The 487,587-nt window shown below is 36.1% G+C and overlaps 2 protein-coding genes and 2 long non-coding RNA genes across 55 annotated transcripts; 2 read left to right on the forward strand and 2 right to left on the reverse strand.

The window, feature by feature from the left end:
* Positions 1-100,690: 100,690 nt before the first annotated feature.
* TINAG (tubulointerstitial nephritis antigen) lies at positions 100,691-193,398 on the reverse strand. 2 transcript variants are annotated; one of them, XM_072832556.1, is made up of 11 exons: positions 192,927-193,398; positions 185,502-185,565; positions 184,566-184,655; positions 179,054-179,168; positions 166,873-166,996; positions 162,754-162,904; positions 160,267-160,447; positions 158,762-158,807; positions 155,162-155,285; positions 117,134-117,179; positions 100,691-101,332 (listed from the first exon to the last, which is right to left on the reverse strand). In XM_072832556.1, the coding sequence occupies exons 1-11, from the start codon at positions 193,279-193,281 to the stop codon at positions 101,198-101,200; spliced, it is 1,431 nt and encodes a 476-aa protein (XP_072688657.1). In that variant the 5' UTR covers positions 193,282-193,398; the 3' UTR covers positions 100,691-101,197. The 2 variants fall into 2 exon arrangements, with proteins under 2 accessions (XP_072688657.1, XP_072688658.1); XM_072832557.1 differs by lacking the exons at positions 100,691-101,332; positions 117,134-117,179 and adding an exon at positions 145,951-146,698.
* Positions 193,399-222,479: 29,081 nt separating this feature from the next.
* Positions 222,480-485,911, reverse strand: MLIP (muscular LMNA interacting protein). 50 transcript variants are annotated; one of them, XM_072832573.1, is made up of 19 exons: positions 485,762-485,911; positions 485,057-485,219; positions 484,351-484,498; positions 482,882-482,984; positions 482,053-482,148; positions 476,910-476,979; positions 356,994-357,149; positions 353,939-354,331; positions 332,920-334,404; positions 320,397-320,468; positions 306,998-307,063; positions 306,831-306,914; positions 306,655-306,714; positions 295,189-295,233; positions 284,832-284,876; positions 273,656-273,784; positions 258,082-258,288; positions 232,355-232,408; positions 222,480-222,806 (listed from the first exon to the last, which is right to left on the reverse strand). In XM_072832573.1, exons 5-19 carry the CDS (start codon positions 482,085-482,087, stop codon positions 222,801-222,803), a joined length of 2,907 nt encoding a protein of 968 aa, XP_072688674.1. In that variant the 5' UTR covers positions 482,088-482,148; positions 482,882-482,984; positions 484,351-484,498; positions 485,057-485,219; positions 485,762-485,911; the 3' UTR covers positions 222,480-222,800. The 50 variants fall into 50 exon arrangements, with proteins under 50 accessions (XP_072688674.1, XP_072688667.1, XP_072688661.1 ...); XM_072832566.1 differs by having other exon boundaries at positions 332,920-334,482; XM_072832560.1 differs by having other exon boundaries at positions 332,920-334,482; positions 481,915-482,148; positions 485,061-485,219; positions 485,762-485,901.
* On the forward strand, positions 254,497-311,350 carry LOC140636846 (uncharacterized). 2 transcript variants are annotated; one of them, XR_012034078.1, is made up of 4 exons: positions 254,497-255,497; positions 258,468-258,647; positions 292,769-292,897; positions 310,849-311,350. It is a non-coding gene; the product is annotated as an uncharacterized lncRNA (long non-coding RNA). The 2 variants fall into 2 exon arrangements; XR_012034077.1 differs by having other exon boundaries at positions 292,769-292,848.
* LOC140636847 (uncharacterized) lies at positions 408,017-413,466 on the forward strand. Its single transcript, XR_012034079.1, has 2 exons — positions 408,017-408,225; positions 413,189-413,466. It is a non-coding gene; the product is annotated as an uncharacterized lncRNA (long non-coding RNA).
* Positions 485,912-487,587: the final 1,676 nt, after the last annotated feature.

Consider the following 487,587-nt stretch of genomic DNA (forward strand, 5'->3'; position numbering starts at 1 on the left):
AAGAAAATGTTGATAAATTGGACATCGTAAAATTTTTAAACTATTCCTTTTCAAAAGTCACTGTTATAGAAAGACAAGCCCAAAGAAGAAAATATTTGCAAGTGACTTGTACCCAGAATATAAAGATAAGTCTTACAACTCAATATAACAAAACCAAAATAAAAATGAGCAAATAGACTTTACATACGCACATATATGTGCGTATGTAAACACCAATGGCTAATAAGCACATAAAGTGGTGCTTAGTATCAAGTTATTACGGAGATGCAAGTTAAAACCACTATAAATTATCAGAACTTCTGTAAAAATGACCAACAATATCAAGTTTTGTGAAGAATATGGAGTAGAGAAGTGGTGACTGGCAAAATTTTCCTATAAAGGACCATATAGCAAATACTTTGGGTTTTGCAGCTCTTAGACTCTGGGTCATAACTACTAAACTTTGCCACTATAGTTCAAAAGCAGCATAGTCAAGAACTAAATGAATAGGTACAGCTATATTTTATTAACACTAGTTACAAATACTGAAATTCAAATTTCATGAAATTTTCAAGTTTCATAATATTCTTTTGATTTTTCCAAACAATAAAATTATAAAAATACCTTATATTTTTATTACATAAAAAACAAAAAGAAGCCAGAAGACAAGACTGTATATTGTGTGATTCTATTTATATATAATGTCTAAAAAAGGGAACTAGAGAAAGAGCAGGTCAGTGATTACCTAGGGCTATGGGTATGAACAGGAATTAACAGCAGAATGGCATAATGGAATTTCTCAATATAGTGTTAGTGTTACTAAACCACATTGTGGTGGTGATTGAGAAGTGTGAATGTATTAAAACTGTTTATTCACAATGCATTTATATCATGTTATATAAAATATACCTCATTATCTTTAAAAATGGATACCATTAAGAAAATGAAAGGCAAGCAATGGACTAAGATATCTGCAAAATATTTAATAGAGAGCTTGGGATCCCTGGGTGGCGCAGCGGTTTAGCGCCTGCCTTTGGCCCAGGGCGCGATCCTGGAGACCAGGGATCGAATCCCACATCGGGCTCCCGGTGCATGGAGCCTGCTTCTCCCTCTGCCTGTGTCTCTGCCTCTCTCTCTCTCTCTCTCTGTGACTATCATAAAAAATAAAAAAAAAATAAAAAAAAAAGACAGAGAAAGAAAATATTTAATAGAGAGCTTGTATCCAGCATATGTAAAGAAGTCTTATGACTCAATAATAAGACAACTGAATTTTAAAAATGGGCAAAATACTTTACCAAGATGACATACAAATGGACAATAAGAAAAAGGTGCTTATCATCAGTCACTATGTATATGCACATTGAAACCATATTGAGAAAAAAAAGAAACCATATTGAGATATTATTATGTAACCTTTAGAATAGTTGACATCAGAATGATGGATAATACCAAGTCATAGAGAGGATGTGGAGAAACTTGAACTTTAATTCACTATTGCAAAAAACAACAGCTTCTTGGAAGAACAATTTGGCGGTTTCTGATCAAGTTAAAAATACACTTACCATATAATCTAGCAAACTTACTTTTATATAATTAGCCAACAGAAATGAAAACATATATAAGAGAATACTTATACAACCAGCTTTATTCATAACAACACCAAATTAGAAATAACTCCAATGCTCATAAAGTAATGAACATATAAACCAGTGTGATATTTCATACGAATACTACTTAGCAGTAAATATGAAGTACCAATATAGGCATCATTACATTAAACTAAAGAAAAAAAAGAAGCCAGACACATGAGACTATATACAATAAGATATCATTGATACAAAATTCTAGTAAAATACAGTATTGTAGAAACAGAATGCAGAGCAGTTGTTAGGAGGGCCAAGAGATAAATAGGTATGGGATTAAATGCAAAGAAATGAAGGAACTTTCTGGTGTGCTGGAAATGTACTACATCATGAATGTGGTGGTGTTATAGGACTTGTATATGCTTGTCAAAACTGAACAAATAATACCCATAAAATTGGCAATTTTTACTGCAGGCTATGCTTTGAAAACAATCTCTCACTTTGGCTTTGCTTTGTACATTCTTTTTCAGAAATCTGATGCCTGCTTAATTTTCTTGCCCTTATAAGTTTTTTCATTATATCACCTGTTAGCCCTGAGAATGTTTTTGTTGTTGTTGTTGTTTAATCTTCAAGGTCTAATTGTTTTGCTAGAATATGTCACAGAGTAGGTTACCCTGAATCAGTTTTCATCATGAACTCTGTCAATGGGTAGACTGAGGTCACTTTTTCTTCAGAATTTCTTTTGGATTAGAGTTTGAAACATTAGGTCTAGTCCATTGTTTTGTTTTTCTTTTTTTTTTAAGAGCTATTTATTTATTCATGAGAGACACACAGAGAGAGAGAGAGGCAGAGATATAGGCAGAGGGAGAAGCATGCTCTTCCCAAGAGCCCTGTGCGGACTGGATTCCGGATTCCGGGATAACGACCTGAGCCAAAGGCAGCAGCCCAACCACTGAGCCAGCTAGGTGTCCCCATTATTTCTTTTTTCTAAGAGATTTCAAATAAATATGTAAATTGGATTTTCTTTGCTGTCTTCTATTTTCACCACGTTTTCTCTTACCTTTTTGCTTCTTTTCCTAACTAATCTTCATTACCTTAACTATTTCCTTTTTTTCTTTCTAAAACTTTTGTTATAGCAGCTTTGAGATACAATTCACATACCACATAATTCACCTGTTGAAAATATATGGGTCAGTGAGGTTTTTTTTTTTTTAATATTTTTTATTTATTTATCGAAGATACAGAGAGGCAGAAACATAGGCAGAGGAAGAAGCAGGCTCCACACAGGGAGCCCGACGTGGGACTCGATCCTGGGTCTCCAGGATCACGCCCTGGGCTGAAGGCGGCACTAAATCACTGAGCCACCAGGGCTGCCCCTGGGTCAGTGAGTTTAAGTAAATTCACAGAACCATACATCCATCGCCACAATTTTAGAACATTTTCATTACAAAAAGAAACCCTGGATACCTTGGCCATCTGCAACCTGGATTCCAGATCCAGGTAACCACTAAATGTTGTCTGTAGATTTGCCTATATTAGACATCTTCTAGAAATGGAATCCTACAATAAGAGGCCCTGTGCGACTGACTTCTTTCACTCAGCATAGTGTTTCCAAGGCCCATCTATGTTTAGCATGTATCAGGACTACTCTTGTTATTGCTGAATATTCTATCATATGAATACAGCCATTTTATTTATCGACTCATGATTTGATAGGCATTTGAGTTTTTCCACTTTGAGCCATTGCAAATAAGGCAGTTATGAACATTCATGTACAAATGTTTGCATGAATACATACTCCCATTTTTCCTGATTTACACCTAGAAGAGGTGGTAATTCTACATTTAATCATTTGAGAAACTACGCAGACTGTTTGGAAATGGGTGAACTGTTTTCCCACCACCAGCATATAGGGGTCTCTGTTTCTTTACATCTTTGCCAACATTTGTTACTACCTCTTTAATATACTGTGTCTGAAATGGTACCTGTCATTTTGATTTGCCTAGTGGCTAGCAATTCTCTAATGATATATTTTCATGTTCTTACCCATCTTTTGTACACTTTGTTCAAGAAAGGTCTACTCAACTTCTTTTCCATTTGTCTTTTTACTATTGAATTATATATGTGATTTACATATACTAGATGTTAAATACAAGACATAGGATTTGTAAACATGGTCCCTCATTCTGCAGGTTATCTTTGCAGTCTTTTCTTTATTTGAGAGAGAGCAAGCATGAGGAGGGGGAGGGGCAGACGGAGAGGAAGAAGCAGATTCCCCACTGAGCAATGATGTCCCACTGAACCCCTCATGTGGAGTTTGATACCAGAACTCCAGGGTTATGACCTGAGCTGAAGGCAGACACTTAATTGACTGAGCCACCCAGCTGTCTCTCTTTGCAATCTTTCAATGGTCTTTAGCTGCCCCAAAATGTTTAATTTTGATGATGTCCAGTTCACTAATTTGTTTTTTGTTACCCATGCTTTTGGTATCATATCTAAGAAATCATTGCCTAAACCAAGATCACAGAGATTTATACCTGTTTTTCTCTAAGATTTTTATGTTAGCTTTTACATTTAAGTCTTTTATCTATTTTGAGTTTTTATATGTGGTCCAATGTAGGCACCCAACTTCATTCTTTTACACATGGATATCCAACCATCCCAACATTATTTTTTGAAAAGACTATTCTTTCCGCATTTTACTGTCCTAACCTTTAATAACTTACATTTGAATCTATTCTTCCTGTTGGGCTGGCTGAGAGACAGGGGCACCCAAAATGGCGGACATCTCAAATTGGGTCAAAATGGCTGATCTTCCCGCCAAAGCAGCCATGACCACCACATCATCTCCAGTAAATCGAAGCCTAGATGGGAAACCGAAACTTTCCATCCAGGACTTTCCAGCCAGGGACCACCCCAAATCGTCTGTACTATCCCCACCCCCAGCCAATCACCTGGGGACCCACCGGATCCAGACCCAGAACCAATAAGGCTTAAAAAACCCCACACTCCCCAACCCCGCGCGACTTCCCTGACTTGGGCCACTTCTCTGAGTCACGGAACCTCGCCCGGGAGCGCTCCCCATTAAAGCACTCTCGAACCTATTGCCTGGCTCCGCCGTTTTTTTGTTTTGTTTTGTTTTTTGTTTTTTATTTCTCCGCTGTTCATTTTGGAAAAAAAACTAACACTTCCTTAAACACCCAGTATTTTTTCAATGCAAAATTTTTCCCTGAGTTTCAGCAATCCTCATCTTCTTTATTTCTATTTCTCTGGTTTTTGAATTTTTGATTCATAGATTTGTGTTTTTGACTATTTTAACTGTGTGTTTAAAGTTATTTAATTCAACTGAAGTATTCTGTTATAATTTTCTTCTAGTATTTGGTTACTTTTTGTTTTTTTTTAAAGAATTCTCACCTGAATTATTTGAATTCTCATTTGTTCTAATTAAAATAATTATGTAGGCTATGGATGTATATATGCAAGCTATATACATAGCTTAATATTATAAATCACAGTAAATATTAGTTCAAAAGTGTCCATTTTTGTCAGTGTAATAGTATTGTTTATTGATGATCTTGCTTTAGAATCATAGAGAAGACATGTTATACAGTTCAATGTGTTTTCATTTTTGTAGTGTCCTAAATTTTTTCCTTCTTTTCCCCCACTATTCCATCTCCAAAAGGCATCTCTCCCTTTCTTCTAACCTCTGCTTCTCCTGGCACTATTACCTTTCCAAAATTGCCTCTCCACATCCTGTGAACACTTTTAAGGCCTTTCCATTAGCTACTACTCAGATCTACCGGGATATTTCCCAGAATTTGAACGCTAACTCTTAGGTGGACTTTCAGTCTCTTTCTTTTTTGGAGTTGGGGTGTGAGGGAGAGGCATGATATTACATCAATCTTAAGGTAAATACTAGTTCTTCATTTTTCTCTTCTATGCACTTTCTTTTCTAGACTTCTGTATAAAGGATTACTCAGGTAGCACAGGTGATAGCTCACTAACGTTTTTATTTTTCTGTAGTAGGTACTTCAAAGTTTTAATATTCTCCATCTTCAAGACAAGGTATTTGGGACTGGGAAAGGGGAGTTTTGTTCCTTTTTTACTTTTCTGTTTTTAAAAGACTTTGCATTTTCAGATTTATTCCTGCATTATTTCGATACCTCTGCAGGTATGCAATATAAGACTTCAAAAACACCTAGCAAAAAGCTTTCCTTCAAAGTTGTGAGGTAAACAGATTCTAGAGGTTACACAATGCTGGGAAACAGGAGCCTGCTGATCTTCCACAGTAGGGACACTGCCCAGAGCGCCCTAGGCATCTAATTGAGCAACCCCTCCTCCAAACACTTTAGGGTGGGACTACAGTAGTCCTAGAATACTGACTAGATTCTAACAAAATTCTAAACAACCAGCAAAACAAGCTTATCCATAATAAAGTAAATGGTTACACATCTAGCTACAAAATGTTCATGCTGGTCTTCTTCAAAGCCATAGAAATAACATAAATAAATTAATTAATTTTAAAAAAACATAGAACCCCCCCCCCCCAGGGGAAAAAACAAACCAAACAAAATAGCCCCATATAGTCCCTGCACCTAGTTCAATCCTGGATCTTTAAATGAAGTGATGTCTTACCCCTGAGGTTTAGATCTGGTAATCTATGAATTTCAAAGAAAAAAAAATCAAATTTTCTCTGCTTTACCACAGTTATCAACCTTCCATGTACTATGGAATAACAGGGATAGTATTTTCAATGAGTTCCCAATAGAATAGAAGAAACATAGCAATCATTAATCAACTGCAAATGGCTTTAATAAGGCTCTAATTAAAATTTGTTCTGTTTTCTGTGATCCTTTTTTCCACCCACTGGAAGGTTCTTTCTTACCCATATTTCACCTTGATTGTTGAGGATAGGATATATGAGGGCATACTATTTTGGGGCTGCTGGAGCTTTTTTGAGGGGCACTGCTAGAACTTTCAAAACTTGCAAAAAGGAGGCAGCTTGGTGTTGCTTTAATGCTAGAATAATTAAAGGCTTTGTTGTTTTGCTTAAGCTGTGGTTTCTTTAGCAAATCAATTCCTTTAAAAATGTAGTAGGCTTTTGCTCTATTAGCTTCCCGTTTCTGGTACCAGTAGGCACAGTGAAAATATTTCTCAGACATGATTTGCAAATCTGATTTATCCATTTGCTTCCTTGCCCCATCTCTCTCTTTCACAACATAATTATGGCTGCTTTGGGACCACCACTATGAAACACAGTTCCATGGTCAGATTGAAAACAAATCACCGAGTCCATGTTTTCCTTCTGCAGGTCTACTAACAAGTTTTCCCTCCATATACACAGATTCTAAGAACCATATTTCCATCTTTGCCTATTTTATTAATGAAGTCCTTGGAGTATTAAGTGTCACCTCATAAAAGCATTTTTATTTAATTAACAACCTAAAGTAGGGTCATAGAACAAATGGAATGGGCACCTATTTATCATTTTCAGCATTTACACACTCTGGATTTTTATGTATTCATTTTTAGTCTTGCGAGTTTTCTGATTCCCTACAAAATATCAGGAGCATGAGGGAAGTACCAAGTACAGTGTCCAGCACATGGGAAGCATTCGATAATTATGTACTTAATTAAAATGTAAATAAACAAGAATATACTTCAGTTAAAACAAGTTACTGTGTTTCAGAATTCTTGTGTTTATGCCTCTTGAGTCATTACTTTTATTGGTGCATAAGCATATTACTTGCAAAAGACAGTAAGAAAATTCTAACAATCTTAAAATTCTACATTTATTTTTTGAATCATGCTGGAACACTTGACATGGAACACAACACCCTCTCTGTAAAGCTAAGTTAAGCTGATGAGTACCTTGCCCCTACAATCTCCCTGGTAAACTAATTCCCAGTAGAGCTCAAGAGGCTCCTTAGCTTGCTCCTTCTGGTTTGCCACACCTCCCTCTAAATTGAATGGCATTTGAAATAGTGCTTCACTGTCCACAATATAAGAAACTTAGAAGTGACCTTTCTTTGTATGAAAGTTGACAGAAAAAAATAATTTTACATATAACTCTATATACATATAGAACTCTAAGTTCACCATTTTTAAGGTGTCAGATTTTAGAGCACACCTCCTAGAAATCCCAAGAAGATACAAAATTGAAAAATAATAATACTTCTTTAAAGGTCTTATTTGAGAGAGAGAGAGAGAGCATGAACATAGGTAGGAGCAGAGGCAGAAGCAGATTCCTCTCTGAGCAAGGAGCCCAAAGTAGGGCTGGATCCCAGAACCATGGGATCATGACCTGAGTGGAAGGCAAACTGTTAACCAACTAAGCCACCTGGGCACCCCTATACTATTTTTATAAGGATGCCAAGAGCTGCAGAGGCATGTAACGCTTGAGCAAGTTGAGTGAAACAGAAATGCTGACATACTATAAAAATGTGAAGTATCAAAAACATTAGCTGATACATTGTTCTGACACATCTGACCTCAAGAATAAGAGTTTTATTACAAAAACAATATAAATAGGACATCTTCCAGGACCTCCCTTCATAGTTTTAAATATTTTCCATACTAACACACTCTTACCCCACAAGGAGATACTTAAATTTTACTGAGCCATGAAATGTAAAGCTAGTTCAAGGTTCAGGAAGCTTGTGTTTTGCCAAAGGATACCAATTCTGAGCATTTATTCCATTTCTGGCTGATAAGTTGTCAGAGGGAACAGCCTGAAGTCAGCAATGGAAACCCATAAGCCTCCTGAGAAATATTTCTACCTATATCTGTATACCTATTATGTCAAACTATATATCAGGTATCCTACATATAAAGTCAGATATAATTTATATATAATCAGATATATATGAATATATTTAACATTTCACACATTCCTCTAATTAGAAATATATATTTGCATACTATTATTTACTTACCTTTATTTATTGTTTTTAGGGATTCAGATAACCTCTGAAATGATAGTTTATAAATTGTTCATTCCTCTGTGTATTATAATAGTATGGCTAAATTTTCCATAGAAAATAGCCTAGAGGGCACCTGGATGGCTCAGTGGTTGAGCATCTGCCTTTGGCTCAGGGCTTGATCCCAGGATCCTGGGATCAAGTCCCACGAGAGCCTCCCTCAGGGAGTCTGCTTCTACCTCAGCCTGTGTCTCTGCCTCTGTGTCTCTCATGAATGAATACATAAAATCTTAAAACAAAAAAAAAAAAAAAAGAGCCTAGAAATAAAGAGAAAAGATGTGTTTATTTGTATATTTTGTGAGGGTGTGTGATTTTCCAGCTAAAGAGCCACTCTCTTCAACAATAGAAGATATTCCCTAATTCTGTTAACATTTGTTTCTCCTAATCTCTTGCTAATTGGAGCATGTGTCTATCCTTTGCAATGAACCAGTTCAGTAGTCCACCTCATAGAGTTCCCAAGAGAACCATCAGGATCAATGAAAGGTATAGTTTCTCCCCAACAACAAAGCCAACACCTTCTCCAGCCTGGATTCAGATGGCAGAAGAGGTCAGAGAGGACCTCCATAAGCCTCATTTATCCATACAAGAAAATGTTCATTCTGAGGATGAATTGCAGGTAAGTTCAAGAACCTAGTAAGTCTAAGAAAATATGTTAGAAATTGGAATAAGAGTCCATTTTACTAACATGTAAGTCATTTCTACACACAGGAAATGTGGGTTATTGTATGGTCTGTGTTATAAGCTTGTTTTCTCCATTCTGCTGCTTAGAGGCTGAAGGAGGCTCAAATAATGTAGAAGAAAATCACCCCAGAGAAGACTGCAGAGCCAAAATTCCAGCCTTGGATTGTATACTTACAGACTTCTGTATGGGAAAAAAATAAATTTCTAATTGTTTGAACCACAGATATTTAGATTTGTATCACTTGGAATCTAATTCCAAGTGAAATTTCATCCTGTCCAATAAAATCCAAAGACTTACATGGCAACCCATTATCTGGTCACTGGCTTAAATCACTCAGATTTCATGTACCTCTCATCTCTGCCTGCTCTGCAGTCTCCCAAACAGACATTGCTGGCTTAGGCCCTTTGACATCTCCTCCGACTATATCAGCTTTCCCCCTGGAGAATTACATGGTTCTTTACTGATGCTTCTGTTCAAATATTTTATTAGAGTGACCTTCCCTGATTCACTAAAAATAGTCATCATCCTTTCTCTCCCTTCCCTTCATCCTGTTTTTTTCTACCCCCTAGCACTTAATATAATCTAAAATACTATCTATTCATGTGTTTCTTTATTGCCTGTCTTATTTCACTAGGATATAAGTTTCAGGGGCTCAGGGTGACTTTTTAACTACAGTTGTATCTCCACTGCCTTGAATAATGCCTGACTAGCTATAGTTGAATGAATGAATGTGTGAATGAATGAATGAATATGGGTGTACATCAAACAGAGAATGAGAATTTAAGTGGATTGACATTACCCTACACTGAAGGCAAAAGGATATTTTAGGATTCCTATTCTCAAAAATTATCAAGTTTATATGAAGTTTACAAGTATCAAAACCGCTTATTCCTGGCAACAGCCAATCATTTCCCTCTAAACAATGCAGCCAACATGGGGGGGTGGGGGGATGATGAATATCAAAAAGACCACAGAGTAATAATGTCATTGCTAAGGAATAATCAGCTTCAGCTGATTGTAGGGAAAAACATTTATAGGTTTAATCTACTTCAAGTGAATTTTTGTGACTCATGTAAGACAGGGATCCAATTTCATTGTTTTGCATATGAATATAAACTTCTGCTGCCACCTTTATTAAAAAGACACAGAAAACAGTTGCTTACATGTCTATATACTAACAAAATATTTTTAAATGTCAAGAAACAATCTCATTTACAGTTTCATAAACAACAAAATATGTAGGGATAAACATAACCAAGGAGGTGAAAGATCTCTCCACTGAAAAGTACTACACTTTGATGAAAGAAATTGAAGACACAAATAACTGGAAAGATATTCTGTGCTCATGGATAAGAAGAACTAATATTATTATTAGAACTAAAATTGTTACTAATATTAATATATCATTAATATATTATTAAACATAATCAAGGATGTGAAAGATCTCTCCATTGAAAAGTACAAGACTTTGATGAAAGAAACTTTAGATGCAAATAAATGGAAAGATATTCTGTGCTCACGAATTAGAAAAATATTATTTATTCACAAAGCTGTCTACAGGTTCAGTGTAATCTTTATTAATATTCCAATAGCATTTTCACAGAAATGGTTAAAACAATCCTAAAATTTGTATAGAACCACAAAAGTCTCCAAATAGCAAAAGTTATCTTGACAAAGAACAAAGCTGGAGGCGTCATACTTCCCAATTTCAATCTGTATTACAAAGCTACAGTAATTAAAACAGTATGGTACTGACCTAAAAACATATAGATCAATAGAATAGAGTCCAATAATAAACCTGTGCCTATATGGTAAATTACTTTACAACAAAAAGCCAAGAATACACAACAGGGAATGTATAGTCTTTTCAATAAATGGTGGTGGAAAACTGGAAATTCACATGTAAAAGAATGAAAATGGACTCCTATCTTATACTATATATAAAAATCAATTCAAAATAATTTTTAAAAATTCAATTTATGACCTAAAATCTGTATGGTATCCCTTATATGTGCAATTGAAACCAAAAAAGGCCAATCTATTGAAACCTAGAAGAAAACAGAGGGTAAGCTCCTTGATATTGGTCTTGACAATGATTTTTTGGATTAGACACTAAAAGCAAAGGCAACAAAGGAGAAATAAGCAGGAGGGATGAGATGACATCAAACTAGAAACTTCTGGATAATAAAAGAAACCATCAACAAAAGGAAAAGACAACGTACTGAATAGGAGAAGATATTTGCATATCATGTATCTGACAAGGAGTTAATATTCAAAATATATAAAGAACACACACTGCTCAATAGCAAAAAAAAAATCTGATTAAAATATGGGCAGAGAGACTGAATAAACATTTTTCTGAAGGAACTACACAAATGGCCAGCAGATACCTGAAAACTTGCTCAACATCATTAGTGAATATGGAAATTCAAATAGAGATTTCAATGACACATCACTCTATATCTGTTTGAATGGCAATTGAGTTGAGCTATCATATCATGCACCATTCCCACTTCTGGGTATACATCTAAAGGAAATGAAAACAAGATTATCTGCACCTCCCTGTTTATTGCAGCATTATTTACAATAGCCAAGGTACAGAAACAACATAAGTGTTCAACAACAGATGTGTGGATAAAGATGTGGCACACAAAATGAAATATTCTTTCGTGAGTGAGGAAATTTTGCCATTTGTGACAACATGGATGAACTCTGAAGGCATTATACTAAGTAAGCCAAACAAAGACTAATACTGCATGATATTATTTGTATGTGATATTAAACAAAATAAAACAAAATAGACAAAAAAAAAACAAAGCTCAGCCCATATTAAAAGTAGTAAAGTGGTAACTAGGGGCTGGAGAGTGAGGGAAATAGGGAGAGGTTGGTAAAAGGTAAGTGATTGGTAAAAAATATATTTTAATTTATGGACAATGAAGTTTGTGCTAACTAAAATATTTCCTGTTAATGCTGTCTTCAGCTAATTTGGATTGCTCTATGTCGTTTCTATCCATGTTTCATGATACTCCTCTACCTACTTGGATGTGGCAAATCTTACTAATTTTGGTCATTCTGCTATTTCATTAACCAGTTCTGTTTTCTCTGGGAACAGCCTTCCAATTCTGAACAACCTAATAAACACTGAGAGTTTTAACTATTTTGAATAAATTTGCCTTAACCAAAGCATGACTTTCAAGTTCAAAAATCCATTTGAATGACCAAGCATTTTTGTGCCAACTCAAGAACATGATTTAAATTGGAGAAGAAACAGTAATCAAATTCATAGTAAAGCTATGTGATAGAGAAAGAATGAATCTAAAAATGTCTTGTCTTTGCTTTTCCAGAGAATTAGATTAAAATAATTTTGAATGCCTTTATGACTCAGATACTTCCATACCCCAAGGAACTGAGGACACCAAGAAAGTTGGTACAGCCTGTTTTTAAAAGTGAGAGTATTGTGTGCCTTTCACCTTTACTTACTTATTTTAAGACAAATATATAGAAACTAGAAATAGACTAATACTATAGAAAGAATTTAGAAAAAATACAGATTGGAGCATACGTTAAAATATAATCTGCATTTTAAGGCAAAATAGTTGTCAATAAGATTGGAGTACCATAACAAAAATGCCATTGATTGTGTGGCTTTAAAAGCAAATCTATGATTTCACAGGTTTTGGAGGCCATAAGTTTGATATCAGAGCACCCTCATGGTCAGGTTCTCTGCCTTATTGCCCTGCATTTGTGGAGATTAAGACATCACTCTCCATCTCATTATAAAGCCAGCAATTATATCAAATTAGGCTCCCATCCAGCTTTAACTATCTCCAACAAGCTTTATCTCCAAATATAGTTTATTAAAATGGGGGAAGTAGAGCTTCAACATACCAATTTTAGGGAGACAGTATTTAGTCCATAGCAATAGTCTAGTAGTTAAAAGTGGGAGCTCTAGACTTAGTAATCAAATTGAAATGTCTAATCCACCACATCCTAACTGTGTGGCCTTAAACTCTTTAAGATATCCTTTACTTATCTGTAAATTGGGTAACAGTAGTAACCTCAGTTTATTGTGATAAATGAATATATGTAATATTTAGAACAGCGCATAGCAAATAGTTATTTTTTCAATTGAGATACAAGAGATATATATACAGTTTTAAGCACACAGCATGATTTGATATATATACATGTTGCAAAATGATTACCACAACTTTAGTTAACATCCATCTTTATGTATTTTTTTCTTGAGACAAGAACTTTTAATATCTACTTTCCTAGCAACTTCCAAATATCCAATAAAATATTGTTAACTACAGTCACCATGCTGTACATTATATCCCCAGGACCTATCTTGTAACAGAAGTTTGTACCTTTTACCTGCCTTTACCCATTTCACCTACCCCCAACCTCTACCCTCTGCCACTGGCAACTACCAATCTCTTCTGAGGTTTTCTTGTTTGTTTTTTTCTAAGATTCTACATGATATTCCATAGTATTTGTATTTCTCTGAGTTATTTAGCATATTTCCTCAAAGTCCTTTTATGTTGTTATAAATGGCAGGATTTCTTCTTTTTTATGGCTGAAAAATATTCCATTGTATGTGTGTAGACACACACACATTATACTTTTACCCTATCCATTCATTCATCAGTGGACACTTAAGTTGTCTCCATGTATTGCCTACTATAAATAATGCTGCAATGAGCATGGTTGGTGCAAATATCTTTAAGATAAATGGTAATTTTATTTTTTGTCCATATTAAAATTTTTAATTGAAGTGTAGTTGACAGGCAATGTTATATTAGTTTCAGGTATACAACATGGTAATTCAAGTTTATACATTATGCTATGCTTACCAAAAAAAATAGCTAAAATAGATGGTAGTTTTAAAATAAATATTAGCTATTATAATTACTAGGTGATATCACAAGAGTAATTCTCTCCCATATTGGATAATCTTCTTGAAAATAGATTTGATTAGTCAATGTACTATTGAGTAGAATTTGTTTTTAAAATATTGCCTTGAAGAAGTACGGGTAAGCTAATATAGCCATGGTTCTCAATTTCATGTCAGACCAGCATGTCAGCATCACCTGAAATTTGTTATAAATGCAAATTCTTGAGCTCCAACCCAGACCAAATGAAGCAGCTCTATATGGATGAGGCTCAGTAATCGGGGTTTTAACAAGCCTTCCAAGTAATTTTTCTATACACTCATGTTTGAGAATCACTATAAAAATATAAAGCAGACCTGTGAAAGAGGCAACCTTCGTAGAAAGGCAATCTCTGGCGAATCCTTGGGATGGAACATTGAAGCCTTCTGCTACTTAGTTACTTAATTTATTATGCAAATCAAATTAAAATGGAGTTTTTACAATAAATACAGGAATGATAACCTCTAAAATAATTGGCATTTAATTTTATGCCAGTGATGAATGGGAGAATCATAGATGTCTATAGGCAAATAAAGTAGCATCGGTTTATTTAGCATAAAGGATTATGTTTAAAGTTAAATCTACTTCAGAGATAATAGTGTGAATTCTGATAATTGCCCTTGAAATCCCTAGGATTTTTTTCTAAAAGAGGGAAGGTTATATGAAGAACTACATTGCTCTAAGATTTATGTAAGCCATTCATATTCTAGGCTAAGCCCTCACTTAAGAACAGCCTCATTTGATAACACAATTGTGAAAAGTACTTGCTTGAGAACTAGAAACTATTTTTGCATAATCTTACTTTATCTCTGCCTTTGGCTGTGCAAATGAGCCTTACTTTCTTTTAAAGTGTCATTATGTCATTTCATTTGGAGAGTTAACATTGATTGACTGCAAGTATTAAATGAGAAAAACCTGGCCAGAGTCCAAACTAGCATCCACACTAACATCTTTAAGGCATTAAAAATGACTTAAAAGAAAAGGCCAGGAGTTTGTCTCACAGGTAAGGAGATGAAATAGAGCAAAGATTTTAGTTGCCTGAGATATGCCACAGCAGAACAAAGAAGTCAAAAAGAAGTGGTCCATTGTACATTAAGTCCCATAGAGTTATTCATCAGAAAGCACTTTCATGGCCACCATATCAAGAGGCCTCCTTGGTGTCCTCAAATGATGTGCTAGAACAAAATCTTCATCATTAACTCAACTTCAGGATTTATTTCCTTATTCACTACTCATACCTAACCTAGGACCATGGTAGCCAAAGAATATTGTTCTAGAAATTAGGGGTAAGGAAGAGCTGAGCAAATGGGCAAAAGGGGGGAAGAAAAGTTGATTGGAGAAAGAGTGAAGATGAGTGGAAATCATTAACAAAACATCAACCATATTTAATATCCTAGAATTCATAAGAATTTCTTCTGTGTATTTGTGATAAATCTTCCTGCTATAAACTAATTGAATTACTAGTTTTTGCAATTTTTACTCATTCCAATGAGGCTGTGCAAAGAGAAGGCAAATGTAATGCTATGTAGAGATCAAATAGTTTAAAAAAAAACTTGATTGTTAATTTTATAAACAAGATATCAAGACAAACACTCTTTATCATCAAATTATTTCCCTCCCCTGGTGTCAGAGGGACATCTAATTGTGTTCCTATGGTATGCAGAAAATTGCCCACTTGCTTGATTTACAGTCTTATTATTACAATTCATTTGGGGACTTCTTTATAGTGACTATTTGTTTAAACTAATGAGGAACTCCACAAGTGTTTAGTATTTTATAGCACATGAACAGAGGTTAGTGGCCTAACAAAAGGGTATTAATCAGTAACTAGAGCACAGCTTTAAACACATCTGCCTTCTATTAAAACATTTGTACCTATGTCTTGGAGTTATTTTTTCACACTAGTGGGCATACCCAAGCCATCCTAGTGCTCAAGTCCAGTCCTTGAAACATTAGTTATTTTTTTCTCCCCCAAACAGTTTCACTAACCATAATGATCATATATAAATCAAGATGACTTTCCTTAATTAACAGTTTAGCACAAAAACATTTAGATATTAACTCACAAGAAGGCAATTTATAGTTAAAGTAAAATTGCTCATTAGTTTACAATTAACCTATTAGTTTACAATTAACCATTCAATTTTAATTAACTAAGACTTTCAGTAACATACCAAAGGACTTAAAAATAGTTCTTTCAATTGTTCGATATGAAGGAATCTTAAATGTTGAGAACAATCCCTTGTGAAACTCAAGTTCCTTTTGAAAATTTTACTATTGAAAAAACAATCCCCTGTGAAACTCAAGTTCCTTTTGAAAATTTTACTATTGAAAAATACTTCCACTGTAGTTAACTCATTCATTCCCAAAGAAGTCACCTTGCTCAGCATTGCAAATTCTAAATATTTGTTTGGAAAATTCATATTTCTATTTTATTCTAAGATATAATTTTAAGCAAAACTTTTACTTGTATTAAAACCGTTGAATGAGATTTTATATGTAGAAAGCAAAGCATTTGGAGAAAAAAATTAATTTAATTAGCGATTGATGATTTAGTCTCTTCTATTTTTTTTTTTAATTTTTATTTATGATAGTCATACAGAGAGAGAGGCAGAGACACAGGCAGAGGGAGAAGGAGTCTCCATGCACCAGGAGCCCGATGTGAGATTCAATCCCTGGTCTCCAGGATCGTGCCCTGGGCCAAAGGCAGGCACTAAACCGCTGCACCACCCAGGGATCCCTTCTTTTTAAATCACAATGGTCTGTTATCAGAAGAATCTTTACTACTCAAGGCTATTTATGAGAAAATGAGGTCCATTTTTCCTTTTTTTTTTTTTTTTAAGGTTTTATTTATTTATTCATGGGGAGACACAGAGAGAGAGGCAGAGACACAGGCAGAAGGAGAAGCAGGCTCCATGCAGGAAGCCCGACATGGGACTTGATCCCAGGGTCTCCAGGATCACACCCTAGGCTGCAGGCAGCACTAAACCGCTGCGTCACCGGGGCTGCCCAGAGTCCATTTTTCCTTAATAATTTGGCTTTGTTGGAAGGCTTTCCTACTTAATATACAGTTTTAAATATGTGCTATACATTCAATTTGTCTATTTCATATTGCTGCTCATGTTGCCTGTGAATTTTCTTATTTATTTATTTATTTATTTAGCCTGTGAGTTTTCAGTCACCTTTTTAAAAATGGTAGCAAAGTGGTTTTCCATGCAGTTCTGAATTCAGGCTGCCTGCGACTGAGTCATGGTTTCCCACTGAACTAGCTACAATGAAGAATAAATTACTCCTTTCATTTCCTTACCTGTAAATTAGGATTATTGGCTTTCTATTGGTTTGTAACAAGTTACCATGAACTTAGTAGTGTCAATCAGGTTCCATTCTCCTCTAGAGAAATCATCACAGCTTTATTCAAGTTGTTGGCAGAATTCAGTTTCTTGATGCTCCAAGACCAAAACCCTCAGTTCTTTTTTTCTTTCTTCCTTCCTTCCTTCCTTCCTTCCTTCCTTCCTTCCTTCCTTCCTTCCTTCCTTCCTTCCTTCCTTCCTTCCTTCCTTCCTCCCTCCCTTCCTTCCTCCCTCCCTTTCTTTTTGTATTTTTTTTATCGGGAGTTCAATTTGCCAACATATAGTATAACACCCAGTGCTCATCCCGTCAAGTGCCCCCCTCAGTGCCTGTCACTCAGTCACCCCATCCCTCCCACCTCCCCTTCCACTACCCCTTGTTCAGTTTCCCAGAGTTAGGAGTCTCTCATGTTCTGTCACCTGCAGTGATATTTCCCACTCACTTTCTCTCCTTTCCCCTTTAATCCCTTTCACTATTTTTTATATTCCCCATATGAATGAAACCATATAATAAAACCCTCAGTTCTTAAAACTGCTTCTCTCCACGTGGTACACAGATGGCTGCTTGCTTGAAGCAAGCAGGAATTACTCTCCTTTAGGTCTCCTCTCAGGCATTGAATGGAAACTTTGAAAGGACTCACCTCATATGGTCAGGCCTACCACGCATATTCTTCCTTTTAACCTAATGTTAATTGATTAGGGATCTTAATTTCACCTTCAAAATCCCTTCACCTTACCATCTTCTAAGTTAGAAGCAAGTCACAGATTCCACCTGTACTCAATAAGAGGGGATTATGCACAATTGTGGACACCAGGGAAAGGGAATTACAGGAAACATAACTCTGTCTACTGCATTGGAATAATAAGAGTACATACCTCTTTGGGTTGATTTTTTAAAGTATTTGTATAAAGTACCTCAAATACTGTCTGACACATAATAAATAATATTTATTATATTTTTTTGGTCCAAGAGTCATTTTTGGTAAAGCTTTGAGTGACTAAAATAGTGGTATTTCTGGCAAAGAATATAAGATGACAGGAAAGTGCTATATTGAATATTTTTCTTGCTGGATATTGAGAAAGAGCTGAGGAGAAGTAGATAGATTATTATAAGGGTTATTGTATAGTCTCCACATTTACATTCTCCTCATAGCTATTATGTACACTCCAGAAATTCTTTCTAAGGAAATAACTTAGTACTAATAACTTAGTACTTCACTATCCAAAGAAAGTGTATTTTCAAAAGTATTTCTATAACATCTACTACATTCCACAAAAAAAATCTAATTATCCACAGAAGTGATTAACTTAAGTGACTACAATGAGTAAGCTATGGTAGAGTTACTTTTTTTGCTTTGAAATACAGAAAAGCTCTTCTCTTGAAGCCACAGACTCGGATGAGGTGGCGGTAGAGGGAGAGTGGAGAGTGACATCCTGGTGCTACGTGAATGTAGGGTAAATAAAATTGTTATTTTCCTGAACGTGCTTGAAAAGAAAATTCTCAGTTATCTTCTCTCATGTTACTCACCTCGCATTCATTCCCTAGAGAACTCAGAGGGAACCAGTGGTTTACCAAAACACGGTCCCTATTACTTTGTAATAACAGTCACCACGAGAACTTCACAGCTTTTTCTCATTAATTCTCAGAAAACCACAGTGGGAAAAGGCAATTCTTAAAAACAAATTGCAGAGAGTGTAATGATTTTAAATATAATTATATAGAAAACACATTTGTCTTTGTTTTAGTAAGTCATTCACATTTTAACTTAATTTACACACTGTTTATGGGAACTTTAAGAATATTCTCATTTTAATATGCAACACCAGTATATTTCATGTACTTCTTCTGATAGCTAAGGAACTTGTGACCCTTCCCCCCTTACCTCCCTTTCACATTTCCCACAAGGTTTCCTTCCCTAAGATTACTTGAGGAATTATTGTTTGTATATGCTGTCAAAGCAATTGATCAGTTTCATATTCTTGTCAAAAACATTATGATTGAGTTCAGTTTCTAAGTTTCAAACAGACAAATATGTTGATTGAAGGAACAAAGAAAACCTGTTTTGTTGACTGTGGTGTGGTTTTCTCTTTCTTCACTGAATTTTGTGGTATTTCTTAAATCCTAGCTCAGCTTTTTTAATCACTCCAGTTTTTTTCATTACATAATATCCACTGATAGTTTGATTTTATTTTTTGATTGTATAATTTTAATAATCATTTTCTTGATTATTTCTGGATGTAGAGAAGTACTATGAAAGAAAGAATTAATTTATACAAGCATGGATACCCTTCTATACACAAAGCCACAAAATAATATGTTTACATTTGCAGGATGAATGTATGTGTGTATGTAACCACCCATGTGATATATAGTCAGATCTTTTGAAACCACCCTATCTCATACTTACAACTCTCCGTTATTTTATGTGTAAAATTACATAATCAGAGTCTCAATTTTTTAGCTTAAAACGTTTCCACTAAAAAGGAAGTCCCAGGTGTGAATTTCAATTCGATATTTGTTTGATGGGCAGTTATATACAAATCCTGCAATATTTCCCTGAAATACTTAAGAAGTTACACATGCACACACAATCTGAAAGCTGACCCCTATATTAAGTAGGGCTGATCATCCACTAAATCACAGAATCATGGCAACATTTTTCCCAAAATTTTTTTTTAATGAATTTTTTTTCAGATTTTATTTATTTATTCATGAGAGACAGAGAGAAAGTCAGAGACGTAGGCCGAGGGAGAAGCAGGCTTCCTGCAGAGAGCCTGACATGGGACTCAATTCCAGGATTCCTGGATCATGACTCAAACCAAAGGCAGCTAGATGCTTTTGAGCATCTATCTCACTGAGCCACCTAGCTGCCCCAACATTTTTACAAAATTTGAAGTCAATGGAACTAGATTGTAAAGTCCAATAAGTAGAAGAACCTGTGATAGGATGTCAGTCAATCTATTGCTTTAAAATACTTTGAGATACCCTGTCCCTTTCTTCCTTTTTGAACTCTTGTTTAGATAAACCAAAAGAAATGACAGCCATTCTCTCATCTTATGGCTATATGGACTCTTCCCCTTTTATACTTCCATCAGTCTTCTCTTTCTATACCACTTAGAGACAGAAGCTTGAAAACAAAACCAAACAACAACAAAACAAGAAGACTGAACTTGGTGGACAATAGATTGAAATTGGCACATTGCTTCATGGGGGTCACAGTTCCTGTAGCGAAGGGTAGATGTAGCAGGAAGACAAGAAGTTTCTAAATGCAGCAAATTCTGAGATTGAAGTTATTCATATACCTCTTTCTTTTTCTCTAGTTTATCATGGTTTCAGAAAATGAGAATAAATGAAGGCCCCATTTTAATCCAACACAGATGCCCTAGATGATAGTCTTTTGGACGCAGGGAATTGGCTGTCAGCACTTCTCCATGTATAAATGTTCTATGTTACTACCATAGATACTATATACTGCACAAAAGCAAATAAAATATAAGGGCCAGTGCTTGAGTGACTGAAAAAAAAAAGGTTAATTTTAACAAGCAGTATTTTAATTCTATCTTTCTCAGAATGTTTATTATGCTAGTGTTCATTGTAATTAGGATCATGGGGGCAACAAGCTGTAAGGTTTGCAGCATCTACAAAAATAAAAAATGAAAAATTGTGCCAGGCACCTGGATTGTTCAGATGGTTAAGTGTCTGCCTTTACCTCAGATCATTATCCCAGGGTCCTGGGATCAGGCCATATCAGGCTCCCTGCTTAGGAGCCTGCTTCTCTCTCTCCTCTGATGTTCCCCCTGCTTGTGGTCTCTAACTCTCTGTCAAATAAATAAATAAAATCTTTTTTTTTTTTTTTAAGTACCATAAACCATATCCTTCCCACACCAGGACATCTTGTGGGATTAGTATTCCCAAAAGAACACAGAGTATTAGAAACTATATATGTCTACTACCCTTATTCCATAAATACAAGAATCTATACAAGTTAGACTCTAAAAACAAGGATTTGTTGCAAAGATGAAATGCAACAGGCAAGCCTTTGGCAAATGATGCAGACAGGGAACAAACCAGTTTTCATGGCCAGCATAGTATTTCTTTTGGTAACCCACTCTCCTTCTACTGCTAACCAGCTAATTCCATCCCAACAGACTTGTCAGTCCTCTTTATTTCCTGGCCTAAATCTAATAGAAGCTAGTAAGTGTAGCTTGTTTAATTAGCATACTTCTGTATTGGACTGAGCTCTTTGAACCTTGTCAGTCAACAGTTCTCTGACATCTGTATGGGATCACCTTTTGCACAAGGGCCTACACAATGTGCAGTTAGAATATACTTTATCCTATCATGTTTCCCTCACCTAGGGGCTATTGGAAAAGAAAACCAAGCAGGACCAAAACCCTGAGGGACAATTCCATATTATGGAATGACATTACAGAATTAAGGGGAAAAATAAGTATTTCAGAAAATAGAAGCAAATCTCTGAAAATTATCTTCTGAAAGAAGTATAAGACAAGGTATAGAAAAACATTGGGCACTCTCAGTGGGATTCTAAAAGATATTACTTGTTGGTAAAAGCAGAAATCTTTGGGATACCTCAGTGGCTCAATCAATTAAGTGGCTGCCTGTGGCTCAGGTCATGATCCCAGGGTTGTGGGATAGAGCCCCATGGCTGGCTCCTTGCTCAGGGGGAGCTTCTCCCTCTCCCTTGCTCCTCCCCTTGCTTGTGCTGTCTCTCTCTGTCAAACGAATGGATAGAATCTTAAAAAGAAAAAAAAAACAATACAAAAAAACAGAAATCCTTAAGAAGTGAAAATGCCAAAATGTGTGTGTGTGTAGGGGGTAGGGGCGACGGTAGGATGAAATAAAAGGAGGTTTCCAAGGAATAAATAAATAGCATAAGTAAAAAATACAATAGTATAAATCTACACTACAAGGAGTAAAAACATAATTAATGCCATAGAAATTTAAATATTTGATGTGAAAGTCAAAAATATAAAGTAATGAAAACAGTAAAAGATTGTATTTATGAAAGACAGAAAGCACTGACTCAGGGCCAAGCCCTCTCATCTTCCCAGTATACCCTCTGGGATTCATGGTCAGTCACCAGCATCTTTGGTACATGCAGTACTTGCTGAAGCTTTTCCCCTAAGTGACACCTAACTTATAACTCATCTTGAGGCTGCTTTTTATTTCATATATCATGCACCCCAGAGCAGAGAGATAAACCAAGTTTCTCTTTGTTCCCCATTGCCATTTGCAAACTATTTTTTAAGCCTTTTTCTTTGGGATCCCTGGGTGGTGCAGCGGTTTAGCGCCTGTCTTTGGCCCAGGGCGTGATCCTGGAGTCCTGGGATCAAGTCCCACGTCGGGCTCCTGGTGCATGGAGCCTGCTTCCCCCTCTGCCTGTGTCTCTGCCTCTCTCTCTCATTCTGTGTGACTATCATAAATAAGTAAAAAATTAAAAAAAAAAAAAAAAGGTTTAAGCCTTTTTCTTTCACAAATCTCAACTTTTTTGAAAGTCACATTCTGCAACCCTGGCATTTGCTGTCTTTTCTTAGGTGTCTTCTACGTATTTTTTTTTTTTTTTTTTTTTTGTACCAGGCAGTATCTCCCTCTCTACTCTCTACCAGTATTTCTGAAATTATTCTTGATGGTACCAACACTCATTTAGATAATTTATTTTAACCTTTCAATTTCTTTTGACCAAAGATCAAAACTTTGACTTTCCAAGTTCTTGTGCTAATTTTTTCATCCCATAGTGCATGGTCACACCCTTGATTTTATTAAAATCTTCAAAATCACAATTGGTATTCCTTTTTCTGATTACCACCTCCATTCTTTCAGTTCACCCAACCTAGAACTTCCATGTCATCAATCCTTCAAGATGCTTGAGCTCCAATGTATTAACCAACTGCATTTTCCATAATGCTTCTCATGTCATCTTACCCCTCCACTCCACATTCTGCCCAGATTCCAGGACTCTTGATTCTCCATCCACCTAAACTTTCCTCTCCTCTATCTCCACTATCCATCTCTTTGTACAAATAAGCAACCAAGAAACAATTTTTAAAATCTCTTTTCCTCGGGATCCCTGGGTGGCACCTCGGTTTGGCGCCTGCCTTTGGCCCAGGGCGCGATCCTGGAGACCCGGGATCGAATCCCACATTGGGCTCTCGGTGCATGGAGCCTGCTTCTCCCTCTGCCTATGTCTCTGCCTCTCTCTCTCTGTGACTATCATAAATAAATAAAAATTAAAAAAAAAAATCTCTTTTCCTCAATTGCCATAGTCAATCCACCAGCAAGTCTTGTCAGTTCTACCTCCAAAATAATGTCCCCAAATTCATCCACTTCTCTCTCTTGCCTACCATTACCCTGGTGCTACCCACCACTACTTGTCATCCGAACTGCTGCAGAGACCCCCTAACTGCATTTCCTGCTTCTATTTTTGCCTCTTTATAAACACTCATGACATAAGAACAAGGGTGAATATTTAGAAAGTGTGGCCTGAGTTGCATCTTTCCACTTTGTAAAACTCTGCAGTGGCTTTCCATTTCAAAATCTAAGTCCTGTTAGATCCTTTGTGATCCTACCTCTTAGGCCTCAGCTCCCACCATGTTATACCTTATTTACTGGACCCGAGATAGTCTTTCATTTAGTTGAACAGTCTACCACACCCATGCCTCCATTCAAATGCTACCTTTTTCAGAGAGGCTTTTTCTTATGACTCTATTTAAAACTGACCATTTCCTTCCTCCCCCTTCTTTCATCAACACTTTTAATCAACTTACCCTATTTTTTCTCTTGTTTATTTTCCATCTCCTCCTGATAGAATGAATGTAAGATCTAGTAAAACAAGTATCTTTCCTTCTTGCACAGTCATTTCAAAAAGCTAGAACAGCACCTACTACACAGCGACTGCCAGAAATTGCAAGTAAATAAATTATATAATTAAAAGAAATCTTTTCAGAGCTGAAAAATGATTTGAGTTTCCAGATTTGAAGTGTTCAGGTATATTAAGAAAAATCCTCGACATTGTAAGAACAAGCTTTTGTAAAGGTTGCCTATAAAAAAATAAAGACACAATTACTCAGATTTTTCAACTGCAACAATAGGAGCCGACGGACATGGAACTATGGAAAGGGATGGTTGTTATTTCAAGAAATATATAACCAGATTAATTTTTTTTCACATGGAATACTACTAAAAGATATTCTTAGGTTATGGCTTAGGAAGTTTACAATCAACTCTCTTTGGATTAAAATCAAATAATAAAATAACACAAAAACAAAGGATAATTTTAAAAATCAGGAACTAAAAATAAAATCCTTTATTTATTTATTTATTTATTTATTTATTTATTTATTTATTTAGTACTTCAGGAGCTTAGTGGAACTACATGTTGTTGGGTACATTTTATAGACTTGCAAAATTTGGCTCAGAGTTATATTAGCATTTTATCTTTTCCTACAACTTCTTTTGCATGCCAGGGATTATGTTTACATTCCACATGCTTTGTTCAAATGAAATACTTTGTTAATCATGATAACCAATTAAAATAGTAATTGATTGCATTCAGTTCCAAACTTCAAGGATTTTTGCCATTGTAACACTATGCTGAGTGAGTTGTAAAGTAAAATCAATCTCTTTTCCTCTCACCTCTTAAGAAGAGATTCATAGAGCTGTACAAAGGCAATTTTAATTACCTAAAAACTTAAGCAATAATTTTCATTGTCTTTGAATGACCTCAAACAATAAGTTATTTTTATTTTAACTGGGGAAGACTAATAAATCACTCTGTGCCAGATATTGTCATCAACAAGCCTTTCTTCATGTCACTTGCTATGTCATTGACTATCAATGTTCCTTCATTAACAATACTGAATAGAAAATGATCTCAGCTATATTAAATATATGCAAAGATAAAAAGGCTGCAACAAAATTAACCAACATTTTGAGATTACTACTGAATGAGAAGATTATAAATGATTTTCTCTTAAAAATTTTGAGTTTTTATAACATGATGTGAATGCCACCGTGTTTACAATCAGTTGAAAGTTCTTATATATGGTATAATATTACATGTATACTCTTTCATCATAATTAGATAGCAAATGCATAGCAAGAGACTTGAGAGAAAAGAAACCATGTGCTAATGCTAGTCATTTCTGGTTGTATACAAAAGCTGATTTTTTTTTTCTTCCTTTTAATCTAATTCTGTTTTACTTTTTCAAAATAAACATGTGTTAACTTTTTAATAGGAATGAATAAACCTTGGTTTTAAAATCCATGTATTCTCTGGAAAAGTTAACATATCAGGGTGCAGTCAGCTGCTTTATATCCCCGTGTGAATAAAGAGATAACTAGGATTGATAAGGGTAGAAGTACTGTAGTAAGGAGGGAGAAGACAGGAAGGGAGTGAGAGGTATTAAAGCACAGAAGATTTCTGTGAAGTAGGGATGGGGGTAGGGAAGGAACTATAATAAATATTTACATATTTACCCTAACCCTTTTGCCCAGAGATACTTTTCTTTGCATATGTTTAAACCCAGTTGAGCTATTTACCTACTTTTCAATTTTGTTTTAGGCTGACTTGACTTTGCCTAAGTCAAAATGGCATAAGCTGCAACATTGTTAGATTGGTATACTTGATATTAGAGATAGATTTGACAACAATCTATTAATTAATTAAATCCCCCAAGTATTTATTTAATATCTACTACTAGATGTTACAATGAAGTACAACACTGAACAAGATAGATGCAGATTTTTTTTTTAAGATTTTATTTATTTATTCATGAGAGACACAGAGAAAGGTAGATACATAAGCAGAAGGAGAAGCTGGCTCCCCGCAGGGAGTCCAACACACAGGAACTCCAGAACTCCAGGATCATATCAGGAGCCAAAGGCAGATGCTCAACCACTGAGCCACCCAGGCGTCCCAATAGATGCAGATTTTAAACACCAGTGCAAATGTGCGAGTGGGGATGGATAATAAAAGGTAAACACATAATTAAGATAATTTCAGATATTGATTAATGCTATAAAGAAAATAAAATAGGTTAATGTAATAGAGGCAAAATGGAGGAAAGTGGAGTCTGACATGAAGGTAGGGGCTATCTACATAACACCTGAGTCAATGTTTAACAAATATGGGTTAACTGAGAGTTTGTTGTATTCAATAATTGTGTTTGGTGAGATGAAGAATGATACAAAAAAAGAAAAAGAGCTACTACTACTCTTTTGAAGCCCACAATCAAGTGGATTTGCAGATTTTGAATTACTTAAAATGTGGTCTCCAGACCAGCAGCCTCAGAACCACGGAACTTTAACAATTTAACTTTAACCACGGAACTAAAATAATTCCTTGGTTTTACCCTAGACCTGATACGTTTTGGAGGTGCATCAGCTTCCTGTGTTTTAAAAACCCTCATGCTGATTTTGATGCATGCCAAAGTTTGAAAAACACCCCCTTATTTCCTACTCCACTGAATCTGCTAATTAGAACCAATTTTCTAAGCTATCTGGGAATTACCTAAATTCTAAATATGTTCCTTTTTCTTCCTCCTTACCTAGGACTTCTCAGAAAGTCATGGAGACTATATTGGCTGAAAAAGTCTAAAAAAGCATAGTCTCTTCTCAGAAATATAGGAAAGAACACAGACTTCCTTTTACAAATAATTATAAAGTGACTAATTACCATGCTTTAAGGAGAGGTGAGTGATCCTACTTATTTTTAGCACACTGGCTGCTCAAAAAAAAAAAAAAAAGGAAATTTTTTTTTTTTTATAAAGCCCCTAACCAAAAGGAGATTTAAATGCTTTCTATTCCTAAGGAAAAACATGGCTCCTCTGTATGATGTATATGAATTGATCTCATAACAAATAGTTCATCTTATAGTTAGGTTTTCGTGGATAGCTGTGGAAAGGAAAAAAGTAATTGAGAATACAATTTTTATAACCACAAGTAACTATAACAGAAAAATCACTAAAATATTGACCCAGCAAACTCTAATATTCAATATTTTTTAAATAATGAATATACATTGCACTTCCTCTGAAGAGACTTCAACACACTTTATACTGTTATGATTGGAACAGGTGTGAAGCTGCTAGTTTTTCTCAACTGTAGAAATTCTCTTTACAACATTTACTGTGTCAGTAGTGTTTCCATCAATTTTCTATATCACAAATGAAGTTAGGGTGGTATGTCATTTTTCCCAACAATATGTCTTACTATTGTAAGAAAGGAGAGAGAGGAAGAGGGAAGAAAGAGAGAGAACATGAGATCATCCTCACAGGTACAAGACCTAATAAAACTTACCTTATCTCAAAGCAAAATGAAATTCAAGTTAAATATACTCTCAGTGAAGAAAATAAGGACCAATCTCAGGAATTTCTTGTCCTAGGTTTTAATATCTGAAAAGATATTTAAACTAAAAAGGCTACAAATAATACAACTCTAGGAAGTTCTATACACCAGATAAAACCCTTTTTGCTAAATTTGTAAACCAGCCATTTGTCCCCCACAGTAATGCTTTAAAATTTGTTTGTAAGTTAAACTTAGCTTTATGTTAGTTTCTTATTTTGCTATTTTCAACATCCATGTAATTCTGAGATTTCATGTTTCATACTAGTTTTTAATATTATACCCACTGTGATTCCAAGTGTTCTAGAAGAGGGCACTTAGCCAAAATTATCGTTGTCTGCCCAACTGATAGGGCTGTCACGGACTTGTTATTACTCTTGGTGAGTTCTGTTCTTTCATGTCTAAAACGTGTTTGTGATGAAACTAAACTAATTACACAATTTCAATCCCAAACTGTTTCAAGTTGCTGGTAAATTAAAGTGTAGAGAGTGTACAAGTTTTATTCATTCACTCACAGAGGTAGGTAGGATGTATTGATTATATGACATGAAATATATTTTAATAAAATGTAGTTATTCAATCAATAATATACAGATAAAGTCCTTTGACCTATAAAATATATGTAATATATAAAGCATTTCATTCTTTTTTGGGAAATGTATCTGAAAGAATGCATTAGTATATATAGCAATTTGAGCAAATTAACAATGACTGTAATTTCATATTTTATAACATCTTACTGAACTATCTTGATTCTTTGAGAAAGATACATAAAAATGGAACATAATAAAGAAAACCAAAAAATATGGAAGATGGAATTTCTTTAGTAAATATAATAAAGTATATAAAGTATATAAAAATTCTTCATGAAGTCTATAAAGATTATAAAAAGAAGGAAATATAATTAAAGTTTTGGTGTGGAGATAAAAATTTCAATAGGTATCTTGTAAAGAAAGTAAATAGAAAACTGTTATCTTACAACAAAGAGGGATTTAAGAAGACACTACAAAATTGGAAACCCTATGAACTCATGATTTTAAAAGACAAATCTCGCATACAGATCTCTCACTAAAGTACCCTGATAAAATATCATATTGGCTTTTTACCAAGGGTACAACTAAGGCAATCCTATGTGCATCCCAAACACCACTAAAAGAGAGAAAACAAGAAAAGATGCTGATTCCATGTCTCACTACAGGAAACACTCAAGGTGGACCAGGACTATCTTGAGAAAAAACAAGACTCTTTTCACAGGTTTAGAAGTATTGCTGAAAGGCAAAAGGAGACATATCAAACTTTCAGATGGTGATGTTCAACGAAAAAAGTATATATATAATTAAATGGAGCAAATTGAATTTGTGGAAAATCATAAATACAAAGGATACTCAAAATAAGAAAATAAATATCATGTTTTTAAAGCAATTATTTATAATGCAAAATAATAGCAACTCTAAAAATTGTACTGATTTTAATAAGCGATGGTATTTGAGTATTCTGTTTCTGTACATTTCACTCATAAAGTATAAACCTTTCTCTATCAATTAAATAAAGAAATGAGAAAAGGAAACTCTAAGCTGTTTACCCCTGAAAAGAACAGAGAGGACTGGTCAACAGAGGAATCATATGTAATAACCATGACTGATGAGCCCTACAGGTCACCAATGACCAATAAAAGAGGAGCTAGCAATGTGTCCCCAAATGATGGCTTGGACAAATGTTCTCAAGAGGAGAGGTAATTTTGCACTCAACCTTTTGTCTTCTGGAGGTAAAACCCCTAAATTAATGGTAATGAGATGTCAACTAGTCAAGCATAAGTTTTCAATTCTACTAACAGTCTAGGTCAATAGAAAAAATAAGACAGTGTGTATGTAATACAGACTAAGGACAATTTCTCAGCACATATGTGGGAAAGCACATATGCAGATCCCTTTCGAACAGGATCTGCAAGGCTAAATAAAGCTCAATAGAAATGTTTGGGCTTACAGAGTCCCCAGCTGAACACTGAAGTGAAGTTATAAAAAAAGTGCAAGCGTCCAGCCTGAAGCACTCCAGCTAAGGTTTGGAAAATACAATTAGCTCTATATGCCAACCAGGAATCAATCAATCATCCAGGACTTGCAACCTCAGCTTCAGTGAGACAATAAACTTTTATTTCTTTCTAGTTAGAAGACGGCTACCTCCTAAGGAAAATACAGAAATGTGTCTGATGGAAGGACTATAACCCAAGCAGGCTGATGAAGCAGTTTAAGAATGATCATATTTCCCAAGAATCAGAATAGGAATAAAAAAGATAATTAGAAATGAGGTCTACAGAGGTGCCTGGGTGGTTCAGTCAGTTAAGCATCTGCCTTTAGGTCAGGTCATGATCCCAGGAATCTGGGATGGATCCCAGCATTAAGCCCACATGGGGTTCCCTGCTAAGCATTAAGGGAGCAGGGAGCCTGTTTCTCTCTCTGCCCCTCCCCTGCTCATGCTTTCTCTCTCTCTCTCTCTCAAATAAATAAATACAATCTTTAAAATTTAAAAAAAAAAAATTGAAAATAGAAACCATATCTACAGTGGGTGGAGAACAGGATAAATGAGTGATAGGTATTAAGGAGGGCACTTGTTATAATGAGTGCTGAGCATTGTATGTAAGTGATGAAACAATAAATTCTATTGCTGAAATCAATATTATACTATAAGTTAACTAAAATTTAAACAAAAATTTGAAAAAAAAACAGATCTGCATGTGCTGTATTGATCATATTTAAACTAGGTTAAATATGTTTGTATGTTTAAAATTTTTATTTTAAAAATATAACTTTAAAGCATCTGCTTTTTTAAGCGACTATAATAATTAAATCTGTTATAGTATACTTTAATCTTAATTACATGTTTGGCCAATCTCATTAAAAATGAATCAATATCTAAATAACTGAAAAATTTTGCTTTTTTTCCAACTTATAATAGTTTTTTAAGTATTTAAGCATTCAGAATAATATTATTTAATAGATGTATAATTAAAAACATTGAACATTAAGAAAATTACAAATAAATAAAAAACTTATTGTGCTGGAATAAAAAGGCATATAGCCATGGGCCAGAATGAATAGCCCAGACATAAACTTGAGGACATATGGTCAACCAATTTTTGACAAGAGCACCAAGATCGCAAAATAATAGTCCATTCAATAAATGGTGCTAAGGAATTAAATATCCACATCCTAAAAACCTTTTTAGGATGGACCCTATCTTACACCACTCAAATGATTAAGTCAAAATGAATCAAAGACTTAAATATAAGACCTGAAATCATAATATTCCTAGAATAAAACACAGGATAAAAAATCCTTGACATTGGTCATGGCAATGATTTTTATGATAAGACACCAAAAGTACAGGCAACAAAGTTAAAATTAATAAGTGGAACCATACCAAGCTAAAGAACTTATGCACAACCAAGGAATTATCAACACATTGAATGGGATAGATTTGCAAACCATATATCTGTTAGGGGGTTAATAAAATATATAAAGAACTCACATAATTCCATGGCAAAAAAAGCAAATAATGCAACCTAAAACTGGGAAAGAACCAGAATAGACTTTTTTTTTTTTTTTTTTTTTTTTTTACTAAGAAGACAAACAGGGCAGCCTGGGTGGCTCAGCGGTTTAGCGCTGCCTTTAGCCCAGGGCGTAATCCTGGAGAGCAGAATCAAGGCCCACATCGGGCTCCCTGCTTGGAGCCTGCTTCTCCCTCTGCCTGTGTCTCTGCCTCTCTCTCTCTATCATAAATAAATAAATAAATCTTAAAAAAATAAAAAATAAATAAAAAATAAAAAGATATCCAAAAAAAAACCACATGTGATACTACCTCATATATGTTAGGTTGGCTATAATCAAAAAGACAAGTGATGGGATGCCTGGGTGGCTCAGCAGCTAAGCGTCTGTTTTCAGCTCAGGACGTGATCCCAGGGTCCAGGATCGAGTACAGCATGGGGCTCCTTACCAGGAGCCTACTTCTCCCTTTGCCTATGTCTCTGCCTCTCTCTCTCTCTCTCTCTGTATCTCTCATGAATAAATAAGTAAATAAAATCTTTTAAAAAAAGACAAGTGGTAATAAATGTTTCCAAGGATATGGAGAAAAGTGAACCATTATACACTGATGGTGTGAATATAAATTGATGAAGCCATTATGTAAACTGTACTATGGTTCCCTAAAAAAATAAAAAAAATTGAGCTATCATATAATCTAGTAACCTCACTCCTGGGTATACATTCAAAGGATTTGAAATCAATATCATATAATCTAGTAACCTCACTCCTGGGTATACATTCAAAGGATTTGAAATCAATATCTCAAAGAGGTATCTGCATACCCATGCTCACTATAGTATTCTTCATAGCCACCAGGATATAGAAGCAACCTATGTGTCCTATGACGGATGAATGGATAATGTAAATGTGGTATGGGAAAAGATCCTGTGGTTTCATGGATAAATATAGATGAAATTTGAGGGCATTATGCTAAGGGAAATAAAACAGCGAAAGACAAATATTGTATACAGTATACAGGTAGACTCTAAAAAAAATTCTTTAATGATTTCATAGAAACACAGGCTGGAATGATGGTTGCAGGTACTATAGGGAGGGGGGAACTGGGTAATGGAGGTCAGAGGGTACAAAAAATTACAAATAGTTTTAAATATCTCTCATAAGATATTGCATAAGGGCCTATTGGACATCAAGGTTAATAAGAAGAACACCTACTCAGTACTTGTAGGTGCTAGGTACTATTTCCAGTCCCTTATCTTGTCTTCTCTCACCATTGACCCATATCACAGCACTATGAGCTTACAATGTTGTGTTTTGTAGGTAAGGAAACTCTAGCACAAATAAATGAACTCGTTCTGAGTTACACATCATGTAGTCTTGGGCAGGGCAATTTCACTGGTTTGCAATTATAACTGCTATGATGTGATCCTCCCCTGCCCACATCTGCCCAGTCACACCTGCAGGCAATAAATGACACTAAGTCACTGGTACATCTGAGTTGAGTGTGGATTACCTGTAGAGCTAAGTTTATATATCTCACACGTTGGGTGATCTGCATCAAGGTAAGGCATTTACTCAAGTGACGAATGGATTTTATAGTAAGATGCTCTCTTTGTGCCTCACACCTCTACTCTGTTGACAGCAAGAAAGCAAGGCTTCATTTAAAAATAAAATCTTTGGGAGGAAATCTCTGAAGAAAATGTGTCTGCCCAATCCCATAATTCATATTTTGATTGACAGCAATAATGTGTGCAATAAACTACATTTTGAGTTCAAAATCTTTCTGACACATTAAAACATGTTTTTACCTTCATTCAAAAATACCAGGAAATGCAGAAACATAGGTAGTTTTGAATCATTTAATGTTCTTCCCAGAGTTCAACTCCTTGCATTTAATTTGACTTTTACAGTTGCAAACAGAGTGAAAAGGGATACATAATGAGCCATGACCACAATTCTGGAAAGGACCAGTTTCACCCTGCCTCTCAACATCGGCCAAGAGCACAGGTTTCCATCTTACTGTTACAGTCTTGTCGGTGCTCATCAATGATGAGCTGCGGCAAAACTCACTTAAGACTGCATGACAGTGAGAAAACTAGCAAACGTGTTTAAGTATTGTTGCCTAAATATCTGGAAGACTGTATGACAGCTATTTTGTTGTTCTTCTAAGTAGAAATATCCTATTAGATATCAATGCAAAAGCTAAATGACTTTGAAATCTAAGCCAGTCTCCTGGACTAATTATTTCATAAGCTGGTCACTGGTATGTCCACTTTGCCCAGAATGAGCATCTTAACTATAAAATCCTTTTGTCACTTGAGTAAATGCCCTACCTTGATGCAGATCAACATGTGATATGTATAAACTTGGCTCTACAGAGAATCCACATTCGACTCAGGTGTGTCAGTGACTTCGTGCCATTCATTGCGTGCCGGTGTGACTGGGCTGATGGGGGTGGGGAAGCATCACATCATAGTAGTTAAAATTGGAAACCATTGCACTCTAGTCTCAGAGAGAAAAACGTCATCCTTCTTCCCTGTGCTGCTCTCAGTTTCTATTTATGTACCCTGATCTCATCCTGTATCTCTTTTGACCTTCTTTCCTAAATTTCTTCTTCTCTGAATTTTATTAATTTACATATGGGTATATAACCTACTGTTGGCAAATGTTTTTGCACACATTGAGTACTCTTAACAATGCTGAAGGTAGAAATAACACTAGTCTCCTATATTCTAACTCAGGCTTGATTGTACATTTCATAGCACTGAGCTCTGCAGAGACTGGAAGTCAACAACATGGAAATCCATGTCTCTTCTTGCTCTTCCATTTCTAAACTTCTTTAAGGCTCTTGTCAGACAAAATCACTGTTGTTTTCATTTTGTTATTGTTGTCGTCTACCAACTGCACCAGAACACATGGTTTGTACATGGCTGGGGGGTCACCCACTCTTCTTCTGGTCTCACAATGGTCCTGTGTGAGATCAAAGTCCATGGGCAGGACTTCTTTGGCAGTTTACCTCCATTTCCAATGACCTTTACCTCAATCCACTTCCACAGTCATGCCTGGGACCTTATCACAATTCAAATCATCTCTACTTCTAAAATATTTGCCTGTCGCTATCTACAGCCTCTCCTTTCTATATCATTCTCCCAAGAACCATAGCAGACTCTGCAGTTTCTCAACTATGTCATTTATTATAGATCTATAAGCTCAGTTCTAGACTCACTGCCTTTCCTATTCACTCTTGGACTAACATCCAGATCATTAAGCTCCACAACCCTCTTCTCTGTACTATTTTCTACCTGTCACACACACCTTGTAAAATCTCATCCCCAGAGCAAGCTATGTCCTAGTTATTTATGTTTCTGCTGCAGAAAAGTACTAATAGGGAGGATGTATGCCATGGAAATTCATGGTTTCTACCCCAGCTGGATCTTCAAAGCCTCCTGGGCAACTTTCTAAGTATCACTAAGTAGAACATACTCCATTCTCCTCTGTTGTTAGTCTCAACTTTTGCATTTCTCAGAAAACCATTACTCAGCCACATCCCCCCTCAACCTCCACATCAACTTGCCTTATATTTAACTAAGAACACTGAGCTGAAATAAAAACCATTTTTTCCTTCACAAAATTACCTATGTCTATATTCCTCTTTTTTTATCTAGGTATTTGTCTTAGAAAAATGTACACTGCTCCTGTGTGTGTCTCCTTTATACTCTTTGGACACTTCTGACACCAGATATGAGGTTTTATTATACACCAAGTATTTTTATAACACCAGCTGGGTGCCCTAAAATTCAAGTCAATGTTCACACTCTACCTGGAGATAGCCTAAGATCCCACAGATCAAGGGCTCAGTCCTACAATACTGCCCTCTCTCATTTCGGGTGTCAATAGCAAGTCTAGGTTGTCAACCGGACTTGTGACTGACCCTCTATTGATTCGAATGAAGGTTCAAATGACCTCCTCATATTTGATTAATTTGCTAGAGTTGCTAAAAGAAAGATTTTTCTTACTAGATTACCAGTTTATTATAAACAGTTATTAACTCAGGAACAGCCAGATGGAAGGGTTGCATAAGGCAAGATAGGGGCAAAGTATGTGGAGCTTCTATACCCTCTCCAGACATCCCACTCTCCCAGCACTGCGAGATGTTGTCTAATCCAGAAACTCTCCAAATCCCACACTTTGGGGTTTTTATGGAGGCTTCCTTACTTAGGCTTGCTTGACTGAATCCTTGGGCATTGGTGACAGATTCAACTTCCAGCTCTACCCACTTCACACCAGAGGTTGGGAGAGGGGATGGGACTGAAGGTTCCAGCTCTCTAATAACATAGCTGGGAATCTGGGAAACAACCAGTCGCTATCTTTGGTAGAGTCTGAAAGTCATGTCATTAACATAACAAAAGACATCTCTTTTTAAATATTTTTTTAATTTTTAGATTTAATTTATTTATTCATGAGAGACACACAGAGGTGGAAACACAGGCAGACACAGGCAGAGGAAGAAGTAGGCTTTTTTGCAGGGAGCCCGATGTGGGACTTGCTCCAGGACCACCGGGGCCAAGCCCTGAACCAAAGGCAGACCCTCAACTGCTGAGCCACCTAGGTGTCCCACAAAAAACATATTTATGAGCTCTCACCGCTTAGGGAATTCCAAGGGTTTTAGAACTTCCATGTCAGAAATGGAGACAAAGATTATATATATATATATATATATATATATATATATATATATATATATATCTTTATGCATTTATATGTTTATATAAATTTAATATATATATTAAATCACAATAGTACACTGAGAAAAAGGATTGTGTCCCAGTAGCTTATTGGGAATGTGATTCCAGAGAGAAGGTATGAGGAACAGAGGAATTAAATGGACAATAAAGGAAAATAAATCCAAGGATTAGCTTTCGAGTTGGTCACATGGTCAAGCAATTCTTTTTCACCCACAATCTTCTCAGAAGCCTTAAGAATTATAATAATTCTCTATTCAGGAGACAAACATCAAAAAATATTCTTGATCAGCTCCCATCACTAGTTGGGCAAGTGTAGTCCCCTGGACAACAGCTCCCTAATATACATCCCTATATTTTCTCCAGAGTGTCTGAGTGGCCAGTAGTCTACTTAGCATCTCCTCTTATCTACAGATATCTGAAGTCCAACATGCCAAAACCAACCTGTCAGTATGTACTCTCCACTAATAAACACACAGGTACACACAAACATAACACCTGCTCCTGCTGTAGCCTCTCCATTATCACCTACCTACCTGCCAAAGCCATAAAACCTTAAATTGTCCCAGATTCCTACTTCCCCTTTTGATATTTTAATCCTATATTTCACAATTTCCCTTTGAACCTTATCTCCTGAATAGCTTTTTAATCAATGTCTTTCTTTGTATTCCTACTGCCACCCATTGCTTTTCACTCTGAATACTCTAATTCCTGCAAAACCAGTTTCACTGGCATCTGCTTGATGACTCTGCAATTACTTCTAGTATGAGGTTTTCAAAGTCTAAACCTGAGATTCTGTGACAAGTACTCAAATGCATTCAATATATTCAGGATGTTACCCCAAAAGGCACAAATAAGGGAGTAGGAAAAGTGAGGGGGAAGGAATGTCATCCAAGGATCCACACCTCTGGTTTTTTTCTTCTTTTTCTACTAACTGATAAACATTTTAAATGTTGTGGCTTCCATGTTCTCATAACACCCTCTTCAAATCTGTATCGTTAATCGTAACTCTATAATCTAATTACTAATTTACTCCTTATCTTCCTTAAATTATTAATGCCCTGAAGACCATATCTTGATCCTTAACATTGTGTCGGATATACTGGTTGTTTAATTAACACGTCATGAGTAAATAAATGAACAAATATTTTTATTTTATTTTTATAGATGAGGAAATTAAGACCCCAGAGTAACCAAAGAGGTTGTTCGATACCTCAAAGCTTGTAAATTAGAGAGCCAATTGTCACACAGTTGTTCTTCATTCCCTGTCCAGAGAAGCAGATCTTGCTCTAATTATTTATACCCCTACTACTACTGTTACTGCCGCTGCTGCTGCTGTTATACTTCACCTCCACACACTCTTTCCTCCTATATATACACAAACTAAAATTTCCTGTAATTTGAGAGAGTTGAAGGTGGGAAGAAGGAATTTCATCCAACTTTGATGTTCTTCTAGGTTACATATTCATCTTTTTTTTTTTTATTCCCAAATATCCCTAATTTTAGGATTATCATTTCCTGAAAATTTCCTTTTCATTTCCTATGCTTTATCTTTCATCTTTAACATTTTGCTGACAGCCTCACTAAATTGTCTAGTGGTTTTATGCACATGTGTCATTGTTGTTTGCCTATTTTGTTTACATTTCATTTAACTCTGGTTAGCTCATGCCTTTCCTTCCTAAAATACTGTTTTATGTTGCTGTTAAGGTTTGCAGTCTTATCACCTCTCCAGCCACTACTCTCTTTCTCATTTAACTATATTCCCTTTCCAAAACTCAGTCTTCAAGCTGCTTTCATCTCATTTCATAGAAAAAAATGGATTTCTTAATGGCGATTTTCCCATTTATATTTCCAATCTACCCTTCATTTCAAAATTTTGTCATATATTTACAATTACATAAAGTCCTTTTAACTTGAACATACTATTATTAACTTAAATCCAACTTAATTCTCTCAGTTCTTTCAACTTTTATTTTACCAATAATTCTGTGTCCTATACCAGTCACCTATCTTGGTTCCATTCTGCCTATGACATAAAGCACTTGTTTGTGCCTTAACCAATTTGAATCTGATCTTATTGTATCTTACAACCTTATGTATGCAACCTTTTTAGAAACTTGTGTCAACTCTTCCTAATAACTTATCACTCTTCTGTTCATAACCTTCAATGGCTTATAAGTTTATAAAAGATAACAACCACATTTCTGGAGCTGCCCCTCAAAGTAGGCTTATTAAAGCTTGTGATGATAGGGGCAATACTGTGGTTAGGATATGAAGGCTGACTCCCTGATCTCACATCACAGCAAGAGGTGTAGACTGGACAATGCTGCTTCACTCCTCCACGCCTCAGTGTCCCCATGTGTACAGCAGGGATGATGTACTCCAATTCCTAAAAGGATGGCCAGATCAAGTGAGATAGGTACATATCTGGGACATAGGAACTATAGCAACTGCTCAATAAACATTAGCTGTCACTCCATTTCTAAAATGCAGTTTTGGGGTAGCCCCGAAAGCCCAGTGGTTTGGCGCTGCCTTCAGCCCGGGGTATGATCCTGGAGACCTGGGATCGAGTCTCACGTCAGGCTCCCTGCATGGAGCCTGCTTCTCCCTTTGCCTGTGTCTCTGCTTCTCTCATTCTCTCTGTGTCTGTCATGAATAAAATAAAATCTTAAAAAAAAAAAAAAAAGGAAAAAGAAACCCTGAATTATGGGGTCTCCCTTTAAAAAAAATAAAATGTAGTTTTGGGGTGACCTGGGTGGCCCAGCTGGTTAGGTGTTGGACTCTTGATTTCAGCTCAGGCTGTGATCTCAGGGTTGTGAGATCAAGCCTCACATTGGGCTCTGCCCTCAGTATGGAGTCTGCTTAAGTTTCTCTCTTCCTCTGCTCCCTATCCCCGATGTATTCTCTCTAAAATAAATTTAAAAATAAGTATTTAAAAATAAATAAAAATAATACAATAAAATGCAGTTTTCATTCCTCAGTCAGGTCTACTCACTGTCCTATAAATTTAACTAGCACACTTGGGCCTGTTACTTTTCCTACACTATAACCTATACTATACTTCATTTGACTGCTCATCCCTTTAAATAATTGAATTCTGATCATTCCTCAAAGTAATGATCTCAGTCTAACTTCCTTTAGAATTTTTTTTTTTTTTTTTTACAATGAAGGTATTCCTCCTCTGATATCATTTAAAAGTAAAGGTATTTTTGTGTCACTCAGTTGACTCTTACCAGATTCTTCACTTTGTGGCTTATGGTTCCAAAATATATAGTTTGCAGTTTGTCTCTATAGCTAAAATCTAAATCTGAGCTTCTTGAGGACTGGAGAAGGTGTGCCTTCTCTTTATTCCTTTCTGCACTTTATACATACTAGTTCCTTAATTCACTGAAGTTCAACAGCAGGCTATAAACACAGAGAAGATGTTTAATTTGTACCCAGGGCACATGTTCATATTTTTTCCAAGACTTATGTTTTTATTTTAGAGAGCAAGAGAGTGCAAGCAGCGGGAGAGACAGAGGGAAAGGGAGAGAGAGAATGTCAAGCAGACTCCCCTCTGATGCCAATGAATATGAAGTCTGATGTGAGGCTTGATTTCACGCCCCTGAGATCATGATATGAGCTGAAATCAAGAGTTGGAAGCTTACCAACTGAGCCACCCAGGTGTTCATATTTCTGATATCATGCTCATGTTCATATTTCTGATATCAATCATATTAATACATTCTTTACATAAATATATGGATATATATGTATGTATTTCCAAATTTCTGTAATTTACTAAGATATCTGGGGACAAATAGTTACTTTTCCTTGTGACATAATGTTCCTTAAAAAAAATTCTTTTTACATAAAAATAGACATGACAATAGGTATAACTGTGACCTTTACTTCCTTATGTCTAGGAAGTATGCAACTGACTCACTTCCTGATTTAAAGCCAGCAAATATTAGTGTAATATATGTTTGCACACATAAACTCACACATATTCCTACATCTGATCACTAATTAGCTTAAAATGAAAGAGCACCTTTTAAATGTAAGGAAAATATAATTGTTGACCATGTTATCATTTTTCTCTCTCACAGTATTATGCTCCAAAACATGGCTTCAATGTATTATTTTGTTTTGTTTTTGTTTTTGTTTTGAGAGAAAAAGAGAGGAGGGGAAGGGGTGGTGGGAGCAGGAGACAGAGAGAGTCTTAAGCAGGCTCCACAACCATTGCAGAGTCTGATGCAGGGCTCAATCTCACCACCCTGAGATCATGACCTGACCCGAAACCAAGAGTCAGGGGCTTAAGCAACTGAGCCACCTGGTATGCCTCAATATTTATTATATGCTCCTTTAGTATACTTCAGGTTTATCTGACCGGGTTATAAAAATGAAAAGATTATCTGAAGCACTGAGGAATGTACTGACAATTGTATACTCTTGAATGTCAAATATTAATATTATGAATAATTATCTTAGGTTATTTTAGTATATTTTGCCAGGTTGCACTTCTTTGGAGATATTTCTACAGGAATTATTTTAGTTTTAATGTTGAATAGGAACCTCCATAAAGTTCCTAAATCTAGTAAATAACAACAACAAAAAAAGAATTATTTTGCATGGAACTTAAGTCCTTTCATTTAGCTTTTGTCATTTCCTTACAGGTTCTAAAAACTGTCATAAAGTAAATTGGGTATTAATAACAGTAGTCAGTATTATGAAGAGTCTGCTCAGCAGTAGGCATTTTTTTCCAAAGCCCTTCATGTCTTAGCATAGTTAACAGTCATTATTATATTCCCTGTGTTACAAATGAAAAGAGATTAAATGATATGTCTAATATCATAATGCTATAAATATTACTTCAATGTTATTATTTCATGTAGTTAATAAACATTTAGGAATAGTGGCCATGTATGAGTCACTATCTTCACAGATATTTTTCCTTTGCTCTAATTCTCTCCATTGTTTTTTTTTCTTGTCCATTTTAATTGAATATATATTGAAAGCTCTAAAAATTTGGACTGTAACATACTTATGCACACAAATATATATATTTGGATGTATGCGTACACACACACACACACATGCATTCACTAAACAAAACATTCCCATTGCTGATTTTGAAATGAGACAATTTATGTGTTTTATTTCCCACTCCTTCCCACCTGCTGCAAATGCTCTGGTCATTGTCATTTCCTCAGTATCACTGCTAGGACATACATAGGTATTTGCTCATGGTGATTCCATAATGCCCTTCCTTCTGTATTCATTTGAAACCTGGTCTTCGCATTCCTGGAAAGCCACAAACTACCAAAACTGGAACAGGAAGAAATAGAAAACCTTGACAGGCCAATAACCAGGGAGGAAATTGAAGCAGTCATCAAAAACCTCCCAAGACACAAAAGTCCAGGGCCAGATGGCTTCCCAGGGGAATTCTATCAAACGTTTAAAGAAGAAATCATACCTATTCTCCTAAAGCTGTTTGGAAAGATAGAAAGAGATGGAGTACTTCCAAATTCGTTCTATGAAGCCAGCATCACCTTAATTCCAAAGCCAGACAAAGACCCCACCAAAAAGGAGAATTACAGACCAATATCCCTGATGAACATGGATGCAAAGATTCTCAACAAGATACTAGCCAATAGGATCCAACAGTACATTAAGAAAATTATTCACCATGACCAAGTAGGATTTATCCCCGGGACACAAGGCTGGTTCAACACCGTAAAACATCAAGGTGATTCATCATATCAGCAAGAGAAAAACCAAGAACCATATGATCCTCTCATTAGATGCAGAGAAAGCATTTGACAAAATACAGCATCCATTCCTGATCAAAACTCTTCAGAGTGTAGGGATAGAGGGAACATTCCTTGCCATCTTAAAACCCATCTATGAAAAGCCCACAGCAAATATCATTCTCAATGGGGAAGCACTGGGAGCCTTTCCCCTAAGATCAAGAACAAGACAGGGATGTCCACTCTCACCACTGCTATTCAACATAGTACTGGAAGTCCTAGCCTCAGCAATCAGACAACAAAAAGACATTAAAGGCATTCAAATTGGCAAAGAAGAAGTCAAACTCTCCCTCTTCGCCGATGACATGATACTATACATAGAAAACCCAAAAGCCTCCACCCGAAGATTGCTAGAACTCATACAGCAATTTGGCAGCATGGCAGGATACAAAATCAATGCCCAGAAGTCAGTGGCATTTCTATACACTAACAATGAGACTGAAGAAAGAGAAATTAAGGAGTCAATCCCATTTACAATTGCACCCAAAAGCATAAGATACCTAGGAATAAACCTAACCAAAGAGGTAAAGGATCTATACCCTAAAAACTATAGAACACTTCTGAAAGAAATTGAGGAAGACACAAAGAGATGGAAAAATATTCCATGCTCATGGATTGGCAGAATTAATATTGTGAAAATGTCAATGTGACCCAGGGCAATTTACACGTTTAATGCAATCCCTATCAAAATACCATGGACTTCCCTACGACCCAGCAATTGCACTGTTGGGGATTTACCCCAAAGATACAAATGCAATGAAACGCCGGGACACCTGCACCCCGATGTTTATAGCAGCAATGGCCACGATAGCCAAACTGTGGAAGGAGCCTCGGTGTCCAACGAAAGATGAATGGGTAAAGAAGATGTGGTTTATGTATACAATGGAATATTACTCAGCTATTAGAAATGACAAATACCCACCATTTGCTTCAATGTGGATGGAACTGGAGGGTATTATGCTGAGTGAAGTAAGCCAGTCAGAGAAGGACAAACATTATATGTTCTCATTCATTTGGGGAATATAAATAATAGTGAAAGGGAATATAAGGGAAGGGGGAAGAAATGTGTGGGAAATATCAGAAAGGGAGACAGAACGTAAAGACTGCTAACTCTGGGAAACGAACTAGGGGTGGTAGAAGGGGAGGAGGGCGGGGGGTGGGGGTGAATGGGTGACGGGCACTGGGGGTTATTCTGTATGTTAGTAAATTGAACACCAATAAAAAATAAATTAAAAAAAAAACAGAGAGAGAAAAAAAAATACCATGGACTTTCTTCAGAGAGTTAGAACAAATAATTTTAAGATTTGTGTGGAATCAGAAAAGACCCTGAATAGCCAGGGGAATTTTAAAAAAGAAAACCACATCTGGGGGCATCACAATGCCAGATTCCAGGTTGTACTACAAAGCTGTGGTCATCAAGACAGTGTGGTACTGGCACAGAAACAGACACATAGATCAATGGAACAGAATAGAGAACCCAGAAGTGGACCCTCAATTTTATGGTTAACTAATATTCGATAAAGGAGGAAAGACTATCCATTGGAAGAAAGACAGTCTCTTCAATAAATGGTGCTGGGAAAATTGGACATCCACATGCAGAAGAATGAAACTAGACCTCTCTCTTGCACCATACACAAAGATCAACTCAAAACGGATGAAAGATCTAAATGTGAGACAAGATTCCATCAAAATCCTAGAGAACACAGGCAACACCCTTTTTGAACTCAGCCACAGTAACTTCTTGCAAGATACATCCACGAAGGCAAAAGAAACAAAAGCAAAAATGAACTATTGGGACTTCATCAAGATAAGAAGCTTTTGGACAGCAAAGGATACAGTCAACAAAACTGAAAGACAACCTACAGAATGGGAGAAGATATTTGCAAATGACATATCAGATAAAGAGCTAGTTTCCAAGATCTATAAAGAACTTCTTAAACTCAACACCAAAGAAACAAACAATCCAATCATGAAATGGGCAAAAGACATGAACAGAAATCTCACAGACGAAGACATAGACATGGCCAACACGCACATGAGAAAATGCTCCACGTCACTTGCCATCAGGGAAATACAAATCAAAACCACAATGAGATACCACTTCACACCAGTGAGAATGGGGAAAATTAACAAGACAGGAAACCACAAACGTTGGAGAGGATGCAGAGAAAAGGGAACCTTCTTACACTGTTGGTGGGAATGTGAACTGGTGCAGCCACTCTGGAAAACTGTGTGGAGGTTCCTCAAAGAGTTAAAAATAGACCTGCCCTACGACCCAGCAATTGCACTGCTGGGGATTTACCCCAAAGATGCAGATGCAATGAAACGCAGGGACACCTGCACCCCGGTGTTTCTAGCAGCAATGGCCACAATAGCCAAACTGTGGAAGAAGCCTTGGTGTCCATTGAAAGATGAATGGATAAAGAAGATGTGCTTTATGTATACAATGGAATATTCCTCAGCCATTAGAAACGACAAATACCCACCATTTGCTTCGACGTGGATGGAACTGGAGGGTATTATTCTGAGTGAAGTAAGTCAATTGGAGAAGGACAAACAGTGTATGTTCTCATTCATTTGGGGAATATAAATAATAGTGAAAGGGAATATAAGGGAAGGGAGAAGAAATGTGTGGGATATATCAGAAAGGGAGACAGAACATAAAGACTCCTAACTCTGGGAAACGAACTAGGGGTGGTGGAAGGGGAGGAGGGCGGGGAGTGGGGGTGAATGGGTGACGGGCACTGAGGGGGGCACTTGACGGGATGAGTACTGGGTGTTATTCTGTATGTTGGTAAATTGAACACCAATAAAAAATAAATTTATTTAAAAAAAAAGAAAAGAAAAAAAAAAACCTGTCCTTTAAGTACCATTTTCTTCATGAAATCTACTCAAATATTTTCACACTGATATCTTCTTTCCTCTGAAACCCTGTGTGTATTATTCTTATACGTATTATTCTTACATGACTCTTCCAGGGGCCATAATATGTACTTCTAAATCCTATAAAGCACTTAACACTATCTAGGACTTAATAATGAATAATGAGTTGGTTTGTTGATTGATTAATAAGCACAACTGTCCTTTAATTGTCTCATGTTTCCATTTCATAAAAATATAGCTTAAGGACAAGTAAATTATTACCAAAAAGAGTAGCTAGACAGAAAAGACCAGGCTCTAGGGCCTGGTAAATAGAGTTAGCATACCATTATTAAACATTAAATTAATTTATAATTATTTGTTAAAAGATATGTTGCCAAAATATATATTAAGTACGTAAAATACTTCACTGATGTTATATAAATTATTTCCTTGACATATACTCAAGACACTTAACAGGTTTTATAAATGTGCATTTTACTTTAAAAAAAAAATGTTTTCCCAAATTGCACCTTTACAGAGAATTTGCTTTCTCCTGGGTGAGTCATCTTTTTGTAATGATTCATAATCTTCTTGTACAGAGTCCCTTAAAATCACAATCTCTTTTATAGAATAATTTTGAGAGGGAAAAAGACTTTAGTGCATTTCCCATCAATTGTAAATAAATTCAAAGTGGTTGTTGAGATATATGGATTTGACCTCATCCATAGAGAAGGAAGAATCCAGTAGAACAAAAAATTTGTGTGCTAATGGTCCTGCATGTACCTATTAGTGCTCTACTGCATTGTCTTAATGTAAGCAGGTTCTGAAGGTGTCCTTCTGTAGGAAGATACTCTAGAACTGTTAGAAAGGAAGAGCTCAAGCTCTTCATATAATGTATCAAGCAAAAGCCAAATACTCCCCTATGACAGTACTGTCCAGAACATCTGCTTCTTTGCTGGTACAATGGCAGGGCTATGTGGCTTCTATTTCCATTCTTGGCTTGGGCTTTGTGCTATAAAGAGGTGGGAAAACTGAAGCCCATGGCCTGAATTCCTTCCTCTCTCACCTGATTTTATAAATACAGTTTTATTTAACACAGGCACATCCATTCATTTCCTTAGTGTCTTGGGCTCCTTTCAAGGTGCAGCAGAGTTGAGTGACTGCAACAGACACCATATGGGCTACATCTAACATTTTTACTATGTTTTTTTACAGAAAAGGTTTCCAAAGTTCTAGTCTAAACTATATGATTTAAAATTCTTAATCTCACATTTATCCAGTAAATACATGCCATCTCTATCTTTAACAATGGATTTGGGGGAAATGGACAAGGGGACTTAAAATGTAATGAGTTCATCAGTGAGTCTTGTCAAGCACACATACTTGCTATTATAATCTCCACTGTGATTATATTATTATGGTGAAAGTTGTTAAGCATTTACGATGTGTCAAGCACTTTACATGTTGTATCTCATTTATCCCACATAAATAACCTTGTGAGACAGGTACTGCTATAATCTCAGGTTTGGAAATAGTGAAACTAAGGAGTGGTGAGTGTCACGTCAGTAACTTGCCCAAAGGAATAGGCAGGAATAAGGACAAGCAGGATGGGAGCTGGAGTCAAATCTATTCAACTCGACAATTTATATTCTCAGCCACTGTGTGGCTGAACAACCTCATGGACTAAGGAGGGAAATAAAAAAAGATAGAAGATCCTGCCCCTGCCTCCCACTCAACAAGCTCCTAAACGATTTGCAGACCAAACACATATATTGTAAACATCTTATACAGTGTTTGTGGTAGGCACTATTCTTAGAACTTTATACTTATCATCCCATTTGATCTCCACAAAAGTTTTTTGGACTCAGCTCTTATATCTACTGCTTTCCAGGTGAGGAGCAGAAAGATTCGGCTACTTGTTCAAGGCCACATGTAAAATAACAGCAGGGTCTCTGCTTACTCAGCCTGCATTGTTCCACCCTATAGGAAACAAACAATACCTACATAATTGAAGGTTTCAAATGTTTTTTAAGTCCCTTACTCTTAAATATGATCAGGTACAGGAAATACTGGACATTTAAGGAAACATTTTAACATGGAAATAAGCAAACATAAAGGAAGTAATTAGAAATTGAAAAAAACTTTAAAAAAATGCCTAGAAATGCTATATTCAAAACATAAGAAAAGATGTTTTATCTATGAAACACTAACAGAATGCTAATATGTAAAAGGAGGAATACTCAAAGCACAAAAAAATAGGTTTTGGAAACTGAGGGTATGAGGGCACAAGAAAAGTCAGTAGAAGAGCAGAAAATAAATAAAAATAACATTTGGCAATGATAAAAATGGTAATAATATGGGAAGATTTAATAACTCAACATGTATCAGAAGAGTCAGAATTTTTCAAATGAATAACATTTTTTCAGATCTGAAGGGCATAAGTTTCCAAAATGACAAACCCCACTGTCAAACTTGTTTGACCAGCACATTGAAAAATACTTATATCAATAAAAACATTAAAATTGACGAAACCAGATAAAGATAACTCAAATACTTTCAGAGAAAGAAAAAGAGTAGTTCACATTTAAATATGTTACACCACAACAACTTATGACTTCTTAGCTGCATCAGAAACTTGAAGAAAATGGAGCAAGGCATTCATTTTTCTACATGAATTATAAATTCTGAAGGAAGAGTTCAAGCTTTCCACTAGGATTTTTATACTGTCAGTTTCTCTTTGTGCATCTAACAATTTTGCCGTGGCTGTTTTCTTTGCTGTGTAACATTTTATCTGTGTTTCTTCATGGTTTATTGTACCTTTTTTCCAATATGTACTCTTTCTGGGCCTTTTTAATCACTGTATATTGAATTCTGCTTTAATATTAGTAAGGTCACCTCCAGTCTGTATTTTTGTACATTTATCTTTTAGAGCTTTTGCCACTTCATGAGTTTCAACAGTCTGGTTATTTCATTTCAGAAATGTGTCTTATAAATAGCCTTGATATTTAAATATATTTGAACATATATTTTTCTATCAATATAAAAAATTAACGTGTCCATGATCTTGCACATGCTCTTCACAACTCTTACCTTGAAAATGACAAGAACTTAAAGTTTAAATTTCATTATAAAGTGTTTCCATTACTTTCTATTAAATAATAAGCATTCTTTGGCAAACAGGAAGGGTATTAAGATGGCCAAGGAACGGGATGACCCTAAGCTTGCCTCCTTCCTTGAACACAGCTAGATAAATATCACATCATTCTGAACACTCAAGAAATCGATCTAAGCACTGAAAGAACAAAGGTGCATGTCTTCAAGCAGAAAAAAAACATCACTTTGTGGAAGGTAGGAATTGCAGAGAGTTGATTTGGGGAAGAAAAGTACTGCAGATATTGTAGAGGGGAGAGATCCCAGACCATGGAGAGGAGAGAGAGAAAATAGAGTGGAAACATACACAGGGGATTGCACAGGAAAAAATCTTCCCCTAAACCACTGACTATGAAAAAGGAGAGGGTTTAAATACTGCAAATATTTTTTTTTATAAACAGCAGAGCACAGAGTCTGAAGTTTAGGAGGTCAGCCTCATTGGCAGGATCATGCACCTGGCAAGCAGAGCAGTATTCCAGTGGGGAAAGAGGGCAGAGACCAGCAGGCAGTGAGGTTTGAGCATCCCCTGGGTTACACAGAGAGAAGCAGTTCCCCTACTTGGAATATACTTGGTAGAGGTGAAGCAGCCTCCCCAGGGGCAAAAGATCTGGTGGATACCAATGAGCTGCCCTGTTCACCAGCATAGAACAAAGATGCCAGCTGAGGGCAGCAAAACTTGGTGTCAGCTTTGTGTTAAGATTTAGCATAAACTCCAAACCGCTGTGTGGCTGTATGATCATTTTTTGTGACAAGCTGGCACCGGGCACAGCACAGGAAGACCCTTTCTTAGAGAATCAGCACCACCTACCCAGGGAGTCTCTGAGATTTAGAGTTTTGAAACATAGCGATCCCTAAAATAAAACACAGGAGTGCTGGGCTGCTAGGCAGGTGGACAGCTCAGACACAGTGAGTTAAATAGCACCACCAAGTGGAAACTGGAACTGCTACACCAAGCCCCACCCTCTTATGCTATCCAGGCTTATCTCCAATAGGGCAAGTCCACCTGAGAATCGGAGCAGCAGGCCCCTCCCACAGAAGACCAGCACAAACTCTTTGCATGAACCAAGTCTACTGATCATAGAGGGCTGCAAAGCTTCAGCTCTAGGGGAAACAGGATCCAGCTTCCTTTTTATTTTTATTTTTAATTAATTTAATTTATTTATATTTATATTTATATTTAATTTATGTATTTTTTTTTACTTTTATTTTTTGTCTCTAGCTTCTTTTAACAAGCAAAACAAAACACACCTAGGATCCAGATTGGTGTGTGTGTGTGTGTGTGTGTGTGTGTGTTTTCTGGACAAAAATGACAAGAGAAAAGAACAGAAAATGGAAATAATCAGTACAGATATAAGTAAAATGTCTGAACTAGAATTTAAAACAATTATAAGAATATGAGATGGGCTTGAAAAAAACATATAAGACACTAGAGAATCCCTTAGGGCAGAGATAAAATAACTAAATCTAATCAGGCTAAAATTAAAAACGCTATAAGTGAGATGAAAACCCAAATAGGTGCCATAGCAATGAAGATGGATGAAACAGGGGAATGATGTAGAAGATAAAATTATGGAAAATAATGAAGCTGAAAAGAGGAGGGAAAGTAAGATATTAGATCATGAGGGTAGACTTAGGGAACTCAGTGACTTCTTAAAATGCAGTAACATTTGTATCATAGGACAGGCCCAGAAGATGAAGAAAGAGAAGAGGCAGAAAGTTTCCATGAGCAAATTATAGCTGAAAGCTTCCCTAATGGGGAATATATCCTTCCCTAATCTGGGGGAAGACACGGAGATCAAAATCCAAGAAGCACAGACAACTCCATTAAATTCAACAAAAACCATCCATCACTAAGATATATCATAGTCAAATTCACAAAATACAAGCAAGGAAAGAGTCCTAAAAGTAGCAGGAGGAAAAAAAAAGTTCTTATACTACAAGGAAAGACGGTTATAGTCACAGCAAATCTGTCCGCAGAAACTTGGCAGGCCAGAAGAGAATGGCAGGATACAAAATCAATGCCCAGAAGTCAGTGGCATTTCTATACACTAACAATGAGACTGAAGAAAGAGAAATTAAGGAGTCAATCCCATTTACAATTGCACCCAAAAGCATAAGATACCTAGGAATAAACCTAACCAAAGAGGTAAAGGATCTATACCCTAAAAACTACAGAACACTTCTGAAAGAAATTGAGGAAGACACAAAGAGATGGAAAAATATTCCATGCTCATGGATTGGCAGAATTAATATTGTGAAAATGTCAATGTGACCCAGGGCAATTTACACGTTTAATGCAATCCCTATCAAAATACCATGGACTTTCCTCAGAGAGTTAGAACAAATTATTTTAAGATTTGTGTGGAATCAGAAAAGACCCTGAATAGCCAGGGGAATTTTAAAAAAGAAAACCACATCTGGGGGCATCACAATGCCAGATTCCAGGTTGTACTACAAAGCTGTGGTCATCAAGACAGTGTGGTACTGGCACAGAAACAGACACATAGATCAATGGAACAGAATAGAGAACCCAGAAGTGCACCCTCAACTTTATGGTCAACTAATATTCGATAAAGGAGGAAAGACTATCCATTGGAAGAAAGACAGTCTCTTCAATAAATAGTGCTGAGAAAATTGAACATCCACATGCAGAAGAATGAAACTAGACCACTCTCTTTCACCATACACAAAGATCAACTCAAAACGGATGAAAGATCTAAATGTGAGACAAGATTCCATCAAAATCCTAGAGGAGAACACAGGCAACACCCTTTTTGAACTCGGCCACAAAAACGTCACTAAAAAGGAGAATTACAGCCAAATCCCTGATGAACATGGATACAAAAATTCTCGATAAGATACTAACAAATCAAATCCAGCAGTATATTAAAAGAATGATTCACCACAATCAAGTGGGATTTATTCCTGGGCTGCAGGGATGGTTCAATATTTCTAAATCAATCAATATGATACATCACAATAATAAAAGAAAGGACAAGAACCATATGATACTCTTGGTAGATGCAGAAAAAGCATTTGACAAGATACATCATCCATTCTTGATAAAACACCCTCAACAAAGTAGGGATAGCTGGAATATACCTCAACATCATAAAGGTCATATACAAAAGACTCACAGCTAATTTCATCCTCAATGGGGTAAAAACTGAGAGCTTTCCATCTGTGGTCAGGAACAAGACAGGGATGTTTATCTCACCATAACTAATTAACATAATATTGGAAGCCTTGGATTCAGCAATTAGATAACAAAAATAATTAAAAGGCATTCAAACTGGCAAGGAAGAAGTCAAACTTTCACTATTTGCAGACAGCATGATACTCTATGTAGAAAACCCAAATGATTCCACCCCAAAACTGCTAGAACTCATACAAGAATTCATCAAAGTCTCAGTATATAAAATCAATGTACAAAAATCTGTTCCATTTCTATACACCAATAATGAAGCAGCAGAAAAAGAAATCAAAGATTCAATTCCATTTACAATTATACCCAAAACCATAAGATACCTAGGAGTAATCCTATCCAAAGAGGTAAAAAATCTATACTCTGACAACTAGAGAACACCCATTAAAGAAATAGAAGATCACAAAAAGAAATGAAAAAACATTTCATGCTCATGGATTGGAAGAACAAATATTGTTAAAATGTATACACTACCCAAAGCAATCTATACATTTAATGCAATCCCTACCAAAACACCACCAGTATTTTTCACAGAGCTAGAACAAATAATGCTAAATCTGTATGGAAACACAGAAGACCTCAAAAGCCAAATCATCTTGGAAAAAAAAAAAAAGTAAAGCTAGAGGCATCCTGATTCTGGACTTCACAGTATATTACAAAGTTGTAATCATTAAGACAGTATGATACGAGCACAAAAACAGACACACAGGTAAATGGAAAAAATATAAAACCCGGAGATCGACCCACAACTATATGGTCAACTAATTTTTGACAAAGTAGGAAAGAATATCCAAAGGAAAAAAGACAGTCTCTTCAACAAACGATGTTGGGAAAACTGTACAGCCACATGCAGGAGAATGAAGCTACCACTTTCTTACACCATACACAAAACATAAATTCAAAATGGATGCAAGGCATAAATGTGAGACAGAAACCATCAAAATTCTAGAGGAGAAAACAGGCATCAACCTCTTTGATGTCAGCTGGAACAACTTCTTACTAGATATGTTGCCAGAGCCAAGGAAAACAAAAGCAAAAATAAAATATTGGGACTATATCAGGATAAAAAGCCTATGTGCAGCAAAGAAAACAATCAACAAAACTAAAAGGCAGCCTATGGAATGGGAGGTCATTTGCATATGATATATCTGATAAAGGGTTAGTATCTAAAAATCTATAAAGAACATATCAAACTCAACACCCAAAAAACAAATAATCCAGAAGAGATGGAAGAAATGGGCCTAATATATAAACAGACATTTTTTCCAAAGAAGCTATCCAGATGGCTAAAAGATACATGAACAGATGCTAACATCACTCATTATCAGGAAATACAAATCAAAATCACAATGAGATACCAACTCACACCTATCAGAATGGCTAAAATTAACACAAGAAACAATAGGCATTGGTGAGGATGTGGAGAAAGAGGAACCCTCTTGCACTATTGGTAGGAAAACAAACTTGTCCTGCCATTCTGGAAACAGTATGGAGGTTCCTCAAAAAGTTAAAAATAGAACTATCCTATGATCCCGTATCTACACTACTAGGTATTTACCCAAAGTATACAAAACTACAGATTTGAAGCAGTACATGAACTTTGATGTTTATAGTGGCTTTATCAACAATAGCCAAGAACCCAAATGTCCAAGACTGCTGAATGGTTAAAGATGTGGATAAATACATACAATGGAATATTACTCAGCCACCAAAAAAGAATGAAATCTTGCCATATGCAATGATGTGGATGGAGCTAGAGCAAAATAAGTCAGTCGGAAAAAGACAAATACCATACGATTTCACTCATAGGTGGAATTTAGAAAATAAAACAGGTGAACATATGAGAGGGGGGAAAAGAAAGAAAAAGAGAGAGAGGGAAACAAATCATAAGAGCCTTTTGGACAACAAATTGAGGGTTGATGGGAAGAGATGTTTGGGATGGGGTAAATAGGAGGACACTTATTGTGATGAGCACTGATTGTTATATGCAACTGATGGAATACTGAATTCTACTCCAATATTGCATTGTACTTACTATTGGAATTTAAATAAAAATTTGAAAAAGAGGAAAAAATAAGCATGCTTTCGAAATTTTTTATCAGGTAAGAAAAAGATCCCATTAATATGTTAGAAAAATGATTCTGAAATTAATGAGGATACATAGTATGTTTGTCAATTGTGTTTAGAAGGTGTGACCATTCTTGTTAAGGAGCTACTATAATAGTTTAAAGGAGAGATGATAATTACTTGATTCAAGGCAGTTAGAGAAGGGAATTGAGAAATGATTAATTGAATGAGAGGCCCAAGGACATAGAAGTTGGCTGTTCAAGATGTTGGGGCTTTGCTTTGGGGCAACTGGAGGATAATAATGATATGAATTATATTGGAAGTGAAAGAGAAAGAGAACATGTGTCTACATATTGATTTGAAGGATCTCAGGAACCAGAACTCTACTGCATAGTTGCAAACTAAGACTAATAATGACTCAGTCTTAAAGTAAAATGTTCTCCTAATCCTGCCTTGCCTTGACCTAATAGTTGGATTCTATATTTAGCCTTTTACCTAACTAATCCTGTTACCAAGTACCCACTTTGTAAAACCAGTTTCTCTCAGGTTTTTCTCCATTTCTAAGGACTGAGATGCTTTCTCTAATGACCACAGTCCACTGAAAAGTGTCTGCTTTCTGTTGCTTCCCTAATCCTAACTCCTCATTTCTATGGATCTCTTATCTCAAAATTCTTGGATGCAAGCAACAGAAACCAACTGTGGCTAACTTATTCAGTAAAATAATAATAGTAGGTCCCACAATGACTGAATAGGAAAGTTAGAAAACCAGATTTAAACAAGTGTCAGACCCAAAGGAAGGATGGACTATGAGAAACACAACCTAAGGCCAAGAAAAAAGAGTTAGTTAAGATACAGCTTCTGGTCTTGCTACCATTATACTGCAGGACTTTCAGGCCACCAAAGCAAATACTTGAAACCAGCTACTCCAGACATTAGATGCCACAACTGCTACTGTGAATAATATCTAGCATCGTTTTCTCCAGGTCCAAACTCCATGTCAGGTGTGTTCTCTGGCTGTGCTTAGAGTAAGCACAAGTACCTGCTCATGTATTCGATGTCAGGCATGGAAACAGAGATTGTCACCCCTCTTTGGGTTCACTAGTGAGGGGAAAACATTGTGTCCTACAAAATTATTCAACAAATATTTATTGAATATGTACTGTGAACCAATTCTGGGCACCGGGCTACAGTAGTATACAAAACAAACAGATATCTTTGCCCTCATAGACTTGTTAGGGTAAAGATACAAGAAAGTTTCTGGCATGCCTTTGCCTGAAGCTTTTTTCCCCAATCATTATGAACTAGTTTCACAAATATTCAAACTCTAGACAAATGATTGATTGATTTCCTGAAATTTCTGTTTCCTTAGGAATTTAGGTCAGCTGCAGGATTGGAGATACCATCTAATAATAGATATGTCCTAAAAGTTTGAAAAGGCAGCTAAAACTCCATTTCCCTTTACAGCTGTGTGCTTTCAACAAGCTTAGCCTTCTTATCTTCCTACTTCATGTCTCCCTCCAGTCTCATGCTTCTGTTTAACTTGTCTGACACAATGAAAATTTGTACATCCAGGGCTATGCTTCTTGGATCTGTGACAATTTTTTGGTTCTAAATGTACATGTATAGGCACATCCTTAAATGTTATACAAAAAACTAATCCTTATCTATGGAGGTTCAAATCTAGACCTTCCCACAGAAGAAACTCCCACCTGCAGCTATGTCTCACCCATCTCCCAACAGAGGCTGGGGGAGAGAAATGCAGTTGGTTTATTAATTAATTCAGAACACCCAGATATAAGGGATAAAGACCTAAAATGTTTTATGTAAGTATTTCTAATTCCCAGCCTCCTGAAGCCCAAATAAGGGAAGCTGAAGAGGTTAATTTTGAAGTCTGTAATTAGCAATGAATTATCCTACAGAAACAATACTACGTATAGGGTCAAGCATAAATTAAATCATAGCAATGGTATTTCAGGTATGAAGAGTTAGACAGATTCACTGGGCAGGGTACCTAACCAGCATGTATGTCTTGTCTATGTGGAGGAAAGTATTCCAACTTTGAAACAATTTAATTTACAAATGAATTTTGGAAAGGCAGTATTTTAAAATGCTATCATTTTAAGCCTCCCAGACTTCATAAAAGTTCTTACCCTTATCATAATTCCTTTTAGATTTTAAGATTCATGGGCTTTATGGAGGCAAAGATTAAAATATATATATATACATATATATATGTATATATATATAACCAAAACTGTTATATTGTTTTTATTAGTATTAGCACCCCTTAGTTCCTCACAGTGAAAAAGGACTTGACTTCTAAAACCTTCAGAAGGAGAAAACAAACATTTCCCAGGTCTAGATGTCAAAATGACAGCAGAAGCTCAAACTGTGACTCAACCGTGTTACTGAGCAAAATATCAGTCTCCTAGGAAACCTACGTAAACCAGAATTGTAGCACTCTTTAAGTGCCGGGATGTTTTCATACAACTCACAAATTATCACCTTGTGGTAAAATTTCACTTTTACCACCTACTAAAAAAGAAGGAAATGTAAACCTAATTCATTGATTTACTCAGCAGATAATCATAGAGAGGCAATTCCAGACCAGAAACTGTTCTGTTAGCAGCCTGGGTGGCTCAGTGGTTTAGCGCTGCCTTTGGCTCAGGGCCTGATCCTGAAGACCCGGATCAAGTCCCACCTCTGGCTCCCTGCATGGAGCCTGGTTCTCCCTCTGCTTGTGCCTCTCTCCCTGTCTCTCTCTGTCTCTCATGAATAAATAAATAAAATCTTTTTTTTTTTTTAAAGAAACTGTTCTGCTAGCTGAGTGTACAGCACTAAAATAATTGACAAAGCCCTTGTTTCTCTAGAGCTGACAGTCTTACATATGAGAGAGTGTTGATTAAAGGAAAAAAATCTATAGATTATAATGTCATATATTTCAGTCTGTGGCAGGGGAGAAATAAAGCAGATTTCAAAGATAAGGAACAATGAGTTGAGGGTGCCACATTAAATAAGATGGACATAGAAGGGGACTTGAAGGAGGCAAAACTAGAGCAGAAACTCATGCAATGAAGGAGGAAGGGAGGAAGCAAACTAAGTACATATGTCAGGGAAACAAGGAATAGGACATGTGAACACTTTCATGGCAGCCACATGTTTGGTGGGTGTGACACTGGGAGGTGTTGAGAGCCAGCTGATATAGCTCTAGCAGAGTGAGAGAGTGAACAGGAGGGAAGTAGAAACTTCAGCTGGAAAAGTAACAAGGCCAGACCATTCAGGGATGTGTTGGCCACAGTAAAGACTTAGGGATATATTCTAAGTGAGATGGGAAAGGAGATAGGGAAATTTTAATAGGTGAGTTAGCAGTCACGTTATTTTAAAATGGACTATTCTGATGAATCTGTGCAGGAATGTGAAAAATCTCTTAAGATATAAGAATATGATACATATTGTATGATATCATCTATAGGTGGAATCCAAAAGAGAAATTAGAGAGTGATTACCGTAAGCTGAAGTGATGAGGGAATTAGGGTAACGTGGGTCAAAGGTACAAATTTGTCATTAAAGGATGAGTAAGTTCTGCGGATCTGATGGACAGCATGGAGATTATAGTCAACAAAACTGTATTATATACTTCAGTGTTGCTAAGAGATCATCTTAAATGTTTTCACCACACACACAAAAGAAACAATTATATGACATGATGAAAGTGTTAGCTAAGGTAAAGGTGCAAATCATATTATAATATATAAATATATCAAAATCAAGAGTTGGTATACCTTAAATCTACACAACTATATAAGTCAAGTATATGTCAAGTTTTAAAAAAGATGCAAGAATATGCTCATAGAACAATATTAATATTGGCACATTAAGTGCATTATCCTTATTTCTGATTATTTAGTTAATTTTGTTGGTCCCCTTTTTTAAAAATTTTTGTCAGAAGAGATCCTATAGCTTTCATGATAGTCCTATTGATTCCAACAATATTGTTTTATTTTGTTTTTCAAATTGCCATGGATGTAATTATTTTCTACCGTTCCAAAAGTCTTACATTCAAATTCTAGTTCTCATTATATTTTAAGTAAACATAGCAGAAAAAAAATAACCAAAAAATTCTGTTGTGTGAAAGATTTATCTCTAAATATTATATATCTTATAAATCTTGATGATAGCAGGGAGCTTTTTTTGCATTCTAAAAAATGTAGGGACATCAGATGTATTCATGACTTGTGGTCTAAGACAGAAAGAAAAAAGGATCAAGAGGTAAAAGGGAGGTTTTAAAACCTTTAGCTGTCCTCTGATTAGTATACAAGGGATACCTCTATATTTTGTGTGGATTCATTCCTCAGCGATCAGTTTGTCAGGTGGTATCACTGGGACTCCTCCTAGCTCAGTAACTAGAGTGGACACTCAGACCTGACTCCTCCGCATTAATGAGCCCTTGGCATTCTGCTGCCCACAGTGGCCATGATGATTGGCAGGGGTGAGCACATGACCCCAGTTAAGTCATTTGGAGCAGATCTCAAGGTCTGTGGAACACTGAGAGAAAGAATACTCTCTCTTTCCCCTGAATGGGGAAGTGTGAGTTTATATGGCTAGACTTGTTACAATAAGTCAGAGCTTCCCTGAGAAAAGAATGAACCAGAAGAAGTGGAACTAAAAAATTCAAGGAGAGAAACTAGAACTTGGTGTTATGACTTGGACTTAAATTTTACCTGAAGCCATTCTTTCTCTTAATTTCACCCTTTATGTGATCCATAAAATTAATCTTCTTTAAATTAGATTGGGCTTAGTTTTCTATCATTTGAAGCTAAAAATGTGGTAATAGATATATACTGAGTTCAAACAATCTTGAAATGTATATGAATGCTAATTGCAATAATATATACTAGCTATTAGAATTTTATTCTCCTAAACAGTAGGCAACACATCTTCTCTCCAAGCAAATGGAGTTATACGTTAACATGTACAAAATAGAATTAGCAAGGCCTATCAAAGCCCACAGAGAGATAGACACATAAAGACCTTGACTTTGGACAAGGTGCTGGGACCTGAGTTGGACAGGGGGGATTTGGATTAATATGAACCTTAGAGTACAGAGCCAAGGGGAAACCTGAAAGTCAGAGCCCAAGTAGACAGTTCAACAGAAGCATCAAGTCACAGAGAGAGGCCAGTTAGTAAATCAGAATGCAACCAAAAGACAAAGATCACAAGGACACCAAAATATGAAGAAGGTTTGAAGTGGATATTTAAAAGGTCAGACTTGAAGGGGGAGTCTGATAATTCAAGGATTAGCTTCAGTGCTCACCTCTGGAGTCAGCATAGGTAGAGAGAGAATCATTGAAGGCCCTGAATGGACACAAAAATGCTTGACAAAATAAAATATTCAGTTATGTATCCAGGCCAAGTAAAATATTCAGAATTCAGTAGACCTTCAAATCCCCAAGGCAACATTACTTTGAAAGGAGGAATATCTTCATGTAGAAAAACACTTCTATTGATGAAATGGTAATTCTCTATGACCTGCAACTGAATCACTGAAAGCAACCAAAGTACAAGATGGAAGTTGCATTTCTCTGCTTCTCTCCTACCTACCCACTCCCTCCTAACATAAAATGTGTTTGGCATTGATTGCTTCACAATAAAAAAAATAAAGACATGAATTAAATTTATAGTGTGATTAAGGAAAGGGTGAATACTTTATAGGTATTGCTACTTAGATAGAACGTGGAGAGTACACTTGCCCCACAGCTACAGGTCAAAGTGAGATCCAGACAAAATTGTGAGATGAAAATCCTTACACAAGCGGTTCTTAGATATATCGCAGACCAGCCGCAGCAGCACCTAGGAACTTGTTAGGCAGCCCTACTGAAACAGAAACTCCAGAGAGGAGCCTCAGCACACTGTTGCTTAACAAGACCCCCAGTTGCTTCTGATTTATACTCAAGTGTTTGATCGCTGCCTTAGCCTAACCTCCTCTCAATTGGAGTGATTAAAGCCTTCCCTCTGACGACTCAACCGTAATCATTTTCTAAGCACATACTGATCACAGGAGAGAAAACCTTCTTGCTATTATAGCAAATGACCTGAGAAGCATTTGGAAATGAAGAAGGAGAAGGAGAAGGAGAAGGAGAAGGAGAAGGAGAAGGAGAAGGAGAGGGAGAAAAGGAGAAGGAGGAGAAGGAGAATTAACAAACAAAAGAAAGAAAAAGAAAAAGATGGAAGAAAAAATTAAGTGGTTTTTTTTTTTCCTGGGTAATTTCTTTTCCTCCTGAAAAGCAACTGATACTGACACCCAACCACAAAAGTATTGGGCATTGTGGTTGCTACATAGATGACTATGTTATGTGAAGATTCAGATTCAGATTCAGATTGCATTTGTTAACATTTTTTATTTGTTTTTAATTCTAAGCAGAAATCCATTTGAAGTTTGTATTAGCAGTTTACACTAGAAAGTGAATAGTAACTATACTGAACCCACAATATACTAATCATAGATTCTTCATAATGGAAGGGATATATTGTTGGTTGTGGATTCTAATCTCATTGCCAAGGCAGAAACCCCTCTTCCAGTATCCAGAGGAAGTGATCCAAAGGGCCTCTTGTTGAATATTTATAGGGAAAAGAGACAGTTTGAGTAAGACTCAGTAAAACTCAATAATGATCAGAAGCTTTTCTAACTTGAACAGATAAAGCTACCTAGATATATTATTTTGTCAACAATCATCCCTATTTTTAGGTACCTCACAATGCCTGGTAGCAAGTGGAATTTCCTACAATCTGATATTAAAAGAAGGGTCCTGTTTGCATATCTCCCATTGCTTATTCAATTTACTTTCATATGATTTAGCTACAAATGATCACAACTTTTGAGTGTATATGTAGCTGCTTCAGGGTTCCTAGCATTTTGAAAGCTCTAATAAATCTCTTGACATTCTTACTTGAAGCATTATTTTAGTGCAGCAGCCAGATAGCCTCATTAAATATGGGATGTTAGTCATATATGAAATTCCCAGATAAATGCAAATTTCTCTATTATTATTTTTTTTAAATATTTTATTTATTTATTCATGAAAGACACACTCAGAGAGAGACGCAGAGACACAGGCAGAGGGAGAAGCAGGCTCCATGCAGGAAGCCTGACGTGGGACTCGATCCCCAGTATCCAGGATCACACCCTGGGCTGAAGGAAGCGCTAAACCCCTGAGCCACCCGGGCTGCCTCTCTATTATTAATAACACTAAAAAAAGGTGCAGTGCAAACTTTTATAGGTGGAAATGAGCAAACCTCTTATTTAAAAAATTTTGGTGTACAGAGCTGATCTTGGAGGAAGAGATGGACGAATTAGCTTAAGGCATTTTTGGATGAGAAAAATTCAAGACCTTGAGCCATGTTCCATAAAGATTCAATATCAGGGAGAGCTGAGTGAATTTATTCATTCATTTATTCATTCATTCATGCATACATTCATTCATTCACACATCTATTAAAAACAAAGCACAGATCTAGGTGCTAGGGAAACAGAAGTAAACAATGTTCCTGCCCTCAGTCCCTGGCCAGGTCTGCTGTCAGAGAAGATCTCCAATAATGTACTTGAATGGCAGCAAGTCTGACACTCTAAAAACCAAAGTGCACAGTAGGAGAGATTATTTTGGCACACAAGCATCCCTGGCATAGTGGCTGTGTTTTGTGGAGCAATAACTGAGCATGGAAGTATGAATAGAAAGTTTTATTTTTGGTACTCATTGTGAAACATCACTATGTTGCTAGCAGGAGCATGGACCAGCAGAAATATCCCTGCTGCTGTGGAGAAACATCATCCCACATCCTATACCATCCATCAGCTTCCACGCTGTTTGAGAGAAACTGATGGCAACAACGGATCAATTATTCTTCTGTCTGCTTAGTGTCTGAAAATAGTGCTAACTTCCTTTTGATGGAATAAGCTCCTGGATTTTTTTTAAAAAAATTTATTTATTTATGATAGTCACACACAAAGAGAGAGAGAGAGAGAGAGAGAGAGAGAGAGAGAGAGAGAGAGGCAGAGACATAGGCAGAGGGAGAAGCAGGCTCCATGCACCGGGAGCCCGACGTGGGATTCGATTCCGGGTCTCCAGGATCGCGCCCTGAGCCAAAGGCAGGCGCCAAACCGCTGCACCACCCAGGGATCCCGCTCCTGGATTTTTTTAACAATGAAAATCAATGGACAGATGTTTCAAGAGAGAGATAAAGGATTCACTGCTAATAAATAAGCAAAGTACTGAATGGCTAACTGAAAAAAATGAAGTGGTTATATTCTTGCAAAAACAGATGAATTAGTAAGGTTGATCATGGAAGTTATTACTACATCAATGCCTGCTGTGTATGTCATTTGCTATGTGCTACATATACATTATATCTAACGCTCCCAGAAATTCTGCATGATATATCATACTTCTCTTTAATTAATAACTTATACAACATCACACAGCTATCTAATAGAAAATAAATAATATTATAAACTGTTGGTATATATTAACAGCTCAGGGCTTCCTCTTATTAAGCTAAGAGGGTTGTATTACAAATAGTGCTGCCACATTAAATAGAAGCAGGCTAAAAGAAATTAAAGTCTTTTTTCAGTGACAGGTCTTCATAATGAAAGCTATTAATATTATAGCAGCATATTACTGTAGTATTCACATGCTTAAAGCAATTTGAAATTCTTTATGTTGATGGACTAAAGATATAAGGCTCTACTCCCAAAAATGTTTCTCCTATTTCTGTGTCTTAACCTGGAATCTGCAAGAAGCTGAATGGACCAAGGTAATCCACTATTTATGTAATGTCTGTCTTCAGTTCCACCACATTCTGCATTTCTTCTCATCTGTAATGTTTACTGCTCCCCGGAGAAATAATTTGATTTTTCCCTAGTATTTTTGATGAATGGCTGGTGGAGTCTGGGAGGATATACTTAAAATTAAAATATAAAGTAGGAGAAGCTTGGAATATTGGAAGATCTGTATAATCCAGAAGACTTCCTTTATATTCTGTCATCCTGAAATGTCAAAAAGAAGGGAGGGCCCAGAAATGACAAGATTAGAAGCTTCCCTTATGACTTTTTGTCTTTGGTGTGTCTACTAAAATCGACAACAACAATAAAACCACATCACCCTCCAACTTTTGTGCTAGATTATTTTTGAATACATTATAACTCTTAGTTTTTCTTTGATATCTCTTTTTGCCAATATGATCAGACATTTCTGCATCTTCTGTATTCTTATCTTGTACAAGTGCCTTCTTGTCTCAATCCATCCTTCACTCCCACCAGATAAATCAATAACTTCATAAAACATAGGATTCTAGCTCAAAACATTTTAGGCAGGATCTGCAAGTAACTTCATGTTTTATCTGAAAAATAAACATTATTGGCCATATGACAGCTATTTCATTAGTTTTTTGTTTACTTTTGAGAATACAAATGGACAGTGGTTGAGAATTTTCTAAATTTCAACCACCAGCTAGATAGTGTGGTAGTAGAGCTGTATCATTACACTTCACATCAAGAGTTATTCCAGACTGTAAATGAGGGATTACTAAACTAGAGCATTCAAAAATCAAATATAGACATCCTTATAAGTAACTTATAGTTCTATAAATGCCAAAAAGACTGAGGCTAGCTAATCTAATTGAGATATATTACTTTAGGTTTTTAGGAGGCTTTGGCTGAAACTTATAAAAATGTTCTGCAACAATTATAATTTAAAATAACATATATATGTATATACATATATGCAATAACAACTAATTCTACAGTGTACAGGTGGAACAAATATATACATATATGTAATTTATTTCCATAAATGTTGAAAACTGAGTATTATCAGGCATTGTCTGTGGTTTTGAAGGTATTGAATCAACAAGAAAGACAATTTTCTTGATCTCAAGAAACTTACATTCTTGTGGAAAAAAATTCAATAAAAATAAATTAATTTTAAAATTTGGAATATGATGAAGTCTATCAAGAAAATAAAAATGGATATCAGTATAGAAGGGGGACTGGACCTGAGACTAGGAGTCTCCTATGAAGAGAAATGTCAGAGAGGGCCTCTCTCAAGAAGTACACTTTAGCTAAGACCTGATTAAATTTTAAGCTTTAAATATTAAGCTAGCACTTAATGTAAACTAAAAACATTTTTGCATGAAGAAGCTTAGGAAGAAATGAAATACAAATGGGAGCGGTAAAATTCAAAGGAAATAAAGGTAATTTAAAGGATACACTTGTGTTATGTAATAGTGAAAGTTCAGGATTTGTTTTTTAAAGCAAACTTCGTTGTATTGATAAACATTCACTGGGTGTGATTGAAAGCTCTAGTGAGTAAGTTATTACAGGAAGATACACTCTGTGCACATTAAAATGATGGAAGGGAGATAAAAAGCAGGAGTCTTATTAAAAATCACCTATCTATATTTTTGCTCAGGATGACCCATATTTTCTTTTCAAATCACCTCCACATAGGAAAATAGGATTTGTCATGCTGGATTAGAGCATTGCCCTATTACATGTGCAATGGTGATTCCAGCAAGAGTCAAATAGCTATTACATCATATTGGAAGAAAAACTTTGAAAATAAGTTGCCATACTTGCTGTGCTTCCAACAGCAGCCAAATTCCATATGGAGCTTATTGGACTTTCATTTTGGATACAAGATATTTTATTCAAAAACTTTTACACACATTATTTTATAGGGATCTGTGTAAATATGAATATGATCACATCTTCCTGCTTCCTTTCTCCCCTTCTCAAATAATTTTTCTTTATTTAACATCTGTACTCAAGTTGAATGTAATGGAAGATGGGGGAAACATGAAGGTAAAGAGCTAGAGAGTTCTATGAAGTGTGGTCAAGGCAACAACCATGTTCATCTTTTAGACTGCCCTATAGAGATTTTCTTTCTGCTTCAGAGAAACCTCTTGATGTTTACTCTATTTTACAGCTATGTATTTTAGTACAAAGAACACATAGTGTGATATTCTATGGTCCATGAGTTCATAGAAGTGGCTTCATTATCATTCTTTAGAACCTACTCTTGCTGAAAAATGCCAAGACACATGGTGGATCCTCCTTATATAAAAAGATGTTTAGGGCAGCCCTGGTGGCTCAGCGGTTTAGTGCTGCCTTCGGCTGAGGGTGTGATCCTGGAGACCCTGGATCGAGTCCCATGTCGGGCTCCCTTCATGGAGCCCGCTTCTCGCTCGGCCTGTGTTTCTGCCTCTGTCTCTGTCTCTCTCTCTCTCTGTCGCTCATGAATAAATAAATACAATATTAAATAAATAAAAATAAAATATGTTTCATTATGGATCGAATTTGTGAAGCCTCATTTAGGGATTATGTCTTATATCTCTATATATGCCAGCCATGCTTGCTTTACTTCCATATTTTCTTGCACCATTACAGACATTCAGTAAACTTTCTTTATAGCAGCCTGACAAATTTGATTTTTCAATTGAAAACGTTAGGCCATTTAGTAAAAAAAACAATATATTTGATTTGGTTATCTTATACAATACTTTCTATTTTTCTGTTTTTACTATGTCCTTTTCCATTCCTATTTGCCTTTTTCTAGAATTAAGTATCTTTTTCCCAATTTTACAGGTTTGTAAGTTATAAAATATATTTCCATATGTTAATGTTAATTTAGTATTTTTAATATCTGTATTTAAGTTTACAAAAGTTAAAGTCAATCAATATGTTTACACAATCAAAACAATTCATGGGCATTAGAAAGTTTAACTCCAGTCTCTCAAGTATATTCCCCTATATTCTAGTAACTATTATTTTAGGCTTATCTTATCTAAACTTAACTTCAGAAATTAGATATAATTATTAATTTATATATAGTCATTGTTTGTTTGTATTTATTCACATAGATACCAGTTTTTTGCTCATCATCCCTTCCTGCACTATAGGCCTTCCTTCTGAAATCATTTTTATTTTCTCTGAGGTATATTTCCTTTAATAAGCATATGTGAATAACTAACTCATTTTTGATTTCTGAAAATCTTTATTTTACTCCCATTTTTAACATATGATTTCACTTGTTATAGAACTCTAGCATTTCTAAGTTATAGAGGTTTTCTGTCCGTGTTTTGAAATCATTCCATAATTTTTTGGTTTCTATTTTTTTGTTAAAAACTGTATCAGTCTAATTGCTTCTCCTTTGTAGGTAATTTGTTCTTTCTCTCTGGCAGCCTTTAAGGTCTTCTCTTCGTGCGGGGAACCTGGGTGGCTCAGTGGTCGAGAATCTGCCTTTTGCTCAGGTAGTGATCCCAGGGTCCTGGGATTGAGTTCTGCATCAGGCTCCCTGCAGGGAGCCTGCTTCTCCCTCTGCCTATGTCTCTGCCTTTCTCTGTGTATCTCTCATGAATAAGTAAAATCTTTTTTTTTTTAAAAAAAGGTCTTTTCTTTGTGTATGGTATTCTGTAGGATCACTCTGATGATGTACAGATGATGATGATGATGTACATTCAAATGTAGAATGTCCTTGTATGTATCTTGCTTGAATTTCTTGGACTGCCTATACCTGATTGAATCTTCAATCAGTTCTGGTATTTTCTGAGCCATTATCAGTCTGGATATTATTTTTTTCCTATATCTGCTTCTTCTGGAATTGAGATCAAATAATTATCAAAACATTTCATTTTATTATTGATTTAAGTTAACCTCTTTTTAATATCCCTTAATATCTCTCAATATCCCTTTTTCTCACTTTTCTGAGTATTTTCTTCAGATCTTTCATCCAACTTATCAAAACTTTCTTCAGTTGTGTCTAACTTGTTTTTTTTTTAAACTTATCTAATCTTCTTCATTATATCATAATTACATATTTAATTTTTTGGTTATTTTTCAAAACTGTTCGGTCTATATTGATAATATACTTGCAGCATATATTTAGTATTTACCTTTATGTCTTTAAAATTGTAAACATACTTATTTTTTTGTGTCTGATTATTTTCTGTCTGATAATTATCTAAGTTATCTGATTATTATAAATTATTTGAACCTTTCTGCTTTAAGTTCTCTAACATACTTGGCTTTGACCTCTTCCACAGTCTTTTATAATATATTCTTAGCAGCTGCTGGCCCTACTTGTTTCATTGATCAATGCAGTCCCACTTAATCTTCTTCTAATTTTTAAAAACTTGTCATTCACTGATGATATTCATCTTATTCTCTTTGCCTTTATGAGTTTATTTCCTTTTGTACATCTATACATTGTTGATAGGGTTAGGAAGAATGAAAACGCAAATGTTTTTGCTCACACATCTGAGGTGCTCTCATTGCATACTATTTAAATGGTTTTTATAATGGACTAATCTGCCTTATTATAAGAGCTTTATATGTTTATAAATATGCTTAGCTATCAAATATTATTACGTATCTCATGAGTGTTTGTTATGAACTTATAGAGCTTCAAAGAATAAGAAAACATTTTTCCCTAGATTCTTAGAAATAAAGATTATAATTCATTTTTTCTACTGTATAACATAAGTTATTTACTCCTCTGGAATTTTTATTTTATCTGTTAAAAGAGTTAATTCATATTCTTTTAACTAAATTTTCTCTTAAAAACTTAAATTTTGTAAATATTTTAAAAGCTTGTATTATAATCTATTGCTGTAAATATATAAGGTCATCGATTATTTTTTATGGTAGTTTTCTGTTGTCTTTTCATCTTTAGCTTTTTATGCAACATGAGTTTTTTCATAATTTTTTCCTCATTCTAAGACTTATTTGCATGAGGCTGAATGTTTATCTAATGGTGAATATTTGTCAGAGTGGAAGCTAGACTGCAGTAAGTTGAAGACTAAATAGTGGAAACCATGAGAATACATAAATCTTTCATGCAATTTGTTAAGGAAAGGTGAGAAGAAAGATAAATAAGTGGAAGGGGACATAGAATCAAACAGGGTTACATTTTTAGGATGAAACATACTTGAGCATGTTAAAAAGCATATAGTGATCACTTTTAGAAAGGGTAAGATTGGAGATGCAAAAGAAGCTGTGACAATATCTAGAACAAGGTCCCAGACAAGGTTGAAGAAAATGAGATCTAGAACACTGAAAGAAAGATAAATTTTAGAAGAGGAAATATATTATTTTGATAAAAAATTAACAGTAATAAATGATCAAAAGGTGGGTCATTGATTGATTGATTGAGGTAGCTGGATACTGAAGGAAGCCTATACTATAACTCAGTAGCTAAAATAACTTGTATTTATTTAGTTCATAGATCTGAAAATTAGCTAAGGATTGGGTGGGATTAAGTTTAAAATCAATTACAAAAAAAAAAACTGGTAAGTAACAAACATTTGGAAATTGAATAACACTTCTAAGGAAGCCGTTGATCAAAGACGAAAAAGAAAGTTAGAAACTATTTCAAATGAAATTAAAAAGAAAACTCTAGACAACACAAGTAATGGGATATATCTAAAACTCTTTAAAAGAAAATATATATCTCTAAATGCTTATATTAGTAAAGAACAAAGTTCTAAAATCATAGATTATGCTTACACTTTAAGAAACTAGGATGAAGCACAAATTAAATAAAAATATGGAGAAGGAAAGAAATAAAGATGAGGAAAAATAAACTATATAGAAAATAACAACAGAGAAAAATAAATGAAACATATATATTTTTAAAAGATTAGTAAAACTTATAAATCTCTGAATAGATTTATCATGAAAAAAGAAAGCATAATATCAAGATATAAATGATACCAATATAAAAAATGAATGAAAAAAATGAATGAATCTCCATGTCCAAAAAGGTCAAAATATTAAAAGAATAACAAGGAGATACTATACTGTAAACAACTTTATACATATAAAATTGATGACTTAAATGAAATAGACCAACTGAAAGCTTTGGACACAAATTTCCAAAATGGATACCAAAAGAAATAGAATATCCCCATGTTACTGAAGAAATTGGGCTATAATTGAAATTCCCGTCAAAAAGAAAACTGCAAGTCTGGATGGACTCACTATTCTATCACAAATCTTAGAAAACTATTACAGTTGAAAAACTCTTTCATAAAATAGAAAAGGAGGGAATGCTTTCCAATCTGTTTTATGAGACCAGCATTATGCCATACCAAAAACCAAATGAAGATATCATAAGACAAAATAATCACAAATCAATACATCTTATTAATCCCTCTTACTGTTATTGTACCATTTTACTGTGAAGTATGGCTTAGGGTAACTTGTCTACAATCATATAGCTAGTAAGTGACAGACTTGGGGCTAGAATTCAGGCTGCCCATGCTTTTAATTACTAAAAATTTTCTACCAAGAGCTATGATTTCCACTTCTTATCAGATTCCAGATCTAACACCCTGTAAAATTAGTTCCCCTACAACTATCTGGTAGCTGATATACTTTGCAAAATAATTGTTTCAATTGGGTTTAGAAGTACCTAGGGTTTTCTAAAAACCAGAAGCCTTACCATAAATGTATGTATAATTTCCACTATAAACACTAGCATTCTTTATTTTGGTTACTAGTCTTTAGGTAAGGGAAACAAAAGCAAAAATAAACTATCGTGACTTCATTAAAGTAAAAAGCTTCTGCATAGCAAAGGAAACAATCAATAAAACTAAAAGTCAATCTATAAATGGGAGAAGATATTTGCAAATGGCATATCTGATAAAGGATTAGTATTCAGAATATATAAAGAACTTTTAAAAGTCAACACCGAGGGCATCTGGGTGGCTCAGTGGATTAAGCACCTCCTTTGGCTCAGATCATGATCTCAGGATCCTGAAGTGGGGAGCCTGCTTTTCCCTCTGCCCTACCCCCATTCCTGTTCATGCTCTCGCTCTTTCATAAATATATAAAATCTTAAAAAAACCTCAGCATCCAAAAAATGAATAATTCCATTTAAAAAATGGACAGAAGGCATAAATAGTTCTCCAAAGAAGACAACCAGATGGCCAACAGACGCACGAAACGATGCTCAACATCACTCATTATCAGGGAATCAGGGAAATACAACTCAAAACTACAATGATATATCACCTCACGCTTGTCAGAATGTCTAAAATCAGCAACACAAGAAACAACAGATGTTGGTGAAGATGTGGAGAAAGCAGAGCCCTCTTGCATGGTTGGTGGGAATGCAAACTGGTCATGCCACTCTGGAGCTTCCTCAAAAAGTTAAAAATAGATCCAACAATTATATTACTAGATATTTACCCAAAGAATATAAAATATACTAATTCAGAGGAATACATGCACCCTAATATTTAGAAGAGAATTACCTACAATAGTCAAATTGTGGAAACAGCCCAAGTGTCCATAGACTGATGAATGGATGAAGAAAATGTGATGTATATATATGATGGAATATTACTCAACCATATTTAATATTTCCTTAAAAAACAAAAATCTTGCCATTTGCAATGACATGAGTTGATCCAGAGAGTATGATGCTAAGTGAAATAAGTCAGTCAGAGAAAGACAAATTTGATATAATTTCACTCATATATATGGAATTTAAGAAGCAAAACAAAGGGAAAATAGAGAGATAAGGAGGCAAACCAAGAAAAACACTCTTAACCACAAAGACCAAACTGATGGTTACTACAGGGGAGGTGGGTCGGGGGGAATGGGTGAAATAGGTGATGGGGATTAAGGAGTGCACTTGTTGTGATGAGCACTGTTGTATGGAAGTGCTCAATCATTATATTGTACACCTGAAGCTAATATTACACTGTATGCTAACCAACTGGAATTTAAATAAAAACTTAAAAAAAACAAAGGATTGAAAAATCATGAAGTTTTTTTTTTTAAGATTTTATTTATTATTCATGAGAGATACACAGAGAGAGAGAGAGAGAGAGAGAGAGAGAGACAGGCAGAGGGAGAAGCAGGCTTCATACAGGAAGCCGACGTGGGACTTGATCCGAGGTCTCCAGGATCACGCCCTGGGCTGAAGACAGCGCTAAACTGCTGAGCTACCCGGGCTGCCCGATTATGAAGTTTTAAACGCAAAACCTTTGTCTATTTCTGCAAACTTTTAACAATACTTGGCAAAAAACAATAGAAATCAGAGTTGGAGAAAATTTTAAAGAGCAATTAGCTCATCTACTCCATTCAATAAACCCTTCAGGCAATTCTATAACATCATTGTGACTGATACTTCTTCAGAATCCAGGACATATTTGCAGGTATGGAAAACACCTAAATATTCAGGGAAGTAGTAAATTTTGGGTCACTACTCTTATATTTAGAAAAATTCTGATCTACATAATGCCCGCTTTCCTACTACACTTCTGATTTTTAGATCTAGGAGCCAATTTTTCAGTTTGAGTTATGAGTAGTAGGTATATACTTGCTAGCTGCCATGAACACTGAAGTACAGATGTCTACTTTTGCTGTGTTTGTAAAGACATCAACAGACACCAGGAGCATACATGCTAGCAAAGAATTCTCTACAGAAGAAGGGGTATAGAATAGAAATATCCCTGTGATACATAGGTGCATACAGAATATATTATTTGTATCTTCCTGAAGTCAAGAGTTTCTGAATAGATCACAAAACATTATTTTATAACATAATTTAACAAAAGCTTGATAGCTGAACATAGTTTTGTTGATACCCAGTCCAGTGGGGGTTTCTGTTTGTTTGTTGCAGTTGTTGCTTGTTGTTGTTTTCTCCTAATATCACTGGAAGCAAACTAAGAGAACCTAGCTAATTGCAACCGAATTTGTGAACCTATTTTCTCAGAAATAATCAGCCAAGCAAATGGAGTCTGTTTTGCAAATACAACCTATTTCAGACACAAACATTGCAAATGTTGTTGCATTCATATTAGTAATTTGAAAACTATAAAGGTTTATTCAATAACTTGATTTAATGTTTTATTGTTTAACTACTAAACAAAAATGTATTCATTTATATAATAAATATTTTTGAGGACAATTATATAGAAGGCACTGTAAAAGAATCAAAAATATATTGGACATTAATCCTGACCCCAAAAGAGTGTGCAGAAGAATAAGGGAGTTGTCACTCTATGTCAATTACCATAACATAAGACAGAATATGATTAGAAGCCATTTACAGCAGGGGGTGGGGGTTGTGAACAATGGTGAGTAGGGAGGCTTTGCTGGGAGAAGTGACATTTATGCTGGGTCTTGTAGGATAAGTAGATTTAACTAGGCAACAATCAAAGAGAATCCAGCAAAACAACAACAAAAACAAACAAACAAACAAACAAAAAACAAAGAGAATCCAGCAAATGGCATAAAAAAAAAAAAAGGTGGATACCTTGAAAAAGGTGGGCAGCATGAGGCATTTTGGGAGAATGGCTAGCATAATAATGCCCAGACTGTTCTTTCTGGCGTAATAAATATACTTGATAATTCATGATGTAAAATTATATAAGATTTATTAAATGTATAATTTACTTTAAAATGTAATAATATTTTGGCAGGTTTTACCAATTTAAACTAATATCCCGACCCAATGTTTTTATGAGCAGGGCAATTAAATCTGTACCTGAAAAATGTAATTATAATTTTAATTACAAAGTTTTACTAAAATATTATGTGGATCATATGTAGAGGTTATGTGTATAAGTAATTAGATACGTCAAATCACTCTTTCTACTAGTGCTGCATTCCTGACAGACCTAAAAAGTCACAGCCTATGAGAGCTTCCAATTTCTTTATAAATATGCTCAAATTAGAAGTACTCCTAAGAAAGCATCAATTTTATCAAGGATAAGTGAAAATGAATCAAGATATATTCTATTTTTAAATTCCACAAAACAAGTATTTATCTTGATTACAAAGAATCAAATGTTTACAGCCATTGTTTATGATAAAAATAAATATTCATATTACACTTTAATATTAAAGGAAAATTTTTTTTAAAGTTATGAGGAATCAACCATTTCGAGTCTTCAAAGGAACGTCAGCTAGTTTAGGTCTGAATCCTCTGTGCCATTCCTTTGGTACCCCCTGACTGTGAGGGCAGCTCTCTCTGCTCAACAGCAGCATGCAGCGTAGGATCCCATCCCTGGCTCTAGGTCCCTTTTCTTACCATCAGGTTTATGAATCTGGGCTTCCCACCTCAAGATTCAATATTTCCCCCTCTCCCCCTCCCTCCCTTTCCCTACTGGAAGAAAATAGTAACAAGGATTATTATAGGACCTTCACTCTCCTGATTTTCTCTGTCTGAAAATGCCTTAGCTCTCAAGTTCAAATCCTGGACATAGACAAGGGGTCTACCAGGATTTCATTATGTGGTCTGATGTAGACCACAATAGCTTTCAGAACTATGCTGGCTACAGTCTAAGGAACATTACTTTCCTTTATGCTTCCTTAAAATATAGAACCTCATTTATCTCTCTCCTTTGGCAGGAGAGAAATATGACTTATGTATCTATTAAGAGGTCACCTTACCTTTTAAAATATAAAGCTGCTGTGTTTCTCCTTCCTCATTCATTGCGTAGTCTAATAACGCCACTGTGAAAATTTGCATGTGTTTACCCAGGGGAAGATTCTCTCCTGGGTACCCTGGCCCAGTCTCTGGTTTGGTGAACTTTTAATGCCATGTGTGCATTTTATCCTCTTTCTCTCTTTTCAAATGCTCATCCAAATGGACAATCATTTGGATGATTAAATGATTTGATCATTTGATCATTTTTCCATGATCCCTCATTTTGCTTACCCTCCCCCAAAAAGAGTATCAACAATGTAGACATTGAGTGGGCAGACTTGACTGTTGTAGCTTTAGAGAAATGGAAGTCTCCAGATCTGCATGTTGCTTAGTCCCTTCCCCACAGACCTCTCCTTGCAGCCCGGTTTTGCCAGATACCTCTGCTAAGAAACCCATTCACTTTTCTGTTATTGGGCTCAATAATTTAGCCTTCATTGCCTCATGTGGGCAGAGTTTACTTTTGTAGATCCAAAGACTCATTCATGTCTCCTTTAAAAGCAAATGAGAACTATCAGGGGCATTGCTGATCCCCTTCCTCCACCAGTCTCTGCACAGGAAAGAGCAACAGGAAGATTTATTTTCTCACAGATGCAAATTTTCCCCCACCCCACCGTGTTCTTTTTTTTTTTTTTTTTTTTTTTTTTTTTTTTTTTTCTTTTTTTTTTTTCTTTTTTTTTTTTTATTGGTGTTCAATTTACTAACATACAGAATAACACCCAGTGCCCGTCACCCATTCACTCCCACCCCCCGCCCTCCTCCCCTTCTACCACCCCTAGTTCGTTTCCCAGAGTTAGCAGTCTTTATGTTCTGTCTCCCTTTCTGATATTTCCCACACATTTCTTCTCCCTTCCCTTATTTTCCCTTTCACTATTATTTATATTCCCCAAATGAATGAGAACATATAATGTTTGTCCTTCTCTGACTGACTTACTTCACTCAGCATAATACCCTCCAGTTCCATCCACGTTGAAGCAAATGGTGGGTATTTGTCATTTCTAATAGCTGAGTAATATTCCATTGTATACATAAACCACATCTTCTTTATCCATTCATCTTTCGTTGGACACCGAGGCTCCTTCCACAGTTTGGCTATCGTGGCCATTGCTGCTAGAAACATCGGGGTGCAGGTGTCCCGGCGTTTCATTGCATTTGTATCTTTGGGGTAAATCCCCAACAGTGCAATTGCTGGGTCGTAGGGCAGGTATATTTTTAACTGTTTGAGGAACCTCCACACAGTTTTCCAGAGTGGCTGCACCAGTTCACATTCCCACCAACAGTGTAAGAGGGTTCCCTTTTCTCCGCATCCTCTCCAACATTTGTTGTTTCCTGCCTTGTTAATTTTCCCCATTCTCACTGGTGTGAGGTGGTATCTCATTGTAGTTTTCATTTGTATTTCCCTGATGGCAAGTGATGCAGAGCATTTTCTCATATGCATGTTGGCCATGTCTATGTCTTCCTCTGTGAGATTTCTGTTCATGTCTTTTGCCCATTTCATGATTGGATTGTTTGTTTCTTTGGTGTTGAGTTTAATAAGTTCTTTATAGATCTTGGAAACTAGCCCTTTATCTGATATGTCATTTGCAAATATCTTCTCCCATTCTGTAGGTTGTCTTTGAGTTTTGTTGACTGTATCCTTTGCTGTGCAAAAGCTTCTTATCTTGATGAAGTCCCAATAGTTCATTTTTGCTTTTGTTTCTTTTGCCTTCGTGGATGTATCTTGCAAGAAGTTACTATGGCCGAGTTCAAAAAGGGTGTTGCCTGTGTTCTTCTCTAGGATTTTGATGGAATCTTGTCTCACATTTAGATCTTTCATCCATTTTGAGTTTATCTTTGTGTATGGTGAAAGAGAGTGGTCTAGTTTCATTCTTCTGCATGTGGATGTCCAATTTTCCCAGCACCATTTATTGAAGAGACTGTCTTTCTTCCAATGGATAGTCTTTCCCCCTTTATCGAATATTAGTTGCCCATAAAGTTCAGGGTCCACTTCTGGATTCTCTATTCTGTTCCACTGATCTATGTGTCTGTTTTTGTGCCAGTACCACACTGTCTTGATGACCACAGCTTTGTAGTACAACCTGAAAAGGTAGTAAGAGGTAGGGTAAGGTTTGGTTTTGTTGTTGGTTCTTTTTTCTTTTTTTTAATTTTTATGATAGTCACAGAGAGAGAGAGAGAGGCGCAGAGACACAGGCAGAGGGAGAAGCAGGCTCCATGCACCGGGAGCCCGACGTGGGATTCGATCCCAGGTCTCCAGGATCGCGCCCTGGGCCAAAGGCAGGCGCTAAACCGCTGCGCCACCCAGGGATCTCAGGTTTGGTTTTAAATAGCATTCCTCCCTTGCACTTGTATGCCAGTTACTTGGTGGATTGTCCCTTTTTCTCAGGAAAGTCCTAGCTCCTTAAAAACAGGGTGAGGGACTTTGCAACATGCAAGCACCTCATTATGCAGTGAGGCATTATAATATTTCTTGAGAAAAAAATGGGTGAATGGGTAAATGTATGAGTAAGAACAGAGGATTTTGTAATACTGCATATACTCTGCACATACTTTGATTAGTTTGATTAGTGGTCTGTGTGAACAGTAGTTTGTGGAGTGAATAATGTCAAAGTATGCCAGTAATATGGTCTGCATGAGCTACTCAGTGAGGTCACCCCTTAAATTAACATATTTAAATGCTAAATATTCATAGAGAGCCATTAGGAGAAATAACGAAGAGTAAGATTATACTGAACCCTTGTAATACAAAGGATCTAAATAGAGTTCCCTATTTTCTGAGGTAGTATAGCAAAGTGATTAAATATATGTAAATATATGAGATTGAGAATAAAGCAAGCCTAGGTGCGAATCCTCACCCATCACATGCAATCCATATAATTCTGACAAGTTACATGGCCACATTTTTCTTACCAGTAAAATAGTTATGATTAAAGAAGAGGTGCTGAGAGAATTAAAAGAGAAATAATATGTATAAAGCCCTAGCTCACTTACTATAATGTTACCTACATGGTCAGCAAATATACTAAGTCACTTATAATTGTTATGACTATCATTATTTAAAAAGACCAACAATAACTGAACCAATTGATGATAAGGAATGTGCTATACACCATCTCAGATTTTTTTCAGCTTCAACTTGCAGAATTTTATTACTTCCTCTGGTAATCTGTGAAGGCAAATGAAGTTTCATAATTGTCTGTCATGGCAATTATTTTCAGCTGTGTTCAAGAGGTACAAACTAGCCTATATGAGATGTGTAGCTCAATGAGATCAAAAGAAATATCAAATTAGTTCATTATGGGGATCCCTGGGTGGCACAGCGGTTTGGCGCCAGCCTTTGGCCCAGGGCGTGATCCTGGAGACTCGGGATCGAATCCCACATTGGGCTCCAGGTGCTTGGAGCCTGCTTCTCCCTCTGCCTGTGTCTCTGCCTCTCTCTCTCTCTCCGTGTGACTATGATGAATAAATAAATTTAAAAAGAAAAAATTTCAAAATATTTCATTATGTTATAAGCAAAAAATAAAGTTGACAGATCAGTCCAAGTGTAATCTAGTCCATGGCAGAGTTATACATATTACTCTAAATTGTGAAGAGGAGCTGGTTGTACAGTTCAATGTAGCTATTATTGCCTACCATTGGGAAAATGGATAGACAAATTATTTCAATGATTCATTTAACTATCTTAAAATTATATCAGAAAAATGTGGGGACTTTGTTAAGACTATTATATGAAAAAAAATAATTCAGTGTGTGGGTCATAGTTGGATAATATGCTATCCAAAAACTATCACTGGTTTTCAACATTGCTTCATGAATTTTAACAGACTCAGCCATCTTTTCCCTTTCCATGCTTATGGTTGCCAAAGCCATGGTGATTAGTATTTGTGGGCCTGATTGAGGTTTCTCTGGTCTGCAGGGTGCTAACTGCCTCCACTTTGTCCCTTTGTATTGAAGTCTTTATCAACAACTGTGTGGACCTTTTAGCTCCATATAAATCCTAAGTCTTGTGAGAAATACAACTTCATCAAAGGGCAAACAGGATCCCATGCTGTTCTCTCTCTTCACATTTATGGGTAATCAATGTCCATTTAGTTGTGTTCTCTAATGCATGGTGTCTGCCCCATTACATAAAATGAAGACTGCTTTGTATGAACACTAATAGTATTTATTAAACCGTTTCTGGTATCATAATGCTAGAAAGGCAATTTTTAAACACAGAAAGAGAAGAAATTGGTAATTGCCAATACATACAGCTCCTTTCATATTACAAATATACAAAAAGCCTATATTCCTAAATAAATACAGTTTTTGAGTTTGTCAGATCCCTAGGAAATCTCCATCAGAGTTGAACTGCAGAGATGAAAGATAGGAAAAAAGCCATATTTGGAAAACAGATGAAAACCTCTGTAAGCAGCCAGCTGCTTCCTATTAACAGCGTATCTGCAGAAAGACTTCTGTTTCTCTTTTCCTTGTAGAAACAACATTGAATTTGATTCTTTTCTAGCCTAATCTATGTCCCTTTATCCCACAAGCACTTGGTGAAAGAGGAAAAAATTTAATAGATCCAGAAAAGGATATGAGGAAGGGACTGACTATAAAGAATGCAGAAAGAAGTCCTCCTAACAACTATAAGTAGAAGAAACTGATCTTCCATCATGGCACATGGACAGATGAGGAAGAAGAGAGTGAGAAGTAATGTGAGTTCACACATCCCTTTACATGCTTTTCCATTAAGTATTCATGTTTCATGCGAACAAACAAGAGATGACAAGTGGGAATAGGTGAAACTCTATAGCCTATACATTAACATAGGTTATCTCAGTAGCCAATAGATTTATATTTGATCATATATAATGTATTCATATACACCACAGTGCCATAGTTTGTCCATAGGTATAACTTTTTTTTTTTTTTTGAGAGAGAGAGAGAGAGACAGAGAGAAAAAAGACTGAGCACAAGTGCGGAGAGGGGCAGAGGGAGAGGGAGAATCTGCTTTGTAAGTTGGGGACTGGACTGATGTGGGGCTCAGTCACATGACCCTGAGATCATGACGTGAGTTGAAATCAAGAGTCAGACACTTTAACCAAATGAGCCACCCTATCCCCATTCTGCCTGTCTAAAAAATAGTGTATTTAAAGATTCAAACGAAGTCCTTAGGGGCTAGGGAGTGACCAGAATTAATGCATTGTAGCGAATAGACTCAAATTTGTTTGAAACAGGCTTGATTTCAAATGTTTAATCCTGGAGTTGCCCCATGAATTTCAGTTATATTTGGCAAAATATACACAGTCCCCACCTTACAAAGTTGTATTGACTTTACAATGGTGCTAAAGCAATACCATTTAGTAGAAATGGCACTTCAAATTTTTATTTTTTTCCCTGGCTAAAAATAAAAAGTATAATATTCTCATGATGCTGGGCAATGGCAGCTCCCAATCAGCCACGCAATCATGAAGGTGAACAAAAGACATGCTTATAACCATTCTTTTGTCAAACAACCATTTTGTTTTTCACATTCAGTAATGTATTGGATAAATCTCATGAGATATTTAACACTTTATTATAAAATAGTCTTTGTGTTAGACAATTTCGCTCAACTATAAGTTAATGTAAGTGTTCTGAGAACATTTAAGGTATGTTCTGTAAGTTAGGTGCATTAAATGCATTTTTGACTGATGATATTTTCAACTTACAATGGGTACATTGGGACATAACTTTATCATAAGTTGCGGAAAACCTGTAGTATGAATCAAAATGAATCAAAGACAGAAACGAGCGGAGGTGGGAGTGGATAGAGGCAAGAATAGTTAATCACTCTTTTTTTCTCTTTACCACATTCCTCATTTGCTACTCTTCCTTCATGCACTTCTCAATCTGAGAAACTTCTATTATCAGTGCTTCAGGTACATGTTTCTTCCATAGTGAGTCTGACTTGAAAAAACCTACTGCAAAGGGTAATCTTTTTTTTTTTTTTCCTTTGTGGATACAGATAATTTTGTTTCTATACCATGAACATTTACTTTACTGGATCTTGCATATCCAGTACTTAGTATTGAGTAGTCACTCAATAAACATTTGTTAAATAAAATGAAGAAAATTCAGTGTAAGGATTTGCAGCTGAGAGCAGAAAATCTAAAACATTCCCCATTTTTTTTTCCTCCACTTACTATATTTCTTTCCCACTCCATCTTCCCTTGTCTCCTTTTTCTATACTTTTCTTCCTTTCTTCTGGTATCTTTTATCTTTTTTATCTCCTATCATTTTCTTCTTTTGTCTTTTTATCCTGTTGTTATTATTAGAGTTTTTCATTTTTATGAGACCTAAGAAACCTGAGTTTTAAATTTATTATTAATAAAATTTTACTGGGGCACCTTGGTGGTATAGAAAGTGTCCGGCTCTTGGTTTTGGCTAATGCTGTGATCTTGGAGTCATGAGAATAAGCCCCATATCACCTCGGCATTCAGAGTCGAGTCAGTTTAAGATTTTCTCTCCCTTTCCCTGTACCCCTCCCTCTGCACTCTCTCTCTTTAAAATAAATAAATCTTTAAAAAAATTACTTTCAATTTTTATTAGTTTTTAAAGATTTTATTTATTCATGAGAGACACAGAAAAAGAGGCAGAGACACAGGCAGAAGGAGAAGCAGGCTTCCTGCAGGTTTGCCTGATCCCTGGACTCCGAGATCATGCCCTGGGCCAAAGGCAGACACTCAACTACTGAGCCGCCCAGGTGTCCCTATGTTCAATTTTTAATTTATATAGTAGAATTTCTCCTTGACATTAAACTTTTAAGAAATATAGATAAATTAATGCTTTTATCTTTTTCTCTTTTTATTTACTTCCACTTTCTCTGATCTACCCATATTCCCAAGATTTACTCACAATAAAGTCTAACTAAAGCTATTTCTATTTGCTTTAAAACATAACCAACTTTTTTGATTCATGGAAGAGGAAGTACCTGTTAAAAGAAAACAGATTTCTTCTGCTTGATGTTCAAGATTGCTTATTGTTGAAATCTGTATATGCTCTGAATTAATCTGGGGAATTTTCATTCTTTGTAGATTCATGGTATTCCTAAGCAGAAGTTACCTTGAGCCAAATATAATCCTGATTTTTTTTCTTTATGGCAGAAGAATAAATAAACACATGAAAGATTATTGATAGGAAGTTTCGATATTTTAGTTCCAGACCTCAAAGCTGAAATCAAATAGGATTATTTAAAGAAGTCCCCAGGTTTTTTTTTTTTAACATAGTCTAATTAATTTTGCTCTAATCAGTTCTCACATTCAAGCACATTTCAAAATAATTTCTTTTTTTTCTATTTGAAATAGATCATGTTCTTTGCCTTCAGCTAAATTATTTAATTTCAAAATACAATATAGAATATCTGCCTGCAGTTTTCTTTGTTAACAATCCCTTTTCCTGTTTATTTTTTCCTTGAGAAATAGACTTTTGTTTTAAGGAGGATGCATTACTCGAACAAAAGGTAATTTCCATTACTTTTTGACACCATGTATTCTGAAACCCACCTGTCACCGCAATGTCCCAATATAATAGGGAAAATATGTTATTTTCCTTATTTTTTTAAATTTTTTTTTAATTTATTTATGATAGTCACAGAGAGAGAGAGAGCGAGAGAGGCAGAGACTCAGGCAGAGGGAGAAGCAGGCTCCATGCACCGGGAGCCCGATGTGGGATTTGATCCCGGGTCTCCAGGATCGCGCCCTGGGCCAAAGGCAGGCGCCAAACCGCTGCGCCACCCAGGGATCCCTATTTTCCTTATTTTTAGAAGAACACAGTAACTCTCAGTGAGGTTAAGTAATTTGTCTAACGGCATGTAGCAGAGAGGAGAACATAGAAATTTATCATTCCTTTATGAGATCTCATTTCCTCTTAACTCTTAAAGGCAATATTAAACTTATAGCACTATCATTCTGGGTGTTTTGGTTCTTTTTGGCGTGACTCTTTTTGATCCATACCTATGATAAACGTTAAAGAATATCATACTACACCACTTCAGTAGAAGAGGCAACATTAATATATAATATATGTCCTTGGTAGAGAAGAAGGGAATTCTTCGTAGTAGGATACACTGGAAGACATATAAATCCCCTTGGTATCCCTGTTAACATCAAGCTTGTAAAGCCAATATAATTAATGAAACATATGCATTTACAGAGTATTGGAAGAAGTAAAAATAAATGATCATATTACAATACGGTTAAACATGTAACCATCTTTAAAAATGCCTTATGTCTTTGCATTGCTCAGTGTTCTTCATTTCTGGCAATGGAATCCACTGTAACTAGTTTAAGCAGTAAGGTATTAATAGAGCTATATTGTAAGCTCAAAGAATCATTAGGAACATCATCATCTATTACAGAACTAGCCTGAGCAGATCGTTTCAGACCCTAATGACACCACAACTTTGACTCTGATACCATTGAAAATTTTAATTTGAGATGATTGTCACATTACCCATTTCCAGCCTCAAAAACACTATGCTGAACTGGCTCTTTTACTAATTTGTCACCACTGTCAACCCCAGAAACAATCTGATTCTACTACACAAGCCAGTAAAGTGCATTTTCCATGTTGAGCCTATTTGTTCACCCCACTCAATTACAAGCCAAAGTTCAGGGAGATTTTGTCTCACTGGAGGAAACCCCATCATCTGTCTCACCCTAGTGGGAAGGGGAGCTGACAAATTCAAGTTTCTACATTCTATTCTTGGAAGGTGGCATTCAATAAGACTATCAAAATATGAAGAGAATGTTTAAAAGATTTAAAAGAAAAGGACAAATGGTGCTTTACAACTGTACTAAAATATTGCTCTCATTTGTAGACATATATATAACAGTAAGAAAAAATTAAATGCTAACCATCTACTAAGTTTTTTTCATGTACATTACCCATAGCTCATTGGCTCTCAGTATCTCCTTTGCAAGATGTTCTGAAGCAAGCACTATTTTAAACTTGTAAAAAGTGTTCACGTATTTTAGTTGTAGTTATTTCAAAGGCTAATCAAAGGAGACTTCTAAAATTATGTTCTTCCAAGTGTCAAAGTATCTCTGGAATTAGTTGAAACAAAACTGTTTGACAGGGATGTGGTTAATGAGGCATATTGCTTTCAATGCTTTTAGAGTTGCACTTTTGTTAGACTCAAGGTACAGTGCTGAACTTGTTTGCTTCCCTTTAATATAGACTTCCAAGCTTGTACATTTTTTTTTTTTGGTAAAACTTCAACAAACACTGTTATTTCCTGGTAGTTTTAGAAGATACTCTTTATCAATGAAGAGATGCTATTTTGCCTTGCTAATCAATCTAATCTGTGATCTATTCTCTTTTCTCTCTCCTACATATTGGTTTGAGCACATAAAGTTAAATAATCAGGTGAAGGGGAGAAGATCATCATCCAGATATTGTCAACCATGAGATAGATCATACCAGCAAAATCTTGCTTTGCTAGGAGGTCTGCCATATATAACTAGCAGAATATGTTTCCTGGCTTGCTCATCTGTAGATTTGGAGTCTCATTTAATTGCATTTTTATTTGAATAACCTTGAACAACTCATTTAAATTTTATGTTACATTTTTCCAGGGCAGTAAAAGCTAAAGCTGATATGTATGATATTTGCTTCCCAAGAATGTTGGTAGGAAAGAATTGATAGCATCTGTACATGTTCTGTGTTTCTTACAAGGAATATATGAGATAAATCGTGACCTGTGGTCACCTTTGAGTTGGAGAAATTCCATTCTTCTGTGTTTCTGTCAACCCTGCATCCTCTCTCCTTCCCTGGTTAACAGCATTCTTCTTATCTTTGAGGATATCATCTTTCACTGCTTCACATTATTTCTGAAGGAGCTACCAAATACAGAATCTCATTACCCTGGCCAGGAGTAGGAATGTATACCTCAGACCAAATTTATTACAGTTTTCTATTTCCATGCCTCTAGTCCTTGGCATCCAAAGGTTTGAGACATAAATGAAGCCAAGTCAGCATGAGCCTCCTCCCGAGATTCATGTATACTACAAGAGACAGTCTTTCTTCCAGGTCAATGGTTCACTCTCAGTTTTCGATACTTCAGGATCACCTGGAAGGTATATTAAGATACAGATTAAGTGTAAGGAACCCAGGTCCCAAGTTTCTGAGTCAGTAGGTCTGGGATGTGACCCTAACATTTACATTTCTAACAAGTTTCTAGGTGTTGTTGATGCCACTGGTCCAGGGGAAACACTTTTGAGAACCACTTCCCGGGATGACTAAGATGATACAAGCCTAAAATCACTAGTGACCAATTCCCTTGCTATGTGAATAAAATCTGTTCATTTTTTAAGTAGCATATGATGAGGTCAAAGCTCATAGAAGTGGAAAAAAGAGCAAGGAAGTCATGAGGTACAAAGAGAATGGTGAGGTACCACTCAGGCTCTGGATCCAGTTGGCCCTATGCCTGGCTCTATTTTTATTTTTCCCAGTTATGTGAATAAATAAATGTCCTGTCTAGCTTATTCTAATTTGAGTTGGCTAATTCTTTAATTTTTTAAAAAGATTTTATTTATTTATTCATGAGAGACACACACAGAGAGGCAGAGACAAAGGGAGAGGGAGAAGCAGGCTCCTTGAGACTCAATCCTAGGATTCCAGGAATCATGACCTGAGTTGAAGGCAGATCCTCAACCACTGAGCCAACCAGGGATCCCTCTAATTTTTTTTTTAAATAAACAACACTTCATGTTCACTCAGTTTTCCCCCCACCTAAAAAATGGAATTTTATTTTGATAGTATCATTTAATGGGCAAAGTTTTATTTAAGAAAGGCTCCAGAAAAATGTGTGATACTGTGGCCATGTTTCAGTATGTAGGAGAAAATGCTCAAGCATCTTTATATATATAGCAACATTTGTACCAAATTTTTTCAAATAGATTTACCATTTTAATGTGTCACACACTGGAATATTTTAGATAGTACAGAGGATCAGTGCATCCCTGATTGGTTTCTTAAGAAACAGGTACACATAATTATTTTGAATTACCATTAAAGATTATATTTAATTTCAGCACAGCTTTTTTTTCTGCTCATCATTCTCAGTTGGATTTTGAAATAGTTCATCAACAGAGTTCAAATTATAATAATATAGGGGCAACATAATATTTCACTTCCTTACAAACATACTTCTAGTGCTCTAGCTTGGAAAATACCCAAAAAGGAGGGGAGACTGTCATTTTTCACATATTTGTCCTATCTGTTTTACTAATTCTTAAGTGACTCCAATCACAAAATCTATTCAGAAGTTTAAATTCCTTTCCAAAAATAAAAGTAGAAGGGCATAAGAAAGTGGTGCAGGGAAGGTGCAGGAGAAGAATTTTGATGATCCAGCTAGGTAATTAACACAATAAGTAATGCCTTCTTTGCATGAGCTCTAAATCCCCCCACAGAGTCAAAATCAAAGTCTTTTCATCTTTTATTTCACCCTCCTTTCTAAGGATCTTTTCTTTACACTTCACTGAAAAGTCCTCCATTTCTCATTAATGCTTTAAGTACAAAGCCAGCTCTGGTGATGATATAATTTTTCCCAAGTCTAAATTAGGTTTCATACAGAGCATTACAAAGTCAAAAGGCAGAACTCATGCTGTTCTGCTATTTTACTTAGTGTTTATATGAACCAACAAGCATGGAGTTTCAGAAGTTTGCTTTTTATTTTCTTTTCCTTTTTAAAATCAAATTTTTGTAGTTGACTTAGCATTTATTAGAGAACAAATAGTACAAGTGGTCAGTTTTGACTATTTCTATCATTAGGCTTGTTTTTCCTGCCCAGATTACAGAGAATACAGAGTTTCATTCAACAGAGAACGCGTATGTAGTCAAGGAAAACCATCTAAATTTTAAGAAGAACCTTCTGTGCTTTTGCATTATATGAGACGCTATTAAATTCAACTTCCTGCTGCTATTAAAATCCAATTTTTATTGGTTTCTTGTTCTAGGATTTTGATTAATCAGAACTATCTCATTCTACAGACATTGCTGATGCTAAACTTAGTCATACACTGGAATGCTCACTAAAATTTTGCATCAGTGTTTTATATTGTGCAGTAAAACACTGGCCATTCATTAGCGAATATGTATTAAATACCTTCCTAGAACAAATATTATATTAAAAACAATTGAGGGGCACCTGGGTGGCTCTGGCAGTTGAGTGACTGACTCTTAGTTTCAGCTCAGGTCATGAGCTCAGGGTCAGGGGATACATCCCTGAATCTGGCCCCATGCTCAGTGGGGAGTCTGCTTGAGATTCCTGCCTTCTACCCCTCCCTTCACTCACTCTCTCTCAAATAAGTAAATAAAATCTTTTTTAAAAAAATAAAGGAATAAAATGAAGGAATAAAAACAGTCAAGGATATAAGTTTTCTTCAAGAACACTCCATTCAACTATGAAACAATATACATTACACATACAAACCCACACAGACACAACACATTACACACATACACATATATACATGAAGCATATTTTTAATACTTTTATAATACTGTTTAACTTCTATTTAATTGCCTATCCAATATTATGACCAAATAATGTAATATTAATCAATTCTTTGTACACAGTCATTTCTATTCAAAATTACTTAACTAAGGATTTTTTTCTTTCTTGACTATTTCTGTCAAGTAACTAATTCCTAGGACTTATTTGACCTTTATTAGAGCATTGTGTGGGAAGGGAATGGGAAGAGAGGTATTTGGTCTGTCCATACTGGCATACGCTGACATATGCTTATGCTCTCATCTGATCTTGGGCAGGATCATCTCTTAATCTACTGATATGTCCATCTCATTGTCTCCAGTCTATTCTCATTTTGTCCAATTCATCCAAACTTGCGGGCTTCTCTTGCAATTTCTCTCTCCCTGTAAATCAGACAGAGATTATTTCAGTCTCTCCTATGTCACTCCAAGACAGTGGAAGACTTGTGGTAATATCAAGTTAACAAAACCAAATATGAATTCTTGGCTTTATGTCATTACCTGCTTTTCTTAATTCTTCCACATCTCTGTGAATGACAACACTATCAATCCAATTGGTTAAGGAAAAGATCTAGAAATCTTAATTTTATACCTAAGTCCTCTTTCTTTCAACTACTCTTTATTTCCTCCTTATTACTTAGTCTTTAGTTACTGTGCTGATCTGAGCCTCTATTACCTCTCACTTGGTCTACTGCTAGTAGTATAGCAGGTATATACTAGCAAAATAGCTTACTTGCTGGTTTTCTTTCCTTTCTTTTCTCTCCAACCCATTTTTCACAGAGCAGTTAAAGTAAAGTGATGATAGTTGCTCAGGTGCTTCCCAGTGCACTGAGAATAATATCCAACTGCCTTACCTTGGCCTTCACAGTCCATCTGAATCTGTCCTGTGTTGCTTTTTCAAACTTATGTTTATCCATCCTTCATCACATCCCACTCCACTCCACTCCACACTCCACTCCCCCTCTAAAAAAGTTTTCCATGCATAGTTTTCCACTCACACTGTCTGGGTGGATCCTCCTTCCTCCACCTCCATACTGTTCCTTACAGAAGCCTATTTTCTTTATGGCCCTTAAATGCTAAGTATATTTGTTTTTGTTGTTGTTGTTGTTGTTGTTGTTGTTGTTGTTGCTATTTTATCTGTTTTCTCACTAGATGTCAATTTTTAGACCTCTGTGTGACTAGGACTGTTCTCAATAATCTGCAACAAAGTAGGTACTCAAAAGTATCTGAAGTAGGTACCAGATGGGCTCATGCAGAAGAATCACACTCAGTAAGTTAACATTCTTCCATCAAAGTGGTATTTCAAGGACAAACTCAAGAAATCCTGAAGATTCACTCTGAAAATTCCTGAGGTTTAATTATGTTTAGGAACTCAAAACCCTGGAGTCATTCTAGAATCTCCTCTCTCCCTCCCTCACCAACTTGGTCCTAAATCAAGATCCTTAAACATCTTGTAGGTCTGGTCATTTCTCTTCTCCATCTCCCTAGTCTAAACCATTGTCAACTCAGGCCCCAACCTTCACAATGGACTGCTGACCAGTAACCTTGTCTCTAGTCTTTTCCTCCTCAAATCTGCCCTCCAAATAGCAGTCATAGTGACTTTTCTAATCCTTCAACATCCCCTACCACACATTGCTTTGGGAGTAAAGACAAAACTCTGTAACAATTTCTACAGCCCTTTACAATATGCTTGTTGTCTACATTTCTGGCATCCTCTCTGCCAATCTCTCTCATTCGCTTATAAAGAAGCAAAGAAACATTAGTTGCCTTCTTTGAGATGACTCTTTCCTTCAGACCTCCTTACAAAACATGATTATTTGCCGTCTAGGCCTACTTACTCTGGCCTACTCCTACTTTTCCTTCAGGTATCAACCTGAACATTTCTCTTGAAGGCAGCCTCACCAGCACTCTTAACTATACCAATTTCCCCTGCTATAGTTTGTTGTCATGTGGAATTCTCCATCAAAACATCTGTCAGAATTTATCATAATTATTTATTTGATGTCCATTTTTTTCAGCCCAGACTGAAATCTACATGAAACTATGGCCTATGTCTGACTTTTTCCCCCCAAATATCTCCAGTGTCTGGCGGAGAGTCTAACACAGAGCAGGCCCTTGGTAAATTTCTATATAAATAATAAGCTTCCAAACTTGAACATGAAAGAGACTCTTACCTCTAAAATTCCAAAAAAGACTGTGTATATATGTGTATATATGTGTGGAAATGTGTGTATACTCTCACCAAAGAATACAGCACAATATTAAAACCACTGGCAACAAACAAATGCTGAGGCCATCCTCCCGACAGCAACAAGACCTGAGAATTCTGGAAAATGAATACTTCCATTTCTATATCCTCAAATAAGATTATATGTATTTACTTCCAGACTCTGTCTGGCAATTGGAAAGCTTCCTCCCCTCACCACACACACATATACACCTCCCTCCCCTCAACCCTACCACTGTCCCTAGTAGCCCTTGGAGGATAACTTTATTAGCAGAGATTTGATTCTGTCTTTTTGGAGGCCTACAGACACACAGTATCCATGGGTCCTAGATTTTCTGGAGCAGTCATCATGTCTATTAGACTATTTCATTACCTCCCTACATGCACTTGTAGATATCTGATTGGGCATTCTGATGGTTGGTTCAGAAAATACGGACACTTGACTCATGAAGAACTACTCTGAGGGCAAGCTGTCTCCTCTTAGCCAGGATTTGATCTTCAGGAGTAAGAAAATAGTATCAAAGATCCAAGAATATCTGCATTCTTTTCCCTCTGCCTTCCCTGCACCAGGCAACATGTTACAATAGAAAGAGGGGCACTCTTCATTATAGGAGCTGTAGCCTATGCCCCCTTTAAATTACGTCTTATTGAGCTACATGGACCACCTACTCAATTAAATGAGACTGTATGAACAACACTTATATCACTCAGTCCATAGCAAAATTTCAAACGAATGTTAGTAGGATTCATATGTTAACTTGGTTGAACATGGATAAATAAAACAATAGAAGTTTATAACTTCCCAAAGGTCTTAAAGCCACTTTACCTGATAATATTGAAAAAGAGGACTGAAGCCTAGTTTTCCTGTATTTCACAGGTGCCTTTCAACACTATATTAAAACAGGAAAAATGCTATTCTTATTATTTCAATTATGACATCATCTTAACCATTCAATAACCCTTTTAAGTACTGCATGTCATGCATGTCAATGCATGTCAATATGGAAAATACTCTGACAAATAATAAAAATAATAAAAATGGATTTCTTTTTGACTGTGGAGTTTTTATCAATGTTAAATTAATATTTATTTCCAAGGAAAGCTATCTCATGCCATATTAATTCATGAATCAAAAGCGTAATTTAGATAGAGTTGGTTAAATGCTAGAGACTATAAATGGCAATTATCTCTCATAATTTCAGTGATAAGAATAAAGTTTACTGCTTTTGAGCAAATGCTTCTTTCCTTTACTAAGAACTTACCTGGTAATTCAACATACTAAATAAAAAAAAAATAACTTAGAGAGATAACACACTACAAAATCTGACACTGATTTTTTAAAAGATTTTATTTATTTATTTGAGAGAAAGAGAGAGAGAACACAAGCTACGGGGGGAGAGACAGAGAGAAAAGACAAGGAGACTCTGTGCTGAGTGGTGAGCCTGATGAGGGGGTTGATCCCAGGGCCCTGTGATCATGACCTGAGACAAAGGCAGACAAATACTTAACTGACTGAGCCACCCAGGTGCCCTGAAGCTGATTTTTAAATGCCAACATCATTTACATCTTGACTGGCTTTCTTGCTACTTTATTTTATTTGTTACTGTATGAAAATAGTGGGCTAAGGAAGGAATGATCTATAACTTGTACTTGGAAAAGAAAAAGTTATATAAAAAAAGAAAAAGTTATCACCTGAAATTAGATCAGTAAGACATAACAGCCTGACCACAGAGAGTGGTTCTCCCTTGGAGCATACCTTTCATGGGTAAATGCATCTGTGAACTAGCTTATTGTGAATTTTCTAGTTTCAAATACATATTAGAATCCAAATGACTAAAACGTGTTTCTTGAAACACAAAGTACAGTACAGCTAGTTATCAAATCACAGTGTTCGTATTATGCTAATCAGTTGTTTCTGTATTGTATTTGTAAACTCACTGAATAGAGATGATCTAAGATAGTATATCAGAAACAAAATATTAATGGGATTGATGCAATTTTTCTCCAGGTTTGACTATTTATAAAATGTGTTTTATTTTAAAACAGGTAATTATAAAGAGCTAAAGAAAGCAGTGATTAAAAAAAAAAAAGAAAGCAGTGATTATACTGAGAAGCATCATTTAGAAAGCATCATTTAGAAATTAGAACACAAGAAAGGCTAAAATTAACGAACTAAGAGTCCAATTTAAGTAAGAAAAAAGTTATAAATTTTATGAAAAATTCATAAATTTAAATAAATTAGGAAGAAGATAATAAAGATAAGAGTAGTCATTAAACAGAAAACAAAGATACAGAAGAGATACAATTAAACCACAATTTTTCCTTTGAAAAAGAAAATGAAATAGACAAGTCTCATAAACTTGTTTTAAAAAGTAAGAAAAAGAGAGAATGCATAAATTAAAGAATGAATAATATTAGGAAGGAAAAGTAAGAAATAAATGCAGGTCCAGAAAGATATTAATGATATTGATATTAATAATATAAGCTAATACATTCCAATAATATCAAAATATGTAAAATGGATATATACATATACAATAAATATGTATATTAAATACATATATATTCAAATCTGTATATACATATGCACATACACATTTATTATAAATATACACATACACATTTATTGCTTATATTTTCTATGAATATTTTGTGTGTATATATATATTTATTTTTTATATTTTCAACAAATATTTTTTCCTCATTTGTCTTGTCTGTTCATTTTCCATATCTTGACTTTTAATGAGCAATGTTCTAAATTTCACTTAGCAAAATGTAACAAACTGGTTCATTTCATGGTTAAGGCTTTGTGTGTCTTACTATCTATTTCTTTTTGAGTCACTTTGCTCTCTATATTATACATGTTTATATATAGCCATAATATTTATATTCATATAGTTATAATATATAACATAATATATATTATTTATAAAAATATATAATAATTATATAAATTACATGATATATAAAATATATAATACATAAATAAGCAGTGACTCAAGAAGAAATAGATAGTAAGACATACAAAGCCTTAACCATGAAATGAACAATCTTACTACATGAAATTTAGAACATTTTTCACCAAAAGGCAGGATAAGGAAAGAGACCAGACAAGGCAAGTAGTAATTCAATAAACTGAGTACATAAGGAACTAAATTTCACTGAATTAAAAATTTTTTCTATGTTTAAGAAGTTTAGCAAATGATTTGTGGTTCACCAAAATAAAGCTATATATACTTTCTAATGAGAAAAATTTTAATAATTTTTCAAAATATTTTTCATAAAAATAAAACTTCCACTCATTTTGTGAGGCTAGCATTATCTTGATCCCAAAACCAAACAAAGAGCTCATCAGAAAGGAGAATTACAGACCAATATCCCTGATGAACATGGAGGTCAAAATTTTCACCAAGATCCTAGCAATAGTATCCAACAGTACCTTAAAAGGATTATTCACCATGACTAAGTGGGATTTATTCTTGAGCTGCAAAGGTGGTTCAACATTCGCAAATCAATCAATATGATAGATCACGTTAATAAGAGAAAAGACAGGAACCGTATGATCTTCTCAATTGTTGCAGAAAAAGCATTTGACAAAATACAGCATTCTTTCTTGATTAAAACTCTTCAAAGTGTAGGGATAGAGAGAACATACCTCAATTTCATAAAGGCCATCTAAAAAAGCCCACAATGAATAGCATTCAGGGAATGACACTTTTTTAAAAATTTGTGAAAAAAAGTTTAGTAAAAATATATTGAGAATAAAAGTCAGAAACTGGTAAAGAAAAGCCAAATGAAAAAAATATACAAATTCTTCGAAGCTCCAAATGTTGGTAAGAATCTAGTGCATTCAGAAGTGCATTCATTGCCAGAGCCTGCCTGGTCAAGAGAGACTGTGCGTCATGACCTCACACTTAGGAGGCCAACGTGGTGCCACTCAGTCCAGATCCATGACAGAACAAACCATTGGGGCATCTTACAACAACACTACCATTATCACCACTCCTGAGGCTGGCTTCTCACTAGAATGGAAAAGAAATATTTTGAAGAAAACTTTCACAGTAATACAGAAAAATATCATACAGCTATTTCATAAGCACAAAATAAAGATCAAAATCATGGTTTCCATGGAATCCAGGGAAAAACTGAGAGCTTTTCTCCTAAAGTCAGGAACATGACAGGAATGTCCACTCTCATCACTTGTTCAACATACTACTAGACATCCTAGCCTCAACAATCAGACAACAAAAAAGAAATAAAGGCATTCAAAATAGCAAAGAAGTCAAACTCTCACTCTTTGCAGATGACATGACTGTATGTGGAAAACCCAAAACACTCTACCCCAAAATTGCTAGAACTCATACAGCAATTCAGCAATGTGGCAGGATATAAAATCAATGCACAGAAATCAGTTGCATTTCTATACACTAACAATGAGACAGAAGAAAGAGAAACTAAGGAGTTGATCCCATTTACAATTGCACCAAAAACCATAACACACCTAAGAATAAACTTAACCAAAGAGGTAAAGGATCTGTACTCTGAAAACTATAGAACACTTACAAAAGAAATTATTAAAAACACAAATACATGGAAAAAACATTCCATGCTCATGGATTGGAAGAATAAATATTGTTGAAATGTCTGTGCTACCCAGAACAATCTACACATTCAATGCAATCCTTATAAAAATATCATCATTTTTTTTACAGAGATGAAACAAATAATCCTAAGATCTGTATGGAACCAAAAAAGACCCCAAATAGCTAGAGAATGTTGAGAAAGAAAACCAAAGCTGGGGACATCACAATGACTTCAAGCTAGCTGTGATCGTCAAAATGGCATGGTACTGGCACAAAAACACACATATTGATCAACAGAACAGAATAGAGAACCCAGATATGGATCCTCAACTCTATAGCTACATACTCTTTGACAAAGCTGGAAAGAATATCCAATGGAAAAAAGACAGTCTTTTCAATAAATGGTGCTGGGAAAATTGAACCGCCACATGCAGAAAAATTAAACTAGACCATTCTCTTACACTGTACACAAAGATAAACTCAAAATGGAAGAAAACCTAAATATGAGACAGGAATCCATCAAAATCCTGGAGAACACAGGCAGCAACCTCTTCAACCTTGGCCACAGTAACTTCTTGCAAGACACATCTCTAAAAACAAGGGAAACAAAAGAAAAAATGAACTATTGAACTAGTCTCAATAGTTTCTTTCTTTCATCAAGATAGAAGGTTCTGCACAGGAAAAGAAATAGTTAACAAAACTAAAAGTCAACCTATAGAATGGGAGAAGATATTTGCAAATCATATATCAGATAAAGGGCTAGCAGCCATGATCTATAAAGAACTTATACTCAACACCCAAAAAACAAATAGCCCGGTCAAGAAATGGGCAGAAGACATGAACAGACATTTCTCCAAAGAAGACATACAAATGGCCACCAGACATATTACAAAATGCTCAACACCACTTGTCATCAGGGAAATACAAATCAAAAAAAAAAACAAAAAAAAAAAAACAAATCAAAACCACAATGAGATACCACTTTACATTATTTAGAATGGCTAAAATTGGGGCACCAAATTGGGGCATCTCATTGGCTCACGTCATGATCCTGGAGTCCTGGGATTAAGCTTTGCATGGGCTCCCAGCTCAGCAGGGAGGCTGCTTCTCCTTCTGCCCCTCACCTCACGTGTGCTCTCCCTCCCTCTTGTTCTCTCTCAAATACATAAATAAAACCTTTTTAAAAATGGCTAAAAGTAACAAGACATTTAACAACAAATGTTGGTGTGGATGTGGAGAAAGGGGAGCACTCTTACACTGTTAGTGGGAATTCAAACTGGTGCAGCCACTTTGGAAAACAGCACGGAGCATTCTCAAGAAATTAAAAATAGATCTACCCTATGACCCAGCAATTGCATTGCTGGTTATTTACCCCAAAGACACAAATGTAGTGAAATGAAGGGGTACCTGCACCCCAATGTTTATCAACATCAACATGGATGGAACTGGAGGGTATATGGGTATAAGTAAAATAAGTCAGTTGGAGAAAGACAATTCTCATATGGTTTCACTCATATGTGAAATATAAGAAATAGTGCAGAGGACCATAAGGGAAGGCAGGGAAAAATGAATGAGAAAAAAAAGAGAGAGAGACAAATCATGAGAGGCTCTTAACTCTGAGAAACAAACTAAAGGTTGCTGAAGAGGAGGTCAGTGGGGGTTGGGGTAACTGGGTGATGAGCATTAGGAGGGGAACATGATATGATGAGCACTGAGTGTTATATTAAACTGATGAATTATTGAAAATTACATCTAAAACTAATGATGTACTATATGTTGGCTAATTGAATTTAAATTAAAAAATAAAATTTAAATAACTTGTATGCAAAACAAAAAATTATTTTTGTGATTAAAAACAAAGCTTCCTCAAAATTTCTCCCTAGAAATTATTTATGCCAGATGCCATGCTAGGACTACTAATTACATGAGCATGTTCCATGCCCTCTATGAAATGATATTTTAGTGGGAGATACAAGGAAGTAAAGTAGTAATGATGCAGTACTATGATAAGTCAAAAGCAGATTTGTTCTGAAATGATGTTCTCAATATTCATTCACTTTATAATTCATTTAGTAAATATTTGTTGTATATAAACTGAGTTTGCTACTGCTCATGAGAATATTGAAAAATAAGAAATAGTTTTTACCCTAGAGCAACTTACAGTTTACTGAATATAATCTTACCAAGTCCTTATGATTATCAACTTAGAGTATAGAAAATATGATCTAGAAACTGGAAGATTTAAAATTTATGGTTTTGTTATTCAAAAGAAAGTTGTAGATCAATGGCATGCACAGATTTAATATCCTTGATGTAAGGATTTAAACACTGTAAACTATGGCCCAGTTGTGAGGGTAACTGTAACCTACATATTGAAAGAAAGCAACTCACTAATGCTGACCTATAAAACGGGGGTGGTCAAGAGGAGGAATCTAGCTTTGTAAGATTTGACTGACCTGAAGAAAAAGTGAGCAGTCTAGAAAGATGATGGTTCTTGTTCATTAATCAGAAGTCATATATAACTTACACAGTAGAGTGTTAGAATTATAGGTAGCTTTGATCCAAGATAAGATTTCTTCCACCAAAATGATCATAAACGTAATGATGAGATTGGTGATGATAGTAGCTGATATCTATTTACAACTTACTCCATGTCAAGAATCATGCAAAATATATTGCATATACTCTAAATGATCTTTCATCATAGCAAAGGTTATAACTATTTATGACTCCACTTTACAGATTCAGAAACTGTAAAGTCACTATAATTTGTTGACATGGGCTTGCAGTATCTAGCTTGCTGTCTGGCAGAGAAAATATACATAGAGAGAAGCCATATGGAGTCTAACAAAGCTGAGACCTTAAGAGAAAGGCAGAGTGTGTATGGAATAATATAAGCACCTGGAATCAACTGTGTGTAAAGCTAGATCCCCCTCTTAATCACCTCTTTTTGAGGTCACTGTCATTCCTTTCTGGTTTAAGCAAGTTTAACTCAGTGTTATGCACCATGCTATCAAATGAAGTCTAGTACAAATAGTTGGATATTCACAATCTTCTTGAGATGTAGCCCTCACTGATGATATTTTTTTTCCTTGACTGGTTAAATTTAGGAAATCTTTGATACAAGGATCACTGGAATCTCGGGCTGCCCTTGAAACACTCTTCAATGAAACACAGTTCTCTCACATACTTTAATGGTACTAATATACCACAGTCTTTGATTTTGCACAGTAGTGCACTGTTATAAGACATTTCAGACTGTCTCAGAGCTAAGGTACATGCGGCCTAAGGCTGCATTCTGAGAGTGGCACCAAAGCTAATTTGTAGGCAAAGGTAAATGCTCCAAATATTAATAACTCAGAGGTAAAGATATACCAACTTCTCAGTAAAATCGGATTATGAAACTTATTATTCAAAACCGTATCTAGGCCAATGTCTGCCAAAGTTCATTTTACAAAATAGTTTGTGAGATAAGACAGGGAAGGGACTGTCTGACCTTATGAGTCCTGCTCTACCTACCTAGTACCTAGCATAGTAACTAACACCTTGCAGCATATAATAAATACTGAATGGATGATGTGTGATTTCACAGGGATTTTTAGGAGAAAAGAGTCTGGGTCAGATATGGAACCACTATAAATAATTGTACTTGTAGGTCATCCCAGAAGAATGCCTGGCCAAGGTGAGTGAGAACTAAATCTACGTAGTGCTTTGTCAGTGGCCTATGAACTGTGAATCTTTAAAATGATGGATATAATACAAGATAGATCTTAAATTCTATGCAACTAGACACTTGCTCCCCTTAAACCTCAGAAGAAACATGGAATTAAACAGCTTGTTTTCAGAGAGGTCATGGTTACAGAGAGGGGACAGATGGTAGAAGAAAGAGTATTGCCAGCCACTCTTTTTTCTAAATAATGAGACTTTTACTGGTGTTGTCTCAGGAGAAATTCTTTTCTATTAGATTTATCTGTCAATGACTTTTTAATTATTTTTATCAGATATGGTAGCAAAATGACATACAATAGTGTTCATGACTGAAGATGGGAGAATTTTTTCCCCATTCATTCAATTACCCATTCTTGACAGTGTTAGACTGATTTTTTTTCTTGTCTGCCTTCATTAACTTTTCTGGGGCAGTGATGACTATGTGTTTTGTAGGAGTCCCTTTTTTCAGACAGTGGCACCTGACAGATTGATGCCTTTCTTCTTGAAACATTTCATAAAACAGCAGTTTGGGAGATAATACTTTTTCCTCCGTCTTCTTTTCCTTTGAAAATGGAATCAACTTCCACCCCCCAAAAAATATGTCTTGAGATCATATTATCATAATATTTTTGATAGACAATGATGTTAAAACAACATAAAACATCCTCCAGAAACTACTGTGAAGAAAATAGGAAAGAATTTTTCCCTACATAGAATATATTCCCTAGAGGTCGAGTTCAAAAACAAGAACAACACAAGACATACAATAGCAAGCATTGTAGTACTTAAGACCCATGCATTAACCAGGTATATGAGTTCATGAGCTAATCAAACACTGAAAAGTTGTTCCTTTACGTAATCTTAATTCTCAGTATCTATATGGGATGAACCCAAAATATATTTTCCATGTTTATCTTCCTATTTATCCCTGGCCCTTACTCTGCTCTCCTCTGCATCTGGTAAAGGGTGAGAACTCAACCTGACAGCTTAATGTCAGAACCTCCCATGTCAATCATCTTTCATCAGGGTTCATCAGTGAGAGGCCCTGATAACAGTTCAGAAGGCATGAAGGAAGGATACACCTCAGTGTTCATGTCTCTTTCTTTCTGCTTCATGAAGCAAAAGAGCAACACCATATCTTTTCATTACTCTTCCTTCCATCACACAGGCCAGTCATGTTTCCAGCGACCACCAGGAAAACACTAGCCCCTAGATTCTAGTAGTGTACCTCTTCATTTTGTTCCTTGAGAGAATGATGGCCACTTCCCACTGTTGCTCATCCTGGACTGCTTCACCATCCTCTGTTGCCTTCTGTGCTCCACCACCACCTATGTAACCAATTCCTTTCACTATATTCCTTCTGTTGGAGACTCTTAAGAGCAGTTTACTTTCTTTTCAGTTGAATAGCAACTAACAAATTTAATTCCATTGTATGCATTTTTTAGATAATTTGTGAACATGCATTTTAGAAACCTAGGGAAGACTTTTTCTTGTTTATAATAGAATAAAACAAGACTCAAACATCATAAAGCAGGAAAAGGCATGAGCTCTATCTTCAGAGTCTTTCCCACTTCTTTCTGAAGTACATTTCCTAATGATACATGAAGAAAGAAGCATTATCCAACTGAGTAGAGTGGATAAGCTTTAATTCAATGTGCTACATTGGGGGTATCTCCTCTTTTCCAAGGAAAACTATACATAGTAACCAGTTTAAACTGGAACCCATGAAAAGTATGTAAATGGCACAAACTTCTGATTGGACAGAAAGAAAACCAAGTCTTGTTGCTCACAGTATTATCCAATCCAAGATACATTGTCCTGGATGATTTTTGGACAATGTTTCCGTCATATCTTTGGCATACTCTTTTTTTTTAAGATTTATTTATTTAGTTTTGAGAGGAAGGGTAGGGGCAAAGAGAAGGAGACAGAGAATCTCAAGCAAACTCCACCTGAGCATAGAAACTGACATCTCATGACCCTGAGATTGTGACCTGAGCTGAAACCATGAGTCAGATGCTTAACTGACTGTGCCACCCAGCTGCCTCTTCCCGTGAATACTCTTAAGACAAAGACAAAATAATAAGCCCCCATATATGCAAATAGAGACTGGAACTCTAAAGACATATGCACCAAACATGTGGTTGTTCTCATTGCTCAGTCCAAACTAAGGTTAGTAGGGCATACCTGCAGGCCAAGATAGCCACAATACAGGAGAAACTACCAAGTCCTCAATCAAATCAGTTCTACAAATAGCCTCTAGAGATGGTGAAAGATTATATCAACCACTACTTTCTAAAGGTTGATTCAGGACCTTTGGCTAATAAAGAAAGCCAAATATGTTCTTTAACATTGTAAAAATGAGAAGCAACATCATTCAAATAAATACAACGACTTTTGTATTTCTTAGGAATAGTATTTTTCTTGCCTCGTGGATATATTTCTGTTCCAACTAGCTTTGGTCTCTTCTTTAGGTCTTAGTGTTACTGCTGGATAAACATATCTTGTGTCTTCCTATGGAGTTTACTCTTGTGATATTTTCCTTCAAATATCTGAGGTTAGTTTCCTTACCAGTTAGGATCCTTAGAAAAGTAAGTGAATTTTAAAACAACAAAATCTAGGCCTATAATCTAGACTCACAAACCACAATGTTAAAATCAATTCCAACAAGCTTTAACCATTTACATAATAAGGACAAAATTGTATCAACTCAATCCCGTAAGTGTTTTTCTTTCTTCTTTTTTTAATTTAAATTCAATTTAGTAAACATATATTGTATTATTAGTTTCAGGTGTAGAATTTAGTGATTCACAAGTTGCATATACAACCAGTGCACATTACATCAAGCGCCCTCCTTAATACCCATCACCCATTTATCCTGTCCCCCACCAGTCATCTGTCATTTTAGAGCATTACCACTTATTATTTCCTCAATCCTTAGCATCTAAGGAATGTCTTAAAAATGTTTTAATACCTGTGACAGAGACACATCACCTACCTGTGTCATTTCAGTGGACATCAGCCTGATATGCAACTCCCAGACCTGCTTTTCTTTGCCTGTGTTTTTTAAAAATATTTTATTTATTTATTCATGAGAGACACAGAAAGAGGCAGAGACATAGGCAGAGGGAGAAGCAGACTCCCTGCAGGGAGTCTGATGCAGGACTTGATCCCAGGACCTCAGGATCATGACCTGAGCCAAAGGCAGATGCTCAACTACTGAGCCACACAGGTGCCCTTTGCCTGTGTTTTTTTCTTGACACTACAACTTTCCAGACCAGACCAAACAGGTAATTCATGCCCCTCTGGAGCAGTCTTGAACCGACACACATCCTTCATGGGTGACATTAATCTGAGGAATATATGAACCATCCCTAGTGAGATAAGAGCACATTGCCTATGGTACCACTTTGCTTGGCAACACAGCCTTTGTTGTCTGCCTTCAATGACCCTACATCACTACTCACTTTCTTCAGTGTTCCCTTCACTGTTCAGACTATGTGCACTCAAACCTTTGTCTCAGGGACTGCTTCTAGAGGAATCCAAATTGGAACAAAACCAGATTATTTCTCAGCCCACTGGGGGAACTTTAGCCAAGGTGAATCAGACTTGTGGGTATAATGTAGGGCAGAACCAAGTGAGTAGATGCTGCTTCTGATGAAACTGCAGTGATTAATGGGGAAAGGAACTGCAGCTACACTCACCTTTCTGTGCTTGGCTTGCTTACATTTTCAACTTGTCTGCTTATCTAATCAGGGCACCTTTAGGCACAAAAGCATAGAAAAGTTCCACAATGAAAATTCAGATGACAGAGTGCACAGAAATTGGAGGCCACGGATATCCTAACATTGTAATTATAATCGGCCATGCTCACTTACTGATCAGCTTTGCTTTTTCATTTGTTAGTTTGCCATTTAAGGCGCCAGTGAATTATTAAAAGATTATATCCTTTTTCAACCATTATGATGATGCTATTTTGTTTCTCTGACTATAGAGAACTAAAATAAAAATTAGATGCAAATCAGTGCAAATTTAGCTTACTTTTTGGAATCTCAAGTACTGAACTGTGAAATGGTTGTGATAAAAGTCTATTTATTCTTTCTGACTCATGGCATCAGGTTGCTGTTTTCAGGAGTAAATATGTTATCTTTCCAAATACAGCTTTGTAACTGATTTTATTAGACTTTACATAAAGTGTACTGGCTTCCAAAAATAGGTGTGTGTATGTGTGTGTATGTGTGTGTATGTGTGTGTGTGTGTGTGTGTGTGTGAAGACTATACTTCCATTGTTGGCCTCTAAATTTTTCCATTACTTACCAGTGATGGGGTTCGGGTCAAGCTGCCCCAGATTATGCCACTTTGACATATTGACTACTTTGAATTAAAGTTATTTGAGAATAACCAGTACAATGATATTCTGACACTCCTCTCCATCCCCCTGAAAAAAGGAAATAATTCTCCTGTTTGAAAAGTACCTTCCCAGAACCAGAAGATAGAGAGACATTCTTATTACCAGAGAAAGGATAATCAAGGCTGAGAAAGCTATGTAAACAAACTATGCTTAATTTATTCACTAATTAATACCCAAACCTAGGTTTCTTTGTCTGGTCAGTTCTTCACAAACTTATTATTTCTTTGTCAAGGAGGTATTAAAGATGACTACTTCAGTCCCTTGTTTGAGTCTCATATTTTTATGGGGCACTTGTGCATACATAATTAAATATTTGCTTTTCTCCTCTAAATCTGTTAATTTAATTATTAGAAAAGAACCAAAGGAGGTGGTGCAAAATTTTCCCTCCAGACACCATCTTCTTTATAGCACAGGCCAATACACAGTTTAAAGATTAAATTACCATAAAGAATAGTTATTTCCTGTGGAGAGTTACTTCCCTTTTGAATTCAGATTGCAAGTGAGGTTAAGACAAATAAAAAGAAACAAATGTTAGCATATTGAGAGAAACAGTAATCTATTTTCTTGTTTTGGCAAATCATAAGCAAGATACTAATTCAGAAAACATTATTTGCTTGAAAAAGTCATAAAGATGGTAAATTGGTATTTCCATTGTTTTGTTTTGTTTTGTTGCCTGAAATCCTCATTGGTTAAGGATAGAAACTACTTCATTTCTACAAAGGAATGCCATGTACTTTTAAGACAAGTGCTGTCACACTTCTGTGAACTATCAAAGTCAAAAATGGAATTATCATGAGAGAAAAAGAAAAACAACCAGATAACTTTAAAGACATTTAGCTACTCTGCTATCCTCTATTAGTGTTTTTATATGCTCAGTGATATAAAGGAAGCGGAAGCATGGAGTCTGGGGTGAAACAAGAAAACAGGCACATTATAATAACAAGGTGAAGAAACAAAGATTCCACTGTCACAGAGAACCTCACATTGCTTAATTTCAATTTAAGGGGTTACTTAAATGCATGGCCTTATGGAAATTTAATGATATGTTATGGTTCATCTGAACTTGTCAGATGGCCCCAAGCTGCGATAATCAACTTTTCAATGTCAGATTCATTTACTCCTCGAAGAATCCTGAAATAGCCATTCTCTCCCCATGAAATTCCCCAGGAATTGGCAGCAATCTGTAGAAAAAAAAAAAAAAGAGAGAAAAGCTGAGTAACATAGTTGGATATTTAATCCTGACTGTAAAAACACAAAGGACTTATATGTAGCTTATTATAGACCATAATTAAGAGACTAAATATTTTCTAAATAATAAAACAGTTATGCTATTTATACATTACATTAATGTGTATGTTTATTCAAGTTTACAGTAACCAGAATTGGTTCAAAACCTCTCGGTTCCCAAGCATATAATGATAACATATAAGAGAGTTTGTGATACCAAATCAAAAGATGACACACAACCTGCAATTATAGTGTCTCCTATGTGACTTGGCTCTGTGTTAGGAACCAGAGGAACAAAGATAAATAATATATTATCCTCTGTTCAGGGAGCTTATGGTCTAATGAAGGACAACAACCGTAAGCCACAGACTAAGGTAGAACAGGGAGCTATTGAAGATAGCTGATGGGCATCTCATTATTTGGGTGGTTCAGGAAAAGTTGTCATGGAAGAAGTGCCACATGAAATGCATATTAAAGTCTGGGAATAAATCAACCAGATTAAAAGAGGAGAAAAGGAGACTCAGGTGAAGAAAAACAGTAAAAGCATACATAGCAAACCATGGAGCAGCATGAAACACTGAAAGGAAGCAATGAAATTAGTATAATTAGATCATAAAACAGAAGCCGGTTGGTAGGTTATGAGGCTGAAAGGGAGTTAAGGAAATACATACTGAGAAAATAATGGTGAAAATGATGAAAAGTTCTTGTGTTGCTTCCAGCAGGAGAGCAGTGTGGACAAATTTAGATTTTGATTACATTACTCCATGTGGAACAAGAAGGATGGATTTAAGAGAGTAAACACAAGAGGCAGGGAGACTAGCTGGTAAACTTGAAATAAGTCAGATGTCTTAACAGGGCAGGGAAACTAAGAAGAGAAATAGGGGAAGTATCTGAGGAATATTCAGAAAGTCAAGTCAATAAGAATAAAATATTGTTTCTACTTTTATTTTTAATTTTAAAATATGAGGATGATTAGAAAGTTAGACTAGGTCCAGAATGTCCACTGAGGTTTAGAGCTTAAGTGAATAAGTCTTTGGAGGGAAGGGTGGCAGAAACATTAATGGAGTATATAAGAATATTATAAAGGCCAGAAGGGAGCTAGTTGGCCACAACTAAATGTAACAGAAACAGCCCTGAAGGATATTATACCCAGACATGAAATTGCTGGATCGCTATAGTTCTATTTTTAATTTTCTGAGGAACCACCATACTATTTTCCACAGTGGCTGTACCAGTTTGTATCCCCATCAGCAGTGCACTAGGGTTCCCTTTTCTCTATATCTTTGTCAACACTTTTTTTTCTCCTGTCTTTTTGATACTAGCTATTCTAACAGGTGTGAAGTAATATTTCATTGCAGTTTTGATATGCATTTCCCTGATGGTTAATGATACTGAGTACATTTTCAAGTAATTATTAGCCATTTGTATAATTTTTTTGGGGGGGTAATGTCTATTCACATCGTTTGGCCATTTTTTAAATTGGATTATGTGTGGTTTTTGCTACTGAGTTGCATGAGTTCCAGTTTGCAAATATCCCCCCTTCAGCCCCCCCCCCCCCCGTGGTTGCCTTTTTATTTTGCTGATTGTTCTGGTAGGCAGAAGTCTTTTAGTGTGGTGCAGTTCCATTTATTGATTTTTGCTTTTGTCTTTGCAACTTTGCTGTCATAGTCAAACAATATCTGCAAAGATCAATGTCAAGGAGATTTTTGTCCTGTTTTCTTCCTCTATCTTTGCAATTTCTGGTCTTACATTTAAGTCTTTAATCCATTTTGAGTTAATTTTTTTGAATGGTGTAGATAGAAATCCAATTCCATTCTCCTGCATGTGGTTAAATAGTTTTCTCAACACCAGTTATTGAAGACTGTCCTTTCTCCATTGCCTCTTCTTGGCTCCTTTGTCAAGTATTAGTTGATTATATATAAGTGGGTTTATTTCTAGGCACTGGATCCTGTTCCATTGGTCTATGTGTCTATTTTTATGTCAGTAACATACTGTTTTGATTATTATAACTTCATAATAAAATTTGAAATCAGGAATTGTAATGCTTCCAGCTTTGTTCTTTTTCAGGATTACTTTAGCTCCTCAGGATATCTTGTGTTTCCATACAAATCTTAGGATATTTTTCATTTTTGTGAAAATTGTCATTGGAATTTTGATAAGGAAGGCATTGAATTTATAGATGGTTTGGGGTAGTATGGACATTTTAACAATATTATTTTTTCTGATCCATGAACATGGGATATCACTCCATTTATGTGTGTCTTCTTCAATTTCTTTTATCAATTTATTATAATTTTTGTTATACAGATCTTTCACATCCTTAGTTAAATTTATGGTAAATATACATATTTTTATTGTATCATAAATGAAATATTTTTTCAAATAGTACACTGTTTGTGTATAGAAATGCAGCTGATTAGGGTGCCTGGGTGGTTCAGTCAGTTAAGTGTTTGACTTTTTTTTTTTTAAGATTTTATTTATTCATGAGAGACACACAGATTGAGGCAGAAACACAGGCAGAGGGAGAAGCAGGCTCCCTCTGGGGAGCCTGAGGTGGTGCTCCATCCCAGGACCCCAGGATCATGCCCTGAGCTAAAGGTAGACACTCCACCACTGAGCCACCCAGGGGTCCCAGTGTCTGACTCTTGATTTTGGCTCAGGTCATGATCCCAGAATCATGAGATTGAACCCCATGTGTGGAGCCTGCTTGGGATACCCCCAGTACTCCCCCACCCCCACTCATACAGGCTCACTCTCTCTCAAAAAAGAATGAACGAAAAGAAAGAAAAAAAAGAAAAAGAAAGAAAGAAGAAAGAAAGAAAGAAAGAAAGAAGAAAGAAAGAAAGAAAGAAAGAAAGAAAGAAAGAAAGAAAGAAAGAAAGAAAGAAAGAAAGAAGAAAGAAAGGCAATTAATTTGTGTATGTTGATTTTGTACCCTGCTGCTTTGTTATTAGGTCTAATGGATTTTTGGTGCAGTCTAGGTTTATATATATATAAGATTGTATCATGTACAAACAGAGACAGTTTACTTCTTCCATTCTGATTTGGATTCCTTTTGTTTCTTTCTCTCATCTAAGTACTCTGTCTAGAACATCCAGTACTATGATGAATGGCAGAGCTAAGAGGGGACACCCTTATTTTATTCCTGATTTTAGAGAAAAACTTTTTAATCTTTCACTATTGAATATGATGTCGTATATGTCCATTATTATGCTGAGGTATACTTCTTCTAAGTTTAGTTTTTTAGAGTTTTTAACCACTAAAAGATGTTGAATTTTGTCAAATGCTTTGTCTATATTTATTGAGATGATCTTATAATTTTTTATCTTTCATTTTATTAATAAGGGTATCATATTTACTGGTTTGCCTATGTTGCCAGGCATAAATCCCTATGATCATGATTATGATCATGTTAATGTACTGCTGGATTCAGTTTGCTGGTATTTTTTTTTTAATTTTTGAATCTTTATTAATTAGGGATATTTTCTTTCCTTCTAGCTTCCTTTTCTGGCTTTGGTATCAGGGTAATCCTGGCCTTGTGAAATGAGTTTGGGAGTGTTCCTTCCTCTTCAAATTTTTAAAAAATTTGAGAAGGATTTGGTGTTAATTTTTAAGTGTTTTTATTTAAATTACAGTTAGTTAACATACAGTGTAATATTAGTTTCACTTGTACAATACAGTAATTCAACAATTCCATTGAGCACTTGGTGCTTATCACAGCAAGTATACTCTTTCATATCCATCACCTATTTCATCCATCCACCCACCCACATTCCTTCTGGTAATCATCAGTTTGTCCTGTATAGCTAAGACTCTATAGCTAAGAATCTATTTCTTGGTTAGCTTCCTTCCCTCCTTTTTCCCCCCTTTGCTCGTTTGTTTTGTTTCTTAAATTCCACACATGAATTAAATGATATTTGTTTTTCTCTGACTTCTTTCACTTCACAAAATACTCTCTACCTCTATCCATACCATTGCAAATGGCAAGATTTTTCTTTTTTATAGCTGGGTAATATTCCGTTGCATACACCACACCTTCTTTATCCATTCATCAGTCTAAGGATGCTTGGGTTCTTTATTTGGCAATTGTAGGTAATGCTGCTATAGACATCTGGCTGTAGATATCTCTCTGAATTAGTTTTTTTGTTTTGTTTTGTTTTCTTTGGGTAAATACCTAGTAGTGCAATTGCTAGATCATAGGGTTGTTCTAGTTTTGACTTTTTGAGGAATCTCCATACTGTTTCAAGAGTGGCAGGATAAGTTTGTATTCCAAACAAGACTGCAAGAGTGTTCCCATTTCTCCACAACCTCGCCAACACCTGTTGTTTCTTGTGTTGCTGATTTTAACCATTCTGATGAGTGTAAGGTGATATCTCATTGTAGTTTTGATTCGTATTTCCCTGATGCAGAGTGTGATGTTGAGCATCTTTTCATGTGTCTGTTGGCCATCTGGATGTCTTCTTTGGAAGAATATCTATTCATGTTTTCTGCCCATTTTCAATGGTATTATTCATTTTTTGAGTGTTGCATTTTAAAATTCTTTATATATTTTGGACACTAACCCTTTATCAGATATATCATTTGCAAATATTTTCTCCCAAACCATAGGTTGCCTTTTAGTTTTGTTGACTGTTTCCTTTGCTGCACAGAAGCTTTTTATTTTGATGAAGACCCAATAGCTTATTTTTAGTTTTGTTTCTCTTGCTTCAGGAGACATATCTAGAAAGAAATTGCTATAACTCACGCAAAGAGGTTATTGCCTGTGTTCTCCTCTAGTAGCTTTATGGTTTCAAGTCTCACATTTAGGTCTTTCATATATATTTTATTTGTTTTGTGTATGGTGTAAAAAACTTGTCCAATTTCATTGTTCTGCATGTGCCTGTCCAGTTTTCCCAATACCATTCGTTGAAGAGACTGTCTTTTTCCCACTGGATATTCTTTTCAGCTTGTTTAAGGTTAGTTTATCACATAGTTATGGATTCATTCCTGGGTTTTCTATTTTGTTCCATTGATCTATGTGTCTGTTTTTGTGCCAGATATTTTGTGCCAAATCTATTTTGTTTTGATCACTACCACTTAGTAGTATAACTTGAAGTCCAGAATTGTCATGCCTCTAGCTTTGCTTTTCTTTTTTGAGGTTGCTTTGGCTATTTGGGGTCTTTTGTTATTCCATACAAATTTAGGATTGTTTGTTCTAGCTCTGTGAAAAATACTGGTGGTGTTTTGATAGGAATTACATTAAATGTGTTGACTGTTCTGGGTAGTATAGGAATTTTAATGATATTTATTCCTCCAACCCATGAACATGGAATGTCTTTCCATTTCTTTTTGTGATCTTCAATTTCTTTCATCAATGTTTTAGAGTTTTCAGAATATAGGTCTTTCACCTCTTTGGATAGGTTTCTTCCTAGGTATCTTATTGTTTTTTAGTGCAATTATAAATGGTATTGATTCCTTAATTTCTCTTTCTGCTGCTTTATTATTGGTGTATAAAAATGCAACACATTTAATTTTGTGTCCTGAAACTTACTCAATTTGTTTATTAGTTCTAGAAGTTTTTTGGTGGAATCTTTCATAGAAACCACCAAAACTGAAACCAGAAGAAATAGAAAATTTGAACAGACCAATAATCAGGAAAGAAATTGAATCAGTAATCAAAAACTCCCAACAAACAAAAGTCTAGGGCCAGATAGCCTCACAGAAAAACTCTGCCAAACCTTTTTTTAAAGATGTTATTTATTTATTCATGAGAGACACAGAGAGAGGCAAAGACTCAGGCAGAGGGAGAAGCAGGCTCCCTGTGAGGAGCCCAAAGCACCACTCGATCCCAGGATCATGCCCGGAGCCAAAGGCAGATTCTCAACCACTGAGCCACCCAGGTGTCCCTCTGCCAAACATTTAAAGAAGATTTAGTACCTATATTCTCAAAACTATTTTAAAAACATAAAAAAGAGGGCAGCCCAGGTGGCTCAGTGGTTTAGCGCCGCCTTCAGCCAGGGCAATCCTAGAGAACCGGGATCGAGTCCCATGTCAGGCTCCCTGCATGAAGCCTGCTTCTCCCTCTGCCTGTTCTCTGCCTCTCTCTCTCTCTGTCTTTCTCTCTCTCTCTCTCTCCTTCTCTCTCTCTCTCCCTCTCTCTCTTTCTCATGAATAAATAACATCTTTAAAAAAAAACCATAAAAAAGAAATGAAAACTTCCAAATTCATTCTATGAAGCCAACATTACCCTGATACCAAAAATAAAGACTCTACTAAAAAAGAACTATAGGCCAATATCCCTTATGAACATGGATGCAAAAATTCTCAATAAAATAGTCCAAAACAAACCCAACAATACATTTAAAAAATCATTCACCATGATCACATAGGATTTACTCCTAGGTCACAAGGGTGGTTCAATATTTACAAATCAATGTGATATACTACATTAATAAAGGATAAGAACCATATGATCCTCTCAATAGAGGCAGAAAAAAGCCTTTGACAAGTATTTCCATCCATTCTTGATAACAATCCTCAACAAAGTAGGGAGAGAGAGAACATACCTCAACATCACAAAGGCCATATATGAAAAACTTACAACTAATATCTTCAATGAGGAAAACAAGAGCTTTTCCTCTATAATCAGGAACACAACAGAGATGTCCACTCTGACCACTGTCACTTAGTATAGAACTGGAAGTCCTACTTTTAGTAATAAGACAACAAAAAGAAATAAATGACATCCAATCAGCAAGGAAGAAGTCAAACTTTCACTACTTGCAGATGACATGAATACCCAAAAGACTGCACCAAAAAATTGCTAGCATTGATGTTAATTTTTATTTAAATATTAGGTAGAATTTATCAGTAAAACCATCTGGTCCTATGCTTTTCTTTGTCGAGATATTTTTAATTATTGATACAACATTTTCACTCCTTATATATCTATTCAGATTTCCTATTTCTTTTTTTTTAAGATTTTGTTTACTTATTCATGAACAGAAAGAAAGGCAGAGACACAGGCAGAGAGAGAAGCAGGCTCTCTGTGGAGAGTCCAATGCAGGACTTGATCCCTGGCCTCTGGGATCATGCCCTGAGCTGAAGGCAGTAAGCCACTGATGTGTCCCAGATTTCCTATTTCTTAATAATTCAGTTTTGTTAGGTTGTATTCTTCCAAGAATTTATCCATTTTTTTCTAGGCTATCCAGTTTGTTGGGATATAGTTTTTCATAGAAGTCTATTATAATCCTTTGTATTCATTGTAATATCTCCTCTTACATTTCTGATTTTTACTTATTTCAGTCTTCTCTCCTTTTTCTTAGCCTAGGTAAGGGTTTGTCAATTCTGTCTGTCTTCAAACAAACAGTTATTAGTTTTGTTGATATTTCATATTGATTTTCTGGCCTTTTTTTTTTCATTTATTACTACTCTGATATATAGTTATAGTTATTTTCTTCCCTATACTAACTTCATGTTTAGTCTGTACTCCTTTTGCTAGTTGTTGAAGAATGTATAATTATTTGTGATCTCTCTTCTTTATTAATGTAGGCATTTAATCCTATAAAGATTCTTACAATTTCTTCTGCTGAATTCCATAGATTTTAATAGGTTGTTTTTTTCATTTTTATTTATTTCAAGATATTAGTTTCTCTTTTGAGTTCTTCTTTAATCCACTCTTTTTTCGGAAATGTGTTATATAATTTCCATACATCTGTGAATTTTCCAATTTTTTTCTTGTTATTGAATAGTAGTTCCATATAATTTGGTCAGAAATGATACTTGGCATGATTTCAATCTTAGATTTGCTAAAGCTTGTTTTGTTACTTAACATATGATCCACCCTAGAGAATGTTCTTTGGGGGCTTGAGAAGAATATGCTTAATGCTGTTCTTGGGTGGAATGTAAAGTATATGTCTGTTAGGTCTATTTGGTGTAATGTATAGTTAAAATCCAGGGTTTCCTTATTGAGTATCTTTCTGAGTAATCTGTCCATTGCTCATAGTGGAGTATTGAAATCTTCTACTGTTATTGGATTGTCTATTTCTCTTCAGATCTGTCAATATTTGCTTAATTGATTTGGGTCCTCCAATGTTGGGTGCACAGGTTATATCCTCGTGATTAATTGATCCCCTTTTCAGTATAAAGAACTTCTTTTCTCTTGTTACAATTTTTTACTTAGAGTCTGCTTCATCTGATAATGACTATAGATACCCCTGGTCTCTTTTGTTTTCTATTTGTATGGGATATCTTTCTCTATCCCTTCAGCCTATGTGTGCCCTTAAAACTGAAAAGAGTCTCATAGGCAGCTATAATTGGGTCCTGTTTTTTAATCCATTCAGTCACTCTACACCTTTCGATTAGAGAATTTAGTCATTTACATTTAAATTATTGATAAATAAAAACTTACTAATGCTATCTTATTATTTTCTGGTTGTTTTGTAGTTCCCTGTTTCTTTTTTATCTTTTGCTTTTTTTTATGGGTGATGATTGTCCAGAGTGGTATGTTTTAATTCCTTTCTCTTTAACTTTTGTGAATCTACTGTAGGTTTTTGCTTTGTGGTTACCATGACACCAACACAAAACATCTTATATGTATAACAGTCTATTTTATATTGATAACAACTTAACTTTGAGCACATACAAAACTCTATGTTTTTACTCCATACATTATTTATGTATTTGATGTCATAATTTGCTTCTTTTTATATTGACCCTTTGCCTTATTAATCAGTCCTGACATCATAAAGGAGCACTTTCAAAACTGTGTCTAAAATTATGACTTCAATTTACGACTTCAAAGATGGAATGTCCTCAATTTAGCTGGAAGTAAGATAGTAACAAAGTGTGTGAGAGTTTTAGCAACAATGAGCTGTACTGAATTCCCATTTCTAAACTTTGTATTCAGTTCTGATATGTGTATATTCAAAGATGAGAGTCAAAAAAATAGTCACAACCTAAGATAACTGTCAAAAATAATAATATGATTTAAATTCTTATAACTATGATATGTAGCACTGTACCTATTCTTATATTCTTATAACTATGATATGTAGCACTGTACCTATTCTCATTTGGATGTCTTAAAATTATTACTACCCACATTTCATCATTAGATATTTGGTAAAATCAGAAGACTATGTGATGTTTTTATAAACAAATGCAAATTTATGTACTAATGAGATCTAGCCTTTCCATAAAAGGATCTAGGTTTCCATAAAAGGCAAGATTATAAATTATGAAGAATAGTACTTTGTAAATCAGCACTAATAAAAGGCACCTCAGAATATATATTTTGTTTATTAATCTTATTCTTCCTACTGTTATTTCTTCTATTCCCTCACCAATTGTTAGTTTTTCCTTCCAAATGCCTGAATTTAAAAATGTAATTTTAAAGGAATGGGTGAAAATGTAGGAAAGAAATTTTCCAAAGATTTAAATTTCTTTTTTTTTTAAGATTTTTTTTATTATTTATTTATTCATAGAGACAGAGAGAGAGAGAGACAGAGACACAGGCAGAGGGAGAAGCAGGCATCATACAGAGAGCCTGACGTGGGACTTGATCCAGGGTCTCCAGGATCACACCCTGGGCTTCAGGCAGCGCTAAACCGCTGCGCCACTGGGGCTGCCCAAGATTTAAATTTCTAAAGATTTTTAAATCTTTTCTTTTGAGATATATAGTACAATCACATGTATAAAGTGTATTCATAAGAAGTGCAAAGTTTAGTGAGTTTATACACATGTTTATGAGGTTTATGCCTACCGAAACCTCCAGGAAGATCAAGATAAAAACTATTTTTAGAATGCCAGAAGGTCTACCATTTTCTCTCCCTGTCAATATCTACCTTCCTATCTACCATCAGTTCTTCCTGGAATTAATGTTTTTAATAACGCAATAATCCATCCTTTTATCATATATATATATATATATATATATATATCTAACTAACTTGTTTTAAATTGCTGAGTATTTTTATTATATAACTATTCCACAATTTGTTTATCCATTCTCTTGTTGATAAACACAATGAACCTAAGTAATTGTACCATTTACACATTTAACAGAAGAAAGTTCCAGTTATTCCATATCCTTGCCCACACTTGGTAATTCCAATTCTTTTAATTTAAGACAATCTAGTAAATGTTGGATACCTTTTCATATGTTGGCTTGCCATTTGGATTTCCTCATTTGTGAACTAGGTGTACAAATTTGTTGTCCAGTATTGTTATTGAGCTATTGTTATTTATTTTTCTTTCTTCCTGTATATTTCTAAGAATTTTATATATTCTGCATGTGAGTCCTTGCCATATAGATAGATAGATAGATAGATAGATAGATAGATAGATAGATAGATGATAGATAGATAGATAGATAGATAGATAGATGACCGTAGATAATCTCTCAGTTTATGTTTTACCTTTTCTATCTCATAATGCTGTCTTCTGATAGTTTTTATTTTAATGTAGTCTGGTAATTTTTCCATATAAAGTTTATTCATTTTGTATGCAGTTTAAGAAAGCTTTGCCTAATTGATATTACTAACATATTTGTCCAAGTTTTTTTCTAGAGGTTTTATTATTTTGCAATCACACCTAAGTCTATGTTCCACTTCAAATTAGTTTTTCACGTAGTTTTTGAGTTAGGGGGCCAAGGTTCAGTGTTTTTCCACATGAATATAAAGTTGCTTTAGCTAAGGCATTGACAAACTATGGCTCATGGACAAATCTGGCCAGTAACGTTTTGGTACAGATCATGAGCTGAGTATTTAGTTTTATTTTGATTTTTTTCCTTAAAGAGTTGTGAAACAACTAAAATGGAATATGTGACAGAGACTTCTGTGATCCCCTCACCCCCCATATTTAAACCATTTACTACCTGGCCATTTACAGAAAAGACAAACCAACAAACTGCTAACTCCTGCTCTAGAATTGCTTATTGTAAAGATTCTCCCTTCTTACTTGAAATTCAGAGGTTTCTTTATGGTAAAACAAGTGACTACATTCTGTGCTTTAAATCCAGGTTATTTATTTTGTGATATCAACCTATTCCTCTAGCCTCTTGACTTACATATATTGTAAAATGATTACCACAATAATTTCAGTTAGCGTCCATCACCTGATACAGATGCAAGAAAGAGAAAAAAAAAGACAAAAATTTTCCTAACAAGAATGCTCAGGATTTACTGTCTTAACAACTGTCATACATAACATACATCATTATTCACTATAGTTATCAGACTGTTTATTACATCCTTAGAACTTATTTATCTTGTAACTGGAACTTTGTACCTTTGACCCCCTTTCTCCTATTCTTATTGCCCTCAACCCCTGCCTCTATTAATCACAAATCTTACCTCTTTTTCTATGAATTTGAGGTTTTACTGGTTTGCTTTAGTTACTACATATAGTGAGATTGTGTAGTATTTGTCTTTCTTTGTCTAACTTTATTTCCCAATGCCCTTGAGGTTCATCCATGTTGTGCAAATGGCAGGATTTCTTCCTTCTTTCTGGCTGAATAATATCCTATATCCTTTTAAATACAGTGGCTATTTTTAAATTTTTCACTTTATCTTTTATTTTTTTAACTTTTTTTAAGATTTATTTATTTATTCATTTAGAGAGAGGAGAGAGAGAGAGAGAGAGGCAGAGACACAGGCAGAGGGAGAAGCAGGCTCCATGCAGGGAGCCCACGCGGGACTCGATCTGGGGTCTCCAGGATCACGCCCTGGGCTGCAGGTGGCGCTAAACGGCTGCGCCACCGGAGCTGCCCTCACTTTATCTTTTATTTTCAACTATTTGATTATGAAATGCTTGGATGTGGTTTTCTTGACTTCTCCTTCATGAAGTTTATTGAGCTTTCTAAATCTTTGGGTTGATGTCCTTCAGTTTTGGAAAACTATTGGCCATCATGTTTTTAAAAATTGATTCTGGCTCAGTCTCTCTCTTAATCCTACTGAGAATACAATTAAATATATGTTAAACCATTTGATTTAGAACAATGTAAAAACAATCAATGGTGGTACTACCATTTGATTAGGTACTATCATTGATTGTATTTACATTTTTCTGAATTTGCTTTTGTTTTTTCATTATGTTTTTCTCTGTATACAAGTTGGATATATTTTATTGAATTTTATTTGAGACCACTAACTCTGTCTTCCAGTGGGACTCCTCCTGCAGATTCTTCAAGACTGCAGATTTCACTCTGCCTTTTCATCCCCCTCCTCAGCTACTCACACTATTCATACTCAATAAATATTCCATAAGAAGAGATAGCTGTGTGTTTCTGGTTCCTCTAAATCCAAATCCAGCTGGATTCTCTTTCTCCTAGAGGTCTCCCTCTCTCTCTGCATATTTCAAATGTAATCTTCAGCTTGTGCCCACACCTACCAAATGCTCACAGGACCGAAAAATCTTCTCCAGATTCAGCTTTCCCATTTCTTTAAAAATATGAGTTTGGGATCCCTGGGTGGCGCAGTGGTTTGGCGCCTGCCTTTGGCCCAGGGCGCGATCCTGGAGACCCGGGATCGAATCCCACATCGCGCTCCCGGTGCATGGAGCCTGCTTCTCCCTCTGCCTGTGTCTCTGCCTCTCTCTCTCTCTCTCTCTCTCTGTGTGTGACTATCATAAATAAATAAAAATTTTTAAAAAATATGAGTTTGGAGGGGTACCTGGGTGGCTCAGTGGTTGAGTGTCTGCCTTTGGCTCAGGTCATGATCCTGGAGTCCTGGGATTGAGTCTCATATCAGGCTCCCTGCTGAGAGAGTGCTTCTCTCTCTCTGCCTCTCTCTGCCTGTCTCTGCCTCTCTCTCTGTGTCTCTCATGAATAAATAAATAAAATCTTAAAAAATATATATGAGTTTTGAAAATTAATTCTGGTATTTTCAATTTATTTAGTGGAATATATGGCTTTTGTTATGTATTACATTTTATTTAGTAATGGAAGTTATTCTTTTTTATTACAATTTACAATATTGTAGGCCTACTTGTAAATATTTTAAAACATTCATATATAATTGTGGGGAAATAAAACTTCTCTGAACTTCTCAGTGCTCTTGCAAAAAACTAATCTCCTGACACACAAAAAGTGTATATGATAATAGAGATAGAGCATATTTGTTTTCCTTTCTGACAGAAATATTTTATCTTCACATTCAATAAGAATTAGATCTGTAGCCATTTGTCTAGTTAATTGATCGGATCCAAAAGGATAATAAAACTTCTCTTATCTCCCCAAGAGGGTCAAAGAGTCAGGGCCAGACAAGGTCCTAAATTAAGCCCATGGTGCCAGGAGTATTGGAACATTATCTCCTTTGGTATTTATATGTTAGAAAGGACGAAGTTCAGCGTTTGAAGACATTATCTGTGTCATTATCTGAAGGCATTATCTGGCCCTTGGAAAGACATATTTATATTACTAAGCATAAGGATAAGAACACAAGATCCTTTCCACCCCATCTTAATGGAATATTTGTTTTTCTCCTTGAAGGAGGTTTTTTGTCATATACATATATGACATAGATAAATACACACACATATATACATATACATAAAACAATGGAGAAAGTTGGTTGTTCTCTGTGCCTAATTTATGAGGTATCATAAGGTGCTACCTGTATGGAAAAAGATTGTTGCCTCTTATCACTGCAAGACTAAAGTGTGAGGACCCATGCGGTGACATCTGGCTCTTGATCTGGATGTGACCAACAGTTAAGTACTCTTCTTCTGACCCACGTCCTTAATTCAAGTGGGATAACATCAGACCCTCCATAATTCTTGGCAGTACAGTAGTACTATATAAGGACTTCATATTTTAATTAAACCAAATATTAATTTTATGTAAAATGAAAACTATTTTAATGACTTGACTAATTTTTTCCTGAATGCACAGATTAATGTTATTCATTCACTCATTCGAAAGTATTGTGCATATTCCCAATATATGGCAGTCCTTCTGCTTTGTCCTTTGAATACTGTGACAATTAATGTAGATATGATACTGGCCCAAGATGAAGATACAGTTAACTAGAGAAAAAAAAAAAAAAACGGCCAAAATGTGCAACTTAATAAAATATGATAATTTTTCATCTAATTCTTATTCTTACCGCTGACATTAAACAATTTATCTAAAAGAGTCATAGCAGAAATAAATCCTACCTGTATGCCCATGACATACAGTTTTCTCTGATATTTTTGACAAGTAGTAAGTTCAAAATTGATAGTAATTGCAACAAAATAATTTAAAAGGATAGTATGCATATATGTGTTGAATATATGAGAGTGAGTCAGTATATGTGTGGGTGTACATGTGTGTATAACATCCATGAGGCTTTAGGGTGGAAATAATGAAGTCAAAAGTGAGAGGGTCACAGAAAGTTTTCTTGTGCACTTTCATTCATATTCACTCCACAAATAGCTATGAGGCACTACATGTCAAAAACAGTTTAAGTTCAATACATTAATCAAAGACTTTGTTTTAAATAAAACTTTGTTTTGCCTCTAAATATTATATTATTATGATATTGAATAACTGTTTAAACTCATCTAGTAGAAATTCCATACAGAAACTTAACTGTAGGTACTCAAGCAACATATCCTCTTCCACAAATTATGAATTTTAACTATTGAGCATTAATGTTAAATTATTGGCTACTGCAAGGTTCATTCTAATGAAGATAATGATTTTAAGAGAGCTCAGTCTAAATACAAAGAAGCATCATTCTACTTAAAAGCAAAATATTTCCGTGTATCAACAAGATAGATACAAGGGGTGACCACGTACTTGGCTGATTGATTTTTGTGAGTGCCTCGTGAAGAAATCTAATTAACAAGAGTCACCCTTTTGAGTATCACTCCTAATATTTAATGTTTTATAAGTTTTAATATGCCTTCTACTACATATATTCAAATTCAGATTTCATAATGAATACATTACTTATTCATTTATTTCTGTGTTTTTGCAGAAATTAAAATTAAAATATACATAATATAAGGACCTGGAACAATTAACCAAAGTTCATTGTAATTAACAATATTTGAAGTGCTATGTTCCAATCTTCTATAAATTGTTCTTTAACTTTCTCTAATTTTTTAGACTAGACATTGTTTCTTTCTCAGTGGAGAAACATATATATGCCATAATTAGCAAAATCAAAAATAAAACACTTTACCATGAGGAAATACATTCATATATTTACATATATGTTTATTATATATGATATCAATATGTGTAATTGATTATAACATTATAAAGTCATCATCCATAGTAAAAAAAATGTAAAAAACACAAAATTGACATATGAGAGAAGTCTAACCATTAATATAGCTGATAACAAATGTTTTCCTATTGATTTTCACTTAAAAAAAAATACCAATTCTGGGGGACCTGGGTGGATTAGTGGCTGAGCATCTGCCTTTGGCTCCGGTCGTGATCCCAGGGTCCTGAGATCGAGTCCCGCATCTGGTTCCCCACAGGAAGCCTGTTTTCCCTCTGCCTGTGTCTCTGCCTCTCTCTCTGTGTTCTCATGAATAAATAAATAAAATATTTTTAAAAAATACCAGTTCTTTATTTATAATTTGAAATAAGAGGAAAGAGAAAAACTATTACTATAATATAAATGATCATAAAATTTTTCTGCTGAAGAAAATACTATTATTACAAACAATATTACAGTGACTTAGGATAGGACTAAATAACACAAACCAGTAAGTAGAGACCCAGATGATTCTAAAATACTCATTTCACGGTAGAAAGTCAATTGGAAAGACTTACATACCCAGAATTTTTCTTTCTGTCCTTGTGCTCCTTTCAGTGTACCCCATCTACAAATAATAATAAAAAATACTGGCATGATTAAAAATGTTTGATTTGCCTCTTGATAAAATATAAATTACTGTCAGATTTTGATCTTTTTTATTTTCCTTATGGCTTCAACCTGGTTTACTATGGAATTGTCATCAAGGCCTTACAAAAATGTGCTTGTGCAGTTTTCTTTTTGACCATAACATTATTTACTTGCTCAGAATATACTTATTTATGCCCAAATGGCTTAAAACAAAATTCATTTATTGAAGAAAATAAATTCTAGGACAACTAGGGTATGGAGGTTTTGAAGTATTTAAAGATGCCTCCCTTCTTTATATGTATCCCTCTGAAACTCTACCCTAAGTGGCATAAACTAAAAGTCTCAGTATAAGACTATACTGATAACCATAGTATAAATATAGATAACTATTGTAGATAAAAGAATTTATGTGAAAATATGTATATGTGTATATTATTTCATAAAATGGCTATGTGCCTAATGTGGGATTTCAATTTACACATGTATGTATGGAAATCAAATCTTTTACTCCTAGAACTGGTCCACTTTCAATGTAGCATGTAACAATCTATAAAGTATCCAAACTTGTAATAGCTCACATTTACTCTTGACTAAATCTAATAAGGGAGATGTTAGTAAACATGTTCTATTTATTAATAGAATAACAGGACTTGTCTAAGAACATAGAATGGGAGATGTTGAATCTGGACTCCAAATCCTATGTTTTTCTTCATCTTATATTTCTCTCTTATAAATATCCAGTCCTCAACTGCAGTGTGTTCTGAACAGCAACAGTTTTATGTGGAGAAAGCCTATGATGTACTACCACTTTTGTGTGATGTGATGGACTATGAGAATACAATACTGCCCACATAGTGCCCCACAAATCCATCCCAACAATCTCAAATCTCAACATCAGAACTTCGTAGAGCAAATCCCCATATCCCTTTGTATAATAAACATTCCTGGGGGGAAAAAACATTCCTGGAAGAAATACAAATTTATTAAAATATTTTAAATATGTCCATTTGCTAGAAAGTTGTTCTTAGTAGGGGACAGAATAAAATGATGGTACCATAGCACAGAAGTATTGTCTAAAGAAGGCAGGTTTACAGTAAAGATCTTGGGGGGCATTCAAGAAAATACATTAATGCATATAGATCTTTGAGCACAAAAGAGAGGGAAGAAAAAATGATGTGGAAGATGGGATAACACTGATAAAACTTTCTCTTTTTCCCGGAATTGACTAAGGAGTCATGGTTCCCATCTGTCTCGGTTTTCTGCTACACATAGGAATAGTAGACTGGAATACTTTAAGGTTTCAGATATGCTGGACAGTTTAATCTGTAAGTTCAAGATGGTGTGATTTTGAAAACCACTATGCAGTTTTATAATTATATTTACATCCTTGTAACTTTTCTACCAAAAGCTATTATCACCGTGGGAAAAAAATTACCACTCACAATAAGTGCCCCCAAATCTCCAAAGGTTATTATGCGCTTCAAGCAGTAGGTCATATCTGAAACTGCATTGCTCATTTTCTACTCATTTATCATAACTATCATAACAATTTCAAACAGTCTTTACCTCAATCAAACTCCATTCAGGTGGTCTGGCTACTAGTTACTTTAGCTATTTACATAAAATACAAGAGTAAATCAGAAATATCTAAGGAACCATTCAACTCCAAAATAAAACAGGCAGGAGAGGAATCCCGTATCTGAGATTTCACCAAATACATGAGAAGTTCAGGGCAGTTTTGCTTGATGCACTAATGAGCCTCCTAAGAAAGAAAGCCTAATCAAAAAAGAGGTATCCAGACAGGATAAGCTTGATCTAGTAACTAAGTTGCAATCAAAAGGGAGGAGGAGGGGATCCCTGGGTGGCGCAGCGGTTTGGCGCCTGCCTTTGGCCCAGGGCGCGATCCTGGAGACCCGGGGTCGAATCCCACATCGGGCTCCCGGTGCATGGAGCCTGCTTCTCCCTCTGCCTGTGTCTCTGCCTCTCTCTCTCTCTCTGTGACTATCATGAATAAATAAATAAAAAATCTTTAAAAAAAAAAAAAAAAGGGAGGAGGAGTAACTGAGACAATAATTCTCTGTTGCTCACATCTATCCACACTGGACTCAGCTAAGTTTCAAGCTGGGGAAAGGGTCAGACTTGTCATAAAAACTGACTATTTCACTAAAAACTATATAGTATATAAAACCCCACGAATGACACCCAAATAGAAGATGATACCAAAAATAGATAAAAGTTCCTTTCCCCTTTGTAAGATCTAACTTCTTGGGTTCCAATGCATCAAAGATGCTGCATGGGAAGAAAAAGGAGTATTCAACAGAGAGAACAGAAAATACATGCAAGAAAAATATACCAGGATCTGAATATTGCATTTAGTATTAAGTCCTTTTCAGATAACCCTAGGCATTCTCAGAAATACTAAGACACCGTTTGAAGATACACAGTTGCATATGGGGTTCAGATTTAGCAAAATAAAAACTACACGTAATTCCATTACCAACAGATAAGAAACTAAATTTAAGGAAGCAGAATATTTTTTTCACAAAGGTGAAGAGACTTCAGAATGTAGTCATTTGTCTTATTCCACTATTACCAGTTAAATTAAAAGTGAAATAAACTAATTTGGAGACATATAAGAAATACAAACTATTATTTTTACCACTGTTCAATCGCCTATTTTTTCATATGTCCTATACATTTTGTTAAGATTATCTAAATAATATTTTCAATATAATATATAATAGATATATTAGACATATATATAATAACAATAATTCTTATTTTGTAAGTCTATTAACTTTTTGGAGTTGCTATAAGTTCCAGGAAACACGACTGTTCATTATAACTTAAAGTTGCCTTCATTAAAAGACATTTCTAACCCAGAGAAAATGCCAGTATTCAGATTATTACAGATATTCTCAAAATAGACAGAAAAACAAATCAAGTTTTCAAAATAGAGGTGAGAGTAGAAGAAGAAAGGAAGGCCACTGAGGTTGATAGTCTTAGAGACTAGGATGCTTGTGAAAGAAAATTATAAACAAAGGATACTAACTTTGCTAAAAAAAATTCAGATAAAAAGAATATTACACCTCACCATGGAAGCTATTGTGCAGTTCCCTATGTTACAGCCTCTATGTCAGATGACAGCTAAGGTCCATCTATCACAGGATCTAACATTTATACAGCAAATTTCAGTTATCTTTTCTCACCTGTATCATTTTTAGACAGTTTCTAAGAGGGTAATCAGCACATAGAGTCATGATAGAGTATTGAAAAGAAATATAACTGTGGGTTGTTTTTTAAATATCCAATGCTTTCTGAAATACTGGGAAAAATCACTTTGCCCTAAGTGATTTCCCACTGGTATCATGGCAAATTCACATAACTAAAACCTTTATCCAAACAAAAACAAAGGTTAACTGGTACAAAACAAGAAGGCTATTTATATTGCTCATTTATAGGCAAGAGTTCCTCTTTTCTTGAACTATGAAGGGCATTTTCATATATATATGAATACATGAAATATGAATAATATATATTCAGGAATATATATAGATACCTGAATCGTGGTACTGGACTTTGACTTGTCCTTATACCAATAGGCTGAATATTCTAGAAACAGGTATATATTTTTACAAATGTCCTCTTGTAAGTCAATGGCTGTCTTTGGGGACATAAGGATCTTTATTACATTCATATATACTCTAAACACAACTATCTACATTCCTCTTTCCCTCATTTATACATCTTAATTTTAAGGACTACTCATAAACATTTTTTCGATAGACCAGGACCATAACCTTACTCTGTTGAGATTGTTTCCTTAACTCTGCTAATTTGAAATAAGTTATACAATCGGGTCACAAGTTTGAAAAATCTTGATAGTGGCTTTTCTCACTTCAAGAAATTCTACATGTGAACTATACTGTTCTTTTGAGTTTTTTGTACTTACTTCATTAAGTTAAATTGTTTCAATTATTTAAGACCCAGTAATACTTCTTTTCTCTCAAAATTCAGTGACACGCAGGAAAATGCTTGTATTGAAAAAATCTGGGAGGGTAGCCCGGGTGGCTCAGTGGTTTAGCGCTGCCTTTGGCCCAGGGCATGATCCTGGAGACCCAGGATCCAGTCCCATGTCGGGCTCCCTGCATGAAGCCTGCTTCTCCCTCTGCCTGTGTCTCTGCCTCCCACCCCCCTCTCTCTCTCTGTCTCTCATGAATAAATAAATAAAATCTTAAAAAAGAGAAAGAAAAAGAAAAAATCTGGGCAGCTATCATATCACATTCCCTGGGGATGCCTGAGAGCCGACAGTTCCATAGTCTGAGTCTAGGGAATCTCCCATTTCAAGCATGTGATCCTTTAAGCTCTTCCTTCTGTATTGGTTTTATTTGCCCACTTTTAGGTAGTTCTGGAAAAACTATTCTTCTGCATAATATCAAGAGTATTTCTGGAGAGACTATAAATTCTGAAGAATAAAGCATTAAAACCCATTAAAGGATGATGTAAGATTTTATATTAAGATTTTGTATTGCTAAGGTTACAAATATCTTTATGCATGTTCTCTTTAAAAAGGATACTGTTTTCAGATAACTGTTCTAATCAATACTAGAATTCTGAAAAGCATAGTTTAAGCTATGTCTAGATATCAAGATTATTGGAAATGAGTAATTACTTTGCATAGGATTTTTTTTTAATTTTATTTATTTATTCCTGAGACACAGAGAGAGGCAGAAACATAAGCAAAGGGAGAAGCAAGATCCATGCAGAGAGCCCAATGCGGGACTCCATCCCCAGACTCCAGGATCACGCCCTGGGCCAAACGCAGGCGCCAAACCGCTGAGCCACCCAGGTGCCCCATACATAGGATTTTAAATCATAGTGTCACTCTTGTTGTTTCTCCTTGGTTTCAGTTTATTTTGTCCTTGAGGAGCATATATTCAGTGGTGGTCACATTAAATATGGCAAATAAGAGAGAACTGGAGATATGACTTTCTTAAGGTAATATTTATATTCCCATAAATATCTCCTTCAAAAAAAAAAAAAGCAGAGAATCTCTGTGTACTTCATCAACTTATTTCTGCCTTTATTCAGAAAACTGTTGTTTAGTATAAAGAAGATATATTTTTTGCCCTCAAGAAGCTGACAGTCTAATGAGTTATTAAATTGTTTTTTAATTATTTAAGATCCATTAATACTTGTTTTCTCTCAAAATTTAGTGTTACCTGGGAAAATGCTGGTATTGAAAAATCTGGACAGCCATTGTACCACATTCCCTGAGGCTGCCTGAGAACTGACAGTTCCCTATAGTGAGTGAGAAATATAACTAATGGGAGTGAAATGAAAAATGAACAAGTATAAAAATAATTTGAATCCCCCAAAATAATTTGAATCCCTAATTGCTACCTTCGTAAAAGCATGTTTTAAAATTTTCTATGGCTCAGAGACAAAGAAATTACTGTCTACTGAGGGCAAAGATGACTTCCTTCACAGAACTGAGTAGAAATTCTTCAGGTACAAATGAAGTGTAAGTACAATAACTAAGCACAAATTCGTAAGAGAGCCAATAAAACTTTATCTTAGCCTAGTCAAAGAGGAGCTCTTGGTCCTCTGAGGCTGGAGAACAGTGAAAAAAACAGCAGGAAATCAAGTTTGAAAAGCATATTTGGCTCAAGCCAAAAAGAGCATCCATAGCCACTAGCCTTGGCACTTACAAAGTTGATGGTAAAGAGTCATTCAAATATGGCAATGATGTGATCCAGATAGTCTTTCAGAGAGATAACTCTGATGCTGGGGTGGGGGAGAGATTCCAGGGGAAGGAAATTGAAAGCATAAGGTGAATGTTGGTCCTTAAAGCAAGAAATAATGAAATTCTGAAAAATAATCTAAGATCCATAAATGAAATCTTGTTTATTCTTTTAACACTTTTATTCCAGTACCTAGAATAGTCACTAAGACATTCATAGTCAACCCTAAATATATATTTGTTGAGAAGTGAATTGAAATACACTGGCAGTAAGTGAATTGAATAAACAGGAGGACACAGATTTGAGAGCTATTTTGGAGGTAAACTTAATGGAGAGTATTATGTTAAGCAAAGTCAGTCAGTCAGAGAAAGACAAATACCATATGATTTTACTCATGTGTAGAATTTAAGAAACAAAACAAATGATCAAAGGGGGAAAAAGAGAGGGAAACCAAAAAACACTCTTAACTATGAAGAACAAACTAATGGTCACCAGAGGGGAGGAGGGTGAGGGAATGGGTGAAACAGGGGGATGAAGGACTGTACTTGTTGCTGATGAGCACCAGATGATCTATGGAAGTGCTGAATCATTAAATTGTACACCTGAAACTAATATTACACTGTATGTTAACTAACTGGAATTTAAATAAAAACTTTTTAACAAGTGATGGAATTTGTTGGCCAAATGGAAAGGGAGAATAAAGAGTGAAGGTTAACCCTAGGATTTTAAGGATGAACGAATAGGAACCCCCAAAGTGGTGTTACTTAGAGTGCACTTAATATTACACAGAGATATGCTCCCCAAAATCAGGTTGATGTGTCATTGCCTGAGACTGTAATTACAGAGTGGCTTCATCTGCTTTTGAGTTCTCCCTACTGATAATGGTTCTGCATATTAGCCTTTAAATTCAATACTTTTTAGGGTTTTTGACAGGTAAAATACTGTAAGAACCAAAGAAAACTGATTATTAAGAGAAATTGTAAAAGAGTTTTTCTGTAGATTGAGGGATTCCTCTGTGATGAGAATAATTATTTCCTAACTCAGATGTCAAGATCACATTTGCTTAAGAATCAAGTTCTTTAAAACAGATTCATCTAAGAACCTGGAGTTACAAGGAGAAAAAAAAAAGTTTTATATTATATTGATGGTAGGTGTAATATACTGTAGCAGAATCATCTAGACCACAACGATTCAATGTATCTGACAATTTACTACTTCTGGGATCCCAGTGTGTGCCCAATAGACTAACAATAGGAATTCAAACACATGTTTTCTGAGCAGACAGATTTGGTATTAGTGAATATAGATCCACACAGATAAAAAATAAAGTTTCTCAACAGTGGGCATGTAAAGAAATCTTATGCAGTACAGCTACTAGAACAGGAAATTTAGGAGGAAAGGAGAGAACAAATATATAAGAGAGCCTGATATGGAACTCCAACCCTTCTTATTAAGGAAATTAAAGTCAGATAGGATACAAGTATAAAGGAACCACCAGATGAGCCTCAAGCCAATAACAATGATATGACTACTCTGGATATAGGATTTTGCTTTTAAAAGTGAGATTACAGATAGAGAGGCTCTCAGCTCCCTTCACACAAAGATTTGAAAGATTAGTGCAGCAAGAATGAGGCAAAGATAAGCAGGCTTTTGTTGCCTTATGAATGTTCTCTCAGAGACACTCAGAAACTTCATTGAAAAAATGCTCAGCCCAGGCCTAGTGAGTATGGCAGGGCTGAATAGGATAGAGAGCTGTAGAAGGTGCTAATTAATGCTAGACCAAAGATGAAAGAAAATAGACTGCAGGGGAAAGCAAAATAAAATGAGGGCATTCCCCATCTTCCTTCATTTCCTACTGAAGCAAAATGTAAATCAAGCCAGGGTTTATCCAATCTAAGATCAGGCACTTTGATTGCTACGTTCTGTCTTGGGGCTATCAATTTTGTCATACTTTGGAGAAGTAATGGAGATCTGTGAAAGATCAATTTTTAGTATGAAAATATCAGAGACAACTGTATGCTCCTAATATTAATTAATCATCCAATCAACACTACTTACTGAGTTGCTTATATATTGCTTATCCTATACTATCCTACTATTTCAGGAAGCAAAAATATTGTAAGCATAATGCCACAAGTAATTTGACCTATAAAAATGAGTAGGGAAGAAAATGATAACAAAGTTGTGCACAAGTACATTCTGGTCAGAATGTTTCTGCTGTAGAACAGAGAAGGAACCTTCTGCATTTGTTGTATTAATGGAATATATGTTGAGATGTTCACAATCATGTGACATGTACTTGGGAGAAGGAGTACAGGATCAAAAGTTTCCATCATCACCAATGACAAGTAACTAGGGTGGTATCTTACGAAGACATACTGTGAGGAAAGACTGTAGTCCTTTGACATTAGGAGTAGAAATTACTTATCTTCTCATAAAATCTCAGCACTCGAAGGAGCCTCAGAAATTACAGTATACTCCAGGTTATGGCTTACAGGCTAAATCTGGCCCACTGTCAGTTTTCACAAATCAAGTTTTATGGAAAAAATAAAACTTATTTATTTAAATATTATCTCAGTCAGCTAATGGCAGAGCTGACTTGTCAAGACCATGTGGCACAAAGACTTAATCTGACTCCATTCCAATTCCTGTGCTTCATAGATAAAGCAACTAAGGCCCAAAGAGGTTAAGTAACGCTTCAAAATTACATGGTAAGTGGCTAAACTGGTATTCACATCTAAGGCACAATTAATAGCACAAGAAATGAAAAGTAGGACTACCAGAAAACAGAACTGTGTGGAATCATTTATGGTTGAGATAATGGAAGGCATTACAGGCCTTGAGTAATTTGTAGAAGCTGTCTAGAAGAAATGAGGGCATACCTGAAGGAAGGATATTCAATGTCAAGAATTACTCTGTGTGCAGTCATAGGGAAACCAAGAAAGTTTTAGGAGGAGGATTGTAGACAGCCATAAAAAGATAGAGCTGGTGATGGTGAGCAAAGACTGAAATGAAAAAGAAGGGGGGTGGAGGCAGAAAGAATAGTTTGGTCATTAATTCCAACCAAGGGTACATTAATCACACCCAACCATCTCACTTATATCCAGAAATTTAATGAATACAATCATTACAATGATGGGGATGTAAAAGAATATTTAATGTATTTATTTATCAAAATAAATCAAAGTTATCACTTAATATCACAAGTAGTACTCATTCATCACCTGCAAACTTTATATTTCTGCAACCTTTTTCCTTTTTATTGTAATATAGACTTGGCCTGACTTTCTCTTTAGTCTTAATAAAGTAGTTAGTAATGTCCTCCAAGTTTCTGCTCAGAGAAGACATCGTAAATTGCCATAGCAGCACATGCCTTTTAACAAAATCTCCCACTTCATTCATTCATCAGAATATCGTATTCTTGGAGCACGGGATAGAATTCTGATTCTAGATTCTGGAAAGGTAAGCTTATAACATATGCCTTCTAAAAATGTACAGTGAGAACCGTGAAAGCACTCTCTTTAAAAAACAAAACAAAGCAAAACAAAACAAAACAAAAAAACAGCCAATTCATACTCCAGCTGAAAGAAAGAAGTCAGAAGCTGCTATACTTTCTACTCCTGACGTCCCCTCCCCCCACCACAGCTTTGGAAATTCACAAACATTTACTTTACCTCCATGTAAATTCTATCATATTTGGAATTTTGAAGGCAACACCTATCACAGAAGGCATTAGTTAATAGAAAAAGATCACAAAAAAATAATTTAAGCTAAATTTAGATCGCACTCTACCAGGATCTAATGAAATCCCATCATCACACGGGCCTCCCAAATCTGAACAATCTGCAGACATTAACACTCATTCAACAAGAAGGTAAAGTGTACTTTCCCAATTGCTTAAAGCCTTTCTCAGCCTTGGCATAACCCATTGCTCCTGTTCTTTATGAATTTCAGAAATCGTCTATAATCATCTTTCTCAACTGGAACATTTGTTCATGTACCACATCTTTCCCTGATGTTTACCAACTAGGAAATTGTTATTTCCAACCATGCTGATTTTACACAATCCAGTACAGCTTCCTTGGTACCAGTAGAATCATAGTATTCAAGGCTATGAAACTTTTAGCACATTTACCGAAGAAATTATTCATTTTCTCTTACAGTCACATTTCTCTTTCCTGTCGCATTGTTATTCATCTACTTGTGTTTCCAGAGTAAGTGGGATCAAAAAAAATTTTTAATAATAATAAATTGCAATAATACATATAAAGTTGTATATCATAGGTAAGTACTCATTGATGCCATCAGTTCCAAATTATAGTTTCTACAAATAATTCTGAAAATAGGTTCAGAGGAATGAAGAAAAGTTAAGGGAAGTATGAATTTTTAAAAATCAAATGAAGTGCAAAGGGAATAGCCTACTAGGTGGAAGGCACACTGTCTCATTTAATCCTCACAATGAGACCGTGAGCATTAAATTATTATCCAATATAGTAGATGAGAGAAATGGAGATAGAGAGATTAAATAACTTGCCTAAGATCACCCAAGGAAAGGGGTCAAACTAGCATTTGAACCTAAACTTGACTCGAAAACCCAGTTCTTTATACCCTACAGCATTGCCTCCATAACCTATTCTGAGGCAATAAAGACCTTAGAGACCTTTATGAGTGTGTGTGTTGGCTGTGTATGTGCGTGTATGTATGTACACCTATACATTGTTTTATAAGTCACATTCTTATGAATGTCAAGAGAGCTTTCTAAGAATTCTTTTTAAAACGATGCTTCTACAATGCCTGCTTCTAAATAAAAATGAAGCTTTTGGGGGGCTATTGTTTTGTTTTGTAAAAGGTCAGTGTGTAGTAACAGCCGTTATAGAGTAGAATGGACCTAGTCAGTGTTTGAGATGACGAATCAATGAGACACCAATGTCAAACAGGAGAAAACAAATGGAGCACGAACTGTTCTGTCAATTTGATTCAGTGCTGACAGACAAAGGCAACATGATTCAATCAACTCTGAAAATAGAAGAAAAATAAGACTCATTTATCAGTTGTACTGTCACCAGGTCCCTCTCCACTGCCACTCTTCTGTTACTGAGTTCAACTCAAAGAATCTCAAGAATCTGCAGAATTTCCCAGTGGCTTTCTTGAATGATTGATTGATAGCTTTCTATGCCTGCATCAAATTAGTAGGTCTGATTTTATTTTACTTATTTAAGATCTTCACATTATTAATCTCATCATCCTCAGCATCTAGCCAGGTGTTTAGTAAATAATCATTGCACAATAAAATTTCTTTAAATTTTCAGTTGAGAATCAATGTGGGGAGGGATCTACCTGAACTAAATAATAGCACTGTTTTACAAAGAAGTTAAAATATTTTGGGAAGTCATTCAATTTTAACAGCCAAAGGACTCTTTTAGCCTTTATATAGTCTTAATTAATTAGGTTCGCTTTCATCAAGTTTAATACACACACAATAGAAAAAATATGTGAATGCTGAGTAAACTCACATAGGAGAAGTCAAATCTGGCAGGACTTAAGATGGATATAAAAATATTGTGGTGTAATTTGCACCTACAATTATAACCACAGATACATATGCAAAGCTTTAGCAAGAAAAACCAACTGCTATTTATGCTTTCTTTTTCTGAAGACTTTGATGGCACCAAGGCCAAAGAGCATTTTTCAGTAACTGTTTTCTGAGACCTCTCAGCAACATTTCACACTACTAACTGTTCTTGCCTCCTTGGCACACATTCTCCTCCAGGTCTGTGTGATACCTACCCTGGTTCTCCCTCTTTGATCTTAGTCTTCTTTACTAGCCTCTTCTTCTCCATTTGATGTTTAAATATTGGGGTTCTTCAGGTTTGAGTCTGGAACTTTCCTTTCCATTCTGATGGCTTCAGCTGTCATCTAAATGTTGATCATTTTCAATAGTTTCTCTTTGGGCTTATAAAAGCTTATAGTGCATTCATGATACCTACCCCTCCAATCACACCTTCCAACAAATTACCGAGTCTTGTCAATTGTACCAAAAAGATAGACCTCACACTCATTTACTCATATTTAGAACTAGCAACCTAGTCAAAGCTACCATCAGTTTCCTGATCAGAGCTTTTGACATTAATTTCCTAAATGTTCTTTCTGTGCCACCTTCAACCCCATAATTTCATTATCTGACATCACATAGAGGGACCTTTTTAAAAAATGCAAATTATGTAATTTTTTCTGTTGAAAACCCTTGGAAATAACTTCCCTAAGCTTGGGACGAGATTCAAAACTCTAATCATAAATAACAAGGCACTACAAGCTTTGTCTTATATCTACTTTATCTCTTGTCTTTTGACCACATTGTCTATGAAATTAATTTGCATTCTCAGGGTAACAAGATAAATAAAATACAAGCATCATAAACAAATTGAAGGGAAAGCAGGTAAGGCAAGGAAACTACAGTTTCAATAGTAGATTTAACACATGAGTCTAAGGTTATTGTGAATCAGAATTAATTCTTTGGGAAACTAAAAGAAAGATATAAAGGGCTCATTTGATAAAACTGCACACAATACTCCATGGAATTCTGAAATGAGGCAACAGAAGTTCAGCGAATTATGTTGTCTTCCTCAGAAGTATTTTATGATAGCTTTTCTGGTATTTATTATGCTCTTTACTTCATATAAATTTGATAGTGGAGGACTGTATTTTTATAAATTAATATCTTGTTCTGTTAATTAAAAATGTTGTTGACTTTGATTTCATGCTTTCTGAAATTGGGTAACTTTTACTTTATTGTCTTTTTCTTCACACTTGGACAATTCAACATTGTGCATAATTTTAATATTTCCACATAATAACTTTTTAAAAAATAGCACAGACATACTTATGTATAGTATTATACAAGGAGCTATAAACATTAATATAATCCAGTATTTTTGAGCCAAAATATCAGAATCTTATTAAAATGCTTTTTTAGTTATGCACCTTTTGAGAATATTTTTAAGTGCATCATGAGCAGGATTATGGCATCGAGTTCATGTATGTGAAGCATTTAGAACAGTGCCAACAATTTAAACACTACACAAAGGAGTTAGCAGTAACTGTTACTACTTTGTCAGCACATTGTTATTATAACCAACTCACCAAATTTGATGAGTTAATTTTCTGGAAAAATATCTATTCAATCAAAGAGTTGAAAGCCAAATAAATAAATGAAAATAAGTTATGCTAGTAAAGATATAAAATAATTATTACCCCAAAAATAGCTTTAGAGTCAGATAGTTTAATGTAAGTTTAAGGAAAAGTTACATTATATATACCTCCAGAAATTTGAAAATTACCCATTTTATGAGACTATCATATTGTTACCAAAATCTGAAAAGGCAAAACATAAAACAAACTATATTCTAGTTTTCTTGATAAGTTAAATCGTAAAGCTTGAAATAAATTGCTAACAAATTACACACATTGGTGTGTATATAGCCTATGAGCCTTCAAAACATACTAAATTCTAGAAGTATAACTATTAAGTATAGAAATTCACTGATAGAATATAACACTAGATCTATTGAAAAACATTCACTCATCTTAACATATATTAAAAATTTCTATTACATTTTTAAAACTCACTATGATCAAAACTCTTTATTTTTTTAAGTAATCTCTTCACCCAACATGGGGCTTAAACTCAAGATCCTGAGATCAAGAGTTACCTCCTCTACCAGCCAAGCCAGCCAGGCCTCCCTGACTAATACTTTTTAAAAACAGATAGAAAGATACTTCCTTTTATTTTTTTAAATTTTCTTGTAATGATTTTATTTATTTATTCATGAGAGACACAGAAAGAGAGGCAGAGACACAGGCAGAGGGAGAAGCAAGCTCCATGCAGGGAGCCCGACGTGGGGACTCGATCCTGGGTCCCCAGGATCACTCCCTGACTTTTAAAAAAGACAATTGATATTCAGTCAAGAACCAGCACATAGTTAAAGATTAAACCTCAGAGGAATTAAGTTTAAAGGAAGAAAATTATGGTGAGGCATCTTTCCAAGCTAGAGAGTTCTTGAAGCCCTAGACAATTTAACATACATAAAATAAGTTTTGTTTTTCTCTGGAGTTATTTTGATGTGTACAATAGAATATTTTCTGTACCTATCAATGCACCACAGCTAATTTCCTTTTCAAAATTCACCAATTTCCTCTATTACCTAATGTCATCTTTTTCACACAAAAATTAAGGTTTTTAAAAAACTTTGTTCAAAATATTTATTATTTTATTTTTATTTATTTATGATAGTCACAGAGAGATAGAGAGAGAGAGAGGGAGAGAGAGAGAGGCAGAGACACAGGCAGAGGGAGAAGCAGGCTCCATGCACCGGGAGCCCGATGTGGGACTCGATCCCGGGTCTCCAGGATCGCGCCCTGGGCCAAAGGCAGGCGCCAAACCGCTGCGCCACCCAGGGATCCCCTGTTCAAAATATTTAAATCCATATTCTGTCCAGGTTTCCTCCAAGAAAATCAAGGAACAGTATTTAATTAGATATCTTTGCTAGCAACCCAAGAAACTTCCAATTATACTTTGAACACATAAAAGATATTTTATTTTGCCTAACTTTCCCTAAACTCTGTACTAAATAGGGTTTTTTTCCACTTTTATATGTCTTCGGAAGTGTCAGCAAAGAACCCAAATGGTGCCACTGAGCTAATATTTTCATCTAAATTCATCTAAATTTTGGAAAATATCAAATTACAGAATGTAATTCTGCATTCCATTCCCCAGCAAAATTCATTCTGAAATCAATTACCAAATAACAATTGTGGCTTTGCTTGAGAAATCTTGAAATAAAATTGCACAATGTTGTAACTATCTAATAATGCATACATTTAAAATTTTTGAAAAGTATTAGAAAAGAAATATTGAGTCAGTTTTTAAGAATTTTTAAATGATACCACTTGTTTATTATATACATGATGGTTTCATTTTCCACATAATCAGTTCAAATTTCTCAAATCAGAAGTTCAGCTTTCATTCACAAGGAAGAAATCTTAATAAAATAATTTGAGAATGTCACTTAAAAAGTTTAACCTATTTGAAAATGTTATAGATACAAAGTTTAGCATATTTTAAAAAGTCATTACTATGTATCTAATTACAAATATAGCCCCATTGATTCCCACTTTTAATATATTAACTAACCGTAGTCAATAGCAAGAACATTTATTAAATGCTTTCATATGTCAAGCATACAAACCGTGTCTACATCTCATTTATCCCTCACAAACACCCGTTTATCCTCAGCTTACAAAAGGCTAAATATAGCTAAACAAATGGCAGCCATATGATTTAGATGTGCCAGACTTCAACACACATACCTTTTACGTTGGGTTGTGTCCCAGTGGTTTATCAAACAAGATTAGTATTGAAGTGGCTTGAACTGAGCATTTGTTCTGAAGCTAACCAGCATGTTATCTCTGGAAAATCTATATCACGATGTCTTCTTTTACATTAGGTTATTTGGTATATAAAATCCATGGTCTTTTACAGATCTTAGATGGATAAAATATTTTAAGTTTAAAAATTAGTAAACTCTTTAGTTTAAGCAAATTGCCAGTTTAATATTTCTTTTGTTTTTAATCTTATTTACCATTGAAATATTTGAACTTGGTAACACAAGTGAAATAAAATAACAGCTTAGCAGCTAGTTAGTTTCATTTTTTGGAAGTTACATTTAAGAAAGATATAAAGATCTCAGAGGGCAGAGGGAAAAAAGTATTACAAAAACAAAATTCTTGAAGAATAGCATTTCTCAAAGAAAACTAAATGCAGCGTTCTTAATAATAGTCTTTAAAACGTAAAATATATATACAAGCTATTTTCTTTATAAATAAAACAAGTTCTAATTTAAGTTGCTCTGACTTTTTTTAAAATCTGATTGGGAAAGATAAACAGGAAAAATAACTGGATAAATATTGAAAAAATGAGAGCAATGAACAATGCAAATACCATCTGGCATTAAAATAAAGTGGGAGAAGTTGAATAATAGTATTTTGAACAGGACAATCCAGAATCAAACCTTATTAAATTTATGTAAGAATTTAATAAGCAATAAAATTACATTATAAAGAGTAAGGAAGAAGTAGGTTATTCACTTTATGGCCTTGATGCTTTTAGCTCAGAGCTTGGAGAAAAAATTCTATCATCACCACACATTATTTACCCAAATATCTTCCAGGTACATTTTTACTTAATTAATTTAAAAATAAAACTTTAAAAAGGTAGAATAAAAGTTCAAGTATTGTCCAGGTCAAAACCATTAAAAATAAATTTCTAAAAGCCAACAATAAACCAGAGTTTAGTCAATAATATAAAAAGATTAATGTTTTCAATGCATCATGAGCTCATACACATCTAGATTTTAAAAATTAAGACTCTTAGAAAAATGAGTAAAGGGCAAGGATAAAGAGTTCAGAGTAGAGGAAATGCAAAGGAATATTAATATATTTACCTTTATTCTAGGATCATTTCCTACTTTACTCCTCACTTGTGCTATCTCCAATGCACCTGCAAACTCTTGGGTAAGGTCCCCTCCTGTGTTTCCATTCATTTCAGAACCAAGGCACTTACATTATCTGGTTCCGGGGCTGTCTCCACTGCTTGACTGTAAACATTTGAAGACCAGCCAATTATATGTATGTATGTATTTCCTAGAGCACAGTTCTGCCACAAAACATCAGGAAAAGAAAGCTTCCTTTTGTTTTTCAAACTCTGAAATCCCATTTCTTTTCTTTGGTGATAGTTGCTGCTCTCAGATATATCTCATCTCAAGTAGAATGACTCAGCACTAGGATGCTGAACTGAACTGCTCCTAAATGTGAAAGAGTTATCTTGGTTTCTTTATTGGGAACATCACTTTACAGGATATGGGGAGAGATATCACCATGTCCAGTGATATGGACACTTTTTGGAACTTTTACCTTAAACCAAACAATGTTGCTGAAAAGACAGGTAAATTAATATAGAGATAACGGAGGAATGTGAGAGCAAACTCAAAGTGAAGCTGCCAGAGCCAGGCTAGGCTTTGCAGGATAAGTAAGAAAATAATGATTAAATAGAATAGACCCCTCTGTCTTGGTTACCTCTTAGTCTCATTTTTTACTAGATTCCTTCTCACTCCACACTTAACACATATTAAATTCCTTCCAGTCCTTAAATACGTCATATTCTTTCTCACTGTGAGTATGCATTTACTGCTCAATTTTACTGAAACGTGTTCTTCTCTTCCCATATACATTTAGTAACTCCCATTTGTCCTACAGCAGGAGCCACCTCTTCCTGGGAGTCTTCTCAGGCCCCTGAAATGGGAGTTATGAGCCTTCTTAAATGATGCATGTCCTCATTACTCATTATAAATCCCTATCGTATTTCCATCTCCACACTTAAGACTTGGTGTGTTAGCACCTGCTTCCTCCTTTCCCTCTTCCACTTCTCTCCCTCTCCACTCCCACCTCCTTTTTCTCTCTCATGTCACTTGAGGACAGGGACCATATAATTATTGGTATTTGTATTCCTAATACCTAGTGCAGTACTTGATACATAATACAGACTTTAAAAAAGCTTCCTGTTGAAAAATCAAGCAAAAGTCTTTATGTACAGATTAAAGGTGTATGGTCAAAGTAAGTGAGATTGGAATTGTAGATAGAAAAAAGTATACATCTATTTTTACCCTAAGATAATTTTTAGTAAAAGAGAAAATATAGTGATTGCTTCAGAAAACCTAGGTAGTAAGCAGACATTGACTGAATCTTGCCACTGGACTTTCCTTATAGTAATGGAAGGATATTCTTATTGAAGCCAGAGGGATCCAGTTTTTGGCTTTTGTTGTTGTTGTTGTTGTTGTTGTTAAACATTCTCAGGTCTACGGCCATACCACCCTGAACGCGCCCAATCTCGTCTAAACATTCTCAGTCTCTGATTTCTGGTAAAAGGTAGTAATAATTCTTATCTGATAAATATTTGTAAGTATGAGGATTGTACACTATCACATCAGTGAATGTGGATAAAGTTCGTATCAAATACTTTTAATAATTTATTAAATCTTGTGAAATAGTGATTCTTAAAAATTTTTCAATAAACAGAACATATAATCATAGAGGTCCTGGGAGATAAAGACCAAGTACTCCACAAACTTAAAATTTACATTTTTTTTCTTTAGGATTTATGAAAATTTGAAATTCTACCCCAAAATGTAATTCTTTTTTTTTTCTGACATTAAAAAGTTCTTGTTGAATCTTTTACATTTTTCAGCCACCTTTGCAGTTGGATGGAGTAGTCATGTGAATGAATTCTAGCCAAAGGAATGTGGCTGGCTGATAAAGGTCATTACTGAGTCAAGGCTTTGAATAAGTGAATTTAAGAAGCCCTCCTCATGCTCTTCTTCATTTTCCATGAGCTGAATGAGATCATATGTGGCCCAAAAAGATGGCAGAGAGACAGTGTGTAAAGAACATGGGCCCTGAAACCATATGTTTTCAGGTTATGGTTCATGGTTATGGAGGAGAGCCACCCAAAAACTAGGCCCACCCCTCTTGAACTATTATGTGAACAAGAAATAAAATTCTATTAATATATTTGAACTATTAAATATTTTTAGTCTATTTGTTGCAGCCACTACTGTTATTCAAACCAGTACACCCCCCCGCCAAAAAACAAAAAGAACATTTTGCAGTTCAAAGATATCCTAACACTGAAATTAAATGTTTTTGTATTGTCTATACCAATTATCACATATTTATTTGCATTTTTGAAATTAGTGTAGTTGAAATGTTCATTCAACTGTCTTTGACTTTACCATGCATTAAAAACCTCTAATTAAAACATCTGCTCAGAATTTGTCAATTTGCCATGGGTTAAACATAACCTAGCATGAAAATTCAGGCTTCATATTCAGTTGTTATTCAGAAAGTAGGAAGAAAAAAGAAAACAAAAAGATGAATGGCAACAAACTAGCGGTGCCCCCACTAAAGCTATTGCAAATAATTTATAATGGCACTAAATAATAACAATTGTCCCGGAATCGTTGTTATTTGTGGTATGTATAGAAAATGGAAAAATATGTTAGAAACTTAACTCTGAAACATACCTATACCTTTTTAGACGACAAGTACCTTTGATTGGATGGATGGATAAATATATAGATGGATATCAAAGGTTTATGACTACAAAGTAGACAATCAGTTTTACAACCTAATTTGGCACTAACATAAAAAAAATGGCTTTTAGTCACCCTTTAACACTATTCATAATTTGTAAATATTCCAACTCTTCATTGTACCCATCTGGAAAAGAATGAATTCAATGAATTCAACTGCAAACAAACACCTAAGTAGCTGACTACAGCCGCAGAAAGCACACACAAGAGGGCTCAATGATACCATCAGCAATGTGTAGCAATCCCTTCAGGTTCCTCCAGGCAACTCCTCCTAACCACCTAGATGACCATTGACAAGTATCACTGTTGTACACTTCAAATTTCTGATAATGCATTCCTCCTGTCACCCCTTTCCTCTACAGATAACCTTATCTTTTATATCCAGGAGAGTGAAAAAAAAAAAAAAAAAAGGACAAAGAGTGCCTGGGTGGCTCAGTTAAATCTGCCTTCAGCTCAGGTCATGATCCCAGCGTCCTGGGATCCATCCCTGTGTTAAGCTCCCTGTTCAGTGGGAAGCCTGCTACTCCCTTAGCCTCTCCCCATGCTTATGTTTTCTCTCTCTTTCTCTCAAATAAATAAAATCCTTGAAAAAGGACAATTTGCTCTGAATTTTCCTCAATTTACCCCTACTTCAATGCTAAAAAAAAGTTTTATCTAACCCCATCCTCTTTGCCTTCTCTCCTGATTCAAGAAAGTTGCCGCTCAGTCTCCTTCTAAGACCAATCTCTTCATTTACTCTGGATCTGCATTCTTACAGCTTTACAGCTTTCTCAGAAATCTTTAAAAAACAAACAAAAAATGCAGAAAACAACTTGCTGGCCTCCTTTCTTTGTACACTCAACATTTTCTAACCAGTCATTAAATATTGAATTTTCCCATAGTGTAACCTCAATCAATCTTTCTTTTTTTCTTATTCTGTTTAGTCCCATCCATCTTCAAACCTTATCTCTCCTTTGACCTTGAGATCCATATATCTGTCTTCTCTGATGCATATCTGCATATTTATGTCTTAAAGTCATTTCAAAATCATCAGGCCCAATAGTGAACTCCTTCCCCATCTCATTGTCCATGTTCTATTACAAAACCACATAGCATCTACCAGCTTTTCTTCTTAAATATTGATCTATTCCTGTCTCTCCAACTTCTCCACCATCTTATCAAGTCCAGACTGCTATCTTTTATTTGGTTTACTATAATTTCCTTTTTTTATGGCATTTTATTAAATATTTTTTTTTCAATTTTTTATTTATTTATGATAGTCACAGAGAGAGAGAGAGAGGCAGAGACACAGGCCGAGATATGGCATTTTATTTATAGGCAAAACAATCTTTAAAAAAAATACAAAGAACATGCCACTTTCCTATTGAAAACACTTTAGTTGATCTCTCATTGCTCAAGATCCTTGAAATCAAATACTTAATATATTTAACTGCATTTTGTAAAATGGGCTATAAGCCCCTGCCCTCTAAGAGTCAGTAGACACGCACTTCTTTGTGTGTATGTAATGTTTTGTATCCTTCTGACCATAAGGCCTTTATGCAAGTTGCACTTTTGCCTGTGCTTATACAATGTAAAAATCTTAGCTTACACATTTCTGCCTTGGGACATTTTTCAGATCTTTAAGCCTATATCAAGTACTGTAAATTTATTTACCACTTCCTACCCTGTCTTTGTAAAATCTATCATAACTTTACATTTTTATAGATTTTTGTTTAATATCTGATTGTAGTGTGAAGACAAGGAGTGTTTTTATCTTTCTCTACATGCCTACTACTCAGCACAGTATCAGGAACAGCATGGGTTCTCTTTTTAACAATTGTTGAATATATATAAAAGAGAAATCTAGAAACCATTCTATTTGTACCCAATTTAAGTCATATAATGGATTTGCAACAAAGTTTACAGAAATCTTGGATTTGATTCTTTGGTGATTCACTCAGACCAGATGTGTTTACAGTCATATATGGGAAACATGCCCAATATTTATAACTTTACATCATTTTTAAATGTATTTTGGGTGTTCAATTTAATTTTAAAAAACTGGAAATTATCATCGGTAATCTTGCAAAACATCTTTGTTATTCTTCAATCTATTCTTCTTGAACTATTTTAATGTTGCTTTTCTTCCAGCTTCCATCTTACGGTAGTTTATCTCCTTTCTCTCTGGATCATTATCCGATATTTACATGTAAAAAGTTGATACGGATTTTTTTAATTGAAGCATAATTAACAGTGTTATGTTAGTTTCATGTGTACAATATAATGATTCAACAATTCTATACATTATTCAGTATTCATCACCATAAGTGTATTCTTAATCCATTTTATCTATTTCACTTCTCCTACCACCAACCTTCCCCTCTGATAATCACTAGTTCTCTGTATTTCAGAGTTTGCTTTTTGTCTCTTTTTTCTTTGTTTTATTTCTCATGTGAATAAAATCATATGTCATTTTTCTTTCTCTGCCTGCCTGACTTATTTCACTTAGAGTTATACCTTCTAGGTTCATCCAAGTTGTTGCAAATGAAAAGATCTCAAAAGAAAAAAAAAAAAAAAGTTGATATTGTTGACCCCAGACACACACACAATATGTTTAGCATCAAAACACAATTTTACTTGCCTAAAAGCTATGTCAATTAGTAGACTATAAGTTTAACAAGGATCAGGATCTGTGTCTACTGAAATATCCCTAGCACCCAAACCAACTGCTAACACATTTAGGTACTCAATAAATATTTGTTGAATAAATGAACTTTCACATAAAACATTGAATAATGGCAAAAAATATGTCCTAAAATTATGTTATCAATCTTTCTTGGTGGCATACAGATTATATCTTCATAAAATTCTGTCTCACAAGCAGAATAACAATACAAGGAAAAGTCAATATTTATCCCAATTATTGCCTTTAATTTTCTAAAATTTTTAACTACTAGATATCTTTAAAATTTGAGTTCTAGTGATGATTTCTGAGATCATACATAAAGTAAGTGTATTTATTACTTTCTTGATATGTATACATGGAATAATAGGACCATCATACAGAGAACATTAGCCAGAATAATAATAAAAAACCCTCAAATATCGTGTGTGTGTACGTGTATACATTTTGCAAGACACACTTTTGCCCCTACATTTTAAGATCTCTAAAATTGAAATACATCTATCCATCAATAGAGTTTCTTAGTTCAAATGGTAATATTTTCTTCTTTTTATTGGTGTATAAAAAATGTAGTATCTTAAAATAAACAGCATTTTTTATTCAACTAAATCCTTTTGTAACATATTATCCATAATGGGATGGACAGAGGTCTAGGAAAGAGAAGAGAGAGGAGGAGTAAAATAAGATTATTAGGAGCAAAAAAAAAAAAAAAAAAGACATTACAAGTGTTTCTCTACCTACTGCAATTCTGTGTTTATATGTATGGAAATACATAACTATTACTACCTTATGATAGAGTCAATTGTGATTATGTCTGCCTTGATCCCTAAACTCCTTAAGAGCAGGACTATGTGTTAATTCTCCTTAACACAGTGCTGGGCACTTGATAGAAGTTTACATTCATTTGTTCAAGTAAGTTAAGTCTGATAGCTTCGTCTTCTACAGAAAGGCCAGAAAATAGAATTTGTTGTGATAAATTTGTAAGGTACTTCATAGGAGAATATTAAACTCTCTGATAAGGAACATTAACTTACTTGGGCTATTTGATTACCCTCTAATTCACTGATGCATTAATTTTCTGAATGCAGTAATTACCATCAGGAATTACTAATGGAGAAATGAATTAAAATCTACTGCTTCAGGGCACCTAACAATGCCCAGATGACCTAAAATATTTCTGAAAAATAAACATATTCTCCAAAAGTAATTTGCCTACTAGCAGAATGAGACTTGCTAATTGCCACACATGTAAAGTAAATTTATAAAGGTCTCTATTTTCTAGGAGTTTATAAAAGTCAACACATTACTGCACCTGAGACACTGAACATGGAAGATATACAAACAGTATCTATGTAATTAAATATAAACACATTTATATCTTGTTCAATCCCAGCATGAACAAGTTTAGGAGTAAAGAAAATATGACCAGCATGGCTAAATAGATGGGAAAGATGATAAATGATAAGTTTTAATAAATCAAGAAAGACTCCACATGAATGTTGGCATTTTCATAGTTCTCTAAATGAGAAGAAACATCATTTCAATCATCAAGGATGTGGTAAGAAAATGTTTCCAAATCAAGAACATCGCTAGAAAAGACAAAAATGAATAATGAAACATACATAGGAAGAAGAGGTTTAGAAGGAGTATGACTTTCAAAGTGAAGGAAAATGGGACTAAAGCAGAGCTGAATTTCTAGTTTTAGTGGAGGTGAAAAAGTATTTTTATCCTATTTGTCTTTATGAAAAGTCACTCAACAATTAAGAATGGAAAAGCAAAATAAACAAAACAGATTTTAAAATCTCAGTACTTTTATCTTAGTGAACCAAGCAAACAGCTGTAATCTGAAATAACAACTTTGAGTAATAATGAAAAAACACATTTCGTTCTTCACTAAAACAAGAATAAAGGCTGAGTAACAACAATGACCACAAACCTCCTCCTTCCTCTCCAGACCTTAACAGATACATCTTCCCCTTAAAAGTATGCAGAACAGTCCAGAAATACCTCTCAAGATCTTTATAACAAGGGCATAAGCAGGCCATGGCAATCAGATTATGTCAGTCCCTTCCCACTACACCCAAGGGAGCTCAGCTGAAGAAAATATTATACTAGAATCCCACTGGGCTACTGAAGTCCTGGCCGAAGCACCAGAAATAATGGATGAAAGGTGAAGTGAGGGAAAGCAAAAATAAAGGCAAAGAGTAGCATATGACAGCAAAGATACTTGCAAGATATTCTGAGTCCCACCAAATTCTCTAGGCTGTGAACTAAGGGGGCAGAGTTGTTTGATGAGCATGGGCCCAAGAATTACAAATTTCAGTTAAAGCTGAGGGTCTCAGCTCTCCTGCAACTGCCCCTCCTCTATTTCTCAACAAAAAGCAGATCCATTTAGAGAAGAGGACTAAACGAGAACTAGCATTGAGCATAAGGCTAAAAAACATTGTTTGAATAACAAAAGTATTAAAGGTATTATGGGTCAGCACTGTATTAAGTGGTTTGGCAAAATTAATGAATATAGAGACCTGCTCTCACAGAGCTTCATTCTACCAGGGAGACAGAAATCATAATCAACAGAAAAAGCTAATTAAATTAAGTTGTATGTTAGAAAGTCATTATTGCTATGAAAATTTTTTTAAAATAAATTAGGTGAGGGGGCTCAAATGCTAGAGCAAAGAGCAGGTAGGAGCACTAAATAGGACAGTCAGGAAGTCACACTGAAAAGATGAGATCCAAGCAGAGTAGACGGGGACACAAAAACTAAGGATTTGAATGTCTGGGGCAGCCCCGATGGCCCAGCGGTATAGTGCTGCCTTCGGCCCAGGGTGTGATCCTGGAGACCCAGGATCGAGTCCCACATCGGGCTCCTTGCATGGAGCCTGCTTCTCCCTCTACCTGTGTCTCTGCCTCTGTGTGTGTGTGTGTGTGTGTGTCTCTCATGAATAAATAAATAAAAATAAAATCTTTAAAAAAAAAGAATTTGAATGTCTGATAAAAAGCATTTTAGGCAGAGGGAGAGACATAGGGTGAAGATTCCTCAAACATTAAAGGATATCAGAGCAGGAAGAACAAGATACAGATTAACAAAAATTGAAATCAGAAGGCTGAAGGGGGTTGGCAGGCAGATGGGGGAGTCCTCAGATCATGTAGGCCTTTGTAAAGACCTTGGCTTTTACTCTGTGGGAGATGGGAAAATATTGTAGAGTTCTGAGCAAAGGAGTGACAAGATCTGACTAACGTTCTAAAAGGAACATTTCTCTGTTGAGAATATACTGTTGAGGACAAAGATGGGTTCAGGAAGATCCATGTACAAAATAATAAGTAATAGTGGTTTAAGCTGGGATGGTGGTGGTTCAGACAAGAAAAGTGGCTGGATTCTACATATAACTTGAAAGAGCCAACAGAGTTTCTGACATTGGAAGTGAGTTCCAAGGAAAGGACTAAAAGATAATTCTAAGGACTCTAATGTTTCCAGTTAGAATGTATGGAAAGATGTCATCATCATCAACTAACGTAGAAAAGGTAGTTGCTGTTCAGCAAGCAGAAAGGGGAAAATCAGGGGGTCAATTCTGGAAATGCTGAATTTGAGTCATCTCTTAGGTACCCAGGTAGGGATGTAAAATAGTCTATGGAATATATGATTCTGGAGTTCAGGAGAGAAATATGGGCTGGAGATATCAATTCACCTGGTGATGTGTTTAGATGGTACTCAAAGCCAGGATAAGGTCAGACACTGTTAAGAAAATGACAGAATAGATGGGAGAAAAGGACCAACAACTGAGTCTGGGGCACTCCAGCAGTAAGAAGTGTAGAAGTACGGGGGAAAAACTAGCTGAAACTGACTGAAAAGTCTTGGTCAGTGAAGAAAAAAGCAGAAGGAAGGGATTGGTGAGTCTGGATTCTGACTGACAGACATAGCAATGAGAAAGCCGTTGATAAACTTAAAATCGGTATTTTTGTGAAAAGGAGAGGAGAAATGAAAAAATGATGGAGAGCTTTAAGAAAACATGGGCAGAGAAGAATTGAAGAAAATGAGTCCAGATAATCTCAAAAGTAATTTTTTCATAACATCTGAGAAATAATGGCATGCTGGTATGGTGGCAGAAATAAATTTTTTGATTACAGAGAAGAAAAGGAAAATTGCTTCTGCATATTCTTGAATAGTGGAGAGGGCCTGGCATTACACTGTAGCAATAGGGATTTAGATAGGAGCATGGATGCTTTATCTATGTCAGAAGTGGGAAGAAAGAGTATGAGGGGGGCGGTGTGTAGGTAGGTCGTTCTCAGACTGCTTTAATCTTGTTGGCTTAATAGAATTCAGGGTTAGGAGCTAAGAACACAAGGGTGTAGATATTGGGAATTCAAGGAAAAAGAAAAAGTTTCGAAATAATCAGCTGAAGGGAGGGGAAATAAGCAGAATATGAGTCCAGAATATGATTGCCTGGTAGTATTAAATAACGACTTGAAATTCATGGTTATAAATTAAAGTGAAATCTTTTGAAAAAGACTTACCAATGGTCAACAGACACATGAAAAGATGCTCAACATCACTCATCACCAGGCGAATACAAATCAAAATCACAAAGAGATATTACCTCACACCTGTCAGAATGGCTAAACTCAACAACACAAGGAACAAGTGTTGGTGAGGATGTGGAGAAATGAGAATCCTCATACACTGTTGGTAGGAATGTAAATCAGTGCAGCCACTGTGGAATACAGCATGGAGATTCCTCAAAAAGTTAAAAATAGAATTATCATATGATAGAGTAATTCCACTACTGGGTATATATCCAAAACATACTGAAACATTAATTTGAAAAGATACATGCTCCCCGATGTTTATTGTAGCATTATTTGCAATAGCCAAGATATGGAAACAGTCCAGGTGTTCACTGATAGATGAATAGATAAAGAAGATGTGGTGTGTGTGTGTGTGTGTGTGTGTGTGTGTATACATACATGTATATGCCTACATACATACACATGCACAATGGAATATTTCTCAGCTATAAAAAAATTGAAATCTTGCCATTTGTAATGATATGGATGGACTAGATCATATAATGCTAAGTGAATAAGTCAGAGGAAGACAAATAAAGTACGATTTCATTCATATGTGGAATTTAAAAAGACAACAAATAAAGAAAAAAAAGAGACCAACAAAAAAGCAGATTCTTAAATATAGAGAACTACTGTTGTGAGAGGGAGGTGGGTGAGGGAGTGGGTGAAATAGGTAAAGGGGATTAAGCATACATTTATCTTGATGAACACTGACTAATGTATAGAATTATCAAATCACTGTCATTGTACACCTGAAACTAATATAACACTGTATGTTAACTATGCTGGAATTAAGATAAATAAATAAACACAATTTTTAAAAAATAAGCCAATTAGAATTTAACCAAAGTTGAGATTTTGCTAAGCTAGTATGATGAATGAAACAGAGCAGAGGAGTCCAGGGTGTGTGATTGAGTATAATGAATGGCCATGGCATTTTAACTAAATAAGAAAGGAAGTATAGCATCAAGAAGAGGGACAGTTAAATAGTGGCCAGACGGAATGCCATTATTCACTGATAGTGTGTACAAGGCTGAAGAATTATGGAGGTCAGAGTAGAGAGACTGGTCTAGAAAGAGAGGAAGTGATTGAGATTGAAATGCATGGATCAAGATTAAACTTTTAAAAAGAAAGCAGGGAAATACCATGAAGAATATACAGCTCAAAAGGAATTACTCAAAAAACACTAGAGAAGTCAGATATAGACTCAAAGAAATTACAGACATGAAATCTCTAACCCATGGCTTAAAGACCTTGAAGGACAATCAAAAGAAAAAGAAAAGAAAAAATTTTAAAAAACATTTCAGAGGCAAGAGCCTTTTGGAGAATGAGCACCAAATATAACACATGTTCAAGGATGGGTGAGACAACATAGAAAGAAATCATACACAACAAAATACCAAAAAAAAAATTACAATATAAATGTTATTAAAAAGATAATAGGAGATAGAGGGCAAGCAGGCGGAGGAGCAGGGGCCTCCCCTCACCCGGCCGCACCACCTCGCTAGGTAACTTCCAAACCGTCCTGCACACCTACGGTTCGACCTGAGATTTAAAGAGAGAAACTGGAACGCTACAGAGAGAAGGGTTTGCGCTTCTAACAAGGTAGGAAAGAGGAAAAATAAAATAAAAAAAAATCCAGTGGGTATTCTTTTAAGAAGAATCTTAAGGAAGGCGGAAGCCCCCGGGACAGGAGAGCTCAGCCCCTGAGAAGTGGGATCTTTAAAAATCCACGGATTTCTCCCGGAGGGAAAGGCGCTCAATGGGGAACCCGGGCAGGACCGCAGGAGGGCGGTGGGGCCCCCAGCCTCCCGGGGTCACTAACAGAGGAGGTGCTCCAGGGGGAGCGCCCCACACCCCGGGGCCCAGCGCGGTAAAGGGCTGGAGTGCCCGGGGGGCCTCGGGGAGAAGCCGGGGGTCGGGGGGGGGGGCTCCGGGTGGAGGGGGCTGCGCCCTGCTGCCTTCGGGAGCCGCGGCCTCAGGTGCGATGTCAGTGGCGCAGGCCCCGAGCCCAGGGCGCCAGGGGACACAACGGAGAACCTGCGCTCCCCCACCCCCGGGACGGGAGGAGGCAGGGAGGGCCCAGGACAGCGGGGAGGCTCCCGCCGCCCTACGCTTCGGAGCTGTGCAGGTCAGCGCCCCCCCGCCCCGCCCTGGGGCGTCCAGGCCCCTGCGGACTGGGAGCTGCGGTGGATACTGCAGGAGCTGACTCCAGGGCTGGAGGGCTGGCCGCCGCCAGTGGGGTTGTTCCTCCTGGTGTCACCCTGTGCCTGGGAGGGGCGGGGCGCCAGAGGACAGGGTCCTCAGGGGGTAAACAGCTCCCACTGAGCCCGGCACCTGGCAGAGGGCAGGGCAGCTCCCCCAGGTTCACACACCTGAGAGTCAGCACAGCAGCTCCTCCCCCAGAAGACCAGCTGGAAGGACAGGGGAAGAGCAGGTTCTGGACCCAGCTTCACTGGAAAGCTCCAGGGGAAGTGGAGGGATTTACAGTATATACAACTAGAGGGTACCCCTCTTTTTTCCCCTTTTTTCCAGTACTCATTTTTATATCAGACTAAAAACTTCCAATATTTTTTCTCTTTTCCCACCTTAACTACAATATTTTACCACCTCTTCATTTTGAAGTTTCTTCCTTTTTGACTTTCGTATTTCTAGAATTACATGTCTTAGATATATTTTCCACTTCTAGATTCCCTTCAACATACTCAACTTAATTTTGGCAGATATACGAGATATGGTTTGTGTTTTGTTTTGTTTTGTTTTGTGTTTTGTGTTTTCTCTGCCTCATTTTGTTCTACACTGGTGGAAGTTGATCCCTTCTAAAACATGACCAGCATGCACCCAGAACCAAGTGGTATATCATACTGGTTCATTCTGTGAGATTACTCATTCCCATTCTGCCCCCCTCTTTTATGGCATTTATGTTTTGGTGGTCAATGTTGGAGTTTTCTACAAGTATTTCTGGTTTATATAAATTTGGGAGTGAGCATCTTCTAACATACAGAACTTAATACACTCAGAACCAATAGGATCACCCTCTAGGACCCCTCAGGTAGAGGACATTCTCCTTCCACTACAACTTCATCACCACCACCAATTCCCAGCCCCCCCCCTTTTTACTTCACCTTTTTTTTTTCTCTTTTTCCTCTTTACTTTTGCTTTTTTCTTTTCTTTTTTTTCTTTTTTTCTTCTTCTTTGGGATTCTTGGCCTTTTATTTTTTACTACTTTGCTTTAAAATTTTGTTTTTTGCTTTAGCAGTCCTTTTGTTTTATTTCATTCTGATCTTTGTTTTCATTTTTGGGTCTCTGATCTTGTCAGAATCACCTAGGGTAAAATTTACTTAGGTCATGGTTGATATTCTTGACACGGCCCACTCATACAGCCACTCTGCTCTGAGCAAAATGACTAGAAGGAAGAACTCACCACAAAATAAGGAATCAGAAACAGTACTCTCTGCCACAGAGTTACAGAATATGGATTACAATTCAACATCAGAAAGCCAATTCAGAAGCACAATTAAAAGCTACTGGTGGCTCTGGAAAAAAAAGGCATAAAGGATTCAAGAGACTTCATGACTTCAGAATTTAGATCTAATCAGGCCAAAATTAAAAATCAATTAAATGAGATGGAATCCAAACTGGAGGTCCTAACTACGAGGGTTAATGAGATGGAAGAAAGAGTGATTGACAAAGAAGACAAGTTTATGGAAGGAAGGAAGCTAAGGCAAAACGAGAAAAACAATGAAAAGACCAAGAGGAAAGGTTAAGGGAAATAAATGATAGCCTCAGAAGGAAGAATTTACATATAATTGGGGTTCCAGAAAACGCTGAGAGGGCCAGAGGGCCAGAAAGCACATTTGAACAAATCATAGCAATCATAATTTGGGGAGGGAAACAGGCATTCAGATCCAGGAGATAGAGAGGTCCCCCCAACCAAAAATCAATAAAAACATTCCACACCTTGATATTTAATAGTGAATCTCGCAAATTCCAAGGAAAAAGAGAAAATCCTTAAAGCAGAAAGAGAAAAGAGATCCCTAACTTATCTGGGGAGAAATATTAGATTAATAGCAGACCTCTCCACAGAGACCTGGCAGGCCAGAAAGGGCTGGCAGGATATATTCAGGGTCCTAAATGAGAAGAACATGCAGCCAAGAAAACTATATCCAGAAAGGCTCTCATTCAGAAGAGAAGGATAAATAAAGAGCTTCCAAGATAGGTAGAAACTGAAAAAATATGTGACCACCAAACCAGCTCTGCAAGAAATATTAAGGGGGACCCTGTAAAAAAAAAAGGAAGCCCAAAGAAATAATCGACAAAACAGGGACTGAATAGGTATTACAATGACACTAAATTCATATCTTTCAATAATTACTCTAAACATGAGTGGGCTGGGATCCCTGGGTGGCGCAGCGGTTTGGCGCCTGCCTTTGGCCCAGGGCACGATCCTGGAGACCCCGGATCGAATCCCACATCAGGCTCCCGGTGCATGGAGCCTGCTTCTCCCTCTACCTGTGTCTCTGCCTCATTCTCTCTCTCTCTCTCTCTGTGTGACTATCACAAATAAATAAAAATTAAAAAAAAATCAATTAAACATGAGTGGGCTAAATGATCCCATCAAAAGATGCAGGGTTTCAGACTGGATAAGAAAGCAAAACCCATCTATTTGCTGTCTACAAAAGACTCATTTTAGACCTAAAGACACCTACAGCCTGAAAATGAAAGGTTGGAGAACCATTTACCTTTCAAATGGTCCTCAAAAGAAAGCTGGGGTAGCAAGCCTTAGATAAATTAAAGTTTATCCCAAAGACTGTAATAAGAAATGAAGAGGGACATTATATAATACTTAAAGGGTCTATCCAACAAGAAGACTTAACAATCATGAATATTTATGCCCCTAATGTGGAAGCTTCCAAGTATATCAATTAATTAATAACCAAAGTAAAGACATACTTAGATAATAATACACTTATACTGGGAGACTTCAACATGGTGCTTTCTGCAAATGACATATCTTATAAGCACAGCAGCACCAAAGAAACAAGGACTTTAAATTATACACTGGACCAGATGGATTTCACAGATATATACAGAACTTTCCATCCAAACACAACTGAATGCACATTCTTCTCAAGTGCACATGGAACTTTCTCCAGAATAGACCACACATACTGGGTCACAAATCAGGTCTCAGCTGATACCAAAAGATTGGGATTGTCCCCTGCATATTCTCAGACCACAATGCTTTGAAACTAGAATTCAATCACAAGAAGAAATTTGGAAGAAACCCAAACACGTGGAAGTTGAAGAGCATCTTACTAAAGGATGGCTGTATTAACCAGGAAATTAGAGAAGAATTAAAAAGATTCATGGAAACTAATGAAAATGAAGATACAACCATTCAGAATCTTGGGGATATAGCAAAAGCAGCCCTGAAAGGGAAATACATCGCAATACAAGCATCCCTCAAAAAATTGGAAGAAACTCAAATACACTAACTTTGCACCTAAAGGAACTGGAGAAAGAACAGCAATTAAAACCTACACCAAGCAAAAGAAGAGAGACAATAAAGATTCGAGCAGAACTCAATGAAATAGAGACCCAAAGAACTGTAGAACAAATCAACAAAACCAGGAGTTGGTTCTTTGAAAGAATTAATAAGATAGATAAACTATTAGCCAGCCTTATTAAAAACAAGAGAGAAAGGATTCAAATTAATAAAGTCATGAATGAAAGAGGATATATCACAAACAATACCATGGAATTACAAACGATTTTTAAAATGTATTATGAGCAGCTATACACAAATAAATTAGGCAATCTAGAAGAAATGGATGCATTAATGGAAAACCATAAATTACCAAAACTGGAACAGGAAGAAATAGAAAACCTGAACAGGCCAATAACCAGGGAGGAAATTGAAGCAGTCATCAAAAACCTCCCACCAAGACATAAAAGTCCAGGGCCAGATGGCTTCCCAGAGGAATTCTATCAAGCATTTAAAGAAGAAATAATACCTATTCTACTAATGCTGTTCCAAAAGATACAAAGGGATGGAATACTTCCAAACTCATTTTATGAGGCCAGCATCACCTTAATTCTAAAACCAAAGATCCCATCAAAAAGGAGAATTATAGACCAATATCCCTGATGAACACAGATGCAAAAATTCTCAACAAGATACTAGCCAATAGGATCCAACAGTACATTAAAAAAAATTATTCACCATGAACAAGTGGGATTTATCCCCAGAATGCAAGGGTGGTTCAACGCTCATAAAATAATCAATGTGATAGATCACATCAACAAGAGAAAAAATAAGAACCATATGATCCTCTCAATAGATGCAGAGAAAGCATTTGACAAAATACAGCATCCATTCCTGATCAAAGCTCTTCAGAGTGTAGGGATAGAAGGAACATTCCTCAATATCTTAAAAGTCATCTATGAAAAGCCCACAGCAAATATCATTCTCAATGGGGAAAAACTGAGAGCCTTTCCCCTAAGATCAGGAACACGACAGGGATGTCCACTCTCACCACTGCTATTCACCATAGTAGAAGTCCTAGCCTCAGCAATCAGACAACAAAAAGACATTAAAGGCATTCAAATTGGCAAAGAAGAAGTCAAACTCTCCCTCTTCGCAGATGACATGATACTAATATATCGAAAACTCAAAAGACTCCACCCGAAGATTGCTAGAACTCATACAGCAATTTGGCAATGTGGCAGGATACAAAATCAATGCCCAGAAATCAGTGGCATTACTATGCACTAACAATGAGACTGAAGAAAGAGAAATTAAGGAATCAATTCAATTTACAATTGCACCCAAAAGCATAAAATACCTAGGAATAAACCTAACCAAAGAGGTAAAGGATCTATACCCTAAAATCTACAGAACACTTCTGAAAGAAATTGAGGAAGACACAAAGAGATGGAAAAATATTCCATGCTCAGGGATTGGAACAATTAATATTGTGAAAATGTCAATGCTACCCAGGGCAATTTACACATTTAATGCAATCCCTATCAAAATACCATGCACTTTCTTCAGAGAATTGGAACAAATAATCTTAAAATTTGTGTGGAATCAGAAAAGATCCCAAATAGCTAGGGGAATATTGAAGAAAAAAAAAAAAAAAAAAAACAGAGCAGGGCCATCACAATGCTGGATTTCAAGTTGTACTACAAAGCTGTGATCATCAAGACAGTGTGGTACTGGCACAAAAAGAGACACATAGATCAATGAAACAGAATAGAGAACTCAGAAATGGTCCCTCAACTCTATGGTCAACTAATATGTGACAAAGCAGGAAAGACAATCCACTGGAAAAAGGAGAGTCTCTTCAATAAATGGTGCTGGGAAAATTGGACAGCCATGTGCAGAAGAATGAAACTCGACCATTCTCTTACACCAGACACAAAGATAAACTCAAAGTGTATGAAAGATCTAAGTGTGAGACAAGAATCCATCAAAATCCTAGAGGAGAACACAGGCAACACCCTTTTTGAACTTGACCACTGCAACTTCTTGCAAGATACATCTATGAAGGCAAGGGAAGCAAAAGCAAAAATGAACTATTGGGACTTAATCAAGATAAAGAGCTTCTGCACAGCAAAAGAAACAGTCTACAAAACTAAAAGACAACCTACAGAATGGGAGAAGATATTTGCAAATGACCTATCAGATAAAGGGCTTGTATCCAAGATCTATAAAGAACTTATTAAACTCAACAGCAAAGAAACAAACAATCCAATCATGAAATGAGCAAAAGACATGAACAGAAATTCCACCAAAGACCCACACATGGCCAACATGCATATGAGAAAATGCTCTGCATCACTTGCCATCAGGGAGATACAAATCAAAACCACAATGAGATACCACCTCACACCAGTGAGAATGGTGAAAATTAACAAGACAGGAAACAACAAATGTCAGAGAGGATGTGGAGAAAAGGGAACCCTCTTACACTGTTGGTGGGAATGTGAACTGGTGTAGCCACTCTGGAAAACTGTGTGGAGTTTCCTCGAAGGGTTAAAAATAGATCTGCCCTACGACCCAGCAATTGCACTGCTGGGGATTTACCCCAAAGATACAGATGCAGTGAAAACCTGAGACACCTGCACCCTAATGTTTATAGCAGTGATGTCCACAATAGCCACACTATGGAAGGAGCCTAGGTGTCCATCAAAAGATGAATAGAGGGCAGCCCAGGTGGCTCAGTGGTTTCACACCTTCAGGCCAGGGTGTGATCCTGGAGACCTGGGATCGAGTCCTGCGTCGGGCTCCCTGCATGGATCCTGCTTCTCCCTCTGCCTGTGTCTCTGCCTCTCTCTCTCTCTGTGTCTCTCATGAATAAATAAATAAAATCTTTAAAAAGAAAAAAGATGAATGGATAAAGAAGCTGTGGTCTATGTATACAATAGAATATTAGTCATTAGAAATGATGAATACCCACCATTTGCTTCAATGTGGATAGAACTGGAGGGTATTATGCTGAGTGAAGTAAGTCAATCAGAGAAGGACAAACATTATATGGTTTCATTCATCCAGGAAATATAAAAAATAGTGAAAGGGATTAAAGGGGAAAGGAGAGAAAATGAGTGGGAAATATCAGAGACAGAGAATATAAGAGACTCATTATTCTGGGAAACTAACAAGGGGTAGTGGAAGGGGAGGTGGGTGGAGGGATGGGGTAACTGGGTGATGGGCACTGTGGGGAGCACTTGATGGGATAAGCACTGTGTGTTATATGTTGGCAAATCAAACTTCAATAACAAAAATATACAAAAATAAGCTAACCTAAAAAAAAGATAATAGGAGATATAGAAGATACAATATGTAATAGTATGTTCTTTAAAAGTGAATATATTTAATTCAAGGATGGAAGAAACAAGATTAGTATGAGTATATCAATTGAAAAAGTTATATCATGTCTAAGGAAATAAAAACATTTGCTTAGCTAGAGATTTTTCTGCAGGAAAACTCAATGCCAGAAACACTAGAGCAACATCCTCAAAGTTCTGAAGTTTCTGTAGTACCAGAATTTTATAGCTAATGTTATTCTTGAATTAAAGGAAAACAGACACTTTCTCAAACATGTAAGAAATTAAGGACCACAGGCATTAAGAGTCCTTTTTGATTAAAAAAAAAAAAAAAAAGAGTTGCTGGAAAACAATTCAACAAAATAAGTGTTAAAAATTAAACTCAAGGACAGAAAAGCCATCACAAAAATATTTGCTTATCATTGACTCTACAATAAACAACTATTAATATTATGGCTTCAGAGCAGAATGCAAATTCTATAATCCTATAATATATAAAAATCATAATATTCTAATAAATATAAGGTATGAAAGGAGGAGATGTGAGGAGAAGTATAAAAATGATAAATTTCTTCAGTTTGTTAAGAAATCAATAGATATAGGAGCTCCAGGGTGGCTCAGTCTATTGGGTGTCTGCCTTTAGCTCAGATCATGATTTCAGGGTCCTGAGATTAAACCCCCTCCCTGCTCAGGCTTCCTGACCAGTGGGGAGTCTGGATCTCCCTTTGCACTTCCCACACACATACTTGTGCTCTCCCTCTCTGTCTCAAATAAATAAATAAAATCTTTTTTAAAATGAGTCAATAGATATAATCTTAAATGGAAATACACAGTTAAAAATGATTTATTGCTCCCACCTATAGTTCTCTTAAAGTATTTTTTTTTTCTGAAGTGTGGAGGGTTCTTTCAGGAACTAGCATTCCTTTTGTTAAAGAACCAAATATATCTCATTTCATTAAATTCAACTAAAAATAACCTGAACATTAGCATTTTAAAATATCATTATCTATTGTCTTTCTATTTTCATTTGTCTCTCTTTTCATCAACAGAGAAACAGACTTACTTGCTTTCACATGCTTTTCACTAAATATTAATAATGATTGTGTGAGCTTAATATAATTTGGGATGATTTTTTTAACTATCTTCTTTCTAGGTAATATATTCTTATGAGCATATATGGACTGTATATGAATTTAGTGAGTATATATAGATTTTTATTTTTTAAGTGATACTTTTTAAAAATTTAAGGCAAACATATTGTTCCATATAACCTAAAATGTAGGGTAATGGGAAACTATCTTAGGCCCCAGAAGAGTGATACTGAGTGACCAAAGCAGTACAGAATTAACCATTAAAATGGAAAAACAAACAGCCAGTGTTTAGAGGAATATTGAGAACTGTCATTCTTATATACTGCTAATGAATACTTTAGCAAAATTTTCTTTGTTATAAAATTGTAGGTACTTCCATATCTCGTTTTTTTGAAATATATTTAATTATCTAGCCATCTCTCTCTCTCTCTCTCTTCTCTCTCTCTCTCTCTCTCTCTCTCTCCAGCTATACACCTAGGAGAAATGAAAAATACTTCAAACTCTCAAGAAAGGTTCTTTCTGGATAGTGAAATTGTCTTTACACTTTTTCCTCATCTGTAGTTTCTCAGTATCCTACATTAACTTGAAATGCCATGTATTTCCATTCTAAGATACACATATTTTCACATGCCTAAAATCAAGACAAGTCATAAAATGAGTATCTTAGATTCAATGAAATATGGTAATTTTGTAATTGAAATATAAGAGTAATGGGATGTCTGGGTGGCTCAGCGGTTGAGCGTCTGCCTTTGGCCCAGGGCATGACTCCAGGATCCGGGATTGAGTCCCACATGGGGCTCCTTGCAGGGAGCCTGCTTCTCCCTCTGCCTGTGTCTCTGCCTCTTTCTTTCTCTGTGTGTGTCTCTCATGAATAATAAATATAATACTTTTTTTAAAAAAAAGAAATATAAGATTATTTAAAATAAAGGTGGGATGACTACTGAAGAGATATCACAGAAGATAACTATCTACATACCCTAGAACTGACTCAGAATGTCTCAAAGATCAATAAGAAGAAAGCAGAGATTTGGTTGGAGTTGAGATTACTTTTGTACAAGCTCAACCAAATTTAAACAGGAAAGACTTGTTCAATGAGACAAAGTCATTTACCATGATGGCAAAGTGAGAAAAGTGAGGGTTTAAAACGATGGAAATTTAAGAAAAAGACCCAGAAAACTTTCCTGTAGCATTTCATTTGAATTGGACTGAGACATTAGGAGAAAGAGCCTAAAGGTGGAGCAGAGTTAGAATGAGTTGGAGAAGACACTAGGGAAAGTAGTTTCAGGTGACCACACTCTTTTTGTGAGCATGATCTTATTTGTGAAACTACTTATTTACTTTTGAAATGCAACCCAATTTTGAACTATTTCCTGCCCTGGTAGAGATGAATGTATTTTACTCACAATTTGAAAAGTGTAATTTCTATAAGACGTGCAGAAATAAAAAAAAATTCTTGTGCTGAAATAAAGGTGACCCTATTCCTTTTTCCTGATTAATCACTGCCAGTCATAATTCCATCTAAAATCTTCTTCCCAAATCCTTATATACTTGAATTTGTACCCTTCCCCTGCTTATGCCACATACAGAACTTATTCCAATAATATATTTCCCTTACCCTAAAAATAGATTTCTAGGACACACTCAAGTGAGAGATAGGAAATGGTCATCTTTTCCAGAATACTGAGTTACCCTTTAACCAGACTTTAAAATAATGACTATATAGTGCCAAAGTTTGGATAATCTTTAATTTGTATGGAATTCTCTCCTACCAAGGAGAATTCTGGCACCTGCATGCACTCTATACATGTATGTTCAGTTTCATTTTCCAAAAGCATTAAATGAAGATTTTAAAGAAATTGCCTTACCCAGTGAGTTTGACAGCATGTGTCTGAAGCTTTTGATATTTTCTTGATTCTTCATTTGTTCTGGTAATGTGTCTATATATCCCTGTCTTATAATGGAAGAAATCTTCATGGACTTGCATTATGGCTAAAATAAAACCCAACATAATAAAACAGTTTTAAACAAATCTCTTTAAAAATCTTTATTTAAAAAAATCTCTATAAATTCTCACAGAACAATCAGTGGTTAAATTGCCAGGAGGAGAATCTAAGAAGGGACTTTGCAATTCAACTTAATTTTCTTTCCTACTTGATTTAATTGCTGCAATACTTGTTTGTTGTTTTTCTCTTATAAAAACAGCTTTTAGCCACTTAGAATATTACTTAAGTATACATTATATCTTTAAAACACCATCTATTCTTAATTGACAGAAGCACTATTACCAGAAATTGAGACCCTTGCAGAGAAGCCCCACTGCACTTGGCTACTGATTGCTGTTTATCTATTAACCTTGGACTTCACCATGAGCCTCTTAAAACTACAATTAAGCTAACAGTGAAGGGTGAACCTGGCAAACAGGGCTTAATGCAATTGTCCTTAATCCTTGGAAGTAAATACAAACCTTTCCTTGGTGAGTTTGAATAAAAAGCAAACCTTTGGCAAAAGAATACTCTGACAAAATTCCATTCTCCTGGCTCTCAAGAGGTAAGCCACTGTTGCATTCTTTTTTTCTTTTTTTTTTTTTGAATATTTTTTGTTGGAGTTCGATTTGACAACATATAGTATAACACCCAGTGCTCATTCTGTCAAGTGCCCCCCTCAGTGCCTGTCACCCAGTCACTCCAACCCCCCCACCCACCTCCCCTTCCACTACCCCTTGTTCCTTTCCGAGAGTTAGGAGTCTCTCATGTTCTGTCACCTGCTCTGATTTTTCCCACTCATTTTCTCTCCTTTCCCCTATAATCTCTTTCACTATTTTTTATATTCCCCGTATGAGTGAAACCAAGAGCTTATACATCATAAAGCTCTCCTTCATTCCCTTATCTTGATTACTTCTTTTCTGTATCATGTGCTGCTCTATGGAAGGGCTTAGACAATTCAGGGTGAAGACTTTAAACTTGTAGAAGACATAAATTTAAAATATTTCTAGGTGGGACTAGATAAGTATACCTTGATAGGTACACATGCTTGTCTGTATTAGTTTGACATGCTTTTTAAATAAAATAAAAACTAAGGTCATAAGCATTTGATAGATCCTAAAATTAAGCTTCTATTCCCAAGTCAAATACAACTTTTTCATGTCCCACCTTTTATTTTCTTTTTTAATGTTTCATGCTTTTTCTGATGCCATTTAAATATTCTCCAAAGAGGTCAAATCTTCTTTATCTACTTCAAAATATATTCCTTCCAAAATAAATAAATAAAATGAAGTAAAATAAAATACATTCCCATAGGATTTTAAGAATTTATGTAACTGTAATTTATGCAGATCTTACTTTGCTCTCATTTCAGCACCTAAACTTATTTTTAATTCTACAGATTTTAGAAGAATGCACACAGTGCTATTTATCCAGCATTCTATAGCCTTTTACACTCTTTTGTACTGAAAGAGGAGAAAATGCTCTATGTTTGCCCAGGCAATGCTGTGCAGACAAACACATTGCATCTACAGCAGGATGAGTCAACCAGCTCTTACATAAGTGTGAAGATACTGCTAGTGGTTTTTCTCCTCTATAGAACCATTGACCCCTTCAGCTCTTCTCAACTCTCCCTAAGAACCATGAATGCGTCATTGCTGAGAAACACTGACAACTGAAGAAGTGTGGGACAGAGACCATAATAATTAACTTGAAGGGGGCTCCTTCCTTCAGTTTCTGACACCAAAACAGACTTGATGAGTTTATAAAGCTATAACTACATAAGTAACTGTAGCGCAACTTTACTTTTGGAAAACTGCAGCAAACTTACTAAACAGAATGTAACAAGGCTGAGGGCAGAATGGAGCCCATCTTGATTACAGCTCTATCTCCTGCTCCTGGTTCAGGCTGGCAGGGGGTATATTCTTGACACCCATGTTGAATAATTTGAATTTCAACTTTCCTATTTTAAAATGTTTATTTTTGATTCTTACCATGATTTCCCATTTTGATTATTTTTTATTCATTATGTGAAATTCATAAGCATTTAAGTACTTGACCATAAAATAAACCTAAGGAGCTCTCAATTTAAAGAATTATGATCCAAATTTCTTCTGAGTGATTAAGAGAGAAAGACATTTCAAACAGTACCACAACGACTTGAAGATTCAGAGAGCTTAAGTAATTCACTCAGTCATTTAAGTAGCAAATGTCAAAGATGGAATTTTAAATTCAGCCTTGACTTCCAATGCCTGTGTTCCTTTAAATTTGTCGCACGAACTTAACTTACTGAAGCATGCATGTAAATTACACATGAATCCCTCAGTCTTATAAGAGCCAATTAAAATTACATAATTATAAGGGGAAAAGATTCTCATTTGTTCATTTTTTTTAAGATCCCAGGATTTCTAGAATTAAATTCAGAACATGTTTAGTGTAAGCTTTGGTTTCTCAATAAATGTTAAGTGGTGATAATGATCAATAAAAATTCTCCCAATACAACTTTACAATCCATGGTTCCTGCTAGATGTTGAACCAATACTAATTAGGACAGCATTCAGAAAAGCAAAAGTAGATGTTGACTAATAATTCCTTAGGTATATATCAAATGTTTTAATTTTAATTTTGGTTAATAAATTTATTTGGTTCATCTCACTGCACAGATTTTGGATCTTTCAAGTGTTTGTACCCTGAATTTCCATTTTAGACCTTGCTGAGCTTGTTTTTCCATGTTCTTCAAGGCAGTGTTTAGTACAGGGAATATACTCTGTGAATTTTTCTCCATCCATTGCAGTGGTGAAAAATGAAATATTCAATAGATAAACAGAGGACCTATATATCATAGCTGATATCTTAAAAATCAAAGTCAATGTCAAGTTGGTATATTATTTTCTTATTTACTGTTAATTTACTATCCACAACACATTTACAAAGTTGATCAAAATAGAAAGCATTTTATAAAACACAAAGATCACCCTGGCTTACTTACTTATTTTGAGTTTATGGAAAAAGGAAAATATTTAGATTTTTTCTTTCTTTTTTTTTTTTTTTTTTAGATTTTTTTCTATAGCTAAAGTTTGATTTTTTTTGATCCATTACCTATTCTCTTTAAAATGAAAGTGAGAAAACTTCTAATACTATGCATGATTCTTAAATACAACTGAAAAAATAAATGAGCTTCACCACTTACCATGTCATATTTGACTGTCTGTTTGGTCCATGATCACTTTCAGAAGGACTTAGCAGACTTCATCAAATGTGCCATTAATATTTAGGAATTCAATTTATGAATGTGTCTATCTACTTAAAATGGCAGATAATGAAGTTACTAGGTAAGCACATATCCTATAATTACACTGATCTTAGAACTGTTGAAACTTTATGAACACTTAAAACAAAGTTTTTCTTAAGCTCCTCTTGCATGAATTAAAATGTAATGTTGTTTATTAATGAAATAAAACACAACTATATTTCACCCAAGCTTACCTTGAACTGGTCCGTTTTGCATGATTTCTTTCATTATCTCAGTTTCCTAGAAGGGAAAATATCAATGAACATCATTATTGTTATCAGAACATACTAAAAATATTGTGTGGTGTATAATGTTAGGTGCTATATAATCTATTTAAGAATTATACAATCCAATGTGCCTTGAATGACCATTTATAATTTACTTTTAATCATGCCTTGAAATACTCACATGTGAAATACCACATTGATCAAGTTACTAGAGACAGGATGCACCCGTTTGTTTTATTGACTTCTACCACTGCTGGTAATTTTGGAATAAAGAGGAAATAAAGTAATAACTTTTTATGGTCACGAAGAAAAAATAATTAATTAAAACCATGTTTTAACAGTGGAGATTTGTGTCGTTTCCATTCTTTTGATCCCAAGAACAACCCCAGATGATGGTTTAGTGAGCTTCCTCAGTGTAGCTATACTATATAAGGATTTCTATGTTGTCGCCCACTGTGTGACACAACCCTCAGCAAAAAGACAGATCATTCCCTTATTCATTCATTCATATATATGCATTGATCACAGAGTATATACGAAAAACTAGGACAGAAACAAATATTAACCCTGTAACTGTCCTCAAAGGATTTACATTTTGGTGGAGTAGATAGCACAACTAATTGCATTATGATATAATAAGTTCTACTATAGAGACAAGCACAAAGTTCCTAGGGATGGAACAAAAAAGGAAAATTAATACTATGTAGGAGTCAAGAAAAGTTCACAGACAAGATAAAGTTTTTATTGGGGCCGTGACCCATGTATGGGATTTTGCCAGATGGAAATAGGTGGGATAAGCACTTGGGTCAGAGGAATCATCACCTGGCTAAGTAGAGAAGCATTGAGAGCATGATGTATCTAGGGAGCAGACAGTAGTCCTATTTATCAAGTGCATTAGGAGCAGGTGGAGGGGTAGATGCAGGCAGGACAAGAGTCTGTAGAGGTAGTAGGTCAGAACCAAATCAAGCAAGACCTATATGCCATGGTAAGAATATTAAACCATAATATAAACCGTATAAGTAACTGGAAGTCACTGAAGGTTCAGATATTCTGAAAGTGAGGTCTGGGTAACACTGGTATGATGCAGTAAAATTTGCCCAGGCTTTCAAAATGAAAAACTAGAATCTAAGAAGTCATTTTCCCATTAGGACTATATTTACTTCAATTATTTTGTGGAGTAAGACAAAGGATTGACACAATGAGCTACTACCACCAAAAAGTCAGGGAAAAAAGGTTTGATTTAGCTTTTATCTGTCAAGTATGTAAATATGTACCATAAAATCATTCATTCTGCTAATATTACAAAGATCAGAAATTGAGAGTCTTTAATGGACACTTTAAGATTATGAAAAAAATATATCTGAAACTAGAATTATTTTAGGATATAATAGTATTTGAATAGTTTTAAGAACAGTAGAGCTATATCTTTTTGAGAAAGTTAACCATTGTTAATACTTGCCATTTAGACTTACATTGGAGGAGACTCTGTATGGAGGAGAACATTGGTAGATCCTGTTCGATTTCTCAATGTTGTTGGGACATGGCTTTGTGGCATGCCGTTTTCCCCTCCCATCAGACCTACTTGCCATAGCACAGCCATAATTGGTAGCATTTTGGTCCTTGAAAAGTGGATAGCATGCATGGGATACCAGTCTATGAGGAATAAGCAAAGAGGTAATACTTAGGAAGATGCCATAATATATCCTATGTGCCATTTTACTGAATTAAACATTTATAAATTTTCTCAACTCTTTACATGTGTACCTTTCAAAATGCAGATTAATTCCAACACACCAGTTCAATATATTATACTCTACTCTGACCCCTCATTTATATTATCATTTTAAAAAATCTTGTTTCAATCCATTTTAATAAATAATTTATCTACAGTGTAGAATTTCCTAAAGATTAATTTTCTACAGTGACTGTCAATAAAATCTGTAGTAATATTAATAGGGGAAGGACTTCATTCTGCATTTATAACTATAATATAGAAAAGCTACATTTAATGTGAAAGAGAGGATTTTATTATTAGATGTGGTATTTTGCATAATTCTGTAAGTTTTATAATTAAAGCTGTTTTGTTTTGCCTTTATATTTTTATTGAGTTATAAGTACCTTCTCATAAGATTTCACTTATTATGTTTCTGTAGTTCATGATATTTCAGGAGAGATACTATACACTAATATAATATTAAAAGTTAATAGAGTAGAAAGATATGAGACACATACATTGCACAAAACAAACAGAATCATTTTCAGTTTCTGATTTTGAAACTGAACATAGACAAGTACAAATTATTTGGTACCAAAATTAACATCATTTATTTAATATAGAAGATCATAAGGAAAATAAACAATAAAAATTGATTTTATATATATTCAATTTGAATTAGCCATAGAAGTATCCAATAGGTTTGCTTCAGAAAAATTCAAGTGTTCAACCAAGTAAGAGAATCTGAGCAAGAAACATGATGAAAGCAAAGCCATTAAAGATTATACTCACTTCAAAAAATTCTTGCATTAAACGTATTACTTTGGGATAATGAGTGCTATATATTGAATTGTGCCACCCCAAATTCATATGTTGAAGCCCTACCCCTTAACATGATGGTATTAGAAGGGGGCGTTTGAGAGATAATTAGCTTTAAATGAGGTGATGCAGGTGACATCCCACCTGGAATTAGTGCCTTTATAAGAAGGGGAAGAGATACTAGTACTCTCTGCCATGTAAGGACACAAGAAGAAGACAAGTGAGAAAAGGGCTTTCACCAGAACTAAATCAGCTACTATCTTGATCTTTGATTTCTCAGCCTCCAGAACTGTGGAATAAAGGCCTGGTGTTTAAGCTTTCCATCTATGGTATTTTGTTATGGTTACCTAAGCAAACCAATATAGTAAGATTTAGTTGAGTCTCAGTGTTAATTTATACTTCTAAGCTTTTAAAGAGTATTAATTTTTGTCATAGTACAAAACAGAAGCCAACCAAGCACTACTATACCAGAGAGGTATCAGCCTGAGTTGTTCATTCTAAGCACCATATTATTAAGCAAAATGTATGAACATTTATTTAAATAAATTTATTGCCACCCATCAATATCTAACATCCATGCTCTCATAGCACCTGACTGTTCTCTAGCAAACCTAGAGTACTCAGTGGATGATAAATGGATAGGTGAGCAGTATATATGTATATTACTGGTAATCAGCTGCAACTTCCTTACCCAAATAACCTAGCTTTTAAGTAGATTAGCTCTTATAGTAGATATGAGAATGCAGTAGGTATCAGACTACATGAGAGTATGAAAATATAGCCTGCCTTTTCCCATCAAATGGGTTGGTGACACTTAATGATGTTGATAAGCTGAGGCAAGTATAAATTATTTATTCATCTCAGTCTTTTTTTTTTTTAGATTCTATTTATTCATTCATGAGAGACACAGAAAGAGAGACAGAGACACAGGCAGAGGGAGGAGAAGCAGGCTCCATGCAAGGAGCCTCATGTGGGACTTGATCCCAGGACTCCGGGATCACGCCCTGAGCCAAAGGCAAGTGCTCAAATGTGAGCCACCCAGGCATCCCTATTCATCTCAGTCTTAATCTAATTTTTACCTGGAATTATCCATCTACCTGAGTAACTGAAAGGCTCAGCAGAGATATCAGCATATCTATTCCCATTGGGACTCAGTAGAGTCGTTTGACTCAGAGCAACAAGACAATGCTTACTTAAGCCTTTCTATTAATTTAGTGAGGAATGTATACATGTTTCAAATAATTGCTTCCAATAGTTTATAATCTTAGTAGATAACAAGTATAGTGTATATTTAAATGTAATATACACATTTATCTAGGTGTAGCTTGTACATTTTTTAGTAAAAATCTTGCAATTTATTTTTTCTTTATTCTAACCCCGAACAGAACTCAAGAATCCTAGAAACGTATGTTGGGCAGCTATTTACCCACGTTTTCTCAGGAACCACCAAGCCCTATCAATGCTTCCACTATTGCATCCATGTCGGTTCTTGGCACAGCAAGAGATCAAATTCTGAGGGGACAGATTGGCTGTGTATCGACCGTTGGACTGAATTGCTATTCGGTCAGCTGCCACACCTGTTTCAAATAGAATATTGATTAATATTCAAATGGTACATGTCATTTTTAATAATTTACATAGCTCTTTTTTGAATCCTAGTCTTTAGAACTTTATGTAATTTAAAATTAAAACCAATGTCATTAATGTATCTATATATTCCAGCAAAGTCAACTGGGTCATAATTTCATTCATAATTTTTATCCAATTTTGGTATTGCTCAATTGTCTTATCAACTTCAAAGACTTTTCTAGTCCATAGTTCCTTTCATGTTCTATACAATTATGAATTTTTCATTAAGAAGTCTGTCAAATGAAATTCTTTGAGGGCAAAAATCATATCTCATTTACATTTGTAACTCCTGTACCTCATGAATAGTCACAGATAAATATATAACTTTTGAAATGAATGCAACTAAATGGAGGAAATTAGAAAAACTTATCATAGAAATACTAACTGGAAATTCATCATGTTAATCTGATATATTAGAATAAATTGAATCTTAGGTTTTTAAACTGGTATTTAGGTTGACCACTCAGAAAACCATTCAAAAGCTAATCTATTCTAATATGAATCTTATATCTAAAAACTACACAGCACACTTTTATCCTTATAATACTTTCGAAAATCATGATCCTAATCTTACTACATAGACATGGAATTCACCTTGTTTAGACTTGATATAAATTTATAACAATATACAATTTCCATGGTTGTTGGGACGCCTGAGTGGCTCGGCAGTTGAGCATCTGCCTTTGGCTCCAGGCATGATCCCAGAGCCCCGGGATCGCGTCCCACATCGGGCTTCCTGCTTGGAACCTGCTTCTCCCTCTGCCTGGATCTCTGCCTCTCTGTGTGTGTGTGTGTCTCTCATGATTAAATAAATAAAATCTTTAAAAAAAGTTCCATGGTTTATCAGTTCATTCCTTTTCCTAACACATATTATTGACTGCCTACTAAGTGACAGGCACTGTACTAAGCACTAGAAATTACAATGATGAACAAGAATCACAATGCTATCCTCACAGAATAATAAAAAAGGGAAATCAATCTATCAGTAGCAGAAAACTATTTATCTTTTTGATTATGCTACCATCATAAACATAAATGATAATATCATGAGAAAATTTTGGTACAAATATTGTTTTGTGTTGTTCAATGGTTGGTATAGTTTGTTCTTGATATTTAAACATAGTTACTTTTACAAGATTTTTTAAAAGATTTTATTTATTTATTTATTTATTTATTTATTTATTTATTTATTTATGAGAGAGAGAGCATTAGCAGGAGAAAGGACAGAGGGAGAGGAGAAGCAAACTCCCCACTGAGCAGGGAGCCCAATGAGGGGCTCCATCCCAGGACCCTGGGATCATGACCTGAGCTGAAGGTAGATGCTTAACCGACTGAGTCATCTGGATGCCTCTAATGGTAACAAAGTCATACACTTTCTTTTATCCATCCAATTTTCTCGAAAGAAGTTGTAGTTTTTGCTCATTAAAATTGTCTATATACTAGAACTTCTCAAGGTGTTAATTTAGAATTATTCTAAAATAATTCATTTCTAAATAATTCATTTACATATGTATTTCTGTATGTACAGAGTTTTTTGTAACTACAGCATATGTACAATTCTACAGTGCAATTTGGCACATTTTAAATGCTCAATATCTGTTCAATCTATAACCTCCTACTTCCCTGTTTCCCATCTCTTACTGTGCTGGGATATATTTCATAAGAGCAAATGACATTCTCCTATCACCTCCGCTATTCTCAAGAAAATAATTCCCTATTTCATAAAATACAAAATTTTTGATGCTTTGACTTCTAGTACAAGGGTTCAGAACCAAATGTAAATTTGAAAATGTGAGTGTAACTATTCTCCTGTTCAAAAAAATACTTTGACAACAGTAGTCAAGGAATCAGTAACCTGGCTTCCGGGACCATTTCTTTTTTCTTTTTTTTTTTTTTTTCCCGGGACCATTTCTGAGTTAGGGTCAGTCAGTTCATCGATCTGTGACTCTTTTATAAAACCAAAGGCTTGAAATATGTGACTTCCCTCCCAGCCCCATGAATCTGTAGATTCCAACTCAAGGGTAAATATTTTAAATTCCAACAGGACACAATATGTTGCTCTTCTACAGACATTTCTGAATCTCAGTGAATGCTTAACCCAAATTGACTTGAAATACTTAAGAATGACACAGTTTAGCAGATTGTTTTCCACCCTTCTTTTGAAAACTTTTATTGGCCTTTACCTCTGAGACACTCTATCATTTTCCTTGCTTATTTACTCTATTTATACATTTACTCTGTGACGTGCATCACTCCTGACATTTCAAACTCTTTTACCTATTCAGCTTCTGACATCTTGCTTGAATTTTATTTGGCCACATAACTATTGTTTTATATATGTATATTTTTAAATGTCCTATTTATTTAATAGCTTTCGACTTCTTTGAAAAACATTTTTTCTTATTTTAACTATTACTTTCTGACACAATTTTCTAGATCCTTAAAAGAACCTAGTTTATTCTTTTGTTTAAACACACTCAGAAAAAAATAGCATGAGCCTAATTTGTCATACTGAATACACACAATATAAAACCATCTCATCTGAAACCACAAAAGTGTTGAAAACCCTCTTTCTGATGTTTTGGTGAATTAGGTAGGGGGACAAATCCAGAGGCCATCTGTGGGACTGGGTCCTGAGGACACCAAAACATGCCATCTAAACCAGGCTAGCAAGTTAATCTTCAGTATTTAACCAGCAACATCTTTCCTAAAACATGTTCAGAAATACTAGCTTTAACTGAAAGCAAAATTCTTATGATACCATCTAAAAGGTGTAACACATTAACTACATGAACATAAAATGACAAATGATTTATCTGATTAAATATCTTTCCATCAATATGAAACAAGGCTCAAACAGGTTCCTCATTTGGATCCCTAATATGTGAGGACAAATACCAGATATCCAGAGAACATTTATTTCAGAGGGATAGGAAGTAGCATAAACTTAACAGATGAAGCTACTCCAGTGGCAAAATTGGCCAAAGGCATCATTTCTAGAACTAGCTGATACTATGAGCAATGATATTTGGAAAATATATCAGTACTTTTCTGTCCAAAATAATATCACCCTTCATAGCTGGTTTCTCTAAGAACCAAAGTCCCTATTTTATTATGCTTTCTGTGCTAAGACTATTTCTGAGCACTCATGGAATTACCTTCAAAGCCTAGAACATAGTTTTATGAAGGCCTTTGATTGTAGCCAATCAACATCATGTTAGGGTTAAGTTATTTGCTGGAGTATGGTTAATACTCCTTTGAGGATAACATAGAGACCAAATCTTAAGATTAACCTGAGTATTGATTTATTGGACTTGTGAACTTATATGAAAGTAACTATAAACGTAGTATTCCTTACACTTTTGAAGTAACAGCAGTACTAATTTGGAAGCTACTCTTATCACTTTAGAGTCAAGGCTATAAATTTGTTTTTAACTGAAATGATAAAACCCATTGAATCCATTATTATCTTGTTCTGAAGTATTTCTTTACATCAGAGTAGTTTAATAATGAGGCATATTTTTGCAAATTTATAGAGAAAAGAATATAAGAATTATATAGTTATGTGTAAGTTCATATTAATATTACTGATAATATTATGATTAAAAGGTATCTTATATTCTTCTTATCATCTGGCCTTAACTCTCAAAGGACAAACAAATTTTGGGAAATTTGTTGCTCTTTTGATTTATTCTCCATTTAAAATTACACCCTAGAAATCAAAACCAATTTTCAGAGTGAAAATGGTTTTTTATATAATGGTCAGGCTGCTTTCTCTGGTCTGAATATGATTTTATTTTAATTGACTAAACATTAACATTTAAATATTCTAAACTTTAAAACCTTTTAATTACTGTACAAAAATCTTGAGTTTAAAGGAGAATTATAAGGAAGTAATTAAAATGACTTTTATTACTTGCAGTAGAAAATGCCCATGATGCAGCACAATTTTTTTGGTCCAATGGGCCATGAGTCCATCCAGGCCATTTATAAGAAGCAATAAAAAACTCTGGAAGATCAGTTGTTGCAGGTAAAGAAGCCTATAGAAGAGAGGCAGACATGTCAGATTTCTTCAAATGTATTCCAATAACCATTATAAGAAAATGCCGTGACCTTTTATAACACTTATCATTATTTTTTTTATTTTGTACACTCATGTTTTCTGAATGACATCCCTGGAAGTATTAGTAGTGTAGAATTTCAATTTCATATATATTTAAAAATAATTTAATGCAGGGAATCTTAACATACAGCAAAATCAGAAGAACAAGACGTAGAATTTTTTCTGGGTTACCATATAGTGCATTTTTTCTGATCACCTTGAATCAGAGTTTGGGTCACCCATATGAAAGACTACATGGTGTTATTTAAACTTGACCTCATAAATAACATTTATGTTTATGTCCCTTCTTATATTAGAGAGTGTGATTCTGTCTGAAATTAATTTTGAAATAATGCATCTGTGGCAACTAGGCATTACTACACTAGAAGGTCCAAGGAGCACCAATTTTACACCAGCCATTGGGAAACCAAACTGGGATGAATTGGTTGATATTCAGAAAATCCTTGAAGATTAAAAAGGGCTTCAGAAAATGTGGAAGTCCTAATATACAATACCATTATATCTTCAGAGCCCCCATCCAGGTTCTGACACAGTTTTAGCTGTTGTCTTTCCAAGAATGTAAATTAAAAGTTATGCTCCATTCAAGTCACTCAAAGAAAATCTCAAACAAATACCCTGGTTTTGTCCCCAAACTTTTCTAAAAAGTGACAATTTTTACTTCCATAAATAATAAGGACTCGAACTAAATAAGAATTTGTTTATATTTTTATTACTTAAGCATACACACACATTCACACACATCATTTCTAAGAGTGCTTTAGAATTTTCAAAGGGTTCTAATACTCAATATTTTATTTTAACTTCTCAATAGTTCTATGTTTTATAATCATGGCAAAAAATTATTCACTGTATTTTATGAATGAGGCTACAAACTTCTAAAAGTTAAATGACAGGCTAAGGTTAAATAAGAAATACCTCTGAAATCAGATCCAGGTTTTAGAACTTTTAACACTAAGTTCCATTTATCATTTACTTACTTTATCAGAAATATGTTAATATTTTGCAACAGAAGCAAAATGTCTATAAAAGCTAAAATTTTACCTACTTAAAAGTTTTATGATTGTGCACCGCATTAAACAAGTCAGGCTACTGATCTGATGATGTCTTGCAAGCAAAATTACTTCTGACAAGTATACAATTGCTTCAAAGACTAAAGGAAGATTCGGAATTTACATGTCAGCTTGAAAAGGTATCCATCGAAAATATCTATAAATTTGAATTTTAATGAGAGTTCAGTTTTGATTTAAAGAAACTATTACCATCTGATAAGAAAGTTATTAAATCCTGAGTTCCATTAGTAAAAACACTCCTATTCAGATGATGGAAGAAAAGAATAGAAAAATGTCAAGCGGATCACAGTAGAGGGCCTACATTATATCTTTAAGAGCAGTATCATGGGGCAGCCTGGGTAGCTCAGCGGTTTAGCGCTGCCTTCAGCCCAGGGTGTGATCCTGGAGATCTGAGATCGAGTCCCACGTTGGCTCCCTGCATGGAGCCTGCTTCTCCCTCTACCTGTGTCTGTGCCTCTCTCTCCTCTGTGTCTCTCATGAATAAATAAATAAAATCTTTTGTTTTGTTTTTTTTTTAAAGAGCAGTATCATGGAAATCCAAGTTAGATCCTTATGCCATTAGACTGAGCAGACTGCAGAAACCTAGAGTTTGAGCAGGATAAATTTACTGCTCTGAATAGATAGTTCCAGAGAGATAGATTCACTCTCCAAGGGAGTCTTTCTAAATTTGATAGGTATATACCCATCTTATTAGTAATTTTTTTTTATAAATTTTTATTTATTTATGATAGTCACACAGAAAGAGAGAGAGAGAGGCAGAGACACAGGCAGAGGGAGAAGCAGTTTCTATGCACCGGGAGCCTGACCTGGGATTCGATCCCGAGTCTCCAGGATCGCGCCCTGGGCCAAAGGCAGGCACCAAACCGCTGCGCCACCCAGGGATCCCCATCTTATTAGTTATTAATACCTTCCAATTTTATTATTATTGGCATATCAGTATGCTTTTAAAAATTGATAGTATTAAGTTGTCTCAAGTTTCCAGAAAAACGGGTACAGTGTTGGTTGTTATTTAATACTTTATAATTTAATAAAATAGCTAGGGTATTTTCCTTCTGCTCTGTTGAGGTAATAAAAATACAACTATTACTTCACACACATTTCAGCCTGGTTGAGTTATTTAGAATTTGACTTCCATATGCCAAAGCCAATCAGATTGGTTTGCACACAGGAAGTATGCAATAAATGTCTCATGATAATGAGGAAATATAGATCAAACTGGTAGATTTAAATTCTTAAAAAAAAAGTTTCTTCCCCCTAAACACATTGAGTTGGATTATAAATACCAGTCTGCTTTTGTTGCTTTTCTGATTTATTGCTTAAAAAAATACAAATGGTTAATCTTTCTCAATAAGATAAGGCAATATAGAAATAACAAGCAAAATGACATTTTTATTGAAAACATATTTACCAACCCACTAAGCCAGATCCAATTCATAAAGCTCACCTATTGGATCTTTCAGAATTTTTATCACTTATTTAATATTGCTTTTCCTAAAAATAAGCTCATAGGATTTGAAGATCAACAGGCACACACTATCTTGCAATTTTATTTGCCTTATGATATCAGATAATCTGATGTAATAAGCAAAGAGAAAATTTTATATCCCATTATTCCTTAATTATTGCATGCCTCTCTAAAGTAAGAGTGTTTTATGGGCTTACAAATAAAGGTAAATATCACAGAATAATAGCTTTTAGGAATAGGTAACAGACGTCTGGCTTCAACAAACACTGTGTGTGTGTGTGTGTGTGTGTCAAAAGATAGCTTAATAAAGCAAAAGTATCTGAGAGTGACAGAAATTTCAAAGTGACAGTGACTTAAATAAAATAGAAATTTATTTTTAAAAAGATTTACACTGTGGCATATGGGCATTTTTAATTCTTTTAATTCTAATGTTTAGAATGTTTATGACGGAAAAAGTTTCCGTCATAATCTAGCATTCCCAAATTAACATTAGTCAAATTTGAGATTAAATTTTAACAGTCTCCTCTATTTGATATTTCTATTTAAAATTAGAGATTAAAAATATTGCGAACAAATATAAAAATTAAAGGCAACGGTGAATACTGGAGAATTTTTTACAGTACTTCCTACATTTAATCGAATCAAAATCTCTGAAGGAGTAATGCAAACATAATCACAGAGCAGTTTGAGAACACTCCAGTCGAATTCTGGACATTCTGAACATTCTTACTATGAGCCCATATCTCCACAATATCTACTATGTGAGTGACCACTTCTATCTCTGATTGCACTTGCCTCCAACTTAAATTTGGATAATCAGAGTGACCTGAGAATCAAAAGAAGGCAACAGAGAATATCATTCTGTTCTGCCCTTTACAATCCCAGGCATGAATACCAAACAATGTCTTCTAAACTATTTGATATTAGAGAGGATAGGGCTAATTTTCTAGATGCTAATGGCAAAATGAATTTTTCATCTTCAACAATATTTGTCTTCATGCTTCCACCTCTGGAAGGATTAGCTTCCAGGATATTTCTCTAGTTTCTACTTCTAGGGTAATTTTTTTAATGATCCACTTCTATAAATATCAATATTTCATGATCACACTATGGCAGGTAGTACTAATTCTTCTCCAATCCTTCCCTTTTTCATAGAATTTCCCTTTATTCACATAAGTAGCAATTTTAGCTCGTCATTTGTAACTCAGAAAAGTGACTGCATTCCATACTCCCCCTTGGGTACTATGTGTGACCACCTTACTAAGCACTGGTCTATGAGATATAAGCAAAAGTACCATTGGCAGTTTCTGAGACTTTTTTTTAAAGAGACGAATAGTACTTTACTTTTATTCTTTTTTATTGATTTTTAATTTTTTTTCCTGCTAGCAGAAATTAGGGTATAGATAGACATGGAATAGCTCTCTTGAATCACTTTATGACCTTGGATAGAAAGACTCTAGAAAACAGAACAAGGAAGAAAGAGCCTGAGTATCCAATTCCATGGAGTTGGATACTTCTAATGGAAGACAACCCATCTCCAGATTTGTTGGTGGTAGATCAATTCCTATGTTATTGAAGCCACTCATTTGGAATGTTTAGCTCTCTCAGATGAGCCCAATCATAACTAAAAGAGTACATATAACTGCATGAAAGTTGCTACGACCGTGTCATATTTCACTGAAGCCAGGACATAATCAAATGTAAGAAGCACCCCAATTTTAGAGGTATAAAAAAAGTGAATAAAATAAGCATCTAGAAATTGATGAGCTATGATATTTCCTCAAATGAGTTTCTTAGAATACTAGTTCTGAGGAATTATAATAGATAATTACAAAACAAGGAATTGATTAGTCTAACAGTTCTGAGAAACACTGGTTTTGAAAATCTATTCATCCTCACTGCAGTATATTTTATAAGCTACTTAAGTGTTCTAAGACTCTAGGAAGTGGGAATAATATTCATGGTTTTATATGTTCATGACCCAATGAAAAGTATCTTATTTTAGCTTATTTCATTTCATTTCACATCATTTTGGTTGTGAAGCAGATCAAAGGACTAGTGTTTAGTAGAACAGCCTCTGGGAAGAACCATAGTATGGATTAGAAAACCCAGGTTTGAGAATAATCCAGAGAACAGGTGCTTGTTCCATCAACACACCAAATCACCTCAGGAATCTACTTTTTAACAGGCCCAAGTATTTATTCATAGAAAGGGAAAAAATAAAATTTTACATTTCTTTTTGGAGATTTGCCTTGCAGTGATTAATTCAGCCCCATGGTGTTGTTCAAGTCATGTTCAATTATATCACAGTGTTATGCACTAGATTGCAACTAGTACAGAAAAATAAAACTGAGAACTAAACACTCAAGAACTGACTTGAGATAAGACACCGCCATGAGCTCATTCTGCCACAAGTTCAGCTGAATAAGGAGTAAGGCCGGGTGTATATTTTCTAAAGTTTCTTGAGGGATGTGAAGTTCCATCCTGGGAAGAAGGGAAAGGAGGCATAAGCACATGCTTTAATGCTCTATGAATTTAAAGCTCTTAATTTAGAGATGGCAAAAACTGGCATCTTAATCTGTCCCTAGCTCTTTACCTATATAGATGAGAAGATTCTGAGATGAACTGAGGAAAATATATGCTTAAACAGTCTCCACCATGAACATCTGGCTGTACCCCTCTTCTGCAGCATCACAGGCACCTGCATTTTATAAAGTTGTTTTTTTTTAAGATTTTATTTATTTATTCATGAGAGACACAGAGAGAGAGAGAGAGAGAGAGAGGCAGAGACACAGGCAGAGGGAGAAGCAGGCCCCATTCACGGAGCCCGATGTGGGACTCGATCCCAGGACTCCAGGATCACGCCCTGGGCAGAAAGCAGGCGCTAAACCACTGAGCCACGCAGGGATCCCCTAAAGTTATTATTCAAGCTTGATACCATTGCCTATATTCATGTATGTGGGGAGCTAAACATCATTTTTATGGGGAAAATGGTCATTTTTCTTTCACTTTATATAAGGAACCAAACCATATAACTGTTATTCACTTTTCTAGTTAGTGTTTCATTTTCTACATAGGCTTCTGTTTATACAGATGACAAACATATTTGGAATCAAGTAGATTATTTTTAATCAAATAAAAAATTTCTTCTTTTTTAAGATTTTATTTATTTATTTATTTATTTATTTATTTATTTATTTATTGAAAGAGAGAACAAGCAGCGAGGAGGGGCAGGGGAAAGAGAAAGAAAGAGAAACAGACTCCCCACTAAGCAGGGAGCCTGATGCAGTGCTACATCCCAGGACCCTGGGATCATGACCTGAGCTGGAAGCAGATGCTTAACCCATTGAGCTAGCCAGGTGCCCCTCAAATAAAAAATGTCAATAGCCTATGGTAGGTTACAAAGTATATTGGTAAGATTCCCTTTGATTTTTTTCCAAAGATATGTCTTATCCTTCAGTATTTGCTATCACTGAAATATACCTCAAAAAGGAAAACACAAATTCCTCCTGTTATAACTAATGACAATAAAAATAAATCCAGGGGTGTGTGGGTGGCTCAATCCATTAAGTGTTCACCTTCAGCACAGGTCATGATCCCAGGGTCTTGGAATGGAGTCCTTCATGGGGTTCCCTTCTCAGCAGGGAGCCTGCTTCTCCTTCTCTCTCTGCTCCTTCCCTTCTACTTGTGTGCATTCTCTCTCTCTCTCTCTCAAATAAATAAATAAATAAATAAATAAATTTTTAAAAGAAAATTCCAGTCAGTCGATACTGAGTATTATCTAGCCAATGATCAAGTATCTAGACAATTAAATAAATTTTTATTTCTCATCTCAATGATTGGTGGATTTAAAAGTTATCATATAGGACCATTTAGAACAGAACTGTCCAATCAAGACATTGCTTTGAATAATCTCAGACTAAGAATACCTTCAAATGGGGAAGGCGACAGGGAACAAGGAGGCAAAACATAAGAGACTCTTATAGAGAACAAACTGCAGGTTGATGGAGGGGAGATGGGCAGGGGATGGGCTAAATGGGTGATAGGCATTAAGGAGGGCACTTGTTCTGATGAGCACTGAGTGTTATATGTAAGTGCTGAATCACTAAACTTTACCCTTGAAACCACTATTACACTATATGTTAACTAACTGGAATTTAAACAAAAATGTGAAACAAACGAAAACTTTCAAGAAAAAAATAGGCATGCATCTACCAGCCAGCTTTTATTGCCCTGGCACCAGATATAATTAATTTTTAAAAGTTATCATATAGGGGATCATAACGTTGAGCTCAGTGGTTTAGCGCCTGCTTTCAGCCCAGGGCGTGATCCTGGAGTCCCAGAATCGAGTCCCACATCAGGCTCCCTGCACGGAGGCTGCTTCTCCCTCTGCCTGTGTCTCTGCCTCTCTCTCTTTCTCTCTCTCTCTCTGTGTCTCTCATGAATAAATAAATAAAATCTTTTTTAAAAAGTTATTATATAATACACAAATATTTTACTTCAACTTCCAGCAAACCATAAAAACATTTTTTTTTCCTGTGTTAGTAATACCAACTAAAACACAACAAAATCATTTATACTGGGTGACTGAGAAAAGATGTTACACTAGTAAGCTATAAGGTGGACAGAAAAATTTTAAAACATCTGTAACAACTTTGTTCACATCTTTGTTCTCCCTGGGGAATCAACAACAACACAGCTATTTAATTTTTTTAACTGAGTCAAGTATAGAAGCAAACTCTTAATTTCCCCATTTATGTTTGAAAATAGCATTTTTCATTCAAAATATCTGCAATATTTATAATAGGATATAATATAGTGAATCTTTTTAAAGTTATTTCCCAAATTCAAAAGCACTTGAATATTATGTCTGAAAAAAAAATCAGGTACAAAGATGCTGATTTGATTAGATTTTATTTGATATGATTTAATTTGATTTAGAAGCATAGTAGAACTTTCAGGTTCACCAGAAATATGTAAATACCATCAGGGCCAATATATCCAGAGCTATACCTTTCTTTAGGAGATAAAAATCTCCAAGTATTGAAGCTTTTGATAATCTAAATTAGTAGTAAGAAATAGCAGGGAACTGACCCTACTATTCTCCCAAAGTTAATCCAAGAGAGAAAAAACAGTTTTATATGGTATATAACAGCATTTCTGTTTTGGATATATTTAATTTTTTAAAAAATTTTTTTATTTATTTATGATAGTCACACAGAGAGAGAGAGGCAGAGACATAGGCAGAGGGAGAAGCAGGCTCCATGCACCAGGAGCCCGTCGTGGGATTCGATCCCGGGTCTCCAGGATCGCGCCCTGGGCGAAAGCAGGAGCCAAACCACTGCGCCACCCAGGGATCCTGGATATGTTTAATTTAGTATATAATAAGCACTTCTCTTTTAGCATTTCATGGACTTCTTACAACCCTACACCATTTCACAGAGGAGGAAATAAAGGCAATAAGTGAAAGAGCCAGACTGAGTCCAGAGCACTGGGTCCAGAGCTCATGTTCATTATGGTGTATGGAATGGTGCCCTCATGAATAAACACAGTGGCTGACACATGCCTATTAACAGACGTCAACTGTGATGTTTCTGCTGGCTCAATAGGACCTCAGTCAATGCTAGTTTTGCATACTGTCACAATAATTGGTTGTCTCCCTTGTTTTCTTTCTGAGACACTGAGAAAGTTCTTGATTTGTCCCTAAATACACTTCTACTCTAGTGTGAATTTTCAGTAGGAAGATAAAAAGCACCATTTCACAAATTTATTTGACCACAGATGGGACACCTTCATTCCTAATCTTGAAAGATTGGTGGTCCATGGGACGAACGTTGAGAAATATTGAAATAATGGTCAAAGCATGGCATAACCTACTTTGCACTTTAAGGTGACAAAAAGTTCAATGGCAGAGTTTGAATTTCTTGTGGGGAGCTGCAGTTCTTCTGATGGCCAGCTCCTAATCAGTCTCATTGTAAATCTATCCATACAACATACAAAGTTTCAATGGAGTGCCAGAGAATGGTTAATTCATTCAATAGTTCCTAACACTTTTAGTGTAGAACCATTTAGAACAGAACTGTCCAATCAAGACATTGCTTTGAATAATCTCAAACTAAGAACACCTTCAAATGGGGGAAGGGGACAGAGAACAAGAAGGAGGCAAACCATAAGAGACTCTTACTTATAGAGAACAAACTGCAGGTTGATGGAGGGGAGATGGGCAGGGGATGGGCTAAATGGGTGATAGGCATTAAGGAGAGCACTTGTTCTGATGAGCACTGAGCGTTATATGTAAGTGTTGAATCACTAAATTTTACCCTTGAAACCACTATTACACTATATGTTAACTAACTAGAATTTAAACAAAAATGTGAAACAAACAAGAAAACTTTCAAGAAAAAAAAAATAGGCATACATTTACCAGCCAGCTTGTATTTCCCTGACACCAGATACAATTAATTCCAATGTGGGTGAAGTGAGTCTTCATATACAGCAAAGAGTTACCTGGTCTCAGCCTTCTCTCTTTTTTCACTTCCTCTCAAGCACTCTGCTTGGACCCAGAGAAAATAGTAAGTTTATATTTCTCTTTTGTCTGTCCTCACTCAGGATTATCATCCAGGAAGGGGTCCCCAACACCCTAAAGATAAATTTTTTCCATCCTCTGCTATCAGCATCTTTCTATTCATCAGTGTTACTAACCACACTCTACACATATTCATTTGAACTGAATGAATTCATATAGATTAAACAAATCTTTCATATCTATATGATCATCCAACTCTTTGCACAATGCCTACTGGTATTTCTCTAACTCATGTCCAGCAGATACATCATGAAAATAGTGACTTAAACCAAGGAATGAAACTAAGAAAACAAGCCAGGGACGTGAAAAGCTTTCCCAGAAACAAGAAATGGCTCATGGCTCATCCTCCTCTGGATAAAGAATTATATGAACCCCAGTTCTCATCCAGTTAATATGGTCAAGGATAGGAAGACGTTTTGGGTGTGAGGATGCAGTGGAGTTCCTCAGCAAAATCATCACCACTGTTGGCAGCTGCCTACCCTTGCTCTTACACATAGACCATCTTATGTTGAAAATGGTATTAAAAAAAAAAAAAAGATCGTTGGGAAAAAGCAGGCAGAAAAGAGTTATCCAGAAGCATATCTACAAAGAAAATAACTCATTTTCACTGTACTCTGAGGCAAGTTAGTATACTGAGGTAGTTTCCACATAGTCACCAGGCTAAGAATTAACATATTTTTTTACCTCTTTCTGTAGAAACCAGTTCAACTTGGTTCATTTCCTGGAAGTGAACTTGTTATATTTCTGATTTTCTCATATCTCCAGATATTAGGACAACTCTAACACTTAAAAACTTTTTGAAAGGTCCTCAGTCCTCAAGCTACTATGCCCTACAAATAAGTAGCTATTTCCTTGCCTTAGATTATAAGTGGGTAATGGAACTCTTACAGACCAGCCAAATTTTCCTTATTGCTTTCCGGGAATAAGCTGGCAACTATATTACACTAATTCATAGCACTCATCAATTTTAATTCTCCCAAAGTATTAATCATTAGTATTTTTCATTTGAATATCACCACAACAACTTTTCATGCAGACAAATCCCTAGCAGCCAATCAATGATGAATTAAGATTCGACTTCCTTTTCTATACTATGGTAAGTGACAACTTGAAAAAGAAATGCACCTCGTATTCTCCAGAATATAAAATATCCCAAGCTGCAAAAAAAATAAAGCTTAAAAAGGAAGGTTAGAAATAATCCACAGAAAATGTATGTAGACACCCAAATGAGCATTTGACTGACTGGGCCCCTTAATAAAAGCAAGGGAAAGAGCAATCCTTATAAAAGGAGTGGATTTATTCTTTTCTTAAATAATTCTGCCTCTTTTTTTTCCCCTAGATGGAAATAAAAATGAAAAAGAAAGCAGCCAGAAAAAAAATAACTCTTCCAATTGATCACATAATTAGGTCACTAAAAACCATGAATCTGAGCCACATCTATAAAGATTTTATATCTTACTGGTTCTAGGAAAGATCCAAAAGTATATCTAAGCTGATCATTTCATTAAGTTAGCTCTACTTTTTGCTATTTTGAACCTGCATTGGCCAAAGCTAACTGATTTTACTGGAATTCTAGGGACTATTTTGGGGGTCAGATGTTTTAAGATGTCCTAGCTCTGCAATTTAAGTAATTCTACAGTGGCTTTTCACTTTTCCCAATCTCAGTGTGACTTAGCCTCTCTCAATCTCAATTTTCTTGTCTTTAAAATGTGGATAATTATAGTACCCACTACATCAAGCTGCTGTGAGAATTAGATGAGATAATGTATGAAAGTGCTTATAAGAGTGCTTAACACACAGCTCCTCAATATGTGGCAGCTATTATGATCTTTTCTGATACTGGTTATAATTTAGCAGGCCCTGCTACTGCAATTTGAATTGATATAATAACTCGGGGGATTACATCTCTTGAGAGCAAAGTACAGTAAATGCTTCATGGAAAACCTGTGGATTCACAACTCATCCAAAGGCAAACAACAACCCTGCTTGCTCCTGAGACACTGGGAGCTTCCAGGCAGCCAGGACCCAAAGCCTTCATTACAGAGAGAAGTGGCTGCACTCCCGACACCCAGGAGCAGTGCTCAGCCTTGAGCATTTGTACGAGGACTTGAATACAGTTAACATTTTTCCTGGGAAGTATGTGTGCCTAAGACGCCACACATTTGGTGGTCAAACTGCAGCTCTATGAGTTAGAGGTCTGTGATACTGGAGAGATAGAAGACTCTTTATACAAGATATCTATTATGGGATGATAACGTCTCTTAAAAATGAAAGGGAAAGCCAATACAATAGTACAAAGCATGAGTGTAGGAAATGCAGCAATTTCATGAAGGGGTTTGGGAGGTCACCTGACAAAATTTGAAGGTGTTCTTGTAATAGAAATTTTGAGAATAAACCTTTATGAATCATCATGGCATAGTGTCTGTAGTTACTAGCATTTCTCTTAGCCTTATGTGATAATGGATAGCCAAATGACAGTACAACTCTATTTGGATGAATACAAAAATTGACTGTGTTTAGTTGAAAAAGAAAAATGAGGACAACTGTGACTTGCTTGAGCATCAGGTCACTGAACAACCAATAATCAGAAATATGAATTTTTATGAAATCATGAGCAATGTAAATGAACACACAGTCATTCTTTATCTAATTGACATTGGTGAACTTCCAAAGTTCATGTGAAATTTCTAAGGAAGGTAACAACCATTTTAGTAAAGATTTTTTATTTATATGACATAATTATAACTTTGAAAGCTCAAAACTCACTATTTTAGTTACTGAAAATTTCTTTAAATGCACATACAAACATATCTATACAAATATACATGTATTTGAGTCAGAGAGGACACTTACTGTCATCTCATTCATACTCAGAAGCATGGGGCTAGGTGGCAGGGTACCAAGACGGTACTTGAAACCTTCTTCTAGAGTCATTCCCCAGAATTGGCTGTAGTTCTGGGCTGTCCATCTGCCTTGCAAATGAAACAGAAAAATTGGTATAGGTCATATAATATCACTTTTATAAATAATGTTTATTTATATTTCTGAAATTATACACAATTAGAACTATTACTGCAAGCTAGATATTCTTTATATAAAGAATGCATGCTTGCTTACCATAACAGGAGAGCCTATGAGACACTCTTCCTAAATTAGATCTATTTCAATTATTTTAATGATTTATATGAGAAATCTAAGGCTACATCATTTTATACTAAATTTAAGAATATGGAATCTTTACATACTATAAGGGATTAAGTGGCAAAAGGCCAATATACGCAGTTTCTTTTGAATGTCATTAAATGCATTTTAGAAAGAAGCTTGAATGTACAGAAATGTGCTTATGGATTAAATAGAGTAATTGTTTTATATATAATGTCGATTTGAAAAGAATTTGACCATGTCAAAGGAAGTATCCATGAAAAACTGAGGATAAAATAGTTATACCTAAAAAGATTACATCAGTGCTCTTAATTATATTGAAATATTTTATATAAATACTGAAATATTCTATCATGTATTAAAAGGGTTAATTTGTGTTAAGTGCCCAGTAATCTTTGTTATTATTGGTTATAATACAAATTCAATTATGTGAGATTAGATAGTAAAAAGTATATACTTTTTTAGACAGGGTTTTTGCCCTTATATAGGAAAAGAAGCTTTGTTTTCAAAATCTGACATTGACATTTAAATCCAATGAAAATTTTCTGAAGAGATGAGAGGAGATGAGAAACAAAAGTAATTTAATCATTGCTTGAAATTGAATTATTTACAACTTGAGGACATTTCAGTACTCAAGTCAAATCTAAACTTAATCCTGTTGTGTTAATTACCTCAATTGCTTATAATGTGATAGATTCTCACAAATGAGTGAAGATACAACTCGATTTTCAATAATATGCCTAGAAAGTTAATGTCTTTCTTTTTTTAAAAATCTGTTAGTTTGTAAAACCTTAAGCAATTTGAATCCACAATTTTGGAGTGCAATCTCCATCAACCAAGGGAAACTCTGACTACACTAGATATTGCAGCATACAGAAGAGACCATTAGGGCCAGCCTTAGGCAAAACTATGACTTCAGTAAAGTATGTTTTTGGTGCTCTACACTAGTAGTTTTCAAATTTTCAGATACATTTTTGGTCATTTAATTAATCACTCCACTTAGTCATCAGGGATTGGTATTTCAAAAAATAGAATATAGGATAAATGATAATAGGAAATATTAGAACTTATTGCACATAGTGAGGATAAGTCCTGGTTTTATATATGTAATTATGTGTGTGTGTGCAGCATGTATTTGTATGGGTATAGATGTGCATGTGTGTGTATATACTAAGTCACAAATCTGTGTTTTACTGTGACTTATGTTCAAAAATGTGTGAAAGGACTAAACCCTATACCATCCTCTTTTATCTAGACTCATAACTTTCCCTTTAACTCAATGTAGCATTTACTGAACATTCTTAATTTGTCATATTCTCTCTTAAAACATTATAATAAGTAAATTTCTCTACCCTCAAGGAGCTCATACCCTAAAAAGACTGCAAAGATAGAAATGCCATCAGTGTGCGTAATTTATTAGCAGTAGGTCAGGGTACGATCAGAGTAAAGGATTCAAATATAACTCTGCCCGAAGAAGTTGGCATAATATTTTTTATAGAAAGTGACTTTAGTGTTCAGTCTGGAAGGATGAGAATGAGTTTGGTTGGCAGATGTGAAAAAAGAGAACATTTATTCTTTAAGAAAATTGGTAATTCAACGCTGCCCATGTGGCTCAGTCAGTTAAGCATCTGACTCTTGGATTCCACTCAGATCCTGATCTCATGGCTTGTGAGATCAAACCTTGCCTTGGGCTCCACACTCAGTGGGAGTCTGCTTAGATACTCTCTCCTCTGCCCCTTCCCCTGCTTGCAGTCTCTCTCTCTCTCTCTCTCTCTCTCTCACACACACACACACACACTCTCTCTCTCTCTCTCTCAAATAAAGAAATCGATCTTAAAAAAAAAAAAAGATGGCAATTCAGGAGCAAAGCATACAGGTTTGAAACTGGGTAGCACATTGAAGGAAGAACAGGTAAGTTCAATGCTGAACCATGAGAGGGCCTAGGGAGACAGAAGCTGAACAAAGCATAAAAAATGAAGTAGCAAAGAAGCATTTGGGCCAGATTGTTACTTATGCTAAGGAGTATAATGATATTCTACAAGCAATGGAGTATCACTGAGGATTTTTAAGAGTATGAACAGCAGAATCAAAGCTTTGATTTAGAGGGATCACCATGAAAGTAGAAGGGATTAGTTGCCAGACTGGAAACGGAAAAATCAGGCCATCTCAAATGAGGCTTGGTAAAGAAATGCACTAGAATATACAGAGAGGTAGAAAAAATAATATCTGGAAGAAACTGTGACTATGGTGGTGCCTGGGTGGCTCAGTTGGTTAAACATCTGCCTTTGGCTCAGGTCATGATCCCAGAATACTGAGATTGAGCCCTTCATTGGGCTCCATGCTCAGCTCGGAGCCTGCTTCTCCCTCTCCCTCTGCTTGCTGCTCTCTCTGCCATGTGCTCGCTCTCTCTCTCTCTTTCTCTCTGTCAAATAAATAAATAAAATAAAATAAAAACTGTGACTGTAGGAATTATAAGAGACTAGTGACTGAGAGTGAAGAAAAGAATCAAACTAATTTCCAATTTTCTGGCTTGGCTGACAAGGCAGAGGGGGAAAGCCAGTCACCAAGGGCAGGTCAAAGAGGTCAACCCTTTTGATTTAGGATATATTGATTTGAGAAACTGGTGAAAAAAAAATCAAGTCTAACTTATCCAATTGACTAGGTTTTGAATTCATTTAAAAAAATAATAAAGTTTAGAGATGTGACAGATTAAAAATGGTCACAAATTATTCATGGCTTTTGGCACCAAGAAGTGGAATCTATTCCCCCAACCTTTGAAGGTGGGCAGGGCTAGTGTCTTGCTTCACCCAAGCAAAGGCAGGAGAATTGATGCTGTCCAACTTTTAAGCTAAGCCCTACAGGGAGGCCCTTTGAAGCTTTCTCTCATGCCCTCTTAGAACACTGGCACCATCTGAAGATGCTAGGTTAGCTGGCTGGAGACAGATGGGCCCACCAACAACCAGCACCAACCAGTCACCCCAAAGAGAGATCAAGAAAAGAACGTCAGGTAAGCCCATCCCAAGTTACTGAGTGAACCAATGAAACACTTCTGTTTCAAGCTGTGAAATTCTGGAGTCGTTTGCTGCACCACAGCAGATAACTGAAACCGTTATCTATCTCTCTTTGTTCCACTAACTTGCTGATTATTACTTGTGCTACTAATTTGGCACTTCCATACTGCTCTATCATCAGAAATGCTTTCACAGAGCGAAGACATGTTGACTCCTCAGCTAGACCGTAAATTCGGGCAAGACAGAAATTATTTATTTCTACCCTCAGCAGTGCCACAAGAGAAGCACATGTTTTGTTAATATTAATTGTTAACCGCTGAGCCACCGGGGCTACCCGAAAATAAATATTTTAAAGCAAAGATTGTGTATATTTAGCTGATAAGGCCAGGAGGAAGCTGGAGACCAGGCAGAGGCTACTGCACCAGTCCAGGCAAAGGAGGCCACCGTTTTGGGCCTGAGTAGCGGTGGGGAATCCAAGGCAAATGGAAAAAAACTTGCTGATACAAACAGATCCCTGTAACTCATCAGACTAGGGTTACCTTAAAAAGCACTTCATAAGTATTGAAGGATATGCTTCTATTATCTATGAAAATAATTTGAACATCAGGACCAGAAAGTATCTGAGAGAACTTTCTCCTAAATCCAAGGACTCCCTCTGCCTTTTTGTCCTCTGGTAAATAATTTTAGTTTTACTCCACTTCTTTATAGCTTCTCTCTTTTACTTAACTTTTTTTTTCCCTTTGGGCAATGGATATTTTCTTTCGCTCCAATTATACCTTTTTGTCCTTTTAAGGTCATCAATGTTTGCTACAAAAGGCAAAGCCCATGTCTAACTTGTCCCAGAGTTATCTCATAGTGAACAAATAATGGCAAGAATTTTTTTCCTTCCAAGAAAGACGGCATTCCTACCAGCTTCTGTATTCTTATGTGTACTTTCCATGTCACCTTCAACTATGGTTTCCCATGGGTTCTGTGACAATGGAAACACAAGCTGCTCAGGGTTTCTTGGAAGTATGTGTTCGGTAGGTCAAGCATTTGAATTGTTTTAGGCACTTCATTCAGATAATTTCTTATGATGACACATACTCTTATGTTCTTTTAATGATTTAAGTATCACTTAGCCACTGAATACTATAATGTATTTTCCCTAGAAATACTTACAATATCATTTTATCACCTAAAATATTGGTTAAACATGTATACACACGCAGGAATTCAACATGGTTTAAGAATATTAATGTTAAAAAATGTAACTTTCTAAATTTCATGTCTTCCAAGAAAATACTTTGGATACACTGAAATTCAGTGTCCCCACTGTGATGGGAAACACCTGTCTTATGGTCTTATATGTGGAAGCAAGTGATACTTTTAACTTTTAAAAATACATTTCATGATTACATCACTTTTATAGCTACTTGATAATAGTTCTTCTTACATGAAATCTCTTCCCAAACATGGAAAATGTTACCAAGAGTATATAGAGATTTGATCAGTAACAACAGAGAGGCAGATAACCAGGCAGGCTATTCCTCTTCCTTTTAGTTCAGTGAAGAAAACCGTTTTAACACTGACATCATAATTCCCTCTATGCAAATGAAGAAGCCACCTAATTTGTTAACCTGTCAGAAAGCATCAAACCATTATTTCCTATGTTTAAGTGTCAATCAGCCCTATATTTAGTTTATTAGCAAAGTAAAATGGCTCAGCCTGTCTTTTGATTCAACTGTAAGTGAAATTGGCTACATAGGTCATGTCAGTGAAATTGGCTAGATGAACTGGTTGTTTGGGGAATCATCAAGATTAAATACTGACCTCTAAGGGTCTGGTTCTCCCAGGATAGCTGATTGGCTGGGTCAGGGCAGCAGCAGAGGTGGAAAGATGGTTTATATGAAAAAATAAATTTTGCCTATTTATCCAAACTAAACCTCCCTTTACTCCCCTCACTTACACCATGACAGTGCTCCTTCCTAGACAATTTAAGACTCTGTCGATATTTCTTTGTGCAATATTTAATTATTTATCTTTGCGCATTCCTATTTTAGCTGTCTTCCTACTTCTCTTCCCATTTCTCTCCCACTCTTTCTGTTGAAATAATGACCATTTTTAGAAATAAATAATAGGAAATACATTGTCTGAAACCTGAAAAGTAACTGGGACTGCCAAAAAAAAAAAAATGCAAGATTTTTTCTCACCCATAGTCTCCTTTATTGACATGTTCAATTAGTTCTGGTTGAACAAGGCAGACAAGCTGGGAGCATTTCCATTGCTGTCCTGAGCATGTGCTGCAAAGACATAAAAATTACAAAAGTGGCCTAGCCTTTATGAAGTACATTTATAAAATTAGTAATCAGAATTGCACACTCTTAAGGCATAAAACATAGTTTTGATTAATGATAGCCATGTGTCTACTTGATTCTCAGCAAAAATAAAATAATATATGCATTAGCTACCCCTCAATAAGCTCTTAACTCTACTCTAGGCAATTCATAAATGAAATGACCATACAATCCCCCAAGTTTGAAACCATAAGAAAATTTAGACAGTAGATTCAGTCTATTTGCACTTGGAAACTTCCTGCAGGATAATCATTTGAAGGCAGCCTATTCTTATATATAGCTACTGTGATCAAAGAAACATAATATGCCTATAGTATATCTTGCCTATAGAATGATTATAATTAAGAGGTATATTTAATGCAGGCCTGCTGTATGATGAAGGTCACAATCATGAACAACTAGCTATAGCATTAAAAGATATATCCAGGATTAGATTTGTCAACATTCATTAAATATACTTATATAAAACTACAGATATGTGATATCCTATAACTTATTATTCTATCTGCATTTATTTTTTAAAGATTCTATTTTTATTTGAGAAAGAGCAAGAGAGGGAGAGAGAGCATAGAGGGAGAGAAAAGCACATTCCTCGCTGAGCAGGGAGCCCAACGCGGGGCTCCATCCCAGGACCACAGGATCATGACCTTAGCAGAAGGCAGACACTTAACTGAGCCACCCAGGCACCCCTTTATCTGTATTTAAATATGTTTTATTTCACAATACTACTTTTATTTGAAGAAAACATACACGCACAATAGAATTCAGTTCTGTGTCACTTAAATTCATTACCAGGAGTTGCAGTTTTCTTTAATTACTGATCCTTCTTCATAAAGTTGACCATCTCTGAAGCAACCTACCAACATAACATATGAACAAATTAAAATTCTAAATCGAAAACTAAAGTGCATTAACATCACAAGTAACTTAAAATTCTGTTTTCAGAATTTCTCAAATATGCAAAAATATTTGGTGCCAATTGATGAAAATCCACATCTGGTTTGGGTCAAGGTTTATGTATGGATTTTTCTAAGCTCATTCCAACAGCTTTTATCTTTAAAACTGTGTATTATGTTCCAAGAAAGGATATGTAAAGCATGAAAACTTGATTACCACAGAATTAATCACTAATAACACTGAAAAAATAATTTATATGTTTAAATAGGTGAGCAATAAGACAGTGTTTGAATAAATTTATGGCTTTTCTCATTTAAAAAAATCAAGTCAAAGCTCATAAAAGAATATGACTAATTATATCTCAAAGTTTTGTACCAAAATGTGATGCTATTTCATTGAATTCACCTTTTAAAGACAAATTCTATTTTTTCTTCAGAATTTGGATCAAGAGAAAAATTCATGAAACCAATAAGATTGTAACCATTTGTGCTCCAAATCTAAATGTTTCTCAATTAACTGAAACTAGCTGTTAACTACTTTACCAGATTATATGAACTACTCAAAAGAGATCAATGGTATAGTATCATTATTGAAAACAATCGATAAGATATGGTGAAAATAGTACCCTGGTTACAAAGCAAATCCTTTTCAAAAATATAATTCACACAAACTTAAAAATTCACTCTGACTTAGCAAAGGAAATTTACTATTTTGTCATGTGAAAACTTCTTTGACAGAAACATGTAATTGATAGATCACATTAATGATCTATAATTAAACAAAATGAATCCTCACTTTTTATTCATTCAATTATAGGGGCAAATCTGCATGTTTAGAAATCAATCCAAGGGACTTGGTTTAACTCCTAGCCCCAATGTCACAAAAGCTACTTAAGGAATTCACTCTCCTCTGATTTTTCAAATGACAGTTTCATAGAAAAAACTTCACGACTACCACTTTTCTGCATGTATTGTTTTTACAGTTAAATATTCTGCTTGAAGAATCTAAAATCTCAACATATTTACATCTATTTACCTCTTTCCCATGGATTTTTAACATTCCACAAGCACAGGAAGAGAAACAAAAACTTCCTCTCTCTTGGACCACAGGCTTCTAGATTGTAGCAAACTAAGATTTAACTTTAAATCAAGTCCAGGTTTTTAATTACTGCTCAGTACTAGAGACTTAAAATAAATGAACTTACACTGTATAATTTAAAGAGACCCTCAAATTTTTTATTACACAGGGGCAATAGAAAATTCATACAACAATTTAAGTTCAAAGTCAAGGAAAGTACTTTTCTGACTAGTTTTAAAGGGCAAGGGAGAGGCCAAAACAGAAGCTGATTTTTTTTAAAGACTTTATTTATTTATTCATGAGAGATATAGAAAGAAAGAGAGGCAGAGACACAGGCAGAGGGAGAAGCAGGCTCTAAGCAGGGAGCCCGACTTGGGACTCTATCCCAGGTCTCCAGGATTATGCCCTGGGCTGAAGACAGCGCTAAACCATTGAGTCACCTGGGCTGCCCCCGAAGCTGATTTTTAATCAAACCTCATAAAAACTCCTTGTCCAACATATCAGTTACATAGATAAAAGGAAACAGAAATCACAAGTCTTTAGGGGAAAAAAAAGCCCCTTCTCTGACCTGTACTCTAATAATTTTGAAGTCAAGAGAATGTTATCACCAGGCCTACCTCAATTAACCAGTACTAAATCTAGTGTTAGTTAAATTCCCTTTCTGGTCATCCTTCCTTAATATCAAGTCAGAGTTTATTCTATAAGAAACTACATTTATTATAATCTCAGTTGAGAGTTGCCCTCTTAAATGAAAATCATAATCCATTTATCTGAGCCTGCTCAAAGGGCTGACAAAGTGGAGCATCAGCTTCTACATTATACGGATAGTCCAATCCTTTCTATACTCCTCCCTGGTTCCAATGTATCCCTCATTTCTCTACCTAGCATTTAAAGGGGACTTTATTATTATTATTATTATTATTATTATTTATGATAGTCACACAGAGAGAGAGAGAGAGGCAGAGACACAGGCAGAGGGAGGAGCAGGCTCCATGCACCGGGAGCCCGACATGGGATTCGATCCCGGGTCTCCAGGATCGCGCCCTGGGCCAAAGACAGGCGCCAAACCGCTGCGCCACCCCGGGATCCCTAAAGGGGACTTTAAAATCTCTGTTGTGTCACTTCCTGTTCAAAATCCTCAAGTTATTTCCCATCAAATTTAGAATAAAACCTAATTTCATAGGATAACCTACAAGACCTTACCAAAAATGTCTCTGCCCTCATCACTTTCATAGCGCTGGATGAGGTGGGGCTTCCAGTGGAGTGAAGATTTGCATAATAGTAGTAAGGAGGGAGGGCAGCCCCCGTGGCGCAGTGGTTTAGCGCCGCCTGCAGCCCAGGGCGTGATCCTGGAGACCCTGGATCGAGTCCCACGTCAGGCAGAAGATGCCTGCTTCTCCCTCTGCCTGTGTCTCTGCCTCTCTCTCTCTCTCTCTCTCTCTCTCTCTGTCTCTATGAATAAATAAATAAAATATTTAAAAAAAAAAAAAGTAAGGAGGGAGAGCAGTGGATGGCTGTAACTTGGTGGTAAAGCAGCGGAACTTGCTCATGGTCTGAGTTTGGAGAATGAGAAAAAAGAAGAATTAAGCATGTCTCACTAGGATTTGGGCTTAAGTCATAGAAGGGCAGCAAAGCTATCACTGAAATATGGAATAGGCTTGTGGCAAGAAATTAAGAAGTCAGCTCTGGATATTTTAGATATCGATTAAATCTGGGTGAGACATCCTAATGAAGAATGTCAAGCAGAGTAGTTTATGGAAGTTTGGAGTTAACTCAAGGCTGGAACACAAATTTGAAAGAAAAAAATATACATTTTTTTTAAAAAGCCTTGAGACTAAATGAAAATCTATTTGAAAGAGTGTATAGAGGTGAGAGAAAGAGGGGCAAGACTGAGCTTAAAACATTCCAGCCAGTAGACATTCAGAAGAAAGGGAAAGAGTGGACTGTGAGGAAGTAGGGAATTCAGGAGAGAGTAGAGTCTTGGAAGCAAGAAAACAAAGTATTTAATAAGCAGAGGTGGTCAACTATGTAGAGTGCCATTGAGAACAGACATCTCAATGTTGCATATAGTGATAGCATAGTCACTGACCCTGCTAAGAATGATTTTGGTGACGTAGCAAGGAATGACATCCTGTAGGAATAGGTTGATGAGAGACTTGGAAGTCAAGAAGCAAATGTTTCTGTCAAGAAGCTATATGGGTAACCAATTTGGTTAATTCACTCTGAGGTGCTTCATACACATTTCATTGAGAAAATAAAGCCACTAGGAATTCTCTCATCTCCATCATCATAATTTTCAACCTCCTTCCCTTTGGGTTACTGCATGCCCTGTTGAGCTCTGAATCTAGTCCCTTCTTGTCTTTTTAAGATCTTCACCATTACAGCTGTCTCTCTCTTTTTTATCTCCCTTCCTTTCTTTCCCTCTCTTTCTCTCCTAAAGCATTATCACCCCCCCCCTCTTTTCTGGATTAATGCTCAATTTATAAAATGTGTTTTTCTAGCTCCCAAGTTTGAAAAAGCCCTCTCTTGGCTTCAAGTCCTTAACCAGCATCTGTCTCATTTCCTTTTTTTTCTTTGGTAGTAAAATAGCTAAAAGAGACAAAAGAACAAAAAGATAATGACTGTTGAAATTAATAGAGTTTTACAACTTAACAGACATTAACACAAGATAAGGCAAATCAGGTATTTGGAGAGTCAAACAGTTGGCCCATTGATTTTTTTTTTGTAAAGATGATAATATGTTATATGTAATTTATTTTAATATTTCATCATAATACATTATAATATCTGTGCTGGTCTAAACTTCATTTTAGGGGAGACAGTTACTTTCTCTGATCAGGAATCCATATCCCAGGGGTGGTCAGTAGCATTCATTCTGAAAGGCCAGACTCCAGGGCAGCTGCGATAAATGCTTCCATTATCCATCTTTGGATGAACACCAAGAGTACCACTATAATAGACATAAGAAGTGGGCTTTCATTGGTGAAGTTAGTGGCTTGTTAATCAACATAATGGATATAAGTAATCAGCTCTTACTGGTTCAATTAATAGTATCCAGTTTATATATATTAGCTAAAATATTTAAAAAGTCATGCCCCATTATCCCACTCTTATAGCCAACAGGTTATATGTTTCTCTTAAGGTCAAAAGACTTTACTCATAGACCTGGTACCCTAGGATTGATCTCTAAAATGTTCTGTGTCCGGCCACTGAATAGGAAGCATTCTCATTCCCTGAGGCCCACTACAAGGATGACAGAATCCTACCCCTTTGTTATGTTGCATGTTACACATGCCTCCAATAAATTACTCAAGCAAGGTAGATGTGGGAACCTCTAAAGGACAGAGACTTGAGACTTCATGAAGTTTATCCAGGTTGTATGAGTTGGTCTATGACTCCTTACCAATATATATATTTGTAACTATCAATGTATATGAAGAATTTGGACTATGACTTATCTTCATTATAATGTGGTAAGGAGGTTATGAAGGAGTAAATAATCTTTATCCAATTCAAATGTGTCAGTAACTTACACACATTTTTTTTACCAATGTGAACATAAAAGTTCTGCATAATCAAGTTAACTTAGGTCTGTTCACAACAGATGCTAAACTAGACTCTGCCCTTAAAATCTGCTACACCAAAAGATTTGTCAGGAAAATCCATTCTGGTTCTCTTTCAAACTCTATCACTTACTTAGGGTATCTGACATTGAAATCCTTCAATTGCTAGAAGTTATCATCAGAGATGGTGGAAAACACACACACACACACACACACACACACACACACAGAAGGAAGATATGTCCTACTTCCAGTTTATACAAAAGGGACATAATTACTTTTATAACACTTAAGATGGTGTACATAGTTTTAAGTCACTGGTTTAAAAAGAGCTCTTGACACAGTTGCAGGATAAAGAACCAGAGAATACTATGTAATTAGATAACGGAAAAATAATATTTAGTAGATCAGTGAATGAACAACTTAGCATCTCAAAGGGAAGTCAGATTCTACATACAAAAATTGGTTTAAATAATATTCCATTGTGTTTTTACTTTAATTTTGCACAATTTTTAATGTTGTGTGGTGCTATTTTCTTTTGACTAGCTACTTTCACAAGATAAAACAAAAGAAAACAAATTACCTTCATAAGAGCAATTATAGTCTAATGTGAACTTTTTGCTACTAAGTAAAATGATTAATTGCTTCCCTTCATAATGAATGAAATAAAAACTATACCTGGAACATAAGTTCTACCTAAAACATTACCCTAAATTAAAGTCATAGCAAAATTCTAGCTCTCAAACAAAAATAGACATTGAAGAAGTAGCAATTACTTTTCTAAATGAGCTGTATGTCTCAAATAAGAAAAACTTAAATACATTGTAGCAAATCAAAAGCACTACAGCTTCCATGTGATACTGAGACTCAACAGCCTTGAAGCCAACACTATTCCTACTTGACATCTTTCAATGAGTCCTCATTACAGACTAAAATCTCAAATCTTAAGCACAGCCTGTACATCCTGGCATAATCCGATCTCTACTGACCTCTCAAATCTCATCTCAAGTCACCCTCCGACCCTCTGTTAAACATTACTCTCCTGAAATGTTGACCACATTCCAACCCCTGGATCAAGCTAAGCTCCTCGCCCCCAGATCTACAACACCTTTCTGCCAATTCTCCTTCAAATTAGCTCACTTCTCTGCACTCCTGGAGTACTCTGTGAAATATCTTCCCTCACTGACACTCCCCTCAGGCTGATGTTATATTTTATATGTTAATGTTACATTCTGATATACTCTCACAGCACCCTAAATATTTCCTTCAGAGAATTTATCATGATTTGCAACTGCATGATGAATTTGTTAATATCTTACCCTCACCCTGGCAACTTTACCATCCCTTCAAAGAGAATAAGATCTTCTCTTTTTCTTTCCCATTGGTGTCCCAGCACTAAGTACAATGCCTGGCATAGTGAAGATATTCAATGAATAATTTTTGATGTATGACTAGATTCCCCATTCTTAGTAAAGGATCTGCCACTTTTCAGGAGAAAATAGATGTTTAATGTGTTCTGGGCTATATATTGGTAGAGGCAAAGGTCTGGGATAAATGACAGTTCTGTGGAAATTTTAACATAATACATACACGTTTTAGGAAGCATTTCCTCAGTTTTACAAGCAAGATGACATTATTGTGAATGAAGGTGGTGGATCTGGATTTTGAAGATGCCAAATCCTAGCTAATCCTAAATTGTCTTCAACTGAAATTTCTGGTCACCATCACTCATTTACATTAGTGTGACAGAGCTCTGATTATACCTACATTTCTGCTGAAGAAATTTGATGTGATGGGCAATAAAAAAAAAATAGTGCTTTAGTTAAGTATAGCAAAAGAGTGTTGCTTTGTGTTTTGTTGCGAATCTTGGATGCATTGATTGCTCAGAATCCAGAACCATTCTCCTATAATTAGACCAATATAGTAAATACCAACATTCTCCCTATGAATTATTTGTACTTATCCACTCAGTCTTTGACTTTTACAATTACTCTTTAGGAGGCTTTCCTTTGTTTCAATCGTTTAAAAAATCCCAGATTAGCAAAATGAAATGAAACAAAAATATACATGAAAAATCTATTGGTATTTCTTAGGCAGGTTGCTAGCTGACTTTGTTTTGCTTTTGCACTGGCATTAATGGCATTGATATACCACAGGCTCTAATGCCAGGAGGTCCACTAGTCATAAGACGTAATAAGCAAAATGTTAGACTAATCTGCAGATGATCAGGCCTGTGACTGATGAGATTCCCTAAAAGGTTACACTCAAAAGAGCTTAAGAGTCCTGTTGTCAAAACATTTTACAAAGGAAGGAAGGAAGGAAAGAAGGAAGGAAGGAAAGAAGGAAGGAAGGAAGGAAGGAAGGAAGGAAGGAAGGAAGGAAGGAAGGAAGGAAGGGTTTTAAGTAACCCTATATACATTAAGACAGTATTCACAACAGGATCCAGACCAGCATCCACAGCCATCACATTGGAACTTTGTTAAAGGTACTAGTGGGATGCAGATATGTTGCATCCAAAGCAAAGCACGTTAACAGTCCAAGAAAATTTACTTAATCATAATATTCATTTTTCACCTCCTCTTAAGATAGAAAAGAAAGTATGAAGGAAGGAGAGGGAAAGACAGTTTGACAGATCTTGTAATGAACCAGGAAATCATTTAAGCACATTCCCAAAGCCTACCTTCTGGATCCCAAGGCTTTATGTGAGGAGGCCATTCTTTCTCTTCATGGCAAAATGACTTGTAATCAGGACAGCAATCGGAATTTTCCCTTTCACAGAAGTTATCACAGTAACATAGTGCATTTGCCTCATAGAAATGAGTGACACAGTCATCATCTCTGTCTTCACAACAACCAAAACTTCTGCAGTATTGCCCTTTGAAAATGGCTCTCTTGAATCGAGTACCTTCCAAAATCGTATGATTCCTAGTGAAAGCAGTTCCTGGGTTCACTTCTCTTTGAGATACATACCGTTTCTCCATCCAAATTTCTGTGGTAAGATAGGAAAAGATTAAGATCTTATATCCAGTCCACATTCTCTAGATGCCAGGTAAGGCTCCACTTTCTGTTATAGAACCCTTGGTTTTGGGGCTTCTCCTTGGAGTCTGAATTCAAATTTTCAAGACAACTCAGCCTGAATCCTGAAATGGATTCTTGAGTATACTTCTTATAGTTAAACATTAATCAAGAATTTTAATGTTTGCCCAAGATAATGTAAGTGTTAAAAATAGACCCTTGTCATTCCTTCAAAGTTAAAAATGTCTAACGTTTTATATCATGCCAAAAATATCGATCACCATAAAAATAAATACATAAAATCTTATGCATAGATGAAATACATTGAATATTGCTTGCCTCCCAAAAAAAAAAAAAACACTCTAGATTCTTAAATCAGAAACCTCTGTGGAATACACATGGCCCAAATTATGTCTGCAATAACCACTGGCAAGGTGTAGGAAATTGGAAAGTCAAAAACACAATTACTCATTTCACCTACTTGCACTGCAACTAAAATCCAGGCTTTCATGAGGTTGCCTGCTAAGATCTGTCATATCAATAACAATTGCTCTAAATCATGCCCAGTCACACACTGGCTTGATTTCCCATCTGTACCCCATTTCCCTACCAGAAGAATTTTTATTTCAAGGCTTAGTGGAGCCTAATTCAGCTAGAAATTCCCTGAGGGTGACCTTAGTTCCTTTCACTGGAGTCCCTACTTGGCATCAGTGTAGGAACCTGCAGTATCTGAAAGCCATTTTATAGTCAAGAAAAGTCCATCTTTGTGCTACAAAATTGCAGGGGGAAGGAGTGAGTCATGAGGAAACCCAAAGGTCATGATGTCTTTAGTGTTTCTATAGAACTGTACATTTACAGTGGTTTTTGTACTGTGTTTATTCATTAACTACAATAACTCCCTTGGACTGGGGATAAGTAACCAGTGAATGATGATTCAGCAAGAGTGGCTGGGTGGCCTAATGGAAAGAACTTCTCTTGACAATCAGAAAAGCTGGACTCTGGTCCCTGGCTACTATTTAATTGGTTTTATGATTTGGGTTCACAATTTGCTTCTCTGGTCCTCAGTTATTTTCCTGTAAAACAAGTGTCTTCTCTAGGTCTAATTCATAACTCCAACCCCTCAGACTTGTTGCCTGACTTTGCCCCATAAATTATCTGACTCACACATCATTGTTTCACTTTCTTGCCCTTTTCTTTCTGGCTATAAACTAGCATAAATCCCTTTATCTTTTCTGTTTCAAATTTATACATCTTGGCATCATTCTCCATAATCACCCTGACTGTCCAATCCCAAAATATCAAGTAAAGACTTCCCTGTCATTCACACTAAACCACAACAAAGTCCTGTCAACATTCTCACTACCTATGACCAATGACCTCCTGACATCCAATTCCCATATACCTGTGTCCATCATTATCATACAAGAATCTTCTGTGGCATTTAGCACTATTACTAACTGGAGTCAGGCTAATGGAGCTCAAAACCTTGTTTCACCATTGACTAGCAATGTGTCTTTGGCTTAATCTCTCAATTTCCTCATCTGTCCTCCTAAAAACTCTTTTCTCCTTTAACTTCATTTTTTCTTGATTCTCTTCTCTTCTCTTATATCTCCTTACTCTTAGACTTCCTTTCCTTTTCAGTGATGATTTCAAGTATGCTTTTACCAAAATTATTAATTCTTTTCTTCCTTAGTCCTCATACCTCATCTTCCCTCAAAAACTTCCAGCACTCAATCAGCCTAAAAGCCATGAATTATAAGACTTTATAGAAGGTGGACCGCAAAATCTGTTCTCTCTCTGACCTCAATTTAAACCATTTTAGCCCTTGTTCATCCTGGCCCAATCATCACATAACCTTGCCATTCCTCAACATGCTACCCATACTCCTATCTTAGGATTTTCGCACTTGCTCTTCCTTCTACCTGAAACGTGCTTCACAGATATCCATATGGCTCAATTGCTCACCTCTTTCAATTACTTTTTCTTTCAAATGACACCTTCTCAGAGATGTCTTGCCCACACTATCTAAAATGATACTTTCTCTAAAGCCCAGCACTCAAGATCCTCATTCTCTGTGATTATCACTAGTGTACTATACCTTAATTTGCTGATCTTATTTATTTTCTGTATTTTCTCTCCAGAATGTAAGCTCTACAAAATTATATAATTGTGTTTATTTGTAATTTGTCTGTTAACTGTTTTATCTCTAGCAATGAGTGCTTACTGCATATTATGCACTCAGTAAACATTTATTCAATAAGTGAATAAATCTTACAATTTGCATTTTCTGCCCCTGTATCATATCTACTGAGTACTGTTGGAAATGATCCAAGAGTCCATAACATTGGTGCCACCACAAATTTTTGGATTTTTGTCTCAGCTAAGCTCTTAAATGCTGCTCATCTTTCTTCAACTTATCTCCCATTTCCCCTAGTGGCCATTACAAACCTTGTTTTCCTAACTTACTGGAGATCATCATGTTCTATGGATAACCCTATCTCAGAGAAAAAAGAAAAGAGCAAATACCATTCCTATACCTTCCTATCATCAAACCCATAAGTCTATATTTTCAGTCATCTTTTCCATCTTCCTTCCAGAGTCCTAACATAAAGTGTCATCCTGTTCTCAGGCAATTGTTTCACCTATGGTTTTTAGTTAGCTTTCCATTTATCTTATTCTTTCACTTATTTTTTGGTTCTTATACATGGACCTTTCTCTCATCCAATTCCTTCAATCTGTTAGTAGGATTATAGCAGACACTGTTTTCACTCTGCCCATATTCCTACCATCCTTACCGTTCTAGGACAAGCAAGCTGCAACTCTCACCATATGAGTTAATGGCCAGAGCCCACTCTTCTCCTGCCCCACTGCATAATGAACCAGAAGTTAACACCCTCCCTGTGACCCAGAAGCAATCTTTAAATAATGCCTAGAGAAGTTGGTGTGTAAGCACCCTACTCTCCTTACTCTTGGGTAGTTATCTCTGGTATTTCCATATACTTAGCCCTCTTCCTAAGGTAAAAATGGGAATACCATAGTCAGAAGAGATTGACAGTGGCTCCTTAACTTTTTCTTTACACCATGTGATTAAATACTGCAGTTTACCATTGTCTGGTGAATGTATCTACCAGGATTAAAATATCTTCTTTTACCAATCTAACTTCTCTAAGTTGATAGAAGCTTTAAAATATCTCTACAAAGAAACTTCACTTTGAAAGAACCTATTTCACGCAAGTTCTAATGAATTCCTTTAGGCCCCTGGTCTCAACAGGGGTGACTTTCCTTCCCAGAAAAGTTTAACAATACATGAAGATAGTTTTTACTGACCTAACTGGGGAGGTGCCACAAGTATCCAGCAGATAGAGGCTAGGGATGCTGCTAAACATCCCAGAAGGCATAGGACAGAACCCACAACAAAGAATTATCTGACCAAAAGTGTCAATAATGACACCACTTATAAAGACTGATGTGCACACATTACAAATTTTTTTAAAATAATGAGAAATCAGAAAAAAATAAAATTATCATGATCATTTGCAATTAGGATTTACATAAATGTTGATCATATGGACCTCCCAAAAATGGTTGCTTTGAGATAACAGTAATGACATCAATACATATATACCAGAACTTTTTCTAAATTTGGGGTTCGTTGTACCATGCTCTTTTCCAACTTGACCATTCTCTTAGATGAGCTAAATTTTAGGTAAGAAAAGTTCCACATTCCTTCTTGTGATTTTTACAGCCTCCATTGCGCAAAGAACAACAATGGAGGAATTCAGTACCTTCTGATTTTTCCTTGGGAGGAATGAAGTCAACAAATAACTTTTTTGACACAGATCTTAGATGCTGTGAAAATGGACTGGACATTGGAAATGTTAGTGATTTTTATAATTGGAAGTTTTCAGGTATATTTAAATAGGTGAAATATAAACTTGAATGGGAGAGTAGAAGAGGGGAAGGAAGAGAGAGCAGAGAGAGGGGGCTTGCTGAAAACACTTTATATTATTGGCTTAAATTCTATCATTAGAGATTTATCTCTTTGAATTATGGAGGCTGTAAAAACACCCTGTGGTAGTAAGTTGCTCTTTGGTGAAGTAACTTAAGTAACATCAACTAACCTTTGAAGGTTTGGGCTTGATCTGACTCTTGATTGCAGCTCAAGTTATGATCTTAGAGTCCTGAGATTGAACTCTGCACTCAGCAAGGAGTCTGCTTCTTTCTCTCTCTCTCTCCCTCTTCCTCTGCCCCTACCTCTGCTCATACACATGCTCTCTAAAATAAAGAAATCTTTTTTTAAAAGAAAAAAAAGAGAGAGAGAGCTCTAGTATGGTCTTATGAGGGACTAGTAAGGATGATAAGAAATGGTAGATAGAAGACTTGCTAAAAATGAAGTGCTCTTTCTTCACATATTGGGCCATTAGTTAATTATGTAAAGCTATATTCTTCTTATTTCTACTCCATTGAGTTATTTTAGACTTTAGAATAAAGATTTCAAAGAGATATAAAGAAAAATTCTGACTACAAGGTGTTGCTGTTTTTGGATTAGGCTGTGAGGGAGACTGGAAGGTTTGACACATTGTAATTACCATACACGTCTTTAATTTATACATATATGTGTCTGTATAATACACAATACATATTATGTTAGTGTGTTCACAATCTCTTCAATCTTTGAAACCATCCATGATGGCAGTAATTATAATTATTATTCCTAGGGCACTTGGGTGGCTCAGTCAGATAAAATTGTCTGTCTTCAGCTCAAGTCATGATCTTGGGGTCTTGGGATTAAGCCTGACATCTGTCATGTCATCTGTCATGTGAGCGGTCTCCCTGCTGCGGGGACCCTGCTTCTCCCTCTCCTTCTGCACCTCCCCCCACTGGTGCTCTCTCTGTCACTCTCAAATAAATAAATAAAATATTTTTTTTAATTATTGTCCCTACATTAGTTTTTACACATGAAGAGCTGAGTCTCATGTGACTATAACTGAGCTTAGGGTCAAACACTCTAGTGACAGAGTGTTTGACCCCAAGCTCAGTGCATATTTCCCTATCCTATCCAGCATTTCTGTTTAAATGTTCATCAGGTCATATTGCCTAAAGCCTGGCCTTAGCCATGACGTGTGTCATATTTCTAGATCCTTTCTAACCAAGTGATTCCTAAGGTAGACAGAGTATGGGAGGGAGTAAAGATCTAGGAAAGGATCATAGAATTTTTCACTGATTAGTTGTACATTATAAAAACACTCAAGTGAAACTCCACTCTTCTGTGAAATTTACCAGTTAATGCAGATTTGGTCTCTAATTACACATTACTGAGAACACTGAAAACAATTAAAAACTTAGCAGATCCATGAAATGGAAAAGAGGATTTTGAAATAGCCTCCCCACTGACAATGGTTCAGTACACTGGGCCCAGGTCCAGGCATTAGAAATTTCACTCAGAATCTTCTAATCTTTTACAATAACTAAACATTTCTCTTGCTTTTTGTTTTTTGAAAAATAGCAATTTCAACATCCTTTCTTTTTTTAAATTTATTTTTCTAACATAAAATTTCATTTGCAGATTAAGACAGCTGGGGAGGATATATCCCCTTAGACATCAGGCACCAAAGAAAACCTCTAATGCTCCAGGAGGATGTGTCTACTTGGGCCTACAAGCAAGACAGAGAGAAGCTCTGATAAAAGTCCCATTTTACCTTCCAACAGATCTCCACTTTAGTTCAAGGGCCTCCTACAGAGGTCATATTGCCAATTCTTTGCCTTGATGTGGATAAGAGAGAAGCCATTCAAACCTCAGAATGACCAGAATCAAAAATAAAACAGAAAAAAGAAAAGAAAAAAATGAAAGGAAATGCGTGAAAGCAAAGGGGATAGTAAAAGACTACCAGGGGGAGAAAGCTAACAGAGAAAAAAGTTACTAGATTTAAGAAGTTGTGCATATTAGTAAAACCAAATTTTCTTTCACTTCAAATTCTAATTTCAGTATACTTAAACAAGAAATAATGGAGAATGTAAAAAGTTGTTAGAGCTAATAAAAAACACTAATGTTTTATTTCCCAAGAAGCACTTAAAAATAAGAAACAGGCCTGCTATCTTTTGTCTTAGCACACTTCTACCTGTATAGCTTTGAGGAAAAACTGTTGTAGTCACCCATTCTCTTACTCAAAAAAATATATGTTGTACTCCAAATGTATTCTGCAGATGCATGGATTAATAAAACATAATCCTAATACTTAAAGAACAACTAGAATAGGCAGACAACTTAACTTCTTAAAACAACAACAAAACACACATTATTGCAATGAGCCTTGATAAGTGCTATTGCAGGGACATGTAGAGGACTTACACAAAAGAGGTAGTGGTCAATCCTTCCTGGTAGAATTAGGAAAGATAATACTAAGGAAATGATATTTCATGTGAGTCTTAATGAGAAAATAGGGATATTTGTCAAATAGATAAAATTCTAGACCCAGAAACAGAAAACATATGATGTACTTGAAAAACTGGTAGGGACCAGATCATTTTAGACCTTGAATGACAAAGATATACTAAGCAGAGATTTCCTTTAAAATGAAAAACGATAGGAGTCAGTTGTTTTTGCTCGTCCAATAATTGATTAACCACATGAGCTTTCCTTTGGGGATCTGCTCTTCCCCCCCATGTAGCCCTGGTGAAACCATCAGTCACAGCTCTTTACATTCACCACCTCTCAGGGGTCTCCTATGACTTAAGATGAGCCAGTCACTCTCTCCTAAGAGAGTGAATCTTGAGTGGAGTGCCTAGTATATAGACCACATAGAGTGGAGTCAGTCAGATACTGACTCTCCCCAAACTGTCCATTAGTTACTAACCAAGATCTCTGATCAGTTTTTCCTTAATTTCTAGGAATATCAATATCAACCAGAGTCAGTGTCTGTCATGTGTGAGTAAAGAATTTGTGAGACAGGAAGTTATTCTATGGTTCATAACAAGACAAGATTATAGTCAGGAGAGCATTTTTGCTAGATCATGTTAGAATAGACAATGGATTGGATGAGGGTTTGATTGAAGGCTGTGAAATCAGTCTGGAAACTACACTAGTAATTGCCCTTGAGAAGTAGTTCTGAAATAGAAAGTGATAAGAGACATATAAAGGAGTAAATTTGTAAATTATCTAATTGGATGTGGGAATAAAGTAATGGGGGTTTCTTAGCATAAGTTCCAGATTTCTGGTGTAAATGACCATATGGAAACATTAGCTATAAAAGAAGCAGTTTAGGGCAAAGTTTAGCTCAGCTTGCAATTTATTGTTTTATTTTCTGGTGAATTATCCAGATGAAGATGCCTAATGAGGAACTGGCTTCCATCTTTTCTAAGCATAGATTTGGAAGTCATCAACATACAGTCAATGTAAAAGCAATGAAAGTGAGTGACATTACCCATCTTCAGGCAGGGCTGAAGCATGACTCTAAGATATTTGAATAGTCTAAATGTGGTTGTAAGAATTTTATTTTAGAACTTCATGAACCCTACTAAAAGTTTTTTTAATCACTTTTTTCCCCATGAACTATAAGACATTCCCAATGTCCTTGGTATATTTTTATGAAAGACATCACAGTATATCAGAATGATTCTTAGCCTTAGATTCAAATCAAAATCAAATTGAAATTCTTTACCAGCCATTGATCAAGTTAATTATCTTCATATAAATTTGGTTAATTCATATATCAAAATAGGAATCTTATAGAGTTGCTTTGAAGATTAAATAAACCAATCTATAAGAGAGTACTGGAACCATGCAGAAGCTCCTTTATTTGCAAAAAATTAGTTTGCCTAAGGCTGATCTTAAATGCACTGAAGTCAGTGCGTTTAAAATTCAAAGAAACACCAAGGTTTTAGTTTGTGGCCCTAGATACATTTCCCTAAAAGGATTTAAAACTAAACATTGTCTTATCCTCTGCTGATATATATATTCAATTAGGAATCTTTTTTCAAAATATTACTGTTGCATCTCTATGAAAATATGTGAATAAGATCAGCCACTTTCATTATGATCTGTACGTAGGTAAAAGGAACTGGTTAGCATACAGCAATAATATTTACTGGCTCATCACTAGTTTTATTGTGTGAAATCTGAAGGAGCTCTAAGCCTGTGCAATCTCCACCAACCTGAGGTAATCATCCTAACTTTACAACAGAGCACACTCAATGCTTACAAGCTCTTTCATTTACAAACCGACAGCCTCGCTTCTGAACTCCTAACCCAATAGTTGGCAGATTGGCTGCAGATTAGAATCACCTGGGAAGTAAAAATTGTAAAGAATAAAAGCAAGCCAGTCTCCAAGTCTTATCCTGAGAAATTATGATTTTACTGGTATGATAGGAGATGGGGTCAGACTTAAAACCAACTGCTGAAGCCACATGCTCAAATACTGCTCCATTTTTTTTTCAATCACTTTTCCTCATCTCCTGCCTATTAATTTTAATGGTACAGACACAGGGCCTTCGAGTATTTTATGATTTGTGATATGCCCTTTGGATTTGTTCTTCCTGAAAAATGAGTCATTTCATATACTTATGCAATCCACATCTATTTCTTTATCACTTTTAATTTATAAAAATTACCTCTACTTTCCATCCCATCATGTATTTTCTTTTTGGCACTTATTTTGCATTTATCTGCTGTGATGGGGTTAACCATGATCATAAATTACCTCAAAACTAACACATGTGTTGCAGACTTCCTGTCTAAGACTCAAGAAATACAATGACTAACAAAACCTAACATTACTACCTACCCCATCTATTGGTGATGGGTGCTTTTAATTGAATAATTTCATTCATATAGTGAGAGCCCACAAACTGAAAATTTATAAGTAGAAAAGCTTCTTTACCAGATATAAATAGACACTTAGTATATATGTTTCCCCTCTGAATTATTTTCTTGCTCTGCCCCTCTCTATCCCATCGTTCACCTTTGGATAATAAATGCATTAGGCAAATCTTGTCTAATCCTGAATTCTAATCTCTAGTACGCTGTTAATATTCAGCAATTGTGTTTTTCTTCCCTTTGCAGAATGGAAGAGAGTTTGCATTCATGAGTGGGGAGCCTCAGGGTATTCACATCCCATTTACTCACAGGGATCCTGATAATGACCCATTCAAAAAGGGTGATGTTTAATCAGAACAGAATGAGGAAAGGGAGATGAAACACTGAGTGAGATAGGTGTGTGGGGGTTGAGAAAAGGATAATGGTTCCAGACAAGGACAAGGCTCCTTTCTTTCATTAGAAAGAGGCAACTTTTGATGTGTTATTATAGGGATGGGCCCTTTCCTCCACACCATGAAGCAGGCACCCCATCTGACTAGAAAAGCTGAGTCATTCTGAGCAGCTACTCTAGTGAACACTAGAATACAGCCAAGGGAAGTGTTTCCATGTTCACAAACAAGATGGGGAATGGAAACGAACACCTCTTTCTAAATTTAGTTTCAAAGCTTCAAGGACAGGAAAGAAGGAAGGAAGGAAGGAAGGAAGGAAGGAAGGAAGGAAGGAAGGAAGGAAGGAAGGAAGGAAGGAAGGAAGGAAGGAAGGAAGCATAGGAAGGAGGGGAACACAACTCTTAGACAATATAGAGTGATATAAATAATGCATCTGAAATGACTTCATTTAAAACAGCGTGGTCAAGAAAAGAAAGTATAAGATTTGGAATCAAAGGGAACCAAACCTGATCTCGAGCTCTGGCCCTTATATTTTGCTGCCTTCCTTTTACATTCTGTGACTTGGTTTATGAGTCACAGAATTAATATGAAATGATAATATAAAATATAAATATAAAAAAGGTAGGTTATCTGTGTGAAGGACATTAACAGTTTAGTCCACATTTAGGGTGAGCCAAGCAGAAACAACTTTATTTGTTCCCTACTTGCAACATGGTACAAATCTCATGCCCCTACAGTTTTGCTGCTGTACTCAGAGTTGGGTTTGATATCTAATGGCTAATGTTAAGCAAGAATGAAAACATGTATCTAAACAATAGTAGGCAAGGGTTCAACAACAGTGCAGGCTGAATTTATAGCAGATCCCATCTCACATTTCTATCCCCCAAAAGGAAGAAAATCTGTAGCATTATGAAGCCTATTTCAATCATATAAAACTTACATTACCAAATAGCTCTCATCGCTTCTGTGTCTAAAATAGCAACATTCAGATTATTTTATAGTTGTCAACAGGAATGTATTGGTACTTATTTTACATTTGTGTAACCAAAGGATCCCTTTAGATAATTTTTCAAAACAACTTCTATTTTTAGTTTGAGACATCACCTCAAGGAAGATGGAAACTGATTGCAGGTTTTTAATGATAATTGTTTGGCTTGCCTGCTCTGCTATGAAGTTGAAGTTAAAGTTGGCTCTTCTACTTACTTACATTCAAGCAGGGCACCCTGACGCCTACAGTACTATGAAGTAGGAAAAAAAAGGACAAAAAGAAAATAGCTTTATAATGTATGATGATACTGAGATTGACTAATATAGTAAGTGCAATTTTAAAAGTAAAGGGTAAAGTTTTATCAAATTCTGTTGCTTTCTAAAAGGGACTAGAAAAGACTAGGAACAGGAAAATAATACACTCAGTTAATTTTAACTTGGAGTGTTTAATAATCTCATCCCTCACATGACTTCATTTATTGGCTATTATGCCTTTCAAAATCTGTATCTCTAACCTAGATTTTGCTTCAAATGCCTTGCCCAATTTTAACTGCATATTGGACATGTTCTCTTATGTATTTCTGTTATCTTGAACTGAACATTTCTAAAACTCAATTCAAAAAAAAATAAAATAAAAAAATAAAACTCAATTCACATTCTGCCTTTTCCACTCCCATCTCTCTGTGCCCCCAGAAACACACACAAACACACCCCATGACACAGAAAAACTCTGTGTTCCAGTATTTGTCAGGACAGCCTAGCCTTATTCTGTGAGCACAAACAGCCCCCAAATCTCAAAAGCATAACTATTATAAGTTTGTCTCCAGCTCACACAAGGTCCTTCTCTCTTGACCGGGCAACAATCCAAAGCAGCTGTCCTTGATGGTGTGATTCAGGAGTCTCAGCTGCTTTGATTCTGTGGTTCAACCATATCAACATATGGCCCTCCTGCTTCTCACCAAAGAGGAATTAAAAGATGGTTAATGGCTCAGGGGTTTCCATACTTTGCCCCCAAAATAACATATATATAGCTTCTTTCAACATTTCATTAGCCAGACATAGTTATATGGTCCCTTCTAACTGCAAGGATGTTGCCAAGTATATTTGTAGGTGCATCAGAAAGAAGGAATAGGAAATGCACACCACATGGCATTGTCTTGGGCCAAATTTCCTAGTTCAGATTCCCTGGCTTCATCCATCTTTTTCCATCACCTACACAGGCCCATTAATTTCTGCTTCCTCTTATATCTCTTGAATCAGTTCACTTTTCTTTCTTTCTTTTTTTTTTTTTTGATATATCACTTTTATTTTTTCCCCACCTTCACTTTATAAATCCAAACTCTCATCACACCTATCTCTGATGGCCACAACTTCCTCACAGGTCTCCTTGTCTTTAGGATGCTCTCTCAAATCAATTCTCTATATGGCAGCCATAGTGATCTTTTTAAAATGCAGACATGATTGTATTGACTTAAGCTCCTGCTTAAACCTTTCTATAGCTCCCTGTTTCTTAAAAAAAAAAAAAAAAAAAAAAAAAAAAAGGCCAAATCTGTAAACATGATTCATAAAGCCCTGCATTACCTGGTCAGAGTTTACTCCTCTAAATTCATCTTTTGCAAACATAGACCTTGTAGTAGCTGCAGAGATGTGCTGCCCAGGTTCTCCTTCAATTCTGATGCACTCATTTCTCCAGCCCCTGAAATGTTGCCAACTGATAACTCACAGCTTAAATGCTTTTCCAGAAATTGCCTTCAACCAAAGGAAGTTGCCTCACCCAAGGTTACTCCCTCATCCTTGTGGCACCCTTTGTCCAAGGTCAATGGAGAATACAAAGGCCCTCTCTTTGTTTCAATCTGTGACAAATTTAAGGAGTCATCCCATTTCCACAGCTCACTAGGGAATCTCACTAAGATCTCTGTCATAACTCCTCCTGATTCAGCTTCCCCACTTCTGCCCAGTTCTGCCCCCCTGACTCTCTGACAGGTGTCATCAATTGAGAACATTCCCCTCAGAAAACCTCCTACACTGATGTCTCTGTCCTACCGTCTGTTCCCTGCCTCAAACTCTGTACTTAAACCATTTGAAATACAGTACCCAGAATATATTGTTCCTTCTGGACCCTTGCTCATATGGTGTCTCAAACCTGGAATGCCAATCCTACCTTCCTAATTTTACCTGAGTCATCCCTACTTATCCTTAAGGACTTGAAGGTCACATCATACCAACAAAGAACATTACACCTACAAAGAAGTTCTCTCCGTATTGGGTATTGCATATACATCCTCCCTGCCTCAAACTCTACTCTCAGACATGCAATGACAATGCATTTTAGGTGACATGTTGGACCTACCATAAAAATTTGTGATCCTAGTTATTTGGCTCAGGGCTTGAAGCCCAGAAAACATACATTGTTTGTTTGTTTGTTGTATTCTGAATGTACCCCTTACTAGCTCTCTGGACTCCCAGAGGTTAATCTGGGAATCTGAATCCCCTGAACTCTGCAGCTGGACCTTGGGGAGACAGAGAGCTACCTGGAATCCTTCTGTTGCCACCTCCACCCAATCACTTACAGACCAAGCTGAAGGCTAGTATTCTTTCAGGCATCTTCTGCCCCCTGTGTTACATCTTTCCCTTCACTTTTCTCACCAACCTCAAGGTCATGGGCTGACTCTCTACATCCTCCTTCAAAGTCCTCAGATTTCTCTACCCCTGGCATAGAGAATCTACCTCTTCAATCCAATCTTCACTTATCTTTCATTATGCTAAGGGAGGATTAAATAATTTAGAAAATTATTTCCTCTTTTACAATTTGTTGCAGAGCTACTAACTTCCTAAAAGGGTCAAGAAAGTCAATTCCAAATTTAAGACTAATCAGTGGCCTCTTTTCTAAGCAATACCCTCCTTTACCTTCCCTGGAGCAGGAAGCCTGGCAGCTCAGACTGAGCTGGGTGGAGGCTGCAGGAAAAAACACATTTAGGAAGAATATGAGAATGTGTGGCTTTAATATTTGCCAAGAATCATCCCCCATTACATCTATTCATGTGTCTGCCACTCTAGAGTGTTTCCTGTCAGCTGTAAGTATTTTTATTTGTCTTTGCAAATTCAGTGACTAATATAGCACATAGTACATGGCAGGTGCTCAAACAATCTTGAAAGACATTCAGAGTATCTCTACCTCCAAGTTCAGGTCTATTATGATGCTTCTCTTGTCCCAAGGAGCTTCATCTGTTTACCTCTTTAAACTCTTGCCTCTACTCTCTTTTAATTTAGGTAAAGTTCATCCTCTGAGAAACAAGTCTCCTACATTTTCACCAGTAATCCATACATTTGAGTATATAGTAAAAGAAAAATAAGCTAGATCTTTGTACCTACAGTAAACATGCTATTATTTTTAGTACAGGTTTGCACTTGTGGGATATATTTTATATTATTTTTTCATCTTATTCAACTATTGCCCCAGACCTCCCATTAGACTCTAAACTGCTAAAGATGGAAAATTATTTTTTATTAATTTTTCTGCATACAGTTTAAAAGCTAATGTTAACCAGCACACAGAAATACATAAGTAAAGTAATTAGACTCCAAAATTATAAATAAATTCCAGATATTTATTTCAGTTAGGTACTGAGGTACACAAGAATTTCTAAACTTGGTGAAGTCAACCTAGTTGTGATGATAAAAATAATAGCTAACATTTATTGAGCTATGATTACTATGACCCTGTCTACTTATTAAGAATACTATCTCGGCGGGGGCAGCCCAGGTGGCTCAGCGTTTTAGCGCCACCTTCAGCCCAGGGCATGATCCTGGAATCCCTGCATGGAGCCTGCTCCTCCCTCTGCCTGTGTCTCTGCCTCTCTCTCTCTCTCTCTCTCTCTCTCTCTGTCTCTTGTGAATAAATAAATAAAATCTTAAAAAAAAAACACACACACACTACCTCGGGGTGCCTGGGTGGCTCAGTTGGTTGAGCATTTGACTATGGATTTGGGCATGGAGCCTGCTTGAGATTCTCTCGCTCCCTCTCTGTCCTTCCCTCCTCCACGTCTTTCTCTCTCTCCCTTTGTCTAATTTTTTTTTAAAAGTATTACTTCACAGCATTTTAGAAGGTTACTACTGTAGATGTTCTTATTTTACAAGTGAGTTTAAATAACTTGTCCAAAGACACATAATTGGTGTCAAGATCATGGTTCAAACTAAGACAGGGTAGTTCAGAATTCATAATTTTAATGTTGTACAATACCAGCTACTTTCTTCATATCCAAGTGACCTGCTATTACTATGAAACACTCTACTATACCCACTAGTTTTCTAACATGATGGAAGGGTTATGGTTGTCACACACTATAGTTGCTTAAATGGATCCTAAGTGAATAGTACTTGACCTCCTTTTAGAGTCTTCTGCTTTAAACCCAGTCAAACTCTGGGCACCTGGGTTGCTGAGATGGTTAATCATCTGCCTTCAGCTCAGTTCACAATCTCTGGGTCCTGGGATCGAGCTCCACGTTGGGTTCCCTGCTCAGCAAGGAGTCTGCTTCTCCCTCTCCCTCTGCTCATGCTCTCTCTCTCTGCTCTCTCTCTCCCTGTCTCTCTGTCTCAAATGAATAAATAAAATCTAAAACAAACAAACAAACAAAAAGATAAAACCAGACTCTCCTTTGGGTCTACTTTAACAGAACTCTCCACAAAAAAATCCCAATGGATTCTAGTGAACCACACTCCTTAATAAGTCTAAACTAAGCTAAAGTGCATTGGAAAACCTAATCTGAACATCATTAGAACACATATTTAAGAGGAGTAAAGAATACTGCTGGAAACAATACATGATGCAATCTACAAAAAAGAGGTCATTTGTCTCTAAGTGCTCCACGGCCACCCAGATAAGCAGGCTGTATTTTAATATCATATCATTCAGTTACACTTCTTTTAGTTACTAGTAACAGAATTCAACTCAAACTAGTTTAAGCAAAAACAAGGACATTCAATAAAAGGGTGCATGAAGATCTTATGTAGGCAGGGAACCAGGCAGCCCTTTGGAAATCCATGGAACCAGTGGCTGTGAGATCAGAAGAAATTCAGATTAACCACTCTCATCTCTATTTCCTTCCATGTATTTCCTTCTTTTGTCACTTAGTGCAAATAACATTTTTTTATTTGCCTATATCCACTGTGGCAAATAGCTCAGAAAGTTTCTGAAATTGTCCAATATCTTGCCACCTATATAAAAGATAGAATGAATTCTCTCAAGTCAAACTCCAAATCTCTGGAGAAGAAATCAATTGATCTAGTCTGAGATATGTACTACTCATTGTGACCAATTTAATATGGACTGAGCTAAGTTCTTGAGCCAGGGTTTCATTTCTGTACAATTGAACGATACATCATCATATCAGTTGTATGTACACCACAGCTCCCACAGTGACTATGTAGTCGGTTGGTGTACAGGTAGAAGGGCTGGAGAATTCCTAGAGGAATTGAGGGGGTATGAGATAGATAAATTAATAGGTGTTCAGCTCAAACAGGGAAGAAAGAAAGCATAGCTATAATTTTCAAACGTGCCTAGTATGTCATAGATATTGAAGGATAAAAGAAAAATGGTATTCTAAAGCACAACCCCAAACACCATTTTCCTGAGCATGAATGAGCCTATACATAGTGTTTCTCTTCGTTCACTTGGACTCCTCTAAATGCAGAGTTTGGCTAAATATGAGTAAGGCTAAACTAAAGGCAAAGGATAAAGACCCCCTACCGGGGCTTATTCTTAGTAATGTTCTCAGTAATATGAAAAACTGCACAGAAAACTAATCTTTACTGAATCCTCAAACAGCACTATATATAAAGTGTTCTATAGTATCTCCATTCAGCAGATGTGGAAACAGACTCAGAGAGACAATAACTTTCCCCAAGTCTAGTAAGTACAAAAGGAGAATTTAAACCCAGTCCAGACTTAGCCCGAAGACTGTTCATTTTGGTTTGTTTTTATCATAGAAATGCATTTCAGAATATAAAAGGAAAAGAAAACCTCAAGCTCTGAAAAATTTTGGTGAGAAAATATAAAATACAAAAAATATCATAAATCATATAGGGGAAGAAATATAAGCATCAGAGCAAAGAAGGAAAGGAGGAAGCCCTAGGTAATAAAGCTTGTGAAGTAGAAGTACAAAAGCAGGAGGGACCACATAGGCAGTGATGGAATCTGTAAGACATACTTGTTCAGAAATTCCATTGAACATTTCCTAGGAAAATAACGTCATACAACTCAAGACTCGGACAGCTTGGTTAATGACTAGTTTCTAATGAACTTTGAAGCTCTGACCACAGTTCCCTGGGCCAAATGGCCAGGGTTAATGACTTCATACAATCATTTACATTTGCTGAAACATGGGTTGGTACATACTAATCAGAGAATCTCAGAGTATAAATTCCAGGAAGGTTCTGAGATGTCACTTGATAAGGGAGGCAGTGGAATACTTACTTCACAGATAAGGAAACTGAGGCCCAGGCAGAGTCATTGACGTGGCCACATTCATACCAAGAATCAGAGGAAGAGTTAGTGTCCTAACTTCTACTCAGTCCACCGAGAACAGGTCTCTGTGAGAGAACAGAGCCAAGCTGTCATGTGTTGGAAGATGAGCCATAGTCAGGGCCATGCCTAAGGCAGGGTGAGAGTGTCCCTAAATAGGAGAAAAGTCTGTATTGGCAGGGGAGGGGGCCCTGGACCTATGGGTCTTCATGTGGTCTGAGGCGACTTTCTCCAAAGTAGCTGTTCCAAGTTTAAACAAGTTAAAATACAACCCCGAGCCTCTAGATGTACTCAGACTCCCTAAAATAGTTGTATTCGACTTTTGTTTAGTTATGAGAATAGTCTAATATTCTTATATTGGGAAAACAATTGGATAGAAGCTTTCAATTTACCAAAGCCAATCTCTTCCCTAACACAGATTGTTGCCATGTGCTGATCTAGTCTCTCCAGTTCCTCCCTTGGTAGGAACTAGGAACCTGCTACCCCTCTCTTCTGAAGTGTTTAACAATACAATAAAACACGATTACATTAACTCCCTCACTCTGGCACTAATCCAACACTCTCGTTCCACACTGAACAAGTCTAGATATATAGGTACACCTCAGAGATACTGTGGATTCAGTCCCATACCACTGCAATAAAGCAAATATCACAATAAAGTGAGTCAAATGAATTTTTTATTTCCCAGTGCATTTAAAAGTTATATTTGCAGACACCATAGTCTATTAAGTGTCTGAAAAAGCAATGTACATACCTTCTTTTAAAAATACTTTATTGCTAGAGTGCTAACCATCATCTGAACTTTCAGCAAGTCATGATCTTATTGCTGATGGAGAGTCTCACCTCCATGTTGATGACTGCTGACTGAGGAGGGTGGTGGTTGCTGAAGGTGGGGGTGGCTGTGGCAATTTCTTAAAATAAAACAACAGTAAAAGTTGCCTCATCAATTCTTTCTACCTTTCACTAACAATTTCTCTGTAGCATCTGATGCTATTTGATAGAATTTTACCCACAGTAGAAATTCTTTTAAAATCAGAATCCCTCCTGTCAAACCCTGCTGCTGCTTAATCAACTAAGTTTATTTACTATTCTAAATCCTTGGTTGTCACTTCAACAATTTTCATAGCCTTCACCAGGAATACATTCCATCTCAAGCAATCACTTTCTTTGCTCATCCATAGAAAGCAACTCCTTACCCATTCAAGTTTTATCATGAGCTTACAGAAACTCAGGCACATCTTCAGACGCCACTTCTAATTTCAGTTCTCTTGCTATTTCCAGTCTTTCCACAGTTAATTACTCCACGGAAGTCTTGAACCCCTCAAAGTCATCCATGAGGTTTGGAATCTACTTCTTCCAGATGCCCTTGAGTGTTGATATTTTGACCTCTGTCCAGGAATCACAAATGTTCGTAATGGCATCAAGAATGGCAAATCCTGGAGCAGCTCAGGTGGCTCAATAGTTTAGCGCTACCTTTAGCCCAGGGCCTGATCCTGGAGACCTGGGATCAAGTCCCATGTCAGGCTCTCTGCATGGAGCCTGCTTCTTCCTCTGCCTGTGTCTCTGCCTCTCTCTCTCTCTCATAAATAAATAAATAAATAAATAAATAAATAAATAAATAAATAAAATCTTTAAAAAAAACAAAAAAGAATGGCAAATCCTTTCCAGAAGGTTTTTGACTTAGTCTGCCCAGAGCCATAGGAAAAATCACCATCTAGGACAGCTACATTCTTACAAAATGGATTTCTTTTTTTTTTCTTTTTTTTTTCAAAATGTATTTCTTAATAAGACTTGAAAGTTGAAATTATTCTTTGATCCTTGGGCTGCAAAATGTTGTGTTAGCAGACATGAAAATAATATTAGTCTCATTGTACATCTTCATCAGAGCTTTTGGATGACCAAGTGCATTGTCAATGAGCAGTGATATTTTGAAAGGAATATTTTTTTTTCTGAGTAGTAGGTCTCAATAGTATAATTATAATATGTAGTAAACCATATCATAAATAGAGGCACTGTCATCTAGGCTTTGTTGATCCATTTATAGAGCACAGGCAAAGTAGATCTAGCATAATTCTTAAGGGCCCTAGGATTTTTGCAAATGGTGAATGGGCACTGGCTTCAACCTAAAGTCACCAGCTACATTAGCCCTTAACAAGAAAGTCAGCCTGTCCTTTAAGCTTTGAAGCCAGGCATTGACTTTTCTTCTCTAGCTATGAAAGTCCTAGATGGCATCTCCTTTCAATATAAGGCCAAAATAAGGCTGTTTCATTGAAAATCTGCTGTTTAGTGTAGCCACCTTCATAAATTAGCTAGATCTTCTGAAAAATTCACTGCATCTTCTATATCAGCACTTCCTGCTTCACCTTGTTACATTGATGTAGAATTGGCTTCTTTCCTTAAACTTCATGAACCAACCTCTGCTAGCTTCAGACTTCTTTTCTGAAGATTCCTCGCTTCTCTCAGCATTAGGAGAACCAAAGAGAGTTAGGGTCTTGCTCTGGATTAGGCTTTTGGCTTAAGGGAATGTTGTGACTGGCTTGATTTTCTAGGCCACAAAATCTTTCTCTATAACGCAATAAGGTTGCTTTGTTTTCTTATCATAAGTGTATTCACTGAATTAGCACTTTTAATTTCCTTCAAGAACTTTTCCTTTGCCTTCAATTACAACCTATTTGGTGCAAGAGACTTTTCAGCCTACCTTGGCTTTTGATGTGCCTTCCTTATTAGGCTTCATTATTTCTAGCTTTGGTTTAAAGTGAGAGATGTGCAACTCTTCCTTTCACTTGAATACCTAGAGGCCAGTGGTGCAGTCATATCACATACAACATTTATTGATTAAGTTCACCATCTTATTTTAGTATGGTTTGTGGTGTCCCAAAACAATTACAAAAATAACATCAAAGGTCACTGATCATATAGATAATTATAGTAAATATAATAATAATAATGAAAGAATTTGAAAAAATATTGTGAGAATTACCAAAATGTTACACAAACACACAGAGTGTACAAATACTATTGGAAAAATGACACAGTACACTTGCTCAATGCGTGGTGGCCACAAGCCTATAGTTTGTAAAAAACACAATATCTATGAAGCACAATAAAATGCAATTAAATGAGGTATGCCTATAGCCATCAACCATTCTGCTTTTCACTTTTAGTATAGCATTCAATAAATTATGAGATATTCAATACTTTATTATAAAATACACTTTGTGTTAGATGATTTTTCCCAATTGTAGGCTACTGTAAGTGTTCTAAGCACATTTAAGACAGGCTAGGCTAAGCTTTGATGTTTGCTAGATTAGATATATCAAATACAATTTTGAATTAGGGTATTTTCAACTAATGATTGAAGTTGTAAGTTGTTTCCCTTATTAAGAGCTAAGAAATCCTTACTAGAAGTCTCCAAGAAGACCTCCTCTTAAATCCCATTGACCTTAATTACTTCCATGCCCCTTCTTAATAAATCAATGACAGTAGGTTCCAATAACACTAGGAACCAGGATGCATAAGTTTTAATTTTGAAAGCAAAATTTTGGGTATTTCTTTTCTTTGGTAAAAACAAAACATAAAACACTAAGGGGCGGGGCTAGACGTTAGTAGGAAGGAAACATGCGTCAGATCACAAATGGTGTTAACATTGCAGGAAGACTGTGTTGGGGAAACCTCCATCTAAATGAGCATTTGGAGTTGCAAAAACCAGCATGTCAGCACCATATAGAAGCCCAATCTTGCATGATTCTGTGAAAGAAATAACACAGGTAGCTAGAGTGATCATCTCACCAGATCACATTCCTAGAACTGGGGCGCCTGACCATGGGACCATGGGACAACCCAGAGAACCTCGTTGACCCAAAAATAAGATAGGGAGTCAAGATATTCTGAATAAGAGAAAGATAGGATGAGATGAAGGGGATGAAGTTCGTTCTACAAACTTAGGAGGCCTGGTTTGAGTGATACTGTCAATCCTCATTACTCATTTCAGCAGCCAAAGAGGAGTTCAGACATTTTTGAGGAAAGCACCCCAATCTCAGTATTTCCTACAGTGCAGAGCTCAAGGCATAATAGACCCCACTTGCTCAAGGATAAGGAGAGTACTATGGATCTGAGTTGGTTCAGACAGCAAGAGAGAATGGTTCTAGTCAAAAGGTTAACTTGCAACAGTTCAGGGAAGAGGCCATGAGATTTCATTATGAATATAAACTACCGTCTAATCATAGCTACGTAGAACTCTGAATGGCAGCTTCTAAAGGCTCACCTAAACTCCATAGCTCAAGACTGTGATTTGGAGTGTTTTCTTCCATGAGTACAGGATGGGAGGTAGGGGAGACTATGTCAGAGGTTTACCATTCTGGCAGGAAAAGAGTTATCTGAAGCCTTTATTTCTTGCATCTGTACAAAGACTTACATATATCATCTCACTGGTGTTCACTGGTCTACCCTGAAATATTTCATAGGAGGCTTAGATTATTCTACAGACATCAAAATGAAAAGAAAAAAAAGAGTGCTTATAATTCAGCTGCTAGTGATGAAGTATAGGAGTATATCTGTGTGTGTGTGTGTGTGTGTATACATGTGAGGAAAAGAAAGTGTGTGTGTGTGTGTGTGTGTGTGTGTATGTGTGTACTGAGAAGTAAGTTTAGAAGCACTTAGAGATGGGGGAATATGACTGGATTAAATATGACTCATTTGACAGCTCATCTGCCTTTGTTCCCTTGCCCAGGCTACTCCTTTCCCTGAATCTGGTGAAGGTGCTAACAGGTCATGACACTGCCAGAGCCCCAGTCATGAGATGACTGCCTAACCAGCTCTCATACCCTAAGAGATGGCTGGAAAGTGTTTGCCAGGAATATCTTCAATGAGCTTGTGTCTGGCTGGCCTTGAAGAGAAGAAAAGCTCTCCTTGTAGGAAATATCTGAAACTCATTCTCCGAGGCAGTTCAACAAAGCAGAAGCTTATCAAGTGAACAAAACACATTTTCTTAGTAAAGTTCTGGCTCCAAGCATAAATGGAAGTAGGACACAAACTGAAAGGACCCGTTTAGTCAGCTACAGGTTTCCATTTATATTTTTTTTATTAATTGTAGAGATAAAGCATTTACTGAAGAAATGGTCTGACATGTAATATTTTTAATAAGCCTAAAAATGTGTCTTGTGAAACAAAAATGACTTTGGGTTTCAGAGTTGATATGCAAACCTTAATTTCACATATTCTTTTCCATTTAAATCCTCTAAAGCAAGTACAACTCTCATGTAGCCAGTCAATAGAAACTGAAAAGTTTTCTGGGCATTTTTCCAGAAATTCAAGTGTATTTTCAATCAACAGCACTTTTCACTGTTTCTCCCAATATTACTACCTACTTCTAAGATAGAGTGGAAAGCACAGGTCACCTTCAACATAGCTTATTATTCAATATGTAATCAGAGTTACATATTGTATGTAGTTAAGACTCCCAAATGGTTCAAGTCTAATGACCCCTCACCCCATTCCTGTATGGGTTGGTGCTGGGCCTTAAAGTCTCCATAGCTGCACCAGAGACAGAATATAGCAAATTTTCTAAATTATAGGTCCACAGCATTAAGGGATGAGCACCTGAGGGAAATATCAGATTAGAGTCCAGGATGTGATTCACACCCAAATTGCTAATCTAAAGGGGGTCTGACAATGAGAGTCTGCACATGTCAGTGACTAAGAGGATTAAGAAGGTGGAAGGTTTGAGGGAAAAGGGGCTGAAGAGCAACTTGTCATGGAAGCCCTGTATCCTTAGATAGAGGATGCCTGAACAGACAACTTCAGAGTAGAAGAACACAATAGTTTTTGGTTCCATTATTATTTTATTTTATTTTTTACTATGGATGGTTCCAATTTGCTTATATTTTGTAATATCTCCACTTGTTTTAAAGGAAGAAAAAGAGAAAAAATTACGGTAGATTTTTAGCTGAATGTTTTGGATGATATATATAATTATTTTACCTCTTGGGAAAGGCTCTGAGGAAAGAAACCACTTTTATAGGGGAAAATAAATAAGCTTGGTGGGGAGAAGATCCAAAAAAGAGATATTAAAATAAGAGGAGAAAAACGAATAAGCAGTCTGAGCATGGAATGGAGCTAAGGAGTCAGAAAACAGGAGAAGGCCCCAAGCTCCAAGATAGAAACTGAAGACACCAATTTGGCATTAGTAGTTCATTCCCTTGTAAGAACAAGAAAGTCTAAAATCCAAATTAAATAGCCTGTCAAAAAAAAAAAAAATAGCCTGTCATTTGATACCATGTTAAGTGTCCTTGTCTCCCCCATCCTTCAACATTACCCACAAATCTCCAGTAAATGATTTTTGTATACCTTGATGGAGGAGATTTTAGGTGGACATTATAAAGGAAACTGATTGTAACCCACACTGAAGACACTCTGAGAGTATAGCAGCAAGATAAATAGTAGAGCATAAATATTCCATAGGAGCTAGGAATTTATTCTATAGGAGGTTAGGAAAGAAGTCCCAGAGAATTCACGGGAATCTTGGAGATGGCACTGGATTTCTTTTTGCACATAGGTATGTGTTCAAGCCAGCCTTAACTAGAGGTGGCATTCTATATATAATATTGAGATTGATTTAGCAAATGTGCTCTGAAGTGGTGAATGAATCACACTAGACTTTCTTGACTCTTCAGGGAACTGTGTGGCATAACAGCAGTTTTCAACATCAGAGTGGTAAAGCACTCTAAGAAAAAGGAGTGAAAGACAGCTGGCACACCAGTGAAATACATATAATCTCTAAATCAATCCTATTCTATCATGATGGAGTGCCAAGTGAGGCAGAATTTCTTTAAAAAGAAAAAAAAAATACATTAGTTCTCCATAGTTTAAGAAACAAGTCACCTCCAGGCAGATTTTGTTCATTAAGAATTGCTTGACCATCAAGACTGGCTGAGCTAAGTGGAAGCTAGGTTCCCAAAGAGGGTTCATCATGCATGAAGAAGTCTTTGGGCAAAGGGAACCAGAGCACAATGTCAAGACATGGGCATTCAGATTTCGTACACATAAGACAAGGGCAGACATGAGCTATCAATCTCAAAAATAAAAGCCTCGAAACTATTTGCAGCCCAAGCTGGTGGAGAGGTTTCCCACCTGTTGTGATCTCTATTCAGCAGCTCCTGGTGATGTGCCCTTAAAGAAGGGGATGTGTTTTCTAAGGGAGCATTCTCTAGCATGTAGCAGGAGAAAAATGGAAAAACACTTATACAATATAAAGAAATTTGGAACAAAAAAAGACCAAAATTCAAGTCCAATCCTGCTATATCCTCTCTAGCCTTAAGATTTCATCTCCCTTAGCTTCAACTTACTTCTCAGTATTACTGAGGCAACAATGTTCACCTTGTATGACTTTGAGAATGATTAAATTAAAATGAGGTAAAGTATATACATGAGTCTATCTCTGGTCTTGAGCTTTGCAGGGGCCCATAACAGATGCTAATTCCTTCATTCCTTAGTCTCAATTGGCATGTGGAAGAAAAATTAAAAATGTAAACTATTCCTTTAATCATTCCAATTTCCCATTCTGTATATTTGACTTAGGATCCACTCTAAATTGTTAATATTTATAACCAAAATAATGGCAAATCCTTTTCTCTTCTGCAAAATTCAGTAGTATATTGCCAGTTCTAGATCATTTCTTAGATCTATCATGTACTTAGCATAACTATATTCAGTTAAATTATAATATTATTCACTCTTACTCAATTGATGTAAAAAAAAAACACTTAATATAAGTTCTCTCTTTTTCTCTCCTACCACCAGTAAAGCAAACAATTTTATAACATGCTTATCTTAGCCATAGAGAACATACTCTATTCTTCCTTCTTACCTATTATACTGATCTAAGAATCTACAATTATCCAAAGTTCACCTGCATAGTAGTAACACATAGATTTTATTTAAAAAAACAGATTTATGGGCCCCACTTCACATATTCTAATTCAATAGGTATGGAAAAGGAATAGAAAATGACTTTTTAAAAAACTACCCTCATTCATTCTGATACAAACGGTCGTGGTAACTCTGGAAGAATAAGCTAGGACCGTCAGAGACCCAGGGAGCTGAAATATGCCATGTTTCCCAAATTATTCTGTTCCTCAATTTCAGAGTGTAGAGTTGAATTTCCTAAAACTGCATAATAAATTCACATAATTATTTTAGCTGGAAGGAAACCAAGAGAAGAAAAATGTAGTCTGGCACATATTTTACAAATGAAAAAGCTGAGCCTTATAAAGGTAGACTGATAGGTACCCAAGAAGTCACAGCTAGTTTATCTGCGAAGTTTTTACCTGAGACTGTTCTGTTTTCCTTCCTACATGAGCACAGCAACTCAACATCCACATTTGCAATAAATATAATGTTAAGAATAATTATATATGTGTGTCTTTGTCAAAGATGAAGTCTTCTCTAGACAAGCTTAAGACATTAAAAGCAATTAAATATTATCCATTTAAAATGCACTCTAATACTACAAATATTGGCTGCTGGAGGTAAATGTAACTTTCAAATAACTTATTTCACATGCTTTTTCATTGTTTTATCAACATGATGAAGTTATTTTTTTTTCCTTTTCCTTCCTGAGGAAAATATAAAACCAACTGGAACTGTAATTTTCAACTTTTATTTTTTGAAACGCTAAAATGTCATACTCTAAAACTCCTATTTATCCCAGGTTAGGGTCTGTCCTTCAACAAAAATTATTGTAGCGGTTCAATACATTTCTGTTTAGAGATTCAGCTCTTTTTCTGCAAGTAAAATCTGTGCTTAGTGGTAGGACTGGAAACTTGGAGGAAAAAGTACATATTTAAGTTTTCTCCCCCTTAGGAAAATCTGGACTTTTAAGTAATACTGTTACTTAATACTGTTACTTAAGTAATACTTAAATACAGTTTAAGTAATACTGAACAATTCCAAATAAATCCATTAGAAAATGTTTATAAGAAATTAAGGTGTATTCATTAAAGCATAAAATAAAATATAAAGAAGAAAAATGGATTTCTGGTCAAATAAATTGAGAATAACATTCTAAAACGTGAGGGGGAAAATAATGTTTAATTTTACAACATACCACAAAAACATAGAAAGCCTCCAACATGTAATATATATTTTAAATACATTCATGGGGTGCTTGGGTGGCTCAGTCAGTTAAGTGTCTGCCTTTGGTTAAGGCCATGATCCCAGAATCCTGGAATTGAACTCTGCATCAAACTCCCTGCTCAGTGGAGAGTTTCCTTCTCTCTGCCCTTCTGCCTCTCTCCTTTTGCCCCCATCACTGCTTGTGCTCTCTTTTTCAAATAAATAAATATATTTTTAAAAATTCAGTAATATTTCCTAATTATTATTCAGTTATTCCAAGGACTCTAGACTTGCTGTAAGCAAAACAATCTCTTCTTCTTACAAATGAAGTTATCCTCTCACACAGTTGATTTAATTTCCTGGAGATAAAGATTCTTTCAAACATGAAAATTGATGGCCTTCCAGTTAAAGAAGGATTTTTATTCTCAGTCCTAACTGCAGAATTTTCTGTTTGCCCAATAAATAAAATTCTGAAAATGTTCCCAAATTACTTAAGCTTTAATTCTTCTTTCTTATACATAACTTCAGAGACCATAAGGAACAATATTCAATAGACTTTCTATTTGTTCCAAACTGAAATATCACAAGAAAATAATAAGTCCTTTTAGGTTTACACAATGAAAAGTTAAAAAAAAAAAAGTTCTATAAAGAAAGATGTCATAACTTTGTAAAGGCTAATGGTCAAACTTTCCAAGAACTACCTGTTTCCTTTCCTCGAGTTGAATTAACTGTGAGACGTGTTCAACCTTGTACTCTTGAACTCCTCATGTAAATGAGCTCCAGCTGCTCATTGCAGTACCAACCAAACTAAAAAGAATCCAACGTTCATCCATGTTCTCCCCACAACCAACATTTACCCTTCCTGAACCCATGCTCTTAAGACTGATTTTTGCTAAGAAACTGAATCAATGAGTTAGACTATCGTGTTCAGATGCAGCTTGTTTTGGTAGAAACAACACAGTAGGAAAATTAGAAGACTCTGTTCTTGGTTTATCATTCACTATCTTGGTGACCTCAGTCAAATTACTTATGTGGTTCAAGTTTTTCATCAATGAAATGAAGCCAATTTCTGACAAGTGCATTGAGTTGGAGTATAAAAGTCTCTGAGAATTGGGAAAGTTAAGATGAATAGGACACCATTTCAAAGAAAACTCCCATCTTAGAAGTTGCCTTTAATGATGGTAGGGCCTGTTTCAAAGTTCAGACCTTCAAACGTAGAGAAGAACCCAGGGATATAAGCACCCTAATGTGTTCCTGGTGAGAATAAAAAATGGGTATATCCACTCAAAAGAGCAGTGTTCTGAAAGGATTTAGTCAAATTACGTACATGTACTCATGAGTAAACAATTCAAATCCTGGGTATATATTCTCCACAGAAATTCTCACAAAGATCAATAAGGGAGCATAGGTAAGGTTGTGCATCACGACTATACCTGTTATAAGAAAACAACTTGAAAGACCACCAATGGACAGGTGCGAAGGTGATATTGATGAAAGCATACCATGTAGCTATAAAGAAATAATCCATTTGACACCTACAGAACATTGTGAATAGAACTTAAAAACCTGGGTCCCTGGGTGGCTCAGTAGGTTAAGCATCTGACTCTTGATTTTGGCTCAGGTCAGGATCTCAGGTCATGGGATTGAGCCCCAAGTCTAGCTCCACATCAGCGAGGAGTCTGCTTCAGGTTCTCTCCTTCTCCTCTGCCCCTCCCCCTCCTCACTCTGTCTAAAATAAATAAATCTTTTTTGAAAAACTTAAAAACCATAGTGCTGGGTGAAAAAAAACCAGTATCCTTTACATGTCATATATATGCAGACAAAAATAATGCACATCTTCAAAACATAAGTAGAGAATATGCATTAAACACATAGGAATGTGTGCCCAGAGCATGGGAAGGAAAGACAGATATTGTTATAAAAGATAATCAATCATCTAATCAACTTATACATAGAAGGACTTACCCAAACTTATAATGGCAGTCTGCCATGAACTGGGGAGTGTGATTAACTCAACTTTTCATACCCAAGGTCAAAAAAATGAATGAATGAATGAATGAAATGAATGAATGGTTCAATAAATGGCTGGTCTTTGAGTCAGAGTATCTAGATTTGAATTCTGCCTCTACCACTTACTAGCTCGATTTAATCTTTTGGAATCTGTTTTCACAAATATAAAGTAATAAGTATAAGTAATACTTATACTTAATACTTAAGTATAATAATATAATAATATACTTAATATAATATAATAATATAATACTTAATATAATAATATAATATTAAGTATAAGTAATACTTATACTTAATACATAAGTATAAGTAATACCATTACCTACCTTCCAAGCTCATTGTGAGGGTTAGATTCAATTCACAGGAAGGACTTGGTATGAGGCCTGGCATGTGATAACTAATAATCTAAAGTGATGCTTCACACAATTTAGCAGGTTGATAGAGAAATATTTTTTGTCTGGGGGACAGAGATGAGCAGGAGCTTTAATGAGGCTCTGCTTGCTGCTCCTCACACACTAACGGAGAAGATAGGAGAGCTTTATACTTCCAGGTGCTGATCGACGACTGACAATACATCGTTCCAAAAATGACATGTGGAGAATGAGAAAAACCAGTTGCTCTTCTGTAGACCACTTTCCCTGCTTTGCTTTGGGCAGGATAATGGGGTGATGAAGCAGTGGTCTGAGAAAGATGTGGCTCAATCAGAGCTAGCTCCAAGGGAGCAAGGATTATGTGCAAGAAGTAAGTAAAGGAGCCATTACCAAGGCTCACCTGCTATCAGGAGCTCACTGTGTAGAATTGCCATGGTTTCCTGATTAGTGTGTATTACCCTAGGCTTCCCAGCTGGACAGAAGGCTATAAAAAGGAAACCCTGTAGACGAGGCTAGGACAGACTACTTGAGATGAAAGAAATAGAACATGGCCAATAGGGTGAGCATTGGTATGCTGGAGGGTGGGCTCTCAGGATTATGATACCAGTGTGGATTTGCTCTGTTGTCTTTACTGCTCATAAGATTATAAGTATGAACTGACTCTGAAGTAGCCTTCACAAGAATCATGTGACAACAAGATGTGAAAAACATCCCAACACCACTATGTTCAATATCACTGGGCTGCCCCCTAGTAAAGTCCTGGTAGTATAGAACCCAAACTGAACAAGAAAACTGTGTGAGTTATGTGAAACACCAACTTTCTCATGTTCAAGATTACCCCAGTGGACCCCTGAATATTAGCATCCCTGAAAGCAGGCAGGGGGCCCATTTTTTTAAAGTTGTTCATTTTCTTTACATGTAAAAAAATAAATACATCAAAGGGGAACTAAAACCTGATTCGGTAATAATGTATGCATTAAATAAAACTGGTGTTGAAAAATAGTCACAATCATTCTTCTATTTACCCATGATTCTTCTTTATTTGGCTGCTAAATTTAGGGACATGTTAGTATTGCTGTCAGCTTAATAGAAGGCATTACAGGCTCTAACAGTGGTGCGAGAAGCTGTAGATAAATCTTTCCTACACTGGGTGTTAGTAGAGTACTGCGGTGTTATATGCCTGCAGGATACTTTTTTTTTCCTTCCATTTCTGCACTGCAGTTGACAAAGGGAACACTCATACTGAAAAAAATCAAACATCCAATCTAGCAAGTGATTAGCACCAGCATTCCAGAAAACTTCAGCGCAGCCTGTGTTTTCAGCTTCTGCTCCAACTTCATTGCTACAAAAAAATAAATAAATAAATAAATAGATAGATAGATAGATAGATAAATAAATAAATAAATAAATAAATAAATGAAAGAAAATAGTAGTCAGGTCAATGAGATAATTAAAATTTCAGAAATACACCAAAAAATTTATACATTAGCATTCGGGCATAGTCTCATATAAAAAAGTATTTATAGTAGGACATATCTGTTTATTTTTCCCCTCAGGAGCTGTTTTCTTGTTACATAATAGCATAATAAAGACATGCAGCTATATCTTCACATCAGACTCTGATCTCTTGAGAGCTCAGCAGAGCAGCTTTGGCCTCATGCAAGTCGTTATGATGGCTTAGAGGGGCTCATGCCACCTTAAGTAGGTGCAGCATTGCCACATCCCACACATAAGCCCTCATCCGGTTAATCACTTGACTGCTTGTCCCACCCCTTCCTTGTAACACTGATGACTGCGTCATTCCCTAGAATGTAACTTCGCAAACAAGGAGGTAAAGTGGAATGGGACTGGAACATGTTCCAGCTTTTGCAAAATGCAACATTACAAAAGACAGAGACAGCAAATGGACATCCTATTGTTTTTGTCCTTGTTTCATATATTGATTAAATGGCTTTATAATGCTACTGTGTGGCACAGGAATGATTATCATAATTTCTTTATCCATCAATCTCTGCGTGTTCCTATTTGACGGGGTTAGACTCTCTGCAACAGAAGACATCAGCTTAACTGAGTGGATGGGCATTGGTAGGTTATACAAGTCAAGAAAGGAAGTTTAAAAGAAAGTATCAGAGATGAGGGCAGAAAAGAAATTTAGTTCTAAAACATCACTCTGATCAAACAATGTGATGGAATAGCAACAATGGAAGGAAATGACCATAACTTTATACTTCCAGGTGCCAATGGAGCATTCCAATATGGCAGGTGGAGAAGAAAAGAGGTCCGTTGCTCTTCTGTAAGCAAAACTCTCCCATTTTGCCCTGGGATGGATCAGAGGATGATGAAGCAAAGGGTAACTAACGCAGACAGGAAACCTGAGTATGCCATGGCCAAGCAGCTAAGCAGAATTGTGAGACATGGATACATTCTGTATCATTTAAGAGAAACTACATTTGTTAGATGAGAAGGAGGAAGTAAGGGAAAAGCTACTAAAATAAGAGGGTAGCTCCACCATTGCACTGGTATGTTCTGGCCACAGAAAACCAGCAGTCATGAAATAAGTAAGCTGCAGCCTGCATCATCTGGGATTCTCTGAAGCCTTAAAATAAAAAGAGGAAATGACTACATCGCATCTCCTCCTTTTCCTTCTAACAAATGAAAACTACCGTCTGTTTGATTTTCCTGAAAGTACCAACATTTGGTAGCTAATACTATAAGAGATTTAAAGCAATCATCATCCTTTAGCTAATGCTTATGAAGTGTTATGTATTTTATATGCTAAGCACTTGGTATGCATAAATGCAGATCTTCACCATTATCCCTTGATCTCATTTTACAGAGAATGAAATTGAGGCTCAAAAAGATTAAATATCATGCCCAAGGCCACAGCATTTGAAATTAAACCCTAGTCTGTCCAGTGTTGTCTATTTGTTTTTGTTGGTGTAGTCATTAGTTCGTCGTAGCCATATACGAAAACCCAGATTGTGTCTGGCTTGTAAATGATCAATTTTCTGTCATCAGAAGTATTTAAACAGAAGATGTGTAAAGATATAAGTGCAGACAGGATCATACATTCAGTAAAATACTGGACTAAATGTCCTCTGAATCCTTTTTCATATGTAAGATTTATAATTATATAAGTAATTAAGTCAGATTGAGGAGGAATAGGTAGTTCATCCTCTGTTGCCATGCTGGCAGTTCATCCTGAACCCACTGGCAGATCAAAGTAATGTCTGGCATCACAATTCAGCAGCTAGTTTGAAATGACACAGTATGCTGTGACAGGTAGAATCAGGATTTTCAACATTTTATGAAGTTTTTAGTTTCCTTTGCCAATCTCAGTACATAAGCCATTAAATAATGGAAAAAACAAAGGTCTAACATTTCAGAAAGATGAAGTTCATTAAAAAATACATAAATTCATATGTTTCAGATTAGCCTGCCCCCCACCCCCAGTAGCTAAGGCTCAGGATTTTATCACACTGCCAGTTGAACAACATAATTATTTTGGATATGAGAAAATACCAATAAGAAAGAACATAAGACATTTTTAAAAATCTTAATTTTGAAGGGACTCAAATTCCAATTTTTTTTTTATTTTGGTGAAGTTTGGATAATAAGTAATGTAGTGTTGTGAAACTTTAAGCCAATGTTACAGAAAGCATTTCTTAAAAGAATGTGCTATGTAAAATTTTATTTCCATTTTATACAAAACCATTCATGTATACTTTTCTCTGCCAAATAAAAGCAAAATGGTCTACATATGTGCCTTATAAGTATGAAACCAGACTTCTTGTATCCTGCAAAAAAGCCATTTCCAGGAAATGTATTCAATATTATTGCTGCATACTTATTGTTTTCTGAAAGATTTCATATATATTTGGGACATTTACATAACTACTAACTTTGGTGTGAAAACACAAGATCTAGTAGCAGAACTCATTTTCCAGAAACCAGAAGGTATAAAATGTTCAGTAATAAAGGATCCTATACAGGTAGACCAATAGAGAGAGAATATAGGTATAATGGATACTAGAGAGCAAAATTGAACCTGGGTTCAAAACATTTAACATCTTGATGATCTGAGCTCCAAATAATTATTAGCCCTGATCTTCTTTTGTTTATCTTGAAAAATTAGCACAAGGAGGAATGTAAGTCCATCTAGTTCCTGACTTTTGCTCAGCTTTACCATGACTCACAATATAAAACCCAACAATAAACTATTGGGATGACTTTAAAGGAGAGAACTCAAACTTGTTGAACCTCCACGTCTCCTATAGTCAATTCAAATGTGTCCCTAGAAAAGAAAAATAAATCATATTTGTGCCTTTTTATTGACAACTCAGAGTAAAACTTTCATATTGCAGTTCTGTCCATTGCCAACCAGATGAAAGAACAAATGGAAATTAAAAAGAAGCTTCATTCTCCTTGTTGAAATAAGGGAAGTTGGGCACCTGTATGGTTCAGTCAGTTAAACATCCACTCTTGGTTTCCACTCAGGTCATGATCTCATGGGTCATGAGATTGAGCCTTGCATTGGCTCCATGCTCAGCAGAGAGTCTACTTGAAGATTCTCTCCTTCTGCTCCTTCCCCTTACCCACCCCCTCTAAAATAAATAAATAAATCTTTTAAAAAATATTTTTATTTATTTATTTGGGAGGGAGTGTGCACAAGAGACAAAGAATACAAATGGGGGGAGGAGCAGAGAGAGAAGCGGCTCTTCACTGGACAAGGAGCTCTATGTGGGGTTTGATTCCAGGACCCCAAGATCATGACCTGAGCCAAAGGCAGATGCTTAACCAACTGAGCCACCCAGGTGCCCCTAAATAAATCTTGAAAAAGAAGAAAGAAAGAAGAAAGAAAGAAAGAAAGAAAGAAAGAAAGAAAGAAAGAAAGAAAGAAAGAAAGAAAGAAAGAAAAAGAAAGAAAGAAAGAAAGAAAGAAAGAAAGAAAGAAAGAAAGAAAGAAAGAAAGAAAGAAAGAAAGAAAGAAAAGAAGGGAAGCAATTTCCCTCCCTCCTTTGTATTTACTTTTAAACACTTGTCATTGTAAATACTTTCTCCTCCCTTGGTAATGTGTATGTTCTTCTGATTATTAGACATTTTGTCAGCTTTGAGACTCAGGAATTTCTTAAGGACTTTGAGAACCATTCCTTTGAATGTAAATGTCCAAGTGAGATAGCACCCCTATTTCCTAATTTCTGAAAGAGGGTAAGAGCCTAACTTTAACTGATACTTGGCTCCAAGTTGTAAAACTAACTCCTATCATTATGATATGAAAAGTGTACTTTTGCTTTGTGTAAAGCTGATTAACACAGTTGCCCCAATTGCCAGTGAACTATGTGTAATAAAGACTACTGCCAAATCTTCTTACATGTGGATGAATTGAATTATTGCTTATCTTGAGAACCCTCTATATAATGGGTTATATCTGCTTGCTGTATGAAGAATGAGATTTCTTCCTGTCTGTGCAAACTTTGTGTGTTTGTGATGCATATCCTATTCTGGTTTAATGCTTATTTAATAACAAGGTTACAAAGTTGTTTCCTTTCTCTACTATCTTTAAGAAGATGATTTCTGGATTGGCAGAATTTTTTAATTTTTTTAAAAATTTCTCCAAAGCAGGCAAGGGGCTTACAAGCCAAGAAAGTTATCTTGATGGGGTCCAGTGCTACCAAATCTATGGTAGGAATGTCCTTCTCTTTCTCATTGCCTTGTCTACCCGAATGCCTGGGCAGGGTGGCTATCTTCCAGGTGTTCATATTATATGTGTTTATAAGACAAATTTCCTCTGGCTCTCTAGCCAGTTGTCTATGAAAGCATATGAAATTCATTTTAATCAGCAGTTAATAATATCCAGATTCTAAGTTCTTGACTGAGATTACCCTGAACTCAGCAATCCAAGATTTATCAAAGCTTGATTTTGAGAAATAATATTTATGGGAAATTTCCTCAAGGGAACAGAGTGGGCTCATTTCTCTTGATAATTTCATTTTTACCCTTTAATCAAACCAGAAAATGAGAGTGCCTTCCAGGGACAAGACACTTATATTCTCTTCCCTATGTTCTCATCTGGAGAATAAAGATAAAGGAACAAGATGTGTGTCCCCTAAGATTAGAACTTTAAACATCAATCGAGGTTCTGGAATTCAAAATAAAATGAACACAAAATGCTTACATGCACCACGGCAGCAAATCAGTCGTAGTCACCTTGCTAGCACTATTGTTATCTGGCCAACTCAAATATTTATCAAAAATCTCTAAAGAGAAGGAATGAGAAAACAGGAGAAGAATTTGCCTAGTATGTGTTTATGGGCAGCTGGTGAATCATTAGCTCTCAAGTTGTGTTAATAGCAAGTGGATCCCAAAGGTCAGAATCAACTGCATCTAATCATGTTTTTGGAAATCAATTGACCCTCAAGTTAAAATAGGGCTAGAGCTGCATGTAGCAGGCGATGTGAAGAGCAGTAGGCCTGATTCTATCTCATTCCCCAGTATGACTTTCACAATTAAGCCTGTGGAAAGAGAAGTGGGTTATAGAGTGGTTGTGGATCAAAGAGTTGCTACATTCACAAGACATGATGAATACAATCAGAAATAATTATTGCTACTAGAATTTAATTTCTTCTAAGTAATTCTACTCAGAAATCATTACTTCAGGCAGGGAGTTTGCTATAAATTAGATGGCGTTATACATACACCTACTTTGGAAATTACTGCATTGCTCTGAACCATTGACATATATGAAAGTGACCTTCTTTGAAAATTGATGAGGTCAAATAAATTATTAGGGATTTCATCTGCTTATATGAGGGTTTATCATTGAGCAAGTATTTTTTAAAGGGCTATACAAAATGCTAAATAAAATATCCTTTGGAATATAAGCCCCCCATCCAACCCCCTACACTCAGCTTGTACCAAATGCTATCCCCAGCCCAGCCTAAAGATTTTCCAAATTTGTGTGAATATCAAAGAAAACAGAAAGAAATATTAGGTTTTACTAAGAAAATGCAGTGACTCTTACATAGAACAGAGCTCTCAAAATTAACATACCAGGTTAAAGCACGTGTTAACTCTTTATGATGCTAGACAGAAATATGTGACCAATTTTTTCTTAATTCAAAGTATTCCCTGAAACAAACTTCTCTATGGGTATCCTGATTTTACTTTCAATTTTTTTTTCTGAGATTGAATAACTCATTTGCTTTCCTGGACCATCAAAAAAGGAGCTAGAATTTGAGGAGCTCAACTCTTATTGCCCATTTGCATCACCTGGAAAGGTTTTCAAACAACCAATGCCTTTACCCGCCTCCAGAGATCTTTGATTTAATTTGCCTGGAGTGGAACCCTGCTACTGGAGCTTTTTAAAAGTCCCAGTGGATTCTAATGCTCAGCTAGAGTTCAGAGCCACTGAACTAGATTATAACTGGAAATGTTGTTTTGAGTTAGTTCTTTGAAAGTGTGAATCATATGATTTACAAAAACAAGGGACAAATCAAATTAGATAAATCTGAAGTCTGTTTGTTTTTAAAGGAATTACAGAGCAAATTTTAAAAACTAATATCTACAAATAACATGTTTGAAAATAAGAGATAGAACTCTGATAGTAAGAAAGACAAACCACTATCTTCAGGAAATGAAAGAAAACCAAGGATGGAATTCTGAAATCCAGACAAGATTCCTCCATAATTCTTTATTTGCAGTAGATATATAACCAGAGTGGGTTATTCCTCAGGCCATAGAATCACAAGAATAGAATTGTTTGGGAGCGCCTGATTATGGGTCTGCCTTAGCTCAGGTCATGATCCTAGAGTCCTGGGATCCAGCCCCGCTGAGCAGGGAGCCTGCTTCTGCCTCTCCCTCTCTCTCTGCATCCCCCTTGTGCTCTCTTTTTCTCTCTCAAATGAATAAATAAAATCTTAAAAAAAAAAAAAGAATAGAAATGTTTTATAAAAACAGATCTTTTTCTTGGTTGGTGCTTTGTAGGTAAATAAAAACAGAGGGTTTGGGGACAATATACTGGTCAATATTGCAGTGTGACCACATATCATAAGGAGTTGTAAAAAGTTGTGCCAGTATTACTTACAAGAAAAATATAGCACAATGGAAGCATAAAATGGCCTTTGGCTTAATTTTTTACATATCTTCTAATACCAGCAGTAATTCACTATCTCTCACAAATATTAAACTTCAGACTTTAGAGTTTTTTAATGTTATTTCTCACATATTCCAAACCTGAGGTTGAAATGATTTTTTGTTAATCTTATCCAGTAGCTTAATTTTAAGTTCTGTCTCTAGAATTATGATAATTGGTGCAAAAAAATGCAGCTATGACATCCAAGCTATTCTTTTTTGCAACACACTCAAAAGTTCTTAATTCAGCACTTATTATCTGAACTGGAAGGCTTTGTTATTTAAATAACCAATTGATTTTCTATTATTGTGTAGAAACACTCTTATTATTGTAGAAATAGCGTATGTGAGTTTGAGCCAAAATTATTATGTTTGAAAGAGAACATCTGATTGTTATTTCTTTTTACATTCATCTGAATTGTGTAAAATTTGGGGGCGCCTGACTGCTTTAGTGGGTAGAGTATAGGACTCGATCTCAGGGTTGTGAGTTCGAGCCCCCTGTTGGGTATAGAGATTACTTTAAAAATAAATAAAAGAGCTCAGATGACAGAAGGAATGTTTAAAACTTAGAAAATTAGCCTCTGTAGGTTACTAAAGCCAAGAACCTAATTAATCAGTGACAAGATATGCAGAGCAAGGTGTTAAGTCAATGGCTGAATAGGAAAATTACGAAAACACTCACTGAAATGTGTTAAATTTATTTAGTCATTCTATTTTTGGACATGATTGTCCAATTTTCTTTCTTTTTTTTTTTTTTTTTTTTACTATTACACAGTTTGCCACCATCACACTGGAAGGCCTAGCACATTTGATAGAGAATTAATGTCTTTAATATATAAAGGGAGTTTACAATTCAATAAGAAAAATATTACCATACCAGTAGATAAATGCATGATATATTGCATAAGCAAAATAGACGAAAATAATAGAAAAATACAGAATTTTTAAAAATGCAAATAAATATGAAAAACAATTTCCCCTTTTAAATTGTCAATATTTTAAAATGTGATTTTAAAAGGAAGAAAGATTTAGGGTGCCTGAGTGGCTCAGTCCCTTAAGTATCTGCCTTTGGCTCAGGTCATGATCCCAGGGTCCAAGGATCCACCATAGTATTGGGGGGTCCCCACTCAGTGGGGAGTCTGCTTCTCTCTCTTCTTCTGACCATCCCCTGCTTGTGCTCTCTTGTTCATGCTCTCTCTCTCTTTCAAATAAATAAATAAAATCTTTAAAAAAAAAAAGGAAGAAAGATTTAAATAGTACAACTAGAGATTTGGATAGAGAGCTGGACAGAGTATGGTAGAGTTCTTAAGAGCATAGGCTCTAGGCAGTCAGATATGGATTCAGTTCCAGATGGAGCAGACTTCCCAGCTATTTCACTTTAGGCAGTATACTGACTTCCCTTAGACTCAGTTTCCTCATCTGTAAAATGGGAATAATAGTACTTAACTTTATTTTGTGAATATGAGTAAAATAAAGCATATAAAATGCATAAAACTTCTTAACATATAGTAAGCTCTCAATAAATTGACAATTATGATAATTCTCAACACTGGCAAGAGTACATGGGGACAGCTGTAAAAACACTCCTAGTGTGAACTGCTATATTTTTTTAGGAATTCAATTCAGCTATATGTATTAAAATTTTTCCATATGTCCTTATTCATTGAACCAATAATCCTATTTAAAAATAATCAAAGATGTGCTCAGGGATATAAATCCATACCAATTCATAACACACTTTTATAATTTAGTGACTAATGTTATAGCAGAGAGCCACATGGTCTCATATAATAAAGGTTTTAAAATTTGTAGCAATAGGAACATTAGTTTATGAAAAGTGGATATATGCTCTAAATTGTAGAAAAGATGCTTTGGAAAATGTTACATCCTATTTGGAATTTTATCATTCCTACTTCTCTTTTGTATTATGCTTGTTTTTCCTAAACTTGGAGGCTGCAAAATTGACCACGCCTTTTTGCAAGGGTATCTGAAATTAAAGCATGAGCTCTCTTGCTCCCTTCTGAAAGATAAGCTCTTTAAAAATAACTTTTTTTTCCTCACATTTGCCACTTTGAGAGGATGTAGAAGAAGAAAACATTGTTCAATTATGCTTGCTCTTGATTAACAGAAAATTAAAAATTCCTGTATAGATTTTTTCTTTGCCTCTTTGGTATAGCATTTATAAAAACATGAAAAAGTTTTTAAATTTATTTTTTGTCAGCTCCAATGTGAAAGTGGCTACACATTTGTATGAAAATCAGAGGCTATGCTTCAGCTGGTATGGTTTTGCCTAAATGCCACCTGATGTAAGCAGAATTTACCAGGAGATTGGGGAACTAAGCAGACATTCTCCAGTGAGCTGAAACTGGGCCACCAGGAGATAGATACTGGGGTCTGACTCACAAGACCCACCATAAGTATTATGGGACACCCTTTGACTTTGAAGAGAACTCAACAGGGTTTCGCATATGAATACAAGGTGGAAATCGCACATGGGGTAGAAAGAGCTGGTTTGTGATCAAGTTGCTACCCACATGAGGACCTTTAGAGCCACCTTCCACATTGAGAGGCAAGAATTAACTTACTCAACCATCAGGGCTTCTGAACAACACAAAGTGAGACAGTGAGTTTTATTTTTTTTAAAAAAAGAAGATAAAAAGCATGATCTTATTAATATTTTTCTCAAAATAAGATTTATTTCTACAATCTAATAGCACATGGAAATGGATAACTATATCTCTAATTGTATCTTACATTTACCTCTTTGGAATCAAGAGTCTCATGTTCAGGGATAGCCACCATTGGATGACTCAGCTTCATAGAAAAGATGTCCAGGACATGATCAGGGGTAGAAGTGAGGAAAATAAATGTTTAGATTTTATTTCAATAAATAAACAATGGCATACGTATATTATTGCTGATCATAATAGATTCTTCCAAGTATAAATATTTGATTTGAACTGACTTGTTATTAAAAACAAGGGAAGCTATTCTTGACACAGAAAAAAAATTGGCAGTGGTGAATACTTTGAGCATAAGACCACATCTTATTTATCTTTGTGTCCCACATAAACTCTAACAGTGTTTGGCATATAGTATAGACAGTTATTGTTAATTGAATGAATGAACTGTTAAAACACACTGACAGATTTCAGAGAGAGGAGACAAAGCTATATTTAAGTCTCAAACCTCATAATAGGCCTCAAACTGAAAAGCTCCAAAGCAAAAGAAACAAATCTTGCTCAGGCCCACAGTAAATACAGATGCTCCTATAGATGGTAAATGCTTACTTGGAAAAGCATTGTGCATTATTGCAAACGTTCATAATCTTGATGTACAAGGACTTCATAAACATTGTAATCTTATAGGATATGTTGTTATAATGTAACTTACCACACAGGGACATTTTCACAGAAGAGAGATTTTTTGCTTCTCTCAGAATTTGATTATCACATGGGTCATCTGAGCATTATACATACACTTAAACTTATTAAGATAGAAGAAATATATAGATAATGCAAGAAAAAGAGAGAGGCAGCATAAGGGACCCAAGTACATGAAGAGCAAGGTAGAGCTATCATTTGTAATAAATCTGTTTGTCCCCAACCCACCCTTCACCATCTCTCCTTGTCTGTCTGTCATTGTTCTGGGCAAATCAGAAGTATGAAAATAAATGCCCAGCTTTCACTCTCAGGAGGGTCCTGATTCGATAAGTAAATCAGTAGAAGAGCACCTACTTCCTAATCCTCCAGTAAAATTCAGCAATCGGGCCTTGGCCCCAGGACCATGCCAGCACTGGCTGCTGGGAAGACCATGGAGGTCCTGCTTCACATTTCTTCAGGCTTCCCTCCCTCTGTGCCAGCAGATTTTCAAGAATGAAGCCTGCTTTTATCTAAAGTCATAGCTTCACTAAATCCCAAACATTACACTCTGTTCCCAATTATGAAATCCTCTGGGTATCATAACATCAGGACTTGTAGCTGCCTGAGACCATTGCTTTAAATAGAAGCATGATCTGGCTCCAGAGCCAGCTAGAGATCTAAATAGCATTCCAGAAATCAGCTGCAAGTTCTTACTTTTTCTTGTTCATCAGGGTCTCCTGAGATCCCAAGCATGGCCCAGGACTGGACCCTATGTACTATTTCAAACCTTAGACCCAGGTAATTGTCCTGGAGGCAGCAAACTCTTTAGCATAAATAGGCTAAGTAGTAGGGTAATTATATAAATCATCAGAATTTGCACAATGTCAAATTATCATTCTCCTAGTCTCCTAAAATAGAATAGGATAAATATCATAAAATTTTAAAATGTTGGAACCCTTCCAATAAAATGTTCAGCTAAGATTGGAAAAGTAATTGAGCAATTATGTAATACCTATTTTTACAACCCATTCCTTCTTTCAAATATAGGTAATCTTTCATTTAAATCCACTTCATTTTAATCTTGAATTTCAAAAATTGTGTGTTAATTACCCTAATCCACAAAAGAGAACAGAAAATGACTAATCCTAATTAATTGGTAACCCCCAAATCATTTACATTTGGCTTTGGAATGCTTTCTTCTCTTTATAATTTTTTTCATAGTAGGTTTGCCTTTGTATTATCCTCAAACTTACTAAAAATGTAAAATAAAATGTGATCTTAATACCTTTGAAAGTTAATAGATTTATCCATAATAATTATATCCTCATGCGACAAATTCATCACATGCATTTGTTTAGTTTTCACAACAATCTGGTGAAGTGAGCACTAGTATTACCCTGTTTCACAAATGAGGAAACCAAAGCACAGAAAGGCAGAATGACTTATTTCAAGTCCAGGACTAGAGGCAGAGCCATGATTAGAATCTAGGATGAAAGTTCCAGGCACTGTGCTTCCAAAGCAAGGGTGAAGTAGTAATATGTCAAGAAATTACTCAGGAGACAGGATGGGGTGCAGGAGAAGGGAATGGTGTGTGCCATTTCACAAAAGAAATAGCCACATATTAAAGGCATGAGTGGCCCCATTTAGAGGTCGGAAGTATCATGAGTGCCTGGTGTAGCTATGAAAGGCCACACTGGAGACGTTTACAATGAAGCTTTTGTGTCAGATGAGGAGTCTGGCTTCACTCTCCAGGCATTGGGAAACCACCAAAGTACTTTAAGCAAGAAAAGGGGAATGTGTGATGAGATTTTCATTTCCAAAAAAAAGTCTATTTGTCTGATTTGCAAAATATGGAAGGTGGAGTTGGGGGAGCTTGGAAGATTTAAGTAATTTGAGAGAAAGAATAAAGAAGATTGGGACACCTGGGTGGCTCAGTGGTTGAGCACCTGCCTTCAGCTCAGGGTGTGATCCCAGAATCCCAGGATAGAATCCCACATTGGGCACCTGCTTCTCCCTCTGCCTGTGTCTCTGCCTCTCTCTCTGTATCTCTCATGAATTAATAGATAAAATCTTTAAAAAATAAAATAAAAAGAAGGTTTAGATTAAAGCATTGCCTTAGAGTATGGAATTGACTCAAGATTTTCCTGGTGGACACTAGAGGCCCTACTCTCTAGGATGAGCGAAGCAGCATCAGGTAGACATTTCAATATGTTACTGATTAAGGAAGACACACTGAAGCACTGGAATAAATAATGCTGATATCTCTCCTGAATGGGGAGATTTTATAGTGCATGAGGGTTAGAAATGCTTGTTGGGGGATGAGGACAATAAAACATGGTATGAAAATCTTCTCACAACCAGAATGAAGACAATGAAACTAAAACATTAAAATAAATTCTATAGGGGTGCCTGGCTGGCTCAGTGAGTAGAGCAAGCAACTCTTGATCTCAGGGTCGTGAGTTCAAGCCCTATGTTGGGCATAGAGCCTACTTTTAAAAATAAGATAAAATAAGTAAATTCTAATTAGGGGAGTGGCATGCTATCCAGAGAGTAGGTGTATACTGAAGGACAGAGTTATCCAAGCCTGTTTATTCGGTAGTAAGTGTTCTTGAAAGGGAATAACTATTATTCCTCAAAAACAAAACAAAACAAAACAAAAAAACATGGAAAGTTACTAATTTTATCATCAGAACATCATTCAGCATAGGAGAATCAGCAAAATAGAAAGCTCAGGTGAAATGAAACAAAACATACTTTTCCCTGAATGAAAACTCATGTCCCAGATATTGTATAACAGATTAATTGGACCTTCGTTCACTCACTACTGTTGGATAATCAACAAGTGATAATTTGAATAAAATGTTCAGTTGATTTTTATTATGCTCTTGATCACAGCTGCCACCAAACTAATATAAAGCCTTGTGAAGTGCTTGTTACCAGTATGGGGCTTTCTCATAAATATCTCTGCTTCTCCCAAGGTAACTCAAACTTCTTTAACAAAGACATATAAATGCCCTCAAACCAGCTGGGAAAATGAGAACCCCGATGACTAGAAAATAAGAAAATATGCAAAATGGTTAAATCATTTCAGTAAGTCTTGACTCTACATAAGAAATGGAACTCAAAGCTCTAGCTTTGGTGAAGGAGCTCTCCCTCTTCCGTGAAGATGAGGCACACTTTCTTGTCTGCCAGAAATTATGAAGCTGAGGAAGTGTTGCAAGAAACGTTAACATTTTAAAATTGACAAGAGTGCTACAAATGCCTTCAGAATTCAGCCCTTTGGAGGGTGTGTAGGTGGCTCAGTTGTTTAAGCATCAGCCTTAGCTTAGGTCATGATCCTAGGGTTCTGGGATCAAGCCCCACTTGGGGCTCCCCTGCTCAGTGGGGAGTCTACTTCTGCCTCTGCTCCTTGCAGTATCGCGCCCCCCCAGCTCATGTTCTCTCTCTTTCAAATAAATAAATAAGATCTTTTTTTTTTTTTTTTTAATAATTCAGTCCTTTGGGATTGCTTTTTGCTGAACCACATCTTCTCGGAAATCTTCACTCCATTTGTCTTTAGTAAACTATACCTTCTACATCTGTTTCTCCATCTAGGCTTGTGAGTCATTCAAACTACAGTACAACCTTCCTAAGAACATCTCTCAAAAATAAACGTGACAAACTGTTGTAGCACTACTGACATAAAATCATGTATTTCGTAAGTGTAACATTGCCATTAGGAGAGTATAAGCCTTTGGAAGTTGGGCAGCCCTGGTGGCTCAGCAGTTTAGTGCCACCTTCAGCCCAGGGTGTGATCCTGGAGACCCTGGATCAAGTCCCACTTTGGGGTCCCTGCATGGACCCTGCTTCTCCTTCTGCCTGTGTCTCTGCATCTTTCATGAATAAATAAATGAAATCTTAAAAAAAAAAAAAAAGCCTTTGGAAGTCAAGTGGATTATATTTTATTCATTTTTTAGGCCTTCAGCACCTGGCATGGAACTCATTCAGCATAAAATACAACTAAATGATTACTGGGTAAATAAATGAATGAAAGAAAGAGTGAATGAGATGGCTAGAGAAAAGATTTTTTGACTTGCAAAATTAAAGTATTCTGAATTAGTGAAAAATTAGGATGTGTCATTGCATACCTAAAAATCTCCTCATTTATATGAAATTTTGCAAATGAGGGACTTTGGAACTAGAACTATTGCATACATGTGTTCTCTTTGACCCTTGCAATTCTTTTGCTGAAAAGGTATTGAATTGAGCTATCAGTGTTTGAGACTAATAACGCTCCATGCAGGTTTGTGTTCCTGCTTTCTCTTGAACTACTTAAATATCTTGCAAAACCTGGCCTGCCAACATCTAGATTTGTAGAGCATCCTGACTGTATTAGATAGAGCTGAAGGTCTTCACGTCAACACTGCTAAGAGGAGACCAAAAGTCAGAAGTCACCTGTTACCATGCTTATCCTTATATAACTGGCTCACTTCACTTGTTATGGGGATCTGCCTGGCCAAAGAAAGAATTTTAGTTTTAATCTCTCATTTACAACATATCTCAGTGCACAGGAAACACCTACAGAGTCATTATTTTTATATTCTGACACCGTTGGTCTAGAGAGGGGCCTAAGACCTGCATTTATAAGTGGCTTTCAGCTGATGCCAATGCTACCACAGGTTGAGTAGTGAGCCCACAGCCACATTTTTTTACAGATTGATGGAATTGATGATTTTCAAATATTTATCTACTCATGACTGAAATTAAGTACATTCAAAATGTCCTAATTAACCAAGTTGTATTGCAGTCATATAATTATATAACTTACCACAGTCTTTTTAATTAAGAACCTGCTAGTGTGCCAGACATGTTGCTAGATTTTAGGGATATAAAGGTGAACAAGAAGACATTGCCCCTGCCCTTGGAGAGCACAGAGTAGTGGGTGAGACAGATATTTATTACTTCATCAGGAATATATAGAAACAAACACAAAACAATGTTTTTAGGAAGTAAAGATCAGAGGTCTGTGAGGATTCAAAACATAAATCTGACCTGGTCTAGGAAGAAATCTCTTTCCAAGAGACTGAATCTAAAGGATCAGTGTCCTAGTAAGGAGAAGGGGTACGGGGAGTGAATATGGGGTTAATAGCTGAAAAGAAATTACTCACAGGCTGATGGGAAGATATGGAGAAAATTCAGAGTGCATGGGCACAGAGAGTCTGAAGAACATCAGGAATGAGGCTGAGCAGGGATTTTGCATGCCCCGACTCCACTTATGATGTAAAAGAGGAAGCCCTTCCAAATGCTTAAATGAATGAAGACTATTCAATACTGGTTTGTCTCATTTCCTGTAAAGACTTCAAACTGCTGGAGGCTAGGGCTCATCACACTCTAACACTTGTGCACCAAACACTAGCTGATCAACTTCATTGCTCAAGAGTCTATGCCTTGCACAAAACATGGCAGTGCTCCAAGTTTTCCCTTACTGAGGGCAGTTGTGCTATGAGGAAAAACCTGCTCTCAGTGGCAGGCTAAAACATGGCACTCCTACCCATGTGCCATAAAGAGTTCATCTGCATTAGCTTAAAATATTTTTTTTAAATTGTAGAACATCAGTAGTTTAAATATCTATTATTAGAATTTAAGGTGCAGAATCTATTTTTGGTGATGCCCAAAAGTTTTAAAAATTTGCCCATGCCAGGAGTGGAGCGCCTGGGTGACTCAGTCACCTGAGCATCTAACTCTTGGCTTCGGCTCAGGTCCTGCTCTCCAGGGTCTTGGGATCAAGCCCTGCCTTGGGCTACACACTCAGCATGGAGTCTGCATTGAAATTCTTTCTTCCTCCCTCTTCTTTACCCTCTCCTCCTCCTCTGCTCATGCTGGCATTCTCTCTCTCTCTCTCTCTCTCTCTGAAATAGAGAGATAGATGATAGATAGATAGATGATAGATAGAATCTTAAAATAAAATTAAAATAAAATAAAATAAAATAAAATAAAATCTTAAAAGAATTTGCCCATGCCAGGGATGCCTGGCTGGCTCATTCAATAGAGTGTAGTAACTTTTGATCTGGGGGTTATAAGTTCAAGCTCTGAGTGTAGATATTAATTAAAGTCTTTTTGTTTGCTTATTTTCTATACCATTAACTCCCCGTGTGTGGACTTAGGGAACATCACTTTGTCTCTGGGCTTTGGTTTCCTCATATTAAAATCTGGGGCCTAACTAGATGAGTTCTAGTACCTCCTCTACTTGGATAACTTGGTAGGTCTGTGTAAGCACAACTCTGGTAACAAAAAAAAGCTCTTTGTTTTTAGAATCTTTGTTTTAGAGCCACAGTTGAGATAGAAGTTGTTGCCTCTAGCAATGATAAAAATGAACTATCCATAGAATCTTACCTGAAATCCTTAATATCACTTCTTAGCTGTGACACTTGCTTCTTGTATGAACTTCTATAAATACTATTAAGTTTCACAATATCCCTTTGTGTATCCCCTCAGTATTATATACTCAGTTGGAATTTGGCACATGTTCATTGTTTTATAAACCCAGAGAAAACTTGCTATTAAGTGCTGATCATTAATATCCTTATATTGGAGTCTAAGTACCAGTAAGTCTGATACCACTGTAATACCAGTAAGAAAACAGAAATTTTCTGCTCTGATCTTTGTAATGAGTCTTTCAAGATCTGGCTGAAAATTTCCAAAGTATACTGTTTTTTTCTTGGTCTTTTCTCTTTCATCCCAGGAGGCATGGATTTGGGACAGTTAGAATTCCTTCCTTTAAAGACCACTTTCTAAAGAGCAGCTTAATGGATTTTTTTTCTCATCTACTCTGGGTTCAGCCTGTTTCAAAAACAAGTACCACATTCTTGTGTTTATCCACATTTTTCATCTAGAGTTGCTTCTTTCTCAACTAGAAAACCACTTCTCTGAGGGGATTAACTACACCATTCACTTTTTGCATTGCACAGCTCCCAGGTTGTAATGAAAATGGAACAAGGTCTATATTCCAATACGATTTTTGGACTCAAGTTCCAGAAAGTGAAATTGGAATTGACAAGGAAGCATATTTGTTCTATGTCCTTCCTCTATCCTTCAAGTGCACAATTAGTTGCCTGGTACCACAGGCAAAAAACATCGCTTTCAATTTTGGTCAATATCGTACTAACACTAATACAATCATAAACTAAATGTCTCTTTCTCCACAAGAGATAATGTTGGTGGAATATTTTTCTCCCTCTCCCCCTGTTCTTTCTTTTCTATAGAATATAAAGGCTATTAGCTATTTTATCCCAATGGGACATACAATAGAAAATAAACAGCTCGGTATTAAAACAGCCTCTTAAACACTTTTTTCAATTCCTGCCCTGATTTAGTCTCATCCCAGCTGTTCCTAATTTGCAGCCAGTTATCCCAACTTGCAAAAAACCTATCCCAGAACCCAGGAGCATGTCAACAGATGTCAAGTGATGTATTACAAAATTTGGAAAAGTGTTTTTTAAAAAGAGGAACAGGCACAACTGTGATGGGGCCAATCTGTGCTGCTCCTGATCTCCAGAGACCCCCTACCAGACCCCAGTCTTCTCTCCCCTAACACTACACTGGAGCCCCATCTTTGAGAATGTAAGTGGGAGGGTTGAAGGGGGACAGGGTGTGTGAATGATTAGGAGGCAGATAAGTTGAGGACTGTCTGACTATAAGACTCAGGAAAGTAAGAATCCCTGTCAGAATCTCTCAGAAATGGCTGGAATCTAAGACCAAGCTGCAGTAGGCACTGAAGGAGCAAAGACCTGGAGCAAGATGGTGGGTAGAAAGAGGATGTGCTGACAGTTTCAAGGTGTTAGACATGATGAGAGTGGTAGGAAGAGCTCACATCATTCACAAAATGTATGAAACAATATATGGAAAGATGGAGGAATGGGGTCCAACTACAAGGAGGTGGGGCAGACAGGCTACATACAGGACTAGCCCTCCACTTACAAAAACCTCATCTCTAGTGAATTTATCTTCCTTTACTCCTTACTAAAGTTCCCCACAGAACCACATCCTAACAACCATGGTTGGTTTTTTTGTTTTTAAGATTTTATTTATTTATTTAAGGGGTGAGGGAAGAACATAGAGGGAGAGGGAGAAGCAAACTCCCTGCTGAGCACAGAGTCCAATGTGGGGCTTGACTCTAGGATCCCAAAATCATGACCTGAGTTGAAGCAGATGCTTAACTGACTGAGCCACCCAGGTGCCCCAGCTGTGGTAATTTTATGTAAACTTCAAACTATAATAGGTATAGTATTTACTAGATATAGAAGCCTGAAGAAAACCCCTATGCTATGTTATATTTGTTATGTTATGTATGTTTTGTTAGTAGGTTTCAGTCATTCCAAAGACTGAGATTTCTTTTTAAATTAGTATAAAAATGCTTATAATACTACCAAATTTGTCTAGGACTTCTATCACCTAGAACTTGATAAACTGTTAAAATGTCATTGAAACATTGAAGTGTAAAATATATTCTCAGGCCTACAAGGCTTCAAAATATTTACCAAATACAGACTGCCTTAAGAAACCTTCTTGGTTCAGGACTCAAATAAGGAGAGAAATAAATGCAAGAAGATACAGCAAGAAATACAGGAAGGTAAGATACTAAAACACTTTTGAGTAAGTATGGTATCACAGTGAAAAAAAGCAAAAAGCCAAGAGAGATCACAGAAAAGAAAGAAAGGAATTATAACTATAAAATGCCAGAAATGAAAATCTAGAATGGAATACATCAATGTGATGAGAGGTCATGGAGGAGCCAAATGGACTTGTCTTACTTGAAAATTTAGATACTGATAGGGGTATATGAACATGAATGTGGATCCCAAGTTAAGGGCAATCATAACTACCGAATAGGATAAATCACTTTTAAACTAATGAACTAAGACCATATTTCTTGGATGGAAAACTAGAAAGAAAATATGAGAAATTAGAGTAATGGAAAATGTAAAATAACTTGACAATATCAAGGTCATATAATGAGATAATCTCATACATTAAGAGAAGTCTCTTAGGTACCAATACAAATCAAGATCAGAGAATAGATAGTCAACAAAAGATACATATACAAGAAGACATAAAAATTGAAAATAGAAAGAGGGAAAGATTTATCTATACAATATAAGCCAATATGAAACTGGAATAGCAATGTTATTATCTTTAAAAATGGGCCTTAATAAAAAAATTATAAGGGACAAGAAAAGACATTAAATACTCATAAAAAAAAGTCAAGAAGATATGACCATAAACATATTATCTTTTTTTAAAGATTTATTATTTTTTTGAGAGAGGGGTGAGGAACAGAGGGAGATGGAGAGAGAGAATCTGAAGGAGATTCCCCACTGAGCTTCCGACATGGGGCTCAATCCCACAACCCCAAGATCATGACCTGAGCTAAAATCAAAAGCCAGATGCTTAACCAAATGAACCATCCAGGTGCCCCAAACGTATATTCTTAATAATACAAAGTATTGAGAATTAGTGATTGACCTCTAATTCTTTGAGACTAAAGTAGAGACCTTATACTTCATCTTAATACCTCAGTAGAACTAAGATATTGTTTCAGTGTCCAGTGGAAACTAAATAAAAATTTTTAAACAACCTGAGGAAGGATCCAACCCCACAATCATGTCTTCCACAAAATATTTCTATTTGGTTCACACAACATATGGAGCATATGGCTTATTAAGGGTAAATGGGTATTACTATTTCATGGCTGTAAATGAAATGTCTGAGTTGTATCAAATCAGTCACACATGGGTGAACTTCAACAAATCTAAAAATCTGGAAAAATGTTATGCTCATATTTTAGTGATAGGAGTAAAACAGCGGTTATATTAAGCAAGATGAAGCCACATATGAACATTATGCCCTGATGTTTCAAAATAAGAGACTCCTTCACTATGTAAATACCACATGGTATATATGGTTTTTGTTACACAGAATAAGTAAAAGGATAGCAAAAAAAAGCAATGAGACAAACAAGTAGGTTGTACCATATAAAATTGAAAATTGATAAAGTTGATGTTGTTGTAGGTAAAAAACCATTGAATAATAACTGTTGAATAATGGTGATTTCATGTGGATCAACCTCATACAAAAGATGTTTTAAAAAAATAAGCCATAGCATTAAAGGAAGTTTAGATAAACAACTGTGCTCAAAGTTAACATAGATCTGTATGTGTATATATAGGTGTTTATGTGCATATGTACACATATAAATGTATATATATATAAAATCAATTTACAAAGATTCAATTTGCAAAGATGAATGTTTCCAACAGAGTTATTATATTTCTGGGCTAAGGGCCACCTCCTTCTACAGACCACTGCCCTCAGCTGAGGAGAGTATCTTGATGCTGAGTTTCTTCATACTCTCCAACATCATGGCCACCCACAACCAGAGACTAACTGAAGTGAGTATCAGATGTCAGCACCTCTTCCTCCAGGGTGGATAACTTTGCAACTTATGCTCCCCTCTCCCTGTGAATTAGAAAAAGGTTGACCACTACCTGGGAACACATATGCTTTGTTCTTTGCCCTCCTCAATTAGGGTTCACTACCTCTCTTATAGGAAGTTTTTCTGAAGAGCACACCCTCAATAAACAACAAAGACCTGAACCCTTGTTTCAGGCTCTGTTTCTCTCTCTTTTTTTTTTTTTTTTAAGATTTTATTTATTTACTCACAAGGGACAGAGAGAGAGAGAGAGAGAGAGAGAGAGAGGCAGAGACACAGGCAGAGGGAGAAGCAGGCTCCATGCAGGGAGCCCGATGTGGGACTCAATCCCGGGTCTCCAGGATCAGGCCCTGGGCTGAAGGCAGCGCTAAACTGCTGAGCCACCTGGGCTGCCCTCTGCTTCTCTTTAGAAGAGATCTAGACACCATGCACTAGGGAAGGGGCAGGGAGTGGCTCCGTGCTATGAAATACATGCTCATTTTTCTTCGTCTCTCCATCTGAACAAGATGCAAACTGATGGCAGTTTATTTTCGTTATGCCTATTAAACACAAGCGTGGGCAATAAATTCTAAGGGGCCAGTGTCTTACTTTACAAGAACTTTAAAAATCATCTTTCTTGAAATACAATTTTCTTCACTAAAAATGCCATCCAGCTGTCCTCCTACTGCACATCTCTTTTGAATTAGCAAATTCTTAATTTTTAAGATGATTTTATTAAAAGTGTTATAATGAAAAATTTCAGCTAGATGGTAACAAATGAGCTCAGGGACAGAGATACAAAAATTGATTGTTCTCGGTTTCCTGGAAGAAATTTAAAAGTCAACTGTTTGTGATTACATTAGGTACATTTTAAGAATGATGACTGGCAATTAGATAACCTGAAACATGCCTGGTTTCAAATGCCAGCCTGTCATTAAGACATCTATTGTGTTGAAATGTTCTTTTTGCCCTCTAGTGGAGAACCTAACTAAATAAGATTGATACTTCAGTTTTCAGAACTGCTTCTCTTAAAATATCATCTACTCACTGGCATTCATTTTTTTTTTTTAATGTTAAAAGCCCAATTAATTTACATTTACTCATTTTGAACAGAATGTTCTCTATGAACATATTATACAAATCCATCCATTCTGAAAACAATTTGGCATAGGGAAACAGTGCCCCTGCTTTGGTTTCCTGAAAAATCTAAAAACATTAAAAACCAATTTGGAGTTGGCTTTTTCTCCTATTCCACCCATCTCAAAGGTTTTCTATTCTTCAGTATCTGAACAGTTATCTGATTCCCATGAACTCTCAAAGTTGTCAGAAAATTTTTGGAATTGAGAGCAAGGTGGTTTATCTCTGTGATGATAGGAAATAAATTGCCAGACTTATTCACACAGAAGGATTTCTAGTTATGTAGACAGAACAAAAACAGATATCATTATTATTGTTTTAAGATTTTATTTATTCATGAGAGACAGAAAGAGAATGGCAGAAACATAGGCAGAAGGAGAAGCCTGATGCGGGACTCGATCCCAGGACCCCAGGATCATGACCTGAGTCAAAGGCAGATGCTCAACCACTGAGCCACCCAGGAGTCCCCCAAAACAGATACTATTAATAAAGAGCAGAAAGGAAATTTTGACTCCAAAATTCAAGATGACCTCTTTCAGTAAATGTGGCCACCTCAGTCTGTCAAATTATTAGATACACAGTGGTTCTCTTAGCCACTAACCTTTGCAACTGTCACTGTCACAGATGGTTGCAACCTGGGGGTCACAAGATGAAAAGCACTGTGGACTTCATGATAAACCCAGGCACTTCCTATAACTCATACCATGCCCTTGGGTGTGTCACTTCTCATCCTTACTCTCCAGTCTCCTCATCTGTAGACTGAAGGAAGTCAGACGACCTCAGTGGTTAGTTACAGTCCTGAGGTATATGGCATTGTTCTTTGAGCACACAGAAGTCTGTGATTCCAGGGTGGTGGTGGTTGGTGAAGGCCGTGATGTTATCTCCTTGATTTTAACTACCAACTTTTAGCTAGTTTGCTGGAATCTCATACAAATTATTTACTCTCTGAGCTTCAGTCTTTGCATGTGAAATAAAGGGAATAAAACCAATTTTCAGACTGTTTTGAAATTTAAATAAAATGCTATCTGTAAAGTGGCAACTGTTACTTGTGACAACATGGGTGGATCTAGAGGGTATAACGCTAAGTGAAATAGAGAAAGACAAATACCATATGACTTCACTCATATGTGGAATTTAAGAAAGACGATAAAGGAATAAAGAGACAAACAAAAAAACAGACCCTAAATATTAGAGAACTGGTAGTTGCCAGCAGGGAGGTAGGTGGGGAATGGGTGAAATATGTGAAGACGATTAAAAGCACACATCATGATGAGCATGGAGTGATGTAGAGAATTGCTGAATCACTATATCGTACACCTGAAGCTAATATAACACTGTGTTAACTATACTGGAATTTTAAAAAATAAATTTAAAAAATTAAATTAAAACAATAAAATTAAATAAAGTGAAATGTTGGCTTACTTTTTCCAAATATGAATTTCTTTCTTCAACTCACACCCTGCTTTCTTCTCACAAATTCTGCTAACCCAGAGCCCCCAGGGACGCAGAAGCTATCTGGCAGTCTTACTTCTTGCTAATTTCAGTGGCTCCTGGTTCCACTTGCTTCCTTCCCTGTGTGCTTTCATTGTCTTGAGCTTAACCTGTTCCTTTCCTTCCCTGCCTGGCAAACTTCCTGCTTCTGTTCCCTCTCACTGGACTGCCAGCAGGCCCACAAACGGCTTCTTCTCAGACCTCGGTTCAGGCACAGTGGCCTCATGAACACTTTCTGACTCATCAGACTAGATCAGGACTCCTATAACAGATACTCACAACTTCTCAATTGCCTTCTATGTGGCAGTTGCCACAATCATCATTAAGTAATGGATTTTTTGCATATGTAATTTCTGTTCTTCTTAGTAGAGAAGAATATACCTGGCCAAGACCCCTCACGTTTCTGTGTTCTTGACATTGGGGTAGGGCCAGCAGAGACACCTAAGGGATACTCAGTAAATCTTGGTGAAATCAATAAATAATGTATCGACTTCCAGACTCCAGGTTTCCAAGACTCCTTGTTGGAATAAAAAGTTGCAAAGTCTATGTTCCTTGTTACTGGTAGGGAATTGGGCTATTAGTTAGACAAGGTTTTTCTAATCTTGAACCAAACCACTTAACTTCCTGTTCATGTTCTCATTTTGAAACTATGTGCAACTGTAAATAGCTTATCTCAAAGGAGTGTTATTTTATTCTTAAAATACATCTGTAAAAGATTTTTCACATCTTTAGATCTAAATATTTACAGCTTACATTAGAAAAACATGGTTTTTCTTTTAATTTCAAAGCCCCCTCAGCCTTTGAACCAATAGGTGAAGGTTAGAATTACTTTAGCCCTTTCCTAGCTAAATCACAATCTGCCATAACTTCTGTTGATTAATCTCTGTTAAAATAGCAGAAGAAATCTAAAACAAAACAAAACAAAACAAAAAAACCCTCCTTTCTGATGAGCTACTAAAAAATGTAACCCATGTTGGAAACACCCCTATCATATTAAAAGTTAAATTCATTTATTGCATTTCTGTAGATTCAGAGAGTCAATTTTCTAAGTAGCCATGCAATGTTACTACCAGTTAAGATATTTTCAATAATGGAAATAATATACACTTTACACATGAACTTAATTTGAAAATAGATAAGTAGGAGAACAAACGGAGGGGGGGAAATGAGAAAAGCCAACATTAATAGGGTGAGCTATCCAAAAGGTTTAAAGGAAGCATCCTTAAGATCTTGGACCAGGCTAAAGCCAGTTTATGGTAGAAACTTTCCTACCTACCGATCCTGGATGTAAAAGTTTCCTTCCTTTCTTCTGTCTTCCTAGCTCATTCACACAGGTCTGGACCACCAGGAAACCTCATCAGAGGTTCCAGAGTCCATTGCCAACTTCTAATTCCCCATGATGTGAAAAGAAAAGACAGTAGAACTCAAATCTCCCAATAAGTTCTCTGTCTATTACATTTGGGTGTTTTCCCCGTCTTAGTCCCTAAACTGTGTATTTCTTATTCATCATACATATGGTTAAAAAGGTTCCCTCACTATTCTAACAGATGTCTTGCCCTTGGCTTATTATAAGTGGAGTGATCCTTTACCTAGAAAAGACAAATAATGGATGGAATTGGACTGAAAATATCTCCACTGTGTTCACTTTCCTCTCACTTTGTCATTGCAGACAAGTTATATTTCCTCTTTATTCTTAATCTATAATCTCAAGAGCAGCTGCTTGGAAAGTGGCTAATAAAAAGCCATCAGTAAATACTCTGTTGACATATCATAAAGATAAGATACATTTCAAGTTAAATGTTTCAGCTTTCTTAGCAAAAACATAATTCTAAAGGATTGGTATATTCTAAAATCTCATTTTATGAAAAAGGCACTTTAATTTCTTAAAAAGTAAATCATAAGAAAGTACATGTTGGCAGCTTTGGTACTTTTTCAAAGAGAAATGACTTTTAATAATTGAAATAGTGTACTGGAAAAAAATGTACATTCTGATTCAATAAGTCCATGAATACTGGATATATAAACAGCCCAACTATAAATGTTGCAAGCACATGGGAGTAATTTTGATTAAGAATGGAACCTAATATTTTATGACTTTCTTTAATTAAGGAAAAACAAAACAAAAAGAAACCCTATGACCTAAGGTAGTATATATACCATTTAATACTTGTGTTTCTTTTGCTTGATAAAAGTTTTATATGAGAAATCATCAATTATAATCAAGCACTTTTTAACATGTTGGATAGTTTTTCTTTGTAAATTTATATTTTATAATGAAGTTTATCTTCTTGCTGAATCATTACAGAGTTTAAAAGACAAAAGGGGAAAAATCTGCTGCCAATGGGAAAACTTAGAATGTTCAAGGAGATAAAAACTTTTTTTAAGATTTAATTTATTTATTTGAGAGAGAGAGAAAGAGTGCACAAGTGGGCAGAGGGGAAAGGCAGAGGGAGAGACAGACTCCTCGCTGAACAGGGAGCCTGATGCCAACTTGGAGCTCAATCCCAGGACTCTGGGGTTCATGACCTGAGCCAAAGGCAGATGCTTAACTAACTGAGCCACCCATGGCCCCCAAGAAAGTGAAAACCTTTAAGATCATCTAGTCCAGTGGAAGTTATACGTTTAGGAGTTTGAAATAAGTCTCAGTAATCTGCATTTTCAAAAGCTCCCCATGTAATTCTCATGAAATGAGCCCAGTTTTGATCCTAAAGTAAAAGTTTTAGAACCAAGCACAATATCCTACTATTCCAAAGGGAAGAGAAATCCATGGAAAAAGAGTGAAGTGTGTGTCAACAATATCATTTCTATAAATTATATGTATGCAAAATAATAATGCAACATTTGGAAAAAATAAACAAATGAAACAATAGTATAGTGATTATGGGGAGGAAGGAGTGGGAGTAAGAAATCAGAGGTAAAACGAATACATATGTGAATAAATTTGAAAGTATGAAAGAAATGAATAGGTTGTAACAAAAGGAAAAAAGGCATTTTAGATGACAGAAAGGTTCTCCTAGTTATTTCAATGGACTGCTTCTTTACTCCAGCACCAAAATTCTATAAACAATGGGTAGCATGCTGAAAAATATATAAAAGTGAGTACTCAAGTTGGAATATGAAAGGATTACTTCCATGTATTACATGATCTTGGTAAAAATCCTATGCTAGAGATTCCATTTTTTTAACCTTTTTTTTTAATTTCATTAAGTAATTTCTGCACCCAAGGTGGGGCTTGAACTCAAGACCCAGAGATCAATGGTTTCATGCTCTACCAACTAAGCCAGCCAGGCACACCTAGAAATTCTATTTTTATTGCTATTTTATAAGTAAGTAGACTAAAGCAAGAGTTGGATTACTTTTCTTAATATGGACATAAAACAATTTATTCAACAAAATTAATTTAGCAATAAAGACTACAGATGAACTTTTGTTGCATTTCACTGGGTAAAGTAGCTATAAGTGTACTTACTGATCAAACTGGACACTTCAATAACAAGGGGCACAGAAATAATTGAAATCATATAATATTAAAAATATGTATTAAATTGTTACATTGGTAGATCTATAAAATATGTGTTTTCAAAAAACTATTTTTAAAAGTGAAATTCTTTTTCCACAAAACAGTGGAAAAACACATATTGATACACTTTTAGAAAAATGTCCAGGAAAAAAAAAAAAAAAGAAAAATGTCCAGGACACTAGTCATCTTACCTAGGGAATATATGTTTTCCTCTCTACAGGAAAGACCTTAAAGTCCTGTCCTGACCTCGAGCAGTCATGATCACAGCCTGGGATCTGCAAATAGGAGTGATCAGGGCTGGAGGGGTTCCGGGCAGGAAGAATGGAGGTGAGATAAATACCTAGCTCTCTCCTGCTCAGAGGTGAAAGTTATTTTTCAAGGGTCTACTCCAGAGATCACTTAAATGGAACATGTTAGGAAAAGCTTGCTAGCCCCAATGCTTGCATAGAAAACATACAATAGAATTTAATAGCAGTGGAGCCAATGGGAGGATACCTCCGTAAAGAAATACCTGGCCACGCTTATCTCTTTGATGAGACAGAAGCAGACTAGAAATAAAAGAAAATGGTAAATGGCTGCAAACAAGGCACAAGGATAATGCATTTTAGAAACCGAAAGTGAAATAAAAATGGCTGCACAGTCACAAACAAGGTCTCTGAAGAATGTAATTTTTTGAAAAGTGAAAGAGAAGATGTCCTCAGAATGGCTGTCAATGTTCTCCTGGGGCTTCAAAGCTGTTTCTCAGTCTATAAAGATGCTATTCTTACACATAAAACCTTGCAAGCTTTCACTGTAAATAGAGCCTTCCTAAGTAGGAAATCCCAGCCTTGCTTCTGCCAGCACCTCAGAAGTTAGCCCAACTGGGAAGGCTTAGTTCTCCCTCCTCTAGATCCTATTCATAGGTGCTCCATGGGTTTTTTTGTTTGTTGCTGGTGCAAATTGGGCAGAATAGAGACTCAGGGGAAACAGCAGTTAAGGGAGAACTTCCCATCCACCTGGCCTGTGATTGTGCTAAATACAAGGTAGAAAATGTAGCTGTGATAAGAAAAGAGGAAAAAGGACAGAAAGCTGAATGCTTTCATGGGAAAGGGAAAGTAAGCCAGAAAACTTGGGATTTGAGTTTGACTTAAAAAGATAGCTGTGGCTCAGAGATGATGGGCATACAAGACAGAGAACTGAGGCTGAGGACACAGAAAAGAAAAAAGTATGAAGGGTGATCAACTTTCATTTCTGCACATTACATGCAGATTAGCTTCCACACCTGATGGCCAAGACAGTAAGTAGTTGAGGCAGACTCCCATGGTAACATCTCAGTCATACTTAGGAAAAGGAATCTTTCCAAATGAACTGAATTCTCAAAAAGAGAGAGTGGGTCCACTAGGCTTTGACCTAGACACTGACAGGTATGTGGTACATGGTACTTTTATTAGCTTTGAAGATAAACGTTTTTGTATGGATTACAAAATGGGGGGAAAATTGGTAAAATTGATGTGGGAAACAAGGGCAGAAGAAAAATTCTTAAATTTCTTTACTACTTACAGCCCACTGACAAGTCCTTGAAACAGGCAGAGTGACCTTCTTCTAGGGACTCAACTGCCTCAATGTTAAAACTTTGCTAAGGGCAAAAGGCAATTTTAGCCCAACTCCTAGGATCCAATAAGTCTACTTTAACATATAAAAATTCCTTTGGAAGCTTCCTTTTATCTCTAAACCCCCCAGATAAATGCTGGCAATCATCTTCCAAGCATATGGCCCACTCATATATGTCTGAAGGGTCCCATGACTAAAGTCTTATTAGACAGTAATAAATGACCTTTTCCTAAAAATAGCTAGCTCTCCCCCCCCACCCAAGGTCCTGGAAACTTGTTTCTAAAATTCTTTAGAGACTTAAACTATCCTTAACCACCTCCCAAGTTGATAGTATATAATGGGCCACTACTCATGAACCCAGTGCTCCTCTTTCTACCCACGCGTCCTATCCCTGTGCTTTAATAAAACCACCCTTTGCACCAAAGATGTCTCAAGAATTTTTTCTTGGCCATTGGCTTCAAACCCTAACATCTTTCTTACATCAAAATGACTCTGAATGAGATACAGTTTTAAGATAGTATCCCCACCCTCTCCAGCCCTATAATTCTCCCGACCTGCACCTATAATTCCTCTGTATCCTTTATTGTTTCAGCCATTTTACATATTCAGGGCATAATATGTTCAAAATAAAGTGTTCTTCTAGCCAAAGTTTTGATTTGCAGGATCCTGAACCTCAAAGTTAGATCAAACACATAAAAGTTGTGAGTATATGTGATACAAATTACTCTATGTCATCTCAGGCCTTGACATTTTACTAGCAGCCTGTGAATTTCACAAGGCTTATCTTTGCCTGAGGGCTCTTTCTGTTTATGCTCCTCTCCCCCAAGCACAGACCTTAAACAAAAACTAGCAGGAGTCCCACCCCCCATCCCCAATCCCCACTTCAGATTGCCCACCTCTGACTTTTCTGCATTCACTCCTGGAATTCCTCAATAAACTCAAACCCTAATTTGCCACATGGTAACTCACTTGATGATACACCCTTTATTAGACATCTTCTCCAGTTCCCCACTTCCTTCAATGGTGTGTCCTGGAACCACCTCCCAATTAACTACTTGTATACGAATCCTCTTTCCAGTAAAATCAAAACAAAGGTATAATTGATTCTCATTATTCACTGTTCATTATGTTCTATAAAGTCACTGCAAACATGGAGTCAGCCAGTCCTGAACCATTGCTCCAAGATGAAAAATAGAAGATTAAGTTCCTGTGAGTCCAGAACTTAATCATCTTACATAGTTTTGTTTAATGTGTCTTTCTTTTTAAAGACACCTTAATATATATTATTGGTCCATTAAAATTGAACCTATGTCCAACAGCACTGTTAACTCAGCACTGTTAGCTCATGCCTAAAGGAAGCCTACTGGACATGTATCTTTTTTGTGAGGTACACTGCAGCCCTCTTGTGTTTAGAGCACCAGACAGAACTTCAGCACTCTGCCTAAGAGGCCATTTGAAATAGTGAAATCACAAACAAAAAGCACAGAAAGTTAAAACATGTGGTACTAGACAGACAATGAAAAGAATGAATGCTTGCAGCATGAGTGCTCAAAGAGAAAGCAGAACATCACCTTGATCATCTCAGCTGGGAACATGTACATAGGCCAATCACATTTTCCACTCTTTTTCCCATGTCTGCAAATGACCATAAAACTGCAGTGATTTCAGGGCTATAAATAAATTTTATCAGGTAGGCAAATTCATAAAGGTTGGACTCCTAGAGTTTCCTACAAGTAAGGGGGCAGGAAAAGAAGAGTGATGAAGGATATGTAGAGTATCTCAGTTGATGGTCCTGAGAGGACCTCACAGAATTGAGCTGCTCCCAACATGTAGGTAACTATGTTCTCCCACGTGTGCTCAAGGGGCTCAGAAGTAGCCAACCTAGAACCAATCAGGGCATGCCATGTAGGGGAAGAAAGTAGAATGTAGCAGTGTATTGTCTGATTGATGGTCATATACCCGATAGGACTGAGGACACCATGGTGGATAGCAGAGCCCACATATAGCAAAGATTAGTGCCTCCTGCCTCCCCATCCCCACCCTACCTATGCTCCTATGCTCAATCAAGCACTCCATAAGCTCACGGGAAATTTCATGCAATGCAAGAAAAAGTGAGCTTCTCCAAATGACTAAAACTGTATCAAATGTACTGATAAAACTATAAATTGACTCTATTTAGCTCCTACATAAGGTAGAAATAATCCTAGTCAAGCATGGGCTCTTGGTGAATAACCTGGGTCATTTTAGGATTTGTTCATCACAAACACAGATTTATTGCTATACCTACAATGTGAAAAATATCATATTAAGCATGTCACTCCCTAGATAGACACTAGGATAATCTCACCAAATACATAACCAGAGAACTTGTAATATGCATGAAATACTGAAAGGGGAAATTTCGCAGAGGAACAGGGATAATTTGAGTAGGTCTGAAAGGATGAGAATGGTTTGCTTTGCATAAGTAAGGTGAAAAGCAGGGAGATATTTTATATGAGGAGAATGCATGAGCAAGTTAAACAGTAAGAAATTCTCAAGGCATGCCTGGAGGAAAAATAAGTGGATTGGTTTAAGTAAAGTAGAATAATAATAAAGAGTAGTGAGAGATAACAACATGACAGGCATAACAAAAGAAGAATCCATTCAACCTGATGAATAACTATTGAGGAAAAAACAGAAAAAGCATAATAGCTGCACCAAGTGTGAGTTTGAGGACTGAGAACTGTGTTATTAATGACAGGAGTACAGGATCCAGAACAGAACTAGTTGGAGGGAAAATGAATGACAAGTTTGAGGTGACAACGTGACATCCTAGGGGAACTGAGAAGTGAGCAGCTAAAGTTATAAAACTAGGTCTCAGAGGAGAAACAGAGTTGGAGCTGTGGATTTGAGAATGATCAGTACTAAGATCATCACAGAAGTCTGTGAGGGAGTGAGTACCTGATGGGAGGCAATTAGAAAGAAGAGGTAGAGGAAGAAATGTCTCCCCCTTCCCCCCCCCAAAAAAAAAGAAGGAGCAGTCAGGGAGTCAGAGCAGGGCAAAAAGGAAGACCCAAGAGTGTATGATCAACTATGCCAATTGCTGCAAGGGATAAAAGACACATTGGACTGAGAGCATTCAGCTGAGTTCTCTGACAAGCATTTTACCTCAAGAGAGCAATCTCAATAGAGTGGTTGAAGCAAAAAGACAGAATGCTTTCAAGAATGGGTTAAAGCCTGAGTATAGAGGGAGAATGGAGATAATGGCTATTGATCACTTTGAGAGCAAGAAAGTCTTGGAATTACTAGGCTTGTGGCACTATCAAGCAAAAAGATGGAGATGAGTTCATTTTATCTTGTTTTTATGTGATTTTTTTTCTTTTTGAGGTTTCTGAAAAGAGGAGGGGTTCAACATTAAAAAGGACAAATGAAGACTCAAAACTGTGCTGGGGGGAAACCTGGGTGGCTCAGCAGTTGAGTGTCTGCCTTTGGCTCAGGTCATGATCCCAGGGTCCTGGGATGGAGTCCTGCCTTGGGCTCACTGCAGGGAGCCTGCTACTCCCTCTGCCTATGTCTCTGCCTCTCTGTGTCTCTCAAGAATAAATAAATAAAATTTAAAAATAAAAAAAAATAAATCTAACTCTTATATTGTTCTTATTATGTTCCAGGCACTATTCTAGGTGCTTTGTACATATTAATACATCTTAATGTCATAATACTCTAGTAAATTGGGTACTCTTATCACCCTCATTTTTAAAGGTGAATAAATGGAGGCATGCAAAGCCTAAATGTCTTACCCAACATCACCATCTGGAAGGAGTGGGGGATCAAGAAATGAACTTAGACCAACTGTCTAGAGACATTGTGCTCTTAACCAAGAGGCTATATTACTTTGAAGGATTAAAGAAAGAGACCTGGAGAAAAAGAGGATCTCATGATTTTTTACAAGATGAAAAGGAAAGTACCTGTGCATCATCATGTATGATATGACATTATAAGATAGAGCTCTATCTTGAAAGTAAGAGAAAAAAGTAGAGATTAAGGTAAAGGTATAGGAAACTCAGAGTCTGATGAAGATTCAGAAAAAATGAGCACACACTACAGATTCAACAGAAGAATTATAAAACCTGTTAAACACATTCTGTAGCCCCAGGTGATGAGGGACTGTTAAAGACAGTTAAGTCAAGTTCAGTGTGGCTCTCCAGAGGGAATTATGGGAAGATTTGAATTTGGAAATGAGCCTAGTAGGTAAAGCTGTAAACCAGGTCTGGCAATGACATTAGGGTACTGGAGAGAAGTTAATTTAGAGAGCAGATTATGGTTTACAATTCCAGACAAGAAGCTATTTCAAGTGAAAAAGACAAGTCTTGAAATCCGGTATGCTACTGGTCCTATATTTATAATATAAGATTTGTAGATGTAGATATCAAATTGAGTAATCTGTATATTTTCATGGTAGCAATTTAAGTTCAAAACTATTGAATGTTCTGATTCTTCCATTAAGAAATATTGTCTTACATTACTATTATTATTATTTCTGATGTGAATGTTTCTTTATTCAGTATCAATAAATCTCTGACCATGCAAGACAAAATCTAATATGAAGATTGTATAAACTGAAAATAATTGTCCCACCTCAAATCACTTGTTCTTCACAGCCTGACCAAGTACAGATTAAAATATGAATGAAAGGGGGATCCCTAGGTGGCTCAGCAGTTTGGTGCCTGCCTTCGGCCCCGGGCATGATCCTGGAGTCCCGGGATCTAGTCCCACATCAGGCTCCCTACATGGAGCCTGCTCCTCCTCTGCCTGTGTCTCTGCCTCTCTCTCTCTGTCTCTGTCTCTCAAAAATAAATAAATAAAATCTTAAAAAAAAAAAAAAAGAGGGATGAAATACTAACTCTGTCCTTGAACCTCTGTGAATGCTGGCTGGTTCTAGAAAACACCACAAAAATATTAAAAGAAAGAACTACTTAATGAAATTGATATTTATGAAACACAATTATAATCCTATCATAGATGGTAATTTATAAGAATATGTGTATGTTATTTTCAGAATCATCAATTTAGGAACTAAATGGATTTTATATATTTTGGCAAAGGTTAAATCAGGAAGAATTTCAAATAATATAAAATCCCCTAAAATATTATACTTTCCCTGAAATGCTTTTTTTCTAAACCAAGAGTAAGAAACAAAGGTCATAAGAATGTCATCCTGAACTTTGCCCAAAAACATTGTTTGCAGAAAATGGATATTTTATTATTTTTTTATTTTTATTTATTTTTTTAATTAATTAATTAATTATTTATTTATTTATTTATTTATTTATTTTTATTAGACACAGAGAGAAAGAGGCAGAGAAACAGGAGGAGAGAGAAGCAGGCTCCATGCCGGGAGCCTGAGGTGGGACTCAATCCTAGCCACCCAGGGATCCCCTCAATGGATATTTTATTTTATTTTATTTGTTTTAATTTTTATTTATTTATGATAGTCACAGAGAGAGAGAGAGAGAGAGAGAGAGAGAGAGGCAGAGACACAGGCAGAGGGAGAAGCAGGCTCCATGAACCGGGAGCCCGACGTGGGATTCGATTCCGGGTCTCCAGGATCGCGCCCTGGGCCAAAGGTAGGCGCCAAACCTCTGTGCCACCCAGGGATCCCCTCAATGGATATTTTAAAGGCTTAATTCAGAGTTGGTCATTCAGTCATGATAGATGCTATTAAATTGAAAAGTAAAATATTCTTCATGTAATAATGTTCACTTTTTAGATTACTGTCTTTAGACTGAGTTCATGAGCATCTCCTCAAAAAAAACATTTTAGGGCTCAACCGACATTGTACAACTACATTCTGGAGCATATTGATTCGGGCCTTTATTGGTTTCCAAGTACAGAAGTGTATTCCATTAGATACAGAGGATTTGCAAAATAAATATTTTTAAACAAGATTTTGAGTTTTACCAAAAAAAAATGTTAATGGTAGGTTGAGCTTAACTAATCAATTCTTTTGTGAAATTTTCTGAACCTGAGTCCATAATAGCCAAGTTGTCCTTACAGTAATGCTCAGAAGAACAAGGGGCACTCTTCCGTAAGTCTTATGTGGTATTATTGATTGCTTGCTTCTGATAGAACATGTATAATTGCATTCCAAAGCCAAATATAAATATAATTTAAATTATATTATATTATTATAATATAAATATGATTTTCACTTAAAATATACATCATGTTTATATTAGAGTAAAAATCTATAATATATTAAACATTTAAATTATATTATAAATGTAAAAATATAATAAAAATATTAAAACAATATATATTAAAATATGTAATACATATAATATATGTTTTCTTTAGGGTAATGAACACTTCATTTTACATATCCCATCATTATACATTATGAGGCAGATAGACACATTTTAAAATAAAATGTTAATAGCATAAGGTATAAACTTTACTGAATCACTGACTTGTACACCTAATGTAACATTGTGCCAACAATACTCAAATAAAAAATAAAATAAAATAAAATGAGATGTTAACACTATTTTATAGATACTTGTAGCAATTCTAAGTATTTCTTTGCTCGTTGCCTGCAGCAGCAAGTGCCTCCTTAATAAGGCACTATAATTTAAAGAAGCTTTTTAAGGAATGCTGAACTGAGACTAGCAGATAAATTAATAATGATATCTTGTAAGGTTTTGGAAAATTTCTCGGGTTTTCCACCTTAGGATTAGAACATGAAACAATGAGGAATACAAATCAGGAAATGACTTTGAAAGCAAAAATATGTATTTAATAACTTCTCAAGGTTAATTAACTATCTTTTTGTAAGTTTGTGGGATTTAACACAAATATTTAATATTCTTAATATATATGTTTCCTCAATGCTTAAGTTTCAAAAATTAGGCATAAAGACAGTTCACAGCACAGAACAATTCCCACCTCCTCAGGGAATTCTCACCTTATTATACGTGTTGCCACTAAACAGGGTGTGAGAATTCCCCTGTTCATCACTCAGTGAGAAGGAGGACAAATGGCTGAAGGGTCCTGGGGTAAGACAGTCAGCCTGTGAGAGGGTCTGTGGAGGCAGCAGGGACTTAGCAGGAGGACAGAGTCTAGTCTGATATAATGGGTGGAGAGAAAGAGGCTTGGGAGGAACTGTTACATCCTGGGAAGAAGAAAGGTATAAAGAGCATTTTAGTAGACAAAAGTCAAGCTCACTTGGAATTAAATTAAATATTATAGATGTTATGTCAGAATCTCTTAGAAATAAGAAGGAAACCTTTCCTCATACTTGGGCCCCTTACAAGACACCTGCTTTCATGGTGTATTGTTTATTTCTTTCAGTAATTCCCATCAGTCTCCCTCTTCCAGCCTCTTCTGCAGTATGAATCAAGCACCTGCAGTGTCTCCTAAAGTGTGTCAAGGTTGTTATTTTTGAACGTATTGAGAGGAGAAATGTTTAAGGGAGGAGAGAGCTCATCCCAAAGGTAATAGGACGACATTAGAAAAGTCTTCATTGAAGAGGTAAGTGACAGTGGAAATTAAGAGTGCTTGAGATTTGGTGCAGAAGAAACAGGGGAGACAGGTGGCCATTGTAGTGAGATCAGTGTCCAAGCAGCAGGGGCAAAAGCATTGGTTTAATCCACAGTACAGTAAGTTGTCAAGTTGGGCTGAGTATGGGCAAGGGATGAGGGAGAGGTGAGTCTGGAAAGAATGGAAGAGGTCTTCAGTTCCAGGCAGTGTGTTGGAGAGAAACTGGAATCAGTGCCCAGATAAGTTCATGTGTAGAGAGGAGAGGGAATGAGGCCTTTAGGGTGGGTCTTTCACCTGGAAGGTGGATGAAGGCGAAAGACTTAGAGGAAGTAAGACCCACAGGATGAGGCCAGGAATTGGGGCAAGAAAGGCACAAGAGTGGAAAACATCAAGCCTACAAAGAAAGTCTCCAGAAAGGGCCTGTATATGTACATATCTATGAAAGATAGGTCTACTTTTTTGCAGATACACCACTTCTCATATTTCTGAAATTCTTATTGTAAGGAAATAGATCGACAGTGATTATCTGTAAGACCCCCTCAGGGCATGAATCTTATAAAATGAAACCTGCTTTATTCACCTTTGTGACCTCAGAGTTATGTACAATGCCACTATAGTACATCCTTAATACATTATTGAAATCTCAGAGGAATATAATATTTTCTGTGAGTTAAATACTGTATTCTATTCTTTCTCTGCTCCATAAGCATTGAATTAATATATTTGGTTTTGTGTGAAATGGAAATTTAATTCAAAATAGTACACATTGCTCAAAATTATATTTAGCAAGCAAGTAAATTCAACTTTAAAACTGTATGCTTAATATTGTTTATTGTAAGTTTAATTCATTTTACCAATACCATGTATTTTTAAGCCACTGATTGGTTTTCTAACGTGTACATTGAATGTGTTTGCTGTATCAGTAGATATCTTTTCCTTTTTAAAAAAGTATTAAGATTTAAAACTCAGAAAATTTAAGCAGGCTAGAAAATTATAATTCTAGGTCTTTGGAGTTAGTCAACATGAGGTTACAAGCCTCGGTACCTTGAAATAGTAACTAATTAATTTCTTGTTTGCTGCAAGTGTTGATTTTACATATCAAGCAAATACAGATAACTTTACACATGCACACTGCAAGTACACACTATTATAAAAAAAGAAGATACCATCCTATTTACAACATTCTGCATCTTATTTGTATTTTTCCCCCACTTAACAACAGCTTTGGAAGGAATATCTCTATGTCAGTATCTGAAAGTTTTGGATTTCCTGCCAATACATATTACTGAATTATCTCACAGATGTAATTGCCATTCAGTTAATTTTCTTAGAAGCTCCAGGTGTATCACCCAAAATATCAAATTCCTAGTGGTATGATAAATTTACCTCCTCTTTGTCAGTTCTCATACTTTTTATTCCTTTCTTTTGTCTAATTTGGTTAGCCAATACCACTAACATTATTAAATGATAGTCACGTTATTATGCAACTTTAAGGGAACACTTGTACTATTTGCCCATTAAAGGTGGCTTTTAGATTGAAATATATTCTAACTTTGTTTTATTTTTCAATCAACTATTTCATTTTTTTTTTTTATCAGCAACTCATCACATTTCTTAATCAGCGTGGGAAGCAATTATCTGAAAACCGAGTAGCAAACACAACTACCTGTGTAAGAAAAAGGCAGCGTTATTATTGAGAGTTGAGAGTGCTTAGGAAAAGGTGAGAGAAAATGGCAAGAAGAACAGTCCTTGGTTAGTGATCCAGTTCCAGCTTTTTTTGGAGGGTTCAAGAACCCTTTGTGAAGATGTCAGAAGCCAGACCTATAGTGATCCAGGGAAGTAACAGGTTCCCTAGATGGGAGAATCCAGCAGAGCTAAATCCTAATGGATTAGACAGGAAATGTCTTATGTTTCTATGCTCACTGTAGCCAACCTCCATCTCTCAAGAGTTGGTCAAGTCTGAACACTTCTGTAGGGTCAGATGATACCAGCTATTCCAGGAGCTCAGCAGGGAGGGGCACTTGGACAGGTCATAGCGAGCTAAGAATCCTGGCCAGGATCACATTGGTTGATAATCACATTGGTTGATAGTACAGTGCAAAGGTGAAAGAATTCTTGGTGGTGGCAGCCTTAACATATACGTCATCTGAGGCTCCTGTTCCAATCTATGCTATTTGTCTTCTATGTTTCATGTAAGTCATTAGGCTGTGATTCTCTTTACCATCATCTTGGAAATTTTCTTTGCCTATCTCTTATGTTCTATCTCCTGTTTCCAATATGCCACATCTTTCTTGATTCTCTCTCATATCTTACCAGAACCTAAAGGAGTTTCTTCGGGGGAAATGAAGTATTGGAAGAAAACTTTTGACCTTTGCATGTTGAAAATTTTGTTCTGCCCTCACATTTAATTTTTTTAGACATAGGATTCTAAGTTGCAGAATAATTTCATTCAGAATTTTGAAAGTATTTTACACTGTAACAGTGTGATTATACTGCTACTATTTTATATGTATTTTTCAAAACATTTAATATTTATGATTTCTACAGCTTTTCTGTTTTCCAGTTTTCTTTTGTCAATTCTTATGAATTCATTTCCCTTGCTTTCCTTATGTGCAGGATATTTTATCATTCTTAAATTTTCCAAATCAAATACTTAATTCACTTATTTTTATTCTCTTACTTATTCATTAACCATATTTAGAGTCATAAGTTTTTCTTCCAAGAACTATTTTGACTGTATTCTAATAAAAAATAGGTTTTTTTTTCTTTTTTTTTCTTCCAGGTAGAAATTTTATTTTGAATTTACTTTTTAATCAAAAATTTGTTGAAGAGCACATTTTTCAATATATAGGTGGCAAGGAAAGCCAAATTAGTCATAATGCGTCCAGCAGTTTGTCACTTTAAAATACCTTGCCAGAAGATGACTTGAAAACTTCCAAATGATTCCAAAGATATTCTTGGTCCTTCTCTATCTCATTTTTATAAAGATACACACAAACATAGCGTTATCCCTATGTTTCTATCACGGTATGAAGTAATCTTGACTATATTTAAATGTAATATATGTAACAGGCCTTCTCTCTGTATAGTGTGTGCAGGTATGCACACATCTACATCTTCTTTATTATCAGAGTTTATCTAAGGATGTTGATGTAATTTCAATCTCACATCCACAAATTTTTTATATATTCTACTGCTGATTTTACCTTCACAATTTTCCCATAGAACTGTAATTTTATTATAAAGAAGTTGCTTACTTTAGAGACTAAGTTTTCTCTGACTTATTTCTCCTTTAAGTCCTCAAATGTCACTTTTTGTATATTTCATATTTAGAACACAAATGCCATATACTAAGACTATCTTTAAATCTGTATTTTGATCTAACTGCAAAATGAAACTGCAGTATAGTGTAATTTGCTCACTACTTTTGTGTTTAAAATATCCAGATTTTTTCAATGCACTTTGTAATAGTATCTAATACAAAGGGTTGAAATTCAGTTCATCATTCTATTGTTTTCTATATATTACTTTATAGTGTACAGCAGGAAGAACATATTTATTTCCAATTAAATTGGGTATTTAATTTTTACTTTATGAATATTCCTCAAAGAGACATTTATCATTTACTTCAGCAAAACTTTAAACAGTATAATTTTGAGTACTTTATATCTTTATTTTATTTTTTTATATCTTTAAACATTGCTGAAATTGCACAGCATCTGCAAGTTCTGGATGCCTACTTTGTAAATATATCTTAAGATACCATAATACAATTACTAAGACTCAAGGTAAAATGATAAATTAGGGATAGATATATTAATATTAATAATGAATTAACAATATGACAGTTAACAAGCTTATATTAGGTATAGGCATTACATCATTACTGACATTTCTTGCTATTTATCCTGATATTAGTAGTGGTATATTCAATCCAGATTATTTTGCAGGAGATTTTTTGAAACAAAGTCACTTATTTTATGAGGATTATTTTCATTTAATTAAAAATAGTTAATGTGATAAATCATATGTCTGACTGGGCCAAGCCAACTGAGGGCTCTCTGAACCAAACTAGAGAGCTGACACTTTCCCAAGAAATCTCACTTGAAATATATATGAGTTATGACTGTCTAGCACTGATACTTACAAAGACAACAATGTAAACCCATATAAATCAGCAAAGCTTAAAACATCTCTTATAATTTTAAGTCAGGAGGTGGCCAACTTCTCCTGTGAAGGTCCATTTAGTATATATAATAGGTGTTATAAATCATATGTCTGTCACAATTACTTTGGTAGCATGAAAACAGCCTTAGACAATACATAATGAATGGGCATAGTTGTGTGCCAATAAAACATTTTTTATATGTGGATCAGATCTGGCCCACAGATAACAGTTTGTGAACCCTATTTTGGATTTAAAAAAAAATAAAATCTTTATGTCTGACCTGCACCCCACCACCACCCCCATGAATTATCTTGAGGTTGGTAGATACTACTTTGGAGATCACTATGCTAAGTGACTCCTGGAAATAAGCATTGTATACCCTGCTTTTGCATCCAATGGATAAATCTTCTAATGTTCTAGTTTTTGAGGGAAGGACAGGGGTCATAAAATTGTCTCATACATGTTTCTATCAGTGAGAAGTGTTAACATAGTTATTTCTAAGAAAATGCTTTTAGTGCTTTTTACTTACTTGAGAATTGTCTTTTTCTATATAAAAATACTTAGGACAAATTTTTCAAAATAAAATAAGCTTTACTTAGGATCTTGATTTTTAAAAAGGGATTATTTCAGTTAATTATAATATCCTATCCTGAAAAACTTAAAAAACACCAGAATTTATGATGCAAATAATACCTTTGTTCATTAGAGAAAATTTAGCAGACAGTATGCAGAGAATAAATTAATTTATCTCTGTTCATTAAGAGAGCTGGAGATACTGCAAAATTAAGTATTAACAGAGACATCAGAAAATTAATGCTATAGTCCTTTTGGCTGCATTCACCACTCTAGAAAAAGCCAACTTTCTGCTCAGCCATCAAGTCAAACTATTTAACTTCAAAAGCTGTTTTCACTGCAACACCAAAGGGCATTTTAAGGTACTGTGGGCTCTTTTCATTAAAGCCTGCACATCTGAGACTCTTTTGTTCCATCCTGGCATTTTAAAGTTAGCCCCTTCCCGTGGTTTGGAAGTAAAGGGTGAAAATCCACTTTCTCTTTGCTCCCACTGTCCCCACTTCATACCATGCAGTGATTTGTGCCTCTGGAAACTCAGAGCACCACCAGGTGAAATTACTGGAGCTTTAACCCCATCCTCTCTCCCTTCTTCTACCTCTTTGGTAGAACAACACTTACTTTCAAAATGCAGCACTTCTTTTCAACTTCCTTTCCTGTCTGGAGCTTACAGCAATTTAAAATCAGAATTACAGCATTTGTGCTACAGTTTCAGGTTGAAAACAAAACTCTGTTCATGAAGTCAAGAACCGTTACTGGGTATTTCATACCCAGTGACTCCTTCAGCCAAAGGCATATCAACATTTTACAGATACCATCACAGAAAACCCAAATTACCAAGAAGAGATTGTAATCATCTACTCTCTACAAAGATCAAGCCAAGATAAAGTAGGTCTCTTAATTTTGAGCATATGGCATAACTTTTTGTTTATCAGCCCTAATTCTGAAGAATCCATATGCATTTTAGAAAGAGACATACTTAAAGCCACACTTAACCTATTTCAAATCCTTGTTTGAATCAAAAAATGCAAACATCTGAAGTATGAAAAGAGATAGCATATGCTTAGCTTTTTCAAATCCCTTTAACCCGAAAAAGTTTTTAAATGATTAAAATACAATTTTCAAGATAGGCTTTGGGTTATTTAATGTTTGTGATGGTCTAACAGCAAACCTCACAGAGCAGATGACACTGTGAAGATATAGTGATGGCGATGTGCTCAAGGGAGAAGAAAGAGAAAATATTTCATAATCAATCACAGTGGGTACTAGAGAGTTAAAATGCTGTTTTATGTTTTTCTATACACATAATTTTTTTCTTAGGTTGCCAACCAACATATATTTGGTAGAGAGGAGCAACTTATACTGAAAAAGTCAAAAAAGCAACATAGAAAAGAGATTTCTGTGTCTTCTAACAGTGGGGAGGAGAACATATTTGGTTACCCTTTAGCAAGGAGTAAACTTCTTGCTTCCAAAATTATAGTGATTTTAAAGGACATAATAACAACAAACATTTCAAATGTGTATTCCCTATAAAGTTTCCAATGTTCCTCTGCAATGACTGTTTTGTGTAACCATGAATGAGTATTAATATGAGTACTATTAGAAATAGGATTAGTAGCCCCATTTTTTTTCTAGGGTGAAATTGAAGTTCAGAGTTCCTAGGCTCACAGAGAATCCACGTTCTTTCTATCGCATTCCATCAGAAGGTTTCTCTCCTTTGTGGGAAGCAGAAGAATCAAAGACTCCAGGAACCAGTAATCACAGTAGATCCCTTAGTGGATCAGAGGACAGGCGGACCAGGCCATGGTGTGTGCCTGAGTGTGTAGTGAACAGTTTCACATGATGAAGTACGGATTACAAAGAAGGTTAAGAGTAACAGAAAGTTACTCTTTCTGGTCCAAAATAGGTAGAACTCACTAGTAGCTAAGTTTCACGAGGGCAAGGATAATGTCTGCTCCATTTCCAGTAGAGTTACCCATGTGTGTTGCAGAGCCTGGCACGAATGTTAAAGGGATGAATGCTAGGAATAGAGAGAAAGGTGTGAGCATGGAGGGAAGCAGCAACACCATCCATCAGGAACATCAGGAAACCATAGCACCGCTAGGATGGGGCCACATGTCACGACTATTTGTTATGATTTTGACCTACACGGTAGGTTACAAAACTTTGTCTCTCCAAACATATGACCTGAGTAATAATACTTGCTCTTTTTTTTTCCTTTTGTGAATCATCTAAGGATGATAAATATCATCCAGTAATATTTAAATATTTAATAATAATATTTATTATTATATTCTGATGGTATTTAAAAACATAAACACAGAATTTCAGGGTAAGAGGGCACCATCAAAAGTATTTTGTACAATACCCTCATTTTGCAGATATGCTATAAGTCCCAGTATCAGGAATGACTTCATCCAACAGCATGCATTTTTCAGACAGACTGCCTGATATTAAAAAATTTTCTCTTTAAAATGTTTTTTTAGTTGATTCTCTTGAAACCTAACAATTAGGGAAATACAAGAATGAGGGTGAAATGTACAAGATGATAGGGAAGCCATAACTTTGCTGAAATATCTAGAGCCAATGAAAACACATGCCCTTTAATAAACAGGGGTATAGGTAGAGGCTACATGGTACATGGGAAACCTCATAAATGGAGGCTTACTTACCTCCTTTGTATAAATCAAATAGGGAAAAGAAGATACCTAGTCATTGTTGGTTGAATTGCAATGCCCTTGGTAAGGGTAGCATTGAGCATCATTAGTCATAGTATTCTTGGAGCTGGAAGAGAGCCAAGAAATGGTCTAGTCCAGGATATCTCAGCTCCAGCACTACTGGCATTTCAGGCTAGATAATTCTTTGTTGTGGGAGACTGTCTTGTATATTGTAGGATGTTTAGTAGCATTCAAGCCTCTACCCACTAGATGCCAGTGGCATTCCCAGTTATGACAACCAATAACGTTTGGGCCAACTTCACCCCACTTGAGAACCACTGGGCTAGCCCAATTCCCACGCTTCATGGATGAGGTTCACAATTCACAAATGCACAGGGTAGAGCTAGTTAATCACACTTGCATGATATGATCCAGACTTCAGAGTTGTTTCCACAAAACCAAGCCGCTCTAGTTTTCCTTTGGTTCAATTACACCTCAGCGTAGATGAAGTCATTAGATCCTGCCTGGATAAGGGTTCTAAAATTGGAAGGTGAGAATAGCCTGACCCTACAATACCCTGCAGAAGGCCAGTCTTTCCACCAAATGCAATTCATGATTGCCTAACATTTCCTGGAAATGGATTAGTCAAAGATTGGAAAAAAAAAAAAAAACCCTCTATTTTTCTGAATTTACCCAATTGTATGACTATCATACAGGCTTGCTTTTATTTGAACAGGTAAAATATGTTAAGCCTCTCAACTCTACCAGATAAAGTTAACTGACAATTCAGTCCCTGGTGAGTTGTTTATTTCCATGCCAAATGCAATTTTCTATTTTCAAGGAAAAGCAAAGGCAAAAAACATATTAAACACCTAAAGGTCCATAAGACAAATTGATATTTGGATGGCCTGGCTGCAAGAGATTAAATTTCTCTTAGGATTGTCCATATTTGGAGATTAGAATATTAGTTCAAAAGAGTCTAAAAACCTGCCAGCTCTCCAGCCTCTAAGGAATCACTGATTTTGAATTTACAAATTTACAGACCTTCCTTTCCATGCAGCCTTTGAAATGAAGATAACTACACTTTTGCACATGTGTAATGTATTCCATACATCATTTTCTTTTTCCCATATATTTACTGTAAATGACCTGCTTCACCAGTAGGTTGAGTTTTCCAAGAGCTGGACTTCTCAGGCTGTCTTTGGCTCTGTATTGGAATTCAAAAACCAGTTTCTTTACCAGTTTTATCTCTCTGCTTCATTCCCTCCTATGCATTCTTTTGGTTGCTTTTTTCATTTGGATTTGTTGTTTTCTCTGCCTAAATTTCTGACCTTAAGTTATTTTATACAGGATCACAGAAAAGAGGTTTCCAACTCTCTCCACATAACTCATCTTCGGGTTTCTATATCTTGCTGTGACCTTTATATTTGTCATCAAAGTCTGTCTAATCTCACCCACGCTGTAAAATAAGTAACAATCTCCCCAATGCTTAGAGAATATAACATGGTTCAAACACATCGGTCTTAGCATTTATGTTCAAATAATACATTCAACTTTTATTGTGTCCTCCTCTATACATTCTACCTTGATTGCTCTTCTCATGGATCAAACAAAATTTTTCAGTAGAGAAAAATCACAAGCCTCTCTGCATTTCCTAAGAATATGTATTTGTTAAATAACAAAATTCAATCAAGTAAATTTAAAGATTTAGTCGGCTTTATTAAATGATTCATGAACCAGGCAGCACCTCACCTAGTAAGTAGAAGAAAGCTCCAAGGAGTTAGACAAAATAGAAGGTTTTATAGAAGGGTGGAGCAAGAACATTATTAGAAAAAAAAAAAAAAGGATTATTCCAGGGCAGGTGGCCTTTGAGAGGGAAAAGCCAAGTTTCTTATAATGCAGATTATTATTACCTCTTCCTTCTTTGGTGGGTAGAGAAGACCCAGGAGGCCCTCATTGACACATATAGAAAAATTCTTGACTGACAAGATAAGACTACATTTCCGGGGAAGGTTGAAAGTTCAAATCAATTATGTATTAAGCACAGGTTTGAGAACTCTAAATGACACCATTTTGAGTCCACGGTTTTTAATTTTTTTCAGTTTTTTTCCATAAACATTATTAATAATTATAAATCATTTTAAGGCAGTTGTAGAATTGAAACTGTATAAAGAGGGAGAAAGGGGAGTACTGTAGACAATGTCCTGGGACAGGAACACTAGTTTTACCAAAACTCTCCTACATGCCATATGACAAAACCATGCCAAAGACATGTGATTGTTACTATCTACAGTTCTATTTACAGGCTGACCTTGACTCAGAGTTCAAAAAGAAGTATGGGATAAAGACTTCTGTGAAGTAAAAATATAAGAATGTATCTTTTTTCCTTGCCAACACATAAAACTTTCTAATCTCTAAATAACATTTACTCTGGATATTACTTAAAGAATTTTTACACAGCTACCTTCTCCCTTTTGACATTCTGTTTAATACTTTTCAGAAGAAATTAATATAGAATATTTGATTTTAGCAAGACCTTATCTTAAAACTCGAGCATAATTTACATGAGAGCTTCTAAATATGGCAGTGCCATTCCTCTTAAACAGAGATAAGAACATCATGAGCTAACAAAGCTTTGAAGAAGAACATATTTGCATAAAATGTTCAGATCATCATTGTTGCCTCATAGATTAGGGTAGGGTTGGATGTTGGATACTACAGATCTACCAAATATTTGTTAAGTAACTAATGCCTCAGAGCTTAGCTAATTATTAGAATTCAGTTGTTTAACTAATTTTTAGAATTATTAGAATAATTCAATCTAATATAATGCAAGTGGCAATGGGTCTTCTTAAGATTTTGATATTTTAGACCAAGTAAGAATCTGTTCAGTACTTTAACCCTATGTAAGTCAAGGGAAGGGGGACAGGAAAATAAGTTTCCCATAGCTTGAAGATAACTGCAACAGAAAATTGCAAGTTCCAATCAACCTCAATAATTACACAAAATCAAGAGAAAGCTTATGCAAAAAAAAAGAAAAGAAAAAGAAAGAAAGAAAGAAAGAAGAAAAGAAAAAACAGAAAAAAGGAAAAAAGGAGACATGAAATCTTAACTTTGAAAAGGTTAATACCATTTGATTATACTCTAGAGAAAAAGCAAATTTTGCCTCTATATGACAATTGAAAAAACAGTTTATTATGTTGATGATAAACTATCTATTACATGTGATATATTTCCTGTTTATGATCAATTATTACCTATTACATATAGAGGGAAGAAGGGAAGGAGGGAGGAAGAAAAGAAAAGGGAGGAAGGGAGGGATGAAGACAAAAGGAAAGAAGAAAAAACTCACAAAGATTTCATTACTTGAATAAACAAAAAACAACCTGGTAAAATGTAGAGAAACCAAATCTTTGGGCTTAACCCTTTCAAAAGAAATGTAACACAAGGCATTTCAGTTTTCTCTCCTTAAAACAATTTGGCAACCCACTTAATTAACTCTAGACCTAAAAAGGCTAAACATTTTAAGTTGAAAAATATTTCTTAATAAATGGTTAGCAATGATAAAAGATAATTTTATGACAAAAGAGAATGAACCATCTTGACTGAGAAACAATTGTTGAAACAGCAGCAATTTATGGCAAAGCCAGAAGTCATTCAGAATAGAAGGCAGTATTGTCAGTTTCACCTATGACAAAGGTGAGTACTTGCTCTGTAATATTAACATGTGCGTGACACAAGGAAGAAAAGGTGAAGGTCACAGTAGAAATCTAACGAGGAATAATGAGATAGAAATCTGAAAGTCACCCATATAATCATCAAAGTTGAACGTCAAACAGAGAATTTGGTAGAAAAGTCAGATGTCTACGGAAAATCAAAAGAAAAGAAAGACTGAAAATACTACAAAAAAGAAAATTCCCCATAATTATCTTTTTATGCTCTCTGTGAGATGGTGTGAAGGAAATTCACTAAATGGTCATTTTCACAAAAAACATGTTCTTTTGCTTACTGAAGCAAGTTAAAAGGAAAATAAAATTCAGGAGGCATAAATGCTAGGAAGTGTTATTTCTCAAAAGAAAGAAGAGAGAAAGAAAGAAAGAAAGAAAGAAAGAAAGAAAGAAAGAAAGAAAAGAAAGAAGAAAGAAAGAAAGAAAGAAAAGAAAGAAGAAAGAAAGAAAGAAAGAAAGAAAGAAAGAAAGAAAGAAAGAAAGAAAGAGAAAGAAAGAAAGAAAGAGAGAGAAAGAGAAAGGAAAAAATGATTCCAGGAAAATCAGATGAAATTACAATATTTCCTCTTTAATTCTGTCTAAATACTTTCTTTTTATACATTTCATTAAGATTTTCAGAAGAAAATGACATTTAATATTATGGATTTGATTACAAATTTATAAAGAATGAGAGAGAATATTTTATGTAACATTTTATATACTTGAGATTAATAATCGCTTCTTATATTAAATCGAGGATCTTAAATGAAGAAATCACCTTTATCTAATTAAATACACTAAATGAGCACAAAACAATCAATATATTTTGCCAACTCACAAGTAGTCAGGCAAACCAAAAATCAGTGGGCTCTTAAAGTATCTTCACTCTCATCAGTGAATTGATTTTCTAAGCCTCAATGTCTTCTGGATGCCCATTTGTCCAATCAATTCTGTTAATTACTTTCCAACTCTGACCTTGATCATCAATAGAGAATGCTTCAAAGTACATCACAATAGTTTTAAATCCAAATGTGGAGAGTGAGGATATTTTCCAGTAAGTCAAAAGGACCACAAATTGATACAATAATGGTTTTAAAGGTAATTTCAAAACAGCATAAACTTCATTCTGAGGAGTCTTTGTTACAAAATCCATCTAATATAGACAGATGCTTCTTGGCCTATGCCATTTTGATGCAAAAGCTGCTGATTAATAAGTCTCAATTACTTGATTATATATTTGGTTTCAAACTTTGCTTTTAGTACTCAGAGGCTGTCTCCAGGCAGATTTTCAGTTCATTATCAGTTCAAAAGGCTGCCTGCTTGTACCTTCTTAAGCTACAGTAAATACATTTCCGTCTGGTCTCATCATCTTTAATGTCTGACATTTTGTAACAGAGAGTTTTGAAATCATATTTTATGGCAGTGAAGCTGTTAGGAGAAATTTATTGACTTAACAATTCCATCCAACATCTCCTGTCATGTGGAACTGTCCCCAGTACAAGGCAGATTTGTGAATGTGAGCTGCTTCAATTTGGCCCAAGTGTCTGGCTAAAGAATTTTCCATTACATGGGTGGGTGAGATCAACTGAGTTTGGAACCATTCAATTTATTCTGTGGCAGCAGCAGAGGAGAATACAATAGCGACTAGTGAATTTGAGTATACTCTCTTCTATTCAAGTTCTGATGAGGTAGCAGCACTGAGATTATCAACTGTTATTACTCAATTTATATTTTAAGTAGATCTAAGCCTCTACACTTGCGAAGTGTCTTTGAAGTCTTTCTCTCTTGTAGATTCTGGACACACTAAGATGGTAGTTAGAACTCAATATAAAGAGACCAGTTGATAGTACATGTACTTGCCCAGTGTGCAGTGATCCTCAAGTTTCTATTATATTTTCCCTCTCATGCAAGGTTAATGAGTAAGACCAAGAAATGTTTCGAATTCACTTTTAAGTAGTATGCTAGACTTCTTTCAATCCTGACAGTCTGCAGACTCCTTTTACTTCCTGTGTTCCACATAAAAGGTGAAATATAAACAAGAATAAATTGATTGACAAAATATATAAATACAATATGGCATCTCCATATTTACAAAAGAGTTCAAATTTTCCACAAATACAGGTCTGTATTATATATAAACAGAGCTTTAAACTTGCTGTCTAGTCAGGAAAAGCAGTGCAAAGAAGTGACAATTCCTTTTAATGACAAGAATTTTTTATACTTGAAAATGGAATTTATCATTTTGGAGGACAGTAAATTGGGATAAATATATAACTTGATATTTTACAATGAATTCTGTTTAAAGTAAAATGCATACATTTGAAATTGTATTAATATCAGAGAACAAAATTGTTATTTTACAGCATGAAAGCATATTTTGAAGAATATAAATTACATGGATAGTACATAAAGTTTATTTTAGCTGTTTGCATTTTGTCATTTAACTACATTATTTTTATAATGATCCCATACATTCTAAAATGTCATATAAAGCCTCTAAAGTATCTGTGTCACAAAGCAGTAGATACTTAATAAGTGTTTTTTTGTTGATGATGAAAATATGTTTTCCTAACAGAAATTTTTTTATTTCTGTTACATGTGGAATTAGTGAATACAGTTTTATAAATCAGTAGAATTTCTCTATTTGATTTAAATTGGGGACTACATTTTATTCTATAAAATGGAATTAATTCAATGATATTAGTGCCTTCTAAAAATGTTTAACTTATCAAAATCATATCATCTCCATTATATAGATAAAAACTATAGCAAATCATGAGAAAGTATTTGTGATGAACATTTACAAGGCTACACAGTGACTTCTGACCTAGTCACAGTTAATCTTTTATTTTAAGGAACCCAGATTTTTTAAATGGAAGAATCCTCAGAAAGTACCCGATCCGAATGCCTCATTTTATACACGAAGAAAATGAAGAGAGATGTTATAGAGTTAATATGTGGCAGATAAGATATTCCCTATGATTCACAAATGCAAATGTAATTTTTAAAAGAATATCCTTGGTTATCATTTTCAAAGTAAAATTTAAAAGCAGTATATCATCTTATATTCTTTCTTAAGTTTATTTTATTAATGATTACCAAGGGTGGTGATTTTACATGCTTTGGTTGTATCATAAAGGTTTCTGGATTGCTTATATTGTTTATCCATGTAATAGTATTTGAGATATAAAATACATAATCCGTGCCTATTTGCTGCATCTCAGTAGGACAAATAGAGATGCAAAGTTTCTCTCTGAAATAATATGGACTTTTATATAACATAAATGTGTATTTTCATATGTTTCCCAAATAGCTTATAAAGCACCATCAACAACCTCCCATTATACCTCCTCCAATGTATAGGGTATATAAAAGGAAGACAGTACACCTTTTTTATGTATAAACTAAATGATCAACAAAGTCTTAAAATATCTTAAACCCCATCCCCAAAATATTACTGCTCAATCCAGGGGTTCATATCATCTCTACCATGTTGCAATGCATCCATACAATAGATCTTTTGCTAAATGTACTAATACCGAATCTAAAATATTGCATCTCTTCAAATTAAAGCAGGACTTTAGAAATAAGAAGGCAACACCTATATGAACCATCCAACCAAGAAAACAAAGTCTTTCTTTATGGAGAGTAGTGTCTTGGTTCCCTAAACAATACCAGCATTAGGTAGATTTTTTTTTATTTGAAATACTTCAAACAAAATATCATCCTGGGAATATGTGAATCTCTTTTTATTATGCAAAAATTGATCTTTTTTATTACTAAGGATATTCCAATTAAATGAACGTTTTCTTATACATACTATATTCATAGAGGCATCTCCATATTTTATACAGTTATTTATCAAAATATTGAAGATTTTCTTTTATGTATGCTCACCTGCTCAGAAAAGAAGTCACTATTATCTTCCAGGTATTTACTGAAAGGGTTGGGCTCATAGACTTCCTCCTCTTTTTTCAGTAATATTTTGGATTTTACAGGTACTGGGCGAATCACTCCAGGCTTAGTCTTCATGAACATTAGATAAAAATTTTAAAATAAAGAAATAAATACCATTAAAATGAATGAATATGGTATTATTGTCATTTAAACGTTCTCACAAAAATGTATAATTTTTTAAATTTTAAAATGATTTTACCAATACATAAAAGCAGCCTAGAAATCAAATGATTTTAACTAATATAATTTTAAAGTTAACTATTATAACAATTAACTCAGAAAGATCTACTATCACAATGTTCAAAATTCAAACACCTTCCTCACTTATCGAGCCAAATGTGTTCCTAAATCTTTACCAGTGCATTCACTCAATAACTACTTCATTTGACAAATATTTATAGAGAGTGTCCTTAGTGCCAGGCAGCATTCTCATTCTGGGCATGATAGGAGAGATGAATTCGGCACAACCCAGCAAGTTTTTAACAATTTATTTTTCTGGAAATCACTCCCCAAACCCCAACATCTGCAGAGCTGGGCCCCAGAAACCATGTTCACATTATGTATGATGAAACCAGGAATGGCCTTCTGACCTAAGAGGGTGGGGAGGTGGAACCACATTTTCTCTTCCAAGAAAATGGAATAGAAATCCAGATCAAAAAAAAAAAAAAAAAAAAGAAATCCAGATCACTCTGGAATTACTTGGGAGGATTGAACCTATGTCAATTTGTGAGCTATGGGAAAGCCTTAATCCTCCATTAAAAAAAAAAAAAAAAAAACAAAAACAGATGAGATCAAGGAAGAAAGCAAAGTGTACGGGGAGCCTAGGGAGGAGAGGCTCTTGGGGGCTTTCCAGAACTAAATTCTAAAACATTCCTGGGGCCCAGCTGAAATTCTTGTCCTGCAGCTCCTTAAGACTTTCCTTTCCTCCTACTTTTTAAAACTCAAAACTTGTGTAACTTACAATTGAAAGAGTTTTAGCTAATAGACTAGTCATTCAAGACTCATAAAGTTGTACCCAATGTCAGTTTGATGGGAGAGAGAGAAAGAGAAATCTACTTTGGGGGCAATTTCAGAATGATGTTTCACAAACACCAGAATCTTGTTACACTGTAAAATGTCACAAAATGATTGATAAGTTTACAAAAACATCCCAAATAAGAATTCAATAAAAAAAAAAAAAGTTGTGACACTTTTCCTGGTTAAGCATTTTGCCATAATCATTCTTCTCAACCCCATTGCCTTTCAGAAAACTGTAAATTAGCCCGCTTCAGTCAATGCTGATGCTCACAACTCAAGCCTTCAGGGACTACATCTATCTCTCTGCTCTATAAACCACCTGATATATTTTGAGGCTTGAATAAATGCCACTTTTTTCAATCGATATTTTCCCAGTTGTCTTTATATTTATGCCAACTGGGAAAGTACAGAGGGAGAAAACCCTCTATCTTCCCCAGGCTAAGAAATATCTCCCACTTAAGAAACTCTGATTTCTCTCAGGAGGGAAAAATGAGCAATTATGTATGAAGTTGCAGTTGAGTATACATACGAGAGCAGTAAGCTCAACACAAGAACAAAGCCTGGGAAACTACTGATTTCTACAACCACCTATAATAACAGAGATGCCTAATATTCAGGTCATGATCCTAAGTTGTCCAGATTTCCTGTCTGTCTTTTCCACTTGACTTCCTGTTTCATTTCCCCTTCCTTCTCCTATTCCTGTACCTTCTCCTTCTCTCCTGCTCCTTTGTGAGGCAGGAAATCAGGGCCTACCAGGTTCTAAAACATGGAGCTTTAGGAGGTAAATTTGGTCAGTATGCAAAAAGATGAATGCAGAGGGGAGAAAGCTGACTAGAGCCCTTGATATACTAAGAGAACCCCTCTGCCAGAGCAACATGACTACCTGACCCTTGTATTGCTAGCAAGATGATGATCTGGGTTATCCTCACCTGGATACTTTCACTCAGATCTTTTCTCTTGGGGTCATCATCTTCTAGGGTGAAACCAGCAAAGAGACTCTTCTGGATATTCAGTATCAGAATCAGTTACTGATATTTCATATTCATTTTTGTTCCAGTTTTTATGCTCCTTAGTTCCTGTGAATTTCCTAAAGTTGATGGTTGTCTGATAATTTGACAATAATTCTTTCCCTATTTCCTCTACTCTACTGCATTTCCCACAGGCTCATTTCTTGGACTCTATGTCCCTATGCTGGATCTATCTGAAGTCTCTGAGTCTTCCTCATTCTAGTTTGCCTAGTTGACCTTGGTACACTTGCCCTGATTCTTACACTGTATTTATCACCTCTTCTTTCAGTCCTATTTTTCCTCCTGCACCTTCACTTGTTGTCACTCAGTAACACTTTATAGACATAGAAGCAAAAGAAGCACATAGTTTGCCTTTGACATTCTTCACATTTCCCATTCTATAAACTTTAACCATATCCTCCACAACTAACCATCTCTCAGTATTTAGCCAGTATGGGCAAAATGGAAATCAAACAACTGATGGTCCAATTCTGAACCTCCTGTACTCTCCATAAACCATAGTACATGGACAAATCATGTTTGTGACAGCCTCTTTACCTTACCCATACCATTTCACATGCTTTGAAATCAACTTCAAAATCCTTGAAGACTCACTGCAGATAATGACACCACCATCATTCTCCCATAGATGCAAGCTCTCTGTTCTATCTATATGTGACCAGGCTCTATATTCAATATTTTTGATACAATATCTCTTCGATTCCGAATAAACAACCCTAGGAGAGACTTAGAGAGAATAAGCCACATGCCAAAGCCATGCAGTTTACATGGGAAGAAGTCAACATTTAAATTCAGGACTGATCTAATCATTAAGCCCATGATTTTAATTATTCCTATGCCTACTGCAAAGAGACAGCCAGAGAAACAACATAGACACTTATAATTGTTTTTAAATACCAACCTCTATAATTTCCTCTGCCCAATCAATAATAAAGTCCTAGTATTTCTATATTTTTTATTTTTTTTAAATTCATTGCTTCTGTTTTATTTTCACTGCTCATTGCCAAAACCTGATGTCAGCCATTGTTACTTCATTCGATATCATTTTACCTTTCTTTTCACTACTCTTACTAAATCCAGTTTTTCTTTCCTTAAGCATGGAATAAATGTTCCTGCCAGAATTAGCACTCCAAAAACAGTGTAGGACATGATGTTTTCCTATTCGACATACACATCCATACATCTTCCCTTCACCTACACACATACATTTATGTCTCCCATACCACATTCTACCTTGTAAAGGACTCTCTAGTTTGCATGGCCAAGACATCAAAATTTGTACCAATGTCCCTCCCTGAACTTGTTAAAAATACATTTTCAAAAAACATCATGATGTTGCTTGGAGGAGAGTATGAAGGATACAGATTTTAATTTTTGCAGTAGTGTTAATAGACTGTATGGCCTTGAAAAAGCTATTCAACCTGTCTGGACATTCTGCTAAGGGGTTACAACTGTCCATGATTAGGTCCCTCAATAATGAGTAAAGGTAAAGGTACATTTTATTATTTACATTCCTGTCCTCTCAGGTATTATACCACGTAGAGTTTTTACATAAGTCATGTTTCTGCATATTCAAATCCATCACCCAAACAAGGGTTCCATGGTGCCTTTTAGAACATTATAAATAGCCTAAGTGAAGCAAGGTGCTATTTCTGGTACACCCAAGGCTCTCCTGGAATATTAGTTAACTTTCTCTCTGCTCTTCCTAATGCCCATTACTCAATGTCAAATGGTTATGTAATCTACATTTATTTGTTGAAGACTAAATTGCAACACAGAGTAAACTAGTGGATCTATCCAAATAAGATATATGTTAGCACCTTGCCACTCAGAGTGAGGTACGTAAACCAGCACCATCAGCGTCACTTGAGAACCTGTTAGAAGTACCAAATCTCAGCCCCACCCCAGACCTACTGAATCAGAATCCAAATTTTGACAAAATCCCTAGGTGATTCATGTGCACTCAACTAGAACTCATTCCATTAAAATGCTGTCCTGCTCACCGAAAGATAGATCTTCCTTGGTCTGCCAACCCAAGATATCTGCTTAACCTTGAGCTTCTGCCTCCAGACTAAAAGAGAGGCTTTAGAAGAAACCATCTTTTATTGATTTCTAATCTATATTGCATCCTTGCACATAGCTACATGGTATCTTCAGACTTCAAGTAGACTTTTGTTCTCTAATTCTGGCAAATCTAATTCGCTAAGTTTGTGTCCAAATAAAAGCAAAGGAAATTAGATTAATCAACTTAGAAGTCTGTTAAGGTGAGCTCCTATAAGATCAAAATTGCCAGCAACCAAACTAGTCTAAACTGGCCCTTCTTTCATTTTTGTCTGTTATAGAATCCATAGATCCAGCTAGATTCATGAGTAATACACACAAATGCTATTCTTATGATGCCAGGAAAAGTAACTCCATAATTTTCTTACCAGTCTAAATGAAGAAATAAAAACAGGCAATGACTCCCACAGTTAACACAAAAAAGCACAGAAAGAATAACAAGCAGTTTCTCTAAATGGCAAGTTTCAATTCATTTTGATGAACCTACTGAGAACTGATCTACAGTGGATGTAAGACATCTCTGAAGTGCCTCAGAAAAAACCACCATTGTACTGACACATCTATCAGAAGCTCTCTGGAGCCATTTTCCCAATTGGACCTAGTCTATGTCAGGAACTGTAGTATCTATAACCTTTGTTCTAAGAAGGCTGGCTACTCAGTTAAGTAAATGACAGAAAAATCACACTGAGCCATTACGTCACTTGACTCCTCTCAGAGCTCTCTAATAACTCACTCTCTCACTTGCCATGCCTGTAAGGTAATGCCTATCTACCACGTGTTATCTGACCTAATCTTTCCAATGCCCAACTCACCTCCCCTGATTTTCCAATTTTATCTGCTGCTACTGTCCCTCTCACCCCTTCACTCTCTCAACCCTAGCACAGACACTATGATGCTCTCTCCCCTGGGAGTTTGTACTTGGGCTCTTTGCTGTTTCCAGAATTATTTTCGCCCTGGAATGCTGGCATCCAGCACTTATCACAATCTGACATTTGTTTATTGTTTTGCTTTCTCCACTAGAATGTAAGCTTTGTGAGGCCAGAGATCATTGCTTCAGTCACTATTGCATCTCCCACACCTAGAACTGTACCTGGAATCTAGAAGGTGCTAACTAAATATTTGAAAAATGAATAAATTAATTGACAGGCAGAAGAAGCCTAGGATGCTGGCTACGATCCAAGATGAAAACCCCAAGGGATGGTGATTGTCAGCTAGGGGTCTCCCATTATTTTTTCAGTAACATTTTTTTTTATGTAACCCAGGAAGAGAGAACTCCTCAGGATAGAAGATCCATATGGTGGGATCCCTGGGTGGCGCAGCGGTTTGGCACCTGCCTTTGCCCCGGGGCTCGATCCTGGAGACCGGGAATCGAGTCCCACATAGGGCTCCCGGTGCATGGAGCCTGCTTCTCCCTCTGCCTGTGTCTCTGCCTCTCTCTCTCTCTCTCTCTCTCTCTCTGTGTGACTATCATAAATAAATAAAAAAAAAAAAAAAAGAAGAAGATCCATATGGTCTTTCACTAATAAAGGGCCAGAAGAAGGAAAGTGGGTTGGTGAGTTCCACTCTTATGGTAAGAGTAGAGGCTGAAGTTCCCATCTCTGATGGATGCAAGAAGTCAAAGGCCGAGATCAGTTCTTTACAGACACTAAAATATTTCAAACTTCCCCATTTAAAAGAAAATTATTGTTGTTCCCTTTATTTGTTTATGGTGATAAGCAATAAAATTTTTAATACGAAAAGACAACAATGGCATCTTTTTTGGAGAATTTGAGAGTGGGGTGGAACTAAGGAGATCATATTTAAACATACTGCTAATCTTGAGGGAGAAAAAGTCGAAGAGTATGTAGAGTCCCTGGAGCCTGGTGGCAGGTTTAATCAGCCTGCATGGAGCACTGATCCGAGCCTGCTATTAATTTGTGTTTTTAACTCAACAAGTATACACTTATGCTTGAACATTGCTACTTGGGGGCACTGTGAAAATAAACATTGTTTCTGTTCTTTGGACCTGCAATCATAATTCTATGACAATAAATTGGTACTGCCTCTGGCTGGAGACCAAAGTTGAAAATTAACTGCCAGCACTAACCTAGAGCATCCATTATTAATATTTTAAAATAAGGGCTTCTTAAAGCAACCTCATTCTCGAATTAGTAACTGCAGCTCATGGGCTGATTTTTTTTTAAGATTTTATTTATTTATTCATGAGAGACACAGAGAGAGGCAGAGACAGGCAGAGGGAGAAGCAGGCTCCCTGCAGGGAGCCTGATGTGGGACTCAGTCCCAGGACCCCAGAATCATGACCTGAGCCAAAAGCAGAGGCCCAATCATTGAACCACCCAAGTGCCCCTAGTAGACTGTTTTTAATTGCCCTTGATGACAGTAGTAAGCTCTGCAGTGGTGTGATGAGAGAAGAAAAGAAAGAACAGAGTCTCAGTTTTCATGAATTTATTTTTATCTTTTTGAAGAAATAAAATGTATACTAAAAAAATAAAGTAATAAAACATAGCATATAGAAAACTCTGTGAGCTAGGCTAGGAGTTCTACTAATTTGATGGATCCAATGGGCTTGTGAAAGTACCACTGTGTTTCTTTTACCAATTTGCTTCAGTCTCATCTTTAGTCCCCAATGTTTTATGTATACACATATATATATTTTAGAATTTCTGTGACAACAAGCTCATTGAAACTCAAAAACATTTTACTAGTCAAGATTGTTGACAAAAGCAGTGTGCTCTAGATTATTTAGCTGACTCACTCATTCAATTAATAAACCTTTATTAGCTTTTATTCTTTTTCAACAAACAATATTACATGCCTGAAGCAAATATGTAAGCATTTTTCCCCTCAAAGAAATACCTCAGATTTTAGAACACTATAGTACAGAGCAAAGTTGCCAAGATTGAGGGGGGAAAGCATATTTTTATACCACCCATTAGCTCTGGGACTGCTGACATGCCATTATGCCATTACAGATATTTGGACTTCAGTTTTTTTCATCAGTATAATGGAAATAACAGTTCGTGCCATGCTAGCTCACAAGATTGTGAGACTCTAATGAGATATTATGCATGACAGAACTTTGTGAAGAAAAAAAAAAAAACAACATAAAATGAATGTGAAAGGGAAAAACACTTTCCTTTCCCTATTTTTGCATTTATAATATAAAGTATTGATACTAAATGATCTACACTATCCAGGAAAGTACCTATCTGATGTGCTTTCTTAAAAAAAAATTACAATTGCTACTGTAGTTGTACAAAAATAAACATACGTAGGATTTCAATTATCATAAGCCACATCCCATAGCTCAAGAGACATTTGGTTGTCTGTGTACAAAACAGATGGGCTCAATTGAAATATTTTAATGGTTGAAGAGAAGACAATAGCATGACTCAAATCTTAAGAGGCGTATAAGATAAATGCTGTAGCACTTAAAGTATGTTGTGTCAAGGAAAACTGGTCAAGGACAAACCACCTTTAAGCCTGAAGAAGACATCAGTTCTACACAAAAGCTTTCAGGCAGGGCTGCATTTGTTCAGCAAATGACCTCAAGGGCCCTCAGAAAGATGATTCATGCCCCACTAAAGCAGGACACAAAAGCTGGCATTCAGAACTAGGAACAAAGTATTTGAAAGCTTACCCACTCTTCTTTATCATGTTCCAGTAAGCTGCACTTTGCTTTTACCCGTATATAGCCATATAGCTTATTTTTTTAATCTATTGTACACTCCAGCTTCAATATTCCATCTCAGGCAACAACGAGCATTTTGTAATGGCAGTAAATACCAAGTGCAAAAGCCAAATGTCTTCTAAACAAGGCTCCCCTACCTACCACCAAGAAAGACCAGTGCTTACCCATCTTGTGGAACCTAACCTGTTTTCTTGTCCAGAGAAGAGGCCCCACCAGCCTCTGTTAACATTGAGATGACTCAGCTCAGGAATTAGGAAAGCTTCGTGGAGGTACAAGCTCTAGCCTAGATCCCTCCTTTCCTCTTGCTCCCCTTGTTGTGCTATTAATACTATTCACAGGTGTGAAATCTCCATACCCAAATTCACCCTACCAAGTCTCCTCCTCTTTCATAAGTGATCATACCTTTGCAGGCTCTCATATGTACAATCTATATTGGCAACTTCACATCCTATGATATATGAGCTTTGTAATACCCTCTATAGGTTGACAGAGTAGTTATTCCAACCTCCCATTTTATAGATGAGCATTTTCCATACCCTCACCTCCAAGTTCCTTTCCAGTTTTCACCTACTGTGGTGTAACAGAACAAGAGAAGCTGAAGCACAGATTGGTGAACTGGTTTCATATGGACACCCAAATTATTCTATTATCTTGAGCCCAGTACTAGAGTTTGGCTTCCAAAATAAACAATGGAAGTATCTTAAGAATAAGGGACACAGTCACATTTCTTTTTTTCTTTCAAATGTTGAATTGGAACAGTTGCAATGTTAACAAGCAAATAGGTTAGCCAAGTTAAAAAGAAAAAAGTCTGAAAAAATTATATATCCTTAAAAGCAAAATGGTTTCTATATAAAGCTTGTGCTACCACAGTGATTTATCATGTTTTCACTTCTACTAATTTATTATATTTCTCCCCTAAAACAAGACTACAGTAATTTTACTAATTACTTATTTTACACAAAACAGAATATTTACTTATATAATTTGACTATAATTTTTCATATGTTCCCAATAATTTTTATGTGCTACAGATATATATACCTAACAAAAAGCAACATATAATATCAAAATTTCCTATTATTTGATATCTATATGTGTGTATGCTATAGACATGTTTACATACATGTGTGTGTATATATATATATATATATACATAGTTCCATTTTTCAAAGGCATTCTCACTCAAATTATTCAGAATTTAATTCTGAAGAGAGTTTGAGATGACAAATTTTGAAAATTCATTCATAGAAATGGAAGTTTTAAATTTCATTCATATATTACTTAAGAGCAAAAATATCATAAATCTTCAAAGAAGCAAATGTCATATATCATTCCTTGCTTGCAATTATTTCTATTCTATTCCATTCCCCAGTAATGAAATCAGGGTTAATGCCATGAAATAGAAGTCAAAGTGATTAAGCTGAGTAATTATATCAGTCCAGATGTTCTTTTTTTGTGTGATAAGCCTGCTTGATAATAATCCCTTCACAAACCAACCTATGTCTCAAGGGAATTTGGGAATTAAAACTTAATTTAAAACTTGGTTAAGATATTCCTTGAACTCTTTAGAGAAAAAGTCTAAAGCAAATGCAGAGAAATTATCATTAAAGTCAGTCAAAGCAATGCTTTGCATTTTTATCCCTAAGGAACACAAACTTAGAATTCACAGAAATATTGTATTAGACGGGGAAAGGTTTATTTATTGCATTTACAATGAGTTGTTTTTAATATGTCTCTTTTTATGAAATCATCATATATATTTGCCATATATATATATATATATGTCACTCATTGCTCTCAAGAAACAAGTATACCATTATTTTAAATATTAAAATAGTTGTAATATTTCCATATCTAAACGGGGAAACTATTCAACTTTATTATGTTATTGCAATGCTTGTTTCCATGGCAACTTCTTCATATCACTCTGCTAGTAATCATAGACTCACAGTGCTAGAAGGGTTTGGAAAGTATGTAATAGAATGCTCTCATTGTTCATTTAGGAAACTGAGGATCAAACTTTCAGATTTGTGACTTCTCCACTGTCAGCCTAACAGCAGGTGTCAGAGCAGAAACAAAAGATGGCTCTTCTGACCCCCATTCTAGGATTCTTTCACCTATACCATACTGCTAGCCACTATTCTAAACTAACGAACGCTAAAATCACGTGCACACACACACACATGCAAACACAAATGAACATAGTTTGGCATGATAATGACAACATGACTTATTGTCTATGGATATAGGACACCAAAAGAATTGCTTAAATAGGGAAAAATAACAGTACTAAACAGTGATTTTGTCTTCTTAACATCTCAAACTGCTTTACTACAAATTTTTCTAATTATACCAAAGATGCTTATTGTTCAGGAGTTTACAATTATAAACAATAAAAATTAAAAGATATATAGAAAATCTTTAGTATTATCTAGGCAACTTATTTCATAGTTTCAATTTGCCAACCACTGTAAGAATAGAAAACACAAAACACTATAAGGAAAAATAATTCTATGTAATCAAATTTTCATCTATAAATAACAGATTTCTAGAATCCAGATATGCGCTAATACAGTAGCCAGTAGCCCCTTGTCAAGCTGATGAAATGTGGTAATTCTGAATCGAGATGTGTTACAGTTGTAAAATATACAGCATAGTTGAAAGACTTAGCCACAAAAAAGGAATGTAAAATATCTCAAGTTTATGCTGCTTATATGTTTGAAGTAGTATTTACATATCATTAAATAAAATATATCTTTGAAATGTGGCCTGTGTTTGTCTTTTTGTTTTTTGTTTTTAGTTTTTTTCTAACTTTTTAATGTGGCTCCTAGAAAATTTTAAATTACATATGTGACTTCCATTTATGGTTTACATATTTCTACTGCTTATTACTGATCTAGACCATTCACATCCTAACCTTCCTACCTGAAATAGCCCATTGTTCATTTCTTAAAGTTCGGAACTTGTCCAACATGATCAATGTGACCTGTCCTTGAATGTTTTTGCATCTGTCCCATCAGGAACTGAGTATCTCTTTCTCTAAATTGCAATAGCATTTTGCTTCTGACCCCACCCACATCATGCTAGTCCCACTAATAAGATGCAAGTTCCTAGCAAACAGGGTCTGTGTATGGTTTTATGTATGTTTATAAGCAGCAAAACAACCAGCATGCAGCTTCAGTAAAGCATCAGTAAACGTTTGTCAGACAAGTAAGCAAATATATGTAGTACATTGATTCTCATTCACTTTCTCTCAAAGCTGTCTTGAGAGGTCAGAATTTTCTAAAGTAGGTCCATGACTTAATGAGAGGATACATACCAGTTGACTCTCAGATACTGTAGAGGATGGTGAGGACAGGTTTGCCTGCAAAATTAGAAATATGGTGTTTATTTAGTGAAATTTATAATTTAATAAAGTACCTATATTTTTAAGTTTCTTAAGTTCTTTTCTTATTAAAGAATACATGTCCATTATAGAATTTTGAAAAGTATAAGGTGAAAAAAAATACTGTACCACCAAAAAATGATTTGAATATGTTTGGTACATTGCCCTACAATATGTGAATTTTTGTAAATAAACAAAATTTGAGGTGTATATTTTTATACACCTCATCTAATGGTGAATATGATGTTTTATGTATTGCTTTTCCTTTTTTTTTTTTTTTTTTATTCATAGACACAGAGAGAGAGGGGCAGAGACACAGACAGAGGGAGAAGCAGGCTCCACGCAGGGAGCCCGATGTGGGACTCGATCCCGGGTCTGCAGGATCACACCCCAGGCTGCAGGCGGCGCCAAACCGCTGCGCCACCCGGGGCTACCCTAGCTTTTCCTTAATATCTTAACATAAGCACTATCACAAGACAGCAATAATTCTTCAAGATTACATAGTATTTCAGTCTCTGTATATACTCCACATTTTACCTAAATGTACTAGCATTGTTGGATATTTAAATTTGTTCACAGCAAATTGACACAAAAACAGATTTTTCCTTAATGTATTTCTATATACAAAGGAAAGCATAACGAAATTTTCATGATTTTGGAGAGATAACAATTTAGATTTAAAAACTGTTTTGGGGGTGTCTGGGTGGCACATTTGGTTATTAAGTGTCTGCCTTTGGCTCAGGTCATGATCCCAGCATCCTGGGATCCAGGCTCATGTCAGGCTCCCTGTTCAGTGGGGAGTCTGCTTCTCCCTCTCTCTCAGTGTGCTTGCACCTTCTTTTTCTCTCTTTCTCTCTTTCAAATCAATCAATCAATCAATCTTTTTTTTTTTAATTGTTTTCAATTCAAGGTGAGGCTAATATCATTTCTTCCTCCTTGGTTCCTGAACTTCACCCCTTCCATCTGGATTTAGTTTCCTTCTTACTGAAGTATATGCTGTGCTGTTTCTTTCAGACCTTACCGTCTTGGACTTTGCTTGAAAATGTTTTTATTTTGTTCTCATTCTTGAGAGTTCAACTTGACATAGAATTCTACGTTAATAGTTATGATCTCTGAGCATTTTGAAGACACTATCCCACTGGCTCTGGCTTCTGTCAGTCTAAATGTCATAACTTGGTGGATCATATGTCTACATATTTGGTTAGCACTTAAAACTTTAGTCTATGGGATGCCTGGGTGGCTCAGTCAGTTAAGCATCTGACTCTTGACTTTGGCTCAGGTCATCATCTGAGAGTCATGATCTCAGAGTCCTGAGATTGAGCCCTGAGTCAGGCTTTGCACTCAGTGCAGATTTTGCTTTTCCCTGTCCTTTGCATTCCTCCCCCCACTCATGCACTCGGGGTTCAATCTTAGGACTCTGAGATCATGACTCTTAAAAAAAAAAGCCCAAAACTTTCCTCTGTAATATCCTGTAATTTCACTGTGATATATCTGAGGGTTGATTTCTTTTTATGTATCTTTTTTGAGATTTGGTGTGGTCCTTCATTCTGAATATGCATATCTTTCTTCAATTCTGGAAAATCTTCCATGAATACCTCTTCAAATATTGCCTTTTTCACATTATGTCTCATCTCTTCTTAGGAAGCTTCTATTAAATATATATTTAGTCTTCTCAATCTATCCCCAGTTTCTATTAATTTCCTTTCATGTTTTTTATCCCTTTAGGCTGCATGTTTTATGCGTTGAATGGTTTCCACCTATAAACATTTAAAAATATATATTTTGTTTATTTATTCATGAGAGATACAGAGAGAGAGGCAGAGAAATAGGCAGAGGGAGAAGCAGGCTCCCTATGGGGAGCCTGATAGGGGACTCATCCAGGATCATGACCTCAGTCAAAGGCAGACGCTCAACCACTGAGCCATTCAGGTGCCCCCCTACTTCCACATATAAACTTGATAACTAATTTTTCTGCAATTTTATATTAATACATTCAACATGACAAGTGAATTTTATGTTTTAAGGACTTTATTTTAACTTCTAGAAGTTCTACTTTGTTCTTTTTCAAAGATTTCTTATGGTATCTGTAACTCCTTTTAACTATTTTAACATTTTTAGTGTATCTACACATTCATTTCAGATTTTCCTTTAATTCCTTATTGCTAAATCTCCCATTTCCTGTATCAACTAACTCTCCTTCATGTCTCTCCTCCACGATGTTCTTTAGTCATTTTACAGTTATTGATTTTTTATTTTGAGTTCATCTTCAGTCAGGGTAACCTTGCTGGTGATTTGTATATGTGTCTAAGAAGCCTTGGCCTGGGAAAGCATGCCTCCAGTACGTTTGACAGTACAGTGCTTGTGGGAATCCTAGGACTTTCACTGGCTTCCATTTTATTTCATCACCCTAACTTGAAGGGTGGTAGATCCCCACATCTTCAAGTTCCAGAGGTTTAGAAGCCATTTTCTCATGGATGGCTCTTTCACCAACCTAAAGTGTAGGGTGAGATGGTAGAAGGATTTTATCCTTTCTCTATTCCATGCTTCATGGCCAGTGCGGCTTTCTGGGATCCTGGATGTACACAAAGGATTCATATACAAGTTTCAGACTTACTAAACAGTGAAAGTTAAAATCTGAGCTGCTGGGTCCTAGCACATAGGTTCTGACGTACCTATGTTCCACCAAAGCTTTAGCTTTTCCTTAATGCTCCCACTTGGAACTCCCATTTCATTTTTGGCATTCAGAAGTTTCTCCTTATTTACTCTAGATTGGGTTACTTAAATATTTTTAATAACTGTGTTTTATCAGCATTTCTGCATTTAAATGGGAGGCTGAGCTTCTACATCAACTCAGCCTTCAACTTTGATGGAAGTGGCCAACACACAAATGTTAATTATAAATAGACTTGGCTGAAATATGATAAAGTTGTGTTCTTAAACATTTCCATTCTTTTTGAGATTGTAAATGTTTTCAAGGTTTATTATAGGTGTGTCAATATTCTTTTTTACTTTCTGAGATATGAATGATAACTGGAAACTAAGAGCTTAGTGGTTCTTATGGTATTGCCAAGTGTATAGAAGTATGAATCACCAAACATACTGACAAGGCACCCTCAGTCCTTCTCACACTGTGACCAATATTGTTTGTTTTCTGCTTTTCGACTCATACCTTTATTCACAAGACTACTGCTGCTTGCTGCCATTCATGGTTGTTCTATGGCAGCAGGGTGTATAGGCTAAATGCTCCCCATCTCTAATCGCTGGGACCAGGTTAGTGGGCACTAAGGTTTATGGCTATCCAGTTCAAAAATTACCTTTTAGAATGTCCATTACATTCAGTCCACCTAGGGTTTTGTTTTTAAGCTCATAATGTAATAAATACAAGTAATACTGATTTCCTTAAAGTTTTCATTTTTTCCCTTTAATTTTCCTTTATTGCAATAGTGAGAGAATTCTCTATGAACTCCCTAAGTTAAATTAATAGTTTCTATGATATACACTGAATTAAATGTATCTTGATTAAACATAACCTAGATAAACTTTCATCTCAATAATTATAGGAAATTGGGATACACATTAAAAACAAAGTACCTGTACAATTTAACTACACTACTAGTGTTTATAAGTGTGTTGTGCTAAATAATACCAAACTATTAGAGGGGGGAAAAAAGATAAAATGTTCAAGAAAAGTAATGATTAAATGAGGGAAAAACCCAAAGATCTTTGTACCAGTCTCCATAAATCCCCAAAATTCCTTCACTGGGAATTTTAACATTATAATAAAAATACTTTAGACATCACCATTCCGTTTTTATTTTACCCTATACAATGGATTTCATATCAGTTTTATGAGAAACTATTCACAAAGAAAGGATAGAATCAAATGTGAACCTCAGGGGGGTGTAAATATTTATAAAGCCACTGCAGCTCCTGTACCAAAGAAAAAGAATATTGACTTATGTGTCTTATGAATATAACCAGATTCTTTCAACCAACCCAGTCATGTCAGGCTCTTTGAGAAGCCTCACATTGCTTGTCTAATACAGGTTAGCAGGGTTTATTAAATGATATAGCTATAATCGTGTTATTAAGTTTGTAGCAATTATTTTCTAAAAAGTGAGGAAAGATTTTTTTGGTAAGCTAAGATTGGATCAGTGTGAGGTGGAAGAAAGCTACTCTATATGAACCACTGCTCATCAGTTAGCTGAAGGAAGGGAGAGAAGCAACTTGACGTCCCTAAAACAAAACTTGAAATTAGATTTGAACAACATTAAAGATTATATTCATTCACGTCTATCCACCTTAATATTAACTGTGAGGAGCAACAGTACAGAGGAGTTTAGAAAGGCTGGTTTGTGAAACAAAATCCTATAATCTACTCTAAGGCCTTTAACTTCATTTTAATCATAAAAGAAAGGAAAGGAAAGTGTGAGAAAAGAGGGTCCATATTAACCATTATTATCATCATTTAAAAGGTTTAGAAACCAACAGAGCTGTCAAAAAAAATGTGAAATTCAAAATTCCTTACCTCAAAGAAAGTCTATTAAAGAGCTAGATTATATGGAAAACCAATAAGTTAAAGACAAAGGAAAGAAAGGAAAATTTTAAATCCACTTAAAAATAAATTGCTATACAGGGCCACCACTGTGCCAAGCCAGCTTGGAGAGAAACTATGTTCCTTTTCCAAAGACTTGTTGTCAGAGGCACAGGAAATACAATGAAGCTCCTTAGGCATTGTCTAGATTGCTTTTCCTTATAATGTGCAGCTTTCCCCCATTCTTGACACATGTCCTTTTTGGCTAACATCACACCAGCAGACATCCTGTTGGGGGACTGGAACAAAATCCAGTTATTCCAATTGTCTCTGCCTCCTGCACTCGATACTTCCACTTTCAGCTTTTTCCCCCCTTTCACCAGTCACATCTCTCCCACCTTTCAATATCATGAAAGTGTTTTTCTTCCACCTTTTCTCTGTTGATTCATTGTCCTGAATTTCCTTTTCTCACGACTCAAAGAGCTCTAATTAGTGATAATATGTTAACTGAATTATGTTACTACTACTCCCAGGCAGAAAGAAAATGCTTAAAATATTGGCTGAGCACCTAATAATCATTGAGTGCTGAGCCTGGTGTTGAGGAAACATAAAATGATAAAACACCATCTTTCCCTTAGCCTAGCAAGTGTTCCTGTTATTAATTTATACATAAGTTACTATGTATGCAAAAGAATGAATCCAATAGTAAGAATGTTAGGCACCAAGCACATAGTGATATATTATGAGGCATCATATCTTCCCTTGCTTCACATTGTTTATTCTAACTATCTACAGGCATTACTCTATCTCACTAAAAAAATTTTATAAATTAGTAATATATCCCCCCAAAACCTAAATATAACATGTAGATTTGAAAGTATTTAAAAAGTTTGAGTCTTTATGCTAAGGACTGAGGATTCCACCTTTCATGAACATAACAGGGAGGCAGAACCAGTGACAGCCATTGTTTACATATGCAAATGAGGAGATAAAAGATCTGATCAAGGGGAAGTTCGGCTAAAATATGGTGCCTTCATATTTGGTAAAGTCTAAAATGATGATGAGAAGGATGCAAGGCATAAGGAGTGTCTCATTACACCTTTTCTCTCCCTCTTCATTTAGCAGAACCCGGATAATTACCATCAGTTCCTTCCTCATCCCCTTTTACATATGCATGCCTTAGAAGTATTTCTGAACAATGAGTAAGAGAAATAAATGAGAATAATCAGAAGAGTGGAATTTCTTGTTTAAACTCTTTCTGTGACTCAACAAATCTCTGGTTGAATCCTATGGAAGCAGATCTGGACCAAGGTCTGGATTGAATAGACTGGATTCAAGTCTCATCTTACCTTCAGATCCAGGACTACCTTACATTAGTAGGCAGCACCTCTGAAGCACTCCAGCATAGCAACATTGCCAAGCATAGCAACAAGGGAGTGCATAAGCTGCCTAAATTGGAGACAGTGACCTTTATTTGAATATCTGTATATATGGATAGTGGGGAATATTCTTAATAAAGTTTGACACATTTTTAATATATTGTGATATTTTGAAAGCAATATGCATCCATTGTTATGACATTTTCTGTCCCTCAAGCTCATTAAGATGGGATCTTATCTGTTTGCCATATAATATTCAATAGGCCTGTCTGTTACTTCTCTGACACTTAAAAGTAACTCATACAACGCTGAGAGTTTATAAAATTAGTTGTTATCTATAGACTGTAATTCCAACTAAGGATTTTTTTGATAAATTAGTAGTAGGTCTAATATTTGCCTGATTTTCTGAGGTTGCTCTTTATTAAGAAAGCATACTATGGTTTTGGATTACATGAATGAAATAATTTATGCTGGTGGTAGTTAATGAAAGATAAATATTTACAAAGACAAGTATAATGCAAAGGAAAAAATGACATTCCCCTCCAAATATGATAGAGTGAAAACAGAATGAAATAGAAATTCAAATAGCAAATTCATTCCTTTACATAGGGGGAAAGAAGTTCTTTAAAAATAAGTAATTATGAGAAACTCACTCATACATCATCTGAGAAATTATGAGCTAATTTCTATGAGAGTGATTTAAGATGTTAAAAATATAATAGACATTTTAGATATTGCCACCAAATATGAAATTACTTTTGAATAATTTAGACTAAAGGTCTAAGAAACCACTAAAGGTGAAGAAATCATTTAGACCCAGAATAACACTAATGGATAAAATATTTAAGGAAAACAAACCATTCCCATATCTTCTATAGTTCTCATACAACTATTAATGCCACAGACTGATGTGAGGGAGACCTGGGCTGGATTTTGCCTACTCTGACTTCAAAGACTTGGTTTCCTTCTTTGTCATATGAAGATCTTGAAATAATAATAATACACACCTCATAAGACTGATGTACGGTTAAATTAAATATTTAAACCTCATTTGCAAGGTAAGAACTCAAAATAATCGAGTGGAAAATTGATAATAAATTAATATAATCAATCTTGCAAGTGACCTGTGGAGATCACCACTACTCAACATGTTGTTAGTCTCACCTAAATTCTATTACACTTAAGAAGACTTCAATTAAATTACTTTTAAATAACTTGCAATTCAAGTACACCATGAATTGAAGAAAACTTTGACTAATTAGACTGAACTGATGGTACTTTTCCTGCATCTGGCTCATACAAAAAAAAAAAAGACTATGTGAAATGTAACAATATGTGCAATAAAGAGTAAGAATGGGAAACTAATCTTTTTGCTTTTTCTTTTCTTTTTTTTCATGGAAAAAAGTCAGTGTTTTACCAAAGGCTCCAGAAAGAGGAATTAGTCACACAATTTTTCGTTATTTAATAACGAAACTTATAATCATCCTAGGAACACTGGAAATCCAATAGATAATACAGATACATTGAAAACTAGCAGCTTTGTACATCTGTTTTCACATCAACCAGTTCTATAGCTAGCTTTTCTCTAATTTCTAAAAGAAAATGTCTTATTCATTTACTATTGTAATTGTTTATAGTCTCCCCCATTATAAACTGCAGAAATGGGACCTTTTTAGGTTCATACCTCACCCCAGTGACTCTTCAGTAAGCCGTCACAGTAGACATTCAGTAAATATTTGTTGAATCAATGAACAAAAATGGAACAAAAATTGAATAATAAAGCTAGCTAGAAAATTCTGACTATATTTTCTACAAGTTGTGGTTTATAGTTTATGTACTGTACTTTGAGAGAGCCCCCAGAGGTAAGGATATTGAGTGGTCCATGCTAATCTCAAATATCACAAAACTTTTTTTCTTGGCTCTTATTTAAGTCTTCTCTTTTTTCCCTGTTGGTGTAGGAGTTGGTAAACTGCAGATCCCTGTTTCTGGACCGAATCTAAGAATTTCTACAAAGTCAATGACACACCAAGTCCAGCAGGTATATATATACTGTGAAGATGCCTACTTCCTTCCAAGTTTGAAAAGAGGTAGTGAAATACTTAAAAAACTTCTCAGATTTGCTTTTGAGTTTCCATGGGAGAGAAAGGCAGAAAAATATAGTGAAAGATTAATTAATCATGTAAAAGCTATTCAAATCACACTTAAGGTATCTTGTAGTTCAGCCAACATGAATATTAGAATTTCTAGAAGAAAATATTACTATGTCATTCTTTTAAAATCAGAACATACCGTATTTAAAATAGATTTTCACATAAGACCAAAGCTTATGGCTGAAGTGGACTTATGTTCTAAAATCTCATTTTTTTCCATCTCAAAATAAATGTATCAGATATCACTTAGGAAATATAATAACTGCAGCCAAATATTTACAAGTGTGGCTTCCCTGTGATTTGGCACCAAAGAACCGGGTTTTACATTCCACCACAAAATTACCCTTTATAGTCTTCCAAAAGACATGGACATATTTAAGGTATCACAAACAACAATTCAAATGTCATGTTGTAAGAGAAAGTAAAAGGCAAAGCTTCTCACTCAAGAAACCAAATTTAATCAAAGTCAAGAATCTTATCTGAATCAGAGTTCATATTTGTACTAGTCTATACTAAATCTATTTGATGATTCAGTGTTAACTTTGCATGACTCAAATGCTCTCACAAAGTTTGGGGCAAATGTTAACCTACTTTAGTTAAGTCTGATAATTTATTGAAGAAGAATTTGAAATAAACTCTAACTATGGAGATTGAAGCAGTCCCTCCAGAATTATTGCAGTTGCTGTCAAATTGGCCACTCCCAGGGAGGGGTGAGAGGAAGTATCAGCCTCTCCCCACCTTCTTTGTAAATGAGTCTCCATCAGAGGTATTTTGGTGACAGGTAGGAGTAGGTGAGAAAGGAATATGAGAGAGCAAAACTTGCAGCTGTTTTCTTGTGTGTCTGGCTCTTGTAGCATGTATTAGTCACAAAAAGTATTGAAACATCTTTAGGGAATTTTCTTCTCTAGTATTCGACTTTAGAATCAAGGAACTCCACTAAATCATGGCAATTTTACTCCTCTAAAAAAGGGAAGAAATAAGAAGGGGGGGGGGAGCATAGATGAAGGGAAAAGCAAAGGAAAATAAGAGGAAGAAAGGGAAGAACTACTACTTATTCCGGTATGTCAGGTCTACACCAAGGGCTTTTTATACATTAACCAATAGGAATCTTATACATCAGGAAATTATTAGTTTCCCAATTTTATAGATGAAAAACCAAAGGCATGGGGTGGGGGGTTAAGTGACTTTCCAGGATCAGACAACAAACAGCCATGCTATGATTTAAACTTGGGAACAGCCTACTAAATGTCTCTATTCTTCTAAGAATTACTCCTAATGGCTTTCAATAAAAACAAAAGAGTGAAAGCTTCTAGGAAAATAGTCTAAGTATTCCTATCCCTCTAAACATCATTTCCCAAATGTGATAAAATTCAGTGATTTCATTCAGCTTATTATTTGCCTTAGGGACATCCAAATAAAGACAGAAATACATAAAGTAGAAAAAAAGATATGTCACAAAATACATAATTAATTACTATGTATTCTTGATGATGATGAAAAGAGTACATTAGAAAGTATAAGGTATAACCTAAAATAAATAATTTAGTGTTTTATTTTGAACTAAAAACTAAACATTTGCTTAGAGCAAAATATTGTTTCTATTGAAGATATTCAATCAGAAGCAGAAGTTGGCCACATGATGGATTATGAGGTGAATAAAAAGTGGAAACAGGGTGAGGCTATGTGTGTGTGCCTAGGGCATTCAGAGCCAGCTCCACATAATTAATTGAATCAAGCCTGTGAGTCTGTATCTACACATCTATTAATCTATTTTTGCTTAAGTGGAAACTGGTTTATTTGACAATAATTTAAATGAAAGAAAGCAACAAACTAGTCAAAGCCAACTAAACTGGCCATCCTGTTGGAAATTGACAAGTCTTATGTTTTAAGTATATGAGTTGGCTCTTTTATAATAAGCACAGTAAACCATTACAAAAATGAAAATGTCCTAGACACTTTGATAATTAGACAGAAAGCAGGTGTTGAAGTTCCATTTTATTTAGCCAAACTAATCAAACTAGACCTCACTTAACAAGGAATTTATTCAATAAACTTACCTGACATAACCTGATTTTCCACATCTGGGCAAATTGCACCATCCTACCCCTTTCCATTTACGAAAAAAAAATCAACAGATTTAATTTTAATGGCTGTATAATTGAGTTTCCTCCAAAGCATACACATGCACCCATTTAAAAAGCAGTATGTATTATTATGAAGGGACTTACATATTTGGTTTCTCGACCAGCTGCTCTTGGAAGAGTTGTAGGCATCTGTATAAAAATGAAACTAATTTTACTACTGAAGTAACCACAAAAGTACTAAAAGACTCGACTTCTGGGATAAGTGTTCACCTTTTTTTTTTGTTATTAAGACTTTCTAACCATCTTGCTCTCTTTTCTATACAAAGCCCTGTCCCTTTAAAAATTATTTCATTAAGCTATATCACTTCATTACTCCTCTCATTGTTATTATCTCTCAGCTTTCTGGGAAATTTTCTCGTATTTACTGATGACATTCATTCATGGATCATAATGGTCCCTTGTGTGATTTTTGCCATTTTCAAAATTCACATGGAAGTCTCTATCCTCTCACTTCCTCAAATCTCTCAACTCCAAAGGTATTCTCGTCTACTTCATTTCACTCATCCACTCTTAGGATCATTTCTAGACTTTTCCTTCGCAAATAAAATGGAAAATCTGTGAAGTTTCGATTTTGAGCATCCTCCACTGAGAATTCTATCTTCCATTCACTTCTCAAATGTCCCCAATGTGACATTCCTTCAGCCTCATTGAGACTTCAAAATCAATGAGTTTTACCACTTCCATTGTGGTGTTATTACCTCTTGGTTTACATATACTTATTTTTAGTTGTTTAAACACCTTAATTTCTCTTGCCTCCCTCTCCTTATGACAAATCAACCTTATAAAAAAAAAAAAGAAGAAGAAGAGAAAAGAAAACAACAAACCTGGATAGACCTTATCATCTATTTTCTCTAGACTTGAAAAGCAAAATATTGTGGGGAAACTCTTTCATTATAAATTAATGGTCATTAACTTCAAATGAGCATTCAATACTGTTTGGTAAGCCCCTAATTTTTCTCTTGTAGGCCCACTTTCTGAAGTGAGATGGTCTATTTGATCCATTCATCTCTCAGAAATACTCATTGTATATCTACTGTGTGCCAGGAACTTTATACACTTCAGCTTATCAGTAAACAAAACACACAAAGATGCTCTGTCCTTTGGGGAGCTTACATTCTAGCAGGAGAGAAAATAAACAATAAAATAACAAATAAGTAAATTATACTGTATGTTGGAAGTAAATCATACCATATATTACACCATATGTTATACAACAAAAAAGAGTAGAAATAATTTGAAGGCTAGGGTAATATATTCTTCCAGAGAAAATCTTTGCTTCTGCCAAACACCTCATTTCTTTTAGACAACCCAGATGTTAAGAAGGTCAAGAGTGTTGTGAGCTTACAATTTCAGAGAGGAGGTCAATCTAGAGAGGTAACATTTGGGCTAGGATTTGAAGGAAGTGAGGGAGCTGGACATGTACATAACTAAACAAAGAGCATTTCAACAAGATGGTACAAATGAAAAGTTCTCAAAGTGGATTTCCACTTCTGAGAATGATACCCCAAGGACTGAAAGTGATTCTTCCAAAATAAACAACAAAAAGTTGGGTAAGATATTTAAAGCAATATTGGCATATTATTTATTAAAGACATCAATGAGCTAATAAGAGAAAAAAGAATTTGAGAGCAAGATCAGGAGAAGATGGGAATCCAAAGAGAGGAGTCACCACCTGAGACCAGCTTTTATCCTACAGATACTTGCAACCAATGATGAGTTGCTTGAGAATCTGATTCAAACTTATGACCATCTCACAGGTGTAGGGAGATAAAAGTCAGAATCTGTGACCCACCAAGAATAGACTGAGCCCCAGGTCTAAGACTGATCTAGAAGACCTCACATAGTCTTCAGGCTTGCCTCAAATAATTGAAAACAATGTTTAGGAAAAAAAAATCCCAAAACCTTAAATTAAATTAAGTAATCCTTCTTTACTAATGTTCTTGGTATCTGACAGAAGCAAAGAAAGTCTCTCTATAGTAAAATAATATCATCTGAGCCCTCAAATAATTTCTATAAATAAACTTTTGAGTAGAATATCAACACACTATCAGATTCAGATACACAAAGAGGTAAGACAATGTGAGTGAAAATGAACATAAATAATGAACAACCAAAACACATGCACAGAGAATCCAGAAATTTGTTTTCTTAGATCCGGACTGAAAACAACCATACTTATCTGTGCTTTTTCTGAGATAAAAGCTAAGCTTGCAAGTTTTCTACAAGGAACTAGAAACTATAAAAAGTTATATAAGTGATTTGAAAACAGAACAAAACGTACTAAGGTAAGAGTATGCATGGCACATTCGAGGCACAGCAAGGAAGCAGGCAGAGCTGGCATGGTGTGAGCAGAGTAGGAAAGCAGGAGAGCAGGGGAGCAGTGATGGAAGGGCTGGGAGACCAGATCATAGAGGCCCTTCCAGGAGCTCATAAGGATTCTGGTTTATATCTAAAGGAAATGTGTAGGCACTGCTGGTTTTCAGCAGAGGGGGGCCATAATTTGACTTATGCTTGAAAAGTGTCTCTCTCGTTGATGTGTTAAAAATGAAAGATAGGCAAGGTTATAAGGAAAAAAATACTGCACTATCTAGCAAAACATGATGATGGCTCAGCAGTACAAAAAGCATGAAATAATCATATTCTACATATATCTTAAATCTACAGCAATAGACTTTCTAATAAAGATGTGGAATATGAGAGAAATTAAAGAATAAAACTTGACACCAAAGTTTCCAGCCTTGTGAAAATGAAAGATTAGAATTCTATAGATGGAGATGGGAAGGTAGGATATGGAATAGTTTTTGTGGGAAGAAATCTAGACTTTAATTTTTCAGATATTTATTAAAAATCTAAATGGAAAAGGAGAGTAGAGGGCAGTGAGAGAATTTGGGATACTGGAGTTGGGGGATCATTCTGGAGTAGAGATATAAACTTGAGAGTTGACAGTATATACTTGCTTTTCAAAACACCAAAGGAATGAATATAAAGAGAAATGAGAAGTCTAAGGATTGAATCCTGCAGCACTCCAGCATTGATAATTTGGGAAGAAGAGGATAAACCAGCAAATGAACTTAAGAAATAATGATGGCAAATGATGTATGACAAAAGCTGAGAGAGAATATAATGTCCTGGAAGGCACTAGAGGAATGTGTGCCAGATAGGAGGGAGTGGCAGCTATCTCCAGTTCTGCAGATATGTCAGCTCTGACCAGCGCTGAGTTGATAGCAGTGGGAACCTGAAGAAAGTGGTTTGGACAACACAGTGTAGGCAAAGCTTGAGTGGAAGGGATTTATGAGGGAAAAAGAGAATAATTGAAAGCAGAACACATAATGGCTTTCAACTTTTTCTTTTCCAAACTCTTCCCTATAATATAATATGGTTCCCTTCCCTATAATATGGTTGCTTTTTTTTAAAGACTTTATTTATTTATTCTATATATATTTATTCTCTCTATATATATATTATATAATATAATATATTATATTATATATTCTATATATATTTATTCTATATATATATATATATATATATAGAGAGAGAGAGAGAGAGAGAGAGAGAGAGAGAGAATGAGAGAGAGAAGCAGGCTCCATGCCGGGAGCCTGACACAGGACTTGATCCCGGGACTCCAGGATCGCGCCCTGGACCAAAGGCAGGTGCCAAACCACTGAGCCACCCTGGAATCCTCAATATGGTTGCTTTTGAACCTCAGTTAGTAATCTTAAACCTTCCTTCACTGAAAGATGTTAGTTATTGAACGACTAAAAATATGAGTTATAATTTTTTTCCTTTTCTCTCCCTCCACCTACAAACACACTCGCATCTGTACCTAACATTTCCTCTGTTTTCTGTCTTCTTAAAATGGCAGGCATTTCCAGCTTTTAATAAAAGGACACTTATTTGAATGAGGCTGTAAGTTCTATCTTCTGAGGGATTTTCATCCTGCAGGATTTCTTTTGTATAATTCCTCTAGTGAATCTATCCTACTAACGTGCCAACTTCTCTTGTCATTTTCAGCTTTTAAAAGCAAATCAGAAGTAAATTCTTCCTTGACCCTACTCCAGACCCAATTTCCTTCTCCCTTTCATAGCCCAACATTTCAAAGTAGTTGTTTTTGTCTGTTTGTTTGTTTTACATCCTCTGTCTCTGCTTTCTCACTGCACACCACTTTTCAACATCAGAGATAAAGACAGCAGTGGGGTAATATGAGGAAGCTAAATTTGAGGATGTTGAAAAGATACATCTCTGAGGATAATATCAAGGTGGTCCTTCAGTCTGGCTGGCAAGAAGGGGACAGTTAAGCATAGGTTTGGACAACTGGACAGTTCCTGATGCCTTCCTTAGGGATAACAATGGAAACAGCTATTTGAAGAGGAGTATGGAGTGCCCATAAGCAAAGATGCAGGGAGGCAAAGATGAGGAACACACTGTCACCAGGGTGGGAAAAGAGTGGCAAGGGGGGAATATTTAACATTACAGAGTTCTACAGCCTGAGACACATGCTCCTTCTGTTTTTCATAAAACAAGAACAAAAGACAAAATGCAGCAGAATTGGTAAATCCTAGGCACTAGGCTTAAGTGTCTGCCACTTCAGGCATCAGGTACACATATAGCCAAGCTAGCCAATATGCTCTGAGAACTTTGAGTTTCCATGGAAAAATAGTAAGACATCTGAAAAATGTAAATACTGTAGGAGAAAAAACGGTACAGTTATTCCTCTACTAGGATTTTACACAAGAGAAATGAAAGCACATGTCCATACAAAATCTTGTTCTTAGCAGCTCTATTAATAATAGCACTTAAGTAGGAATAACCCAATTGTCCATCATCAGCAGGTGAATAGATATAGTACAACCATATGATGGAATACTACTCAGCAATGAAAACAAATGAACTATTGATGCATGCAAAAACATGGATGAATCTCAATTGCCTTCTAAGAATACTAGAATTAAAATAAAAAACTAAATAAAGAGGTAAGAACTGGACAGTCAAAAAAATTCTAAAAAAAAAAATTTCTAAAAGATTACAGACCCACTCTGTAAATGATCACTCTGTTGCAGAGGAGTAAATATCATGTTGGCAAAATACTTCACAAGTATGTTGTTGAAGAAAAGGAACCTTGGGGGGGGGGAAGCATTGAAGAGATAGGACCTATAATTTTCTGTTCAACAAAACTATAATTTAAATGAAAGGGCAAAATAAAGATATTCTCAAAAACATAGGCCACAAAATCAATACAAAAACACCTTGTTGTATATAATTTTCAGCAAGATTGCACCCAGGAAAAATAAATAAATCCAGGAGAAAGCTACCAATGTGTGAGAAATCAGGATCTAAATAAAGAAGACATCGAGAAAAATATAACCATAAAAATTCAGATACAAAAATCAAAACAATACTAACAAATTATGTCTGTGTGTATGTATTTTGATTAAAAACATTGGAAAGTAAAAGTGCTATAGTATTTATCTAATTGCTTTTTTTTTCAAGATTTTATTTATTTATTTTTTAATGAGAGACACAGAGAGAGGCAGAGACACAGGCAGCAGGCTCCATGCAGAAAGCCTGATGTAGGACTCGATCCCAGGAGTCCAAGAACATGTCCTGAGTCAAACACAGATGCTCAACGGCTGAGCCACCCAGGTGTCCAGTATTTGCCTAATTTTGAACAAAGATATTGCAAAGTTTAAGATGGATAGGAAAATAAACATAGTTATTATCTTTAACAATTTATGTGTAACTAAGAAAAGTAACAAAAATGTAAAATATTCAAAAATTTTCAAATTTACAACCAATAAATGTCAAAATACTGAAAGGTAAGCAGGAAATTAAAAAAAAAATTACTTAAGCTCCCAGATAAACAGCTTCTCAGATTTAATATAAAAGTGATGATATCCACAAATCTATTGTCCCAAAAATAATTAGACCAGATGATGCAAAAAAAAAAAAATTGTTTTAAACCCTAAGAGAAAATTGCAAAAAAGTAGTAAGGAAAGAAAGTATTAGAAAGTAGTAACAAAAGTTGTATCTGGGACACCTGGGTGGTTCAGCGGTTGAGCGCCTGCCTTCTGCTCAGGTCTTGATCCCAGGATCCTGGATCGAGTCCCACCTCAGGCTCCCTGCAAGGAGCCTGCTTCTCCCTCTCCTATGTCTCTGCATCTCTCTCTCAGTCTGTGTCTCTCATGAATAAATAAATAAATCTTTTAAAAAAAGAAGATATATCTAAGAAAACATGAATTTAAAATTACATATACATATATATAACAGTAACCCTAGGTAGGAGATATATATATATATATATATATATAGTTTTTATACTAGATTAAGAACAACCTCAGGTTCAAAAGGATTATATATACTAGTAAAGGTTAAAAAAAAAAAAAAGATGAGAATGAACACCAACACATAAGCAATAGCAACACAGGTTCAAAATATACAAGTCACACCTAATTAACACTACTCTAGCTTTATTTCTGTCTTCCTCTTGGCAGCAATTACCATGATTATATTCTCTTAAATACTCTCTTCTTGTAGCTTCCATGTTACCACACTGTTCTGATTTTCTTCTTAAAACAATGAACATTTCATGTCCTCTGCTGGCTTCTCCTCTACCTCCTTTATTGGACCCACAATATTTTTTCCTTGGAGCTCTCTGTAGAAAGAGCTTGTAGCTCTTGTAGCTCTCTGATATGCACTCACACCATTGATGTGCATATCATCCCTAGATCTCTCCTACTAGCTCCAGACACATAGTTTAAGGCCCCCTGATACACATTTCAAACTCATCCTGTCAAAATGAACATAATCCTCTTCCCTCCTCCACACTCTGCGTTCTACGTGGTTATCTATGCTCAAGGCAGAAACACGGAGCTCATCCATGATTCTTCTTTCCTTGACTACTCACATCCAACCTCGCAGCAAGCCTAAAACACTTCTTACAAACCCGCATGCTTCTCTCTTACTCCCCTGAGCCCATCCCGTCTAGGCCATCAGCACTGACTGCTCCTCTGGCCTCAAGGGCCCCCTCACAGCAGCCATCATGATCATTTCAATGGTTTCATATTAATCTGCCCATATTTTATATTTTCCTATTTTCCATACAATCCAAACTTTACACTATGACAAATATAACCACACCTTGTTTTATTGTGCTTCACACTTTATTATACTTTGTATATAGTGTATTTTTCACAAACTGAAGTTTTGTGGCAACCCTGTGACAAGCAAGTTTATTAGCACCATTTTCAGCATTTGTTACTTTGTGTCTCTGAGCCACATACTGACAATTCTTGCAATATTTCAAATTTTTTCATTATTATTATATTTGTTATGGCAATCTGTGGTCAGTAATCTTTGATGTTATGATTGTGATTGTTTTGGGGTCCCACAAATCATGCCCATATAAGATAGCAAGCTTAATCTATAAACCATAAATGTTGTTTGTTCTATCTGCCCCACCAACAGCCATTCCTTGATCTCTCTCCCTCACTTTGGGCTTCTCTATTCCCTGAGACATAACAAAATTGAAATCAGACCAATTTAGAACCCTACAATGGCCTCTAGGTGTTTATGTAAAAGGAAGAGTCCCACATCTCTCTTTAAATCAAAAGCTAGAAATGATTAAGCTTAAAGAGGAAGGCATGTTGTAAGCAAGGACAGGCCAAAAGCTAAGCCTCTTGCGCCAAACAGCCAAGTTGTGAATGCACAGGAGGAGTTGTTTCAGGAAATTAAAAGTGCTACTCCAGTGATAAGAAAGAGAAACAGCCTTATTGTTGATACAGAGAAAGATTTTGTGATCTGGAAGAAAGATCACAACAGCCACTAATATTCCCTTAAGCCAAAACCTAATCCACAGCAAGGCCCTAACTCTCAATTCTAGGAAGGCTGAGAGAAGTGAAGAAACTGCAGAAAAATTTTGATGCTAGCAGAGGTTGGTTCATTAGGTTTAAGGAAAGAAACTGTCTTAACAACACTATAGTGCAAGGTGAGAATCAAATGCTGGAAGCTACAAGTTATCCAGAAGTTCTAGCTAAGAAAATTCATGAAGGTGACCATGCCTAACAACAGACTTTCAAATGTAGATGAAACAGCCTTATATTGGAAGAAGGTGCCATCTAGAACTTTTATAGCTAGAGAGGAGAAGTCAGTGCCTAGCTGACTGTCTTGTTAGGAGCTAATGCAGCTGGTGATTTTAAATTGAAGCCGGTGTTTATTGATGATTCTGAAAATGATAGGGATAATCCCTGAGAATGATGCTAAATCCACTTTGCCTATGCTCTATAAATGAAACAAAGCCTAGATGAGAGCACATCTGTTTATAACATGGTTTATTGCCTATTTTAAGCCCACTGTTGAGACCAACTACTCACAAAGAAAGATTCCTTTCAAAATATCCCAGCTCATTGACAAAACAACTGGTAACCTGAGAGCTCTGATGGAGATGTAAAGCAAGATGACTGTTGTCATGACTGCTGTTACAACATCCATTCTTCAGCTCATGGATCAATAAGTAATATTGACTTTCAAGTAATATTATGTCATTTACAATGACAGGGAAAGACTTTGAGGATATTATGCTAAGTGAAATAAGCCAAACAAAGACAAATGCCATATGATTTCACTTATAAGCAGAGTCTAAAAAACAAAACAAAGGAGCAAACAAATAAAGGCAGAAGAAAATTCATAAACACAGAGAACAAACTGGTGGTTGCCAGAGGGAAAGAGGTAAGGAGATGGTCAAATGTGAGAGAGAAAATGGGAGATAAAGGCTTCCAGTTATGGCATGAATAACTCACTGGAATAAAAGATACAGCACAGGGAATAGAGTCAATAGCATTATAATAGCATTGTATGATGACAGATGGGAGTTACACTCATGGTAACATAGTACAAGATATAGAATTGTTAAACCATGATATTATTACACCTGAAACTAATGTAATATTATGTATCAAGTATACTTCAACTTTTTATTTTATTTATTTCTTTTTGAGAGAGAAAGAGACTAAGCACAAGTGAGGTGGGGGAGCTGAGATAGAGGAAGAAAGACTCCAAATTTTGAAAAAAAGAAAAAAAAGAAAACTTTCCGGAAAGGATTCACCATTCTTGATGCCATTGAGAATATCCTTAACTCATGGCAAGAGATCAGAATATCAACATTAACAAGAGTTTGGAAGGAGTTGATTCCAACCATCATGGAGGACTTTATGGAGTTCAAGAGTTCAGTGGGGGAAGTGCAGATAGGGTAGAAATAGCAAAAGAAAAAAAAAGAATTAAAAGTGAAACCTTAAAGATATGCCTGAGCTGCTGCGATCTCATGATAAAATTTGAACAGATAAGGAGTTGCTTCTTATGGACGAGCATTACAAAAGTGGTTTCTTGAGGTGAACTGTACTCCTGGTAAAGATAGTGTGAAGATTGTTGAAATGATAACAAAGGACTTAGAAAATGACATAAATTTAGTTGATAAAGCTGTAGCAGGATTTGAAATGACTGACTTTCATTTTGAAAGAAGTTCTACTGCGTAAAATGCTATCAAACAGCATTGCATGCTACAGAGAAATCGTTCATGAAAGGAAGAGTCACTCAATGTAGCCAACTTCATTTTTGTCCTATTTTAAGAAATTGCCACAGCCACTCTAGCCTTCAGTGACAACCACCCTGATCAGTCAGCCAGCAACACTGAGCCAAGGCCCTTCACCAGCAAAAAGGTTACTGAAAGTTCAGAGGATGGCTAGCATTTTTTTAGCAATAAAGTATTTTTACTTAAGATAGGCACTTTGCTTTTTAGATATAATGTTATTTCACACTTATAGATGATAATATAGTGTGAACATAAATTTTATATGTATTGGGAAATGAAAAATGCATTTGATTCACTTAATTGCAATATTCACTTTATTGCTATGGTCTGGAACTGAACCTGCAATATCTCCATGGTATTCCATAAGCATTTAAATCACTATCCCTGGGCCGCCTTCTCATTTTATGCGCTTTACCCCTGGCTCACTGTACTGCAGCCATACTGCCCTTCATCTTCACATACACTAAGTTCTTTCCTGTACATATGCTTACTCCTCTGCCTGAAAGCTAATCTCCCCAATCTTTCTACAATTTGGACTATTTCCATCTTTGTTCTCAGCTTGAATTCTGCTTTCTGATCACTAAGACCAAAGTATTCCCCTTAGGTTACTTGGCCTTGCTCGCCGTTATGCCCTTAATGCCTCACACCCCAGGCGCACAGTAGACACTTAATAAATACTTGTTGAATGAAACAGTTGTCTTAAAGTTAGTGACCTAGAATAATATATTTTTAATACTATAAGCATTAAATATTTGTTAAATCAGTAACATATATTATTATTCACATATTACTATTTAAGTCCTAGTCCTATTATAAAATATAACATAAAGTACTTTTTATATGTTCAACAAATGAAATAAAAATATATTTTAAATGTATATAGTCTCAGGCAAATCAAACACGGTTTCATATTTTTAGATCAAAAGACTTAAAGAATATGCAACAAAATAGATAAACACAAAAGCTATAATTATCTACTTGTAGGTCCTCTCTACTAAAATATAATCTTAGTATTGATAATTATTGGTTACTAAGTTCCTATGTCATTGTTAACAGATAGTTGTAGTTTTGATAATCCAATCAAAAATTGATATTACTCTTCTCGTTATAAGCAATTCTGTACATTTAAAACCTGCTTTGTATGCACAATGTACAACTTTTAGAAGGAACATGAAAGAAGTATTTATACTCATTCCAAGAGTGAAAATAAGACTGACCAAAACACCCTAATGATTATAAAGAAAAAGCCGCAACCATTTTGAAAATTCGGTGAGTAGGTCTGTATTAAGCATTCAAAAAATAATTTGGAGAAATGTAGTATTTTATTTTACCAAATGAAACTACTACAGTATAAGAAGGAAATTATTAAAAACTAGATTAAAATTAATGACTTAGTAGTATACTAATGATCTAAAATATCCCAGTTTCTGTCTCTCTGAGTCAAAGAACAATGAAATAAGCTTAGTTGACCAAAAGGAAAAAAGTTCCAGAAATAATACCTGTGTGGAAGCTCTTAGCCTAATAGAACTTCAGTCTACTTCCTTTTCCACTTGTAAGATACTGTGAATTACATAAGTACCAAAGCTATAAGAGGGATAAGCCACAAATTCTATAAGTGATTCTTAAAAATGCTTCCTAAAATGCCAACATATAAGTACATGGTCTAATACTTTGGCTTTCAAATTATTTTGAACTTAACCCATAGTTAGAAATAAATTTTACTTTGTAACCCTGTACACACATACTCATATACACATGTAAACAAATTGAAAACTATGTCAGCAATACCTACCCACCACTAGTAATACAGTCAGATATTTTACATTTCTACTATTCTATTTCTAAGATGCTAGATGCTATTTAGCTAAATTAACTTCCCAATTCACTATGGGGCCTTAAGCTGCAGTTTAAAACCATTGATCGAGTTACTCTTACAGTTCAGTAAATTATATTAAATACATACATACTTTAATCATGTCAGAACCCAACAACGTCTGTGCGGAACTTGAAGGAGAATCAGAAGAATGCTGGAAAATAGAAAAATAAAAAAAGGACAAGCCTAAGATGCATCATACTCAAACAGAGGAAAATGAAGAGAAGCGAAGCAAATATTTGAATTGCACATTCTAGTCTAAGGCATTACCATAGACAAGGAATCCTGTAAGACCTTATCAATGGTAGCACAGAGCTCTTCAGTTTGCTGCCTGAGCTGTGCAGGGAAACACAACTGGAAGAATTGAAATCAGGTACCAAGTTAGCAATGAGGTTTGGGATTTTGTCTCAAAACCATGGGTAATCTGAAGTCATTACCTCCAGAGGTAGGTCCAAAGCATTGTCCTTGAAGACACCTTCAGTCTTAGCTGGTTCATCGAGAGCCTAGTGATAAATGAAATAGTTCTCATGTGAGGCCTTTAGTCAAATATAAATGTAGTAGAAAAGTCTCTTCAAAGAAAGCCCTGTAGGGATCCCTGGGTGGCTCAGCGGTTTAGCACCTGCCTTCGGCCCAGTGCGTGATCCTAGAGACCTGGAGTCAAGTCCCACATCGGGCTCCCTGCATGGAGCCTGCTTCTCCCTCTGCCTATGTCTCTGCCTCTCTCTCTGTTTGTGTCTCTCATGAATAAATAAATAAAATCTTTAAAAAAAAGGAAAAAAAAAAAAGAAAGAAAGCCCTGTATATCTCAAATTTCAAAAAGGAGAAAAAAAAACTTTGAATCATCTGATGATGAGCTATTATTTGGCATGGAGGCATTTCTCACATTAGTCTAGTTTGTCCAACGTAATGAGTATCTCTGATAGAAGGTGTTGAAATGAAGAACGAAGACTGAGTTTTTAAACACACAAACTAGAACCTGGACATGTTATCCATCCTTGTCCCCTTCAAAGAAGTCTTGTCCCCTTCAAAGAAGTCACTTTGGGAAGCTACACACAGAAATAATGATGAAGCCATGTCTCAAAATACTACAAAAACTATTTCTGAGGAAATGCTTCAGGGCCAGTTAAAAAAAAACAAAACATGCATACACAAGAAAAAAATCTTGCCTCATTTTTAATCATTTATATCCAAAAAGTTTTGGTAACTTTATTTATCAGACTTGACCTCAAATGATATCCAACTCTTTGGAAACATACTTTTTATTTATTGTGTTATAGTTCAGATATATAGTTTGGATGTGGAGAAAGTAAGATGGCACTCTGTAGAGTGTATGTACTCCATTGAGAGTAAGTAAGGCATTACAAAATAATAGAAGCCAGTGTATATTCATCCCTGCTTACTTTTTCATCTTCTACATGCACATGAGAAGTAATCATTCATTGATTTTGTGTTTATCATCATGTCTATGTCTTTAATTTTTAAAACGTATCAATATATTTATATATCACTAAACAATATATAAGGTTGTTTTGTGTAATTCTTTTGAAACTAACTTTTTATTTTTGTTTGATTTAAACCACTTTATTGAGGTATGGTTGACATACAAAAACCTGTACCTATTTAATGTATACAACTGATGTATTTGAAAACAAGTATATATCCATGAAACCATGTCAACAGTCTATTGCCATAAACACAATCATCACCTCCGAAAGTTTCCTCTGCCCTTATTATTATTATTATTTTCCATATAGCCATTCATTTAGTTGTTTTACTTCTACATTATAGCACATTGTATGCATATTCCACAAAAAAATGGATACTTTCTTCTAGTGCTGAATATTTAGGGTGTTCCAAATTTTTCCTATTACAACCTGTAACAACTACCACCCATGTATGTGTTTCTTTATACACATATTTGTAGTTTGAGACTAAAGTAGCTGCATAATAGCAGAGTACAGGATAGTCAACTTTATCAGATATTGTCAAATTGTTATTTAAAACAATTGTATAGTTTTACATTCATAACTGCAAAAAATGAGAGTTCCTGTTTTCAGACCTTGAAAAATGTTTGGTTTTACATTGAATTTGCCTAAAAATTTTTGAGGTTGAGCACCTCCTATGTGTTTATTGGTTATTCATGTTTCCTTCTATATATTTACTCATTGTTCTATTGGGTAGTCTGTTTTTTATTCATCTGTTGGAAAGTTTTATATAATCTGGATGCAAAGTATTTGTCAATTAGACATGGTACAAATGTCTTCTCCCAGTCTTGCCTTTCCTTTCCATGATTGCCATGATGCCTTTTGATAACACACACAAGTTTTCATTGCAATGTAGTCAACGTTTTCATCATTTTCCTTTGTGATTGGTGTTTCCTTTCAGAAACTATTTCCTAACCTAGTAAGTCACTCCCTTGGGTGGGACTCTTAAAAGCCGGGGTGCTAGATATATGTTCTAAATCTTTCATGCCTAGGGAGAAGCTGGGAGTTGGGGATTCTCTCCCAACTGCATGGAGCTGTGCCAGTATTAGAGTTTATAAGGACAGTGTGTCTCAGCCTTTTTTTTTTTTTTCCTGATTTGATATTCTCTTTCACCCAGTGTGTAACAGTCACTCACAGAGTTTCTGGATTTCTTTCAGAGGGAATTATTCTGTGTATAGCTGTATATTTGGTGTGTCCATGGGAAAAGGGAAGTTCAAAAACCTCCTATGTTGCCATTTTGGTCACACTCCTTTATTATTTCTAATATTTACTTGTGTCTACATATGTTTTTAAAAAATCAATTTCTCCAGAGACTTATCAATTTCTCATCTCTTAATTAGACTACATTTTGGCTTTGATCTTCTTTGGAATACTCATATTCCATTTCAATAATATCTGTTCATATCTTTACTATTTATTTCCGTTCTCATTTTTTGGATTTATCCTGGTTTTCTTCAATGTATTCCTTTTGTTAAATTTACAAGTCATGATCATTGTCATTCAGTTTTCACTATATCTTTAAACATATCCGTTAATATTTCTTAGACTCATGGGTTATTTAAAAGTAGTTTTCCCCTTTTAATTTTTAAAAATATGAGGATTTTCCCAATTTTAAAATTATCTATTTTGGTTATATTATTGCAAGAGAATTTCTTCTTCATAATAGTGACTTCTTATGAATTTATGAGATATGACATGACAGTTTTATAAATGTTCCAATGATGCTTAAGAAAATATCTATCTTCTAAAATTGTCTGCAGGCTTCTGTGTGTGTATGTGTGTGTATCTGATCAAAATTATTCATTGTTTTGTTCAAGTTGTCTCTAGTTTACTGAGTTTCCTGCATACTTATTCTATCAATAATTGAAAACGGTATCATCAAATCTCAGGGAATCATAGTAGGTCTGTTCATTTCTCCCTGTGATACCAGCAATTTTTGCTCAACATAGTTTGAAGCCATTTTATTAGCTACATTCATAATTAGAAGTATCCCTCCCTCATGAATTAAATATTCATCATTATGAAGTGACCCTCTATTTCCTCAGTAATGCTTTATGTCTTAATATCTATTTTACCTGATATAATGAAATGTTTTGATTAGCATTTTACTAGTACATCATTGTTTGCCTCTTTCTTTTCAACTTTCTGTGTTCAAACATTAAAAATAAGTGGTTTATAAGCAGCAGATGTCTAGAGTTCATCTCCATTGTCTTTTTTTTTTTAATTTTATTTATTTATTCATGAGAGAAAACACACACACACAGAGAGAGAGAGAGAGAGAGAGAGAGAGAGAGAGAGAGAGGCAGAGACACAGGCAGAGAGAAAAGCAGGCTCCACGCAGGGAGCCTGACTCAGGACTTGATCCCGGGTCTCCAGGATCACTGCCTGGGCTGAAGGCAGCGCTAAACTGCTGAGCCATGGGGACTGCCCTCCATTGTCTTTTAATTAGAAAAGTTAACATTTCTTTTATTACAATTACTTATATATTTAAATATTTCCAAATGTTTGTTTTATTTTTGTTTCACTTTTTCTATTTCATTTTAATTCAATTTTTGAATCCTGTAATTGATTTTTTTTCTCATTTTCCTTCCACTAATTTGGATATTGTGACAAAGAAAATGCTAGGTGTTCATTAGAGACTTTCATTTTCTCAGACACATATACATTTCCTTGGTCTCAGGAATTTTGGTATGAGCTTGTGACATTTTTATGAAATAAATGTGCGCTGAAGTCATATATAACCTTTGGCACAAGGCAGGTAAGAGTAGATATGACTTTTCCTCATTCTCTTTCCTCTTCTTCAGGTTACTAAGGTGCAAGATGGAAGCAGACTACATTCCTAAATCACTGAAATACTGAGAACTTATGTGGGAGAACCAAAATGAACTCTACTAAACTATGATATGGGAAGGAAATAAACAATGATGGTGTTAAGCCACCAAAATATCAAGGTTTGTCCATTGTGGCTATGAGTGTGGCTTACATTAAAACTAATAGAAATATTATAGACTACTTTTTTTTTTACAAATTACCCTTGAACAGCTTTCCATTCATATCAAGGTCTAAACCAAGCAATACAAAATCTAGAAGCATAATGAGACAAACTAATTTTAACTTTTCAGTATAAAGTTTCCTTATCACAAATTCAAATCTCAAATCCACTAAAGGATAGGCTTACAGGGATCCCTGGGTGGCGCAGCGGTTTGGCGCCTGCCTTTGGCCCAGGGCGTGATCCTGGAGACCCGGGATCGAATCCCACATCGGGCATCCCGGTGCATGGAGCCTGCTTATCCCTCTGCCTATGTCTCTGCCTCTCTCTCTCTCTCTCTCTATCATAAATAAATGAAAATTGAAAAAAAAAATAAAAAAAAAAAGGATAGGCTTACAGTTAAAGATTCTCTTTTTTCCTACCCTGAGCCTAAGCTGATATAAGAAATTTTGCCTGTAATTTCCCTTTGCAAATTTTTTTCCTTATCCATCTTGTAATTGAGAGTGTAACCTTTCAAAGATCTTGGCTTTATGATAGGGAGGCAATTCCAATCCTCATTTCATTCAGCCCCAAATCTTTCTCTCCCTTCACCAAGCTGATAATAAATCCCAATCCCTATGGTTAGGGAGCATAGTATCTTCAGAATAACTAAACATTATGAATTTCTGCTTGCTTTTGTTATTTGAGCCTCAGGGATTTCCCCTACTTTTTTATGAGCTCAGCTTCATATTTTGGGATGAATCACAAGCAACTGCTGTATTCAACTGAAAATTACAGCTGTCCTGTCCTGTTACTTAGATTTACCTTCTCTTTCTCCCTTCTTCATTATCAGTCTAATATACCTATATTCTGACCAAAAATTGTCACACCAGCTGTGGAACCATGTGATCTAAGGCTCAACAGAATCAATTTTTGCCCCTCTAACAGAGCCAGTAATATAACAGATCCAGAACTATTAGTCTTCACCAAGAGGAACCATGTCCTGATGCTAGTTATCATTTTGGCCTAGGATATTTGCCTAATAATTCAAAAAAGTTACATCTAAAAATAAAAATTTACCATCTCCTCATTTCAATAACTCACAAAGGAAAATACTGTCTGGAAAATTTTTGTGCAAAATATACTATTCTGCATTAATTAACAAAATATATGACATTATCTATGATAGCATAATAGAAATGTGTGAGATTGCCTCTTTGTTACCATAACGTTTTCTCTTTTGCCTTTCTCCTTTGTTCTCTAAACTTACTAGTCATGAGTAATGGATAGCAGGAACAGAAAATTTCAAAAAGATAACTCCTAGTTGGTGTTCATAGTTTAATTTTTCTCTGACATAGTGTCTTAATCACCTATTTACCTTGTTGGTAAGTAAGGGGTGGGGTCCTAACCTTGCTGTTAGAGGCATGGCCAAATACATGATCTCTATCATTGGGTAGATGGAACCAACAACAGTACAGTTTGTTACTCAGTTATATTCACAGCCTAGAGGAAAGGAATGCTTCACACCACACAGGGCCAGACAAGGGTTGTGCTCAGGTACAAAGTAGGGGTGGTGGAAGGCAGGCTTTATAGTATCAAAAGGGTGACATATGTGTTCCCTGGTTTGAGAAGGTTGTGATTGGCTTGTTCAATTCAGTAAGAACTGCACTTGGTTTGATAAGGAAGGTTAGGGGATCTTATCTGGGGGTGAACAGGGAGGAGGGAAAGTTGCAGTTAGGCTTTGAGGCCCCTCCAAGTTCACTATATGTCAAGGTGGCACATAATATGGGGCCTTAATTTTAGACTTTATGCCACACATGGCTTCTTCTTCTTCTTCTTTTTTTTTTTTTTTTTTTTTTTTAAGATTCTATTTATTATTCGTGAAAGAGAGAGAGAGGCAGAGACATAGGCAGAGGGAGAAGCAGGCCCTATGCAGGGAGCCCGATGTGGGACTCCATCCGGGACTCCAGGGCCACACCCTGGGCGGGAAGGGAGGCACTAAATCTCTGAACCACCCAGGCATCCCACACACACGGCTTCTAATCACAATGATAATTATGAAGAAAAAAGTCAGAAATTAATGACAAGAACTAAGAACAAATTCCTTAGGGGAGAAGTTTGATCTAGCCCTTCTTCATCTTTCCAACAATACCTTCTAACTACTCTTCACTTGCAAGCTGCTCTTCAGCCTCAAAGAACCACTTTAATTCTTTGACCTTGTGGTTACCTTTAACTACATGTTATTAACTCTGCCTGGATTGAGCTCACTTCAAGAATTCCTATTTATCCTTAGGATTCTAATCAAATTCCTTTATGATGTAGTTTTGGCCTTCATATCTGGAAGTCTTCATTCCCTCCTTGGGTACCATATCACTTTGTACATACTTTAAGTATATTATATCATAATTATTTAAAAAAAATAATAATAATAATAATTTTTCAACAGTATCTCTACCAAACTGGACCATTTGTCCCTATCACAATAAAAAATTTGCTATTTATCTTTATAGCCCCAGGATAGAGCCAGTGATATGTGATCAATAAACATTTTTAGGATGAATTGAAAGGATAAAGTAATGACTAAACGTGGTTAAGTGAATAAATAAATTGTATAAATAATATGATTTTAATTGTCCTTGGTAAAATGTTCTAGAGAGGGGGTTTAAACTCTTTGAATATTTTAAATAACAAATACTTTATCTCTGCATTTCAATTACATGTGTTTCCATCAAAGATCTGAGCATATGACCAGTGTTAATGTAATGAGCAGATATTTTTTCAGCCAAAATCAAATAAGGTTAATATCTTGGTTACTCTGTGGGAACGTACTGTAGGAAAATAAAACTTTTGATAGACCATTTAAAATGTTGAAATTTACTCAAAGAATGAAAAAACTACTCAGAACCCTTGGAAAATTAAGGAAGATAACCAGTGTTAGGTGAATAATGCTGAAACTTTGAAATAGGGCAATATTCAGACTGTATTTAAATTTGGAGCACGGTTATTTTGAATTTCAATAGCTTGGAAGTTTACTAGAATTGATTTTGTTTTAATTGATGAGTAGTTCTTTGTCAAATGTATCATCTTGAATTATTCCTTCTGGCAGCCATAAAGAGTAGGTTTTTGTTTTTTTTTTTTCTCAGTAGTACAAAGTTATATTTAAATAAAAATATATTAAATCACCATTAAAAAGAACTCTGACCATAGATTGCTTTTTGACACCTTAGCCAGCAGGAGAGTATTGATTTTTTGGGGGGGGGGCGGGGGATTTATTAATTTTGAGTGAAGTTGTCTCGGAATATTCTCCAATAAAATATTTTTATTAAAAATATTTTTTTCTACTATATTGGATGATAGCCAAGTGAGGCATAAATGGTGAATACTTTGAATTCTATTTTTAAAGATTCTTAACTAATGTAAGTTATCAGGAATATGGTCATTAAAAGTAGTTATCTTTTGCTCAGAACAGCCAACTGTGTGGTCCAGTTTTTAAAAAGAGACCTAGTAAATCAAATTTTTCACAGAAAATAGTTTCTGAGCTCAGCACCGCATTATAATCAAGAGCCAAGGACTATGAACTAGCACTGTAAATCAAAGTTCTTATGGGACCATATGCCAGTAAACTATAATAGATGTTTCTCACCTGAAAGGAGATCTCTGATGGAACTGCAAGCACTTTTAAGTCAGATATATTAAATCAGTCTAACCTGCTCTCTGGCAATAGGATTAAGTTCTAAAAATCTGAAGACAGCATGAATCAGTTGTATTTTAAATGCAACTAGAAAGTAAGCTATTTTCAAAGGAAGAATAATCAAAAAGGTCTTGTAAACTTTTTGTGATGCCTAGACTATCTAATTAGATTGGATTTCAAAAATTTTATGGGCCAGTAACTCTATCAAATTAACCCCCCTCAAAATGATTCATGCTAAACCTAAGTGCTCCTATACTTTGTTAATCTGACCAGCTAAGTATTTGGTAGAATAAATCCTCTGAAGCCCATAAAAGCCTTATTTGCTTTTCTGCCATTAATACAAAACCATTTGTAGGATTAGAGATATCCTCAGCAAAATAAATCTCACTTTGATTATATAGTTGGAGATTCAGTTCTGAATAGCACTCAGATCTGAAGAAAAAGGGAAAATGTACACTGTAAGCTAAAGGGTTCCCAGATACAGCTTCTTTAAAGATACAGAAATATTTATCATTACATTATTTTTATGATTGGTTTAAAATGTTCAATAATTGAGGAAATCTACTTGGTGCTTATAATCCTAAGATCTTTGAAGTGTTGAACATCTGTTTCTACCACACAGAAGAAAGAGTTTGTGCAACCATTGCAGCCTATTTCAAACCCATTCATTAAGGCTCAATAGCAGGAAAATTCATTTTTTTCCTTCATTTAATCAAGGACATCAGAAAAGTGTGCCTTGTTTTCAACCCAAACTTCCTTCACTGTAATGTGCCTCTGTCTTTTAGTAACTCAAGGAATCAGAGTGGCTTTGTAAACTTCAATCACTCATGTCTCAGAACTAAATCATTTCCAATTCTCTTTAATTGTTGCTCAATAAAAAAAATTAAAAAAAACAACTTTTGTTGCTCTAATTTGATGAGGATTTAAATACATTTTGTCAAGTAATAAAAAAAAAGTATTGCAGACAGAAATAAAAAATCGTCATTTCTTGCTCAATATTTCACTTTAGCTAGTTGATGTCACTATTGTATGGTGAACAGAAAAAGGCTGGGAGATAATCTTGTAAGGTTCAATTCAGCAACATACTAGCCCTGCTGCTTTGGGGCATTTACTTGGCATCTTTGAATGTCAAAATAGTCACAGAGTTGTGAGGACAATAAAACATTTAGTTCAGTGTCTGATTCACTACAATACTCAATATGGTGGCCATTGTGATTGTATTTTCTAGTTGTTAAAATGTATCAAGTCTAAAATCAACTTAGTTCCCTTATAGTGGAAGGTCCTTTATAGCTTTTCCATGGAAATAGAATTGATGAAGTTTATTCTACCCTAAAGAACAATTCTTAATTATCATTGCCCCAATTATAATACATTAGGGTCCTTAATTTTTATGATTTTATGAGCGAAAATTTGCTTTAAAATCCTATGAAATAAAATTGGACATTTTAGAGACCTATCCAGCTGCAAAGTAAATTAATTCATTCAATGAACATTTAACAAAAGTTACTATATTTCCTCAAATAGTTCATAGTAGGAAAAAAAAAAAAAAACACTACCAACATGCATAATTAAGTATGGTTTGGTAAGTGCTTTAAAAGAGACTTGTGTATAAGAGACAATTGCCTGAGAACAAACTGGAATAGAATTGGGTCCTGGGCACTTTTCCATTGCCAGAAAAATTGACACACAGTCACTTGTACTAATCAATTAAGAGATGTCTCTCTAGGATAAGCCATATGCTAAGCTAGCAACCAGATTTTGTTAAATTTTTGAGAGATCTTAAAATATTCTCACCAAAATACATATGTTTAATTAGATTAAAGTTTACCAACTCATGATTTAAAATTTTAAGCTGGCAATTTAGGATAAATTGATTTGAAAACTGATGAGATAGCACAAATCTTTACCTTCCCATTTTTATAGCATAATTTTTACAATTATCCTCAGAATAGCTATTCTTTAACTTCCTTTTACTGGGAAAAATAAAATAATTTTTATACCTTACCTTTCATTTAAATAATTAATGCTATAATTTAAATGTTATATTTATTAAATTGAGCTACTCTATTATTATTCTTTCAAATCACATAGCTTATAAAGTAAATGTGTCTTGAAAATGGCAGCCAGAAATGCCATTTGTTGAAAAATGGTACCTAATTCTAGCCTTGATTTTATCCTGAGGAATACTTGTAAGGAAGGGAATAGAGAACTTAAATTGCTTTATAAAAAAAAAAAATGCTTTCATGGAAAAATATGAATCACTTGTTAAATAATAATGATGCATGATGTTTTATTTCATGAAAATATTTCTTTCTTCATCCTTTATTTCTTTAATTTCACAATGAAAATAAAAAGACATTTATGTGGAATGTTAACATGAGTCCTTCAATTTAATTTTAACTTTCTACCTATTGCTATCTGACTCAGATAATAAAAAGGAAAATTAGTCAATAAGAGAGAGAAAGATTTTTGACATTCTCTGAGAAGAACATAGCAAGACTGAAAGGAATGTCAATTTCAAAATTATTTCCTCAACAATATGGGTGAATATATTGTAATAAGGTTTGTGGACAGTCACAAATGCAAGCTGATCCATTACTTTGTTCCTGCTTTATAATCACGTGTATTTTATTCTCATCTCAATCTTGGAGAAGATGACTATTGGCAGGAGATGAAGCCAAAGACTCTGAAACTAACATATTAAAATATGCCTTATATTTATCTCTTCCTATAAAGCCTTCGTTAAGACTTAAGCTAAAAAATGCATCTTTCTAAACATTCATTGGGGGGGGGGGATTACAGAAAACAGAATAAGCTATGAATTTAAGTTTTGATGTAGACAATAAATTACAGAACAGAAGTACCAGAAACCTCATGTCCCCTGCCAACAAAATGTACTCTTTTGAAAATGATGGGCTTCATCTAGGGGTGATTAAAGCTGAAACCAATCCAGTGATTCAATAATAGCTTACTATGTGATTGAAATGGATGCCTCTACTTCAACTGGGAGAAAACTTTGCTTTTAAAAAATAGCATTATTTTTAAAAGTGATTCCAGTTCCTCATTAATTATACCATATACAAAATAAAATGTGATATAAAACATCAACCGTGAGTTTAATGTGGTTGTTGAACTGTCTGAATTAAATTTGTTAGTTCTATCTTTAAGACATTCCACAGCATAGACCCTAACAGAATATTGTAATTGGACTGCAGCATCACCCTTTGCTTTAGTTGTGGTGTTCTGTGTGATATTAAAGGGATTTCCGAAAATATTCCAAAGTGTTGATTCTTCCCCAAACAGATGAATTTCTGATGATTATACTCTTAATTTTCCTACTCAATTCAGAAATACGTCCTTCTGATTTTAATGGCATAGGATGAGCTCTATTATATAAACAGATGGATAAAAAGACCTAAGTTACCAGATTTAATTTTTTAAAAACTACAACCATGAAAGAAATATCATTCAATATTAGTGAATAAGGAAATAAATGCTGAAAAAAATCTTGAGATAAGACTTTTGTTATTTAAAAATTCTTATGGATTAAGGTTTCTCATTGAGCAACACACAATGTGGGAAAACCAGCAAATAATAAATAAGTAAATTGAAATTATACAAAGGCACTAAAGAAAAAACAAACATATGTCATATCTTGTGACCTTTGAACAATTCAAATATTTATGGTCCAAAACCAATTTCTCTTAGCCAAGAGATAATTACCCACACTAGTGTTTATACAATAGTCAGTTCTCTCTAGAAAAACACTATTTTAGGTTAGACACCATGATATTTATGTTTTGCTATACTATAAATATTAAAGTTTTCCTAAAGAGTTTGTCTTATTCAAAATTTAAAACACTAAAATCTCTCCTATATGAACTTGCATTAGGTTCAATACATAGTAATATTACCACATACATTTATGAAATGGGTTTGTGATGAAACTGGAAATTAAAGTAATAATTCTTCATTTTCAATGACCAACTAATAGATTATCATCTCTAAAATCCATTTGCTTGGAAGAAAAGAGAGCTGGTAGACAGAGATTCTGGAACCAATGATGATATCCAGCCTTATTTTATAAGAGTCTTTCAAGAAGAAGTAACTATTATTTTTCTAAAGAGAAAATTAATATAGTGGTAGCCCACAGGTACAGGAGAATGTATTAAGTTAGGTGAGACAAGAATGATGGAGGGACACCAATAAGCCTGTATTCTCTGTGCCTGGCTGCTGAGAAGGAAGTTTCTCCACTTCTGTAGAATCACACACTGTAACCATATTTCAGAAATATCCATCTGAAATGGGCAAAGGGTCTGCACTGAGAAAACATTGCACTACGGCTCAACATAACAATCCTAAACAATAGGATAAGGGGAAACTGGTGAAAATGTCACTTCCTGCATTCTCCTGAGCGTCCTGAAATCAGTGATTAGGCCCATCTCATCTTTTCATGGCTATAAAAGGTAGAAATTCAGAAGAGAAGCTAGAGAAAAAGTCGCAGATCTCTCTGCAATCTAGTGACGCCTCAACCCTTCAGTTGAAAGCATTCAGACATGGACTGAGCATAGACTCTGGACCACATGTGCATAAATTGAAATCAGTTTTCAGAGATTATGGTAGAAGAGATGTGGCCCACTAATACCCACTAGTATGCTACTGAGCATCTCCCACTGATTCTTATATTTTAGACAAGAGATCATGCAAAAATTTTATTTCCCAGATCATACTAAAATAAAAGAAAGTAAATTCATAAATCAGTGGTCAAAATACCACCTGGTTGGCAAACACTAACATTTTAACAAATTATGATAACAGTATTTGAAACACTATAATTATACCGAAAAAAAATAGGCTTAATGCCCTGAGATAAATTACCTAAATAAATATCATAAAAATAACATGAAATGAATAATTTCATAGGCTTGGTAGTTGATTTCATTTCGATTCTGATATAATCCTCCATTTGGCCTTCATTTGAGCATATGTAATGTGCTTATTAAACAAGAGGCTTTAATTTAATTTACCTACTGAAGCAGAATCCTGTAATTTTGTAATTAATGACTCTTAGTAGCAAATCAAAAATGCCCTAGAGGCATATGAAAGCAGCTGGGTCACTGGAAGTGATCTCAATCCTCCCTCTCATTCATGAAGGTATCATCAGTGGCTGGTGAGAATGGACAGAGTTTTAGCCCATGTTAGGATCTAAGGGGCAAAGCTAAATTGGATACTCAGCTAACATGTTTCTACCCTGTAGAAGCCGCTACTAGTCACCAAGTCTTGACCAAACTGGCCAGATATCCTCATGCAACCCCATTTCCCCTCTACTCTTTTGATCAATGTGAAAAGAAGTGGAAGCTCTTGAATATAACAACCACTTAAAATTCCAAAGAACAGAGATCTATCCAAATCTGAATTAAATTTCCCAGGCCTGCTTTACATTGGACTGGACAATTCTAAGCTCATATTTAGCCTCTGGTGATAAATCAGTGATGTCTCAAATTCTATTCACCAAGATGCTTTCATCATGTCATTCTAAACTAAGAACAAAAATAAATAATAAAATAAAACAATAAAATAAAATAAGAACAACATTTTAGTAAAAGCAGAACTTCAAAACAGACATTTCAGAACATATAATAAAAATGACACTAAAAACATAAAATTCCCTCTGCTTTTGAGCCAACACTGACCTTCTGTTCCAAAAGCAATGTGTTTGTAGGGATTGCTGCAAAAGCCTTGTAGCTTGACTTGGTCTTGTATTGCTAGAATGAGTAACCAGAAAGCAAGAGTGGAGATGAAAAAGGAGAAGAATAGAACATAATTTTAGACTAGTTTTGCCAAGTTAAATGACATGCTATCAAATGAAGAAAACAATAACTACAACTTGTTTTTGACAGAAAAAATTAGCTTACCATGTTAATATTTTATTAGAATGAGAAACAAAGAAATATCACAGTAAAATATCAGCCTAGGGATTATAGACAATTATGTGCTATATAGTCTCAGAACTTAACAACATCCATTTCTACAAAGTTACATATAAATTTCTCATGAGTAGTATGTTGCTTATAAGAGTACTAGCCTATAAACATGGGTGGGATGTTTTTGGTTTTTTGCTTAATTCTCAGAGGAAAAGGATTCTGGGATGCCTGGGTGGCTCAGTGGCTGAGCATCTGTCTTTGGCTCAGGGAGTGATCCCAGAGTCCCGGGATTGAGTCCCACATCAGGCTCCCTGCATGGAGCCTGCTTCTCTCTCTGTCTGTGTCTCTGTTTCTCTCTCTGCCTCTCTCATGAATAAATCAATAAAATATTTTTAAATGAAAGGGATTCTTTTTTATAGTACCATAATCAACTAACATTTTGCGTATAAATTTTATTGAACCCTTGGTATATTTTCTTGCATCATTCATAAAAGCAAGAGTCAGAATACCTAAAATTTAGCAGCAATGTTTAATAAGTAGCATATTTTGAATAGAACTAATTATCAGCAATTTAACTCCATAATGAAAAAGCTAGAAAGCCAAACTTTTGATCTTAAACACTTTTTTAAATTTCATCATTTCTTGCTCTTCTTAATGCAGTGATATTAATGAATCAAATGATAAAACATCCTGACTTTTAAATAAAACTCAGAGTAATATAGGTCAGTTTTGTGGATTATTTGAAAGAGAGGGTTGAGCATGAGGAAGTTGTATAAATCATAATACTATCATAATCAAAAGCCCCAGTTTTGATATTGCTCTGGGTCCCAAGCTGCTTAATCAAGGTCAAGGCTGCCATCTCTTCAAAAGTCCCTGTCTCAGACAGTTTCCCCAGGGGCCCAGAGCCAGCTAGAAATTGGCACATGGTTCCAAGCTGTCCTAGCCCCCTGGGCAGACCACAGGATCTATAGAAGAAGACATGATAGTCAAATAAAACAAAGCCTTGAGTTTTATGAATATAATTGAAGTAATATTCTATTGAAATGATGTGAGGAAAGTAAGATAACACACTCATTTTCCTTAGAAAGGAAGGGTGAGGTAGAGAAAAATCATAATGCCCACCCTGGAGGAAAAGTCTCAGGTCCCTTCAAGCCCTCGTGTCTATATTAACCCTATACTGCTATAGTCCCCATATGACATATTTTGGGTAATGACTGAAAATGAAATGCATTCTCTTTGTGAAGAATAATGTCTGGCACTCATTAATAAGCAAATTATATACATTGCCTCATTTAGTTTTACAGAAGCCCTATAGCTAAAGAACCGTTAGGGAAAGGAGGCATGGTATGGTCAGGCGACTTGTCTAAGATACACAGCCTGTAAAGAACAGAAATAGGTTTGGAACCCAGGCCTGTTTGGATCCAATATCCATACTTTCTCTAGAAGATAATATTTTTTTCTCAAAGAAAATCTAAACAGACAAAGAATGCATAACAGTATATCAATACTCCATGATGGTTTTATGAATACTTAATTGCAATGATAGTTTGAATAATAATAATAGCTAACAATTACTATGAGCCAGGAACTACTCTGAAAGCTTTATGTGTATTATCTCATTTAATCACCACAACTAACCTATTAGGTAGATTCTATATCATATCCAGTTTATATATGGAAACTAAAATACACAGATGTTAAGTAACTTATCTAAAGCCACAAGGTACTAAGTCATAGCTGGGATTTGGATCTAGACATGCCAATCAACAACTGTGCACTTATGCACCATAGGCCCTTGCCTCTCATGTCAGTATATACAACCATTTACATGGTTTGTTCTTCTATCCCCAACTGCCTTAAAGCATATAGTTGGACAAGTCTATACAAAGAGATATATTGTTATTGCACACATAATGCCATAGAATCTTAGACTTAGATGTGATATTGAAGGCCATTGGTTCAACCCCCTCATCCAAGATATGAATCTCTCTGATCAGTCTGTTCAGCCACCACGTGAATACTTGCTTACCTCCTAAGACAGCATTTGTAGGTCTAATTGTTAAAAGTGGTACAAAATTCTCCCTTACATTGAGCCAAAATATGCTTCCTGCTAACTTACTCCATCGGTCCCTCGTCCCCACCTTGGAATGATGATACATGTAAAGAGTTTGATTCTATATGAGAGTTGCACTGCTATTTCCACAACCCCCCCCCCCCCCCCGCTTACTGATCTCAATTAAAGAATGTCACTATCCTCATCACTTTCTTCTGTCAATATTCCTTTAAATTTTGACAAGGTGCATATTGGGGTACCTGGCTCTGTCAATTAAGCATCTGACTCCTGACTTTGGCTTGGGTCATGATCTCAAGGTCATGAGATTAGGTCATGCTTAGTGCGGAGCCTACTTAGGAGTAGGAGCTTCTCTCTCTACCCCTCCCCCACTCACCCGCACAAATGCACACTCTCTAAATAAATAAAATCTTTTTTAAAAAGTGTATGTTTAACTAGATGTAGTTTTAACACAAAGTATAATATAGTCACCTTCATGATATCAACAACAACCCAATTAATACAATGAAGATGATAATATTTGGAACTTTCTCCTTGTTTTTTTTTGTGGTGAGTTTAGAATATACAGGAGAGTGAAGTTGGAGTCATTTCATATTTTTGGACCACACTGAGTGTACTACCACCTTAAATCCCTAATGCTTTCATCTCTCTCTCTCTTTTTTTAAACATTTGTTGAAATTAAACTCCATCCTGTAATGATGTTTGTTTGTTTGTTTGTTTGTTTGTTTCTCTAAATCCCAAAATAGTACTTTAGGCACCGTCTCTACCCAGTTTCACCTGATTAGTTTTGGTTTGTTATTATAAACTATGAAGATAAGAATTTTTATATTATTTCATGTGCCATTTTGTTAGGCAAGTCATTTTTATCTTCATTCAAGTCATATACCAAGGATAGGGAGCTTTTGCCTCCTGGATTCTACCAATCTGGTGAACATCAATATATCCTGTAAGTCTATTTGTATATGACAGTTCAACTAATGGATTCATTCAACAAAATATTATTGAGTATCTATTTTGTGACCTACATTGCTCTAAATATTAGAGATTCAGCAGTGAACAAAACATCCAAAGCCATTACTCTCTAGAGCTTACACCCTAATAAACAGAGACAAACTACAAGAAAAAAATAAGAAAGCAGAAGTCATAGTGAGATAAATAATTCACAGAAAATTAAAACAGAGTGCTGGAATAGAAAGTGGCCTCAAGGATGCTTTAGATTAGGCACTCAGAATACATGTGAGTTCACAGAAATATGTCATTACACATCCCATATCTCTCTTTATTCATGATATCATGAAAAAAAATCACAAAAGCTGAACTTGAGAGGCAATTCAATAAACATTCATAGCTTGAAGAAAATGTCTGGCTTTCAGTCATAACTGCTTTTGGAAACAATCACAAAGAATATAGGCAATGATTTTCAGAATTTACCTTCCCTTTTTTGTGAAAAATAAAAAATATGGCTCAACTTCTTTTTCCAGCAAATCTCCTAGCTCCCATCATTTACAATAGAAGTAGAAATTTCATCTGTTTGAGATACAGTTAGCTAGACCAGAAGACATGAATTTAGAGCATATAGATGTTTCCTTCCTGTTCCTCATCTATTGGACTTTATGTGTCTTTAAGACATATGTAGTCTTTCTTTTTCAACAAGAATGTGAAAATCATTCTTGTTGACACTAGAGATATTTTTGGGGTTCACTATATTTCTTCAGGTTTCTCTTAACAATATTCTAATTTAGAACATATTTCTTCTTTAGCATTGCAAGTCTTCCAGGTGTTAAATTTATTGGTTTTCCTTCCTTGGTTTAAAATTACAAATCACAGGGATCCCTGGGTGGCTCAGCAGTTTAGCGCCTGTCTTCGGCCCAGGGCATGATCCTGGAGTCCCGGGATCGAGTCCCATATCAGGGTCCCTGCCTGGAGCCTGCTTCTCCCTCTGCCTATATCTCTGCCTCTCTCTCTCTCTCTCTCTCTCTCTCTCTCTGTCTGTCTGTCTCTCATGAATAAATAAATAAAATCTTTTAAAAAAATTAAAAAATAAAATTGCAAATCACTCTAGTCAAGGTAAATATAACTTGAATAATAAGTTGTAGTGTTACAGGATGGAATCACTATCAGTTGATCAAAGAAGGTAGAACTGACTAGCCTGACCCCAAATCCAGCAAAAACTTTTATCTATTTAATTTATAATCTATGCTTTCGTCAACATTCAAAAAATATTTATTTCCTTTTTTACTTTTTATTTTTTTAAAAGATTTTATTTCTTTATTTAGTTGAGAGACAGCAAGAGCAAGCAAGAGAGAGCACAAGCAGGGGGAGGGGCAGAGAGAGAAGCAGACTCCCTGCTGAGCTTGGAACTCAAAGCACAGCTGGATCCCAAGACCCTGAAATCATGACCAGAGTTGAAGGCAGATGCTTAACCTACTGAGCCACCCAGGGGCCCCTCCCCCCTTTTTTAAGAGAGACAGAGTGTATTCATTTGGCAAGGAGGGGCAGAGGGAGAGGGAGAGAGAGAATCTTAAGCAGACTCCACCCTCGGTGTAGAGCTCAATTTCATGAGCCTAAAATCATAATCTGAGGTGAAATCAAGAGTCAGATACTTAACCAACCAAGCCACCTAGGTAGCCACATAAATATCCACTATATGACAAATCCAGGGTAAAATTTAGGTTTAGAAAAGGAAATGATATTTTACTACATAAGTTTATCAGAGCTAATGCTATTCATAAATTCTATTTATCCTAGATAATTGCAACATAAATACTGTCCCCTAGGGGGACAGCAAGAACATATCTTTCCCTTTCAGAAAATATTTCTCATCACTATCCTATCTGCTGCTGATGCCTAAAATTCCACCACAGGATCCAGTAATAAAGACCCAGGAGATCTCAAAGCAAACTACACTAGTTGTCTAGTAGAAATTTGAACTCATGGTGGTACTCTAAGTATTAGTGAAGAGCAGGACCTCAGATTACATGAACAACAAGAGAGAACCCTGGCAGAAAGCCTTCCTACCACCATGGCCAACTTCTTTTTCCTGATATATCCATGAGTAGAAATGAGAGCATTGCTCAAATGTACACTTCCTGCTCATCAATGACCATGCTCTGCCTGAGTCAGAATTTCCCTGAGACAAAAGCTCAGCCCACGCCCTGATCCAACTCACAGAAGGAAATTGCCCAGATATCTCCCTTACACTTGGATTACTGGGAGAGCATAATCTTTATAATGATCCTGAGGACTGAATCAGTGGGGAAGTGGTGGGGGATAGAGGAAAGGGAGAAATTTCCCTGAACAACTCTCTTCCCAGGACCCTACTCCATGGGTGATTTACTTTTTGTGTTTCTAGTACTCTAAACATACAATATGTTATTGTATTACAATATTTCGGCATCCCTATTAGCCTGATAGAAAATATCTTCTCTAAAAGACCTATTATTTCTAATATACCATCCTGATAAAGAACAGTTTTTGGTAAATATTTGTTGATTTAAAATGAGGTATTTTATTGAAAGCTACAGTAAGATTTAGAGGACATGAAGAACAAAATTTTAGTTCTTATCTACTATTCATGTCTTAGACACAGCTGGCTGATTAGAGACCCTCTTCTCCCTTCCAAGTACACCCTAAAGGCATTTCATGCTTACTTTTCAAAGTCTTTCAGTGATGTGAACTTCCACAATTAGAACTCATAACCTTGAATCCCTATTGTTTTTTGTTTGTTTGTTTGTTTGTTTTGTAAATCCCCTTTTGGGGTTAAACTGCACAAGCCCCTCCCTGAATTAAAATGAAAATACTCCTCAAGGAGTAAAAAAGGAAGATTTTGTCAATCACTGACACTTGAGTGTGAATCACTGCCAAACTCAATTCAGAAAGGCTAGCTGGAGAGAAACAAAGGGAATGAGACACTGAATTAGTTGGTACATAGATATAAGTGGTAACAGGAAAGGGAGAATCTTGGAAAATCTAGAATCTCCACAAAGGCATCAAAAATTGTGTACAAAACAGTGGGACAAAAAGAAAAAGAAAACAAGAAAATACATATATCTAGTTTAAATTATTTTATCATTTCACAAAGGATTGTGAATGTTGGGCAGCCCGGGTGGCTCAGCGGTTTAGAGCCACCTTCAGCCCAGGGCCTGATCATGGAGATCCAGGATGGAGTCCCACGTCAGGCTCTCTGCGTGGAGCCTGCTTCTCCCTCTGCCTGTGTCTCTACCTCTCTCTCTCTCTCTGTGTCTCTCAGGAATAAATAAATAAAATCTTTAAAAAGAAAAAGGATTGTGAATGTTTGTTACCCTACCTACAAAATATGTACAGATATATGATCTTCATCTTCACCACTAGAACCACACCAAAGCCATCATCATCACTTGCTTGGATTATTCCAACAGATTCCTAAGGTAATTTCCACTTTCACCTTCTTACAGTCTTTTCTTAACATGGCAGCCACATAGACATGATTGTGCCAATTATCTATTCAAAACTCTCCAATGGCTTCTTACTCAAATTAAAAAGCAAAGACTAAGTGGCCCACAAGATCTCACAGGCCCCAGCTTGCAGTTACATGTGTCTCTGATAACCTCAACTTCCTCATACAAATCTACTCTTGCCACACTGGCTCCTCTATCTTTGCTGAGCACTCTCTGTCATCAGCTATTTTTCCTGACTATATTCTTTTAAGGCACATCACCTCTTTGGATGTCACCTTCCCAAAGAAATCTATCTTTACTACCCAATATTAATTTGTGACACTATTCCTTACCCTGCTATACTTTTCTCCATACCATGTATGACCTGCTAACTCACAAGGAAATTTACTTATGGCAGTGGGGAGGTGGTAGCGGTAATTACTGATTATTTCTTTTTCCACCCAAGAATATAAACTTTCTGTGAGCAAGCATTTTTGCAAATTTATTTGCTGCAACATCCTGACTTTGAAACGTGCCTTGTACATAATAAGCACCTGATGAATGTGTCTCTTGAACGAATGATTTCCTTGAACCAGATCAACTATTTTAGCCCATTGAGGTACATTCCATATTACTAATTTCCCTAATTACATGTGGATCAGCAGAAATGGAGAGAATCACATAGAGACTGCCATCACCAATTTTTCAATGTGATGTATTTGGAAATGTTTTGATGCCTTCAAGGAATGAGAGTTTATAAATAAAAAACCAACTATAAACGTTCATGAAATATTAAAATGCTCCCAATTGACTCCCAAGCCATGCATCCAAATAGCTTTATGGTCGGGGCAAGCATGCCACTGGAGCCCTCACAGTTAAAAAGAGCTTCAAACCGGGATCCCTAGGTGGCGCAGCGGTTTGGCGCCTGCCTTTGGCCCAGGGCGCGATCCTGGAGACCCGGGATCGAATCCCACATCGGGCTCCTGGTGCATGGAGCCTGCTTCTCCCTCTGCCTATGTCTCTGCCTCTCTCTCTTTCTCTCTCTGTGACTATCATAAATAAATAAAAATCTAAAAAAAAAAAAAAAAAAGAGCTTCAAACCATCTTCAGTTAATGGCAAATGTTTGAAGTTTTGAGGTAATAGCCTCCAATCTCTGTATGGAATACCATGGTAATTCCCTAGGAGAAAAATTTTAACTATTTTATAAATGAAGACCAAATATATTAGGAACTCAAATACAGCTCCAGGAATTAGTTTTAATGATATTCAGGCTTTCCTATGGAACAGAAATATCTCAACAATGTAGATGTTAATCAGAGTAGACTGAGCATCATTGATGGAGATTCTCATTCTGTTTAGGGCCATGATTATACTGTAAAATAATACTTTAACACTATATCTGAAATTAAAATATATCAATTATATCATACTAATACAGATTCAAAACCTTAAGATTCTACCTATGAAAAAGAAATATCAAATATGCTTCATATCTGAATTTAGCTCACTATACTCTAGCTGTTCCATTTTATTTCAATATCAAAGGACAGTAGGGCCCACACTTTGAACTAATACCCTTCATGCATTCATGTTTTAATTTGATGGCCATTTGTATTCTAGGACCTCTTTTCTTTTGGGATTTGGCACCGAGTGAAGCTGATCTAAATCTGAAGCTCTTGACTTCAAAGAGAGCACTGTGCTTGGATTAGCACCACAGTGGAAGAAGCAAGACAAGAAACAACCCATAGACGCATATGAATTCTTTGATATCCCAAAGCTTTTGTCTATTTCCTCTTATGAATCTATGAAATAATCTGAGCAATTCAAACAAAACTAGTCAAACATCAAAGGAAACTAGGATAAAATTTATCTATTCCAGTATGCATTTTAATGAATTTTTATACTTAAGTTACAATTCCTGCAAATAATAGTTTGCAATAAAAAAAAATGTAGGTGGATTTTTACCTGGAAAGATAATAGCAAGAAGCTAGGAAAAAATAAATATAACTAAGAACAGCATGTCTCAGAAAGCAACTATTTTTGCAGAAGTGATAAATTCTGCCCATTATAAGAAACATTTTTTTCAAAAAGTAAGTAAAATAGATATAATTATTCTTCATATTTTCGTGTTCATCAAATTTATCATGCACTTCTATAAACTGAATTTTTAACTTGAAAATTTTAAAAAGTAAACAAAAAATAAAGCAAATGCTGAAAAGTCTTCAATATTGGGAACAGTAAATGAGCTGGGAGAGAACAGATCTTCAACACACTTGATTTTAGGACAAAAAAGACCTTTACTTGATCAAAAGCCCTCTGGGCTTACTATCTTCCAACTCTCCAAAAATAGGACAAAACATGAACAAAGCAGAGTGAACCACAAACAGAAACACTTTGAAAAAGCCTCTGGAGTAAAATCACTTTTCACAAAGATAATAATTTAATTATATGGTACTATGGTTCAAGAAATAATTGTTAATAAATTCAGGAGACAGTAATGTTTATATCATAGGTTGTTTTTAATATATAACAAATTAATTCCATAACCACACATATGTATTGAAAAGGTAATCACCAGGTCATTATAAATAAGATTCTTAAATTTAGAATTATAGAAAAATGTTAGATTTTCTCTATCCCCTTTGCTTTGAAAGTTTAAAATACAAGGACTTAATAATCTCTAAAAATACATTTTTAAATGACCTAAACATTATAGAAATTGATAATCCTGATTATTCCATAATGATGATTTCCTTCATAAGAATTACAAGACTAAGATGATAATTAATATGAGTTATTGCTTCTGTGTTTTGGTATATAATATGGAAAAAATAATATTACTAACTTTATAAGATCATAAAAAGTATAACTGACAGTCTCTTTTAATTTTTAATTTGTATGTTTTGTATAGTTCTTATATCACAGATGGCATATGTTATCTGTTAAGATAATTATGACTACAATTATCATTATTTGATGATAAGACCAATCATCTTATGTCTCTACACATACTCCTCTGGGTTCATCTTCTGTATATTTGGTCAGGTTATTTACTGTTTCTGAAATGCTAGCTCCTTCCCTCTTCATTAACTAAATCCTAAACATTTCCAGCAGGCCTGACATTTATTATAACTTCTCTCACTAGCCATACCCCATAATTTTACTTCTATAATATTGAATTCAGTGAACAATTATATGTTATCTATATTACACTATGTTAATATTGCCTTATACTTGTTTTCAAGTTTTACTGTAAATTTAATAACCCCATATAGCTTTTCCACATTATGTATATATATTTTTTCTTCTGCTGAAAAATACTTTTTTTTTAAAGACAAAGAATTATCACTTACTTTCCTTAAAACATACATACACACAAACACTTATCCCCCAAAAAGCTGGTATAGTGATGGGCATTCAGCAGGTGTTTTCTACATGCTTGTTAAGTTGAATTGTATTGAAACATCATTAACAAGATTATGTGGGTTGTTTATCTTTCCTGTTTTAACTTCATCATTCAAACAGTGACAGAGTTGAACACAATTTCCATGGAATTTGGAAGCTCTCAAACTGTTATTTCAATGCATTGAACTAAATAAAAGTCGCAATCCCTTCCCAGTACAGGCACTTTCATAATCTTATTGTATTTATACAACAATAATATAGGAACTTTCATAATTTTATTTTATTTATACAACAATAACTAAATTCTGGTTCTATAAGATCCACATCCTAATTACTTGAGAATAGCTGGGAAGCTGGTATGCTCTAGAGCAGAGTTGCCCTTCTACCAGGAAAAGTGAACTCTATGGATCACACCTTCAAATATTTCCCTTCTCATATTAAAATAAATGGCAGTCTCTCAAGTGTTGGGGTTTTTAAGTGTTTTCATTTGAAATATAGTTGACACACAATGTTACATTAGTTTCAGGTGTACAACATGATGCTTCAAATCTCTGTTATGCTATGCCTACCACAAGTATAGCTACCATCTGTCACCAAAAGACACTATTATAATACTATTGACTATATACCTTATGATGTACCTTTTATTCTCATTATTTAATCATTCCATAATTGGAAACCTATGTCTCCCACTCCCCTTCATCCATTTTTCCCATCCTCCTCCTCTCTTCCCTCTGGCAACCATCAATTTGTCCTCTGTATTTACAGGTCTGATTCTGCTTCTGGTTTCTCTTATAATTTCTTTTGCTTTTTAGATTTTACATATTAGTGAAACCATATGGTAATGTGTCTTTCTCAGTCTGGCTTATTTCACTTAGCATAGTATAAATCTATCCATGTTGTTGCAAATGGCAAGATCTCATCCTTTGTGTGGCTACATAATATTCTTCTGTGTGTGTGTGTGTTTGTGGTATTACATCTTCTTTATACATTCATCTGTTGATAGACACTTAGGTTGCTTTCATATCTTGGTTACCATAAATAATGCTGCAATAAACATAGGGTGCCTATATCTTTCCAAAGTAGCTTTTTCCCTCCATTGGGTAAATATCCAGTAGTTGAATTATTGAATTATATGGTATTTCTATTTTTAATTTTTTGAGGAACCTCATACTACTTTCAACAGTGGTTGTAATAATTTATATTTCCACCAACAGTGCATGCTACCATACTGTTTCACCTACATGTGGAATCTCAAAACAAAGCAAAAAAAAAAAAAAAAAAAAAAACACAAAAAAACAGATTCTTAAATACAGAGCAGAAACTAGTGGTTGTCAGAGGAGAGGTGAAGTACAAACTTCTAGTTATAAAATATGTAAGCCACAGAGATGAAAATACAGTATAGAAAATAATGCTGTGGGGGCTGTTCTCTTGGATCTCTTTATTTTAATAATATTGTATGGTAACTACACTTATCACAGTGACCACTGAGCAATGTAGAAAATCGTTAAATCAATTTGTTGTACAGCTGAAGCTAATGTAACATTGTATGTTGATTATACTTCAGTAATAAAAAGAAAAAAATAAAATAAATAAAAATGATCAATCAATCAATCCCAGTGTTACACTCTTGCTGAATGGGCTGCTTCAGAGCATTTAGAAGCCAGTATTTCTCTTCTCTTAATTCAATTTCCTCATACTCAGCCTACTCATCCTTTCTGTTTTTTCATAATTCCTAAGTATTTAGTGTTCAAAATAAATCAAATATAATATTCATATATTAAAAAAAATTCTATTCCCTTTTATCCTCTATGTATATAGCTAAATCCATATTGGTATGGATTTGAGGAGGTATGAGGAACAACAAAGAAATCAACCTGATAAAAAGGGAAAATCTATAATAAATGAAATAGAAAGGAAATAGAAAGTTTTCAATTTGCCTTGGTAAGAATATGGACCTAGATCTAGGGTCATATTCCAGTTTACACTGATCCTGTCTACTATTCTATCAGTATAGAATATTTCTATGGACAATTGGGTCCATGTAATTAAACAATCAGAAATGTATCATATTCTCAAGTCTGAACCAGCTACCTTAAATCCCATCTTTGCAATCAATAACTCATATTATGCCTAAAAAAAATATGCCCTTGGAGCCATGGATATAAGAAGATACCATAATAGGAGGAATTGAAATATCAGAGTTTTACCAAAACATGCACATTTTAAAATAGATTATAATTCACCTCCACATTTATATATACCAAATCCTAGCCCCAATTATACTTTCCATAGCTCCAGTAGGAAGAGCATGAATATCATAATTACCTTTCCCCTGGAAAAAAAGATTCTCCCACATTTCAAAATAAGCATGCACCATGCAACGTGCAAAAAAAATACCTTGGGTTTCTTATTTTCAGGGCCTGTTGACATGGGCAATGCACAAGGTGAAATCAGCTCCTTGGTTCTTGTTAGAGAGATGGGAGGTGATGGGGTTGAAACAGATGACCTGTGGTTTGATATGGAGCTTTCAGATTTTCCAAGTCTTGAAGGTAAGGTACCACTGCTACAATTTGGGTACAGTGTTGAGGGCCTGAGTTGGAGCGGCTGAATGGGCAGATTAGCATGAGGGAGAGGGGAAGACCCCAATTTGGAAAGAGAAGCAGAGCTAGCACTGGAGACAGGGGGTGAAGGAGCAGTTAAAGGATTATGCCCCTGGCCAGTTAGCTGTGAGGCTGTTCTCTTGGATCTGTTTATCAGGTTTGAAAGAGCTGGAGAAGGATAGAAACATTTCTCTGGAGAGGAGAGCATGGCCCTTTGGTTAGTGGGAGGAGATAGAGAAGATAATGCAGAGGAGGCTGATGTAGAATGTATGTGAATATTCCTGGGCTTTTCTGGACCCCTGAGGTCAGCATCCTGTTTGCCCTTCAAAGAAAGAGAGGGAACACCTGGAGGAACAGGAGGAAGACCCGTAGAACTTGATGTATCAGTCTGTAGCAGAGAGAGTGTTGGGTTACTTTTTAAAGAAGTGGGTGATGTTTTCTCTACATTCAAAGAAGCAAGACTACTACTTTCATGTTTTGTGGGAGAAAGGGAACATGCCTGAGAAAGGGGAGCAGATTTGGCCAAAAGGGGTAAGTGAAAGGATTGCTGGCTAAGTTCAGAAGCCTGTTGCTCTGGAGACTCTGCTCTCAGGGAGCAACTAGAGAGAGATTTCTTAGGTGTGGGTGAGGTTTGTTTTACTTTTTGATCCAGTGTGAGTGTGGAAGAAGCCAAGGAGTTGAGAGAGAAAGTGGGACAGGACGCAGGAGAAAACGGTCTTTGGTGAGAAGGGTTTGACTTGAGGATGGCCGTGAGCAGGGAAAGCCGGGAGGGCACTGGGGATTTCACCCCTGACTTCGAGAGATTTCCACTAGATGACACTTGGCTACAGATAGTGGAAGAAGAGCCATGGAAAGAGGTGGTAAATGGTTTGGGACTTGGAGAGAGTGAATGTGTGACAATACGGACTGGTATGTATGAGCCCGAATTAGACTTCAGAGAAGCACTGGAGGATGGTGAAGCAGAAGTGGTTCTCGGGCTTTCTCTGGGGCTAAGGACATGCGAGGTGAAAGCTGTTGTCTTCTTCAGAACTTCAGATGCCCGTCCGAGTTTCTGATCTGCTGCTCTTGGACTGGATAAATTAGAACCTGATAACTGAGTGGAATGAGGAAACTGTGACGTCGAGGAGGTGCCCTTCGATGCAATAAAGGGTGAGGAGTGAGCAGAAGTTTGGAAATACGTAGTTGTTTCTTCCACCAAGGCCCCACTGACATCCAGCCTCCTAGTGTGGAACTCCTCTAGCACAGAGGCTCCGTCGAGGTTAACTGGGTCAGGTGGCGTTTTCTGATTAGTTGGAGAAACAAAGGAGAAAGCAGGTGGTTTACAGGTAAGATGCTCAGAGGTAGTGGGAGAAGAAGTTAACTAGAGGAAAAAGAAATAGACAGATTGTAATAGGACATTATTTGTGAAACTATCAAAATATTCTTGTTGTTTGTGTGTTTATGCAAACAGTCCTTCTATTAGTTTATACAAAACAGGTACCTAAGCCTCCATAAAAATGGAGGAAATTCTGTTGCACTAATGAGGCATTGCTTTAAATTTGAAATGAAATATAAAAAACTATGAAGTCTTATATTTTATGCCTCATTTATTCCTTGGAAGAACATCGATATAGAATTGTATATCCATGTTTCCATTTGGAAACTAATTCACTGACAACATCTAAAGCAGTTATTTTAATTTGGAATTGTGTGACTTGAAAAGACTTAAATTACCAATATAAGTTTCAAAATTCACATTGGAAAATGAAATAGATTTTCTTCCATTGTAAAAATATAATAGTATAATAATATAATGACTACAATAATATGACTATAATCCTTAAAAAATCTAACACATTTCAAGTATTTAAAATTCTAAAAACTTAAAGTACTCCTACATATTATGCAACTACAAAAAATGACCAGAATTCAAAAGATGCAGCACCCAACACCAACATGATTGACATCAACAATGAGAAATTAAGAGAGTTAGTTTGAAATACAGAGCAAATTTTAACTTATGAAAAAATGTTCCCCAGTTATTTGCCGGAATGAACGATTTGGATTATGCTGGGAAAGGTAGGTATGCTTTCATAAAAAAAAAAAAAAAAAAAAAGACAGAGTGCTTTACAAATGTAGTCTGCCTGAAACAATGTAACCCCCACCAATCCCTAAACAAATTGGAAGAAAGAAAGAAGAAAGAAGAAGAAAGAAAGAAAGAAGAGAGAGAGAGAGAGAGAGAGAGAAAGAAAGAAAGAAAGAAAGAAAGAAAGAAAGAAAGAAAGAAAGAGAGAAAGAGAGAAAGAGAGAAAGAAAGAAAGAAAGAAGAAAGAAAGAAAGAGAAAGAAAGAAAGAAAAGAAAGAAAGAAAGAAAAAGAAAGAAAGAAAGAAAGAAAGAAAGAAAGAAAGAAAGAAAGAAAGAAAGAGAGAAAGAAAAGATATCTGGTGGTATGTATTCTTGTGCTACTTTAAAAACCATCCAGTACTTTAAGACAAATACTAAAATTAAAAATGATTCAAAAAACAAATCTTGTAAAAGTATTGATTTGATTCTATTGACTCATAAGACAATTTAGGGAATATCAGTTACTCAAATATTAATATTTATTAAGTGATATTATATTACTATCTTTTTTTTTATATTACTATCTTAATAGTAATAAGGCCTTACATAGTAGGAAAATGTGTGACTAACAAACTTAGCAAAAGCTTGGTTTACAAACTCAGTAAATGATATTTCTTGATTTTGCTTTGTAAGATGGTGCCCATCAGACTTATTGGAAAGATTTTTCAATAAAAATAAATAAATAAATAAATAAATAAATAAGATTTTCATAGAATTTTGAGTTCTGAAAACATCTAAAACTGATAAATGCAAACAATTCACCCTAAGCTTCTAAGTCTCAAGTAAACATACCAAAATAGTTTTCTTTTTATGTGTAAATGAATATATATATTTGCAACACAGAATTCTTGCTACACAATTAATATTTGAATACACTGGCATTACCCAGAATATCCAAAAATCATGGATTATTGAAAATCAAGCAGAATTCAATCATCTGAGAAAGAAAGCTTAACAATTCCCTCACATAAGTTTTACTTAGAAACAATTCTGCTTAGCCAGTGTTCATGTAACTGACTCATGTAATTAGACATGAATGAAAGATCATTGTTTCCAATGACTGGTCTTGTCTCACAAAAGGAATGAAGCAATTTCAAGGCTGTGTAGGATGTCTTTGCATATTACATTGTAGCTTTTGGTGAAGAATTTTGTAAATTAATGATAATAGCAACAAAAATTCCATTACCTCTTCAGTCATATTTCCAGATAACTTCATTTAACATAATAAATTAATTCATCCAGATTATCCATGAAATTATCGTGTTAAAATCATAGGGCTAAATTTTGATAGTCTCACTCAGAGGAAAAAAGTGTGCCCTCCAACTTTTCAAGACTATGGCTTCTAATTACCATTCTACTGCACTGAATCATATTTTATCTAATATACGTATATCAATTTATTGTACTTTTGAATTGTTAATTATTGAAAAACTTCTAAAAGACTCTGAAAAGTTTAATAAAGTCTATTATGTTTGTATTAACCTACATATATTTCTATTACATTTTCCTATTCTATATATTAACATGTATTTGCAATGTATTTGTTTCCAATTTGCAAATACATCTGTTTGCTATCCTAATTTATACTAATAACAAAATGTGGCACCATACTTTTAAAAAATTCCCAGGAGCAAAGAATACTTTTTTAATGAAAAAGATTCATTTTCAGGATGCCTGAGGGGCTCAGTGATTAGGTATCTATCTGCCCTCAGCTCAGGGCGTGATCCTGGGGTCCTGGGATCGAGTCCCATATTGGGCTCCCTGCATGGAGCCTGCTTCTGCCTTTGTCTATGTCTCTGCCTCTCTGTGTGTGTGTCTCTCATGAATAAATAAATAAAACATTTTTAAAAAAGATTCATTTTCCTAACTTTAAAAATGGGTTAAAAAAAGTTGAAATGAGGTACAGACATGAATAACTTTGTGCAGAAAGAAAGAATGGATACCTGTCAAATGCTCAGTTAGCTCAGAATAGATCCTTCATGCACCTCTACACTATAAATCCCTTACCAGTGATAATAAACTACTCTATTGCAATCTACTTCCCCTTCATCTTCTCCCATTAATAACCTCTTGTTCTGTTCTCTAGGTTTGTTAATGATGCTCTAATTCCTATTCCTCAAGGTCATTCTCTGTTCCTCCGTCATTTATTTCTAACATGATCTCTGTTGACTTCTTTGCTTTCAACACCTCTTTAGAGCTACTCCCGGCTGTGTTCTCCAATCCTCAGTCTTTTTCTGATTCCTTGAATCCCCTTACCATACACGTCCTCCAAAGCTATTTTCAAAACTCTCTTCTCCTAGAAAGACTATCCTGAACTCTGGAATACATTCATAATAATCTCAGTAAGAGAGGATGCTTGCAGTGTTCTGCCGTCATCAAGTGGACAATCTCAATCCTAAACCCACACTTAGGTCTAGAGAATAGAAACCATCAATTATTCTAACAACCAATCTCTGTTATGGAGATGCCTTGTAATTTAATCAACCTAAAATTAACTATTCTTGTGTATATTCAATTTTTCCTAATTAGTATTAGATTCTAAGGCACCTGAATAAAAGCCAAAGTGATTGACCTGCTATCTGAAGAGTTACCAAGATTAGGACAGCACAAGATATTGATCCATATAGTTGAGCTCTTCCTCCTGAATTTGTACAGCCATGCAAGGCAGAAACTCTAGATTCCTTTTTGTCTTCGAATGCAATCATTATATTATGACATTTTGGCCTCCTAAACTTACCTATTTATGGGTCTTCTCACTGATGAACACTTGTAATGTCCCTAGACAGATATATTCTCAGCCTTCAGACTGAGAAACATTATATAATGTTTCTGGTATTCTTACCTCTACTTGCACCCCATCTAACCTATCATTGGAGTTACTTCTAAAAATCTAATCAAAATACAGCTATGCTTAAGATGTCATCAATACTTTCTCCATGTATAATGTGAACTAAAGATCGTTCATTCATGACACAGCCCCTCTCGGGGGCTTTTTTTTTTTTTAATTTATTTATGATAGGCACACAGTGAGAGAGAGAGGGGGGCAGAGACATAGGCAGAGGGAGAAGCAGGCTCCATGCCCCGGGAGCCCGACGTGGGATTCGATCCCGGGTCTCCAGGATCGCGCCCTGGGCCAAAGGCAGGCGCTAAACCACTGCGCCACCCAGGGATCCCCTGGGGCTTTGTTTACTCTCAACCTTCTTGTCAGTATTGTCAACATTCTAGCAATCTTGATCTTTTTCCAACCCACCTGACAAATCTTCATTCTTAAATCAACCTCACCAACTGCCATTATGCTCTGGGACCCAGTCTACTAAAAGCTGATAAAAAAAAAAAAGTAGTAACAGGACTTCCTGGAAAGATGGTGGAGTAGGAGGCACCTAGGCCCACTTCATTCCATGGATACATCTAGATAATACCCACAAACGTGTAAATAACCCAGAAAAAGACCCAAAGATGAGCAGAACAGACTCTTTTTTTTTTTTTTAAAGATTCTCTTTTATTCATTTATGATAGTCACAAAGAGAGAGAGAGAGAGGCAGAGACAGAAGCAGGCTCCATGCACCGGGAGCCCGACGTGGGATTCAATCCCAGGTCTCCAGGATCGCGCCCTGGGCCAAAGGCAGGCGTCAAACCGCTGCGCCACCCAAGGATCCCCAGAACAGACTTCATAGCTAAATGTGGAGAAGTGGTCACACCAAAAAGGGTAGAAAGGGTGGAGACACAAGGAACTAAAATGACCCAAGGAACTGTCCTTAGGAGGGAGGGACACCCCAGGTGCTAAAAGAGGAGAGGAGCAGACCCCATACCAGGTGTCCCAGGCCTAGAGGACTTGCACTGGGAAGACAAATTCCCATAACATCTGGCTTTGAAAATCAGAGGAATCTAACTTCAAGAGTTCTTATAATCAGTGGAGCTTAACACCTAGAACATTAAAAATCAGCAGGCTCAGCTCTGGAAGAGTTGGAGAGCAATAGGAAACTGAGTTCCCACCCTTTGGAGACAGCATAACAAATCACCCTGCTGAGACACAGAATAAAACCAGGATTTTGAAAAATGCCTGAGGTATATGGGAGAGAGATTTATTTATTAATCTCAGAGAGTGTGCTGGAGGGGAAGGGATCTTTAGGTGATATCTCCAAGAACAAAAGAGCTGGTGGATACAATACCCCTCACCCTCACCATGAGTCTCCATATATGGACATCTGTGGAACCATCATAGCACCAACACTATCCACCTAGCTTCCTAACAGCATGCCCCACCCTCAGGCTCTTTTGCAAGCTCACCCGATCCAACATGCCCTTGGCAGGAGTCCATCCAAAGCCAGAGCACAAGTGTTACAGTATGCAAGCAGCCCTGAAATGGGCCAGCACCACTTCAAACTGTCTTCTGCCCCAGGAAGAGGGGAAGAAACATCATACAGACCAGTTAAACTGTGGCTACAGCAGTGGGCTGGGAGCAGATATCTTTTCTGACTGCAGGCCTCACCCACCAACAAAACATTCCCAGGGCACAACACAAGGACAGCACTCTTCTGTTCAGTGGCACTATAGCTCTGACATATGCCTAGTCTGACTCAAATCAAGCTCAAAGCAGCCCCAGACTGATCCAGCAACAACACAACACAACACAGACAAAACAAGGAGACAGAGGAATATATCCCAAATGAAAGAATAGGACAAAATCACAGCAAGAGAGCTAAACAAAACAGAGAAAATAAAATGCCTGACAGAGAATTTAAAATAATGGTCATGAAAATATTCACTGAACTTGAAGAGAGTGGAAGATCTCAGTGAGACCCTCAACAAAGATTACAGAAAACATAAACAATAACCAATCAGAGATGAAGAACTCAATACTGCAATTAAAAATACACTAGAGGGAATAAAGAGTAGACAAGAAGAAGCAGAAGAGTAGATCAGCAACCTGGAGGAAAGAGTAATGGAAAGCAATCAAGCTGAACAAAAGACAAAAATAATAATAATAAATGAAAATAGATTAAGGGAACTCAACAATACCATCAAGCATAATGACATTCACATTATAGGGATCCCAGAAGGAGAAGGGAGGGAAAAGGGGAAGAAAATTAACTTGAAGAAATAATAGTTTAAAACTTTTTGAATCTGGAGAAGGAAACAAAAATCCAGATCCAGGAGACACAGAGAACCCACCAAAAAGTCAACCCAAGGAGGTCTAAACCAAGACATATAGTAATTAAAATGGCAAAAAGTAGTGATAAAGAGAGAAATTTAAAAGGAGCAAGAGAAAACAGCTAAATATGAAGGAAATCCCTAAGACTATCAGCTTATTTTTCAGCAGATACCTTTCAAGCCAGAAGACAATAGCATGATATATTCCAAGTACTGAAAGAAAAAAAAAAAAACTACAATCAAGAATACCCTATCCAGCAAGGCTATCATTCAAAATAGATAGAAAAAAAGTTTCCCGGACAAACAAAAGTTAAGGAATTCATCACGACTAAACCAGTTTAGAAGAAATGATTGAGAGGCCTCTGGGTAAAAAGAAAAGACTATAAACAGGAGTAAGAAAAGTTGGGAGCACAAAAGCGCTAAAATGAAATTTATCTATAAAAACCAGTCAAGGGATTCACAGAATAAAAGAATGTAAAGTATGATGCCATATACCTAAAATGGGAAAGGGGAGATGAGGAGCAAATATTTAGTGCTTTTAGAATGGGTGCAAACTTAAGCTACTGTCTAATTAATATAGACTGCTTATGTATAAAATGTTATATAGATCCTAATGGAAACCACAAATCAAAAACTGGTAAAAGATATGCAAAAAATCAATAGAAAGGAATCTATGTATATCACTAAAGAAAACCAACAAACTATGAGAGAAGAGAGCCAGGGAAGAAAGGAACAGAGAAGAAATACAAAAAAAAAAAAAAAAAAAACCATAAAATAAGTAACAAATAGCAATGAGTACACACCTATCAATAATTATTTTGAATGTAAATGGACTTAACACTCTAACCAAAAGACATATGATGGAATGGGTTAAAAAGCAAGACCCATCAATATGCTTCCTACAAGAGACTCATTTCATACCTAAAGATATATGGAGATTGAAAGCAAAGAGATGGAAAAGTATTTATCATGCAAATGGAAATGAAGAAAGCTGGAGTAGCAATATTTATATCAGACAAAATAAACATTAAAACAAAGACTGTAACAAGATTAAAAGAAGGACACTATATAGCCATAAAAGGAACAAAGAAGGGATCCCTGGGTGGCTCAGCAGTTTAGCGCCTGCCTTTGGCCCAGGGCGCGATCCTGGAGTCCTGGGATCCAGTCCCACATCGGGCTCCCGGCATGGAGCCTGCCTCTCCCTCCTCCTGTGTCTCTGCCTCTCTCTCTCTCTCTATGTCTATCATAAGTAAATAAATCTTTAAAAAATAAAAAGGAACAAAGAAGACACAATTGTAAATATTTATGCATCCAACATGGGAGTACCCAAATACATAAAGCAGCTAATAGCAAACATAAAGGAAATAAATAGTAGTAGTACAGTAATAGTAGGGGACTTTAACATCCCATGTTCATCAATGAACAGATCATTCAAACAGAAAAACAAAAAACAGTGGCTTCATATGATACATTGGACCAGATGGATCTAACAGATAAATTCAAAACACTCCATTCTAAAACAGTGCACATGGAACATAATCCAGAGCAGATTGTTAATGGCACAAAACCAGTCCCCCCAAATTGAAAAAGATCTAAGACACATCATGCATCTTTTCTGACCATAGCACTATGATATGAGAAATCAACCAAAAGAAAAAGTCTGGAAAGACGATAAATACATGGAGATTAAATAACCTGTTACTAAATAATGAAAGGGTCAACCAAGAAATCAAAGAGAAAATTAAAAAAAAAATAATGGAAACAACTGAAAATGAGACTGCAATTATTCAAAATAGGTGGGCTGCAGCAAAAGCTGTTCTAAGAGGGAAGCTTATAGCAATATAAGCTGACTTCAAAAAGCAAGAAAAATCTCAAATAAACAACCTAACCTTACACATAAACGAGTTATAAAAATAAGAACTAAACCTGAAAGCAGTAAAAGGAAAGAGATAATAAAGATTAGAGCAGAAATCAAAGAAATAGAAACTAATAAATGAAATAGATCAATGAAATCAGGAGTGGTTCTTTTAAAATATAAACAAAATTGATAAACCTTTAGCTGGACACATAAAAAAAGTGAGAACACAAAATCACAAGTGAAAAGAGAAGAAATAACAAACACCACAGAAATACAAACAATTTTAAAAAATAGTATGAGAAATTATTTGCCAACAAATTGGACAACCTACAAGGAATGGATAAAATTCTTAGAAGTGTATAAAATCCCAAAACAAAATTAGGAAGAAATAGAAAGTTTGAACAGACCAATTACTGGCAATGAAATTGAATCAGTAACTTAAAAACTCCCACAACCAAAACTGTAGGATCAGATGGCTTCACAGGTGAATTTTACCAAACTTTAGAATAGGTAATACCTATTCTTCTCAGGACATCTGGCTGACTCAGTCCTAGAGTGTGTGAGTCTTGATCTCAGGGCTGTCAGTTCATGTCCATGTTGGATGTGGAGCTTACTTAAAAAAAAAATTCTATTTTTCTCAAACTAGTAAAAGAAAAAACAAAAAAAACACAAATATATATATATATATATTTCCATATATATTTGTTTTTACATACAAAAACAACCATAAGTATATATTTATAATATAGATTATATATATACATATATATAAGTATATATATTTCCATATATATAAGTATATATATTTCCATATATATATAGAAAGAAAGCTTCCAAATTCATTCCCTGGGACCAGCATTACTCTGATACCAAAATCAGATAAAGACACTGCTAGAAAAGAGAACTATAAGCCAATATCTCTGATGAACATGGATATAAGAATCCTCAACAAAATATTAGAAAGCAAAATCCACCAATACATTTTAATAAATCATTCACTATTATCAAGTGGAATTTATCCCTTTGATGCAAGAGTGACTCAATATTCACAAATCAATCAACATGATATATCACATCAACAAGGAAAGGATAAAAACTATATTATCATGTCAATAGACGCAGAAAAGCATCTGACAAAGTACATCTCCATCCATTCATGATAAAAATTCCAAAAAAAGTAGGTTTAGAGAGAATATACCTCAACATCAGAAAGGCCATATATGAAAAACCCACAGCCAACATCATATGTGATGGTGAAACTGATAACTTTTCCCCTAATATCAGGAACAAGAAAAAGATGTCCACTGATAGTACTTTTATTCAACATAGCACTAGAAGTCCTAGCAATCAGACAACAAAAAGAAAGAAAAAGGCATCCAAATTGGTAAGGAAGAAGTAAAACTTTCACTACATGCAGATCACATGTTACTCCATATAGAAAACCCTAACAATTCCAGCAAAAAAAAAAAAAAAAAAAAAAAAAACTACTAAACCTAATAAATGAATTCAGTAAGGTTGCAGGATACAAAATCAATATACAGAAATAAGTTGCATTTCTATACAATAATAATGAAGAAGTGGAAAGAGAAATCAAGAAAACAGCTTCATTTAAAGTTGTAATAAAAAATAACAAAATATCTAGAAATAAACTTAACCAAAGAGGTGAAAATACTTCATGTTAAAAACTATAAAAAACTGATGCAAGAAATTGAGACTACCCAAAGAAATGGAAAGACACTCTATGCTTATGAATTGGAAGAAGAAATATTGTTAAAATGTCTGTATAACCCAAAGAAATCTACAGACTTAATGCGATCTTTATCAAAATATCAAGGGCATTTTTCACAGAACTAAAGAGAATAATCTTCAAATTTTTGTGGAACCACAAAAGACGCTGAACAGCCAAAGCAATATTGGAAAAGAAAAGAAAACTGTAAGTATCAGATATCAAGATATATTATAAAGCTGTAGTAATAAAAAATAGTGTGGTGCTAGCACACACACACACACACACACACAAAAATGGACACATGGATCAATGGAACAGGATTAGAGAGTCCAGAAATAAACTCATGATTATATGGTCAATTACTCTTCAACAAAGGAGGCAAGGATATGCAATAGGAGAAAGACAATCTTTTCAATAAACAGTGTCTGTGAAACAGGACAGCTACAAGCAAAAGAAGGAAACTGGACATTTTCTCATACCTACAAAAAATTAACTCAAAGTGTATTACTGATCTAAATGTGAGACCCGAAACCATAAAATTCCTATGAGAGAGCAGGCAGTCATTTCTCTGATATCAGTCATAGCAACTTTTTTCTAGAAATATCTCCTGAATCAAGGGAAACAAATGCAAAAATGAACTATTGGGTCAACATCAAAATAAAAAACTTCTATGCAGCAAAAGAAATGATCGACAAAACTGAAGACAACCTGTGGGATAGGAGAAGATACTTGAAATTGACATATCTGATAGGGGATGAAGATCCAAAATATATGAAGAACTTGTATAACTCAACACCAAAATAATAATAATAATAATAATAATAATAATAATAATACAATTAAAAATGGGCAGAAGACATACACAGACATTTCTCTGAAGAAGACATCCAGATGGCCAACAGCCACATGAAAAAATACTCAACATCACTCATTATCAGAGGAGTGCAAATCAAAACCATGAGATAGTACCTTGTACCTATCAGAATGGCTACAATCAAAACCACAAGAAACAAATGCTGGAGAGGATGTGGAGAAAAGGGAACCCTTGTGCAATGCTGGTGGGAATGCAAAGTGGTATAGCCACTGTGGAAAATAGTATGGAGGTTCCTCAAAAAAAATAAAAATAAATTGTCATATGATCTTGTAATTTCGCTAGTGGGTATTTACCCAGAGAAAATGAAGACACTAAATGGAAAAGATAAGTACACTCCTATGTTTATTGCAGCATTATTTATAATAGCTGAATTATGGAAGCAGCCCAAATGTCCACTGATAGATGGATAAAGAGGTAATACATAGATACATATGCACACACACACAAAATAGTACTCAGCCATAAAAAGAATGAAATCTTGCCATGTGCAACAATATGGATGGATCTAGAGGGTATAATGATTACCAGAGGGGAGGTAGGTGAGGAGATGGGTGAAATAGGTGAAGGGGATTAGAGTATACTTATCATATGAGCTCTGAGTAATATATAGAATTGTAAAATTACTATATTGATCACCCAAAATTAATATAACACTGCACATTAATTATACTGAAATTTAAAAAAGAATGGGAATGGAGAGAAAAAGAAACAAAAAATAATACAGTCCTCTTGATTAGCTAGTATAATCCAAAAGGTATAGTCCTTTGACACTGGAACGTGTCCTGTATATAGGCACTAGCTGAGAGTGGATCTGAAATTATTGTACTTGTGGGTACAGAGAAACAGTGGCCATCTTTCTCTAACTCACATGTGGTCTGGGAAGGCACTATAGATTGATGTCATCATAAAGTTAATGTCTCAGCTGGGCTCATACCTCTCAGCTTTTTGCTGGTTGGTTTTTGTTGTTTTTTCATTTGCTTTGGCCTCAGCTTCCTATTCTGCTCTGAATAACAGCTCTTCGAAAAAGTTAACACCCTCCATGAACCCTGCTCTTACCACTTCCTTCATTGTACTCAATAGGTGACCTAGTTTCACTTTCTCCAAGGAAAAGTGGAGATTACCAGGAAAATCTATTATTTTCTAGATCTATTCTTGTTCCTTTTCCTCCCTTCTAAGGAAAAATAATGACTTTTCATCTTTTATTTTATTTATTTATTCATGAGAGACACAGAGAAAAAGAGAGGCAGAGACACAGGCAGAGGGAGAAGCAGGCTCCTAGCAGGGAGCCCGATGTGGGACTCAATCCCTGGTCTCCAGGGTCAGGCCCTGAAACTGCTGAGCTACCCGGGCTGCCCGAATTTTCATCTTTTATGAGGTAAATTTTCCCTATATACTCTGAATCACAGTTGCTCTTGCATTCTTGGGAATTTTATTCCATCAGTTATCCCCCACGTGCTATGTATCCATCCGTTTTCTTTTTTATTAGCTGTCTCATTTGTCCCATAAATATAAACCAAAATCCTTCCAATCTTTAAAAACATAGTAATAAATGTTATGCAGTGGATCATAAAAATGCCCAAAATACTCTTTTCCTAAAAAAAAAAGTAAAGTCCTTTTCCTCACCACTCCATCTCAACTGTCTTATGACTTGGTCTGTCCACTGGGACATTAGCAAAAATGATCCAAGAAGCAATGACTTGGAAGCCAGGAGTGCCTTAGAGTTTACCAGCTTGCTGAATACAGAATATCACCCTGATGTGAATGCACCCAGGCTAGTCCACTGGAGGATACAAGACGACATCTCAGCTAATGAGCTACCAGCCAACCCAGCAACTGCTTACAGACAAATAAGTGAACCACAGCAAAGATTGGCTGACCTTGCCCCAGATATGCAGAACCACCCAAATGAACACAGCCAAATTGCTGGCCTGTGGATACTTGAGCTAAATAAATGCTCACTCTTCAAAAACACTACATTTTGGCATGGTTTGTTATGCAGCAAAAGCTGACTGATAAAAACACATGCACACACATACACCGAGATTTTTGTGGATCCTGTATATCCCTTAATTTCAGACCCATGTTGTTGTTTTTGTTGTTGTTGTTTGTTTGTTTTTTTTAGTGACTCTCTTCAACTACCTAGTGGTCTTGGCTGTTTGACCATACTTTCACCAGAGGGATTAGCTCAGTTTGCTGTTCAGATATTTGGATTAAACAACCATTTGGTATGGGCTAAACTTCGAGCAAGTATATTGAACACATGGATTTCCTTGAAACAGGCTGACAAGAAAATCTGAAAGGGCAATTTATAAAACATCATTGCTTTTTTTTAAGAAAAACTATACATTTCTTGTTTAGTTTCAGAAAGAAATCAAGATGAAAAGTTTTTAAATCAATCAAAATAATAAAATTTACTAGTGAAAAAAATCAATATTGTGCACCACACAATCATGATATTGATTTCCTTACTTTTGTAGCCAAAACACCTTAAAGAGACTTCCCAAGGAGTCCCACCCTTTCGTAATCCCTGCCTTTTGGGTACAGGTGGAATCCAGGACATGGTTCAAATAGAACCTGGCAAAGCTGAAGGTGTTTTGCAGATATAATTCAAGTCCCTGGTCAGGTGATTTTGAGTTAGTCAACAGATTATCCTGTGTAGGTATGACCTAGTTAAGTGAGCTCTTTAAAAGAGGGTCAAAGGGGATCCCTGGGTGGCGCAGCGGTTTCGCGCCTGCCTTTGGCCCAGGGCGCGATCCTGGAGACCCGGGATCGAATCCCACGTCAGGCTCCCGGTGCATGGAGCCTGCTTCTCTCTCTCTCTCTCTCTCTCTCTCTCTCTCTCTCTGTGACTATCATAAATAAATAAAAATAAAAAAAAAAAAGAGGGTCAAAGTTTAGAGATTTCAGCAGCAGAGATTTTCTTTCTCTGCTGCCAGCTTTAAGAAGCAAGCTGCTATGAAATGTACAGCCTCAAGGAAACAAATTCTGCCGAGAACATGAGGGAGCTTGGAGGCAAATCCTTCCCCTTGGGGGCCTCCAGATGAGGGTGCAAAGTGACACCTAAACTTCTAAGCCAGGAGGCCCTGAGTAAAGAACTGGTTCAGGTGGGCACAGACTTCTGATCTATGGAAACCTAGAGAAAATAAATAGGTGTTTTTTAAAGTCATTAAATTTATGGTCATCTGTTATGCAGCAATGGAAAACTAATATACTTCCCACTGACTTCATAACAGGTCTTACTTCCTACTCTTCCACAGAAACTGTTATTGCCAATGTCTACAGTGATTCATATTTCCCAAGCCTTATCTTTTCTGACTTCTCCATATTATCTGACTTCCAAACTCTCCCTCCTTTTAAAAACTGTTTTATCTGTGGCTTCTCTTTTATCACTGTCTCCTACTTTATTTCCTATGGTTTGATAAGTCCTTTTCATATCCCTTGTCTTTTTCCATCTTCTTCTTACATGTTGGTACTTTCCTGGCCATTCACATTGTCTGAAATGCCCAGGCCCTAGTTATCTGCCAAGAAAACTTGTGTACTCATTGTTCACATTTCAGCTACCTACAGTGTGACCCTTCCTGATCGTCTGGGCTGATCTAGGTGTCCTCCCCCTGAACTTCCCCTTCTTCCTAGAACATGCTCCCTTCCATTGCCACTGTTTTCAGGTGCATCTTTTTCAAGTTCCTTAAAGATAGGTACTATGCCTTTTACAGTTTAATTCCCTTACTCTCTAATGCCTGTCATATTACCGTCATGCAGGAATGAAGAAACAGTGTCTAGTGGATTCAGGAACAGAAGGACGGAGTGCAGGGACATAGTGTCTCCTTGAAGAAAGCCTCATCACCTCCCTCAGTGACTATCCCCTCTTGTTCTTCTCTAGACTCTGGATAGTGAAGATGAGCAGGGGAAGGGGACAATGACTATGACACCAAATTCAGTCTTTACCTCATCAGCAAGAAAAAAACTGGGTTCTGACATCAACAAGTCAGGAGACCCTCCTGTTAAAAGGTTCCATCACCTTTCTGCTGGAATTGTTAAAATAACTTGATTTTCCATAAATGTACTTCCTCTGCCCCTTGGGCTAATGGCAAAATTTGTTCATCATCCAGAGGAAATAACATGCTACCATTGAGGGATCTCAGGGATGCATCAGAGCAGATTGAAGCCTGGGGGTATTAGGAAGGTTTCTATGTCTAACCCCCCACCCAAATAATTTGTTGTAATTTTTTTCCATGGATCCATAAAATTTAGGTACTTAATAAATATGCATGCCAGTGTCCTAATTTCCCAGACTTTTATGTAAAAGCATACTTTATTTAATCCCAGCCAGTTTTTCTGACCTCATTTTTCATATCTTCCCCTCTGTTCTTATACCTAAGCTACATTTGAACCAATATAAAACCTCTCCCTTGGGTTCCTGGGTGGCTCATTCAGTTAAGTATCTTGCCTTCAGTTCAGGTCATCATTTCAAGGTCCTGGGATCAAGCCCTGTATCAGGCTCCCCACTCAGAGGGAAGTCTGTGCATCTCCCTCTCCCCACTGCTCATGCTCCCTTTCTCTCTCTCTCTTAGATAAATAAATAAAATCTTGAAAAAAAAATTTTTAAACAAGACCTCTCCCACCTCACAAATTCTTTACCCTGTACCCTAAAACATGCTGCCATCTCAAACTTAAATATGGTAAATCATCTGTTGAAAACCTACCATGAGCCAGGCACTGTTCTAGGCACATTACATACGTTATCTCATTTAATCTTCACAAGGAAGGTTGATATCATTATCCCACTTTACAAATGAGGAAACTAAGGTTTATTATTTCAAAAAACTACCCAGAGAAACATGGTCACTATGTTGCCAGTGTCATTCCTGCTTTCCCAAAGCATCCCTCTAGTGCATTGGCTCCTTTCCTTACCACCCATCCATTTCTCAACTTCATTTCTGTCCCTATCACCCAACTCACACTTTTCCCCTTTAGGTCATTTGATGACCTTCTAATTCCCAGATTTAATGGGCTCTGAAGGTCCTACTTTATTTGACCTTGTTTTGTATTTGATTTTTCTTTGTATTAATAAGACTTTATTTATTTGACCTTGTTGTAGACTATGCTTTTTGTTAAACATCCCACCAACTTTCATTGCATGAAATCCCTCTTTTCAACTTCCTTGGACGTGGCCCAAAGGACGTCCTTCCAAAGGACATGGCCCTTTCATAGGCCCTTTACAGTCTCTGTCATTGGCTTCTATTCTGACTTGAACCTTATGTCTTTTTGTTCCAAATTATTTCCATGAGTAAATATCTCCACTTTCATCAACTTATGTAGCAAATATCTCCAGTCTCCTATCCCTCTCCTATGTTCCAGATTCATACTTCTGGCTCCCTAGTAGAGGGGGCACATGATGATGTGCCATCAAGGCAACCCAAACTCCACATTAAATGTCTTATCTCTTCCTATCACTTCCCAAAACCTCAATTAATATCAACATTCATCCAATTTCCCTGGTTAGAAATTTCATCCATCCTTGACTTTTCCCATATATGTCAATGAACAAATCCAGTTAATTCTACCCTGTAAGTTCTTTTTAGCCCTACTGTCACTGCTTGTTGCCATAGGCTTTATCATAGGTCTTTCAGCCAAATCACTCTGTGTTTGTATGTGTATATTCACCTCTCTTTTAACTCTAATATTATCCCTAGTTAAGACAGTTTAGACTTTTACATCAACACTCAAGATGCCAACACTCAAAAACATTACTCTTTCTTTCTGAATTTTATTTGAGAGGATTTTGACTCAATTGCTTATTTTACATATCATTTTTATTTTTGACCTACACTTTAAATTTTTTAACGATTTTGTGATTTTTTAACATAGTGCACTTTTATTTAAACATGTTACTTCAATGGAAGTATTTGGAACATCAATATATTCAACTCAATATTTATATGGACTATGTTTATGATAAAATAGTAACCACTGTAGGGAACAAAATGTTTAATAAAATGGATTTAACATGGATTTTACCTCTAAAGACTTTACTATCTGCTAGGGGAGATAAGGCATGCACCTAAATAGTTATAATACATGCTGAAATAGGATAAGTATTATACAAGATGTACAGAGAAAAAGCTATCAGAATCATATTGAGGGATAGTTTATTTTGACTCAGAGAACCAAAGCTGACTTCATAAAGGAGTCAATATCTGTGTAAAGACTTCAAAGATGTGAACTCTTAAATATTTATTCAGTTTACATACTTTATTGAACCTCATCTACATGCAAGACACTGTACTAAGTGCTGGAGACACAGAAATAAATTAGACAAACCTTGACTTATATTGCTCTATGTTTCATGAGGAAGAAAGATAATCCATTATTACAGTAGGGTGAAAGGAGTTATAATGGAGATTTCCTAAAATGGCTAAAAAACTATATGGAAAATGGTAAAGATGGAGGAGAAGCCTTAACTTCATAGGGAATGTCTCTAGGAAGAGGCACTACTTGAGCTGAGTTTATTTTCAAAGATTTTATTTATTTATTCATAAGACAAACACACACACAGAGTGAGAGAGAGAGAGAGACACAGGTAGAGGGAGAAGCAGGCTCCATGCGGGGAGCCCGATGTGGGACTCGATCTCAGGTCTCCAGGATCACACCCTGGGCCAAAGGCAGGCGCTAAACCGCTGAGCCACCTGGGCTGCCCTTGAACTGAGTTTAGAGTATCGAGTAACCTAGCGCAAAATGGAATGTGCCCAGGAAAGCAAAAAGCTTTATACTTGGAGGAATCAGGGGCTTAGGTATGGAAAAGTATGAAGTATGCACTTTTGTGATAGTTCAGAAGAACTGAAGAAGAGAAGTAGAAGATCTGGATAGAAAATGACATCTAGGCTAGTTTATGGAAAGATTAAAAGCCAGAGCAGGAACTGAAGGCATCTTGTTGAATAGCTTAATAAATTATTGCTGATTAATAGTGCTAGTTTATGGACAGTTCTATACACAGATTCGTTTTTACCAGGTAGACCAGAAATTCACTTATATGACTACATTTCTGATTGAAAAGTTGATGTTGTTGGCATCAAGTAATCCAATCAGGAATATGCTTTAAACTTGTTGCTTCTGCTACTGACTACACTAAAATTCTCAGAATGCCTTCTTCGGTTCTCTGGTCATTTCTCTGTGATTGACATTTGTGGTTAACAGTTATCTTATTCTTATTTTATCTTATTTTTATTTGATGATGGTCTACTATTCATCACTCAAATGGATTATTTTTTTAAGATTTTTTTATTTATTTATTCATGAGAGAGAGAAAGAGAAAGGCAGAGACATAGGCAGAGGGAAAAGCAGGCTCCCTGTGGGGAGCCCGATGTGGGACTCAAGCCTGGGACTCCGGGATCACACCCTAAGCCAAAGGCAGACACTCAACTGCTGAGCCACCCAGGTGACCCTCAAACAGATTATTATAGGAAAGTGAAACAGGAACAATGGCTACTCCCAAACATTTCAAAAACCACTATTCCCCCATTAGTGGTAACCATCATTTTCAGCCACCGCCAATGAATTAGGTTAAACTTTGCCTTTTCATTAAGAGCTTTGATTACATCAACTATGATCTACTGCCATATGATCATTTTGGACAAAAGATCCCAAAGAATGTTCAGTCTCTAGTTTTACTTCTGTGTACTTGGTCATATAAAAACAAATGACCAACTCAGGGAAAGAAATCTAACAATTGAGGGTAAAAGTAAAGCAAAAATCCAAAAATTGCTTCATTAAGAATATTTTCTTTGTTTACTTATACTTGGTATCATCAAATTATTCTTCCCTGACTTTGGAAACCCCCATGTCTCCAACTTGGCTATTCTATCATCTTTCCCGAGGCAAGAAAGAAATGTTTAAGTCTATCACTGCTTACTGAGAATATGTTTAATTATATGATTAGAACATTTCCAATGTTCCAACTGTCTAAGAATAAATTTTGAGAAGAAATAAATGTTTTAGTTCAGTAGACTGAGGTGGGGTCAGTGAGAGTCTTCTATCACTAAAATATAGCTTAAGGACACTGGATGCTTATAGGTGGCATAAATTCAGCGTCAGGAAGTCCGTGAAAGCTGTACAAATGAAAATAAGGTGGCACCCAAAATAAGATATCCAAGCATAGGTCCTAGCAGCACCAAAAGGCCAACTCACCAATAAAAATGTTCTCCCCACTACTTTGTGATGTTGCAAGTGCCTGGTTTAGCAGATCCTAAACAGGAAATCCTGGGTACTGACTCGTGCTTTCTCAAGGACAACTTTGCATCCACTGTCTACTCCCAAAGCCAGCCTCTGCATACCTGACATTCTACCTATGCCTTCTCAGAGTCATTTTATAATTTCATCACAACAAATAGCCAGCCAATGGCAAATTCTTCCATTTTTCTCTTCAGATTCCCTCCCTATCTACCCCCTTTCTTTCCTCCCATCACAGAAATGGGTCTTAAATAGGTTCTCCAACTTAAAGGGACTATTCAATTTTGCTGCTAAGTTTTGGGGTAGTATCTTCTTCCCATTTCACTGAGGCAAGACCTGTGTTAGTGGCTTCCAGGACCACAACAGATATTCTCCTTAAGAAACACAGGTGAGATTTTTTTTTTCTTACACACTCTTACTTCCTAGCATATCTTTCTACTACTCTTTCAGTAGTTTAAAAATAATGTGCCTATGTCTAACATCCAACTGATGTCTCCCCACAGGATCTTTCTCATATCTGCAGTATGCTTGTGGATGCATTCAGCTAACCAGGCACTCTCTCCTAAGAAACTCCCAGAGTCAACCTTTTCCAAGAATTGTTCAAAAGTAAGAGATAACATTCCCCCAGATCCACTCCAGCTGAACATTTTACATTTTCTCTTCAGCCAATTCACAGTACAATTATATAATCTTTTTTGTCTTATGAATGTATTATCTATATTTACTCTGTGTTGATTTATGATCTTGGGATTTTGGTTTTTCAACATCTTTTTCTTTGAGAGTTTTGTATGCCTCAAACAGGAAGGCCTTTGCAGACAAAGGATAAAGAGTATATAAACATTCATTTTTTCTTATGAGAAGAAGAAAAACCTACCTGCCCGTGCTTTTGCTGAGGGGCAATCCCATGAGGCATTTCAGAATGTGATGGGGCCTGGAGGTCTGTCCCCCGTGTTTTGGGACGTACCACATCAGAGACCAGACTGGAGGAAATTGCTAGAGACTTGGGCCGAGAAGCTGTGGTGCCCAACCCCCCAGGGGGGCCTTGTTCATCTTTTCCACTTGTAGCTTCATCCTCCCCTTCCGAGTCCACAATAAAGACATATTCAGCTTTGAAGAGGTCACTTTGCTGCATTCCTTGAAGTTCTTTTGCTTTAAATCCCCTTTCTTGTGAAATCTTTTCACTGACCTCTGAAGGATAAATCAATGTCCCTTGGTTTCTCTCTGGTTGGCTCCCAGCATTCAACGTCAAGTACTCATTGGACTCAGACTGCAATTAATGTAGAGGCATAAAAGTATTAACATTGGTCTGACAATGGCTTCCTTTTTGCATGTACACTTAAAAGTTTAATCTGCTTATAATCTCCAAGGACAAGATTTTTTTTTAATATATTTAAAAATTAGGTTGGTTTAGGAGAGATTGTGTTGAAGTTAATGGAAACATTCATGAAACAAATGGGGTTTGGTCAAGCAAAACCTGTATATCCTATATAAGCCAGGAGAGAAAGGAAACCCCATTGAAAGTTTCTAAAATAATACAAATATCTCCAAAAGCCTGAAAGGAAAAATAAAATTGCAATAAACTACATAGACATTCAGACAAAACAATCTGAACTAATTGAAAAGAACTCAAGAATAAGACACCAAAGAAACAAGTAGATATTTTTAGTACAAAGTATTTTCCACTGCTATTTTATTTTGTAATTCTAAATCTTTTCCCATCCAATTTTCTATGAGTGCATAGAGGGTTTACAAGACCAGAGTAAGATAGCTTTATCGAGCTATCAAACATCTTCTGAAACAATGGCAGCAGTGAACACTAAGATTGTGTTTAAAAGACCAATGTTTATTTTTCTGGTTTTGATAACCATGCTGTGGTTACGATCCTTTTCTTTGTAACATTTCTTTAGGCCTAAAATTACTTAGGAATAAAACATTAAAAAAGACACTAAGTAAACTAAAATAAATGAAATTTCAAACATGATGATAAATTTAGCATATGCTATTATGTGCATATATGTTGTATGTGTGAAAATAGAAGTCAAACTACTAATTATATATAACTAAAATAAGGAGGTGATTTTATATATCCATTGCACATTTTTTCAGCTGATGATAATTTAGTTGAAGCAAAACACAAATTCCCTCCAATTAGGATTTCTTGAACAATGGTCATTTCGCATTTTAAATTAAAATACTGTACAATCACAAAAACCCAAAAATAAGTTTAAATTAAAAATAACAGGATTCAAAGACAAATTGCTTATTACAAAAAATAGCAATAACTAAAAAGATGGCAATAATTGAACTAGTTTTTGAAAACATTATTAATGATCTAAAATAATTCCCTTCCTATAGTCCATGATTCTCTGTCCTCTGATATATTTTTTACAGCTTTATCACTGTCTGAAATTTTATTATATACACTTCACATTTTTTATTGCATGCCTTCCCAATAATGACTTATGTGAGTTGATTTTACTCATTCAGAACACAGCACCAAGCATATAGTGTATTCAGTAAACAGTGGATAAATATATAAATGATCAAGGGATGATTTACCCTATTCTAATATTAAACTATTTTTAAAAATAGGAGGAAAAATCTTGAATATTTTAAATATGTAGTTGTGTGTTTTTCATTTCAATCAGCAAATATCAACATCTTAGGATGCTCTGGAGGTTTGCAACCAAGATGAATTCATATATCTGCAGTCTCATGTGCTCATAGCACCTGTAACAAAGGATCTCATAAATATATTATGTGTAATCAAGTACTGTAAGAGAGAAACTTCCCAGAAATTCCTATTGTAGCATTCAAGATCTCCTTGAAATAATTTGACCTCAAGAGTCTTTGAAATAAGGTAGTAGCATTGAAAATCTCGGATCACAGATATATTATAACTTTCTGGATGTTTTCATACAGACAAGGTGAATCAGATTATTTTATCCCCTTTTAGTGGTTCAAGAATGCCCCAAAGTCCCCCAGTCATATTTTGCTCATAAGGAGATGGTACTGAAATACATTTTAAAGAGAAAGTTTTTTTCACCCAAAATGTCATTAGTCTAACAAAAGTCATTTTAAGGATTCTTTAAAGTTTGTTTTAATTTTATTTCCAGTCTTGGTCTTCATTTTAGATAAGCATTAACAGCATATAAATAGAATTTGATAATCTATCTTGTCTCTTACTGTTTTATAACAGTAACTTTTGCCATAAAATTACATAATTGCCATGATTATAACTTTCTGAAAGTGATGTATTATCACATTCTTAACTTTTTTTCTGATTATTAGCTATTAAACTATTTTTATTTTTTCCTGTTTTCCTACACAACATTTTTCTGCTTCTTTACTATTTCCTTGGAAAACATTTCCAAGAGTTAGATCACTGAAAGGTTATACACATTTTTATGACTGTGGATAAGGGTTTTCCACCAAACTTACACAAATTCACAAAGCTAGTAGCAAAGTGTGAGCATGTCAATATCTTCACAACTGACCCAGCACAGGATATTGCACATTTTAAATTTTGCTTATTTATTGCATGTAAAACAATAATACATCACTGTTTTATCTTGTATTTTCTGTCAAGAAATTGACATAAATTCAAACTTTTCAAGAAATTTTGTTTTTACTATTTTAAGACATATTTGGGAGAAGAGGAAGTGCCAGGAGGCAGAATGTGCATGTGAAGAGCAAGGAATAGGACATCAACTGAGAAAAGTTGAGAATAGTGTATTAGAGAGAAAGAGAGTATGATAAAGTTTGGGTTTCTATTACACATTATATTTTTAGTCAACCTTACATTTCACAGACATCTCACTTTGTGCAAAGGAAATAAACATTCATACAAATTTCCAAGTTATTCTTATGGACAATTAATGTTTAATATACAATTGCTTAATACAAAAAAAGAACAAAAGTAATCCTACCCTATTTACAGTTTCTGGATTCTTATCACTGGGTTCCTCAGGAATTTTAACAAGAAATTTAGAGGTGTCAGCCAACTTAGAGTGGGTTGGTAGTCTTCTGACAGTGGGGACAAATGTGAAGATCAGAGGTTTGGCTTCAGAATCACCAGAAGAGACCTATGAGACATGTAATAAATTAGACTTTCAGTCCTGTCAAAGGTTTATCTTGACTTTATTTTCTATATACCATGATAGTTACCTCATTTATTTTGATAAGTTGCCTATTATCCTGTGATTGTGTGTATGGTTGCCAAAGAAAACAGCTATAAAAATAGTGATAATTGATCAGATCCCTTTCCTTAATTACTCCATTTATCAGAGAAAGTAATACAACCCCAGAAAGATCCTGTTATAGGGGATGGCAACAAAACAGTGGATTGGCTAGTTGATCTCTTGGAATATTACAGGGCACATCTACCTCAGTAAGGTCATCACAAATACAGCATCTAGTCTGTTTCAAAATTTACCATTATTCATTTAACCCTCGGTTTGCCTGTTCAGTTTGTCTCATAATTACCAAGCCTACAAGAAATTTCCAATATATACCCTTAATGGGAGTACTAAGAAATGGATTTAAAATTGAAAGTATGCTCTTTTTGGCTACTAGAATGCCAATGCCTATCCTCAAGGATATACTTTCTCTTTTATTCATACTTTATTCATTCAAGAATAATTGTGTTTAGTGTTTGTTGTGTGGGAGGCACTCAGGAGCCAGGGATGCCATAGTGAATAAGCAATGGTCAACAGACCATGCACAAGAAGAAAAAAGGGTATGCAGACAATACTAAGGGAAAAGTAATGAGGGGTACCTACCTATCCCCCCTGGGAAGCTCTGTAAAAGGCAATATCTGAAATGTACTCCCAGTGAAGAGGAAGATAAGGCTATCCTGGGCTAAGAAAACCAGATGAATGGAAACATGGAAGGGCAGCAACAGTGCAGTGTGGATCAAGCTTAGATTCTGTCCTATTGGCAACAGACAACCATTATAGGACCATAGATTGGGAAATGATGAAGTCACATTAGAGTTTTAGATAGATAATTCTGGTTTTAAAAGACGCATGGCTAGTAACAAGCACAGAAAGCCAAGAGCAATAGAATAAGGACTAAATGAAAGGGAAAAAGAGAAGATGGTGCCATAAATTTTTCTTTCAAGAAGTTTGGATGAGGAATAAGGAGGGATGTTGGAAGTAATTAGCAAGAGAAAGAGAGTCAAAGAGGTGCCTGTACTGGCATGTAATTGAATAGACTTGAACACATCTGTAGCCTGGCAGGAGGAACCAGGAGAGAAGGTAAGCAAAACAAGGTCCTGGAAGAAGCAGGCAAAATAAGCTAAGGGAACAGGAGAAAGAAGATGGCCTCCTTTGAGTCCAGAGATAATGAACTAAGATACAGAAAAGCTCATGAATATGGTGCATTGGGGAAACAGAAAAGTGGCATAATCAACATTCAATTATAATCAATAGCTATATAGCTATAATCGATAGCTATAATACTATCAGCCCCATGTAGTTAGAGTAACACTTATTCTCAGCCACCTCCATGCCTCATCAGAAGAAATACGATACACACTGGTAAGACCCTAACTCACCTCTCTCTTTAAGTCATGCCCCCTTTTAAGGCCTTGGACCCCTCAGGCTTAATCTTGGCATTCCTTTTAACTCCAGCCATGTCAGCCCCTGTGAGAAACCTGGGCCTCAGAGTCACCCCACAACCCCTGTGTGCTATGCACACCCCTCATTCTTTTCCCATCTGTGCCCTGCTCCAACTCTTGAAGACTTTCAACCCTACACTTTCTGGTATTCAGTCAGCCATCACAAAATCCTCCATGTCCTTAACCTCTAACTATCCTAGCTTTAGCCAAACCATGGCTTCTTCTGAAAGGCTCTGTCTCTAAGATGCAACCTTAATGGTAGCTATTTTCTCTCACTCTGGCCCTGGAAGTACAAGAATGTCTGCCTCACTCCCCTGTACTGCTTCCAGACCATTCTACATTCCTCTTACCTAGGAACTGCCAGATTTGAATCTCTTGTTATTAGTGTATACCACTCATAACCTCTCCTCTTCACTGTCATCTGCCCGCACCCAAATTAAGCCCTCCCTTTTTGAAGATTTAGTTCCTGGCTCAATTCCACTCTCTTTAACACTATGCTTTGTGTGATACGAACATCATTGCTCAGAGTGTGTTGCCCTGGCCTCTATTCCTTCCTGCTTCTCAAATACCTAGCCTCAACCAATAGCCACAACACCTCTATAATGTCACGTTTTCTATTCTCTGCCCTCTGATTGCCACTTCTTTTCCTTCCATACCCCCCTCTCATACTCCAACTCCAACATTTCTCAGACCCCACCAGAATGAAAATCTACTGATCCCTCCAAAATTTTATGGTCCCATATTTTTTTTTTCTTTTTAACCAGCCTCAGTGACTCTATTCCCCACAGTTCCCCTCATGCATATTCTTCAAGTGTCCTTCCCTCTCACATCATCCCTTCCCATTTGGGTAAATTGACATCCTCACAAAATCTAACCTCCTACCTACTCTACTCCTGCACCAAAAAGGTATGTGATTGGAGGAAATCACACAACTATGCTTACTGGTTTCATTTCGAATTTATGACTCTCAGCCCAAGCAGACCCTTCAATGCTGCTCTATAAACACACTATAGCTTGATAGCCCATGCACTCTCCCACTTTCCTAGAAAACTCGCATCCTCTCCTCTTTCTTCAAACCCCCTACAGCTTCTTCAATGGTCTTACTCTGAGCTGATGACTTTGTTTCTTATTTCACTGAGATAACTGAAGCAATCGGAAAAGAATTTCCAAGGTTCCCATCACATCTACTTATCTACCTGTGTCTTTGTTCTTTTATGTGGCCTTAAGTCCCGCCACTATGTGCCTACTAAAATCAACACTCACTTGAATATTTTACCTTCTACTTACTTTCATTTATTCAACAAGGTCTCATTACTGAATGCTAAGACACCTCTCTAAGTGGTGGTGATATAATGGTGAGCAAAAATCTTTACACTAATGGAATTTACATTCTAGTGGAAGAAGTAGTAAACAAAAATAAATATGTAAAATATATGGTACTTATATAGTTATAAGCTATGAAGACTGGTTATAAGGCCATTGCAATGGCCCATGGGAGAGAAAATGGTAGATTGAACTTGGGTTGCTATGGTAACCATGATAAGAATAGTTAAGATTCTGGCTATATTTTAAAGGAAAACTTAGAATCTGCTTAAAAATTAGATGTGGGATATAGGAGAGAGATAAGAATCAAGGGCAGCCCAGGTGGCTAAGCAGTTTAGCACCACCTTCAGCCCAGGGCGTGATCCTGGAGACCCAGGATCGAGTCCCGCATCGAGCTCCCTGCATGGAGCCTGCTTCTCCCTCTGCCTGTGTCTCTGCCTCTCTCTCTCTCTCCTCTCTGTGTATTCTCATGAATAAATAAATTAAATCTTTAAAAAAAAGAGGAGTACATAATTATTGACCTGAATGACTACAAGAAATGAGATTTTATTCACTAAAATGGGGAAAACAACAGGTGAAGCTAGCCCAAGAATAAAGATCAAATTTGCTATGTCAGATACACATCCCAGTGGAAATGCAGGCATGAGTCAAGTTTAGAGGGAAGTCTGTGCTAAAGATAAAATTATTAGGGTTGTTAACTGATACATAGTATCTAAAACCACAAGACCAGATGAGATCACCAAGGGAGTAGGCAAAAATAGGAGAAGAAGAGGTCCAAGATTGAACCCTCTAGACTCGGAACACTAAGTGATCCAGTAGCTAAAGAAGAACCGGCAAAGGTGACATGGGATTTTAAGGAAAATAGAAAAGACTGGAATATCATTGACATCAATAGGAAAGATGCCTGACTATAAACAAAAGGACTGATAGGCTATACTAAGGGCCCATGAATTTGTTGTGGTAAAGCAAATTTGCTTGGTGGTTTGATATTCCCTGCAGGCATATTCAAATGACCTCTCACAAGAACAGGGAAAGTCAACTGTAGCACTTACAGAGCTGTTGTTTGGAAGTAGTTTTAGCAGAAGGAAATTGAGGACCCTTGAGAGGAAAGCAAATGACCACCATGGAGTGGAGTTTGGATGGGTCCAGAAGAGAGACCCTCAGATTCCAGGATTCAGATTCCAGACCCTCAGATTCCAGTGTTCTCTGAGGCTCAGAGTACAGATTCAGTAGCACAGTGAGTGTCTGGGAGAATGGGTTGGGTTTACAGTATGGTATGTGAGAGTTTAGGATTTAGAGGTATGGTAATTCTATGTGGTCTAGGCTTTGGCCTTGAGACTGAATATCTGAGAAGAAAAAACAGAAAAGTCACTGAGCTTGTGAAGCTCAAGCAACTATGAGACAAGAGGGCTGGCAAGGTCAGCCTGGCAAAAATGGAAGTCACACTGGGTGACAGCAAGACTGGAGAGCATGAGGGTACAATGTGACCCTGGGGTCAGGTGGTACCTGGAGCAGGCTGCCTAGGACACTAGATTAGTAATTGTATATTTTCTTTTTGAGCATGTAATCAAACAAAGAGAATTGGGTCTCCTATAAGAGATTTCACCCAAGTTATAGGACGAATGAACTAACCATAGGCCATCTATTATACAGTAAAACTTTCTGGTAACTAAACAATGAAAATAGCTATGCCTTCTAGAAATGATGCATATTCCTCAAGGAATATCATACATACAGACAAACCCTTCTGATCCAACTCTCATGTTTTAATATTCTTTTTTTTATATAAGATTTTATTTATTTATGAAAGAAAGAGAGTTCAGGGGGAGGAGTAGAGGGAGAGGGACAAGCAGACCCTGTGCTGAGTGCAGAACCCAATGCAGGGCTTGATCTCAGTAGCCTGAGATCATGACCTGAGCTGAAACCAAGGGTCGGATGCCTAACCGGCTGCACCACCCAGGTGCCCCTAATATTCTTTTATGCCTTTAAAGATAGTTGTCATTATTGCCTCATTGCAGTCATGTCAAAATTCCCAGGTTGCAGCTAATCATCAGAAAATAATAAATCAATGCTCTCCATTGTGGTAAAGAACATTAGATCCTTTGTGAGATTTGGGAAGCCCATTAGTCTTATCAGCAATAATAATACAACACACTTACTGGATAGATTATTTTCTAGGAAGGCTTTTTCACATGACTAATCTCATCAATATCATGATAGATGGAGAGTGATTTTAGCAACAAAATCACTAGAGGTAGTTCAGATAATTCATCACAGAATTTCATGTGGGTAAGAGATAAAAACAGTCTTTTAGGAGTCAAAAAAGAGGTGAAATTGTGACTTTATCCCCAGGTTCCATAGGCTTGCCCCATCTGCCCCCATGATGACTACAAGTCTATCTTAGGTTCTATCCCAGTAAAAGTCAAAAACTGATGTATGAAAGGCTTCAGTATAAGTGCTCCATGAGTATGAAATACATATAACATTACTAACAGGAAGTGGCTTTGCCTTTAAAATGCACACAATCCCAGAAATTTACTTCTTCGATGGTCTTGCATAAATTTGTATAATACATGCCACTTAAATCTCTAAAATACAAATAGATCTCCACTATTGACAACCCCATAAACTATAGACTTTTTAAAGGGTAATAGCTGGGGTGCCTGGGTGGCTCAGTTGGTTAAGCGTCTGCCTTCGGCTTAGGTCATGATCTCGGGGTCCTGGGATCTCCCTGCTCAGCAGGGAGTCTGCTTCTTCCTCTCCCTGCTGTACCCCCATGCTTTCTCTCACTATCTCTGTCTCTGTCTCTCTCAAATATATAAAAATCTTTTTTTAAAAAATAAAACAAAGGGTAATAGCTATAATTTTAGTGAATATAATGGAAACACAATATGAATGAAAACTGATGCTTCGGTACATAAGGTGCACTTTTAACACAACGCCCTCAAGGGAATTTCTAAGCATAACCACATGTTGACAACAAAAGCAAAAGAAAAGTAAAATTATTTCTTTTTACATTATTGTCATATTTTTCTACAGACACATCCATATCCTACATAAACTGTCTTCCCCTTTGTAGGAGAACATTATTTTTTAAATTTTAGTTGAAACAATACATGATGTCATTCAAATATAACATAAAAGGGAAAATCTAATATGACTAACGATGTATTCATCTTCCTAGGTTACTGTTGGAGAAAAAGATCAGGGATAAATTCCTATCTGCACACATATCCTCAGAAGCACAACCACAAAAAGGGCAATGGCTTGGTATCTGCTTTTAAGCTGGGAATACAGTGTTAGCACGGGGCTCTTTTCATCACTCTTACCTAGCATCCTGTTTTCTAACCAAGGAGGTACAGATTTTTTATTTTTGCACAGAATTTAGGTTGGAAAAGGATTTGAAATTACACTAGCTACACGATGTAACACATTTAGATGAAGAGCCACGTGTTAGCCGGTAGACTGCTGAATCCCCTGCTCAGAAAAGAAGAAAAAAATTTTGTCTCCTTACTGCATACGGTGGCCAAGTTCCTGTGGAGCCCAGGAATGAATCGCTATGGTGATGAAAAATCATTTTCCACACAAAGCAGAAACAGATGCATGTTAATATCATTGCACTTGTTAACTGCCAGTTAACACTTTCAGTTGTCACTGCCATTTAAAAACACATCTTAGTTCCTATCCATGGGAAACTATTTTAATAATAGAAATTAGCCCTAAAGGATTAAAATCGTACCCTAAATATGGTTTCAAGCACTCAAAACTCTATGAGACGGTCCCCCTTTCACCGGACAGCCAAATAATAACTTAAGAAACTAGGTTTCCCCATGCCATGCAGGTCAAGTGCTCCATTGCTCAGTTTGAGGCTGCAATGCCTTCCTGTCTTCTAGTCCCCTAAAAGTTCTCTTCCTTCCCATGTTGACACCCACACTCGCAGATGGCCACTAGCCTCCCTCCCGTTAAGAAGAGACATCACAGGATGTCAGCTTCAACACTACACCAAGGGCAGTCCTGAGCATTTTCTTTGGTTGGCCAGTAAGCAGTTTGCTTTTATCTGCTCACCCCTTCCACTAACTGTAGATAACATTTCATTTTGATATACAGTCAAATTTATCTATACCCAGGCAGCTCTCCCGCAAGCCCTCTTGCAGCAAACACCGGAGTGCACAGCCTTTAAAAGTTCTTGAAAGCATTAAGGAAAGACTTCCTTTTACCTGGGCTGTGGTCTGAATGCTCCCTGCTAAGACGCACGAGTTCATTTGGAAGTAATGTTCCCGCAGACACTCGGAAGCCCCTGTTCTGGAAGCATTGATTCATCACATAAGGGAGTGAGCAAACCGATGACTGAGGTGGGAAGGGAGCCTCTCACTAAAACAACATACACTCACACAGAAAAAAAGAATTCTAAAAAGAGGTAAAGTGGAATCCTCCCTGAATTGAAGAATTCTGTAGTCTCCAGAGTAGATTTATGTTTAGATAATTTTTAGATGTGGAACTTCACGAGAGGTCACACTGACTGCTGAAATGAAGCCAAGAGAAGTAAAAAAAAAAAAAAAAAAAAAAAAAGAAAGAAAGAAAGGAAAAAAAAGCCACCTATATGTGTTTGCCCTCTTTTCTTGTCAAGCATGTATTCCAATTACATATTCTCCGAAAAGAGAGAAGCCAGATTGTGCAGGGACGAGAAGCTGATTGAAGGGCCCGAGCATCTGCCAATCTCAGCAACCAGTTGGTCACACTCACTGAGAACATTCAGAGGTAGAAATACATGCAAACACTGTGTCTAAATAAAGCACTAGAAAACACACAGTGATCATTTCAAAAAATCAATAGCATTATCATTCTTTGGCATGTAAATGCAAGCAGCAAGAGCATCTGTAGTGACTGAAATTTTGCTATTAATCAAATTAGCTCTAGAATGAAGCTTGGAATCAATATTTGTTGAAACAAAATTCCCTTCCGAGCTTCCTGGAAGACAGTGAGTGTCCTGACTGCAGACGAACAAACCTCAAGACTTCACACATGAAATTGATTGGAGTCGTCAGCTTTCCGTATTTCTATTTTTTTAAGTATTGATTTTTCTCCAAATCTGAAATATCTATATTTGTGCTTTGGCAATGAAAGATGTTGCAGCCCCAGGGCTGGTTACAGACCGAAGGCTATGAGAAGGAGTGAAGATTTTATTTTAGGACCTGGATTATATACCTCTTAACGTTTTCAACTTTATCAAAAGCCTGAATTTGTGGAAACATTACAAGTAAAATAACTGCCAAAAGTGATTCTACTAGCACACTGGCAAAAATTCTTCCAAATAACACAGCACTTTTTGACCTGGAAAATTGTCTAAATTTCTGAACAGAAGTGCTGTTACATCATTAGACAAATTATATGCCTTTCTCTAGGATACGTATATTTATGGACACTCAAAAGAAAATATAACACCCTCCCCACCCTCAAAGAGTTTACAATCCAACTGAGAATCGAAAACATATGCAAATAATAGAAATACAAAGCAAAAAAAAGAAAAGGAAAGAAAGTTCCACACTGAAGTTCTCCAACGTTATGCATAAACCACCTGGAGAGCTTGAGGAGTTCTGGGATGGGCCCTCAGAGTCTGTGTTTCCAGCAAGCTCCCAGTTGATGCCCGACTTGAGTGAAGGTACCTATCAGAACAGCAGTACGCAGCAAGTAGAGTCATAAAGGACGAAACCCTAGAGTTGATCATTCACTGGCTGCAGGACCGACCCAAAGGCAGTCCTTTCACCTATGAAATGTGGATAAGAATAGTACTTATCTCACAGGGATCTTGCAAGGATTACGGTGAAATCATGCAAGCCCTGGAGATCACATAGTTCATCTCACACAGTTCTAATCAGTTGCTCCCTGGGGCAGCAGCAATTCAGTCCATTGTCAATAGTTCTATCTGTTCATTCCAAGTAGATTCAAACAATCGCCAAGCTCTTCCCCAATACCTCATTCTGTCTTCCCTCTGGTCTTTTCTCTCTTATTCCTTCCCCCAATCAAAGCAATATTTATTGCTTTTAGAAATATTTGCTATCTCAGCCCCTATCTTTTGCCCTATTTGAATTCTTCCTTGAATCATTTTATAACATGAGAACCAATTAAATTAATCCATTATTTTGCTATTTGGCTCTGTGTCTTATTGGCAACCTTAGTCATTTTCTTTCCTTGGTTTTATTAATAATTGTTGGTGTTGCAACTATTTGTTATATTGATAGAAGTATTAATTGTTAGTTTAAAAAAAACATGATGGTCATGCATTATAACAGCATGCTTCAGCCATCTGGTTAGTAACTACATATAGCCTCAAAGAGCACATGCATTCAGGACAATTTCTATAGAAACCATCCTCATTTGAATAGAAAATGATGGCACCTGTTCAAAAACAGGCCCCAGTCCTGGATGATGAAAAACAAGTGAGTTACTTACACAGGATGGAGGGGTGGGAAGGAGGAGAGCATCTATCCTCCAATTACAATGACTTTTCCTATTGGTAAGAACATTGCCTAGGGTCTACCCAAGACCCTGAAACATTTATAAACACAAACCTTTTTTTTCACAGTGTAATGTAGACATTTATTCAATTAGGTTAAGTCAATCATGCATCACATAAACATACACTTTTATTTCTCCATCTTTTTGTATAAAAACAAACTTTTCAATCATCTCTCTCCCACTAAACAATACAAAACAATCTCTTGAATAATCTTTTTTCCAAGAGAAAATAAAATTTGTCAAAGTTTGCGACAAATATAATTCAAATTTTCTTTAAATTTTGGCATCATTGATGGCCAAAGTAGGATGTCTTTCACCTTCTTACTAAGTATATATTACTGCAGTAACTTCTGGCCAAAAGACTCTTCAGATATTGCTTTTAAAATAAACAGTATAAAACAAATAGTCTCTCTTCCTGACATGGGAAACAAATTTGAGAAAAAAAATAGATTAGCACACAAAAGTTTGCCAAGAAACGTGATTGAACAGATCCAGCTGCCCAAGCTATTCAGACATCCATTTGTCTGTTCCTATACCCGTGTTTGATGAAAGAAGGTACTAGAAATCCCGTTTATCTTCATAAACATCTGTTGAGTACCAGGCACTATTCTAAGCTCTGAGAGACATGAAGACAAAGAAGATTTGGAACTTATTCTCAACATGCATTACAGTCTCATGAAAGAGACAGAAGTTACGGTGGTCGCCAGTGAAGTCAGAGGATAGTGCAAGGTGATATGCTGAATACAGACTGCATGGGGAAGTAGTCTCATCTTCCTGGTAAGATTTCACTCCTATAGCTTCTGAGTTCTCAGTTCCTGTTTCCAGTGATCAACATTGGCACATTTCTCATTCTGTTTTAGCTCTAGGTGGTATATTTTCTCTGAAAATGGGAATTACCAAGAGTTTGGTTCCCTGTATCTAGGACAATAGGTGATTCTAGGGATCCTAACCAGGACCATATCAATTCACAGACTCAGAATTGACTGTATTATAAAGTGAATTCTGACCTCTCATCAAAAATATGTGAGATTCTATCACAGCCTAAGTTTGGCCTCATCTTTATCAGGCATCTTTATTGGCTTCATCTGGGTTGCTTCTACTCCTGGTACTACTGTACTCATAGATTCTTTCTTCTTTGGGGTTTATACTCCTAGTTAATAGAATACTGGTAACTCTCCTTAATTCAAATACACTAGAAGCTTCAAAGTATTGAGGAAACCTAGCACCTAAGTGAAACTGTGACATAGTCAGATATTCAGAAAAGAGTAACAGGCCTTATACATGGTAGAATTTGAAGGGAAAAGAGACAATGGTAAGAAACATTTATCCATCAGGAATAAGTTTTTGGTAATCACCCTCCCCTTGTTGAATTCACTTTCTCAGCTTGGCTTCTAGCAAACTATTTCCTTTTTGTTCTGTTGCTATCCCCTAAACACTCCTGCTCAGTTTGCGTTGTGCCATCCTACCCTTTAGGTTTGAAGTAGCCCAGAAGTCACTCCTTGGATAGTCGCATCTGGTTCTATAACTTTAAAGAACATTTATAAGCCAATGACTTGCAAATTTATTTCCCCAGCCTGAATGGCCTCCCTGGATAATCCACTCATGAATCCAACTGATATCTTCACTTGGATATCTCATTAACATCTGAAACTGAATTATTTATCTTTCTCCTGAAACTGTTGCCCACTACATGCCCCTAACCTCCCCCACCTCAACATATAATTGTATAATTATTTCTCAGTGGTTAGGCTAAAAATGAAATGATGGGGTCACATCAATTTTTTTTTGTTTCCATAATCCTCCATCAATATATCAGTATTAGCAAATATGCCAATAATTTTACTTTATCATAATGCCCCACACTAATTTATCAGTATATCTTCCTTCAAAATAAGTCCAGAAAATGTTTATACCTTACTACTTCTACTCTAACATCCTAGAGCAGAACCTACAATCATCTTGCAAAATCACTTCCTTCTAATGAATCCCCCTGCTTCCTCTTCGCCTCCTATATCAGCTATGCTGATAAACAACCCATACCTCCCTTCAAGCCAAACGACTATTCCCCTGCTGCTGGAGGTACTGTAACTGTGCTCAGCTCTCTGTCCTCTCCAAAAGTTCTCTCAGCTGAATAAACCTCCTTGCCCAAAGCCATTCCCCCTCCTCAGAGGTAGCTCTCATCTAATGGCTACTTGATACACTCATATAAAGAACTGGCACTCTCCTTCCAATTTAGGGTAACTATAAAAAGTGATCCCAAATTCAGTGCTCCTCATGAGGTCAGTTAAGCTTTTGCTGGGTCTGCATTGCAGTCCAGTTCTCTCTCTGCTTTATGTTTCTTCCTTCCCATTCCCACAGGTGTTCCTTAGAGCATATCCATGAGGGTAAACTTCCAGCATGCTAACTCCACCTTAGAATCTGCTTCCTGGGAACCAGATCTGTTGTCACCTTTCCCTATGGTTATTTGCCACACAGTAGCAAGATTGAACCCTTAAAACAGAAGTCAGACAATGCCATTTTTCCATGCAATACTCTCCAATGATTTCCTTTGTCACCCAGAGGATAAGCCAATATCTTTACAATAGCCCACAGCCAACATGATCTGGCCCCTCCTACTCACTCCTCCTTGCTCCCCTCAGCTCTATCTGCAGCGATTTCTCTGCATTCCTAGAGCAGTCCCACTCCCTAGAATGTTTTTCCTAGACTCATGAGTTCCTTCACTTCCTCATATCTCTGCTCAAATGTCACTTCAACTGTAAAACATTCCTCACTACTTTACATAAAATCATTACCCCAATTCTAACCTCTTGCTAGCACTCCCTGTCCCCCTTAGCCCATGTTATTTGTTTCCAGAGCACTAACCAGCCCCTAATGCTTGTTTATTATCTGATTTTGTCATTGGATTTTAAGCTTCATGAGAGCAAGGACTTTGTTTGGATTGTTATTATTTCCCTAGCAGCTAGAATAGTATGTGGAATATATGAACTACTCAGTAAATATTTGTCCAATAAACTTATTGACCGTGATCTCTTTGTGGATATTTATGTTCAGTTATATTTTTGTGTGAAGAGTGCCCTTAAAAGCCATCATCAAAAAAAAAAAAAAAAAAAAAAAAACCATCATCATAAGCTATGGATAAAAATTTTATCTGTATTACTCAGTTTAGAGGATGATGAAAACTGTGTCCAAAATGGCTCAAATATAAAATAATATAATTGATTACTTTTAATACTCTAAACTATTTACACCTGGACTCTGCCCACCAGGGCAAGTCATGGACTTCCCCTCCCACAGGGGATCTTGTTGAAGAAAAGACCAAGTACCAATGTTTTGTCACTAGACTCACATCTTGACTTTCCAAATCAATCACATTTTTTTTTTTATGATAGTCACACAGAGAGAGAGAGAGAGAGAGGCAGAGACATAGGCAGAGGGAGAAGCAGGCTCCATGCACCGGGAGCCCGACGTGGGACTCGATCCCGGGTCTCCAGGATCACGCCCTGGGCCAAAGGCAGGCGCCAAACTGCTGCGCCACCCAGGGATCCCCCAAATCAATCACATTTTAAATTAGCTTCCTCATACTTGGGCAACATAAAGAATAGACTAAATATAAGTAAAAAGACATGCATATCAAGAAAGTAACTACAACTTACTACACATAGTTTCTATTTTATCTTAACCCATGTAATTTATAGAAATACATGACCCTTAGCAGAGTAACTGAACAAAGACATCAGAAAGCCAGTTTTTGTTAGTTTCATCTTGGGCTACCTAACTTTGATTGGAAGAATAAAATAGAGAGTAGTATAAGAGTAGAATAACTAATTGTGTTTCCATGTAATAGTAATGAGAACATGGGCTATAGGTCAGAGAGTACTGGTGTGATATCCCCCACCACTTATTAGCTGTGTGACCCAAGGCAGATCCTTGATCTCTTTGACTTTCTTATTTATGACCATAGAACTTATCACACAAACTGGAACTCTCTTAAGTCTGAAAGGTAGGGGTGGGGGAAAGCATTATCCTCCCTAGTTAGCTCCTCTTCACCCTGCTGAGTCCTAGGAAACTCAGATTCCATGGTGAATCAATTTAATTTGCATCATGAGGGTAACACAATTTCTGAAATGCAATATACTTCATAAAATCACTACTTAACAACTCGTTCCCTGATTCCATAGGTTAGATACAACCTCCTTCTGTACACTCCATTAGCACCTTCTACTTTTTCATAGCATTTGCTGCTATTAAAATTACATGATTATATAGTGAATTCCTTAGTATCTGGCTCCCCAATTGAAACATAAGCACTAGGACAATGGGAAATTTCTATTTTGTTCTATTCTGTACCCAAAGTACCTAATATAGTGCCTATCACATAATAGGGGATCAATAAATGTCCATACAATAAATGAATGATTATGTGCATTCATGATAAATGTATGGAAGACCTAGGGAAGGCAAAAGATAGTTCTCTCTTCAAGGAACATACAGCATCAAGACTCATAGAGAAATATGCGTAATTTAATCATTGTATACTTTTATTTCTTTGCAGATAGAGCACATATAAAAATAGCAACCCATACTGGACGTCAAAGCTGTGACTCTTAAGAGTGTATGGAAGGAATCAGCATAGAAGGGTGTGCCAGGATCTAGGCTGCATGAAGAAAAACGAATAAAGCATCTCTGGTTGAGATCTCCCCTCTCACTTCTCACAGTCATAGACTGTCACCCTGGCTACTTCACACACTTAACCCACTCATCCTGAGAACATATCTTATCCTACATATGACACATGTAACACCACTGAACAAGTTTGATGTGATGCAGCTCTTGGTACTTAACATACATTATTTCTTGTATTTCCTACAAAACCAGCAAGTGAATCATTATGTCCATTAGACAAGAAAAATAAGACTTAGTTAAATTACTTGCTCAACCAGCAGATGATGCAATTGGATTTGAACTTGGGTCTGCCTGGCTAGAACCCAGGGTAATGTTGACTCTTATTTGCTGACTGCTTCTGCCAGCCTTACCTTAGAGATAGACACTCATTCATAGAAAAGTGGTAAGAAAGGCAGTAGGACAGGACATTGTTTCTACCCAGAAGAACTGGGCAATAATGAACATTTCCTCCAAGCCTCCAGTATTCATTCTCAAAATGTGGCTACATATCCTGACTTTTCTGCCTTTTAGAGCTGTTATTCTCTTACTGTCTCTATGTCAGCTCTAAATATAAAAGCAATGCATACTTATTTTGCAACATAACTTTAAAATGGAAATGAGTTATCACCAGAAAATACATTACATTGTCACTGTGTATTAAGTGTTAAAGCTACATAAATTTCAATATGGATAATACAATGTAGACACAGAAAAATATTGTTGAATATTTAAATATGACTAAATATGCTTGTGACAAGTATTTCAATACATTTAATGGACAATATCTTCAAAAATATCTCAAACAACATATGAGCTCTAACTTATGTTTTACACCATTAATTACCTAATTCTATTAATGGAAACAATAGAATTTGGAGTCAGAATCAGGTTCAAATAATAAATCTACTATAATTAACTGATGATATTATGTAAGTTACTTAAATTCCATGAGCTTCAGCTTTTTCATTTATAAAATAGACATGATAAAAGGATCCAAATCTCATGAGGTAAATGTGAAAATTAAATGAGATGACATGTAAGACCCTAGAGTATTACTCAACACACAGAAGGCACACAATATATATAATTTCTCTCTTTCTTTTTAGGATGGATAAAACAAATGAAGTTTAACACAAAGTTTCTAAGTTACACAAGTATCAAAATACTGTCATGTTTACTTGCCCAATTTCCTCCCCTTTCTCCCCTCAACTCCAAAACAAAACAGAAAGCTGAATTTTAACCATCTTGGCCTGCATCTACTATCATCCAAAAGATATTTTACAAACTCTGTGGCTTGCCTCAATGCTCAAAACCAGCTTCATCAGAAGTTACATGACAGTCATATGGTCAGTTAATAGATCCCACATTTGCTCCATATCCTCCAGAAGTCATCACCACTTAAACTGAGGATTATCTTTTTCTTTAAGATTTATATATTTATTTGAGCTGGAGAGGGCAGGGGGAGAAGAGGAAAGAGAATTCTTAAGCAGACTCCCCACTGAGAATCCCATATGGGACTCAATCCCAGGACCCTGAGATCATGATGTTTAACCAACTGAGCCACCCAGGTGCTCCTGAAAGGTCACCTACAATGAAAGTGCATATGCATTGTAAATGATCAGTTGAGTGGGTAAAGAATTGCACATGAATCAGATTATATTAAGATGGTGTTTCCTTTTGATTTTAGGTTTGACACTTAGTAATTTTCACCCAAAGGAAACCCAGTTGATGGCAAGGACAATATATTCCCATAAGATGAGAGGTGTACTGAGACCCAGGCTCCTGTACAGTCTTCCATGAAGACAGGAATTAATGATGCCTTGGATCACCATGGCATCCTTGGCATTTAACATTTGGTAGATACTAATATGTGACTGTTAAAAGAATTGATAGTATATGCCTACCCTTCAGAAAATAAGAGGTAAGAAATAAAGGTGCTAGGGGTCAAGCATAAAGAAATAGAAGGCAAAACACAGAGCATTTCTCCCCACAACTCACATTACCTAGTAGTAATGCAACTGTAATCCAACCTTCTCCTGGCACTTCTCTGACTACATTACATTAGATGATAGAAGGCTTTCTAGGTCAGAAATGGCTAGTCTTTCACAGGTGAGAAATTAAGAAGCAGTAGAGGAACTGATATGAAGAAAAGATTTTTATTTACTTCTCCCAGTATGTGATGAAGTAATATGCAAGATATAAGAAGCAAACATTTCAAGTCAATAAAATAGATCATTTAAAGGTATTTTGTACATCACAAAAGATAAATTGAAATAGCAACCTTTTTACCTGAAAAAAAGCACTTGGCCTATTTATCAAATTTGCCAATAGATTAAAATAAAGAGACTATTAAAAGAAATTGCAATGAAAAATAGCTCCCTAATTTCCATAAAAGAACTAGATTATCTCACCCATAGAGATTTTGTGATAATTAAGTAAAATTATACATGGAACGTTCCCAACATGATGTCTACCATCTGACAAAATCTCAATAATGATTAGCTATTGCTTTAGTTGTATGACATAATATTGAGTTGCCCAAAGTGACTAGCAATCTTACATTAATTATATATTTAAACCAATAAATGCCAGTTATATAACCATCATTTTAAAATTTCACAAAAATATTCTTGCTGAATATTTCTCCAAAGTATTTTTCTTTAAAATCAGTATTTTTATTTTTTCTGATCAATTTTATTGTTTTTGCCTTTATAATTTACATCTCTGAATATAAGGAAGCTATTTTCACTTATGATTTTGTTAATTGATAAGTCTATATAGAAAGGCAAACCCATTCCCTTCAAATCTGCCTATTCTAATTATCAGCACATTCTACACAGAATCCCTTTCCAAGAGTCTTTATTTTTTTAATATCACAATACTATTTTATTCAAAAATATAACTATAGTGTTTCTGGTAAAAAATATTTTCAGAATCACTTCTCAATCTTTTGAAAGCATGTATTGACATTAATAAGCCAGGTTACCTGAAAAGAGTTAGGGACGCTGAGCAGGCAGGCAATCTGTAAGTCTTAGATTCTAATATGCTGCCCATACTGTATCATGTACCGCTATATATATATATATATATATATATATATATATATATATATACTTGTTTTCTTCAAATCAACATGTGACTGTGTGGGAGATGGGGAAGGCTTCAAACTATGCAAAAATAATAAGTTCTAGAGGTTCTAATGACATTCCATCCAGCAGTCTGTAGGCAAAAGGAATTTGAGACACACAAAAACATCGTTGTCCCAGTACAGAGTTACTAAAATGTTTTCTTGTAAAGATAAAATGCCCTCTTTCTTTCTGAAGACATTTACCAAGGTCCATAATGTATCACTTCAATTCTCTCAATAAGCTTACTAGTAAAAATACAATACACTTTCCCTCAGGATTTCAAATTTAACTCCGATTATTTTTTAAAAATATTTTCCTTTAAAAACTGACATAAGAAAAAATAAAACTATTTCTTTTTCAAACAGTTTTTTGTAGTAAAGAAAAATAAATAATCAAGTACATTTAACATTTCCTTTGAAGATATACATGAGATTTTTATCTCGGAAAAAAAAAAGTCTCTGGCCTTGTGCTAATTCATTACTTTCTAAAGAAACCTTTGACTTTTCTAGAGTACTAACCATGAACTCAGCAGCCAGAAAGAGTACCTAACTTCTCACTGCCTCTATTTTCTCACCTGTAAAATAGGAATAATGAGAGTAGCTACGTCACAGGGATGTGGTTATATAAATTAGCACACATAAGTCCTAGGAACAGGAGCTAGCATAGAGTAAGCTTTCAATAAATATTAACTGTTATTATCAGCTATTACTAGCCATAGGGTGACCATATATGTTTAAGTAGTTCATTCATTATTTCCAACCTTCCTCCACCCATTCTCATATCTCACTTCCAACAATCTTAAGGATAATCAATGAATGATCTCTTACTGCTCAAATCACTGACTTTTTTCTGAATTTCTATGTTGTAAACATTGTTGGCTCTTTTCATCATCAAAAGAGCTTTTCTCTTGGCCCTCTCGGAGGCTCCTTGTCCTGGTTCTGCCTCCAGGAGATTCAGCACTTAATGCCTCTTTTCTTTGCCCTGAGTTTCCTCCTCCCTGATGGTGGTCCTATACTCTGTCATTTCAACACTCCAGAAGGCTGGCTGGCTCTCCAAGTATGTCTCCACTGCTCCCTCTCTCCCCTCTTCAATGTTCTAAGTGCTGGTTCTAATACAAGCACCACCATACAGGTGGTTGGATTGCGGAGTTTGACAAGCATGGTTTTGAGGCCTGGTTTGACATTTATAAGCTGCATGACCTTAATCTATTTTCATAATTTCTCGAAATCTTCGTTTCCTCATTTGTAATAGATCATCTAGAAAACCTACCTGATAGTCTCCACTGAGTAATACAACAGGTGTAAAGCATTTGACATACTTACTGGCACAGAAAAAACACTCAACATATGTTAGATGATTATTAATATTAACGTCCAATTGAATATGTCCAAAACATTTTGACATTCCACACACATATATGAAACAACTCCTCTGTAAGTTCTAGAAATGTTTGATTGCCACCATCACTTTCAAGACAACATACTTTAGCCTTCTTATTATACTGTCTCACTTGTTTCCATCATCTGAAGTAAAATATGGTAACGTCTTCCTCAACTGTAACAAAAAAAACTTTTGAGCCACCTACCTGGCTTCTTAGTTTAAAGATTATATACTGCAGCTTCCCTTAATGGTAGGTTTGGCCATGTGATTAAGCTGTGGTCAATGAGATACAATTAGAAGTAAATCTCCTTAAAAAGATGTGGCATGTCCTTCTTGATTTCAGCTTCCATCCTGCTGTCTGTAATTTGTTTTTTGTTTTTTAAGATTTTACTTATTTTTTCATGAGAGACACAGAGAGACAGAGAGAGAGGCAAACACACAGGCAGAGGGAGAAGCAGGCTCCATGCAGGGAGCCTGACATGGGACTCGATCCTGGGTCTCCAGGATCAGGCCCTGGGCTGAAGGCAGCGCTAAACCACTGCACCACCGGTGCTGCCCTGCTGTCTGTAATTTGGATGTGATAGCTGGATCTCTAGCAGCCATATTAGACCCTCATGATAAAAGCTTTACACTGGAGATGATAGAATGACACATGAATTAGCAGAATAAGTCCCAAATCAACATAAGAACTGATACGCTTCGATTTTTTTTTTTTTTTTTTTTTTGGTCATGTGAGAGAGAAGTAAATATCCATCATGAAGTTTCTTTCTTGTCTACAGCCAGGTCTAACCTAAGTGAATTAACGTTTCAATGTCTCTCACTTCATGTGCAACCTTCATTCTAGCCAGGCCAGTTCCCTCACAGTGTCCCAAGCTGCTTTGGCTCAGACTACTTCATTTACATGGCTCTCTCCTCACCCCCCAAGTATCTCGGTTTGCGGAACCAAAAAGGTTCCAACCTACCATGAACCTAGATCTAATTTTTAAGCACTTAACCCTCTCCCTTCCATAGAAGGTTGTAGCATTTATATTCTGCTCCATATTATCATTTATGCCCGTAAGAGAATCTTATGTTTTGAATTTTTTGTAAGATCACTAATAATCAGGTGTTGCAAGCTGGGGTGCCAGAAGCAGATCCTAAGACAAAGTTCAGGGTACCAGTTATTTATGAGAGATGAACATTGGTGAGGGACATGGGCAAAAGCAGGACCGGGCAGAGGAAGAAGCTGAACCATGATACAAACTTGACAGAGTTTGGGCTATTCTTGACAGGAGCTGAGGAATCAATATTATTATGAAAGCATCCCATATCCAGCCAAAGAGGTCAGCCTTTCACCCCACAGAAAGCCACGCTGGAAAGGTATGACCTCAGTGAAGCATCTCTCCAGGACGAGGTGGACCTGGGAGGAGGTCAGAGCTGCAGGCTGTCTGCCAGCCACACTTCCTACAGCTTGGCAGCAAGACCTGCCTCGAAGAGGAAGCTGGATACCACGTCTCTGTGACCACCACCCTGGGTCTGGATTTTATGCTTCTCTTCCCTAAAATAGGTATGTGATAAATATTTACAGGATACTTTATGAAAACATAGTCTTTGCCTAACCTAAAAAATATAATCTGTATGAAGTTCCTAAGATGAACCCACTCATGCCCTATGACAGGCATTTAAAAGTTTCCTTCATAAGAAAAATGTCTTTTCAAAACATTTCTCTTCTGCTTCCTGGAATAAGCACTGACTTTGCAAAAGGTAGAGTCCCTTGTGTTGCAGAACACGCCTTTTTCACTGAACTGCATGTAACACCTCCCTCCATGCTAGATGCATGCGCCAGGGCCTCAGACACACTCTGTCTGAAGCACGAGCCAGTGGGAGAGAGCTGCTCATGGACTCGCTTCCTGGGAGGCACACTGTGATCTTGGGGACAATCTTCCAAGGAAGAAAACCTGCCAGTCATCTTGAGATCAGGAAAGCAAATTGACTATGAGGGGACAAAGCTTCCTCTGTTGTTTCCATCCTCCTCTCCTACATCCCAATTCTCTTTCCCTCCAAGCTCCCCTGGGCGTCTCTAGGAGTCTCATACATTGCTAAATGTCTCATAAGTTTCTCTCATCCCTTTGCAAAGGGGTCAGTAGAAAATGACACAAGAAAGCAGTTAACTTTTTGTTTACCCATTCATCTTTCCTGCCCCAAACCCGGTCCACCCCCAGTGCACTCTAGTTAACATCAGATGCAGGAGCTGGAAGAGGATTGTTCAGGTAAAGGAAACCCAGAATTGCATGAGGTTCTGACTCTGGTCAGTGGCAAACAGGTCAGGGGGAAAACGTACCAGGGCTCAATATTAAAAGTAATAAATGAAGAGCCAGTCGAGATTTAGCCAAGACCCACCATCCTCTCACGTTATCCTGGCCCTTTATGAGCAGAAGGGGCAAAAGTCTGTGTTCCAACCATGCAGCTGAGTTGTGACCGCTACTTTTATCTTAGCCTACAGATAAGCGGGACTGAACAATCACAAGGTGAGTTCACGTTGTGTGGCTGCCTGCTGCAAATCTGCCCCTATCTTTGTCTACCCGCTGCTTCCCAGAATATATCTTTATGGTAATTTAGCCACTTTAAGACTCACTCCCATCTGTTTCTCTGTTACAAAGATAGCTACTTCAAGAGATCGCTATCTTCACCAGTGCGTAGGGAGGGTGGCAGTGATAGGGACTGACACACAATCTACAGAAAAGTCACCTAAATGTTGTTGCCATTTGTAATTCCCCACGTGAGTGTTTTTGAAATGTTTGTGTTTGGATGTTGTTTTCTTCATCACCCTAAGCCAGAAGGCCTTGACAGAAAGTCAAACTTCAAAAGTGACAAACGGCTCTGATCATATAAGAGTGGTTTAGTTGCTAGGGAAACTGCTTTAAAGGGAGATACAGATCCTATTTCTGAATTTATAACTGGGAGAAGAAACAGATGCTGAATTTCTGAGTGAGTCTAATTTACTTTGAGATATAGCTGGGCTCCATGGGTGGTAAGAATGGGTTACAATTTTTAGGCCAAAGGGATAGCAAAATTACCTGCTTTATAGGAAACCTTACTGTAGCACAGGAGTTAGGAATACAAACACAAACATGAAATTATTTCTTCTCCTTTTCTTACCTTTGTAAATCTAAAAACAACAACAACAAAAACCTTCAGACAAGGCAAACATATTTTTCCAAGAAACCTAAAAGAAAAAGAAAATGACCAGGACTCATCACAGAGACTCATCCCAGTGAAGGTGTCTGGCACACCGCTGATAGTGTGTTCTTAGGAAAAAACAAAAATCCTTCATGAAAACTCCATAAACAATTTCAAAGGAGTTGTCAGGAATGAAATAATGAAGTGTGATAGATTAGTGATCATTTCTGCAGAAATGGACAAAGAACAAGTCTGATTTCCCCTGTAAATACCTCCCCATACCTGCTGATTAAGCCTAGAACATCTAGAGCTTCTTTCTTTTACCTTAGAGCAAGTTTCAGATACTTTCCTGAAAATTAATTTTGATACTAGGGGAAAAGAAAAAGAAAATTTAGGCCATAGATACAGCAAAATTATCCTGGCACATTTGCCATGTAGCAGAAACAGTAAGTGCTTTACATTCTTCATCAGATAACTCTCAGGAGTTGGCAAACTTTTTCTGTAAGGGGCCAGACAGCAAATATTTTAGGCTTTTTGGATCATACCATCTCTGTTACAACCACTCACGACTGCCATTGTAGGGTAAAAGTAGCCATAAAAAGTATGCAAATCAATGGACTTGCTTGTGTTCTCATTCAGCTTTATTTATAAAATCAGATGGTGGGCCAGGGGTGGCAAATTAGCACTAGTCTACCAACCCCTACATTACTTTGTAAATATCCTTCCAGTGCTGTGAGGTTGGCAGGAGCATCCTCATTTCTCCAATGAGGAAACCAAGCCTGTTTGAGGTTGAGTATACGGTCCATGGTCACACAGGGAGCAGATGGAGGGCAGGGTTAGATCCTAGGTCTACCCATCTGCTCTTCATCACCATGACCCTGAGTGTGATAAGTGTACCCCTGGCTATTATTCAAAATGATTTTAGAAGATGCACATATAAACATGTTAATAGCCCCATTTATTTTAATGTGTATGAAAAAAATATAACCAGCAAATATAATCTTTGCTCTTACTAATGTTATCTCTTCAGATATAATACAAGAACAAGCACAAATAATCATTTTCATGTCTTCCTATTTTTTAAAAAATAAAGGAAAAACTATATCAGATGGACAAATAGGGAGATTTTTTAAACAATCTTTTTGCATGTATCATTTTGATCTTTCAAGAAGCTTTCACTATTTTCTTTCATTTGGGCCTCAAAATAAAAACTGGGGAGGAAGGTTGATATGATATTATCCCCATACTGCAGATGAGGAAAACTAAGGTACAAAAAGTTAAATGACTTGCTCAAAGTCATTCCTTGTGGCGGTGGCCTGGAGTGCAGCAGGCAGTTCACCTGGAACAACTATTCTTGAAATTTTTCTGGCCATGGAGTCCACGTAGGTTCCCCAAGTCTCAGAGTTATAAATAGCCAAATGCAGGAAATTTCTTGTTTCTCCCACAACTGTACCAAAGATATGAAGGTAACCAAAAGCCAACATTGTAAATCGAGGTACTTGGGCCTGGTGTGCCACAGGGCCAGCAACAGAGATTTGGGAGCATGTGAGTGCATGCACAGTGGTACTGGGTAATGCTGCCTCCTGATTTCTAGCACTGCAATTCGAAAGTACTTTCTGGATTAGCCATAAATCACTGCGTAAGCACCAAATGCTGAATGATTTGAATCTGAAATTCCACATGTATTTTTAAAAGAACATTCACTCAAGTTGCTAATGAGCTGTTTGACTTAGACAAGTCACTTCATGTTTGAGGACCCCAGATTCCTCATCTGTAAAACACAGCCACTGGAGGAAATCAGTGTTTTTCAAACTGCATGTTATGACTCTGAATTGATTCTGTTCAGCATTTTTTAAATGAAGTAGAAAAGAGAAGAATAGAATGGAACAGAATCAAATTTAATAGAAAATATCCCTGTAAGCACTATTTCGAGATTGCTTCAGATTTATATGAACACATACACATATGCATGCACGCACACACACAGTGGATTTGTGGTTCACAAATTCAAAAATCATTAGACCAGATGATCTGAGAGCTTTTCACAGCTTTAAGATTTCAATAATCCTATAACCTATTCTTCAATAAAACTGTTCAAACCATACACCAAAGCAATGTGAAGTCAATAGAATTGTGACCCTTACAAACCCTCTCATTACCTAAATTTTTGCAATTGTTAAGAAACTGTTTATGACCATTCTATCATTACATCACATATTCAATTCTATGATATTATGAATTCATTATAATGCTATTTATGTCATTATTATAACACTATTAGTTTGTTAATAGTAATGATACCTTAAGTATATTTTGATTGGTAAAATATGATAAATAAGGAAATAAGTTCTGAAAAACATGCCTGGTTTTCATGGTATTATTTGCCTACATATAAATAAAATAAGGCCAAAAAAGCTCTTTCATAGCTGTCAAATATGAGACCTTTTTGAAATGAATCAAACCTGTACCAAGATACATAAAAAGGGTAAAACTTTCCAGTTCTTATTTCTATTTGAAGAGTCCAGTATATGCTAGGCCAATATATTATGAACTGCATGGAAATGGCAACTCACCAGTCTGCAGAAAAAAATCCAGCCAAAAGAATTCAGCCTTTTTGGTTCCATTTCAATCTGGAAACCCCAGAGGAAACACTCCTTCATTTGCAGAAATAGTAGTGCCAGGGTGTGTGATAAATTGAATGAAAAGGATAGGAAAGACACTTCAAGAATTCACTTTCTGAAACCGAATCCATTCTATTTTTAATCCTCTCTCTCAGGTATTTAATTCCAGATCCTAGTCAAGTCATGTTGTAAAAAGTATCCCAGTTGACAAATTATCAGTGCTTCACTTAGCGGCAATTTCCCTTCTGAAAACTATCTCCATGGATTAGTATTCAGAAACGTAATTTTTGTTTAGTGCTGATTTTGCTGAATAGAGAAATGACTCTGAAAACAAGATTTAAAAGTAGAAGTCATGAAATTAGTTAAGTATGAAGAAGTGAGAGAATAAATAAGAATTTTCAAGTGTGCTCAATATTTACAAGTTCTCAAATAACTCAGTATAATTAAAAGAGATCTGTAACTGGAGACCTTGGGTCTAGAAGGATTGCAAGGGTTGATCTGAAGAGGGAAAGTTGAGCTCATGATGGGCTGTTCCCAGTACCAAATCAATGCTTGCCCCCTGCCACAATGGGAGGATGGTTAGATTTCATTGACAGTAATAAATGGTAATAAAAATTACCATTTGTGTGAAACTCACTGATTTTCCTGCCAAGATCTTGAAAACATACCCTTACTCTGATCTTATAGACGAGGCTAATTCAGTGTCCTGGCCAGATTCCTTGAATAAAATATTAACCTCTGCTCAGTTGATAAATTATTTTTCTCAAATACTTTCAAAGATAAAATGCCTATATTAGAAACAGTGATATTCAATAGAAAAAGAAGGTAGTATTTAGTTCAAACCTCACTGAATAAGACTTCAAGAGGCCTTAGCTATCAGACATCTTCCTCCAAAGGAATACAGACTTTATAGTATTTAGTTTTCCATATTTAATAATATTAGTGTCTTTAAGAAACAAAAAATATAAATCAATTTTGTAATTTTATGAATGGAGTGTGTTCTCAGGATTTAAACTCCAATGGCTCAACTTTTACTCATCAACCCAGAAGTGGTTCTCAACACAGGGTTATTTTGCCTTCCACAGAGCATGGCTGGAGACATTTTTTTATTTGTCACAAAAAAAGGGGAGAAGTATGCTACTGGTTTCCAGTGGGTAGAGGCTAGGAGTGTTTCGAAATGCCCCCACAACAAAGATCAATTTGACCCAAAATGCCAACAGTGCTGAGGTTGAGAAATCTGTTCTTTAGTATTTCCCAGATAAAAAACATGAAAAAAATAATTGAAACAATGCTGTGATTTGGTCTGTATCATTGACTTAATCATTATCCAAGTGACTTGTTCCCCTACATTAACCTCAAACAGATGGGATTCAAATTCATGATTAGCAAACTGCAGATCACTTCATGACTTCATGAATGGGCATTTTGGGATTACTTGAGAATTTTAAAGTCATGCGTGTCAAAATCTGCATGTAGTGTGCATGCCACCTGTGCATGTAGTGTGTGTGATCGTCCCTCCTCTCTCTCTCTCTCTTTCTGTCTCTCTCTCTCTCTCTCTCTCTCTCACACACACACACACACACACACACACAACACTTAACACAGAGAAGAGTGCCCTGTACAACTGATACTTGTTACATTATGAAGACTAATTCCCATTCCAGCCAGTTGCTCAGATAGAGAGGGTTAAAATGACTGACTTGGAGTCAGAAGTAAGTATTTTAATGGTCAAAGAAAGTTGCTCTGGAGAGAAAGTGAATATAAAAACAAATTAAAGTGAAAAACAGAATAAGGCTGTTAAATATGCTGAGAATGAAGGTAGGAGTATCTTCCTGGAAGGGACTGGGTTATTTTTTTAAGACTAGTAGATTCCAAAAGAGAATAGACATCTTCAATGTAACTATTGTGCATAACTTCTGTATCTCAACATGTCTTTCTGAGCTGGTTGGTACACTTTATACAGTCGTCTGAGCACTTCCTGCCAGAAGAGACGACTAGAGGGCTTATTACTGATGGAATAGTTGAGAAAGATCCCTCAAGGATCTGATTCCCTCTGATGATGGGAAGGCAAAATGTGAGCCCTGCTTTCATATTTCTTCACACGTTCAGTATGCAAGAGCACCAGGAAAGAATGATCAGGAAACAAAACACGGATAGATTATTCAACTCACTTGCATCTCTCTACAAATGATGCTTCTAAAATCCCTATTTTAAGAGGCTATTTAAAATGGTTACTTAAAGTGGGGAGAGGTATTATCAAAAAACTTTAATGAGAAAATTGAATTTGGTGGTATGGGCTCCATGAAGACCCTACTGCTGTTCAATTCAGAGACTAAAAACAAATGGACTGGGTCAAATCCAATTACATTCAGAGAATATACTGATGGCCTGATTCTGTTACAGACAGGCCCATAGGCTTTTTTTTTTTTTTTTTTTTTTGGTGGGGAATTGTGTTTTTTTCTACAAGAAAGTTCTCAGTTTATTGTATTCCCATAGTTTTTTTTTAAATGTTTGATTTTGGCAGCAATACAAACTAAATGCTTTTTAAAAATAGGTTTGTTCAATAGAAAATTGAGTTTAAAAAATAAACTCAACATATGGATTTTATTTAGGCTTTTAGCAAATTCTTCAAGTATATTTGGTATTATAAGACAGGTTTTGCTTTGTTTTTTGAGATGCTATTTCAAGGGGATTCTGATTCTAGTTCCTGAAAGATTCAGATGGTCAGGGATAAACATTCTAGAAGGGACAGTCTCCAAATTAGAGCTATGCTACATGCACTGTCCATAAGAGGTAGTAAGTCCTGAAACTCACGTGCTTGAGCTAACCTGTAACTGCTTGAAACTGAAATATATATTCAGTCACATTCTGGACTCCATTAAGAGAAAAAGTACTGAGGTGTCTGGGGGGCTCAGTCAGTTAAGTGTCTGCCTTTGGCTCAGGTCATGATCCTGGGGTCCTGGGATGAACCCTGCCTCAGGCTCCCTGCTCAGCAGGGAGTCTTCTTCTCCCTCCCCCTCTGCTCTTCCCTCCATTCATGATCTCTCTTTCTCTCTTTCAAATACATAAATTAATTTTTTAAAAAAGAGAGAAAAAGTAAGGCTTCAAAAGCTGAGAGTAAAATTACCTTGTGGACTTGAGAAATAAAAATAACTGGGTAATTTAAAATTTAAGCTCACCTAAGGTAAATCCCCATAGTATTTATGTCTGAAAATAGGTATTTTTGCCATGTTGAAAATTTATTGTTAAAGGACTTCTCTGTTTAATAATTGAACTTCTATTAACTCAGCATCGCTAAGGTGTAGAGAATCTCAGCAAATTCACACATGCCTCTTCAATCCTGAATCAATTTATTATTAATTAAAACCATTAGAGAATCTTAGATGTCTTTGAAAAGAAAGGTGCCCATGTTATACTTTTGAATATACTTTTGCTATGGGAACAATTGTTTTCTTCAAAAACACCATAGTTTTTTCTAAATATTTTCTTTTTTCCCTTTTTTTTTTTTAAGATTTTATTTATTTATTCATGAGAGAGAGAGAGAGGCAGAGACACAGGCAGAGGGAGAAGCAGGCTCCATGAAGGGAGCCCAACACAGGGCTCAATCCCGGGACTCCAGGATCATGCCCTGAGCCAGAGGCAGGCGCTAAACCGCTGAGCCATCCAGGGATCCCCCTTTTTTTCCTTTTTTGATTCCATTAAAACATTTCAAATTTTTCACTATTGGCCTCAAAATATATGTCTTATTTGGGGGAAAGGGAGAACTCTTAACTAAAATATTGTAAGGAAATGTACTGAATTACCATCCATAACTTAAGAATGAACATGCCCATTAAAAAAAATCGCTCCTAGTAAGTCAGTGCTGCCTATCTTGTTGAGGATACAAAAAGCACTTAAGTGTTTGTTAAACATTTATTGAAGGGAAAGTCTCAGTCTCAAGGTGTTAGTCTATCTCAATTTAAATAATCTTTATGTACTATCATAGGGCATACTGGGACAGTGGTCTCCAAGGTTTTTTAAGTATGCACCTATTAAAAAAATAATTTGGGTACATATTTCCACTACACACATATTTATTTGTTTATTTGTTGGTTATCTTGTGCAAGTACTCCTGCAAAAATGTGTCATATAAAATATGCACCTAAATGGATACTGAAATGGTGAAAATAAAAGTTATTACAGATTAATAATTTATTCTGATGCCCTAATGATTAACCAGACACCACCACTGAGCTGTACTTACCCATTTTGAAACAACTGCAATGGGTATAATTTCAGCTATTCGACATGATAGCTGACTTTTGATATAATGTTTTTTGAGCTTAACATGGACAGGTAAACAACACCCAAATTGAGAAGTCATCTTGCCCGAACATGAGAGAGACAGATGTGCTTCAGGAGACATTCTTTGATGCCCCTGTAATTTAAAAAATAGGCTAGAGAGGAAGTGGGGATAGATGGATGGCATTTATCTCCATGTATAAGGTTAAATAATGACACAGTCTTTATGGCTGGTCACGCTTTTTGGCCTCTTTCAATTCTGGCTTCAAGATTGTCTCATCTGCCACAAAACCCCAGGGAAAGCAAAGAAGGGTAAAACAAATCAATACTTTGCCAGTCCTATATGTATGCCCCTTGCCCTGTCCCTCAGATCTCCCACTTAGGCCATATCCTTACCTCTTTAACTGAACCTCCAGCAACTGAGCAACTGACCTTTGACATATTCAGCACGTTTGGTATTTCAAAGACCTCACAGAAGTTTCTTTCTTTTCCTCGGATTTTTTCAGAAAAGATAAACTATTTTACCTCCATTCTAAACCACCTGGCTTAAACTAAATGAGTGAAGTCTGGGAAACACATTAGCATGAACATATGAACATTTCCTCTTTGGAACAAGAGCTAAAGTGAAATAATACCCTGGTTCTTTCTGACGACTCCCAAAGAGAGCTGCTCAGCTCAAGAAGTTGAGTTCAATAAAGAGTAAGTTCAGCCCACCCAGGTGTTTTCCCTGTAGACACATTCCCCAAGTAGAGCTTTAGGCTCTCCAGAAAGTCTGGTTGCCGTCTGGCAGATGGGCCTTCTGGCAAAGGGCAAGGATCTTACACTGCAGAGGAGTCCAAAAAAAGAATTTCCGTCATAAGCATCTGAATATATCTTGTGCTTTTTAAAATTTTCCTAATCAGTTCAGTAAATAACAGCATCACCCAGGCCAAATCTGCTTTCTTTTATTTAGGCAAAGTAATATTCTTCCAACAAATGTCCCCATGTGAGTTGAGAGCTTGGGTTCTCTTCCTTCTCACTGTCACACACTTCTGAGAGCAGTGGCCTCATGTTGAAGAAGCAGGTGCACTCAGGAAAAGCCACTAAACTTTCAAGGGTGTCCATACTTAGCTGAAACTTCTTGGCTCCTTTCAGTGCATTATTCCCTTTTGCCCTTATTTTTCCTTCCTGATGTCCTTTCTATTTCTTTTTTTCTTCAAACAGCACTTTCCTTTTTTTTATTTATTTGAAAGAGACAGAGAGAGAGAAACCATGAGCAGGAGGGGCACAGGGAGAGAGAATCTCAAGCAGACTTCACGGTGAGCATAGAGCCCAACACGGGGCTCGATTTCATGACCTGAGATCATGACCTGAGCTGAAACCAAGAGTCAATGATTAACCAAGTGCCCCAACACTTCCTTTTCTTGAAACAATAAATAAAACAAATAAGTTATGTATTAGAATGTGATAGCACTGACAAAAAATAGCATGAAAATGCTTAGGGAGTGTGCCAGGAAGTAGAGATAGGAGCAAAACAGAATTAAATAAATTGGACAGGAAAGTCACCCAGGTGACTTTTAAGAAGAAACTTGAAGGAAGTAAGGAAATAAGCCATGCTGGTATCTTGGGGGAAATACTCCAAGAAGAGAGATTAGCAAAAGCCAAGACCCAAGTTTGGGAGAAAATCTGTTTGAAGAATAGAGTTTGGTGTGGCTGAGGATGAGTGGTGCCAGGGAAGAGCCATAGAAAGATAATACAAGAGTATTTAAGAAAAGGGGCTAGACTGCTGGGGCCATTTTAGCCATTATAAAGACTTCCATTTTTATTCTGAATGATATGGAAACTACTGGAATATTTGGAACAAAGCAGTAACATGATTTCATTGTGCTTTGAAAAGATCATTCTGGCTGCTATATTAGGAACAGAAAACAGGAAATGATGAAACACAAATGAATAAATTGATTACTTACAATGGGGAGAGGAAGGAAAAGCCGGAGGGATACTGGAAGAAGTGTACTTCTCCAAGTACACATTTTTTGTATAGTTTTGACTTTTGAAATCATACTAATGTTTTATGTATTTGAAAAACTACATAATTATACAAAATTAACAACAATGGGAAGGTATCCTAAAAGTGAATATAAACAGCAACAACAACAACAAAAAATTTAACCTAATCAGATATAGAATTGACAACATAATCACCCAAAGGAAAACAAAAGAAATTAATCCAAGTAATGTTTTAAGTTTAATTTAGATATCAAAAAAATGCAGGAAGTATCAGCATACAATTCAAGAATTTATAAAATTAAATATAGCCTTATAGTCATCTCCAGCTCAAGAAACAGCCTCACCAGTATCCTAGAACCCTCTCATCCTCCCCTTTTAGTCACCATCCCTCCACCAAGGCTAATTGCTATTCTGACTTCTAACAGCATAGATTCATGTCACATGTGTTTTTTCTTAACTATAAATGAACTCAGCACAAACTTTTTAAACATTATATTCACAAAATTAATCCACAGGGTTGTGTGGAGTTGTAAATCCTTCACTGTGGAAGGAAGCAGATAAAAATATGAAGAGGGACAATAAGGAAGAACCCTAATTTTTTGGATATTAGAGATAACAATAAAAACATTTGTTTTTTATAGTTTTGTCTGCTGAAAGCACCTAGAGGCAATGATACCCCAGAAGCAATAAACACATAAGGTACCCAAATCATGATTTCTGTTTGTCATGTATCCCTAAAACTAACAAAGGATGGGGAAATGACTAATTCCAAAGTTGAGTCAAGAGAAATGCAAGATGATATTAAAAATTACACATACATCCATAACTAGATGGGGTAGGGAGTACTTCTGTATATGCTGGCAGCAGAGAGCCAACTAAAAATAGAAGCAATATTAGAGTTAAAAAATCATAACTTTGGAACTCTTGCTATATAATGAGTGATTCAGGGAAGAATCCTCAATGAATTCCAAAGCCATCAAGTAAGCATTTGTTTAGGAACAGGATATATGTAGTCTCAAAGTATTTCCTCATAGATCAGTAATTAATTGCAAAAAAGAACACAATACCTTTACAATATATAAATTGTATCAACACCACCTTAATCAAGTGGCCAATGTTAACATCAACAATAAATGAACGAACTAAAATCATGTGTCTTCCAATGTGATATGATAAGAACAATATATTACTTATATTTCATTCTGTTCAAAAATAATCACCTGAATCTAATCATGAGGAAACAATCCAAAAAACATATTCAAGGGCTACAAAAAACCTATTCTGTACTCTTCAAAATATCAATGTCAGAAAAGACAAAGAAAAGCTAAGAAAATGTCCTTTATAAAGGAAACAAAAAAGACATCTAACTATAACATAGGAACCTGGATTGCATTCTGGATTGAAAAGAAACAATGCTATAAAGGACAATGTTATAAAGGACAGTGCACTAATTTTGCACTAATCCAGGCAAGAAAGGATGAGTTTGGGACTAGGGTACTAGATGTGGAGGAAGTTAATATAGAATATATTACTGTACTGTACTGTATGTAGATTTGTACTGTACCTATGGTAGATTTCCTAAATTTGTTAACTATAACGGGTTATATAAGAAAATATTCTTATACTTAGAAGATTCATGCTGAAGTATTCAGGGATAAAATATCATGATGTTCACAGCTTATTCTCAGTTGGTTCCAAAAAAAAACAAAAATGAAGAAGATGATGGTAGGTAGGTAGGTAGGTTGGTAGGTACAGAGAGAGAGAGATATATATATATATAAAGTAAATGTGGCAAAAAGTTAAATAATTGGTGAATCTAGATGAAGGTATTTAGTGTTCATTGTACTTTTCTTGGAACTTCAGCTTTGATTTTTTTAATAAAAATATAGAAATATGAAAAGAATATGTACAAAAATTTAGTACAAAATATACCTATATTGAATCCAACAAATCACAAATATCACCTTTCAATGTGCTGTAATGAATTCTTTGTTAGCCTGAAACAAAAATACACCTGAATTATCACTACTTTCTTATCTTAAATGTACAGTTATTTAACAATAGATACTCACATAGGCTTATTTTAATTAATTTATTATGACATCGGGGCACCTGGGTGGCTGTCAGTTAAACATCTCCCTTGATTCAGGTCATGATTCTAGGGTCCTGGGATCATCAGCCCTAAATAAGGCTCCCTGCTCAGTGGAGAGCCTGCTTTTCCCTCTCCCTCTGCTGCTCTGTCTGCTTGTGTTCTCTCTCACTGTCTGTCAAATACGTAAATAAAATATTTTTTAAAAATAAAAAATGATGGATTTGTTATGACACAATATTCTAGAAAAGAACAGGGGTGGAGAAATAAGATGCTTTGCAAGACAATAAAAGTTTGCACTTAAATAAAGAAGAAAATATTCTATAGGGAGACAAAAAGGGAAGCAAGAAGAGTAGGCACAGATTTCGCACTAAGCCAAGCAAGAAAGCATGAGTTTGGGACCAGGATAGTTGCTACTGAAGAAGTGAGAATTGGGAAAACTGGATATATTCTGAGACTAGACCCATGATGAGGCTAATAAACTGCATGTGGAGTATGAGAGAGAGAGGAGTCAATAGTTGTTCCAAAGTTTTAAACTTGAATAAGAAAATAGATTCTTGGGGATCCCTGGGTGGCGCAGCGGTTTGGCGCCTGCCTTTGGCCCAGGGCGCAATCCTGGAGACCCAGGATCGAATCCCACGTCGGGCTCCCGGTGCATGGAGCCTGCTTCTCCCTCTGCCTGTGTCTCTGCCTCTGTGTGTGTGTGTGTGTATGTGTGACTATCATAAATAAAACAAAACAAAAAAAATAGATTCTTGTGTAAGAACAACCACTGGTAGGCAGCTCCATACACAGTGACCACTTCAGAGGAAAAGAAAATGAGGCCTTCTGGGGTATTGGTGAGGTTCTATTTCTTGATCTGGGACATAGCTATATGGTGATATCACTACAGATCCTGTGGACATTAGAAGAATAATAAAGGAATATTGTGAATAACTATATACCCACAGATTTGATAGTCTAGATTAATGGACTAATTCCTGGAAAGACAATTTTCCAAAATTTACATAAAAAGAAATAGACAATCTGAATAGGCCTATATCTATCTATTAAATGAATTTAATCATTAATAACCTTCCAAAACAGAAAGCACCAGGCCCAGGTATGTTCACTAATGAATTCTATGAAACATGTAAAGAAGATATTATACCAATTCTTTGCAATCTCTTTCAGAAGATAGAAGCAGAGAGAGCTGCCCGTGTCTCTGCCTCTCTCTGTGTCTCTCATGAATAAACAAAATCTTAAAAAAAAAAAAAAGGAAGAAGAAGAAGAAGAGAGAATACTTCTTAACTCAGTCTATGAGGTCAAAATTACATTAATACCAAAACTAGATAAAGACATTATTGACAGAAAGAAAGAAAGAAAGAAAGAAAGAAAGAAAGAAAGAAAACCACAGACCAATATTTCTCTTGAATATGAATGTGAGAATCCTCAATGAAATATTAGCAAATTGAATCTAACAATGTATAAGAAGAACTATACACCATGACTAAGTGAGATTTATCCCAGGTATGCAAGGCTAGTTCAATAACCAAAAATCAATAAGTGTAATCCATCATATCAATAGACTAAAAAAGAAAAATCACATGATCAATAGATGCAGAAAAAGCATTTGACAAAATTCAACATATATTCATGATTTAAAAAAAACTCTCAGTAAGCTAGGAATAGAGGAGAATTTCTTCAACTTGATAAAGAATATCTACAAAAAATCCTACAGCTAATATCATACTTAATGGTGAGAAACTCAGTTTTTCCACTAAGTACAAGGTATGAGGTAAGGATGTCCTCTTTCTTACCATGCCTTTTCAACATTGTACTAAAGTTTCTAGTTAATGCAATTAGAGAAGAAAAGGAAATAAAAGCTACACAGATTGGGAAGGAAAAACTAAAACTCTTTTTGCTCACAGGTGCCATGATTGTCTATATAGAAAATCAGAAAGAATCAACCAAAAAACAAAAAATCCTGGCACTAATAAGCAGTTATAGCAAGGTGGTAGGATACAAGATTAAAATACAAAAGTCAATTACTTTCTTATATACCAGCACTAAACATGTAGAATTTGGAATTAAAAACACAATACCATTTACATTAGCCACCCCCACCTATAAGATACATATATATAAATATAACAAAGTATGCATAAGATCTATACGAGAAAAACTACAAATTCTGATGAACAAAATCAAGAAACTAAATAAGTGGGGAGATACTCTATGTTCCTAGAAGGAAGATTCAACATTGTCAAGAGGTCAGTTCTTGTAAATTTGATCTATAGATTCAATACAATCTCAAGCAAAATCCAAGAAAGTTATTTTGTAGACATGAACAAATTCCAAAGTTCATATGGAGAGGTAAAGACCCAGAATAGCCACCAAAATATTGAAGAGGAAGAAAGTTGGAGGACTGACACTACCTGACCTCAAGACTGACTATAAAGCTGTTGTAACCAATCAGTATGGTATTGGTGAAAGACTTGACAAAGAGTTCAATATAACAGGATATAAGAGCCCAGAAAGACCAATAAATACAGTCAACTGATCTTTAACAAAGGAGCAAAGGCAATAGAGCAAATCTCAACAAATGGTGTTAGAACAACTGAGTATCTCCATGAAAAAAAATAATAATAAATCCAACACAGACTTGCACTCTTCACAAAAATGAACTCAAAATGAATCATAGGGGATCCCTGGGTGGCGCAGCGGTTTGGCGCCTGCCTTTGGCCCAGGGCGCGATCCTGAAGACCCGGGATCGAATCCCACATCGGGCTCCCAGTGCATGGAGCCTGCTTCTCCCTCTGCCTGTGTCTCTGCCTCTCTCTCTCTCTCTCTCTCTCTCTGTGACTGTCATAAAAAAAAAAATGAATCATAGGCCTAAATGTAGAACTCAAAACTACAAAACTCCTAGACAATAGCATAGAAGAAAATCTATATGACCTCAAGTATAGCGATGACTTTTTAGATACAACACCAAAGACATGATCCATGAAAGAAATAATTGCTAAGCCTGGCAATTAAAAAGTAAACTTCTGATCTGAAAAAGACAACATCAAAAAGATGAGATGACAGGCCATAGACTGAAAGAAAATATTTGCAGAAGACGCATATTATAAAGTACTACTATTCAAAACATACAGAGAACACTTAAAACTCAACAATAAGAAAACAAACAACCTGATTTTTTAAATGGACCAAATACCTTAACAAACGCCGCAGCCAAATAAGCCAAATAAGCAAATGAAAAGATAACTTCACATCATATGTCGTCAGGGAAAGACAATGAGACACCTCTACATACTTATTACAATGGCCCAAATACAAAAAACAAAAACAAAAACAAAATTGACAACACCAAATGCTAGCAAGGATGTAGAGCAACAAGTACTCTCATTTATCACTGATGTGAATGCAAATGGTATAGCTCCTTCAGATGGCAGTCTGGTAGTTTCTTACAAAAGTAAACATAACTCTGCTATGATCTAGCAATCATAGTCCTGGGTATTTCCTCAAAGGAATTAAAAACTTATGATTAATAGCAAGATCTCATTCTTTTTTGTGGCTGAGCAATATATATAAATCTTTATACCATCTCTTCTTTATCCATTCATCTAATGATGGAAACTGGGGTTGCTTCCATATTTTGGCTATTGAAAATAGTGCTGCAATAAACATAGCAATGCATATATTTTTTTGAATTCATATTTTCATTTTCTTTGGGTAAACACCCAAAAGTAGAATTACTGAATCATATGGCATTTCTATTTTTAATATTTTGAGGAACATCCATACTGCTTTCCACAGTGGTTACACCAGTTTACATTACCAACAGTGCACAAGTGTTCCTTTTTCCCCACACCCTCAGCAACACTTGTTATTTCTTGTCTTTTTGATTGTAGCCATTCTGAGTGTAAGGTAATATCCCATTGTGATTTTGAGTTACATTTGTGAAATAAGCCAGGCAGAGAAAAACAAATACTAAATGATTTCATGTCTATGTGCAATCTGAAAAACAAAACAAATAAACAAACATAAAACAGAAACAGACCCACAAATATAGAGAACAAACTGGTGGTGGCCAGAAAGGAGGGTGTTAGGGGGATGGGCAGAATGGGTGAAGGTGAATGGGAGAAAAAGGCTCCCAGTTAAGGAATGAGTAAGTTACAGGGAGAAAAGCACAGCATGGGGAATATAGTCAATGATATTATAATAGTATTGTATGGTAACAGATGGTAGCTACACTTGTGGTGAGCATAGCATAGCATATAAACATGTTGTACACCTGAAACTAATATCATTGTGGATCAACTATGTATCAATTAAAAAGTCTACACAAGAAACTGCATAGAGATGTTTATAGCAGCATTATTCATTATTGCCAAAACTTGAAAGCAACAAAGATGTCCTTCAGTAGGTGAATAAACTGTGGTACACCCAGAAAATGGAGTATTATTCAGTGCTAAAAAGGAATGAACTATCAAGCCATGAAGAAACATAGAGAAAACTTAAATGTATTTTACAAAGTGAAAGAAGCCAATCTGAAAAGGCTATACACTATAGGATTTCAACTATATGACATTCTGGAAAATGCAAAACTATGGAGATAGTAAAAAGATCTATTGTTGCTAGGGGTTGATAGAAGAAGAGATGAGTAGATAGAACAAAGAGGCTTATAAGGACAGTGAAAATACACTGTATGACACAATAATGACTGATACATTCATTATATATTTGTCCAAACTCCAAGAACATGCACCACCAAGAGTTAACCCCTAGTAACCTATAGATTCTGAGTGATTATAATGTATCCATTAGATTTATCAATTAAAACAAATGTACCACTCTGGTGAGGGATGTTAATAATGGGAGAAGCTATGGATGTGTAAGGGCAGTGGGTATGTGAGAAATCTCTGTATCTTTCCCCTCAATTTTGCTATGAGCCTTAAATTTCTCTAAAAAAATAAGTCTTCAATATTTTGAGAAATGGTTAAATAACTTCTCATAGGGTCATACACCAAGCAAATGACAGATCTAGAACTCAAATCCAGGTCTTTCTGGCACTGTGATCTTAACCATTAACCTACAATGCTTCTCAGAGTTATGCCTCTCAGAGATGTCATTGGGACAGTAGTCAGGAGAACCTCTGAGGCTAGAAACTGGAGAGAGGAGAGAATGGAGATGAAATTCTCAGTTTACCTGGCCATGTCCTATAGCTATCCATTTAAGGAACTCCCATGTAGAGCTTGGGATTTACTAAAAGTGAAAAGTCTCACTAGGATGCAATTCCTAGTCAATAGTTATCTACAGCATAAGTACAATGGATTTAAAATCAGACTCATCCGGGGGGAGGAGCAAGATGGCGGAAGAGTAGGGTCCCCAAATCACCTGTCTCCACCAAATTACCTAGAAAACCTTCAAATTATCCTGAAAATCTATGAATTCGGCCTGAGAATTAAAGAGAGAACACCTGGGATGCTACAGTGAGGAGAGTTCGCGCTTCTATCAAGGTAGGAAGACGGGGAAAAAGAAATAAAGAAACAAAGTCCTCCAAGGGGGAGGGGCCCCGCGAGGAGCCGGGCTGAGGCCGGGGCGAGTGTCCCCAGGACAGGAGAGCCCCGTCCCGGAGGAGCAGGAGCTGCACCGACCTTCCCGGGGGAAAGGGGCTCGCGGGGAGTTGGAGCAGGACCCAGGAGGGCGGGGATGCCCTCGGGCTCCCGGGGACAGTAACAGGCACCTGCGCCCCGGGAGAGTGCGCCGAGCTCCCTAAGGGCTGCAGCGCGCACGGCGGGACCCGGAGCAGCTCGGGGGAGCTCGGGCGGCGGCTCCGCGGAGGGGGCTGCGGGGCGGGAGCAGCTCGGGGGGCTCGGGGGCGGCTGCGCGGAGGGGGCTGCGGGGCGGGAGCGCGAATCCACCAGCGCAGGTCCCGGAGCACAGGGCGCCGGGACACAGCCCAGGATCCGGCCTCCCCCGGGACAGGCAGAGGCCGGGAGGGCCCAGGACAGCAAGGACGCTCCTGCCCCGAGCTGAGCAGATCAGCGGCCCCGCCCCGGAGCCTCCAGGCCCTGCAGGCAGAGTGCTTCAGAGTTCCTGCGGGGGCTGAATCCAGGTTTTCAGAGCTGCCCCGCCACTGCGGTTGTTCCTCCTGCGGCCTCACGGGGTAAAACAACCCCCACTGAGCCCTGCACCAGGCAGGGGCACAGCAGCTCCCCCAAGTGCTAACACCTGAAAATCAGCACAACAGGCCCCTCCCCCAGAAGACCAGCGAGACGGACAAGTTCCAGGGGAAGTCAAGGGACTTAAAGTACACAGAGTCAGAAGATACTCCCCCGTGTTTTTTTTTTTTTTTTTTTTCTTTTTGATTTCTGATTGCTTCCCCTGCCCTTTTTTTCCACTTTCTTTCTTTTTCTTTCTCTTTTTCTTCTCTTTTTTCCTTTTTTTCTTCCGTTTTTCTTTTTTCTTTTTCTCTTTCCTTCCTTCTCTCCTCTCTTTTGCTCCTTTTCCCAATACAACTTGTTTTTGGCCACTCTGCACTAAGCAAAATGACTAGAAGGAAAACCTCACCTCAAAAGAAAGAACCAGAAACAGTCCTCTCTCCCACAGAGTTACAAAATCTGGATTACAATTCAATGTCAGAAAGCCAATTCAGAAGCACTATTATACAGCTACTGGTGGCTCTAGAAAAAAGCATAAAGGACTCAAGAGACTTCATGACTGCAGAATTTAGAGCTAATCAGGCAGAAATTAAAAATCAATAGAAAGAGATGCAATCCAAACTAGAAGTCCTAATGACGAGGGTTAATGAGGTGGAAGAACGAGTGAGTGACATAGAAGACAAGTTGATGACAAAGAGGGAAACTGAGGAAAAAAGAGACAGACAATTAAAAGACCAGGAAGACAGATTAAGGGAAATAAACGATAGCCTGAGGAAGAAAAACCTACGTTTAATTGGGGTTCCCAAGGGCGCCAAAAGGGCCAGAAGGCCAGAATATGTATTTGAACAAATCATAGCTGAAAACTTTCCTAATCTGGGAAGGGAAACAGGCATTCAGATCCAGGAAATAGAGAGATCCCCCCCCTAAAATCAATAAAACCCGTTCAACACCTCGACATTTAATAGTGAAGCTTGCAAATTCCAAAGATAAAGAGAAGATCCTTAAAGCAGCAAGAGACAAGAAATCCCTGACTTTTATGGGGAGGAATATTAGGGTAATAGCAGACCTCTCCACAGAGACCTGGCAGGCCAGAAAGGGCTGGCAGGATATATTCAGGGTCCTAAATGAGAAGAACATGCAGCCAAGAATACTTTATCCAGCAAGGCTCTCATTCAAAATGGAAGGAGAGATAAAGAGCTTCCAAGACAGGCAGGAACTGAAAGAATATGTGACCTCCAAAGCAGCTTTGCAAGAAGTTTTAAGGGGGACTCTTAAAATTCCCCTTTAAGAAGAAGTTCAGTGGAACAATCCACAAAAACAAGGACTGAATAGATATCATGATGACACTAAACTCATATCTGTCAATAGTAACTCTGAACGTGAACAGGCTTAATGACCCCATCAAAAGGCGCAGGGTTTCAGACTGGATAAAAAAGCAGGACCCATCTATTTGCTGTCTACAAGAGACTCATTTTAGACAGAAGGACACCTACAACCTGAAAATAAAAGGTTGGAAAACCATTTACCATTCAAATGGTCCTCTAAAGAAAGCAGGGGTAGCCATCCTTATATCAGATAAACTAAAATTTACCCCGAAGACTGTAGTGAGAGATGAAGAGGGACACTATCTCATACTTAAAGGATCTATCCAACAAGAGGACTTAACAATCCTCAATATATATGCCCTGAATGTGGAAGCTGCCAAATATTTAAACCAATTAATAACCAAAGTGAACAAATACTTAGATAATAATACACTTATACTTGGTGACTTCAATCTAGCTCTTTCTACCATCGATAGGTCTTCTAAGCACAACATCTCCAAAGAAACGAGAGCTTTAAATGATACACTGGACCAGATGGATTTCACAGATATTTACAGAACTTTACATCCAAATTCAACTGAATACACATTCTTCTCAAGTGCACATGGAACTTTCTCCAGAATAGACCACACACTGGGTCACAAATCGGGTCTGAACCAATACCAAAAAGTTGAAATCGTCCCCTGCATATTCTCAGACCATTATGCCTTGAAATTAGAACTAAATCACAACAAGAAGTTTGGAAGGACCTCAAACACGTGGAGGTTAAGGACCATCCTGCTAAAAGATGAAAGGGTCAACCAGGAAATTAAGGAAGAATTAAAAAGATTCATGGAAACTAATGAGAATGAAGATACAACCCTTCAAAATCTTTGGGATACAGCAAAAGCAGTCCTGAGGGGGAAATATATCGCAATACAAGCATCCATTCAAAAACTGGACAGAACTCAAATACAGAAGCTAACCTTACACATAAAGGAGCTAGAGAAAAAACAGCAAATAGATCCTACACCCAAGAGAAGAAGGGAGTTAATAAAGATTCGAGCAGAACTCAATGAAATCGAGACCAGAAGAACTGTGGAACAGATCAACAAAACCAGGAGTTGGTTCTTTGAAAGAATTAATAAGATAGATAAACCATTAGCCAGCCTTATTAAAAAGAAGAGAGAGAAGACTCAAATTAATAAAATCATGAATGAGAAAGGAGAGATCACTACCAACACCAAGGAAATACAAACGATTTTAAAAACATATTATGAACAGCTATACGCCGATAAATTAGGCAATCTAGAAGAAATGGACGCATTCCTGGAAAGCCACAAACTACCAAAACTGGAACAGGAAGAAATAGAAAACCTGAACAGGCCAATAACCAGGGAGGAAATTGAAGCAGTCATCAAAAACCTCCCAAGACACAAGAGTCCAGGGCCAGATGGCTTCCCAGGGGAATTTTATCAAACGTTTAAAGAAGAAACCATACCTATTCTCCTAAAGCTGTTTGGAAAGATAGAAAGAAATGGAGTACTTCCAAATTCGTTCTATGAGGCCAGCATCACCTTAATTCCAAAACCAGACAAAGACCCCACCAAAAAGGAGAATTACAGACCAATATCCCTGATGAACATGGATGCAAAAATTCTCAACAAGATACTGGCCAATAGGATCCAACAGTACATTAAGAAAATTATTCACCATGACCAAGTAGGATTTATCCCTGGGACACAAGGCTGGTTCAACACCCGTAAAACAATCAATGTGATTCATCATATCAGCAAGAGAAACACCAAGAACCATATGATCCTCTCATTGGATGCAGAGAAAGCATTTGACAAAATACAGCATCCATTCCTGATCAAAACTCTTCAGAGTGTAGGGATAGAGGGAACATTCCTCGACATCTTAAAAGCCATCTATGAAAAGCCCACAGCAAATATCATTCTCAATGGGGAAGCACTGGGAGCCTTTCCCCTAAGATCAGGAACAAGACAGGGATGTCCACTCTCACCACTGCTGTTCAACATAGTACTGGAAGTCCTAGCCTCAGCAATCAGACAACAAAAAGACATTAAAGGCATTCAAATTGGCAAAGAAGAAGTCAAACTCTCCCTCTTCGCCGATGACATGATACTCTACATAGAAAACCCAAAAGTCTCCACCCCAAGATTGCTAGAACTCATACAGCAATTCGGTAGCGTGGCAGGATACAAAATCAATGCCCAGAAGTCAGTGGCATTTCTATACACTAACAATGAGACTGAAGAAAGAGAAATTAAGGAGTCAATCCCATTTACAATTGCACCCAAAAGCATAAGATACCTAGGAATAAACCTAACCAAAGATGTAAAGGATCTATACCCTCAAAACTATAGAACACTTCTGAAAGAAATTGAGGAAGACACAAAGAGATGGAAAAATATTCCATGCTCATGGATTGGCAGAATTAATATTGTGAAAATGTCAATGTTACCCAGGGCAATATACACGTTTAATGCAATCCCTATCAAAATACCATGGACTTTCTTCAGAGAGTTAGAACAAATTATTTTAAGATTTGTGTGGAATCAGAAAAGACCCCGAATAGCCAGGGGAAGTTTAAAAAAGAAAACCATATCTGGGGGCATCACAATGCCAGATTTCAGGTTGTACTACAAAGCTGTGGTCATCAAGACAGTGTGGTACTGGCACAAAAACAGACATATAGATCAGTGGAACAGAATAGAGAATCCAGAAGTGGACCCTGAACTTTATGGTCAACTAATATTCGATAAAGGAGGAAAGACTATCCACTGGGAGAAAGACAGTCTCTTCAATAAATGGTGCTGGGAAAATTGGACATCCACATGCAGAAGAATGAAACTAGACCACTCTCTTTCACCATACACAAAGATAAACTCAAAATGGATGAAAGATCTAAATGTGAGACAAGATTCCATCAAAATCCTAGAGAAGAACACAGGCAACACCCTTTTTGAACTCGGCCATAGTAACTTCTTGCAAGATACATCCACGAAGGCAAAAGAAACAAAAGCAAAAATGAACTATTGGGACTTCATCAAAATAAGAAGCTTTTGCACAGCAAAGGATACAGTCAACAAAACTCAAAGACAACCTACAGAATGGGAGAAGATATTTGCAAATGACATATCAGATAAAGGGCTAGTTTCCAAGATCTATAAAGAACTTATCAAACTCAACACCAAAGAAACAAACAATCCAATCATGAAATGGGCAAAAGACATGAACAGAAATCTCACAGAGGAAGACATAGACATGGCCAACATGCACATGAGAAAATGCTCTGCATCACTTGCCATCAGGGAAATACAAATCAAAACCACAATGAGATACCACCTCACACCAGTGAGAATGGGGAAAATTAACAAGGCAGGAAACAACAAATGTTGGAGAGGATGCGGAGAAAAGGGAACCCTCATACACTGTTGGTGGGAATGTGAACTGGTGCAGCCACTCTGGAAAACTGTGTGGAGGTTCCTCAAACAGTTAAAAATAGACCTGCCCTACGACCTAGCAATTGCACTGTTGGGGATTTACCCCAAAGATACAAATGCAATGAAACGCCGGGACACCTGCACCCCGATGTTTATAGCAGCAATGGCCACGATAGCCAAACTGTGGAAGGAGCCTTGGTGTCCAACGAAAGATGAATGGATAAAGAAGATGTGGTTTATGTATACAATGGAATATTACTCAGCTATTAGAAATGACAAATACCCACCATTTGCTTCAACGTGGATGGAACTGGAGGGTATCATGCTGAGTGAAGTAAGCCAGTCGGAGAAGGACAAACATTATATGTTCTCATTCATTTGGGGAATATAAATAATAGTGAAAGGGAATATAAGGGAAGGGGGAAGAAATGTGTGGGAAATATCAGAAAGGGAGACAGAACGTAAAGACTGCTAACTCTGGGAAACGAACTAGGGGTGTTGGAAGGGGAGGAGGGCGGGGGGTGGGAGTGAATGGGTGACGGGCACTGGGGGTTATTCTGTATGTTAGTAAATTGAACACCAATAAAAAATAAATTAAAAAAAATAAAAAATAAAAAAAATAAAATCAGACTCATCCATGCTACTGTACCTTCAAGAAGTAGGTGTTTGCTACAAAGTCTGAACACATTTCTAGAGTAACTTCTGGCATCATCTTAAAGAAGCTTCAAGTCTTAGCACATAACATTTATACAGACAATAAGTACGGCAAAGTCAAAATTGTACAGAAATTCACAATGGCTGAACTTCTGGAATAAAAATTCACTAGTCAACTGTCCCCTTGACTCTGAGATAAAAAGCCTTTTTCAATAATCAGGATATATTGGGAACAGTTATAGTTGTGCTATGCTGGGAGAATAAACTGAAAAATTAATGAAAATGGACTAAGCTTCCCAATTTGAGAAATCCTAGAAGAAAAAAATACTTGAATTTACAAGGCAAAGAGTACTTTTCTCTCCTTCTTAACCAAATAGAAAAGTTCTCAGATATTGTACATGCACAATATCCACCTGCTAGAAGGTATAGAAAAACAATCAAGTCACTCAGGAATGCATTCATGGTAGATTAGATAAATCTTCTCCCTATCTTATTTCACTTGCATCTAGGTAATGTGACCCTGATTGCATGAGCAATGCCTTGCAAATAAAAGCTACAGGAACATTCAGTACCCATTTATTATTCCATCATCATAGGTTTGACACACCCAACAGTAAACGTAATTAGGTACACCACCATAAACAACAATGCTATTTCCAGTTAGTGCTGTGGATCACTTTTGCTTTCAAAGGAGACTATTGGGGGGAAAAACGGGTAATAAAACTTTATTATTAGCGTGCTAAGTTTCACCTGAAGAATGTAGGCATGTTTGGATGCCAGGTTAAGAAAAAGGGAAGGGAAGGGAGAGGGGGCAGAAAAAGAGAGAAAGTTCAAGGAAGGACAAAGGGGGGAAATGAGAACTGAGACTTCTGTATTTTGTAATCCCAATGCATAACTAAGAACAGGTTAAGAAGTTAGAATTGCATTTTCAAATGTATTTCAAGATCAAATCATTCAAATCATGATACCTTTTTACATTCTCCAGTTCTTCCTACTTAAAAGTCTCAAAATTTTTAAGTTTATAATCTCAAGTTTAGTCTTAAGAAATAGCTACTGCTTAAATGAAACAATTCTTCAAATTCATAGCATTCACTCTAACCTACAATTTACGTTAATTATTTTTTATTATATAAAGTCATAGTAAAAGCAATTTTTCCTGGAGCAAATCCAAATTTGAGCATGCATCAGTCCACAGCTAATTTAACATCTGCTGTCTGCTACCATTAAAAACAATCATGTCAACTAAAACATAGCTACTGCGATATAAAACAAGAAACACAAAGACGGTACCCAGCTATTGTTGATGTCAAAGGTATGACATGGTGACAAAAACAAGGAATTTCAGTAACAATGCCAGAGAACTCACAGCACATTCAAGTCCAACGTACCAGCTGCACACAGAGTCTGGTGCCACGTGTCAAACTAGCAGATGTCAAGGAAGCAGTGGTTGTAACGACAAGGTCAGTGTCAGCCAATAGAACTCATTGACAAACACTTGCCTGTGTCAGCTGCTGATATTGATGAAGTGCAGAGATGACAAGGCATTGTGCAATTATGCCCTCCTTACTCCCTGCTTTCCCAACAACACTGGACTGGAAATAGCAATGCATCTGTTATTTCAACCCCATCTGAATATATTTACCTATTTCAACCTTAGCAGTATTCTAAGAGATATTTGCCTAGAAATTGAGGGAAGCCCTATTTTTAAGGTCAATAAAAGGGTCTAATCTGAAGTGGTTGTAAAAATTTCACTCTTTCAAGTGATATGAATATAAATATGTTTGTGTGTATGTATGTATATGTGCATATGTATATGAACAAGTATATGTACATGCCACAAGCCAAGATTGACAGAAACACCTTCAAATTGAAAGTCTTAAGGAAAAAAACTCAAATCTACAATAGCATCTACATTAAATTAAATGGCACTCACAAGTCAATTCAAGCAATTTTACTGGGTGTTACCTATGCTGGGGACTAAGGAAATAAAAATGAAAAAGTCTGTTCCTGTTTTCACTTGAATTCATAGCATTATGAGAGAAAGAGATAGACAAACACAAAATATTACACAATTAATTAGCTGCTATGTTAATCAGTAGATGGAAAAAATGCTATGCTAATCCATAGATGGGAAGAAGATATTTGCAATACCTAAAATCAAAAAAGCTTTTGTAAGTCAAAGATATATTTTAAGTGCTCTGTAAAGCAGCTTTAAAAAATGGAATAATTAGTAAATTATAGGAGTAGGAAACTCATAGAACAAGGAATATGAATGCCAAAAACAAAACACAAAAAGGCATTCATTCTTCCTAGGAATCAGGGAAAAGCAAACTAAAACCATAATGAAATATCATTTCCTACCCACTAAATTAGCAATACTAATTGTTGGCAGGATCTGGAGCAACAGGTAATGTTACATATAGCTAAAAGGAGAGTAAATTGGTAAATCCACTTTGAAGAGCAACCTGGCAATATCCCAGAAAAGAGAATATAGGCTACTCTAAAACCTAGCAATCTCATCCCTAGGCATATACTCTAGAGAAACTCCTGCACCTGGCCCAATAAATCATGTATGTAAATATTTTCCTGATGCTTTACATGAGAGGAAAAGAAGAAAACAATCTAGGTGCCCATCACTTTAAGAATAAATAGATGAGCTATCTCTCCAGTGAAATAGTACAAAGCAACAAATTATCCAAATTATACACATCAACATAGCTATAGCTTAGAAACATAATATTGTGAAAATAAATTATAAAAAAGGCTACTATGATATAATTCATGTAATATTTTAATGCAAAAAATATATATAATTATATAGATTATATGCAATATTAATATAAAATGCTCATGAGAATTACAAACACTAAATCCAGGAGAATATATTATGGGCAAGATTGAGAAGAATAAGGTAGAATGGGGTAGACAAGAAGTTTCCATTAATCTGGAAAGTTCATTATTTCTCTTTGTTACATGTCGGAACTATATTAACATACTAATAAGCTCAAAAACACAGCTGAAGGAGCAATCAGTTCTGCTTCAAGATAAATAATACTGAAATCAAAATGAATACAATTATTGTGGATCAATATGAGCATCAAAAAATCTGTCATGGAGAAGTCAAGTGTCTTAAAATTTCTTACAAAAATATTTTGACCCGAACGCTCATGTAGTGTTCCCACTGCTTTCTACTCATTTGTTTGCAATTGAAAGTCTGAACATAGATACTAATATCAAATACTCTGTGTAATTTTCACAAACATGGAAGATTCTCTTTCCACTGCTACCAGTGAAGATCTGGGAATGTTTAAGAATTATGAAGATAGCACCTTCCCCAGGATCCTCCTCCTTAAAATTAAACTGCTGGACAGCAACTCACTTTCAGGACAAAATCTTTTCTATGATATAAGTAATGCTTGATCACACCAGTGGGTGGTCGAGGAGAGAGACTTACAGAGAGAGAGATTTTATCTGTCCATTGACTCCTCTATGCATTGGTTCATCAATGCAGTTAACAAATATTTATTGAGCACGTACTGTATTCTAGGCACTGTGTTGAGCAAATGAAGAGAGATGAATTAGACATAATCCTTGCTTGCAGGAAGCTCCCACAGAGACTAGTGAATATAAGAGGCCACCACAGAGTGACAGACACATCAGTGCCAGAGGAGACCAAGGGTGTTGGGGAGGCTGATGCCAAAAATAAAATAAGATTAAGCAGCCCTTCACTTGAGTCTTGGAGGGCACTTCAGACAGAATCATAAAATTATAAATCTTACAGTTGGAATATAGCTCATTTGCAACAGATTCTGTGAGCCTGGGTTAAGGAAGATCAGGGAAAGCAGGGCATAAAAGGAGGAGAATAAATGTTCTTTCATCCACAGGGATGACTGGTGCGAAGGAAGCCATCAAGAATAATTGGTCTGGCACAAGTTAAAAAGTAGATTTTCGAAGTTTTTTCTGGTTCTTTGGGTAGGTGACATATGCATATACACGTGTGTGTGTGTATTTATGCATAATTTTTTCTCAGATAAAAATTTATACATCTATCTATAGAGATAGATAAGTAGAATTTAAAAGTTAATAAAAGGGGCTAATCTGATGTGGCTGTAAAAGTCTAATATAAGAATATTAGATATATAAATTTAAATATAAATATAAAATATAATTTTTTTTTCTGACAAAGTCTAAGCCCTGAGAAAGGCCAGGGCAGGAATAAGGTTAAACAAAGAATGTACTAGGTGCTCTGCATAATAAAGTAAGGACAATTTTCAGGCTTCCAATATAAAGAAGGTAAAGGAAGCAGACGATCTGAGGAAAGATATGTCAGGGCTCTAGAATGAGAATGACCAAGGAGAAGGGGGGCAGCTTTGGGAAGGGGCACTGGAATTCTAGGGGTTAGGAATTATAATAAGGTAGGTGGCCAGAGCCCACGTGAAAAAAAGCCCCACAGCTGGTGATGGCAGAGATACTTCTAAGAACAGGATATCTAGTACTCAGTATTAAGTTACCTGCCACCCTGTGCTATGCTATATAATCCACCTCCACTAACTTTCTAACCTTCTGTACAAGTCAATTGCATATGACAGCTCTGTGTTAGCATTATTTGGAGGAATGCAGTCAGAGGGATCATTTCTAATGACTAAACAACGTGAAAAGAGATGTGACAACTAGAGGCATGGTTGAGGGTCCGTGCAAGGAGAAATGGGGAACAAGAGGTTCTATGAAACAGCTTACATGCTTTTGGTGAATCTTTTCAAAGATCCTGATTGCTCAAGATTTCCCACAATATGGGAGAAGGAGAATCAAGCCTACTTATTTGGAAGTTAAAGGTAAAGTTGATATTTCAGAGCTGAAGTATTTTTGAAATCCAAGATATATCAGCTACTCTACTTATTTTATATATATATATATATATATATATATATATATATATATATATATATGCAAAAGGCTATACTGATAAATTCAAAAATGGAATTTACAGTGGTTTACAGTGGTTTTCTCTGGATAATAACGGCATGAGTAGGTATAAGTATTTTCTTTCTTCCTTTTGTTGGTTTGTTCTTTCTTTTTGTTTTCTTATATCTAGTCCCAAAAAATATACCAAAAGCTTAGGATGAAACGACAGAAAGAAAACCTATCACTAAAATACAGAATAACCCCAAGCATGTTAAACTTTTCCTATCATGATTTGAAGAAAACATACACCCACAATAAAAGTATTCTTCCCATGCTTGCATTAAAAAGGTGTTTTAAGGGTAGACATTCGACCAAGATTCACCAATAAGTTACTGAGAATTACCTGCTAGAAGTGTTTGCATTTTTACATTCTAGCAGTATCCAGTATAAAACATAGTATGAGCTAAAACTCCATTTACTAGAATATGCTTCAGTGTGTTAGTATGCCTACTTAAATTTGAATTTCAGATAAATACCAAATAAGTTCTTAGTATAATTATATCCCAACAAACATTTAGTATGAATAATATTTTTAGTATAGGTATGGTCCAACTCTTTCATTTGCCATGTTTATATATACTAAAAAAATTATTTGTCATTTATTTGAAATTCAAAGCCAACTGGGCCTCTTGTACTTCTATTTCCTAAATCTGGCCACACTATTTCTATGCCTTGTGCCAAGACTATAACAAGTGCTAGAGCACTACTTCCACTACTTACCACCTGTGTAGTATTTTATAAGCACAAATTTTTAGAGAGAAAATGACTTGATTACAATCCATTTTCAAGCACTGTTCACTGAATCTGTGAAAGTCAGAGGGAGTAGGAGTCTCAAGGCCACAGCTTTGATACAACAAAGAACCCCCTGCCTGTCAGGAGCCATAAATGGAACCAGTTGAAACATTTCTGCCAAAATGACAGTAGGTCATGTGGGCATACAACCTATTCAGGTCATGATTGCATTTTTCTGTTAAACTGTTGAGTGAAAATGAGAAGGACCTAAGACCAGAGCCATTGGATTCCGAATAGAGAAAACTGTTCCTTTTGACCCACATGAAAAGCTATTTTCTCATTAATGAAAAATGCTCCGTAACCTTCAATAATAGTTTAAATAATCCAACTATCTGTCTGGCAGGAAAACATATGTCCCAAGCCGTGTATTTTGAAGACAAATTCTCTTGATTGAGCTTTATCCATCTGCTCCTTAAAGCATTTGCTTGCTTGCAAACTTTATAAATACTGTGCCAAGATCTGCTGGTGTCGAAGTCAAGGCGGCAGACCCGCCTCACTTTTTCATCAGTGTGCGTTGATGTATGGCATTTGCCTTTCCCTAACATTAATAAGACTCTGGCTGCTGTATACGGTGTGGTTTTAAAAGCTTCTTGCACTTTTTAATGTTTTTAAGGAAAAGTTGAGCTTGCGATGTTTTTCAAGCACGATTACCCCTAATAATTATTTTGAAGATTGAAACTTTTAACACAGTCCATTTTTTATAAATTCACCAGCAATGGTATAAATCAGGGATCGATGACTAAGAACCACAGACCAATTCTGGCCTGCCATCTATTTTGGAAAATGAGATTTTATTGAAATGCAGTCACACTTATTCATTTACATATTGTCTTTGACTGTAACCAACAGGGTTGAGCGCTTTTCTAGCCTCCAAGAGGACTGATCATTCTCCTGGGGCTGATTCAGATATGTTCAGGATAGTATCACAGCCTTAATAATTCAGGCTTTATATAACGAAGAGACGAAGTCTGAAAAATGGGCAGTGTAAAAGAGCCTGGCAAAGCAACATGAAGAATAAGTCCAATGAAAAGGGCCCTCACCCCGCTCAGGGTAATGCAAAAGGTAATGCAAAAGGCATTCTCAGTAGATCATAAACTTCTGTCCTTTGCTGTTGGTAGATATAAGAGCTAGGAAACAGTAATCCAGTTGCTACAAGAATCAGATTAATGATTCAGTTTGATTTTCTTTCTCCTTTTATCTTTGTAAAAATAAAAATCCGTTAAAGTTCCAGCCTCTGACAAATCCTACCCTTACCCCCAGAAAACAGCAGGCTAAATCAAGCCTAGAAATAATACCAACTAGTCTCAATGATCAGTAGTTTTACCCCATTTGGGGAATATAGAAGATGCACATTTTTCATGCAGGGCTATATTAGATGAAATTGTATTCAGGCTTCGATCTTGGCAATACCTCCAGGACGCTATGCAAAATGTATTCTTTGAAGCTTGGAAAAGACCACCTAGAGACAATCTATTGGGCTGTTCTTCATTTCCAGCAGGAAATCTTACAAACATCAGCTACAGACATGCCTTATTTCAGAAAATGTATGTGTTGCATTGCATTTCTATTAATTAAATACCACTTGCAGTGCCCTAGAAATGCTTTCCTCCAAAAACCTGGCCTTTCCAAAAATTATAGATCCAAAAATCTCTCCATTGCATTTGCAGAGGGAGGAGCAGTGAAGGTACCAAATGCTGTTCTGTTTCGACAAAGCCCAGAGACATCAACCTGACTTAAACCGAGTAGAAAAACACATTGTCCACACATTGCAGATAGCTGCACATTCAGCACATGATTTTCAATGAAATTTCTGATTATTTGGGGGGTGTCTTTGAGCAGGTGAATGGAGATTATAGGGATGGGTCTTGGGTTTCTCCACCCAAATCAGCCCTTGGTACCTCTACTCATTGTAAGCTTGTGGAGGAAGGAGGAACTGGGTGGTTGCTGGAGGTAAGTGCTTCTTTTGAGAGGTCAGAAACATATCATTCTGATGCTCCCCAGAGCAAGAGTCTTTAGTAGGCTAAAAATCAGTGAAATAATTTACCTCATTGTTGCACAACGTTCTTTAGTTAGTTAGTTAGTTAGTTAGTTAGTTAGTTAGTTAGTTAAAGTAAGCTCCATACCCAGCATGGAGTCCAGTGTGGAGCTTGAACTCACAACCCTGAGATCTAGATCTGAGCTGAGATTAAGAGTTGGAGGAAGCTCAACTGACTGAGTCACCCAGACACCCCATAAACAACGTTCTTAACTGGGATCCAAATTAATTTCTTCCTTCCCTTTGCACCCTTGGCCAGCCATAAAAAATAATAATAAAATGGTTCTGTATGATGAAATATATATATTCAAACTTCCTCTTTTAAGTGTAGTGAAATATGAGGGGCCAATGCAAGTCTTGGTTGGGCTTTGTGGATGGACCTCTGGGGTTATTACCTTGCAGACTCCAGAGAAGTACCTACCTGTGAGGCAGCAGTTTTTGGTGCTGGGCTCTCAGGGTCACTGGAAAACTGCCTTAATAGCAGAGGAGACCAGGAAGCCATAAGTAATAAAAGAGGAAACTGCTCTTTATGAGATCTCTCTGCAGTGATATCTTACCTTGCATCCTGACTATGGACCCATCTAAGAAGTGGTGAGGGAAAATAGTGCTCTAACTTTTTAAAAAAATTACAGTCTAGAAGCACTTATAATGAAATCTCTAAATATTACAGCTATTAATAATGATCACTAATATTTATTGAGTAATTGGTATGTGCTAAGCAACATGGTAGGGATTTTCAACATTTACCAGATTCCTAACAGCAATTCTATTTCTGTCTCGTAATTAAAAGTTGCTTTAAAGAATTCAAATTGGTAAAAGTTCTGATGTGCTTAATAAAATTCCACAAGCCAATCACAAATCCATCTGCACATAGTAGACAAAAAAGTAAGGACAAATAAGCATAAATCACCTTGAAAAAATTCAGTAAGAGGCACATAGGCATTTCTCTGATTATTATTCAGGGGCTTAGGAATTTTTTTTCTCAAGTTAATATAGCAGCTGTGCTTTTGCCAATGAAGAAGTCAGAAAAATTTAAATTTATGAGCAAATTTAAGAATTTCTGTCTATAATAATAAGTTCCATTTATTGGCTGTTTTACTGTGCACCGGGTGTTTTACATCATGAGTGTCTAATCCCTCACAGCCCTGCAGGCTTTATTTTATTTGACAGACAAGGAAACTGACTACTAGCCCAAGGTAGCATTACTAACAAATGACAGTGTTGGCCTTTGAACTTGAGATTAATGTCCTCAGCCTCGGGGCTCATGCATTGATGCTACTCTGCTTCATCAGCCCTGTGAATGCTTTACACTATGTAAAAGTTTCCAGTATGAACACTGGAAAAAAAGACACACTGATTAATTTTCTTGAATTAAGCCTAACGCAGTCTACTTTCACTTATGTGCAAACATCCACCCAAAATATCAAAGTATTCATCTTTCAAGACTAAGATAACTGCACATTGATCAAAAGGGATATGTCTTTTAAAGTGAGAACATGAGAGCCAACAGGAAAAAAAACAAAACAAAACAAAACAAAAAAACATGTTATGGCTTTGATTTCATTTTTGCTCAAGAAAGGAAAGCAATCCCATGCCCATTCACCTCCCAAACCAAGTCCGGAGGCTTGCGGTGATTAGCAACAGAATTCTCCCATTCTGATTCAATTCACACATCTGCAAAGTGTAAGCAGGTCCCAGAGCTGAGCACTCAGCACTACTACACTACTATAAAATCAATTAGGTTTTCCACCCATCACAGCAGGCACATCGTGGGAGCCATTTATCAATAGCGCTTCAAAAAAAAAAAAAAAAAAACTGATCAACTTCAAACTAACAAGATTGCAAAGTTCGTGGAAATTTAGATTTTAAAACTGCTGAAAACATTACCTAAGAAAGTTTGTTGCCTCAAAAGCCAAAAGAATGTCTGTGAGGAGGTAAACTGCTGTTGGTTTAGCACAGATTAAAAATGTGAATTCATGAATACTAGCCCATTTATTGCCAGCTTGTAAAAATATTTCATTATAAGCTGTGGAATGAATATCTGATAGCAAGCCTGAAAATAAGTAATTAAATATAAGTTGTACGTGAACCAGATGCATCTACATTTATTTGCGTCTCTGCTGGAAGAATTTAAAATTCACACTCTCATGAAAATCTCAGATTCAAATTATATTATGAATAACAAAGATTAACATTAATTTCAGATCTGTGGCCTAGCCTCTAAGCCAGTGGTTCTCAAAGTCTGCTCTGGACCAGCAGCATGGCATCATGCAAATTCTCAGGCACCACCACAGACTTGCTAAATCAAAAACTCTTAGGAGTGCGGCCCAGCAATCTACGTTTTAATAAATTTTTAGGAAATTCTAAAATTAGAGAATCACTCTTCTAGGGCCCATATGGTTTACAAGAATTGGTTAGAATATGTGCTTTTAGGGCTAACCAAAGAAAAAGTAAACTACAGCAATTCTCAATTTACAGAAACTAAAAGTTTACATGTGGGGCACCTGGGTGGCTCAGTCGGTTAAATGTTTGCTTTCAGGTCTGGTCATGATCTAGGGGTCCCAGGATAAAGTCCCACTTTGGGGCTCCCTGCTAAGAAGGGAGTCTGCTCCTCCCTCTTCCTCTGCTGCTCTCCCTGCTTATGGTTTCTCACTCTCTCTCTTTCTCTCAAATAAATACAATCTCTAAAACATTTTAAAAAAATTACTTGCAAGCTACTTTGCTGTTGTTTCTCCATAACAATGTACTAAAATTCTCAGTCAAATCCACAAAGCCAATTTAGCTTCTAAAATTAGAGCTATCAGATTGAAAATTCAATTTAATAAGTACTTGCAATAGAACATCCTTCTAGAAGTAATAAGGCAAAGCAGAAAGCTGACACATGAGGGTCAATTTACTACTCAAAAAAGGCATTCTAAATCCACTCCCACAGCCCTCCTACCCCTCCTTCTCAGCTAACTACCCTGGAAGAAGAAGACAGATCAGAAATTAGGCAAGGTTGCAGAGCAGAAGTTACAGAGACTGAGTTCCCTCTGGCAGAAGGAGGGGGTGGGTGATGACCATTGCCATTGGAGCTCTGATAATGTGTGGCACCCTTGAGGGAGGGAGGAAGGGAGGGAAGGAGGGAGGCCAAAAGTCTCCAGGGATTTCAAGGCTAGAAGCTGACAAATCAACAGCAGCCCCAGAGGCAGAAGAAAACAGAATGTTCGGAAAGCATCTGTTTGCATCTATGGGCTGTTTGTTACTCAGGCATTTGTAAGCAGAGAGGAATAAAATCCATCACTCAGTACACTTACACAAAATATTCACAGAGGGATGGAGAGCATGATTAATTCTGATGAACAATTTAGACAAGACTTTGTTTCTGCTCTGCTTAAGGCTTCTCAAACAATATCATAGTGGCATCCCAATGTAATCCACCCGTACACTTCAAGCGGCAGAATCCTAGAAAACTCTGAAACACAGTTATTAACAAATGGACATGACCATAAACAGTGACTCATTTCATTTGAGATTTGGCAGAATTTAGGTAACCAGGACTAGTTTAATGCTTAAGCAGAAAAGACAGATGCCTAAATCATGGGGTTTAACTTCAATGGAAGGGTCTCTGTGCCCCCAAATTATAACATATGGCTCATGAGGTCAGATGAATGTTATCTACAAAGAAGGTAACTTGGGGAGTCTATATGTTTATTTAATGTTTCTGCCAGTCTTCAAACTATTTTTGAAATCTCTTTTAGGGCAACCTGGGTGGCTCAACGGTTTAGCGCCACCTTCAGTCCAGGGCCTGATCCTGGAGACCCGGGATCAAGTCCCACATCAGGCTCCCTGCATGGAGCCTCTCTTTCTGTGTGTCTCTCATGAACAAATAAAATTTTTTAAAAAATGAAATCTCTTTTAGAATTAACTTAAAAATTAATTTATAAAACATCGAAAACTGGTTTTACAGCCTTAAAGTTGCACCCTCTTTTTTTTTTTAATTCTAAACAGGTTGCTTCATCATGACTTTGACTCTTCTAAAAATAAAATCTGCTATTGAAAGAATAATTTATCATGGACTCAAAAGATTAAGAATCTGTCTACAAAGAAAATGGAGGAAGAATTTTTCCCAAGGAAGTTTCTGGAATTAGAAATATTATGCAAATGTTATTATACCCATGGAGATGATAACTTTGATAGAAACAGCATTCATGCATGTTTAAATTTGTCATATTTATTAAAACATATACTACTATTACAGCAACAATAAAAAAGTCCTGCCCATAAAAGTGCTTGAAAGTCTATTATTATAAATTATTTTTTGTAAATAATTTCTTCTTCCTGGTCTTATTTTGAGACGCAAATGCCTAAGAGATAAGTAATATACTAAGCCACCTACAATTTGTAGCAGTGGTTCTTAATTCTATCCAAAATGTTCATCTTAATTCCATTCACGAGATCCACTAATAGAATTCAAGGTATCCATTATGGGAAAAAAATATTACATTGTATTTTCATTAATCTCTAAATGCAATTCCTTCTTTTATAAATGCAATTGATCAATCACTGTAGAATTAGCACTACCTGTGATTTGAATACCTATAAAAATTGTAGGTATTTTTATATCACAAGTATTACAGATATAGCAAAATATCACTGATCACTACTTTTAAATAACAATGGTTATTAGATCTATCTCCAAATCTTGTTATTTAATGAATGAAGAAGCACGTATTACTGTGTCTCAGTCTTTAAAAATTTTTGATGTCTGTATTTCAATACAAATGGTGTCCTTTATTGTATGTATTTTATAATATGCATGTAAAAACAATATGCTAAGAAGGGGACTCAGCTTCCCCAAACTGACAAACAGGTACAGGGCTCCAAAAAGATTAGGAATCCCTATCCTATACATTGAGTTCATTTATTGTATTTATTTTCCCTTAGACCAGGGCAGCAAAAGGTTACAAGATACTATAGTAACTATTGAAAAGGATCCTCAAAGTTAGAAGGCAGGTTTTACATGTAATAAACTTAAACCACCCTGCCTTTTTCAGAAACAAAAGAAGCACCATGGTCCTAGAAGCACATTACATAACCTGTCAGCTTGGAAATCATTAGCTGGCTATACCTACTATGTCTCTGTGACCAAAATGTTAGCAGAGCATCTCTGCTTAAAGTAATATAATTAGCATTATTTAGGATATCAACCATGGTTGATATTCTTTTCCCATAGTGGGAAAAGAATGAAATGGAAATCTGACATTATACCAAACTGAGTCTCAACATGATACTAAGTAAATAAGAAAACTGAAAAAGAAACAACAGACAACCTACTGAAGGGGAGAAGATATTTGCAAACGATATATCTAATAAGGGGTTAGGATCCAAACTATACAAAGAACTTACACAACTTAACATCAAAAATAAATAATCCAATCAAAAATAGACATTTCTCCGAAGAAGACATGCAGATGGCCAACAGACACACAAAAAGATGCTCAACATCTCTCATCATCAGGGAAATGTAAATCAAAACTACATGAGAAATCACCTCACATGTGTCAGAATGGCTTAAATAAAAAACACAAGAAACAACAAGCGTTGGTGAGGATATGGAGAAAAAGGCATTCTCATGCACTGTTGGTAGAAATTCAAACTGGTACAGCCACTATGGAAAACTGCTTGGAGGTTCTCAAAATATTAAAAATAGAATTACCATATGATCCAGTAATCACACTACTGGGTATTTACCCAAAGAATATGAAAACACTAATTTAAAAAGATATATGCACCCCTCTGTTTATTGCAGCCTTATTTACAACAGCCAAATTATGGAAGTACCCAAGTGTCCTTTGATAGATGAGTGGATAAAAATGTGGTAAACATATACAATAGAACATTACTCAGCCATAGAAAAGAATGAAATCTTGCCATTTGCAACAACATGGATGGATCTAGAGGGTATAACGCTAAGTAAAATATGTCAGAGAAGGACAAATACCATATGATTTCACTAACACGTGGAATTTAAGAAACAAAAGACACATGAACAGGAAAAAGAAGAGACAAACAGAAAAACAGATGCTTAAATACAGAGAACAAACTGGTAGTTACCAGAGGGCAGGTCAGTGGGGAAATGGGTGAAATAGGTGAAGGGTATTAAGTGTACACTTCATCATGATGAGAAATGAATAGTGTATAGAATTATTGAATCACTATATTGTACATCTGAAACTAATATAACACTGTATGTTAACTACACTGGGATTAAAAATCAACCAGTCAATAAATAAATAAGAAGAACCAACAGAAATAATGAATGAGGCAGGACAATTGACTTGGGATGAGTTGGGTAGCTGTCTCTCCGCAATATAGTAAAGCAGTTGTACAAAAGTGTCAGGAATAGTCCATCTCTAAATGCTTAACATTAAAGAGTGAAAATAATCACTTGGTGTGGTTTACCTCCAAAATGTACAGAGAGGGTAAAAAATGGAACAAAATGAGGGACTGTATTAGTGGTGGACATATTACATTGCCTCAAAGATTTAAAAAATAGGAAAGCAGAGTGCTGAGTAAACCAAAACTTGAACTCAACCACTCCACATTTTGCCAGTGTTTTTTTCATGATAGTTTTCCAAAGAATAATATTGATGAGACATGGTATCAAAGAGAAATAAGATGTAGTTTAAGCTCCCTTTGTACTTCAGTTCTACTATACCTGAAACATAAATACAGCTGTTTTGAGGGGTGTCCGGGTGGCTCAGTCTGTTAGCAACCCACTTTTGATTTCAGCTCTGGTCATAATCTCAGGGTCATGGGATCTAGCCCTTCCTTGGGCACTGTGCTGGGCATAGGGCATGCTTAAGGTTCTCTCTCCTTCTCCCTTCTCCCTCTGTCCTTCCCCTCTGGCTTGCATGCATGCACTCTCTCTGTCTAAAATACATACATACATACAAATGATTTGAGTCTTTTTTAAAAAGACATATTTTCTGAAAATTTTTTAGTATTTTAATTAATTTTGAAATAAAAAGCATTATACTTATCACCAAGCAATTATATAGGCCTCTGCCTGGACATATATATGTAAATATATTTGGGTTATTTATCTGTAGTCATCCCAAAGAGAAAGATTAATTCACTTAATTGGGAAGGAAAGGGTAACATTCACTCAGCAATCTTGAGATTATCTCAAGAAGAAACAAATAAATATATCTCCTAGTTCTAATAAGAAAATAAATAAAATGGTAGAAAAAATTAGCCTTTGCTGAAATTGTGATCTCTGGGCTGCAGACCTGGAGACACAGTGAAGATTCTTAGGTTACTTGGAACACTGTTAAATATAAAGTGTCTCATCAAGTATGTTCCTGTATTAATCATAACAATCAACACTAGCCAGATGACAAACACCACCTAAATCTTTATAGGTAATGGTAGGAATGCAGAGGACATCTATAATATTGTCTCTTCTCTACATTGTTTCTCCACCTCTAGCCCCCTTCCACCCTGTCTACTCTGAGAGTTGACATGTTCTTTCATTATTTCTCCACCAGGAAATGGACTAGGAGTAGCATACCTTGTCTAGAGGAGGTTAATCACAGAGACAGAAAACGGAGGACAGTTTGGGCTTTGGATAAAGACCCAGAAGCAAATCCTGAAACTAAATCCTGGCTGTGAAATTTAGGCAAGTCACTTAACCCTTTTAACCTCAATTATATCATGTATCAAATAAAAATTATAATAATTCCTGACACATAGATTTGTTGTGAGAAACAAAGTTAAAAATTCATTTAAAGTGTTTGAGATTGCTTCTGACAGATAGTGTTCCATGAATTATTTCATGGGACCATGTTCAGTATTGCCATATGACCTAAGCTAATCATAACAAGAACTTCTTTATGGATTTTTAATTTTTTTTAAGATTTTAATTCTTTATTTTAGAGTAAGAGATACCGATAGTGACAGAGATAGTGAGATACCCAGGTACCCCTCTTCTAGATTTTTTTAACTGGGGGATGGATTGTTGAAACCCATCCCCACCTTGGAAGGCAGAGCTTTCAGATAAAATTCAGGAGCCACTGGTGACCTGTTTTTATCCACAAGGCAACCCCAGTCTGTGGTGGGAAAGAAAGAAGCTGACAGGTAGAAAGAACCAGAGATGAGTGCCCAGGGAATAACCTGGCTGCCCTTAAGCCCAGCTTCAAGTGGCCATGGGGGATGGCTGTACATCCCAATCTCAGGGGAGATCTAAGTTTTCAACGTTGGCTTGAATGCATGAGTCAACACATACTGTTTTGATCCAAACTGTATGAAGTTTTTGTTTGTTTGTTTGTTTGTTTGTTTTGTTTTTTCCCAGCACCCACACCAGTCCTGCTTACTACAATGAAAATAAGAGGTCTGGTGGCATCCTAGAATCCCTTAGTCTCTGCCTACAACGTTAAGGTATATGCTATGTGCAGGATGGCTTCTAGCTCTGTGACTTGACTATGAAAATACAGAATTCACTTAAGAGAATTGCCCTTCAACCGAGAGAATACCAAAATGCTGATTACCCATTTAGAACCTAAAAGTTAGGGCAGGCCGGGTGGCTCAGCGGTTTAGCGCCACCTCCAGCCCAGGGCCTGATCCTGGAGACCCAGGACGGAGTCCCATGTCAGGGTTTCTGCGTGGAGCCTGCTTCTCCCTCTGCCTGTGTCTCTGCCTCTCTCTCTCTCTCGAATAAATAAATAAAATCTTAAAAAAAAAAAAAAAAAAGAACCTAAAAGCCTGGAACTTAGAGAAAGTGATCAAATTCTAGGAAATGAATTGGAATGAGCCAGTGATTTTAAAGAAAATCACTGGAAAATGTTTATGTCTATTTCTAACCAATCTGCTACCATAAGGATTCTGCAGTAGCTAAAAGGTTAATTCAGTACGTTCAGTACAATTCTAAGAGTGTCAATTTCACATTTTCCCCTTTGCTTTATTCCTGAAACAAACTGGATTTGCTCCACACTTAATGTAATGACAACTATCAAACGGGATGTCAAAGTTAATTTCCTTCTCCTTATTACCAATTTCAGCATATTTGATTAACTCATCTACAAATACATACTATATACTGAATTAATCTTAGTGTCATGCTAAAGATCAAATGTATTTTAAAATTCATGAGTGGTTCTCCCATTAATCTCAGCTTTCCTCTTCCCCCAGAAGAGATTATGCCTTGATAAATAAGTGTCTTTGGTAAATTATAATGTGTTAGCTTTCCACAAGAATGTTGGAATTTCATAAAGTCTCCCAAATATTTTCATGTGCCAATGCCACTGACAAGGGCAGAAAAACTTACATAATTAGTTTTGAAAATAAATCTCATTGGCCTTAAAGTGGAAATGAAAACGGAAATTTGTTTCTCTGGCTATTACCCACATAAAATAGTTAGGTTTAAGATGAATTATCATTTCATCAAAGTAATCTCCACTTAACTCTTACATTATTTTTTGGATGAGATGTCATTTTATAAGTACTACATTGATTTGTGGTCATGTGTTAGATCCTATTTTTTTTTTTTTTTTTACTAGAAAGTCATCAAGGGCTGCCAGTATGGTTTTTATATCTTTGTAGCTATCGCAATACCTGACTCAGTGCTATGGACATAGAATAATCTCCACAAGTATTGGCAAGTAACAAATCACCTGCAAAATCAGTGTATTTCTCATTAAATTATAATATAATCCTGGAAGAAATATCTGTTGCCTTCCCTTTGTAAGCATCTACCTAAATTCTGCTTAAACAGGATTCCCTAAGTAAGCAAATTTGGCACTCTGTTATGCAGTGTGATCTAAGTACCAAGGAAAGTTTTCTTACTTCCAAATATTCAGAGGGTTGTACATATGTGCACACACCTACTGCTTGGAATTTTTTTCTAAAATGAGGGAAGGAAAGGCCATTAGTCATTCGTATATTAACTTGAGTTAGTCAAATTGTTTTTTAAAACCCCAGGTATTAGGATAATGGGGGTTTATGAGACAAATATATTACATATGCTTAATGCTAATAAATAGAAATGTACTTATTACTTCTAGAGGGATACCTGGCTATGAGTGTGTCTGTGCATGGTAATATAAGTGTTTATCCCTTTGACCTGATACATAAAAATGTTTATATCTTTAACCTAATAATCCAACTTTTGGAATCCGTTCTAAGAAAATAAATGGAAAATGAAAAAAAAATGAGCAAAGACATTTGTAAGAGCATTTTAAGAGAAAAATATAAAGATAACCCAAATAATCAATAATAAAAAATTGTTTAAGATACATATGGAAATTTGATGAGTGATTCTACAGTTAAATGTAGAAAGGACATAAAAAATGGTATTGAATGGACAAAATAAAATACAAAATTATACATATCTTTTGATTATAACTATATATGACATAGTATATATGGAAACTGAAAGAGATCATCAAAAATAATCACATATAAAGTTATCAGAGTCAGAAATCAATTTTGCTATTGAAAAAATTGTTTGAATAGGTAAAAACATTAAATCCACCAAAAGTGTGACATGAGGAAAGGGAGGGGTGAAAAAATTATATTGACTAGGTAAATCACAGGTTGCCTGGACTGGATGTTCTAGAAGAGATTTGGGCGACCCGTCTGAAGAACAGCTAGAAACTCAGGAGAATGGAGGGCACCCAAGTACAACCCAGCTATTTCAAATGCTATCTAAGACTGACCTGCCTGGAGCATCCCCCATTTATAACCTCATGCAAAATTAATATAAATCTCACTAGTACATTCTTCCTTATAGTTTCTCTGATGCCTTCATGCTATAGTTTAGGATTTTTGTGATTACTTTTCTCTGGGAAGAAATAATGACTTAGCATCCACCATTGGTGCAATTCCTTTTATATATTCAGTAGTTATCTTTGAATATGCATCTGTATCTTCTTTAAAAGGATAGGAGAACTCTATCCTTGATTCTTTTTAACTAGAGGCAACTTTAATGTAAAAAAAGATGCTTTTTTAATAATTTAATCCTAATAACAACAGCACACACGCGATGAGTACTGGCTACAAGCTGACATTGAGTCAACACAAGAGATAAATGTACATCTTGCAGTTACCAAAGTTTGAGAGACTTTTAAAGAAACTTGGAGTCCCAACATTCTTGTAGCACACACCCTTCCTTATCATCCAGATAAATTAAATACCCTAATCCTATCAGGCATGGATGATAGGCAAACAAGTGGAAGGACAAAACTGCAGGCTGTTATAATATAGTCATCAGCAGTCAGTTACCTGACACTATGAAAATCTTCAAACTTCTAATGCTCCTTTCTCCAGAATTGAATAAATATAATCACATGCTCTGGGCTCCATATAAATGTGTACCTTGTCAACTTTGACCCTGGGAATTCAGTGGAGCTAGTCTCTTAAGTCAAAATTATAGGGCAGCCCAGGTGGCTCAGCAGTTAGCACCACCTTCAGCCCAGGGCCTGATCCTGGAGACACGGGATCCAGTCCCACGTCAGGCTCCCTGCATGGAGCCTGTTTCTCCCTCTGTCTGTGTCTCTGCCTCTCTCTCTCTCTTTCTCTCTCTCTCTCTGTGTCTCTCATGAATAAATAAATAAAATTTTAAAAAAAAATTACCCCCACACATCTGAGTTATTTCCAATCTAAGACCAAAAGGTTTTAGTTATTGGAAAGCAAAAGTTATTAATACTGTAACTTCCAGCAAGCAACATCCAAACAAGGAAAATTTCTAAAGTAGGCTTAATCTGTTTCCAGTAAAACTCTAATTAAAAGTTCTGATAAAACAAATTATTTAATTTAAACCCATGAATGTCTTTTCTAATTCTTTGTGCTAATTAAGTTCAGTGTGGAATTCTAAAAGTGGACTCTCTAAGTGCAAGTATCTGCCTTGGACAATAAAATCTGGACTAAGATTTTTATTCTCTGTACTGAGAAAGCTCACACACACACACACACACATACACACACACACACACACACAGTCACACATCCCTGTTCTAGCTCTGCCTCCCCCGCTCATCTGATCATGTCTATTTTTAAAAAGTTTTGACTTTTAGGGTAAATATATATTGAGAATTTTTTTTACTATAATGATATCTGCTTACATGAATCCAAGTGACTTAACTTGCTTAACACCTATTTACAGTACATTTACACTGAAATGATAAGCAAGAAAATTAACCATATGTACAAAGTCAACACACCATTGTTAAATATGCCAAGTCATATCTTTATCTTATGCAAAATATTTCCCATAAATATTACCAAATATGTATGCTTCAAATGTAATTTTCTTCTGTGATTTTTTAAAGTACACATACCCATACACAAGTACATATATACTGATGCAGAAAGCATTAGGAGTTCTTCAGTTAAAAGAGAAACAAGGTGATGGGAAAAAGGTAGAGGAACTGAGTGATCAGAAAAGCCTCACAATTTCACTCATTTTAATTATGGTTCTGAACATTCATTTATTTATTCCACAAATATTTATTGAACACCCACTAGGCAGCAGGTACAAGATCTGATAAATATATGAAAATGCTACTTTAAACATGACTTTTTCTCTACTTTCATTTATTTTTTAATAACCATGGATAATTTCCTTAATTGTTTTTTTCTGCTGTAAAAAAACTGAGAAATAGATATTAAAGTTAAGGCAGGAATAACAGTGGCTTGGAGCAGAATTCTGTTGAGGGATGGTAAGTAGCACCTCAGTTCTTCTTCCTCACCTCTCAAGTCTCATCTGATGACACTCCAGGGCCCAGAACAAGAAAAGGTATCTGTCTGCCTTTCAGGGAAAATTTCTAAATCAGATTATATGAGAGGCTTCAGAAAGGTGAGCAGCTGGTGACTACCCTACCATAGATCATCTTAAAGTCTAGAGTTGTTTTGACTTAAACATGGAGGAGAACTATAAAGTTTTTAAATAAAGAAATCATCTGATTTATTGACCTGGCTGTGGTAGACAGGATGGAATGGAGAGATTTTTCAAAAGTTCCTTAAAATATCCCCCAAATAGGAGCTATTAAGAATAGGTGGATTGAATTCAAAAAACATTTTAAACAAAGCTTTGTCAGAACTTGACAACAGAAGGGAGTAAGAGTTGGAAAAAAGTAAGTGAAAATTGTGATTGGAATAATAAGAGTATCATTAATAGAAAAAGAGAATCAGAAGAAACAGCCTGTTGGAGAGAATTAATACATTAGGATAGCATTTGGGTTGGAAGTAAGGAACATTACAAAAAGTCCACATGGTTCTAATATTAAAAGCAATTTGTTCTCTGCTTTGGTTCATTTGCCCCGGTTACTCAGATAGGGAAGGATTGGAATTTATGTCTCTGTATGCTATTACTGTTTTGATCACAAAGGTGTCTAATGTAAAATTAGGTCAGCTGGAAAAAATTTCAGAAATCTTTTAAAATGAAATGTTTAAAATGTTGTAGAGCAAAAATAAGGACGTTTCAAAGGAAAGATTTTTAAAAGGCAGTGGTTTAAAAAATAGAACCAAGTTGATAAAGTAATAGAATTGTCACAAATCCCTAGGCAATCCTTGTGCTATAACCTAACTAGGGCTTCTAAACTGACTTTTGCTTGATCTTCCACCTCTCTTCTAAGATTTTCCTTCTTAACCCCATAACATTCTGATCACTTCTCTTTCGTCTTTCACATCCACATTAATATCATTATAATAGGACTTGGATTTATTTTTTACACAATTTCCCCAATGTAAACTCCCTGAACACAGGGATTATGTCTTACTTATTTCTGTGTCCTGATACAAGCACAATGTTTAATACATGAAGGTCTCACTTATTCAATGCCATTTAAATTCAATTTGTAGGTTTTGTCTCTGGAATTACATATATTTTTCAAGAGTTGGAATCTGGTGCCTGGCATAAAATCCTAGGCCCCATGGAATAATAGTGTCAGTGGTTACTTTCTTAAGTTGTCCACCTTACTATTAGGAAAAAAATATACTGCTACATTTGATTTTCAAGGCAATGCCGCAAAGTTTTACTCCCAATTATGGATAAGGAAATAAACTCATCTTTTAAGTGATCAACTCAGAACTACATAGATGGCAGGTACAGTCTAGAACTCAGCCCTCCTGATACAGTTTTGTCCACTGCTTATCTGGTCCTTGTTCTTAAGACAGGTCATCCAGTTAACTGAAGCCATTTCCATGTTCTCGCCTCCATCTTCTTCCTCAGTCAGCCATTTTTCTACTAATATGGTAAGATATTTGCAAAACAAAGCCAGGTTGGGAAAACTGCTTAGATGAGTGAAATTAACAAAGTGAAATTGTTTGCTTCTTGTGGCCCAGATGCTTCTCCCAGAGATTTCAATTTTGCTCAATTCCTTTATAAACTTTCCACCACTGTCACCATTGTCCACTGCAGCTACAATTGTGAAACACAACACAGACTTAAAATTTTTTACTCAAAGAATTGATAAAAGTTTAAACCTCAGTCCATGTCCCTAGTGAACATCCCAAGGTCTCTCTCCTGTTTACCCATCTGCTTTCCTTCTCAGAGCATCATTGTCAAATATGCATTAGCTGTGTCTTCTTTCTCCATTAAACACATGTATTTTTTTTCTCTATGTATCTGTTTTCTATCCTTGTACTTTTTTCCTCTCCTTTTATCCTTACTTTTTTTTTTTCTTCTCCTCTTTTCATTTTTTTTTCTTCTTCTCCTCTTTTCTAACTCCGTTCTGGCTACTTTATTGCCCTTGCTAAATAACTGCTGTTCTTTATTCTCTTTGGCAGCTACCTAATTCCAAAAATAAAAAATTGAAACAATTGTTACTCATACAGCCCTTGATTAATATATTGCCCTTGATAGTAAAAATGGATCCCACCTGTATCCCATAGATTTCATTTTCATCTAAAGACATCTACATGGTATTAAAATATGTATTAGCTAATGGCTAGAGGCAGAATAAATGAGGTAATAGGACTCAGGTCAGAATTCAAAGTGGGAGTGACATTTGATAACTTTGACCTCCACACATAATCACTAATATGTAGCCAATGAACATTCTCATTCAGCTGAGATTTGCTTCCTGTTTTCTCTGACCTGGCCCTTTGTAGTCATTTATGAATATTGGTTTTAACAGTGAAAGGTCAAATTACAATTAGGTAAATAGATTCTCTCCAAGACTTCATATATCTCAGTTGAACTTGTTAAGAAGATAGAGTTGCTAAAATAACAGTGACTGAGGAAAATGTCAGTTAAGCATGAAACACTTTATAATTTTGGTAATAAAGCCATATACTTAAGATATAATATTGCCATCTTTAAAAAGTGAAGTAGATAACTATAGCTTTCAGGGTTTCTGGAGGTATCTAGGAATTTCTGGGAGAATACTTGAAACTATACATTTCTCCAGACACATAGTAATTTAATATGTCATTTAAATTTTTCCACTACTCTAATTCCCTACATTTATAAAGTGAATTTAAAATTTTCAGAAAAGAACATTAAAAACACTATCTGAGAAACCTTTCAATAGAAGTCTACTTTTTCAACAGAACTTTTAGGGAAATCAATGCATACCATTACAAATGAAATAGATCTCACTTTTTATTGTTTCCAAATATTTTGAGAACTAAACAAGGAAACACATATTGGAGAAAAGAAACTAAATTTGCCCAGTTTAATGGAATGATCACTCCATTCATTTTTTTTTTTTAAAGATTAGTTTTTATTTATTTATGATAGTCACAGAGAGAGAGAGAGAGAGAGAGGCAGAGACACAGGCAGAGGGAGAAGCAGGCTCCATGCACCGGGAGCCCGACGTGGGATTCGATCCCGGGTCTCCAGTATCGCGCCCTGGGTCAAAGGCAGGCGCTAAACCGCTGCGCCACCCAGGGATCCCCTGATCACTCCATTCATAATGCAAAGTAATAGATGACAAAGTTAGACACATGTTACCGCTCTCTAAACAACCATTAACTGAATATCCAATCATTATAAATAAATGCTAGCCTTTAAACATGCCAATAATACTAAAAATAAATATGACCATAGTTATTTATGGTCAGCAGGGTATTGCAAACTATATTCACTGGTGAATCCAGGGTAATTTACTCACTAATTATATAACTTTTTTTAAGATTTTATTTATTTATTCATGAGAGACACAGAGAGAGAGGCAGAGACATAGGCAGAGGGAGAAGCAGGCTCCATGCAGGGAGCCCGACATGGGACTCGATCCTGGCATTCCAGGTTTACACTCTGAGCTAAAGGCAGATGTTCAATTGCTGAGCCACCCAAGTATCCCTAATTATATAACTTTGCACCTTCATATCTCTATCATTTACAGAAAATATAAAATTTGCAGATTATGATTGCCCTTTGACAATCACATTCCAAAATTTTAATAATTGCCTTCAAATTTTAATCCATATCCTATTTACTCAAGTATTTTTCTTCTTTGTATATTAGTCTCAATTTTGAGAATAAAGGGGAGGCATTAACAGGAGTTAGTATTTTAATAGTATTACAGCAAGACAACTAGAAATGCCTAAGTTTTCCAGTCATTTCAACTCTAAGGAATTCCTAGGGAACCTCATATACAAAGATAAATCAACTAACATTTTATTAATAACTCTGCAAATACCAGATTCCCCAGTGAAATGTTTCAATTAAAAGTCTGACCTTATTTGAGGCCTAAGCACAACCTTTCACTCTATCCAAAAAGGTAGAAGCAGCAATTTTGGCTGAAAAGAATAGAAGAAAGGAAGCAGAGGAAGCAAGCTAAGCCCCTAGGAAAGGTGTCCGAATACAGTGCTTCAGATCTTTGAAGTAGTAAACATATTTCTCTCTCTGTCTTTCCTCCCTGCCTTAAAAAGTATACCCAACCAACACATCAGTTTCTAAATTATAATTATCATTATTTTTATGAACTGGTAGGACTTTCCCTGTTTGTTGTTGTTGCTGAAACCAGCCAGGTTCAACCACAGAGTTTTAAACTCCAATTGGGGCAGCCCCAGTGGTGCAGAAGTTTGGCACTGCCTGCAGCCCGGGGTGTGATCCTGGAGACCTGGGATCGAGTCCCGCATTGGGCTCCCTGTATGGAGCCTGCTTCTCCTTCTGCCTGTGTCTTTGCCTCTCTCTCTCTCTCTCTCTCTCTGTGTGTGTGTGTGTATGTGTGTATGTGTGTGTCTCTATGAATAAATAAATAAAATCTTTAAAAAAATAAAAATGAAAGATAAACTCCAATTGACTTCAGTGAAAGAAGTCAGTAAGTTAACGTCCATGTAACTTTCTCTGTATCCCTTCTTTTTTGTCCTTCTATCTCTCAGTCCTCCCCCTTTGATTCCATGTTCCTACCCCAACTCACTGTGAATTACAATTGTCTTTATTTTTTTTAAGATTTTATTTAGTTATTCATGAGAGACACAGAGAGAGTGGCAGAGATATAGGCAGAGGGAGAAGCAGACTCCCTGCAGGAATATGGGACTGGATCCCAGGACTCTGGGATCACGATCTGAGCCAAAGGCAGATGCTCAACCACTGAGCCACCCAGGTGCCCACAACAATTGTCTTTAAGGAAATATTTGATATTTACTTGAGGAGCCAATGTCATCAACAATTTCTTGTATGAGGTATGGACAAGGGACCTAGTTCTTTTCACCTAAATCAATATGGCACCGATTCCTGGTCATATTCTTTAGTGCTTATCTTAAAGATCACCTGAAGGAGGCTTTTCCTGGCCTTTAGACCTAAGCTAAATAGTTGTGTCTTCTGCTTCTCTTTTGTAACTAATCACACAGTTGTTTAAAGACTGCCTTTCTTCTTAGAATATAAGCCCTATAAAGACAGGCAGATGGTCATGAGCTGATACAGCACATCTGTGCTGGTTAGATAAAGATCTCCTTTTCCCAAAGCAGATGCAGCCCCACATTAAGGCACAGGCTTATCACGTGGAATGTCACCTGCACTTCAGTCCCACTAATGCCCTTGGCAGCAACACATGCAGGCACACAATGCCCTAAAGGCAGAGAACATATTTATGTTTTTACCACTGTATTCCCAGTACCCAACACAAAGTCTGACATTCAGAAGGTGCTTGATAATTACTTATCAAACTAAATTTTAATCCTTGAAATGTTGACATTTGAAAGGAAAGACTTAGTTAAAATACAGCCTTTCAATTAATTTGCCCAATTAATGTACCTATACCTTTCTTTTTCCATTCCCCTTCACACACACACACACACACACATTTTTACACACAGTGCAAATTTCTTTTTGTTCCAAGCCTGTAAGCCAAAATTACTGCTTATTTTAGTCTGACTCCTATAACCTAGCTTTCCAGTGAAAGTTTCAGAGATAAAATGGAAGTAACTATGAAAGTTAACACAGTGTATTATTACAGGTCAGATTTTTCTCTTTTGTTAATACTTATTAATATATTTGTTGATCATTTAGTCTCTTTTTTTACCACTCTGTCTCAAACAGTTTATAAAGATCTTCTAAAGCCTCTCAATAAAACTGGAGCAACTAGAGCTCTATTTAATTGCAGAGATTATATATTGTATCTTGGAATCCTTAAGCAAAACATTTTACTACATTCAGGACATAAATTTTGATCCATTTATATACATGTCCATATATATGTTGGGAGATATATGATATTCCTAACAATTAGTTGTCCCTAAATAGAACAAACTGCCTCAAAAAAGTAAATGACTTGCCATGACTGATCAAGCAGAAATAGGTTATCTGTCATGGCTGTCATAAAGCAATTACTCAGGAAGGAGGAAATTTTGAGGAAATCTGCACCCTCAACATTTCCTGAGAATACAGATCCTGCTACCAAAAAAACAGCTACTATTCCCATGAATGCAAATTTATAGGTATTTTACCAATTTATTATCCTTTATAAATAATAGAATATAATAGAATTACTAGGAATACATTTTGTGCTGAGTTTACTGTAACAGTTGTAAAAATACCAAAATTAATTTGGCTTCCTTCTGCATCCCAAGGCAGTACTCACACCAGATTAACAACTCCAGAACTTAGAAACTTTCCAGGACTCATGATCATAGCCCCAGCGTCCCATGACCCCTGTGGAGCAGCCATACCTAATAGTTTTCCGTGTTCTGGGTTAGAACCAAGGGTCAACACCATCTCTGCCACTAACTAGTTGTGCATGTCCTGGATCATTTCTCAATGCCTCATTTCCTGATCTGTAAAATGAGGATGGGAATGAGAGAGAAGAAAAGAAAGAAAAGAAGAAAGAAAAAAAGAAGAAAGAAGAAAAGAGAAAGAAAGAAGAAAGAAAGAAAGAAAGAAAGAAAGAGAAGAAAGAAAGAAAGAAAGAAAGAAAGAAAGAAAAAAGAAAGAGAGAGAGAAAGAAAGAAAGAAAGAGAAGAAAGAAAGAAAGAAAAAAGAAAGAGAGAGAGAGAAAGAAAGAAAGAAAGAGAAAGAAAGAAAGAAAGAAAGAAAGAAAGAAAAAAGAAAGAGAGAAAGAAAGAGAAGAAAGAAGAAAGAAAAAAGAAAGAAAGAAAGAAAGAAAGAAAGAAAGAAAGAAAGAAAGAAAGAAAAAAGAAAGAGAGAGAGAGAGAGAAAGAAAGAAAGAGAAAGAAAGAAAGAAAGAAAGAAAGAAAGAAAGAAAGAAAGAAAGAAAGAAAGAAAGAAAGAAAGAAAACCAAATCATCTGGGTTACTGTGAGGGGTAAAGGAGTAAATACACATGAAATACTGAGAATCCTAGCTGACTCAGGAAAGTACTCAATAAATGTCAACCTTATGCCCTTGGGCAATTTTCTTATCTTTTCTGTGTCTTGGTTTTCTCATTTATAAAGCATATACAAAAATAACATTCCTACCTTAGACCATTGTGAAAATCACAAGAGAGATGGAAAATTGCTTTGGAATCAGCTTCTATGCAAATGCCAGGAGTGAATAAAACTAATACATATTATGAATGGATAAGCAAATTCTTTCTTCTTTCCCTAAAAATACTTTTTTAAACTTTCTTCTCCACTTTGTAAGAGAAACATTTCACTAAAAAGAACTAGGAATTATATATCAAAGTAGACAATAGCTGTGGAAATAAAGGCATTCTTGCTGGGAAGCTTCCAGAGATGGGTTTTAGCATTATTTTACATGTAGATGATTTGGGCTTTTTCAGTATCACAGAGTGAACCAAAATCACACTACACAGAAAAATAAAAGCATTCTCTCAGAAGCAGACGAGGTCTCTCACTCCTGGGTCTCCCACTGTTTCCTTCTGCAGGTATTCCCTAGTGCATCAATTCCTAGAGCAGTCTGTCAAAGATGCAGGGAGCAGAATGACTTCCAACAATGGGAGAGAGCAACATCTTCCCAGAGTGGGGAGAGAAGATAGAAGAGACCAGCAAAAGCCTCTGTGATTACTCCCAAAGATCTCCTTGACCTTCCACATTCAAGCTGCGGTACAGTGAGTCCTATTTTAGTTTTTTAATGAAATCGTACAATTTCCTAAACTTGGTCAACCGAGGGCCAAACTTAAAGATGCAAATGCAAAGTCTTACACTTAGAGCAAAGAAAGGTTTGCCTCTGTGCATAATGGTTGAGACTTAGTTCAATAGCAGTTCAAGTGATTTAGGTTCAGAGAGTAGGTGGCTTCCAATCCTGGCATGTGTCCACAGTGTGACATGCTAACAAAATAATTCAAGCAAGCGGTTTTTTAAGATATCATTTTTCTTATTATAAAAGTGGCATATGGTTATTGTGGAACATTTTTTAAATATTTATATATTTATATTAATATACACACATGCAATACAAAAATTGTCCTAAGTCTCAAAACTTGGAAATAAGCCAAATAAAATGAGATCTTAGATTCAAAGCTTCATGAAGGCAGAGATTTCCATGTAAAGACAAGCAAAGACACTGATCTCTGCCCTTAAGTAACTTAGCAGGTGCTTCTCTCCTTCAAGTGTTACCTTTTCAGGCAGTCTCTGAACACTGTTTTAAATTTCTCGTCAACACACTCCCTGTTTAACTTTCTCCATAATACTAATCATGTTTTGAACATTTCTGGATGTTTAATAATTATATTTACTCATGTGTCATACTAAGAAAACTAGCAGATTATAAGTGATTCACTTGCTTCCATATTATATCTTTTTTAATTTATTTTCTTTATTATCCCCCTATTTTCACCAAGATGCTAGTTTGCTAGGATATTTCCAGAGTTAAACAGTGCCTGGAACATAGAAGGCAACCAGTAAATGTTTCTGACTGAATTAAAGGGTAAAGAAGACTCCATTCTTTTCTAATAATCATAAACCCCTTGTCCAATAAGAAAGGACTGGGTAGATAAATGATTATTCTTCTATGAAGTGAAATATACTAAAACTATGTATCTCTATAATTAATAGCATGTAAAATTTCCATGCTGTTATTAGATTTTTGAAAGTCAGGTTATAAAAGAACATATGTAATAGGAACCCATTTTCAATCTAGTTGAATATTCATAGTGATTTATTTGAATTTATTTGCATATTCACAGTGATACATAGTACCTGCTATATGTCTGGCATATGTTGTAAGGTCATATGGATGAAAAAAAATGTCCTCAAGAAACAGACATAAAAAGATAAGGATGGTATAACTTGATAAGCACTATGATGAATAAATGTGTGTTCCTCCTGCCTTGGGAGAGGTCTGACTTCTTGGAAAAATGGGTAGGGAATAGATACCTCATTAGAGAAAACGCAGTTTATATGTGCACGTTGACTTTAATGGCAAAGCTGCCAGGAGAAATATTATCTTGTTGATGTATGTGATGATGCAATCTTCTACTTACCATTCAAAAGCACAGCCACTATTTTCATCTAAATTATTCCTGATCACAATGAGATCTTGCAAAGAAATATAGATTATAACTGTCTTGATATCTTTGATTTAGTGCTGATTACAGGTGGGGAATGGCATGGAAATCCAGAGGATTGCAAAGAAGTATGTTTTTGCTTTGAGTGCGCATTCCATTACATGGCGATACAGTACTGGAATTGCAAGCAGATTTTTTTTTTCTTTTTTCCCCCCACCCTCCTTAATAACAACAAGGAAAACGGAGACTTGGTAACTCAATCTGATACAATCCACCCTGTTTGTCTTCAGTACAATGTGTCATTTGCGAGTTCATCCAGTATCTTCCATTACAGGGTGGGGAGCAGCTAAGAATAGCTCGCAAAACTTGACTCTTCTCCTTGCCGGGAAGTGCTGAACTAACAGCGTGACTCACTGTGGATGTAAATTCTTGTGAGAGCGCTGATAAAGAAGGAGCCTTTCAGCAAGGGAAGGAGAGAGAGCCTTTTAACTTTTAAAGTTGCCATGCCTGCTATGAACTCCACATCTTTGGTCTTTTTGTGAGAAAGAGCAAACTTGCAGATAGACAACACTCTAGAGCATCAGTCATGGCACGTGGCTAAATTTCTCACATGCAGCTCAGGTAACAAAGTTGGATGCTTTCCATTAAATAAAATTTAAACTCTGAAATAAGCTTTGGTCATAAGCAGCACCACAGGCTTAGGTAGCTGAGCTAAGCTTCAACAGCCTGGGAGTGCTTACACAGTCTGCATTTCCTCATTCCTGTGTTGTTTATTGTATTAGTTCCCTGGGATCAGCAAACCATCTCAGAATATGCCAAATAGATACAATTCCCAAATACGCACTTCAAAATCTAGAAATAAAATGAAAATAATAATAATAATAGGGAAAATTAATGCAGCTACTGTGCTAAGCCCTTTACTTCAATTTTCTAATTTAATTTTCACAATAACTCTATAAAGTATATTAAATTACTGTGACTGAATTAAGTTCAGTTACTTGCCCACAGTCACAAAACGAGTAATCATGATAGCATTCTACAATTTGGCATTACTTTGTTCCATTTTAATTTCACAATCACCTGCTATGGTAAATCAAGAAATTAATATAATGTCACTTGAACTTTATAATGAGATTTTTGCACCATTCCCTGCTTATGATAAGTAAGACTATTAATTCAAACTTTATATTGCATTTCACGTGGAATGAGAATTAGGAGAAAAGAAAGATATTTTTTCTCTAAACTGTGAAATAACAGCCATCCTGAATGTTTAACATTCTTACATGAGGTTTTAAAGGGAGAAAATATAAAGATCATCTCTTTAACATTCAAAAATTCCAGTGCCATGCACATCCTTTCATCTTATGAAATAATTAATGCATGACTATTTTGAAACACACAAAAAAATGGAAATTATGCATGGTTCAACCCAGAGATAACATGGTGATGCTTACATATATGGGCTCAGGGCCAGACAGACAGAGGTTCAAGTCCTGGTATTGCCACTTTCTAGTTCTGTGATGTATTATCATTGCTCTGAGTCATAGGTCCTTTCATTGGAAAACAGGGAAATCAAAATGCTTGCCTTTGCAAGAAGTTGATGTGTACAGAGCACCCATCCTATAGCCAACAGTCAATGATGTCCTGGAGTGACCATTCAATGTATACGGCATTCATTTACTTTCTACCTAAGCCTACTAGCCCCCAATCTATGGACCTTCCTCTTACAATACCTCTTGGATCAAAATAAGCTGGCATATTATTGAGCCCACATTTACAACTTTAACCCTTTTTCTATAAAATACATGTGAAATTCATTTTAGAGCCCAATAAAAATTCAGCTCTGCACTCTATTCTCTCATTCTAGAATTATATACTTAAAATTTGTCACAATGTTTCTTCATATTTCTATCTTGAATCACCATTCTCTCCTTTTCAAGAAGAATAATATTTTTCTTTTAATTTCTTTGTAAAGAAGCACCAAGAGAAGAGCATTCTTGAATATGTGGTAAGACTAGAGATTACAATTCAAGGGATTTTTTTTAATTTTTATTTATTTATGATAGTCACAGAGAGAGAGAGAGAGAGAGAAAGAGGCAGAGACACAGGCAGAGGGAGAAGCAGGCTCCATGCACCGGGAGCCCGATGTGGGATTCCATCCCGGGTCTACAAGGATCGTGCCCTGGGCCAAAGGCAGGCGCCAAACCGCTGCACCACCCAGGGAACCCTCAAGGGATTTTTTTTTTAAGACATTATATAAACATTCCTGACACTGTTGTTAACACTGTTAATCCATTTTTATTTAGATAATTATTTACTGTTTCAGTTATCTTGTGTAAAATAAATATTTGTGCCTTTCAAAGACAAAAATGCTAATTAATTTTCTAAAATCAATGTTATTGAACATAGCCTTTTTTTTTTTTTTTTTTTTGCCAGATTTGCAGAAAGAATATAGATGTTCTCAGTTGGTTAAACTGAGAAACACTTTAAGTTTTCTTCTACCACAGGACTGTCATTATTTTGATAGATTAATATTATATCCTGACTCTATTGTTCCTTTACCTCTTTTTCTATCTCATGGGTATTTATCACAGTTGTCCTATGACCACCCAGTTTGACATGCTTCCCAGCCTAAGATGATCATATATTTCTTTCCCAGGATCCAGTGATCGGGCACAGGGTTATGCCTATGATCTAAACTTGGTAATTCAGAATCCTTACTCATAATTTTCTAGCTTAAGACTTTCACTATCCATCTTTCCTACCATATCCCATGAGCCCATCTAAGACTGAAGCCACCCCAGAGAAGCCAGGAGATAAAGAGAGAAAAAAGGCGAACAGCAATGAGATGAGAAAGTCAGAACACTGAACACATCATTTGGACTCCTGAATTCAGCTGTGCCTGAAGCCCATGTACTTGTGGTCTTCCTGGTTATACTAACCAATGAATTCTTTTTTATTATAAGTAAGTTCAACTGGGTTTCTGTTACCAACAATCAAAAAAAAAAAATGCTTGCATAATGCCTAGTCCATATTAAGTACTCATTAAATTTTAGCTGCATATAGGTACATAAAGAAATATAAATGTAGATATCAACAATCACATTAAAAATTATAGGCTTTTATAGTTAGATCAGACCATAAAGATCTATTCTTGTTCCCTTACTTTCAGGAGAAACTGAGATCTATGGCTGTTAAAAGTGTCTTTCACAATTAAACTGTTCTTCATTTGTGCACCTGAGATCAGAATTCGGATTTTTCTCCCCCACCCCCAAATTTTCTACAATACAAGTGACGCTATCAAGAATAATTAAGGCCTAATAGGAGCATTACCTCAGGAACAGGTAAAGAGAAACAAAAATGAACAGTCTGCTTTCAAGGTGAGTTTGAGGCCTTTGTATATTTTGGGTTTTGTACTTTTTTCAAACAAGTAGGATTTTTCCATTTCTGTTATTGCCATCCATTCCCTTTTTTTTTGGATTGCGAGGAACAAAGAAGAAAAATATTAATATTTGTGGGACTTCTTTTTTTTTTTTTTAACTTTTATTTATTTATGATAGTCACAGAGAGAGAGAGAGAGGCAGAGACAGGCAGAGGGAGAAGCAGGCTCCATGCACGGGGAGCCCGATGTGGGTTAACTTCAAGTGTTAACCAGTTATAACTTCAAATGTTAATACTATGTATAAATACTGGACTGTGCTAGGTCCAGTGAAGAGTCTGGGTGTGGGTATAAGGGGATGGGAGTAGAGCCAGGAACACAAAGGAGATGAAGAAATTCCTCCTGAAGGACTTGGGAAGACTTTCCTGAAAAAGTGACCTTTGAGCTGACTTTACTGACAGGTTGAAATTCAAAAGCCTGAGTTGGAAATATGGTGGAATAAAAGCTTCCAGGTGTAGTCAACAGCATGAGTACAGAAACAGGAAAGTTCAGAGTGTATTTGTAAACACAGCAGTCACAGATCCATAAGCATTCATAGGAAAGGTAAGTGTAAAAAATAGTGTGAGGTAAAGAATCTTGCTGTCTTCAATAGGCTTTCAGAATTCTTAAAAATCTCAGAATGCAGGGGACTGATAATATGATGCTCATGCAACCTGTCAGAATAGAATAAATGTACTCCACTGCCTACTGTAACCATTAGGGACAAAAGATAAATTCCTCTTCCACCATTTTAGGTTCTGGCATCAAAAACTTTGACCATAAAGATATTCCATCCAGCACTGTTTATATTGGCAAAACTTAAAAAAACCTGCAAAGTTGTAAACAATCTAAATGTCAAGTAGCAGACTATAAATAAATTATAACATCCAAACCATGGAAAACTAGACAAACAAATTCACAGTACAGAATACTTGATACAATAAGAGTGTTCCAATATGTTAAGTGGGAAAAAAAACAGGCTATCAAACACTGCATATAGAATTAATACATATATATATATGTGTGTGTATGTGTGTATAAAGCAAGATTATACTCAAGGCACTAGCAGCAGCTATTGCCATAGTGAAGAAAATAAATTTCCTGTGTTTTTATTTTCTTTCTTTTGCTTATTTGTGCTTCAAATCTTTACTACAGAGAACATGCATTACTTTTATAAAGTAAAAATATATGCATGTATTTAATGTAGGTACAAGGCTTAATTCTCAATTGTTTACCTGGAGAAAGTGAATTTAAAGGAGACACCAGGATTCAGATGTTTACTCAGAACAAAAATGAGTAAATGAATGAATAAATGTCCTCTTGTTCTGAAGCTAAAACTCTCATTGTGAAAAACTCTAGCTACCAGATAATTCAGCCAAACCCTCCTGAAACCAATAGTAAAATGTAAATTCATTTAATTCTGAGATAATTATTATGCTTTCTTTATGCTTTTTAATTCTGAGATAATTCTTATGCTTTTAATTCTGAGATATTCTTATGCTTTCAGTGAGAATACATGCAGTGTTGAACTTTAGCACAATAAAATTTCATACAATATATATTTTAAATAACTGGAGGAAAGAGAGTAAACTTTTCATTTCTTTTGGACATTACCTCACAAGGACACTTCAGAATGAATGATTACTTCATTGAAGCCATAACTAATTTATATCAGGTTATTAGTTGTATATAAGATGTAACTCATATGAGAGCTGACTTTATATTATTTTGAATAATACATTAAAGACAGCTGGCAGGTAGGCTTGGGGGTGGGTGGTGGTATGTAGCTGAGCACCATAGAACCTGTCTCATAGTGTAAGGAAGCTCCTCTCCATGCCGGGCCTGTATGTTGATCATGCTTTATCCTCTCCCCACAAGTAAATAGGGTGTTGCCCAATTTGTTTCCCTTCATATAACATTTATCTCTGTGGGAAATGAGGGTAAGGTAATATTGATTATAAAAACAAATACCATCAGCATCAATCCAGAAGAAATGTGTGTCAACATTTCTGCAATTTAATAACGAACCGGTGATACCGGTCAACAAGCTCATGATACCAGGGCTTATTGACAGTAGATCTCTGATTCAGCAGAACTGTGAACACACATATGGATTCATATTTACAAAAGGTGTGTTCAGTTATGCTCCTGGTTTTCTGCTCGTTCTCTAAAGCAGATGCTTTCAGCCTTCATAGCACATTATAACCACCTGAGGAGAATTGTTAAAATACCAATACCAGAGCCCTATCTACAGAGATTCACTTTCCACTGGTGTTCGGTGGTGCCAGGTATTTTCTGAAATCCCCAGAGGATTATAACTTTTAGCCAAGGTTGAGAAACCTGATTCAATGTTAGGACCATGTCTATTCATATTTAAGTCATTAATGTCTAATTCTTTTTAAATGCATTTTGTAGTTTGATTCCATAGATCTTCAAGGAAAGTCTAAAATTATCCAGACAACCCAGGGTAACAACAGCATTTCCTTCTCAGTATGACGCTCTAGCCTTCCTTACTGTCCCTGACTTTCTCTAGGAGTAGTTCTGAATAGTGAGCCTTGGCCTTTGAAAAGCAAGTTACAAACACCAAAACTCAGAGATTTCAGAGGGAAAAATTTCATCTAAAACTCAGACAATTCAGGACTCCTCCCCCATCCTGCTCTTTTCCCATAACTAACAGACACCATAGTTCCTCCTACCCCACAGAGGACGCATTCCAAGACCCCCAATGGATGCCTGAAATCACAGAGAGTACCTAACCCAGTATATACTGTTTTTCCCCTCCTATACATGCATATCTATGATAAAGTTTAATTTATAAATTAGGCACAGTAAGAGATTAGGATGAACTGATAATACAATAGAACAATTACAACAATATACTGTAATAAAAATATGTGAATGGGATCTCTCTTTCAAAATATCTTATTGTGCTATACTCACCCTTTTCCTTGTTCTGATGTGAGATGATAAAATGCCTATGTGATGAGATGAAGTGAAGTGAATGATGTAGGCATTGTAACACAGCATTAAGCTACTTTTAACCTTCTGACAATACATCAGAAGGAGGATCGTCTACTTCTAGACCACAACTGACCTCAAGTAACTGAAACTATGGGAAGCGAAACCATGAATGAGGGGGAACTACTGTATTACCAGTCTACACTTGACGCCTACCAATGTTGCTGGAGGCTCAGCCCGGTGCCTTCATTTCTGCCCTGAGGAAACCCTCTCCGCCTGAGGGACCTGTATATTTATCTTGTACCTTGATCAATCCTTTTACCTCCTCTGCATTGACTAAAACCTGTCATTCTTCCCTCATCGCCCCTTTCTCTAATAGAGTGATGGAACACAGTGGCTCTTATACTTTGCCATCACCCTTTTTCATTAGCACACCCCTACTGGAAACTGAAGGCACCTCAAGGCATCCCTCAAGTTCTGATTTGCAATCATTGCTCTCTGCTGTCTCTTCAAAACCTCTGTCTTCTCAATATCTACATTCATCACAAGCACCACCTCTTCCCGGCCCATGACAGATGGTACAATCTGTCATATTCTGGCTACAGGACCATCACCCACCATCCTTAATGATTTTAGCATCTTTAATCCAGTCTCTACTATGTCCTAAAGGGAACACAGATAATATAACCTTTTCAGAACTCTAACCTCAGCGTAGAAACTGACCTTTTCAGTCAAGATCACTTTTATTCCCAGTATAATTCAACCACCTACCAACAGATATCACCACATCTTGCGCTCTCACTGGGAACAACACCTCTTTCAGTGGCTAACTCTTGGAAGAACCTCTTTTTTACATTACAACCTTCCTTCTTCCTGCAGTTTTTTTTTTCAATTTTTTTCGATTTTGAAATTTTTTCAATAATGAGCTAATTTTTTTTTTCAATAATGAGCTAAACCTCTGCAAAAGGAGTCCAATCATCTACCCCTACTTGCTCACCAACCATCTTTTATATAATCCTTGTAGGCTAAATAGATATAGTCACTAGAGTAGTTAGGAACACAGTCCTGATTCTGTGTCCTATGTGTGGCACATGGTATGACCTTGGGAAAAAAATTTCTCTCTATAGACTGGTATCCCTCCATAAAAGGGGAACAATGAAAATCTCTACTTCACAACTATTGTTGAGAGGATTAGTGATCTATTGCAATTGACATGTTTAGCACAGTAGTTGTCACACAGTAAACTCTTAACACATGCTCTATTTTCCTCTTGTTGTTGGTATTATTTTTCCATTATTCTTTGTTTCTATACCCACATTCCCTTGAAATGCCCCTATTGGAGTTCAGTAGTGACACCAAGTCAATGTGCCAATAGGTTTTAATCCACACCTTTTCCAGGATTCTATTCTTCTTGAGCTCCTCTCTTATTTCCTCCCTGCTGTCTGCCATCATATTTTTTACTTCACCCATCCAATGTAGGCATTTGTTCTCTATAGAAGTATTTATTCCTTCTCTTGGTTAAAATTATTATTCATAAAAAAATTTTAAAAATTATTATTCATATGCACTTATTATTCTAGCTCCAATTTTGTATTCCCTACTCCCTGCTGGGATATCTTCACAGGGCTAATTTTGCAGAAGCTTGGGTTAAATGCCTGCAACAGAATTTGTATCATATCCACACAACTTGCTCTTCCTCAATGAATAAGAAAACTATCCTCCTGCCTCCAGGCTCATATCATCCATCCTCTACTTCTCTCCTAGTGGACAATGATGTGTCAAATCCCACAAGTTTTGCCTCTGTAACACCCATCTCCTTTCTAGTCACAGACCATTTCTTTTGTTCAGTTCCCTAGCTCCTATCTCAAGCAAAGTTTCTGATCCACCCGCTGTATAATTTTGATACCGACCATGAATTACAGTTTCAAAGAAACTACTCTAGAAACATGAATATTTCAGCCATGAGTAACTTTCATATGAAAGACTCTATATCTAATTCCATATTCCATAAACTCATTTTTATTGTCTTATTTCCAAACATCATAGTTATTTGGATTGAATATGGGTCAGATAATTGACTTTTTTTTCCCAATCTGATATAAAGCACTTCCAAACATTCAACTATTTACTATTGCCGTTCTCCCTCAGTAAGTACCAAGTTAGCTCAATTTTAGTTAATTTTCAAGAACAGACAAATGCTATCCTCAGAAACAAGCAGATATAATTTCATAGGTCAAAAAATTTCTCTATGCCTGGCTTACTGGCAAGGAGGTATCATATCTAAGGTCTTCCCTCATATAATCATTTGAAAAAATAGGCAGAAGAATGTTAATTTTGACAACATATAATAGTGAAATAATAGCTACAACCTTAATGTGAAATAATAGATTGTTTAAATAACTTAGGATACAGTTATGCCATACAAAACTATGAAAATATTAAATTTAGCTTATCAAAATGTTTAAAAATATAGAAAATATAACAATATAAAATATATATATTTATATATATGTCATATATGACATATGTCATATATGTTATATAGACATATATGTTATATATATGTCTATATAACAATATAAAAGGAAACTATAGTTTAAAACTTTCACACAAGATTACATTTTATTTATTTATTTTTTTATTTATTTATGATAGTCACACAGAGAGAGAGAGAGAGAGAGAGAGAGGCAGAGAGAGAAGCAGGCTCCATGCACCGGGAGCCCGACGTGGGATTCGATCCCAGGTCTCCAGGATCGCACTGTGGGCCAAAGGCAGGTGCCAAACCGCTGCGCCACCCAGGGATCCCGATTACATTTTTTTTTATATGAAGAATATGTATCAAGGTTAGCAGAGGTAATCTAATAGATGAGGTCATGGGAATTTTTCTTTTTGTTTGGCCATATTTTCCTTGTGTTATACAATGAAAATTATTAAATTATAGGAAGGAAAAAAAGGTAATTTCATCTTAGAAATACTAGCCCCCCTCTTCCAAAAAAGCAATGCCTTAAGAATAGCTTTCTACTGGTTTATATTTAAAGTTAATATAAATTAGGTTATCCAACATTTGAGAAAAGCATATTTTGATGGACTCTTGGGGAAACAGAGGATATGAGTTTCTGAAGACACTGGAAATAAAGGAAATATAGCCACCAATGATGGGCTGCTCAAAGAAAGGATAAAAATGCCAGCTTCCCCACTTAGTAATCTTGCCTAGAGAGAGCCTGCCACCCATTACAGCTGACCTTAAAAAAAATTCGAAATTAGAGGTCTCTGCCAAATAGGCTGTTACTCTCTCAATATCTGTGGCAACTCTACCTGCATAATAAAATAGGTCACGATGATTCACAGGAAAATCAAATTTATATTTTTGCCACTAACATATTTCTTGAGAAATTTAAAGCTCTCAAAATTTGGTCATGGATACTGTGCTACCATGCCTCATGAATTTCTAACGAGGGAAGTATAATTCAACAATTTGAAGCTAAGTTTAAAATAACTGTTTAAAATAAATATAAGATTTTTAAATAACAAACTAGCATTTCCTACATGTCAAATTTTGTGTATAATCCCACAAACCATTTCCTGTTCTATAACCTTAACATGAAATTTTATTCTACTCTTGCCCATCACAAATCAGAATAAAATTGATACACCTAAGCAGAACTAGAGAAAAACATTTAAAGGAATTTTTAAATAGAAATGCTTGGTTCCCTGAGTCCTTTCCACTGATCAGCTCTTATGATTTCTTTCTAATCCATGTGGCATTAATTTCACTGGCTTCATACCCCCTAAAGGAATTACAAATTAAGTAATGGTTTTAGAATAAATCTTAGAGTCTTCTATTGAAATAATATTCTATTAAAAAAAAAAAAAAGCCTACCACTAATGAAAGAGATTGCTCTCAAACACTCAAAAATTAGCTGGCAAAAGCAGCCATGCATTTAACTTATATATTCGAACAACAACCAGCAAGGGGCCACTTGCTTGAAATACTTCATAAACATTGCCATTTTTCAAAAAAAACAAGAAACAAAAAACCTGAGGAGTATACTTTAAACAATATTGAGAGATCCTAGGACATACAATGTCCCATTTGGGCCAGAGCGATCCCACTTAATTAAAAAGAGATACAGTTCCACATCACACCAATAATACATTTCATGTTTACAGACAACAACTCAAGGCAAGGCGGTGAAGGATGGCTGCTTGGCATTCTGTTTTCATTCACTCCTAAAGAATTGTAGCAGCTTTTAAAATTGATTGTGGTTTTTAATTCTTGAACCAGGAGCCAATTGGCACATATGTCAAATTTAAGGACTAAATAAATATTTAAAATGATCAGACTGTTTACTATGTTTGCTGTGAATTGCTGGGTCTCTACTAGCAACACAATGATAATGTAAGTGCTCTTTTTTGAAAGTCCAAGAAATTTGGCTTGTATTGTATTTGCAAAGGAAGAAAGAAGCATATAGTCATCATCACTTTGGAAATTCTTCAAGTTAAAGAAGCAAAACAAATCCCTTCTCCTAGAACTGAATCTCCTTGATTCCACAGCCACTCCCCCATTCTAGTCCACTTTGACTTTACAGTTTTGGGCTAAGTGATATTCCATCTTGCTCCTTGCTTCCGGTTTGTCTTTATGCTCATCCATTCCATATACTGTTTCCATACTAAGTTTTCTATGACACTTTTGCATTTTGATCATTTGACTTTCCCTTAAATTAGGTAAGACTGGATTTCTACTGCTTACTCAAGGTTTGCTTTCTCATATAATTCCCTCACTTCTTTCTTCAAGGTAGCTTATTACCAACTGACATCCCATTCCCTAAGACTAAGAGTGGACCCAGCCCATCTCTGTGCCAGATACCCTCCTCTGTGCTGACTCACCTAGCTGGGTTCCCCAGCTCAGTTTGCTTTACCTACAAGTGGGTGGAGAATATACTTGGCACAATACATTAAAGCCATAGAGCTGTGAGTAGAGCAGCTTTCCTTACAGAATGTTGAGGATGAGCAAGAATAAAAACATCTGGAATAAACCCAAATACCAGGAAGAGAAATTCTATAGACACTGGTCCTGAGTGCTGAGCTGCTTCAATTCAACTCAATTTTTCAAAATTGATCTTTTTGATTCATTACAGTTTAACTAACCAGAGGGAGATAGGTAAAAACTCTTCTTATTAATTCAAAACGTAACTTTTACTTTAAAACTAATACAAACGTGTCATGTAGCAAAATGAAAAATGTACATTCCTTTTTAATTTTTTTTGTACATTCCTTTTTAAAAATAAAATAAAGATATTTCCTAAAGAAGTCTATCTTGGAGGAGATAGCACTGGGCTATACAAAGTCTTGGAGGATACGTGTTCCCACTCCTCTGATTGAGAGTACCTCAAAGGAAGCAGCCCTGGGTCTAAAGAAAGTTTAGGAGAATTGCAGGAAAAGTGGTGTGGTGAGGTGCTACAACGGCAGAAATCTCAGAGCACACTAGTAGAAAATCTCTCAGTATCTTGAAACTTTTGCCTACAGTGTACACCAAACATACCATAACCAGCTCTAAATCTTTCTGAATGATACCTTATCCCCTGTTTTATTCCATGTCTGGTTATCCAGCCTGCACACATCGTATTGTGGCATATCTCAGCCTCCAAAATCACGTGAGCCAATCCCCATAATACGTCTCTGCTTCTGAAGACAGGCAAATAGGTAGATTAAACAGACTAGAGAGATAATAAGTAGCTGATAGCTTGATAGATATCCTATCAATCCGACTTATCTGAAGAACACTAATAAAATTATAATGATAATAATAATGCTGGCAATGGATAGCTTCCTACTTTTCCAGCTTTCAAGACATTGTGATATATATTACCAATTTATATATAGGTTTATAAATATATGCATACACATACCTGTATTCATATATACCATTATATAGTATATAGATATAACCTATATTCTATCTCTATACATATTACATCTAGATATTACATGGCATCTTAGCAGTTATCATGTCAGGTTTATGGAGGAGGAACTTCATTCCTAACTTACAAATGAAGAAATGAAGGGAGAGAGGTTTAGTAAGCTGGCCCTGGTCAGGACAGAGCCCGTGACTGTAGGTCTGCTGCCCTTGTTGCTTGTCTACAATTCCACAGTTCTTGGTTTCCTCAACATGTTCAGTTTTTATCATGAAATTCTACTGTGCAGACATTTTGTAAATGTTCCCATGTGATTTCACATTTATCCCCAAGTAGACTATAGTTTTCTGATGATAACCTGTTATTATTCTTTTCAATTTTCTGCCTACGGTTGTCATAAGAGTCATGACTTAAAAAAAATAATAATGTTTGGGTTCCTAAAATCAGTTGCTAAGGAAATAAGCTGAAAATGCAGCCATAAATAAGTAAATATATTTATTGAAAGCAAAAAAGAAGAAACAGAAGAAAGAAGGAGGAAGATAGGAGAAGAAAGAAGGCAAGGGCTGGTCCACCATTCTCATAGTTCTCCTAGCTAGAAAATCAGACACACACACAACACAACGCACACAAAAAATGCCTTAGGTAATGGAAGGAACTTGGTCCAGACAATGTTTGGATCAATTAGGGAGGTTATTGTCAGTTGTTTATTCACAAAAAGGCTGTGAGTAAAAACCAAGGACACAGAAAACATTGAGATAGAAGTTAAGTCCCAGGGGACACTGCTGGTTGTCTGATCAGCATTCATTCCCTTTTTTCCCTTGAAGAACCCTGATAACATTAAGGTACCCACTCTTCTTATATAAACCCCATGCGAATTGGAGAAAATTGACCTAATTCCAGGAACAGTGTAAAAAAATCCTAATTTCTATGCTAGTGGTTTTTACCAAATGTCATCATTTTCCTACTGGAGTTTTGGAAATGTGTGAGAGCATCTTTTTGGTTATCACAATAGCATGAGCTTTGAGCATTTTGTGCCCCAAATCCAGGGAATCTCAATGAGCTGCAATGAATAGGACAGCCTATAAAACCAGGAATTAGCCACTCAAAATGCCAATAGTGAGCCTTTGAAAAACATTAGTCTAAACTAATCAATGGCCAAATATTTAAGTGTCTACTTGAATAGACACTTAACCAATGATATGCAAATGTCAAATCTGCACATGAAAAGATAGTTAGCATCACTAGTTATTAGGAACAAAAGTTAGAACCATGATGAGATACCAGCACACAATTCCTAGAATGGCTATAACAAAAAAATTCTGAAAACATCAAGTGCAGGTAAGGATAAAAAGCCACTAGAATTCTCACACATTGCTGGTGGGGGAATGCCAAATGGTTTTTCCACTATTAGAAAACAGTTTGGTAATTTCTTTTTTTTTTTTTTTTTTTTTCCTCAGTTTTTTTATTTTTGGCTTTTGGGGCAATGGTATCTTTTCAATATGAAAAAAAGCAAGTTCAACACAAAGTAGAAATTTGAAATGTAGGACAGGACAAAAATCAAGGGTGTGTGGGGAAAGGGAATAGCAGAAGGAAGAGCTGAGGTGTTGCCAAAAGGTGGAGGGTCTCCTTGTCCCCTCTGGAAGAATGACTCAAATGATTTAGGTGGCAATACACACTTTTCTATATGTACACAGTAGAGCTGGAGTTTTGTTAAGAAAAAGTGGGGAGTGGGAGGGGGCCTTTCCAGACTTTAGGGATCAAGGCCAGTCCCTCTTTCCCCTGGGAAAAGGAAGAAATCGAACACGTGAAGCAGTTTATGTAGGAGGGAAGGATCCCACTCAACAAAGTGGCACAGACCCCTCAAAAGGTAATTTCTTATAAAGATAAATATATACTTCTCTGACCCAGAAAGTCCTCTCCTAATTATTAACCCCAGAGAAATAGAGGCTTACATGAAAATCTGTACTATTGTTTGTAACAGCTCTATTCATAATAGCCCCAAACTGGAAACAACCCAAATGCCTTTCAGGTAGATGAATGGTTAAGCAAACTGAAACATCTGTACAGTTTAATCTTACATAACAATAAAGGAAGTATTGGGATCTCTGGGTGGCTCAGCATTTTTGCCCCTCCCTTTGGCCCAGGGCATGATCCTGGAATCCTGGGATCCAGTCCCACATCAGGCTCCCTGCATGGAGCCTGCTTCTCCCTCTGCCTGTGTCTCTGCCTCTCTCTCTCTCTCTCTCTCTCTCTCAATCTGTGTGTGTGTGTGTGTGTGTGTGTGTGTGTGTGTGTCTCATGAATAAATAAATAAAATCTCAAAAAAAAAAATAAAGGAAGTATTGATCTACTGACCCATGTAACCATTTGGATAGATCTCCAAAGTTTTTATGTTGAGTGAAAAAAGCCAGTCTCAAAAGGAGATAGATATGCTATACCATTCTATTGATATGACATTCTCAAAACGACTCACTATAGTTTCAGAGAAGAAACCAGGGGATCTATTCCACTTCCAGGAGTTAAGAAGAAGTGGAAGATGTAACTACAAAAAGGCAATGCTGAAATTGCATTCTGTATCCCCACAGAGAGTTTTTGAAAGTGATTGAACTGTTCTGTATCCGATGGCAGTGTATACAAATCTATAGATGTGTTAAAATTGATAGAGCTGTTTACAAAAAAGTCAATTATGCTGTATGCTAATTTAAAACAAAATTAAGAGTGGGGTGCCTGGATGGCTCAGTCGGTTAAACGACCAACTCTTGATTTTGGCTCAGGTCATGATATTAGGGTCATGAGATGGAGCCCTGCATCAGGCTCTGCACTGTGCATGGAGCTTGTGTAAGATTCTCTTTCTCTCCCTCTGTTCCTCCTGGCACCACTCACATCTCTTTCTCTCTAAAAAAAATAAAGTACTATTAGGAGTAAGAAAAATAATTACCAGATATATTTGTTCAATAACTTTTCACTCTGCAGGATTCTCACAAAAAAATTAAGGTTACTTAGCAAAGGATAAATGCATACATTAGAAAGGAATAGCACAAAAGAGAGACAGAAAAATTCCCTGGGAGATTTGAGTGGTGAGAAATCATTTCTGGATAAGAATAAGGACACATTTAAAAGCAGTCTGGATCTTGGAAGATGGGTAGATTTTTTAAATTTTTTAATTTTTAATATATTAGTACTACAGAAGTAATATTTGCCATGTGACACAGTCCAACAATACAGAAGTATATACACCTAAGTGGTGAAAGCCACACAAACACACACATACATCCCTATCACTGCTAATTCACTCCCCATGGTAACCATTGTTGACTTGGACATAGCTTGATTTATATCCTCCCAAACATGTTTCGGTGTATATATAAAGAATAAGGTAGTTTATTGACCAGACTGAGCTCAGTAAAAATGATTTTACAGGCATGAAATTATTTTATTTCTCTCCAATGTCTGTAACCATACTCTCTCAGATTTTCCTAGATCACCCTTAAAAAACAGCTTGAGAATATTCCATAATTTGGGACGCCTTTCAGCCACTATAACTAACTCACTAAGTTTATTTAGAGAGCAATTTTTGGGGGGAAAGCCTGATATCTCAAGTAATTCCTAACATGTCAAAAATAATATAGACTTTTAAAAAAAATAATATACACTTTAAGTCAATATAACAGCGTACGTTAATTATATTTCAATAACAAATAATTAAAATTTTAAAAACAAAATAAAAATCACAAAAAAATGCAAGAGTAGAAAAAATAAGTTTGTCTAGGTTACATCTTATGTATGTGCTGTCAAATATGCATGTTTAGTTAAATTGGTGATGTATACATAAACTTTTTATTGTTTCATCTATATCCCTAAAGATTTACATATTCAGATTAACCCCCAAACCTTTATGGTGCCCCTATCAGAAAAATGAGGAATCACCTCACATTCAGGGCCACTTTATGCCATATATATATATATATATATATATATATATATATATATACACATAATGCTTTGGTTTTATGCTTTAACAAAAATGGAATATACATAAGATCTGTTATTTTCATATCTCTTTTTCCTTGCTTAACAGTTATTGATGAGTTGTTAACATTAACTAGATCTTATTTATTTAGTGACCTATAGTTAACCTTACACACAATAATAAGCAATTAGATTGCGTCCAGTTTCTGCCATTACAAAAATATCATTACATGAAAGGTTTATATACTGTGTGTATTATTTTTCTAGGGCCACCTTAACAAATAAGTGGAAACTTGTTGTCTTAAAACAACAGGTGTATATATTCCCTCACAGTTCTGGAGGCCAGAATATAGTTAGAATACTATATTCTAATTGATAGGCAGGGCCACGCTGTCCCTAAAACCTCTGGGGGGACAAGCCTCACCTCCTCCAGCTCCTGGTGGTTCCAGGTGGTGCTCGGTTTGTGGTAATAGAACCCCAATGTCTGCCTCCATCTTCAGATGGCTTTCTCCCATGTCTGTCTTCTCCACTTCTCTTAGGACACTTGTCTTTGGATTCAGACCCTAATCCAGAATGAGCTCATCTTAAATTCCCTAACTTAATTATACCCACAAAGACCTTTGTTTCAAGTAAGATCAAATTTGTAGGTTCTGGCTGGTCATATGTTTTGGGAGCACAAGGCACCATTTAACTCACTAGATGTTAGAACATATGAGCAGGGAACCTGTAAGATCTTGTTCAAAGTGCCTAACTAGAAAAGAAAGTACTTCCATGCAGATTGCGATGGATACTTCACCAACTTTGGATATTATCGGTCTCTTTCACACATCCTAATAAAAATGGTTAAAATGGCGCCTTGTTTTAATTTGTGCTTCTTTGATAATTAATGAGAATAAACTCCTTTTTGCATCCTCATTGGCATTTTCTATTTCTTCTGGCTCATGTCCTTTGTTTATTTCTTTAGTGTGTGTGTGTGGTTGTTTTAAATTTTATTTTACTCATTGATTTGTAATTGCTCTTGATTGATAGGACTCGGATATATGAAAGAAAACATATTTTGAAAGCTGACCTCTCCTTTCTTCTTGGGGTTCTGGGTATGATGAACAACTCTGGTTTGAATTTGGGTGAGGAGCTAGGGCTTCCTACTGTAGAAAACTATGCAGGCCTCTGGTCACAAGAATTAAGGTTGTTTTGTTGGTTGTTTGGTTGGTTTTATTGTCCAGATCAAGGAGGGCTCTAATCAGTGGCCCCTGTCCACTAATCAGTACGTTATAGCTAAAATCATAGTCTCTTGAGTCAAACATGCCTTCAAGAATAGACTATGCCAGTTCCTCACTGTGCTCCTGGGACAAGCCAACCTTGCACAATTTATTTCCTCATGTGCAAAATGGGAAATATATAAAAATAAAATACTGAAAACCCCTTGCCCATTTTTCAGTAGAGAATGCTCTCTCATTTCCTCCTCCTCAATTGTCAAAACTGAAAAGAATCCTTCCTGAAGATTCTTGAGTAGCCACCATCTGTTCTGTCACCTCTAACAATCTATTTCTTCATTCTGTTTTATTTTCTTTCCCCATTCTCATTACTTGAAATTACCTTGTCTATTTATTTATTTAACAGATTACAGTCAGCCCCCTCATCACCCTCCTCTGTAATGCTAGTTTCCTGAAGGCTGTGACCTAGTTGATCACATCCCCTCTACATTCTCAAGACCTAAAGCCTTGCCTAATACACAGTAGATGCTCAAAAGATATTTTTAAGCAGATGAATGAATCATTAATGAGTGAAAGTAAGTAGCCTTATACCTGGTAAGTGTTCAAAAATGATAGTGAGAATCAGTGTCTAAATCTCTGATTCTTCTTGTTCAATTCATTAACAAGAAGCTCATACAGCTGAGGTTGCTTCAGTGCATTAGTAGCCTATATCATTAGAGCCACTAATGATAGTGGCTCTAAGTAGCCAACCAAAACCTAAGCCTGTAATGCCAAGAGGTTAAGAAATCGAAAGCTAAGGACAATCACACAGAGACAACCAGAGTTTTTCATATAAGGTAACTGTTTAACCTTTAACCAGACAAATAATGTCCTTGCTTTGCTTCTGTGTCATCCTAGAAAAGTCTTTCCCTAGCTCCTCTGGGTGGAATACCACTCTTTACTTCCAATTTGGTACTACCCAATTCAAATCCAGTTTTGCTCAAATTCTTAATATTTTTAATATGCCTTAGTTTATCTTCTGGAATACTATATTCTAATTTATAGATATATTTTATGTGTGTGTGTGTATATATATATATATATATATATATATATATATATATATAATGATGTAACTTGTTAACCAGTGTCTGTACTGTCAAATCCTCCTTCAGGTCAAATGTATACAGTGTTTACATTATCATAGTCACTATCAACGGAGTAGGTACTTTCTTATATTTCAATGTTTGAGCTCTCTTAAAGTGAAGAAGCCTATAGTACTATAATAATTGTTCAGTTTTGGTCTAAGGATGGTTAGCATTTTACCATGGCTGACCAGTTCAACATATAACTCCCTGTGACACAGAACACATGCTGCATGTACTACGTTCCCTGTATTCTTTTCAACTGCATTTAATAGTTCCCTTTATAGGGTGTAGGCTGGAGGAGATGAGTGAAGGTGGTCAAAAGGTACAAACTTCCAGGTATAAGATTAATAAACCCTCAGGGTGTTATGTACAGCATGGGGACCATAAAAGAAATCAAAAGAGATTGGGAAAATTTAAGGGCAGAATTAAAATATTAGTGCTCTTAATGATCATATCTTGCCTCTTTAGGTCACTGAGGAAACTCAGTCTCCAATATGGGGCTGACATCCATTCCCTCTTATGAAACCAAATTCACAGTTCAGCACCATGCCAAAGAATATTTTCTAATTTGTTTTTTGTTACCAATATTCATTTCTTTCCATCTTTAAGTCTGAGAGACACAATTGCCTCCACTTGCACCATGCCAGAGGACTTTTCATTTGGAAAGACAGGTGAGCTCTCGCTTTAAGATCAGTCTGGGCCATTAACACAATTCAATAACATTCACTCATTTTAAATCCAACATATTTATTCCTCTTGAGCTATTTTATTTGTGTTTGTTTGTTTTTAAATGGCAGCTCCCAGCATGATTTTCAGAGGAGAATGATTTAAAGTTCATAAAATGTCATCACACAGTACCACTTTCTCTAACAAATTGCCCAGGAAACAAAGATGAAAGTCAAACATAAACCACTTAAACTTTTTTATGTAAGATGATCTAAAATTACTAGAAACATCAATTTTCAAAGATCTCATACAATTTTATTCACATCCTTGATTAGTGAAATTTTTATTGCTCAAAGATGCAAAGCATTTCAATCTTTAAAAAAAAACTATTCAAATTGGTTTTATAGATATTTGTGGTTATTATGCATCTTACATTCCAACCAGAGGCAAATTTTTCAAACGTAACTCTACTTTTATTAACTTACACGACAGGACTGTGATCTTTTTGAGATTCTCTCTGAGTTGGGTTCTGATAAAACACATAGGTTAAATCTAATCAGAATTTCATTAATAAGAATTCTTCCAAAAGAACATCCTGAACACCTAATATATTACAATTTCTCGGTTACCACTTACAACACATCCAGTTCCTTAAGAGAAAAAGAAATTTCAGATTCTTAGGGAACATGAAGCAAGGCTATGATGAGGTAAAAATTAAACAATGCATAAACAAATCCCAAGGACTGTGCCTATCTGCATAATGTGTCTTCAAACCTCTGTTAGTTTTAAGTCTAATTTCCTAATGTGAAAAGTAAATGTGCCTACTTAAACATGTGACAAGAATTATAAAATAGAATAGAAAATTTAACTTTAATGTTTGGATATAACAAGGATCAGTTGGTTTGCTAGATGGGAAAATTAGGACTCTGAAAGAAGCAAAAGAAAATGGGATACAATCCATGATAAGAAGTTACAGTTTGAGGGGTGCCTGGGTGGCACAGTTGGGTAAACATTCAACTCTTGGTTTTGGCTCAGATCATGATCTTGGGTTTGTGAGAGTGAGCCTCCTGTCAAGCTCCAGCCCTAGCATGGAGTCTGCTTCAGACTCCCTAACCTTCTGCCCCTCCCTGCTGCATGTTCTCTCTCTCAAATAAATAAATCGAAAGGAAAGAGGAAAGAAAGAGAGAGAGAGAGAGAGAAAGAGAGAGAGAGAGAGAAAGAAAGGAAGGAAGGAAGGAAGGAAGGAAGGAAGGAAGGAAGGAAGGAAGGAAGGAAGAAAGGAAGGAAGGAAGGAGAGAAAGAAATTACAGTTTGGTAATGACCGGAAAAAAAAAAATCCAGTATGCCTTTCTAAAGACATCTGAAAGCAGAGACCAAAAAGTCAGAAAAAGTGGTTTTCCAGACTTTTAGAATTCATGGATTAGTAATTGTTTTTTAATGATTTGTCATCATTCATAAATATAAAAACTTTAAAAGCAAAACAGTGAGGAAGAATACAATCTCCAAAAAAAGGATAATCCATTAAATATACTTAACAAACATAAATTATTTTATGGAGATTACATTGTTTATGGAGATTACATTGTTCTTATTACTCTACTAAGTAAAACCTTGTCACAGGGAAGCAGTAATCCACGAGGCATTTTTGGCATTCAGTCTTCTAGAGCATCATGAAGGAATGAGGTGCTACAGAGGCACATACTCCCTGACTCAAAGGATCTTCTCTTTTTAAAGAGCCCTTTGACCATACGTAAGAGAAAACCTCACTATGAAGCCAATAACCTTAACTCAGACTGGAGCCATATCAGAGAACAAATGTGTACTGATGAATGATCAGAGGGCATATTCAATAGTCTAGTATGTTATGTTACTCTGGCTCATTTTATTGGGACTCATGCCACATGCTAGGACCACAGCTGACGTTGGCAGAATTCTGAGGCATTAGGGAAGCATGGGGAGGTGTCAACAAGCATTTTCTAAACACCATATGCATTGATCTAGGTGGTATAATTATTTAACATCACACTAAATCATAAAAATATTATCAGATATTAGTATCGACATAGAAAGAACAAAGATTCACTGAAAAGAAGTTGCCAAAGACAACTCCACAGCTGGCATTAGAATCACGATTCTCTCCCTGAATCTAACATGACATTTTAAACTCTCCACACTGGCAGCTTTGTTTTGACCATTACCCACAATTCTCCCCTATGATATCCATCAATCTCTTTTTCAGAATAATCTTTCCCCTTTCAAAATGTATCCTCAGGCTGCTGACCTTTGCTTCCTCAACAAATCTGATGAACTTCTGCAAGGCCTCCCAAAGACTAACAGACTATCCTTCCCCTTTTATTAACCATTTCCACTTTACAACATCATCTTTATCCAAAGTCATGACGGAGAACAATATTATTGTTTAGAAGCACCAATAAATCTCTCTCTCTCTCTCTCTCTCTCACACACACACACACACACACATGCACACACATAAAAGCATTTCCTCAGTTTTAGTGGTTTATAATATCCTTTGAGAAGAAATCCTCTACATGAACCCACTTAATCATGTTGGGTTACAGAGTTAATCCAGGAAAGACATGGAAGGGTGGCAAGATTCCAGACACCAAACATGTGGGATTGATGCTGGTGGAACTACAGCTATAGTACATGCTCCTGGCTCTTAGGATCATAAAAACATCATGAATGTTATCACCAATCCTTTGCAGAGTACACACTGAATTATCAATCAGATAAAAACAAAGGCAGAACCTAATATGGGAAAAAATAATACAACCTATTAGAGATCCCCTTTGACCACCCAAATCTTTTGATTACTCAGTCTCATGTGTCAACCAAAGACAGATCAATTAATACTACAAGCACTTACTATGCCCCTGGGGCTCTCAAAGGTTATTACTAAAGAAACATTTTTTCCTATTTTGTGGTATAATTGATCAGTAAAATTATATTTTTAAAGTCTACATATCAGGCCTATGATTTGATATACATACACATTCTGAAAGGATTCTCCCCATCATGTAAATTCGTACATCCATCGCTTCTCATATTTAGCTTTTCTGTGTGTGTGAGAACATTTAAGTTCTATTCTTTTAGCAAATTTCAGTAATACAACATAGTGTTAACTATAGTCCCCATTTTATACATTAGATCCCCAGAACTTATTCATCCTGTAACTGAAAGTTTGTATCCTTTACCAACTTCTCCCTATTTCCCCCACCCTCCCTACCCATCCCTTGGCAATCAGTTTTCTACTCTGTTGAAAGAACAATTTTTTTAAGTCCTGACATTGTCCACAAGTTCTCAAGAATATATGTGTGCTCCTCCCCCACTTCTCACACCCAAGTAGCAAGGTATAGATTTCTACTCTGTAGTTACTGAATGTATTTGAGCCCTCTCTTCCCTCATGCCTCCATCCAGGGCTGGCCTAGAACCTCCCAGAGCTGTTGTATGAGAATAAAATAATTTTTACTATCTTAAGTCAATATATTTGGGTTTATTTGTAATAGCTCTACAAATCCAAGTGAATGAGGCTAATAATTTTCCCATTAAAACTTTGGTGACTGGCTGGAATTATAAGGAAATAAATTGTCAAAATTATTACACGTGTTTTTTCTCACAGTAACTCTTTGATTCGGGCACTACTGTTATCTTCAATTTACAGTAAAAAATTTCTGATATTTAGAGGAGTGAGTCAACTTGCCAAGATTACAGAGCTAGTAAGTGGTGGGAGCCAGGAATTGTGCACAGCATGATTTCCAAGCTATTGTTCTCCACCACTTTATAACTCCTTTGTCCCTAAATATGCTGGGCTAAACCAACTCAAATATTTTGAGACAGATGCTGGCATTTTTTAAATTAACAAACTGTTCCTTTTTAATTTTTTTTATCTTTGCTCAATATTTATCTATATTGTCCATTCTAATAAACTTCAATTTTGGGGCCCCCATAATACAATTGTCTTACTATATACAGAGCTATACTTTTAAAGGTACAACTCCAGGGATGCCTAGGTGGCTCAGGGCATGATCCCAGAGTCCTGGGATCGAGTTCTGCATAGGGCTCCCTGCACGGAGCCTGCTTCTCCCTCTGCCTGTGTCTCTGCCTCTCTCTCTCTCTCTCTGTCTCTCATGAATAAATTAATTTTTTTTAAAAAGGTACAACTCCAATAATTAAATACACTTATATAAGGGTAATTCCCCATGGTAAAAATTCCAGAAGTGTTCTGGATTTGCCTCTTTCTCTAGGTGAAGCATGAAATCTAGGCATGCTACCTCCTGTCAGAACTTTCAAGAATCTATGCCCCAGGAGATTATAGAATTATATAAATTAAAACTGGAAGAAATCTCAGATAATCCGGTTTAATATTTTCTTTTTTGCAGGGGGTTAAAGAGGATATTGAGACCCAGGGAGGTAGGCATCTTCTCTCATCTATACTTAAACTGAAGGCCAAGCTACCCTCAATATATTCCACAGGACCATGTTGTTCTACTCCAAGAATGACAATGAGAGACCCAAGATAAGAACAACATTTAATGTTCCCTAATAATCTCATGACAATGGGCGCTTGGGTGGCTCAATCAGTTAAGCATCTGCCTTCTACTCAGATCATGATCCCAGGCTCCTGAGATCAAGCCCCACTTTGGGTGCCCTGCTCAGCGGGCACCCTGCTTCTCCCTCTCCCACTCCCTCTGCTTGTGCTTTCTCTCTCTTTCCTCTCTCTCTCTCTGTCAAATAAATAAATAAAAATCTTTAAGACAAAAATAACCTCATGACTAGATTTATGATGTTAAGAAAAAGAAGAAGAGGAAAAAGGAGGAGGAGGTGGAGGAGAAAAGCTACAAACAGGCAAAAAAGATTTGTAAACCACATAGTCAAAAACACAAAAAACAGACATGCATTTCAACATATTAAAAAAAAAAAAAAACTCCCCCAAATCAGTAATAAGAACACGAACAACCTAATTAAAACATGGGTAAAAAAAATCTGAACAGACACGTCACCCAAAAAGATACAGATATGGCAAATAAGTCCATGAAAAGACATTCAACACTACTAGCTATCAAGAAAATGCAAATTAAAAACCCAGTGGGATACTATGATACCTGCATTAGAATAACTAAAATAAAAAATAATGACAACGTCAAATGCTGGCAACAGTGTGGTAAAAATGGAACTATCATACATTACTGATGAGAATGTAAAATGATATATAGCTACTTCAGAAAGTTTGGTATTTCCTTTTAAAACAAAAAATTGACTTACCATATGACCTAGCAATTGCATTCTTAGGGACTTATCCCAGAGAAATTAAAACCTATTTTCACATAGAAATGTGTACACAAATGTTCACAGCAACTTTATCTACAATAGCTAAAAACTGGAAGCCACACAAGTGTCCCTCACTACGTGAATGGTTAAACAAAATGTGGTATATTCATACCATGAAATACTGCTAAACAACAAAAGAACAAATTGTGGATATGCAACTTGAATGAACCTCAAGGAAGTTATGCTGACTGGAAAAAAAAAAAGTCAAAAGGTTACATACTGCAAAATTCCATTTATTTCACAGTAGTGAAATAACATAATTATGGTCAACCCTTAAACAACAGGGGTTTGAATTTTTTACAGTGCGGTACTGTAAATGTATTTTTCTTATGATCTTCTTAATAACACTTTCTTTTCTTAGCTTACTTTATTGTAAGAATACAGTATATAATACATGTAAAATATAAAATGTATGTTAACTTTATGTTATGGGTAGGCTTCCAATCGACAGTAAACTATTAGTAATTATATTTTTGAGAAGTCAAAGGTTATATGCGGATTTTCAACTGTATGGGAGTTGGCACCCCAAATCCTGAAACGTTCAAAGGTCAACTGTATAGAGATGAAGAATAGACTAGAGATTTCCAGGGATTTCATGTTTTTTTGTTTTTTTGTTTTAATTTTTTTTATTTATTTATGATAGTCACAGAGAGAGAGAGAGGCAGAGACACAGGCAGAGGGAGAAGCAGGCTCCATGCACCGGGAGCCCGATGTGGGATTCGATCCCGCGTCTCCAGGATCGCGCCCTGGGCCAAAGGCAGGCGCCAAACCGCTGCGCCACCCAGGGATCCCGGGATTTCATGTTTTAAAGAAACTTCAATATAATTCTCTTACACACTAATAGAAATATAAAGGAATAATTTTACTTTAGTTGAAGAAAAATTGTATTAGATACTCTCTTTCTTTTGTTTTGATTTACATTGTGATATTATGATTTATAATAAGAAATAAATATTTCGTCTTTACCCCACTTCTGGCGTGGTTTTAGAAGTCCTAAAACCATTGGAATTTTCTAAGTGATAAGAGTGATAAAGGTGTCTTTTGTCATGTTAATGAGGTGACTTTGGGAAAGCCCCAGGTAACCTAAGGGTGGAGGCCGGTTGTAAGGAGAGAGGATCTTGTAACTGGAAGTAGTACTTTCAGACCCCTCCCAAGACCTCCAGGGACAGGAGTGGGGTGGGATATTGGGTTCAATAGCCAATGGTCAATGATTAAATCAAACATGTCTATATAATGAAGCATCCATAAAACCCAGAAGGATGAGGTTCGGAGTTTCAGGGTTGATGAATGGGTGGAGCTGTGAGGAAAGTGATGCTCTGGGAGAGGGCATGAAAGCTCCATGCCCTTCCCCATACCTTGCTTTATGCAGCTCTTCTTCTGGCTGTTGATTCATATCCCTTAGTATCCTTTGTAATAAGCTGGTAATCTAGTTAGTAAATGGGTTTTTTGGGTTCTCTGAGCCACTTTAATGAATTAACTGAACCCAAGGAGGGGGTTATGGGAACCTCCGGTTTTTAACCAGTTGGTCAAAATGGTAACAACTTGAGTTTGCAGTTAACATCTGAAGTGGAGGGCATTCTTGGAAGATTGAGTACTTAGCCTCTGAAATCTGATGCTGTAGATGGTGTCAGAATTTAGTTGGATTTTCTTTTTGTCATGAGCATGCTATGAAGGCTCACACATGAGTTGTGTCCACAATGTCAGCTCTATTCAATCGTAAAGCAAAGTTAATCACAATTATAAAGCAGGTTCAGGATTCCAAATTCGATGACAATTCACCACGTGCTTAAATGTGGCTTTTTACACAGCTTAAAGGGCAGGACAGAAGACAAACCACACAACAAACAGGATAACAGAAGGGTGTGGGAAGTTAATGAACCAAACACAGTCTGTGGGAAAGGAGTTGCGATAAGGCTTTGGTCCTCACCGGGGCAGCTCTTGGCACTTACTGCTTCTGATGTTCAAGCAGGGAAGGATCTTGGCTCTGTTCAGGGATCAGTCAGGCAGAGCCTTGTCAGCAGCATTGCCACTTGTAAATGGTCAGACACAGAGGGGTCATTTCTGAAGAGTCTGACACTTTGCTGCCAAAATCCTCTCCTTTTAGAGGGATTTAATCAGTCTTGGGCCCTTGCAGACCTCCTCTGGTCCCTCTTATCAGTTCTGGGGTGTGAGTTGATGCTGGTCCCAGAGATACCTCGTAGGTGCATATCTTTAACTACTTCCATCACTGCCTGACACAGGCTCCTGCTTGATATGAGACACTCCATATTGCTCTCTACACTTTTTGTTGTTTGATTGCTGAGGCTAAGACATCCCATACTATGTGAAATAGTAATGGTGAGAGTGGTCATCCCTGTCTTGTTCCTGACCATAGAGGAAAAGCTCTCAGTTTTTCCCCATTGAGGATGATATTAGCTGTGGGTCTTTGGTATATGGCTTTTTTGATGTTGAGGTATATTCTATCTATACCTACTCTGTTGAAATTTTTTATCAAGAATGGATGTTATATTTTGTCAAATGCTTTTTCTGCATCTGTTAAGAGGATCATATGGTTCTTATCCTTTTATTAATGTGGTGTATCACATTGATTAGTGCATATTGAACCATGCTGGCAGCCCAGAAATGAATCCCACTTCATTTGGAGAATAATTCTTTGAATGCACTGTTTGATTCATTTTACTAGTATCTTGTTGAGAATTTTTACATCCAGATGTGTTCATCAGGGTTACCGGCCTGTTAATTCTCCTTTTTAGTAGGGTCTTTGTCTGGTTTTGGAATCAAGGTAATGCTGCCCTTGTAGAAAGAATTTGGAAGTTTTTCTTCCATTTCAATTTTTTTGGAAGAGTTTGAGAAAAATAGGTATTAACTCTTTTTTGAATGACTAGTAGAATTCTGGGAAGCCATCTGGCTCTGGACTTTTTGTTTGTTGGGATATTTTTCATTACTGACTCAGTTTCTTTGCTGGTTATGAAACTGTTCAAATTTTCCATTTCTTCCTATTTCAGCTTTGGTAGTTTATATGTTTCAAGGAATTTGTTCACTTCTTCCAGATTGCCCAATTCATTGGCATATACTTTTCTAATATTCTCTAATTATATTTCTGTAGTGTTGGTTGTGATCTCTCCTCTTTCATTCATGATTTTATTTATTTGAGTCCTTTCTCTTTTCTTTTTTCATAACTCTGGCTAAGGGGTTTATCTATTTTATCAATTCTTTCAAAGAACCAGCTCTTAGTTTCATTAAAAGGCATCCATATTGGCAACAAAGAAATCATACTTTGCAGACAACATGGTAGTCTATGTAGAAAACGCAAAAGACTCCACCTGAAAGTTGCTAGAATTGATACAGGAATTCAGCAAAATTACAGGATATAAAATCAACACACGGAAGTCTGTTACAATTCTACACACCAAAAATGAAGCAGCAGAAAGAGAAATCAAGGAATCGATCCCATTTACAATTGCATCAAAACCCAAAAAACGTTGGAATAAACCTAACCAAGGAGGTAAAGGATCTGTACTCTGAAAACTACAGAACACTTATGAAAAAAATTGAAGATCACACAAAGAAATGGAAAAACATTCCATGCTCATGGACTAGAAAAACAAACATTGTTAAAATGTCTATACTTCCCAAAGAAATCTACACACTCAATGCAATCCCTATCAAAATACCACCAGCACTTTTCACACAGGTAGGACAAACTATCCTAAAATTCATAAGGAACCAGAAAAGACTCCGAACAGCCAAAGCAACCCTGAAAAAGATAAGCAAAGCTGGAGGCATCACAATTCTGGACTTCAAGCTCTATTACAAAGCTGGAATCATCAAAACAGTGTGGTACTGGCACAAAAACAGACACATAGATCAGTGGAAAAGAACAGAGAATCCTGAAATGGACCCTCAACTCTATGGTTAACTAATCTTTGACAAAGCAGGAAGGAATATCCGACTGGAAAAAGACAGTCTCTTTAACAAATAATGCTGGGAAAATTGGACAGCCACATGCAGAAGAATGAAACTGGACCACTCTCTTACACCATACACAAAGATAAGTTCAACTTGGATGAAAGGCCTAAATGTGAGATAGGAACCCATCAAAATCCTAGAGGAGAACACAAGCAGCAACCTCTTTGACCTAAGCCACAGCAACTTCTTACTAGACACAACACTGGAGGCAAGGGAAACAAAAGCAAAAATGCAATATTGGGATTTTGTCAAGATAAAAAGCTTCTGCACAGTGAAGGAAACAATCAACAAAACTAAAAGGACCTACAGAATGGAAGAAGATATTTGCAAACAGCAAACCTGATAAAGGGTTAGTATCCAAAATCCGTAAAGAACTTATCAAACTCAACACTCAAAAAACAAATAATCCAGCTAAGAAATTGGCAGAAGACATGAATAGACAATTTTCCAAAGAAGACATCCAGATGGCCAACAAACACATGAAAAGACACTCAACATCACTCATCATCAGGTAAATACAAATCAAAACTACTATGAGATGCCACTTCACACCTGTCAGAATGGCTAAAATTAACAACACAATAAACAAGAGGTGTTGAAAGGATGCAGAGAAAGGGGAACCTTGCACTGTTGGTAGGAATGCAAATTGGTGCAACCAATTGGAAAACAGAGGTTCCTCAAAATGTTAAAAATAGAACTAGGATCCAGCTGCTACTGGATTTCTACTGGATAGCTACTACTGTTTTACTAGTAGGTGTTTACCCAAAGAATACAAAAATAGTGATTCAAAGGGGCACATGCACCCCAATGTTTGTTTATACCAGCATTATCAGTAGCCAAACTATGAAAAGAACTCAAATGTCCATTGACTGATGAATGGATAAATATGTGGTATAGGGATAGGGACACCTGGGTGGCTCAGTGGTTGAGAATTTCCTCTGGCTCAGGGCATGATCCCAGGGTCCTCGGACAATGTCCTACACCAGGCTCCTCGCAGGAACCTACTTCTCTCTCTGCCTATGTCTCTGCCTCTCTCTGTCTCTCATGAATAAAATAAATAAAATCTTAAAAAAAAAAAAAGATGCAGTATATATACACAATGGAATACTACTCAGCCAGCAAAAAGAATGAAATCTTCATTTGCAGTGCCATGGATAGAGCTACAGTGTATTATGCTAAGCAAAATAAGTCAGTTAGAGAAAGACAAATCCATATGATTTCATTCGTGTGGAATTTACGAAACAAAACAAATGAACATATGGGAAGGGGGAGAAAAGAGAGAGGAGGTTGAGGGAAACAAACCATAAAAGACTCAATAATAGAGAACAAACTGTGGGTTGATGGAGATAGCTGAGTGGGGGATGGGCTAGATGGATGATGAGCTTTATGCAGGGCACTTGTTATGATGAGCACTGGGTATTGTAGGTAAGTGATGAACCACTGAATTCTGTTCTTGAAACCAGTATTACACCATATGTTTACTTACTAGAATTAAACATTTGCAGAAAAAAATATATATTAAATTTAGTTGGATTATAGAACAACCATCTGTGTCTGAGAACTGCTTAGGAGTGTGGGGAAACTGCCCCATGTTCATTGCAATTGGAATCAGAATCTTTAGCATCTAGGACCCAAGAATATAGCTGACTGAGAAGTTAGATACCAAAATAGTTATCAAGATTTTGAAAGACTACTCCTGATATTATATTTCTAGTGAAAATTCAATGTTATCAAAATGTATTTCCCTATTTAAAGGGAAATTGTTTTAATAGGTGTTAAGTGAATTTAGCAGGAGAATGCTGAAGTACTATTACTCACATACAATCCCTAATCATAACATTTACTCCATTCCACGATGGCTAAATGGTAGTCTAATCTTTCAACAAAGAATAATAAAGTTCCCTTGAAGTAAGTATCAGTTTTTATTATTTTATTGTTGTGCGTTGAGGTAAACACCATGTATGTGTTTTCTCTGAGGAAAACAGGAAATCACCATAGGGTAGGAGCTGGGGTTCTGGATCCATCAATGGGAGAGGTCCAGGTGTGGTAAGAAGAGCAGCCTCTGGACACAGCTTGTTTTGAGGTCAAAGTCTTCTACTGGCTTGCTAAGTGTCCTAGGCAACTGACTTGACAGTTATTTCAACTATAAGATGGAAATAGGGATCCCTGGGTGGCGCAGCGGTTTGGCGCCTGCCTTTGGCCCAGGGCGCGATCCTGGAGACCCGGGATCGAGTCCCACATCGGGCTCCCGGTGCATGGAGCCTGCTTCTCCCTCTGCCTGTGTCTCTGCCTCTCTCTCTCTCTCTGTGACTATCATAAATAAATAAAAATTGAAAAAAAAATATTAAAAAAAAATAAAAAAATAAAAAAATAAAAAAGATGGAAATAATAGCATTTACCTTCTAGAACTGTGGTGATGCTAGCAAGGTAAGTGCTTTGTCTATTTCTTGGAATGTGAAACATGCTCCAGGTATTATCAAAATCATCACCTAGGCAGAATTATGCAGTTTATCTTAAACTATCAGTCAATAGATATTTGGTTTTCAAGTTTGGCGTTGCATTAAAAATTCAATTAAAAATGCTTTGTAAGAATAATATCTTAAAATATTTAGAATACTGGATTGAAACACCAATAGCTATCTCATTATTAATGATAAAATGTCAACAAAAAAAAAGAGTAATTGGAAAAATGTCAGCATGCTTACTGCCTTTAGAACGACAATAAACTCATTCCTTCCTACAATTATTGTTAAGTATCAACCTAAAATTTTACCTGGGGAATTTAAATACATGGGGAAGCAAAATATAATCCCCTTTATATCTCAAGTATTATAAAAACAAACCAAAACCAAATGCACTAAAATTCCCGATATCTAGAAGTACTCCACTCTAGCTCGCCCATACTCTTCTGCTGTTATTGCAGAGTATGATTGAGGAGAACCTACCTCTCAGAACTGGAATTTCGTAGAATAAGAAAAAGAGTCTAAGAAAAATAAAAACTCATCAAAAATAAACACAAAAATCCTCAAAGGGTAATGCAGATTCTATTTATTTCCTAAGTATCTTATTAATCATAACTGCCAATGGTAAAGAATTTTAGAAAATTCCTCATACTAAATAAATGCCATTTTTTTGGTAGCACTTAATTTTCATAAGAGAATTGTATGTATATCCTGTTCTTAGGGCTAAAATTAGGTCAAGTTAATCATTAAATATGGTGTTTAAAAATAGTATCTCTATGACTGTACTTCAACACACTGAGAAATTTCCACAACCTCCATGAATTAGTGCTTTGGCTAACATATGGAGTCTGCCATTTTCTTCCTATCACATTCTGGCTGTCACAATGTGGCAGTGCTATTACCAATGCCCAAATCTGCAATTCTGCCCCCAATGTCATGGTCACCTGGCTATGTCCACACCAAGGTCCTGGGCTCTGAGTGGAGGGTGCTGATGTCTCTGCCTAACTGCCAATATCAAACATACTGGTATTTAGTGTTCTTCACATTGCACAGAGATTTCATGGAAGACAATACTTTCCATTCCTACTCACAAGTAAAACTGATAAGGTTAAAAGTTCACTGAAGTGATTGACTTGATTGATCAGTTTGGAATCCCTGTCACTTATCAAATCAGATAAAGTGCATGATACATGCACTCACAGAGACTTGTAAAAGCCATGACTATGCAGCTCATCCATGACTACCATTTCCCATGTATCAGACACAGCCTTAGGTGCTAGGAAAATAATGCTCTTGACCTAGAGGAGTTTGCAGTCTGCTGGTAGTGCTGTTAAAGCAAAAGGATGAAAGCACTCAAGGTTTCTATAAATCTCCTCTCAAATGAAGAAGTCTTACCTTGAATTTTCTGATACAATCTCATCAATTCAGCAGAGTCATAAATATGCGTGTTTATTATGAAAAAAATCACTGAGCTATTCAAAATTTCAGTAAAACTGAAAAATACAATTCAGCCCCTGATACTGTTGCCTTTATTGGATGATTAAGATTCTACGGTTTAGCTCAAAGAGATGTACTGCAGAAACATATTTACCGATTGCATGTTAGCGGTCTGCCAATAGGGAGGGTCCATAAAAGAATCATTGATAATATCTGTATCTTTGTTGAAAAAAAGGTGATATATATTCCACTACCCTCCTCTCCTTAAATTTCTTCGTATTTTATAGTAGATTAGTATTTAATTCCCCTACTATATCCATTATTCTTACTTTTGTAAATCCTGTTGTAATAAACATCATTATAACTAAATATTTGTATATTTCTTTATTCCAAACAGATTCCAAGAGTAAAATTGTCTGGCCAGTGTGTATGTAAATATTTAACACATTAGTATTATGTTCTAGAAAAGTGGTACCAATTTACAGTGTTACTTGTAGTATATGAAACTGTATGCTTTATAGAAAAATTCTTAGGTAAAAAAAAAATAATAATTAACTGTTGGAAGTGTTGCTTTCTTGGGAAAATATCTTATGTGCAGGGAAGAAAAAATGCCAGATGAAGGTAAGAGACATAAATCATGATATCCTGACAAAACAGTTTCTTGATTTAAAACTTTTCTGAATCAGACAGTGTCATCAACCATATTTATGTTCTTCTTTTGAATATTTTACACACATGCTCCAGTACCACAATGCCTTCCTTAACTCTCCTTCTACTTACGTATATTCTTCCCCTCCTATAAATATCCTGCTTTGGTAAGCTTAGCTGTTACTGGTATAATTTTTATTAACTATATGAGCCACATAATAGGTCTGGTCCTAATTATTTACACCTCACAATGTAGCCATTTATTCCTATATGTATATAGTACTTGAATGCGTGTAACATAATTATTCTCCCCGGAGACTGGGCCATAATGTTTTTCAGAAATAGGCACCATGTTTTAAAGACTCGTTTTTGAATCTTTGTGAGTCTTCACAGGACTGACATAAAATTAAAACTTAAATGTTAAGGGCACTTAGGTGGCTCAGTCAGTTAAGCGTCTGCCTTTGGCTCAGGTCATGATCTCAGGGTCCTGGGATTGAGTCCCACATTGAGATTTCTGCTCAGAAGGGAGTCTGTTTCTCCCTCTGCCGCTTCCCCCTGTTTATGCTCACTTGCTCTGGCTCTCTTTCTCTCTCTCATTTTATTTAACAAAATCCTAAAAAGAAAAAAAAATTAAAGGTTGGTTGATGGCACTGTTCCTAAAGGGAAAGCAAACTTGGCCTTTGGCCTAGCAGTCAAGTTTGAAATGACACATAGTCTGGCTGAAGAGACAAACAGCCTTGAGTTTCCCCAGACACAAGAAGTTAACTTGTACACCACTATGATTCTCATATCTCTAATGACTACTAGTTTCCAAGGGCTTCTTGATGCACCATGCTTTTCAAATAGTTCCTCACTTTTTGTACTTATAAAAGCCCAGGGAGGTAAGTCACATCTCATTTTACAGATGAGGAAACTATAGGTCATATAGGTTGAACACACAAAAGCCCAGATTTGAACCCTCACTCTATTTAATCACCAAAATCACTGTCACAAAAAAGAAGGGTAAAAACTAAACCCTTCTTTATTGTCAACATTTAATCTTTTAGAAATGGTATCAAATATTTTTTTTAGTTAGGTGCTCAGAATATCGTTTGGCATGCCATTTAACTTAGCCTCTGCAACAGTTCCACATCAAGCCATTTAGCTGTCAATGAAGAAGAATAAAGATGTTCCATGACACTCAACACCTGCTGAAAGCACAAAGCTTTGAGGATGAGCTTTAAAAATAAATCAAGGGGCTTCTGGTTCAAGATGGCTGATGGAATACAGAAGTTTCTCTCACATCCTTTTCTTGACCCCATTACAATGAAAGTAAAAGAATTGAAAAGAATAAACCCACGACAATGAGAGATTTGGAAGGGGAGAGCAGTCAGCATGAAAAAGTATATTGTAAATTTCTGGAAGATGAAAAGGAGATGAAGGTGTATGGCTATGCTCCAAAGCGGAGCTGCAGTCAAGAAGGAATGCTAATAAATATCTTTGCAAACCCTGAGGGTGCTCCAGACTCAACGCAGGCAAATTCTACAAAGGTCTTGATGGTAATTGGGTTGCAAATCTCTAAGACCAACTCCCTCATCTCCTTCCGTATCCCATATGAAGAGGTCCAGGCAGCTAGGAGTTTAGGAGGCTGTAAGCAGAGAGCTCCCAGGATGGATGGATGGATGGATGGATGGATGGATGGATGGATGGATAGATGGATAAGCAGAAGCAGATAAAACAACAAACATACAGGAATCTCCAGATTGAAAGCTGAGCTCAACGGGAAAAAAAAACAAAAAACAAAATAGGAACAAAAATATTATATTTCCCATGTTTCCTTCACACATTCTAAAAGAACTCCCCACTGTCTGTGATAAGCTTATTAATTCATGCTGACATTTTCCTCCTTCAGGCTCCCACTATGGCATGACATCCCAGAGAAATTATTACAGGTTTAGGAAAGCAATCTTCTGGGCTCTATCATCTGCTCCCAAAATGAATGTCATCAAAGTCAGTGTTTAAAAGCATGAGGTGGTCTCTGAATTGCTATATTCTGACATCCACAAGGGCAGGAGGCCTATTTTGAAGAACAAACTTGGGGTGACGTCTTCCCCAGAAGCTGCATACGCAAGGAAACGCCCATTAACTGAGAAGAGAATTGATGAAAGTACCCTTGAGAAATTTTTAGGTTACAAATGGAAGAGAAAACCGGCAATTAAACCACAGACATCTTCTCACCATTTAAAAAAAAAAAAAAAATCATCTCCTTATTTTTATGAAGATCGTGTAGCAAAATAAAGCCCATGACTCTGTAATGTAATTACATCACTAATACAACAGTCTATTTGTCATTCCCTGAGGGGAGCCGGAGTTGGAGCAGAACAACTAGATATGTAAGTAATTGTAATTCCCACAAGGAGAACCCAGAAAATATTTCGCCGCACGTACAGTGTGTTATGAATGTCAGTGTGAAAGCACAGTTCGCCTAAAGCCTGCAATCCATCTCCCTTCAGTTATTCACCAACACCCAGAGCTGTATCAAAAGATCCATTCAAACAGTGCATCCCAGACTTACATTATCAGCAGACACTGCTTTAATTAGCAGTGGTTTTCAAAGGACTGGATGGCTTCAAGAACTTCATTTGAACCAGAAAGTAGAAATCTGGATCCTTATCAGTTTCACTTTACTCTTCCCTCCCGTCCCTGAGTGCTAACAGACACAGCCCTCATCATTCTTGAAGGAAAAAAGAAAAATGGAAATGGTAGCTAGGACTCTGCCATTCGGGTGCAGTCCACTTTTTCCTCAACCTTCAGCGATGCAAAGGGACTAAAATTAGAATTGCACAGGGACCGAGATATCTGTGTCAGGCACGGGGAGTGGTAAGAACTACAAAGGGGGATGAGAAAGAGCTTAAGAAATCACCTTAAAAATAACACTTAAAATGCAGACCTTCTGCATCCTAAATTTTTATTCCTGATGCAAACTCAGCATCTACTTTATTTTCTGTAGTGTTATGAAAGAATAGAATGCTTGATTTTGGCAATATTTTGACATTAATATTAAGGCACTTATATATTATTTTCTTTATCTAGTCTGTAATGTTCACCCATGATTCCATTATTAAATCTTTGTGACTTCTCAGTGAAAACATAAAAAAAAAAAGTGCAATTCAATTCATGAGTACTGAGCTGTGAAATTTTATACTAAAAGAAATCTAATAATCTAGTAATAAGGACTTTGACTTTACACTTGGTCAGTGGTGACACAAAAAATAGAATCTATTTCAGTTTCTAATGTTTGTATAAGTAGGCATTGTTTGGTATGGAAAGGATTTAATAACCACACAGCCCAAAGACACTTTTTACAGACTTCTCAAATGCTAGCGAGCACAGCAATCCTTGCAACTCCAAACCAACCTCTCAGCCTGTAAAGAAGGAGACCAAAGATTACGTGATTTGTCTAAGGTCACACAAACAGAACCTTAACACCAAAATGGTCTCCTAGACTCAGATACAACATGCTTTTTACCACACTCCACAGCACTTAAAAAGAGACGGAAGACCTATTCCTAGGAATCAGAAGAACGCACACACACCCAAAGGCACAGGTTCTTTATTTTGGTTTTCGTAGATGTTAAATGGCACTCAGAACACTTGTGTGCACACCTACGCTAACTCATCATTTTTGTTGTCTTACCTCATTCTGCAATTATGCCCATTAAGATTTCAATTCCTATCGCTTAGTAATATTCTATAGGTCTCAATCATCCATGGCATCTTATCTCCTCCCTCCTTTTTTTTTAATTTTTATTTATTTATGATAGTCACAGAGAGAGGGAGAGAGAGGCAGAGACATAGGCAGAGGGAGAAGCAGGCTCCATGCACCGGGAGCCCGATGTGGGATTCAATCCCGGGTCTCCAGGATCGCGCCCTGGGCCAAAGGCAGGAGCCAAACTGCTGCGCCACCCAGGGATCCCCCTCCTTTTTTTTTTTAATTTCAAGGTACAGATTCTTCAAGTATTTAAAAATTGTTACTGGCTCTATTAAAAGGAGGCAAGAGAGAAGTTAAAGTGGAATTATTTCTTATGCAAAAGAGACTTAAGAGCAATTATTTAGTTTTTCACTTTGATCTGCCAAATGATTACATTTCATGGTTATTCTTTGCAACTATACTTCACCTGGGGTAAAACCAGAATCTTCTTATTACTCATAATGCTGGAGGGATGGGTCAGTTCTCTGAAGAACATTATCTTAACCAGTGAACTCTACAATACCTGGTGTTGACTGATCAATCCTACAACCCCTTTATTGATTTCTCAGAGAGTTCTTATCTCCCTAAGAAATGGGACTAAATTAATCTTACTAAAAATTCAGAACTGACACTGAGTTCAGAAATTCACAGAATCCTAATTTGGAATGTCCTGCATTTGCCTTTCAGTTGAAGGATACTTACTGAGGCACTTACCATAAAATATTTTTATTATTGCCCATCTGGGTTTTTTTTTTGAAAATAACTATTTCCCCAGAGTATTTTGGATGTCAACTTATTACAGAACTCTAGCCCTCTCTGGATAAAAGGGATTAATACATTCAAAATTTACTAGTGATGAATGGGCCATCCTGAGAGAGTTATCAAATAGACACACAGAATGCACCATATGTACCACAAACATGTTAAGAAGACCAGCAGCCTTCTTTTTTTGTTTTTGCTTTTGCTTTTAAGATTTTTATTTATTTTTTATTTGCAAGAAACAGAGAGAGAGAGAGCACAGCAGAGACATAGGCAGAAGAAGAAACAGGCTCCATGCAAGGAGCCTGACATGGGACTTGATCCTGGTACTCCAGGATCACACCCTGGACCAAAGGTAAGTGCTCAACCGCTGATCCACCCAGGCTTCCTTGACCAGCAGCCTTCTTAAAGATGCCCAAATGCCTACCATTCTGCATGATGATGTCACACATAAAAACAAACATGAGGCAGCATCATAGAGGAATTAAAGTCTGGGGACAAATTAACTCACATCCTCTACCATCAAAATGATCCTTCCCACAAAATGGACACCCAAGGCAATTTTATTAGTAAAATCCAGAATATAGCAGAAGTCATTGATCCACTCTCACAAATGGCAGAGAAATATAAGGAGTTTTCTAAAATAAAAATTCAAATGCCAAAGGAAAGGAGATGTCATCGTTCATTTGTTTGTTTTCATATTTCCTTCCTTGGTCATTACCAAAATTAGTATAAAAGGATCCAGGGCAATCAATTATGATAAAGATACATAGATCCAGTGCCTGACCACCAGAGATTTATGAACTTAAATTTACCATTTATTTTATTATATGATGTTGTCTTATTAGGAATTATGTATGGATCAGAATCAACATTCAAGGCATACTGAAAATCATCTCTAGATAACACATCAGAAGCATCAGCAGTCCAAACTTTTTTTCAAGTATGTCAGTATCTACTGTGTACCTGTTACCAATGACGATAGTTAGGCACAATTAGAAAAACAGATTATTTAGTTGTTGATTCAAAACCTTGGGAGCTTCCCAGGTGAAATTTGATATTGCTCCCCACACATGGAGGGCTGGGAGAGACCAAATAGGTAGACCACTCTAGATTGGTAGGTGGTGGGTTTAATAAGCAAGGAACTTACTAATAAGCTTATCTTAGGTGTCACAAGATGAGTAGATCTCCACATCCAACAGCCAGAATCTTAAAAGTCTATATAGAGGCCTTAACTGGATTCAGACACTATGCCATTCAGATGGTCTCAACAACACCTTATTCTCTCTCTCAAGGCAACTTCTTTGAAAACAGCTCCCGCAGGCATATTAGGCAGAATGTATATTCCAAGGAAAGAGTGGCTGGAGGCAGAAGGTCCTCCAACTACTGGAATTCAGCTCATCATGGGTCAACCAGCAGTCGTGTCCTTTCAGTGACCTCCAACAGTCAATATTATGACAGAATGTAATATGTTACAATGTAAAATACTTTACAATTGTTCCATTGTTAAGACATTTCTGATGAATAATTATAGACTTGCTCTCTCAAGTCTAGGTGAGAAAAAAGAATCAGGGATGTTTATCTTTTCTACACTTAAGATTTACCATTATTACCTCATAACCTATGAAAAATTATAAAATACAATAATAGCCTTGGCCAAGGCTTTCTCTATCATGTATGCTTCCACTATAGTCCATAGGACCCTGTCTTGTTCAAAAGTCATTCAGAAATGTCCACTGATTTGAAAGGCTCTTTCTGCTTTTTCTGAGGACATTTCTACCTAACAGATGCTAGATTACATCGGCAAAAGTGCTCTCCCCAACAAAAGTCAGACTTGTTATCAGATAATAACATTGGGAACTATAACCAATGTTAGTCCCATGTTTTTTTTTTGTTTGCTAACAAGTTTCTTCTTAGAAAATAATTAATTTTATTTGTATTAATGAAGCTATGAATAACTAATTGAACCTTATTTTAAAAGTGTGCTTGACTGAATCATCACAGAATTCTAAAATGCCTAGTTTTCTACATTTGTGTATTTTAACTACATTTTTCTTCAATTTTCTCTTTCACTCTATCAAAAAGAATTGGTACAATCTCTTTTTTCTGAAACCGAGAATAATGTTTTTTGCGAGATTATAGGTAAATTTGCAAATCATTGGATAAAATTGTCACCCAAAATTCAAAACAAGTTGAAAAATTTTAAACATAAAGAGTAAAATTTCAGTTATCTAATATTTAAGCTTTCATCTCCTTGTATGAAATAGATCCTGTTAAAAATCTGTCAAAGGACATAATTTCTCAATCTCAGAAATTTCTCTTACTCAAAAAAGCAATATTTATGACATTCAGAAATTGACTATGTTAGTTTGCTTCTACCAAGCTTCAATATAAAGTGAATTGGAAGATTTACCCTTCTCATTATTACTACTGTTGTGATATTTATTGAACATTTATTACTTGAGAAGATAGAATTGTCTCTTGAGACATATTATTTTAATGTAATAGAAGTTACTAGATTTATGCATAAAATCTGTTTTTATCATCTCTTAAAGAAAGAAAACATTATTATCTCAATATCCTGAGGTGCATGACCATTTTTACTATGCTAATACATGAATTTTTCCTTTTCATTAAGAAATTTTAGTTGAAGATAAACATAAGTGAAATTCTTTGTTGATGTATTTAATAATCTAAAGGAAAAGATTTTGGAAAATAGTGAGGATGTCCTGCCTTAATTTTACTTAGCTATTAAAACATACTAAATAGAAATATACTTACTTTCAACATTATTCCAGAAATAACTTCATGTTACAGAGATAAATGTTACCCAGGTTAAATTTATTATTCTGTGTATCATTATTCTGAAAATGAACCTCATAAATAAAATCAGACAAGTAACATACTGACACACCACTTCCTAAAATGTGTTCCAGAGAACACTAGCTAGAATATTCACTATCATTGTGTGCACACATCTAAATGCATTACATTGGTAGAGAGTACAAGAAATACAAGATTAACCTCCAAAATGTCTTATGGCCTTCACTGTGTTTAAATACAATATGAGTCTCCAAAAGAAATAAGGCTGTGTAGTTCATTCTGTACATAGTGTTTCATGAATACTATTGAGCATAGATCAGAACCTCTTTTCATGGAGCAGTTTAGAAAATCAGAATTCTAAGGAATGTACTTTGGGGAACACATGATACAATGGTTACTCAAGCCTCAAGAAAAAGAAAAGATCCATTCAGCTCCAACACGGTTTATTGTGGAACCAAACAGAACTGTATTGTTACAAAATAGTTTCCTTTCTCCCTGCAACCCCACAAAATCACCTTTAGTGTAATCTGACTTTGCAGGATCAGAGAGGACTAAAATATCCAGCATGGCTCAATATGTTGGTTTTTCAAGGGATGAGAATGTCCTTTTCAATCCATGCTAATTGAGTTTTCTTTTTCATGTTTAAGAAATTGGGAAAATATCAACCAATTGGTGAAAAATTTAGATGGGATTGATAAATTTAGGACATTTTGAAGGATTTGAGTATAATATTTCTTATCTGTTACCTACTGATGCAACTTTAATTGTCAAGCTCCCAGGAATCTTTACTTTTAATCTCCAAAGAGCAACAAATTCAGAGGGGGAAAAAAGTAGATAGCTAATGGTAGCAGTTCTCTTACCCCTATTAAGTGTACATATTAGATATATAGTAACCCTACTGAGGCATCCAAATTAGCAAGGAAGAAGTCATACTTTGCAGACAACATGGTAGTCTATGTAGAAAACCCAAAAGACTCCACCTGAAAGTTGCTAGAATTGATAAAGGAATTCAGCAAAATTGCAGGATATAAAATCAACGCACAGAAGTCTGTTGCATTTCTACACACCAAAAATGAAGCAGCAGAAAGAGAAATCAAGGAATCGATCCCATTTACAATTGCATAAAAACCTAAAAAACCTTGGAATAAACCTAACCAAGGAAGTTTATTAACTACAGAACACTTATGAAAAAAATTGAAGATCACACAAAGAAATGGAAAAGCATTCCATGCTCATGGACTAGAAAAACAAACATTGTTAAAATGTCTATACTTAAAAAAAAAAAAAAAGTCTATACTTCCCAAAGAAATCTACACAATGCAATCCCTATCAAAATACCACCAGCACTTTTCACACAGGTAGGACAAACTATCCTAAAATTCATAAGGAACCAGAAAAGACTCCGAACAGCCAAAGCAACCCTGAAAAAGATAAGCAAAGCTGGAGGCATCACAATTCTGGACTTCAAGCTCTATTACAAAGCTGGAATCATCAAAACAGTGTGGTACTGGCACAAAAACAGACACATAGATCAGTGGAAAAGAACAGAGAATCCTGAAATGGACCCTCAACTCTATGGTTAACTAATCTTTGACAAAGCAGGAAGGAATATCCGACTGGAAAAAGACAGTCTCTTTAACAAATAATGCTGGGAAAATTGGACAGCCACATGCAGAAGAATGAAACTGGACCACTCTCTTACACCATACCCAAAGATAAGTTCAACATGGATGAAAGGCCTAAATGTGAGATAGGAACCCATCAAAATCCTAGAGGAGAACACAAGCAGCAACCTCTTTGACCTAAGCCACAGCAACTTCTTACTAGACACAACACTGGAGGCAAGGGAAACAAAAGCAAAAATGCAATATTGGGATTTTGTCAAGATAAAAAGCTTCTGCACAGTGAAGGAAACAATCAATAAAACTAGAAGGCAACCTACAGAATGGAAGAAGATATTTGCAAACAGCAAACCTGATAAAGGGTTAGTATCCAAAATCCATAAAGAACTTATCAAACTCAACACCCAAAAAACAAATAATCCAGCTAAGAAATGGGCAGAAGACATGAACATTTCTCAGAAGGAGACATACAAAATAGCTAACAGACACATGAAAAGATACTCAACATCACTCATCATCAGGTAAATACAAATCAAAACTACTATGAGATACCACCTCACACCTGTCAGAATGGCTAAAATTAACAACACAGGAAAAAACAGGTGTTGGCAAGGATACAGAGAAAGGGAAACCCTCCTGCACTGTTGGTGGGAATGCAAACTGGTGCAAGTCTGGAAAACAGTATGGAAGGTCTTCAGAAAGTTAAAAATATAACTTCCTACCACCCAGCATTTGTACTACTAGGTATTTTATACAAAGACTGCAAGAAGAGTGATTCAAAGGTGCACACTCACCCCAATGTTTATAGCAGCAATGTCTACAGTAACCAAAACATGGAAAGAACCCAAATATCTATCAACTGAGGAATGGATAAGAAGATGTGGTATATATACACAATGAAATATTAGCCACCAAAAAAGAATGAAATCTTATTATTTGCAACAACGTGTCTAGAAGTAGAGTATATTATGCTAAGCAAAATATGTCAATCAGAAAAAGACAAATACCGTATGATTTCACTCATAGCTGGAATTTAAGAAACAAAACAGATGAACACAGGGGAAGAGAAGTAAAAATAAAATAAGACAAAAGCAGAGAGGGAGGCAAACTATAGAGACACTTAACTATAAGGAGCAAACTGAGGGTTGCTGGAGGGAGTGTTGGGGGTATGGGGTAACTGGGTGATTGGCATTAAGGAGGTCACCTGATGTAATGAGCATTGGGTGTTGTATGCAACTGATGAATCACTGAATTCTACCCCTGAAACTTATACTATATGTGAACTGACATGAATTTAAATAAAATCTTGAAGGAAAAAAAATCCTATTTACTTTTGTCTATTTCTTTGGATAGAATAAACTGACATTTTAAAAATCTGCAGACTGTTGATTTTCTTATTTGCTGTAGACCTCACCTTGGAATTTTTTTCAAATAAAGCCAATCACATAAATTTCTTAACTGTGTGATATATTCCATAACATTGTTCATAATAATCTTTATGAGCATACTTTTAATTTTAAAAAAGATATATATTATAATTCAGCAATATTATAATGTATACATATTTAAATATTTTAATAGAAAAGTATTTTCTCCTTTTAAAAACCATTTTTATAAACTTTATTATTTGTAATAAATTTAGTAATTTTCAGAACCTCATGAACTCTACAAAAATGTGTTTTAACTATTTACAGCAGCCTAGCCAGTCATACTATATTACATTGATAGTACTAAGGAACACAACACACATTGAAGTTTTTAGATGTTTATCCACATGAACAGCCAAAGTGTTAACCACAATAATTTCTACTATAAACATTCTAAGATATATATTTCCCAGCTCTCTTAGAGATGTCAAATATAAGTTGACCTTTTCTTGATAACAGTATTACCAGAATTCCTTTATCCGAAAGATATCTGAGTCACATCTATAGCTCTGTTTGCCTGTAGAGGCAATTGCCCACACCACTTAACTTTAATGTGTTCCTTCCCTCCCTGAGAACCTTCTCTTCTCAGTACAGATTAGATGTTTGTTCCTATAACTTCTGAACTGTCCCACATTTACCTCCACTCCTCTGAAACTTAATCGGAGATGAGCCCTGGATCTCTCCTCCAAAGTAATGATCATGAATTTTGTGACAGCTGCTTCCTCTGAGGAGAGGTTTTTGCTCGCTTCTAGAGTCACACCTGTGTTTAAGGTGAGTCCAGAATGCAGAATGTCTGACCCTCCAGGAAGTGAAATGTGTGTACATCAAATCACCCCAATTGATAAGAGACTACTTCCACTTCTGTTTACTTGCCCCATGTGCACTATATTTATTTGCAAAACTTCCCGTAAAAGATTGTCAGAGACCCGTGGATCAAATTTTATACTAATTTCATAGCAACTCTTTATTTATGTATTTATTTACTCTCTATCTAGTTCCATAATGGTTTTATAATCACTAAGCCTTTACAGTAAGCATATCCAAGTTTTCCTTTTATTTTGAAATGCATTTCGGATTTCTCTTTCTATATTAATAAACTTTGAGTGTACACTCTCCAAGTAAGTCAAGCCAAAAATAGTTGGAAAATAATGGGTGCAACCCAGGGAATCTTCAAACATTATAGTTTTTAATCTTCATGACATCCTTCAAATTAGTATTACTACTCCTCATCTTACAAGTGAATTAACTAAGACTCTGAAGGCTTAAACAAAATCCCATACTCATAATCTGAAGTAGTGGAGTGAGCACTGTCACCCAGAACATTTTAACTCAAAACCCCTAGTTAGTTCTATAATAATGCATAGCTTTTCAAAATAGTCAAAAAACCAAAGAGTCCGTGGCCAATATATGTTTAGACAACCACCTAGAACAGAGATCCACAGCTAATATTCAAAATGATGATCTGAATCCTTTAAGAAAAAGTTACATTTAATTCAATATATTTCTTCAAGGCTTTGAAATTATAATACATTTCAGGATTTTTCATCTTTCAAGTTTCAGTACCATTAAGAGTACATAAATATTAAGAGTACATAAATCTGGGTATTTCAAACACCCAGAGCAATGCATTCTCATGATTTTAAGAAGTAACAAAGTTTATGTAGTTTTACTTTCAGCCACTTGTACTGTTGTTAAAATTAGCCATGCCCTGTTCTAACATTAACTCTGTAGCCACAGTACACTTACAAACATAACTAGCCTTCTAAACCCATAGGGTGAACCACGAGCAACACATTCTACCACTATACCAGTCTATGGTATATTTTACGTTGGTGCAAATATATATACAGTGCATTGACATGTAATTCCTCAGCATCAAGGCAAATTTACTTTCACAACTTTCATAGCAAAATAATAAAACCTTTCTGAAGAGTAAACTTTATCCTTATGCTAGATGTCCTTTAAATGATTTGATAAAACATTAAAATAGTCTATAATACTTAATATATTTTTCTTGACACATATTCCTAGTACCTCTGAAGGAAACTAGAATTTGCTAAGCTTTAGCTCAATAAATGGAATAATCTTTCGTTATTGAAGCAATAAACAAGGGCTCAAAATAAATGGATACTGATTTTAAAAATGGAGCCAAACGACATCATTTAAAATAAAATTCGTCCACATTCTAGTATTGAAATTTTATTAATAATTTTATTACACTGTGTCCAGCAAAGTCCATGGAACTCGTTAATTTTCAGGCTGCTAACCAGAAAAAAATATGGAAATACAAGCTAGTTAGTACAACTTTTCCAATCTGTGACAGCTGCTTTTTTTACTATGTCAATTACATTACAAATCTGTGTACACTAAATCTCACACATCTTACCGTCAGTTTCTCCTCTAAATTCTTATTTAATAAGCTTCCTTTTTCATGCTTTTCAAATTCCATGTTGAAACTGAATGAGAGAGAGAAAGAAACAGAGGGAGAGAGAGAGAAACAGAAAAAGATTCAGATTCTGTCTAGAAAATGATTTGACGTGCTTACATGTTAGATATTGCAGGACATTCCAAGTTGTGAGAGCTCAGGACACTATCAGAAAGCCCTGGCGATAATTTCTGGTTAGCTAGTGTTTCCATTTATAGATGTTCAAACCCCATAAACAGAGCCCTGAAGAGAAGTCAGGCAGCTGGCCTTAGATAATGATAAATGTCACTAGATATAAAAGCAAACTCTTCAACAGGAGAATATTCCAACAGGTTAGGTGCCCTGAACCATGAAAGATGCATGTGACAAAAAGCCACCATCAAAGAATTCATTCATAGCCACTGGAGCAGAATAAAACATACTCTAGAATACAGACCTAATAAATCAGCTTACAAAGGACAAATGTAATGGTCATATAACCAATATGAATCAGCCATCCCTGTTCCTCCAAATTCCAATTTGGGTCCTGGTAGTCCCAACAGTTATGTGTTGTTTTATAGCTCAGAAGTTTAAAAACTCACTTACAGGAAAAGAGCAAAGGATAACTAGTGAAAACCGTTAAGACACAACACATATATTCAAGGGGTAGTGGCAATTTTAACCCACAAAAAGTTGGCAAATGATATTTAGAAACACCATGAGATAAAAGTGGTATTTCCCTTCATTTAAAAAGCAAAAAAGATTTTGTTCTTCATTATCCTGGTTTTTCTACTGGGAACAAAGTCAGGACATAGAAGATGAGATTCATTTCTCCAAAAAAACAATGTTTTCAGAATTCTTTGAAAATTGTTACATGTCTTAAAGAAAATTAATTGTGTAACTTGGTGGTAATTAACCCTCCTCTATTTTTTTCAGCAAACCAGATATGTGGATAGAAATAAAGAGTAAATATGGCTTTCAGAGTGAGCCAAGACTGGTCTCTATGGTGGTCTAATCCCTTGGCCTGTATGAAACACTTTAACGCCAGTTTCTGACATTAACTCAAGTTTCCTTCACTTTTTAAGGAAACATTTTAAGAAATGTATTGTAAGGCTCCATCCTTTAGAGTAATGATAGCTGCTTCTCTGTCGCCAGGCAGAGCTGCTCCAGAGCTTATTCTGCACCATGACGGAAGGGCTGAGGATTTCATAAGTGAAATACTTAGTAAGAAGGAAACCCTGCTTCAGAACAATGAATTCAGGAACACTGTATCAGGCTCTTCGGCAAAAGGGACTTTCTTCTCTGGCTCACCTCTGCATTCCAGAAAAGGAATCATGCATGCTTGTTGCCCTAACAAGTTTGAAAATTGATGTCTTATAGGTTTACTAGCATGCAGGATTGGTACGTGTCAAAAGCAAGGCAATAGTTAACATTTTATGTAAATGGAATTTCCAAATCTCTCTAGGGGGTAAAAAAAAAAAAAAAAAAAAAAAAAAAAAAAAAGCATGCTATGGCTGTAAAAGAAACTTGGTTATTGCTAGTTTAATGCCTGAAGGTGAAATTTAGAATCTAGTTAAGAAGCAGAGGAATGGTGGGATGCAAAGCTAGTTGGGGAAGAAGAAAAGAGTGATAATGAGAGATATGTGCCAGTGATGTTCCTCCCACCAGGGATGAAAAGTTTAACTTCAGCAAATGTGTCCTGAGAAGCTAAAATGGTGAAGATTATTCTAGGCGCTGGCAGATTTTTTTCAAAATAATAGATAAAAATAATAAAATTAAAAGATACAATCTCTACATTTCTTCCCTCAACAAACTCACCATGTAGGCATGACTAGATCAAAATAGGATAATAATACTCTTACTTAGCTCACTTGAACAGCACTCACCTTGTGCCAGGAGCTCCTTTAAGGCTTTCCATATATTATCTCAATTAATTCTCAGAACAACTCTAGATAGTAGAGACTATTATTTTCATCGATGTTATGGGCTAAATTGTGCCCCTCACCCCCCAAAATCATGTTGAAGTCCTAGCCTTTCAGAATAAGACTATAGTCAAAAATAGGATATTTCAAGAGATAACTAAGGTAAAATGAGGTTATTAGGGTAGAGTAACCCATATGACTGGTGTCCTTATTAGAAGAAAAGATTAGGGGGAAGCCTGGATGGCTCAGCGGTTTAGCGCCACCTTCAGCGTAGGGTGTGATCCTGGAGACTTCCTGTATGGAGCCTGCTTCTCCCTCTGCCTGTGTCTCTGCCTCTCTCTCTCTGTATCTCTCATGAATAAATAAGTGAAATCTTAAAAAAAAAAAAAAAAGAAGAAGAAGAAGAAAAGATTAGGACAAAAGCAAAAAAATTAGAGAAGGCCACTTGAAGACACAGAGAGAAGGCAGCCATCTACAAGCCAAGGAGAGAGACCTTCCAAAGAAACCAATGCTGCCAACACCTTGACCTTGGATGTTCAGCTTCTAGAGCTGGGAGGAAAGATATTTCTATTAAGTCATGAAGTCTATGGTATTTGTACCACAGTCTTAGCAAACGAATGCACCCATTTAAGAATTAAAAAAAAAAAAAAAAAAAGAATAAGACAGTTACACAACTAACTGGGGGCACTCAAGTTCCCTAGCCCAAGCTCCTAAACACTGTGCACTTAGCACCTTGGAACAAGTTAAGTTCATCACAGGCATAACAGGGAGAGTGGGTAAACAGCACCAGCATTCTGTGGTAAATATTAGCTCCCCTATCCATTTACAGAGGTATGCTTAAAGATATTTTAACTATGTTTTAGGGACAAAGGCTTTTTTTTAGGTAAAAGTATGCCTGTGCCAAAGCTAGCACTTGTCCATTTACTGGCCAAACAGCAGAGACAGAGCCACACTGGTCTCCTCTCTGCATGTCTGTCATCACAAGTATTTTCCTCCCTCTGCCAGGAAGAGAGGCTCTCCTCAGAATCATGTGACTCCCTTCTCACTTCATCCAGACCTTCCCCGAGGATCCATCTAAAATAGCAAACCCTCTGTCATTCATTTGCTGTGTTCTTCGTAACTCTTATCACCGCTGGCATTATATTATTTCACGTGGTATTTTAAGTGAATCCTTATCTATTCATTTGAGGTTTGTCTCTTCTGCTAGAGTATCAGCACCAGAGGGTGCCTTATGCATCACTTTAGGCACTTAGAACATAGTAAGGACCAAATGAATAAGCTTATAAAGGAAAAAGGAAGGAGGGAGAGAAAGGAAAGGAAAAAAGCAAATGAGGAAAGAGAAAGAAAGGGGGTGAGGGTGGGAGGGAAGGGAAATGTATCAAACAGATGTGACTTAAGACATGTAATACACTGTTATTCACATGACTTTGGGTAGAAAACAGGAATGAAATGCATTTATCCAACACAAATCATATTAGAGATGAACACAATATTGAGTGTTCACTTATCTACTCAAACAGCTAACTATTGGTGTAAAAGAGAAAACAGACTAAGCAGCAAGAATAATGGGACTCATTTGCAGATTCTATCACCTTCTAGTTGGGTCGCTTTGAGCAAATTAATTCTCAGAGTTTCAGTTCCCTTTCCCTTAAAATAAAAGGATAATACCAACCCCTTAATGTTATTATAAAAATTAAATGTGGTAATGTGTGCCAAGAACCTGACACAGTGTCTGGCATCAAGCAGGTTGTTGCTGAAAGTGTGTGCCATTTTTAACTTGGACTATGTGAGGTTTACCTAGAAAAAAGTTAGTTCAAATATAGTATCAAATTCTGGACAAATGTGGCACAAAAATTAACATAGAGAGTGGGAGAAAATATTTGTGAATCATTGATCTGATAAGGAACTTCTATCCAAAATGCATAAAGAACTTTTACAACTCAACAGTATAGAGTACAAACAGCCCAGTTTAAAAATGGCCAAAGAATTTTGAATAGAGATTTCTCCCAAAGACAAACAAATGGCCAACAAGCTTATGAAAAGATGTTGTGATTAACGGAATGCAAATCAAAGCCACAATGAGATAACACTTCACACCCACTAGGATGACTAAAATCAAATAACAGCACTGGCAACAAGTGGATAAACTGGAACCCTCCTACATGGCTGGTGGGACTGTAAAGTGGAACAGCCACTTTAGGAAACAGTGTGGTAGGGTACTTGGGTGGCTCAGTAGGTTGAGCATCTGACTCTTGATTCCCGCTCAGGTCATGATCCCAGGTGCGAGATCCAGCCCCCGTAGGGCTCTGCGCTCAGCTGGGAGTCTGCTTCGGGATTCTCTCTCCCTCTGCACGCTCCTCACTCCAATTCACGCCCTCTCATGTGCTCTATCTCAGCTCTAAAATAAATAAATACATCTTTAAAAAAAAAAAAAGAAAGAAGAAAATAGTACGGCAGTTCCTCAACATTTTATATAGAGAGTTACATGATCTAGCAATTCCATTTCTAGGTATATACACAAAAGAAGTAAAAGCATGTATTCACACAAAAACTTTGTACACAAATGTTCATGATATAGCATTATTCATAACATCCAGAGAACAGAAACCACACAAATGTCTACCAACATGTGAAGGGTGAAGCAATGTGGAATATCATACAGTGGCATGTTATTGGTCAATAAAAAGGAGTGAAGCACTGATACCACATGAACCATCCAGAATAATTGGCAATTCCAGAGAACTGGAAAGATAATGGGTAGCTGCCAGGTGGTGAGAGGGAAGCAGAATGACGAATGACTGCTAACAGACATGGGGCTTCTTTTTGAGCTGGTGAAAATATTCGGAGTTAGATAGTCATGATGATGGCATAACTCCAAATATACTAAAAACCATTGAATTGTATGTATTCTTGAAAAGAATGCATTTTATGGTATGTGAATTTTATCTCAATAAAGCTATTATTGAAAAGAAAAGAAAAGAAAAGAAAAGAAAAGAAAAGAAAAGAAAAGAAAAGAAAAGAAAAGAAAAAGAAAAGAAAAGAAAGATCTGTAATTCCTTTCTAACCTGGAAATTTGCGATTTCTTTCCCAGGAACATAATGTAACAGGTCACTCCAAACAGGAAATTAAAATCTACACCACCATAGGCCAGCAAGAATTCCATTAAAAAGTCGAACAAATGACCCTCAGCAAATGATATTTACTTCAAGAGACTAGCACCTCTTCCATTTCTTCGCATCCTCGTTCTGTGCCTCTTACAGAGGGTGAAATCTCAGCTACTCAGATTTGTGATGTGGTGCCTATATTCAAAAATGGGGAAAGGAGAGATTGCAGCTATTAAGATGACTTGTTCATCTACAGGGTGAGAAAGTTAAATATAGTTTGTTTGGTTCTTAATGGTGATTTCTCCACACCTGCCATTTAAAGAACTTTCATCTCCACAGCCACAGCACATATAGATGCTGTATTTCTGAAACCTCACAAGGTAGACAGACACCCCCAAGCATGAAAAACAAATGCTGTTTTCTTTTGAAAAAATAAACTGTAAAGCATGGTGTAGACAACTGAGAATCTTCCTCATTGTGTGCTCTAGGAATAAATACCTTTTTATTAAGATAAGGTCCTCTTCTGAGACAATGGATGCCTTTTATACAGGTTTATCATTCCACATGGCACCTGCAGGCATGGGTAGGTCTTGTATGCTCTCCACAGATCAGAAGCCCATGTAAGCCCCACAACCAGGTACTGATAGACCAGTACACGCCTTCAGGTGCCATAGTATGTTCCCAAAACCACACTGGAAATGTGTACCCAAGAGCCAGATGCAAATCTAGCTTAGACCTAGCACTGAGAACTGATCTCACACAGCTAACTATTGACCGACTAGTATTGCTCCTAGTTGAAAATTTACACCCATGCCTCTAGAAAGCTCTGTTTGATGGTCAAATGAGATACACGGGTGGCAGTGGCAGTGAAAAACAAAATGCAGAGACTGGTCCCCCAGAATTTTCTGAGTCTTCTCAGAACCCCTACCTAAGTCTATTTATCAGGTTTGGTGATTGTAAACTCTCAAGCAGCAACTGCAGACTCTTCTGGAAAGTTCCTCTGACTCTTATCTTCTCATCTGTCTGTGCACCTGGAAGACACAAACAGAGGAAGACTTTAGTGTCCCACCATCCCCATATGTAAGCATCCCTTCCAGCTTCTGCAGGCCAGAGGTACAGGATGCTCAGGGTTATAGTATGTGCCTACAGTTGTGAAAAGATAGTGTCTACAGAGGAATTTTTTAAAGTTGAGTTTGTCACTATATAATAAACATTTTTGTAAGTTGAATCTGCCAAGTGGACACAATAGCAAACCCTAAAATATCAGTATACGATAATTACGATAATAACAGCTTAACAAATTTGTACCTTTGTAATTACCACTCTTCAGTGAAACATAAACCTTTTCTACTAGAATATGATTTTTCTACTTCTTCTGATCCTATTTGTGCCCTTATTTTGGTTCTGGGCCATATTTTTAAAATGTCTGTAGAAAAGATTTTTATTCAGTGTCTGAAAAGAGACATTTTCTTTATAAAATCATTTCTTGATGATAGAGCATCCTTTGGAGCACTAGAAAATAGTTCAATCAAATGAGAGCTGAGAACTTTGAAAAGTGGTAGGTTTTTTAATGTGTCCATCTGAAAAATGCAAATCTTTTACTAAAACTTATTGAAAAATAAAATGTGAGGTAAAAAAAATAATACAACACTGATGGTAATTTATAAATACAGTAATTCTGCTATAACACTAAATCCATACCTCAAGAGTCTATAACACACAAGCTGATTAAAACCACTTGGGGATCTAATTCCAGGATGTTCCATTTTCTTCACTATTTTATACTCAACATTTACAATTTTTGAGGGATTTAGGATACATTTTCTCTTGTTCATGGTGACATCCATGATGTGTGGGTTGAACAAGTTTTTGCTCTTGCATTTGGGAACACTCACTATATTTCCAGATCCTTTGAATAGTAGATATACTTCCTAGTAGTATCTGTCTCTCTGTCTCTCCGTGTCTCTCTCTCTCACACACACATACACACTCACTCTCTCACTCACACCATTGCTATTTCAGTCAAGACAATAGCCAACTTAAATTGATCAATATTTAAATTTCCTTCAGGAAAAAGGATTCAGAAATGGAAGGCTTTACTTCTTGAATATTAGAATTACAGTGTGTGTTTTTAACTTGAGAAACAAGTTCTGGATGGAAGTTTTCCTGTGTCTTTAGGGCTTAATCAAAGCAACCAGATGCAGCCCTGTGGCTCACTCCTCCCCTAAACCCAGCAGCTTAGCATTGTGGTTGTGTTGACATGACAAATCACTTTGCCCCCAAAGTAACAGCTCCATGCCCTCTGAAACAGCGTACCCAGGATGTACTTTCAGATTTATCAGTCGAAATTGAAACATGTTCCAAAGCAGTGTGCACTTATACAGAAAGAATGCTTACCTTTCAACTGACTTGGAAGCAGCATGCAGAACGATAATCCAGCAGGGAGGTCACCGGCCACATTCCCAGAGCAGCTGACCCTGTCAGTCTTTGGAAAGTACTGTTTACTCTGTAACTAATGTTGGATACCAGGCACAAGATACAGAAGCTAAATTAAAAAAAAAAAAAGTTAGGCATAAACCTCAGCCCCACAGGGACCATTTCACAAAAACAGTAGTTGCTAAGTTTCCCCAGATGATTTCTTTATAAGAATGTCTTGGCAGTAACAGGGATTTGGAGTCAAGTGTTGAAAAGTTTTGCTGTATATCCAACTATCTACTTTTTAGCGTACTGATGAAAATTCTTTAAGCTTCCCTATGGACATGAGTGGTAGGCGAGTTAACGGTTACTTAAAATGGAGTTTCTTTTCTATTTGTATTGATTGGATTTTTAAAATACAATGGAAAGTCCTCCTGAAACGAATTGCCAATTGCCCCAGGGAAGGAAAGTCAGAATTAAGTAGTAGTAGGTGCCCATACAGGACTGAACCAACTCCACAGTCAGAAAGGACAATTGCTCCGCTATCCAGCTGCCAGCAAATATCCACAGAGGGTAGATTGTTGGTTCACAAACTGGCCCCCATACGTGGAGAGCAAAGAGAGCCTGAGGGAGGAGGCAGGCTACTCCAGATCAGTAGGTGGAAGGCTTAATGAGGAAGGAGACTTACATACAGGCTTGTCTTGGGCATCCGCAGGACAAGTAGATCTCTACACCTGCGCACCAGGATCTTAAAAGCTTGTATAGAAGTCTTAACAGGATTCAGTCACATGTACTCTCCAGCTGATCTCCTCAACACATTCCTCTCTCAAGCTGTGCCCTTGAAATGGCTCCTACCAGGGGAACAATAGGCAGAACAAATATTTGAAGGACAGGAGAGATGATGAGAAGCCTCTGATTGCCCGGGTCCATAGCCCAAGGGTCAAGCAGAGGTCATGTCCTCTTGACAACCTCCTCCAACAGAGACCTCCACTGCACTTTCTTCATTTCCCACAAATTCTTTTCCCTAATTACTCTCAACAGAATGAGTCCGTGTTACCCCAATGACCAATAATTAATGTCCAGTGTTATCCAACTTCGGCTTCTGGTTGACTTAGAGGCTTTTTTAAAACCATGACCCAAGAAACTCAGTGTTTGAAAAACAAATTAGTACCCATTCATTTGATGTTCTGTAGAAAATATATCATCCCAGATTGGCTTTGTCATCCTACCCAAAATATCACCCCACCCTGAATCCTATAATGCATAATGTATTTTTAAGAAAAAGAAAAGATCACAATCACATATTCGCTATTTGAAATTATTCACAACACTACTCTCATTATTTCCACTCATTAAATTGATTTAGGTTGACAATCTCTAAGTGAATACTCACGTAAAACACAATGTTATTTTAAGGTATTATTTCATTCTTTTTCATGCAGTTCCGTAATTTGACAATTATTGGTTGAACACCGTATCTGTACCATTTTGCCGGTGCTGACAGCATTCAGGGGTTGAACCACAAAGTCTCCCATCAGGAGCTTAGTTGGGAATGAACAGAATCACATACAGCAGTGCACCAAAGCAGGCTGAATGTGGCAAGTGCTAAATTGAGAGTACAAATGACGTGCTTTGAAAGTGAAAGAAGGAGAGGACATTCTGGCTAGAGACACTGAAGATGATTTTACACAGATGTTGGATTTCAGCTGGACCTTCTTAGTCCTTTCTACTAAGAGTGGTCTTCGGACAGCAACATTGACCTCACGTGGGAGCTCATTAGAAATTCAAAATCCTGGACGCCAACTGAGACCTATTAAGTCAGAATCTACAGTTTAACAAGACCCACAGGTGATTCCTCTAGGCATAAAAGTTTGAGAAGCACTGATTTAACTACTTCTAGAATTGGTAGAATTATAGGAAGCAGAACATGTCAGGTGTAAACTAAAATAATGAAGGCCAGAATATGGACAATGTGTTTGAGGAATGGCAGGTAGACATGGAGGATTTATGGAGTACACATGCACGATTTACATCTGATAAATTGCAGGAATAATAGGAAACACCATGGCTACTTACTATGAACCTGTGACTCTGTTAAGTGACTGACATGACACTACTTGTCTTAGGCCCTCAACGACCCCATGAAGGAGCTGTATCATTGTACAGAAAGGGAAGCTAAGCCAGGAGCTCAGCACCTTTGCGAGTCCACACACAGAAAGAGCAGGGCCAGGCTGACTCCTAAGCCAGAGCTCCCTGCCACCACCTGCTGTACACCTGGGGTTCTCCGGACTGGGCACATAGCCCTGTCTACTTTCTCCCTTAGAGAGCGACTCCAGAGGTCCAATCCCATGAGCAGAGTATCCAAGGCAGCCCAACCTCTCTCTCCCTCCTTTCCTCCTTCTTTTCTAAACTCTTGCACCTGACAAACAGAAGACTGACAAGATTGTTTGGGTGCCTAAGGCAATTCTTTTTTTCGTTAAAAGTTTGACTTTTAAAAATTTTATTACTGAACTCATATGACACTGTAGAGAACTTGAAAGTTATGAAAAAATACAAAAAGGTAATTTTTAATTCTCTGTAAAGCCACACTTCAAATATACCATGGTTAACATTAAGGTATATTTCTTTCCAAGTTTTTTCATATATTTATAATTTTAGTATATTATTAGGATAATTTTTTATTGAAAAACACATTATGAGCAATGTGTATTTTTTACTGAATAACACATTATAAACAATGCATCCTGTCATCACTGCTTTTATCCACAAGCTTTTCTAATAGTGTGCTGGTAGCAAACATAATTTTTGTCTAACCTGGTCAAAAGTCAGGGACAGAGGTCAGATAATGGCATAGGTGAGGTGAACTGGCTGATGTAACCCTCCTTAATGAATGGTTCTCTCCTTTATCATCCTCAAATTGAAATTTGTCATATTGGGTTTTCTTAAAATAACAAATTAGTGTATGTTAGAGTCAAATGAAATTATCAAACTTCCCCCAAAAGAGGACCAGAAAACAGGACCAGAATTCTATGTAATTCTATGTACAGGCCCTGTAATTCTATGGCCACAAATGACCTATGTTTCTCACTTTTACAAACAATATATCACAGGAGTGCTTGATAAAATATCTGTTTTTCAAAAACAATAAAAATTATTGTGCTTATCATAATACTTTAATAGCAGTGTATACTCATTTTGCATATTTTTAAATGTCTAAAA

This window comes from Canis lupus, chromosome 7, assembly GCF_048164855.1.
Source record: "Canis lupus baileyi chromosome 7, mCanLup2.hap1, whole genome shotgun sequence".
Lineage (NCBI taxonomy): Eukaryota > Metazoa > Chordata > Mammalia > Carnivora > Canidae > Canis > Canis lupus.

What these genes read in the sequence shown, in the direction of transcription:
- TINAG (XM_072832556.1), bottom strand. Translation starts at nt 193,281, where the DNA reads ATGTGGACTGGATATAAGATCTTAATCTTTTCCTATCTTACCACAGAA. An exon ending in AAAGCCTTGGGATCCAGAAG is followed by an intron (nt 185,566 to 192,926) that starts GTAGGCTTTGGG and finishes TTATGTTGGTAG; the next exon opens with GTTGCTTCAGAGATGGTCAA. An exon ending in GTCAATAAAGGAGACTATGG is followed by an intron (nt 179,169 to 184,565) that starts GTGAGAAAAAAT and finishes TTTGCAAGGCAG; the next exon opens with ATGGACAGCCCAGAACTACA.
- MLIP (XM_072832559.1), bottom strand. Translation starts at nt 484,375, where the DNA reads ATGCTGCTTCCAAGTCAGTTGAAAG. An exon ending in GCTTCCAAGTCAGTTGAAAG is followed by an intron (nt 482,985 to 484,350) that starts GTAAGCATTCTT and finishes TGTGTCTTCCAG; the next exon opens with GTGCACAGACAGATGAGAAG. An exon ending in CTGAAAATAAGAAACCCAAG is followed by an intron (nt 320,469 to 332,919) that starts GTATTTTTTTTG and finishes TACTCATTCTAG; the next exon opens with CAATACAAGACCAAGTCAAG.